General features: G+C 40.1%; 2 protein-coding genes and 2 long non-coding RNA genes across 6 annotated transcripts; 3 read left to right on the forward strand and 1 right to left on the reverse strand.

The window, feature by feature from the left end:
• Positions 1–26,016: 26,016 nt before the first annotated feature.
• Positions 26,017–464,790, forward strand: LOC139687101 (GTP-binding protein drn-1). Of its 2 annotated transcripts, none has more exons than XM_071584224.1 (6): positions 26,017–26,237; positions 386,316–386,508; positions 401,291–401,526; positions 447,629–447,795; positions 461,295–461,425; positions 463,536–464,790. In XM_071584224.1, exons 2-6 carry the CDS (start codon positions 386,316–386,318, stop codon positions 463,886–463,888), a joined length of 1,080 nt encoding a protein of 359 aa, XP_071440325.1. In that variant the 5' UTR covers positions 26,017–26,237; the 3' UTR covers positions 463,889–464,790. The 2 variants fall into 2 exon arrangements, with proteins under 2 accessions (XP_071440325.1, XP_071440316.1); XM_071584215.1 differs by lacking the exon at positions 26,017–26,237 and adding an exon at positions 184,973–185,036.
• Positions 464,791–550,313: 85,523 nt separating this feature from the next.
• On the reverse strand, positions 550,314–564,123 carry LOC139687114 (uncharacterized). 2 transcript variants are annotated; one of them, XR_011700601.1, is made up of 4 exons: positions 563,971–564,123; positions 561,161–561,474; positions 552,159–552,243; positions 550,314–551,961 (listed from the first exon to the last, which is right to left on the reverse strand). It is a non-coding gene; the product is annotated as an uncharacterized lncRNA (long non-coding RNA). The 2 variants fall into 2 exon arrangements; XR_011700602.1 differs by lacking the exon at positions 563,971–564,123 and adding an exon at positions 563,653–563,763.
• A 904-nt stretch (positions 564,124–565,027) lies between these two features.
• On the forward strand, positions 565,028–568,001 carry LOC139687120 (uncharacterized). Its single transcript, XR_011700603.1, has 3 exons — positions 565,028–565,094; positions 567,529–567,613; positions 567,811–568,001. It is a non-coding gene; the product is annotated as an uncharacterized lncRNA (long non-coding RNA).
• A 4,868-nt stretch (positions 568,002–572,869) lies between these two features.
• Positions 572,870–573,967, forward strand: LOC139697320 (piggyBac transposable element-derived protein 4-like). Its single transcript, XM_071596020.1, has one exon. The coding sequence runs from the start codon at positions 572,870–572,872 to the stop codon at positions 573,965–573,967; it is 1,098 nt and encodes a 365-aa protein (XP_071452121.1).
• Positions 573,968–576,716: the final 2,749 nt, after the last annotated feature.

Consider the following 576,716-nt stretch of genomic DNA (forward strand, 5'->3'; position numbering starts at 1 on the left):
ACATAACCTCGCCCGCAACGACGAATCCCCCCCCCCTTTTCAGCCATGCTCCCCGGGTGCTCCCCTTTCCAGACTTAAAGAAAAAAAAAAGGTTTTGCCTTCCGTCAGGCGAGCTCTCCTGGAATGATCCTTTCAACCACACGAACCTTAAGTCAGGACGAAGTCCTCCAAATAATCCCTTTCCAGGTTTTTTATTTTTCTCGCATCTAATGACTTCTCTTCATTTTCACGCCCTTCCAAAAATTTAGTAATTACATGGTCGTGTTTAAAAAAGAATGGCTTCTTTAATAAATGCCTCAAAAATAGGTAGCCGATTTTATAAAAGAATAATATTTTTTGTCCTTCATTCTGTGGAGCAGAAATAAATTTATTCGGGGAACATTTATTAACACAAATCCTATGCCGTTTTGTGTGTAACCGTAATCAGGGGGTGAATTTTTATTCCCATCGGCGTCTAATTATCTGGTCGCATAGAGTAGGCAACATGGACACCGGTTGAAATGCAGAGATAGCAAATGCAGACCGATCCCAAGTATGCCATGCGCCGGGCACTCATCCATCCATCCTTGATGCCGTGGCCTTCAATGGCGCATCTGCTGCCCATGGAGACATCTCCGGATTGCGAATAGGTTGGCTATCGGAGCTTCAACAATACTCGCACAAACCCCATCAAACGGCCCCCCAGAAGAAGCTCTACGGAATACAAATGGCGGAGAAAATCGGAGTCGATGGAAGTGGGGGCATTTTTTAAAAAATCGTTAAGGGCTACGCTACCCGAGAAGAATTTTATTGTGGATAGATTGAAGTGAAGGGCTTCTTCGCTGTCACTCATCGAGATACCGCGGCTGCGGGTGACGCCGACTTCCGGTTCAGCCCTTTTCGTTGAAAGAGTGCATGGAGCCCTCTTCCAGGTTCGGAGGAGGGTGAGGGTAGGGACGGAGATGATCCCGAATCGAATATGAAATGGAAAATTAGTGAAAGACTTGTGCGATCCCGGAGAGAATTCGGAATACCTCAATTTTAAAGTACCTTTACTGCGTATCCACCAGCAAGGATATACTTGATCGGCTTAAACAAAACTAAAATAATTTCTATATTCGAAAGGATGGGCACAGATACAACTCAAATATTGAAAAACAAATCGAAAGTGGTATCTCATGTCATTGTGTTTCATTTCATTGTGAGTTCATTTAATTTTTAAATTACTTAAGTTATTCATAATTAGCTACGGCAGTGGTATGGCTAATTTGTGCTAGTGAAATTATTGGAATGGGGTTTTAAATATTTTTAGAGACATTTTCCACAGTAGAAACGTTATAAAGTGTTTAATGTAACACCTATTGTTATAGCAATATTACCTAATGAACAATGAGTGATTTGATGTAAACAGATTGCTTAAAGAGATCGCGAGGTCGCACCAGGTGGAGACGCAACCTTCCAATATTTTCTCCACTATTCTATTTTCCTCATTTTCGCCGGTCCAGATTAATTATAAAGGAGTGGAGGATACATTGATTTCATAATCTAGGAGTGCACCCATATTAGGAGGAGGCAATCCGCGAACTGAATCATTCCTTCAAAAGGTTATGGAAAGAAACCTCTTAGTTTTCACGTTTTCACCCCTTGGCTCGCCCGATCTACGTACGTGATCCCTATACCAAGGGCATAGGCCAGATAGGGTATGGCGTATTCATACAAAAAATAATCAGTGATGATATTCTTAGCAAACTCCCACGAATCCCATTAGACGGAATTGCCAAAGTTTTTTATTCCTAGATCTTTTTAAATTAATATATTTCCCTCCTCAAGTGTTTCTAAATATAAGATTTTATTTCAGTAATATTTTTTTCCTCCATCGATCGATTCGTTAACCACCCTCCTCGTTAATATTTTTCTCAGAAAATAATGTTACACCCGATTCTAATTTCTGTCTCTTTCCTCACACTCCTTCGGAGGTTGGCCGACAAACTTGCGGAAGTAGCTGAGATGCGATGATATTCATTTCCCAAGACAATCTTGCCAATTATTCCGCAGCTACAAAGAATTTTAATGGGCAACTGAGTTTTTCTTGAGCAAGTGAGTAGTAGAATGTTATTATTGCAAATCAGACCAGGTACGATCACTTGAGTGACAATCTAGTTCTCCATGCCCAAAAGAAGTCACAGCCGGGGGGAAGTGCTTGGAGTCCTAAGTGTTTGGGGTCAGTTGAGCAAAATGATTGAAAATGCCCAAGGTGACGACACCTGATGGTGATCGAGGACTGGAATGCAGTGGCGGGTGAGTGGAGAGACGGGAGGGATGTTTTAGGGGGGTACAGTGTGCATACTGGGGGAAGGAACGACCCTGGGGAGAGAAGTATAGAGTTTTCAAGGAGAAATATGTTGATCGGGTTGTGCTAAACATCGTTCATATACCACAGCAGGCAGGTACGCATGGGAAACGCCAGGAGGTTCAGGGAGATGCCATTCATATTATATTATGCTTATAAATGGATTTAGGAGAATGTGCGGAATTGTACTATCACAATTTTGTTCCAAAGTTCTTTAGAAGAAAGGGAAAGGCAAGTGGTATGAGGAAATATAATGTAGAAGACTTAATCGTGACCAATAAAGACATGGTAAATAGAAAGAGTCTAGAAGCCATTAAGTTACAGAATATATAATTAGAAAGATGGATGAACGAAGGAAACGGAAGAATGTGAACACACAATTAGGGAGAAGAGAGTGCAAAGAGCTAAACAATAAACTGATGGGAAAAGGGCGAAGGAAATATAATGGAAAAAGCAGTGGAGGGATGTAAGGAATTTACAGAGTCAGAGCGAAATGGTCTCGCTCTACAGGAAGGAGAAGGAATAATCAGGATTACATCTGCATCTACATCTAAGGAGGGAAAATCCATTTACACTATTAGAGGTGCAAAGAGCAGCATGGAAATCGAAGAAAATGAGATTCTGGCTAAACGGAAAGAATATATAAAGGAAGTATATAATATAAATAATAGGTCAGAGCGTTGGGATATAGAAAGAGAATATGATGATGATAAGGAACGCTTAGAAAACGGTAATACTTGACTGCTAAGTAGAAAAAAAACATTAAAATAATGAAATTGAAGAAGACTGTGGTAATAGTTTACATCCTTGCAGAACTACTAAAAAAATAGGAACAGGAGGAAGGAAAGGGTTTTTAGGGTCATTTAAATACATAGTTTGGTAGCAGAACTTTCTATTTAATAAAGCAAAACCCCTTTTAAAAAAGAAAGTTATGTTGCCGCACCCTGTAGCATTTATGTATATGAGAGAGGAATTCGGCCAGAGGAATGTATCCGGCCATTATTGATATCAATCCCAAAAATGGGTGAACAGCAGATTTAAGTCGGGAAGAAAAGTTTGAAATCACCCACTGTAAAGGTATTACAGATCATAAACAAAGAATGGAGAATAGAGCGAATAAATGCTAAGGAAAAGATCAGTATGGGTTCAGAAAAGGGAGAGGCACGGATGATGCCGAAGCAATTATGTGTACACTAACAAAATAAAACTTCAATAATTAAATGTGCCTTTTACAGTGGTTCAGAACTTAAGGACTTACAACTTAGGAACCTGATCTCTCACACTAAAGACAAAGTTCCCAAAAACGAGAGGAGTGGAGTGTATGAAATGAAGTGCTCCGAATGTAACACGAAGTACATATATTGGGAAATAGGACGAAAATAAAAAAAATGATATAAGAACACCAAATATGTGTAAAAAATAAAAACATAACATTCATATTTGTGAAGCACCTCATCGAAAGTGACCACAAAAGTGAATTTGTGACTCAAGCTCTTAATTTTGAAAATAAAGGTCAAAGGCTCGATGCTCTGGAGCAGTTGGAAATTTTGAAATGGGTCCGTTGCAAGGATGAACTTGCCAACGAAATTCAGGTATTCCTCACACTCCTAGACATACCACTCTTCCAAGTCAACAATTGACACCAAAAAGCAATTCTATTTTCCTCCCGGTTACATTTTAGCCTGTTAAGACCTCCACCCACCCTTTCCCCCCCCCCTCTGACCAACCCCCCTCCCTCCATCAGAAGGTATATATACCAAGTTGCTTCTATGAAGACCACCTGATGATGACTGTCAACATTGAAACCTGGGTCATGTTTTTTAAATAAAGTGTGTGGAATTACAAAGTCAATAATTTCATTTAATTTCAATGGGTCACGCCAATTCCATGAAATTACGCCGGAGACAACAAATTTAACATTTGATGGCTTTGGGATGTGGGTGAGAAGAATGGAGAATATAAAACGAACGCAAAAGGAATACTAATGATGGAGACATGGTAGGATGAGAGGAGAAATCCGAAGAAGTTCAATTCAATCCAACTCAAATTCACTGTTGGGAGAAATTCGAAGAAGACCTATCGGAATAGAGTGGAGATACTGCGGTGCAATAGTATTTTGAAGAAATTAAATGCTGGGAAAGCGAAATAGAGGGAACATAAGAATAAGCATTATGGATGACATTAAGGAAGATAGAAAATACGCAGAGCTAAATAATGAGTTATTGAAATACCATGGGGTGGGTCGGTTTTCCTTGCCCTCAGTCACCGCATACTGCTGTATTTTTAAGGCCGGAATGACGCTGACAAAATATTACCAAACTGTTCACTGCAAATTACAGCAACCCATTCTTAATTCCGCATACTTCCTACCCCCTTTAGTCACCCTTTTGTTTGAAATACCTCTTTTTTCCCACCGTCTAACTCACTTTCTCATTGTCCTATCTCCTTCAGTACATCTATCAGCATCGTCTCGCCTCTCAGTAGATCCTGCATCCACTTACCGTATCTTCTTCATATTAATACCAACAATATTCCCTCTGTCACCAAGGATTAATTGTCGCTCCCGCCCTGATCCTTTTGGCCTGACTACGTTTCACCAGCGTCGAAGTCACCATTTTCATGTCCGAATAGGTTCAACTTATGATCTGAAATGCAATATTAATTACATCGTCGTCCAGCCAAATGGATCAAAGCTGGAGAAACCTGAAAACCTTTCCATCAATACAACGCCGAGCAATCTTTCGTTACAACCTCCTTCTGACCCATAGTACTTTCACTCTTTCCTATGCCCATTTAATGTTTTACATTTTACATTTAATTTACGTATGAAATATCTCCAATTCACAATGATATTTTTAATGACGAGGTTTCCCAGCTATGCAAAATCATTTCTTTTTCTGCACCTTATTGCCAGCCTCCGCTAGGGTTTGTGGCAGGGGGTGTCTCAACACCAGGTATGCAGCATCAAGAATTGAGATTTTCTAAATTTTCAGTTAAATATGTTCATGTAAAACAATCCAAGTGCTGTAGGCAATGATTACTACAGGCACATGCAATAGGGTGTCTTAGCGAGATACACTTCTACACATACAAGAGGAGCTGTTTGTAACTAGGAGGCATATAAACTAATTTTTGATGAAATAAAAAAACCATGAACACAGTAATCAACCCGAAGGTCGGTTTGGTAGGTGATGGTAGAGATCACCCAGTACTAAGCCCTATACGGCGTGCGAAATTCACACATCAGGGTAGAAGGGCCAGTTCCTTTCCCTGTGCCGGTTACGGTTTCCCAGGAAGATCTGGTACCCGAAAAATCACATAGCTTGGGTAGAACTGCAGGTGCCCAGAGAGGTTTGCCTGTGAATCGAACCCGGGCCTTCCGGTCAGTACTCCAACGCTCTACCCCTGGACTACCACGACCGACTTTAGATGAAATAATGCCACATACGTATTAGGCAACTTAGAATGGAAAAAGGAAATAAATTTTTCCCTATAGCTCGATCGCTTGCAATTACTCTGATCACTTATTGCTCGAGGGACAAACGACATATTAAACCTATCTGTTCTTAATCTTCCTAATTATATTGGCATGATTTCTCCTACTGCAATACAAATGGAGCTAATCATTCATTTTCAGCATAATAACTCAAGCGACCTACTTCCAAATCATGAAAGAGATTTAATCTGTATTTTAACATTTGCTCCGTGAGTGCCGTCTGACCTAGTTCCCGGGTTCGAATCCCGGCGGCGTCGAGTATTTTTCGCTGGTATCTCGATCCCTACTTGAGGTGCTTTGTGGAGAGCACTTTGAGTGAGTACGCCGTCCGTCGTATGGGACGTTAAGCTGCTGACCTCTTGGCGCCTTTCGTTAAAGAGTAGGCTAATGCCGACGCCGGGTTTCTCTCCACCCTTCCTCCTTTCCTATCCCAATGCTATTTCCTCCCCAAACAATACTACTCTAATAATCTTAATACGCAACTCAGTTTATCATAACAACGCTTTGCTCCTACATAAGATCCATATTGAAGTTTTCACTAGTATTTCATTTGCATCTTTACTTAGAGTTCCCGCTCACGCCTCTTCATATAATCGTCTTTACCTGTGGCAATCATTTTTTTAATGCCTTTTTAATTTGTCCACCTTCCCCTAAAAACTTCTTAAATAGGTGTAATTCCTGCTCTAGTTCATGTCCCCCAACTTTAATGTTTACGCTAGCCTTCCTTGTCCTAATTACTTCCTCCAACTCACGCCATACCTAATTAATTCTCTTCCCCCAAAAGATCCGTCTTATTCTTCTGCCTAGCACTATCCATTCTGACTCTTCAACGACCATCTGAACTTGTGTGTAGTTTGAGACATGAGAAGATTTTGCATAGGCATCGTTAATTATTTTTACTCAATCTACTATTTGGAATGCATTTTCAAATTCCACGAAGCAATCTTGATGATATTCCATATATATATATATATATATATATATATATATATATATATATATATATATATATATATATATATATATATATTTACTGGCGACATCATTACTACTTAGCACCATTCCCTTTGTAACCACTGACTGATATTTTCCTTAGTAATACATTTCCCTTTCTACATATTCTCATAATGATTCTAACTAAGATTCTGTTACGTGCGAGATCACATTTATCATCCTCTAATCCTTTTCCTGTTTCAATTTTGGAAATGGATGACAAAATGCTAATCTAACAAAGCGAGCTTAGACTTCTGGTCCAATTCTTTCATGAATGGCACGAAGGGGTCAAGTCATAAACTCTACATTTCACATTTTCCTATACCCTTGAGTGGTTCTGCATTGAGTGATTCTCTTTATAATCTATCTATCAAGTATGCCTGGGCTTATGGGCTATCCCCGTCCAAGTCTTAATCTCTTCCATGACTAAACCTTATATATATATTATATATACTAATATATATAATATATATTATTATTATTACAAGGTAATCTACCGGCTAAGGTAGGTTTTTGGATGGACACAGCTCCTAAATAAATATTTTGTGACTCCTAGCAAAACAAAACATCAAGCATCCTAGTCTATATCAGGTCCCTCTTCATCTCTGAGTACTTTCTTCCCCCCTTCATCCCGTCCAACGTCCCTATCCTGTTCCTTCCCTTTCCTCGTTTGCCCAACAATATCCCCTCTATCACAGTCTTCAACATCCCACTGCCGGTCAACACCCCCTTCATCCACTTTTCCTGCCTCCATAGGATTGCTCCCAGCAAACCCCTCTCTTCGCCCACCATACCAAGTACTTCCTCATTTGTTTTCTTCTCTGTCCATTTCACCTTCTCCATTCTTCTCCACACCCACATTTCAAAAGCCTCCAATCTACGTCTATCCTCCTGTTTCAATGACCAAGTTTCCGCGCCGTACATAGCTACGCTCCATATTAAAGTTTTTACGAGTCTTTTCTTAATATCCTTACTCAACGTCCCTGCCGTATCCTTACCTCTCATAAACTCGTATTGGTGTGTGTTTTTAGTTGTCTGAAGTTTATTTACTCTAGCGTTAACTCTTATCCCAAAATTAATTAAGATTCAAATTATTATTGCGATGTAGTAATGCTAGTCGTATTTTCCAGCTAAATCCTGTAAAATATTTTTAATTTTCCGAGGTCAAATGCGGTTGCTCTTAAATTTTGCTAAAAATCATTTTCTACACTAATACGAAGTTAAAATGCACTTTAGTGGGGTCATTTCTTCATCCTTCTTATTTAAGCTATAATTTAGCGCGATGTCGTTGGTAAGAGCTGTGATTGCCGTGTAAATCGGTTTCATCGCGGGGATGAAGGGTGTCTTTTTTGATCAAATTTCCAATCTCTTTTGATACGTGTTAACTATTTGCAAGAATTTGAAAATATATTTATCAGCTTGCAATGATTTTCGGAGATATCTTAGAATGTCACCAGCAGATTTCGTCTCCATTATTGGCGTTCGTAGTTCAATAGTTCAATGGCGCCTTTCATTCTTCTCCGCCCAATTTTGCGCATGTAGTTTTAATACGGCCTCGTGGTCCATCCCCCTGCATTCCTCTAAATTTGGACCTTGTCTCTGATCCGTGTTCTCCCTAGTGGAATCTTTTCTTGTGTCCCCATTAAATTATGTTCCCCGCGAATACATTATGTCTCAAGTTCCGTTTGATTCGTCTGGTCCATTTTTCCGTCACAATACCTTTTCTTTTGAAAGATTCTTCCTTTCTCTTTATAAGTGTTTGGCCTTTAGAATATTACTTATCTACCAAAGATCGAATGATTCTATTCTTATTTTGTCCGATTTTTCAAGATCGAAGTCTCTGATCCAGCGATCAACGAACGAATGTGTCCTCCTCTGTTAAACATGGCGTCGTTTGTCCATTGTTCACAGTTTCCACTTCGTGGGAAACATCTTCTCGACCTGAGCTTCTCTGAAATTCATCACGGCAAGAATCTTCCGACGTGAAGTTCATTGAGCAGGTCAAGTATTCCATTGATTCTGTTTTCTCTTCTATTGACGAATCACCTGCCTTCGTCTCATCTCTTCCGCACACTAGAGCTCAGTTCTATTCTTGGTCATTTTCATGTTATATCCTTGAACTGCCGCATCCAACACGTTTAACTATGCTCTCTGGTTGCTCAACTCGCTACTGAACCTCAAGTCTCTCTAAATGAAGCATTCCTCCTCTAAATTATGAAAACGAGCTATTTTATGAGTTCTCTTAAGTTCTATAATACAAAACTGAATTGGATGATTATGTAAAATTTAATTCATTTTCTTTAATGAGAATTTTAGAATAAATTTCTTCCAATACTCGGAATAAATTTATTTAAAAATTCTTTATTTAATCTGTTGATTTGATCAAAGAGTACATGGATGTTCGTATTAGATTCATGATAGCCAAGGTTGCGGCCGGAGTCCTTGAGTCTCAAAGATCATCATCGTCATTGGCAGCACATAGTGATAGATTTGGACCGTTTAACACTCAAATGGTTGCATTTTGTCATTGATATAATTACGCTCATGGAATCGCTTGGCCGTAGAATTTACTTTCTTATTTTTTCCTCATAAAAGACTATCTAGTTTTCCGCCTTGACTGAAACACTTTTGGACAGTTTAATAGAGTAATTTTGCGCGGGGTCTAAATTTATACGTGGCATTCGGGTGAAAAGAGCGACACTCGACGTCAGCTGACGACCGAATCTAGAATCGAGCGAACCAGAGAAACTACGGCGAGGGGACTAAATAAAAGAATCACTGAATTCCGAAGCCGTCGTGTCTCCAGCGCATTTAGGGTCGTGGATGTTATTTGCCTCGGAGATATGATTTATGGGTCTTTGTGTCCCTCTCCCGGAGAGACAGGCAGTAATCAAGCCGCCGTCACTTCTGCATGCGAGAGGGGCCGCTCCTCCCCCCCTCCCCTATTTCCACCCCACCCCCTCCCCCTATTCCAACCCCCGCCGTTTGAAGAAGGCGATAGCGGCGGAAGGGGTGGGGGGGCAGAATAATTTCGCCGGGGTTCGCATTATATGCACGTACATTTGCCCCGGGCCCGCACTGGCCCTCTCACCTCCCCCACCGCCCCTCCCCCCCACCTCACCTCACCCTCTGTCTCTCCAGAGTTGGGCTCCCGCATCAGGGCTCGGAGGCCAGCTTGGGCTTTAAATGTGCGTTTACCAGGGGGCGGGTGTGTGCTGACGGAGGGAGGTGTTTCGGTGCGTGTGTGTAGGTGTGGAGGTCAGGTGTGTAGGTGACCGTCGCAGACCGGGTCAGGTCAGGCCAAGGAGCGCTCGTCCCCTTTTCCCCGGCGGTGTTCGGTTCGATCATCGACATGCGGTAGGGAGGGGGGAGAGGGAAGGTCAGGATGGAAAGGGGGCGTACGCTCCAAGACCACTGCGTCCGGTCGAGGCATCTCGCGAGAGCGGGGAACAGGTCGGGAGATGCGGGTATGGGGCCGTGGGCGGGAGAGGGACAAGCATTTTAGCGGGGGAGGAGGCCAGTTGGGATGATTTCACGTGATCTATGGGGATAGACTTGAAACGTCTTCATTCGGACGGAATTGAGACCATAATGTCGCTTCTTCCATTTAACCCTTCCTCAATTGCATAACGATAATAATAATAAAAGGAAAAATTACGAGTTATAAGAGAAAAAGAAAAGAATGATAAAGTCATATATATATATATATATATATATATATATATATATATATATATATATAATATATAATATATATATATATATATATATATATATATATAACTATATATATAATATATATATATATAGTTATATATATAATATATAATATATTATATATATATAGTTATATCTATATAAATAATATGTATACATACATATAAATACTTTCTTTTATATATATATATACATATGCATACTTTCTTTTATATATATTATGAGGTAATCTACCGGTTAAGGTACGTTTTTGGATGGACACAGCTCCTAAATAAATATTTTGTGACTCCTAGCAAATCACAACATAAAGCATCCTACTCTACATCAGGTCCCTCTTCATCTCTGAGTACTTTCTTCCTCCCTTCATCCCGTCCAACATCCCTATCCTGTTCCTTCCCTTTCCTCGTTTGCCTAACATTCTCCCCTCAATTACAGTCTTCAACATCCTGCTGCCGGTCAATACCCCCTTCATCCACTTTTCCTGCCTCCATAGGATTGCTCCCAACAAACCCCTCTCTTCACCCACCATACCAAGTACTCCCTCATTTGTTTTCTTCTCTGTCCATTTCACCTTCTCCATTCTTCTCCACACCCACATTTCCAAAGCCTCCAGTCTACGTCTATCCTCCTGCTTCAATGACCAAGTTTCCGCGCCGTACATAGCTACGCTCCATATTAAAGTTTTTACGAGTCTTTTCTTAATATCCTTACTCAACGTCCCTGTCATCGACTCCCTCCTCCTTGTGAAAGCCTCTTTGCCTAGCGCAATTCTTCTCCTTACGTCCCTACTACTTTGACCGTGTTGGTCCAAAACACTTCCGAGATACGTAATCTGTTCTACCTGCTCCAGTTTTTGTCCTCCTATTTTAATGTTAAGCTTAGCCTATTTCTTTCTGGAAAATCGCATAACCTTTGTTTTATTAATATTGATTCTCATCCCATACCTGTCGCACTGAATTTCCAATTCACTGAGAAATGCTTACAACCCCTTGCCTGACTGACAAACTAAAGCTTGGTCATCAGCGAACATAACTGATTTTACGATTTCCCGCCCACCTTTACTCCTACCTCCAGTTTTTCCCATGCCTCTTTAATCATTTCCTTTACATATAGGTTGAACAGAACGGTGATAATGGGCAACCCAGTTTTACACCTCTTCCTAGCAATGCTCTTCCGGACTCCCCGTTCCTCACTCGCACCTGAGCAGTCTGAGACATGTACAGGTTGCGGATTAGCCTCCTTTCCCTCCAATCTATTCTTTTTTTCTGCAATATACTAATTAGTTTTCCCTAATTCACTCTATCAAACGCTTTTTCGAATTCTACGAAACAGGCAAATACCTCCTGGTTGTATTCTATATTCCTCTCGATTAATATCTCATTACTGCAATGGCATCACGCGTACCTCTCCCCTTCATAAACCCAAACTGATCATTCTTTAAGTAATCATTTGCCCTACTCTCTATCTTTTTGTTTATTATCCTAAGAACAACTTTAACTGCGGGGGATATCAAACTTGTTTTCCTGTAGTCCTCACATGATGTAGTCTTTACCTTTTTCAGAATAGGAACTAAAACTTATCTCTCAATGTCTTCCGGCCAGATTCCTTCCTCATAAATACTACGAATGAGCCCATATAGCCTCTTCCTCCCACATTTTCCTAAACATTTCAGTAGTTCCGCAGGTATGTTATCCACCCCCACGGCCTTGTTTATTTTCATCTCCCTTAATGCCCTTTCTATCTCATCGTCGAGTATGCCTGGACCTAAGCTATCTTCCTCTACGTTATGTTCGTTTTCTATGTCAAAGTTTGTTGGTCTAAGCTCTTTGCTATACAGTTCTTCTATATATTCCTTCCATCTCTCTTGGATATTTCCTGCGTCAATTATTATCTTATCCGCTATATCTCTAACTGGTGGCATTGATAGTCCTTTCTTACTTCCTGATAAATATTTAACTTTGCAGTACAGCGCAGCAATTTCACCCTTCCTCTGCAAGCTTTCCATAGCGTCAAAATGTGTCTTCCACCATGCCGTATTTGCTTTATTTATTCTCCATGATTTCCTCTACAGCCTTTTGGTACTATTTCCTTTTCCATCCCATTAATGCTTCTACACACCATTTTCTAACCCGCCGTCCCTGCCTTATCTTTTTGAAACGGACGAGACATTTCACAACAACTAATTTGCGGTCAGAGTCCGCATCCGCTTCCGGAAAGCTGTGCGAATTTATCACAATGTTCCCTCACCTGTCTCTAACCAGAATATAATCTAGCTCATACCTTTCTGAGTTATCTGGCATTTTAGATCTGTACCTGCTTCTTTTGTGGTGTCTAAACCAAGTGTTTGTGATGACTAATCTCTGTCTCCTCCAGAACTGAACCGCTTTCTCCCCGCGGTACTTCCTTGTGCCTAAACCATAGTCCCCGACCTCATCACCATCTCTTCCTTCGCCCACCGTCGCATTCGAATCCCCCATCACTATCAAATGTTTTTCAGCAGGAACACCCGCGATTGTCCTCTAATAGCTCGCATATCCTATCCACCTGCATATGGGTGCTCGGTGGCATGTATACTTGAATAATAACCAAGTTAGTCGGTTCTGCCTTTATCTCTGCTTGTAATATTCTCTCCGTAACCTGTTCTATGTTAACTACGCTTCTTCCTACCTCTTCATTTAATACTATGGCAACCCCTCGTTGGCTCTCGTCCCCTCCGCTGTAAATTATTCTATAATTATCACTCCAATAATCCCCGCTATCCCTCCATCTCTCGTCGCATAGACCTAAAATATCTATTTTTCCCCTTTCCATCTCTCGCTAGAAATTCTCTAGTTTCCCTGTCCTCATCATTGTCCTAACATTCAACGTTCCTATTATAACTAATTTGGTCTTCTTCTCCTGCGTCTTCTGTCCTGCTGCTGCCGGTTTTTCCTTGCAATGGTTTTGTGGGATGATGACCGCGGAAGCCTTGCCTCCCCCGCTGCTGGGCACGACACACGGCCGATTCGACAGCGGTCGAGTTTTAACAGCTTGAGTGATTTATTTAAATGTGATGAACATTGACGCAAAACGCATTGAAATATTTTACACACAACATATGGTCAATTACATATTACCTCCAGATCAAGAGGCATAAATACTACAGCTCAGATTAATAAATAATATATTTGATAACAGAGTTGCCTGCAGTGACGTAGAAATATCGCCATCGTTTGCTATTCCGACAATCTCTGGTTTGACTCCCGACGAGGTATATGTTCCGGTAGCTAGGAATTGGGTGTATATATTTTAAAATTATCTGTCCTGTATTTCGTCTGTTCGTAGGAATTGAAATAAATGAAATACTGTGATAAACATAATACACGAGAAAATTAGAAATAGAGAAAGATATACTGTACGGCCTGCTGCCAAAGAAAAAGAGAAAAATTGTAAGCATAGATTAAAATTAAAATTTGAAACATGAAAAAATTCTTTCTATTCGGCAATGTTCATCAGTGTACTTCATGCAGCAAATAAAACGCTATCGTTTCGCGATAACTGGAATATATGGAATAAATTATTGAATTTATATAATATGATTATTTTGAATATTCAGCCTCAATCGTAGTCCCTGATTTCGTGATATTTACCGCTGAATTATTTTGGATTTAAAATTGAATTTTGAATGCAAAAATCAATGTGGATTTGCTCTATACTTTTGACTCACGATCAAATGTTCATTATTGGTTGGCTTGGTTCATTTAACTGGAACCCTATGAAACTCAGTATTGTTTCCATGGATAAAACTGTAACCAAATCACATACGTTTTATTTAGAAAACACCGTTGTTCAAGTACTATGATTGCTGTGAAGGAAACAAATATTTGGGAGACACTGTAATATGATTACCATAGTTAGACTTCAGTTTCGTAAATTTTAATTATTGATTTTCCATACAGACTTTCCATTCATCTGTTTCTCTTTTCCATGAGAACGCCATGGATAAATATTATCGAGGTCGTATTGATATTTCGCTTTCTGAACATTTTGGTGGGATGGGTGCTTCTAGAATAGTGGCAGTTCACTTTTTCAATCGTCGCTACATTTCCAAGAGGTCCGGACTTTTCGCAATACCTTTGGGCTTCACAACCTTTTGGCCATTGGGTATAATGGCCTGGTCACCAAAAAGCATTAAGCCTTTATTTTATAAGCTGTAAAATATCTTTCGTGAACGATAAATAGATAAATCGGTGCCATTTTAATTTTGGATTACTCATTCATAAAAGAGATATTAGAGAGACAAAGTTAGAATTCGAAGTAAAATAATAACTATGCTTATTGCGGTATTAGGCCTCTGGATTGTTAAGAGAATGCTCAGTGTTGGTCGACAAAAAGATGTGGTTTTTAGAAATAAGGGGTCAAGGGGAAAGGCCATTGCTACAAAAATTGAATGAATTAAGGGATACAAGTTTGAAAAAAACAAAGCCTGATGTTGATGCTAAATAAAAATGGATTAATGGGTAATCGATGAAATACCGAATAATTTGCAGCAACTCTGCGACCGATTATAAGTAATGCAGGATCATTTTGAGAACATTAATGCTAATTGTATGTCACTTGAAAATGAATGGAGTCATAAATTTTATTTTGGGGCAATTAACTCTTTATTTAATTAACATCCCATCCTTAAAACGCAATGTTGGCTTATTCTGACCGTAGAGCCAAAATGGAAGAGGGGGTCGATTCGATTTCCGATGTCGAAGGGCATTGCAAAATTTTAGTGTCAATAAGAATTCCTGTTTAAGACCATATTGTTGTTGGATTATGGTGCGGAATTTTTCTTCATCTATGTGGACATCCCTTCGTTTCATTTGTTTCGGATAGTTTCTTGGGTGACTTATATTGTGAAACCAAGTAAAGGAAATAGGCAATGTGAAAGAGAAAATTGAGGAATATGTCGCGGATTAGGCGAATTGAACGTTGGAAATCCAATCGTGTTTATATACATTGCATGTTTCCTGTACCGCATTCCGTTATTTTGGTGAAATCAAGGATCGAATGGAATTCGTCAAAATTATCAGTGGTACTGCACGTGGTTTAAAGCGAGTGTTCCCTAAAACGAAGGGTGAAGGCCATTTTGGTACCTTGATCGAAGAGGCCCACGGGTGAACAGCGGCAGGTCAAGCCGCCCTTATATGACTGTTGCGCCCTTATTGCTAGGCATGGTTTCTTCAAATAATGTAGTCATGTGTGCAGATTAAGTCCCCCTTCCAGTGGTTTCCGTGTTGTTACTTTTATAATGCGTGTGGATAATTAAAATGACAGAAAATCCCTATAATTGGTGCATTATTGACTAATAGGCCAAATACACATAGAGATAAATAAAATACTTGTTTGAATTTAAATATTCAATAAAAACCCTTTTGATATAACTGAGCAGTAAGTCATTGTAGTAACTTTGGTGCCATCGATATTTTATTCGAACAGGAATTTTTGTGTTCACACACTTCTGTCATTCCTTAAGTCCTTCAGATTCGATTTGCAAGATTGAATATATAAATTTTAGAATAATTTATACATTTTTGGGTGATTAATGAGCAATCGTTCTTAAAGTTCCGGTTTTAAAATAAAAACTTTGGTAAACACAATGCTAGAGTTTTTCCGAATTACCAATGGCCCCAAATGTTTGCGATTTTAGCAGACTCGATAAGCCCTCCGCCTAAAATATTGCCATCCTTCAATCTTACTTAGTAGACATGTTTATGAAGCAAGGGAAGTGCAAGGCTTGGATACATACCTTTCTAAGGTTTCAACAGGTAAATAATATTCCATTCGCTCGATATGACGACAGCATGGCTTTATGTAATCGGCGAGGGCCACTGATTAGATTGTCGTGAAAAGGAAGTGAGGTTTTGCATTAAACGCGTAATGAAGGCCCTTAATTCGTTCCCCATCCTCAAGGTGCTTTTCATTCAGTCTTCCACTTGGGCTTATTAAACTCGAATTCTGCCGATAAGCCGTGTGTAATCAAGTTGCGTGGGAAACTCTGAATAATGTACAGATAATTTTAGAGTGTTCCTGTTATCTGTTAACACATCGCTGGAAATTGAGTTATCATAAGAAAATTCGGCATTTCTGTGTGTTTCTGTTACTTTTTAATTTTCCTAGTGCATCTTCTCTTTTCGGTAATTATTCCCTTACTTCATTATTATTGTTTTGAAGTGTCGACTATTTACAGACTTTTTCAATGCCTATGCACCGCTACACAAGTATATACATAATACGTTGCAAAGAGACCGGTCCACTGCGTTTTCTTCATTTGATTTTTTTATTGATGTTTTTTTATGTTGGACATCATTTATTTGAAAAGAGGCTCTAAAGGATATGGCTAAATTGAAGGTCGTTCAAAGTGAGCGTGGATACGTTTATCTCAATTTTACGAAGTCGGGAGTCTCGAGACGAGCCGTGATTTCCACGTAGAGGCCCTTTAAGATCAGCCTCAGGGGTCAACAAACGAAGCCTGGCCTGGTTGAATGGCAGCTCTCCCTCGACCGCAAATTGTGGATCCACCCGCGCGTATTTTTGAGCATCTCAGCGTTCTATTATCTACATGCATTGAAAATAATCAGAATTCTTCCAATACAAAATAAGAATCCTTCAGCAAGCTCACAGGATGGCGGGGCACTTGATTATCGACGAGAAAAAATATAGAAACTGTTTAAGCCATACTTAATGTATTTATTTTAATATTTGCATGCACTGCACCTTCTCCCAGCTCCTTGTCATTTCTTAGTTTCTGTGAGCTTCTTGTCGTATCCCCGGTATCCGCTATCTATTCAATGTCTACCAAAAGAACATTTTCACCCACTTAATGGAAGTTAATTTTATTGAAGACTGTTTGAATATTGTCATTGTACGGAAATGAGAAAGAAGAGCATTAAATTCCTATCCTCCTATTTTTTCTTCTTGACCTCAACTGTAGTGATGTCAGTACTTGGTGATCTGTGCATATCATTTCTCTTCTCATTTCTTCTCTTATTTTTCATGAATTGCTTTATTTTTATTTAGGTTTTTCCATTTTGTAAATTACAATATTAGCATTAACTATCTGTAGATTTTCGCAGGTTTCTCACACTCCCCCCCTTCATGTGTGGGTGTTTTCCTGCGGTGGGCTTTTTTTCTTGAAAAGATAAAAGCCTTAGTCCTTACGTTTATCCCACAAATGTGCATACTTTTCAACGCTCTTTGTACTCATACATATCAAGTGTAAATTGATTGTCATTTTCTAGTTTTTTACACTATTTAGCGCTTGAATACAATTATATTTTAAATTGAATGCATTTGATGATGGGTTCGATGGAAGAGGAATGGACTGCCACAGTCTCAATCTCGCCCCCAAATAAAGCCGAAATATTATTATTATTATTACCTGTGTTATGAAATTATAACAGTGGATTCAAAAAGTAAAGTGCACCAGAATAAATCTTCTCTTTTGAAGCTCTGTCTCAGTGATGCAAAGATAGACTGATAATCATTTAGAATAACATGACGAATTATTGCGTCGTGTAGAAGTGTTTAAATCGTATTTAATCGAGACATTGAGCCCAGAAGCTTCTCGAAATTGAATTGAACAATTCCTTCATATAACTTAAAGTGTATTTGAAAAATGCAGGTATTCATTTCCGTAGACTGTTTAATATTTATCGATGTTATTTTTCTGGTCAGGGAAAATAATTTGCAAATTTTCCCGTGAATTAGTATTCAGATAACGAGGAGTTTGGGTTCAATGTTTATTAAATCAATGCACAATGTTGCTTTAGGTATTCACGTTGGTCTTAATATATTATATTTGTACTTACTGAAGTTGATCCCTGATAATTTTCATGTATCTTTCAATTAGGTATATTAGGATAGAACCATGTCCTCGTGACTTTAAAGTAGTTATACAGGGTCGCACCCAAAAGTGGTAGGACTGATTTTCTCTGGCGCGAACGAAGCGGTGGAGGGGGGTCTGCCTGGCAGGGTAAGATGGAGGGGGCTCTTAGCAACAGAGCAACACCAACCTCAGTCATCTGCGGGCTGTCGTTGAGGGAGGACACCGTTTTTAGAGAAGCAAGTTTTTTGTCCGCGTCGAAAAACAAAATGAATCTGAATTTAGAGCAACATTATCCCGTGAAGTTTTGTGCGAAACTCGGGAAGACGGCAACTCAGACCCTCGATATGATCAAGCAGGCTTATGGGGACACTGCCTTAAGCCGTTCCACAGTATTTGAGTGGCACAAGTTGTTTAAACAGGGTAGGGAGCTCGTTGAAGACGACCATCGCTCCGGACGGCCGTCGACGGCAAGAACCGACACGAATGTGGACAGAGTGAGGACACTGCTGAACACAGACCGACGCTTAACCAGTGAAGAAATTGCAGACCAGTTGGGTCTGTCTGCATCCAACGTCCAACGCATTATTTCACAGGATTTGGCCATGCGCAAGGTGTGCGCCAAGATGGTGCCGAAAATTCTGCCATGGCGCGCTCGTCGTCAGAAAGCTCCTGGCCAAATACGGCGTTGCCACGTTGCCGCACCCGCCCTATTCTCCCGATCTGGCACCACCGGACTTCTCCTTCTTCCCCCTGATGAAAAGACAGCTCAAGGGACGACGTTTTGACTCGATAAAGGCCGTTCAAGAGGCTTCGACGAGGGTCATCAACGGCATCCCCAAAGAAAATTTCCAGCGGGCGTACGGGGAATGGGAGCAACGTTATACTAAGTGTGTAGCAGCTGAAGGAGCATACTTTGAAGATTATTAAGTCGATGTAAGTATATCGTCAATAAAATTCTTGTAAAAAAATCAGTCCTACCACTTTTGGGTGCGACCCTGTAATTCCATAATTTGGCAAGCATTCACATTTTCATCGCTTCATCTATCATTGAAGGAAGTTTGAAAAAGGCTTTCCTTCCTTGTAAGGTTGAGATTATATATTTAATTCCTAGTTTTATGTTTCCACTTCTCGCAAACCACACTTCCACCTCAGCCATATTTCTTTCTTCAATTCCATGCGTTTCTTGCGCATGCACAATGACCGGTAAAGGCGAGACTTCACTCACCGGGACGGTTTATACATGTCCGTTCGGGCAGTCAATGTACATTTCGCAAGTTTGAAAAGAGTGAAACCATATTAATAACAAAGAGGCAATTTAATCGGGCGCAAAGGGCATAGGGCATGTGACCTTTTATCTCCTCTGAGGTTATCGGTGGGAACGGAGCAGCCACGCTCACTATTTTGGCCAGAAACAGACAAAACAGAGTTTTGCGCCCTTTTCATAACTTGACAGCCTTCAGATTGGACAATGAAAAATGTCGTAAAAAACAAGTAGTTCTCAAGACAAGGACGTGGAAGAATATTGCTACACATTTGAAAAATCTTCACCATCCTGATTTTTTTACGTGATGAAAATCCCGCAGTGAATTTTCTAAGAATTACGTTATTATTTTCTTGGGTCCGTATTTAGAGTAATTTTAAACAAATAAGCTTTTCAGCCGTTGAATGAATCAAGCCCTTTGGATTTGTGTTTATTAAAATGACCGATAAAAAAAGGCAAATTTTTTGCTCGGCCCAATATCCCGGAGGCCAATTGAATCGCGGAAGAAATCAGTTTGAGATAATTTTTGCAATTCCGACGTCTTGACTTTATTCCCCCAAGAAAAGAATTCCTCGGCGTGGGAGATCACGGTAAGGATTCTGCGAAGGAAGGGGATGTTCGGGAGGTGCGGCAGGTGGAGATATATGAGTAGAAGCGGGAGGGAGGGTGGAGGGTGTGTTGTGGGGGTGGATTATGGAGAGGAGGGAATAACGAACGTCAGTGTGGAGGGGTTGGCTTTCATACAAGGGTGGAGGGTTGGCTCGGGAGTGGATCGACGGTGGAGAACCCTCCTCGATAGTTCTTCTTGAAAAGATTCCCTCTCATTTGAGTCAGCTCCAGGCAAGCGAGGCAACTCTCTCTCTTCTGCCCCTCCATTTTTTTTCACCACCTTTTGCAACGATTTTCAAAGAACTGCCCTCCTCTCCTCCCTCTCCCCATGCAAACTTGGTTTCTAATTCTAAAGCCCCGACTCTCTCCGTGACGGTAGACCGTATGAGATTCAGATACACCACGTCATGCTCGCTCAATACATGTCTGGAGCGACGAAATTGTGGTCCACAGAGGCGAGCGACCCGCTGCTCATCTCATCTGCGCTCATTTCCACAGTTTTATAGCTAGCGTCATTATGTTCATTTTTTTCATCGTGAGGGAGTATTATTTTCTTGACTCTTAACCTTTTAGAATTCGCGATTATTCGTTGAGCACACCTCGCCGTTCATATGAACCGGAAGTTTTCCCCCTTCGAAGGGGGTTTTTTGACTCGGTAGTTTGAACATGGCGAATGTTCCTACTATAAGCTCCCAGAATTAAAAGTTCTCGTGTTTCTTATACTCTCATCTCTTTGAACATGGTTGCTTGAAGTTTTAAGCAGGATAAAAATTCTAGTTCATTCTCTTTGCTGAATAGTTTTGGGACGTGATTTTTTTTGAGGAATGTTTGTGTTAAGGTTTGAGAAAAAATTACTTCATTCGAGGGATTTGCAATTTTGCTCTACATTGGAATGAAAGTTTAAAAAATAAAACACTAAAGGAAAGCGAGGTAACCATAGGGACCTTCGGAGCGTTCACCTCATGATTCATGCAAAGTCTTTCGGTTAAATTCCGAATCTGTTTCGTGGGATGGCGAAAATATTGTTATTTTTTGGGATTCGTAATTCAATCAGTATGCGACTCAGTTATGAATACCGCTCTAAGTACCAAACGCGTCGGTCACTAGGATAACAAAGGAAATGATCAGTCAATTCATTGCATTTCAAATAAGGAGTATTCAAAACAAAACAATGACCAGTGTTTAGAAGAAGACGAATGTATCTCCGCGGTCCTGCTCCACCGCTGCAGTTTCATTCGACCACAATTCCATGAGAACGTTTTAGTTCTCTCTCCTTTGGATACCTCCACGCATTTTCTTTTTGACATGTATTTATCAACCGAATGCATAATAGAAGAACCATTAGAATGGAGGAATTTATGTAGTGTGTGAGTGCGTAGGTGTGATGCATATCTTCCGCCGCCTTCACGATCGCAACCCCCAATTCAATAGGACCTCCCTCCCTTTCTCGCAGCAGCAGCAGCAGCGGGGGCACGGCGAGGTCAACGGACGCCACTCAAGTGCCCATACTTTGCATTTGAGCGCTGTTTTTCTCAGGGACCACCGACATGATGTCATGTCTCGTTCAATTAAAACTCATGTTTAATGAAAGAGGTGTTAGTCGTAGAATCCATTAATTTTCACGATGCGGCATTTTCTTGAGGGATGGAAACAGGGCGAGGGATGTTTCGCTGGACCAGGGAGTCGGAATCAACAGAAGACGGAGAGAGTCTGAAAGGAAGGGGGAAAAGGTCGTAAGTGCACCCCCCCCCCTGGTTTCCCGACCCCGTCCTATTCTCTTCTTTCTCCTTCAACCCTGACCCTCCAGCCCCCCGGCTCCTTAGCACCCCCATATGACAAGGATCCTCTTCTTGGTCTCTTAAAAACCCCTTCTTTAAGTCTCTACTCATCCCCTGTCCCTTCAGAATAATCCAGCCTTCGTCGGGCCACGTGCTCCCTCCTCAACGATCGGGGTTCCCCCCTATCCCCCCCGTGGACTTTCTCTCCCTTGCCCCCCCATCCAATCCTATAAACCCCTCGCGTCCTTCCCCCACCCCCCATACCTGCCCCCATCCATCTCCCGCCCTCCTCAAGTGTGAGGGTAGACCCGGTGGTCTCAATTTCGACCCAATGAAGTCCTCCTACCTCCCCCTGACTGAGTGCGCCTCCCCTCCCCCTTCGATCTCTTCCCGCTCAATCCATCGCTCGTGGCATCGCACCCTCGCTCCCTTCCCGGGACTTTGCGGATCTTCCCAAATACTCCTTCCCCCAATCCCCCGATCTTTCTCTTTCCTCGGCGCCCCCCGTGCGCACGATGGCTCCGAGTTCTTATGAGTCAAAGGACGCGCACGAAAATTCCCACCATCTCGATCTGTCTTTCTTTTTACCATCCCACGACCGCCTTCCTTAAGACGGCTCGCAATTGGTTGGAATCGACGCCGTGGAGCCGGAGTCGGGGAGCTGTGGCTGCTCCACGCGGAAAATCCCGCGCGGGAAATGGAGCAGTGATGGAAAGGTGGAAATGAATAAAATTCCTAATAAAAGACACAAAGCGTCAAACACTTAATACGGAATCTGACGAGGGAACCTTTAGGAATGAGAAGACTCAGGGCTAGATTAAACTGATCACAAAGATATAAGATATGGAGTTAAGATAAGATTACAAAGATGCGCGTAGTTTCAGATCCGACATTTGAGATATAATTAGGCCCCCTAGTTACATGGGAAGGGTGGACAATTGTCACCAAATTAGAGACTTATAATGTCAAGCTGATAGATTCAAGTATTTGTTTTTCCCGCGCACCAGTCGCGACAACAATTAAAGGGGGTGTACCTAAGAAATTAATAGGTACGCGCTGTAAAAAAATAGTGATATTCAAGATTAAATTCCCACAAAATACTCTCTTAGTCTGGCGTCATAACGCTCCCCACCGTTTGCGCCCTTGTGCCAAGCGGGGTGTCCTCGAATGGGGGTACCAGCCAGGTGGGGTGTAGTTGAATGAATGTAGACTAAGTCTCTTGTATTTGTGAATCGTCCGACGGCAATGCGTAGAATACTAACCGGTAATAAGTGTCTGGATTGCATGTGTGCCTGCCATCTCTTTATGTATTTTCTTGTCCTCTTTGTGTCTGAATAGTTGCTGACCATGTATTCTTCGCAATATATGTGCGCAGGCATGTCACGTGATTGGTGTTCGATCGCCTCCTTTCCACGCGGCTTTTGGTGGATCGCGGGGTGCCAGGTGCATGAGGAAGTTCAGGGATTATGTGTAAAATGGCAGGTAACTTACCACCCCCTGCCACACGCCCTTGCGACAACTCGCGGGATATTCTATAGCGGTATTTATAGATGTAGATGAAAATAATATCTATGGCATATGTTAATTTTTTCATTTTGTTCAACCGACATTCAAAATAAGGTCTCTGAGTCGGTGAACAGATGTTAAGTTTGGAGATTTATTAACTTGTTAAGAGCATCAAGTATCCCTCGAAAGTTTACGAGTGAGGCGCCGTTTTCGTCCAAACACAAATGGTGTCCACGTTGGAATACCGGTCTGATAAAATTTTTCAAAGGGGGAGGTAACATTATTATGTTTTTGTTATTTTGTTGTTGTTGACATTGAGAGACTGCAATAATTGTTAATTGAGGCTTTTTCCTTTGGGATGATCGCGTTGACCGGCAGAAACCACAGGTCTGAAAGTCGATATAAATATTTCAAGTGGAACCCACCGTTGGTCACTATATTTTATTATTGGATGATGACATTAATTGACCATTCAGTTTTAAAAAAGATTATGATGTCCGTATGTCAGCGTTGGATGCTCGGTGAGTAAAATTACTTGGGAATGAAACCATTGCAAGGACTCCCAAGTCAGGCCCCTTCCCCGGTTCCAAGTCGCTGCCCTTCGAGCCAACATTCCCGGCCCACCCCGCCTCCGCAACGCGCCACGCATCACAAACAGGAACACTCAGTTCGTATAAATCCACTTGAGAATTTGCTTGGGAAGGATATGGATTGGTGGCGAAACTGGTTGCATGGCCGACCTAGAATCTGTTGATCAAGGATAAAATCCCAGTCGATCAGACGATATTTTACTCGCCACGATTCCAATCGTATGTTTAATAATGTAGACACGCTGGCGTGCGACTGCGCGATTTACACTGCCGTGGAATTTACAGCAATACTATTGCATTCCACTCATTCGATCGCTTTCCCCCGAGGAAGGCGAGACTCGCTCCATTCCCTTTTCTTTTTGTTTTTGCCTCCAACGTCTCTCTCTCCTCCTCTGATGTCACAACACGCTCCTGCCACTCGTCATTTCCCCGAAAGGTGGCAAAGGGGCTCTTTCGCCTGCATCTAGCCCCCGAAATTAGTAAGAGATATCAATCTCCATCTTGATAATGAATTTCCATCTCGTCTCACCCTATACGTCCCTCTTCCCAACACCTCCGCCTGCACCCGCCTGCGCACCCTCCCCCGAAACAACACCAATCCTCTTCCCACGCCCTTGTAGAGCTCTCCCACATCCTTCACCCCCCACTCTTCCCAGAATCCTTTCTCTTCCTCCTCCCCCCCTCCCTTATCACTCCAACCCTCATCCACCTTTATTCGCACGTCCTTCGCAACCCTTCCGCACTTTATTTCTCTCCACTCTCCTCTCCAATCTCCTCTCACCCCGCGCAATCTCCGCCCTTCCTCGGCGCCTTTATGCCTACTATATACGAATGATGTTCATACAATACACACACATACACACACACACACACATATATATATGTATGTATGTATATATAATATACGCCCCCTCCCGTGTTCTCCGTCCGACTTTTCACCCTTTTCACGTCGTTCCTCCCCCCCACCGTATCTCCCAGCACACCCTGCTTCATTCTCCACCAACCTCCCTTTTTATCGTCTTCTCTCCCTTTCCCACTCCCCGTTCCCAAAAAATAATCCCACCGCTACAAACCGACCTCTCAACCCCTCCACAGACCCGGTAGACGCCCACCCCTCTTCTCTCTCTCTCTCTCTCTTTACGCTGCGCTCCCCTCCACCCCTTCCCCGTCCCGCCCCCACCCTCCCTCCCTCTCCCTCCCTCCCTCGCTCCCTCTGCCACTCCCGCGCGGCAGCTATCAGTTCGCTCGCCGCTACACGCCGCCTTGGACGCTCTTCCTCTCTCTCTCCGTCTCTCTCTCTTCCCTCGCTCTCTCTCTCTTCCTTCGCTCTCTCTCTCTCTTCTTCGTCATCCCCACGTGCCGCCGCCTACTCCGCACTTGCCCCACTCCCTCTCGCCCCCACCCCCCATTCGCCCCCGCCCCCATACGCCCTCCCCTCCACTCGCCCTCCCTCCCTACCGTACACACACACCCGCTGCTGCTGCCGCCGCGGCCGAATAAGACGAGCCTCACGAGCCGCTCTCCCTTTAGTCCCTCTTCTGTCTTTTCCCTCCCGCGCTCGGATCCGCCGCACCGGCACTCTCTCGCCCATCCGACGCCGCCGCTCCGGACTCTCCCGCACCTCTCGTTCCCATCCGAGCCTCCCCCCTCTTCATCCCTCTCCCTCTTCGCCGCACCACCGTCTCGCTCTCCTCCTCCCCTCTCCGATACCCTCTCTCTCTCCACCACGAACTTCTGCATATCTTTCTCTCCCTCCCTCTCTCTCTCTTCTCTCTCTCTTCTCTCTCTCTCTCTCCACACGCGCGCGCTCGGCAAAAGGAAGACAGGGGACGAATAAAAACGGTCACCGTCCCACGACTCTCTTCCTCTCCAAACCCTCGTGTCTTCCCCCCTCCCCTCCCCTCACCACCTCCTCCTCCCCTCCTCCTCTTCCTCCCTTTCTTCCCTTCTTTCTCCCTCACTCCTCTTTCGCGTGTCCTCCCGGCCCTTCCCATTTGTGTGTGTGTCTCTCTCTCTCTCGTCGTCGGCTGTATTCGTCGCCGACCGCCGACACTTTTGACGGCGACTGCGGTCGGGGAACCCGCAGCGATCCCGTGAGCACAGGTATGTTCCCTTCGCCACATTTCATTCCACGTGTGTTCGCAATTTCAAATCCCTGCATCCGCCCGCTGTTTTCTTCTCTCTCTCTCCTTCTAAGACAAGTCGGAGAGAAATTTGCTGTCGTGTGTCGTTTTACAGTTTGGACAATTGAAGGTATCCCCCCCCCCTGCCCACCCCCCGTGTCTACCTCCCCCCCTCCCGAGGGAAAAACCTTTGACAAAAATGGAAAGAAGGAGTCTTCTTCCCCGATCGGAAGTTGGTGGGGATGGGCGTGAGGATTTCTCGTTCTTCTTAGATCGCCTTTTATTGCTTTTTTTTCTTTGAGTACTCCGCCACATATACTCCCTCTTTCTTGTATTGATTTTTTAATTAAAGCCTACCGTGGTGGTGGCAGTGTGAGCGTTGGGTACCTTTTGCACCAACCTGCCAACTGTGGGTGTCTCCCTTGGTGAATGTGCCGATCGCTTTTGCCTTGGCATCCCCTCGGCTGTTTCCCTCCTCCATTGGCGCCCCGCGTCGAGGATCGTGCCCCTCCCCTTTCATTCAAATCGGAGGCTAACCTCCAAACCCTTCCAACATCCCCTCGCCTCCGAAGTGCTTTTGCCTTCCGGGGACCCCCTCGGGTGCACCCCCGTGGACTCGGAAGCGGCGTCGGCGGTGGATGAGAAGCCGGGGAGGGCGCGAGAGCGGGGGAGACAACCCGACATCGGTCGCGTCTTGAGGGGTGACCGCGATCGGGGGGTGGGAGTCAGGGCGGAGCGTCCCATCATTCGATGGGCGGTTTACCGCAATTCGAGTGGTCTCCACCTGGTGCCCAAGAATGACAATATTTTTAGTGATCCGAGTGCGGTGAACAGTCTCTCTCTGTCGTCTTTTATTTTCCAAACCTCGGTCCTCTTTGAGTATGACGCCAACAATTCTAACCTCGGAATTTGCAGTGGCAGTGCCCTGGTGACTGAGTCTCCGCTCCCCCCGTGGACCCGTCTCGTCTGGGAAATCGAAAGCGAAATAGTTTGATCGCATTCTCCTTAAACCTCAATTCACCGAACGTCCCTCCCCGCATTCCTTTCGCTCCACATTTCCCTCCCTCCGAATCGAACCCCTCCCTCCCCCTCTTTCCTTTCTCTCTCTTATCATTCGAGCCCACGCGGCTTGTTCCACAATGCAGCGGGCCAATTGCTCCTTTTTATTATTATTCTTCTCGCGGTGGTCCCCAAGAGAACTCCCCGTCCCGTCGCCACTCCGCATCAGCGATTTTGCGGGGAGACTTGATCGGGGGAGGGTGACGGTCCCACCCCCTCGCAACACCCGCCGCCGAGTTTCGATCGACACGCAGCGCCTTCAACGTTTTCATCGGTTAATCCATTCCAAAAAAAGTGTGTCAAAAGCCACTTGATACATTTATTTTTATGAAAGTTTGACATTTTTTTTGAAGACCCCTCGTGATCATGAAATTTCACCGCGAATAAATATTGTTTTATTTTTAAGTTTTATTTTTTATAGAGAGTCTCTAGCACATGCGTGCGTGCGGGGGGTGTGGGGAGTGATTTCGGTGGTCAGCATTTGCGTTTCTCCCTCGGTATTACTCCTTAGTCCAATGTCACTTTGCTAAATTCGAGTATCGGGAATAGGAATAGAAATATTGAGTCTTCAAGGGGTGTACCCCCCTTGGGCACTCAATGCCAAAAACTGTGCATAAAATCCAGTGCTTTGACTTCGCCGCACATGACGACGGTGCATTTATATCTCTTTGGCAGGATCGTCACGACCGCAAATCCGTCGTCGGGAATAAAAAACCGACCGTCGCAGAGACCTTTAAGGGGCGTTGATTCATTATTTCTCGTCATCCGTTCGTGCATTTCCCCGAAAACGGTTACGCGTCGTCCGCGTCGCTTTCCGTTGCTATTTTCGGCGAAAAGCCCAAATATCGCACTTTTATTGATTGTCTTATGTTTGCTCGCATTTTATTCTGCGCTGATTGAAATGGGTGTATTTCCCGAAAAAAAACCCGAGAGCTGATGTTATTTGCCGAAGAGATAGGCGCAGATCGTTGCGTGTTTACAATGATTCTGCGACGCGTTTTTTTCTCTTTGTGCCTTGGAAATCCGCACACCTTTGGTCAGGTTGGCCTTTCATCCACACCCTCCCCGCACTCCCCTTTGGATCCGGATCGCGTCCCCCACGCTCTCCCCACTTTTGCGGCCTCGGGAGCGGGATAGAACACAAACAGCTACTTGAAATTTTCCATTTCTATTTATTTTTATATATTAATATGTGCGTATAAATAAACTCACACAAATGTATTTAAATAAATATGTATAAATAATCTGTGAAACCATAACCGGCACGAGGAAAGGAACTAACCCCCCTTTATTACCCTGCTAATGTGTGAATTACACACGCCGTATAGGGCTTAGTACTGGGTGAAATCTACCGTCACCCACCAAACCGACCTTCGGGTTGATTACTGTGTTTATGGTTCATGCATAGTTCTATACATTTATATGCTTTCATATACATATAAATGTAAAAGAATATTGCTATTCCAATGGACAGTCATGAAAAATTAGAACGAGAAACGTTAAAGACAACTGAGAAAATGGCATACTCTGGGTTGTTCAAGAACTAATGGGAACGGTTTTTGGACATGTCGCAAATGGGCTATGCTTTGTAACACCCATGGTAATTACTAACGGCTTATTGCTGTGTGAACTCTACCATCACCTACCAAAACGACCTTCGGGTTGATTACTGTGTTTATGGTTTTATGGTTATATAAATAATTCAGTGACTAATACCATAAACACTTCCAATAACTCCTCATATTCTGATGAAGTTGGTCGAAATATTGAGGGGACTTGTTTTTCTTTTTGTTAAATCTCTATCTTTCTTATTTTTTTTAATTTACAACAAATGTTATATATATATATATATATATACACACACACATACACATACATATGTATATATATATATATATACATATATACATACGTGTATACCCACATGTAAATGCATACGTACACACGTGCTGCACTCATACGTGGGGGCGTGAGGAACCGGTGGTCGCCGTTTTCCTCCCTAAGTGCGGCGGCCCTTCTCCCCAGCCGCCCCTGAACGAGGGAAGAATGGTTTTCACCGACGATGAAAGTGCTCGGTGCGCCGCCAGGAGTGGCGGTTGGCGTGCGTGGCTGGTGGGCACGTGCTCATTCCGAGGGAGCATCTGTGCGGAGGGGGGCTAGGAGAGGGTCGGTGGAGGGGGATTCCGTCCGCGTGGACCACACCCAGGGCCCACGGGGGGAAAGAGTGAGCATCGCATTGTAAGGGGGGGGGAGATTAGGGCGGGGATGGCTCAGGGGAGAGATAAGTGCGGTGGTTTTTGGGCGTCGAGGGTGGGAGAGCGTGTGTGCGTCTGTATTTGTGCTCGCCCGCTTGAGTACTTGTGCCTGCGCGCTTATTTTGGAAGCCAACGACGTCGACACCGCCTTTGTTGATGATGCTGTTTTTTCGCACGCGAATTTATATGGCGGGGCCATCGCCTAGCAACGACCGCGAGCACCGACCGACGCTCTCTCTCTTCTTTGGCGCCGACGAGGAGATCGGATCGTTTAAAAAGCCTCGATTCCCTCCCGCGAAACAAGGTTCACTTCCCTGGGCGAGTCGCCTTGCGACCGATTGGGCTGTCCCCTGCGCCGCCCGCGTCGAGAGCCATTCGCCCTCCGTTGACGTCGAATTTTGGGAGGCGGGGTGCTCGCAAGCATAGAAATCCAGCATCCGTGCTCTTCCACCGCTTGGTGATCTTACTCGAAGGGTAGTTTTGTTCAGCCCCAATGAAAAGATGCTTTATGAATCTTGACTTAGCAACCTATGCCATCATTCAGGTCTTTCAAGTCATCTCTTTAAACCTACCGCTTCAGCGCGTAAAAAATGAAAGAAAAACACTATAGTGAAGTAGTGTAGCTGGTTGACAGCATAAATGGTCGATTATATTTAGAACTAAATCCCTTTCGCTCAACTTCTTGATAGCTATTCTTGTTCTAAAGCTACTCACGAAGGCATTAATTGCTTAAATGCGAAGGTGTTAGAGCGGCTCTCCAGTCGCTCACATCTCAAATTTTAGACCTTCATTCTCACATGAGTATTTTACTTACGTGACCCTCAAATACGTCATTGTCGAAGTGAAGGTGGAATCCATCTTCGAACCACTCTTACTTATTTTAACCGTTACTTTTTTTGGCTCCATAAATCGAGGCCGGGCCGGGGGCATCGGGGAAAAAATCGAAAATTACTCAGGCTATTCGAAATCCGGGAAAAAGTGAAAGAAAGAGCCAATTTTATAGTGGAGCCAAGGTTTTTGATGTTCAAATCGGGAATGTTATATGAAAATCTAGTATTCCCTTTTCGTTATGAGTTTACATTTGGCGCAGGGCATCTCGCAAAAACCGTATTTGCAGTTCGACCGATTTCAGTGATATCGGTGTCTCGTGGAGGAATGGGAGTTGAAGCATTTAAATTACCTTGACAGATTTCAAGGAAAACATCCCAAAAAAATAATCTCATTCTCGTAGGGAAAGTCGTGAAAAATCATCGATGGGAATTCACACTATGGACTGGTCGCTCTGTGCCGGCCGGCGACGCTGCGTGTTTGCCACCTTCCTCCTTTTTAATGACGGGAGCTTTCGGACCGTTCCCATTCACGGGGTGGAGGAGTGTGTCGCCGGGAGGGTCGACTCCGAGGACTTTGACGAGGGAGGGTCGACCGAGGAGCATTGCTTTGGAGAGCCGGCGAAATGCAAGGTATTTTCCCACGTTAGGGAAACGACCCCTGCTCCCTGGACGGGAGGTGTGGCATGGCAACGGAACGAGCGTGCCTTCTCGGGACAACTCACGGCTTACCATCCCTTTCGGGAGGACTGCGCTTCGGAACCGAAGTTCCATGCGCCCAACTGAGGGAGGGAGCAAATGGGGTGTCTCAAAGAGAGGAGGGGGGGTCGAAATAAACCCCTTCAACATTCGAGGTCCGCAAGGCAATTTGATTCGTGTAATAAATACGGTCTTCGGCGTCACAAACTTATCTTCGGAAGGGTAGCTATCCACCGCGTAAAAAGCTCGGTGTTCCGATACTCCCGGAGGATTTGGGAAAAATCTTTTCCTTAATCGCTTACTTGTGTCGGAATGTTCCGTAAAAACCGAAGTGTGTGTGTGAGGTTACGTGCCAAAAAATATGATGTTATTAATATTTTCAGGAGCCACTTTGATAATTTTTCGAAGCGTTGCAATTATGAAAATTATGCTCATAGATATATTTATTGATTTTCTATCCGAAGACTTTGAGTATTAGTGAAATTAGCAACTGGTGTATCACTCAAATACTATTCGAATCTCATTATTGTATTAAACGTCGCGTTTTTATTTATGATTCATTAAAAACAAGAAAAAATATCAATTTTATCTTTGAAGGTGTTTAAAAATCTTTCCGACCAACTTTTGCAAGTATTCTGCCATGCATATTGATATACTATATCAACTACCTCGCCGTTTCTATTCATTAAGCAGTATTTAAATCCAGTCATATTACGAGCCACGATTAATTTGGCCTTGCATTAATTGTACTTCAATTTAATTCTTTCGGTAAGGTAGCAGGATGCAATTAAGGTGAAATGAGTTTCATGTCACATTCATTCGGGAAATGAGAAAAATGATTGCATGGATGATATATTGCAGCTTCTTGGCAGCGGACGGTAGTGGTTGCTCAGGAAAATGTCCGCGAAAGGTGGCAGAATACACGATGGGTTTAAAGAGCGTTAGAATGCCGAGGGAAATATTTTTGGCCGTGTTCGGAATATTAAACATGCATGTTTGTCCAAGACTGGAAAAAGTGTAAGAGTGTTCATCCCACATAAACTAACTTAATGAAGTGAAACTTGTACCTAACAGGATAGGCATCAATGTCGAATATTGTGGGCGGAGATTACTTAAGAATTGATTCTGAAAAAAAACGGGAAAAAAAGATGTGGGAGCGATTAAGGTTATGAAAGCATGTGAACACGCTGTGCACCGCTAATGGACGAAAGTATGAAACGTGTTCACTGCTTTGGCTTGATAGCGTTTGGAGAATGAATCAGGGATCAGATATGTGACCGAGGAGTAAATGGTTTGATGAGTAGGGGTAGAAAGGTGAATAGGCAGGCGAGAAATTCATGGGTGAATGAAGTCGAAGAAGCTCTATTATAACGAGGAAAATTAGATATTAGAAATAGAATTTGAGAATTCTCAGGAAAGGAACATCTTGTTTGGAACGATGTGCGAATGACGGAGTTCAAGGGAGTCTGCAAGGACGGCTGGGCGACGAAAATTGGTGAAGGTTTTTCCCCTAAAGAACTCGGGTTTCAGGATTACTCCGAACGAGAAACGCAAGAATAAGTGTAAAAAGATTATGAAATATTGAGAAAATATAAATTTTAATTATTAAGATATACATTTTATTATAACAATATACTCAACACAGATGCACCAAGAAATCTTTTCTGAAGGCGGGAATTCCTGCTTTTTTATGCGAATATTCATTCACGTCACTCTAAATTGCTGCAACACGCACGTTCTAATTTCTATGGACGACTTTGTACTCTACTTGAAAATAAGTTCTTAGAATATCTCTGAAACTCTAGAAGGAACTGGGGGATTTCAAGTTCTAAGATGAAAAATACAGCGCTCGTCTTTTAATTATGTATCTTCTTACTGTATCTGCCCGGTCGTGCTTTGTCCAGAAAGAATCCCCTCGTGCTCCAGGAAACCATAAATTCAAAAGTTCTCCTTTTTTGACATGGAAACCAATGGTGGGTAGCATAATCATAATTTTTTCAACTTGGTAACTCAGTGTTTTGTCTGTTTTTGTGCCATTGGAAAATATGGGGAACCATATTCATTTAGATTTTTTAAACAAGCAAGAAATTCTTCGGAGAGTTCTGGTTCATGCGTGCTATTTTAACTTTTCCTAAAACTGTGTCATTTAGCAACAGTGAGTGTCATAAGTTAAGGTCGTCTGTTATTATTAGAGCGTTAACAGGTGACGGTCACTCAATGAAGACCCAACCTGAAATTCGGGCATCCTAAATGTTCGAGATCGGAATGGAAACCTTTAATCTAAGATACTTTATTCTTCAGTTTTTCTCGGCGTCCATCCTCTTCAAAACGCATAAAATTTCTAATTTCCTACCTCCTTTTTCTCTCTCCTTTCCTCCCTCCTTTCCTCCCTCCTTTTTCTCCCTCCTTTTTCTCTCTCCTTTCCTCTCTCCTTTCCTCCCTCCTTTCCTCCCTCCTTTCCTCCCTCCTTTTTCTCTCTCCTTTCCTCTCTCCTTTCCTCCCTCCTTTCCTCCCTCCTTTCCTCCCTCCTTTTTCTCTCTCCTTTCCTCCCTCCTTTGTCTCTGATAACCCAAGAGTTGCTCCCCTCTATTCGCGGCGCCTCCTCCATCTCTCTCCTTCGAATTTTCCCCAACTTCGTTTCTTCACAAACTCGTATTTCATATTTCTTCCTTTTTCCTCAAAACGGCTTACTTCTCCAATGTTCCTCAAGGCCCACATTTACAAAGACCTTTCTTGTGCTCTTTCCTCGGAAGGATTAAATTTTAAACGGGTCTTAGCAATTAATGGACCAAAGTGATGGGAATGAAATATTGAAAGAAAATTTGGAAAGAAGACAAGCTTGTTCTTGTGGATTTAAGTCGATGCAGATGAAAGAGGTTTAATATAGTTTGGGGGTTTTCCTTCTCACCTCATTTAGCAAAACTCAATGGACAACTTGAAAGGACATTTTTTTCTGAAGGTGAGGCTACCTTGAAGTTCGAGTGGTGAATGCAAAGTGTCTTGGTGTTTGTTATTTATATTCGAATCTCTAATGTTTTCTAATCTACTATTTCATGTAAGTTTTTTTGAAAGGATATTTATATATTCCCTAATTGCAGTGAACATATGTTAGATGGGTCAAAGGGTGAGCTACGCAGGAGGAGCCGAGAGAAAAAGATTTATTCGATTCGTAGGCGTAACCTTTAGGAGACCCGATATTTGCATTGAATTGGTTTAGAGTTTTTTTTAAGCTCATACGAAAAACTTATTTTGAAGTTGATGTATTTCTTTTGTCCTGAGTATTGGAAAGAAATGTTCCATGAATGTAGCACTTGTGCGCATGTTGTTAATGCCTTAATGTCTTATAGCGCGTAAGAATTTTTGCGACTGAGGAATGAAGATCCGGCACTTTCCTTAAGAAAGACTCCATTTATCTAACTTTAATATCCCCTTTTCTATGGCGACTTTAATTTATGGAGGACTTTGCATTCGAGATAGTGGATTTCAAAAATATCTTCTCGTTCTTTGGGGAGATCCCTCACGCGACCCCCTCAAAATAAAAAGAAGGAACACGTCAGAAGCAGTCCATATTTAGGCAAGGAAACTCCGCATATAAACCGAATACGTCTGAAAAGTCCGGCTGGTGTTGTGAAGTGAAGGTGAAGTAAGGCTCCTCGAGAAGCTGTCGATTTTTATAGAAACAATGTCTGTGAGAGATGGGGATCGGGCCGAATTGGACTCTCTCAGTTCCCAATGAAAATCCACAGGGTATTTAAGGCGCGTGAATTATTTTTAAATCTCGCGAAATTCTATTAAAATGACAATTGTTTCGGATCGATGAAAATTCCGACGGAGAGTGGCTGCTTTCGTGTCGAAATATATTTCCGAGTTTTTTTCTTTATAATGATATTCAATGAGGAAACTTGGCGAAATAAGACTCCTTTTCTCCCCCGCCCTCTCATTCCGGAGAGGGGCAGAGCGGGGGGAAAGGATTGGAATGGAGTGGCGGAGGGTTGGAGAGAGGGGGCGGAGAGGGGGTGGGGAGGGGAGCGGCAGGTGAAGGAGGCCCTCAGACATCCCTTTTCAAATCCTTCTCCGACGAGGGAATTCCCCGGCTACACCGTCAACTATACACATTTAAACGATGCCCATTGCACTTCCCTCTCCCCCTCTCTCCTTCCTTTCTCCCTTTCACTTTCCCCCGTCCTATATGCCCTCTCCCCCCATCCATCCCGTCCCTCTCAATCTGCTGCTCTCTCCTTCTGAATCGTATTGATTGTTGGCCGTCCGGAGGGGGAGCGAAACATCTAATCCATCCTGCTTCGGCCAGCCCCTCTCCCCTCCCATCCACTGCACGCCACCCTCTCCCCTCCTCACCCACCCGACCTGCCCACTTTTATTGAAATACGCTAATTCTCAAACAGGTCCTGTGAGTCCCTTTTAATCGCTTCAAATCTCTCTTTTTTTCTCCCGTTTTCCCTCCCTGCTCATCTGGCGCCTCCTTTCGCTCCACTTCTGCGGAATTGCCCGTTCAATCCGCTTTTTAGAGGTTCGCCGTGACAACTGCCTCTCCTTTCCCCCCACCCCATTCCCCTGAATTTGGGGACGATTTCACTCAATGTCCTGTCGATAAAAAAGGGTCATAATGCGCGCGAAATATTGACGGTCGTGCTCCAAATACGCAAATGATTCTCCACCATCCCGCTCGCACGGCACATCCCTTTTTATACATGCATGTAAATATTTTTTTATTTTTTAATGTGAATCGCCAGCTCGTGGTGCGACTGAAATGGGAGGATTGATGGGCTGGAGATTACAACTTTGAAGAGGCTCTTCCACGAAAGATTGCCCATTTCCTACTTGGATTATCATTATTTTATTGGGTTCTTTTTTACGCGTATTGGGGGAACTACTATATTTCGTGCGGCGGAGAGGTGAAAGCGACATAAGCGATTTGGAAGCTGTCCGATTTCCGACTGAATTCCTTGCTCAGGAAGATTTAATGCTGATCCTGCCTTTGGTCCACGTGAAACCCCTTCTGGTTTTCCGGTAGGTTAGATACCGGAATCCGTGGGGCACTTTTGAAGATTTTCAACACATTCTTCGGCATGTTTTACATCCGGGAATGTATGGGATTCGCTTCGGAGGGGGTGAAGGCTATCCATATGTATCCATCACACGGACTTTGCGAAATAACGCGGATTTGCAGCGTTACGACGAAGTGAATGCGTGCCAACCGAGCATTTTGTTTGTTGACAATTGGTGGTTTTCATAATGAAACGAGTCAGCTGTTTGCTTATTGTTCTTATAAAAAGTTATCCTCGCCGTTAGCATGAAAACTGTATAGCCCAAACGAACACCTGAGTTTGGCATGCATTAAACCCAACTCTCTTTGCATGTTTCAAAGCTTTGTTCGTTACAATACCTGTATCTGTATTAAAAGATTTGGTAGAGCATCGTTTTTTCATGACTCTCCTATTAAGCTTGTGAATTGATAAAATAACAACAACGATTGGTATCAGTTATTAATAACATATCCTTTTTCTGCCTCACAAATGCTTATACATGATGAATTACTGACCCATTCGATAATTCTTGCAAAGATATGTACGTACAATATTCCGCAGCCCTGAGTGGCAAGCTTCCATCCACTCATGGATGGTGCATTATTTGGGGTATCTGTGTTGGTGAAAATTGACCCAAAAATCGATAGTCATTTCACTTGATTAATCTCTGTAGCCATTGCTCCACTTCTCGTCGACAACCCATCATTCAAGTCCTCAACGATATATTCTCTGGTATTATTTTACGGTTGAGCGGATATGTGGGAAATAATACTTCCAGCGATTTTTTATGACGCCCTAGAGCTCGTATACGGTGGCTATAAAAAAGACTCTTGGTTCGATCCCCTTAGAGGAAGGGAGCACCCATCTGAGAGGCCATCGTCATAGTTTCTTTTAATGTATTCGTCGACGGTTGGGAAAAATAACTTGACCTCGGTGCATCCTTGGAAGGAATAGTTGCTCTTCATGGCGGAAGATGTCATTCTTTTCCTTGTGCAACTTGGTTGACTTCGTCTTCCTTGTTTCTATTTTCAAATGCATCCCGCGCAATGTTTACCCAGTTGAAGTTGAATCTTGTGTCTCGAGTTGAGAGGATTGACCGGAGGAATAATTCAAAAGTTCGTTCGTATAGTTTTGATGTGACTGCTGACGAAGTTCGTGAAGAAAGACAAAATGAAAGACATTAGCGTTTCGTTTTATTTTTTTATCACCTCACTGAATATCGTGCGAGTCGAGGCAGCAAGTGACTCGAAATTCAAGCCGGCTCTCCCATTACTGATACATCGCTCCCGTCAAATTCAGTTTCTCTTCGCTCCGCTTGTTTTCGCTTCGTAAATTTTACCTGCGTTTCATTTCGCCGCGCTCGATTGCACCCCTCGATACATTTAATGAGCCTGCATTGGAAGTCGTCCTTTTGCGTTTTTACTTTTACCCGCGCGTAATTACCAACGTGCCTTCCCGGTCATGCCCTCCCCCCTCATTTAAAAAAAGACACCCTTCAAGCGTGAATTTGATTGTAATTCAAAAAAATGTCATTTAATATTTAATTATATACACATATAGATTGGCATTTTGGAAAATTGACACAATCTCCTGCCTTGCGCTTTATTTACTTAATGATATTCGTATTTTTCATTAATTATTTACTTGCAGAATATAGTTTTCTGTATTTAATTTCATTAAAAATAAAGAAGTAATGATTTTAAATGACTTTCTTATTGGTATCTCGTGAGGAACCTAAAAATGTCTCCCTTTTTTCAATCTAGTAAGTGATTATCTATTCTTTACTGCTTGCTAATCCCTTAAAGAGTTACAGTTCTCATCCTTCATCGTATGAATCCGGCGAACGGAGTGCTTACTCATTCAAGTGGTTACGTCACTCATGCGTATGGATGCTCGTAAGACATTAGAGAAACCAATACTATTGAATATCAGTCTTTTTGAGACCTTTTCAGCTTTTTGTTTCACAAGTATTTTATGAAATGATGCAATCAATAGCCGTTGAATATTGTTTAAAGTTCGTCCCTTGTCAAAAAAAATCAAATGTAAACATTTTACACCATTGAATTTGACAGAGGTAATATTTTTCTTCTCTCCAAACGATGTATCGGAACCAAAACTCATCCATTGATATTTTTGCGCCGAGTAGAATGACATTCGAATGACTATGGCACATAAAGGGAGTGTTCTTAATAAGAGAACAAAGACAAGAGTTAAAGGGGAATCAATTCAATTTTTGTTACGCCTTCGGTCACTCCAAATTGATATGCTCCAGCTTAGCATTTTACATCGCCTCGCAACCAGGTATTCCCCCTCCCCGCCCTTGAATCCCCACCCTCCGCCGCATTTCCTTAGTTTGCATTTTTACGCACGGTCCCGGCGACTTGCGGTGCTCTGCACGTGAGACGCGCACACTTGAATCCATGAATCTGGGTCGGGAACTCAGGGAACAACTTCTTTGCCATATGTTCGCACGGGATGAAGTCGCCGCCCCTAAGCCCTTGCGGTCCCCTCGCCGCCCCTTGAGAGCGACCCGTTGCCGATTCAGGCTTGGGAGGGTGGGGGCGGAAGAAGGGAGGAATGGCAGGACGTGACCCAGGTGATGGGGCGAATCAAAGCGATGCGTCAAGAGAGGTGCGGGGGGGATGGAGGAGATGGTGGTGCCTCGTTTAGCGATGGCTTCCTCCCCAAGGCCACGGAGAGGGGCCTCCCTCCCTCCCTCCTCCCGTTACACAGCCCCACCCCTCGACTATTTTAAACCCTCTCCCCGACCCCCTTCCGTCTTTGTCTCTCTCCATTTCCCCTCCCCTCCCCTCAAGCCTTTTCCCTCTTCCGTCTCTTCTCCATCCTCGCTGCTGCACGTGGGTGCTTAACGCGCCTTTTGCAGACTTAACGCCGCAGAAAATTAATACCTCTCCCACGACTATTCGCCTTCAACCGCTAATTGTTTCTCGCTATCTTTTCCCTTCCTCCCCTCCCCTTCTCTTTTCCCTCAAAAGGGCGTCGGCCCTTATCTCTCTCTATTTCTCTCTCGCAATTGAATCTTTTTGTTCGCCGCGCTGGAGAGGAGAAAATCATTTTCGGTCTCCGTCGGCCTTGGGAGAATAATTTGTTTTTGGCTTTCAGAGAGGATTTAATGCCTACGGGTTCATTTGGACATTGAAAATGGCATAAGTAAAGTAGATGAGAAATTAAATTCGGGGATTTGCGTTCATGTTTCTGTGTGGAGTAATAGTCGAATGTTTAAGAGGAGGTGTTATTTTACGTTGGTCGTTCCTCGACGTGAACATTTGGAGCACACATGGCGGTAATATTTGTCCCATATGATGAGGGAATTTATATGCATATATATAAATTATATATGTATATTTATTATATATATATATATATTATATATATATAATGAGGTAATCTACCGCTAAAGGTAGTTTTTGGATGACACAGCTCCTAAATAAATATTTTGAGACTCCTAGCAAATCACAAAATCCAGCATCCTACTCTACATCAGGTCCCTCTTCATCTCTGAGTACTTTCTTCCTCCCTTCATCCCGTCCAACATCCCTATCCGGTTCCTTCCCTGTCCTAGTTTGCCCAACATTCTCCCCTCAATTACAGTCTTCAACATCCCACTGCCGGCCAATACCCCCTTCATCCACTTTTCCTGCCTCCATAGGATTTCTCCCAACAAATCCCTCTCTTCGCCCACCATACCAAGTACTTCCTCATTTGTTTTCTTCTCTGTCCATTTCACCTTCTCCATTCTTCTCCACACCCAAATTTCAAAAGCCTCCAATCTACGTCTATCCTTCTGCTTCAATGACCACGCTTCCGCGCCCGGTACATAGCTACGCTCCATATCAAAGATTTTACGAGTTTTTTCTTAACATTCTTACTCAACATCCCTCTCATCAACTCCCTCCTCCTTGTGAAAGCCTCTTTGCCTAGCGCAATTCTTCTCCTTACGTCCCTACTACTTTGACCGTGTTGGTCCAAAACACTTCCGAGATACGTAATCTGTTCTACCTGCTCCAGTTTTTGCCCTCCTATTTTAATTTTAAGCTTAGCCTTTTTTTTCTAAAAAATTGCATAAATTTTTTTTATTAATATTGATTCTCCTCCCATACCTGTCGCACTGAATTTCCAATTCACTAAGCAATGCTTGCAAACCCTTGGCTGACTGACAAACTAAAGCTTGGCTAAACTAAAGCTAAAGCTTTGTTTATATATATATATATATATATATATATATATATATATATATATATATATATATATATATATATAGGATATTCCCGGGAAACCATAACCGGCACAGGGAAAGGAACTGGCCCCCTCTACTCTGATGTGTGAATTTCACACGCCGTCGGGCTTAGTACTACCATCACCTACTAAACCGACCTTCGGGTTGATTACTTTGTTTATGGTTTATGTATGTATATATACTGATTAAAGAGAATTTATGATGCGAGGCATCGGAGGGAACTAATTTCAGGTTTGAAGAGATCACAAAGAAAACCTGCCGGTTATCTGTAGAATTGTAGTGAGCGAAACAAAAAGCTCACATTACTATTGTAAATTTTGAATTGGACTCCCATGAAAAGTACGAAATTAAATGGAAGACTAAAAAATATTAGATAATTAAAAGTCGTATGAGTTTAACGGTGACACGGGAATAATGTCCCCCATAATATTGATTGGTTAGACAATAATGAGGATCGGAAGAACTTAATTGCCACCTGGGAAGCAGAATTAATGCCGTTCAAGAAAGAAGGAATACCATTAGCAGCGACCGGAATGGTGTCGGAATGATGATATTTCGCCAGGAGAAAAATCTAATAGCATCTGGAGGCGCTCATCTGAAATGAAATAATACTTTGCTGCAAAATATCGAACCCTTCTACCTCTTTCGAGGAATATGACTTATTGGGAAGAATTCATTCAACCTTTCCGTCAATTGTTAATCAGAGTCTTGGCTGCGCGCAAGCGTTAACATTTCGCATGTGGTAGCGCCGTTTAATTATGACGGGAATATTTGACGCATTAACGAAGGAATTTATACGCTTGCATAAACATATACTGATTAAAGAGAATTTATGACACGAGGTATCGTATCATTTTATTCGACACTCGTAGTATTTTATTAAATCCATTATTTTAGTTTATTTATTTAGTTATAATTATTTATATTTATTGTTACATTTAGTATTAGTACTCGTAGAATTTTATTTATAAATGTGAAATATGTTATTTCCAGTTTATTTTAATGCTACCAAGAACGTTAATGCGTGTTTCATGTAAAATAGTTGGTTCTATTTCCTGTTGTTTACTAAGTACGAGCTACTGTCTAGTCCCACTCTTCAGTGATTGTCGCAAGAAAAATGATGTATCCATGGCAGGGATTGGTGCGGTACCCACTTCTTTCCAGTTAGAATGAAACGTTGCCGTAGTGAAACTTCCCCCTTCTTCGAATTGCTTATATTAAATGGGATATTGCATTGAAATAAAGCCGAATTATAATAATGGAATCAACTTAATTTGCTCAATGTTATTATAGGTTATTTATTCGGCTGTTTTTATCCTCCCATATCCGACACTTTCCCACATTTCTCCATCTCGAAATATTCCCACCATCAATCCCCCGTTGTTTGATTCTTCTGATTGTGCTCTCATTTTCCCTGTGGGGTTGATGTTTGAATTTAAGCTCTCCAAGGAAATGCTTAACGTTATTAATTATCGAATTTGTGCTAACTCCGGGTGAGGTGGGTTTCTTGGAAGTTTAACAGCCTTACCCGGTTTCAAAGTTTTAACAGGGAAACTTGATAATCGCATGTTATTATTGAAGTTTGAAAAAGGAAAAATATACCTTGAGAAAAAAAACCATACAATTCTTTATAAAGTGGGGATAACATTGTTTACATCAAAAAAGGCAATAATTAACATGGTTTTACAGCATCAGCAGTTGAAAAAAGAGATAAAAATGTAAAAAACAGGTATATTTGTATTTATGTATGTTAAATTTACGAGGCGCAGTAAGGATTATTTTAAAAATAAAATTTATATAGTATTTAAAAGAAAGGGAAATATTTTCCCTTTCAGTTAGTCTCTTGTGGAGAAACGCCGTTGTGATTAAATGAAATGATAAAAACTTTCTATTATTGATGGCTAACGCCATTGATAATAGAAATAAAATCGGCGAATTTAAAAAAATTAAGAAATGGCAAAATAAACATTACAATGAAGGAATTGGAATGGTAGCCAAATTAAGACTACCGAACGCATAATGTCGCAGAAATATTTAAATTTTTGGAGTTCACTAAGAGGCAAACTTAAAAAAATCAAAATACTCTAATATCAGCATTTCATTGCTTCATTAACAGGTTTCTATAATGATCGCGTGTGTCACTCATCTCGCCAAGGAAAAATTGGATATAATTAGCAATAGATTCTTGCAATATTGTAAATCCTACAATAAGGAAAAAAGTACTTGACATTTTTAGTTTGGAATGATTTTCCAAGATTAAGAAAAGGGAAAACGGTGTAGCTTTTTCGTAACTCGTTTGAAAGATGTAGAGAGGGCACACCTGTAGAGAACGGTGTGATCTAGAGCGATGTTAACACCGGAGTTAGGTCAAGTATTGATTCCGTGTTCGGTTTTTGGGCTGAAATAATTTTTCTTCACGACATTGCTACGAGGGCGAGTCAGGTGAAAGTCTTAAAACTGCAGTGCAACTACTAAACATCGCGCCAGGGCCAATTTTTGGTTCCCACAATGACGGCCATGGTTTGATGAGCGGTTTACAACTGGCAGTAATGTACCAGAACGCAACAGTAGTGTAAACATGGCCGTTCCACATTCCACGTGCTCTACAGAGACAACAGAGATCTCTCATTCGTTAGTCATCTGTAAGGGAAAACATGAAACATATCTGATTTCATCGACAAATGAAAGTTCAGAAAGGCGATGCACATATTTCACTTTAGTAATGACGCCTGAACTAGGAGTTTTTTTAAACAGTTTTAATTCCATATGAGTCTCCCCTCGACCAGGTCAAGCATACAAGTACGCGTGTTGTTACGGAAGAGGCTTTATGGGAAGTGGAAGCCATGGCTTTTCTAGAGGTATTCTTGAATTGGAGAAGTATTATACGCTAAGAGGACTACATACATATGCATTATATGAGTGCATGTACCTTTAGTATTAAATAAATCACGATATTAAAATATTTAAGTTTTAAGGTTTTCATTTGGCTGACCTGTATTAGTGGTCCTCTATGCTATTCGTATCAATTATCCTCCAACGTGTATGCACTTTGTGAACGATGGTAAATGGTGAAAGTTGATTCTTTATGATATTCTTCGGGAAAGCTTTCATAATTTCTAAAGCTCATTTAGAGAAGATTGCTGTTTTTAGCGCATTTGAATCGGTGTGCATTAACCCCCTTTCCCCTCTGGTGAAATATTGACCTGCCCCGACAAAACCGGCCATGAATGGCCCTCCGGGTGGATTTCGGGTGAAGGGGCCGCTGCGACGGAGTGTGCAAAGGCCTAAACATGTCTCCAGGGAAGATGTACTCGGCCACTACACAGTGTACTCTAGCCAGCGAGGGCAAATGTAGCCGGCGTGCACTGCAGTTGAGTGCGCGCACACGAGTTATTCGGTTGGCGCAAATGTTGATAGCGGGTGTTCCACCAGCACCGAAGGGAAAATGAAACTCCAGCCACATGGGCAAATACGCATCCTCCTCTCTCGAAGAAGGGCCTGTCGAGTTTCCCTCACAGTTTGAAGCGTTGGCACTGAGCCGTGGAGTTTATTAATTGTTGGAAGGACTGTAATATAGGAAATATTCCTTTTTTCATCCGTTTCACAAAGTCTGCCAACCTTTCGAAGCATGTGACATTTTCAAAAAAACGGTGACATAAATTCCTTTTATTCATTCACCTATCGAAAACAGGGTACAGTGTTTTTGACGCTGAAAGAAAGAAGTTTTGTGTATTAGAAATTTAATAAAAAAGCGATTAAAGGGGTATGCTTTTTTATTACAAAACGCACTGTTTTCCTAGAATGTCGCCCAATAATAGCGAAATTATCTTGGAAAACGCTTCTTTAGGGTGCCTCTGTAGAATGAAGCCGATGACGGCGAAGTAACGCCCTCGCCTGTCGATCTAGGAGTTGCGGGTTCGATTACCGTTTAGATGGGTTCCGTCCGCCCATAATTGGTATGTTGTAATTGTAGTCTCTATATTCTTATAAAAATCCTATGCATGAGGGTAAAAACTCCTTTTTTGGATTAGTTAAAAAAAAATAAATGAAATGGGAGGCTCCCATTAATCGGACCTATCGAAAAGTGAATTCGATTTGTTTCTTTTGGTTGGTCTAGGATGGAAACCAGAAATAATTTCATTTCGATAATTTCAATTTAGTTCATTCCCCTCAATAATTTAAATCAATTTGGTTCTCCTGTAAGTATGTAAAAAAAAGGCGTAGCTTAAAAAATTGTATACCCTCGTTTTTTAGGTAATTAAATGTTTTTTCGAGTTGTGCAGAACTCACTGAAATCTCATCCAAAATTGTGTTGTTATTATTTTTACTGTTATTTATTGGCAATGCTTTTCTAAACAGAAAGGAAAATTGAACCTCTCTTGGAAAAAACGAAATTTTTTGTTGCATGTTGGTGTGCATTCTCTAGGTAGGAAGAAATTCAGTATGGTTACATTGATGCATGCGAGGTAATATTATTTCTGCTCAGTATTGCAGAGTACTTAGATAAAACATCTCAGTAATTAAAGAGAAATATTGGAGTAATTTTAAAAGTAGGGCGTCGTCTCGAGCATTAAGCCTGGACTCATTTATATTCCTCTCACAATAAACATACGTAAATGGAGGAAGTTGACTCATTCGTGGTAGCCAAAGCGCACATATATTTTGAGTATTGATCTCATTAATAGTAATGACCTCGTTATTACAATTCCAGACAAGTTCATTAGTCAAAGAATCAATTAAAAAATCAATTGGAGAACAGCGTAGGTTAATTGTGCTGAACTTGAATAACGGACGAAATGGGACGAGTTGCGATAACTTCAGGAGCAGATTGGCAGGGGCAGGAGACATTGCAAGAAGGAGCAAACCAGAACGTGTTGAGGTAATGTGAGAACATTATCAAAGAATATTGTTGAAGGGATACTATTTTTTAATCTCACCAGCCGGATTCTTATTTAGAGCCAATCAACTAACTCTACGGGAGCAAGTTCCGCAATAGGAGATTGAACAAGCAATTCCATATTACGAGCAATTACATATTATATTCGTATATGCCTACTTTTGTTGTAAACAGAGTATTAAAAATGAGTGGTGGCCGGCGGGTTGTTATTGCTTGTTTAAAACATTTAGAGCGTATGTACTCTAAAAAAAATGAGCGTCCATTTACCTGTACAATACAATTGAATTTCATTCATATTGACGTTGAAAAATAATAACGGCGCTATATTTTAGTGGGATCTTACTCTGAAAAAGGAATTACATCAAGTCAAAATATCGACTTTAAAGAAGGCGTGGGGCCTGTAGCTATTTATTCCAATGAAGTATGCTATTTAATGTAAATTATATGACTGAAATATTGATTTTGAAAGAGATATTTCTCACCAATTATTTATAGATTTGTAAATTCAACTCTGGAATAATGTACCATCCAAAAATTATACTCAATCCATAAATTAATTATCTTCTTAACTAAACGTTCTATTTATTTTTCATTCTTTGGGAAGATTAATAGGGTTGCGTTTTTACACGCATTGGGTTAATTTTTAGAGATTTGACTGGGCATTGAAATTTAAAAAAGGGCTTTAAATTGTGTTAAAATACTTAGGGGTATATTAGATGAGTTATAACCATTGATTAAACAATGTATTTAAATGCTTTAGATGTTTAATAAGTTTTATATGCGGTTATAAATACTGTTGCATGTACAAATATTTTCAAGGAAAAACCTTCATTCATTTTAAACGAAAGTTTCCATTAATACCATTAATTCTATCATTGATTGTGGGCGTCATCTTGTAAAGCTTCCTGATTGTAGATTGGTGTATCTACATTAAAGGTATTAAACTATATAATTTTATTCATATCTTTGTGTCAATGCAGATATTTTTTGTAATAGATTGCTAGGGAAGCATTGCGCCCATCTCCGCTAGAATCGGATCCTGACATTAGACCAGACACAGTAAAAAAATTTCCTTTTTTAATAATTTACTCAGCAGAGGCAACCTTTCCACTTATATCAGAGAAAGAGGAATCGTTGGCCTGTTTTGCTGTTTGGGTTATGTATTCTGGGGAATGGGAAGTTGCCAAATGTCTGCCATAAAAATGGCAACGTATTCAGAACGAAACTCGCTCTTAAATCAACGCAACTTTTTACATTTATCCATTCATATGAAAGGGCGCATTACAAGTTGCAACACTATGCTATATTGCATACCATGCTATCAAACGGGGTTGTTTCAGTTGCTTGTGAGGTAGTTACTTGTTTACCATAATTGTCTCATGAAATCCACTGAGGATTCCAGCCTGACATGAAAATTGCATCGATTGTGTGTGGGCCAGGAGCCTACTTTAAAATCGACCATAACTTTTTCTGCAAACGCTCGCGTTTGACACTCATTTCATTCCCCTAGCACCCTCTGAGATGAGTATTTTTGCTGAGAGGAAGTTAGTTTTTTCTTTAAATTATTATTAATGTGGCCAACCTTGACGTTGATCATCGATTAAAGCGATCGTATTACCTCCCATATATTTAATGAGTGGTCTTGCATAAAATGAGGGTTTTCAGAAGAACTTCCATATTTTATTTCTTTCACCAATGTTTTGATGATATTGATGGAGCTATTTTAGAACATATTGCTGAGTAACAGAAAAAGCAATATTCCGCTCTTTCAGTAAACCTGGTGACATACAAGATTTGTATTAAAAGGATCGGGAAAGTTTTCAGAAAATAGATTTATTTTAGATATTAGTACAACCCCTGAAAATTCTTCGATCCATGAGCGTCGACACAATTTGACGAGCGGTTTTTCCACTCGACTCGAAGGCTCCCTCGCCGGCGGATAAGGGTACCCGTTCAAGCTTCTTAGACGGCACCTATTGTCCCACGGTGGTGTCTTTTGAGGAAGGATTTCACTTTTGCGAATAGGATATAGTCTGCTGGTGCCAAGTCTTGACTGTAAGGGGGTTGGGGAATCGTCGCGATGCCATTGCAGAAGGTCTTCGCAAGCAGACACTCTCGACTCGTCTGCTAAGACCTCCGGAAGTGTGAGTTTAGGGCATATATTTCGCATCGCCCAATTTTCAGTGATAATGGTGAGTGCACTGTCACCTTATCAATGCCAATATACAACCTGCAATTATGCGTACACTTAAACGGCGGTCTGAATCCAGCACTTAACGCACACGTTCCGGTTCTTGACGTCGACGGCCGTCCAGCGCAGGGTTCGTCCTCCACACTCTCTCGGCCATCTACGAGGAGCTTCTGCCACTTAAAAACTGCAGTGCCTTACGTAATTTCATCGTTACACACTTGAAAAATCATGCCCACTGTCAACGTACCCGATTTCCTCAGTCCAACCCAAAATTTGATGGCGCGCCACGCTTCAATCGTTCGCTGCATTTTGCGCTTGCACCGAGACACTCGACTGGGGCCCACTAAAACAAAATCTAGCATAAAAGAATGCTTGCAGGCGATTGGCGCTTGGCAAAGATCGATTCCCCCACCACCGAGCATACTCGGTGCGAACGCGCTGCAACGTGGAGTCATATCAGGAAAAAATTGTTTCCAATACTTCTTATACAAACCTTTAAGCTACCAGAAATTATATGAGCTCTATTATTAAGGCTTAAATATCATTTTAAATCTATTTACATGAAACTTATCAATTACAATCAAATTGACTTTAAACCAGTTCTGGTTTTGGGGGAGTCACAGGGGTAAGGAGGCCAACCAAGCCGGACGACGTCGCCGTCTCGCGGGGTAAGATAATTGTTATTCCCGTGTTCGTAACCAGAATTAACTTGATGTAAATTTCATTGCAATTAACCATGCTCCATGTGAGTGCATTGCAATTAATATCGCATACCGTCATAGATAGAGTTTTAGGTAGTATTTCCGGTTACTAATGTCACAATGATTTCTCGACCGTCCTTGATGTTTTCACACAACCATCAAGGGAAGAAGCTAAACCACATGAAACACGGGTTTTTTTCTTTATTTGTTTGCAGTTGACGTGATGACATTAAAACTGATCGAGTTGAACCTATCTTGTTGACTATTATAGCAATAGCTCTGGTTATCCATCAGGACATTTATTTAGAACGATCTCTTATCAATTTAAGAAAATTATGGTGCTATAATTTATTTGTAGATGACAAATAGATTGGTGTTGGGTGGCCATGGGTGATATGCATATATTTTCCAATGCCGAGATAATTTCAAAGCGATACACATTCCCATTGGTATCGTCTGTCGTCCAAGGTGGGGTGAGAGGCGTGGACGTGTGACGCGAGGGGCAGGGGATCCGTTCACTCTTCGGTGACTTGCATCCCCTGGAGGGCGACCTCAGGAAATATCCCACATGGGATGTGAGGTGCGAGGCACACACTCTCATGCGGATCCGATCACAGCCTACCATTTTACCTCGGGGGTTTCAACATTCTGTAATAAACATGGGAAACAATTCAGTAACCCCCGGGCAGCTCTTTATATTTCTCGAGGTTGCATTTTAAAGAGAGTATGCATATTATGTGTGCATGTGTGTATACATATATGTGTGTGTGTGTGTATATATACACATAAGTATAAATATGTGTGTGTTTAGAAATACATGAATGAATAAATAAACATATAATATATATTCACACTCATAAATACACAAGCAGGCTAAACAAAAGTTGGTAAAAACATACACGAATGCATCTACATATATATCCACGCAATAGCATATATATATATATACATATATATATATATATATATATATATATATATATATATATATATATATATATATATATATATATATATATATATATATATATATATATATATATATATATGCTTTTTAAGAAGCGATACACTTTATCTGCAGTAGTCGCTTGGATAATGAACGTTTTTCGATGATAGCAAGGATATTCCGCGAGGCATTGTCTTTTTCTAAAAACCTCGCCTAGAGAAATTTTCTCAAGCCTTTAATTCAAATTCAATGAGGCTAACTGGTGATGAGTCCCTTCTAAAAGAGGCATGAAAAAATAGAAAATAGAATTGTTATCACGATATTTTAGAATCTTTCTATCAATTATCTTTCCGGGATATTGAGACCGACACTAGAAGATATTTGGCAACATAATTCATTTTCTAGTATTAATAATTCCAAGTAACATTAGAACCTGAAACACTACTGTTAAATGTTTAAAGCTGAAAAATTCTTAGGATCCCCTGCACAGCAAAATTTGTAGCTCTAAAATATAAATTGTTGTACGTAGGAAATAGGTTCTATTGTTGGCTGTTTAAATTGTTTCAGTGCGAAGTTAAGGAGGTTTTATTTCTTAAGTATACCAAAGATTTTGATTAATATATTTTTTTAAATTAATTTTTTGCATATCTGCAAGAGAAAAGTTTGGGCATTCAAGACATTCAAGTAATCTAATTTTAGTCTCTAATGCAAACTATAAAAAGAATGCCGGGAAACCTTTTTTACTTGACTAAACCTGATATTCAAACGAAAAAGGTTGACTTCAGTCGTAAACAATATAATTTTTGAATCTAATTTTTAGATTTGGGGTTCTTATGTAACGTTCTTAATCATATATTCAAATATATAAAATATTCATTTTGTTTCGCTTTTACGGGAAACTACATAAATATTTAACGCAGATCAAGGTTTAATATCACAGAATTGAAGTCATCACCAGCTGCACAGTTACGTTATTATACGAGGGTCATCCGGAAAGTAGTACCCGTTCGTGCCGCATGAAGTGCTGACGACGCGAGTAGCCGCTGGACGAGGTCAGATAGCTTCAGTGGCTTGTCTGCCTTCCCTGAGCCAAGTTGCGTGACGCTAGCATTGCCTGTGTTGTTTCTGTGATTGTTTACAATGTTTAAAAAAATTGAGAACGCCGCCAGTTGTGAAGTGAGGGCAGTGATTAAATTCCTCAATGCAAGAAACGTTCGCCCATGTGATATTCATCGCCAATTAAAGGAGGTGTATGGAGACAATGTAATGGACGAGTCGTCTGTTCGGCGGTGGTGTCGCAACTTCAACATGGGGACGGGGAACACACACGACGATGAGCGTTCGGGGAGACCGTCTGTCATTACAGACCAACTGGTGAGCTCAGTTGACGAATTCGTGAGGAACGATCGGCGCGTCACAATTGATGACATCTGTGAGCATTTTCCCAATGTTTCTCGAACAATTGTTCATGAAATTGTTAAACACCATCTGCATTATGCAAAAATTTGTGCAAGATGGGTCCCTCGCGTATCTCAATGAGCTGGCGGCGAAGGACTATGCAGCAGGAATACAGAAACTTGTCACACGTTATGACAAATGCCTTAATTTGCTTGGAGATTATGTTGAGAAGTAGTTTAAAGTATCCTCTTTCAAATAAAATGTTTTATGTTTGTTAATATTTACTTTTGTGTCTTTATTTCACGAACGGGTACTACTTTCCGGATGACCCTCGTATTTTACTCTTTTCAGATTAAATAAATTATCCACACTGGAAATGGGAATAGGTGACGATGGTTAATGAACATCGGAATTTTATTTCAAACTTCATAATCTTATTTTTGCTCGCGTCGTGAAAACGGGCACCAAAACATCATCACGTTTGCGAGAAACATTTAAACAATGAAATCGTAATGGAAATGCCACGAGTTCGCCTTAAAATGCCGTAAATTGGATTGTAAAATATTGGTAAGGGCACGGTTCCTTAATACCATTTCCTTTGACAAATTTCACGAGGAAGAGGGAGCGAAAACAAGAAGTCATTTTTTTCCGCAATCGGCGAGTGATATTTTGGATATTACCATGGCGGGCTTTCCTCTTTCCATTTGGTGCATTCGCTGGTTGCATTCGCATAAAACGGATGCATAAAAGTGTGGGTGCGGATGACCGAAGCTTCTATTGCTCTCCGTATCACTCACTCACTCTAGCAGGAAATGACAATTCAGTTTAATCTGCTGGTTTCCGCTTCGACGGATGAAATCCCATTCGAAAGGTAAACCCTCGCAGCAGCAATTGCTTGTCGTAGGTTTAGAGAGTGATATGGACTCTAAAGACATGTGCGTGAGCTAGCTACCGACGTACCACGAGCCCAATATTTTCCCTTCTGGTTTGTTGGAGTTATTTAAAACTTTTAATCACCCTCGAGGCCGATAACACATCTCTGAAGCATTCATTTTTTAATTATTTTTACATAAAAAGGGTAAAAATACGCAAAATAACATAGTCTAGGTTCGATTTGGATATACCTTTATGGAAATACTTCAGATAGACAAAAATGGAATTTTCGAAAAACAAAATGTTTTTCTCTCAAATCGATGGCAGCACAGGTTTCCATAAGAGTTAAGGTTTCAATTCATTCACCTAAATCAGGAGCAGGCAAATTATTTCTCTGGCTATTATATCATTTACAAACGTATATTGTGATTTAGGCCAACAGTTGAACAGACACTTCGCTCAATGCAAACAGCTCCTCCAAAATTCGACGGACTTGGAGTATTTCTTTGAAAGTTAACTTTCGAACCAAACTATGAACATTCGAATCTATTCTTGACCAACTAAGCTATCGAGCGAACGCCATTCCCACGATATCTGCGGGGGGTGTATTAAAAACCAAGTGTCCCCATTCTAGGCCAAGAGATGTCACTCGGGAGCTGTTTAACACATGAACAGAGAAATAGTAGACCAACACGCAAGAGGAAAAGTAAGAGTGGAAAGCAATTATACGTCTTTGTCATAGTGTGTGTAAACTGCGTTCAAGTTGCAAAAATGAGAGACAGGTGGATTTAGTATTGATTGACATTTTAATATATTCAACTCTCGTCGTAAAAATAGAGGACTGAGGACACGAGATATTGATTAAGAGGAATGACTAATATCCCAGAGGCTGTAAATAGTATTCTAATTAAAAAATCTTTATTTTCATAGATAATGCCCTGTAGAGCATATATTAAATGGTTCGAAAAATATTTATGCGTGTCGTATAGTGCGGGTCACATTAATTGCTGAGAGTAGCTTTCCATCACATTTCATTGGGATTTTATGATTGAAATGAGGAATTTTCCGGCCAAAAAATGCTCGGAACTGTATAATTTGGTAAATGTTGTCACCCAGACCATGTGTGCCACCCCGAAAATTTTCAAATTTATGAACATTTTTGGAGCAGGTTTGTAACCGGACTTTTTTAATGGTTACTCCGGGAAAATATTTGTGGCGGCTGGTGTGTGGTTTTTATCAAACAAGTTATTGATTTACAAGATGGATGGAATAAAATTTATGTCGATGCATATATGATCATATTTTCATCGAGTATCATCCCTCATGTAACATTTTAATCACAATTGACCGTGGATCCCACGCAACAGACGTGGAATCTGACGATATTTCCGAAGACGTAAAATTGGAATAAATTGAAGACATTATACCGACCATTTGACGTAAGTCAAATATCATATTTGGATAGAAGGTTTATTATTACATTGAGTTAAAAAAAAGCGAAAAGCCAAATGTATTGGAAAATCGTATGTCTCAAGAAAGGAATCGGCCTCCCTATCCCGAATGGGTGGCCAGTAGAGACCACATGGCTCATTTCTAGGCGAGATCTATTCTCATCTATTTAAAGCTTCGAGTTGATTACTGTGGTCATTTAGAAGCTAAATTAGCATAATTATTAATTATATTAGTTGAAATTAGTCCTAGAACGACAATGTTGGTAGCATTTTTTGATCATCGAAGCGTAGCTTTTCCCGACGTCTTCCTTCCAATGGTTTTATGTGCCATAATAGCTTAAATATTAAAAAAAAAAAATAATCAGTAACTATATCTCTGTGCCATCTAAAATAACATAGTGTCATGAACGGAGTTTGCGATTTCGAATGGCAATGAGATTCATCTCTGTCCCTATACTCTAAATTTACGAACTAAATTCTGGGACACCATATTACTTATTTTTATTTAAGAATTTATTTTTCAACCAGTGTCGTACCGTTCTGACATAGTTCTTTGCATTAAATCTTTTCTTCCGGGAGGCAAGTTATCACTTGATATCAGAATTGAACAAATACATGAGAATGTTCGACAATATAGCCATTGAGACTATAAAGACTTTTAAAGCCATCAAAGGCTTTTAAAATAATCGCTCTAATTGCTTAGCCGACATTATTTCTTGGAAAGCTCAGGGTACTAGTTGACAATTTTTGTGATTTACTGTAAGTAAAAGTACAGAGAATTTTTTAAACTTTATGGCAACAGAAAATATTCAATTCTGTAATCAATTAAACATGCTTCTCTTTATTTCTGTCTGAAAACAAGTAGCTTGGGTTAGATTTAACTCTTGGTATTGAATTTTCAGACTGTCTTGTGATGACTTTGTTACTCTTTTCAAAGCAGCAGTGGGACTGCAGATATGACCACAGTACCATTAATGTTCTCTGTTAACCCTGAAATATACAGAAAATGTTGTTTTTTTAAAGCCTAATGTAATTTGCGCTGAAATTAGAAGCTTGATTACTTCACTAGTTAGAGCACACACTTGGAAACAGTAATTGATATCTGATTTCTACTCAAATCAGTTTAATTTATTTTATTTCTGAATCATATTTTTGTTGATCGATCGTTAAAGTTTTTTAGCTACAAAACGATATACTAACGAGGTATTTGTTAAAATTATATCGTGCATGTATTTGCAAAGCAATGAGGTTATTTTGCGTATGAGTAATAACTATTGACCGTAACCGTTTTTTACATATATGCTATCTAAAGCAATTGAACACCCTCAGTTTTTGTCATAAGTAACATATCAATGCCTGGCGAGAATTGAATACCCAAGTGGGTATTCTGAATGACTACCCAAGTAGAGATGGGATGTCTTGGGAAGGGAAGACTTTTGGCGAAAGATAAGCTTGGCCGATGACCCGTTAAGGAATGGTTAATTCCGGCAGAGGTAATGGTGAACGAGGTAATCCTTCGCTCGGGGTTTAGGGATGTGCTGAAGTGAGGCCGCTGTCTCTTTTAAACCTATTTATTGGCGACTATTTTCCAGTGCTCGTTGAATTGTATGGCCGGATATGACAAAGTTAAAGGCGTGTCGCAAGGCAAAGTGAGAAAGAGTCAAGATTTTAACGAGCTGTTTCAACCTAGCAGTTCGGGTTGGCGCACCGTGAAATTGGCTTTTGTGGATGTAGAAGGATATTATCCTCCATATTTTCCTTATCGACTTTCATAATTTTATTTAACAGGGACGCAGACACCATTATGGCATCATACGACAATCGAATGGGGGTAGCTAATTCCCATTTTAAGTCACGATTCACATGGATACTGTTTTAAAAATCACGAGAGGAACACTTGGAGAGAACTCCATGGCATTATTGCGCCCTGAATTGAAGATGTGGACGTGGAAACGTCAATGAGAAGAATCAGTCAAAACTAATTATCATAAGAGCGTGCGGATCGGCATGAAGGCGCGGTGGTTTTAGATATCGTATTCGTCTTTGACTTTGTAGTAGAAAACAATATTTTAAAGCGTATTATTTCAAAGGTTTCATAATATTTTAGTGTTAGTTGTTTAGCATTGAAATTATCAGCAGAGTTTCTTTATACAGAAAGAATAAAAGTAAAAGACAAGCTGCATAATCTTGAATGTTCAACGCCTAAAGAGGGAAAATTGCCCACTGGTTTTGAGAAAATCATTATAATTCCTATACCTAAGAAATCAAAAATTTAAAGATTATCAAAATCTTAGTTTGATCACGCATACATAAAAAATATTAACTAATATTTTCACTCATCAATTACTGTTGAATGGAATAAAAAGTAGAAAATGTAATTTCAGGAGATACCTTTATTTTCAGAGATATTTGAGTAACTTGTTTATAAATTTGTGTCTGATCAAGTGATATCTTTCTAAATACCCATCATTTTCCATATACATATTGTGATGCCTATCCCAAGTGTTCGTTTATAGTTAAGCTCTATCTCCTTCAGAACTATTATCTTTACTTCCCACGGTCATTTCTTGTTTCGAAACGTAAGTCTCCTACGTAAATACCATCTCTTCCTTCGCATGTCGTCAGGTTTCAATCCCCTATCACTGTTTAAGGTGCCCCTCCAGAAACACCCGCAATTATGTTCTCTAACTGATCGTATATCTTATCGATTTCTTCCTCCAGATGTTTGCTTGGTGGCATACAGACCCGAGGTAATGACCATGTTCGTTGGTTCATCTTTTACTTCCATTTATACTACTACTCGTATTCTACCACTAACCTGTTCTATGTTTACTACGATTTTTCCTACATTTTTTCTTTAATCTTATATTACCTCTCGCTGGCTCTCTTTCCCTCCTCTGTACACTACTCTACAACTATCACTTCAGCAAACCCCACACTGTCTTCCCCATTTCAACTCGCACTGACCTGTAATATCCATATTTTCTCTCTCCAGCTATCGCTTTATATTTTCTGATTTCCATGTCCTAAACAACTTCCTAATATCGCGAGTGCCTATTATAAATAGCGAGGCCCTTTTCTGTGCTATTTCTATCGTTTTTCCTTCACAAGGATTTCGCGGGTTGACGACTGCGGAAGCCTTGCCTCTCCCATCGCCGGGCACGACATACCACCGTGAAAACTACGGGGCTATGCCCCGTAGTTTTCTGGTCTCCCATTCATATCTGCGTCCATCCATTTGACGATGTCTACCTCAAGAGTGTTTTTATGTGAAATCATCATTCAAATTGTCACCCTACTGTGGTATGGCGCCTTTGCCCTCACCTCAATAAGGATTAGACGCTTCGCGTACTCTCTTACGATCTATCGTGTGGTCACTGCTATGTTATCTATATAGCATGGGTGACCCTACCAGGACGAAATATCATTAATTTCGCCAGAACAGCTCTAGGGGTCATCATAACGCGTAAGTCCTTTCACCAGGTCAAGTTTGTGGCCCATGTGGAGGGTATGTGTCATTCTTTGACCCGGAAGTCCCATCTTCCCTCCCTCTCTTGCTATTATTCCAAGAAACCTTTTCCAAATGACCCTACTCTACATATCATTTGTTATATAATACCAGGTCTGTAAAAAAATTTCCCGAACTATGTTATTAAAAGAAATAATTCACTAACAAACTATTGGCCAAGGTCTCTTTCACAATAGTCTTCTCCCAAACGTATATTGTTACCCCACTGTGTTTAAACTTTTTGAAACAATCGTGGAATGTGTCTTACCGAATACTCATAAGCTCCTACGTTTAATTATTCTTTATCTCTGGAATTGTGGCCAATATTTGTCCTTTGAGCGGGAGTTTTAATTTGAGGAACAGGAAAAAGTCACATTGGGCAGGGCTGCTGGGTTGGATGGGTGGAGAAGCAGAGCCGTCTTTTTTTCGACTAAAAACTCACGAGCTCTGAGAGACGAATGAGCCGGCGCGTTGCCATGGTGAAGAAATCACTCGCCGCCCCTCCAAAGTTCGGGCCATTTTCACCTGATAGACTTTTCTTAATCCCCAGGTAGCACTCCACGTTGACTGTCTGAACTTAAGGTAGTTATTCGTGATGCGCGATTCCCTTTGCATCGAAGGAAACAGTCAACATCACCTTGACATTCGCGCGAACCTGGGGAGCTTTTTTGGGGCGGGGGATGTTTCAACAATCCATGGTAAAGATGGCAATTTCGTTTCGATGCCACGTCTATAAACCCATGAACCAGCACCTGTTGTGATCCTGGACAAGGAGGTTTTATTCTCTTCAGCTCGATCAAACAGTTCCCGACAGATTTCTTGAACTCGATGTTGTTTCTGGTCTACTGTCATCAGGCGAGGCACGAATTTGGCGGGGACTCGATGCATCCTGAATTTTTCAGTCATAATTTTGTAGCACGAACCTATCTCGTAGATGCCACGCTCCTATGCAAGTTTTCTGACAGGCAAAAGTTGATTTGCTCGAATGAGATTGTTCACTTTCTCGACGTGGGGGTCAACAGTCGACGTTGATGGTGTTCCGAAACGGTCGTCTTCACCTGATTTGCCACCTCTTTTTGAATCGGGTAAACCACTCAGAACACGAAGTACATTTGGCAGCATCCTCACTTCATACCTTGGCAATCGACTCAAATGTTTCCTTGAAGGATTTGCAGAGTTTCACGTTGAATTTCACAGAACAACGCTGCTTCTTCCACGAGCTCATTTCCAGGGATGAGATTTTCCGGTACACTCCACGAACATCCCTTCACATTAACGGCCGAAACTAATAAAAAAAAACAAGATGTCAGCAAAATGGCCTGAAGCGGTTATTCGCGAAGTTTCCTCGGAAACAACGCCATCGAGTGGCTAAAAAAATAACCATAAAGGAGGCTCGCTATAAAACACCTTCGAAACCTTTTGAACGAACTTCTTATCAGATCAACGAATCAAGTCCTGGAAGCGGTTCATTGCGAGACAACCCATTTGACGCTTGTATCCTGTAGTGTATGCACATGTACGGCAATAATGTTATACTACTGCCTATCTATCAAGGATACCAAGGTTGGTTTTTTTAAAAGACCATGTGTAGACTAAGTGCACATTATTCCTTAAACTTGGATACTAGCGCCACATGTATTCATTCGGTCAGGGTGACAATTACTGGCCTCCTGATGTTTCTGATTTTTTATCCGAATGATGCTCGCAGCAGGACTAATCTATATTTCGACATCAGCCACCAATCTTAATATTAGTAAAAATACTTGGCATTATTCGTAGGAATTTACTATATTTGTACAGTGTAAGTGGAATTTGGCCATAAGTATTACTCGCTATTAATGAAATTAGCATGAAAGAATGAAAGTTAATGCCTTTCATTAATCTATTCTATTGATTTAATGTTTTGATTGTACAAGCTGTTGAAGAGCTTTACCGTCGTTATTTGATGAACGAAGGGGGAGGGAAACGACTTCTGGTCAGAATAGGACATTATTAACTCCATCTAATTATGAGAGCCTACCCCCCTTTACACCCGAGTTTTGAATTAATTTTCTGTCAATCTTGAATCCTTAGCATTTTGGCATATTTTAAAGAATGTTGATAGATAATATCATTGTAGGATTTCGTGCATCACCTTTCGTGGTCATATTTCGCGAGTACACCCGTTCACTCTTAGTGCGGAAGTTCACTTCACATTACGGAAATATCGATGGGTTTTACTTTCTCGTCCTGACTCAGAGTTAATTTAACGCCATTTTGGAATGATTTTTACATTGAAATCGGTTTAGGTATAATCATTCCTCCTTTTTCACATCTATTTTATTATTTTTACTCACTCGTTTTATTAACTCAATTATTGAGCCGCAATACTAAGCTCATAAATATTTCCAGATGATGTGGTTGACTCATTCATTGGCTTTTCAGTGTTGGAATATAAGGTAAAGTTAATTCAATGAACTCAAAAGTTTTTGCCGTCTGTGATAAATATTGGTTCGATTGGTCATAGTGCCCACCAATACCTGCTTAAGTTTCAATAACAATACTATTGCTTGAGTTGCAATTCGGACAAGAGGAATAGAATTTTACTTTGCTATCGTTTAAACAGTTGTCAAAGGATTGTGGAATGGAAGGTATGCCAAATTAAAAAAAGAGAAAGTGTACATATTTCTCATGTAAAAACGAAATTTAGTGACGGGAACCGGTCATGTTAGTTTGTTATTCTTATTTGTTGCTTAGATCCCATCTCCTTCTTACACAGGATTTTTCTTTCTTGCCGGAATCTCAGAATTAAGGCTACCTCCACCTAAATCCACCCAAATATGCATGAGGCGTTTCAGGGTTTATATAAATATATGCATAGGCATTCGCGAAATAGGCGAAGAAAAAATCGCACCATCTTGTGAAAATTAATATAACTATCGGTAAAGTATCTGCGAATAATAAAATGTTAAACCATGTAAGTAAATCCCAATTTAATTGAAAAAATATTATTAAGTACATATGATTAATAAAGCTGGTACTAATAAAATTTTAGTGGGAATCATGGAAGTGTTTCGCCCATTTTACTCGCAAAATTAATTTGTAAAATATAAAAAACAAATATACCATAATTTTCTGCAAAAATCTGAACGCATGGTGTAAGATTTGGAGCGGCAATCTAGATCATGTTTGCTACTGATTAATAATATTATCTCTTTTTTATTCCGTTTATTTGTAACTCCATTTAATTCACTGAATTTTAAATGATGCTCAACTATTTATCTATGCATAAAACCGAATCAAGTGGAAAGTTTGGTAAAAAGTTTTGGCAAGGTACTTCAAACAAAACTTAAATGAAATCCGCTGCGAAATAATATAATGATAGTTTTGAGATATCATTTTCTGTTTATATTTGATAATTTTCAATGATGAAATCTTTAAAAAATCATATGATCTCCGTCCTTTGGTATCTTTCGGTATCAATTGGGTATATCGGGTAAGGCACTTTCTTCTGTGAAGGATGGCAATCAGAATGAGAAATTTTCTCTCTTGCCGTTTCAACATTCCTTCATAAATATTTTGCAATTCCATGAATTTCCTTGATATGAATTCGTACATGAGCTTATCTCTACATAAATTATATTCTCAGAAAATAAATCATAAATTACAACTAGGCACATTTCTTTTCTACTTGGAAAAATGGAGGAAGTAAATGTTTTTATTTTAAAAGAATTTGCTAATATTGCAAAAAGTGGATAATTTAATCGATGTAGTTTAATTTTGCTCGCATTTTAATGAAATCTAGAAAAAAGTTTCTTAATCCTTATTAAATGATGAAAAAGTAAATTCTCTGTGTTAGCCGTAGGATGGCTACGAATTTGTTTCATTGGATGTCCGTTGTAGGGTGAAATTATCGTTCATTATTTAAAGGAGACTAAATCCATTTTCCCGATGTCGTGGCTATAGGCCTAGAAACAAAAATCGGTATTAACGCTTATCAGCCAATAAGTGACAATAAACTGTCAATGATATAGATTATCACTGATTGTTAAAACAAACTTTTTGGTATTATGATGCCTTATAGGGATTTACAAATCCATTATTCTGAGCTGTAATGCTTTGGTTTTCTCTTTTGAATCCTACATTCACCATCAAATGCATTACTGATAAAATTAAAACCTACTTTAGAGTGATTCCTGTTTATCACTTACTTGAAGATTAAATTCTTCTGTGATATCACTGGGTCATGATTTAACGTCCAAACACGGAAACCTCCGTAGTATATTGGCAGCAAAGTGCTTGTTAAACTAGTAACAATGAATTCGAATTCAATTATTTCCATTAGTTTTTGATGAAATTATGGAGAAGTGATATTGGTTGCTCTCTTGTCAAGCTATAAAAGAAAGGGCTACTGCGGATGACGGGATTGAAAAGTCGGGCACGTATCACTCATAGTGAAACGAGTCTAATTGCAAGACGTAATGGGGATTTCTAATGTGTATGTATGAGTTGGTCGATCAAATAGACACCCGAGCTACGAAGCATCAAAACTAATGCACTGTATAAATTAAAAATCAAAATAAAAAGTCAGTTGGACTCGAAATGTAGTCCAGGTAATTTTATGAGTTTGAAGGCCGACAATCATGATAATATGCATGTCGCAGTAAACCCGATTTACGAAGCATTTTTCCCTTTGTTTCTTCAATGTCTAGTTTTTGCTCGAAAAGCTTCGTATACCCGTCTGTTTTCATCTCGAAAAAAACTGAATTTTTTTGAAATGGCGTTGATGGCACTTTTAGAAACTATCTCCGTTCTCTCAATCATGTTAACTCGAATATTCAACCGTTCGTCGGACGGATCCTTGGATCTCTTTTCAAGAAGGAATCTTTCCGAGGAAGTGAACCGTGAAATTAGCTGGTGAATGCCTCGACGCGCTATGGTTTCTGCGGCGTTTCTTATCAACCGTGGTTTGGGATTTCTTTCGTCGGATACATCCGCAAGAATAATTTCGTAATTTCGACCCCTTCACTTCCCATACCTTAAACTCTACCGAGATGTATATATTTCTTCTTGGTGAATGACTTAAATTGATCCGTCTGGGCTCAAGAAAGATCCCAAGCGTATGTGATTCCTCAGGATCAATTAGTAAACCTCTTTAAAAAAAACTGTGTTCGTCCACCTCGTTGATTTTCGATTTGGATGGTTCACACTTGGAAAAGGGAAATTTGGAAAACCACAAAGAGCAGCCGCAATGGACAAACAAACGTTGGCGCGAAAAGGTGCATGGGAGGGGAAAAACCAAGTTATTCCGCAATGGACCAGCTTAGCTAAAATCATGGTAATGGCTTTCAAGAAGAATTTTATCTTTGCCTTCTCTTTGCGCAAAATGTTTTTCAATCCATCCAAAGCTATTAACGCTATCCATTAAATCCGTGAAATGGAGAGCTCCAATGTTTGCATGCATTAATCAACAAATATTTTCCAGATTTTGCAGTTATAATTTTATGACTGCCGTTAATCTGCTTTCAATCTTCAATGTTGATAAAGGCTTCCATTTCAGTATCAGAATGCCCTGGGTGATAGTCGCCATTAAGGATTGGATTAAAACATATGAAAACCTTGTTTTTGCTCGTTATTTGATTCCTGTATTAAGGAAAACCATCGAAATTACGGAAAATCCACGTTGCGCACTAATGAAAAAGCACACATTTTGGTGAACAAGCGTTAGTGGAAATTCATCAAAAGGTCATTAATTTTGATATGGCGTTCTAGAGTGCCAAAAAATGTAATTTCGAACTAATTGATTCGTTATATTTTCGTTTGTAAAATATTTTGTGCTCCCTCAACATAACACCGACGTCACAGATGCTTCGGGGATCGCGAATTGTTTCTTCCTTGCGGATATTTCCTCGAAACTCTTCGAAGCCCAACATTCGGCATATGGAAGCCCTTGGAATGGGGGTCGTTGTAAAATGTCATGAGAATGAGATTGAGTCCCTGGCGGCTGTTATGGCAATCTTGCCCCGATGGAAGCCTCAAGTTCCAAAAGAATGGAAAAATGTGATACTCGACCGATACAAGGTTTCAAATATGTTCAGACGAGCGCATAGTGACACTAATATTTGTGTGAACATTTGATTATCGAGAAATGCGAAAACCATTTCCATTCCTTTTCCGTTCCTATCCGATCGTTATTTAGGCGGGTGGTTTTTCTTTCAAGCAACATTATTGGACGTCATTTTATAGAAAGATATAACACCATATATCCAAGCTAGAAGTGATTGATTAGGGATGCTTCATACTGCGTCTATTTTAAAGTAGAAAGATGATTGACATAACCAGAGAGGTGGGCTGGCGATTGGTTCGTACAGGTGCAATGGTCGATGGCGCCAGGAGCCACTGCGCTGATACACACGCCCTTCACACTTTGAATTTATTGCTCTCTGTTGTGTTATCACAGTAGGTATGCATGGGGAGGACCCTTAAAACTGTTAGGTGCACTCCTTGGGGAGAATTTAAAATATTTCTGAGCAATGTATAAACCTTTTGTCCTACTCTGTTCTTATTCATCTCATAGTTTTAACATACTTAATGCCAAAGAAGGAGAATATCCTATCTCTTTTATGGATACAAAGTATTCATTATTCCTTAAAGCATAATCACTATCTTCCTCTCCACATCACATTTTTCCTTATCTGTTATGTACTCTCGATGAAATATAATTCCGTTTACCTCACTGGGTCTCAGTTCTCAGAAAGAAATGATTTGTGGAGTTTATGGCCAAGTGCTCTGCATTATTCTCCTACTTAGGTAAGCCCAGTGCACCAACGCTTAACTCTGTTCTCTTTTAATTATTCTTAATGTTTGAATTCTTTTCCTTTTCAAATATCCGCCTTAGCTCATGCTTCGACACTTGTGATGTTTCCACTTCTATCTCCTTGCCCAATTACGTGCAAACTTGCTGAATTTGTGGCGCATTCAGCACCGTATTCCCTCCCGAGGCCCACTCATCACTTAACCCAGCATTCCCGCCCTTCCATGGCTATCTTCACTTTTTGTGTTTTCATCTTGGACGTGCACTTTTACTCTTGACTCTCTTTCCGGAGACAAGGGGACATCATTAATTTACCCGTTTTTTCCTGTAAATGGTCGCTATTGTTTTTAAAAATTGATTTAATCGAAGGCACGTGTTTGTTTTTAGGTTTCCCAGGATTGATTAAGTTTTTTCCTAAAAATTCAGTAATGTATCGTAATTGTAATTCAAATTTCTTCTACGTAAGCTTTTAGATATTTTATAATCATCGGTAGTTTCTAATTGCAAGAGGGCTATTATTTTGTATGAAGGTCATTAAATTCACTACATGTTTACCTCGCAGGTAAATTAACGCTTATTTGATGCTGTTAAAGACTTAGTGCTACGTGTCATAATCATTTGGAAACATTTGGCCGCATCGATCTGGTCGGTTTCTGGTTGGCTTAAATTAACTGTGTCAACGAATCAGGGAAAATTGTTGGATACCTTATGATTTATTTACTGCCATCTATGAGCTGAAGCTCCAGATTTAAAATAGGCAATGTACTTGCACTTAGTAAGTTTCTATTAAACCGCAATATATTTTTTTAGTCCGACAAATTTTCCCCTTGGGCGGCTTTAAATCTAATGATGTGATATCCACTCGACATATTGATATTACCCCAAAAATATTAGATACTCACCTCGACTTTATCTTAAGGGTAATCAGGGCAGGATATTTTCTGCACATCCGGAGTTTCAAAGTCTACCGGTTTGAATTGCTTTCGACTGTATTAAGTAAGGAGAATCAAAACTGTTTCTTGTTATTTACAGATGAATAAAATTGTATGGTTTTGTTATACTCACGTTTAGCCTCGGAAACACTCAGTTTATGGTAAATATAATTACTTTTTTGAATAAAGTAACTAAAATGCTATTTAATAGACCTGTCATAATCACTGTTTTATTGTAATCTACTGAGTTACTTAGATGCTCCCATGCTTGGAGTTTCACGTGAACAACATTTTGATTTATATAATAAAATAAATAAGAAATCTATGAGAATTTGGCTCAAATTGACGCTAGGAAGCATGTTATGTAAAAGATCAGTATGAAATTTTAAGGAGAAATTTTCAAGGGTGGAAATATGGAACAAACATCGATTTCATGTCCCGAAAAACCGGGAAGATCCTGGTATTTACCATTTTCCACGGGAGTGGGTACTAATTAATTTCATATTTTCCTCTTGCCTGTCGTCAAGGTTTGCGGGAATCGTGAAAGTACATTGCAATTATGGGTTATAAGGACGACTTCCTTTCGAAGTAAGGAATTAAGACGTCTACGAACTCTTTGTGATGATACAGGAAATTTTAAAGTACGCCCTGTAAAGTACGGTTTGCAACTTTCCCATAAATCATGTGTCATGAAGGAGTTCGATTGTGACCAGTCCAGGCAGTTATTTTAGATAGTGTCCTAGTGATGAACGATAAAATTAATGTTCTTTCATGCGTTTTCAGCAAGTGATATGAATACACAATTTTTAAGCTCTTCAAGGCTCTTATTAATTATAAGAAACATGTTATAAAACTAATTTTTGACTGGTTATCAGGCGCCAATTTTTATAACTAGGCTATTTCGGTTGTTTTGTCACACAAAGTAATTAATATAATTTAAACAAAGGTGGATATGTGCGTGCTGTTATGATTACACTATTACAATTGTTATTCAATCTTGCGCATAATATCAGTTTAATGCGAGAACGACATATCTTTATGCCAAATTGTCATAATCCTTCTAGTGGCACTCCTCCACTGACATAGGGGTATTTTAAAAACATTTTATTATATAATAGAGTTAATTAAGGGTCACAAAGATAGGAAATTTTATCTAATTGCTGGACGAATAATAATTGCAGAATAATTTAAATATCAATTCAACATTCTCAAACCGTTTAAATTTTCTGGTATTTACGTCGCTATTCGATTCATGATTCGATTCTTGTATTATGTGAAGGGGTTTTAGTTGAACCCATGGAAAATGCGTATGCACTGGAATATTCATTTGTAGACGTATATCATGCAATTGAAAGATATTGACAGAGTCTGGTTTCCGGATGAAACTGAAAATGCCAAAATCGATTTCTTTCCAAATGCCACATGGACACACTCGCTTCCCCCTTCGGTTACGTGTATTAATTCGAAGAAAAACAGCTGTTCAATATGGAATGGGTCATGTTATATTCATATTTTGTCATATGGTGCGACCACTAAATATCGATTTCCGCTGTTGAGTCGAGGGCACTCTTGAGGAAGCGAGACGGACGAAGAGTAGGAGGGAACCATGCCGCTCCATTTTAATGGGTGGATGAATATGCATGCATTTAAAATGGTAATACACAAGCGCTTTTTCCAGGGTGTTCATTGAGCTGCGGGCACAATTTGGGGTCACCAATGAGGTGGACGTATTTTGGTAGACTGTGGCTTCAGCATGATTTCTGCCAGACGGAGTTTTCATTTCTTGCTGCCGGCCATTTGAGAATGGTTATACCAATAAAGAAAATCCCTTTCTCCACTTTTTTCCCAATACATTTGGCATAGTTATTTAATTGAATTTTTGAATTACTTATTTCATTTATTATTTTTGCAATATAACACTGCTCTCTATAGTTTAGTAATTAGACTATTCACAAATATAATTACACAAGGGAAGTACGATTATAATTTTAGATATATATTAAAGTAGATAATTTTTTGAAACAAACCACTTTTATTCACTCCAATTGCGAATTCACTACCGTAAAAATAGCAAAACCGTTCATAAACATTCATTGATGTGTACTATATGTCATTTTAGCCTTAACCCAAGAGGAAGAACTATAATAATTAGTTTTAATTTTTTTCTACCGTAAATTTAGCGATAAACTTTATGTACACAAACTAAAATCTTTGGAAAAAGGGCCATGGCTAGAGACGGTGCAACTGATTTCAGCAAAGTGATGATTAGAAACAAGTAGAAATTATAAGCCAACTGGTTTTTGTATGAATACCTAAAATTATTTTATTCGAGGATAGACATTATTGACCGTCGAGGAAGCTATTTAATTAGATTGAGGGTTGGTGATAAATTTCGTTTGGCATGAATTAAGCAGACATTTACATATGTTTTTCCTCATTCACTTGCTATTTTCTTCAAGGTAGCATTTGCATTAAATTCTCTCTCCGACCTGCACAGAAATGAACTACCGTGTGTCACTACGAATATTGATGTTGTTAATGTTTAACTGCTATGCATTTATTTAGTAACAAAGAGAAGGAATTCATCGGAGTCGATATAAAACAGTAATTCTCCCCTTATCTTATTCTTGTCATTGCAATATTGATTTTTAAGTAAATAGGACTACATTTTTGATTTAACAATGCCATCATTTTACTCTTGCTTATTTGTTTTATATTTTTTAATATGCTAAAATTTCGGATTCTACTAATTCCAGCGCAGCACAAGTACGTGTCCGCTTAGTAAATTCTTAAGGCCGGGTGAAATGTTTACGTGAGTGCTAAGGAGCACCAAAGTTGTTTTGCGCAGAAGAAAAATGGGTGCTTCTCACTTTGCAGAACATCTTAAAGAGCTCAGGGCGCTCAGCGTCACTTATACTTAAATGGCAAAACTCCGAAATGTTAGTATATTTTATTCAACCATTCTAATGAAATGCGCAGTTTCAACATCATGTCTGTTCAGTTTCTCAGTAGTTTCTGGAGCCGATTTGGCTCTCATAAAATAATTCTTGATGAACACACGCAATTCCCTTCCACCCAATTTTTTCGGAGGTCACACGACCTGCTTCATTTGAAAATCTAATTAAAACATTAATTTAAAACATCTTAATCTTTAAAACATCGAAATTTAAACATCTATTCAAAGATAGATCTGGTTGAAGCTTAGTGCGTGTGTTCGTTTAAGGGATGTTGCCAGCTGAAAATAACAGTGATTCGCTACAGTGGTGCCATCTTTGGACAGAGTTTTGAAACTACCGCTGTCATGATAATTTATTGCCAGCATAACGTGAATAAAGATATTTTTAATCGCAGTATGCTTTTTTGCTGTGATTCTGGCGCGAAATATAACGAGGCATGCAATTGCTGCTTGGATATCGGTACCGAAAAAAGTAGTTATTTATTTTTTTATCTTGTATTTCAAAAAAACCTCATCCCCCGGTTATGACGCAAAGCTTTTCCAACTGGAAATCTAGGCTGCTTAGATGGTTGCCATGCGTAGGGAGTTGAAAGGTAGTTGAGAGTGTATGAGGGGTTGTTAGCAGTTAAGAGATTCCAGACCGAGCAGACGTTATTCATTTTGAATTGGAGCGAGGAAGCGTGGGCTCTAGTGAGCACGTTTTGGGTGTTTAATGTAAACAAGTGGTGGGGAATTTTAGATCATCGGAATAATTTAAAATCCCGGGTTTTATGTCAAACGTGAAAAGATTAAGGAGTCTCAGGATTGATTACTTTTGGTGTTTCATAAACGGTTTGGATCCAATGCACAAAAAAAGAGTGAAGGCACTTTGGGGACTGTTAGTTGAAAACTCTGGTTATACGTCCTGTCCAGAGAACCTATTTAAAAGAGAGTGTTGCCGTTTACCCGCGTTAGCACAACGTTCATTTTATCTTAATACCTGTGGAAATGTAAACCTCTGGTGGATTAATTTAGATTGATGCTCATGTGAGCTACAAACTTTAGTCTTCTCGTCGTTTCTCTTTTTATCAATTTTGCAGAAATGTACACAACACGAAAAGCATTTCATCCCATTATTATTATATTCACCTCTGCTAAGATAAGTTCACATTGATGTCCCTTGGACAGAAGATGAATGTGAATTTCATTCAAAATGGCCATCAACAAGAATGGGAGGTGTGAACTAATTATGCATTGTACTTATGAGAGAGGTAATTTAAGATGTGCTCGTTGGAGATAGGGATGTTTTAACATTGGTGTTGATTATAAGATGGGCATGTTATCACCTTGAAAACACTATTTCGCTCATTGATCCTCCGCAGAAACTATAAATCATTCTTAAATTTATCTTATTAAACTGGCTTGCCTCTTTGCTGAGCTCAACACTTTCTTTTTGACTCTTCTAGAGAACATTCAAAGTCCAATCTTAGTTTGCGACTATCTCAAGCAGAATCCTATTTTATAGCTGTGGTAATGATGGCATTTTCTTGCCCTTTGGAGTTTAAGGAGGAAGAATTGATTCAAATCACCTCGTGGAATCATTATCGAATGTGTTTAGGTTGATAGATTATGTATTAAAATTAGTAGCCTTAACTCTATACGTTATATCTATATATCAACATACGAATAATATCTGGTCTCATTTATAACAAGGTCCGTGTGCATATCTGTGTTTATAATCTTTGCAATTATAAACATGAACTTTCAATGACTCATTGAGTTCTTTTCATAATAATCACGTTTCAATGTACCTACTAATAAAATCATAACAGTTGTTTGAAAATACATAGTGTGACTTACAAAGGAAATTAACGAAAACTTGGTCGCTCATACAGAAGTACTCTTGTATTTTTTTAAAGAACGGAGACCAACTGAGCACTCAATTGTTCCAAATGAATTAAATGATTCTTCATTGAAGATTCACATCATCATTTTAGTCAAAGTCTTTATCTGCCTGCTGCTGGATTTGCATGGAAGATTCAGATTTGATTGCATTTTCCTGCTTGCCTTGTTTTAACCGGAATCATTATTTTCCAAATACCTTGCCAAGTTAAAAACTTTTCATTATTATTATTGTAATTGTATGATTATCATATTGTATTTAGCCCGAGTAAATGATAGTAATTTGATATTTGATTCGGGCGATGCAAGCTTTTCTTTCGATATAAATATAGAATTGGGTCAAAAAGCAGTAATTTACAGTTTATTTTTATTTCCAAATTTTTCGCGTACACAGTGTATGGAAGCGTTTCCGTATTTGAGGTTCCCCTCCCTAATGAATATGCTGCCCATTTTCGCACTCCGTTAACGCCGGCAATAAAGACTTAATTTCCGATCCTTTTGACTGCGAGTATACTATTCACCGACTTCGCTCTCTGCGTCTTCCTCGATTTGGAAACAAACGGAGTGATATCCGTCCGGGGAGTGGATTTAATGCCTCTTCCCCGAAGCGCGTCTCTGACCTCCTGGGGCCATCATTTCTCCCTAATCAAGCTGATTAAAGTGCTGATGATCGCGCGCGTCGTTTGCTGTGAAAATATATGAAAGGTTTCAGAAAATACTCGCTCTCATTACGGCTTTTATTCTCGAGCCGACGGCCATTTCGAATGAAAATTCTGTGACTGAGGACGAACGGTGGCATCTCATTTGACGATGCAATTCTAAAGGTATCCCACGGAAATGATTTTCTCTTTACCTTTGTTTATTTTAAACTCCAGCGGGCCATCCCTTTCTATTCCTCAAAGTCAACTTTTATTCATTATACTTCCCATTCAATGAAGAATACCATCCACGTATTGAAAGTCCTGGTTTATCTTTATTTAGGATTTTTCAAAGAAAATAAACACTCTATGAAACCTAGGGTTGGTTTGATAGGCGAGGTTAGAGCTCACCCAATACTAAAGCAACCGGACTACGTGTGAAATTCACACATTACCAGGGTAGGTGGGCCAGTTCATTTCCATGTCTCGTCTGCGGTTTCCGAGGAAGACCTGGTACCCGAAAAATCACACAGTTCGGGTGAAGCTGAGGGTGCTCAATGACGTCACCCAGAATCATATCTGGGCCCCCTGGTCATACTACCCCAGCGTCCAATGGATTACCACGTCCCATTCTCCGACGAGTAGGATGCTCTGCAAACTTATTTCTTTAGGATTACAATTCAAAGGAGAAATGAGGAGGTTGAAAAATATTTTTCTTATTTTTGATTCACTCTGATGCTGCAATGTCTAGAAATTTATTTGCTCATCAAACACATTGCTTTAAGTTCACTGAAATTTTAAAGTTGATCTGCAGAACAAAATTTTTATCCAAGACTGATGGTTTTCTTTCAGTATTTTGTGTAACATCAAGTTTTGTCATTGGAAAGAAACGGTAATCAATAAATTCATGATTTACATAGATTAAGGATTTAAATTTTAACACTCTGAAATTGGTGCACTGTGGTTTAAATGGTGACGGGGGCTGGATTTAAAAATACATGAGTTCCGATATAATCTTGAAAATTTGGCGGAAATCATTCCTGGAAATTGTTTTTTATCGGTAGATATTTTTATCGGTAATTAAAATTTCTGGCATCTTTTTCTCCTCACCTATTTTTATCGCAGTAGCATACGGAATAGAATTAATGCTTCCCAATGAAGTATTTCCAGATTTTGATTCGTGGATTACGCCATCTTACATCGGAGCATGAGCCGAGCCCTCTCGTTTGATCATTCACCTCTTTGTGCAATTAAACCATCAAAATTAACGTACTCTTTTTTATTTTTCATTTCCTTCAGAATATGAACGTGCTCCACTTCAACAACCCTGTTTGCCTAAAAAAATTATTTTTGTCCTCGGTGCTTCCTCAAGTTACGTCTGCATAGTGGTTTGAAACATCGTAGTATTATTGTACGCGGAAAATTTCATTCGAAAATAATAAATTTTCTTCGAATTAGACAGGATGCGTTCTCGTACTTATTCCACGCTGCCCCCCTCCTCTTTCCTCGACGCCTCCACGCCATGCCTTCCCCCTCCGCACCCGACGTCCCACTCATTCCCTCCCCCCCGCCCACACATCCCCTTTCCCTCTCCCAAAACCCCGTGCCCTCCCACACACACACACACGCACACACACACACACACACACACACACACACACACACGCACGCACACACCACCACCGCCGTGACGTCATGTTTGCCTTTCCCGTCGCGCGCGCCGCAATTCCACGCGTATTCGTTCCCCCGCCTGCCCCCAGCCAACCGACTGCCCCCCCCCCCCCCCCACCCCCGACTCCCCCGGGTACGGGGGGGGGACACACGCTCTCACAAGGATGCGGGGGGGGGGTGGCGCTTTAACCGGAGTGATTCCTCCCTCCCTCTTTCTCTCCCCGCTATCCTCACGATTTCCCCTAACCTCCCCCCTCCCACTCTTAACTCAAAACCTTTACCTCCTCTCCCCCTCCCACGCACACAGAGCTAAGTGCCATTCCCTCCCGTGCCCTCCCCCCCTATCCTCTCTTGTAGACGGGGCCACGGGGATAAAACGCCAATTCCCCGTTATCTTAATTGAGCAGACCTTAATCCGATTGTTCGTCTGTCGCTTCGCCTCTCGAACCCGCTTGCTCTTGTCCCGCCCGCCCACTCCCTCCACTTCCGGGCGCCGCGAAAATGCTGCTTCTATTTCCCGCCAATTAAGATTTAGTCTGACAATTAAGTTGTTTTCGTGGTTGTACGATTTTGCGACCACTGAAGTCTCATGAAGACTGCGGGAATGTTGTTGTTCAGTGCGGAATTCTTTTCCTCGCGGCTGCTTACCCGCGCGCGGGAGTGCCTTTTTTCCACCCTCCGTGTCAGCATTACTAAACGAAGCTGAGGTATGATTCACCCTTCTCTCGATTCGAGAGGATGCTTTGGGAGAAAAGGTCCCGTGGGGACGAGTGGGATGACACGGCGACTTCACACATTCACGTCTCTTCATGCAAGAGGCAACGTGCTTCAAACATCTGTGACACACCTCTCCAGAAAGTGAAATAGGCGCTATCATCTGCACCATTTTTTATTTACCCAACGCGGTGGGTAGGGCGGTAGGATTTGATCTTGGCAGTGAAGGGAACGCTTTATTATTTTTCAGAGACGAAAACGTTCCATTAATTCCCCGGGCCATGCATTTAAAACTGATATGTTTGTGTGTTAGATAATTTCATTGTGATTCAAGCAACAGAAACATATGTTTCGGGGATAACTAACAAATGTCAACACGAGAAACAATAAAAAAATGACATGATGAAAGACAGAAATACAAAAGAAAACACAATTCTTTGGCATTTTCTTTGACCGCACCGACGTTGATCAAAGTAACTAACTGATCCTTATTGCTGATTTAGGATGTTGGGACCTTGCAGCTTCTCTTCCTTCCTACACGCTGCTTTGATCGAGACCTTCACGCGTTACTACAGATACTTTGAACGAGAATAGGAATGCGCATGGTTTTACCTGAATTGTCTAATTTTATTCCTGGAAATTAATTGCACTTGAAATATCGAAACTGTTGAAAACCTATTGTGATGAAAAAAAAATTACCTATTAGTACAGGTATTCATGGACTACAACCTTGACGTGGTGGGAGGGGCTTGTGCGTTCCGATGATTCATAGAGCTGCGCTGGCGAGAGTAATAATAATTTCTCGTAGTAGGGTCACCCATGCCAGAGAGGTCGAAGGTCAGGAGCCCGACGAAAGGTAGTCCACGCAGCGTCTGTTCCTCAGTGAGGCGGCTGCAATGGCGTCTGACCCCAGTGGGGCGGCCAGTAAGTCATGGTGTCACGTTAAAAACACTATTAAGGAAGGAAAAGGGAAACCACCTCAATTATCATTCCCAAGATTTATATGATGGACAATACAGAGAATATGAGTCCTGGAAACTACGGGGCTCGGCCCAATCGGCGGTGTGTTGTGCCCGGCAGCGGGGGAGGCAAGGCTTCGCGGTCGTCATACCACGAAACCCTTGCAAGGGAAAACCGGCAGCAGAAGAACAGAAGACGCGGGAGAAGAAGACCAAATTAGTTAGAATAGGAACGAGGAATGTTAAGACAATGATGAGGACAGGAAAATTGGAGAATGTTAAGCGAGAGATGGAAAGGGGAAATATAGATATTTTAGGTCTATGCAGGGTGAGATGGAAGGATAGCGGGGATTACTAGAGTAATAATTATTGAATAATACACAGCGGCGAGGATGAGAGCCAACAAGGGGTTGGCATAGTATTAAATGAAGAGGTAGGAAGAAGTGTAGTCAACATAGAGCAGGCAACAGATAGAATATTAATATTAGAGATAAAAGCAGAACCGACGAACTTGGTTGTTATTCATGCATACATGCCACCGAGCAACCATTAGGAGGAAGAGGTCGATAGGACACGCGAAAAATAAGAGGACATAATGGAGTGTGTTCCTTCAGGGAAACATCTGATAGTGATGGGGGATTGGAATGCGACGGTAGGCGAAGGAAGAGATGGTAATGAGGTCGGGGACTACGGTTTAGGCACGAGGAATGACCGCAGGGAGAAAGCAGTTGAGTTCTGCAGGAGACACGGGTTAGTCATCACCAACACTTGGTTTAGACACCGCAAAAGACGCAAGTATACTTGGAAAATACCAGGTGACTCAGAAAGGTATCAGCTAGATTATATCCTGGTTAGACACAGGTTTAGGCGCACTGTGATAAATTCGCACAGCTTCCCGGGAGCGGATGCGGACTCTGACCACAATTAGCTTGTTTGAAATGTAGCGCCCGTTTCAAAAATATAAGGCAGGGGCGACGGGTTAGAAAATGCAATGTAGAAGTATTAAATGGTTTGAAAAGAAAGGAGTGCAAACAGGCGGTAGAGGAAATCATGGAGGATGGTAAAGAGCTAAGTACTATCGAAGAAAAATAGGAAAGTATTTAGAAACGGTTATCTAAAGCCGCAAATAATACTATAGGAACCATTAATGGGAAAAGGACAAGGAAACGATGGATCACGGAAGAGGTGATAACTAAGATGAGAGAAGAAAATAGAAGAATTTAAACACTGAATCAGGTAAAATGAAGTACAAAAGTTTGACTAAAAAATTGAGACTGCCAAAAAATAAAGCAACAGAAGCATGGAGGAAGACACAGTGTGAGGATTTGGAAAGGTTGCAGAGGAATGGTGAAATTAGTGCGCCGGAAAGGTCAAATCACTATCGGGAAGGAAGAAGAGAAGATCTTTACTAACAGTTAGAGATAAATCGGGTGAGATAATTATTGAAACAGATGAGATCGTTTAGAAAAGACTCGTAATAACTTTAATATGGAACGTAGTTATGTACGGCGCGGAAACGTGGTCACTGAAGCCGGATGATAGAAGTAGATTGGGGACTTATGAAATGTGGGTGTGGAGAAGAATGGAGAAGGTGAAATGGACCGAAAGAAAAATAAATGAGGAAGTTCTAGGTATGGTGAAAGGGGAGAATAGGGGTGCGTTGGGAGATTTCATAAGGAGCTAGGAAAAATGGATGAAGGGCGTATTGATCGGCAGTGGGTTGTTGAAGACTGTAATAGAGGGGAGAATATTAGACAAACGAGGAAAGGAAGGAACAGGATAGGGATGTTGGATAGGATGAAGTGAGGAAGGAAGTACTCAGAGATGAAGAGGGACTTGATATAGAGTAGGATACTGGATTTTTTGTTTCGTTAAGAGTCACAAAATATTAATTTGATAATTGTTTCCATCCAAGTAATTGTGTCCATTAAGTAATCTACCTTAACCGGTAGATTACTTCATAAGAATTATATGTGTTATATCAATCAATGGTAGGTTTTTGATGGTCGGTAAATACTCTGTCATAAAGTAGACTCTATTTGGCTTGCTCTTTAATTATTTATTTTCCTCTTCAGGTTTTCGCAATTTTCACCTGACTTTTTGCCATATGATAAATCTTATCCTTTCGCTGGCTACTAACGTATCTTATGCATCTGTTACAGCCTTCAAAATATCGCTAACTCTTCACATCTCCTAACCCACATTCTCTGCCTTCTTATAATTTCACCTAGCAACTCCTCTCTCCCGGTTCCATTTCTAAAACTTCTCCGTTAGTTTTCCTGTCAGTCAGATATGTTTCCTTCATTAATTTTCATTACCGCATCTCAGGAGCCTCTCTAATTTACGAGCACACTCAAGCTATTTCTTCAAAACCCACTCGTAGATCCATAAAGCCTTGCCTTCCATATTTAAAGTCTTCACTAATATTTTCTCTACGTCTTTGCGGAGGGCATCTTTCAAAAACGCTTTCTTTTGGCTGATGATTCTTTTGGCGCAGCAGTTTGTCTCCTATCCTATTTCCCTTATTGCGTCAATTTTATTCGATAATACTGACCTAGTTGGGAAAAGTTTCACCTGATTACGTTTGTTCCTCCCCACATTGGTACTTGATTTAAACCTCACACTTTTTTAGAATTAGCTATGGATCGCTGTGAAATTTGAAGGAATTGAAGGATGACTCAGTTCGAAGGGCGCCATGGTTGTGACGCACTGAATATTCTATAGTTTTAATTTAAATTAAGAAACTAACTCACAGCACCATCATGCCATGAGCACCGCATAAATGTAATTGATTCACCCAATGGCTATCTCAGTATCGATGCTACGGATTCATTCCGTAGTCCATGGAGTGGAATGGATTATGTACTTCTTACTTTACCCCTTCATTTGCTTGTCCTCCCAACCCTGTGATTCAGAGAGAGGGATGCGGATTTAAGAACCATTCTTGATATAACTTTAGTTACATTCGGATTAAATATCAAGCAACGATTCACTTCCATCTCAAAGAGTAGAAAGCCACCATTCCATAATTACCTGACTTAGTGGGATAACATCCCAAGCACAACCCTGGGTGGTAACTTCTTAGAAGTGCGTGGTGCTACTCTCCGGATGAGTCACGTCATCGTGCAGTTACGCCACCCATGTTTGCCACGACGGGTAAAGAAATTTCCCTCAACTTGCCCGTTTTTCTAGGACCCTCCCAACACACAGGACCCGCTAAAGAGACTTATGAATGATTCCGAGTGCCTTAACGACCTAATTTGGATTTCGGGAGCGCCTTAATTCCACTCCGCGCGAAGGACCCAGGAATGAATAAATGAAATCCGATTCGTAGGTGGACTCCCTCTGAGTCTACCAACGAATCGGATCTAGAGAGCTCTGCCTCATCAGAAAACTTGAGGCGACGGACTGAGATCGCTCAAAAGAAGAGGAGAGCTCTTGGGAGCACTCAAGTTGAGAGCACACGAGAATTTTCAAAACATGTAATAAAGAGATAGCTACTGGAAATTGTTTGAATATAATATTTAAAAATGATAGATTTTCACCCTTTTTGTCCAATCTTAAGTTTATTACTATCCGTTAAATTTCGTATAATTATCAATATTTAATCATTTAATCAAATGGCGATTTTGGATTCATATGATTTATTTATACGATCATTTTGCCATTATCATGATAATGAATTGAAGCACAAACGAAAATTCAATACACCGTTTTTATGATTTAAGTTTCCTTCGACTTAAATCTTAATTAGACTCGTTTTCCCATTTGTTTTCGAATGCCAGGATTCCCCAAAAGGAATTCATTCCGTGGGATGTTCTTACGCTCCCTGAATCAATTCAACTTTTGCAAATTTCTAAACATTAGGCGAGTTCTAGAGCGGTAATAGCTTCCGTAAGTTTAGGAGCTCATATTTTGTTTTTCAAATATTGCCCGTGAATCGCCGTATTTGATTTGCAAAATCGGTTGAATTAATATCTCCAACGGCATAAATTGTACGTTTATTTAATGTTTTTTTTTCAATTCAAAATAAATGTGAACGGATGGGTTTTTAATCATCGGAGGTCATACTTCATCGAAGTTCGTTCATGTACCTAATCCGTCCGCCTTCTGCGTCATTTCCGGCTCATTAAATGTCTCGCCTCACTATTTTCGAGCGGGGGCATAATCGGCCCCCCTTTTCCCACCTCGGCCGTGGCGCCACAAACCCCCCGCCCCTAAAGGCCGCCCTGCCCCCCGAACTTCCTCTCGCAGACTAAAATCCACCCCGTCCTCCCTTCTCCACCGAAGCGGCCTCCACCTTGCAAACGGGGAGGGGAGGGGGGCGCTCCCTCGGGGTGCGCGGACTTCCCTTGGGGGGGGGCAGGGGTCGACGGGGCCGGGGGTGTGGGGGCCTCTTGGGTGCCGAGGTGCTCTGGAAGCAATGGCATCGGAGGTTCATCGGGTAGGAACGGGACGGGAGACCGGCGGTGACGCTCGTTCCCGTGACCGCCTTCCATTAATAGAAGACCCACGACTGCGGCGGAGGTTTGCTCAAACCTTTCGGGAAATACGAAAAGTTAATAAAATGGCTGGGGGAAATGGATTCGGTTTTGGTGAAGTGTGCCGGCACATCCCTTCATCTCTTCATCAACCCACCTCTCCTCCCATCTCTCTTGACGTCGCTTTCTTTCTCCCCCTCCTCTTCTTCTCTCCATCTCCCTATTTCCCCGCTTTTCCTTCCCTTCGGTTTAATGCCAATTTCGTGTCGACCGACCGGGGAATGGGAGGGTTTGCAGCAGGAAGGATGGGGTTTTTGGGGAGGGGTAGTATGTTGCAAAGGGATGCAAATTGAGGTTCGCTCCCTTCCGCCGTAAAGCCGTCGGCGGCAAGAATGAAACGGCATTGCCTCTCGCCCCCTCCCCTCGCCATTCTCTTATCTCCGTCTCCCAACCCCCCCTTCCCCCTCTAGGCCGTCGTCTCCCACATTCCCTCAATTCTCTCTTTTCACCCACTCTCACTTGCTTCTATAAATCTTCGTTTAAACTAAGTCGCGTGTACGTGCAAAAGGGTCTTCCCTTCATTCATTCCGTTCACTCCTCTCTCTCTCCATGTACCCCCTCCCTCCCTTCCCCCTCCCTCCCCCCAATCCTATTTCAAAACCACGCCCCCGCTCCATTTAACCCTCCCATTACACGTTCATAGAGGGAAGGAAAAAGTATGATTCCGCAACAATTTATTATCGACCGGCATGGCCACGTCATTCGTCCCGTTACACGATTTATTCCGAGATTAATTGGCATTTGAAATGAGCGCTAATGGCCTTGTTGAAAATATTTCACTGCTTCTGGGGAGTGTTCTCTTCGTGGTGGTTTTTTTTGGTATCGTTCGAAGCAGATTGTATTTTTTTTTGCGACAGCCGTGTTACGTATCTGAATTGTGTTCTTCCCAACCGAAAGCTGAGAGTTTGAAATCTTCTCACGTCTACCTCGTGGGAATTGTCGTATATGGAGCGCTCAATTTTTGTGGCTATTTGCGACGTAAGGTTTAGACGGGAGAATGCGGCTGCAGAGATATCGGTGCGAGGGGAATCCTGGAGAGGAATCCTCTTTCAACGCTCGACCATCTCAAAAAAAAGTACCCTGATTCAGATTGATATCCTATTCAAGAGAAAACTTCGCATTATGGGGAATAGTTCGTTCAGTACTAATTACGAGCGGGACGAAATATCATTCCATCGCCTGTAACGCTGCGGAATTAAACTCACTGCGTCCGTGACATCGATGCTGTGATAAAGCGTTGCCGTTTTGAAGGGCTACTTCAGGTAGAAGAAAAACTCCCGGAATAGGAAATTCTGAGTCACAAATTTTAAAGCAAAATTACGAAAAGAAAGAGCTGCGGGGCACTTATTCCTTAATTTGAAAAAATCTTCATCACAAACAGATTTTATTTTCACAAAAACTGAAGATTGAAAGAGGTCTCCCATTCTCGATTTCATTTGTTTATCTTCCTACAAGCGAGTTAGTTTCTATAAGAACATCAAAATAAAAGAAATATTTCTAAAGGTGATCACATTTTCACGATGAGGAAATAATATTGTGCCTAATTTTCCAACCATTTCCTTCTTAATTTTCGCATGCAGTGAGAATAAGTGTATGTTTTGGAAGACCATTCAGAATTAGTATCCGCATTTTCAGCAATTCGGCGACTTTTAAGAGCAACAGATCAGCAAATTCTCCTGCCAAGTGCATCCAAAAATTTGTTGCCGAGTGCGTGAGAGGCAGAGTCCATATGAGAATTTCTGGATTAATGCCAAACTCTGGGTGTCCCGGGGATTCCGGGGAGATGAAAACAACTTAGTGGGAAAGCGGGAGCCGCAAACCGCACGCGAGCGTCACTATTTACCCGTGGAGGCCAATCCACTCACTACGTGACGCGAAGTGTCCCTCATGCGATGCCCGTGGACTTGGTATTTATTTTTGTTAAGTCATAAAAATGCAGGTGAGGTGATGCGTTATTAGATCGGCTTTACTATTAACGATACATTGTACTGCTGATTAATAATCAATGAGCATACGTTTTCATTCAATGTATTTAAATGCCCGGACATATTTTTCGTGAAATGAAACAACAATATAATTCTACACCTAGAGTTGTATGGCCGGTAGAAGCGGCAATTGCTCCTGGTGGGGGTCATCCGTGCTCCAGATAGGTCGAAGGTTAGGAGCCAGGCGAAAGCTCGTAGTCCGTGGGGTGTTTGTCCCTCGGAGCGAAGGCGTCTGAACCCGTTGGGCCGGCCATTCGAGTGATAGGGCATCATCTCCTGTGGCGGCCGGCATCTGGAGATGCAAGGCTTCTGCGGTCGTCATCTCACGAAATCCTTGGAATGCGAAATCGAGAGCAGCAACACAGAAACCATAGAAGAGATCCGATCCAATAAAAGAGACGTTTCAGGCGTGATATGGTGGAATATCATGATAAATTAAAAATAGCAATTTTCCACAAAAATAAAATTTAATGCGACCGGTTTCAATGTTACTACATCATCATCAGGTCCTGAGGACACCTGATGATGATGTAGTAACATTGAAACCGGTCGCATTAAATTTTATTTTTGTGGAAAATTGCTATTTTTAATTTAGATCCGATCCAGTTAGATTAGGGATTTCGAATGTTAGAACTTTGTTGAGAACAGTTAAATCAGAAAATATAAAGCGGGAGACGAAGAGACAAAATGAGTTATGAAAGAGCTGCGCGAGGTGAGATTGACGGATAGCGGTTATTGGTGTTGCAATAATCAAGGAGTGACAAAAGGCCAAAGGGTAAGACAGCCCGCAAGGGGTAACAATTGCGATGAGGGTAAGGTTAGGGAAAACCTTAGTTGGTATTGAACGTAATACAGGTGAGTAATAGAATATTATTAGTAGAGATAAAGATCAAACGAACCAACTTGATCATTATTCGGTTCTGCACGCATCCAGGAAGCAATCATGAGGAGGAAGAAGTCGAAAGGGTATTCTATCGATTAGATGAAATAATTGCGGGTGATCCTGAAAGTAAACATTAGTTAGTGATGGGGGATTGAACCAAGGCGTTTGGCGAAGGAAGCGATTGTAATGAGCTAGGGGACTACGGCTCAGGAATAAGAAAAGATTGGCTGGTTGGCTATGGTTAAATCATGGTCAACACTTGGTTGGAATGCAAAATAGGCATAGGTAAGTGGAACAATTTAAGAGTGGAAAATCATTCGCCTTGATCAGGATCCGTTAAAAGTTACAGTTGCAGCATCTCCCGCGGTTTCTTGGAATCAGGCATAGGTGAACATGAAAAATACCAGGGAATCCAGAAAGATATTAATAAGACCACATTGAGGTTAAGCGCATAATCAGGAAGAGATTTTAATGAACACAGTTTCCTAGGACCGGATTCAGATAATGATTTAATACTAATGAAGCGTAACGTGAGATTGAAGAGGATAAAACGGGGAAGACGGTGGATGAAATTGGGTAAGGATGGATTATCGGCAGGTTGCAGTGAATATTATGAGTAAGGGAAGGAAGAGGAGTGGAATGGGATGAGAAATGTCAAAGAAGGGATGTTGGAAGCTGCAAAAGAAACTATTGGAGCACACAATTAGAAAAGGACAAGTGAAGCAGAGAATAATGGAGTAGAGGATGAGGAAGATAGACGAGAGAAGGAAACAGAAGAGATTAAACTCATAGATGAGAAGAGGAAAGGAAATAACTAATCGACTGAGGAGAAAATCTAACAGGAGAAAAAGCTTAATAGATGCAGTGCAAGGATATGGAAAGCTTATGAATTAGAGTGAAATCGGTGCGCAGTAGGGGAATGTGATAGTGCTGCTAGGATGAGGGGCAACAATCCGTGCAAAGCATGAAAGATAAGTTAGTAGATTTATTGATTGAACCAGGAAAGATTCAAGAGAAGTGGGACGAATTCATAGATGAACTATATGGTATATAAGGCTAGAAAGCTTAGATATAGAAAGAGAAGATGTCGTAGATGGGGATAACTTAGATGCAGGGATTCTAGATGGCAAGAAAGGAAGGGTATGAAAGAAATAGAAATAATTAAAAAAGGAAAGGGGGGAGTGGTAGATAACACTTCCGCGGACCTGCTTAAGGTGCTATGAAGCAAAGGAAATAAGTGTTTTCATGGACTAATCCCTTTACAGTTCTTCTTGTGCATTTATGAGGGAGGAATTTTTCAGGGAGACTCCGTCAAGTCAGTGTTAGTACCACCCCAAAAATGTGAAAGGCAGCCATATGTGAGAATTGCAGAACAATTAGTTTCAATTCGCACGCAGCTAAAGTTTTACTCAGGATCATTAATTAGAAGATGTGGAGTAGGGCAAATGATTAGTTAGGGGGTGATCAGGTTGGAGTTTTGGGTTGCAATAATAGCCTGAATCTTTGCAAAATCAGTGCCATAGATATGATATAAGAGTTAATGCAAGCAAAAAAAGATTATGAGGTTTTTGAGAAAAAGAAGGCTAATTTAAATGCTAGATTAGGAGGGTATAAACTAGAGAATGCTCTTAGTTGGCCAATTAAAGCTCAATCATACGAAAGCCTACAATTTTTATGAATTCTCTACTGACTTTCATTCCTTTGTTCTGTTATTTCTAGTATGGATTCCTTCGAAAAATACGTTGAAACTCACAGGGTGATAATGGGCACCCTTGTATTACCCCTAATCCTAACACTGCCATCCATTCGCCACTCCCACCTGAGCTGTCTAAGACACAGACAGATTGCAGACAAGTGTGGAGCAGTTTACCTATCTCGGAAGTGTTTTTGACCCAAATGCTAAAAGTGGAAGGTGCACCAGAAGGAGAAATGCGTGAAACAGAGAAACTTTCGCAAGGACGATGGGATTGTTGCCAAGGGCATTGATTATGGATATTTAAGAAAAGGATCTTTAAAACTTTGATATGGAGTCTGGTTTTTTACGCCGCCGAAACATGGCCATTGAAACAACGCGAAAGGCGTAGATTGGAGTCATTTAAGATGTGGGTAAAATAATAACTCTTCGGAAGGATTTGGCAAAGGATGCAAAAGATGAAATGGACGGATATGAATCTTAAACACGAGAGAGTACCAGTGATGAATGGGAAGGAGAGAGGATTGTTGGAAGAAATCCAAAGGAGGCAGGAAAGTTGGATGAATGAGTATTTAAATTTGCGATTGGTTGTTGAAGACTGAGAAAGAGGGTAGAAAGTCAGGCAAGCGAGGAAGGGGTTGGATAGGACCGCGTTGGACGGCTTGGCTGGAGGAAGGGCGTAATCGTCATTGAAGAAGCGTTTACTTTAGTGTCAGTCGCTAGATTGTGTTAGGTAGATTTACTATTTACGCCCTTAGGTTGGTTTACTAAGCAGTTTCCAGTTACTATCCCAAACCTGCCATAATCGGTAGAATAAAAATCACAATAATGATCATTCTTCCTCCCAAAGAGCAATTCTTTTACCCAACGCCTCTCTCCTTACTTCCACGCCACTCGGGTGGATTCCCTTCCCTGAAAGGGCGAGCCCCTCTTCGTGTACTTCTACTTCCTCCGGGCACAAGCCTAACGTGCGCTTCCATCGACTCTTCTTCCACCTAGCGCCCATGATTCCCGCCGTTTTGCAACTGCTCAAATTTATTGAAATGTTTTGCGAATCAATGCGATGTTTCTTCATCCCAAACTGGAATAAATTGTCTTTGCAGTTTTCCTTCATGGGTGTAAATGAAGTGAATGATAAATTATTTCCCAATTTTTAACAAGATTTAAAATGTAAGTAAACAGTTATTAATTGAAGCGCATCTGAAAGTTTAACTCTTACCGTTCTAAATTTCCAAGTAGGTGATCTTAGAGTTTAGATATTCATCTTTATGTACTGCTATTTCCCCATCTCATCAGCTTTCGTAACTTCTTCGTCTATTTGCAATTGGAATGCCAGAGAGGACAATCTAGTGTCACCGATAGAACAAAGAATGTTCAAGCTGAAAATCATTAATCGCGTAGAATATTTAATGCTCTGAGCCACTGATTGTAATCTGTTATCAATGCTTCCACTAGCGAGAGGATTGAAAAGAGAATATCGCCGAAAAATAAGGAAGTTTCTGTGTTGTTTTTTATTGTTGGAGCAGTGGCAAAGTGACCTACTCAAGTTCATAAATACCATGACCAACTCAAGTTTATAAATTACTAGGGCTCACCCATCCTGCTCTAAATCCTTTAAATACTTGGGTGTAACAATTACTCACGATCTGTCCTGGGGAAAGCACATACGGGAAATATGCGGTCGCGCTAATAAAAAATTGGGATTTGTAAAAAGAGTGCTGGGTAAATGTGACGAAAAAGTGAAGGAACGATGTTTTATTGCCCTAGCCAGGCCCCACCTAGAGTATGCTGTCAGTATATGGGATCTTCAAGAGATAAATTTGATTTCGGAATTGATCGAGTTCAGCGGAGGGGGGGCTGGATTTGTCAAAAATTGTTATGACCAACGCAGTAGCGTAACTACTTCGCTAGAAAATTTAGGCTGGGATTCCCTTACACAGCGGCGTTTACAATATAGATTAAACTTATTAAAAACATTTAAAGATGGGTCCTTTTCCGATGATATCAAGAACATAATACGAACCCCAACGTATTACGGGCGGAGGGATCACGAATGTAAGATTAGAGAGATTGACTGCAGGACAGACAGATTTAAATGGTCATTTTTTCCGAGAACAATAAGAGACCAGAATTCTTTTAATCGAAATCGGCCAGGATCCGGCTCGACATAATAAGTATTAACCTACAAGGTAGCGACTGCGCAGGGTTATACGCTTATATTTATATTTTATATATATATATATATATATTTTTTTTTTTGCAGGTTCCCCTTACCTTTCCCCATCCATTTGAAAAACCCTAATCCCCTCATCCCTTACCCTTTCCTCCTGGTGCTGCACCCCCTGCCACACACCTTTTTGGTGGCTTGCAGGGTATTGATGTAGATGTAGATGTAGATGAAATCGTTCTTGCACCTGAAAGAATGGAACCTTTGCCGCCCTTTTCTTTCGCATTAGCTTCGTGCTCCGCTGGCCTTTCATCTATAGCACACGATCGGCACTGTAAAACAACTGGGTAGTTATAGAATACGTCGCTGCATGGGGTCAGACACATTTTTTGCTTTGTATTGCACGGTCACCCCATCCAGAAAAGAAAGAAAAGGTAAATATTCTGAGATAAAAGAAACAACGGGGAACAGAGATATGATGGAAATGACGGAAGCTAAATGTTTACTTCTGGAAATAAAGGTCAATATTCAGAGACGTGTATTTTATAAAGATTTGTATTTTAGACAAGCGGTGAAGAAGGTACATGGGAGAGATTTGGCCTTCCTATATGAATCTGATGCTCACGATGACATATAATTTTATTTCGTTTTAATTTTTTGTTTGACTGACATCGACGAGAGAGATCGAACAACAGGATGTAATATTGATGAAGCAACCGATATCTCATTCGGATGGAGCATATATAGGAATGTTATTTGTCGCCATATGTTCCCTTCCACTAGGGCAGGGACATTCATATGTTCTTTGAGAGGTTCATTAAAATAAGCGTTTCAATGCAATTCTGCACTTGGCATCTCATGTGTGTGTGTGTGTATATATATATATATATATATATATATATATATATATATATATACACACATATATATTTATATTATTAGGTAATATACCGGTTAAGGTAGTTTTTTGGATGGACACAGCACCTAAATAAATATTTTGTGACTCCTAAAAAACACAAAATCCAGTATCCTACTCTACATCAGGTCCCTCTTCAGCTCTGAGTACTTTCCTCCTCCCTTCATCCCGTCCAACATCCCTTTCCTGTTCCTTCCCTTTCCTCGTTTGCCTAATATTCTCCCCTCAATTACAGTCTTCAACATCCCGCTGCCGGTCAATACCACCTTCAGCCACTTTTCCTGCCTCCATAGTATTTCTCCCAATAAACCCCTCTCTTCGCCCACCATACCAAGTACTTCCTCATTTGTTTTCTTCTCCATCCATTTCACCTTCTCCATTCTTCTCCACAACCACATTTCAAAAGCCTCCAGTCTAAGTCTATCCTCCTGCTTCAATGACCACGTTTCCGCGCCGCACATAACTACGCTCCATATCAAAGTTTTTACGAGTCTTTTCTTAACATCCTTACTCAACGTCCCCGTCATCAACTCCCTCCTCCTTGTGAAAGCCTCTTTGCCTAGCGCAATTCTTCTCCTTACGTCCCTACTACTTTGACCGTGTTGGTCCAAAACACTACCGAGATACGTAAACTGTTCTACCTGCTCTAGTTTTTGCCCTTCTATTTTAATGTTTAGCTTAGCCTTTTTCTTTCTAGAAAATGGCATAACCTTGTTTTGTTAACATTGATTCTCATCCCATATCTGTGGCACTGAATTTCCAATTCACTAAGCAATGCTTGCGACCCCTTGGCTAACTGACCAACTAAAGCTTGGTCATCAGCAAACCTAACTGATTTTACGAATTCCCCGCCCACTTTCATTCCTACCTCGAGTTCTTCACATGCCTCTATGATCATTTCCTCTACATACAGGTTGAAAAGCAACGGTGATAATGGGCAACCTTGTCTTACACCTCCTCCTGACACTGCACAACCGGACTCCCCGTTCCCCACTCGCACCTGAGCAGTCTGAGAAATGTACAGGTTGCGGAATAGCCTCCTATCCCTCCTATACATATACGTATAAATAAATAAATAAATAAATATATATGTATATATATATGTATATATATATATATGTATATATATGTATATGTATATATATGTATATATATGTATATATATGTATATATATGTATATATATGTATATATATGTATATATATGTATATATATGTATATATATGTATATATATATGTATATATATATGTATACATATGTATATATATATATGTATACATATTTATATATATATATATATATATATATATATATATATATCCCCTCCCCGGACTACTACCTTGACGTGGTGGAAGGGCTTGTGCGTTCCGATGACCCCTAGAGCTGTGCTGGCGGGAGTAATAATAGTTGCTCCTGGTAGGGTCACCCATGCCAGATAGGTCGAAGGTTGGGAGCCAGACGAAAGGGAGTCCACGCAGGGTCTGTTCCTCACTGTGGCGGCTGCAATGGCGTCTGACCCCAGTGGGGCGGCCAGAAAGTAACGGTGTCACGCTAAAAACACTATTGAGGAAGGCAACGGGAAACCACCTCAATTATCATTCCTAAGATTTAAATTACGGGCAATTCAGAGATTTTGAGTCCTGGGAACTATGGGGCTCGGCCAAATGGGCCATGTGTCGTGCCCAGCAGCGGGGGGGGCAAGGCTTCCGCGGTCGTCATCCCACGAAACCCTTGCAGGGGAAAACCGGCAGCAGCAGGACAGAAGACGCGGGAGAAGAATGCCAAATTAGTTAGAATAGGAACGTGGACTGTTAGGACAATGATGAGGACAGGGAAATTGGAGAATGTTAAGCGAGAGATGGAAAGGGGAAATATAGATATTTTAGGTCTACGCGACGAGAGATGGAAGGATAGAGGGGATTTCAGGAGTGATAATTATAGAATAATAACCAGCGGCGGGGAGCCAACAAGGGGTTGCCATAGTATTAAATGAATTATTACTAGTAGAGATAAAAATAGAACCGACGAACTTGGTTATTATTCAGGTATACATACCACCGAGCATCCATGAGGAAGAAGAGGTCGATAGGATATACGATCAGTTAGAGGACATAATCGCGTGTGTTCCTGCGGGGAAACATTTGATAGTGATGGGGGATTGGAAAGCGACGGTAGGCGAAGGAAGAGATGGTGACGAGGTCGGGGACTACGGTTTAGGCACGAGGAATGACCGCGGGGGGAAAGCAGTTGAGTTCTGCAGGAGACACGGGTTAGTCATCAACAACACTTGGTTCGCACACCACAAAAGACGCAGGTACACATGGAAAATGCCAGAAGACTCAGAGAGGTATCAGCAACATTATACCTGGTTAGACACAGGTTCAGGAACAGTGTGATAAATTCGCACAGCTTCCCGGGAGCGGATGCGGGCGCTGACCACAATTTAGTTGTTATGAAATGTAGCGTCCGTTTCAAAAAAGATTAGGCAGGGGCAGCGAGTTAGAAAATGGAATGTAGAAGCATTAGATGGTTTGTAAAGGATGGAATAGAAACAAGCGAGTGGAGGAAAACATGGAGGATGGCAAAGAAGTAAGCATATCGAAGAGAAATGGGAAAGTATCAAGAAAGGGTTATCGAAAGCCGCAGAAGACGCCACATCCGTCTTTCTCTCCGTCATATCCCTCCTCCAGTCTTTCCTGCACCGTCTTAACTGGTATGAATGTGTATGTGTTCCCTGGCCTTCGCGGCAGATGCCGACCGCCGCAAACAGGGAGGTCCTTTCTTTCCCTTCTCGATTATTCAGAGCGCCCTTGTATTTTGATTTGTCTCACCTCCCGCCGCGCCTCCCTTTATTAGTAAGCGGAACTTCTGACGGACTGTGTCCTCCTTGGTTTTCGCTGGAGCTCGCGCCCCAACCCCCAACCCTGAGGGAAGGGGATGGTTATTATCAAAAACGCGTAATCTCGATGACTTAGTGCCTGCGTGCCGCTCTTTGGCGGGACACGAGACGCTTCGTAACACACCCCGCGTTAAAGTGTTCGCCAAGGCCTTTTTGGTGGAACGGACTATCCTTGCCCATCATTTGGTCGTATCCTCATCCTTTAAAATAGCAATTGATATTTTTGAAAAGACCGGACAAAGCCCTATTTTAAGGACTTTGTTCGTTACGGGTGGCTCTGTTCATGAAATAATTTCAAGTGGAACTTTTTATAGTAGCAGTGATCCGACGCAGGGTATTTTTTGCCTATTCCGAGGATGATTTTTTCCCAGAACGAAGTAGTTCGCGTAAATATCTACTGCCCCTGGAAACTGAAGTTTAATTTATCTGTGCTATCGTCATTTGCTTAAGAAAATTTGATTTGTCTTCTTGAAAAAGTAAAGCTTCCTGTTTTCCTGTATACTCTATACTTAATTCGGCAAATATATTGTAATACCATATCGAGAAAGTATAAAATTGTATTGGGTCCTAATTTAAGGTACCTCATGCTACCGGAATTTTGGTTTGTCATCCATGTTCTGCAAATGAATGCTTGCAAGGAATCCTCGTGTAAAATGGTTGATTTGAAAATAGAGGCGGAAGCCCTTTCCTGTACCATTACCAAACGAGTCGACTCAACCAGCCTACGTACATTGAATTCCTTCGAATTTCGAGAGAAGATGAATTTCTCAAGCCATTCAACCGAGGTCACAACGTAGTCCAAACTCAAGCGAATAGTTGGTTATGATGTGCAATACCCTGTCTCGTCTATCTCAAGCGTCATCCAGAAATCGTGTGAGGTGACCTAGGCCGATCAGTTAACGGATCTTTGTTAACGCCGGATCGGTGATGCCTGGGTCACCTGATGACCTTGTCTGAAGCGGGGATTAAAGGATATGCTTTGAGACGCATGGTGCACGGAGGCCTAAGAGTCCCTGAGTAACTTGACACCTTAATCTAAAAAAAAGGACGTTTGCAAGCTCATGACGATATAACCTCATTGACCGTGCCCAACGCATGTAAATGTTGGGAAGAATAGTCCGTCTCAATTTAGGTGAAGCCTAACGAGAATATTTTTCTAGATCCAATGTTGGGAATTTGAGTTAGTATTTTGCGACTAGAATTTTAAATTCACTTTAAAGGTTCACTGGAAATTCCTCGGGAGAGGCATCTTAAACATTCCACCCATGTTTTCACGTGATCGAATAAAAATAAATTAAGAGTTCAAAGAATTATCATCACCATCCGAACTTCAAACCTAAGATTGATTTACTTGCAGCCCTCAATTCTTCCATGCTCAGAGTTGAAGAATTATTTGATGATGATGCTTTTGAACCTTTTCTCTGGTGTTATACTTTTATGCAACATTTCGAGGGAGAATACAGTAAGAGAACGAACGGCGCAACTCTAAACAACCCGTCTGGAGTCGTAAACAACGTCCAATTTCCTTTGGTCGTGCATTCCGACATACGGGCACATTTATCAAAGGGACGCTATGTTTATCCCACGAACGCAAGTGCTACAATGGCAGAAATGCCAGGTCCAAATTTTCGGACTGGCCAAACAAAGCCTGGGTACTTAATTCAGGTTAAAGCGACATGTCCTTTAGTGGCGGAGACAAACTCATGGACTCATTAAGTTGATTCATACCCCTCACTCATACTGCGAGCACAACATCCATGCTCCCTGAAGTGCCCCCCCCCCGTTACATAAGCTACATCTCTTCCCCATTATGCCAGGGGTGTTTTCTATGGACAGCTCTTCAGTATTTACCTTAATTTTCTCGCATTTATTCATAATTGTCCTCCGTCTCAGGCAGGGTAATTGCTGGCTCAATGTCCCAGGCTGGCCGTCCGCTTCGCCTCCGACTTCCGGCCTCTCCACGGCAAGTTCACCGGCAGCATGGGCCGTATTTAGCCTGGCACTGGGTCGATGTCGAAAGACTGGAACCACGGCGCTTAAGTTTCTGTGCAAAATTGAAAATCTTAGAGAATTCAAATATTCATCAACTACATTTCATATGCCATTATTTCTAGAAGCCTTCCAGGTTTCGAATTTTGAGATTGATGGTTTATACTTTTTTCAGTTTCCGACCGCTTGTGCGTTTATTCTCACGTTTCAGGTTGGTTGGATTTTATTATAAAATGGTAGATCTTGCTTTGCTGATACATGTAGGCCGAAGAATAATGCAAGTTATTCTCCTCTTTATCGCAATATGACTTTAATTATCTTGACAATGAAACAATGGGATTTATCACTTGAGATAATGGCTATTCATTCCTGACTTTCCCATTTTGCTCACATTGACGAGTGAGGTCGTGGTAATTGGGATGGTGGATCAATGGAATAAAGGAATGATAGAAAAAACTTGGTTATATTTGAGACATTTCATGCGAGTAAAAACCCCGACCCGTTACAGTGTGCCCACATAATCATCATGGGGCAAAATTAAATCCATCTTTGTCGCCTTCACATGGTGACCTTCAATCAATATTGGCCACTTTATTTTTAATTAATAGTCTCGAATATTTTCATATCCATTATTCATATTTATGAGCTTTGTTTTGGCCATTATTTTTGCACTTTTCTTTTTTCATAATAACTGGATTTATGAGGGCTCATGAAGAGTTGCCTTGTGTCTTTATCTACGCTCTTGACGTGAGCGCGGTATTTAGTAATTGAGTTACGAGGCTAATGTTTATGATTGATTATTTAATCTGATAACTTACTAAGTAGTAAAAATAACCCAGCACCAAAAATAAGACGGAACGATTTAATCATATAGTATATTTTGATGCGAAATAGCTATATAATATCGACCCTACCGACGAGTTGCTAATGTCTAGCTCTAGAGAATATGATAGCCGAAATATATGAGCTTCAAGTGCTTTAGAAACACTGCCGCCCATGGAGATATACTCAAATGAGACATAAAAAATAGGAAAAGACGGACGTGCTTAAAAAAAAGACGAATCTGCGTATGAAGAGTTAAGGAGGTACGTATATGAACTGAATGGAGAACTTAGTCAAACCAATCCATTAAGTTTCTACTAAGGGAAATGATTCATTTGCCAAATAATTTAACACCAAGATTTTAAAGCATATGTACAGGTCATATTGGACATATATAAATATAATAATAATGACGTAATGTAATGTACGTCCACATGAATTTGTTTTGTACAAAAAGTATCGGGAAAAGTTTCGGAGAAATAGATTACATTCAGATATCGCTACAATGCCTCTCAAAATTCTTCAAAGCACATTCCTTGAGCGTCGTCGTACACTTTCGCCCTTGCGGCCTTTCCGTGACTCGTGGGCTCCCTGGTAGGTCATTAACGGGTACGCGTGCGAGCTTCTATGACGCCACTTAGTAGTAGTCCCACGGTGGGAACCTTTGAGGGAGGATTTCACTTTTATAGGGAATAGGAAATAGTCTGCTGGTGCTGAGTCGGGGGACTGTAGAGGGGGTTGGGGAATCGTTGCGATGCCATTGCAGAAGGTTTCTCCAAGCAGGCAATCGACTATATTCTCGTTTGTCCGTCGTAAGACCGCTTAAGAATTCACTTCACGCACACGTCAGGAAAAAATTGCAACCGATACTTTATTTTACAAGCCTCGTATATGTATAGGAATAATTCATGTCACTCAAGCCTAAACACTGTATCGGGTAGCACAAATGTGTCAGTGAAATCGGAGTTTTCGAAATTGCCGTGGCACTGATTGTGGCACTGATGTAAGTTTTTAACTACCAATTTTCCACGAAAGGAACTAACGAGGTAATTGTTTAGGTCGGGTTGATGGAGTTGGCCGAAATATTTATGAGGTAATAGGACGCGGTGAGAAGTAGAAGATGGACTCTTAGATGCCGTTATAATTAATTCTTAATAAGCTTCGGATAATGTCAGGAAACTCGAAGGGGATAATGATGAATGGAAGAAATATACCGAGTCGGTAATGGGAGGAAGGGAATGGTAATTTTGTGCCACGTGCGAGAGGGTACAAAGTGTCAAGAAATGGAGAGGATGATTCAATTTAAAGTACACTAGCTTAAGTAGAAGAAGATTTCCTTTGGAAGAATAATTAGGTGTCATCGATACGTGTTTTCACAAACCCAACTCTATTTGAAAGATTATTAATTCAAATAAAGAATTTAGGTCCATACAATTTACTTAATAATAATGGAGTAAATTTTAATTTAAAGATAAATTTCCCTGATAACGATATTAGAAAGTGTAGGTCAATTAGTGGGTCTCACAATACTAGGTTGCCTAAAGTGATTTCTCGAAGTACGTACAGTGCTAATGAAACAAAAGAAATAATCACTCATCAGAATATGGACCGATCGTGTATTAAGACACCCAAAAGACTAATAAATAGCATCACCAGAAAGCAGACCGCAACGAACACAAAGAAGGATCTAGACGAAGAAATAATTCCCGAAGTGGTAGTTAACTGCCGAAGTTTAAAAAATAAGATACCGGAATTTCACCACCTCATTCATAGCACAGAGTCAAATATCATTATAGGAACAGAAAGTTGGTTAACAGATGACAGCGAAATATTTCCCAAGTCCTTCGCAGTTTATAGAAACGGCAGACAGAATAGAGCCGGAGGGGGAGTGTTTATCGCGATTAAAAACTCTAACGTCAGTAGAGCTGAGTTATTTCCTGATAACTGTATAGAAAGTGTCTGGTGCTCAGTAAAAATACCCAGTGCGAAAAGAATATATGTCTGTGCGTATTATAGACCACCCCATGCTGGCGTTAACTCAATACTAGATCTAGAAAGGCAGATAAAAAGCTTTACATCCCACAACAATGAGCATAGACTAATTATCGGTGGCGATTTCAATGTTCCCACAGTAGATTGGGATTCGTACAGTTTTATAAATGGAGGTAAATACAAGGATTTATGCAAGACCCTCCTATTGACGTTCACCTACATCAATTAGTCACTTCACCAACAAAGGGAAAGAACATTCTTGATCTATTAGCTACTAATATACCCGAAAGGGTCTTAAATGTAGGAGTTATTGATGGAATCAGCGATCACAGGGTTGTAAATTTTCCCTAGGCGTAGAAAAAGTTGACAAACCTAAGAGAAAAATTTATTTATTCAATAAAGCTGACTATGATGGCTTGAAATGTGAGTTTAACTGTTCCTTTCTTAGATTTGACGAATTAAGCAAAACCAGGAGTGTCGAGGTTACCTGGCATAATTTTCTTGCGATAAAACGTTCAGCAATACAGAGATTCATACCTAGTAAATATATATGAGAGAATAAGGAACCCCGTTGGTACAACTCTGAAGTACGGAAATAACTAAGACGGGAAAGGGTGTGCTATGCCAGAATGAAAAACGTGGTTAAAGATTCCTCCCCTGATAAAATCAAAGAAACCACACAGAATTACAAAGCATCTAGGTCCACTGCCAAGAAGGCCTTCCGGAAGGCGCTAGCGGAACTCAAAAGGTATAACATTAGGTGAACATTTAAACGATAACCCAAGGATGTTTTGGTCCTACGTCAGGGAAGTACAGGGAAAAAAGTCCACCGTAAACTCATTGAACAACGAAAAGGGGGATAAAGTAACAAGTAGTTTAGATAAAGCCAGCATATTAAACTCATTCTTCCACAGTGTTTTCAACAAATGCTCCCAGAATATACCAGAGAACCATCCGAAAACATTTCTACAGCCAATGCATGCAATCGAATTTTCCACCCGCAGAATAGAGTTACTCCCTGAAAATATCGTCCCCAACAAATCTCCGGGACCTGATGAGATACCGGGTCGCGTGTATAAAGAACTGTCGTCTGAAATTGCCCCTTATCTTAATATAATATTTAAGAAATCATTAACAGAAGAAAGCTTGCCAAGCGGCTGGAAGATAGCTTCTGTGACACCCATATTTAAAAACGGAGACCGGGAGGACCCCAGTAATTATAGACCAATATCGCTCACCTCCATCTCCTGTAAGATTCTTGAGCACATCATTGTTAGTTCCATAATGAGGTACCTCGATAGCCAAGATTTATTGATTAATAACCAACACGGGTTCCGTAAAGGTAGATCCTACGAAACTCAACTCGCACTCTTTGTTCATGATATAATGCATTCGGGCGAAAGTAATATTCCAGTTGATGCGATATTCCTAGATTTTAAAAAACCTTTGATAAAGTCCCTCATTGCAAGTTACTCGCGAAGTTGGAAACTTATGGAATACACGGGAGTATTATACGCTGGATTGGATAATTCTTAAAAAATCGTGTTCAAACAGTCGTCCTGGACGATGTATCATCCGATACTGTTAAGGTCACGTCGGGTGTACCACAGGGAAGAGTCATAGGCCCCCTCTTGTTTCTTATTAACATAAATGACCTCAGTACCGTGGTTAATAGCAGGCTCCGTCTTTTTGCTGACGATGCGGTGATTTATGGGGACATTCGAAGTCGCGAAGGCAGAGTCACGTTAGCTAACGACCTAAATGCAATTCAGAGATGGTGCGATACATGGCAATTGGAATTAAATTTGAAAAAATGCGTAGCAATACATTTTTGGGAAAGGAGTAACACCCCCCCATTTGGTTACAAAGTGAAACAAACAGAAATCGCGAGGGTAGCTTCCTTTAAATACGTGGGTGTAACAATTACTCACGATCTGTCCTGGGGAAAGCACATACGGGAAATATGCGGTCATTCTAATAAAAAATTGGGATTTGTAAAAAGCGTGCTGGGTAAATGTGACGAAAAAGTGAAGGAACGATGTTTTCTTGCCCTAGTCAGGCCCCACCTAGAGTATGCTGCCAGTATATGGGATCTTCAAGAGATAAATTTGATTTCGGAATTGATCGAGTTCAGCGGAGGGGGGGCTGGATTTGTCAAAAATTGTTATGACCAACGCAGTAGCGTAACTACTTCGCTAGAAAATTTAGGCTGGGATTCCCTTACACAGCGGCGTTTACAATATAGATTAAACTTATTAAAAGCATTTAAAAATGGGCCCTTTTCCGATGACATCAAGAACATAATACGAACCCCAACGTATTAAGGGCGGAGGGGTCACGAATATAAGATTAGAGAGATTGACTGCAAGACAGACAGATTTAAATGGTCATTTTTTCCAAGAACAATAAGAGACCAGAATTCTTGTAATCGAAATCTCCCAAGAGTCGGATCAACATAATAAGTATTAACCTTTAAGGTAGCGACTGCGCATGGTCCAAGGTAGCGCACCATCCATTTGATAAACCCTAATCCCCTCATCCCTTTCCTCCTGGTGCTGCTTCCCCTGCCACACACCTTTTTGGTGGCTCGCAGGGTAGTTATGTAGATGTAGATGATATGTTTCCGAAAAATATATTACGTTAAAAATTCGCTACCAATTCTTTACGGGTGATGTTTTTCTAGAAGGAGGTGCGTGTGTTGCGTGTGCGTGCGTAAGAGGGAAAGGGGCGATCTTGATTTATTCCATCACAAATGTGGTCCATCTTTTGTATCCATCTCCGATCACTTTCGGGTCGATTCTATCGGAACGTATCCGTCGCGGATTGCCGCCTCTCCCTTCATCCCTGCCTCTCCCTTCATCCCTGCCTCTCCCTTCATCCCTGCCTCTCCCTTCATCCCTCCCTGTTCCTCTCACTCGATTCTCCAAATTAAAAAAAAAATCTCCATGCAGGGTGACATGCTTTTTCGAAATTGAAACAGAATAAAAAATTCAAATTTTTGTCCCTTTTGATCCATACACGGGAAATGCAAAGGGAGCTTAATTTTTGTTCCCATGGATGGCTTGTGATTTGTGGAATGGAGAGATGCGAGCCTTGTCGATATTGCAGTGGCGACCTTGGAATTGCGATATATCTTGCCCAGCTAAAGGAGAAAAATGTATCGTTTACCGGGATACATTTTACGATAGTTTGGGCGATTGGTGGTCAAAACTCTTCCAGATTTTTTTTTGGCATTCACCGTTTTTTCACTTCTTTACGTCGCCACTCCCTCAGTGAATTAATCGGTGCCTCCTCTCATGTCGGGGATATTTTTTGAATACAAATTGCATTTGTTTATTTTTAAAAAATATCATGGAACATTATACTGTAATGTGAGGTTTAAATGAAAGCAACTCAGCGTTAAGAAGTCATGAGGACGGAGCACTCAAAATGTACGTTTCAAGCCTAACTCTCATGACATCCGGGTATTTCCTGAGTTATGAACTCAAGCCTCAAATGGAGTGTTTGTTTCAACTAAATTATTATTTTTCAGTCCGATCTCCCCTTATTATTCCAAAGCATGAGTATATTCGGTCGGGGGTAGGCTCTTGTGGCCATCCAAGAGAGAGTTTTGCGTCGATGCATCGTAAGTGAGAGCATAATGGTTTTCGTGAAAGGAAATCATTGCCCAGAGTATGTACGTTACGTACGCTAGGGTATGGCCAAACAAAATCGACAAAGTGCCCTCTGATTTTTGCAGGACGATACAATTAGTCATTTGGACGTGATTGCAAATCTGGCCAACAAAAGGGAATAAATGCTAGCACTGATTAGTAATAGTAAAGAGAGATACGATGCATGTACGAGGGTTGCTATTTATATTTTAAGCCTTGACAACACTAAATGCTTTAGGCGCCATCTGAAGTTACCATCTAAACTGCCAACCTTTAAACGCTAACTTTCTTCATAACGTTTTGTCGTTTGATCATAACATGTGTTGTTCACAGTGACTCGAAAATTTTGTCTCAGTGAAAAAATGGAGTTAACTAGTGAACACTTTCGTAATGATTTTTTACAACTTTCGACGTGGATTATCAAGAAAGGAATGCATCGATCAACTTACTTCAACCTTTGGCGATAGCGCCCCGTCATTTTTCACAGTGCAACGCTGTTATAACGAATTCAATCATGGCCGCCGTTCGCTCAGCGACGAAAGACGTGAAGGTCGTCCAAAATCAGTTATAGTGCCAAAAAACATTGATGTTGTGCAAGAACTAGTTAAGGAAGAAATTATTATGTGAATTATCGTGAGATTGAGGTATCCTTGGGAATTATTATGACGAGCATCAATAAGATATTTCATGAGCATTTAGCTGCGAAAAAAATTGTTCGCCTTGGATTCCGAATAATTTGACAAAAGCTCAAAAAGATGCTCGTGTCAATTGATACCAAGAAATGCTCAAGAAATACAATTGTGGAGCATAAAAAGCTGTGCTTAATATCTACGCATGTGGTGAGTCTTGAATCTATGCGTATGAGGGCGAAACAAAACAGCAATCCATGGTATGGGTCTTCCAAGACGAGCCAAATCCTCCAAAAAAAGGGATTCGTGCACAAAGCACGTGGAAGCAAATGACTGTTTCTTCGGAATAACTGGACATGTGGCAACTGCACCTTTAGAGCAACGTAGAACGTAGAACGTAGACGTAAGCGTAGATTTTGAATGGTACACGAGCATTTGTTTGCCAGAAGTGCTTGGTGAAATACTTAAAAAGGAGCGGCAACGAAGGATAATTTTTCATTATGACAATGCAAGCACTCAAAGCTAGACTGAAACAACTACCTATTAGACTGGTCAAAACTTCGAGTCGATGGGTCGTCCTCCGTACAGCCCTGATTTAGCACCAAATGACTTCTTTTTATTCACTTTTATCAAGAAAAGGTCGCGTGGCCAACTTTTTTCCGCGCCTGAAGAAGTCTTTGATGCATTCAAAAACCATGTTTTGGAGGTACGTAAATCGAAGTGGAAAAAGTGATACAAAAATTGGTTCTAGCGCATGCAGAGATATATTGATTATCATAGAGAATACTTTGAAAAACAACAAATAAATTTTCAACAATAAATTACTGTCTTTTCATTATTAGGCTGAAAATATAAATAGCAACCCTAATATCGCTATGATAAATGTGCCTTTCAAATTAATACAACATAACTTTGTCTTACTATTTGGTTCATATTTTTGTTCAAATGTAAGTTACTTTCTGGACATAGCTCGTGTATTTTTGTGTGTGTATATATATATATATATATATATATATATATATATATATATATATATGTATATATGTATATATATATTTTTTATTATTAGGTAATCTACCGGTTAAGGTAGGTTTTTGGATGGACGTAATTACTAATTTAATAATTTGTGACCCCTAGCAAAACACAACATCCTACTCTACATCAGGTCCCTCTTCAGCTCTGAGTACTTTCCTCCTCCCTTCATCCCGTCCAACATCCCTTTCCTGTTCCTTCCCTTTCCTCGTTTGCCTAATATTCTCCCCTCAATTACAGTCTTCAACATCCCGCTGCCGGTCAATACCACCTTCAGCCACTTTTCCTGCCTCCATAGTATTTCTCCCAATAAACCCCTCTCTTCGCCCACCATACCAAGTACTTCCTCATTTGTTTTCTTCTCCATCCATTTCACCTTCTCCATTCTTCTCCACAACCACATTTCAAAAGCCTCCAGTCTAAGTCTATCCTCCTGCTTCAATGACCACGTTTCCGCGCCGCACATAACTACGCTCCATATCAAAGTTTTTACGAGTCTTTTCTTAACATCCTTACTCAACGTCCCCGTCATCAACTCCCTCCTACTTGTGAAAGTCTCTTTGCTTAGCGCAATTCTTCTCCTTACGTCCCTACTACTTTGACCGTGTTGGTCCAAAACACTTCCCAGGTACGTAAACTGTTCTACCTGCTCTAGTTTTTGCCCTTCTATTTTAATGTTAAGCTTAGCCTTTTTCTTCCTAGAGAATCGCATAACCTTTGTTTTATTAATATTGATTCTCATCCCATACCTGTCGCAATGAATTTCCAATTCACTAAGCAATGCTTGCAACACCTTGGCTGACTGACAAATTAAAGCTTGGTCATCAGCAGACCTAACTGATATTACGAATTCCCCGCCCACTTTCATTCCTACCTCGAGTTCTTCACATGCCTCTATAATCTTTTCCTCTGCATACAGGTTAAACAGCAACGGTGATAATGGGCAACCCTGCCTTACACCTCCTCCTAACACGGCCCAACCGGACTCCCCGTTCCCCACTCGCACCTGAGCAAACTGAGACATACACAGGTTGCGGATAAGCCTCCTTTCCCTCCAATCTATTCCTATTTTCTACAGAATACTCGTTAGTTTTTCCCAATTCACTCTATCAAACGCTTTTTCGAAATCTACGAAACAGGCAAATACCTTCTGGTTGTGTTCTATATTTCTCTCGATTAATAATCTCATACTGCAATGGCATCACGCGTACCTCTTCCCTTCCTAAACCCAAACTGATCATCCCCTAAGTAATCATTTGCCCTACTCTCTCTCCTTTTGTTTATGATCCTGAGAACAACTTTAGCTGCGTGGGATATCAAACTTATCGTCCTGTAGTCCTCACATGAGGTGGCCTTTACCTTTTTCGGAATAGGAACTAAAACGGATCTCACAAAGCCTTCCGGCCAGATTCCTTCCTCATAAATACTACAAATCAGACCATGTAGCCTCTTCCTCCCATATTTTCATAAGCATTTTAAAAGTTCCGCGGGAATGTTTTCCACCCCCAAGGCCTTATTTAGTTTCATCTCCCTTAATGCCCTTTCTATCTCATTGTCTAGTATGCCTGGACTTAATCTATCTTCCTCTACGTTTTGTTCCTTTTCTATGCCTAACTTTGTTGGTCTAAGTTCTTTACTATACAGATCTTCTATATATTCCTTCCATCTTTCTTGGATCTTTCCTGCGTTAACAATTATCTTCCCGCCTTATCTCTAACTGCTATCATAGATCTTCCTTTCTTACTTCCCGATAAGGATTTAACTTTGCTGTACAGTGCACCAATTTCACCCTTCCTCTGCAGACTTTCCATATCCTCGCACTGCGTCTTCCACCATGCTTCTTTTGCTTTATTTGTTGCCCGCCTCAATTTATTGTTTACCTCTTTGTACTTAATTTCGCGTAACTCTGTATTTACATTCTTCCATTTTCGCCGCTCATCCATCTTTGTAATCATCTCATCCGAGATCCATCGTTTCCTGGGCCTTATAGCGTTAACGGTTCCAATAGTGTCTTTTGCGGCTTTAGACAACGCTTTCTTGATACTTTCCCATTTTTTTCCGATGGTTCTTAGCTCTTTACCATCCTCCATGATATCATCTACCGCCTGTTTATACTCCTTCCCTTTCAAACCATGCAATGCTTCTGCATTCCATTTTCTAACTCGCCGCCCCTCTTTTATCTTTTTGAAACGGACGCTACATTTCATAACAACTAAATTGTGGTCAGAGTCCGCATAAGCTCCCGGGATGCTGTGCGAATTTTACACACTGTTCCTAAACCTATGTCTAACCAGAATATAATGTAGCTGATACCTTTCTGAGTCACCTGGCATTTTCCATATATACCTGCGTCTTTTTTGGTGTCTAAACCAAGTGTTGGTGATGACTGACCCCTTTCTCCTGCAGAACCCAACGGTTTTCTTCCCGCGGTCATTCCTCGTGCCTAAACCGTAGTCCCCCACCTCATCACCATCTCTTCCTTCGCCTAGCGTCGCATTCCAATCCCCCATCACTATCAAATGTTTCTCTGCGTGAAGACACGCGATTAAGCCCTCTAATTGATCGTACATCTTATCGATCTCTTCCTCCGTATGGTTGCTCGGTGGCATGTATACCTGAATAATAACCATGTTCGTCGGTTCTGCTTTTATCTCTAATATTAATATTCTATCCGTTACCTGTTCTATGTTGACTACGCTTCTTCCTACCTCTTCATTTAATACAATGGCAACCCCTCGTTGGCTGTCGTCCTCGCCGCTGTATATTATTCTAAATTATCATTCCAGTAATCCCCGCTATCCTTCCATCTCACCTCGCATGGACCTAAAATATCTATATTTCCCCTTTACATTTCTGGCTTAACATTCTCCAATATCCCTGTCCTCATCATTGTCCTAACATTCTACGTTCCTATTCTAACTAATGTGGTCTTCTTCTCCTGCGTCTTCTGTCCTGCTGCTGCTGGTTTTCCCTTGCAAGGGTTTCGTGGGATGACGACCGCGGAAGCCTTGCCTCTCCCGCTGCCGGGCACGATACACGGCCGATTGGGCCGAGCCCCGTAGTTGCCAGGACTCAAAATCTGTGTATAGGGATCATGTTAATCTTGGGAGTGATAATTGAGGTGGTTTCCCGTTGCCTTCCTCAATAGTGTTTTTAACGTGACACCATCACTTACTCGCCGCCCCCCTGGTGTCAGACGCCATTGCAGCCGCCTCACTGAGGAACAGACGCTGCGGGGACTACCTTTCGTCTGGCTCCTAACCTTCGACCTATCTGGCATGGGCGACCCTTCCAGGAGCAACTATTATTACTCCCGCCAGCACAGCTCTAGGGTTCATCGGAACGCGCAAGCCCTTCCACCACGCCAAGGTTGTAGTCCGGGGAGGTATATATATATATATATATATATATATATATTTATATTTATATATATATATGCGTATATTTCTATACATGCATATATATGGTATATTATATTGATATACATCTAAACCATCTAATATGGTATTTAATGCAATTTATGTAACTGTTTCTACTTTACATCCGAATAAGTTATCACTTTTTTCACAAAGTATAACACATCCCTCGATGAACCCAACTCAAAAGTAACTGATATCCCGCGTCGGCCATTTGATGGATCTTGTCTCTATTCTAGATTTCATCCCCACATCCGCAAGCATCTTTGAGGTGAGAACCCGAGGGTTGGCGTATTTGGGTATTCAGGCATTCAATTTCCAAAACGGATTCTGCATTCCCAATCGAATCCTCCACCTCCCTTCATCCTGCCGACGCGCGACTTCAGAAACAGATTTTTTCTTATTTTTCGTGTGTTTCTGCATTTTCCGAGTCTCTGTCACGTGCACATTGGCATTTCCTCCGAGAGTGTGTTTTGATTTTCATTTGGGTAAATGAGGCAATGCAAAACGCACACTCCTCGAAATCTTTGGGTTTTTCCTTTTATGTTCAATCCTAAAACTCAAGAATTTTGGTAGCATTTCTTTTAACTCAAGGAAGTGTTCTAGGGAGCCAATATCTCATAGGTTCACGAAATAACCCGGCCAATTCACGCCTTGGGAATGTTGTTTATGAGAAGCTCACTGAGTCAAGCCACTGGAATGAAACACAATGCCTCTGAAGAAATCTGGGAGAGATTCTCATGCAACTTGCCCAAAGGTACAATGGAGGAGTGAAGCCGCTGGAGTTCAATTCTGTATTTCTTGAATTATTTCCCTTTTCATCCCTGTAGCATCTGCAGGAGTAATTCGGTCGTGCTCACTAAACCAAGGATCCTATTCTCATGGGTCATTCATTTCTTTCAAAGTCTTATCTACAAACGTGATTAACTCGTTCGGGAGAAGTAAATTTTTGTGTTCTATATTTCAGTGCGGAAATCTCAAAATTCCAATGATAATAATCGTCGTCATTTAAAATTCATACAACACGACATATCAATACTAAATACATTTGCATACAATCGCCATCATATACAATAGTAGTGCATGTAATCTTCATCATTTGATATGCAACAGAAACATTTCAACACGTGATACAATTACAGGCAATCTTCATCATATACCACAGTATTATGGCCTTCATTGTATACATTGGTAGAATATATTGAACATTACAAATGGTATACCCATTCTGATCCTTTTAAACCAGTCAGTTCTGGGCAAGTGCCTCATAAACAAAATAATGAATACTATAAAATGTTGCCATTGTGAACCAGCACATATAATCTGTTTCAAGCTTTGTTCAAAACCGTAATCCATTCTGTGTTATAGCCAGTCTTTTATTCTCCCTTTCACAGCATTTACCGACTGCAATATTCTTAAATCCTGAGGCATTTCATAAAAAATTAGGGGTACGGTGACCTCCAATTTTCTTCTACCTTCATTTGTTTAATATTTTTATTACGTACTTAATATTGTCCCTCAATGGTAATTCCTTTTTTATGTAAATCAAGTATTTCATATTTGTCCTATTACGTTGACATATTTGGACTGTCTGCCTACAGGTAGAACTCCCGGTTTTGGAACGATATTTCTTCCATCGAGAGTATTTGCATTTTTTTGATCTAGTCTCAGATATTTTCTCTAGGAATTTTTGCTATTTATTTTTTGGCATATTAATTTACCGTTTCGGTGGGTGTACATTGAGATTGCAGAAAATCAGTACAACTATAAATTAATGGCTCTAATAATAATTCCACAATAGCAGCAATTAATAATATTGGAATTAATGGAGTTTAATGCAGCATCAAAACTTTGTCTCTTTTGTTCAGTCTCCATGTTTAAACCAGTTTCTACTTTATTATGTTTTGTATTTGTAGATATGAAATGGATTGAATGTACGGAAACGGAAAATAGGATTGTAGCGAATAAACAGTGACACTGTTGGCTGACATTATAGATGGTAGTTGCGCCATATTTGAGTCAAATGCAAAAGTAATTCAAAGCAATCGTTCTGATTGATCTTCCTCGGCGTTGGAGTGTCGTCAGTCATCGCTCCAACATTGGAACGCTTCACCTAATTTCCTGAGAGAACGAGTTCGTCCTCTGATGTCGCGACGAGAAAGACTCTCCTTCCGCCCTCGGGCCCTCCCGGCATCTTGCCTCTCTCTCCTTTGTTGCCCTTTCCTGCGAGTTCCACCCCCCCCCACTCTCCCCCGCCGCCCCCGACTCCCCAACGCAACTCCGCTTCCTTATTACCAAATGCTCATGTTTTCATATTTTGCGCAGCGATTCTCACGGCGACTCTCCGCTTTAACGTTCAACCTTTAAACCTTTATTTAGTGCTTGCTTGCATTGTTTCGCCCCCCTCCAATGGAAAAAATCCATTTTGAGCAATGATACTTTTTTTAAAGGCACGTATTATAGTTCTTTCGAATGAATAGAAAGAAATAAAGGTCACGTCGCGGTTCAATTTTGATATTTAGGGAATTAGTTGGCGTTAACGAGAAATCACGTTCCGGGCTTCTCTTTTGATGGGAAATACTTCTTAGGAAATATCTATTAGAAATGTTTAACAACAAAAGAAATATGTGGAATCCCGAGAGAAGTATAGTGATAGATGAAGAAAATACACTCATTATCAGGTTTTAATTGAACAGAGCGTATTATACATATATTCTCTCTCTTCGTCAGTTTAGCAGTGATGTTGAAAACGTATAATTGCCCCCATCGTACTACATTAGGAGAGATCATGCCAGTAAAATTAGAGAAATTAAGTGGAGAACAGATAGATTTAAGATGTAATTTTTTCCACGAACGATAAGGAATCAGGATAACACTCTCCGACAAAAGTAGGGTCATATTCGGGACAAAATTATTCTGGTGTGTATGCACTTCCTGCCACATACCCTAGCGGTGACTTGTAGGGTGCTAAAATAGTAAATGAATATCAAATATAATATATTTCAGACTCAAAAATATTAACGGATACTTGTTAAATATTCTTTCTGCCAAAACCACGTGCCAAGAGATGAGGAGCCAGTAAGTTTGACGGATAGTACACACGACGAAAGAACGAATAGCACTGATTTGCTCTGTTCAAGTAGAAACACTACGCCGTTTCGTGATACCAACATGCATTTATTGACTTGTATTATCGGCGAGTGTAGATGTCAACTTTTGGAACAGTGATAACAGCGGTAATTGGATTTTGGAGATGAGGCACGCGAGAGTAAATCATGCACGTCCCAGGCGAAATTCAATTCTCCGATATTATGACCAGACACTGGTAGGTACAGTAGACCCGAGTGGTTCCATTATCATTACCTGTGTCATTATCGCCATTCTAGCGTTCTTAGGAAGGTTTGGAAACGAATCAAACCGTGAAATGGTACATCCCGGGAGTGGATACGGTGGGAGAGAAGGGAGGGGAAGGGAAGGATGAGGTTGCCGTAGGATTGCCAAACACAAAGTTTTAAACACATTAAAAAAACGCACAAAGTCTCTTAGGTCTACTTGAGTAATTAGCGACCTACTTTAGCAATTTGCTATGCATCTTGGTCCAAAATACTATCAAGATAGATGAACCGCTCCACCTGCTCCGGTTTTTGCCTTCCTACTCTAACGTTTATCTTAGCCTTCCTCTTTCTTAAAACTCTCATAATATTTCAATGAAACAATGTCAGAGTGTAAAAATCATATGGGTTGACTGGGATTCGAACCCGCATCCTTCGATATCCGGCCGAGAACTTTAGCTAGATTGGCTACCTTTAATCGCTAAGCGTTAAAAACTACTATAAACGGCATCTCCCGCAGTTTCTTGGAATTTGTTAAAGATAAAACACACTCAGTGTTCACAGTGGCGCGTCGCGCACGACTGCGAATGCCCGTGATATTGTATCATATGTACGGTATTTCGTCTCACAATCTTGTTCCTTTAAAAGCCCCACATATTTTTGAGCGTTTAAGAGAAGGTAGCTTAAGTGGCTAAAGCACTCGGCCGGATATCGAGGGATCCGGATTCGAATTTCAGTCATCGTGAATGATTTTCACTATCTGAAATTGTTGCATTGAAATGCACATTTACCGGATGACCCCGTTAAAAGTTACTGATTTTATACACTTCTCAATGACTTGTTTCCCTATCTCCAGTTCTCTTCATGTCCTTCATATCTCTTTATCACTTTTATCCACGTGGACTTCGGATGACAATGGAAATCATCCCCCTCCTCACTTCTCCTCCTAACACTAATCATCCCGATTCTGCATCCGCCACTTACATCTGAGCCGTCCGAGACTTGTAAAAGTTGCGCAGAAGTCATCTGTCCCTCAAAACTATCATCTCCACTACGTGCATTAGTTCTATTCAACTTCATTTATAGAACGCCGACTCAAAATCTACGAGGCAAAATAAATACATTCCGATAAATAAAATAAAGAACGAATACAGGGTTCGTCCGGAAAATAAGAGTACTGACTCCTGGGCTGGGCGCGCCGCTCCAGGCGCGCCCAGCACCGCTCTGACGGGCTGCGATTGGAGGGGGGTATGTTGGCAAGCGACGCTGAAAAAGGCAGTCGGCTCTGAGCTGTGGTGTAGTGAGGAGCTCTGTTAACGCGAACCTCCACGCTCGACCCACGTCACGGAACGCGATGCCGAAGTTTTTGGAGCAGCGTTATTCCATCAAATTTGCGGTAAAGCTTGGGAAATCGTCTACCGAAACTGTCGGTATGATTAACCAGGCTTACGGGGAGTCAGCCATGTCCAGAAACATGATCTTTCGGTGGCACAAGATGTTCGTGGAGGGCAGAGAAGAGGTCGACGACGAGTCTTCGAGAGGTTCCCGATGATGCCTTCGCGGGAGCGTTCCAGGAATGGGAACGCCGCTGGAACAAGTGTATCGACTCACAAGGGTCCTATTTTGAGGAATATTAGCTTAAGATATGTAAAAGTGTAATAAATTTCTTTTCCTGAGCTCAGTACACTTATTTTCCGGACGAACCCTGTAGTAGTGATTTATCACAATTTAAGATTAATTGTACCATCAGGTTTAGATGTATATGCATCGAAACCCGGTCGTACAATTGATCTTATCTTGTAGAAAATTGCTACTATCCGTTCTTTATCATGTTCGACTTCCACCAAATCACGCCTTAAACTACTCAACTTGCTAATACATTCTGATTGTATTTGGTGTTCCATCAGTGATCACCTCTTTAATGATGACCTCATTAATGATATAGCATCACTCGTACTTCTTACCTTTCTGAGTCCATACCGATCATCCCCTAAGTCACTACTCTTGCACTCCATCCCCTTATTTATTATACTAGAACCATTGTTAGATGCGTGGGAAATCAAACTTATTGATCTCCAGCTCTCAAATAAGAGTCCTCGCCCGGCTTCCTTCCTCTTTCTTGGAAAATAACACCAATCTAATGAAATCTTTCGGCGAAATTCTTTCCTTAGAAAAGCTCTATATCAATCCCATGAAAACTCATTCTTTCACGTTTGCCTCAACTCTTAGTAGTCCCACGGCAATGTTATCTACCCCCAGAGCCTCATTGCATTTCAGTTTTCTCAATACCATTTCTATCTCGATATCCAGTATGCCTGGATCTTAGTTAATTAATATCTTTTCCATGTAATCCTTTACGGATTATTTATGTCTCTCTCTTGACCCGGTTCGATTAATAATTTTCCTGACTTATCTTTGACGCGTATCCCCTCTTACTTCCTGGAAGTGCTTCCGCCTTGATACAATGCCTTAGTGCAGCGCACACATTACAACCTTTCAATGCCCCCACGCCTGCGTCTTCCCCCAAGCTTCTTCCGTCCTATTTGTTTCCCGCCTCAGGCGATTAGCTCTCTCTTTCTACTTCGGTGAACAATTTCTTCCGTTTCCTTCTCTCGTCTTTCCCCCTAAACATCATTTCAGTAAACTATAATTGTCTTGCCCTTTTGCAATGATTTCCTAATAGTTTCTTTTGCATCTTACGAAATATTATATATTCCATTTCCTCCACGTTCATAACTGTTTTATCCTCTTGAATCTGACTTTACACTTCATTAGCACTGAAACATGATCTGAATCCGCATCCGATCCAGGTGAACTGTGCGTGGATTAATTAAGCTGTTCCTAAATCTCTGCTTATTCATAATATAGTAGTCGGGTAGTATAGACTTACGGCTTTTCTATGCATTCGTACGCCTGCTGTGCTCTACGAACCAAGATTTCCTCTCCCCTCTTCACTCTTTCTCCCAGCGGTCATTCCTTCCTCCCAAACCTCACTCCCCTCCTGAACTACCCTCTCTCCACTTGCCTACCTTCGCGTTCCGATCCCTCATTACTTTTTAGTGTTCCCCCCACGAATACCCTCCATTATTTCCTTTAATATTACCTTACCCTAATGTGACCTTACCCTGTATTCCTTATTCCTCCCTCCCTATGGTTATTTGTTAGCATATTGACCTATGTAAGGACAAAGTTCTTTGGTTCTGCTTTTACTTCTACTGATAATATTCTATCAATCAGCTGTTCTACACATGTTTACTCCCATTCCTTCTACCTTTTTTTTCCATTTCAACCCCTCGCTGGCTCTTTTCCCATCCGCTACGGCTATCACTTCAGTAAACCCCGCCATCTGTCCACTTCACCTCGTACTGGCCTGAAACATCTATCTTCTTTCGCCTTATATTTTCTAATATCTATGTCCTTTACATGGTCCAAACTAGCTCTTACCAAATAATTTCATGTAAATCATTACCAATTAATATGTTACCATTTAAGTTCATGAAAAATTGATTCAAGTATGTATATATTTGATACTTCAATAACGCTTGTTTCTGTATAAATATAGGGGAAGTTAATTATTTTTCGGAGCCGGACGTGAATTGCCAAAGAATTGCGTATTGTCTTAACCCACCGAAATCAGAATATAATAGCGGTAAAGCGATTGGATTTAATTAAATGTGGGAGAAATATGTAAATAATTGAAATACGATTTTTTTGTGGAATATCAAATTGTCCATCGAAATACTAAGAAGGCATCATTATTAATTCAGTGACTTTGGTCTTCGTGTTTCCAATTGGATATCATAGATTTTTACCATTGAATATTCCCTCATTTTATAAGGGCTCTCAGCACCGGAGGGTATTTTTACGTGCATAAATAAGAGCAGTTGGAAGGAGGCAGGATAAGGTTGTCGGCAGGGGACAACGCAAAATAAGAAAACATTCAGAAAAATGCGAGGCGTTTTAAGTCCGGTGTGCTCGTTCCAATTGTGCATGGCTTTATATTGGAAGGGAAGGAAGGAGATTAGCGTGGATGAAAAGTAATCGTGCCGAATCCGCAGTCTCCCCGCTTTTGTCCTTGCTATTAATCGCCCAAATATTTTCCTGGTTTCTTCGTTTCTTTTCAAATATTTCCTTCAATTTTTAGACCACAAAATAACGCTGAATGCTTAAATCAAGGGGAAATATAGGGAAAGAAATATCCTTTGATCAATTTCAATTGTAATTGGAGATTTCCCAGAGATTTCTTCAACTTAAAAGTCTGTTATTTACTTTTCTACGGTCGAGTGATTTCAAATGAATTCACTTATTACTTCTTTAGTTTTCATTTCCAATAGTTCATTTTTCTTCATATATGTATATTAATATATGAATATATATATATATATATATATATATATATATATATATATATATATAATATGAGTACTACTGTCTCTTCTGAGGAAAACGGAGCTAACTGCCGTCAAAATTATTGAGAAATAACATGTGAGTGTTCTTTATATGTGTTCTTATGTTGTTTGCTGCTGTCTAAGTTTTTTATTCAACACTTCCGTGTTACTTCGACGAAATCATATATATATATATATATATACTACCTTGATCAAAAATTTCCCGGAATTTATTCAGAAAATTAAAAATACAAGTTTATTCATCTAAATCTATATTGTCCCCTTCAAAGTAATCCCCATCGACTGCAACACACTTATGCCAGCGCTTGATCCAATCCTCGAAACATTTTTTATATTCGGTTTTCGGTATGTCCATCAGTGCTTCCTGCGATTTTTCCATTACTTCCTCTCGGCTGCTAAAACGCGTTCCCCGTAATGGTTTTTTAACTCGATTGAACAGAAAGAAGTCACAGGGAGCCAAATCAGGTGAATTCGGTGGCTGTTGGATGGTATTTGTTGCATTTTTCGTCAAAAAATTACGAATAATGATAGTAGCACTGTGCGACGGTGCGTTATCATGGTGCAAAATCCACGAGTTTTCTGCCCACATTTCTGGTCTCTTTCGGCGAATTGCTTCACGCAAACGTCTCATAACGCCCAAATAATACTCTTTGTTTACTGTCTGGCCTTCTGGCAAAAATTCATGATGCACTACACCGTTGTAATCCATGAAAACCGTCAGCATTGCCTTCTTTTTTGACTGAAAACGACGTGGTTTTTTTGGTCTCGGCTCATTTGGTGAACGCCATTCACTTGCCTGATGTCTGGATTGCGTGTCGTACTCATAAACCCACGTCTCGTCTCCAGTAATGATCCTTTTGATGAATGTGGGATCGGATTCAGCCTCGCAAATCATGTCTTTTGCGACGTCAACACGGTCTCTTTTTTGCATGAAATTGAGGTCTTTTGGCACCAACTTTGCTGCTACACGACGGAAACCCAAATCATTAACCACAATGTCTTGGGCGGATCCATAGGCAATGTTCAAGTCCTCCGCTATTTCTCTGATGGTTAATTTGCGGTTATTGACCAACATTTCTTTTACTTTATCAATTTTTTCACCGACTTTCGATGTCGATGGTCTGCCACTGCGTTCATCATCTTCGATTGACTCACGACCACTTCTGAACCGCTCGTGCCACTGGTAAACGACCGTTTTTTTTAGAGAATCGTTGCCGAAACACTTTTCCAACATTTCCAACGTCCGTGCGCCACTAAATCCGTTTTTTACGCAAAATTTAATACAAGTTCGTTGTTGCAAATTTAAATCCATTTCTGTAAATTGTAAAAAATCGCCAACACACACAGAGATAGATGTACTCTTGGCTACGTAACTTTTGCAAATGTCAAGTTATGACACTAAGATTTAAAGGGAATATCAACAACAGATGTACCAATTTAACAAAAAAACAGAACTCAAATCGGAACGATGGGAGCGCCACACGGTGGTTATTCCGGGAACTTTTTGATCAAGGTAGTATATGATAAATCGAAATTCCACGGGTTAAAACAAAATACTAACTCACGAGTGAGACGTTAGAAACCGAAATCCATAGCCGTGCCTAAGACATCTCTGTCGTGGCGCGAGACTCCGAGATGCGGCAGTGGATGCTCGCATTTTTGAGTTCCCTACCCGACGCAAAATTCTCCCCGGGCGTACGCTTCTGGGCGAGGAAGCGGAAGCGGCGGGGAGAAATGCGCGGAGATATGCCTGGCACTCACACTCATCTTCGGCTTGTTCACCATCCTCTCCTCCTCCAAAGCAGTCTCTTCCTTCTGTTTCCCTGGGACTACTTTGAGGCAGCAGAGAATCCCAAACGAGAAGCGGCGAGTAACGTATTGGTCTCAATATTTTTTAGAAAATTCCCTCGCTCTCGCGAAATGTCGCTCGTCCTCTCTGGCCAGCCTCTCCCGTAAACCACACGCTCTCACCCACACGTCCTCTCCCTTCCCTGCCTTCGATTTAATTTGCACTTGACCCCGGAGAGGGAAATGGATGGGAGGGGGCGGGGGGGGGGGGATAGGCTGGTTGTAAGCAAATGAGATCGTGTGATTTGAAATTTGGAAAACCGTGCCTCCCTCCAATTTTTCCCTGGCCCCCCTTCATGCATTTTTTTATCTCATTCCAGTCGAGAAAAAATATAATTATTCCTAACACCCGTGAGCGTTTGTGGCATCACCTGCGGCCGTCCATCGATTCGTTGCCCTTCTGCGAAAACAGACTCACACGGTTTCGTGGGCGCATACATACGCACAGACTTGCACGGCATCACAAATACAGGAACGGCATTAAACCATTCTCCCGCAATTAAAAAAAAGAAAACAATAAAACGTTTTGGGCGACGGGGGAAGAGATATCTCTCTCACCGCATTGGCCAGCGACCCTCCCTCCCTGTTTACATGCAACTGGGTTCACCTCTTCCAAAAACTAGCGTGAACATCTGTTTACCTCCTCCCTCCGTTTCGGGTCTTCTTCCCCCAACAAAAACAAAACGATGCCGACGGTGTCATCTCCGGCCGCGATACTATACTGCTCGGCCCCCCCTTCTCCCCCACCCTCCCTCCTCACTTCTGATGACGTGGGTCGACTCTTAAAGAACCCTCCCGAGCGGGGGATTCATCGCTCGGGGATCGTGCCTGAGCGCCTCCATTCCCTCCGAATTGGATATTCGGCTTCCTCATATTCCCCCCCTTCCCCCCCTCTCAATCCACCTCGTCCCTCGTCGTCCCTTATCGCCAAGACCCAAGAAAAAGATACGCCTCTCCTTTTCTTTCCTCGAGTGCCTCTTAAAAGGGAAGGGCGTCTTTTGTCGGGTGCATGTTTCTACGTTTATATACTCATGGATTATGTACAAATATATACATATGTGTCTATATCCATGTACACATTCATACCTAGGCACATGCAGGCACACTTCAGCGGGAAACATGGATGATTGGAAAAATGGGGAGGGAAAAATTCTGCTCACGGAAGAAGGATATGATTTTTTATGGCGAGAGGAATCCTTTCTGTGTCCGATATCGTAAGTGTTCCAAAGAGGCTTTCCGCGATTATCCATCGTCGCGCATGGAATCCGTGCGTATAAAAACACAAATAATTGCCCGTTTGGTCGTGAATATCGCGCAATCGTCGTTTTATGTCATGTGAGGCATTGTGAATGATGCCCGCCAGTCCTCAGTATTCTCCAGAGTGTGGCGCTCGAAATGAATTGAAATCATAATTGCGCAAGCAATCGTCGGGTAATACTGACCGCTCTCGAAGGTTGAACATTTCCCTTTAGTTTCACCGTGGCGGTGATTTTCATCTTTTAAGAAAAACCAATCACAAATATAGTATGGCTTTCATTTTTGACTCCGAAAATATAACGAATTATGAGTTGCACGTGTTTGGAGCGGTATTTATTGCGGAATATTTTCACATATTTTAATTTGTTCAGCATTTAGTCATAATTCCATTTGTCTCGAGATTCCTTTTCCTAAAACAAGCTATCCAAACTTTCGACAAGCAACGACGTTCCTTTAAAGTCCTAACTCTGTTCGTACGCTTGAATTCCATATTCTTTTAATTGATAACTATTAATATGCAAGCTGTGTAATTAGCTGAAAACAACGTTAAATCAGATTTTATTCAAATAGCCTGTTAATATCACTTTGCTTGATCACTATATTATATCTTTCATTATTTAAAGAGTTTAACTTCTATGAATAGCTTATGGTCGTTTCCTGAAAAACTTTTGCCCTTCAGCATAACAACAGAATTTTTCGTTTACCACTTTTCACTTCTTCAGTTCCCCGCGGAGACTACCTCTCTCCCACCCCACCTACGTAGACCCCAGAGAGACAAACACGCGCGCGCCTTTTCCTTATTGTCAAATGCATTGTAAAAAGCCATCTGGGTTGTCTTTGAGACCTAGCAATTACAAGGCTCGGCCAAATTGGCCGTGTGTCGTGCCCGGCCACGGGGGAGGCAAGGCTTCTGCGGTTGTAATCCAACGAAACCCTTGCAAGGGAAAACCAGCAGCAGCAGGAAAGAAGACGCAGGAGAAGAAGACCAAATTAGTTAGAATAGGAACGTGGAATGTTAGGACAATGATGAGGACAGGGAAATTGGAGAATGTTAAGCGAGAGATGGAAAGGAGATATATAGATATTTAAGGTCTATGCGAGGTGAGATGGCAGGATATCGGGGATTACTGTAATGATAATTTAGAATAATATACAGCGGCGAGGACGAGAGCCAACGAGGGGTTGCCATGGTATTAAATGAAGAGGTAGAAGGAAGCGTAGTCAACATAGGGCAGGTGACGGATAGAGTACTACTAGTAGAGATAAAAGCAGAACCGACGAACTTGGTAATTATTCAGGTATGCATGTCACCGATCAACCATAAGGAAGAAGAGGTCGATAGAATATACGATCAGTTAGAGGACATAATCGCGTGTGTTCCCGTATGGTAATATTTAATAGTGCTGGGGTATTGGAATGCGACGGTAGGCGACAGAAGAGATGGTGATGAGGTCGGGGACTATAGTTTACCCAAGAGGAATGACCGCGGGGAGAAAACAGTTGAGTTCTGCAGGAGACGGGGGTAGTCATCACCAACACTTGGTTTAGACACCGCAAAAGACTCAGGTATAAATGAAAAATGCCAGGTGACTCAAAAAGGTATCAGCTAGATTATATCCTGGGTAGACAAAGGTTTAGGAACAGTATGATAGTAATAGGACAGTGGGACATTGAATGCAGCGTCCGTTTGAAAAAGATAAGGCAGGGGCGGCGGGTTAGAAAATGGAAAGTAGAAGCATTCAATGGATTGAAAAGGAAGGAGTACCAGCAGCAAGGCTGCCAAGGAAGATTTTATATTCTCCGCTGAGAGCATTATGTATATGGAAGGATGAAAGTGAATCAATCGTACGAAAATGAAATTATTGTATATACATATACACACCCAAAAATATGCGTGTATATATATATATATATATATATATATATATATATATATATATATATATTTATATACAGGGTATATATACAGTATATATATATACCTGTATACATATATTGTGGGTCGAGGTAGTCCAGGGGGCAGAGCGTTGGACTACTGACCGAAGGGTCCCGGGTTCCCGGGATAGGAACTCTGGGCACCTGGAGCTCCACCCAAGCTTTGTGATTTTTTGGGTACCAGATCTTCCTGGGAAACCGTAACCGGCACAGGGAAAGGTACTGGCCCCCCTACCCTGGTGTGTGAATTTCACACGCCGTATAGGGCTTAGTACTGGGTGAACTCTACCATCACCTACCAAACCGACCTTCGGGTTGATTACTGTGTTTATGGTTTATACATATATATTATTTTTTTATTAGGTAATCTACCGGTTAAGGTAGGTTTTTAGATGGACGTAATTACTAATTAAATAATTTGTGACCCCTAGCAAAACACAATATCCCACTCCACATCAGGTCCATATTCATCTCTGAGTACGTTTTTCCTACCTTCATCCCGTCCAACATCCCTATCCTGTTCCTTCCCTTTCCTCGTTTGCACAATATACTCCCCTCTATTACAGTCTTCAACATCCCACTGCAGGTTCCCTGGAAGGGACTGCTGCACATTCCCTCTATCCATTTTCCTGCCTCCATAGGATTTCATCCAACAAACTCCTCTCTTCGCCCATCATACCAAGTACTTCCTCATTTGTTTTCTTCTCCGTCCATTTCACCTTCTCCATTCTTCTCCAGAACCACATTTCAAAAGCCTCCAGTCTAAGTCTATCCTCCTGCTTCAATGACCACGTTTCCGCGCCGCACATAACTACGCTCCATATCAAAGTTTTTACGAGTCTTTTCTTAACATCCTTACTCAACGTCCCTCTCATCAACTCCTTCCTCCTTGTGAAAGCCTCTTTGCCTAGCGCAATTCTTCTCCTTATGGCTTTACTACTTTGACCGTGTTTGTCCAAAACACTTCCGAGATACGTAAACTGTTCTACCTGCTCTAGTTTTTGCCCTTCTATTTTAATGTTAAGCTTAGCCTTTTTCTTCCTAGAGAATCGCATAACCTTTGTTTTATTAATATTGATTCTCATCCCATACCTGTCGCAATGAATTTCCAATTCACTAAGCAATGCTTGCAACACCTTGGCTGACTGACAAATTAAAGCTTGGTCATCAGCAAACCTAACTGATATTACGAATTCCCCGCCCACTTTCATTCCTACCTCGAGTTCTTCACATGCCTCTATAATCTTTTCCTCTGCATACAGGTTGAACAGCAACGGTGATAATGGGCAACCCTGCCTGACACCTCCTCCTAACACGGCCCAACCGGACTCCCCGTTCCCCACTCGCACCTGAGCAAACTGAGACATACACAGGTTGCGGATAAGCCTCCTTTCCCTCCAATCTATTCCTATTTTCTACAGAATACTCGTTAGTTTTTCCCAATTCACTCTATCAAACGCTTTTCGAAATCTACGAAACAGGCAAATACCTTCTGGTTGTGTTCTATATTTCTCTCGGTTAATAATCTCATACTGCAATGGCATCACGCGTACCTCTTCCCTTCTTAAACCCAAACTCATCATCCCCTAAGTAATCATTTGCCCTACTCTCTATCCTTTTGTTTATGATCCTGAGAACAACTTTAGCTGCGTGGGATATCAAACTTATCGTCCTGTAGTCCTCACATGACGTGGCCTTTACCTTTTTCGGAATAGGAACTAAAACGGATCTCACAAAGCCTTCCGGCCAGATTCCTTCCTCATAAATACTACAAATCAGACCATGTAGCCTCTTCCTCCCATATTTTCCTAAGCATTTTAAAAGTTCCGCGGGAATGTTTTCCACCCCCAAGGCCTTATTTAGTTTCATCTCCCTTAATGCCCTTTCTATCTCATTGTCTAGTATGCCTGGACTTAATCTATCTTCCTCTACGTTTTGTTCCTTTTCTATGTCTAACTTTGTTGGTCTAAATTCTTTACTATACAGATCTTCTATATATTCCTTCCATCTCTCTTGGATCTTTCCTGCGTTAACAATTATCTTCCAGCCTTATCTCTAACTGCTATCATAGATCTTCCTTTCTTACTTCCCGATAAGGATTTAACTTTGCTGTACAGTGCACCAATTTCACCCTTCCTCTGCAGACTTTCCATATCCTCGCACTGCGTCTTCCACCATGCTTCTTTTGCTTTATTTGTTGCCCGCCTCAATTTGTTGTTTAGTTCTTTACACTACATTTTGCCTAACTCTGTATTTACATTCATCCATCTTTGTAATCATCACATCCGTGATCCATGGTTTCCTAGTCCTTTTAGCGTAAAAGGTTCCAATAGTGTCTTTTGCAGCTTTAGACAACCCTTTCTTGAATCTTTCTCATTTTTCTTCGATAGTACTTAGCTCTTTACCATCCTCCATAATCCTCTACCACCTGTTTGTATTCCTTCCTTTTCAAACCATTCAATGCTTCTACATTCCATTTTCTAACTCGCTGCCCCTGCGTTATCGTTTAAACGGACGCTACATTTCATAACAACTAAATTGTGTTCAGAGTCCGCATAAGCTCCCGGGAAACTGTGCGAATTTTACACACTGTTCCTAAACCTATGTCTAACCAGAATATAATCTAGCTGATACCTTTCTGAGTCACCTTGCATTTTCCATGTATACCTGCATCTTTTGTGGCGTCTAAACCAAGTGTTGGTGATGATTAACCCCTGTCCTATGAGGAACTCAACTGCTTTCTCCCCGCGGTCATTCCTCGTGCCTAAACCGTAGTCCCCCACCCTCATCACCATCTCTTCCTTCGCCAACAGTCGCATTCCAATCCCCCATCACTATTAAATGTTTCCCTGCGGGAACACACGCTCTTATGTCCTCTAACTGATCGTATATCCTGTCGACCTCTTCTTCTTTGTGATTGCTCGGTGGCATGTATACCTGAATAATAACCAAGTTCGTCGGTTATGCTTTTATATCTATTAGTAATAATCTAACCGTTACCGGCTCTATGTTGACTACGCTTCTTCCTACCTCTTCATTTAATACTATGGCAACCCCTATTTGGCTCTCGTCCCCACCGCTGTAAATTATTCTAAAATTATCACTCCAGTAATCCCCGCTATCCTTCCATCTCACCTCTCATAAACCTAAAATATCTATATTTCCCCTTTCCATCTCTCGCTTAACATTTTCCAATTTCCCTGTCCTCATCATTGTCCTAACATTCCACGTTCCTATTCTAACTAATTTGGTCTTCTTCTCCTGCGTCCTCTGTCTTGCTGCTGCTGGTTTTCCCTTGCAAGGGTTTCGTGGGATTACGACCGCGGAAGCCTTGCCTCCCCCGCTGCCGGGCACAAAACACGGCCGATTGGGCCGAGCCCCGTAGTTGCCAGGATTCAAAATCTCTGTATAGTCCATCATGTTAATCTTGGGAATGATAATTGAGGTGGTTTCCCGTTGCCTTCCTCAATAGTGTTTTTAGCGTGACACCATCACTTATTGGCCGCCCCACTGGGGTCAGACGCCATTGCAGCCGCCTCACTGAGGAACAGACGCTGCGTGGACTACCTTTCGTCTGGCTCTCAACCTTCGACCTATCTGGCATGGGTGACCCTACCAGGAGCTACTTTTATTATTCCCGCCAGCACAGCTCTAGGGGTCATCGGAACGCACAAGCCCTTCCACCACGACGAGGTTCTAGTCCGGGGAGGGATACACACATATATATACATATATATTATAGATATATATGTACACATACATACATGCATACGTATACATGTATATATGTATATTTTTTTCAATAGCGCTCTCATGAAAAATTTGGAAGATGGTCGTCACCCCCCCCCCTTCCATTTCAAAAGGGCGAAATGGTTTTGTATCCTCCTCAATGCGTCACGGGGGGAAAGCGTGTTTGACCTTGCTTCTAGTGGCTCGTGCCATTCTCTCGGTATTGCGTATTTAAATTCATGAAGAACTATTCCAACATCCCACTTGTCCTACCAAAAACATTTTAATAGTCCATAGGTTTGAGGTTTAAAAAAACTGGGATGGAATCTTTGAGGGATTTGCCTTTTTTTTAAATAGAAATAGATTTATTATAAATGGATTTCATTGCCACAATGTAGTATTCATACCAAACTTTTATCTTGGAAGTATTGGGAAAATTATAAAATTCATCATCAAAAATAATATATGCATATTTATGGAAATAAATATTCTCAAAGTGGTAATCAACCGCTTAAGGTAGGTTTTGAATGGATGTACACAGATTGACTACCGATACATATTTAATCTTCGCCTAAGAGGGCATATCTTATCACCCAACACTCGTTCAATATTTCCTGCAAAGGGCAAACGGGGGAAATCGCAACCGCAAAACTGGGTTAATATTCGAAATTAGGTTAATATTAATTAAGTTGTGTGCTTCTTAAAATTTCTGTAAGAGAATTAAAAGAAATATTGAAAGTTTTTGCGATTTTAAAATGATATTTAAGCATAGGACTGATATTTTTTACGTTGCTATTATTTCTTAAAATAAGCGAGCGGATTCATTTTACTTAGATGTTTTTTAGCGTGTACCTGATCATTTCCTTCCGCCGAATTTTCCAAAGGCGAATCCCGTAATATAATGCTCTGTGTGTCGTTTGTGATTAAAATTAAATCTGTTCCTGTTTAAATTGAAATTACACGCGCGAGAATAATGGCCTTTATATAAATCTCCTCTCAGTGTCTCGTGCATGTTCGTTTAAAGTAAACGTAGCATTTCCGTTTTTCCTGAAAATATTTTGGAACTTACGATCCAACGCTGTGATATTAATGTATTTTTCAGTGATTCATCAGATTTAGCTCGCACTCACTTCTTTATGGAGTATTTATTGTCCACCAAATACCTCCTTCTCTAAATTACTCGGTGGGGGTCATCATTTTATTGCATACTTTTATTTCTGCTGCTGCCAATTTCACTCCGCCCATTCGTGTCGACTTCGTTGGACACAAAAAAGCGATTCAGAGCGCATCGTCCTTTCACGTGCGTGTGACGGACAAATGTATGCGATCTGTGGCTTCATCTCTTGGGGAAGCAATTATTTCAATTAACGAAGCATTAAAATATAAAGATATTATAAAACTCTCTTTCGCGTCAATTTTCACCACAATTTTTTTAATTTACCTTTTGCATCAAGTGTTCAGGTTGTGTGCTATCAAATGTTTGTCTTGACGCAACTCTCATAGAAAAATTCAAGCCAACTCCTCGGTAGGGGTCAGCCTTTTTCTCTGGGATGGAGGATTCTGCTTCTAAGGTTTCCCTATGCATGTGGTAGAATTGGAGTTGCAGCGTAAGAAATTTGATTTCCCTTTGACACAGACCGAGTAGCAAAAGCGGATGAAACTGCACAGAGTGCATGAAAGGAGGGAAACAAATGGGCACACCTCTTTGTGACCATCCGTCTGGTAAAGTGGCGTCTAGGCGTGACCTGACATCTTCTCCATCTCACCAAAGGTTCAGGGAAAGGGAGAAGCAAATATGGCAGTGGCATCTTAGTACTTCCTGCGGGTCTTTTATTTCATACAGGTTTCATAAAGAAATCGGCATGATCCCTGAGAGAGAGCGTGGTATGGCTGTTATTTTAAGGAATGATTGGCACAAACGTTGGTGTGTGAAATATGTATATGTAATGGGCTCGGCAGGAATCGAAAATAGGGACCATTATTATTTATAGGAGAACATTTTTAGCATTTCTTATTGTGTAATGAATTTTTGAGTCGTTTTTAACACTGCATAGTACATAATGTATTTAATGGGGGAACTCTTTGAATTACATTAAGAAATTATTCGTAATTAGTAGGATTTTCTCAAAAGAAATAGCAATTTAGCACGGCAAGTGATTTTTACTCCTTCCATATTGGATGCATTTCAATGCACATTAGCGGACGACTTCGTTATAGTAACCTTCGCGGCATCTCCCCCAGTTCTTTGAATTTGTTTTAAACAACTTTTTCAATGCTTCTGAACTAATTTAACCAAAGAGGAAAAAGGTGAAATTCACCCAGAGCCATATTCATACTATATAATTTGATGCTAGGGCGTTGAAATTTGATCAGTTATTGTGGCTGTCCAATGATCCCTTCGCTCCTTTGCTCGTGGGAGCTGTGTTTCATTGTCACCAAATAAGCGAGTTCATTCAGCCGTTGGTTAAATAGCAGTAAAAAGTAATTATTTTTGTAAACCTGGAAACTTTTAAAATGAATATGTTTTCCAAATAGTTATATTAATAATCATCCTATTAAAAACATAAATATTCCGCACATTATACGCATAATTTTGTTGATTGGAGACAATATGATACAAAATTATACTACTTCGATGAGGAAGCTTCGTGACCTGTCCCGGTATCACATTACCCAAGCGGGGATGTAACATTTAGTTTATACTCCGACAGATGAAAGCAGCTGTACCGATATCAGGTATTACTGGCAATTTATTTAATATCTGTGTGCTTTAAATGATTCGATGCATATTGAGCAACCCCGAGCATTCAAAATCGATTGTGGATACGCTTAAGCATTAAAAGCTACTACGTCTTAAGTCTCATGAAATTTACACTTTCAAAGTAGTGCAATTTTTTATTCAATCGATGATTTATTTTCGGAAGGTCGTTAGATAAAGCTCAAGTTGCGCACCATTTAACTAAGAAATAGATATTGAATTGAAATTAAATCAATCTTAACTAATGGAACAAATACGAGTAAATGTTTAAAATTACAATGCTTGACCATCGTGTAGTTGAATCCTCGATGGCATATTATTATTATTATTTTTATAGGTAATCTACTCGCATAGGTAGATTATGGATTGACACGAACTGCCAAATAATTTTTTTTCTCCCATAAAAGAAAACACAACCCAACATTCTACAATAAAACTCTTTATCTCCGTATATTTCCTTCCTCCCTTCATCCCGTCCAACATCCCTATTCTGTTCCTTCCCTTTCTTCGTTTGCCTAACATTCTTCTCTCTATTACAGTCTTCAACATCCCACTGCCGATCAATGCGCCCTTCATCCACTTTTCCTGCCTCCATAGGATTTCTCCCAACCAACCCTCTCATCGCCCACCATACCAAATACTTCCTCATTTGTTTTCCTTTCTCACTTTCCTTTCCTCTCTCTCTAGTTTGTTAAATTGAGAATGAAATCGATTCTGCAGTGAAACGAACTTTTCCCTCTAGGAATTTTATAACTGAAACCGAAAATTATGGATATATTGAAAATTATGGAGGTATGGAAAAATATGGAAATCATAAAAAGATCATAGACCGTTCGGCTTCGGATTGCATGGCCCATATTTATATCCACGTGACACCTCTCTACACCTTCCATTTTGCCAGAGCAGTGGAATGTGCTAAATTGCCCATCATGGTACATCAGTGGCAAAAAATGCTAAATGAACTGCGGGATGCTAATAGAGGAGCAGGGTGGGGGTTGTCGTGGGACAGATGCGGATTCCTTATTAGAAGTGGTTGTGATAACCAGATGAATCAGAGCAACTCCTTACGGTATATATATATATATATATATATATATATATATATATATACATACATATATATATATATAAATTGCTAACACAATGCAATAAATGGCGAGAAATCACAACTGATAAAATAAAAATTTAAGGTGGGAGATATCAACTCTAGAGGAATACTCAGCAGAGAAAGATACGCCATTACCATGAAATAACAAAATTGCAACAGGAAAAAGATCTGTGGCGTAGGAGGAAGATGTATAATATGCACAATGAAGGAGCGATTACAGATGTAGAAAAAGAGCCCCTCGCGGTATCCAGCTCGGAAGCGTTTAGTTTTCAGGACGTAGACTCGAGGTGGAGCCTTTGAGGAGAAAAAAAATATATGAGACAAAAAAGAGAGGAAGATAAGAAATATGTCAAAGAGAACATTTGGAACTGAGTCAGCCGAGAGGGAAGGAAGGCCGAGGGAAGGATGATTTGAAAATATTTGCGGAGTGATCGACAAAAACTCAAGGGATGAAAAAAACAAAAAAGTGGACGAGGTAAGGAAGAGGCACTTATTAGTAAAATAAACGAAGTGCAATAAAATGATGGATGCGCCCGTTGAAACTTGGTGAACGTATTGGAAACGAATTGAAGGGAAACCTCGAAAATTGGGCCGATTCTCCAAAAAGACGGGAGGAGAACAAGGCTGACGAAGGCGGTCGGCGGCCAGATATTTCGAGATCTGAATTCCTGAGAGAAGGAAAACAAGGAGAGGTCCAGGGGAGAGAAATCATGATGGCGCCTGGAGGTGGAGGCTAAAGGAATCCTGCTTGGAATAATTAGAGGCTACTTGAAAAGGTGGGACGCTGCCGGAGGATTTCTGGGGAATTTAATGGCTGTGATACCAAAGACACTGGTGGCAGAGGCATGAGGAAGAGGAAGGAACCTTAGATCTGCTGCCAAATTCCTTCAATGTGTTAACGTGGATAATTAAGCCATGGATAAAAGGATAATAATAGAAGGAAACTTATCGGGAACCAATTCAGATCAAGAAAACAAGATGAAGCAAATCTTTACCTAAGGACACTAGGTAAAACTAAGATTCCCGTCACTAATTATTTGGAGTTCGGATATGGTTATGTCAAGAAGAAAAATGTAGGAATTTATGTAAAAACCTTCCGTCTTTCTGCAATGAAAAGTGAAAGGAAAAAAGAAGCTAATATATATATATATATTCATATATATATATATATATATATATATATATTTGTAAATATATATAGATTCATATTTTGTATGATAAATATATATATGATATATATATATATTTTTTTGAATATATATAAATATATATATATATATATATATATATATATATATTCAATAACACCCCTAGAAAATATTGATAAGGAATAGGGAACCTTTTAAATTTGGGGATGGATGGTTCATTCATTAAACTGCGAGAGATGCCGAAAAAACTATTTTAACGGATTCATCTTACAATGTGCAGCGAGATAAAGAAGATTCCACTGTGTTTTAATCATTCATCTTGACTTGATCTCTCCAGATTTCCGGATTGTTTTAACCAATTTAGGCACCAAGGAGTCTCCTTACACTGTGAATTTCTAGGGGATTTGAACGAATAACATGTTGAATCAAATGAATACTTCGCCAAATTACTATTATTGCTATAACGCCACAAGTTATTGCAATCGTGCACGTTGCATCACTGCTCAACAAGATTAAAACCATCGTGTTTTGTTTCTTTCAAGCCCGGAGGAAATAAAATTTATGAACGGCCTCGGAAGCCACCTTGCAAAAACGAGTCTCGCGTTCAATTTTCCTATTACCGACGTGTATTCGAATGTGGTGCTTTTAATGCTAATGACGATATTCTCTCTCAATCACAGCAAGAGCGTTAATCGCTACTTCCAAAATAGGAATGACAGCAGCTCTGCATTGGCTTCCATTTGAAATTGATAGTCTCTCCTCTTTAAACCAGCTTCAACTTCAGCAGAAAGGGCGGATTCTCTCCATAACCCTCCTGGAGCCTCGCTTAAGCCTTTGCTCACTATTTGTTCGGGAGGTGGAAGTAACATTTCAAGGTAGCATCACGTGTTTGCGTAGTCGAACGGAAAATGTTTCGACTGGCAACGACTGGTGCTGAAGCAATAGTGGATTTAACAAAACTACAATGTATACGCATGAAGTTGACAATGTAACATATAATTTAATTTTTGTTCAATATAGTATGTTAATGAAAATTTTATGACAGCCACCTAGCTCTGTTTTATAACTAATTTCATAGTTATCCAACTCCGTTTAATTAGTCTCTGGATCATGAGAGGCGCGTTGCCGGATGAATGACTTAATTACTGCCATAATGGTATTGATTTAGTCTTGGTCTGGTGGCATTGACAAATGTACTGTTAATCTTCTGACTACCGTGAAAATGACTTACAGTGAGCAGAAATGTTGGACGTCCTAGTATTCGTAATTTTATGCCATTCTACCCATATGCTTTCATATACATAGTATTTCTTCTAAAGTATCAGCTGCAGTTGGCGAAGGAAAAGAGATTTCCTTCCAGGGATAGGGGATTTTCTTACGATATTCCTATTTAATTGTACGGAAAACATAATATAACAGCACTGCCTTGTTGTTTAGGTCATTTATTTTACGAAGCAAACTCTCGGGTCAAGTTTCGCAATACCGGAGATTTGGAACTCTTCGCTATTCTAAAGGTAGAGTAACATTTGACGAATCATCGCGTGGATAACCAAGAGCCAATCTGTTTGCTTGATTTAGTTATTTTAAGGGTTTTATTTTATGAGCAGCGGAACGATCAGCACGTAGCAGAGGAACATTTTCATTCGCATATTTATGTACGTTACAGATGTCTACGCAACTCCGTTAGGGTGGTTTAAGTTATAATTGTCAAGTTAATATTTTTCTGAAATATATTTAAATTATGGTATACAGGTTACACAGGGCCTGTATTTTTGAAGTTTCACACCACAAGTTATTTCATTTTTCAGATGGGTCTCAAAATGGCCTGTCTCTAATTCCGGTGAAATAGTCTGCTGGCCCTGTAACTCATACGACACGCGCGGCTTAAAGGCCTCGTTTAAGATTGACTTAATGACGCACTCAACACAAAAGAAGAGTGATTACTAATGGGAAATTTGCTTCATTTGCACTTCGAAGAGTGCTAAAAAATATTTTTTCGAGGGAGGATATGTCCCACTTGGGATAGCATGTAAGTTGCGTGGTTGCAGAGAATCGAATTGTTGTTTGCTGTAACTTTTAGTGCAAACTGGGTCATTGATCAGATGTTGATTTTCTGTTTCTTTAAATTTTAAGTTACCATTGACTATCGAAGGAAATTGGTTGTTCATCCAATAATGTATACTCTCCCAAAAATAACTAGAATAATTTTTTGCCACCAGTGCAGATAGCTGGAGCAGAGTGATTTGTGGTGGGAAAGGTGAGGGGAGATCTTGGAAAAGCAACGCGACCCTCGTCAGTTGTTAACTGTGGGCATTTACAGTAGGCGGATAGATGCTAGACTGGATCCCTACTTGATGGTCACGTCACGAATTCACGATGAAACTTCCCACGGAGCAATGATATGCGATAAAATGTTGTGTGAAGCTCAGGCAATGGGGTTCGAAGACCATGACCTAGGTCAAGGATGCTTATGGAGATGGAGAAAAGGCCAAAGTGATGGTTTTCTGCTTCTGCACAGGATGTTCTGGGAGGGTAGGGAGGAGGTTGAAGATGAGGAATAATGCCCTGGACATCCATCCATCAACAACACAGTGTGATGGGAACGTGCAAAAAGGGAGACGCAGCCTCAATTCTGATTGACCCCAAGTGTCAGGATGTTAGCAGAAGAGTGCAATATTCAGAAATTCTCAGTGCATTGCAATCTTACAGATGGATTTAGCCAATGAGAAAGGCGTGCCAAGATGATCCCTAAGGTGCTGTCGGAAGACTGCAGCTTGTGTGACGATCTTGCCTTGGACCTCTTGGACCACACTGAAAGCGACCCGAATTATTGAGAATATGTGATAACTGGTGAGGAGACATGGGCCTTTGAGTACGACCCAAGTACAACCCCTTTGAGTACCATTCTGGACCACTGGATTATGTCAAAAAGGCCGTGACGAGGTGTCTGAACGAGGGTTCTGTTGATGCCTTACTAGAAGCGTACCACAACTGGGGCAGAGGGACTGGCATTGGTGTCTCCATACATTTGGGTGCTCTTAAGAAGAATTTCAGCTATTTATACTTTGATTTGCAATAATTTTTTCCCCAAATTGATTCTAATTATTTTTCGAGACAGGCGATGCATTGAGTGGCCCTTTTTTCACAATTGAAAATATTATTTTATATTGAGATATCTAAATTAAATGTGTTTAGATGAAGAAATAAAGAATTTTTGTTGCTAAAATAGCCCGTGAAAAGTTTCAAATTGCTATACACTTCTATTTTTCACAAATGGCGTACTCTCAAATATTCAGTTCTGAGGTTAAACTGAACTTTAGTCTGATAAGGACTTTTATATTCCTTGTGGGACATAAAATGAAAGTTAGCATACTTATATGATAATACAAAGTGTTTAGGGAAACTATGACACGCTTCGTATAAAGTCAATAACCATACATATTTTCAGTCACAAAATTTCAAACATTTCTGAAAAGTAGTAAAGTTTTGGAGTATGAAATACATGGTTTAAATAAAAAGTATCTGGAAAAGTTTCGGCATAATAGATTTATTTCAGATATGGACTCAAAAGTCATCAAAGTGCATCCCTCGAGCGTCGATTAACTTTTCTTATTCACGACTCAAAGGCTCCCTGATTGGTGGATTCCGGATGGTCCTTAAGGGTGCACGTGAAAGCTTCTTCGACAGGACTAAGGGTTCCATAGTGGTGTCTTCAGGGGGAGAAATTTCACTTTTGGGAATAGGAATAATAGTCTGCTGGTGCCAAGTCGTGACAGTAAGGGGGTTGGGGTATCGTCGCGATGCCGTTGAAGAACGTCTTCGCAAGTGGACACTCGACTCTACTGTTGCTCATCTGTCAAATCCTTCGGGACGAGATTACCGCACGTCCTTGGCATCTTCAAGTTTTCAGTGCTAAAGATGTGCACTGCCATCTTATGAATGCCAATAATACGATCTGCGATCATGAGCACTCTTAACCGACGGTTTGAATTCGGCACTTCACGCACCACACGTTGCACCTTGCCGTCGGATCTTGATGTCGACGGCCGTCCAGTGCCAGACTCGTCCTCCGAACTCTCTCGGCCATCTTTGAAGAGCTTGTGCCACTGACAAACTACAACTTCTGGCACATTTTCATCCTTGAACGTTTGGCAAATCATGCCCGACGTCTCCGTACCCGATTTTCACAGTCCAATACAAAATTCGTTGGCGTACCGCTGTTCAACCGTTCGCTTGAACTGAGTCCCTCGACAGGGGTCCGTTAAAAACACGATCCAGCCTAAACGAGCACTCACGAACGATTAGCGCTTGGCACGTATTTAAGTTCAGACCATCACCACCAAGCCTGAGCGATGCGAGGACGCTGCAACCTACAGTCACTTCAGGACAACAATGTTTTGATACTTTCAATACAAACCTTGCCATATTTTACTGCAATATGAGAAAAAATTCCGTGCATGCATGGAAGCATTGTGTGGACGATGGCTCTAAGATTTTCTTAAAAACTACTCATTGTATTTTTCTGGGAATGAGCAATTCATTGAGGTAGGTCTCTGAATTGGAAACAATCATTAGGGAGTGAAATAAGGGATGAGAAAAAGCGGTAATTATGAATAAAAAGATCTCTTTTGCTATGCAAATATTTCAATGAGAATGGCTCTAAAATTAGCGATTTTAAAATGTTGAGTTTGGGAAAGACATTGATGACCAAATTCACATGTGGGCCAAAGCTGCCGCAAAATGAATACAAGTTTTTGGCAAAAAACGGAAACGTAACCTCTCTTTTCTTAGTTGCACTTTAGATCTTTTTCTCTTCGTACAGTACCTTCATAGAACTCAGCTGGCCCCCGCAAGGAGCTGTGGCGGAGAGTGCCAGGGCACCAGTCGTGGCGTTTGGTTTTTATGCTAAAAAAAATGAATGGAGGATTGTCAAAGTTGAACTATTTAAATAGAAGTATTGAAAAATTTAGATAAAACTATTTGAAGTTGTCACTGTGTGCATATCATATTCAATTTTGAAGATTTTAATGAATAGAGGTTTTATTTCCATTTTATGGCGGGAGAAAGCGAAATACGAGACATGTAAATCTCCATCTTAACTTGACAAAAACACATTAAAGTAGGGTTTAATAAAATCACTAAGATAAACCTAAATTTTGCTTTTGTTCGTCATTTGAATACAAGAATGCCATTGATGTGTACTGTGGGGGGCAGTATTGTAAAAGTTAAAATACTAATACTATAAATAGTGATTTTATTCATACTTTCCAAACCCATAAGATTGTGGTAATTCACTCGCTAAATCAAATTCGTTTTAGAGATTTTGTTTCCAGGGCTCTTACCGTAATGCATACAAAATAAAACTGCTGGCTCAGTTATCGCTTCTCAATTCTTCTCCAGTTCATGTTACTTTTCTAATCTAGCAGATTTTGACTTATGACTAGACCAAATGGAAATATCGTAACAGGCTATAAACATTTAAATGGCAAATAATTTTTTAGCCGGTGCACATATATATGAGAGAAGCTCGACATCCTTGGCCGTCACCAGGAATAATGTGGGTGGGCATGCTAACCGACGAATAACTTTTTCGTGGGCACGGCTCTTAAAATGGAACTTCGCCACTCAAAGTTTCTGGGCGGGAGACATTCATTACGCGAAACAGGCTATCTCTTTGGGAGAAATTATCTGTTGGGCAAAAACTCTGTTAAATATAATTTCTAGTTTTCACCCCGTGAGTGGGCTTTAGTAGACAACAGCTCCACTCCAATCCCAGTCAGCGTCTTTCGATAGATACTGTTGTCTACTGAAGTCAACGCTCGCGCTGAAATCCAATAAGAATGGAAATATTTACGAATCAACGCAGCGGGATCTTGAGGAACATAATTTCTGTGAAATGCACGAAATATACAAAAAAAGAAACTTTATTAGCTCCTTTTCACTCCACGAGATATACATTCTGTCCTCGCTGTGGTACGTTTGGGTCTCAATGGATCTCTCTTTATGAGAGATTTGACGTCTTTTGAAAAAAACTATCGTAATAAAATCTGCCGTAAAAGATCTGAGAAAAAGTTCCGAGGTATTGTAAAATTTAGTTGAAAGAACTATCAAATTAACTGACGTCAGATTTGATTTGCATGAAAAAAAACTTTGAGTTAAATGAAGTAAACTTAAAACAATTTAAAAAAACAAATTATCCCAAGGAAAAACGCAAGTCTATTACAATCATGCCTTGGAAATTAGTCTAAGGATTTCGATGAATTGAAGTAAAACTACCATATTTGTAGTCGGGAAATCTTAATAGCTTGGTCGCCCCTTGAGAAAAGTCATTGACGGAGGTTGTCGGCACTCACTGAATGAGTCTTCAAGTTTCTTTTTTTCATGAAATAAATAACATGCCATTATAGAAGTAATGCACGTAAAGGAAGAGAAAGTGAGAAATATAAGAGATTAAAAAAGTACTTACGTATGCATCTACACATTACCCCGTAAGGCACCGCAAGGGCGTGTGGCGGAGGGTGTCAGGGCACCATGCCTTGCTTAAAGTCTAATTTGCGCTTGTTTAATTACATCTCAAACGGCTCCCAGCTTCATTTCTGTATTATACCAGTCTCCATAGTCTTCTTTTTTTTTAGTATTACAATCCTAGAATTGGTGTACTGCAGCCCTGCTCCATGGTGCAAGGGCTGCATCTCCTCGGGAGTTTAATGCGGTGGTTTCCCGTTGCCTTCCGCATAGTTTATTTTTATTTTTTTTATTTTATTTTTTATTTTTCATAGTCTTCTTATCGTTTCAATATTCGACGAATCTGGTGAATTTTCTCTGAAATGTATCTAAATATTTAGCCAATGTTTGCTCCCAATGATCTCGAATACTTTCGGCGTATTCTAAATTTGACCTAACTGCGCAGAGCGAAATAACGCCTCCAGCTATCGCATTACGTTTCCCAACCACCCTTTTAACGAAGCCGATTTTCTTTAAGGCCAAGTACGACCCCGTCATTCTTCTTTATCCTAAAGAATTGTGATAATTTGGGGTAAACCAACCATTCTCCGGAATGAAATAAAACATTCGGCTCGTTCACGACATTAGAATATCAAATCAAAGGAGGATATTAAAAAAAAACAGCAAAAGAAACTTATTAATTAAATAAAGAGATGCATGACTTTTTTGAGTAACGCTCTGAGAGGTATAGCAAAAATGTAGAAGTAAAGATGATTAGAAAAGGTATGCCCATAATTTGTTCCCAGGGAATTGGAATAATCGGGACATGCAAATATAGCGGCGGTATAAAGTGATTTCGCTCGGCAATTCTTTCTGGAAAACTCATTACAGAAGGATTTTGTAATGAGGGCAAGGTGACCTCCGAGAGGATGGGGGCGGGAGAGCCCAGAAGCCAGAGCCATCGGAGTCGATAGCCTACTAGGATTCGGTTACTACAACCTGCCAGAGCCTTAAAGGTACCTATGAGGGTAATCCCAGAAGTACCTGGCCCAACAAAGAAAACAAAAAAAAACATCCCAAAAAACCGACGACATAACCTTGTCTTGAGATGAAACGGTCTTCACCTTATTTGAAGGCGGTTCTCCCTTTTGAATCCATTGTTTTGATTGTAATTTTTGTCTCGGTTGTGAAAAAATGGACCCCGTGTTTCATCCATAATGGTAAAGTGGCGCAAATATTCTGCTTTATTGCTATGAAACTTTGCTGAAAACTCAATTGAAGAATCTTGAAGACACTGGTTTTGCTTGAGTGTGAGCACCTATTTTGCATGCAGCTTTCTCATGTCCTAATTTTCAGTTAATATGTCACTTCTTGAAATGCCCACTACGTCTGCTAGCTAGTCTTTTCAGTAGACGATGATCCAGTATCACTTTGTGGATTTTCTTCAGCGTTTCTGGAGTCATTACCTCATTTAGCCGACCAATCCGAGGCTCACCTTGACAGCTCGCACGGCCTCGTTTAAACTCTCCTACCCAATATTTTACTGTTGTAAACGAAGGAGCAGACTCACACAGGGTGGAATCCAGCTCAGCTTTTATATTGGTTGGGCTGAGGCCTGTCAGATAAAAGTATTGTATCGCATAACGATGCCAAATTTTCTCCATTTTCACAAATTGACTGAAAAAGTTCACTATTGATGTCTGTCTAACAAATACTAAACAACGTGGTCTTTTCAAACTGGAAACATATGCTTTATATATTGCATAATTTCTCATACATTTATATTGTCCAAACAACGACCACCATCTCTAGATCAGGCCGGGTACTTCTGGGACAACCCTCGTACTAAGCAAACCCCCTCCGGTCACAGGTTTTGCAAGAATAGTCCTTTGGTAGGTCCTGCCAGTAATAAAAGACAACCTTTAGGGCAGCCACCTGTAGGGTTAGTCACCCTCAGGTGTGTAAATTGGGTCGCAAGAAACAATTTTCAAGTCTCGATCCAGCGACGTAATGAACGAGGACGTCGTGGAACTAGGATGCTGGACCACAAGACCGGGAACCAGCAAATAGAATGGAAGGTACCTTGGTGTACTCAGCTTCTTTAATTCAAAGTTATTTGATATATAAGGTATGTGTTGCATATATATATATATAATATATATTTATATATATAGACATTTATATATGTATACATTTATATATATATATATATATATATATATATATATATGTATATATACATATATATATATATATGTGTGTGTGTGTGTGTGTGTCCCCTCCCCGGACTGAAACATTGACGTGGTGGAAAGGCTTGTGCGCTCCGATGACCCTAGAGCTGTGCTGGCGGGAGTAATAATAATTGCTCCTGGTAGGGTTACCCATGCCAGTCTCTCTTGAAGAAGGCCTCTGAGAGGGCCGAAAGCTCGAACAATTTACCGTGTGAGTGTCCTTTTAAATGTTGCTACGAGTATGTACGAGCTACGAGTTGCTCGTATTTTATTCTATTTGTGTTATATTGTGTCAGCCCATTTTATATATATATATATATGTATATATATATATATGTATATATGTATATATATATATGTATATATATATATATATATATGTATACATATATATATATGTATATATATATATATTTTATATATATATATTTTATATATATACATATATATAAATATATATATATATATATAAATATAATATATAAATATATATATATATATATATATATATATATGTATATATATTTATATATATATGTACGTATATACATACATATATACATTCATATATACACACACGGTGTGTGTGTGTGTGTGGGTCGCTGTAGGCCAGGGGGTAGAGCGTTGGAGTTACACGGGTTCGATTCCCGGGCAAGGCACTCTGGTCACCTGCAGCTCCACCCAAGCTATGTGATTTTTCGAGTACCAGGTCTTCCTGGGAAACCATAACCGGCACAGGGAAAGGAACTGGCCCCCCAACCCTGATGTGTGAATTTCACACGCCGCATAGGGCTTAGTACTGGGTGATCTCTACCATAACCTACCAAAGCGACCTTCGGGTTGATTACTGTGTTTTTACTGAAGCAATAATGCGTGTAATGTTTTTTGCGTGGGAATACGTTAATAGGCATGCCATTCAATTAGAGAATTGCGAGTGTCTTTTCAGTCAGTTTGTAGGTTTAGGTAATATGGTAGGCCTGATTTATATTAGCATTTAGAGAGTTAAATCATGCAGCATAAATCCCTTTCCCTCTGAAACTATTAAGGACCCCAGGACTTGTGAAATATATAGATTTGCACTTCTTGATCTGCTATTATGATTCTATTACTGGGATGAATAACTTTATTTGAATTTTACATGAATTGTGACTCTAAATGACCAATTTTTGGCTTGTTCAAATTAATTTTCTTTTTTGTGTACTTAAAGGTATAGGTATTTGCATGTACGTATATGTATTATATTTAAGAGTCCAAGAATTTCAAAAAAACTGCGGGAGATGCCGCAACAGTAACTTTTTTAACGGAGTCATCCGCTAATGTGCATTTCAAGGCAACAATTTCAGAGCGTAATAATCATTCATAATATAATATAATATAATATAATATAATATAATATAATATAATATAATATAATATAATATAATATAATATAATATAATATAATATAATATAATATAATATAATATAATATAATATAATATAATATAATATAATATAATATAATATAATATAATATAATATAATATAATATAATATAATATAATATAATATAATATAATATAATATAATATAATATAATATAATATAATATAATATAATATAATATAATATAATATAATATAATATAATATAATATAATATAATATAATATAATATAATATAATATAATATAATATAATATAATATAATATAATATAATATAATATAATATAATATAATATAATATAATATAATATAATATAATATAATATAATATAATATAATATAATATAATATAATATAATATAATATAATATAATATAATATAATATAATATAATATAATATAATATAATATAATATAATATAATATAATATAATATAATATAATATAATATAATATAATATAATATAATATAATATAATATAATATAATATAATATAATATAATATAATATAATATAATATAATATAATATAATATAATATAATATAATATAATATAATATAATATAATATAATATAATATAATATAATATAATATAATATAATATAATTATAATATAATATAATATAATATAATATAATATAATATAATATAATATAATATAATATAATATAATATAATATAATATAATATAATATAATATAATATAATATAATATAATATAATATAATATAATATAATATAATATAATATAATATAATATAATATAATATAATATAATATAATATAATATAATATAATATAATATAATATAATATAATATAATATAATATAATATAATATAATATAATATAATATAATATAATATAATATAATATAATATAATATAATATAATATAATATAATATAATATAATATAATATAATATAATATAATATAATATAATATAATATAATATAATATAATATAATATAATATAATATAATATAATATAATATAATATAATATAATATAATATAATATAATATAATATAATATAATATAATATAATATAATATAATATAACATCGCCCTTAATTATCTGCCATGTTTTTTCCTTCTAGGTAATTGATCTTTTTATACGCCTGGGTAGTGAGCACTGTCAGGGTTGGTTCCTTCGTGTTATGCTGCATTCATTTTGAGTAAGTACCATTACATTTATCCTTCGCATTATTTTTGGCGTTGACAAATCGACCGAAGGCAAAATAAAACAGACATTGCAGACATTTTCAAAAGTCCATTTTTTAAATAAATACTGCTGATGATCCCAATTTGTGGCCCCGTGAATTGCAATCAGATGCCGTCGCGTGACTGAATTATTTGTACGTATTTAACAAATAAGATAGCAAATGTTCCTCTGAAAATGGCACGTGTCTACCTCTTGAATCAATTGGAGGAAAAAGATTTAGAAGTAGTCTGATTCATAATATATATATATATATATATATATATATATATATATATATATATATATATATATATATATATATATATATGAATCAGACTACTTCTAAATCTTAATTTATTGCAGCAGTCCAGATTTACATAGTTTGAATTGAGACATTTGTAAACATTAAGTTTATATCTGTGGGAAAGTAATGAGTGCATGAGTTCTGTATTTGCATGTGAACGTAAATACTATAAATACATTAGAGCCTCCTTTACCCTACTGTTTAGAGTTTGGTGCTTGGGCTTTTTAGTGACGGATAGAATAAATTTCGTTAAATTTTCTTTTAAAATTATAACAAATATTAGGTCAAGTTAAAATGAAAAAAGAAGCAAAATAAGAAATTCCTAACGATGCATTAGTAGCATCATTTGTTTCTGGTTTATTTGAATTTACGTTAATTTGAATAACATTTATTTACTCCGGACGAACGAGAATGCATTGTCACAGGAATAAATATGATTATCGCGTGTAACAATGCATGATTATTTATTATCGGAAAATATCGACGTGTGATTGCATGATCATTCTTATCTCGAGCACCTTATTGTGGTGCTCTTAATAATAATTTATCGATTAATATGAAAGCGTTTTCAGCCTGGGATATCTTCATAATTCGTAAAAAAAGGAACCTTTTGTAAGTCGCAAAAATGATGACATCGCTACTTGGAACTAAGACTACCCGTGCAAAGAGAATGACCTTTTTGACGGTGATAGTCTGTGCGTTGCGTGTTTCTTATCGGTCTCGAGAAAATATTATTAGGGATACTTTTAATTGGTTAAGAATTACTGTTAATTGGTTAAGAATTACTGGGATCAAAATAGGGTCTTTATGAATTTTATCTCTATATTTATTGAAATCATCAGACCAAGGAAATGCTCTTTTAAGATGATGCCCTTGGGGCTGATGAATGGAAGGAGATGCTATTTCGAAATTTTCCACTTATAAGGTTGACCATGTTTCTGTTTTTGGTTTTCCAATGCGATTCTCAGATGGTTGTAATCTGAGAGTACAAAAAATGAGAATTATCTATGAGAACTGTCTACCTATTTTTATACTACAATACGTTACTTAGCAAATCAGAACACCCTTAGGTAAAGTGCAACTTGTAAAATTAAATTCCATTCAAAATCATTTACATATTGTACTACAAAGGAATTTATTATATATAGTATTGCAGGGATGACTTGGTTGAATTAGCTTTCGAGTTTAAAAATTATTGTGGGGCAAGTTTCATTATTTAAAAACTTAACGCTCTCTTTTTTAAGGATTTTCATTTATGCTTTGCAGAAAAATTTGTTCAGAATAGTTATTGTGCAAAAACATTTCTACTGATTATTACGATCTACCCCGTTATGAACAATGACGAGATGGAAGGGCTTTCCGTTTTCATGAAACTTAGAACTGAACTCGCGAAAGAGCAATTTCTCCTGGTAAGGTCACTTATGCCAGAAAAATCAAAAGGCAGGAAGCAGACGAAAGGTAGTCCAAACAGCGTCTGTTTCCCAGTGCTGTGGCTTCAAAAGGCCAATGGGGTGGCCATTTGAGTGATGGTGAAGCGTTAAAAATGACATTGAGGAAGGCAATTGAAAACATCTCAGAAATTCATACCATTGAACTTATGATGGACACAGATATGAAAATTATTCCTTGCAACTACTGGACTCAGCTGGTAGGGCCGTGTACCCTGCTGGGTAGGGGATGAGGTAAGTCTTCCTCAGCCACCAGCACAAAATTGCAATACACAGCCGGAGCAGTGAATAAAACGTAGCAGAGGACCCGACCAGTTAACAAAGGAAATTTAGCAAAATTTAAAACCAGTTGTAATGGAAACTTGGAATGTGGGGACGATGTTGAGACAAAAGAAATGAGAAAGTATAAAGCGAGAGATTGAGAGAGGAGATATACATGTGTTTGGTGCTGAGATGGTTCGAGATGAGATGGAAGGCAAGCGAAGATCATTGGAACGGAAATATAGAGTTATATTGAGTGAAAGGGAAGAGAGCCAGGTAGGGGTGGTAATAGTTTTGAACAGAAAGCTGGTAAGAAGTGTTGTAACCATGGAACAAACGAGTGATAGTATCTTATTTGTAGGAGAAAAAGCTGAACCAACGGAATTGGTCATTGTTCAGGTCTACATGCTGACAAGGAATCACAAGGAGGAAAGCGTCGAGGAGTCCACGGAAAATCAGAAGAAATAATTGCGAATGTTGCTGGAAGGAAATATTTGATAGTGATGGGGGATTTGAACACAAAGGTTGGCGTAGGAAAGATGGTGATGAGGTAGTGGACTACGGTTTAGGAGCAAAAAGTGACGGCGGGGATCAAGCGAGAGAGTTCTGCGGGAGAAATTTCATTCATAAAGAGTGCTTGGATTAAACACCACAGTAGAAGTTGATATATTTTTAAAATGCGCCCGGGGATTCAAAGGAATCTCAGCTAGAATATATTATGGTTAGGCACGAATTTAGGTGGAGCATAATCAATTCGCACAATTTCACGGGATACGGAGCAAAATTATTCATTTTGGATTCAGTTGCCTTGGAGCAGATGCGGATTAGAATCAAAATTTAGTGCTAATGAAGTCAGATTCAAGAGGTTAAAACGAGGAAGACAAGGATCAAAATGGAATATTGAAGCATTAACCTGAAAAAAAATAAAGGAGTACCAGGAGGAGGTAGAAATAATTATGAGTGATGTGATGTTGCCATGACAGGGAGGCAGGTTCTGTGGAAAAAATGAGAACATATCGAAATATGGATATCAAAAGTTGCAAATTAAACTGAAGGGACAGTAATTAGGAAAAACATAAGGAAGCCATTTATTACTGACGATATTGAGAAGATGAAAGAAGAAAATGGTAGAATGCAAACGAAATTAGATAGAAGGATTCACATTGGAAATAATAAAGTGAAATGTGAAAGTAATAGGCCATTTAATTTATTTGTCTTTGATTCCCGGTAGAAATGAAAGATAATAAATGTTTATCTTTTAATGCAAGCTCCTATTTTATTGAAAATTCATTATTTTAATGAATAAATTCTTAAACTACATTGAAAAATATTTTTCATTGCAATTTTATGTCAATCGTATACACCACTATATCTCACACGTAGAAATACACTAATGCATCGTTTTCCAGCATCATCCTCAACAAATAGTGTTGGCTCAAATTTTATTGAGATAAAAATGTGTAACATAAGTTCATAATGCAGAGGATACGTTGTTACTGATATCTTATCAAGTTAATGTAAATTGAAATTTGCATCGATGCTGTTTATCATTAATTGGGTAATATTTATGTATTATTTGTGTGTAATTTTCTCTCAAGTTACCCGATGACTGCATCTTGGAGACACAGTTACGCTAGTAATTACCAAACCAATTGCTCTGGGGCTCTAAAATTTGTATAATACAATTATTCTTGTCTATGCAGCAGCTCACCCAAGCATTCAATATATTACAAAGTCATTATTTTTTTACTCTACGGTATAAACTTTTTATAGCTATGTTTTTAAAATATCTGTATAATTTAATGCGACAATACAAAAACTTTAATCCTTAGAAGTATTCTACATAAATGTATACGCTTTAGACGGTCCCTGAAGTGTAGTCACTGTTTTTCAAGAGCACTCTCTCAAGCTGGTACTACATACTTCCTTCTTCAAATATTCTACCTGCCTTCATCCTCTCGAGAAAGCCTATTCTTATCCTACTTCTTCGCAAAGTTCTCTATTCTATCACGACCTTTGACATTTCACTTTACATTAATGTTTCATCAATTCACTTCCTCTCTATTTAAAAAAAAATAAGAGCGTTTTAAAAGAAAAGGAACTCATGCATACATTCTTAATGAGGGTATTACTGAATTTTTTTATATTTTATTATTAGTTATACTTGCCATCTCAAACAATATTTCAGTCAAGATAATATAATAATGATTTAGAAAAAAGAGATATGAGGCCTTTTCTGTTGTCTTTCCATAATCATTTAAAACCTATGATTTCTCGTCAAATTTTATACAGATTATATTTCCTATTATTTCTATTGCATCAGGATAAAGTGGAGCATTAAGTCTTGAAAAATAATGAATATTTTCAACTAAATATATACTTAAAATGTCGTTATTTTAGAAGAACTCTTTGTTCTTTCATCCAGATGTCGTCGGATGAAAGGGCAATCGCTGCCAGGTTCCGTTTCAAACACGCGATGCTTCGAAGGGTTCGAAATGCGTCAGAAAGCAGCGCTTCATTTAAAATTGGAGCTGGCAATGCATGCTATGGGTTCATCACTGAAGAGCCTCTCTTGGTAAACAATACTTATGACGCATTGAAGAGGATATCGTGCTGATCTGAGGGACGGTGACGGCTGTTGCTCTAACTCATTTGCTTCTCTCTCGCGGGAGTGAATCATTTTCTCCTTCCGTTTAGCCTCTCTAATAAATCGAAAGGTTTTCCTCAGAGATCCGTTTATCAATTAACGTGCCAATGGAAGGGAGGGCCCGTCGACCGATTGCAATGTCTTGTCATTAGTTTCCCGAATCTAAAGGTTTGCTGACGGTTAACTTCTTTCCCATGTCAATCGTCTTAGACCATGGTAACTTATCTTCCTCACATCCCTCTAAAATTAGTCTGGATAAGTATTTGTTTCCCTGTATTTCTAGAGGAATTTCCCTTCTACTTTTCCTGAAAAATATATTACGCGTTGAGGATTGGGCAATCCATCGTGTCCTCTTGTGAAATGTATTCCATTTGACCCTCTGTCTTTTCCTAATCTTTATTATCCACTTTGTCCACCTAATTTGATCAAATTTTCATCATTCACAAGCAAGGACCTATGCTCCTCCCCTTTTCAAAATTCTACCCTGACTTGCGATATCGGGATGGTGTGGTGATATAGAAATTTCTATGGAATAATGGTCTTCCTATCCCAGGGATCCGTGCTCGAATCTAGGACCTGGCAGGATTTGCAGTGACACTCCGATGCCTTCTTGTAGTGCTTGATTGAGGGCACTTTAAATGAGCAAGCCGCCCGTCGGATGGGACTTCAAAACTTTGGACGTCTTTGTGCCTTTTCTTAAGAATACGCTAATACCGACGTCAGGATTCTCTCAGTCCTTCCTCGATTCCCTGAACACCCTATCCCGTGCCGCATGCCTATTCTCTAATGGCGCAAATCACCTTAGCTGTCGGTCGTATCTACCTCCCAATAACTACTAACCCCGTCTCCGACATGTTTGCCGAAAACATGATTGGCCCACGTCCCGCACGCATAGACTATGAATAATTCAAGTGAATTTTTCCACTTATTACGGCCTTGTCTGTGGCCGCACCCAACTCGCATAGCATCCTCTTCGTCGTGGACTCATTTACTCTAGTACATTCACTTCATATCATAGTGTATGCCCCTTTGCCCACCGTACTTTTGCCGTTCATTACGTAGGCTTCCAAAGTTTTTGGGCCTCGCTCGCATTTGCATTCGTTCACCTTCCATTTCCTGAATCTTCAAAGTCTTTTGCACATTACCATCGGCATCTCTAATTTCACAGGACTTCAATTTGTATTGATATAATGGAGTGGCTGACCTGCAGTTCTGTATTCATGACACTATTTTCGTTTTCGGTGGGTCTTCCCTGTGAATGCACTCCTTGAACTTTGTGAACTTGACCTCCCTGCATTAGTATTATTGATATTTCCGATACATTTTGTGGACGGAGGTACAGGATTCCTCAGCGGGCACGTAGACATCCAAATTCATGAATTTATCTCTTTTTGTTCTACCTGCTATCGGAGCAATAAACGTTTACAGGGGGGATTATGGCTTTAGATGTCTTAAATATTGAACGTTTGAGTGCGTAGAAAAATGTAATTTTGAAATGTTAATGAATCATCTGAGTTATGACGCCGGGATGCATGGGCGTGCTTACAATGTCTGTTGGAACAAATGGCGACTAGCAATGTTTATCATAACTCGGATGACGACGATAATTTGAACGAGCATGGAAATTAATAAAATTATGATATTCTCCTCTTCATCCGCTATGATGGCGCATTAATAGAATTTAATATGTTATGAAATTACAATTTTTTAACGCTTGGATGAAATAGAAAGGATTAAAAACTTCATTTTTTATCACGACTGTTTGGTGTTGCTCGTGTTCTCCGCTCGGGGGAGAAGACCTCTTTTGTGCTCTTTTTTTTTACTCTCCCCACTTTGAAACCTTAGCCGCGGTTTTCGGTTGAGAATTAACCTTTGGCAGCTCTTTAGCGAAGGCGGAAAGTCTCTTGAGAAAGAAATGGCCTGGGAAAATGGTTTAGAGAAAACTTTCTTGAGTCTTTGTATAAGCCTAGGGACTCACTCACTACTCTTCCGAGGCAATTACTCGCTTTCCGAGAATTTTTTTAAATACTCGGAAATTCTTTTTTTTAAGTACGATTTGTGTATCTCTTATTTATTCTGGGCTGATTAAATTGGGTTTACTCGTGGTCATTTTTTTAAGCAATAATTTTTTTGCTATATTACTAATAGACTGACGAAAACAAAACTGCTGTGGAAAAAAACGAAATGTATGGCAAGGGAAGCTGGTAATATCCTCCATTAATGAATCTTCGCACTAAGTCCACTTTTTTTGCTTCCCTTTCTCCTCCAAGAGATAGTATTTTGTGGGAACGTGCGAGCATCCTTTAAGAAGATGAAGAAGGCTTTCGCCTTGCGTCACACACACACACAATTTATTTCACTGCGGACTCGGGGAGTCTTCCCCGTTTGTGGGCAAGATACGTATTCCATTCAATTATCTTTGTGCCGCCTCCTTGCATTTGAACGGGCATCCCTGAATCCTAGAAGACGGAGGACTTCCACTGTTTTTCAAACCTCGTGTTTGAGGAACCATTCCGTCACCGTTCTGCGTCACCTCGAATTTTTCTCGCTCATCGGAAGAAGGCATTAGCCGTCTCCGAGAAGCGACCGACGCGAGAGGGCGGGGTGAGGGCGGGGTGTACGCCAACCCCCCGGAAGAATGCGATGCCTCCCTAAGAACGACCTTCTACGCGACATCTTCCTCATTTTCCATTGCGAACCATTCATCGCCCTAGTTCTCTCCGCAAAGGGGTCCCTCTCGATCCGCAAACTCTCCATTCGCACAATTTTTCAATGTTTTGTCGAACAATTGAGATAAAAAATAGTTGCAATGAATAAGACACATTTTTCGTTTTCCTAAATTTAAGAGGGGAACACAACCAGCCGTTGACGAAGGTAGATTTGATACCCACCCCAAACTGTGCTTATGACCGGGCAATTAACTCTCGGTATACTCGCAAAAGTATTTTGTCGTCCTACGTGATATTTGCCATTAGATTGGCTAACAACTGAATTTCGTTTTAAATTAACTATGAGGGTTGGATAAAAAAATGCTGCGGGACTCCCCACCAGTTTCAATAGTACTAAATGAATTGTTTGATGAGGAAAATATAATTTCTGGAGGTATTAACTAACAGGTCATTACTCTCTTAATACTTTTACATTTTAGTACAGCAGTACGTTTTCTGTTTGTTGCGTATTTACATAATTTTGCATTATGCAATAATGCATTATGTTACATAATTTTGAAATGAATGAGCATAACTCACGCACTTCATTACCTGCGTCGGGTCCATCAGTCACGCCTATTGGCTGAGGCGTTGATGTAATGTGTGATTGGGGCTCATGATGGCAGAGCGACAATTGTTGGGAGAGCGGGCGGGCGTTCTGTCGTGTCTGAGGGCGCGCCGGAGGAATTGATTTATTAAATATTTAGAAGGCCTCATTAAGACGGCTTCCACAACTGCCAATTCGGAATCTTATCCACCACATAATTGCTCCTTTGATATTTCTCCCGTAAAAACGCAGGTGATAATTTATTCACTTTGGAAATTAGGGCCACAAAAGCCACCCCTCGTCCATTAAGGGACACAGAAGTGAGATTGATTGATTGGCCTCCTCATGTATAGGGATCGGGCTTTCCTTGCAATTAAATGATATCGAGCATGTTCATTGGCTGAATTATTAGATCGTTCCCACGGGAGTCCGGCGCGAATGCCTTTTTTTGATTAATTTGCCATGAAAAGTTAGGCTCGTGTCACAATTCAAGTTTCTAGTGTGAATACGCACATTGCTCTAGACAGTAAAGGAGAGAGGATAGGTCGAAGCAAGAACTACGTCCTAACAACTAACTTTTGTTTCTTTAAAATGTGAGGTCCAAAAGTCAATTAGATAATATGTATTGTATATTCTGTATTAAGTGATTTAATCATCGCTAAACATCAATGTATTTTGTCATACTATATTGATTAGTTTGCCCCAAAGGTCTTACTGACAATTTAAGTATTGCAACACAAAGACAGAAATGCAAGTAGGTGGTCGTACGTTCTTCTATTCTTTAAGACAAGAGCACCTAGCAGTTTTTTATACATGGTCTCTGCATCTACATCTACAAGATACCCCGCAAGCCGCCGAAAGGGCGTGGGGCGGGGGGGGGGGCGTTAGGACCCCAAACGTAAAAGAGAACAAAACCACATGATATGATGCTGCTGCTTTCGAAATCAATATGAATTTAGGCAGACAATGATTTTGCCATTAGCAGATCAATGCATGCAACAAACAGTGCTTATAGGAATATAAATAATGACTTGACAGCCAACTAGTGATGTAGTTTCTCTCGTGCAATTTCCCTTTCTTGTGCTATGGTGATATTGTGCTCCTTGAAAAGAAACGATTATCGGACGGCTTAACGTCGTTACAGGGACTTACCTTAACAGGAAATCCTTTGGGAAATGGGGCATTCTGCGTTGTGGTGAAATTCCTCATATACTGTTGCAAGTCAAGGGGCTAAAGGGTCAATTCCCTTTTGTTCCCTGCATTTTGTTGCAAAATCGATGTTCTGAATGTACGTATGACTCTGGTCTACTCACGGCCTTCGGCGTTCCCCAAATGGATTCCGAGGGGCTTTGGCTGGAAATGCACGCATCGCCTGCACGTAAATTTCGCCGCGATCGGAAATGAGAAATCCACGGGAGACTGCAGCTACCAAAAAAGTTCCTCGAGTGGTAGACGCGCGAGCTCAAAAAAAATACTATTTTTCGTTATCATCGGCCGTTATAGTTAATAGCATCTGGAATTACTGTCATACTAAAATTGCAGCATAAATAATACATATATATATATATATATATATATATATATATATATATATATATATATATATATATATATGTATATATATATATATATATATATATATATGTATATATATATATATGTGTGTGTACATTAATTGCTTACTTTCTTTAATGTATTGCGTACTCAAGTCGTTTACCTAATTTGATTTATGCCCTTGTTTATAAAACAGTCCTATCCCAAAGTTAAATATTCCCTCGTCTTTGATCTAATGCATTATTATACCGACACAATATTCATTCATTAATAAATTAAGGAAGATTTACAAGTTGGCATTTTATATGAGCATTATCATATCATTAAATGAATACCAACTCTAATAAAAATCATATAGGAGCATATCCATTTATTTTGTGGCTTTTCATTTCTGATTTGTTCGGGATTAGCTAACCGACTCAATTATCAATGGTATTTTTGGTCCGCGGCATTTATCGCTTATATCCTTGAAATTAGAGGGAATAAAAATGACTGGGAGATTCATTATTTACTGCTTAAGGAGTATATTAATAGTTTGAAGATTTATGGGCCTTAGTTTCGAAAAACCTTTCGGATAATATTTGGTCATAAATCATGCTAAGTTTTCTGTTATTTATGAACGCAGTTCAGCCTCGGTATGAATGCAAATGATAAGGGTTTTTAAACTTTCCATGAAAATAAATAGTTTTCATTACTCTTCTAGCAGCCATAACAAACTTAAAAAATCATTTATTTTAATGACTTCTTTTTTGATTAATTAAGGACTTAAGTGCTTGGTGTGGCTTTAAGTACATCCAAGTTCATCTTGGTCCTCCGGTTCCTTCATAGCAATATGTACGAAATTAGTCAAACGTGGTGTGATTATGAGTATTTGTCAATGTGCGCAAGCCATAATTTTTCTTTATCTTTACGTAATTTATTTGGAGTTCCTCGTCTTTGACATTCAGGGAACATTTTTCTAGTCAATGTCTTTTAATTTTAATTTTCAAGTCGAAGTAATGATTAAGGGTAGTTACGAGCCACTATTAGATTTCGAATAACAGGTCATTAAGACGAAAAATAACCATTGCAAATGAATAACGTATTAAAAACAAAACTTTAACAAGAAATTTGATTCTGGAATCGTAAAAAAATGAAGAATTCAGGGCAAAACATAACCCGTTAATTACCAAACCAAACGATTACAAGCCTTAAGGGTTTAAAAGGATAAAATACTACTTTCTGTGTTTTTAAAAGCCTTCTTTATCTCAGTTTATATTTTTTATAATGGGTTCCCTATTAACTGCATACTTCATTCTGATAAAAACTTTGTGGGACCTAAAAATGCCCTTCCGCAGCTCTCACCTCCAACCAAGGAGAGGATGGACCCTATAATGTTAAGCCGAGCGATTTTCACATAAAAGCAAAAAGCAGCCTATTTTTGTATTTTAAGTGCCCTGCAAGCCATCGCGAGGGTGTGTGGAAGGGAGTGAACACAAACTAGACTAATTTTGACCCTATTTACCCCCATCGCAGTCGGAAAACCTTATTCTCATCCATTATCGTTAGCGGAAAAAATGAAATTTTTAACCTATCTGTTCCACACATAACCTCTCTAATTTTAGTGACATGATCTCTCCTACCGTAGTACGGTGGGGGTAATAATACATTTTCAATATTTCTGCTAAAGAGACATCTCATTCCGATTCAAGCAAGAGATTTGATCTGTAATTTAACCTCCACTCCGCGATTAATTCTCAGCATAGCTGCTCTAATATTTTCGATACGCTACCAAGTTCATCAAAGCAACATTTTACAACTAGAGCTCCTCTGCGCTGCACGCGATCCAATTTGGCAATTAATATTACGTCGCGAGGATCCCATATACTTGCAGTTATTCTAAATGAGACCTAACCAGCCAAAGATAGCTCTTTGACCTTTTCATCACAATGCAACAATTTCAGAGTGTAAAAATCATTCGCCTTGACTGGGATTCGAACCCAGATCCCTCAATATCCGGTCGAGTGCTTTAGCCACCTAAGCTGTCGAGGTGTCCTCTTAAATTCTGAAATTTTTGGGGCTTTTAAAGGAAGCCTTTTCAAAGCCCCAAAAATTTCGGAGTTCAAGAGGACGCCTCGACAGCTTAAGTGGCTAAAGAACTCGACCGGATATTGAGGGATCTGGGTTCGAATCCCAGTCAAGGCGAATGATTTTTACACTCTGAAATTGTTGCATTGAAATGCACATTAGCGGATGACTCCGTTAAAAGTTAATGTTGCGGCATCTCCCGCAGTTTCTTTGGAACTTTTCATCACATTTACCCAGTACTCTATTCCCCTGTGTCTGTGTTTCGCCCAGGAGAGGCTGTGAGTGAGGGTAACGCCTGGATATTCAATCAAGTCTACACATTTCATTTCGGTGTTCCCGAAGGAAGGAATTTCTCTTTTCTAAAAAAATCATCACAACGCACTTTTTTCAGTTTAATTCCATTTGACAAATGTCACTCCAGCGTTGCATATCATTTTGGTCATATACTAAAGCTGCTGTGTCCTCAGGATTACGGATATCACGGTAAACCACAGCATCGTCGGCAAATAAACGTATCTTACTAGTGACTACGGAGTCAATGTCGTTAACGTAAAGTAGGAATAAAAGAGGTCCGATAACACTTCCTTAGGGAACACCAGAAATAACTTCTGCTACACTTGAGCTCTATGTACTTGACCGTTCAAAAAGTCTTAAATCCAACCTAGGATATTTTATCTGTGCCATATACTTCTAAGACCATATAGGATATAGTTCAAACATTAATATTTAAAAATTTATTTTTGCCAAGAAATATATCAAAATAATGGAAATACCCTTGATAGAAGCTTCTTTAGACCGATTTATGAGGATGTTGCTGAAATTTTTAAATGTGGTGGTAAATGTTTCCATCGTGGATTGTTCCGGATGTCCAATTCACTTATTCCGTTGCTCGCCCATACACTTCGCTCTTGACTTGCACGAGATAACACGTGTTTTCTTCTCCCAATAAATTTGTCCGTGAGTCTTGAAATACTTTGAGCCTGAGGCCCGCCAAAACTACCATTTTTTAAACCGTGGTGATCGAACAATGAATTGCCGCTAAACGCTCTCATTTGCCGATCTCTCGCGTGTGCACGGATGAAGTGATATTTACCACGCTGGGGCAAGGGCGCCTCCTCCTCCGCCACGGGTCACGGTCGAATCTTCGGAGAATGGCCGAGGGCAGTATTCGATGGCCCTGGGAGAGGGCCATCGAATACTGCCCTTCTAATGCGAGGAGAAATTTCACTCTCGACTAATCTCGAAACAAACTCCTCCTTCTTCATGTGCTCTAGCCATTTCTCTCCTCTTCGTCATCACGGGAGACATTTCGAAGAGGATCGAATGTTGATCGAAGTCACAAACTTTTTCCAGACTCGAAATTTTATTTTTCCGACCTCTCGAGTCGGATTCATCCGCAGAGAGCGTCACCTCACGGATCGTAAATTATTGCTGCTCGTGAGAAAACGCCGCGTCGTACGCCATGGTAGTGCCCTTCGTTAGGGTAACGGAGGCCAATGATCAGCGGCGCCCATTCCGTCCCCGCGTTGTATTTCGGATTGCTCCATTCTGAGGCGGAAATGTCACCAGGGGAACGAGGAGTGGGGAGGTGCAGACGGTGACGTCCTATCGCCTCCTAATAATTCCCCGAGCTCCTCCACTCTATCCTCCTGTTCAATTTATCACGAAGGCAAATGAACGGTTTGCAAGACGCTTGATTGGGGATGGCCAGGATTTCGTTTCGCAGCGTTTCGAAAGATGTAACCGTTTTCATCGTAAGTGTCGGTAATGAAGTTTGATAGCCACTTTTACGTTCCGAGACAAGCTGCTAAACTAGTCGTATTTTTTTTTCTTTTCATATTTAAACTGTCAGCGGAAATAATATTATTATTGGATTTTTCCGAATTGAAATCATCGCTCATTCAATGATGCGTTCGAAGATAAGAGGCTAATTGTTGAGGCAAATGATGCTTCCAGACCAAGAAAGGAAAACTACCGAAATGGCTACAGTGGAATTTATCATGAAAAAATGAACGGGTTTGCAATCCGCCTGTGACTTAACAGTTAAAAATCGCGTACCGATCATCTTGAAATTTCAATCAAAAATATGTTAAAATACATTGATTACAATAGTTAGGAGTGAGAATTATTCATAATTTTTTTTGTTTTAAATTATTTTCGTAGTTAATGTTTCATTTACTTCCACAAAGTCTGGTCAGAAGCGTAAGCTTTTTTTTGCGAAAACCTTTAGAATATTCAGTACCTTCAATAAAAACGTATTCCAGAACCCGTCGTTGGTCATTTGGCGGGACCAACACTCACTTTCTTGTCCGGTTTTTTAAATTCCTCCAATTGTCCATAAGCGATCGTCATCTATTCGATTTGCCTTTGGGGAATGAAGAACGTGCGGGCGTGAGTGGGGGCGGAGGAAAGTAGGCCGGCTTGGAAACTCACGTCTCAATATCCTTTGATGCTCCCACGCTGGGTATCATCATTTGCCGTCACGTGATCTCGGGGACTAAGTCACGTGCTTTTGTGCAGGAGACGTGAGCGTTTGGCTCGGAAATTAGACCGCTCTTAACTGAAGATAAAACGGTGCTCGACGCTTCCGTGACGAAAGTTGGAGTGCTTGCCCCATTCTCGCCGGTGGGGGCGCATTTGGGGGCGGAGAGAAAATGTACTCATTAGGACTACTGAGCATCTGCGCCGGACCAGGATTAAACGCACGGCGGAAAAATGAAATGTGAAAAATTCAGCGTGCCAGTGAGAGAGGTTCCACTAAGCCCTGGTTAAGCACAGGTTTGAAACAAAAATTGTTCAAAAACCATAATTTTTCATTAAGAAACTGGAAATATGTAAAAAATAATAAACTTTGGAATGAATATCACTTAAATATCACTCGGCCAAATCGGCCACTCTAAACCTTTCTGCTGGAAAATTTTGTTTTTACTTCTAACTTTTAACTCTTCAGAAAAAGTTCCTTGAAATTCTATTCAAGTTCTCGTAAGAATTTATCTCTTTGAGTTTTCACAGACTGGAAAGTCGGGAAGTTTATTGTTCAAACGATTGTTTTTGACATTCGTATTAATTCCTTCTTCTTTTGATTCCGAGTAAAAGCAAACATTTTCCGTGCCTGCGATGATCATTTTCCACCAGGAGCAAAACTGAAAGTATTTGAGTTCGTCTCCTCCCTTTTGTTGGCTCCTTATAACTTCCATCCAGGTTCCTATATTCGGGCGTCACTCCTGATTTGGGGGAAAAAAGAAATTGCCAGTGCCCGCGCTCCTTGCGAACCTCGCAAATGTTGTGAATAAATCTTATTTCCCCATGAATCCTTCATTACATCTCTATTCATATTTTCTGCTCACAGCAAAGACCCTGGCAGGAAATTTCCCGACAGGATTAATCGGAGGATAAATTCGTTTCTCAAATGTACACTTTGAGTTTTGGAAGATTGAATGGTTAACGAATCAGTGAGACATCTTGCTTGGAGGTGATTTTGAGTTTGCAGCAGAGTGTTTGTGGATGGCTGGTAGGTAAGCCTCTCAAGTTTTGAACATCTGGGAGGCATTTTTATATAATTATTGGGTGCAAAAATAAGATTTACCTTGGACAAATTCCAAGAAGCTGCGGGAGCTTCTGCGGAAGTAACTTTTGACGGAGTCATCCGCTAAATGTGCCTCACAATGCAACAATATCACAGTATGAAAATCTCACGCTTTGGATTTTTACATTCTGAAATTGTTGCATTTAACATGGAATTAATATATGCTAAATGTGTCTTATCTATCGGGTAATCGTACAAACAAATTATTTTGAAATACCTTATCGGAGAAATGAAACTTGATAGTTTTGGCGAGCGAATGAGTTGAAAAATGTTAACTCTCTCTGGTGAGATAATTAGTATCTCATAATATATCGTTTCCCTACTTGTGAAATGTATGGATCGAATTGATGCTTGTGAATGAATGAGTAGTAAATTTTCATTTTCAAAAAAATTATAATTTAAGGTATTATTTATATTAATACGCTAACATTCAACGTAAATACGAGGGTCATACATTGTAAACAATCACAGAAACAACACAGGCAATGCTAGCGTCACGCAACTTGGCTCAGAGAAGGCAGACAAGCCACTGAAGCTATCTGACCTCGTCCAGCGGCTACTCGCGTCGTCAGCACTTCATGCGGCACGAACGGGTACTACTTTCCGGATGACCCTCGTATGTCCATATTCTTCCTCAGCGTATTACAGTGACTATTATCGTAATTACTAATACAGCATCATTATGTTTTCAGTAATCCAACATTGAAAATAAATGCAGTTAAACTGTTCACTACATTTAACTGCCTTTGGGGCTGATTAACATTGGTCAGCACCACTAAAACATCTACCGTATCGCTTCTCTGCATTATTTTTCCGATGGGATATTTTGCAAATAAATCTTGCGTGGGAATAAATTCTTTCACTTTTATTGCACCATTAAATTGATGAAAAAAGGAAGAGTTGTCTGACGTGCACAACCGTGGCTGGCTGATTGTGAGATGGAATTTGAAATGGTGATGCACATACGTATTACGCGTTGACACAAAGTTAGGAGAATAGCTGGGAATCCCATTGACGGTCATAGGCGCGGAGCAGAGGGGGACGTCTCCGGAGCCGCTACCTCATACAGCCACAGAATGCCAAAATCGGACTCGCACCACATGTAACTTCTGGGTATTTGAGTGCTAAGAATGTATCCCGTAGAAAAGGATAGCATTGTCATCTCTCACCTTTAACCTTCCGTTCAGTGCCTTCCGTCATGCATAAAAGCACCATTCTGTAGGGAAACCACTTTCAATCTCCCTTACACAAAATATGCTCATAATTGTGACCTTTATTAATGTGATCTCCCTCCTTGAATCAATCCCCTGCGAAGAAATTTACCCCACGATCCGGCATTTCCTCAACAAACGCCTCACTCAACGAGCCCATAGCACAGAATTCATTTCTAAACTTTCACTCCTCGTATTTCATTCTCACATACAATTATTTCACATTTAAAAATAGCCATTACTTTCAAACAAAATGTCGCGCCATGAAAAGAATGTCCAGCCTCTCAAATGCTAAGATCTATCTTGGCTTCTTAAAAAAAATTCCCTCTTACCACTCGCTTAATTCTTTGCCTTTGGCTAAGATGTTTGGACGACATTTCTTTTTATTTCACGACATGGAATGGATCGCTAAAAATTAAATTTTTGTCCTCCACAAAACTTTGACTCTTGTTGTTACAATTTAACTGTTTACAGTTTCTTCCATTCAGATCACTTTTTTTTGTTAGACGTTCAAAACTTTGCTACTCGGAACATATTCCACACCTCACTTCGTGTTGAATCCAGAAACGAACAATCATATCTTCACCTCAAAAATTGCCATCCTCTGCAGACTAAACGTTATATCCTATCATATTCTTTTTCAATCCCGCGGCCACCGCATTTGCTATAATCCTAATTCCCTTAACTAATTCCTCGAAGGGCGTAATGCACCCGACGAGACCACCCAAACTCCTTTCATATACAAAACAATTCTCAAGCACAAATGCGACTGTAAACATCGCACAATAGAATGCTTGGGACTCCGCTTGCGTAAATTACTTCCTTGGCGCAGAGCCCCTAAATTTTACTCCGAGAGATCCCAACCATCCTCTCTAAAATCAAAAATCACCATCAACCCACCGTCCAATCATCCCCTTGGCCCACATTAAAACCCCTAATAATCTTACAATTCTTTTTAGGAAAACCATCAGGCTCCTTTCCATATCCAATTTGATTCCGCAAGTCCCTCCGAATCCATGCAACGACGTGAGGTGCACAATGTGCTTGATGCTTGTCACGGATGTCCTTGCCGTCGTAGCACCACCATCTCAAATACAGGTCCCTTCCTGCGCCTCAAACGACGTCGTTGATCTCCTGCAATGTCAGCGTGCTCTGGCTCTTACCACATATGCAGATGCACCCTTAATGTGAGAATTGATAAACGCCTAGCCTCCCATTACCCCTCTTCCCCGTCTCCCTTCCTCGCTGGTCCCCGAAACACCTGCAACGAATCCTTTGAAAATTACCAAAATACGCCAGTAATTACCTCCTTCCCTTCCACAGACACACCGATTCAATTGAAAGGAATGGAATATACTTGTACGAGTATCGGGCTTTTTAAATCACTCCTAACTCCCGGATTAAATCTTACATATTCACTGACATCTTCCAATTCTGATCCCTTTACACCCGTTCATCCAATGCCCCTTTCAAATGCCTTCACCTTGCTTCCAATTCCCACTCATCGCATTCCTTTCAATTCCCGACAGTTACTCCTCTGAGTTTGATGAAGGCGACTGGTGACCACCAAAACATTTGGAAAACGACTCCTTTTCCCTTTCATTTGCGTTTCTTTTCTGTGTGACAAATAAACGTTCTGCAGAGAAACTTTGTTGACCACCCACGGATGATCTAAGTTTAAATAGGTAAACCTTTTTTTACTCAGTTTTCGAGGGTTTTGAAAGAAAATTGATTGAAAAAATCCAGTGCTGAACTAGGCGGAGACATATTATTCTCGAATACTCCTTTCATGTCCCTTGCCACCCCCCACATTGTGATTAGTTCTCTCTGTTGGTGAAAAGGAAAAAGAAAATGTCTGAATTCAATTTCCCAAAAACGTTTCCTGTTTCCTTCGGCGGAAGGGACGGCTGTGAACCCATTTCCAGCTTTACATGGCTACTGGAGGGCACTAGGTTACTGGCGGGTCACTGGCGGGTGGGGGGGGGTGACGTGAGGCAGACGGGATGTGTCCACAGGATTGCAGAAACTAATTCCCACGTAAATTCGTTCGTTCGGCGGCGCGGCGCTTAGTGGCTCCGTTTAGTGCACTCGGCCACTTCGCAAAACTTACAGGTACATAGGGTCTGTTGAGTGTCCAAGCTTCGATTCGATTATTTCGAAATTTGAGTCAATTTTGCCCGTGTGTGCTGTGTAATTCAAATTACTGTAAAACTCATTACGGTTGGACGCGAAGCGCAGTGTTGAATAAGAACCATGGAGTTTTCGTGGCGCGAGGAAGTAAAGGCGGATATTTTCAGCAATTTTAACGTCTGGATAACTGTCAAATGACATTTGAATTTTTAAAAAAATGTTTTCCCCTCGACATACAGCATTTTTCTGATCCCTTCCTTCGACTTAATCAATGAGCAGTACTCGTCTCGGAGTATTCACAAATATATTACATTTTATCTTCCCTTTGAAATCCTTTGGCAGCAGAAAAAAATCCACAAAGAACCATGGAACCATTTCGGGAATGTTTGATCGCCGATTCCTTCTTCGGGTGATTCGCAAAGAAGCGGACTGCCCCTCCTTCCCTTCACCTTTAGACGGCGAGTTAAGGCGAGCGCTTAGCATAGATTCGAATACCCAACTTCAAAAGAGGTTTCAGATCAGTTATACTTTGTCGTCAACAAGGAAGCTCTCGTCTCGAGGTGAACGCGAGGCTTAAAATCCACGCACAGGGTCCCACCCAGTAGGACCCCTCGTTAATAAGTGAAGCGGGAGTAGTAGCCGCTGCAGATCTTGACATTTAAGGCCCCCCGCCGAGAACCACGCCAATGTCCGGCCGTCAACCGGGAAAGCACCACCCGTTCACCATCAACCCTCCCGGCCCTAAACCCTTCTCCGACCCTCCCTCTCACTCCCTCCCTCTCCCCACCTCTCTCAACCCACGTATTCCCCCTCCCTCCCCACAACCCTCGAAACGGCGTAACGGCGTACGCAAGGAGGCCGATCGATAGACGACGAATCCGTTCGCCCGAGACGGCTTCCCCCTTCCTCGGCGGCGAGAGTCGTCGGCGGGCGGCGGCAGCGAAGGGCCGTACTTTCGGGGGAGAGCACCCCTTCTCCCGGAAAACACCCTTCCTTCCACTTTCTCTCTCATGGCCTCTCTACACTTTGACATACGGCGTATCAACTGGTTGTCACATTCTGTTTTCAACCAATAACCCTTCAATTTTTAAATGTTTTGAAAAACTGACGAACTATTTTTGTGTTGTTGACTGATCTAGTGAGTAATGGTGAATGAATGAGCGCTTTATAAATCAGTGATGCGGCATTTTTTGTAATACTCATCCTCGACTTGTAAAAGACTTGCTTTTTCCAGCCGCAGTGCACATGGCTGATATCAGTTTGGAGATTTTAGTGTATTAGAAAGAGTTCAGTGCCTAATGTGTGAAATATATTCTCGTCTCTTCTACACATTGCGATCCTGGCGAATTGTCGTTGGAAGTCCGTCGGTATTTTTATGAGTGCAGCTTTGCCTGCAATATTTTTTACTTAATTTCCTACTCCAAAATTAATATAAGATTTTAGGCTTCGAGTACATTTTCAGCGCCAGAAGAAATTTTGAATATCTCTTTGCATTTTTTTTAATCGATCGTTTGAGCGAAGACATGCAGAATCCTTTGGAATGCAATCTGGCGGACCACCTTCATTAACGAGTAACATAACCTTTGCTTCACTTGATACTCAGGGTACTCAGGGTCCCCGTGTGCCCAATCCTTTCCATCATCTGATTTTCAGAGTTTACCTGCTTCCCAGGGTTTTCTCGGTGTCTGGTGAATTTATCACTATTTTTGGACTCCCACTCCATGTGTACATGTTTCACTCGCATTCGCTATTGAAAGTCTCTTTTTGTCGTCATCGATCAGGCAGCACCATTTACAGGTCTCAATTTACACATAGTCGCTTAGTCTTATCTCCGTTAGTTGTTTGTTCAAGAAAAATTCCTGGAGAGGAATATTTTACTCAACTCTTGGAGAGTTTCATGAAATTTTGGCCAACTTTTTCGTACTATTTTTCCGGCTGGAATAATGGCGGTAGCCGTGTAAATTTTCTCTTTCTGGTGATTGAATATTTTACTCAGATGGATCTAAGAGATTAAAGGGCTGCGTTCCTGGTAATTCTCTAATAATTATCCAACCAGAAGCATATCTCTTATTATTTGATTGGTTTTTTTAATCATCTGGGTTATTCGGACGATTCGGAATTCGGATTATCCGGAATGGCTCTTGTTTTACACTCAAATTCTATTAAAAAGACTATTTAAAGAATAAGAAATAAGATCCATTACGTATCCGGCGATGTTTTACGGAGTGTTAAGGAGTTCATTGTTGCCATATTTGAGTTGATTAATCTGTTCAACGGACACAAAAGTGGAGATGATCTGCGATTTCTGGCTGCATTCTCGTAGTTTGAATTGGAATGAGCAGCTCGAGAAAACCACGGGATCGGGTCCCATGACCCTCACTGCATATACTCTCTGATTGATTGACGCGGAGTGAAATGGAGTCCGCTGTCGTCATATTTTCACAACACTCACTCATACATTCTACTTGAGCCAAAAGACGACGATGGGGTGTGACATCTGGCAATGGAACCGCTCTCTCTATTCGATAAAAAATAAACTTTCAAAGTTGTGGAATCAATGCTCAGGCCTCGGTGCTATTACTTGTCGATTGATGGACGTCGAGTGAAATAGAGTTCAACGTCGCCATATTTGTACGCCACTCATCAGTGTAATAGTTGTGCCAAAAGGGCGCTGATACGTACGGCGTATAAAACCCCTGAAAAAAGGAGACTCCGAATCAAATAGAGCCTGAAAAGCATTTGAAACGGAATGACGGATGCTTGGAGGATCAAACAAGACGGAAGTAATATGCAGCATCATATTAAATTAGCCTTTTGTCTACCTAATTCTGCGTTCAACCGCTTCTGTTTTCTACTCTAAATCCGTCTACCCATTCACATAATCCGTAATCAATTACTTTTCAATCTGCTCTCAATTTAGAGTACCTATTATTCCAACATTCTCCGCCGTCTCTCCCCCTCACCACTCTCAGCCCTGAAATGTTTATTCCTTCTCTCATATTTGGGTTTTTTCTGACTCCCATGTCTTCACTCAAAGGTCCAGTATCTTCGCGGTGGCATCCCTATTCTGTAATTTCTTTCATTCTGCCTTCCGATTCAATTCCGATTTGATGTGATGACACCCACTGAGGCCTGGCGTCCTCCGCTGCCTGGCACGACCCCCGGCCCTAGAGACTTTGGCAAATTAATATGATCCATAGAAACCACAGTATTTACCTGCATGTAGGTTCCACCATCAATTCTTGGGATGAAAACTGGGCAACGACCAATGAGAGTGCTGTAAAATGACTCGAAATTTTATCTTATGACCATTGGTGATCTCAATGAAATTTTTGTCCATAAATGTACCGAATTTTATCTGAGTCGTATGGATGAAACCAATGAATAGATTTATTCAATTTCATTACAAACTTTTGTTAATTCACTCGCAGAACTAAACATTTTACAGTAAATTTTAATATATCATTATAAAAGGTTTGATCGAAAAATACCGGACTGATTTTGTTCTGCGCAAACCGTTCCATGGATCGAAACGAGAAACAGTGCGCCATCTAGCGACACATCTGACGGCTAAAACGAGAAGTGTTGCGTTTAAGTCGATTCATTTTGCAGCAGCAGCGGTACGTGTCTTAACCTGTTCGTCGACGCGTGCAACGGCAACAAGGAAGAAGCTAGAGGAACAGCGTGTGTGCGTGAAATTTTGTTTCAAACTTGGCAAAGTGCTACGGAGATATTTGGAATGATTCTGCAAGCCTTTGTTAATAAAGCTATGAGTCGAAGCCAGTGTTGTGAGTGGAAAAGTCGTTTTAAATTGGATAGAACCTCGCCAGATGAAGATTCGCGAATGGAGCGGCCTTCCACTCCGACATACCCCAAACATGTCTATTTGGCGAACGATTTGGTGCGAGCAAATCGCCGTTTAACTGTTTGGGAGATAGCCGAGGAAATGAAAATTAATTTTGGCTACTGTCAGACAATTTGGACAGATGTTTTGGGCATGACGCGCGTCGCATCAAAATTCGTCCCGCGGATGCTGCCTGATGAACAGAGACAAAAACGTGTGGACATTTATCAGGATCTAGCAAATACCAACCCAGAGTTTGTTAAAGCCATCGTAACAGGTGACGAAACCTGGGTTTACGGTTATTGTGTTGAGACAAAGGCCCAGTCTTCTCAGTGGAAAGGTCCTCATTCTCCGCGACCAAAGAGAGCTCGCATGTCACGTTTTATGTGAAGGTCATGATGGTATGTTTCTTCGATTGGCAAGGGCCGATTAATTACACTTAATTAAATGCACGGCGTTTCCACCACGATAACGCGCCGGCTCACACGGCACATTGATCGTGACAGAGTTTTCCGCCAGAACCAGAACTTCCGTGATCCCGCAGCCACCCCACTCTCCAGCAGTGGCTCCAACAGACTTTTTTTTTGTTTCCAAATTTAAAATCAACCTTGAAAGGGCGCAGATTCGACTCTATTGCGGTCATTAAAACTAATTGTAAGGCGGACCTGAAGAGGATCCTTAAAGGCAGGCAGGGTTCGAGAGCTGGAAGGAACGTCGGCAAAGGTGTGTCGTAAGCCAAGGCATGTAACTTCGAGGGTGACAAGTTCGATTACTCTGTATCCAACGAAATAAACAAGTTATAAAGTCAGTCCTGTCTGTTTTTGATCACACCTTGTAGATAATAACATTTTTTCAAAAACAGGTTTTGACATAACTGAAATATTGGTGCTGTTTGCGACTTTTGAAAATCGCTGACCTTAAAGCTTCTGCAGGAGGAATATTCAAATGACTTAGCGGTAAACGCCTTCCATTCTACGAAGGCGTTTACCGCAAAGTAAATGCTGATTCTACGTGTACTGTCTTTGCAACTAACTTCCTCTTTGTGAGTACATTTACATCGTCCTCCCCAGCCTCGGCTCCTTTCCCTTCCAATACTTCCTACACTTCCAACTTCTCCTTCCTAGCTCAATTTTTCTCACCCTCCTTGGATTTCTACGAGACTTATTCCAGTCAAAGTAATCATAACGATTAATATCAAAGAGAAGTCGGAGTAAAAAATAAAATGAGATATAACTATTGTGTATGCAAAAGTCGATTCCCCAAATTCGTTCATTTTAGTCTGTGTAATTATTTCTACGCCAGTGTGACCAATCCGTTTATAATAAGATATTTTGTTGCAGCGATATGTTTTAAGTTATATTTTAATCTCTGTTTTCTAAATTGGATAGTACTCAAATGTAATTTGTAAAATTTGCTTTCGTCTTTTGATATTAATTTTGCTTTTTTCTCATTTGGTTAAAAGCTAGACACGAGTGCAAAAAAATATTTTCGAATGAACATTTGCCATTTTAAATAATTTATTTGATTTTGTATCTGGTACTGTTACCTTTATTTTATATTTGCGCCTGCCCACTAACAATCTAATCAAACAATATAATTAATCATTTCAGGCGTTACTTGAAATTTTTCCATGATGAATAACGGGGCCTGATGATGGCTGTACCGCATTGAAACCTAGGTCGCATTAAAATATGACATTTTGTTTGGGAATCCCAAATTTTTATTTGGACGTTATTCATAATTAAACGAAATTTCCCGGAGAGTGTTCTGGAAATGTGTGCTCCGCGCAATGAGCTTTACACAGGTGGCGTTGAAATAGAGAAATTGTTCCGAGTGACTTAACGACTTTGATTATGTGATTACGCCCGACTGCACGATTACGCTCGTGTTTGATCCCGTCCCATTTACAGGTAGACACGAGTTTCCAAATCTGATTCTCCAATATCACACAACACCCAGTTGTGTTTTTAATTCCAATTCTCATTCTTTGCGTCAATCCGAAATGTAACATCCGAATGTAAAAATCTGGGATTGGTCGGAATTTTTATATTCCTGATTGATGCTAAGTCATCGAAAAAATATGTATGTATACGATGCATCATACACGAAATATAAAGCCGTTAATATATTTCAGGAATTATTAGGAACCATTTCACATAACTCTCTGCTGTATCTAACTCTTTTGAAATATCACCAACGACTCTTTAATTTGAGGTTGAAACGAGATATAAGTCCACGGATCCTGCTAATTCAGATTTTTGCATTTGATAATACGCACATTACCCCGTCCGTATGACTTTAAAATTCATCTTCAACTGAATCATTCCGTATTTCAACGACCACGTGCTAATCCATATATTTTGAAAAAAAGGATTCGTAATTTTCTCCGATTCGCAAGTTTTAATGCTTCATGATCGAGGAAAATTGCTCCTTCAATCTTGCCAGATCATTAAAAGGACTCTTAAGTGTATGAGAATAAAAGGGAACGTATGTGAAGGAAAGAAGTGTAAGAGAAGAAAGGGAGGTTTATAAGAAGAAAAATCAAGAGTTTTCTTCTCATTCACTTCTCGTCTAGAATCTTAGTACTTTCTGCTCCGCCGTTGTAAAGAAGCGGCACGTCACAAACTTGACAACTTTAAAAGACTCTAAATCAAATAAATTATATTGCGAACGAATAGTGTACCTCACAGTGAAACCATAATTTTTTGCTAAAGTGGGGCCAATACCCAAAGCTGTAAAAACTGCCTTACTCAAGAGAAACTAGTCATAGGAATTAGTGTAAACATTTCTGTAAAGAGCGGAGGGATCTATATGTGTGCATTAACAAAAAAAAAGGTCAGATTAATGCATCATCAGGACAAGTCATAACGGTGTTACCTTTTGAACGCACTAATCATTTGAATGAAGATGCGCGGATATCGCATTGCATTGCATTGCTCCTTTTACGGATGCTGCGTGCGTTTCAGTCGGTCACATCTCTTTTCTCCGCACCGTTCTCCAAAGATATCATCCAAGCGTCTCCCTCGTCTTAGATTTATTTGCACTCGCGATTCAATTGCAACATTCCTCCCTTCACACTTTCCCCCTCCTCCTCCCCGCGACCGCTGCGCGCACACCATTCAGTCCCAACCAACCGCACTCCCGACCGATGCCTCCTCCCCTTCTTCACGTCCCCCCCTCCCCGGCGGTGCCCAAGACGTTTCCTCGGAAGCGGTGGAAATTCGACGGCTCCTCTCCACCCTTCCGCCTCGTCATTTTTCCCCTCCATATTTCACGTACCATCCGTCCCTTGCATCATTCCGTCCCTCTCCTCCCCGTCCCTCCCTCTCTTATTTCCCTGACACGTATTCGTTTCCGCATCTCACTTTCACCCTCTCTCCACCCTCACCCCACCCTCCCTCCCCCTCTCTCTCTCCGCTATTCGAAGCAAAGGGAAATGTGGGGAATTTTCGAAGGGCCGTGAAGATTCTCGGAACCCCCCAAGAAGGCGCCTGGGAGTTAGTTCCCCCCCGATTCGGGAGGCGGCGCTGTGAAGACGACGGAGATTGTCTCCCCCCCCCCCCCGGGGGACTCTCCCGCACTCGAGAAGTGAAACAGATATCGCCAGAGTTACGGCCTCAATGCTTATCCAAACCGGCGCCATAATGTTTTCTGACCTATGCCTCGGCAGCCACTCATTTTGCGTCCGCCTCCCGAGGGGACGTCTTTCATTCACTTGCTCAGCGATGAGGGCGGGGAGAGATGCCGTCGGTGGTGGAGAATGGCCAACGGTGCGGATGTTCCTCTCACGTCCTTGTGCGTATCTTGCGGGTCTATCTCTTTCCTATCCCCGGACATTTGTTTAGCTGCAGAAATTCCAATTGGAAATGAATAGTCGGCGAGGACTGATTCCTAAGAGAAAAAGCAACCGAGAATATTTTTTAAGAGAACAAATGAATCGAACAATATATTTTCGCTCTTTTAGGATTCGCATTAACAAAAAGTGAATTGTATGTAAAAATGAAAATTTCTCGTTTGAAAGTAAATGCGAAAACAGGCAGAAGACCTTAATTTACATTTGTCTATGCAAAGGGCAATGCGTTTAAGAATTCATACTCCCCGTTAATTTATTCCAAGAAGTGACGCCTAATACTGTTAGTAATGCCTTCAATGATTGATTCGATCGACTACACATTCTCTAAGTCCTTATTCATCAGGGAGCCCATCTACACATGGAATTATGGCATTTACCGACGGTCACCCTAACTTTCTATGACTTTAGATGTGGTCCATTGCACGCCTTGCAAATAGGAGAGTGAGAGGATGAGGTGCGCCTGGGATCTCATCATTGTCTTCATCACCGAGGATTACTTTTCCGCGGCTCTCCCAAACGTCCCGCCAACCGCTTCATTCCCTCGTACTTCCTCCCCTGCCACTGATGTTCCCCAATGACTGTTCCTCGTAGTTCAGCGCTGACCTCTCTCTCTCTCTCCCTCGATGAATCCACCGGTTAACTTCTTCAGTATGATACCTTGTTTCGTGATGTGTTCAATTAACATTCTTCTTTCTCCTGCGTCTTCCGCTACTTTCTCTCTGCGCCCATTTTTCGATGCCCTTCTTCATTTGCTTCTCTTGATATCCATTTCACCATCACCATCATTTACCGCGAGTCTCACCTGTCCATCGTCCTATCCAATCTTCTTTCCTCTGATGCTCCTTACGTTCTAGTTATGCATCCGTAAAGTACACCACGTACATAAGTTTAAATCAATATTTCTTTCATGTCTATGCTTACAATTTGCCATCATTAGTTACTTATGATGGTGATCCTTCTCTGCCATTCCTATTCTGCTTACTACACTCACTCTTGCTTCTTCTCAGTGATCTTGCAGACTATGTAGCAAAACGCTTCCACTTGTTCCAGCGTGACTTCGTTTAGTCTTCCTCTCTCCCACTTTGACTACAGACCTTTAACTTAGTTTTAATCTTGTTCATCTTGAGGTTTTAAGGTTAGGAAGCAGTTGTTGATATCATTTTGCTAGGTTTCCCTTATTCGTTGCAATTATTATTATTCGCAAATCGCGGAATTATTATCATTTCTCCGTTATGTCGTATTCCACCACTCAGTCTTTTCATAATCTTGTCAATTGATTTCTCAGCGTAAAATTTAAACATATAGATGAAAATAATGATAAAATCCACCTTGGCGCTTTCTTTATTTTAGCTTCTTCTCCACTTTGAACTCACTAAATCACATTCGGCAGCCCTACTACTCAGTGTGTCTATGAATCTCCTGCAGTTACAATCAATTACGATACATTTTTGGGTACGTGGACTAAGATTCCAGGCCACCTTGCAAAAATCTTTTTCCCGTTCGACAAATACAATAAAGATTGGTTGATCTCTCTCTGTATCCTCTTCTCCTCAATGAGCCTAAGGGCAAGATAACCTCTCTTGTTGCTCTTATTCTTTTTAATTCACATTGGCCCTTACTTAAACGTTCTTTCATTTTATTCTCCAAACCTTTGATAGATCATACTTGACATAAAATTCAATGAGAGAAAACACTACTGATTATTCTATAGATTATATAGACCTGCCTGCCTTTTCATATTATTATTGGGACGAATGCCATTTTCTTGGAGCCCATCGGCATTTCTCCTGGCAAAAACGTATATGTCACACATTTGGTTGTATACATGGGTCCGAATAAAACACGTCCATTATCATTCCCAAAATTGACATGATGGACTATACAGAGATTTTGAGTCCTGGCAACTAAGGGGCTCGGCCCAATCGGCCGTGTGCCGAGCCCGGCAGCGGGAGAGAAAAGGCTTCCGCGGTCGTCATCCCACGAAACCCTTGCAAGGAGAAAACCAGCAGCAGCAGGACAGAAGACGCAGGAGAAGAAGACCAAATTAGTTAGAATAGGAACGTGGAATGTTAGGACAATGATGAGGACGTGGAAATTGGAGAATGTTAAGCGAGAGATGGAAAGGGGAAATATAAATATGTTAGGTCCATGCGAGGTGAGATGGAAGGATAGCGGGGATTAGTGGAGTGATCAGTATAGAATAATATACAGCGGCGGTACCGAGAGCCAACTAGGGGTTGCCATGGTATTAAATAAAGAGGTAGGAAGAAGCGTAGTCAATATATAGCAGATAACAGATAGATTATGCCTAGTAGAGATGAAAGCAGAACCGACGAACTTGGTTATTATTCAGGTATACATGCCACCGAGCAGCCATAAGGAAGAAGATGTCCATAGGATATACGATCAGTTAGAGGACATGATCGCGTGTGTTCCTGCAGGGAAACATTTGATAGTGATGGGGTATTGGAATGCGACGGTAGGCGAAGGAAGAGATGGTGACGAGGTCGGGGACTACGGTTTAGGCACGAGGAATGACCGCGGGGGGAAAGCAGTTGAATTCTGCAGGAGACAGGGGCTAGTCATCACCAACACTTGGTTTAGACACCACAAAAGACGCAGGTATACATGGAAAATGCCAGGTGACTAAAAAAAGTATCAGCTAGATTATATTCTGGTTAGAAACAGGTTTAGGCGCACTGTGATCAATTCTCACAGCTTCCCGGGAGCGGATGCGGACTCTGACCACAATTAGCTTGTTTGAAATGTAGCGCCCGTTTCAAAAAGATAAGGCAGGGGCGACGGGTTAGAAAATGTAATGTGGAAGCATTAAATGCTTTGAAAGGAAAAGAGTACAAAGAGGCGGTAGAGGAAATCATGGAGGATGGTAAAGAAGTAAGTATATATATGCTATCGAAGAGAAATGGGAAAGTATCAAGAAAGGGTTATCGAACACCGCTGAAGACACTATTGGAAACGTAATGCTAAAAGGAGTAGGAAACCATGAATCACGGATGAGATGATTACAAAGATGTATGAGCGGTGAAAATGGAAGAATGTAAATACAGAATTAGGCAAAATGAAGTACAAAGAATTAAAAATAAATTGAGGCGGGCAACAAATAAAGCAAAAGAAGCATGGTGGAAGACGCAGCACGAGGATATGGAAAGTCTGCAGAGGAAGCGTGAAATCGCTGCGCTCTACAGCAAAGTTAAATCTTTATCGGGAAGTAAGGAAGGGAGATCTATGTTAACAGTTAGAGATAAGGCGGGTAAGGTAATAGTTGACACTGGAAAGATCCAAGAGAGATGGAAGGATATATAGAAGAACTGTATAATAAAGAGCTTAGACCAATAATGCAAGACATTGAAAAGGAGCATTATGTAGAGGAAAATAGCTTAGGTCCAGGCATACTCGGCGATGAGATAGAAAGGGCATTAAGGGAGATAAAACTAAATAAGGCCGTGGGGGTGGATAGCATTCCCGCGGATTTTTTAAAATGCTAAGGAAAATTTGGGAGGAAGAGGCTATATGGGCTGATCCGTGGTATTTATGACGAAGGAATCTGGCCGGAAGACTTGGTGAGATCAGTTTTAGTTCCTACTCTGAAAAAGGTAAATGCTACGTCATGTGAGGACTACAGGACAATTAGTTTGATATCCCACGCAGCTAAAGTTGTTCTCTGGATCATAAGCAAAATGATATAGAGAGTAGGGCAAATGATTACTTAGGGGATGATCAGTTTGGGTTTAGGAAGGGGAGAGGTACGCGTGATGCCATTGCAGTAATGAGATTATTAATCGAGAGGCATGTAGGATACAACCAGGAGTTATTTGCCTGTTTCGAAGATTTCGAAAAAGCGTTTGATAGAGTGAATTGGGAAAAACTAATGAGTATATTGCAGAAAATAGGAATAGATTGGATGGAAAGGAGGCTAATCCGCAACGTGTACATGTCTCAGACTGCCCAGGTGCGAGTGGGGAACGGGTAGTCCGAATGGGCAGTGTTAGGAATAGGTGTAAGGCAGGGTTGCCCATTATCACCGTTGCTGTTCAACCTGTATGCAGAGGAAATGATTAAAGAGGCATGGGAAAAACTGGAGGTAGGAGTGAAGGTGGGCGGGGAATTCGTGAAATCAGTTACATTTGCTGATGACCAAGCTTTAGTCTGTTAGTCAGCCAAGGGGCTGCAAGCACCGCTTAGTGAATTGAAAATTCAGTGCGACAGGTATGGGATGAGAATCAATATTAATAAAACAAAGGTTATGCGATTTTCTAGCAAGAAAAAGGCTAAGCTTAACATTAAAGTAGGAGGGCAAAAGCTAGAGCAGGTAGAACAGTTGACGTATCTCGGTAGTGTTTTGGACCAACACGGTCAATGTAGTAGGGACGTAAGGAGAAGAACTGCGCTAGGCAAAGAGGCTTTCACAAGGAGGAGGGGGTTGATGAGAGGGACGTTGAGTAAGGATATTAAGAAAAGACTCGTAAAATCTTTGATATGGACCGTAGTTATGTGCGGCGCGGAAACGTGGTCAAAGAAGCAGGAGGATAGACGTAGACTGGAGGGTTTTGAAATGTGGGTGTGGAGAAGAATGGAGAAGATGAAATGGACAGAGAAGAAAACAAATGAGGAAGTACTTGGTATGGTGGGCGAAGAGAGGTGTTTGTTGGGAGCCATACTATGGAGGCAGGAAAAGTGGCTGAAGGGGTTATTGACCGGCAGAGAAATGTTGAAGACTGTAATACAGGGGAGAATGTCAGGCAAGCGAGGAAAGAGGAGGAATAGGATAGGGATGTTGGACGTAATGAAGGGAGGGAGAAAGTACTTAGAGCTGAAGAAGGACTTGCTGTAAAGTAGGACGTTGTGTTTTGCTAGGGGTCACAAATTATTTAATTAGTAATTATGTCCATCCAAAAACGTACCTTAACCGGTAGATCACCTAATAATAATAATTGGTCCGAATATTATTTCCTGAATATGTCATTAGTTTCGTGGGTATATTGTCGTGCGTATTAGGCCTAGTCCATAAAAGGCAAGGGTCTTTGCCTTATTTCCTTTTCTGCAGCATCAAAGTCGAACTCAATTGAGATAATAAATAGATGTTTAGTATCAGCATTAGTTAGCGGCTTGTAGTTAGCAGACTTTGGACTATTAAGCAACTGAGCAGTCATCAGGATAACCCTTAATACTTACTCTAAAGTTTTAATTGAATAACATAATACGGGGGTTTAAATACTGTGTATTTATGTTGAGATGATAATGATAATTAAATCCGCACCCAAGCCTGTAGCACAGCGCACTATAATCACTTGTACCCAAAAAGTAATCAAAGAAAAAAGTGATCATGTCGTTAACGCTCGAGAATGCAAATAGTTTATTGCGCGTTTTTTTTTAAACCACGCAACCCCGAAGGATCTCCCCTCATGGAGTGAACTCTGCGGTGAGCGGAATTCGCTAATTACGCGTGACCGCTCCTTTTTTCCAGGGCTGCCTCAAGTTCCCCAGAGCTCCTTGGCACCCAGATGTTCACACGTCCTTTGCTTGGCTGGCGCGTCGTGGTGTCGCCATAATTTAAAACCGAGAGACCCTGCAGCCAGTAGAAAGAGGCTCTATGTAACCCACCACCAAGAGCATTTTTTAAAATTTATAAAATACCCAGAAGCCAAAATCCACTCAAAAAATGGGGGTTGACTGAGGAACGATGCTCACAGTGTCTTCACAGTTTTTCCGCGACCATTTAATAAATACATTCAACTAGTTTAATCGACATTATGTTAAGGAATAGAATACAGATTTGAGTCATGACCAATCAAAAATTCCAAAGAAGGCTGTCGGAAAACCCCAAGAGTGCAAAGTAGAATCCTGGATGTGGTTTCTCTAAAGGAGTATTATTTTTTGAGCAATATGTCGTTTGTGAAGGTGTATAGACGTAGCTGCTAGAAGCATCAGGATACAGTATATGCGGCTTTTCTCAACCTATCGTGCCTGTTGTCGGACTCTAGAGTGCGATAGAAAACCAAAGTTACCACAAAAATGTAATTTGTGGAGGGATATGTTCGTATTTCCTAATGATTCGGTTCCTCCTCCTTGACCCTTTTCATCCTGCCCAGACGTCCCATTTCCATCGCCTCCGAGAATGAGTGACGAAATCAGTGTTGCTGTCGGGTGCTTGAAATGAACCTCCACGAGCGAAGATTGGAGGAATTGTTAGAGTGAGTGAAGGGGAAATAGAGCTGTAGGCAGAATTTCGTGGGAGTGCTTTGCTCTGTTAGGGGAGTGGAGAAATCCCCTATTCCCCCCCCTCCTTCCTCATCACTCCCGAAGCCTTCGACCTCTCTTTCTCCATCTGACGCCGGGCCTCTCCTCTCTTCCCTCGTCCCCCCCTCCCAGGCTCCTCGCCCTCGGCCAATCCTCCATAACTAACTCCCTTCTGCCTCACGCCCCTACTCTTCTCTCTCCCCACATCTTCTTCTTCGTCTGTCAACTAACACGCAGCCTGTATTCTATCACATTTTAGTCCTCACTTGTCTTTCCGAATGTTTACGTCTGCTACTTCAATACTGCGGACATTCAGAATGAATTATCATCGGTGGTATTTTCAAATTACACCGCAAATCGAGTCTCCTCGACGTGAATGGACTCATTTCATTATTTTAAACGGTGAATATTCATTTATATCATAATTTCATTTTTGCAAGAACCTGTGGCTAAAAAAAAGTCGTAATTGTAAAAGTGGAATTGCTTCGTTAAAATTGATGACGGCATTTTAAACGTTCGAATTTTTCGCGGTCATAATCCACCGATGGGAATGGAGGAAGTATGGCGACGTTGCGATCCTTCGTGTGGATTTTTTATCATATTAAATTAATATTTATTTAAAATTAGCATTCCATCCGAATTTCCTGGAATTACTCGAAAGTAAATAACCAACGAGTCGGGATGGAACCGTGAAATGGATTACATGCTATTTTTTCATTGAAATAATATGCATCAACTAATTTTTTTATGGATGGACGTAAGCATATTTGATTAATTGAATGCTATAATAACGCTTTTAATCAGGTCTAAACACATTTGCACCTTTACCTAAATGACTTACATGTTTTAGCTGTAGTAATGACTATGGTACTTGTCAATTAAAAAAAAAATATTTCTAAAATAAGCCTAACTAAATGTAGAGCAAAGCGAATGATACATGCGGAACAAATATAAATTAACCAATTCTTAGAAATTGAAACGGCACTCAAATCAACAAAGGCAATAATTTTGCTATAGCGGCACTCCTTACATCGCACTAGTTGAAACGACTTGAAAGATGGTCACAAAATTTATTTTGCTTTTTTTACGCAGTGGTATAAAGTATTCTAAATATTTTATCTCATTTTGGCTCCCAGTAATCATCAATTAATTCGAATGGGCATGTATTTGATTGATATTCACACGCATAAACCTTTTATGATTATGAAAATATCGCCATAACATTTAACTGTAAAGTTATATTCATGTTGTCTAAACTATTATATTTTTCTACACTTAGCTCAACTGAATGAGTGAAACGAAAAAATGAAATTAACGAACGAAGTGGGAAATCATATTAAATGGGGAAAAAATACTTTTGAGCGTGCTATAAATCCTGATAACAGTGAAGCATGTCACGATGTTGCATATTGTATATACACAATCAATTCCGCCGGCATCAACTGTGGATACTTGAAGCTGTTATCGCGTGAGTCGTGCGAGTGAGAGAAAGAAAGGAATAACAGGCATTGACCGGGGAGACCGTCACCGCCATCCTCAGCAAATAATTCTCGGTTCCCACCTCTCCGTCTCACCGTCGGCCTCTTAAATGCTTCTCCGAGGATGTGCTTTTCTTACCGATCTGCAATCGGAGTAAGCCTCCGCCCTCCGCATCCTTTAACAGGGCGGCTCTTTAAAGCCCTCCGCGCCGGTTCCCTCCTCCTCTCGCGAGGAAGGACGGAGCGCGGGGAGAGGGAGGGAGGGGCGAGGGAAGGGAGGGGTGAGAGAGAGAGAGAGAGAAGCGGCGGCGGGGAAGAAAGGCTCCTGAGAGCGGAAGGGGGAGTTGGGTGGGCGGGTAAAAGCGTAAGAACGGCTGCCCTCTTTTGTGGAGGAGAGTTTTGGGAAGAGGCGAGTCTGGAGAGCAGAAGTGGATGGATATAGATAGATATATGGTTTCAGTCTCCACAAACGCAGCCGAAGGTTAAAAAATCTGCCTTCTGCGCGAAGGCAGAGGGACGGGCGAAAGAGAGGTGAAGTTAAGTGAGAGGAAGATTAGGGTGGAGGATATTCTCGGGAGAATGTCCCCTCGCTCGATTCTTCTCCCGCGTCTTCATCCCCATTCAAACCCCCTTATCTTATCTTATACTCCTCCCCCTTCACTTCCGCCCACTCTCATCCCTTCTAGCCTTCATCCTTTCTCGCTCCAATCCCTTCCTTCTTAATCTCTGCCTTTCCCCTGGCAGACTCGGAGGGGCGCTCATTTACACGTTCTCGCATGCGTCACGTAGTTGGAAACATTTCTTGCTGACGAGGGTGAGTTTCGATTTCACGGTTACACTCCGCATCGTCTTCGCAGGGGTGCGGCGCAGAGAACGCTCTTTCCTCGAGCGTAATTAAGACGGCCCGCGCTCAAGTGCGGCGCTGTATCCGGAGAGCCCTTTGTGTGCAGCGGAGGATGCTTACTTTACTTTCGCATCTGCTCGAAACGACTCCGGGGTGCTTGCTTTGTGTGACCTCTGATACGCTAGCAGAACGCCACTATACGTTATTCAGTTGATAATCAATTGCTTGAACTTATTGGAGATAGACATAGTCAGAATGCCCTTGTTTCTGGATGGCCACGGAATTTCATTAGAGTTCCTTTTCGGAAGGATGAAGCTGAGGATAAGTCGTATGAAATCAAGGTTTTTCCTTCTACTTGCAATGTTGCGTTGGCTGAAACGCATTTGGTTAACCTGTACAAGTCTATTAAATAGCCAGCTATCGAAAGTATGCATCCAATTTCACTCAGCATTTCCAATTAGAGGCTTGATATAAAAAAATGTAAAAACTAGCAATAATGAATCCACAGCCATTATGAAATTATTTTTAGACTGGTTTCATTCTAATTTCATGTTAGCAATGGCTGAAGATGTGTTTTAACGCGGCAATCTGTGGATATTATAGATGTGAGCACTTAATCGACAAAATGAATTTGGTTGTAATTCCTTTTCCGGAGGCGGGAGGGTGTGCTTTTATTTTTTACGCGTGCTGTATGTTTTATTAGGTACGACTAGTTTCAACGCATCAGCGTCATAATCAGGTACCTAACTTTACCTCAGTGACTTTTTTACTTCTGTGATAATGGATTTCCACAAAGCTAAGTCAGAATATATCGAACATGTATTGAGAAAGAACGTGTTTAAGTCATTCGATCTGCGTAAAGTGAAAATGTGACGTCATGATATGACCAGCCATAACTGCAATGGATTAATTGAGTAAATTTCTAGATAAAGCGTTCTCTATAAAAGGTTTTATTCACTTGACGTGAGGGATACCTTTTAGGGGGTGTTTTTTTAGTGCAGTCGCAAGTTTGAAATGCATTTTGAGAGAGAAAAATTTTCGTGATTTCTTAAGATTGGCTCTTTTCCGCGGTAGCTTCAATGTTTAAACGAGGTGTTACTCGTTATTTGGCTACGGTGAGAGGTAGGGAACTTACTTTGGAATTCGTTGTCGCTTACTCTTCATCCCATAAAAGAGGAGGGATTCACTCCCCGAAGTAGATAGACTATCATATCTCGGATAATCACCGTCATGCCACCACAATGGCATGGAATTTTGACCTACCATCAAGTCGATAGGATTTATCCAGAAAGTTCGTCACACCTCGGAGTTGTGAAAGCGAGGGTCACTGCAATGAATGTCGTTGGACATTCACACACAGTTCAGAAATATAATTCTCGGGTCGGCTCCTAGACTTTTCGGAATTGGTATTAAATACGGAGAAGGAGCGTGCCTAATTCTTAAGTTCAGGCAGCGCTCTTGACGAAATGAACAGATATTCAATTTATTTTTAGCTCTCTTCTAAAACTAATCGCACAATATCAAGCCTAATTTTGTGGTAACTTTCCACGTTGGAGAGGAACGATAATTAACAATTGTGATTTTCACTTTAACAGAATAGATTTACACTCTTCAAAAATAACGGTTTCATTTGACGTATCGGCATTTCAGAAATCTATACAGCCTTGGCTGAGTAGGCCTTTGGTCAATGATACATTGGCTAGCTCTAGGAAGTTATTGTTTCAAGGGCAAAAGAAGTTCATTTGATTCATAAATGTCTTTGTTGCATGGCATATCCTGGGAATTGCGTCGGAACATGCTTTTAGTATTTCCCCAAATAACAAAGCTCTCCTCGTCGCTAGAGATTTATTTTCAGACTGCGTCCATTTCACGAGCCGAAACTTAGACAAACGTGATTGAAGGCCCTTGGTGGGCCACGGCACTGGGCGTATTTTTGCTACGTTTAGCCGCACGGGAGGTAAAAAGAATCCAAGTACTTCATTATCTACCGCTTACCTTTTTTTGTCCTGTGCTAACTTCAAAGAATCCCCCGCTCATCTGAGTGGTCGACTTTGGAACTGTGATCATGTCGTTAAACTTCGGTCTCGTGCCTTCAAAGGAATGGCACTGGGGTGCAGGCAATGGATCGTTACTGCATGTTGGGTCAGAACCACGTCGTGGGATAAAAATGATCTAGGCTTGATGCCTCGCTCCCCGAGAGCCCTTCTGGATGCGAGGGACGGTGGGGTACCTTATTGAGGTGGGATACCTTGCATTTTACTGATTCTTATTATTCGTTGGGTCAGCGCTCTGTCTTTGCCAGAGGTACTTACTTCCCACGATGCGGCGGAATTTTTCCCTCTACATCTTTCGAAAATCTTCAGCGTAGTATTTCATCTCGTAAAAGTGCTGCTCATGTTTTTCTGTCATATAATTGCTGCTGTCTGCCAATATAGAGGATAAACATTTTAAATCTGACCATTTGATGCATACGTTTGATAATTTAGCAAGAAAAAAAGTCATGACATCATCAGCAAACTGAATTAATTACGTTAAAATGAACGTTAAAGCCTCATTATTTCCATTTTATTCGTATTGCTTAACATCCCTTCCACCGTGTCCCGTAAGTGAAGCTGCAATATCCCCAGGCCTCGTCCCAAATGCTGAGCAGTGGAGGTAATCCTCTCTACACAGGCTTTCGAAGTTCATTTTTTCATTTCACCACGGGAGAGTTTCCATTAAGATGAGCATTGAAATCGAGTACAAGGAAGCCCTGGCTAAAAATCTGGAATTAGCTCTCTTTACCTCTCTCTCTGCGCACCGCGATGCCGGGATATATAAAAATTCCTTCCGCGGAGTTTCCCGTGGAGTCGCGCTAATGAGATTCTGGCGGCCCAGGGGGGTATTTGCTTCGGGTGGGCGGAGGGGGTTTTGTTGGAATCACTGTGTGCGATGCGGCCCAGTTCTCAAGAAGTAAAACAAATAACGCGGCCGACTTCCATGGCTTTGCCAAATTAAAATTATGAAAGGGAATTAACGAAGGAAATATGTCGTCATGAGAAGACGTCTACGAAGGGTGAAGCCTTTGAACAGAGGGGAGGGAGAGAACTTAGCGGTACAAGTTTCATAAAATCCAAGAACACCTGGCTGGGACTAATGTGTTTTCATATTTGACTCCATCATGATCTCTTGAGATAAATAATTAAAGTTGCCCGTTCCCGTTGTCTCTCGCGTGTTTATACGAGTAAGTACTTATTTATTACACGGAAAAATGATTTGATTCAGAAGTATACTTGTTAAAATTTGGACATTTATTTTAAATAACTAACGCAGCTAAATATGTTAGTCGGAGAAGTTGCATGTTATTGAAAAAAGCATAGTAATATTTGTTTAGATTCTTCATTGCATAACCTGAAAGCTTGATTAAAATTTACCGCGGGTATTTCTCTGTGCGTCCCTTAGGTTTTCAAATGTGAATGACCCTCGTGAAATTCACGAGGCAGTTCCTTCGTACAAAGAGCCTGGCTATTTTCTCGAATTCTGTAATCACGGAATTTTGCTCCGGGAGAGCTGTATCATGTTTTCGTTTGTATGAGATGTTGGCCTTCTTGTATCCAAATGTCGGCTCGTCTGTTCAACATTGTTTGGAAATGAAATTCTGGGATTTGAACAATCATGATGTTTCTCGCAAAATAATAAATATTATTTATTTTAATTTATTTAAATATTATTCGATAGTGAAATATTTTTATTTCTATCATCAATCAATTGAACATAAAAGTTTTAAATTTAAAGGTTATTACCCAAATTACGGTCGTAATTAAATACGTATCTCTATGGAGGTATTGTAGAAGTTGATTATTTTTCAACTATTATATAAGCTGAAATTTCTTCGCTATTACTCAATTTGTTTTAACATCTCATCTACCAACTCGAGAAACCGAGTATATTGTCATATAATTTGATTCAGTATTTGAGTTTTAACAATTTAGAGGGAAAATTAAAGCTTATTGGCCATTTTTGTGGCAAGTATGGATGAAGTGCACTAATATAATTGTTTCGTGGACGGAAAGCGCTTGAAGCTGGAATTCATATTTATAAAAAATGTTAAAGTTGAAATAATTACTGTGGTGAATCACTTGCGGTGAAAGTTGCTTGGACAACAGTCATGAAGGAATGATGAGATAGAAAAAGGATGGAGTTGAACATTGAAATCGTATTTTGTGTGTGAAATACCTTACGAGTAATTTTTAAGTTTAAATATTTTCGTCATTTTGTGGGCCCAAAGGCTTTTGTAGTGCCTTTTTAATGCCTAAGTCTTCCTAAACACTCATGGGCTCTTCATATATTTAGTGTGATAAGGAAAAAGACCGTTATGGACCCAATTTAAATTCAAATTTAATAGGGGTAGGTGATTTCACATCTTGGCATGCTTGGCTTCATGTTATAACATTTCCGAACATTAGGTGACCATGGAATACATGGCAATGTGAGGATGATTGCGCTAAGGATCGGTTCATGCATATTAGAATAGGTGTCTAAATACCGTCAAAGTTGTCGTGAATCGATAAGGTGCATGAATCAGAGCCCTATGAACTTCGTCGAATGCGAAGGGAAACCGTATCAGGTGATGCGCCAGGAATCTCATATTAATGGAGAGCCCCGTAAGAGAAATGTACCCGTCCACTAATGAAATGTTTTCTAAGAAGTGGTATAATTATTCAATTGTGTCAGGAGTTAACTAAAATAAATTTGATTATTGGCGCTTTTAAATTCCTGCTTGGGAAAACCAAAATAACTTCTTCAACGCCTGTTTATCGTTGTCAATTTTTACAAATTAGGAGCGATTTTATATCCATTTGTTGGCACCCTGTCGACAATCTCTTCCAAGCGATGGAACTTCTTTTTTTCATTGGACCATACGCCTGTGGAATAATTTCCCCACGCTGCTCCCGGAGTTGGCGGGAACGTTCCATTGCTTCCCACACCACGGGGCGCTTAAATCAGGACATTACATATGAGAAAAATTTGTTTTTGTTTCTCAATTCCTCACTTGTTTCATTAATTTCCCTAATGTGTTTTGATATCATAAACAAATAGCTCCCGCTTGATTTCTCGGGTACTATTTGTTTTGCGTTAGTTAATTCAACTATGGATATCATGGAATCCTATGGAATTACTAATTACATTCCAGAATTTTGGATGCTGACTCTCATAATAATGTATTTCCCTTAAATAGACTTAAATAACCTTAAATAGACTGCTTTTACTTTTGAATCGCTATACGATTGAATCGTGTCATAAATGAATGTTTTACGGTGCTATGCTTTCAATGACAAGTGATAACATATTTATTCTCTACTTAGTACTCGGGTTCATGCGTAAAATAACATTTTCATAGTATGACTGTCTCACTTTTTATTGATATAGCAGATGCTATTTACGATAGAACGTTTACTTTTTTTACTTGATAACTTTTAGTAATTGCGAAAAAGTAATCGATTTTCAGAAAATTATTGATGAGTGCAAGCGTCGAATCTAGATCAATAATTAGAATTCTGTCAGTTTTTTGCAATGAGACATTAGCAGACTGAATTTTGCTTTTACTGGCTTCTTCATTTAAAACATTGATGGGCACAGACCTAAATATTTTTGACGTGTATGGTCTGTTTCTTGTTTGTAACATTCCCGATATCCTGAAAACACGAGAACCTATCGGACGATGAAAACTGTTCATTTGCGACATCAAAGATCGCCTTTTTTCTTCTATTTCTAGATTACTCCGCATAGCTTTCTCTGGAACATGAAAAATAAGAACAAGTGGAATTTCATGTTCCTATTTGAAATTATTTGATAATTTCCGTAGGGGTGTGTCACGACATGTATCACCGCACTGCAAGAATGAAAACCTCTCTGCCTTGTGTACTCAAACAATACTGACAACTCTCAAAATTGGCTCAATATAGTGCCGGTAGACACTTACTTTCATGATCAAACAAGTTAAGACTTTTTCATTGATGAATAAAGAATAGATTAAATATTTTGGCATTGGCCTGGTGAGGTGGCGGGATGAGTGCGCTTTAGAGGGTGGGTGTGTATTCGCAATTGCAACTGTTCTCTGCTACAATGGTTCAGTTGCCATTGGGTTTATTTCCGCCTTCGTTTCGCGCGGGGTGTCACCCGAGGTAAGCCGTTGATTGCATTCGCGATATCCTCTGGGATACCTTGTGTTTTGTTTCTGGCTCTGGAGGCTCAGGTCTTTTAACCATCAGAGGGATTTGGATTCCATTTGGCTCTATTTATAAATCATGCTATGCCTTGTGAAATGGAGCAAAAGATGCAGCCCTTAAAGCTAAGTTTTCTTTTTTAACCCTTTTTCCCTGGGATTTTAGGAGGCACATTGTTCTAAAATTTACGGAGTTGTTAATGGGTAATAATCGTGAAAATGAAGTCTCTGCCCTTTATCGTGAGGCGGGCGGAATAACGCGAGGGGATTTGCCAAAATGGATTTCTCCATTTCGTTCATTCGACGCGGCGCGGATTCCATTCACGCCTTTGCGCGACCGCAATAGTCGGATGACCTTTTGAAAATTTTCTTCACGAGTATTGGGAGGCGTGCGTGCTGGGCATTGTGTAGCGCAAGGAGACTCATCTGTATTGAGGGAAGAGAGTAATTGCAGCTGTTAGGTTTTAGATAAAGTTTAGTAATTGGGGTGAAGCGAGGACGGGGAAGAGCGGGAGGGAGGCCTGAGGCGGGTATGTACAGGGAGGAGGCGAAAGGGAGGCTGGCGTCTTGGGTCGGCGGTCGCCGGGGCGGGGATTGGAATCAGAGGAGGGAGAACGCCTACGTCATCTCAGTAATCTGCAGTAACCAGTCGGGTGTGTGGCAGGGGGTGATCCGGCCCCTCTCTTTTATAATTGCTTGAAGGGTTGGAAATTAAAAAGTCATTCCAATGACGTAACGATAGTTTGATAACCTTTAGTTAAAAATAATAATAAACGCGCATATGATTCATTCACATAAATCGCATAAATTATGCATAAATATATACAAGGCATGTCCCAAAAATAAGTAGAATAAACCTGTGGAAAAATGTATTGCAGAACAAAGTAGAAATTACTAAAATTCTTCATACGAGCAGCCTTATTTATTTATCGCCATACAGGTGCCGGTGCTTCTTGCGAGGCATCAGCAGGAACCTCGTTCAGGCACCTCGTCGTGGCCTCTTTGACATAATCGAGTGGTCCAAAATGGCACTTAATTAATTGTACTTGGATCGAACTCAAAGAGCCTTGTCCAGTAACCACGCATTCTAAAAACGTCACCGCTGGCCCGGAGGTCCGGGGCAAGATTGTTGCACAAGCTTCAGTCTTCCGACAGCACCTTGGAGACCATCTTGGCACACCTTTCTCGTGGATAAATATTCCTTAATAATGCAATGCACTGTTGTTTTCTGAATATTGCACACTTCTGCAAACATCCTTAAACTTTGTCAATCAGAATTGAGTATGTCTCACTTTTTGCCCAGTTCATCTCACTGTGTTGTTGATAGGCATTCCTCATCGTCAGCCTCCTCTCTGCCCTCCCAGAACATCTTGTGCCATCGGAATACCATTCCTCGGGACATTTCCGTATCTTCTGAACCCAATTTCCCGAGCTTAACACAACATTTCATGCGTATCGTTGCTCCATGGAACGTGGCATCGTGAATTTGTGACGCCACCCTTGAACGTGGGTCCAGTTTTGCATAGCAAATTATCTGCTTAAATACTTCAAAGATAACTATTACCTGAAGTAAGATTTGGTGCTTTCCCGGCGTATTTGCTTCATGAAGTTTTCTCGGATATACCACCGGGTCAGGGGTGCCATATTGGCCGACGTTTCGATGCCCGACTCGTGCATCGTCCTCAGGGAAGATAAGGACGATTCACGATTCGGGCATCGAAACGTCGGCCAATATGGAACCTCTGACCCGGTGGAATACCCGAGAAAACTTCATTATAACTATTACCTCATATCTTTTTCAGAAAACATTGCTTTTTGAAATTCTTCAGCTGTGTAGTATGGATATTTCTTTAATTTTGTATTCAAGATCTTTTCTACCGCAATCCAATAATGTTTTGCGGTGTTTTTTTGAAATTTTTGCCAATAAACCCGGTGGAAAATCAAGTGAAAGACCTGATTCATAATAAATAATTCAGTCCGTGAATTACTCACGCATGAAATATCTCGAACGAGATGAGTGGCGTCGAGACGAGTGTGGGAATCTCGTCGGATCAATTAATCTGGATTGAATGACTGCTCACGCATTACGTGGATTCTTCAGAGAGGATGCAATCACTGGAAGTCATAATTTATCGCCATTTCCCGAAAATTACAATTGCAGAAATCACACGAATGCACAGCGCCTGTCAGCTCCACGCATTTCCTTCGCTGACTTTTTTGCCTGCGCCGTTAAAGTTGAGTTGCCACGAATTAATTGAAATTGAAAAAGGAAAATAAAAATTGAGCTGCCAATCGGAACTCAAATCATTTTCATGGAAACTCCTTTGATTCTATTTATACTTTCAATGATTATTTATTTCAGAAATAAAAACATATCATTGATTTACTTTTCTTTCCTAACCAGTTTTCTCAGATTCATCAGTATTACGTATTCTTCCAAGAGAATTCCGGATTCTATTAAAAAATTGACAAAATGGACACCGCCATAATGTTTAAATTAAAAACTCCTTAGTTTCTATAAAAATCAGGATATAGGATTTGAGAGAAAAATGATTACTAATTCTATGATTCCTGAGGCAAAATCAGTTATTTTAATGTGCTTCTCAACTTAGTTACATACATGAAATAGTATATAAGAAATAATTTCGTTTCGTGGGCATTTGAGTTAATAGTTCCACTGATGGGAACCTATTCTATAGTTAAATATATAATTTAATCCTTAAAACCATGAGTAGTTTACTTTTCAAGACTTAAGGTTTTTGGTTTTCTGATGGGTTTGAATGCTTAGACAAGTTGTTTCATGCAGAATCCTTATTTTCTGCATGATCGCGATATATCTTGTTGTGAAGCAACTACAATTTAAAATTCGATGATTATACTTCATATGAAACTCATATATAATTCGCCATTAATTTCCTTAAACTTGTCTGGCACCATCGTTTAAGATTCCTGGGATTGGTTTTATCGTCATCTCCACTACTCTATAAATTTCTTCTAGATTTCTTCCTTATTGCCTTAACGCTGTCACATCAGTCCCCAATCACGCCTACCTTGGACACAAGGACTATTTACACTTATCTACTTTGTCATGCATGTTATCAGTAGTCGGGAAAAAATTCTGAAATAATTTGTGAATTCATAGGTTCTATTTTGCCTTAATTTTGACTTTGGTCGTTGAAATCGCGTCAACCTTATTTGCGTCTCATCTCAAATGTAATAAGATAGGCTATATACAGGGTTCGTCCGGAAAATAAGTGTACTGACTCCTGGGCTGGGCGCGCCGCTCCAGGCGCGCCCAGCACCGCTCTGACGGGCTGCGATTGGAGGGGGGTATGTTGGCAAGCGACGCTGAAAAAGGCAGTCGGCTCTGAGCTGTGGTGTAGTGAGGAGCTCTGTTAACGCGAACCTCCACGCTCGACCCACGTCACGGAACGCGATGCCGAAGTTTTTGGAGCAGCGTTATTCCATCAAATTTGCGGTAAAGCTTGGGAAATCGTCTACCGAAACTGTCGGTATGATTAACCAGGCTTACGGGGAGTCAGCCATGTCCAGAAACATGATCTTTCGGTGGCACAAGATGTTCGTGGAGGGCAGAGAAGAGGTCGACGACGAGTCTTCGAGAGGTTTCCGATGATGCCTTCGCGGGAGCGTTCCAGGAATGGGAACGCCGCTGGAACAAGTGTATCGACTCACAAGGGTCCTATTTTGAGGAATATTAGCTTAAGATATGTAAAAGTGTAATAAATTTTTTTTCCTGAGCTCAGTACACTTATTTTCCGGACGAACCCTGTATATACGTACAAAATATTAATAGTTCGTGGAACAGCACACTGAAAGAGAGAGAGAGAGAGTCGAGGTATTCCTGGTATGAGTGAGTACCTTATCCCGTGACGCTTGCTCAGGAAGACTTGGTGTCCGGAAATTTAAATGGATAGCTCGGGAGATGCTGAGCAAATCTCAAAGTTTAGCCTAGATATGATTCCGAGAACTCCGATCTGTAGCCGAACGTTCTATCCATTGCTACCGAACGTGCCACCACATCGTGCATATTATGGGGGTAACGGAGCTATTTTCAAAATAATTGTATTTCATTTCAACTCGTAATGGGTGTATTACCATATGAAATTGCCACCAGGTTATCTCTTTAGCCGTAATTTTAATTGTAAGGCAAGGTGTCGTGAGTAGGTAAAAATGTGAGTGGCGTTAAATATTTTTGAAATTATACCGCATTTACATTGGATGCTGTTATATTTCGCGATTTTCAACGGGCATGAATTCTTCCACAGTTATTAAGAAGAGTGACAACTTTTTAAAACGCGAATTTCATGCGTAGGAATAATCATGTGTAAAAAGAAGCGATGAGGTCCATAAAGGTTTTGCGATCCTTGGAAATGAGAATGTGCTAATTAGACAGCCAGGCTTTCGAGTCAGTATTATGTCGAGAACATGGCCACTGTTCCATCAATCCCTCAGGACTTTACAACTTAAGTTTCCACTACTCGGCGCAGCGTCATGAGGAAACGCGTTAGGAATTCCGATATCAATAATTTAATTATTTATTTATTTATTATCGTAGTTGAAACAAATCGGAGAAGTACCATGCATATATTAAATTAAATGGTAAATCAAATTTTTATTTCGTCGTCGAGATAGTAATCCGAGGAATAAAGTCAATTCCGACTTTAACCTACTTCTCTTCGTAATCCAATTACGCGTCCCTAAATTTGCATTTTTTTTAAAACTAGTACTGATATCTACCTCCCGCCCTTTTCAAAAACATCTAAAAAATTTTCTGGTGGTCTTTAATTAAAATAAACTGGTGGATACGGCGTCTGTGTGCCAAGTTTACTAAATGGCTATAAAAAAATACTGAGCGCGTGAGTCTCGACCATTCTCTCATCTCAACCCTCTAATTTCCGCTGCATAAGAGATAGAGCAAAATAAAAATGACTCTCTGTATTTTGTTCCACGGATTTGAGCATCCTTTCCCCCATATTCTCCTTCCCCCCCTCCCTCTCTTGAGTTGCGTGGCGCGTATTCGGAGTCACGCCCCGTTTGGCGCCTCTCCCTTTAACGGATCACGTGCTGGGTAGGGGTGGTGGAAGATGATGACGGTAGGCGGGAGAGGGCATCCGGGGGGAGTGAGGCGTCCCCCCCCCCCGTGCGACTCACACTCCCCATCCGCGAAAAAATCTCTTTTCTGGGCGGCGGCTGCCTCATCTCTTCTGCGTGCCCCCGAACTCCCCCCACCCCCTCCCATCCCCCCCACTCCCTCTTTCAACCACCCCTTCAATTCCAGGAACGAGGAGCTACAGCCGCGCCCTCCTCATCCCCTCCCCTCCCACTCCCTCTCCCCCAACCCCTCCCCTGCCTTCCCTATTATCCCCGTCGCGTACCCCTCACCCCCCCCGTGGTCCCTGTGCGATCCCCGGCTTGCTTTCCACGAAAACCCTCAGGAGTCAGTCCACTTTACTCCCCACCCGCCCCGACCCCTCTCTAAACATATCAAACTTGCACTAATCGACTCCTCAAACAATTCACTCTACCCTCCTCCCCCTCCCACCTCCTTCCTTCCTCTCCCAACTCCCAGGAATCCTGCCTTCCCACCATTCCATGCCATTCAACTCGCCCCCTCCCACCCGGCGTTCGTTCAATGTCGACTATCTTTTGAGGATCCACCCGACGCCGGGAAAAGCCTCTTCTTCTTCCTCGTCTCAAATTATATATATTGTCCATCGCAATATAAAACGCATACTGCAACTTCCAATGTAATGGCATCGAAACCCATTCGAGGAACCTTGGGCTCACCTCGCAATAACAAATGAGAGTCGTCCTAGTGAATGGCGACTCGCGATTCACTCAAATACGTGATCGTTGTCGATCACAATCGAACAAGGGCGAAGTCGCGCAGTCTTTTCCCCTTTCTCTCTCTTCCCCGCTGTCCCATACCAAGACTACATTTAATTACTAACTAAGCGCATTTCTCCGTGTTTCGAAGATATTTCACAGCCCATCTACCCCTGCATAATCCCGCGACACATGCCGCCGCAGGGGCGAGTGTCGGGGTGTTTTAGGTCACTACCCGTGCAATAGAAAAAAACCACATGCAAAACCAACATATTCATGCAAACCTACACCCACAGAGGCGCATACTCATAGAAAAAACCTTCTCTAACTCTCCTATCAACTAACATACATGTGCACAGGCTCTACTAATATTAGCTACACTCCACATAAAGGCTTCTTCGTAATGGTAAGTTTATTGATGGTTTATTCAAATTATTTAATAGAAATTATATATATATATATATATATATATATATATAAATATATATATATATATATATATATATATATATATATATATATATATATATATATATAAAACCATGATATGGAAAGTCTGCAGAGGAAGGGTGAAATCGGTGCGCTGTACAGCAAAGTTAAATCTTTATCGGGAAGAAAGAAAGGGAGATCAACGTTAGCAGTTAGAGATAAGGCGGGTAAGGTAATAGTTGACGCAGGAAAGATCCAAGAGAGATGGAAGGAATATGTAGAAGAACTGTATAGTAAGGAACTCAGACCAACAAAGTTAGACATTGAAAAGGAACATGACGTAGAGGAGGACAGCTTAGGTCCAGGCATACTAGACCATGAGATAGAAAGGGCATTAAGGGAGATGAAACTAAATAAGGCCGTGGGGGTGGATAACATTCCCACGGAACTATTGAAATACTTAGGGAATTGGGGGAGGAAGAGGCTATATGGGCTGATTCGTAGTATTTACGAGGAAGGAATATGGCCGGAAGACTTGGTGAGATCAGTTTTAGTTCCTATTCCGAAAAAGGTAAAGGCTACATCATGTGAGGACTACATGAGGATAAGTTTGATATCCCACGCAGCTAAAGTTGTTCTCAGGATCATAAACAAAAGGATAGAGAGTAGGGCAAATGATTACTTAGGGGATGATCAGTTTGGGTTTAGGAAGGGAAGAGGTACGCGTGATGCCATTGCAGTATGAGATTATTAATCGAGAGGAATATAGAACACAACCAGGAGGTATTTGCCTGTTTCTTAGATTTCGAAAAAGCGTTTGATAGAGTAAATTGGGAAAAAATAATGAGTATATTACAGAAAATAGGAATAGATTGGAGGGAAAGGAGGCTAATACGCACCGTGTACATGTCTCAGACTGCTCAGGTTCGAGTGGGGAACGGGGAGTCCGGTTGGGCAGTGTTAGGAAGAGGTGTGAGACAAGGTTGCCCATTATCATCGTTGCTGTTCAACTTGTATGCCGAGGAAATGATTAAAGAGGCATGGGAAGAACTGGAGGTAGGAATGAAGGTGGGCGGGGAATTCGTGAAATCAGTTAGGTTTGCTGATGACCAAGCTTTAGTTTTTCAGTCAGCCAAGGGGGTGCAAGCATTGCCTAGTGAATTGGAAATTCAGTGCGACAGGTATGGGATGAGAATCAATATTAATAAAACAAAGGTTATGCGATTTTCTAGAAAGAAAAAGGCTAAGCTAAACATTAAAATAGGAGGGCACAAACTAGGGCAGGTAGAACAGTTTACATATCTCGGTAGTGTTTTGGACCAACACGGTCAAAGTAGTAAGGATGTTATGATAAGAATTGCGCTAGGCAAAGGGGCTTTCACAAGGAGGAGGGAGTTGATGACGGGGACGTTGAGTAAGGATGTTAAGAAAAGACTCGTAAAAACTTTGATATGGAGCGTGGCTATGTGCGGCGCGGAAACGTGGTCATTGAAGCAGGAGGATAGACATAGACTGGAGGCTTTGGAAATGTGGGTGTGGAGAAGAATGGAGAAGGTGAAATGGACAGAGAAGAAAAAAAACGTGGAAGTACTTGGTATGGTGGGCGAAGAGAGGGGTTTGTTGGGCGCAATCCTATGGAGACAGGTAAAGTGGATGAAGGGGGTATTGACCGGCAGCGGGCTGTTGAAGACTGTAATAGATTGGAGAATGTTAGGCAAACGAGGAAAGGGAAGGAACAGGATAGGGATGTTGGACGGGATGAAGGGAGGAAGAAAGTACTGAGAGCTGAAGAGGGACGTGATGTAAAGTAGGATGTTGTGTTTTGCTAGGGGTCACAAATTATTAAATTGGTAATTATGTCCATCCAAAAACCTACCTTAACCGGTAGATTAACTAATAATAATAATAATAAAAAATCATAAACACAGTAATCAACCCGAAGGTCGGTTTGGTAGGTGATGGCAGAGATCACCCAGTACTAAGCCATATGCGGCGTGTGAAATTCACACATCAGGGTAGGTTTTCCAGGAAGACCTGGTACCCGAAAAATCACTTTAGCTTGGATGGAGCTGCAGGTGCTCAGAGTGCTTGCCCGGGAATCGAACCCACGACCCTCTGGTCAGCAGTCCAACGCTCTACCCACTGGGCTACCACGACACACGAGTTACTATATACACGAGTATATATGTGTGTGTGTGTATATATATATATATATATATATATATATATATATATATATATGTATATATATGTATATATATATATGTATATATATGTATATATGTGTATATATATATATGTATATATATGTATATATGTGTATATATATATATGTGTATATATATATATATATATATATATATATATATATATATGTATATAGAATAAGATTCTTTCCCTTAATGACACCTGCTTTGATGGCAATGCGACCAAAAACTGTGTATGATCAAACTGCACGGACTTGAAAACTGATTTCTAGCTTGAGAAACAGGTCTCATGTATTCCGTGACATGGAGCGCGATCCTCGAAGGCGGTGTCATACTTGAACGGGACTGATTGATGTTTAAGGATTCGCTCCAGTCATCATCGGCCATTTCATTCCGCGGCTAAATGGAAAGATCGCGCTTTTTTCGCGATTGGATGGCTCAGGTGATAGGGTGGACCTCTGTGGGGAGCCGTCTCGCCGTCTACGGGGCCCCGGTCGCTCTAATCGTGGACGTCTGCCAACGCTTGGCGGATGATGCGGTTACTACGACTCCTAGATGTCAATTACTTGGAAGTCAAGTCGGGCATCATGCTTCTTCAGCTTAGGGAGTTAAAGTACTTAATGAAAATGTTGAGCGAACTGAATCATCAAGTAAATAAAGGACTGAACCCTCAAGTATTTTGTGTCAATAAAATGTTGTAACAAATCATTACTCTTTTCTCCTGTTGTTTAAGGTACTTGAACATAGCTACTTAGATGCATGTTTTGTTATGGGTACCTCTCTTTTTCAGTAGCTTATTCAGATTTTTCCTACTCTCCTTCCCAGAGGATATTTTCTCCATTATTTTTACTCTGCGAAGGACCGCTATCGTACATTCTTTTGTGTTCTATCTTTATACTTCTCGAAGAGCACTAACCTTTCTCGTCCTTCCGTATTGCGTGATACTCTCTCTTTCTCGACTGATGCATCTATTTCGACCAGACGTAGGTTGGATGTTAGAGGTGGTCGACTGAGCTGTCTCACAAATGCAGTAATCATTCACTCGGTCCGTTTGCGTCTTCCCCCTGATCCCTCCACTCATCCCCGCTCCGCCCTGGCCGTCGTCACCCCCCTCCCTCCCTCCCTCCCTCCTCTGCCTCACTCTCTTCTCAGATCTCGGATCCCGGGGCAGCGGGCGAGAGCGACGCACACAGGCAAGCGGCACACGCGGCGAAGGCGGAGCGAGGGAGGATGGGGGAGAGAGTGTTGGAGGTAAGAGAACCGCGCACGGGATGGCGGTGCGGGCGCGTGCGACTGACTCTCTCCGCGTTCCTTCTGCTTCTCGCTCCCCTGCTTCGTGTCTCTCTCTTCAACAAACATTAGGACTTTGGCTGTCCCCTATTACATACTCACCAACGTCCACCGCACACGGCATGTGCGCACATCAGATTTGAATCATTTGGGACGAAGAAATAAAAGTGAGCCGATTCTACCTCTCGAAGTTGAACCAAAAAATATTTTTAAGGAATTCACGGTGACACGCATTTAGATATATATATATATATTGATTGAACATATGCGAGCTTACTATGTATGTATACAAGGCTTAGTTATTTACGCAATTTATCGAATTTAATTTCAGTAGATCAAGAGAAATGCGAAAAGCAATCGTTGCTCGTTACTTGACGATAGCCGATTCACTCAAATTAGATAACTTGAAAGCAAAGTTTGATCCTTCCGTCAAGTACTCATTGATTATTTCCTAATTTTGAGTCAGTATGCCGTCCGTCGGATGGGACGTTAAACTGCGGACCCCTTGGCGCCTTTCGTAAAGAATAGGGCTAATGCCGAAGTCGGGTTTCTCTCCACCCTTCATCCTTTCCTGTACATCCCCCATGGCGCAAATGACCTCAGCAATCGGTCGCCTCCCCTAAATACTACTACTATTATTTCCTAAACGTAGAATCTTCTCTCGGAAATAAACTTGGTGGCTGATGTTGAAACTGGCAGAATAAACAGCTTGTGTAATTTTGCGGTGTATTTTGCGCATAATCATTTTGAGTTCTGAGATTCAGGTTTGATAGCGAGTGTGTTACCGCTCTACCAGTTCTCGCCCTCTGCGTACATCTTATTAGCACAGCTCTGCTTCCGAGTCCCTCGCTGCATGGCATAGGTGTTGGCGTCCCTCCGATTCTGTTCCTTCACGAAAACTGTCTTCGCTGTCACTTCAAGAAATGCATTTATCCCGAGAATATTTTAAAAAGGGGCATAAAGTTTTTTCACCGAAGTTCTGTAAAATACTTCTTCTTTCTCTCACATTTTGGTGATCGTCTTAATTAGTGATTATTTTCTCATTTTCATCATCGTTCTTCTGGAGGACTTCTTTAAATGAAGGCCTCGATCTGTTTTCACGCCCTATATTCTCCCTGCCTTCCTTTCTTCTCACCTCAGCCCTCCCACCCTAAGGTCTCTCCACTCCGTTCCCATCCCATCTCCTCCCCTTCTTCGTCGGCTAAGCCTCGCTCCCCAGCGAGAGCGAAACCGGGGGAATGGGATTTTGGCGACACCCAGGACTATGATTTTGTGGTCGGCTCCCCCGGTCGGTGGGAGGGTGGAAGGAGGGGGCAGGGGTGGGTGGTGACCACACCCCCCTTGCCCTTGGGGTGATGGGGGAAGGGCTGCCACGTATGCTCGTGCCGGCGAAAACTCCTAAAGGGTAAAATTAGCCTAAGAGACTGGTAAATCGCTTTAATTTCCGAGTTTGGAGATTCGAGGTTTCACATTGAAAACCGTTCGGATATATTTGCTCAGTTTAAATACTTCAAAGCGAACATTGGCTCATCGGGAACTTTTGGGGAATTTCTGAAGCCAAGCGACGCAGATTCGGTTTGAAATAATGGCGATAAAATATTCGTAGACGGATCTCAACTGAGTGGAGAATGATTCTCATTCAAACAACGGCCCTTCGCTACCAATTCATATTTACTTTGATATTTTTTTACCACAACCATTTGAAGCTTCAGCCATGTTCTGGAGTGTTAGTCAACATATAAAACACAAATTCCCTCGCTAATACATTTTTCCTTACCTCTGTTCACACCAAACCCACTAATAAGCACTTCATTACAGCAGTTGTCACCCCTCCCATACCAAGCGCTCCCTCCCTTACTCCCTCTCTATCCGCGGTCACCGCATTTGCAACCATCCCGAATCCCTTAAGAAATACCTTAACAACCTTCACCACTCCCTCCTCCAACGAGGATACCCTGATTCCCTCCTCCATAAAAAAATACTTAAACATTCCTACACCCCCAAGCCTGCCTCAACCACAGACTCCCAGCCTCTCTCAATCTGTACTACCTACTTCCCAGGCATTCAGTCTCTCAAATTCATCCTCAAAGACCTATTCCCCATCCTCAAAAATCACAACACTTCCTCCAACCTTCTTCCCAAATGCCCCTCTGTCACCTTCAAACATCCCGCCAACCTAGCAGATATCCTCAAATCCACCAGGCCGCTCTCAAAATCCCCTCGCACCCCCAGAGCCATACCCACTCCATGTCATCGAGCAAGATGCAAAACCTGCCCTATTTTCACCACTCCACCCCACTCCATCCCACCATTTAACTCTCTCCCGCCCTTCCCCTATTCCTCTTGCACTTCCAAGAATGTAGTTTATCTTCTTACCTGTAAACTCTGCCCGTCATTTTACATAGGCCAATGTTCCACACCACTTAACATTAGGATTAATAACCACCGCGCCTCGTGCAATCCCTCCTCCCCGTCCGCGGGTCTCCCCATCCCTAAACATGCTTCCCATCATAATACCCCTTTCAACCTGTGCTACAATGTTTCCGTCCTGGCCTCCCTTCCCACATCCGATAACCCTATACAATTAAAAACACTTGAAATGGCATTCATTTACATCTGTATGGCCTATCAGCATCCGGGCCTCAATGTCGTTCACTGATGGGAGTGGCCTAAAATTGTTACTTTGTGGAAGCCCACCCTCACCCCTCCTTCGCCTCCCGTTCTCCCCTTCTCCTGGCCCCCTTCCCTTTCTCTCGCGCCCCTCACCTCAACAACTCCAGCAGTCATTACTTCTATATCTTCAGATGAAGACGGATTGTTTCCGTCGAAATATCAAGAAATAACGTGTGAGTGTTCTTCTTTTTTTGTGTTTCTATATTGTGTGTTACTGTGTATTGTACTATATATATATATATATATATATATATATATATATATATATATATATATATATATATCGATTATACGGAAACAATCACACGAGCAGTATAATAATGGGACGGCACAATAGAACAAATAAAATAGTAACATTTAAAAGGACACTCACACGGTAAATTGTTTGAGCTTTCGGCCTTCTTCAAGTAAGACTGAAAATATGCACAGCACAGCTCTAGGGGTCATCGGAACGCACAAGCCCTTCCACCACGTCAAGGTTGTAGTCCGGGGAGGGAGAATATATAAAAATAAATATTTATATACATATATATTTATATATATAGGTCTTTCTTTAACTTGACCGTCGCATAGGTATTTTCGAAAACAATTTCATTAGATGCAGTACACATATACCTCAATTATAGATTTCCAAATGCTCTCATTAGTTATAAGATTTCCTTGGTTATCAAAGATCGAGAAACTCAGTTAATAAGGGGACAAACCATTATGAACTCACTACTTCCACGGTTTAGGTTTATTGGAGAAAATGTTGCATACTTTGACATACGAGTGCAAAAAGAGATCATTAGACATGGATACGTATCAGGAAAATCTATTGGCGGAACTTCTCGGAGCAACCGGCAGATGGCGACTCGAGCATTGTTGAACGTCAAATACATTCCAGCGCGTGAAAAGTGGGGCATTGCACGTGTTGATGGTGGTGCGTTAGCCTAGGGATTGATTGGTGGGGGAGGGAGACACCCGGGAGTTGAAGGGTTGATGATCGCTACTCCGCAGAAATCCGCCCCTGCCACACCCCACCCCTCCTCCTCAACTCATCCCCCTGCTCCCTGCCTCCTCTTTCTCATTTGACCCATTAACATCCCAGCCCTATTATTAGATTTTTCTAATTGCCTTAATCACAGACACTCTAATCCTCCCACCACTCCCCTTTCCCCGCCCCCACCCTCTAAAAGCCTCTCGAGGTGACATCGCCTTTTCATCCATCGCCGCCGTAATGCGGTGGGGGACGCTTCCCCAACCCCCACCCGCCTCCCTCCCGGCCCTCTTGCCAACTGAACGATATCTCGGCCTCTTTTGCTATTCCGGACCAAACTCCGCTTCCGGATGATTTCTCGGACAAATGGCGTCTTATTGATTTTGCAAATGCTCCATCCACGATCGAGTCAATTCTTTGTGTTGTTAGAGAGACCGTCTGTGTGCCGTGGTCTCCACCAAACCACCACAAACCCACACAACCGTGCTCCTTGCTAATTGGACAGTCCAATCGATTACTCTCTTAATTACTTCGAATGAGCCATGTGCCCTTCCTCTGCTTGGATGTTCCGATGTCGACTTCTACCCTGGATCGGATTGAATCCGGGGATTGAGCAAATTCCTATTGGGCGAATAAAGTGCAATCGGCGGGAAAGACATTGCGGCGACTGGATCCGATTCGCCAAAATGCAAATCCCTCAAACTTGTTTGATTTGATACAATAGTCACCCCATATCAATAATTATGAACCCTTTCGATTAAAAGGTCTCGCCAATGCGGGGGGCGGGGGTGGGGTTAGGATAGTCTTATTTGCGAAATATGGAATTCAGTGAATGGGAAGACATTGGTGACTAAGTGGTCCCGTACACCGACGACAGAGCGGATGCATCACTTTTAACAGAGTTCAAGGGGAGTATTATCATTAGACCGGAATGCAGGGTCCATATTCCAAAGTGGAGTTGGAGTATGGGTCTTGCCCCGGAATAGAACGTTGGGCATGGCGCCTGCACAGTTACCAAGTTCGGTATTTCCACTTTTGCGTTAAAACTAAAATAATAGTTGTGTCGATCGTGAGGCTCTCAGTATTTTCCGCTTTTCACGATTTCCTCTCTCAGAAAGGTTACCGTTTTCATTTCATCCAAATGAAATATTGATAAAATGGCAATTCCCTCGCTCATCATTCGCTCCGCGACACGCTTCGGAGATACGTTTCACTCTCGGTTGATACCCTGCCCTGCTTCCGAAAGTCATCCTCCACAGGGAGTGGAGGGTGCGGCGTGGATATTATTATAATTATTTCGTCCCCAAAACAGATTCATTAAGCTTCCAAAATTGACGAAGCACGTGCAGGTGAGGCCCGGCTCTCCCTGCTCCCCCGCCGCCGTCACCTAGGGAACCGCCGGGAAACAGTTTCGAGGGTCGGTCGCTGTATTGTATCCGTTGGCAACGTTACGATATTCCCCCCTTTTTGGCAGGTTCCTCTCTCTATAGAACTCTCGCCCCATCACGGTTTCCGCGACGAGCACGCGCGCGGGTGGCCACGGAGCCATCTCTCTCCTCCGCCGCCCCCCTCCTCGCCCCCCGGTCGTGGTCGTGGCGCGAGAGTGAAGTGTGGCGGGCACCACCGCGATAGGTCTCCGTGCAATGTCCAGCCGTGCGTGAGGACTTCAGGAGGAGAGGGGGGAGGGGAGTCTCGTCGCTATGTTGAGGGAGGGAGGGGGGGAATGGGGAGGGGGTGGAGAAGAGGGAGGGAGCATTGTGGACCCGTACAATCACATGGCGGGAATCGATACGCGGTGGCGACGAAACCAAGAAGGAATTGGACAGCGGGTGCCGAAGGGAGCAGGAGAGGTGCGGCCTCACCCGTCCGTCCATCCGCCGATCCCGCTCCTTGGCGCCCCCCCCCCTCCCTCCCACATGTCCTCCTCCCCCCACCCCACCCCCCATGACCCCTGGACCCAGGAATCCTCTTCCTCGCGCCCACGGGAGCGTTGCTCACGTGTTCATCGGGAGGGCGTTCATTATTCCGACTCTGCGGTGTGATGCTCTCCGTTGAGATCCTCCTCTCGAGCAGCCGTCTTCTCTTTATTCATCCCTAACCACCCCCACCCCACAACACCCCACCCCCCCGCCCCCAGTCGCCTCGAGTAAAGTCGCCCCAGACGTCTCTTGTCTCGAATAAACAACTATTTTGCATAGAGCATCTTATGCGGATCCCCCCGCCTTGTGATTCGTACCGTTTTTTTTCTCCCTTTCCCCGCCCTCTTCGTCCCTTGGCGTCCCTTCCTCTTCTCTGGCTCCGTCAACAACTCCCGCCTTCGAAGATCCCAAAAAAAGAGAGCGAAGCAGCAGGCCGACTCAGGATAGCAAAAACCGCCGGGCGAATGTGAGGCGAAGCGCATTGCCCCGGAAATACCCGGGATGGCGCACTGAGAATATCGGAATTTATCCACTCGGGTTAGAATATCTCTCGTATCAGCCGTGGAATAATTCAGTACATGTGTGCGTGCGTGTGTGTGTGTGTGTGAGAGGGCGAGTTTGAAAGCCACGCCCTGTTTCAGGGACGCGCGCGCTCCCGAGCTCCCGTCCGCGTACGTTTCCGAAATTTAATTAACACTCCTGAAACCTTTGGTTTTATGGTCGCAGCGGATGCGGAACGAAAATAAACGATAGAGAGTTTATGGCGTGCAATCTAAAGGATTTTGAGTCGAAGGTAAGTCCCCTGCAAGCGATGCGGGCCAGCGAGGCAATCCGTCGCGTGTGTGCGCGCGTTCGTCTCCATGGGAGAACCCTTCCTTCCCCCGCCGTTGATACACATTGTCGCCGTTTCCTAGTTATCGCCTTGATGGACGTCAACGAAATTTAGTCTCGCTTACCTCAGATTTTTTCTCTCTCTTCCCGTTTATTCGTTCAACATATTCGGAGTGTAACTCTGGTTATCTCTTTTTCAAGGTGTATTATTTTATTTACAAAAAGATGTAAATTTCAATTAAAGTGTGCTCGTAGAATATGGTAGAATACTTATCGTCTACGTTGAAGGGGTGTCATTCTTATCTTGAGTGCCATAACTTATACGACATATGTCGTTCTTTTCATAACAAAATAATTTTAAGTATTACGTTTATGTATATACATGCTATACATGTGTGCGTGTGTATATGCATACACATTATATCATTATATTAAAAAATAAAATCATGTATATATTAAATAATAAATAAATAAATATAAGAGAGGGGTTTGTTGGGAGCAATCCTATGGAGGCAGGAAAAGTGGATGAAGGGGGTGTTGACCGGGAGTGGGATGTTGAAGACTGTGATAGAGGGTAGAATGTTGGGCATAAGAGGAAAGGGAAGGAACAGGATAGGGATGTTGGACGGGATGAAGGGAGGAAGAAAGTACTCAGAGATGAAGAGGGACCTGATATAGAGTAGGATGTTGTGTTTTGCTAGGAGTAATAAAATATTTGTTTGGTAGTTGTGTCCATAAAAAAACCTACCTTAACCGGTAGATTACCTTAAAAAAAAATATATATATATATATATATATATATATATATATATATATATATATATATATATATATATCCCTCCTCGGACTACAACCCTGACGTGATGGAAGGGCTTGTGCGTTCCGATGACCCCCAGAGCTGTGCTGGCGGGAGTAATAATTATTGCTCCTGGTAGGGTCACACATGCCAGATACAGGGTCGCACCCAAATGTGGTAGGACTAATTTTCTCTGGAACGAACGGAGCGGTGGAGGGGGGTCTGCCTGGCAGGGTAAGGTGGAAGGAGCCCTTAGCAACAGACCGACACCAACCTCAGTCGCCTGCGGGCTGTCGTTGAGTGAGGACACTGTTTTTAGTGAAGCAAGTTTTTTGTCCGCGTCGAAAAACAAAATGAATCTGAATTTAGAGCAACGTTATTCCGTGAAGTTTTTTGCGAAGCTCGGGAAGACGGCAACTTAGACCCTCGGTATGATCTAGCAGGATTATGGGGACACTGCCTAAAGCCATTCCACAGTATTTGAGTGGCACAAGTTGTTTAAAGAAGGTAGGGAGCTCGTTGAAGACGACCATCGCTCCGGACGGCCGTCGACGGCAAGAACCGACACGAATGTGGGAGGACACTGCTGAACACAGACCTACGCTTAACCAGTGAAGAAATAGCAGACCAGTTGGGTCTGTCTGCATCTAACGTCCGACGCATTATTTCACAGGATTTGGCCATGCGCAAGGTGTGCGCCAAGATGGTGCCGAAAATTCTGAGTGTCGACCTCATCGTCAGACAGCTCCTGGTCAAATACGGCGTTGCCACGTTGCCGCACCCGCCCTATTCTCCCGATCTGGCACCACCGGACTTCTTCTTCTTCCCCCTGATGAAAAGACAGCTCAAGGGACGACGTTTTGACTCGATAAAGGCCGTTCAAGAGGCTTCGACGAGGGTCATCAACGGCATCCCCAAAGAAAATTTCCAGCGGGCGTACGGGGAATGGGAGCAACGTTTTACTAAGTGTGTAGCAGCTCAAGGAGCATACTTTGAAGATTATTAAGTCGATGTAAGTATAACGTCAATAAAATTCTTGTAAAAAATCAGTCCTACGACTTTTGAGTGCGACCCTGTAGGTCGACGGTTAGGAGCCAGACGAAAGGTAGTCCACGCAGCGTCTGTTCCACAGTGAGGCGGCTGCAATGGCGTCTGACCCCAGTGGGGCGGCCAGTAAGTGATGGTGTCACGTTAAAAACATTATTGAGGAAGGCAACGGGAAACGACCTCAATTATCATTCCCAAGATTTAAATTATGGTCAATACAGAGATTTTGAATCCTGGCAACTACGGGGCTCGGCCCAATCGGCGGTGTGTCGTGCCCGGCAGCGGGGGAGGCAAGGCTTCCGCGGTCGTCATCCCACGAAACCCTTGCAAGGGAAAACCAGCAGCAGCAAGACAGAAGACGCAGGAAAAGAAGAACACTTCAGTTAGAATAGGAACGTGGAATGTAAGGACAATGATGAGGACGGGGAAATTGGAGAATGTTAAGCGAGAGATGGAAAGGGGAAAAATAGATATGTTAGGTTTATGCGAGGTGAGATGGAAGGATAGTGGGGACTACTGGAGTGATCAGTATAGAATAATATACAGCGGTGGGGACGAGAGCCAACGATGGGTTGCCATAGAATTAAAGAAGAGGTAGGGAGAAGCGTAATCAACATAGAGCAGGTAACGGATAGAATATTACTAGTAGAGATAAAAGCAGAACCGACGCACTTAGTTATTATTCAGTTATACATGCCACCGAGCATCCATAAGGAAGAAGAGGTCGATAGGATATACGATCAGTTAGAGGACATAATCGCGTGTGTTCCCTCAGGGAAACATTTGATTGTGATGGGTGATTGGAATGCAACGGGAGGGAAGGAAGAGATGGTGACAAGGTCGGTGACTACGTTTTAGGCACGAGGAATGACCGCGGGGGGAAATCAGTTGAGTTCCGCAGGAGAAAGGGGTCAGTAATCACCAACACTTGGTTCGCACACCACAAAAGACGCAGGTATCGTGGAAAATGCCAGGTGACTCAGAAAGGTATCAGCTAGATTATATCCTGGTTGGACACAGGTTTAGGAACAGTGTGATAAATTCGCACAGCTTCCTGGGAGCGGATGCGGACTCTGACCACAATTTAGTGGTTATGAAATGTAGCATACGTTTCAAAAAGATAACGCAGGGGCGGCGAGTCAGAAAATGGAATGTAGAAGCATTAAATGCTTTGAAAAGGAGGGAATACAAACAGGCGGTAGAAGAAATCATGGAGGATGGTAAAGAGCTAAGTACCATCGAAGAAAAATGGGAAAGTATCAAGAAAGGGTTGTCTTAAGCCGCAAAAGACACTATTGCAACCGTTAACGGTAAAAGGACTAGGATACCATGGATCACGGATGGCATGATGACAAAGATGGATGAGCGGCGTAAATGGAAAAATGTAAATACAGAATTAGGCCAAATGGTGTACAAAGAATTGAACAATAAATTGAGGTGGGCAACAAATGAAGCAAAGGAAGCATGGGGGAAGACGCAGTGCTAGGATATGGAAAATCTGCAGAGGAAGGGTGAAATCGATGCGCTGTACAGCAAAGTTAAATCTTTATCGGGAAGAAAGAAAGGGAGATCAACGTTAGCAGTTAGAGATAAGGCGGGTAAGGTAATAGTTGACGCAGGGAAGATCCAAGAGAGATGGAAGCAATATATGGAAGAACTGTATAGTAAAGAACTTAGACCAACCAAGTAAGACATAGAAAAGGAACATGACGTAGAGGAAGGTAGCTTAGGTCCAGGCATACTAGACAATGAGATAGAAAGGGCATTAAGGGAGATGAAACTGAATGAGGCCGTGGGGGTGGATAGCATTCCCGCGGAACTTTTAAAATTCTTAGGAAAATGTGGGAGGAAGAGGTTATATGGGCTGATCCGTAGTATTTATGAGGAAGGAATCTGGCCGGAAGACTTAGTGAGATCAGTTTTAGTTCCTATCCCGAAAAAGGTAAAGGCTACGTCATGTGAGAACTATAGGACAATAAGTCCCACGATCATCCCACGCAGGTAAAGTTGCCCTTAGGATCATTAACAAAAGGATAGAGAGTAGGGAAAATGATTACTTAGGGGATGATCAGTTTGGGTTTAGGAAGGGAAGAGGTACGCAAGATGCCATTGCAGTAATGAGATTATTAATCGAGAGGAATATAGAACGCAACCAGGAGGTATTTGCCTGTTTCGTAGATTTCGAAAAAGCGTTTGATAGAGTGAATTGGGAAAAACTAATGAGTATTCTGTAGAAAATAGGAATAGATTGGAGGGAAAGGAGGCTTATCCGCAACCTGTGTATGTCTCAGTTTGCTCAGGTGCGAGTGGGGAACGGGGAGTCCGGTTGGGCCGTGTAAGGAAGGGGTGTAAGGCAGGGTTGCCCATTATCACCGTTGCTGTTCAACCTGTATGCAGAGGAAATGATTAAAGAGGCATGGGAAGAACTCGAGGTAGGAATAAAGGTGGGTGTGGAATTCGTGAAATCAGTTAGGTTTGCTGATAGACCAAGCTTTAGTTTGTCAGTCAGCCAAGGGTTTTCAAGCATTGCAGGGTGCATTGGAAATTCAGTGCGACATGTATGGGATGAGAATCAAAATTAATAAAACAAAGGTTATACAATTTTCTAGAAAGAAAAAGGCTAAGCTAAACATTAAAATAGGAGGGCAAAAACTAGAGCAGGTAGAACAGTTTACGTATATCGGCAGTGTTTTGGACCATCACGGTCAAAGTAGTAAGGACGTATGGAGAACTGCGCTAGGCAGAGAGGCTTTCACAAGGAGGAGGGAGTTGATGACGGGGTTGTTGAGTAAGGATATTAAGAAAAGACTCGTAAAAACTTTGATATTGAGCGTAGCTATGTGCGGCGCGGAAACGTGGTCATTGAAGCTGGAGGATAGACGTAGACTGGAGGCTTTTGAAATTTTGGTGTGGAGAGGAATGGAGAAGGTGAAATGGACAGAGAAGAAAACAAACGAGGAAGTACTTGGTATGGTGGGCGAAGAGAGGAGTTTGTTGGGAGAAATCCTATGGAGGCAGGAAAAGTGGATGAAGGGCATAATAATTGGCACTGGGGTGTTGAAGACTGTGATAGAGGGGAGAATGTGGGGCAAAAGAGGGAAGGGAAGGAACAGGATAGTGATGTTGGACGGGATGAAGGGAGGAAGAAAGTAGGAGATGAAGAGGGTCCTGTTGTACAGTAGGATGCTGGATTTTGTGTTTTGTTAGGAGTAATAAAATATTTATTTGGCAGTTGTGGCCATCCAAAATCCTACTTTAACTGGTAGATTACCTAAAAATAACGGATCGTTCATATTTATTTTTTCTTTCGAATTCAAAGAAATTATAAGTACTTGTGTTCTTTTATTAGATTCCAAAGAAGTAATGTAGATATTTGTTTTTTTAATGTTTTAATCAAAATGATTTCAAAGACTAAAAGCGATTCTTGATTAAGTATTTAATTATTTTATATCTTCATAGCCTTTCCCCTTTCTGCCCAGATGAGCGTGATTCTAAGAACACATTCCGAAATATAGTATGAATCGACCTTAAATATCGCTAAATCTACAAAATGTTTGCAATGTTTTTACAATTGGAATAATGACTAGTATACGTGGAGTGCATGTATTCTGCTGGTATCCCCAGTGAAAATGCAGATTGAAGATACAGTTAAAAATTTGTCTGCTAAATGAAATTAGTAAATTGGGAAGGTAGTTTCCAATCGCAACTGGCGTCAAACTATCGTCACTATTTGGTGACTCCGTTAATCTCAATACGGCAATTGCCAGGAAAATATAAGTTAGAGTCCCCGTATGAGCAGTGATCATTCGATAATACGGAATTACGAAGGCACATTTCAGGTCATGGCTTATCAATCACAATCGGGTTTGTTTCAATTGTAGATGCGACTAATTACGCACTACAGGTAATTGGCATACTCTCATCACGTAGCGGTGGTCGCTGCGTGAGGGTGAAACTCCTGGCCTCAAGTGCGACGGGCTAATGTCGCCCCAGAATGGGCGAGACGCTCGAACACGCGGTTTCATTTATTCTTAGTGTTTATTCGGCCGCGACACACATGCGCGCATAATCTGCGTTTCGTGCCAAGCGAGGGGAGGTTCCGCCTTCCTCCCCGCGACTTCATTCGATGCACACTCTCCCCCTCGTCGATCGCCGATCCAAGAAATCCAGTCGGCACGATGGCAGAAGGCGATCCAAATGAATGGATCTCCGGGCGATCAAAACGTCACGCGATCGAAAATGTTGCTTGGCACGCTAGGAATGTGAATGGCGGAAATAAACCGAAAAAGTTTGAGGGTATTCATTAATAATTCAGTGGAAAAGGGGAGAATAGTTGAGGGGACGAGGCAATCGATATCGGCGTACATGATGAATTTTCACGTCGCCGTCTATAAATTGCGCTATAAATTTAAACCTGTGCCATTTCACTAAGCGGATTGGTAAATGTGTTTTTGGGTGAAAGAGAGAGAGGAAGGAGAATGATTTCAATTTTTATCCGTTTCACATTCGGCAGGAGGAATGGAAAGGGTAGTCGAGCGAGTGGTGGAGGGGGGTGACGGAGAAGCTGGGAGGGGTGGAGGGTGGGGGCTGAGGCGGGGTGGCCCGAACAAAGCCCTCCTCCATCGCCCTTATATTCACGTTACATTGTTTCTCGTTCATTTCCTCACTCGACGTCTTTGATCGAGGGAACTAATCCGCGGGAGCAGAGGTATAGTTTCAAGTTACCCTGAAATGTGGTTTTAATAAACAGCGGCGTGGAGTAATGGTGCGTTTTATTTCATCCGAGGCCCCCATCAACCCTACGGGTCATTATCCAAAGCACGGATTCAATAGAGGGGAGATAGAAAGCCCTTGCGGAGTCGTGCCTTTCAGAATTCGAGGGAAGGGAAAATGGCGCTTATCAAATGTTGCATGAGCGAGTTCAATTGAAATTGTTCGAAAGTCTCCTCAATGGAATACCCCTGTATTTACTTAATTATTGACGCACTTGCGTTAAAATGTTCCTTTTATTTAAATACTTATGTTCTGACCGTGAGTCTAATGCCTGGCTGATATAATTGAGCTCTCTAATGAGAAATAACGACTGCAATGAGTGCAACGGTGATTTGTAAAATTACGCATTAAAAAGAGTTAAAATAATCGCTGAAATTGCTAAACTCTGGTCTTCATCATTCACTTGAGGAAATTTATTCAGATAACAGTTATCGGCTTCTGCCTCGTCTATCATTAACCTTCTTCTCTGTTTTTTAGTGAATTTAATAACGTATTGGATTCGTTGTTATAATAGGTGACGTGTTTTTAAAAGCCTTTCGACTCAACCCGCATCTCAGAGATCCAAATTTTCAAATCCAACTTTTAAATCCTTGACAAGTCACACGTAAGAATATTTTTATTGCGAATTTACCATTGCCTCTCTAATTTTAATATCTCAGAAAAATATTTCCTTTTTTGACCTAAAGGTCACCCCAGCGGCTTATAAACTTCCGTTTACAAATACCTTATTTTTATAGTATTTTTTAACCTTGTTTCTATGATAAAAATTGATTTTCAAAGCTTTAAAAATGAAAAGTCCGCGATTTCTATGGCTTAAAGTAATTTTTCCATATCTACTGTGGAAATTCGAGAAAGTGAGTACTCTTAATTGGAAATAAAATGATAAAATAAAAAAGCAAAAGATTTCAATCGTGCATTCAGATTTTCACAGGTGACATTAAAAGAATGATTCAAAACTTCGTCATTTGTTCAGGATTGACCCTTTAAGAGCACTCGAAGAGATCAAATGATTGCATTTGAACATTTTGAGTGGAACGCCTGCCCGAACTGAAATCCTTTGCCCAGTGCCATCACCCTGAATCCCGAAATTCCATCTTTTGACAGCATGGCGTCCATCTGCGGGGCTGCTATTCCTTTCTAAAACAGAATTTTGCCCATTGCCGTCCAGCGGATGAGGACGACCATTCCTGTTGGATCAGCGTGGAAAACTTTGGCCGGCGAATGGGGTTGAGGCGAGTTCGCACGAATTCACCCAGATAATTTAGTTGTAGAAATTCTAAACCCTCCGCGTCACTTTATGTTGACGGATCCTTTAAATGCACGTCAAACACGCCCCGCGTATCAGTTGCTCCGGCCCAATGAAGCGACGGAAGTTGCGACGCTATTATCCGCAACTTTAGTTTAGTGAGAGAATTCTTTAGTCAAGGATTTTGAAGACTCATTTTAGCGTCGGAACTTATCACTGGGACTCGTGAGAATCAAATGCGATGGCTCCTTTTGACATTTACGAGGTGCAAACAGGGTGCACTGCAAATCCTCTTAATAGACCCGAGGCGAGTAAAAGGGGGTCCTGTTTAATGGACAGGCGAGAGTACTCAAGGAGCAGCAGTTCAGGTTATAGATAACTTCAAATCTCCATCATCAAACTTCTGAAAATCGCTAATGAAATGAGTGGGGAAAATAGAAAAGTGAAGTGACGACGGAGGCCACGCCTGCTCCCTTGTCGCCACTGTAGCTCTCCCTCCCGGGGGGGGGGGGGCGCCGTCAGCAGCAGTTAAAGTGGTTAAGTTCGTTAGCGAGCGAAGGGGTCGTGGATGGAGACGGCGTGTGTCGGGGAGGGGGGGGGGTAGGTGAAGGGGGTGCGGAATGGGGAAGGCGGATACGTTTGCGACGGGTTGGAGCGGGTTAAGGGGGCGAAGGTGGTGGTCTACTCTACGCAACGCAACCGCGGTTAGTGGCTGGGAGGGAGGAAGTGTTGCAAAGGATAGGATAGATCAACTGCAGATGAAATGTAGACACCAGCGCTTACAGAATGGTGAGGGAATAAAGTAAAATCAACGATTAGTAAAACATACTGCAATATTTGCGAGAGAATTTGCGTTCGCGCTTCTATTTCTGTATTTCGTCATATTACATTACATTTGCATGTTTTTATTGGCTTTATTTGCAATTAAAGATGTCAGTTTTATCTGATTGAAACCTAATGATTGACGTGTATGAAGCGAATCCATTTCAACCCTTGGGACCTAAAACTATATCGCAATGGATTTACGGAGCGTTACTACTCTGAAATAAAAGAGTAGGTTTAAACTTTAAAAAAATTGCTTAAATCATTGCGACTGCTTTGATATTAGGAAGAAGAATATTAAAATGATGATTGCTCGATAAAGAGTGAAGGAATATTTTATGCTATCCAGAGTTTTCTTTCTATGTTCAATTTTAAATGCATAATTGCGTTAACGAGGATGCTTTCGCATTGATATTCCTAGTTGAAGTATTTTTTACCTTAGTGCAAATGAGGTAAAAGGTTTTAACGAGGAAATTAAAATACTATATCCTTGAAAATGTTTAATAGCTTTAGGCACTTTATTTGGCTTCTGTATTTTATGTGGCATCAATGTATCTAAAAATTTACCCTGTAAAAATATTTACGCATATTACATAAGAAATTAACGTCATAAATCAACTGGCATTTTGAATCTGGGAGATGAAAAGATTTCCGAAATGTAAATCGAGCAGTTCTTGGAAATGAACATCATTTCTGTTCCTTGTGCCCACGTTGCTATGAGGTGAAATGCCATAAACTCATTTATTTCCGGTTTTTACGCAGCCGTAATGTTTTCTCCATATTGACGCAAGTTTCTATCCGATAAGAGACGCGAAATTATTTAATTTTCTTTTGAAGTCAAATGTCGATGTTATGCACGTAGCAACCAACCATTCCGTCACTTGATTCTATATAATTTGTTGCATCAATACATTTTCAGCACAGTCTGAATCCTCTGTATGACAAGTATGGTCTTGCCCAGTGCTTATCTAGTGGAGTTCAGAAAAAATTCCATTTACAAATTTTGGAAATGTAAATTCTCTGGATTGGAAAGGATTTAAAAAAATTTAGGCCCCATATTGAAAAAAATGAAACATAAATTTCAGTGTCTCGTCCTCACATTTGATTTTCATCCACCATGTCATAAAAAAATCGATGGACATGCCTGCCTCATGGGCACTTCGCTTTGAAACTGTTATCTCACGTTAAACAAAGTCAGATCCAAAACACGAAGTAAATATCGCGATGTCAACGCCGTAGTAATCAAACCAGAGAAGAGGTTAGTTTTTTTTGCGTCTCGTCCTAAGCCTCAAAGCGTTGTTGCATTCAGTGGCTGAGGAGGAAGTCCTTCTGCCCATTCCGCCCTCGGTTTCCCGAAAAGTCCAAAGTACTTGGGAAATCGGAATAATTGCTCTTTAAGATGTAATTGTAAATAACCCAGACTGGAACTCTTTCTATCAGTAACCAAACTATCTATCCTCCGGACTATTACACTGCTAAATATGCAGTGAGCGTTTAGTAGTGGCCAACTCTTCCGACGTGAGCGTGGCCTTCGTCTCAGGGGACATTTTCGGCGCAGAAAATGACGTATCTACCTGAGTGGAGGGGGTGTTTGATATTGGAAGTTTGGCTCGCGTCCCCTCCCCCCTCCCACGACCTCCATCTCCGCGCTAATTCCTTCATTACGTCAGCAGGGATCAGGGCAACTCTCGCCCCTAGACCAGTGCCCGGCATCACTCCGGCCCTGGACTCTCCCCTGGAATTGCCGGCCAAAGTGGATGAGGGCGGACGGGGGAGAGGTTAAGGGGAGACAGAGGGAGGAGTGGGCCGCGCATTCCGAGCACATCCTAGTCGGGGAAACTGACCGCTTCGTGTCATGTTCCCCGGAATGTCCCTCGTGAACCTTGACAGTTTTAATATTTCACTCCAAATATTGGCCGAATGAAAAGAGCTTTACGCATGGAACTCCGCTCTTCCTACCGGTCGAGTGCGATGAATATTCCCTCAATACATATTTAAATTCTCTTCCCGCGAACGTGTTTGATCCTCGTTTCATACTTAAATGAATTTAATCAAGTTTGATAATCTGGGGATGAAAAAAAAACGGAGTAAGGTTCTACGAATCCCCTCTTTTCACACGTGCTCTCTGTCTCCTATGTGGAAACATCACATCCTGATTTACTAGTACTTCGAAACCGATGTTTGGGTACTATCGTTTAGTGCAGTTTTTTTTACTATCAAATTTGAGAATTTTTTATTTAAAACATCAAATCATTAGTTTCCGTATCTATTTCATTTCTTATATACTTAACTGGGAATATGCTTTTCATAGCACCTCAATTAATTTAAATCGATCAGAAGGGTTTGCTTTAAAGCAGATGGCTTGTGGGATGAAAGCACGCGCGTAAACCTCGTTGCTGATGAGGACTCGCCGCCGGAAATATTAAACGCGTGAGGTATTCTGCCAAATTGGAAATTCAATAATCAGATTTGGATGTGGAAAAGCAAACTTTCATCTATGAATAAGAGGAAAGAAAGTGAATACAATTACGGGATTAAGCGGGACGTACGGATTCGTGTAATGAGCTATGCGTATTCGTTCCCTCGTTTCATGAGTTTGCATGGGAATCCGCAAGGGCCGCGAGAAATACGCAGAAGCGCAATTCTCCCCCCCCCCCAGTGGCCTATTATTCAACAAATTCATCCACCACTTTTTTATTTTTTCTTTCGAGCACGAGGGACGAGTAACATTAGCATTCGGGATTGGTCCGGCCCTTCGTCTCCGGGAGCAGTCATAGGCGAGGACTGTATCCAAATAGTGTTTCCCGCTCCGCTCCGGGCAGTTTTAGAAATAGTTAAAGATTGATTTCGGGGGAATGGTTGGGAAACTGCGTGCCCCTGACTAATAAATGCTTTTGTTTGGTCTTGTTTATTTATCGATCCCAACTTATTTTCAAGTATTACTGTGAGTCACTGTAATGAATGAGCGCGTGCTATCTCAGATCCGCCAAGTTGAGCGCTATAGGTTAGAGTTTATCATGTACATTTGGTTTTACAGTGGATCTGATCACGCCTTCTCTCAACTTAGAGTCGTCTAATTTCAACAACCTGCAAAGGATTCATTTTGATATTTTAATATATTATGTTTGAATTTTTAATGAATTATTTTTGTTTGAATTTATTAGTGAAATCATGGCGAGTTGAGAGCATGTCTCCCTTGAATAAAAGCAACGCGCTCATACTTCTCAAGTGCTTGAGTGAGAATTTCTCATAGATTACTCAAATGTCATTACATTCAAAATGAACGTCGAAAAAATGAATGAATAATTGTTTTGATGGATTGGTGATATTACAACTCTTCCACGATGTTTTTTTCTAAAATAATTGTGCGATTTTGGTGAAGTTATGAGTTTACTGTATGGTTATTACAATCACTGAATGAATATTCATTATCAATTAATTCATAATCAATCAATCAATTCATAATAAATTAATAATCAGTCACACCTGATGATGTCGCGTATGCTTCGAAAGCGATAATAATATTATAATAAAGTTTATTGTGTGAAAATATACCAATTTTATTCATTCATTGACCATCAATTTTTACAAAATAGAGTCTCCAATCCATCGAATTCAGGTTATTGTGACGTTGGACTGGTATCCCTAAATACTTAATTGTGATGATGAGAATATAATTATTTAAATAAGAAGCGCAAATTGTCAGTTTTAAACAAGTCGTTGATCGTTGATACAACACGGACATAGCACAAACCCTCTCCATCCACCTCAGAGGGCACACACAACTTTAAGGGTGTCTCGTGCATCGGGCTTTCCCAGTCACCAATTTCGGCGCGCCGATCTGTCTAGAGCCTCTTCCGATGATTCCGTTGATTATATCCGGTGTTTTGCATCGTAAATCCTCGTTCAAAATCATCCGCGGAGGCATATGTATTTCTATTGGTCTTCTCCCTTGCCTGGATACTTCCTCATGCCCAATGATTACGCGGAGGAAATGTTTTCGGAGATCGCGGTGGGGAAATCGCCAAACTTTCACGTTCCATTCCCTTTCCATGTCACATAATGACCTAGACATTTCAACCTCCAACTATGCTTTCTTCATTGTATTTATATATATTGAGTAGTAATCAGAGCGACTCTCGAGGGATTAAAATTCTCAGAGCGTCTCCTGTATTTCTCGTTTCTTATGCCTTAGCTTCCTACCTATTTATCCAAACTCCATGTGCCGCTGGCACTTTACATTGATTATTTCATCCTCAGGAGTTCCTTCTATGATCGATATCTTGCATGCTTCCTGCTGTTCAAACGCTCTAATCCAATATGAAAAGAGCCCTAAGCCAAACTCAAATTTTTCCGCGGAGAATGGTTCTTAATCACCTGCATCCAGACGGAGATGTCCAGTTCCTCCCACGCAGCCAGGAACAGAAATATTTCTTCATGCATGCTTATTTTGGAGAGGAATAAAATATAAACTCTTTGCCCCTTCCGACATATCCTGTCTCACAATGTGGTCTACTATTATTGATCCAATGTCTGTGAATATTGAAAAATATAGGGGCCTAAAAAATTCAAGTTTAATGGTTACCTCAAATGGCTATTGTGCTAGGCCTTAGTATTCTACTATATGTGCTAAGGTCCTTTCCCTTCTTGGGAATTTTTCCGCTGAAGTTTACTTAACTTGTCCATATCAAAAACCATTTATTTGCTTATAATTCTACCAGTTTGAAGAAATTGATATTTAATGAGCTCTACTAGTCATTAATAATTAATTATTGCTTAGTCGATTGAAGCGTTTCATCCACGGTCTTGGAGATTATCAGTGCTTCTTCCCGCCAAGAACTGCAATGGCCGAAGAAAAAATATCAGCAATCTGAAATGGATTTTGCACGGATGGAATAATAAAGGAAAACATTTGGGCAATCCGCCTGACATTAAACGCAAGATAAAACACAGTTCTCCATTTTGGGTGAAATTCAAAGGAGCACGTGCTATGCTACGCAAATAGCAAAGTTTTCTTTCGATACGATCAATGACATTTTAAAGGCAGTTGTCATTCGACATTTGAAGAATTGGCAGGAGTAATATTTGAAGCACGTGATTATTTTGCATCCCAGGGAAAGCATTGCGTTTTCTATTTAGTCTCATGTTACTTATTGCTGTCAAATTTCCTCAAATCGAGCATTTCGATGTCGGTATTTCTTGATCGCCCGTTCGAGATCTATTCGCCCCGTGACATTGTCGAGAATTTTCCTCCTGTTTATCCGGCCTGTCGCTTGCCTCAGTCGAGCCGAGCCAACAAAACCTCACGTGACGGCATCGATGGCGCACCTCGCAATCAAAGTGCGCAAATCGACAGCAGTAGCACCCGGGATTCGCGTCCCGGGCGCGTGCATCGTCCACGCGCCGTGAAACCTGAAATTGGCATTGCGTCATCTTCACTTCCACGGATTGCAGTCGGATCCAGCAACGGCCAGCGCGCATAATTCCCTCTCCCTCCCCACCTTCTCCCTTCCACCCCCCCCCGGGTTACGCCCCCTGAATTATCCACGAATTTCACCAGTACTTTTACATTAGATTGCCCAATTTCATAGCCGTGGGGGATTGCCCCTCACCCTTCCACCTCTAGACCCTCGCATCCCCTTCTCCAGACCCCGCCATTGTTCCCCCGTCGCCTACCCTTTGTGGGAGTGCATTCGTTATTCATCCCTCAGCCATTGTCCCTCCTGCTCGTCTCCGCAGGATACGAGCTTCACTCCGCGAAAATCCGCGATTTCCAGGACTCCGCGCGCCCCCCTTGGCGGGCCCCCCTCCGTCCCTCGGTTCCACTCCCACGGGCCCCTCGCCACCAAACCGTCGTCACGGGTCGTGCGCGCGGGAGGGTATTGCTCTCGTAGGTGCTCTCCTCCCCCCCCCCCCCCCCGCGGTGCGCGTCGTCCGCGAGGCGAAGAGCGGGCCTCCCGTGCAATGGACGACCTCCAAGGGGATCACGATGAAGGCACGGGGCGCGGATGATGCGTAATTCGTGGTGCGACCGCGCTTTGGCAATAGGTGGACTGTTATAGACGCGATACGGGGGATGCACGGTCACGGAACGAAGGAGAATGGGCAAGTGAATGCCAGTCATTGTTGAATGTGAGAATGCTGAATTAAGGGAAGAAGATCAGGGAGAGAACTGGAGGGACGATTGGACGATCGAGAAGAACGCGTTCAGATGAAGAACCGAACATTTTCATGACAGCACCATTAATTAAAGACGCATGCAACGATGGCTGATATTGAAATGAATGTGACGTACCTATAACAATTAGAGCGGTGTGTGAACTCGAAAAGTCAAATCAGGTTTTCTTCGAATAAAATAGGTTTGTTGATCGGACGAAGAATTTCACAAAATTGAGAAAAAATTGCTGAAAATGATGGATTCATGAACAGTTATTGCACGCAAGTTGCGCGAAGTATTCGTCGCATAAATAAATACGCTCCGAGAATCCAATTCCTGATAGGATCCCTTCAAATATTTTACCGGTGTCCTCGAGTTATCGGCGTTTCCTGCTGCCCACCGCAGAGCGTCTTAGGTTTGAGCGGTTTGGGAAATGTCATCGGTTGGTCCCCAGTCAAGGCAGCCAACAGTGCCGCCGACGAAAATTGAAATGTCTGTAAACTAATGAAAATTTAAGAAAATTCCAGATAATGATCAATATGGTGACTCACTTGAGACTGACCTTTAAAAAATGTATGCATTCTAAAATGTTATAGCATCTTCCTATTCTTCAATTCAATTACTAACATTGCTTTTAGCACGGCAATTTTTAATTTAAAATAGCATTGACCAAACGAAACTCGTGTTATTCATAAAATTAATGCATGGAATATTGAAAATAGATAAACTTTTATTGGTAAAGAACCCTACGAAATTGACAGGGAGTAAAATGTGTTTAATGTTATTGAATTAAGAATAACCTAGATTAATAAATTGGCGTATATTATGGCTGTGGTACTCGCGGTCCGCTGGCTCCTGCATTGTCATCATACTTTTCGAATACAAGATGCCAGTTCGCGATTTCCAAGATGTCTTCTGTTTTATGTGAGTACAGATTCTGTTACGAAAGCTTACCATTTCTAGGTATTCTGATTATTCGGTCAGGAATACATTAATATCTGCCATCCATTTAAATGGTTTCTTCAAAGGAAATGTAGATTGATTTTTTTTCTCACACATAGACCGCTGGAGTGGGGCAATTTGTGGCGGGGTGGTTGGTGGGAGGTCTTGGGACAGCAACACAACCCGCGTCAGTGGTCTGCGGCCCGTTACAGTATAATGATCACTTCTAAACCGGACCTCTGTTCGAGGGTCACGTCACTAATTCACAATGCCACGTTCCATGAGGAAATAATACGCGATATATTTTTTGTTAAGATCAATAAAAAATCGGGTCCGGAAGATGTAGCACTGTCCCTGGGAATGGTATCCCGCTGGCACAGGATGTTCTGGAAGGGTAGAGAGGAGGTTAACGATGAGGAATAATGCCCTGGACATCCATCCATCAACAACAACACAGTGTGATGACAATGGGCAAAAAGTGAGACTCATGCTCTATTCCGATTGGCCTCCATGTGTCAGGATGCTAGCAGAAGAGTAAAATAGTCAGAAAAACACAGTGCATCGCATTCTTACGGAAGATTTAGTCAATGGGAAAGGTAATGCGAAGATGGTCTCCAAAGTGCTGTCGGAAGACAGCTGCTTGAGTGACAATCTTGCCTTGGACCTCTTGCACCACGGGGAAAGTGACCCGAATTATTTAGAATATATGGTTACTGGTGACGAGACATGGACCTTTGAGTACGACCCAAGTACAACCCCATCGAGTACCATTTTTGACCACAGGATAATGTCAAAGAGGCCGTCACGAGGTGCCCGAACGGGGGTCCGGTTGATGCCTTTTACAGGAAGCGCACCGGAAGCGCAGGGCAGAAGCGCCAACATCGATTTAATGGTGCAAAGCGTGCTGCTGTTTTGAAGAGTTCTACCAATCCGTATTTTGATCTACCATAAAGTTATCTCCAGTTTTTTTCTACTTATTTTTTGGGACGGGCCACGTATTCCAACGTAGATTATTCACGCTAAAATTAATGACAAATGTAAATTGAAATTGAAAAATAAATAACTTAGCTTTTCCACAGAGAAAATTTTTATCTATGACCTCGGTTTCGTGATGGTATAATATCTTCAGGAACAAAAACAGGTCAAGCACAGTATATATGTATATCTCTGGGGAAGAGGAGGGAGGAAGGAAAGCAAGGATTGGTCGAGGTCGGAAGAGTGGGGGCTAAAAGTGTATGGCTAGATGAGGATTGGTAATGTAAATTAATTAGCTCCCCCTTTTTTTACTTTTAGTCCCCCCTCTTCCAAACCTCAACCAGTATATACCTTGCTCTTTTGTGGTGTGTAAACCAAGTGTTGGTGATGACTAACCCCTGTCTCCTACGGAACTCAACTGCTTTCCCCCCGCGGTCATTCCTCGTGTCTAAACCGTAGTCCCCGACCTCGTCACCATCTCTTCCTTCGCCTACCGTCGCATTCCAATCCCCCAGCACTATCAAATGTTTCCCTGCGGGAACACACGCGATTATGTCCTCTAACTGATCGTATATCCTATCGACCTCTTCTTCCTTATGGATGCTCGGTGGCATGTATAACTGAATAATAACTAAGTTCGTCGGTTCTGCTTTTATCTCAAATATTAATATTCTATCCGTTGCCTGTTATATGTTGACTACGCTTCTTCCTACCTCTTTATATAATACTATGGCAGCCCCTCGTTGGCTCTCGTCCCCACCGCTGTATATATTCTATACTTATCACTCCAGTAATCCCCGCTATCTTTCCATCTCACCTCGTATAGACCTAAAATATCTATATTTCCCCTTCCATCTCTCGCTTAACATTCTCCAATTTCCCTGTCCTCATCATCGTCCTAACATTCCACGTTCCTATTCTAACTAATTTGGTCTTCTTCTCCTACGTCTCCTGTCCTCCTGCTGCCCGTTTTCCCCTGAAAGGGTTTCGTGGGAAGACGACTGCGGAAGCCTTGCCTCCCCCGCTGCCGGGCACGGCACACGGCCGATTGGGCCGAGCCCCGTGGTTGCCAGGACTGAAAATCTCTGTATTGCCCATAATTTAAATCTTGGGAATGATAATTGAGGTGGTTTCCCGTTGCCTTCCTCAAGAGTGTTTTTAACGTGACACCATCACTTACTGGCCGCCCCACTGGGGTCAGACGCCATTGCAGCCGCCTCACTGAGGAACAGACGTATGTGTTATATATATATATATATATATATATATATATATATATATATATATAATGATTGTACGGAAAAACTCACACGCGGCACAATAATGGGCTGACCCAATATAACACAAATAGAAAAGAATAACAAGTGAGTCTCACTTGAAGAAGGCTTCCAAGAGGGCCGAAAGCTTGAACAATTTACCGTGTGACTGTTCTTTTAAATGTTGCTATTCTTTTCTATTTGTGTTATATTGGGTCAGCCCATTATTTTATATATATATATATATATATATATATATATATATATATATATATATATATATATATATATATATATATAGTGTTCGACCTGTATTTTTACCTGACGATGTTATACCATAACGAAACCTAGGGCGTAAATAAAAATTTTCTATGTGGAAAAGCCAAGCTATTTATTTTTCAATTTCAATATGAAGAATTTCCACCAAATCACGTCAGAAACAATTTTATTTGACAAATGCAACAATACTAATTGAAATGAATACATAAATCACAGCCTTTTAATCTTCAAACTTTTTTTAAGCAATAGAATACCTGAATTTGACTCTCCTTAGAATATATACCAGAATATTTTAGCATATTACACTGAAAAGCATAGTCAACTGCCATGTACTTGTGTAGAAACATAAAAATAGCCTAATTTTATGTTTTCTGAAAGTAGAAATTCTAATTTAAAAGAAAGGGTGTCTCATTTAAGTAAAACCGTTGCCATAATTGCTAGAAGGACACTCGAAGAGAAAAGTAGACATTTCAACCTTTGTAGAAGTATCAAGTGCGGTATATTTGCACTACGGGAAAGGATGGACAAGAAGGAACACTGCGTCAAAGAATATAGCTCGAAGCAAAATGCACTGATGGAAAACGTGAGGTCTTACCGACCGAGAAACGGAGGGCTGCAACATTATCATTTCTGAGAATTCTGAATGGGATAAGAGGCCTGAGGAAAACTTGAGGTAAGGGATGAGCTCTGAAGAAACACCGGTTTTTAATATTTGGGAATTAAATGTCTTTGAAAAGGAAAACCTTTAAAAGCAAGGCCGAAAAAATTTCTGTTTAATCGCATGGAAGCCGACTTGATTAAAAATGTTTGTGGCAAAAAAGCGCCAACATGATTCCCGTGGATGGGGAAAGGCAAACAGAGGATTGTAGAGCCACAAGGAATTAAGTTCTTGTTCATGAAATGTGGGAGGAAATTGTTTGATTGGAGCATTGGAGCTATTCCTCCTTCCATGAGTGTTAGTCTGTTCATGTTGCTGACAGTTTACGGGAAATTGATATTCGTAAATTATTTCATAATGCTTATAATTAATTCAATTGTTCATCTAATTTCTAATCCTAATTTATCAATGTTTCCACCCACGCTGTTTGTTGAGTGATCATACTTGTATGTCAGCGGTCGGGCTTTTCAATCTTTCGGATTTCATTCACCAATAAATCCACAAATTGAAACCCCTCGGATCGCTGCTATAAATTAAAAAAAAGGCACAAGCATCCATAAAATAACAGCCGTTCAAGTTTTTTTTATCAATTTTAAGTGTGGCTACACTTTTTTAGCGGTGGAAAAATAACTGTGCGTTTATTTGTGTGCTATTAGTTGTGGCATATTACGATAGATGATGGCAGACCATTAGTATTGTTTAAATTATCAAGAAACCTATAGAGGGATATAAAATAGCTATCTGAAATTATTATAGACAATATGTCATTTGACCTTGACGGCTTTGGAGGTAGCACGCCAGGTTTATTTTATTTTGGAGGGGCAGCTTGCTTAGGTCCAGGTCTATTCCGGGTTAGCATGGATCCACAAGAAGCCTATTTGCCAGCGGACGCATGATGGGCGGACGCTTCTGGCGGCCTGAAACCATCTTCAATCTCTCGTGGTATCCCCTTTCAACTTGGCACATGAACGCAATGATATCCAGTCCTCCCTCGAGGCAAGTGACAACACTCTGCTCGCCGCACGCGTCCAGATAGTTTGATGCCAGTCAATGCCAAGTCTCTGCATTCAGGAGGCTTTAGATTTCAGTGAACGATTGACAGCCTCGTAAGGAGGAACATCTTCACTCAGCAAATGCCTATTGCTTCACGCAAGCTTATCCTGATACTGCTTGAACGAAACTTTCCTCATATTAACATTTGGTTTCGATTTAGTGGCTGAAAAGTACACCCATAATACATTGCGTATTTTAAATGAAATTCTTAAAAAGAGAAAAAGAAAAAGGCAGGATTGAATTTCAAGGCATAAAGAAATTCTGGATTACAATGCTCAACACACGAATCATACGATATACTTCGTTGATGGGCAGGACAGGAATGTGACGGCGTTATTATCATTAAAAGCTATTACAAAAATGTTATCGGATAAGGATTCGCACGGTTTTGATTCCAACGGACCCTATCACAGGTGGCATTATTAAAAAAAAAAGAAAAATACGTAGACGAAATGTGGAGTGGATTTTTGTCGGACTTTTGGAGATATTTTTATTTGTATTTTCCTTTGTATTTCGCATCCAGAAAAAGGATGATTTGGCTAGATCTGATCTGTCTCACTCGTTTGAAGGTCAGCCGAGGAAGAGATGGGCGTTGATACTTATTATGTAGCAACTGTAGTCCCATGTAGGTGTTTATTCATGTGTTCATAATTCATCGTCACGTTTTCTGCGTTTACAAATCCTTTGGAACGTGTCGCTGCTTATGAATGTATCAAACGCTCACTTTTACGCGTAAGAGATATGGAACAATATCGTATAGCAATATCACCATGCGCCCAGGTTACGCCCATAATCGAGCGGATGTCGTTCGCCTGTGATTAAAAATCCCTCCCGGGCATCTTCGACCCGTGATTGTTTTTCCACACACTATTCAGTGACGTCTTCAACCCTCCTTTCTCTCATTCCACCGTCACTTTATGAAAGTTTCGAAGGTGCTCACGTTTAATCGCCCCGGCAGGGCCGGTTAGTCTAATGGGGTGGCTCGGTCTCCTATTTTCCCAAAGGTCGTGGTTTTTGAGTCCTACCGCAGGCGTGCATCGACCCTGGTAACGGACCTCAGGACACGGTGTGGCCACCCGAGGTGGTTATTCCCTCGCAGGACTCCGGAGACGATTTTGCGGCCCTCTTCCTTACTTAATTCACAACGGATATTTTGAGTCGAGTGCAGGCGAAAGCAATATTTCGCGATATGCGGCGTGATCAAATTCTTCGACATACAAATAATTTAATTCTTGCCTCAAAACTCCCTGTCATCATATTGCCCGGGAAAAATTGAACTTAACAAATAAATCTATAAATAAATAAATAAAAACTCTTTGGGAAAATTATGAATTAGAGGGTTCCAAGTTATCCAATATATGTCAAACGCTGATATAATGCAAAGGTATCGGCTTATGAGATTTCAAATGAAATTAAAATGACAATATTGACTGTAAAAATGAAAGTTGAAGAAAAAAACTTTCTTCGTAGTAAAAAAATTAAATCCGAAAAAAATTATGGCAATTAATAATAAGTAATGAATGTGAAGTTTGAAAACCCGTTAAAATTAAAATTCCATACATTCTGGCGGAGCATATATTTATCTATTATCGATAAATTTCAACTGTCAACATTTAAGGGAATTTTTCAGTTTCTTCTATATATCGGCAAAGAGGTTCTTGCAAAAATACGAGTGTTTTTATTAATTTTGTGACTGATGGTTGAGGCCGAGATTTTGTGGAAATCCATTGCGAACAGGGGTTTCACTAAATAACTTTGCAGTTTCCACATAAAATAACTGATTAATTTTTAACTAGTTTCGCTACACTGTAGCATCTTCAGGAACGTACAAAGAAAATATTCCGTTTTCATACATATATCTACTCGTCCAAGTTGGTGTGGGTTGGGTGGGTGGGGAGGACAGACGCGCTGCCTGGGTGGGGGCGGTAAGAGTGCTCTAAGAGTGGGAGTGGTAAGACATATGCACAAGGAAGGAGGAAATGGAATGGGTAAGAGGAAATCGTCATGGAGTATTTACTATGCGGTGAATACTTTTACTGAAGGCGTGGAATATTAGAAGCTCCAGGGCATGACATTGACATATGCATGCTGTTAAGAAGGGTGAGGGAAGTTTGCAGCGTCAGAACAATATGAAGGAAGCTGTTAAAAGGAGGCAAATCCCAGGGATAAATTAGAACGAGACTATATGCATAGATACAAAGACAAATATGTATCTACATATATAAATAAAATATATATATATATACATGTAGTTTATGTACATATATACAATTTATATGAATACATATATATATGAATATATATTATTATTATTATTTGGTAAACTACCGATTAAGGTAGGTTTTGGATGGACACAGCTACCAACTAAATATTTTGTGATTCCTAACAAAACACAAAATCCAGCATCCTACTCTATATCAGGTCCCTCTTCATCTCTGAGTACTTTCTTCCTCCCTTCATCCCGTCCAACATCCCTATCCTGTTCCTTCCCTTTCCTCTTTTGCCCCACATTCTCCCCTCTATTACAGTCTTCAACATCCCGCTGCCGGTCAATACCCCCTTCATCCACTTTTCCCGCCTCCATAGGATTTCTCCCAACAAACTCCCCTCTTCGCCCACCATACCAAGTACTTCCTCAATTGTTTTCTTCTCTGTCCATTTCACCTTCTCCATTCTTCTCCAAACCCACATTTCAAAAGCCTCCAGTCTACGTCTATCCTCCTGCTTCAATGACCACGCTTCCGCGCCCGGTACATAGCTACGCTCCATATCAAAGTTTTTACGAGTCTTTTCTTAATATCCTTACTCAACGTCCCTGTCATCAACTCCCTCCTCCTTGTGAAAGCCTCTTTGCCTAGCGAAATTCTTCTCCTTACGTCCCTACTACTTTGACCGTGTTGGTCCAAAGCACTACCGCGATACGTACTCTGTTCTACCTGCTCTAGTTTTTGCCCTCCTATTTTAATGCTTAGCTTAGCTTTTTTCTTTCTAGAAAATCGCATAAACATTGTTTTTTTAATATTGATTTTCATCCCATACCTGTCGTATTGAATTTCCAATTCACTAAGCAATGCTTGCAACCCCTTGGCTAACTGACAAACTAAAGCTTGATTATCAGCAAACCTAACTTACCTAATAACCTAATTTTACGAATTCCCTGCCCACTTTCATTCCTACCTCCAGTTCTTCCCATGCCTCTTCAATCATTTCCTCTGCATACAGATTGAACAGCAACGATGATAATGGGCAACCCTGTCATACGCCTCTTCCTAACACTGCCCATCCATGACTCGTAAAAACTTTGAAATGGAGCGTAGCTATGTACGGTGCGGAAACGTGGTCATTGAAGCGGGAGGATAGACGTAGATTGGAGGCTTTTGAAATGTGGGTTTGGAGAAGAATGGAGAAGGTGAAATGGACAGAGAAGAAAACAAATGAGGAAGTACTTGGTATGGTGGGCGAAGAGAGGGGTTTGTTGGGAGCAATCCTATGGAGGCAGGAAAAGTGGATGAAGGGCATATTAATTGGCACTGGGATGTTGAAGACTTTGATAGAGGGGAGAATGTTAGGCAAACGAGGAAAGGGAAGGAACAGGATAGGGATGTTTGACGGGATGAAGGGAGGAAGAAAGTACTCAGAGATGAAGAGGGACCTGATCTAGAGTAGGATGTTGTGTTTTGTTGGGAGTCAGAAATTGTTTATTTAGTAGCTGTGCCCATCCGTACCGTAACCGGTAGATTACCTAATCTAAATGATAATAAGCCGTCGTTTTGAATTATTAATCAAAGGATAATTTATTGCATCTCGAAACTATCTTGTTAGACGGTGATAAATTCGTCTGGTTAAAAATGTATACAGTGGACCATGAATGGAAATGATTTCTGAAGGACCCATACTTTACAGCTCTCGTAAAGCCCTCCCCTTTCGCGTCCAAATGACCGCCAAGTATACTGAAATCATCCGTATCATATTTTATTTGTGGATATTTCCGCAGTCGATGGCTCTTATCGCCTCTCCCTTGCTGTTTTCTCATTGTCATGGTACTATTTGTACCTATTTGGTTATGGAAACAAAAGATAATCGAGAAATTTACGGAAGGCTTCTTTGCATTAATAGGTAATTAGAATATATGCATCCGCTTGTGCGCCTAGGAAATAATGTCCGCTCGATGAAAAGCATTTTAAATTTGAAGTCGCTCGAGCCTAAAATGTCATGGCGTGTCACCTCCACCTTAACGCATTCCGGAAACTTCCTTCTTCTCCCGTCTCTCATGTCTGCATGCATCCGGGTATTTTCATCATTTACTAAGTAATGACTATGACAATATCTTACTTCATAAGATAGCCGCTGGTTGCTAGAGAAACTTGAATAACATTATGTTCCCCGGCGTTTAAAGTAATTTCATGTGGACTAGAAAGTTATTTTTATTTGGATGGAGTTTTGGTTTGTGTGGGGGCTAGCGAAATTTGGTAATCCACACATATTTTGTAAGCTTCACTTTCCGAAGCATATTTACCAGATATCCTGTATTTCACGAGATATAGAGAGCCCAGCTCTTCTCTAATTATTTTTGTAATTGAAACTATCGAGTACTCTCCTCCATTTTAGAAAAATATAACTCGTAATAATGTTTGAATTTTGCATAGATTTTCTGCGCCATTATGATATTCGAGAAATCGCGTTCGCGAAACTGCGATCTTTGAACCTGTTCTTTTTATTTTGTTGTTTAGCAGCCGCCCGAACTCAAAGCGGTAGAGGTTTACTTGATGTGTCTATATATAAAAAAAATCTTTGACATTTTTTTATTTTATGAGGTAAAAGAATGTTATTCTGTGACAGGGAAGTCGTGCTGGGGGAAGGAGAATATTCTGGCTTGCCCTTCCTTTGCTTGCTTGCAAATGGGTAAAAAAGGCAGGACTGCAGGTGGCATTGACGGGATTTCAGGATAAATTGCTTCGTTAGCCCAGCGCAGGGACACGTATTCCATCATCCATGTGTCGTGCTTGGTTTGCGTCGATAGATATTGATGAATTTCAGTAATTGAATTTTAAACATGGCGAGACCCGCAACGTATGCACATGAGCCGAGCGACCGAAATTTCTCGCAGCCGACCCAATTATAAGGACCAAGATTGGAACCCGTTGTGCGTGGGTGAATTAGGACTCGATTACATATCCTCAAATATTTTTTTACCATAAAAATTGTCTCCTGTCTCCACCAAGAGAAGCTCAGGAGGCTTGGTGTTAATTTCTCCATTGAAGAGTAGAAAACGGAAACAAAGGAGTTGGTGGGCATCTGGAATTACATGATCTAGCTCTCTCGGAATTTCATGAGGAGAAATAATTACATTCTGCGTTGTTCTGACTTATTCTCATGTTTTGACTCCATTGTTTATAGTTTAGACTCTAGGATTTTCAAATTGAGTAGTTTCAGGCGTGATGTGGTGGAATTCGAACATAATAAGGAAAATATAGTGACAATTTTGCACTAGATAAGTTTATGACATGCAGTTCACCCCCTCCTCCCCCCCCCCTCCATCAACTTCCTTTGGTGCATCCCTTATTGCCGTGCGACACGCATCTGCCCTTCCTTCGGTTTCGTTCCAAATCCTCCCACCCCCGATATGTGTACTAAGTGTTAGGACTTCATCCCTTCGCCACTCCTCCTTGGGACCTTAATCCCCTAGCCTCAACCTAGCCTACCCCCCCCTCTTCCCCGCTGCCGATAAGTGATCGAAGATGGCTGCTAATCGCCAAAGTGGTCTTTGGAGACTGTGAGGGCTGCTTGAAAAACTTTAAACTTTATATTTCATAATCCTACGTCAACCTTTCTCTTCTCCCCTCCCTCTTTTCCAGCAACTGCCATCACCTCTTTCTACAACATGTTTCAAACTCTGTATTTCGCATCGCATTGATTAGTTGGCCAACCATCCCCTCTCCTCCGTCTCCCTCCTTTCCTTCCTTTCATCCTCACCCCCCTCCTCCCTTCCCGGAATGCCAAAATGTATATAAGACGGCACTTGAATCCATTTTGTTACCTGAAGATGATGTAATATATCAATGCCCGGTCGTACTATCAAACTTATCCACTGGAAAACTGTTACTATCAATTCTTTAGTTGGATATTCATTTTTGCAATAAAATATTTACAGTATTTGTTTATAGTTCTTAAAGAAACCATAAACACAGTAATCAACCCGAAGGTCGGTTTAGTGGGTGATGGTAGAGTTCACCCAGTACTAAGCCCGACGGCATGTGAAATTCACACATCAGGGTAGGGGGGGGGCAGTTCCTTTCCCTGTGCCGGTTATGGTTTCCCAGGAAGATCTGGTACCCGAAAAATCACATAGCTTGGGTGGAGCTGCAGGTGCCCAGAGTGCCTTGCCCGGGAATCGAAACCGGGCCCCTCTGGTAAGCAGTCCAACGCTCTACCCCTAGAGTTCCACGACTTCCATATATGTAAATATTTGTAGATAAATAAATATATACACATGTATATACAACCATTTCCTCATAGTTGTAGCATAAACCCAGATTTCAGTGTAATTTACGTTTCCTCGATAGCTCAAGCGGTTATGAGCATCGGCCTGGTAAGTCGAAGATCCGTGGTTCGAATTCCGGCCTAGGAAACTTTTTGACGCTTGTGATCTGCTCGATTTCACCTTTTCCATAATTCCTGTGTTCGTCTTTCATACGTGTCCCTTCTCCTTTTATCTATATCCTTGTGAATGAATATATGATCGCCATTTGCCTTTGGGTTTTCGTGTTGGGACGCATACTGCATGCAAATATGTTCTAAATGAATTGATATCTGTCTATATGTATTTATGTGTACATATGAATGTAAATGTAAGTTTAATGCCTAATATACGATGTATGCGACGATGGGTAAAATGGAAGAAGGGACCATTGGGTCTCAATTTCGCCCAAATAAAGACATCTATCTATCTATCCACAAATATGGGACGGCGCGCCGTTAGATGCGTGAATTTTCGAAGAAGATCTGACACCCGTAAAAGCACACGACGTGGGTGGAGCTGAGGGTGCCCAGAGGCGTGCCCGGGAATGAACTCGGGCTCTCTGGTCACTAGTCTCGTGATTTATCCCTGAACTACCACCCTCCGTATTTATGAATACTTCCTGCGGTATTTTATGTTAAATTAACCCTAAAGTTCTTAATACAAGGCTAATATCAAGAGTATCCTTCGTTCCACATCAATTAAATGCCATGGAGTCTAGAAGTCCCATTTGAAGGTCGAGTATAAGTGTGGTCATCTCCAATTTTTTCGATGCAAATTGAAGATAAATATTAAAAACATAGCCCAACAAGTGCAAAACGACATCTTCAGTTTTTGAAAGATATTTCTTCTTAAATCATCCTATGGTGTTGTGTAGTTTTGCAATACTCATAGCTCCGATTTTACTTTTACGATTTGAAAGATATCACCCTTCATAGTTAAAAATGCAAAGTTATTTTGTCGACCGATCCGCCGAAGCTGAAGTCATATACGCACCGCTCTGAAGAGAAAGAGATCGATGGAAAGGAGTTTAAACTTAACGGCGTCCGACGTCACGTGGTGGAACTGCTCCATGCTGGAATCGAACGTAAATCTTTTAGCTTCTATGAACTTATTCTGTGGATACAACATGAGTTTTTTTTCACATCGTGAGACCCTTGGGGAAAGGGAAGGGATGTCGGGAGGAAAGGAGGGAGGCAGGGCCTCTTAACCGTTTCACATCCCCGACGAATGGAGCGTTGCGCTTTCAGTCCCCGCTCACTCATCACCACTCAAATGGGATATGCGGCTGCTACTGTCTCTACGCCTGGAGATGAAGTTTAACTTTCGATGCTTTCGTGCGCCATCTGTCTGAAGTGCTCTAGGCGAGACTAAAATAACCCTTCATGATATGTACTATGTAGATATATATCTTCACATTACCTTCCAGTCTCCTCCATCCGGTCGGAGAGGTATGAGATTGTGCGGTGAGGAGAGGGAGTGAGTCCTCGGATTGAGTGCGAAGGTGAGCGGGGGCGGGGTTTTCAATGATGCCACGCAAAAGAGGCTGGGAGACGAGGAGGACATTTCGACCACAATAATTTGAGGGGTGCTCCGTATCATTTTTGGCTCTCACGAATACATCCATGAGTGAGGGGGGCATTATGTTACGGGTCGCCCCGGGCGTCATTTTCATTTCCCCTGCTTCTCATCCAGACCTCTCCCTGATTCTCCTCCAGACCTCCCCCTGCTTCTCCTCCAGGCCTTACTCTCCGCCTCGCTTCCATTCCCCTACGTTTCCTTTCAATACCCACGTCTCTACTTTTGATCAAACCATGATGGGATTTGCCCATTCAATCGAACCTACTTACGACGCTATTCCAGGACTCGAAATTTCCCGTTTCCGGCTCTGCTGATCTCCCTGCAACGAAAATTGCGTCGAAGGATGGTCTAATTGCAGCCGGCAAGAGATGACAGCATTTCCTTCGTTTATGGTTACCATTTGTATTCGTTTGTTGCTGCAGAAAAAGTGCAGGTGTGACCCCATGGATGGAAAATATTGTCAGGGCAGGTCACCGAGTTTTACTCTTTTCTTCGGAAGTTTATTCTATTAAATTCATGAACTTATGATTTTTTTTACTTTATGAAATTTCCTTCAAAATGCGAGTTTATTTTGGTTCTCCAGTCTTTCTGTCAGTTTGTGTTTGCCAGAGGACCACATAAACTAGTACTAATATTTGTTTTATATGTTTCTTGATGACGGATTATACTTTACAGAAAATTATTTTTTTGGAGATAATGACTAAAGAAAATAGAGGAAAGACAAAAAAATGGAAAAAATAAGACAACGGATTGTGAGCTACGTGGCAAAAGAGAGTGGAAATACTTCCTCTCGTCCAACATAGAATACAAGAGAATTATTGATTGAAGAGCGTGTTCACGTCAGAGCGGGGTGCGGTAGAATGATTGATGAAAAGAAGAAATCTCCATGGTGCATTTGTATATCCACGAAAGACATGCGAGTATGTCGTGATAGAATTGAGCTCTTATGGCTTGTAGTATAGAATAAATGAAAGACTCCAAACGCTTCAAACTGTTTACGGCTATTGGAGATTTTCATTTATTCAAGACCTCGTATGCGTCAGAATCATTCCGAAAATTATACTTCGTAAATCGTAAATGGGTCCAACAATATAGACATAGTATGAAGGCCCTATGGAGAGGAAAATACGCAACTATACTGGATGTTGCTTCAATCTTGGAATCCTTTATACCAATAAAAGTGTTGAAAAGGGCTGTTTTCCCTCTCCAACCTTATTCTAGTGCTAACTGAAGTCTTGCCGGAAACATTGGCAAGAATACAAAGCTTTGGTTAAAAAAAGGCCCAATTCATAACATTTTATTCGCGGATGAATACATAATTCTTTCCATAGATAAATGAGATGTAGCTTGCACATTTAAACACCGATAGATGAATGCAACAAATAGAAAGCTATAGGAAATTTTGAGAAAAACGCAACGCATGGAAATAGTCTCAATAGAAGAGGCGTATACTAGTATCTCGGAGATATGTGAGCAGAGTTGGAAAGGGTAACGAGAATGCGATGAAGAGAGTAGACAAGGGAAAACACGATGAAAGCATTATTTGCAATCATGTTGGAAAAAAAGTTTTGCCTAGAAAACAAAGAAATATATACTAAAAAATGGCAGAAACAATTGCATTGCACTCGGAGTAATGAAAATGATGGCAATGAAAATGATGTGCCAAAATGTTTCAGAGATAAGAAATTATACATTTCGGAGAAGTTCCTGCTAGATCGTGTGAGTAACCAGTACGCATTCGGAGGAGCTCGTTGAAGTATTTTAAAATAGGTGAAATGTATGGAACAGAGCTAAAATAGAGCGTGTACAAGTATAACCACACACTCAGAACCGACAGTGATAGAATACACACTACGGAAGGTTTAGTACTGAGAGGCAGTGAGGAGGAAAATGCTAGGGGGACGAAAGGGGAACCAAAAGTGGCGCCAAGCATTTGAGAAGCGGTCAATGTTGAGCCGCCATCTGGTTTCATGAAGTTTCAAAGCATATGGTCATTCCGGAATTTTTAAATTCCAGATTCGTACAGAATGCATGAAAGTGTTTTAAAATTATTATATTTTAGCATTTGCTCAGTGAAAATAATATTTATAAGGTATTAAATTTCAGCAACGGAATGGTGTTTCATTAATATTTAAACATATTTTAGCGTTGAAAATAAACAAATTGGCAATATTCCACACTTAATTGCAATAATTCGACCGTTTTCGTCGTACAGTGACGTAATTTTCCAAATGCTCTGACGTCAACACTTTTTCACTCCGAAATGACGTGATTGTAAGTTAAAACCGGTCAAGTTATTGAAATAAAAGTGTGAATAGTGGCAAAGGGCTTTATTTTCAACATTTTACAATTATATTAAGCCAATCCACTCCACCGGATGATTATGGGCGTTGTTTAATGTTCTCACGGTTGGAGTGACTTCACTAATTACCCTCCGCGGCAGGCTTTTCTGTGTTTTCAAATATTTCCTTTCTGATGCAAACTGTTTCGCCCCCAACTGAATTCTCTCCTCTGTGTGTTATTAAGCCTATATCCTAGAGTTTTCATTTTAATTACGTATCTTCAATTGCATGCGCTGATAATCAAGCAAAAGTTTCTCCATTACTTATTATTTATTTTGTTGAAAATTTGAGTAACGTGCGTCGAAATGACGCAGTTGGGTTTATTCTGATGAGTTTCTACACATTTGCCATTTTTTTAAGATTCTCTTTCAAAGGATCTGACTTCAAGATGCAAGATGGGGTTGGACAGCAAAGCGATTCCAGCTCTTAGTCTTTCAGACACTGCCTCTCGATGACGAAGGAATCGTTCTTTCTCATTCAATACCCTCTTTGATTTTCCGTCGCTGTAATGGAGGAATTTTTTCTTTCCATTGGCTGCCAAGGTAAAACATTTTTCGATCCTAGGTTTCACTGCTACCCAGATGCGTAAATCTTTCATGCTGAAATCTCTAAATTATAATGGTAATAATCTTCATCACATGCATATTACAACAGAGCATATGAATACAAAATACACAAACTTGCCCGTACAGTCTTAATCATGTATGTCACAATAGTAGTGCATGTAATCTTCATCATTTGATATGCAACAGAAACATTTCAACACGTGATACAATTACAGGCAATCTTCATCATACACCACAGTATTATGGCCTTCATTGTATACATTGGTAGAATATATTGAACATTACAAATGGTATACCCATTCTGATCCTTCTAAACCAGTCAGTTCTGGGCAAGTGCCTCATAAACAAAATAATGAATACTATAAAATGTCGCCATTATGAACCAGCACATATATTCTGTTTCAAGCTTTGTTCAATACCGTAATCCATTCTGTGTTATAGCCAGTCTTTTATTCTCCCTTTCACAGCATTTACCGGCTGCAATATTTTTAAATCCTGAGGCATTTCATAAACAATTAGGGGTACGGTGACCTCCAATTTTCTTCTACCTTCATTTGTATAATATTTTTATTACGTACTTAATATTGTCCCTCAATGGTAATTACTTTTTATGTAAATCAAGTATTTCATATTTGATTTGTTATTTATTTTTTAAGTATGTCCACCAAAGGTAATATTCGGCAAGAGAAAATGATTTCGCTTGCTTACAGTTTTACTCCCAGCATTTGCCTCTCGGCTTTTTCTGACTTCGATTGGTTTTCTTATAGGCCTTTTTCTATATTTCCTTCTAATTTCGGAACCTCGAGTACTCATGTAAAATTATCACTTTATTTATTTGTCCCACGAACTTATGATGAACACAGATTCGAATACAAATCCTGGCAACTGCGGAACCCACTCCACTGGGCCGTGTGTCGTGACGAGCAGGGAGAGAGGAAAAGCTTTCGCAAACGTAATCTCACGAAATACTTGCATGGCGAAATCTCCAGCAGCGGCATAGTAAAGCTATGATTGGGAGTTGGAATGCTAGGACAATGATCATCATTGGTCGTTCAGTCTTAAGATCGCTTGACTGCAGTCCTCCACCCTACCCTATCTCATGCTAATTGGCTCATTTCCAGATATTTTTTAATGCAATGTACTTTCTTCTTAATTCGTCCCACGTATTTATCCCTTTGCTTTCCTCTTGGGACTTCTCCCCCTGTTTTTCCTTCCGTTATATTCTTCACGAATGCATTGTCTCTCAGGGTGTTGCCAATCCATCTGGTTCTTCTTTGCACTATGGAGTTCCATAAGATCCGTTCTTCGTCCATTCTTCTGCGTACTTCTTCATTTCTTATTTTATCCGTCCATTTGATCTTAAGCATCCTCCTCCAGCACCAGGTTTCTAAGGCTTCTCGTCTTTTCTGGTCTGGTCTACTACTCCGATGGTCCATGCTTCTGATCCAGAGAGTGCCTCGCTCCGAACGAATGTTTTCACATATTGTTTCCTCATCTGTAATTCTATCTTTTTTAAACACAGCAGTTGTCTTTTCATTGTGAATGCTCTCTTAGCTTGAGCTATTCTTTCCTTGATGTCTACAGTACTTCTTCCGTCATCCACGAGATGGTACTTCCAAAATAGATGAAGGAATCCACTTGCTCTAATTTTTGTCCTTTCAGTGTGACTACTGTATTCCGCCTTTCTCTTACACATGCTAGGATTTTAGTCTTCGTCGTGTTTATGTTCATGTTTTATCTTTGTTGAACGTGATCCAATACGTTTAGTGACCTTGGAAGATCCTCCTGGTTTTCTGCTATCATTGCAATATCGTCGGCGAAGCGTAGCATGTTTATCTCTTCTTCATGGATCCTAATTCCGTTTAATGCGATGCCTTGAGCTTCCCTTATTGCCTCCTCCAGGTACATGCTGAACTATGTAGGTGAGAGGTTACATTCTTGTCTAACATGTCGTAATCGCTATTTATGCCTCCGCCGGGGTAGCTCTTGCACTCCTTCACCTGGTTTTTGTATCTCCTTATCACTAGTATGTAGTCTAGTTGGTATCTTGCGATGTCCCCTGGTATCTTCCATGTTTACCTCCTCCGTCTATGTTGTTCGAAGAAGGTGTTAGCTAAGACCATGTTCTTCTCGTTGCAGTACTCGCCTAGTCTTTCTCCTTTGGCAGTCCATTTTCCCAGCTCGAAATTTCCGACGCTTCATCCTTCTCCTACGACTGCGTTCCAGTCTCCCATTATAATGAGATTTTCTTTCCCCTTCACCTGTCCGAGGACTCCTTCCATTTGTTCGTAAACTTCTTCTGTTTCTTCTTCTATATGACTAGGCGTCGGCATTTGCACGATCGCGGTGTCCGTGGTCTCTCCTTCCAGCTTCGCCATCAGAATTCTCTCGTTGTACGGTAATAAATTAAATGAAAAATAAAAACAATTGCCTTTACTCTTCTGCCCTATTCTTTCATCAGTATGATGACGACGCCTGCGATCCTCCGGTCGTCTCCCGAGTATATAATTCGTTATCCAGTAGTCGTTTGCTCCCGCCCACTTGATCTCGCTAACTCCCGGGATGTCTATACCAAGCCTCTCCATTTCTATCCTCGCGTTCTCCAGCTTTCCGCTCACCCCTAAGGATCTTGCATTCCATGTCCATATCCTACATCTGTCTTTCCTGACCGATGTACCCTTCCCAGGAGTCCCCACCCGGAGATCCGATTGGGGCCTTTTTCACCTCTGAAATATTTTACCGAGAAGGATGCCATCATGTCATAAATAGGTGGATGCATCTCCTCGGGAGTCTAACGCGGTGGTTCCCCGTGCCCTTCAGCACCGCAGTACTTCGTAGGCCGATTCCGTGAACTTCACTCTCGCCCTAAGCTGTGGCTATGACCGATCTGCGCCATCAATCCCTTCTGCTGAGAGCTGCTTCCTCTCAGCAGTTGGCTCATTTTACGTTGCGTGTTGTCGACCGCTGGTTGTGTGCAACATTTCCCGAAGAAAAAGCCAGTGAAACAATCTCCGTGCTATGGTCTCGAACACGTTACTCCGGGTCCTCCCCGCTCATGACGATGATGGAGACAGGACAATTAAAGATAATGAATTGGGAGATAGAGAGAGGAAATGTAGATGTTTTAGGGAGGTACGAGGAGAGATAGAAGGTAAGCGAGGAATATTGGAACGAAAATTTAGAGAAATATAAAGTGTAAGGGAAGAAAGCAAGCTAGGGGTGGCAATATGTTAATACTAAAAGTTGATAAGAAGTGTAGTTACCATAGAGCAAGCGAGTGTTCGTATATTATTCGTAAAAGTAAAAGCTGGGCCAATAAGCTGAATGAGTTAGGTCATTGTTCAGGTATACATGTCACCAAGAGGAAAAATTCGATTGGGGGTACGATCAGTTAGAGGGCAATAATATCGCGGTTCTCTTGGAGGGAATCATTTGATAGTGATGGGGGATTGGAATGCGACGGTAGGCGAAGGAAAGATGGTGATGAGGTGAGGGACTACGGTTTGAGAACAATGACTGATAATGGGGAGAAGACAATAGAGATCTGCGCAAGGAATTGTTTTTGTAACAATTGTAAGGGGCGTCCATATTTACCTTTAACTTTGACGATGACGGCGATGACGATGCAGTGATGCTTGAATCCTTTGAGGTCCAAAATTCAAACTGCCGTCATTTTAATCAATCTCTAACTTCTTTTTCCGAGAAAATAAATTTGCTAGAAATTGATGACTCACTTTCTCATGCCACCATAAATACCCACCTGCTCCTTTGATTCATTCAATGAACACTAGAAAGAATGACATTTCCGATTCAAGAGAAACTTAGATATATATACCATGGTTGTATTAAGATGTTAAAATTCTGGCTATTCTGTAATTGTTAAAATTAACAGGAAAAAATTCTTATTAGCAATTGATAAGTTTTAAATTTAAATGTTTTTTAAGTTTGAACATCTCCATGTGGTATATGGAAACATTTTATCGCTGCTTTCAATTATTTATCGCCTAAAAGAACTCTGCGGTGGTTGCTTCTACTCTGCTATAAACGGGTATCAACATTCCACCAGGTTTCAGCCTCCGAAATAAGTCAGTGATTTGTTTCAATCAGAGGTCCGCTCTAATTTTCATCTTTCAGGTACTCTTGAGGTTAAGTGATAATTTATCTGTTAGACTAAGTGGCTATTTAGTCCAAAAAATATCTTATTGTCGTAATTCAATTTACAAATATACTTAAAAGTGAGTTTTTGGATTATATTTTAATGGCAATTTAATTTATCCACCTTTACCCATGCCTACCGCGGTACGCCATTTGGCAAATTCATCTTATTCATCAAAAGTGTGGGTATTTCGATTGAGTTTCTTCACAGAGTGTTCAACTCCCAGATGATGACAATCAGAGATCGTGGCACTTTCTCGTGATCTTCACGCAAGAAGTAACGGTGATATTCTTTCAGTCAGATGATCTCACCACGGAAGATTGCCGTATTTTTTGATAGTTCACGGAGAAAGTCAGTGAGTTGCGCGGATGAATGATTGGATCTTCATCTCGAGCTATTAATTGCACATCAAAGATTGCTCTTGATGTTCCAAGTGAAAAGTTTCGACTTCAACTAACGGAGTAACCGCTGAATACTTCGAAACCAGGGGAAATGCTTTCAAGTAATAGCTCCTGATTGGATGCGATTGCGTTGAGAAAATATGGTATTTGTCCTCTATCTGCAAGTCAATCTAGAAAAAGAGAATTAACAAAAAAAACACTGAGGTCTCTCTTCCCTTAGCATAAATTAGTTAAATTAACCGTAATAAGTTTTCCAAATTTAACTGTCTCTCTCTACCCTAAAATGTCAAAGGACGCTCTTGGAGGAAATAAGCTTCTAAGCGACATCAAGACCGATGTCATTAAGTAAATACACCCTTGGTATAGCACACCAAGCAAGTTTAACTCAATTAAGGATTCCTTGTAAATTTTGTCCCTCCCTCCTTTTTTAAAAATCTGTGTACGCACATAAGATTCCCACCTTGTCCGTCGCCTTTCGGCGGTATGCGTGGTATGGTGAGATGGGATATTGAGGTGCCAGCTGTGTCAGTTGGAAGGAGACATCTATGAATGGGCATTGCTTTCAACGGCTATTTTCCCCTTGTTTTGCTGTAATCGAGATTTTACATTTTGAAAACTTTTGTTCCACAGCACGACATTTCATGATGTCACTAATACCTGTCTTTAAATAGACCGGAGATTGGGATATTACCCTTCCGCAGGTGATAATGCACGATTGGTTGCTTTGGGAAAAAATAAAATTTAGATTTCAGACTTCGAGTTCCCAGGGCATGCAATACCAGATTATAAAAGTTGTTTTCGAGATTTCACGTCTTAGTTTGAACGACCCAGGATACATGCATCTTCAGATATGAGAGAGAGAGAGAGAGGGAAAGTGGGCGTAATAGGATGGGAATTAGGGTTTAAAGAGAAGTTCTGGTGACTCGATGAGTTGGATTGATGTTGATGGAGAGAGAATACAGGGTAAGCGGCGACGGATCAATCATTGATGTGACTCGTTGGTGGTCACAACCCAATCGCTCATGAACCCTATGGTCATTCATTGTGCCCCCGTGGCTCCAAATGAGGTATTTTACAAGTTATAAACGAATCATTGATAATCTCGTAAGTGCCGCCGTGGCGGACATGTGGGCCACCAAGAAAGTGGAATTTCGCATCGCACGCGCTATTCCGTTGGCATGTAATCCGTCAAATGTTTATTGATACCGCATTTAGCGCTGAAAGGTCGAAGCAATAAGAGCCGAGGGGCGAGCCTTGAAAGGGCGCCATTTGAAAGGCCAACTGTGAGTAGGAGAGAGGGAAAGGACAAAGGGTAAAGAGGGATTTTCTTGCATCATATTTTTCTTTGGTGGAACCATGTAATCCTGGAAATACTGCCGCAACTGCCTGGATATATTTACGAGAAGAGAATGTGTCTGAAGGTTATTATCAACGCGAAGGTGGGAATTTAATATTTTCCAGCGAAGATGATTTGATTGGACCAGAGGCGCATTCGCTATTGTTTTGGAAAAGAACGAAAGGACCGAAATGACTCTGATAGTGGTTAATTTTTCATGAAAAGAAATTTGTCAACTTTAATTCAATTTATAAAAAAATAATTGAATTCAAGCGAATGTAGATTACTCTTGAGTTTTAGTTTTCAAATTTCAAATATACAATATATTATGGAGAAAATGAAATTTGGAAAAAATGTGCTACCGTAAAAGAGCGGGCTCAATAAGATCAGTGAGTATCCTAGTTTAATTTTAAAGCTCAAGAATTTTAGGATCTCCTTTAGATAAAATGTATTCAGTGTTAGTAAGTGCGCGTGCTTTGAGTAAGAGTGTCATCTGAAGCAAGAAGCCTTAAATATCCCACGGAGAATGTGCCACAATGCCTTTACCTTGCCCCGACGCCGGTCTGCAAAAGTCTTCAAACGCTGATCTTGTCTTTGCTATGCGTTGTCAACGTGATAATATAATCTCCTTTGCTTAGTTCATTATTCGAGTTCACCTGTTTGAAGCTGTCATAATTACCAAAGTTTCTGAATGACATTTGCAGCCATTGAAGTTAACAGTCAATAAAGGTTTGACATGAAAACCATGTTTGCCAAGTTTGCTCGCAAAGCATTAATTATACACTATATGGGGTACTCAGTTGTTTGAATTTTTTATGTCATTCCCTCTTGCTGTTTAAGAAAGCTAGCTGAAGACTGTAGGCATAGAACAACGAAAATAGACTATTAATTCTTAGAAATGTGCTTTAGAGATCAGAGTTCAGGAATTAATTTGATTGAAAATGAATGAATGATCTGAATCATTGAGTTTCTTCCAGTAAACAATAATATTTAGGAACCAGTATAGTACTTTATAATTGTAATGAGTTGGAATTTGTGCGAAAATCTTGACTGAAATACGAAAAATTAACTGTTGTTTAATGGAGGACCATCATACGTTTTTTGTGGTTTGGAATTTGCCGACATCATATGAATTTTCAAATCTGACAATTTTAATGATGCGATGCTATTAATATTATATAAATGTTTAAAAAAGAAATGAAGTGGGTTTTCAAAACATGGAAGAGAGCGTTAAAGCTGTTGGTAATTAAACATGAGTTTGTTAAGTACCATGAAAGGATTAAAAATATTCTCATAATTGAAAGAGGATTATAATTATGATATAATAAGAATATATTTTTTCTCCAAAACTCTTTCAATTATAATAAATGCAAACTCTCACAATATTCGTCTATGTTTATTCCAGGAAAAAGTTCCTCCTAATATGTATAATTAAAATCGATTTTTGAAGAATCCATCGAGTGACGATGAATCTTTTCTTGTTAAAAAATGGCAGCAAATAGGAACAAATGAATATTATACGATTTAAAATTGTACTATGAAACTATACTGCTGTCATTTTGATTATGAACATGATGTTGGTATTTCGTACGAGTTCTCATTTTTTCCGCGTGCACTTTTATATAATTTATCAGGAGGAAAACAATATTTTGGAGGCAAACATATTTTATATTCTTTCGTATCCAACTTCATGGTAATATCTGCAAGGTGACTTCTAAAATTGATATTACTATGATTATTATAAGAGAGCAACATTAAAGAATAAAATATTAAGAAACTCATTTAGTTTTAATCTTCAGTCGTGTGTTCTTCAGCTTCATTTTAGACTCCGATTGTGGATTTGAAACATGTGCTTCAAGTAAACTGAATTCAATTATGCAATGACGCCAGCAAATTATTCGTATTGGATTTTATGTCTATATGCACAAGATAGAGGCGCATGCTCTAGAATATTTAATCATTAATAACATTGTACACGCGCTGGGTATTAGGTGTTTTGAACCTTCAAATTATTTGTCTGATATGTAAGTATGCATGAAGTGCACGTTTAATATTGTGGGATAATCTACTCAAATTCGACGGAGCGTGCTCTCTGCTGATCACTTACGCGTGTGAATTAGGATGCGCGTGAATTGCATCCATGGAGTAAAATGATCGAACGATTAATGCATTTAAAAAGAGAAAATATCCTTCACAGGCAAAAAACGGTACACGATTGGGTATCCATATTTCCGAAGCATGCGATGCGTGAATACGTAACGATGAATACTCTCACAATTTTATTTATCCAAGATAGGAAAAAGAGTAAAAATTAACTTGTCGTTTACACTGTTGCTACAATAAACATATTGCAACATCGCAAATTGGGATTTAGATCTATTGTATTTAGATATAAATTCAAGGCTAGGAAATAATTAATCAATGCATTTTAGTGATCAATAACGGTGTACCCTGAAGGCATTGGATTAATAAAATATTATTGATGATAAATTCCAAGCATATCTAAAAGCTTTTTTTTCTAAGAAACAAATACAATGATAATTATAATAATAAATCGCTCTTATTCGTGTGGGGTTGAAACTGTGGCAGGCCATTGTCTTCCATCCAACCCGTGGTCAAACACATTTACTGAAAATAGAATTACATTTGAGCGCTAAATTATATAAAAAAGAAGGAGATAATGGCAATCGATTTGTAATGAACATATATAAGTACAAAGAATGTTGTGCAAATGAGAATGAGAATGTCATGCAAAAAGTGTAGAATGATATAGAAATTTGTGGGGAGACGTAAGGAATAAGGATTTTTTATCCTTTTAAGAAAAAATCCACTGCAGGAAAGCACCCACGCATTAAGGGGAGAGTGCGAAAACTTATAGATTTAGTGTAATACTAATGTTGTAACTTATTAAATTAAGAAAATAATAAATTAAAATATAATAATGCATAAAAAATAAGTGAAGAAACAAAATGAGAACTAATGTGCACTCAACGTCCCTACCACCAATTCCTTCTTCTTCTTTAAAGCTTGCTTCCCTCAATCAATGCTTCTTCCAATGCCTCTACCACTTTGGCCACCTTGATCCAAGACACTTCTGATGATAAGTAAACAGTTACACCTGTTCTAGTTTTTCCCCTCCTATTTCAACGTTTAAATTAGATTTCATCTGCCTCGAAGAGCCTATTATCCAGTTCCAGGTGCCCATTGCCCAGAACTACATTCCGGTTTAACATAGATATCAAGTGTTGCCTTCCAGTGACGCTCGTAATCATTTCCCCTAATTGATCATATTTCTATACCTTTCATTGTCCCTTTGATTGCTTGGCCTGGCACGGAGGCCCGATCAATGACCAAGGCCGTAGGTTCAGCTTTTACTTCAACTCCTGGTGTGGCATCGGTCGCCCGCTGTGCTCTTACTGCGCGTCATTCGTAGCCATTTGTGCACCACAATGATGAGGACGGGGAAAGTGGAGAATGTTAAGCGAGAGATGGAAAGGGGAAATATAGATATTTTAGGTCTATGCGAGGTGAGATGGAAGGATAGCATTCACTTAACATTCTCCAATTTCCTGCCCTCATCAAGGTCCTAACATTCCACGTTCCTATTCTAACTAATTTGGTCTTTTCTCCTGCGTTTTTTGTCCTGCTGCTGCTGGTTTTCCCTTGCAAGGGTTTCGTGGGATGACGACCGCGGAAGCCTTGCCTCCCACGCCGCCGGGCATGACACACGGCCGATTGGGTCGAGCCCCGTAGTTTCCAGGACTCAAAATCTCTGTTCTGTCCATCATTTAAATCTTGGGAATGATAATTGAGGTGGTTTCCCGTTGCTTTCCTCAATAGGGGTTTTAATGTGACACCATCACTTACTGGCCACCCCACTGGGGTCAGACGCCATTGCAGCCGCCTCACTGAGGAACAGACGCTGCGTGGACAACCTTTCGTCTGGCTCCTAACCTTCGACCTCTCTGGCATGGGTGACCCTACCAGGAGCATTATTATTACTCCCGCAATCACAGCTCTAGGGGTCCTCGGAACGCACAAGCCCTTCCACCACGTCAAGTTTGTAGTCCGGGGAGAGGGGAGGGATATATATATATATAAAATATATATATTATATATATATATATATATATATAAATATATAATTGGGAAGTTCTCTGGGTACCTGAAGCTCCACCCAAGCTATGTGATTTTTCGGGTACCAGATCTTCCTGGGATACCATTACCGGCACAAGGAAAGGAACTGGCTACCCTACCCTGATGTGTGAATTTCACGCGCCGTCGGGCTTGGTACTGGGTGAACTCTACCATCACCTTCCGACCTTCGGGTTGACTACTGTGTTTATGGTTTTATATATTTTTTAGGATTGGGAAACAAAGGTGAACCCGCGAGCCTTATTACGGAGTGGAGCGCATTAAAAACATATTTTTTATGACACGGTGAAGGTTAATGGCAACATGTCTGGTGGCAATCTAATTAAATTGATATTTATGAAATCAAGGTGTAATTATTAAAAAATTCCAATTTATAGCAATTTTATTAATTATTAGAGTTTAAAATTGTATTTAACTGAGATATTAATTGCGTTTCATCTCCCGTAGACCCTCAGATTGATCTGTACGTATTTGTCAGAGTAATAACATGAAGCTAAGTAAGTTGTTAGTCTTGATCTAACAACTTATTCGTTTTTTATACGAGTGGAGGTTTTTTATACTCGTACTTTGAAATCCTTTTTATCCCCGATTTGTATTAATCATAATATGTATTTGGAGCTGAAATTTATTAAATATCCTTTTGTTCAAAATTACATTGTCTAAGAAAAAAATCACAGTTCGCTGTAATGGCACCTCCTTTGCATACCACTCTTGCTACAAATGTAGTATTTCGGAAAAGACCTTGAATAAAACATTTATAATTTTTCCTGAAAGGGATCTGAAGCAATCGCCTCTCTGATCCAACTCTTCGATAATCGGCAAGAGTGATACATTATGGAAGTTGCTGAAAACTTTGCAAATGCTTAATCGTACTTTTTGCCTATGTAACCTATTTTATAGCATGTTTTCCCTTTCGTTTGAAAAGGGGACCATTTGAGTCGTGTTTATAGTAAACATCTGGGAATCATCGCTTTTACGGGTTGCTTTCATTACTCCCGACTCAACCTCGCGTGAATCTGCCAATGGTTTTTATGGTCCAGTCAGTCTGCTACCGTCGTGTTTTTAAAGGAGAAATTTATAATTTCACATTGTCAACACAAAAGTGTTGGAAATGTACTGGCCTCCACATTTCCATAACTTCTGATGCTTACTTATATTAGAAAACGAAATACTTATTACGGATGAAAATCTTATATATTTGACAGTATTTGGGTCAACAAACATGTACAGAGAGTCATAATCATCCGGTATATAAAGTTTTTTCACTCACTATTAAATGGATTGAGTGCCTTGTATAAGGTTTGCTGTAGTAATAAAAAGCAATTAGAATTTATGCTTCTTCCGGTGTCAGGAAATATATTTCCTAAGCTATTCAAGGTTTAAACGTTAAAAAACAAAAAAAATGTAAAGTGAAAGCCCGAAGCCTATTCATCACTCTCTCTCAAAGAACCTCCATAATTTCCATTTTGAACAAAGGTGGAAAATATTCGAATGATATTTTACGGTAAAAAAAAATATGAGGATTATATTTAAAATGGAATCACATCTCTTACGCCAGGTTGCTTGGATAATAATATAGTATTTGCCGTTCGACTTTTACATTACAATTATTATAACCAGTATTGACATAAAATGAAATCGTTGACTTTGTAATTTAACAACTTCCCTTTTAAAATCATAAATTTCATTTCATGTAAATATGTTATATAAATTCCATAAAGTTACGCCGGAAGCGACATATTTTATAACGGGTATGTTTTTATACACGACGATAGTCGTGCGCTGCATTGATATTTATTCAAAGAGGAAAATGCACCTCGAGTTGAAGGCGCAATTACTGCGAAAGTGTGGAAACGACCGAACTAGTATGTATTTAGCGGAAATGAGAAGCAAGCTCTAGAAAAAGTTACAGTATCACTTGCAGTACTTGACAAGGGAGTGGTTAAGAGCCTCAGCCCGGCAAGTGGAAAGATCCGGAGTTCAAATCCCGGTCTAGGAAATATTTTTTCACTCGTGATCTGCTTGATTCCGCCTTCCCCACATCTCCGGTGTTTGTCCTTTATGTGTGCTCCTATCCCTTTTCCTTATATCTGTTTCTATTTAAATGAGTATTAATATTAGTGAGTATAAATGAGTATATACATGTATATACATATATACATTCAAACACGAAATCCCGCCAAACGGCGAATAACTACTCATTTATATAGAAACAGATATAAGGAAAAGGGATAGGAACACACATAAAGGACGAACACAATAAAGGTGGGGAAGGCGGAATTGAACGGATCACAAGAGTAAAAATATTTCCTTGACCGGTACTCGAACAGCGGATCTTTCCACTTGCCGGGCGGATGCTCTTAACCACTTGAGCTATCGAGGAAACGTAATTTTCCCTAAGATCCGTGGGTTTAATATGTCTCCAAGCGCCCAGATTCTTTAGCCAAGAGATGGCGTCAGGGGGCTGATTCACCCACCAAAGGAGAAATACACACGACACAAGAGGAAAGGAAGGTGGGTTGGTTAGAATTCATGCAACATCATACAGGAAAGGAACAGTGCGTTTCGTGGCACGCATAGCCAGAAGAAAGAGATGAGCCACATTGGCCAAATACACATTCAAACACGAAATCCCGCCAAACGGCGAATAAATACTCATTTATATAGAAACAGATATAAGGAAAAGGGATAGGAACACACTTTGTTCCTATCCCTTTCCCTTATATCTGTTTCTATATAAATGAGTACATATAGATATATGTATATATATATATATATATATATATATATATATATATATATATATATATATATATATATATATATATGTGGGTCGCTGTAGTCCAGTGGGTAGAGCGTTGGACTGCTGGCGGAGGGTCTCGGTTTCGATTCCCGGGCAAGGCACTCTGGGCACCTGCAGCTCCACCTAAGCTATGTGATTTTTTGGGTACCAGGTCTTCCTGGGAAACCATAACCGGCACAGGGAAAGGAACTGCCCCCCCTACCCTGATGTGTGAATTTCACACGCCGTCGGGCTTAGTACTGGGTGAACTCTACCATCACCTACTAAACCGACCTTCGGGTTGATTACTGTGTTTATGGTTTATACATAAATATATATATAATATAGAAACTAAATATATATATAATATATATATATATATATATATATATATATATTTATATATATATATATATATAAAGTTATCACTTCCCCTACTAACAGATCCAATTCATCCGGAAACACGTTTCTTCCCGCGATGATGTGTCCGGCTATAAAATATGCTCAGAGGGAAAAGTGAGAAGATGACACATTGAACGTTTAGGAATGCAACATTTTAAAAGGCACTGTGTCAATTTTTTGACATCGTCAATTGTACATTAAAAATGCATTCAATAATTGAAGTTACAATACCTGGTCCTCAGTACGAAATGCCACGCCCAAATAAACTTGTCGAAGCCCTAATCTGGCACAATGAGTAGGAGAGAGTAAGGGGTTGGATTGAGAACCTTGCGCGAGGCCTTTTCCCGAGTTCCAAGAGTTGAAAGCGTCGAGGGAGTGAAAGGAAATCAAACCCTCTCTCACCCTAATGACGTCAGCTATGCCACTTACTTGACAACTATTCGCGAGTGTGTAGGACAAATTCATCCCAGAAATATTTGGCATCCTTGCTTCTCTCTGCCTATCCATCTGAAGCTATCGACGCGAGGGGAGAGGAACTGAAAGGAAGGTTTTGAGGTGGAAAGGAGGAGGTTATACTAGGATATGTACGACTGCACTGAGACACTTACCCTCACCGACAATAGTGCCTTCCCGAAGGGGAAGATACGTGCATACGCTCCTTGGATACCACCCACCTTTAAGACTCGAGCAGAGGAGCCGTCCATTCCCAAAGATCACCTTCCCAACTGTACCATAAATGCACACGGTAAGAAAAGCGTAAAAGCCCATGTAAAAATGCATACGTTCCATGTAGGTTTTCCTTTGAATTGCCTTGTGCGAATGGATATTCTTTAGCTGAAGATCCCGCGGGGAGAAGAGCGGACGAGGGTGTGGATGAGAGGACGAGAAGGCAAGGGAGGAAATGAATGAGAGAGTGGGGATGGCGACGCGGGAGAGTCCGAGTGTCCAATGGGATCCCACCCCTCCCTCCCTCCTTGACCACTCGGGTCGTCTTCTCTTTCTCCCTCCCCCCTTCCCTACTTGTTGCTTCTTCTTTCCAATCCCCCTACTCTCTCTCTCTCTCCCTCTCTCTCTCCCTAGCCCTCCTTCCGATCCGCCAACTTGTTGAGCATTAGGCTGCAGGGGAAAAAAATTGGATATGAGGGAGAGGGGGGGAAGTTGGCAGGTTAGGTGTGGTCGGAGGGTGGGTGAGAGTGAAGGGGAGGGGATGGAGGCCGAAGGTTCGAGTTGGTGTGTGGGGTGGGGGATTGGGGAGGGGGATCCACTTAAGAGTACCGCAGCATACACTTCCGTCGGGTGTGTGACTCCCCCTCAAACCCGACGCTTGTTTCCTCCGACGCTCTTTTCTCTCGCCCGAGGATTAAAAAAAGGATGAGGGCCCCAACAAAGCGCGCAGCTTCAACTTGGATTCAACACTTTTGCGCGTCATTAGTGGGGGAAAGGATTTCAATGTTTCCAATCCGCTGCAAACCCTCGCGATTCTATGGTTTTGTTCTAATCGTCGAGCGACGAATATCGCAAATTAACTTCCGTCTCGATTGGCCGTGGATTCGAAAAGATTGCGTTTGGGTTTCGAAATTTTGGAATGCGTGATTAAGTTCTGTCATTTGGACTGGAATTGTATTGCCAATTGCCAAATTGGATATTGAACCATTAATGGGAAGTTAAACACTACCGAAAAGGATTTTGCTCGGCTGAATTAGCGTACATTTTGTAATTCGAATCTTAAGGAAGTGCCTCTTATTTCCTTATGTTAGAATAGTCAGATTGGGACCAGTATCAGTTTTAAACTTAACTTGCAATCACCACTGGAAGAAGGGATATCTTTGAATTGAAGGTCAAAATCTTTTTTTTCAAATCAGAAGATCACCTCCCTTAGTTTTATTGACATTTGAACGGATTTTCAAATTCACGTCCCAAATTCTCGGAGCTGGCTTTTCATTGTCTCCTTGGAACAATTGGATCCCTTATCATCGCTTAAGATCTGGATTGCAAAACTATTGGGTTTTGTAACTATATGGCAGCAAACGAATTCACTGCATTCTTGTTCTTCTAGTTCACAGATCTTATAAATATGAAGATACACTCTATTGCGGGCAACTATTCGTTAAAAACGAGAAACTTAAATAAACAAAAACGGCTCCTATATACAAATATTAAAAGAATATAGTACTTATTGGCTCTTTAAGGTATTTAGTTTAACGCTACGGTTGATAATTAGCAAAGAATATCTTTGGAATAGACAGTGCATTGGCCATGGCAATTCATCGAAACCTTGTTTTAGATTCCATGTTGTTACTGCGCATTATTTTCCGGTGGCCAACCCTATTTGAATTCCCCCTTCCCTGCGCCCCACGCCATCAAGATGCCATTGTGCAGCGGAATTATCCGAGGAATTCTGACCCTTCGCTCAAATGCAAAGAGTCCGGCACCGCGTGGAGCAACGTTCAAGAATCAACGCCATCGTTAGCCTATATCCAACCAACCGAAGGGCCATAACATCTCTGTGGATATCACTTTTCAGAGATGAGCTTGAATTCATTTGATTATTTGAAAAAACTTCGAAAAATAAAACATTAGGTTGGAATAATATGGAAATGGATCGAAGAACATTTTTATAATGTGCTGGGAACAGAATGTATCAAGTGGGAAAGATAATTAGTTTAGGTAGCATAAAGTTACAGAGAAATATGACCTTTGAAATACCTTTCCATTTTGTTGGTAGGGTCTAAGTTTTTTGCTCCATTTCTAATGATTTCTTCTTGATAAAAATTACTATGAGCTAATATTTATGCGTATGTCATTTTTGTATTTTTAACGCATCAAAGTTTTTGACAGGGGTTAACAATGTCTTAAAAGATCTCGTGCGGCCACCGTATCTACCTTACTGGCATATTTCTAAGCGTATCACAATATTTGATTGATTTTTCATAGACTATGCATGATTATATAGAGTTGTGTATAAACCATAAACACAGTAATCAACCCGAAGGTCGGTTTAGTAGGTGATGGTAGAGTTCACCCAGTAAAGCCCTATGCGGCGTGTGAAATTCACACATCAGGGTTGGGGGGCCAGTTCCTTTCCCTGTGCCGGTTATGGTTTCCCAGGAAGACCTGGTACCCGAAAAATCACATAGCTTGGGTGGAGCTGCCGGTGCCCAGAGAGGTTTGCCCGGGATTCGAGTCCGGTCACTAGTCCAACGCCTGGACTACCGCGATTAATTGAGTTATGTACATATATATAATTATATAAATAATCACCGAATGTGTTTATAAAAGTAAATATTAGGTCATCAGAAGCGTGGAGATGATATATAAAACTTTGAAACAAAATATAGACACACTCACGGTTTAGATTTTTTCATATCTCGGTACACCGTAAGGGTTTCTTAGCGGGAGGAAGAAAGTTTTATATCGCAACACTTGTGACTGACCTTACACTCACACATATATGTATGCGTGTGTGTAAACACAAATATATATATATATTTGATATATATTCTGTCCCTCTCCTCCTTGATAAAGGTGGCAACGACCACCGAAAATTCGAAAAATAGTGAGTCTCTTTTTTTGTGTGTTTCTGTGTTTTTGTCTGTGTCCACTAGTGCTTTGATATATATATATATATATATATATATATATATATATATATATATATATATATATATATTTGATATATATATATATATATATATAAACACAAACCCATTTCTCATAGATTACCAAATAAATACTTCAAAGCAACAATTTCTTCTGCTAAATACGTCGCATTTTTCCCGCTGGTAATAAAACTTACGGAAAGAGAAATATAACTTGACCCAATGTAATATTCGGTACCACCCGCGGCAGCACACAGAGCAAGGGAACGTGAAATCAGAACTGGGAACACGGATCTTCGTTTATTCTGATCCATGGTGCATAAATGCTCAATTCAAGGGAAGACAGGCGGCGTAGGAGCCTTTGGTCCTTTACCTCATTAAATTACTGAAAGATTAAATGACTTGTTGTCTTTCTTTGCCATAATTTAGTTAAAACTTCCTTAAAATACCTGAAATATCTCATCATGCACCAAGATAGTGAATGTCCAATCGTACAAGCAGTCTTAAGACAGTAGTCTGCATTCCCTTAGCGTTAATCAGGGCGGTACATAAGGACTGGAAACCACCAACGGGTGCTCTCGGTCGATGTTGAGCAGCCGTTTCTTCGTCGCGTCGCAACTTCTGCTCCTGGGGCAGGCGAAAAGTGGTTTACGAAGGTCGCGTGAAATGGACGACCCGCTAACGACAGCGTAATTGGCAATCCTGGCGAGAGGCCTCGGTGGCGGTGGGTTGGAGTGCGCATCGCCTTGGGCCGCGGTCCCCGAAATTCGGCTCAGCCGAGAGAAGCTGATGGACTTCCTTTGTCGCTCGGCGGAGAGTGAGGGAGGGGCGGAGGGGGGATTGGATTGGAAAGGGGGCGAAGGAGGGCATCTCCATTTCTTCCAATGCAATAAGAGCCCCCGCCGCCCACTCATCCGGCCCAAAGATAAATCCTAGTCGCCACCCCTTGATTCTATCCCTTTCCTTCGCTTTCTCTCTCTCCATTCTCCGGACCCTGCCTCCTTTGTTCCCTCCCCTCGCTCCTAGCTGGAGTTGGGTCTATGTGTTATTTCCGATCAAGCGGAGGCCCAAACGTCTTCTCCATTCCTCAACGGAGGATTTTCAGCCAGCGGACGGCCTGATCGATTCATTGAATGTGAAGGAGGAAAATTATTTATTATCGAAAAGTGGAGAAAGGGGGTAGGAAGAAAATCATAAAGGATCCACGTGGAATTTATTTTCATTGGTGGGAGTGAAGAAGTTAGTACTCAATTTCGAATGTATATTCCTCAACGTTAGACCTAACGATTTTTTTAAGTTGGTACAAACGGAAATAATTCGACGTTATGGAAGTTGAAAGCATTATTATTTACTCTTGGGAAAAGTTTTGCAGGCTTTAAAAGCAACTATTTAGTACTGCAGAATTAAATATGGGAGGTGAAGTTTTTATTACCCGTCCTGTTAGACCGCGAAGGATTTCAATTATTGACTTAAAATAAATAAATACTGCATACTGACTCCATATTAGGAGATAAAACAGGGACAATGCTAGAAGCAGAATAGATTTTATTTTTTTTAAATATTGGTTAATTTAACTAAATTTGTTAAATTTGAATTGGGAATTCCGACCAAGGTTGATTATTCAAATCAATTCCGATCATGATTTGATAGTAGCCGTGAATGTTATTCTTTTGTCAGTTAAGTAATTTCAGTTTACGCGTGACGTACACGAGGGATGGCAATGGGTGAAGAATTTACTAATAAGAACGATCGTGAGGAATTCGGGCGCGAAAATACGCATATGATTGTCTTAATCCGCAATTATCAATATAATACAACATATTTTGGAGTGGCGAGCAATCCCTCAGTCACCTGAATCAGGATGATTGATATTTGAAACAATAGCCGTGTCTTTTAAAGTGTCTCCATTGATGACATTATTAATTTACTTGACATTTAACCAATAGTATGGCGAGAAAATTGGAAGTTCTCGGAGCAGATACTTTCGCTCATACCCAGATGGGTGGCAAAATATTTTTACCTCCGCTATGACATGCAGAACATACAAATACAAAGAAACTGCGGGAGATGCATGCGACAGTAACTATTAACGATGTCATTCGCTAAATGTGCATTACAATACAAAGTATAATGCAGAATATATATCCCATAATATTTATGCGGAGATTTTAGCTAAAGCACGCCAGTACAATCATATTTTTACGGTTGGAAATACATATTGAGCAGCATTCGACCATTCGTTACAACTATGTATTATGTATGAAACGTCGCGGGAATTAATTTATCAGTCCAATTCGCTTTTTCATTTTAAGTGACTAGTTTTGCTGAATCCTGTAATTCAGCCGAATGTTGAAGTCAACGGATAACTACTTGCTACTTCCTATTGGAAAATTGAGGAGTTTTTTTAAGGCTGGAATGAAGCCAATTGGGTGACATCGATCCGGGACAATTGCTGCCTCTCCTGTTGCATTTCTCCATTCTACTTGAAGAAATTCTTTCTCGTGCTGAATGCACGGCTTCGAATTTAATTTATTTTTACTCCTTGTTATTTCTTACGCCACGAGATCGTTCCGCTCGGTCGAATTTCATCGGGTCGAAAACAGAAACGAATCGTATTTCTTGCCACCGCCATCATCTCTTTCCTCCGGGCGCATCGAATGCGACTGCCCTCGGCGACATCGCTTCCTCGAGAGTCCAGCTATTTCCGTGTCCACGGGCTATCGCGGCAAAATCGCAGGCACGCATGAGGGGCTTTGCGTGGAGGTGAAATAATTTACCGCTTCCGACGTGGCGTTGGGGATGGGATCATTGGATGGACGCGGGTGGGTCTCCGAGCGAGGAGCCGAGACTCGAACGCAAACGGCCGCTCCTTGTGCAGTGCGACGTCGAGTGCGGTCGCCCGGGAGTGAGGACGCGCGGGTGGGCGGAAATGTGATTGCCCTCCATCCGATCCATCGCTCGGAACGAATAACTCACCGGCGGTGGATGCACGGGCCGCGGGATGGTGGGGCCGCAGGTGGGGCCCGGGGAGGAACTGCCGGAGGTGAGGGGGATGTGGCTTACCGAGGGCTTACGCGGATCAAGCCCCGCATCGCCCATCCAGCCGGATCTAGATATTGCAGAGGGTGAGATAACCTGAGGGGGGGGGGGGAAATGGGGAAGGGGTGTTCCCCCCCCCCCCCAATGCGACGCGATGACAAAAGGACATACTTTTTTCCCACCGGGAAATCTATTTTTCTCTTTGCCTCTATGTTTCTATTTAAAACTTTACTTTTCTTAATCGAAAATTTTAAAGTCTTCACACCAGCGTAAATAAACCATCAATTTACATTTGTCAAATAACCCCTACTATTGAATAACCTTTATGTTTTATTTTGCCCCTATCGCATTTCACGAGGGAAGTGATCCATCAAAATCCACAAGCCTTGCACAAATTTGGAGAATCGCCACCCAAGAATTGAAATAATTCGGAGAAGTTTCGGGGGCTGCACGAATATTTTTCCGACCGAGCATTTCCTCTTATTATGGCGTGAGTCACTTATTGTAATTGCCAATTTAGGTGCTCAATTTCTCAGTGTGATTACATTAACGGGTATTATTAGGAAATTTGTTGGGAAAATAGCGAAACTTGTACTATAGAAAAATGTCTCGGGGTTTATTACGTATTTATCGAGCAATATTGTATTTATCGTAAGAAACACACACACAGAGTAGTAAGTAAAAGAAAATTCGGTCGTATTTTTTTATTCAGGAGATCTGCCTTGATATTCCTGCTCAGGACCCAAATGGCAAAGAGGAAAGCGCGGTGAGTCCAGTAGAATCCCTTGAGGGTGCGGATTAAAAAGTAATCGCATCCGTTTACCCGGCGATGCTTCAAATGGCGCGGGCGGGCAGATTGCACCCTGCCCGCCCGCGCTCCGAGGGTCCCTTTGGTCGGTGCAACCACTCAATCAATCATCATCCCTTCGATCGCTCGCACCCCCCTGCCGGCTCAGCGAAAGCTCTCCATGGAGAATGAATGGCCGATCCCACTCCCGTCCCATCTTGGAGAATTAAATAACCCTCATCTCCTCTCCGACGCGAAAATCCTTCGCTCTGCTGTTAACTATCCCCTCCAATCCCACCACCCTCTTATCGGCACCCATCGAACAATGCGCTTCCGCCGTCAAACAAGTTTTTGCCCGTGTGCGACCACGAGGGTTCTCTAAATGCACACGCTCTATCCTCCTCTTGGACGCACTGCCCCCCCCCCCCCGAACACCACACTTCGTCAGCAATCTTGCAGCCCGAGGTCACAAATCCACCACGTAATCCCGTCCGGTAAGGCAGGCCATTGGAAATCTCCAAGGGTAAACAATTTAGCTTCCTTTACTCCCATAATTTGCGGGCCGATGATGTCCTTATGGCAGGGGAAGTTGATCTGATCATGTTTGTCCCCGCTGACATGTTTGTTTGCTCTGATTGACAAGGCATCGCTCTGTCTCAAGCTCCAATGGCTTTGTACTGTTGAGTTGTGCTCCCACTTGCAAAATGATCACCCGCGATTCGGGTAATCATTTTCCATCAAAATATCATGCTGGATTACGTATTTTTTGTTTTATCAGGGAGTGTTTTCGGGAGAACATTAACATCAGTCAAAAATAAGGAATGCAGCCTTTATGTATTTCTACAAAAGCATTGCCAAAACGTTTATTGGCAGCATTAAGTTTCTGGCTCCGACATAGTAATGGAAATTATGAACGGCTATTAGAAATGGGGCGACTGGGGCCATGGATCGATTGCTTCAAAATACTCGATGGCATTGGGCACAGATGAAGAGCGCACTTGTGGTGTTCCTCTCTTTGTTCCATTTGATCGAGATAGAAGTTGTATTGATTGACAGATGAATAATAATACAAATTTATTTCATGCAAAATCGTTATATTAATTATACTAAAGATTTAAAATCGGTGTAAGACCTTGAAGGACACTAACACAAAAGTGATGAATCAAATATTCTGTGGAAACTTTCTTTAGGAAAGAAGTAGCCATAGGCAGGGCCCAGTTTATGCGGATGAATCACATTTAAATTCTATCTTTGAGGATCAGCTCTTTTCCAAAACTAAGCACTCCTTAAATGCGGTTGATCGATATTGAATTTTGCAGCCTTATACTATGTTGCCTATAGGACAATAAGTTTGATATCCCACGCAGCTAAAATTTTTTTAAGGATCATAAACAAAAGGATAGAGAGTAGGGCAAATGTTTACTTACGGAATGACAAGTTTGGGTTTTGGAAGGGGAGAGGCACCCGTGATTCCATTACAGTAATGAGATCATTAATCGAGAGGTAATGGAGTCAATTGGGAAAAACTAATGAGTATATTGCAGAAAATAGGTATAGATTGGAGGGAAAGGAGGCTAAACCGCAACCTATACATGTCTCAGACTGCACAGGTGGGAGTGGGGAACTGGGAGTTCGGATGGGCAGTGTTAGGAAGAGGTGTAAGGCAGGGTTGCCCATTATCACCGTTGCTGTTCAACCTGTATGCAGAGGAAATGATTAAAGAGGCATGGGAAGAACTGGAGGTAGGAATGAAGGTGGGCGGGGAATTCGTAAAATCAGTTTGGTTTGCTAATGACCAAGCTTTAGTTTGTCAGTCAGCAAAGCGGTTGCAATCATTGGTGGGTGCATTGGAATTTTGGTGCGACAGGTATGAGATGAGAATCACAATTAATAAAACAAACGTTATGCGATTTTCTAGAAAGAAAAAGGGTAAGCTAAACATTAAAATAGGAGGGCAAAAACTAGAGCAGGTATAATAGTTTACGTATCTCGGAAGTGTTTTTGACCAACAAAGGTCAATGTAGTAGGGACGTAAGGAGAAGAATTGCTGAATTCTATGGTCTCGGGCTAAACTTTGTGGAGGTTCATGTTCGTTTGAATGAAAAAACTTTGTGACTTCCACACAATTTTTATTCGTACTACCGGTTTCAACGCATCGGCGTCATCATCAGGTTACGCATGATGACGCCGATGCGTTGAAACCGGTAGTACGAATAAAAGTTGTGTGGAAGTTACAAAGTATTTTCATTTAAACGAGAAGAATTGCGTTAGGCAAGGAGGCTTTTATAAGGAGGAGGGAGTCGATGACAGGGGCGTTGAATAAGGATATCAAGAAAAGACTCGTAAAAACTTTCATATGGAGCGTAGCTATGTACGGCGCGGAAACGTGGTCATTGAAGCAGGAGGATAGATGTAGACTGGAGGCTTTTTAAATGTGGGTGTGGAGAAGAATGGAGAAGGTGAAATGGGCAGAGAAAAAAACAAATGAGGAAGTACTTGGTATGGTGGGCGAAGAGAGGGGTTTGTTGGGAGAAATCCTATGGAGGCAGGAAAAGTGGATGAGGGGGGTATTGACCGGCAGTGGGATGTTGAAGACTGTGATAGAGGGGAGAATGTTGGGCAAACGAGGAAAGGGAAGGAACAGGATAGGGGCGTTGGACGGGATGAAGGGAGGAAGAAACTACTCAGAGATGAAGAGGGACCTGATGTAGAGTAGGAATGTTGTGTTTTGCTAGGGGACACAAAATATTTATTTAGGAGCTGTGTCCATCCAAAAACCTACGTTAACCGGTAGAATACCTAATAATAATACTACTATGTTGCGATTGTTTGGGGATATGTTCAGATCAAGAGCGCTCTTCCACTTACCACGCCAATTTTTTTACGAGAAGATTGATAAATAATATAAGAATGCTTGGTAATTGAATAGCCAATAATTAATTCTGCTCTAATTGTGACGGCATTCCATATTGTTCATGTAATTCAATTTAACGAATGACCAAATCTCATTTAATTTGAGTAAATGCGGCGAAACCCAAGGGATTTTAGTCTATAGATTACAGATTATTCACAATATGATTTCATTCCTCGAACACTGGGCAATTATCCTTTCGTTCTTTCCTAAGATTTTTCCATTGCTTGGACGCGAAAGTGGGCCGTAAAGCTGAGATCTTCGACGAAAAGCTCACAAAATACTTGGGAAATGCGATCAGCACACCTGTAGTTACTCTCGGTAAAACTCAAAACTCAAACATTCCTTGTTGCCGAATTGCTGCTTTGACCTAAGGAAATAATTGACGAGGATTGCTCACCTCCAAAACAAACGCTATCTTTGCCGCCAACTCCTCACGTTCGAAATGTTCTTTGCTGTGCTTTCCAATTCTCCATTCCGCCAGTCGCTCTTTTAAAGAGGAACGAGGCTAAATGATTTCGATGCATCGTGCATGAAAACGGTGGCTTTGTTGACATGACCTCACTCTCACCTTTTTCTAATCTGGGTTTGTTGTGTTGTGATGGGAGTGCATCGCTCTCTGGAGTGCTTGTCCACGAGCGTGGCGAATCCACCCCATTCGAAGGTTCCTATCCCACTCTCTCCGCTCATTAAATGCATGAATATTCCTAAACCTTGACGCAATTAAACGCGAAGTCACAATCAGGAGTGATACATCCAGTAATAGGTGGTTGTGCACGGGCGATGGTATCATGATTAGAATTGAAACGAGTTCGTGCTGTTAGCAAAAATTGGTCCAAGCGCGTTTCATCACCTGTCCGCCTTTTTCAAGTGTCATCGGCATTATATCCATTTGAGCAGAGTAGGGACAGAATTTTTCCCCATTAGTACCAATCCGAAGACAGTCAGTTTTCGACCTCTAACATTGGACTTTAAAGATAAAATAATAGCAATCATAACTCCGAACACCCGAGCCCTTGGTAAATCCTCCTAGGCTGGAATCAAAGCCGTGACCTCTGGGTTGCCAAACAAAAGGAGAATGAATATGAAGGAAAAGGAAGTACTTTTACTACTGATGGATGGCTGAATATTTCAAAGAAGTAAAAGTCAGACATTTTTTTAGTGTTGAAATACGTATCTTCATTTAAAACTCAATCATTTGCCAACGTCGTCACATACTTCCATCGAAAGTGCCTGGATATAAGTTAGATTGAATTAAAACCACATTTTTACGACAGTAAAATAAATCCAAAATTTTGTCACATTATGTAGCCCTTTTCGTCCCGATTCGATTCGATCCCTTTCCCTATGACCTAAAAATAGACAAAAATCATCGCGTTGGTCCTTCTTACCGTTGACCTGTGAATACGAGAGATATCGGATTCCATTGTTTTTAAGCTTCACCCATGCGAAATACTATTGGAGGCCAAGTGCTAATTTTCGAAGAAATTACAGCGGGAGGACAAAATATGAATTCTCTTAGAGCGACATTTCATTCTGGTTCGGAGATTCCAAAAAATGGCGCGAGATGAATAAGCTAATTTAATGTTTTAGAATTTTATGATGCGTGCCCATGAAATTCTATTTGAATAAAATAATTCATATAAAATTATAGAAAACACCGTTGTATTGCACTCGTGTGATTCCACATACCACAGTGATGCCCCAGTTAAATTGAACGTTTTTGCGGATAGGCACACCGAATCCCATCTTTACAAGAATGACACAACAAAACCAATCGATATGTTTCACCAAGGAATTGATGTTTAGACGTTGAATAATAAAATATCATATTGATCTATTTTATTTTGTGTCAGTTACAATAAAAAATTTGTCAATCTTAAAAAATGAAAAGAATTATTTATCGTATAATGTTGTCGTACTGAAAAATTGTATGCATATTTAAAAATATCCATGTTAATTGAATTTCAAAATAGCAATATGATTATGCATATGCAAATGTTTCCTAGTTTTCGCACGTCCTGAATATCCGGAAGCTTTCTTTGTTTAATAGCCGCAATCAGCAATGGCATTGCAATAATAAAATTGGTTAGTTTGGAACTTTTAGCTCTATATTCAGTGTTATCATTGGCGAAGTATTTCAAACTTCACCTTTCTACTTTCATGAATACCAATGTGACTTGTTACACGTATCTCATTCGGGTAATCAACTGAAGTTTATTTCTTCAACATAATATCTTGTTTTGAAAAACGTGTCCGTTGAATTTACTCATTAAATTACATATTTTCCTTTTCCTCTTTCAAAAGTAAGTGCTTCCCATCGTCTAAGCATGTTGTGTTGGACAAATAATACTGATCGAACACTTTCCTACCAAAAGTAGTTTATGCGCGAATTTGCGGATATGATGAGGATTTTAAATATGCAAAATAGAACACACTGGACGACGTCCGAAATAGCGATTAATTAGACAAATCCTCGTTTAGGAATAGTCCCAGATTCTGTTAGGATCACCCGTGATAAAACTAGATTTTATTCCATAGCAGCATTCCCGGAGGACCAAAATCAGAAGGGTCGATGTTTCACAAAAATGCCATCTCACGCCCCTGTCTCCTCAAAGTCCAGAGATTCGCTGCTCTGGAATAGATGAAGAGGGCCAAAACGAGCGACAAACATAAAAATCAATTGGCAATTCGGAAATACCTGAAAAAATAAATATTTTTGGATACGTTCGATGGGGTTCCCATGTCGTGGAATACTCGCAAAAATACGTAACGTGCGTCCCAAAGCCGTCGAGTTTATCACTTCACTCGGCGGAGCTGGCCCAAAAATTTTCGCGGACCACGGCAGAACGCAATTCTTTCTCCATAACGAGAGTGAGTGAGAGAGAGAGAGAGAGGGGGGGGGGAGAGAGGGGAGATGGCCGACATAAACTTTTTTCCGACAAGCGTAGTGCGTTTTGGGTTGTATCGATATCCCGCCCCACTTTCTCGTCTCCCTTTCCCACCCTTCACCCCTCCCCTCTGCCAAAATTCATCCCTCCCTCTCGCCCGGTGCTATCCTTTTGTTTTCACCGCGTTCGGCGCAAAATTGACTCCCTCCATCTCCTCTTCCTTCCCATCTCGCCAACCCTCCCCTCTCCTCCCCTATCCTCCCCCCTCTCGTTTTAGGAACGCTCCCCTTTCTTTCCACAGCACTGGTAATGTTTCCCTCCACCCTTTCCCTCCCTCCCTCCCCTCCCCCCCGCCCTCTCTCCCTCCCCATCACACACCCCCTCCTCCCCCCCCTTCCCACGTCTTCCCGCCGGCGCCCTCTTCCAATAAATCCCCTTTCAATGCCATTCCGATTCCCTCCCTCTCCCCATATCCTCCTTTCAGCAGCATCGTCCTCTCTCTCTTTCTATCCATCATTCTCTCTTTGGAGGGACCGAGTCCATTTCTATCGCAAATAAGTGTGGACCATCTCTTCCCAATCCCTCCCGCCCCTCCCCTCTCGCACAATGGATTCCATTAGATCCCCGCATTCCGCCGCCGCTTCGCTTATTCCCTTCCCACCCCCCGTCCCCCTGCACCCCCCCCATCTCTCTCTCCCACTCTAAATCGCCCGTTTCGCGGAATTACGAGGACACGACGCGCTCCGGTTCTTTCATTATTTTTTTCGCAATCAAGACGTCATTTTGTTGCGAAGTCCGCTAGAATTTACGCGCTTTTCACTTTACATATACCACACATTTTTTCCCCACCCTCTTTCCCAAATTCTATTCTGTCCCCACGGGCACACACACGCACTCGCGCATGTATGCGTACACACACACGCGCGCGCGCGCGCGCCTGGTCATTATGGCTAATCCATGCGTTGGTTGAGTTTTGCATTCGGGTTTGCTCGTCGGTCCTTCACGGCGAATAAGAAAGAGGTAAAGCGTCCGCGGAAGAAATATTCAGGCACTGCAAAAATGAAACTTCGGGGAACTTTAAGCTGTTATCACTAATGATGATGGGAATCATCATCGTTAGTGATGATCGTCCATTCGTCAAGGTATTGCTTTAATTTTTTTGCGACCGAAGTGCACGGGCCGTCTACTTGGCGGGACTCACTCCCTCTCCCTCCCTCCCGCCCTCTCCCTCGAGAGAGACGCTCCAAAGACGGGAGAGGTGCCGTCGTCAAATGGTGATCACGCGTGGAATTCCGCCGACGGTGGGGAATTTCGTTGGGCGAGAGGCTGACCACCGTCCATCCATCCATCAATTGTCACGGACCTTTGACCGTTTTGGCATCCAACTGCTCCTGTGTTGTTGTTTAAATTTGCACACGTGATGCCCCCTCCATTAATTAATTGATCAGCCATATCCTTCAGTATCTGCACACATTTGATTTCATATTACATTCGAATAACATTGTTTCCGCTATTCGCTGAAAGTGTTTGAAAATTTTGCCTTGTGACAACCTTTTAGGCAATGAAACTTAAAAGCTATTTTGGCGAAGGGCACTGAACGTCCAGCTGTGCTAAACAAATGCATGGGACGAACTTTGGGAGGGAGGTGTATCGGAATATCTCCCGTCAAGTCCCCAGCCTTGGCCTGCTCCAATCACACTACCCCATATCCGAGAACACTCGACTCTGCCTCCCCGTCTGCCTAAACACAATAATCTATCAAGAATCTTTGTGATATTAGGCACAACCTTCGTGGAGGTTATCGCCCTCCGTTTTCTCTCTGGAATGGACGCTGAAGGGAGATGTAAATTCCGTATCATCGTATTGTTCCCACGTGTATTTGTGTGCTTGCTGCTGTGTGCCTGACTTGTATTGAAATTTCGGGGTGCATTCGGCCATGGAATACTTGACCAAGCAGGTCAAATGCTCCCAAAACCCCTGACCTCACCTTATATATATTATGTAGATTTCAGTAGCTTCCTGTAATAAGCGGATGTTGAGAGGGCGAATAGCATTAGTCGCATATTTAACTCGAGGGATTCCGCTTTGGGAGGTGCCTTTGTTTTTAGGAGAGAAGCACGATAGACAGGGAGGGAAATGCCGGGTTCATTTTGGGACGGGGTTGACCTTCCACAGGCTTCCGGATCGAGCATTCTGGGTAACACCGAAGTGAGTATGACCTCTCTGATCTTGAATATTTTCCATCCGGAGGAATGTTTAAAGTTTCCTCCAACATTCCGCTTCCTCATTGGCCGAGGATTTGTGAAGGCATTTAACGGCCAAAATATTGATCCGCTACATTCCCCCCCCCCCGGCCAAATTGGAATTCGTTTCCAACGCCTGGAAATATTTTCCCTCGATATTTAACTCAAGCGTTGGGTAAATTAATAAAGACAAGGGCGGCTTCTTGGAAGTGACAGTCATTCATGAGTAGTGAACTAAAATTTTCATTAATTTTTGTGCGCATGTTTTCATATTTATTATTCATGTTCTAATTTATATTCGATTCTCTTAATTATTTCATTTTTTTTAAATCGTAGATGCTTGAATTAGGACGAATGGAATGGATTAGGCATTAGAACCGAGCCAATCAGCTGAAATTTAAGGCCAGAGGGACTTACTTACTTTATCCATTCGTGGATCCCCCAATTTCGCTGTAATGGCATATATCATTGTTTATCAGACTCGTATCATCATATCAAATCATATCACGAATATGCGTACCGCACAACTTATGCGAAATTAGACCCATGGAACAAAACAAAATAGTTGCAGGGAGTGAACTATGGGCCCAGGCAATGTAAATCATGGCTGCAATAATTACCCGAATATGCTCCGGTCAATCATTTGATAATATCCAATGGAACTTCCACAATTATTATTAGACTATCACTTTCAAAAGAGATAACGTCCATACAGGTGATAAAAATTTCATAGACCGCATATTAATTCCCATGGAGTTGAGAAGGTGTGAACAGAAGGTGCGGTAACTTTGACGTGGGAAGAATTCCTAGGGACAGAAAAATCAGTTAATTTTAATATGCTATGTATTTTCCAAGGTAAATGTGTGGTGTAGGTTGGGCGGTAGCATGTTCATTGGAAATATGGAGGCCCCTGCAAGTGTCCTCCCTTAAGTGCAGAGGCAAATCAAGGCTGGGATATTGGTCAATAGTCTAGTTCTCCTGGTTAAGTAAGAGCAGATATTCTCATTTCAATAGGACCTAGAAAAATTTGGCTTAGGTATGAATGTTAAAATGATTTCAAAAAATATTATTCTGCTGCCTAAGTATGCTTAAGCCGTTCATCGAATTCATTCCTCACCCATTTGAGTCTGACTAGTGTCACTTTTATTGGCCATCATTGTAACTACCTAATAGATTCCCTTAAGTTCAATTTGGAGTGATAAAGGTGACGTATCTGGTATTCTAGTCATTCCGTTCACAAAGCGGAGCATAAAAACTTGGCCCCATCCGAGGCGGGCATGGGGGCTTGGGTTATTCGCTTTAATTTCGCCCAAACTCCAAGAGTAATCTTCCCTTAACACATTTTTTTTCCCTCATTTGAGAGCTCAAGATTTGATTACGGGAGTGCGTGTCCTCGGGGGGGTGCATTGCTTTTGTTTTTTGGAAACGCGACAGTCTACTCTTTTTGAGGCGACCATTTTGGTGGAAATTTGGCTGGTGGTTGTTTTGTGACTTGCTTTCCTTGCGAAGAGCGGAATGACCGCGAGCGCGAAATCACAGTCGAGTGTACGGCCGCCCTCTGCCCCCGGGCGCCCTCCTACTTCATCCCGCTCCCACCCCCCTCACTACATTCAAATCATTCGCGATATTCGGAGCGAGAGCGGAGCGCGGGGGGGGGTGGTGGTGGGGATTCTTCGACGACCGTATCCCACCGCCCCACTTTCTCTCTCTCTCTCTCTCTTACTTTTTCGGTTAGGAGATCTATTTCGCCGTAAGTTCCAACACCCGCGTCATCCCTCCACCCAATGAGAGTCGAGATTAGAATGCGAGATCATGTGATGCTCAAATGAAAATATAAAATCGCCAAAGTGCGAGAAAATTAAGAGAAAAATACATTAAGAGATTTTTGAGATTAACTTAAGGGTTGAAGAGCAAACATTAAATGTCTAGAGTTGATCGGAGCAAAACTGAATCGTCATTCACTAGGTGCGGTGAGCATATGTGATATTGCTCGCGGTGGTAAAATCACATAAAACCCGGATAGTCATAAAAGCAAGCCCATGCCCAAATTAGTAGCCCAAAATTATACCTTCCCTGATGGTTGATTGGTATGGAATTATCAATTTGGGAGACAGCGTAATAATTTCAAACACACGAGGTCGTTTCAAAAAGTATCACGACTTTCGTGTTTTTCAAAAAAAGATTTATTTATTCATGAATATCTATTTTTTCCACAACAAAGTAATCCCCATTAGATATTATACACTCGTGCCAACATTTTTTCCAATCCTCGAAGCACCACTCAAAAAATCAAATTTGAGTGTCCTTCGATGTGTTTTCTATGCGCGAGGAGGTTTTCTTTTCAACCTCAAATGGTCCATAAAAAAGAAAAGTCAACACTAAAAAATTATTTTATCGCTAAAAGTTATGTACACTTATGGTTACTTTTCGACGTTATCACCTTGACGATGGAGGCATTTGTCGTGCCTGCAGAATAGATTTACGATGCCCTCTTCATAAATTGTTGCCACCGATGAATTCAAATGAGTCTTGACGTTATCTTGAAGCTCCTCGTTGGTTTGAAAGCGCTGCCCTCCAATCCACTTCTTCAGTTCAAGGAGAAGACGGAAGTCACTCGGCGCCAGGTCGGGACTGTATGGAGGGTGGTCGAAAATGAAGACCAGAACTATGGGAACGGGCGCTGTCATGGATCAGAGCAATTCCAGAACTCAACATGTCTCTTCTTTTGCTTTGAATGGCTCCACGCAAATGTCGTAACGTTTCAAAATAAACAGCTGCATTAATCATTATCCCCGGCTGCACGAACTCAACAATCAACGCACCTTTATGGTCCCAAAACACGGTAGCCATAACTTGCCCTTGTAAATATGACTTTAATCTAAGAGAACAGGAATAATTTTACCCTTGAATATCTTGGTAACATGATTTGAAAAGTTTGAGATGAATTATTTTTATTCTTAAATATTATGCTTTACGCTCACTCAAACGCAATCGATATTATTTGCAGCATTTCTCCGTCTCCATGCTTCTTCGCTTCCTTTGTCGGGCATAACGTCCCTCCCCCTCCTCCCCCTCCTCCCTGTCTCATCAAGTGCTTACTATGGTTTATGAATGCCGTACGAAATGTCGAAAGTAGTAAAAACTGGGAATTGTGATTGATAATGAAAGTTTGGCCTAGTTTTGGCAATGCTATCTTGCCCGATTCACTCATATGCGAAGGTAAATTCATTTATGTGCAAAATATTTAGATGCGGCCTTACGAAGCTTGTGCCTACAATGGAAGGTAATAAAAACCAATCACTGATGCTCTGGTACTTTCCATTCAAACAAAGGTAGTTCAATTCCTGGAAAAAACTAGTGTCTTACTCATAAAATGTTATGCCCACGAAAATATTCCATTGGGCTTTATATACTTATTTCAATCGTATTCAAAATCGATTATATCGACAGGAATTATGAGGAGTGATTGATAAGCAACCGAAAAGATAATTAAGAGGTGCTTCGGGGTTTCCAGCTGATACATTATAAAAATAAACCAAATCTTTGAAGGCATTAGGAATGCCGTACTTGCGAATGACGCGAGGACTTTTAAAAACGTGTGTGTTAACGCATTGCACATCCTCCGTGATAAACCATGGCGGGTGTGCTAAGACCCGCATGTCCATGCATTCCGGAATCTAGAATTCATATTTCTGTCGAGAGAATATTCTCTAAAATCGTCGTAGGCTATTGGAAATATTTGAATTCCACCTGGAAGACACGCTGTGACGGAACGTGAATGAAACCAGTCAGCCGCCTTATTGCAATCGACTGAAGTAATCAATGTTTACACAATGGCTTGAAACGGTCGCTCGTGTTTTAAAACATTAAATTGGATTCGTTAATTACTCTGAGGAGATATTTCTGTTTTGTGCACCGAAATCCTTTTCTCTCCTTGCATTCGTAGGCGTTTTATTTTCCAGTAATTAAAACCAGTCACTTTTGCTTTTCGGCGATCATTCTGTATGCTAAAGATGCTTACAATACACGATGATTTAATGCAAAAACACTGAAAAAAAGTTTTCAGAAAAATTTGCAGAAACAGCGAATAAATGCATTTTAGTAAAATTGCAACTATAGAATTTACGACTTGTTAGCACACACAGTGAAATCTTTAAATTGAAAATAAATTGAGCTCTAATAGTTTAGATGGTGACTGTTTGAGATAAGCCGTACTTATATTTGTTAACGAACACAAAACACAAACGGAGAATAGTATTCTTTTGCAGCATTTCCCTGGGAATTTTAAAATTTAGTCACAGTTTTAAATAAATTAGTCCTATTATTTGTTGGCATCTCTGCTTGTGAGTGTGTACTTTGAAGATGGCGGACGAATGGGTGGGAATTGAATGCATCTACATCATAGGCTGCGTGGCGCCAGATGTGACAGGGTGGGGATGCGGCTATAACCTGAGCATTCCTACTATTCTTTCCCCCCCCCCTATTAGCGAATCGCTCTCGCGTGATTTGCATTTCAGCGTGCTGGATGACGCGCCACGTGGAATTGAGGCAAATGAAGGAAGGGCTTCGCTCTTCGCCTCCTCTTCCCACTTCTCCAATTCTCCGTCCTCGACCTTCCTCGCCGGCTCGATTCCTCCGTACCCGTTGCGGGATGGGCCCAAAGTACCCGCGGGCGGAACGTGTGCCCTTCGTGGAGCGAGCGGGGTGGTTTGAACGGGGTGGGCTGGAACGTGAATACGTAAAATCAGAGTTATAGTAGTTCCGCGTCATCATTTGTGGTTATAGATTTTAACGACATTTATTGATTATTTTAATCATATGTTTGAATCATTAGCCATTTAATGATACCACCCATATAATATTCTGTTAATTATGAGCATTTTCGTGCGACATTAATGGACACTTTGAATAATTTAATAAAATAAATATAAAATGTGTTTTTTCGGTCGGTGTAAAATGGTTAAAGCATAAGGACACACGTATGGGACATCTAGGGAGGAAAAGATTTGATCGAAGGTTGGTTAAATAAGGAATGCATTATTGAAAATATTCCAGTAAACGAAAGAATTTTTGCTACTTTTGGGAATACAAGCTGTTTTGCTTCCATTCTTTAACGATGCCAATGTAAATCCCGAATTCCCTTTTATGTGTATTCTACTGATAGTTGATGAACCAACCAATGGCTGCCTGCGGATGAGAACCGATTCGAAAAAGAGATCGCTTCCTTCCAAGGAGTGGGCTCCTTCGGTTGGCACTTCACGCTAGGGTTAATTTCCGAGCATTTTGAAGGCAACTCCCCCCCCCTCCTCCCTCCCGCTCCCCCCCCCAATCGTTGTTTCCCGGGAGATAAGAGAGCGAAGTCAACTCGGTTAAAGGCGGCGGTACCCGGGAGTCCTCGGCTCGTCTGGGCGGACTCACGGTACTGCATCGCCTCCTTGCCAGAGTGAAAGAGAGGGACACGACGATCATTCAACCTCCGGACGGGGATGTGTTGGTGAGTGTGTTTGATCGTTTTTCTTTGCAACTTTTACAGCATCTGTAGGAGGAGGCCAGGTTTCATTTTCTCATTTACTTTCCTCCGGCGACACCATTCTTCCCTTCTCGTCGCCTTCCCACGGGATTCTTTTCGCCTCGGTCTGGGGGGCAAAGAGTGCAGGGGGGAGAGCGAGGGGGAGGGAAGGGGAGGAGGAGGAGGGTTGAGGCAGGAGAGGGGGGCGTGAGTGACATGACGTCGCATCTGCAAACTTTTGAGACGGCAGCCGCCAGCGTTCCAATTCAAAGCAGCGCGTCAATTTCCGCTGCGAAACTTATCTATTGCGGCTTCCCGTGCTGAAATGATGCCTCCATGCGACCACCATTGAGATCCTTATTGTATTTCCCCATTCGTTTTAAATATTTTATGTAAAGCCTCGGGAAGGTGGATATTTCCTGGTTTAGGCGACACGCCAGCGGCTGATATTGTATCCATTATGGTTTTTGGACGCGCGCTGGTTGGACAAGTCGCGGCGAAAATCCGTGTCAAGCTGCGATGGGTGATGCGCCACGTAGATTTAAAAAATCTAGGTTTTTTTTGCGCTCTTCTGATGTTCTATTCATGAAGAATCGCCACTACATCGGTCGCCACGTAAATTCACACTATTCTGAACTAAAAATGCGTACTTCAGAAAACCCACCTGAACGCTTCGATAGAAAATCATAATAATATAGTAAAAAGTAATATGTTCACTTTAATGATTCCTGGGAATGCGAGGGGATCGAGATGGTAAATGAGGGCAAATGTACTGGCTTCCCACCCAGAGGGCCTGGGTTCAAATCCCGGCGGTGTTGAATATTTTTCAGAGTTATCTCGATCCCTACTTGAGGTGCTTTGTGGTGGGCACTTTGAGTGAGTACGCCGTACGGCGGATGGGACGTTACACTGCGAACCCCTTGGCGCCTTTCGTAAAGAATAGGCTAATGCCGACGCCGGGTTTCTCTCCACCCTTCATCCTTTCCTGTCCATCCCCTATGGCGCAAATGACCTCAGCTGTCGGTCGCCTCCCCTAAAAACTAGTAATACTGGGAATGCGATGGTTTTGCATTATTTTCGCAACTAGCGGGTTTAAATGTGTGTGCCGGTTAGGGAATATCCTTTATCATTTGAAATTTTCAAATAATTAATTCCTTTGGAGATTTTGTTTAGTAGCTGTTGTTCATTTGGAATGTATAGAGTGACATATCATATCCCAATTCTCTTGCCAATGTACATGCAATTTTATCATCACTAAAATTATCTTATCAGAACTACATTATATGGAACAGCGGTTGATAATATTCTAAATTGCTCTTTTAGTTTACTTTGTGCTTGCCCTGGTATTACATTGGTGAAATCAAACATTATCCGTCTCCGGTATAGTCCATTTTGGTGCAGATTTGCGCAAATAGATGATGCCACTTTGTCCCGCGGACTGACTGCGGTGTTTACGTTTGGAGTCGTATTGAGTCTCTAAACTGGAGGCTGTGGAAATTCTGTCGGGACATGGGGGCCGAGTTTGTGGACTTGAGACCGGTGCTGGGGTCTTGTCGCGCTCCCTTGAACTGCTCTGGGGTCCACTACACCCATGAGGCGTCGGTTAGGGTGGCTCATAGGATCTTCGAGCACTGTAGATATTTTTTAGGCAAATGCGTAGGTTAGGTAGTGGAGTAAATTTAAAGATAAATATCCCTGATAACGATATTATAAAGTGTAGGTCTAGTTGTGGGTCTCACAATACTAGGTTGCCTAAAGGAATTTCTCGAAGTACGTACAGTGCTAATGAGACAAAAGAAAGAATTACTCATCTCAATATGGACCGATTGTCTATTAAGACACCCAAAAGACTAAATAACATCACCAGAAAGCAGACCGCAACGAACACAAAGAGGGTTCTAGACGAAGAAATAATTTCCGTAGTAGTAGTTAACTGCCGAAGTTTAAAAAATAAGATACCGGAATTTCAACACCTCATTCATAGCATAGAGTCAGATATCATTATAGGAACTGAAAGTTGGTTAACAGATGATATCGCATACAGCGAAATATTTCCCAAGTCCTTCGAAGTTTATAGAAACGACAGACAGAATAGAGACGGAGGGGGAGTGTTTATCGCGGTTAAAAACTCTAGCGTCAGTAGAGCTGAGTTATTTCCTGATAACTGTATAGAAAGTGTCTGGTGCTCAGTAAAAATACCCAGTACGAAAAGAATATATGAGCCGTCTATTTTGAAAGTGACCTAACTCCGTTTTTCAATTTTTTGCCGGTTACCATGGTTAAATGTAAAGCTTCATGTTATATATCAGTTAAGTATTTCAGGTTGCTTATATTCAGAGCAAATACGATACATTTTTCACACATGAGTTTTCAGAATTAATTAAATAACTGAGCCGTATAGTTTGAAAGTGGCCCAACTCCATTTATACTTACATCAAGATATTTACTATTGATAATGTCGGAAAGCAGTGATGAAGGTAATTTCAATTAATTAGTATTTACAAGTTAACCTAATTTTTGGGACAATTGCGTTAGTTGAATAACCTGTACGTTTAATAATATAAAACTTAAATTTTAATAATAAATTTTAGAAATTATTTCTCCCATGAGGAAAATTAGGACAGGACCATTAATTAGTTCAGATAGTGAAGAAGAAATAATAACTAAAATTTTAATAAACATCTGAACAAACTGAAAAAATTTTCAAAAACAAAGGTTGTGGTTATCGGAATTCTTGCACAAAAAATTACAATGAAGAAGAAAGAAAGAATATTTTTGAGAAGTTTTGGGGTTTGGCAGATTTTAACAAACAAAATGTATTACTTCACGAAGCTGTCGAGCGCAAAATTGTGGAACGAAGACGTCCAACAAACTGAAAAGGTTCACCAAGAAACTTTAGTTATAGATATTTGTTACGTTCTAAAAACGGAAAAATTCCCGTCTGTAAAAACTTCTCTTTTGATACTTTTAAAGTAAGCGAAGGACGCTTAAAACGAGTACTAAACTCTGCAAATGTGGGCAATGATATACGTGGGAGGATGGTTGGATCATCAAGACAATTATCTGAAGAAGCGAAAAAGCACGTTCAAAACCATATTAAAAGTTTCCCTAATTTTGAATCCCATTATCTCCCCAGATCTCATAATCCTAATAGAAGATATCTACATCGAGATCTAACAATCAAGAAAATGTTTAATTTATACGAGCTTCACTGCGAGGAAAATGGAATAAAAGCCGTTAATGAGTGGACTTATAGGAAAATATTTAAAAAAGATTTTGATTTACATTTCCACCGACCGCGCAAAGATACATACCAAAAATGCGACTTATTAAACATTAAAGCATCGAATAGTGATGAAGAAAAGAATAAACTCACCGAAGAACACGAGACTAGCAGAATCAGTTAGAAATTCAGTAAAAAAAGCTCAGGAGCAAGTATCACGTAATTCGGATTATTATTTTGCATTCTCGTTCGACTTGCAAAAAGCATTACCGTATTCCAAGCTGACTACCTCAGTAGCATATCACAAACGCAATACGTATATTCTAAATTTTGGTATACACAATTTTCATAACGATAATGTTTACATGTACGTTTGGGATGAAACTATTGCATCCAGAGGTGCTCAAGAAGTTGTTTCATGCATCTTAAAACATATTAAAAATTTAAGAAGTGAAAAAGACACATTATAGCTTACAGTGACATGTGCACCGGGCAAAATAGAAACATTAAAGTAGCTTTAATGTGGTTAAAAATTGTTCAAACTTTGGATAATAATGTGGAAATCATAGATCATTAATTTTTGATATCAGGACATTCGTTTTTACCAAATGATAGAGATTTTGGCGTGGTAGAAACGGCATTAAAAATAATTTACTGTTCATTCCCCAAGATTATTAAAAAGTGTCGGAAGGGTAATAATTTTATTGTAAATGAAATGGGAAAGGAAGTTTGGTATCAACAAAATTATTAGAAGACGCAATTTTTAAAAGGGCAAAGAATTCTGATGGAGAATCAGTAAACTGGTTAAGAATATGTTGGATGCGTTTTGTCGGAAGTGAACCATATAAAATTTTCTATAAGACATCAATGAATGAGAATGAAAATTTAAAAGTCCTAAATTAAATACCACGTCGGGCTAGACCAAGAAAGTTCTAAAATATTGTATTGACACCATTGTATAAAAATATTAGACAAATTACAACAGCAAAATTTAAGGACATAATTGACCTATTACAATACATACAACCAGAACATCATGATTTCTTCAAATCCCTTTCACACGCACAAAATGTAGACGAATAGTAAATTGTTTTGTAATAAATTTATGTTTGTAATTTTCTATGTTCTGTAATTAAAAAATGTTTTGAATCACATAAATCGCACCTTCAAATTTTATAATGCATCTGGCTGTTAATTTTGAAAGTGGCCCAACTCCATTATTGATAAGAATACGTACGTTATTTACTTAATCATTGCCACTATTTTAACAGAAACTTTAAATTTAACGTCCTTAGATACCCTTAAGCAGAATCACTCATTAGTATCCTATACGTATATTTTGAAATTCATTTAAACGAAAAACTTTATATATCTCGATTTGAAGATAAATGGAGTTAGGCCACTTTCAAAATAAGCGGCTCATATGTCTGTGCGTATTGTAGACCACCCCATGCTGGCGTTAACTCAATACTAGATCTAGAAAGGCAGATAAAAAACTTTACATCCCACAGCAATGAGCATAGACTAATTATCGGTGGCGATTTTAACGTTCCCACAGTAGATTGGGATTCGTACAGTTTTATAAATGGAGGTAAAGACAAGGATTTATGCGAGACCCTCTTATTGACGTTCCCCTACATCAATTAGTCACTTCACCAACAAAGGGAAAGAACACTCTTGATCTATTAGCTACTAATATACCCGAAAGGGTCTTAAATGTAGGAGTTATTGATGGAATCAGTGATCACAGGGTTGTAAATTTTCCCTAGGCGTAGAAAGCGTTAACAAACCTAAGAGAAAATTTATTTATTCAATAAAGCTGACTATGATGGCCTAAAACGTGATTTAAACTGTTCCTTTTTTAGATTTGACGAATTAAGAAAAACTAGGAGTGTCGAGGATACCTGGAATAATTTTCTTGCGATAACACGTTCAGCAATACTGAGATTCATACCTAGTAAATATATATGAGAGAATAAGGAACCTCGTTGGTACAACTCTGAAGTACGGAAATAACTAAGACGGCAAAGGGCGTGCCATGCCAGAATGAAAAACGCGGTTAAAGATTCCTCCCCTGATAAAATCAACGAAACCACACAGAATTACAAAGCATCTAGGTCCACTGCCAAGAAGACCTTCCGGAAGGCGCTAGCGGAATTCAAAAGGAAAAAATTAGGTGAACATGAAAACGATAACCCAAAGATGTTTTGGTCCTACGTCAGGGAAGTGCAGGGAAAAAAGTCCACCGTAAACTCATTGAACAACGAAAAGGGGGATAAAGTAACAAGTAGTTTAGATAATGCCAACACATTACACTCATTCTTCCACAGTGGTTTCAACAAATGCTCCCAGAATATACCAGAGAACCTTCCGAAAACATTTCTACAGCCAATGCATGCAATCGACTTTTCCATCCGCGGAATAGAGTTACTCCTAAAAAACATCGACCCCAACAAATCTCCGGGACCTGATGAGATACCGGGTCGCGTGTATAAGGAACTGTCGTCTGAAATTACCCTTTATCTTGACAAAATATTTAAGAAATCATTAGCAGAAGAAAGCCTGCCAAGCGGCTGGAAGATAGCTTCTGTGACACCCATATTTAAAAACGGAGACCGGGAGGACCCCAGTAATTATAGACCAATATCGCTCACCTCCATCTCCTGTAAGATTCTTGAGCACATCATTGTTAGTTCCATAATGAGGTACCTCGATAGCCAAGATTTATTGATTAATAACCAACACGGGTTCCGTAAAGGTAGATCCTGCGAAACTCAACTCGCACTCTTTGTTCATGATATAATGCATTCCGGTGAAAGTAATATTCCAGTTGATGCGATATTCCTAGATTTTAGAAAACCTTTGATAAAGTCCCTCATTGCAATTTACTCGCGAAGTTGGAAACTTATGGAATACACGTGAGTATTATATGCTGGATTAGACAATTCTTAAAAAATCGTGTTCAAACAGTCGTCCTGGTAGGTGTATCATCCGATCCTGTCAAGGTCACGTCGGGTGTACCACAGGGAAGTGTCATAGGCCCCCTCTTGTTTCTTATTTACATAAATGACCTCAGCGCCGTGGTTAATAGCAGGCTCCGTCTTTTTGCTGACGATGCGGTGATTTAAGGGGACATTCGAAGTCGCGAAGGCAGAGTCACGTTAGCTAACGACCTAAATACAATTCAGAGATGGTGCGATACATGGCAATTGGAATCAAATTTTAAAAAAATGCGTACCAATACATTTTTGGGGAAGGAGTAACAACCCCCCCTATTCTGTTACAGAGTGAAACAAACAGAAATCGCGAGGGTAGCTTCCTTTAAATACTTGGGTGTAACAATTACTCACGATCTGTCCTGGGGAAACACACGGGAAATGGCACATACGGGAAATATGCGGTCACTCTAATGAAAAATTGGGATTTGTAAAACGCGTGCTGGGTAAATGTGACCAAAAAGTGAAGGAACGATGTTTTCTTGTCCTAGTCAGGCCCCACCTAGAGTATGCTGCCAGCATATGGGATCTTCAAGAGATAAATTTGATTTTGGAATTAGATCGAGTTCAGCGGAGGGGGGCTAGATTTGTCAAAAATTATTATGACCAACGCAGTAGCCTAACTACTTAGCTATAAAATCTAGGCTGGGATTCCCTTACTCAGCGGATTTTACAATATAGATTAAACTTATTAAAAACATTTAAAGATGGGTCCTTTTCCGATGACATCAAGGACATAATACGATACCCAACGTATTACGGGCGGAGGGATCACGAATATAAGATTAGAGAGATTGACTGCAAGACAGACAGGTTTAAATGGTCAATTTTTCCAAGAACAATAAAGACCAGAATGCTTGTAATCGAAATCCCCCAGGAGCCGGCTCGACATAATAAGTATTAACCTACAAGGTAGCGACTGCGCATAGTTATGCTAGTATATTTATATATTTTTTTTGCAGGTTCCCCATACCTTTCCCCATCCATTTGAAAAGCCCTAACCCCCTCATCCCTTACCCTTTCCTCCTGGTGCTGCTTCCCCTGCCACACACCTTTTCGGTGGCTCGCAGGGTATTGATGTAGATGTAGATATTTCTGAGAATTAGATAGATTGACTATCCAAGCGCCTTAAACCCTAACGATCACGTTATGTTTCCATAATTTTGGTATATCCTGCTACTGTTTTGATAATTTTGTTTTCAAGGTTTTCGAGCCAATAACAATTTTTGGTTTGGCGCTCGTGGACTAATGCACCGTGATTCTGTTTGTAGTTTTGATGCTTGCCTTTGAACTGGAAGACATCTGCATTGGAAAGGGATCACTTCATCACATAGTTTCAAGGGTGGGCGAGAAGCACGACATTTGTGATCATCAACGCCAGTGTGTTCTTTCCATGAGGGGCAATCACATATTGATTTTAGAATTTAGGTCAAAGTTGAATGTTTTCTCTCCCGAGTGAAATAATTTGGCCAATCGAGAGATTATATTTTTCGAGTCATCGGTTTAAGCATTTATTTGATGCCTCTTCCTCAGAGTTGATTAATAGTGACTGGATTGAATCAAATGGGTATATCCTGTTTCAGAATTGTATGAATTCGCCTGAAGGTTTTCTGCTGACGTTTTTGGGGAGAATGGGGTGGGCAGCTTGCATATTTTACCGCGGATGAATATTTTCCAAGGGCGCCGCCCTTAATGCGATGAATGCCAGCGGATAAATAAAACGGAATCTCGGGATCACTCGGCGTCAGCGGAAGAAATTTTATTACGTCTGACTGAAGGCTTTTGAGAGTCCGAAGCGTTCTTACTTTAAAGCAGTAGTTATATGGTTACTTGCTTTTTATCGCAGCCTCTTCACCGCGTTTGGATCCGAGTTTTAGTCCTTCCCTGCATTTTCATGCGCCAGAACTCCTTATATTGATGGTTCAGTGTTATTCGGCCCATCATAAGATGACGAATTGAATGAATATTGCGAATAATTTGTGAAATACATCATCAGTTGATAAATTAATTTTTGTAATATTTAAATATAATATAACGAAAAGATGGTGTGTCATTCATTTTAGGTTTTAATTTTGAAAGAGATGTGAAATATTTCTCGACGGATATTCTTGTTTTTTTGAGATAAGCGAATTTATTCTTAAGGCAACCCATAACTTTCATTTACATAATTAACGTCGTGCAGGATTAAATTGCTTTCGGGACGCACCCTGTATTCTGCGTATCTTACAAAGGTGGTGAAGTGAAACATTTGATCCAAGCTTTGATAATCCCCAGATCGGTTTGCTAATAAAGTATGATTGGAAAGCGGTGCGTTGAATTCCCTGTGTCATTCTCCAGTAGGTTTAACATTCCGATGCTTGCCTTTCACGGGAACCTCAAGAGCACCCGTCCGAGTACCAAATTGTGCGCCCCTTCGCGTAGAAATCTCTTTTTGCTCTGAGCACACATTTTGCTGGAATACTCGACGTTGCCGTTCGCGCGTAATTAAAACGAATATATTGTTCCGGAAATTAAACCCTAAGGAAACCATATTCATTCGTCGTCGAGCACTTGAAAAAAACTGATTGATGCCCGGGAAAATGTGTCGATAAGAGGAAATGGTTTGCATTTTAAAGGCGGGAACAAATTTCGGAGCAGTCGTCAGTTTGTAATGAAGTGAGGGTGTTTCGTCCGGGGGTGGGGGAAAGGGTGAATGGGGAGGGGGCGGGGAGGTGGAAGAGGGATCGAAGGGGAGGCACCATCGTCAGTCGCGGCACAATGGCGAGGCATCGCCCACCCGTGCGATTAATCGCCGACGCGTTGGAAGATACGTCGCTCGCATTATCCTATCCTAATTAAGTCCCGGGATTAATTTCGACGAGGCAAGTGGGCGGATGGCGAAGGGGAGGCTCGTCTAGGTAGGGATTCCTCTGAAATCCCCCCCCCCCCCGATCACAGGACCTCCTCCTCCCCCCCCCCCCCGCATTTTTGATTGAATCCACCACTCCAGCCGTCATGGTGTTTGCTTATTTTGCCGTGAACTTTTGCTTGTGAAGCTGGTCATTCCGTCTGGTAAATAACGTGTTTCATGGAAAGAAGACGCTATCTAAAGATTGCAAACCTAAGAGGTAAATCAAGGCAGAATCACGTGCAAATCAGGACTGTGTTACATTGTACGTTTCACGAGCAGGTGGCATTTAAGTGGACCAGTGTATGCTAGTACATGTGTCTCAACATTTTGTAGATCGAAAAATTAGCAATAATAATTAATCAAATATATATACATTACTCTTATTTTATATTATTTATAAGCGCCATTGTAGTCTATAATTTTTGCCTATAATATATAATTCATCGTGCTATTTCTCCAAACGTTACTCATTTAAAAACTTTCCTCCCACATTAAATTTCAATCTAATAATCTTTTAACCTTTGGTTAAATAATGTACAAATAAAAATAAACCGAAAAAACATCATAATTCATCTTGGATGTGTGGGCATACAGAAGAGCAAACCCACCATATTTGAAGGGCTTGTTTGTTGTGTTCATTTGTGCGCAGGAGAGAGAAAGAATAGGAATTTTTTAAATGTTTCGTTCAACAATCACTTTTTATGTTTACCTATTACATTACTTCCGAGGCCATTTTATTTTCGTGCTCAATGCCACTTAAGTATATTCCACAATAAATGTAAAGGAAATCGCGTCACAGCCGATGAAATTGACTGTCAAATTGTAATGTTCTTTAGTCAAGAGACAGCAATTCCTCAGGCCGTGCTTTTAAGTCTTTTTCATTCCTTAGGCTTGGCCAAGAATGAGCATTTGTTTGAGAAACATTTTGCCTCGCCAGTTTTATAAGGTTATTATAACTCTTTTTAAAAAACCTTTTTCTTTGTAGTGGTTTAATTCTCGTGTTTCTGGATTCATATTTGTAAATGTCAGTGACCCGAAGCTATGCTCAGTATCTGATGAAGTACTTTTTATTTCTATCGCGCGCTTTGTAATTAACTAATTTTATCGAATCTTGAGAGTGGGCGTGGTTGGGGGAGCTTGTACATACACTCACACGTAGTCTCAATCCCTCCGTGATTAGATAAAGACGTTGAGGCATTTAATTATCTATCCCATCCATTTCCTCCTCCTGTCTCTCCCCTGCCTACATCACCTTCTTCCTTCCCATCCGGAGGACCCCCCACCATACTCCTCCACCCACCCACCCACCATCCCATCCACCGCGCTCAGACACAGTACGCTTCAAACGCTCCCTCGTCGAAGACGCTCCCTTGAGAGCAGATCCTCCAGCTTCCACACTGGATCCCTTCCGCCCCCTTCCATCCACTTCCCACCCACTCCGCTGTGCCACGCCCTCCGCATACCCACGCTCCTCCCCCCACGACCCTCCCTTCCTTCTGCCCCCCACCCCGTCCCGTACCATTTATTTGCCGCTTTCCTAATCACTGCACCGTGACTGCTGGTCCATCTTCCTTCTCCGCTTGGCGTCGCCACCAATACCATTCGGTCGTGTTGCCTGATTTTATTTTTCCTCCGTCGTTTATTCATTTCATTAACTCTATACGACATGCGGTGGCATTTTGGTTGGCAATGGGGTGTGGAAGATTGTATTGGCGGGGATAATGTAAGGCAAGGAAAGTTGGAGGAGGAAGAGGAGAGAGGTATGTTAGATGGAATGAAGAGAGGAAAGAAACATGCGGAATCGAAGGAGGGTCCACTGTAGCCATCGGATGTTGGGAAATGTAATACTTAATCTGCGTCCGTCGGAAACTTACTTCAAACGGTATGACTGAGGGTTTGATTGGGGAAAACACATTTGAAAAATTTGCGGAATCGCTAACAACAAGTTAGGATTCATAAAAAGAAGAATACTTGGGAAATGTGACGAAAGGGTCAAAGAGCTTTATTATTTCACGTTCGTTAGGCACCACCTTGAGTATGCTGCAAGAGTATGGGATCCTCATGAAATAGGCTTAATTTTTGAACTAGATCGGAAGAAACGTAGAGCAGCTAGGGTTGTGAACAGTTGCCATGAGCAAGGTAGCAGTGTCACGAAACTATTAAAAAAATTATGATGGGAGCCACTAGTTGACCGTAGGCTTAAATACAGGTTAAATTTACAGCGGAAATTCGAGGCAGTTACATACATGAGGATATTAAGGGCATATTACATTCACTGTGGTAGATGAGACCACCAAAGTAAAGTCAGGGAGATTTAATGAAGAGCGGATGGATTTAAAATCTCGTTTTTTCCTCGTACCATTAGAGATCAAAATAGATATGGCAGCAATCACGCAGGAGATAATTAGGATTGGTAGTGAATGCATATATTTGCCGATATCCTGCATGCTATTCTTTTTATTTAATACACCTATATTTTTAATAGTTTTACAGTATTATTTGAATATACGATACGTATCCTGCTATTGAATATTGTTGCATGTAGGTACTTTCTTTCGTAGGATTAAAATTTATCGAGTGATGACTAATTTAATTTGAGTCAAGGTGACATGATTTTGTTTTACATGTGGTTTTATTCTGTTTGGAGGACGGTGTCCTGGCACCCCCCGCCGCACGCCCTCGCGGCAGCTTGCGCGGTATTATGTACATGTATAATGCCAATAGTAATACCATGCGATGGCTAGTGACGATGATCTACGGGGAGTGATGGACGTTAACTTAAAACTTTGAAAAGAGGAAGGAGACATAGTCATTGCGCGACTGAATCTGACTTCAGACCCTAACGGAAACAGAGGCGGTGATAAGCGAGTGAAGTCGGAGGCTCTCGGCAAATGAGAAGGCGATGGCAGATGAAAAGGTCGAGAATGAATGCGAGAGTTTAGCAGATGCGTTTGGCATCGAAAGGAACGTTACGTCGAAGCAATCCTCAAACTCTGACCTGTGATTATTATATCAATACGTGCATGCCATTAAATAATTTCTTCTCAATGATTTACGTTACTTGTGAGGATATGTGGAGTGCAACGTGGAAGAATGTTGATATTTTAACGCTTGGATTTCAGGACTATCATGACTTCTCAGGGCATACGTAAATTAATTTAATTAATTAATGAATAAGGTTATTATTTAAATTTAAGCACGCAAATTTAACTAATGTCATTTTTCTTCGCCGTCCACAAAAGAGGGTTTCTTTCAGTAAAGAGCTATATAGACGCCATTGATATACCAGCTTAGTGCTTGGGGTATTATTTACCATATTATTTTTTCTCAAAATAATTTTTATTAAATATTAATATCAAGTAAACAAGTACTTAATTAAACCTTTTTCTCGATGTTGTTTCTATCAAATAAGGGTTTTCCAGTTTGATTTCAATATACATACCGCTATCAGTTGATTTTTATTTCTAATCTGAGTGGGTTAATATGCAATGAAAACGTTAAGAGAAGACCCTCTTGGATACAAATTAACGAATTACATAATGATGAATTGACTTAAAAACAACATAGACAGCTTATTACGTCATATTCGAATTAGGGCTATGTACTCATATGCATCCAAGTAATAATATGACTCACACAATCCAGAGGTACAATATGACATACTTTTGCCTCTAGAATATGCATTTTTTTAGCCTCTGCGAAGGGTGTGGCTAAACGCTTCACTCGAGAGGCGGAGTGTAGGTCTCGAGTGAGACCCTGGGGTGAGCAAACACGAAAGTCAATTTATTCATTGTACGTAATTATTCCAATTAGCAAAACCGATTGTCTGTTTCTTTCCTCGGATATTTAAATGCGCGAACAGGATTGGCGAAATAGCAGGATTGTCCCACTCCATATTCAGGGGCGTTGTTCCTGAATATTATCCAACGCGTACGCATTTTGTGCGTGCCTGAATGTTTGGATGGCCAGGTAAACCCGAGGAGGGAATCGTCAGCCCCGGGATCTGAAATCTCCGCATTTTGGCAACCCGCCTCCCTTCCCTCTCAGCACACCCACGCTCAACCACCCTCCCTCCCTCCCCTCCCACAGGGTTGATGGGAGGACTTCCCTTTCCCACTGGCCCATGGTTCACGGGTTCGAATCCCTTCTGGAGCGCGAGCGTTTGGTGCTCGTTGTTTGGCGGGAGGGGACGGACGAGGGTGCTGAATGACCCCTATCTCGACCCCGACTCAAAGTCGATAATATGTAAATATTCCCCCCCCACGTCCCTTCCTATCCCCTCTTCCCCCTCCCTCCCCCCCTTCAACCCTTCCTCCTCCAGGCCTTTCCACTCCACCGCCTCGGATTGCCTCCTCAAACACACCCCCTCCACCCTACCTCCCTCTCATCCCCTTTGATTTGCTACCCTTGCTCCCTCTCCCTTCGCTATTTTATCCTCCGAAACCCGGCGACAACACCTGTATATTGCCCAATCTCAGTCGCCGCAAGGGGAGAGCCACAAACCGGGGCGCCATCCCCTATTGTTTAATACAGGTTTATTAATTGAATATCAGAAACTTTCGTGATGCGGACGAGTTGGGTGACAGAGGGCGCAATCAAATGCGAGCCGTCGCACTTGTCGGCTCATCCCGGAGGTTGTACACTGAACTTTGGTGCCTTTGCTTTGAACATTGGTGTGCTAATTTTGTCATTTCAGCATCTTCTGTTTTTTTAAATAAAATTTGTTGCATAAAGCAACAATGTGATTTCATTCAAAATCAATGCGCGTGCCATGGTCTGGCATCAAGGTATGCACAGCTTATTACAGGAAGAGAAATGACTACGGATGAATCGAGGGTCTTTCTTTGAAAATATCGATCCACGCTTAACATGCTTTAGGGTTGGGGTGAGTTCGGTCAGTAAAATATTGTGTCGATGCACTTTTTCTTAAATATTTATCGGGATATTTTTCAACCCTTTACAAATCCTATGAATCACTGTTGTTTTCACCTCTTTTCTCAAATTTCATCAACATGAACTTCTTCACATGGTATTTTCTTTTATTCGTAACAACATTTTCTGCCGAGCGTAATAAAACCCCACTCAGTTTACACACCTTTTCATTTAATATTTATTCTTAGTTCAATTCAGTAATTTTCGGATGAAGCCATGAGGATTGTCGTGGGATATAGAACATAATAACCATTTTATGCTCGTAATATCTCACGGAATCACATCGGATTCAGAGTAATTGATAATGGTATTTTATTGTATTGTATGTACACGAAGGTCAAAAACGCTTCTTTACATCTTCCTCAAAAACGAAATCCTCTCTCTATTGTATTTGGCCTATCGTTCCGGTCCCATCGATCGCAATGATTAATTGATACTCACGAGCGAATGGGCCCTCTGATTTAGCTGCTTTTAGTCCCTTACGCAAGCCGTATTTATCCTCTTTCGGATCTCGTTCCATTTAGTCCCTGAATATCCCTGAAACGCACACTTTCCGGGCTTCCCTCCGAAGGGACCCTTCCTTTCCGGTCCCCTTCCCTCCGCCACACCCCGCCCTCCCTCGACTGCACCCCGACTATGCCCTCCCACGCTTCCGTCCCGCCGCCGTGCTCTTTCACCCACGCCCTTCATCTCCCGCGTCTGTGCTCCACCCACGCGCCGTCGTCATTTACGGATCCCCTCTTTGACACCTGCGCCACGGAAACAGCTCCAATTTCTTGTCCGGATCGGCCCCTCGCCGTCCGAAAAGGCGTTCGAGGCCGCAATCAAGGCACTGCAAGGAGTGCCTCTCCGTGGAGGAGTCACCCGAGCGAGAGGGGGTGGGTGTGGGAAGGGGAGGGTGTGCGGACGGGTCACCGCCACCAGCGAGGAGGAAATGAACGAACGCCCTGGCCGAGAGGAGGGCCCTTGGCGACTCCGGCGCGGGTGCAAGGCACGAATTGATTGCGGTGGCGATGAAGAGACGACCGGCCTGGGAAGTGTGTGGGGTTTCGCCCGAGGGTGTTACGGGGTGGTGGGGTGTGGCGTAGAAATTGAATATTCCAGGGGAAGGCTCCCATTCGAGGTGTATTCCGTCGTGCTTATGGATCGTGGAATCGGAGAAGGGCGGTGCAGATCGGCTGCCGGAGTACAGAGCGGAAGGTGAACTTGCAGTTTCTTCTTTTTTTTTGACTGAAGTGAGATAGATGGAGACAAGCGTGTGAAAAGAACGGGGCAATACTGCCAAGAGGGCGTGAGAGGCGTCGCCTTTCGTGGAAGTCCTATCTAACGCACATCGGTGCATCGAGTTATGGGATTTTGCAGTCATCCTATTGGAAATCACCCAAAGGTGAAACGAGGCTGCTCCGAGTCAACTCCCTCCATCCATTGGAAACTCGAACTAGATTGGAATCTGTTTAGAGGAACTGACGAGCTACTCAAGAAATAAGAGCGTGGGAGCGGGCAAGTAAGATGACTGATTAAGATTGCAATTCATCTACATCTACATAATACCCCGCAAGCCGCCGCAAGGGCGTGTGGCGGGGGGTGTTAGGTCACCAACCGTAAAAAGGAAAAATACCACATGCAAAAAAACAACACGGAAAATTACACCCACAGCAGCGCACACACTCATGCAAAAATCCCTTCATCCAATACTCATGCAAACACATATACCGCAAAACAACTAAAAAACTGCACCCCATGATGCAGCACGAAAGCCATCCTACAACACGGAAGCCAGGACAAAACAAGCAAGAAATTGAAACATCACTACCACATGAAAATGCACCACGAAACACTCTACCCCCAAAGAGTCTGTAAAAGGCAGGGAATGCGACCCAACGTTGCAGGTAGCAGGAATTTGCCCCCGCGGAGAGGGACGAGGGATTGAAAGGGAAACTTAAAAACAGATGAACAGAACAGAAGGGAAGAATTGAAAGGAAATTACGCCAATTTCGATGTCTTTGGTAATTTCGTCGCTCAATCGTGTAAGTGTATGAACGCGTCTTTGTAAATTCAGATTCATACTGTGAGAGAAAAAAAAGCATGAGAAAAACATTTAAGAGAACTAACTCGCCGATATGCGGTATCCTTAGACATTATTATGATATCCCCACCCCAAACGATAGCTGAAATTCATTCACTACCTCATCATAACGTTGTTAAATCATTGTCAAGTTCATTTAAACACATGTACCTTCTGCTGACTAAATATAGTATGTCGGATGTTTTATGTGTATACAAATCAAAATTCTTTTTTTAACATAGCTTTTCACAAAATATTGGCGGCTATATAAAACCCACAAGTTATCTTCTTGACATTAAGACAAGTGAAAAATGGGATCAGTACGATGGCTAACGTACAGTTTTTCCACTGAGAGTGCCCGAGTTCGAATCCTGGAGGCGACAGATATTTTCAGTGGTACCCCGATCCCTACTTGAGGTGCTTTGTGGAGGGCCTTTTGAGTGAGTACGACGTCCGTCGGATGGGACGTTAAGCTGCGGACCCCTTGGTGCCTATCGACAAGAGTAGGCTAATGCTGGGTTTCTCTCCACCCTTCATCCTTTCCCGTTCATCCCTATTGGTGCAAATCACCCTAGCTGTCGGTCACCTTCCCTAAATACTAATACTACCACAAGAAACAAAATACGCTCGGAGAGAAAGCCCATGACTCGATTCTCGACCTGAATGAAATGTTCTGCTTGCAATTAGCAAACTTCCAAAAATATGCTCGTCTTTATACACACGTGTTTCATATGCTAAAGAGATAGGAACAATGTTAGTTATTTACATATTTTGTTGTGATAATATGCAGTCACACATATAAAGCAACAATAATCAACCCTGTTGTTGGTTTGGAAGGTGAGGTCGGAGCTCATCTAAACCTAACAACCATAATGGCATGTGAGATACACAAATCAGGGTAATAAGGGGACCCAGTTCCTTTCTCTGTGCCACTTGTGGTTTCCAAGAATACTATATATGGTACCCAAAAAATCCCATAGCTTGGGTAAAGCCGAGACTGCCCATATGCATGCACGGGAACCGCATTCGGACACTTCAATCAGTAGCCCAGCAATCTCTCAGTAGACTATCACTCCTCGCGAATACATCTAGACGTTTAATTAGAAAACTGCACTGTTTAGAGGGTTGTTTGATGCATAGCAGAGGTATAGTACCTGGTTTTTGACGTGCAGCCTAGTTTTAATTGCTCATCAGACCCCGTTACATATGCGGACATCGTCCGACGTGCCAGGCTTCCATTTGCAAAATCTGTTCCCAAACGGATTGTTCCGTTCTGTTTGGGATTTTACAAAAAAAAACGTTGGAGTAGTAGTAGTTTTGATGGGAGGCGACCGACAGCTAAGGTCATTTGCGCCATAGGGGAAGGACAGGAAAGGATGAAGGGTGGAGAGAAACCCGGGGTCGGTATTAGCCTACTCTTTACGAAAGGCGCCGAGGGGTCCGCGGCTTAACGTCCCATCCGACGGACGGCGTACTCACTCTAAGTGCCCTCCACAAAGCACCTCAAGTAGGGATCGAGATACCTCTGAAAAATATTCAACACCGCCGGGATTTAAACCCGGGCCCACTGGGTGGGAAGCCAGTACGTTAGCCCCCGCACCATCTCGATCCCCCCAAAAAAAACAAAAAAAAACGTTGGAATACAGGTATATTTTAATGTGAGGTCATCGATTTATTGAGAAAGTTTTTCCATCTACTTCAATCAAATACGAATTTTACGGTAGCTTACAATTTCAGCTGAGTGTCGCACGTATAATTATCCAGCTCAATATATTTTAAACCTCGCTTTCATGCCCGGAGCAAAAGTGCACAGCCTTGAGCTAATCTCGTGATTGTGTCAAGTGAAACAAGTGGGAGCGATCCAGGATCTAAATTTTAGGTGAAAAAAATACTTTGAGTTGCCGATCGATGGGACCATTCATTTGATTAAATTTCGTCCTAGATGCGCGTTCAATGTTACTCAAACTGCCGCTATTAAATGACAAATGGAAAATATTTTCGGAAAGCGTTGCACTGAGAGAGATCAAATGAGAGAGGGTGAAACTGATCCCATATATTCGCTAAATTTGCATGGCGATTCTCAGTGAAATATTGTTGATTTGTATCTGCGGATCTTTGCAGCCCGTCTCTATTCTTTGCTCTCTTGTCATGCGACAATCTATCATTTCCTCGTTTAAAGTTTATTAACTCGCCGGCTGTTCATTGATTTGTTTCCGGAGTGGACGAAATAGTTCATCTCGGAAATCATCCGCTATGTTCAAGTCGCTTTCCCGTTTGACTCGGATCCGTTTTAGCCGATGCTCTCGGCCCGATTTACCTCAAATTATGTTTAATCAAAATCATCCTCGATTAAGTATACTCTCAAAATTTGATTTCTACTTAGAAGAAAAAAATGGCCGATGGCTAAAGTTTTTGAACGAACGTTGGTACGAGTATATTTTGAAATGAGTCAAAGGTCACCGTGGCTTTTCCTTTCGTGAGCTTATTTCAGGCCAGGATTCAACTACAGTGGTATTTGCTGCAACGGTTTCTTCGTCTTTCTCATTTTTTTTCTGTGTCTTTTCCATTGCTCTTATGCGCAAAGTATATCATTAAATCTTTTCCGCATAACTCCTTTCCTGAGGCAATTAGCATTAACCACGCGGGGGAGTGAGAGTAAGACTATAGTCGCGGCCGTCTGCTCTCGTGACGAATTAATTTCGGAAGTGGCGAGGCCGAGGCAAGGGAAACTCGAGAGGAGACGGAGGAGGAAGCCATTCACGCATTCACCAAGCGGCGTGGACCAGAGAGAGAGACCTTTCCATGCTTCCGCGATGGACTGCAGACCTGCTGGGAGGTCCCCGTCAAGTTTCCTGCTCCGCCGTGTCGGCCCTTACACGGAAACTTCTCCCGGAGTCTTGGAACAGTTGAGACAGAGGACATAACTAGAACTCTCGCCTTAATTCGCCAAACTTAGAACAAACCAGAGAGATATGCATAGAGGGACTGTTGAGAGTAGAGATGACGAGGAAGACTTTGAAGGGACAACGTGAAAAGTGTCTGGGGAATTCAGAAGGTGCAGGTGTTGAATGGAGTGAGGAAAAAGACGCGGTCGAATTTAGAGTTCAGCTGGGAAGATCTCTTGGAAAGATAGTAGACACAAACATTCGCGATGGATTCCTCGTGGGTGAATAGCATGAAACTTTGAAAGAATGTCAAATGAAGCAGAGAATGTTCCAACAGTGGCATCAAAGGGCACCACGAAAGTCAAGAATATTCTGAGGCTTAGGAAATCTAAATACTTCAGCTGTTTCATTTCTGTCGGGAAAACTGGGAAATACAAAAAAGGAAAGTGTGATATTTCTTTGCAGAGTATAGCGCAATAAGCGCATATTTCGTACGACGGGGAAACTAAGTCGATTCATTTAGAATTTGAATAGAAGTGCAATATAAAATAAATACACCTGCCATTGTGGTGAGCTTAACTTTGAATCCGCTTGCTATGATGTGATGAGTTATTTTGTCCACGCAAACTCTATTCTTGGTATTTAAGAACGATTTTTGTATTGCGTGGTATCGTGGAAGACCCCCATGATGATAATAAAACAATCAATATTTCGAACAGAATATTTCTGCAAAAATCAAGACTAGTCTGAGACCGCTTCGACGCTAGAGACTACAATGTAAATGATTATTTTACACACTCACAAGAATGTCGATTCATATTCCAGAAATCACCTTCCAAAAATCTCAAAGAAATTAAACAAAGTACGAGGTTGCATGAGTGTACATACTATATATTATTGTAAGAATTTGAAACTTATTATTGGTGATGTAGTGTTATACCCATTTTTTCTTTTGTCGTCGTAAAAAAGATGAGTCTGACCCGAAGAAGGCCTAAGAGTAGGCCAAAAAGCTCAAACTATCTTATATATGAGTGCACTTTTACGCGTTTTCTATTAATCTTCTTGTGTTCTGTTGTAGCGTCCAAGTATTATATTGCTCTCGTAAGTGCTTCTACATCATCGATACACACGCATACCTTCATTAAAACTTAATGAGGGCCTAGTGTTACTAGAAGGGATCATTGTAGAAGGGATGTGAGAATGTTTCTTGTAACGCGAGGGTAACGGTGTAGCTGTATCCATCCAAATACTACTTTATGCGGTAGACCACAGAGAATGTGGTCTGACATTTTTACGATGAAAATTTGAAATTATCCAAGCATCCTGAAGTACCCAGGTATTCCATCACCAGTATTCTCAATAGTGGTATCCAAATCATAGTTGATTTGTTTGTGATGTTAGAAAGTTAGTCATTGCTGCAATTATCGGAGAATTTGGTGATAAAGAGCTAAAAATACATTGAATTTTGGAAATTGAATTGTCTTTTTTTTCAACTTTATGCACGGGTACAGCACCTCATGATCTTACAGTGATTAGATATTTTTACTGAGTTCTCTGTTGCTACAAGTATTTCTTTTAATTCACTTTTTCATATTTGGAGTCACTTAGATTGCAATAATTTCCGATATGTTTTCAACCACTTTGAAAGAGATTAAAACTTTATATTAATTTTGTCGGTTGCTCTGTAATAATTAACTCGTACATTTAATTTTTGCAAAAAATAATTATGATGATTTAAAATACATTTTAGTCACCCGTTTATTCCTCGGGCTATTTATTGCATGTTCCACTGGAAAATTGATTACAAACTGAGGTCCATGCAGTTCGACATTTTCATTACTTTTTCTATTTAATCCAGCTACGAGAAGGAAATTCAATCGCCTCAATGCATCGAAATACTTCTTCTGATGATTTTGTAGCTATGAGTCACTGTGTGGTTTTTCCTGAGTTCAGATTTGTGAACTAATTTTTTTGTTGAGGATTATTGCATGAAAAGGATAATGTGTACTGATCGGAATGTTTCCACTCGATTTTTACCAAGGAAATAAAATAAATACATTTCAGCACAAAATATGAATTTTGAACCCCAGTCCGAAGTAGATATTTTCACAGCTATCGACTATTTAACAAGCTAAGTGACTCAACATTTGAGCTAAAAACAGAAAATTTTGCTTCAAGTTGCCATGCATTCATAATAAATCTGCTACCATCGCATTTATTTCCGTTTTCTCACATATGGTGAGATGTGGTGTTTACTTATTCTCATTTTAGCTTACCCGATACTTCTGCTTCTTTTAAGGCATGGTCGTCAAGATGGGCAGAATATTCCAAACCACAGCGAAGTCTTGCTCTGTCTTTTGTTTTTCTCTCTATGATTGATTTGATGATACCACTTTCTGAATGCTTTCACTGGCATTAACATCATTTTCAGGAAATAGTACCATTTGAGTAGCAGCCACGCAAATCAATAAATATTATTTTTTATGTATAAAAATATCACCTTGGGAAGCATTTTTTCTTTTGTTTCCAATAATTCGTATCGTACCATAAGCTTACGTTCGGAACTTGACTGTTTTCGTGCCAATAACGCAACGGTAAATTTAAGTTAATGCGCGAATTATAGGCGCATATTCGCGGTTAACTAAATATTTGGATATATTTACGTTAATTATGTTTCCGTTGAGTTTTTCGAAAGAATATGAATACCGATAACTATTTAGATTATTAATATAAGACTTTGCTTCAATTTTAAATGTCATATCGCAAATAGTAAATTAAAAACAGAAAAATTGTATGCATCCGTTTTTATGTTTATTCATTAATTAAAAATATTGCAAAATAACTGAAACTATGAAATCTCATATACAATGGCACAGAAAAATAATCGAAATTAGAAAAATCATCCTTGGAAATTGAATAAACGATGCCATAAATTATAAAGCTGATTTAAATATATTTTTGAATAAAGGAATAAAAATGGATGTGAAACCCCGACAGTTAAACTATGCCAAGCGTCTTCCAGCGGACAAATGAAAAATTCGGTGATAGACAAGGAAACGTTTAAGGAAAAATATCAATTTTTATCAAAATCCGAGATGTTTAGAATTCTTTTCTTCGTGAATTCCGCGCCCATTCTGAAGATTTTATTTTTTCTGATCCCCTTTTTTGTTTGCAAGAGCATTGCGACCGGAATTTTCTCCTTTTTAAATCGCAAATATTTCGAAAAGGATTTTCTGATATAACCGTCTCTCTTAATCCATATGATTTGCCTGTCTGTGGAAAATGTTTTGAAAAAATATCAAATACTCGTGTTTTGTTGAAAAATGGTGGAAATTAACCGGGTGATAGGACGACGGATAATATAAATCATTTTTTCGCTAAAAATTACTGGGCCATTGACCACTCCGTTCTTGTTGCCCATGTCAGAGGAGGTAATCACTGGTGGTCGCCGGCCATAGGATTATGTTGTATTCTCTTTAATTTCATAGTACTAGTTTCATGGCCTAATAATCTTTCATGTTTTCGCTATGCTACCTTTGTTTCCGCATTCGGTGGACATTTAAAAAAATTTCGTATCCATTTTTTTCATTTTGTGTTTTGCATTTTGTTGTAACTGATGATAAATCCATGGAATTTCAAATGACGACGCAGTAACCCAGCCATTGGGAATAGTGACAGGTCGCACTTTGTAATTGATTGGTGTTCGCCGTATCAAACGGCACGAGTAGCAAACGGGTTCAGTGAGAAAACTCTGACGAAACAATACTTCGAGTAACGTCAACCATACATTATTTATTTATCTATTTTCAATAATAATATTTTTTTAATTCATAAAAAATATTGTATAAAGCCTGATATCACATTCTTCAGGATATATAGTACGCTAGGATTTATTAAGTAATTATTTAATTTAGAAGTCGTTCATAGCTCTGCCTTACAAATATTTAAATAAATCATGATTGAATTTTCTACAAAATTCTTGAAACAAATATTAATGAGCATTGCCCAAGCGAGATCATAAGCATATTTGAACTCTTTTCGAATAAGAATTCCAGAGAACGGCCCATTTACATTGGGGAAATGTGGACTTTGACTATTTAGTATATGCATCACATATTTATTTAAGCCAATTACGTTGAAATAACAATGCAGCATTAAAAAGATAAAACATGAATTTTAAAAATGTGATTCTGAGCTGAAGAACTATTTTTTTAATCCTCATTATTGTGGCAACTAATTACCTTTCAAATGGGAACGCAAAGGATTCAAATCACGGGGCGTAGATGCACCACGGAAATATAATTATTTATCAGTGCTGTCGACATGTGAGTTTCCTCATAAATCCTCAAATTTATGTGTTTGCTTTCGAGTTTCCATGGAAACTTGATTCCATGGCAGCAAACACCACATGGAGAGCGGGGGACACGGAGACGCGAGGGAAACGGGACACATTCAATGAGTGAAAAGCAGACGCTGAGTGCGAGAAAAGAAGAGGTTTTCAATTTCTGGCATTTAGCTCCCATGCTGTTTTTGATTGTTCTTGAATCCAAGGTGGGATAATGATTAAAAACTCAATAATGACACGAGAAAAAGGTAATTTAATTTCTAATGAATTGTCATGGTTAATTTTTAAGCATTTTCTCTCTCTCTATGCATATAATATGTGCGTTTTCCACCAAAATATGAAAAAAAATAAAATTGCGAGTCTCAGAGAACACACAAAAAGGAATAAAATCTTAGGAAAATTGAATTTTTATTAACAAAAATAGCTTCAGTTAAAAACACAAGAGGAATGCATGTATGCATGAGAAACGTTGATCATATACAATGTACTTTTGTATATTTATGTAAGCATACCTGTATATCAAGTTAGAACTAGCGAACGAAAACAAACACAGAGAAACACAAAAAAAAGAAAAGAAACTCACAAGGGAGACAGGGAAGAAGCTTTTCCCTTGTCTCCCTTGAGAAACGTGGTTTTACAACCAATAATTCGAAAACGTATGAGTTTCTTTTCTTTTTTGTGTGTTTCTGCGTTTTCGTTTTTGTTCGCTAGTGCTAATTTGACCTACGTTATTATTCACATCCGTGAGATTTTCGCAAATACATACCTTTATATACATATGTATATGTATATGTATATACTACCTTGATCAAAAAGTTCCCGGAATAACCACCGTGTGGCGCTCCCATCGTTCCGATTTGAGTTCTGTTTTTTTTGTTAAATTGGTACATCTGTTGTTGATATTCCCTTTAAATCTTAGTGTCATAACTTGACATTTGCAAAAGTTACGTAGCCAAGAGTACATCAATCTCTGTGTGTGTTGGCGATTTTTTACAATTGCAGAAATGGATTTAAATTTGAAACAACGAACTTGTATTAAATTTTGCGTAAAAAACGGATTTAGTGGCGCACGGACGTTGGAAATGTTGGAAAAGTGTTTCGGCAACGATTCTCTAAAAAAAACGGTCGTTTACCAGTGGCACGAGCGGTTCAGAAGTGGTCATGAGTCAATCGAAGATGATGAACGCAGTGGCAGACCATCGACATCGAAAGTCGGTGAAAAAATTGATAAAGTAAAAGAAATGTTGGTCAATAACCGCAAATTAACCATCAGAGAAATAGCGGAGGACTTGAACATTGCCTATGGATCCGCCCAAGACATTGTGGTTAATGATTTGGGTTTCCGTCGTGTAGCAGCAAAGTTGGTGCCAAAAGACCTCAATTTCATGCAAAAAAGAGACCGTGTTGACGTCGCAAAAGACATGATTTGCGAGGCTGAATCCGATCCCACATTCATCAAAAGGATCATTACTGGAGACGAGACGTGGGTTTATGAGTACGACACGCAATCCAGACATCAGGCAAGTGAATGGCGTTCACCAAATGAGCCGAGACCAAAAAAACCACGTCGTTTTCAGTCAAAAAAGAAGGCAATGCTGACGGTTTTCATGGATTACAACGGTGTAGTGCATCATGAATTTTTGCCAGAAGGCCAGACAGTAAACAAAGAGTATTATTTGGGCGTTATGAGACGTTTGCGTGAAGCAATTCGCCGAAAGAGACCAGAAATGTGGGCAGAAAACTCGTGGATTTTGCACCATGATAACGCACCGTCGCACAGTGCTACTATCATTATTCGTAATTTTTTGACGAAAAATGCAACAAATACCATCCAACAGCCACCGAATTCACCTGATTTGGCTCCCTGTGACTTCTTTCTGTTCAATCGAGTTAAAAAACCATTACGGGGAACGCGTTTTAGCAGCCGAGAGGAAGTAATGGAAAAATCGCAGGAAGCACTAATGGACATACCGAAAACCGAATATAAAAAATGTTTCGAGGATTGGATCAAGCGCTGGCATAAGTGTGTTGCAGTCGATGGGGATTACTTTGAAGGGGACAATATAGATTTAGATGAATAAACTTGTATTTTTAATTTTCTGAATAAATTCCGGGAAATTTTTGATCAAGGTAGTATATATATATATATATATATATATATATATATATATATATATATATATATATATATATATATAAGGTAATCTACCGGTTAAGGTAGGTTTTTGGATGGACACAACTACCAAACAAACATTTTATTACTCCTAACAAAACACAAAATCCATCATCCTACTCTATATCAGGCCCCTCTTCATCTCTGAGTACTTTCTTCCTCCCTTCATCCCGTCCAACATCTCTATCCTGTTCCTTCCCTTTCCTCTTTTGCCCAACATTATCCTCTCTATCACAGTCTTCAACATCCCACTGCCGGTCAACACCCCCTTCATCCACTTTTCCTGCCTCAAAAGGATTTCTACCGACAAACCCCTCGCTTCGCCCACCATAACAAGTACTTCCTCATTTGTTTTCTTCTCTGTCCATTTCACCTTCTCCATTCTTCTCCACACCCACATTTCAAAAGCCTCCAGTCTACGTCTATCCTCCTGCTTCAATGACCACGTTTCCACGCCGTACATAGCTACGCTCCATATCAAAGTTTTTACGAGTCTTTTCTCAACATCCTTACTCAATGTCCCCGTCATCAACTCCCTCCTCCTTGTGAAAGCCTCTTTGCCTAGCGAAATTCTTCTCCTTACGTCCGTACTACTTGGACCGTGTTGGTCCAAAACACTACCGAGATACGTAAACTGTTCTACCTGCTCTAGTTTTTGCCCTCCTATTTTAATGTTAAGCTTGGCCTCTTTCTTTCTAGAAAATCGCATAACCTTTGTTTTATTAATATTGATTCTCATCCCATACCTGTCGCACTGAATTTCCAATTCACTCAGCAATGCTTGTAGCCCCTTGGCTGACTGACAAACTAAAGCTTGGTCATCAGCAAACCTAACTGATTTTACGAATTCTCCGCCCACTTTCATTCCTACCTCCACTTCTTTCCAAGCCTCTTTAATTATTTCCTCTATATACGGTGATAATGGGCAACCCTGCCTTACACCTCTCCTAACACTGCCCGTCCGTGTAAAGGTTGCGGATTAGCCTCCTTTCCCTCCAATTTATTCCTGTTTCCTTCAATATACTAATTAGTTTTTCCGAATTCGCTCTATCAAACGCTTTTTTGAAATCTACGAAACAGGCAAATACCTCCTGGTTGTATTCTTTATTCCTTGTGATTAATAATCTCATTACTGCAATGGCATCACGCGTACCTCTCCCCTTGCTAGACCCAAAATGGTTATCCCCTAAGTAATCACTTGCCCTACTCTCTATTCTTTTGTTTATGATCTGAGAACAACTTTAGCTGCGTGGGATATCAAACTTATCGTTCTGTATATAAAAATATATATAAATATATATATATCTATATATATATATATATATATATATATATATATATACATATATATATATATATAATCCTTTTTTATGTTGTATGATTGCTATACAGCTATCCTTTCTTCTTTTTGCGTGTTTTCTATTTCTCCTTTGGTGGGTGAAGCATCTCCCTATCGTTATCCCTTGGCCAAAGAATCGGGGCACTTGGTTGCATAATGTTTCGCAGATCCAAGTGTAAATTACGTTTCTTGGATAGCTGAAGCGGTTAATAGCCTCAACCCGGCAAGTGGAAAGATCCTACGTTCAAATCCCGGTCTAGGAAATATTTTTACATTCGTGAAGTGCTTTATTCCGCCTTCCCCACCTCTCCTGTGTTCGTCCTTTGTATGTGTTTATATCCCTTTTCCTTACATCTGTTTCTCTATAAAGGAGTATTTGTTCGCCGTTTGGCGAGATTTCGTGTTTGAATGCATTACGGGGCTCGGCCCAATCGGCCGGGTGTCGTGCCTGGCAGCGAGGGAGGCAAGGCTTCCGCTGTCGTCATCCCGCGAAACCCTTGCAAGGGAAAACCAGCAGCAGCAGGGCAGAAGACGGAGGAGAAAAAGACCATATTAGGTAGGAGAGGAACGTGGAATGTTAGGAAAATGATGAGGACAGGGAAATTGGAGAATATTAAGCGAGAGATGGAAAGGGGATATATAGATATTTTAGGTCTATGCCAGGAGAGATGGAAGGATAGCGGGGATTATGGAGTGATAATTATAGAATAATATACAGCGACGGGGATGAGAGCCAACGAGGGGTTGCCATAGTATTAAATTACGAGGTAGGAAGAAGCGTAGTCAACATAGAGCAGGTAACGGATAGAATACTACTAGTGGAGATAAAAGCAGAACCGACGAACTTGGTTATTATTCAGGTATACATGCCACCGAGCAACCATAAGGAAGAAGAGGTCGATATACGATCAGTTAGAGGACATAATCACGTTTTTTCCCGCGGAGAACCATTTGACAGTGATGGGGATTGGAATGCGACGGTAGGCGAAGGAAGAGATGGCGATGAGGTGGGGGACTACGGTGTAGGCACGAGGAATGACCGCGGGGAGAAAGCAGTTGAGTTCTGCAGGAGGCAGGGGTTAGTCATCACCAACACTTGGTTAGCACACCACAAAAGACGCAGGTATACATGGAAAATGCCAGGTGACTCAGAAAGGTATCAGCTTGATTATATCCTCGTTTGGCACAGGTTTAGGAACAGTGTGATAAATTCGCACAGCTTCCTGGGAGCGGATGTGGACTCTGACCACAATTTAGTTGTTATGAAATGTAGCGTCCGTTTCAAAAAGATAAGGCAGGGGCGGCGGGTGAGAAAATGGAATGTAGAAGCATTAAATGGTTTGAAAAGATAGGAGTACAAACAGGCGTTAGAGGAAATCATGGAGGATGGTAAAGAGCTAAGTACTATCGAAGAAAAATGGGAAAGTATCAAGGAAGGGTTGTCTAAAGCCGCAAAAGATACTATTGGAACTGTTATGGCGATAAGGACTAGAGAACCATGGATCACGGATGAGATGATTACAAAGATTGAGGAGTGGAGAAAATGGAAGAATGAAAATACAGAGTTAGGCGAAATGGAGTACAAAGAATTAAACAATAAATTGAGGCAGGCAACAAATAAAGCAAAAGATGCATGGTGGAAGACGCAGTACGAGAATATGAAAAGTCTGTAGAGGAGGGGTGAAATCGGTGCGTTGTACAGCAAAGTTAAATCTTTATCGGGAAGTAAGAGAGGAAGATCTTTGCTATCAGTTGGAGATAAGGCGGGTAAGATAATAGTTGACACAGGAAGGATCCAAGAGGGATGGAAGGAATATATAGGTGAACTGTATAGTAAAGAACTTCGACCAACAAAGTTAGACATAGAAAAGGATCATGTCGTAGAGGAAGATAGCTTAGGTCCAGGCATGCTCGACGATGCGATAGAAAGGGCCTTAAGGGAGATGAAACTTAATAGGGCCGTGGGGGTGGATAACATTCCCGCGGAACTTTGAAATGTTTAGGAAAATGCGGGAGGAAGAGGCTATATGGGCTGATTGGTAGTATCTATGAGGAAGGAATCTGGCCGGAGGACTTTGTTAGATCAGTTTTAGTTCCGATTTGAAGAAAGGTAAAGGCTACAGAATGTGAGGACTAGAGAACAATAAGATTGATTTCCCATTTGATTTCCCTAAAGATGTTCTAAGAATCATACACAAAAAATAGAGAGTAGTGCAAATGATTGCTTGGGGGATGATCAGTTTGGGTTTAGGGGGGGGAGAGGTACGCGTGATGCCATTGCAGTAATGAGATTATGAATCGAGAGGAATATAGAATACAACCAGGTGATGATTTGCCTGTTTCGTAGATTTCGAAAAAGCGTTTTATTGCGTGAATTGGGAAATAATAATGAGTATTCTGCAGAAAATAGGAATAGATTGGAGGGAATGGAGGCTAATCCGCAACCTGTACTTGTCTCAGACTGCACAGGTGTGGGTGGGAAACGGGGAACGGGAACTTTGATATGGAGCGTAGCTATGTACGGTGCGGAAACGTGGTCCATGAAGCAGGAGGATATACGTAGACTGGAGGCTTTTGAAATGTGGAATTGGAGAAGAATGGAGAAGGTGAAATGGACAGAGAAGAAAACAAATGAGGAAGTACTTGGTATGGTGTGCGAAGAGAGGGGTTTGTTGGGAGCAATCCTATGGAGGCAGGAAAAGTGGATGAAGGGGGTATTGACCGGCAGTGGGATGTTGAAAACTGTAATAGAGGGGAGAATGTTAGCAAACGAGGAAAGTGAAGGAACAGGGTAGGGATGTTGGACGGGATGAAGGCTGGAAGAAAGTACTCAGAGATGAAGAGGGACTTGATGTAGAGTAGGGTACTTGATTTTGTTTTGTTAGGAAGCATAAAATACTAATTTTGTAGCTTTGTCCATTTGAAAACCTACCCTTACCGGTAGATTACCTAAAAATAATATTAATATATATATATATAGATATATATAATATATATAAAATATATATATATATATATATACACACACAAACACACAAATGTATTCGAAATGGAACGCATTTCCTATTGGTCCCTTACTTCTCCTTCCCTCACCCTTTCCCCGCACATGTCCTCTCCGCTCTTCCCCGAGAACGCCATTGTGATGACGACGGTCGAGCCGTCGAAAACGTCACAATTACCTATGTGTATGTCATCTCCTTTTGTTTCTATGTTTTTAAAATCTACCTTTGTTTTTAGACACAGATACACATATTTTACAGATAACATAGGATACATTACCCACACACACATGCAATATTTTAGGCCTGGTGAGGATATATAAAGTTTAGGAACTCAAAATAAAAAGAACACTCACGGTTTTGCTAACGATGAGACTTGACGTGTATTAATAAAGATTTTTACAAAAACATAACAATTTTTTTTCTTTATATAATTGAGGTGAAGTTTTACACAAACAAACCTTATAATTGTACTCGTATTTTTTAAGCCTTGGTTCTGCAGATAGTATGTTTTAGCTGGCGCGATACTATGAAATCACACTCGCAGATTGAGCAGAGCCTACTAATACTCTGCCGCGGACAAATAAATGTAATCCCTTTTTAGTGCATTTGTTGAATACGCACGCACATGTTCGTCGTTGGCTACAAACATCAATGTCCTATCTAAATAGTTTTTAAATAATAATATTTTTTCTTTATTTTTCTACGGAAAGGCAGAAGAAAATATTAAAACAGAAATACTCTTCACAAAACTCTTCCAGCAGTTAGTCTCTTTTTTTCTATGCCCCGCTTGAACAGTTTTGGGAAACCCTATCGTTTTGCCATATTTACTCGTTCCTCTTCATCTCAATTGCAAGTATTACTCGTGACGGCTTTGAGCAATAACTTTGAATAGCATGGGACCCTCATTGTATGGACAACGCCTACGAAAACTATGGGGGTCCGCACGAAACCGACGGGTTTGAAATACTGACCGGTTGGGCCATGTGATGAGCGCGGCATGTTTACTTACAAGGGGAAGCGGGGGGAAACATGCGAAGGAGGAAAGTCAGAGTCAATTAACTGTACCTCTGTTTGGAGAGAAAACCCTGGCAAGGATCAGGCTCGGTTTACTTAGTGTGAATCCGCGCGGGGGCGACATCCACAAAGCGACGGACGTGGCGGAGGGAGAGGAAAGGAGGGGAGGAGAAGTGCGGGTGGAGGAGGGAAGGGAGGGAGGGAGGGAGGGTGGAGGCGTCCATTGTGCGCGAGGTGAAAACATCTCGAGGGATGCAGCGATCCGTGGCGACGGGCGAGGGCTTCGCACATCTCGGACAGAGCGGTGAGACGATGCCGGAGGGGGGGAGCGTGGTCCAGGAAGGTTCCTCCCTCCCTCTCTCTATCCCTCCTCTTCTCTCGAGATCTCCCGGCTTTAGTATTTTATTTCCTCTTAAGGTAGACCACAGAAATGGAAACCGAAGGCGTCGTTTTCGGCCGTGTGCACGCACTTTCAACTTTTTTACCTTGAACGTGGAATGCGAAAGCATATACGCAAGTGAGGGAAAGAGGATGATGGAACGAATGCTTATGAAAAGTTAACAAAAGATTTTAGTCGCCTTTGAAAGTATGTTTGCCACTCATTTTTCCTCTGGCTCTGTTTAAAAATGCACTGAAAATAATATGGTGCATATATGTGAGTTGGGAGTACCAAGATCCTTTAGAAAACAATTTAAACGGCGATTACGTAATATCTCTTCACAACTATTTTAGAGCCAAGTGACATCATTATTTCAGTGTCACATTGTAAACAGGAGAGGTATACTGCATGAGTGCACTGTCTTCGCTTGAATTGATGAAATACGCGAAAAAGAACAAATACAGACGAGTGCTCCCCAATAATGATATTGCTTGAGAATTAGTTATTGATTTGCATCTCCTCTGGTCAACAGCAATCGGTTTGCCTTAGTGATGGAGGGAAATCCACTAAAGAATCACGGGACGCACAAAGCTGTCTCCTTCTTTTCGGTGCGTTCGAAATACTCGAAATATAAAAGTTAGGATTTCTTTCCGAAATCGAATTCTCACCTCTCACGCTTTCATAACAATTGAGTGCGGAGAGGCAAAATTGTAATGAGTCTGCGTGGAAACTCTCGACCCAAAAACGGTTCCTGCAGAGCCCGGACGACTTGAGATCCTGTCGCGGCTCCGACAATTTGGAAAATGAATATACCGAAATAGACGCCACGTTTGGGGAAATTATTGAATCTTTGCCGCGTCTACTCCATCCCAAACCATTTTAAAATCGTGCAAGTTCCGTCGAGCCATTCATGCAACTTACATGCATAGGGTTTCACAATCTTAGCATTCGGAATTAATCGAACCGGGCTTAGGTTTCAGGAGATGGTAATGTCTTCAATGAGGTTCAACTCCCCCCCTTTCGCTCAGCCTCTTTGCCACCCCGGCAGATGCCGCCACTTACGTCATCAACCCCTATCAACTCAGCAGTGTCCCCTGCTCTCCCGGGACTCGTTTCCCCCCTCCCAGCATATTCGCTCCCAATCGCCCCCCCCCCGCCATTTCGCTTCCTCAACTTACCCTAAACAAACCCTCCGTGACTTCCCTCATTCCCCCCCCCCGCCCCTCCTCCCCCGTCCCACATTCACGTAGAATGCGCCAAATATCCGGTGGGGGTCATTGAGAGAAAGGATCGCCTTGGAAAATGTTTCGCGTTGGAGCATGGCTTCAACGGGCACTACACGTTCGGAGTATGCTCGTTACCAACTGGAAGAGAGAAAATTCGATTTAAAAGTTTTGATCGCATTTAAACGTCCGACTCAGGCGTCCTCGCCGTCGAAAAATGCCATAGCTTTGACTCTTAATCCACCTTTGGCAAGTTTCTTACTGATATAGTCTTTCACGTGTTCATAGAATTTCTCTGGGAAATAGGCATTCTACTGTAATCTACAATGAAATAGCAAATGACGCAGATCGTGATTCACTAAAAAACTGACTAAAACAGCATTAAAAATTGGCCTGAAGAATGGGAACCGGAATTAAATATGAAAAATATCCTGTATTGTATTTCTTGAACAATGGAAAACACAACCGAACTTAACCAGATGACACACTAGGAGGTGCTCGGATGAGCGTCGTGGATGAAGTGAAATGCTTGGGGGGGGGTCGCCATTGCATGGGATCTTTCTTGGGGAAAACATATACGCACGATTTGTGGAGGGGCGCTATAAAGGCTAACACTCTTCAAACGCATAGTCGGAAAGTGTAATGATGAAAAAGTGAAGGAAATTTGCCATTTATGAGATTTATAATTAAGATCTCGAATGGGGTATGCGGCGAGCGTATGGGATCCATTGAAACAAAACATAGATTACAGAATCGAATGAGGTAGAGAGAAAGGCCGCTAGGTTCGTGCTTCATTCCTGCGAAAGGACACAAAGCGTCACACACACTTAATGGAGAATTGTTGGGTGGGAGCCTTTAGAAATGCGAAGACTCGGGCCTAGATTAAACTTATTGCAAAGATATAAAGCGGTTGGTTTCGCGTCCAACATAAGAGATAAAATAAGGCTCCCCAATTAAATTGGCAGGACCGACCATTGCAACAAAATTAGAGAGCTAGATTATCCAACTGATAGATTCTCGTAATTGTTTTTCCGGCGCCCTATTCACGACAACAATAAAAGGGGGAACATCTAAGAAAGTAATAGGCACGTGCTGTCGAAAATATGGGTCTGAAAGATTGAATTCCTACATAGCGCTCTCCAAGTCTGGCGCCCTGACGCCCCCCGCCGTGGGCCCTTCGGCCTGGTGTGGTGTAGGCGAATGAGATATAGTATAACATCTATTGTATTTGTAAATTGTCCGTCCGGAATGCGTAGAGTTCTAACCGGTAATAATTGTCCGAATTGCATGTGTGCCTGTCATCTTTTAATGTATTTTCTTGTCCTTTTCGTGAAAAGCATAGGAATAGCTAATAACCATGCGATACTCGTAATATGTGTGTGGGGCATGTTGCATGATTGATGTTCGGTCACCCCCTTTCCACGCGACTTTTGGTGGATCGCGGGGCGCATGAGGAAGTAGAGGGATTATAAGTAGAATGGCTGGTGACCTACCACCCCCTGCCAATTCGACGGCTTGCGGGGCATTATGTAGATGTAGATGCTCACATTTATTTCTCATTAGTTTGCGTTTATGTGTGTTTAAATAATATAATACATTATCATGATCAATTCTGTCAATATTATTCCTGTATGAAATGGTCGTAAGGCGTATTTACGACAGAAATTCGGATTTTCATAGCGTCAATTTTAAAAATTGAGTCTTCAGGCTTGGGCCTAACAGGAAAATATTACTATTCATAAATTTATTAAAAAAAGAAATATTGACACAAAATCTGATTCATTAAGTTGAACATAATTTTTATGTATTGTTTTTCCCTTAAATAACTTGTAGAGCTTGATTTAGCCTTATCTATGAAATCAATTTTTTGCACCTAGTCTGTCCATTTCCCTCAGTACTTGTCTCGCTTCATCAAAAGGAAGAAAGCATTGTGAGTATTCTAAAGTTGAAGCTATTCATGTTGCCTGGAATACTTCTCATTAATGCTATTTATAGTTTCAATGGCTCTTGCTTTGAAATCACAGGGATTTCCAGAAGAATTTTTACATTTCTCAGTTTGCAAAAACTCAAAAATTAGCCGTATTGTAAAATTTGCGATCAGATGCTGAATGGGTTTTTCCTGTTCGAAACGTTACTCCACAGTTGTAATGATACGAGATTTGTCTGCTGCTTGGGATATTCAAAATCGTCAGCAGTTATTCCAAAGCGTATCCACACTGTGGAGTGATATGATTTCCTTGGAATCTTCACAAATAAGCAAATAAACAAGTCGGAAATACTGCATATCATCAAATATTAGGTACATCCAATGAAACACATTACATTAATTATTGTAGTCAGCTTAGCTATTACTCTTCAGAAAGTGTTGAAGTGTGATGGATTTTGATCCTGTAACTGTGCTGAAGATGAACATTTTTAGGATGGGAATGAAAATAATGTCAGAGCGATGACAATAAGGTAGGATTAAAAATTGTTTAAATAGCTGAGTAATTACGTTCCCGTTATTCGGATAACATTTATTCTTCGCCCAATATCAACCAGTGGCATCAAAGTATTCGCTCATGAACACATCCGGTAGAGTGATTGTTGTGATGGCGGGGATGGTTCCAGGACCTCCGCTCCGGGAAAGAGCGGATGGCAGGGGGGTCAGATTTGGGTCCTAACTGGCGAGAAGGGCAGGGTACTAAAGTCCTCTTCCTATCCTTCTTTTCTAGTTGGGAGATTACTTTGCAGCTTGGGTCATTGTGTCTCAGAGAAAGGTTTGGCGCTTGAGAGGAATCTACCTCACGTCTTTTAAAACGAAATGTGGCTCAAATACGAGAGAGAAAACCCAAGATCTAAAACTGGCGTCTCTGCAAGCAGTTGCAAAATAATCCCATCAGATCATGTGAATTTATGCATATGAGCTGATGGGTTCTTTGGCGTCCAACATCTCACCGTAGTTTATGACCAAATTCCTTTCATTGCAAGTAGAAAAACATACAAAAACCACCACCAACTTGGTCTGGCGACCGAGAAAGAGAGAATAAATTTTAATTAATTTTCTCTGAGGGATATCCCAGGGCACAAGATCACGGATTCAAATCCTGTCGAGGACATGAATGGTCCATTGCAATGGTTGACGATGACTGAAAGTTAGTTCGCATTTACGGTGCAATATACCTCCATTCCCCCTCCCCGGACTACAACCTTGACATAGTGGAAGGGCTTGTGCGTTCCGATGACCCCTGGAGCTGTGCTGGCGGGAGCAATAATTATTGCTCCTGGTAGGGTCACCCATGCCAGATAGGTCGAAGGTTAGGAGCCAGACGAAAGGTAGTCCACGCAGCGTCTGTTCCTCAGTGAGGCGGCTGCAATGGCGTCTGACCCCAGTGGGACGGCCAGTAAGTGATGGTGTCACATCAAAAACACTATTGAGGAAGGCAACGGGAAACCACCTCAATTAACATTCCCAAGATTAACATGATGGACTATACAGAGATTTTGAGTCCTTGCAACTACGGGGCTCGGCCCAATCGGCCGTGTGTCGTGCCCGGCAGCGGGGGAGGCAAGGCTTCCGCGGTCGTCATCCCACGAAACCCTTGCAAGGGAAAACCAGCAGCAGCAGGACAGAAGACGCAGGAGAAAAAGAGCACATTAGTTAGAATAGGAACGTGGAACGTAAGGACAATGATGAGGACAGGGAAATTGGAGAAAGTTAAGCGAGAGATGGAAAGGGGAAAAATAGATATTTTAGGTCTATGCGAGGTGAGATGGAAAGACAGCGGGGATTACTGGAGTGATAAGTATAGAATAAAATACAGCGGCGGGGACTAGAGCCAACGAGGGGTTGCCATAGTATTAAATGAATAGGTAGACATAGAAGAAAACAAACGAGGAAGTACATGGTATGGTGGGCGAAGAGAGGGGTTTGCTGGGAGAAAACCTATGGAGGCAGGAAAAGTGGATGAAGGGGGTGTTGACCGGCAGTGGGATGTTGAAGACTGTGATAGAGGGTAGAATGTTGGGCAAAAGAGGAAAGGGAAGGAATAGGACGGGATGAAGGGTAGAAGAAAGTACTCAGAACTGAAGAGGGGCCTGCTGTGAAGTAGGATGTTGTGTTTTGCTAGAGGTCACAAATTATTTAATTAGTAATTATGTCCATCCAAAAACTACCTTAACCGGTAGATTACCTAATAATATATATATATATATATATATATATATATATATATATATATATATATATATATATATATATATATATATATATATATGCATGTATGTATATATCCCTCCCCGGACTACAACCTTTATGTATGTATATATATTTGTGTGTATGTGTGTGTGTGTGTACGAAATATGGGTGTATACCTGTATATATGCATTTATACGTATACACGTATTATTTGGAGAAGTTATCTATATATGCATATATTTATGTACCCATATACTTTTTGTTTCTGCGGCGAAGTCACAAAAACAGTAAATGCAACGATTTCTGGAATGTTTCTTTCCCTCCTCTCGGGAGAAAGTTCTCGTCGACGTCATGAAAACCTATTTAGTGAAGAGAAGACTGACCGGTGGCCGAGATGGAAAGGAGCGAGAGGAGGATGGAATTGGATGTGGAGGGAAAGGGGGGAGTGGAGAACGTGCTTGGGGGTGTGAGTGAGGAGGATGGGGGGTGGAGGAAGAGAGTTTTAAGGCTGTCGGCGTCTGCGGCTACCGCATCCGACGGTGAGCTCCTCCCCCGCACCCTCCCGCGCTGCCCCGGCAACCGTCTGCAGCCACCACACACCCGTCTTCCTCCCTTCCTTCTCTCCCTCCTCCCTTTCCCAGCCATCCCGCTCCCCACCCCACACACATTCTACGGCGTTTCTCCACCTCTTCTCCCACCCCCCCTTACTCCCACATCATCATCACCCACTCTCTCTCACGGTCCACTCCCCCCTCTCCCTCCCTCTCTCTCCAGTCCCCCACCTGATACTCCTCCCTCTCCCTGTAATAGTAAAATGACTGGTTCATATGCGAAGGCTTATTGGTTGCGCCAAAGGGTGGGGGCAGAGTTCTTACCTTGGGCGGCGGATCGATTGCGATGCAAAAACATCCACCGTGGAGACTTCAAAAAGGCACTTTTTCGTGTTTCACCTCGTCTACGAGTGAGAGGGAAGGTGTTCTTGTGACTGGTATGACATGGGGAGAAATATTAATGCGGCGGATTAATGGCGGATGACTCCGTTTACAGTTACTGCAGCGGCATCTCCCGCAGTTTCTTGAAATGAATTGAATGCGGCTTTTATGAAAACGAGTCTGACGATAAGTTACTAAATAGCATATGCTTTGTAAAAAAAATGAAATTCGAAGTAAAAAAATAATTGTTTAAAAAACCCATCAACTCGGAAAGGAAATACTTTAAGTCTTAGTTGTAGTGATTAGGGGAGGTGACCGAGAGCTGACGTCATTTGCGCCACCACGGATGGGTGGGATAGGGTGAAGGGTGGGGAAAAACCCGGTGTCGGCATTAGCCTTCTCTTGTCGAAAGGCGCCGAGGGGTCCGCAGTTTAACGTTCCATCCGACGGACGTCTTACTCACTCAAAGTGCTCTCCACCAAGTACCTCGAGTAGGAATCGGGGATACCATTGAAAAATGTCTTTCGCCTCCATAATTCGAATCTGGGCACCCTCGGTGGGAAGCCAGTACATTAGCCACCGCACCATCTCGATTCTCCCTTTTGTTCTTCCTAATACATTTATATACGTGAAAGAAGAAAGTATTTTCTTTTAGAAATGAATCACCTCCACATCACCATTCTATTCAAGCTATCAACTGTTGATTTGACCATTTGCGCCATTCTAAGACTGTTTTACCTTTAAGTAATGAATTGGGAAGTTTGAATTGATTGCCATATTGTAACTATCAATAATAATTGAAAATATCAATAATAATTTAATCAACAGGTTCATGAAGAAATAGCTGAAGAAGAACTATATTTCAGGTTTTCAGTCTACCATTTAGCATTCATGAATTTCATTCATTTAGGTTCTAACTTTCCATCTAAGTGACAGATAACCAAATAATCCAAAAACTGTAAAAACGTTTATAAACATTTCCTTATCTTTTGGGCAATAGTTTTTAAAGAAAATGGTCAACCTTTGAAGGTTGATCAATAATTTTCTAATATCATGATGGTAATGATATATGTTCATTACTTTATTCAACAAAATGATAAGGTTGAAGTGTTTACAGGCCTCTTTTACTCGCACTTTACGTTAACGACATCGACTCCGCAGTCACTAGTAAGATACGTTTATTTGCCGACGATGGATATCCGAAGATGGTTTACCGTTATATCCGTGATCCTGAGAACATAACAGTTTGGTCAGATGACCTTAATGTTATACAACGCTGGTGCGACACTTGGCAATTGGATGCGCAGTGATGAATTTTTAGAAAAAGAGCAATTCCTACCCGAACGCCTAATGCAATGTGCAAACGCCGAAATGGAATGTGTAGACTCAATTACTTACCTAGGCATCACCCTCACCCATGATCTCTCCTGGGTGAAACATATACTAGGAGCAATATGTGGACAATTTAACAAAAAATTAGCATTTATTAGAGGAGCACTGGGTAAATGTGATGAAAAGGTCAAAGAGAAATATTATTTTCCGCTGGTTAGGCCTCATTTAGAGTATGCTGCGAGTATGGGATTAATATGCCGAATTGGATCGCTTGCAGCGTAGAGGAGCTAGATTTGTAAAACGTTGTTATGATATACTTAGTAGCGTATCCAAAATATTAGAGCAGCTAGGTTAGAATTCACTCAATGGAGCTAAGGTTATATTAACAGATTAAATCTCTTGCATAAATTGGAAGGTCTCTTTAGCTGAAAAACTAAATCTAAACTGAATCCGCCGGTAAGAGATGGTACAACGGGGAAGTCAGATCGGCATTAAGAAGGCAAAGAAAGCTACAGTCAAATTTTAAAAAGAGTTTAAAAAGTGACGATATAGTTTATATGAATACATCCAAACAGAAACTAAAAGAATGTCGTAGTAAGACGAAAAGTATTATGCGCACAGCACTACACTCTTTTAAATCTAAAATGCTAAGCGAATATCTTGAGGAAAATCCACAGTCATTCTGGTCCTATGTTAGGGAAATACAGGGTAAACGTCCAACTGTTCATTCTTTGAAGACGGAAAATGGAGAAATCATTACAGATAGCGTGAAAAAGCCAATATTTTAAACCATTTTTTCCAGAGCGTCTAAATTAAAAACACAAACGCACCAAACGATCCTCCACACCGACCTGGGGAACACTTGAGCGATTTTACACTGACCAAGCAGGGAATAGTAGATCTGCTCCGTAGTATCAAAGCACACAAGGCACCTGGTCCGGAAGAAATACCTGCTAGAATATTAAAGGAATTAGCTGAAGACATTGCTCCATTTTTACATATTGTTTTTCTAAAATCGATAGAAGAAGGCTCACTGCCTCGCGACTGGAAGCTAGCCCATATAACTCCCATCTATAAAGGCGGCGATAGGGATAAACCAACCAATTACCGACCCATTTCTTTAACATCGATCTCTTGTAAAATATTGGAACACATTATTGTCACTAACATTATGAGATTTCTTGATAGTAGGAAAATACTAATCCACAACCAGCACGGATTTAGGAAAAGCAGATCTCGCGAAACACAACTTGGTCTCTTCATTCACGATATACTTAGATCGGGAGAAAACAACACACAAGTCGATGCAGTATTCCTGGATTTCAAAAAAGCCTTCGACAAAGTCCCACGCAATAAATTGTTACATAAACTTAAATACTATGGGATCAATGAGAAATTAATTAATTGGATTAGAGACTTCTTGTCAAACCGCAAACAAATAGTAGTCATAGATGGGTTTTGCTCAACGGATAGAGATGTAACTTCGGGCGTCCCCCAGGGAAGTGTTACAGGGCCTCTTCTGTTCTTAATATACATTAATGACTTAAGCACACACGTTGGTAGCAATCTGAGGTTATTTGCTGACGACACGGTGGTGTACAGGGAAATAAGGAGCGAACTAGATCGCGAGCTACTCTCCAGAGACTTAGACAATATCTCGGAATGGTGCAATACATGGGGATTACCACTTAATATAGATAAATGCGCAGTTTTGAAATTTTGGAATAAAGGAAGCGAGGAACAGAATATAAACTACAAAATAGAGGGTTGAGTATTGACTACGGCAAATCAAGTTAAATATTTGGGGGTTGTTCTAACACCACGCCTTTCATGGGGAGCACATATCAGGACAATATGCGGATCAGCTTTAAAGAAACTTGGCTTCATAAAACGGGTGGTGGGGAAATGTAATGAAAAAGTTAAAGAGAGGTGTTATTTTGCTCTAGTTAGACCTCATTTGGAATATGCCGCAAGTATTTGGGATCCTTGGGAGAAAATTTGGCAAAAAGAATTAGATAAAGTCCAGAGAAAATCCGCTAGATCCGTTAAAAATTGTTATGATAAGAACACAAGTGTGACAGATCTCTTAGGGGATTTAGGCTGGGAACCTCTTGAAGTGCGGAGAGAACAAGTGAGTCTTAGACTTTTAGAAAGGTTCAGAACAAACGAGTTTAACTATGACTTTGAAGGAATTATAATGGCCCCACACTACTTAGGTATATCAGACTTAGGTATATAGATTCCAGGACAGATGGGTACAAATACTCATTCTTTCCCCGAACAATCAGAAATCATAATAGTAAGAAACCGAAGTAACTTTAGAAATATTGAAAACATTGAATTTACAAATCGGAGCAAAGTTAAACACTGCAAAGCTGTTAGGTATACTTTCGGGTGCATGTGTATGTAAGATGTAGATTGAGTGTTTGCATGTGTGTAGGGTGTAAGTGTTCTTGCATGACTGTATGCCATGTTTTTTTTGTGGATAGATGATTTTATGGTTATTGCATGAGGTTTTTTTTTTTTTTCTTTTCTAAATTACGGGTGGTGTCCTAACACCCCCCGCCACACGCCCTTGCGGCGGCTTGCGGGGTATTAAGTAGATGTAGATGTACTCTTGTACTTTCCGTAAGTCAACCGGACGGTCTTCTCTTATTGTCCGGCCTAATCTTTTGCCAGTTTACATTTTTGCCTGGTCTAAGTTGGCAGCATCCCGTGCGGAAGCCAGCCTTTCATAAATTGGGTTGTGGGACACGCACAAGATCGAACAAGTCATAATGCGGTGTTGGATTTCTACGGAATTCGGAGGGATGGCTGCACTGGATGCCCTTCTTCCATTCAAACGCCAGCATAAATCAAGAGAGGCAGGCTCGGGTGACATTAAAATCGAAAGAAATTTCATCTGACTCATTTTCATGCAAACCCGACGGTGTGGCGATGCATTCTCGAGAAATATACCCCTAACGATCGGAAACTCTCCATTTCTCTTAGAGAGAGCGCCTCCCTCTCTCTCTCTCTTTCTCCATCCCCCTCTCCACCCATATTTACACCCTATTTAAAGCAGTGAACCACCTTCGCGGGGAACTCTCTGTTGTACATCAAGGATGAAAGGTTACCTTTATCGAGGGAGTCAGGTCGCGGAGATGGTGCACCGTCTGGGAGGTGGCTCGGATTCGCCCAAAAATGAATTCATTCCTCCCACCCCTCTTCCCTTCCCTCCCATTCTCCTTCTTCCCTCTTGTCAACTTCACTCCCTCTCTCCCTCTCGTCTTCCCTTCACTCACTCCCTCACGTGGTCCTCCCATCACCTCTCCTCTCCTCTCCCGCTTCCTTTTCTCTTTATTTCTCTTCCCCACTTCAAACCGCGAGAAACAACCCTCCAGTTAAAACTGCTCGCCCTTCCCTCGGCCGCCGAAGACCCCTTATCTCCACACAGCCCCTGGAGTGGCGGCACAAGCCGTCGAGATAAAGATCTACCCTCTCCTCGCACCATCGAGGGGAGCAGGGGTTGAATGTGGGTGCGGATGAGGGCGGGTGAGCGGGGGCGGGGTGTGGAGATAGGGAAGGGACATAGAGAACCACCACCATTCGACTCGATCGATGGTTTGAAGCGCCTTGTCCACCCTCTCTCTCTCTCCAACCATCCAACCAAAGGGGCTCGCTCTCCTCTCCACCCCCGCACCCTCTTTCCCCCCTCCCCCCCACCATCGCACCCATCCCATCTCGTGCTTTCTTCCAACCCAGCTCTCCTCTCCAGTCCCTCCCCGGTTCCCTTTCCCTCCTCCCCCGCGCCCCCGAAATCCCTCCCTCCCCTCCCCTCCCCACGCCAGGCTCAAGCCTTCGGGATCGAGGCCTGGCTGGCTTCAGTCGCGAGGCGTGCTCTCTTCGAGGGAGAAGCAGTCGCTAGCGGGAGGATTGAATGAATGAAATGGTGAGCACTTGTCATTTACGCGCCCTAAAGAAGCCCACCGAGGGCACATAGGGAGGGGGGGGGAAGGGCTGAGAGGGTGAGGTTCCCGTGGAGGAAGGGAAACGCTTCAAAAGCATCTCCGCCGCGGGATACCTTTTTTTTATAGCGTCACCGTCGCTCACTCATAAACTTTTTGCTTTCCGTGGGTTGCTCTAACAAATGATTTCGAGGAGGGACAAAGGTCTGGGTTGCTCGTGGTTTGCGAATGTGATCGCGTTGGTTTTGGGTTGAGTTCATTTCCGGCTGAAAGAACTGACAAACTTCTACGTAATCCTAAATGTGGAATTATCAATCTTCGGCATGAATGTGGTAGGGAATGCAAAACAAAACCCGATGAATATAGAACAGGGAAAGGATGAAGGGGTGGGCGGAAAAAAGAGTAGAAAATGAAAGGGGAAGTCTTTCCTTGTGTCGTGCAGGATTCAATCAGCGCTTTCGACGAATTGTACAACTTTGAGAAACTTGAATTTTAAAAAATACGATTGCAAAGTTTGGCAAAGATGAAAAGGATAGGGTACGTGAAGCAGTTGATTGTCTGGTACTTGATTCCAATGTATAGTTAAGATGATTATCGTGGAGGTGCCTGCGATCTGGACTCTGTCGGGGCTCCAGAGTGTATGCTCTCGTAAACTTCCTAAGCGGGTAGATCATTTATTCTGATGACCAGAAATCCTCTCTGCGTGGGATCTGGACTGTTTGCAACGGCACGATTCGAATTCGGAAGTTGGACGGCGTTGCGACTTGTCTTGGGTGGGTGATAATAATTATTATTCTTAAGACGAACTGGCAAAGGCAAGTCAAATTGTATGCGTAAGTGGTAATTTCCCAGAATTACCCCCCACCCTTTTAAATTGGATACAATTTATCACAATTGGATCCTAATTATTTTTAACTGAATTCCTATCTTCTGGTTAGCTTCTTATTCCTTTGTTCAACGTCAATAGTGATTGGGTGAGTTGTTGACTCCCTGAGTAATTTTAATTAGTTAAGGAATATTAGATTTCATAATGCTATATTCCCCTCCCCGGACTACAACCTTGACGTGGTGGAAGGACTTGTGCGTTCCGATGACCCCTAGAGCTGTGCTGGCGGGAGTAATAAAAATTGCTCCTGGTAGGGTCACCCATGCCAGATAGGTCGAAGGTTAGGAGCCAGACGAAAGGTAGTCCACGCAGCGTCTGTTCCTCAGTGAGGCGGCTGAAATGGCGTCTGACCCCAGTGGGGCGGCCAATAAGTGATGGTGTCACGTTAGAAACACTATTGAGGAAGGCAACGGGAAACAACCTCAATTATCATTCCCAAGAAAAATATGATGGACAATAGAGATATTTTGAGTCCTGGCAACCACGGATCTCGGCCCAATCGGCCGTGTGTCGTGCCCGGCAGCGGGGGAGGCAAGGCTTCCGCGGTCGTCATCCCACGAAACCCTTGCAAGGGAAAACCAGCAGCAGCAGGACAGAAGACGCAGGAGAAGAAGAGCACATTAGTTAGAATAGGAACGTGGAATGTTAGGACAATGATGAGGACAGGGAAATTGGAGAATGTTAAGTGAGAGATGGAAAGGGGAAATATACATATTTTAGGTCTATGCGAGGTGAGATGGAAAGATAGCGGGGATTACTGGAGTGATAAGTATAGAATAATATAGAGCGGTGGGGACGAGAGCCAACGAGGGGTTGCCATAGTATTAAATGAAGAGGTAGGAAGAAGCGTAGTCAACATAGAGCAGGTAACGGATAGAATACTACTAGTGGAGATAAAAGCAGAACCGACGAACTTGGTTATTATTCAGGTATACATGCCACCGAGCAACCATAAGGAAGAAGAGGTCGATAGGATATACGATCAGTTAGAGGACATGATCGCGTGTGTTCCTGCAGGGAAACATTTGATAGTGATTGGGGATTGGAATGCGACGGTAGGCGAAGGAAGAGATGGTGATGAGGTGGGGGACTACGGTTTAGGCACGAGGAATGACCGCGGGGAGAAAGCAGTTGAGTTATGCAGGAGACAAGGGTTAGTCATCACCAAAACTTGGTTTAGACACCACAAAAGACGCAGGTATACATGGAAAATGCCAGGTGACTCAGGAAGATATCAGCTAGATTATATCCTGGTTAGACACAGGTTTAGGAACAGTGTGATAAATTCCCAAAGCTTCAAGGGAGCGGATGCGGACTCAGACCACAATTTAGTTGTTATGAAATGTAGCGTACGTTTCAAAAAGAAAAGGCAGGGGCGGCGAGTTATAAAATGGAATGTAGAAGCATTAAATGGGTTGAAAAGGAAGGAATACAAACAGGCGGTAGAGAAAATCATGGAGGATGGTAAAGGGCTTAGTACTATCGAAGAAAAATGGGAAATGATCAAGGAAGGGTTGTCTAAAGCCGCAAAAGACACTATTGGAACCGTTAACGCTAAAAGGACTAGGAAACCATGGATCACGGAAGAGATGATTACAAAAATGGATGAGCGGCGAAAATGGAAGAATATAAATACAGAATTAGGCAAAATGAAGTACAAATAATTGAACAATAAATTGAGGCGGGCGACAAATAAAGCAAAGGAAGCATGGTGGAAGACGCAGTGCGAGGATATGGAAAGTCTACAGAGGAAGGGGGAAATCGGTGCGCTGTACAGCAAAGTTTAATGGTTATCGGGAAGTAAGAAAGGAATAGCAATGCTAACAGTTAGAGATAAGGCGGGTAAGGTAATAGTTGACGCAGGAAAGATCCAAGAGAGATGGAAGGAGTATATAGAAGAACTGTATAGTAAGGAACTGAGACCAACAAAGTTAGACATTGAAAAAGAAAATGACGTAGAGGAAGACAGCTTAGGTCCAGGCATACTAGACAATGAGATAGAAAGGGCATTAAGGGAGATGAAACTAAGTAAGGCCGTGGGGTAGATAAAATTCCCATGGAATTTTTAAAATGCTAAGGAAAATGTGGGAGGAAGAGACTCTATGGGCTAATCCGTAGTATTTATGAGGACGGAATCTGGCCGGAAGACTTTGTGAGATCAGTTTTAGTTCCTATTCCGAAAAAGGTAAAGGCCACGTCATGTGAGGAATATAGGACAATTAGTTTGATATCCCACGCCGCTAAAGTTGTTCTCAGGATCATAAACAAAAGTATAGAGAGTAGGGCAAATGAGTACTTAGGGGATGATCAGTTTGGTTTTAGGAAGGGGAGAGGTACGCGTGATGCCATTGCAGTAATGAGATTATTAATCGAGAGGAATATAGAACACAACCAGGAGGTATTTGCCTGTTTCGTAGATTTCGAAAAAGCGTTTGATAGAGTGAATTGGGAAAACTAATGAGTATATTGCAGAAAATAGGAATAGGAGGGAAAGGAGGCTAATCCGCAACCTGTACATGTCTCAGACTGCTCAGGTGCGGGTGGGAAACGGGGAGTCAGGATGGGCAGTGTTAGGAAGGGGTGTAAGGCAGGGTTGCCCATTATCACCGTTGCTGTTCAACCTGTATGCAGAGGAAATGATTAAAAGAGGCATGGGAAGAACTGGAGGTAGGAATGAAAGTGGGCGGGGAATTCGTAAAATCAGTTAGGTTTGCTGATGACCAAGCTTTAGTTTGTCAGTCAGGCAAGGGGCTGCAAGCATCGCTGAGTGAATTGGAAATTCAGTGCGACCGGTATGGGATGAGAATCAATATTAATAAAACAAAGGTTATGCGATTTTTTGGAAAGAAAAAGGCTAAGCTTAACATTAAAATAGGAGGGCAAAAACTAGAGCAGGTAGAACAGTTTACGTATCTAGGTAGTGTTTTGGACCAACACGGTTAAAGTAGTAAGGACGTAAGGAGAAGAATTGCGCTAGTCAAAGAGGCTTTCAAAATGAGAAGGGAGTTGATGACGGGGACGTTGAGTAAGGATGTTAAGAAAAGACTCGTAAAAACTTTGATAAGGAGTGTAGCTATGTACGTCGCGCAAACGTGGTCATTGAAGTAGGAGGATAAACGTAGACTGGATGCTTTTGAAAAGTGGCGGAAAGGACAGCCGTTTGGCTGGATTTCGTGTTTGAATGTGTATTTGGCCAATGTGGCTCATCTCTTTCTTCTGGCTATGCGTGCCACGAAACGCACTGTTCCTTTCCAGTATGATGTTGTATGAATTCTAAACCACTCTCCTTTCCTCTTGTTTATTGTCTATTTCTCCTTTGGTGGGTGAAACAGTCCCCTGACGCTATCTCTTGGCTAAAGAATCGGGGCGCTTGGCGACATATTAGACCCACGGATCTCAGGGTAAATTACATATCCTCGATAGCTCAAGTGGTTAAGAGCATCCACCCGGCAAGTGGAAAGATCCGAGGTTCGAGTCCCGGTCAAGGAATTATTTTACTCTTGTGATCCGTTCGATTCCGCCTTCCCCACCTTTATTGTGTTCGTCCTTTATATGTGTTCCTATCCCTTTTCCTTATATCTGTTTCAGTATATATGAGTATATATATATATATATATATATATATATATATATATATATATATATATATATATATATAGATTCTTTTTCAATAGCGATTATTTATCAATATGTTGTTCCTATTTTTGTAGATTTATTAGCATGAAACAGATAATATAAAAGAGTTTATGCAAACATAATAAACAGTCATACCTTAAGGCCTAATACACCGAACTACTCACCCAAGATTATCATTTTTAAGATATTATTTTTTTCTGCCTGAATCGACCAAATATTTTCAATATTTTTGCATTCCCTGCTACTCCAAGATTCACTCAAATTTTCAATGTCGCAGTTTTAAAATTCATCGTTAACAAATGCTTGGTGACGTTGATAATATCTGCACTGTTTGATTGTGTTCACATAACTATAGAAATCACTCTTTAGAACAAATTTTTTTGTCTAACGGTCGAAAAATTCTCTATTTTCATGCTTTCACTTTGATGAAACGACGTTCGTTTCCCGAATTTTCTTTGTAAGTTTCACATTCGAATGGATAAAATTACACAAATTGACGAATCTTCCTGTTGGCGATCATAGGGGAGTCCTTAAAATTGGATGCTTCCAGTGCTAGGAAACTTTATCTTTGTTCTCAGCGCCTTGAAGTATTTAAAGTCAATTCCCCTATGATAATCAAGTAGATTTCAATCGAAATGCATCTCTTTATTCATCTTTTTTTTTGGTTTTAGCACCTTTGGATGTTCGTTCATATAGTCGTATGTATAGCACACAAACTTTGGGATCATGGTGCCTTAAAAGCGTGACTGTCTGCGTACCAAATTTGCACTTTGCATTGGAACTCGAGCCGTTCCCTAGCGGATGAAGCGACCTTTGGGCTGGGCACAAAGGCCTCGGGGGGAAGGTATACCTGGAGAGCGCACAGAGACAGGGTGGGGAGCGTGGAGGGAAGTTAAAGGCGCGGAAGCAAGGTTAGTTGAGGTGCCGAGGCCAGGATGTCTACCTCACGCCGTGAGATAGACATGTTCCCTTTTAGGAATTATGCGATTCATATTTTAAGTGGGAGCTCAACGCGTATAAGGCTGTCGCTATAGGAACTCAATTAAGTGTATACAGGAATTTTTCGGGGCATACCATAATATTTTGATGGATATAATATTATAAACACCAACAATTTCATTATTTTTCGGTCCTCAATTAATTTCCAGGATATTCTTTTAGGTATTTTATGCATGGATATATTGCGCTAGCAAACATATCCCGTTAATGTATTCCGGATTAATAGGCAAGAGTTTATTCACCTTGTTTCTCCGTTCCCTGGTCATTTGCCGCTCTTATAAAAGATTCCTTTAGTATTTTTTTCTGAAAGGAAAAAAAAATTATCCTGACCTCAAGAACTTATCTTTGAATTTCCATACCATCAGCGATGGATTTGATGTGCCATAAAGGTAAATAATTTACAAATTAGGCACCTTTATAAAAACTACAGACGTCACCGTCAAATCTCTCTGAAAAAATATCTGCTTGACTCATCTGGAGAGTCAGTAATGTCGTGGCTGCCGTAATTGCTTCCAGAGCTCCAGATGGACCGTCGGACCATCCGGGTGACCGTCTCTTATCAGTCGGCAGATCTCTTATCATGTCCCCCTCTCTTCTTTTTCCCCCAACAGGTGAGTGGTGTAGTCTGGCGCACGGAATCGATGCTGGCCCCACCCCCCCATCTCCGCCCGCCCGATCGATTTCCTCCCGAGTGAGCGTGAGTACTCGCAGCATGTTTTTCTTTTGTTTCGCCCTGGTCGATCCGAGCCTCGCTTGTTTATCCAGGAAGGAGGCAGGGCTCGAGAGAGAGAGAGAGAGGGATTCGCTGGGGGCAGCAAACTTAAAAATACGCGCGGGGGCAGGCCTGCCACCTCCTATTCCCCGGAGAGTAGCGCTCTTGCGGATGCCATGTGGTTTGAGAGGCTTCTGGGGGGGGGAGTGTGGAGGGGGAACGGGTTTGGGCGTGATGCTGAGGGTCCTTGGTACGGGAGAGGCGGCGGGGAGTTGACCGTCGGATGCCAGGGGACTTCGTGTGTGCTGAGCGCGTTCTCGCGTCGGGAAATTATTGATGCTTCCGCGGTTCCAAACCGTTGCGATGTGTTCTCACTTGACAATGAACCCGGAGCTCGTTATCATGCGGATTTGATTTCCAGGAGTCATTTTAACCTGTGGCGAGACACACGTCTCCGAGTCGCGTTTAAAAATCAACCGGTGGCCTCTCGGGTCGTTCGGTAATTATTGTGTCGCGAAGAATAACTTCAGACTCATCCTAATTAGAAGTTTCCCCCTTCATATATGTATCCACGGATGGATTCTGTGTTTCTTCACGAGGAACGCCCAAAAAGCCTCCTCCTCTCGACCCGAAGGATGCGATTTCCCACCGGGGTGCGATTCCTCCCGTACCCAGTGTGAACCGGATCGAACATTTAATTGACGTCTTGATACTTGGGATCTATTTAGGAAACTGCGGTGAGCGAATGCACGGTTAGAAAGTGCACCAGAAACGGAGGTCATTACTGTCCGCAAAATGGGACGAGGGTAGAGAAATGAGGGGGGTGTGTGTTAAGCGAGCTTGGTGGATGGAGTACGTGATGGGTGAAGACGAAAGGCGCCCCTCACTTTAGTAGCAAGTGCATTCTTTGATGCACCATAATATTTTAACCCTGCTGACTTTCTCATGCTGTGCCTTTCAAAGTAATACAGTTTGATCTAAATTTGTTACACTTTGTACTAAAGCCCCAAAACTATTTCCTCAGCTTAACAATTAAAAAAGATAATATAAAAACATTAAATGTTCTTCAAATGCGCTCCTGAATTTTTCTATTCTTCCCCTCCGGTCATAAAATTTTTCAGAGGCCTGAATATGTATTAAATGGATAAAAAAGCATTTTTAGAGTGCCCTTTAGCTTATTATTCCTCAAGTAATGGACGAGGTCATCAGATATCCATTTACGTGAAGTCAAAGAATTTCTTGTGGCGTAATAAAACCCATTTACATCCCAAGGTACTGTCTCACAGATCTAGTGTGATTTTTTTATGAGCTGGTCTTCAGTTGAGAGTTATCTTTTGGGGAAGAGGTCTCGATACTGGAATTAGGGATCTCTTTGCCAAGCACATTAAGAGGACTGACTGATATGGGTGCCTAAAAACGGATGCAGTACTTTCCGCAAAATACTACCTTGATCAAAAAGTTCCCGGAATAACCACCGTGTGGCGCTCCCATCGTTCCGATTTGAGTTCTGTTTTTTTGTTAAATTGGTACATCTGTTGTTGATATTCCCTTTAAATCTTAGTGTCATAACTTGACATTTGCAAAAGTTACGTAGCCAAGAGTACATCTATCTCTGTGTGTGTTGGCGATTTTTTACAATTGCAGAAATGGATTTAAATTTGCAACAACGAACTTGTATTAAATTTTGCGTAAAAAACGGATTTAGTGGCGCACGGACGTTGGAAATGTTGGAAAAGTGTTTCGGCAACGATTCTCTAAAAAAAACGGTCGTTTACCAGTGGCACGAGCGGTTCAGAAGTGGTCGTGAGTCAATCGAAGATGATGAACGCAGTGGCAGACCATCGACATCGAAAGTCGGTGAAAAAATTGATAAAGTAAAAGAAATGTTGGTCAATAACCGCAAATTAACCATCAGAGAAATAGCGGAGGACTTGAACATTGCCTATGGATCCGCCCAAGACATTGTGGTTAATGATTTGGGTTTCCGTCGTGTAGCAGCAAAGTTGGTGCCAAAAGACCTCAATTTCATGCAAAAAAGAGACCGTGTTGACGTCGCAAAAGACATGATTTGCGAGGCTGAATCCGATCCCACATTCATCAAAAGGATCATTACTGGAGACGAGACGTGGGTTTATGAGTACGACACGCAATCCAGACATCAGGCAAGTGAATGGCGTTCACCAAATGAGCCGAGACCAAAAAAACCACGTCGTTTTCAGTCAAAAAAGAAGGCAATGCTGACGGTTTTCATGGATTACAACGGTGTAGTGCATCATGAATTTTTGCCAGAAGGCCAGACAGTAAACAAAGAGTATTATTTGGGCGTTATGAGACGTTTGCGTGAAGCAATTCGCCGAAAGAGACCAGAAATGTGGGCAGAAAACTCGTGGATTTTGCACCATGATAACGCACCGTCGCACAGTGCTATCATTATTCGTAATTTTTTGACGAAAAATACAACAAATACCATCCAACAGCCACCGAATTCACCTGATTTGGCTCCCTGTGACTTCTTTCTGTTCAATCGAGTTAAAAAACCATTACGGGGAACGCGTTTTAGCAGCCGAGAGGAAGTAATGGAAAAATCGCAGGAAGCACTGATGGACATACCGAAAACTGAATATAAAAAATGTTTCGAGGATTGGATCAAGCGCTGGCATAAGTGTGTTGCAGTCGATGGGGATTACTTTGAAGGGGACAATATAGATTTAGATGAATAAACTTGTATTTTTAATTTTCTGAATAAATTCCGGGAAATTTTTGATCAAGGTAGTATGTCTCGATAATGACATTATTAACAGTGTGTGCAAGCAATAAATATTAAATAATAAGCCATAGAATAGGGTTAGTGCCCTATGAAATCAATGCTTATGGAAATTTTCAGAAACATACGTCTTTTCATTTTAGAATGTGAAAATATTTACATTGTTATTTATTAAATTATTCTACTTTAGGAGTTTTCTTCTCGAGGAAATTGAAGTGATCCAGACAGTCGGATATGTTTTTCAGCTACGCACGCCACTACTGGAAAATTTGCATTCATAATTGAAACTTTTAATGAAAAAACTGAATCATGAGAAAATCTTTCCTATGCTGTGAATTCTTTGAAATTAACTCTTGCAAGTTGAGGCAAATCAAATATACATTTAGTCTCTCAAGGCTTTTGTTCAAGAGCGAAGCCTTTATCATTTGGGAGAAATTCTGGAGAGGGAGATTATTGCCTCTTCAAGTGAAATCATGAATGTGAGGGAACGAATGGTTCTAGGAATTTAAAAATATGATTTAGCAAATAAATGCACGAAATGAATTCAATAATTATTGGGCATTGATACTTTTAATTAAATGACGTTCCAAAGTTTTCTAAGCTGCTTGAAAATAATCCCTCTACATGAAAGAGGAAGTACACCTCGCGCGCACCGAGCACGAGAATTTCAAGAGATTATCTTTGGGAATTGAAAATTTAGAGAGCTCAGTTTCTTGAAGGATATCAAGTAAAGAAGTAGAGTTAATTTCTAGGAATCTGGTCAAGAGTTCATTCGCCAATGATATGTTATACTCGACGATGTTTCACCTTTTCATTGTCAACCTAGGGTTCTGTTTTAGACTCCATTTCTCATCTAGTCACATTTTACCCTGAGTTGTAACAGTAAACGGTTTTGGGCTCTACTTGGTGGAATGTTTCCATTGCAGGTAATACTGTGTAATTATTACTGTGTACGTAGACTGTGCAATTCTGGATTAGCGGTTAATCTGACACAAAATAGGCTTCGCTGCCATCAAAGAACATCATCAAGGTCTGGATCAGGAAACGAACTATAGATTGTGCCTTATTAATTGTGAATACGAATTTCGGAAACAACAGTCGGTGTCCTTTGTTTCTTCCTGAATTATTTATTCTGATTAAATCATTGGCTTCCTGTCATTTAACATTTGGCAAACCTTCATGTTTGAATTTCCCGGGCGAATTTTTTCCATGGCGTTTACTCTCAAAAGTTTTTTTTATTTTCTGAATCGTGAAATTCTAGATATTCCGTTAAATCTCTTTGACAGTCAGCTGTTACTAATGGAGAAAAGTTTTATGCGCATGGAATTTCAATATATTTCAAACACATGAATTACCTAGAGTTATGTAATGAGGACTGAGTGCGTACTTGTCTCCTTATGTGAGGCATTCTAACTCCTCGTCATCACAATCTAAGTTACTTTGACTAAGTAACGGTATTCATGATGAAAAGAGATTGATACTGTATTAAAAACCTAAAGAATTATCGTTAACATACTTCTAGTTGCAGTAGTATTTAGGGGAGGCGACCTGCGCTGAGGTCATTTGCTCCATAGGGGATGGACAGGAAAGGAAGAAGGGCGGACAGAAACCCGGCGTCGGCATTAGCCTACTCTTTAACGAAAGGCGCCAAGGGGTCCGTAGTTTTACGTCCCATCCGACGGACGGCGTACTCACTCAAAGTGCCCTCCACAAAGCACCTCAAGTAGGGATCGAGATAACTCTGAAAAATATTTAACACCGCCGGGATTTGAACTCGGGCCCAACATAAATCTAGTCTATACATGAAGGCACATGGTGACATTTGAAATGTAAGGAAAGAGAGCATTGAATATATATTTACCTATTACTCCACTTGCCAAAATATTTAATTTACCCTCGAACAATAGTGCCATACCTTGGGGTAAATTTCCTTGCTGCTGCACTTAGGACCTATAATTTTATCTAAATCGGTTAGAGCCTTCGGTTTACCATGCAGTCGTCTCAAAGTCGCGGTTTCCAGTTACATAGCGGTGAGCCCAGGTGGTTCGCTTGGATATCCAAGCTGCAAACTTTTGTTCCCTTCGTTCCACACCCACCTGGAGGTGGCCACGGAAATAGATTAGGCACCAAGTTCTGCCAACCCCTGCGGTCTAACCCCATCCTAACTTTCTATGATCGATTTGCCTATTTTTTTGTAGTCACCACTCGCCACGGGAAAACCTTTCATATTTTTTGTGCGCTCAGTAGGCGTATCCTTAACGTTTGGACCCCTTTCCCCTTTTCTCTCTCCTCCCCCCCACACCTCATTTCCCTCATCTGATGGGTGCAGCAGCTCGAAGCTTATGAATAAAAACCCCGCGCTGATTCCTGTGAGGCTGTCTGCAATGGCAGTCGATTAGTGGCCTTGCCCGCTTCGCCACACGGAGTCACTCTTTACGAAAGAAATACTTATCCATTCCAATCCGCAACGAATCGTCGATACCCAAGTGAAGAGTAGGGTACGTGGCCTTTTCAAATCCTAAGGCAGGCCAGAAGAGTTCGATGTTTACTATTATTTAAACAATAAGCATAAAAGTAATTACTTATCAGACATAAAAGTAGTTATTATGTGAAAATATTTATGAATTCACCCCCACTGGTTATTAAGTTCTTTTTGCAAGAAGTTATAACGATTACAAGTTTTTCAAACTGAAATATGCTCGGCAATTCCAAGAAACTTTGATTGAAAATTCCATCATCATGCCATTCCTCAAATTTTGGCGGCGATTAATTTCAGAGGCTTTTAAGAGGATAGGTGTGAAATGTGATAGGAGGAGGGGGGGATTGGAGATGAAGTTAGAAACACATCTTTAGAAGCGATGTTGTTTCCATCTCTGCCTTAAGAAGGGAAAATTTTGAGCACACGTGTTTCACGCAATTATTCCGAGGAGAATATGTCAACTCTAATTTTTAGGAGAAAAGTTAAGAAATACGGTTGTAAAGGTATGAATGGCGTCCCTAGGTTTGCGAATTCACATCGGGCGGAGTTATTAAAACGTTAATGTTCGGGGGAATGCGTGCGATTCACTCAACATTCCACTCTAAATTTCGGCTTGCTATGGAAAATTTAATTTCTTTTCCATTCTGCTGGAAATTTTTTTTCTGCAAAATTAATTTAATAACTATACGTTTTGGTCATATAATAATTTGTATGATATCCATAGATGATTTAGTATGCAATATTCCATCCAATAAAATATTAATGCCATGGACAATTTTCAAGCTCAGTATAATTTAAACGGACAATATTTCAACCCTGGCTGTCATTAGTTTTTTATGCTCAGCGCGTCGCGTTTGAACAGTTGTTTGAACGATTATCCTGGATAATACCTTATTAATCATTCCGTGTTGAAACCATACTCGGTTTAAATGTAATCAAGTGAGAAAATTTACCTGGTTTTGTTATTTTACCAAAGGTGGAAATAAAAGATGTTCAAATAGTGACGCCTGTTGTATTATCTTATATCGTAGAGAAGGCTAAACGCACCCTAATGTGCATTAATGGCCAAGTAAAATCAGTTGGAAAGAGAACTTAAATTTATTTCTGACTTTTTTTAGAATAAAAACAGCGATGCAACGCATCTGCACGCGGGAGTTGGATTGAGATGGTCGTCAAATGATGATGGCTCCGATCACGAGAAACCGGATGTTGTCGGTGACCGCACGAGGGATGTGGCCCAAGGCTGTGGAGCGCGTCCGTTATTCGAGCGACGCTTTCCAATACGGTCGCTCGGAATCCACCGGTCTAATAACAGCTAAGATGTTGATGCGTCATAAAACGACCCAAGAGTTAACATGGCCAAAATTCGACTTGATTATCGATTGAACTAATTGAAATTTGTTCTGATTGCTTTTGCATTATGGCAGTTGATTGCATTATTCACAGCGTTCGTCATTTTCCTGTTTTATTGTGCACGAAAGTTGAACATTTTTAGGGTACCAAATTGGACAAACTAATTCCAGTGATTTGAAGTGAATTTAATACCGGCAAACGTACCTATTAGTCTCTTTTTGGAGACGAGGGCGAGGATGCAGGCACAGATTCTCTGATCAATCAATTAATACGACTATGCTGACTGCCATGGTCATAATCTATTGTAAAGGCTCAAGGAGGAAATATTCGTAACTTTCAACGGAACGGATTTAAGGACTGAAATCTGACTCGAACCACCATTTCCTGTTCACCTTACTCGATCGCTGCGCCGGTTCCAAATCAAACAGCAGAGGCCTCACTTCGGATTCCGTCATTTCTCGAAACGAAATCTGTAGTAATGCCAGAGTAATACGATTCCTTGAGTTAAACATTGAGGCAGGTGATTGGGAAGTTATGTATTTAACGAAAATTGACTCTTTTTGTTGGCAAAATTTGCTCTATGCTAGTTTAGAAAAAATATTTCTTATATTTAGGCCTTCAACAGCGACGATGGCGAACTGAATGATGATTTCGGAGATGGGAAATGAGAGAGCACATCTGCACCAGAAGCTAATTTAAAGCCTTCCACGTCGAGGTATTCGAGAACTGTCTTTTCTTCGGCGGAATTTCCTTCACATCTATTTACATTAATATTAACATCGTCTCTCGGCATCGCCCGCGATCTCTCCCGCCGACTGCTCCCCGAACCGTGCTCAAGAGGAGGTGGAGTGGGGTGGGAGGGGGGAGGGGGGGCGGGGAAGGCGAAGGTAAGCCAAGGGTGAAGAAGACTTCTTTTTTCAATGAGCTGAGGGAAGGAGGCGGGGGACGAGTGGAGGGGGGGTGGAGGAGGAGTTTGCGGTGGGAAGGGAAGTAGGAGAAGATTAGGAAGAAACGAAAGGAAACGCTAAGGGAGGAATGCGTAGGGAAAAGGGAACGGGAAGGAAGGAGGAAACAGAAGTAGGTGGAGGGCGGCTTGAGGACTTCATCCGGGCGATGGGAGACGCTCAGATTTCCTCATCCTTCCAAGCCGTTTTCGGAAATAAGATGTCCCCCATCCCCCGACCTTCTAAATTCTCATACTGGGGGCCGCGAAATTTTTCAAAAGTTAAGGTGGGGCTTCAAAAGAGAAGTAATTCGACGAGCTGAAGTGAAAGAATAGATGAGGAACGAGAGACGATTCTGTCGGGAATGCGATGCAATCAGACCTAATTGTCACGTGAATCATCGTTATCACTCGTTTGAAAAACATAACACGTCGATTAAGCGTCGTGAGTAATACTCACTTGATTATCCGAAACAGCTACGTGTGGGCGTGAAAGATTGGGACCGTTGATTTTTCCAGTGGGGCGAAAAAGGCCCCAACAGAAGGAAACTCGGTGGCCATTGAATTAAGTCGACGTGAAAAATATGTACGTCTATTATCGGTGATATGGGAAATAAGTGCGTCGTCGGGGATATTGTGTTGAGAATTGAGAGGAGTTTCAACTTCATGGTGTGAGCGATTCTTGAAAGAAAAGTCGTAGGGCTTGAATTCACCTCGCCACGAAACGAAGTGAAGAAACATACTTATTTAGTGGAGGAGGACTGTAGGACGGGACGGTCGGCTGCGTTGATTGCGGTCGGATTGTACTCCACGGCACTTAGCGCTTCTGTTCTCTATCTAAAATATCAAAAGACGACATCATACACTTGTAAGGAAGCAAAAGGCTCTTACTATATCTGATCACCGGTCAGTTATAGCTGTATCAGGCGCTGGAATCAGGCGCTATGTCTAATACTATGGCGAATCCTCAAAAAGGAGGGTCGAGTGAGTTCGAGTAGCTGCTCGAGTGTATCGGGGCGACGCCCGAGACGGGCCAGGCGGACGTGCCGGCATCTCATCGGCTCTCCTCAAGTGCTGTTGTCGGTAGAAACTTCTGGTCAGCGGATCGCCGGCGAAGGAACCTCCCACCCTTTCTTGCGCAAGCTACATACTAAATACACATGCCGTTTTGTTGAAGTCGCAGAAAGATGCTGCTTGGCAGCTCACGTGCGTTGTCCAATGACTGACCCGAACTCACTGGCACTGACCACGACGCTGGCTGAACTTCGCTAAGCCGCGAACACATAATTTTAAAGTCACTGTCATTCAATAACTTATTTCTCTCTTCACCGTTTAATTGTTAATTTAAAGTCGAACTTCAACCATCATTAAACTCTTACTAAAAGTGTAAGGGTTCCAGTATTATAGTTAAATATATATATTTACCGGAAAATTTTAAGTATTGAAAACTTTTATACACTTCAATTTAAGAACTTCAATACATTTACAATCAATAATGCATTGGATTTCATTGCGAACAGCGTAAAATGCTTGCTCGTACCTGAAGAAAATAAATACAAATTTTTCTCAGAGTTGATTGATGGAAAAATAGTTTACGTGGCAATATAGTCTACATGACTATACAGTCTGCATGCAAACGTCCGCCTACAAACAATCTGCGTGGCTATAGGTGCAGTCTACATGAACGATAAATCTAAATGTGAAGATAAATGCTGAGGATTCTCTGTTCTTTTGAATGTGAAGTTAATAAAATAATAATAGAAATCTTATAAAACCTCTTTAATAATGCAAGAATTTAATTTGTATGTTTATGTATTTCTATGCTTATGTATTTATATGTTTTGTATGTATACTCTTGTATGTTTATTTAACTGTTGGATTAGACGATGACACATCTTTATTCATTTTGAATAGCTATCACAATGAATGAAAACGAAACTTGAAATTCCTCAACAAAGTGCTGCTTTTATTAAGAGTTCGGAACTGTCAAAAAACTTTTCTAGGATAACAGCAGGAAACAATGAAATATTTCATCCTAATTTTGGATTTACTAACACATGTTTAATACGTAATTATGTTCGTACATATATTTCATGTAAATGTTTCTACCTTCTTCGTTTTTACCATGGTATAGCTTTAAACCACTTTAAGTACACAAAACGTAGTAAAATGTATTCCAACTGCATTGTATTTAATAATATTCTCCTTCGAGAAGCTTCTTGATTTTTTGTAGGGTCATAAAACTTTGCTTTAAACTGATAAATGCCGACTGTCCGATTATGGGTGCTTCCAAATTCCCTTCTTTCCCATGAAAATTGCTCCACCAAATCCTACATTAAAAAGATAACGCTGGAAAGAAATCATTATTTTTATCGCGAAATTAAATTTTTATCCATTCATCCCTTTGAAAAAATATGAGACGGCCTTAGGTATTCCTCTTATATGATGCAACCAAAAACGTGTTATGACAAAATTACTGCTAGAATGAACGTATTTTTGAAATTTCACCCAATCTAATGAAAACGCCAAATGATCCAAGAGTAATTGAACTCGTGCAAATTCAAAGGAGCCTTCTCTTACAGCAGAGCCGCTTAGCTCATCCCCATCACATTGCACTATGACATACGCGTATGGCTCGCATAGTTCATTCATTGAATTCAAACCGAATCCAAATCATAAGCGAGGGTAGAATATGCCCCGAGTGTGTCGGGAGTGTGATACTGGCACAACAAGAGGAAACTCCATTCCTCGTCCCACCGGTCGTTCCCTCGCGAAGTTTAAGAAACCAGCAAATGGCTGCATTGTTTGGGCGGAATATACTATGGGGGCTTCCATAAGGCATCGCCCGCGATTTGAAGACCCTCAAATCAATAAGCAATTCCTCTACTCACACCACCCTACAATCGTAATCCCCATTAGCAATTGAAAACACTTTTTAAAAATAATTGAAATGAGAATGTACAATGGAAATACAGGGTCTGTCCCAAAAATAAGTAGAATAGTTTTTTGCCACCAACTGTTATATGATTGGAGTGGGGTGATTTGTGGTGGGAAAGGTAATGGTAGATCTTGGGAAAGCAACGCGACCCACGTCAGGTAACTGTGGGCATTTAATGCGAGCGAATTGCAGCAAGACTGGATCCCTGTTCGATGGTCGTGTCGCGAACTCACGATTCCACTTTCCATGGGGCAATAGCGTGTGCGATAAAATTGTGCATTGAGCTTGGAAAATTGGATCCGGAGACCATGACCGTGGTTAAGGATGCTTATGGAGATGGAGAGGAATGTCCAAAGTGATGGTTTTCTGCTTCTGCACAGGATAATCTGGAAGGGTAGAGGGGAGGAGGTTGACGATGAGGAATAAAGCCCTGGAAATCCATAAACAGCACAGTGTGATGGAAATGTGCAAAAGTCAGAAAGAGGCTCAATTCTGATTGACCCCAAAAGTGTCAGGACGTTAGCAGAAGAGTGCAATATAGTATTCAGAAAATCACGGGGCATCGCATTCTTACAGAAGATTCAGCCATGGCACAGGTGTGCCAAGATGGCCCCCAAGGTACTCTCAGAAGACCTCAGCTTGAGTGACATTTACATTTTGACTTCTTAGACCACGGTGAAAGTGACCCGAATTATTTAGAATAGATGGTTGCTGGAAAAAAGACATGGGTCATTGAGTATGAATATAACACATTTGAGTACCATTTTGGACCACTGGATTATGTCATGACGAGGTACCAGAACGAGGGTCCTGCTGATGCATTTTACAGGAAGCATACCACAGCTGGCGGCGGAGGCACTGGCATTGGTGTGTCCATACATTACGGTGCTCTAAATGAAGAATTTCACCAATTTGTACTTTGATCTGCAATAAATGTTTTTCTCCACATTAATTCTGCATATTTTTCGACACACCTTGTATTGGGCGATAGAAAAGGTTTTCCCTCGATGCTATCACATCACCGCTCTCAGCCCTTTTCCTCGGATCAATCAACCCGTAGGGTACACACCTAGTGACCACCCAACAAAAAACGCCGCAAGTAATGGTGCATTACCGGTGAGGTTTAAACGACACCGAAAGGAGGCGAGATTTGCTTCTCAGTTGGTATTCTAGGTGGGGCAGATTACTTTTCGAATATACTCTTTAAAACAGTTTCATGTTCTAGAAATTCCGTACCCAATGGTATTCGCTCGCAGTGTGCTTTTGGAAAATTAGTACTCAGTTTTTTACGCAAATGTCATCTCGCGACGGGCTTCAGGTGGTGTTGATACATTTCTCGCGCGAGCTCTTTACAGAGCGGAGGTCGGGGATTCAAGTAATAAACAAGGGAATATGACGCCGTTAATAAAGTGAAACAACGCGAGAAAATTGAATTACGACGACAACATTATTTTTCACGCGAAACGTTCAGAATTTCATTATTTAGATTTAATTTTGGTAATGGATATTCAAGCCTCTTAATCCGACGCATAAAAAGGGTGAGTGGGACTGTCGGGAGAAATGGTGCGGCGGCGTAGGGTGACGCTGGTGACCGGGGGGAGGGGATTAGGGCGGGATTAAAGGGCGGAGGAGCGAGGAATCGGGAAATGGCGCAGCTTGAGGGGGGCGGGTGGGAGGGCGGTGGTGTGGGCGGATGGAGGTTGAATGGGCGTTGTCTACGGGGTGTCGACTCGGGGGGGGGACGGAGGGCGTCGAAATCTAGACAAGGTCTTGGGGATGCCGGCACGACGGGACGGGAGCTAGATTGGCCCCCCACCCACACCCCACTCCACCCAGCATCCTCATCTCCTCTTTTTGCTCCCGACTCTTGAGATGCCTTTGACACGTCGTTTTTTTTCTTGAAGTGCGCAAAAGGATTTTACCCCCGAAAGCCGGAGGAGGTGAGAGAGCGGGGGAGGAGGAGGGATGCTGCGAGAGGTCGAAGGTGAACAGAGGGAGGGTGGACGGGGCCACCCGCATCCCCTCCGATTCGATTTCGTTGCAGCGGTGGTGGGGTGTGAGGTTGGGGGGAGGGGGGCGATGGGGTAAATGGTGGCTCTCCGAGCGAGCGAAAGGGCGGCTGGAATCTAGCAATGTTGCCAACTGTGGTGGGTGGAAGGAAAAAATTCTCCCCGTCCCTCCCGATTGGGAGTTTTGTATGGAAATTCCGATCCGGGGCATTGTTCCCTCCGCGACGCATTGAGAACGAACCTAACCGACGAATTCTTACCGTCCGCGCACCCGTTTCCCCCTCAGAACTTCCCAAATATCCGCGAGAGTTATTTTTTAAAAATAAACTCACGCAGGAAGAGCGGCATGTGTATACGCCCTTCACTTTTGTGATGGGTTGCTTTGTTCATCCGCATACCCTTATTTCCTGACGAAAATAATATACTTCTTTTCACTGATCTTTCGATTATCTGTTCGAACGTTCTTTCAATGATTTTGAGAAGTATTTTGAGATATATAGGCGAGCCTTTAACGGCAGAATGAAGCGGTTCTCCTTGGAGGTGAATTCTTTAATTTCATCTCATATTTAGAGACTGCTAGTCAGTATGTATTCTAAGGCATTCGAAATTGTGACGAAAAGATTTTTAACCAGCCTTATGCGGCAGAACATGTTATTCCCTTTTGTTTCGTTGACAGGCCTTGGAGGCTGTAAACTCTTACTCTTCATGTTAGGATGGCGAGAGTTTTCGAGCGATAAAAACAAGGAAATGAAAGGGAATTCCGAGACGGGAGATTTCTAAAGTGATATATTCTGAGTTGGTGGGGATCATATCAGTGAAACTTGGTGACTGACATCAAATAGGTTTGGTATGTGTTCAAAAGAAATGAATCAGAAGTAAACACGCCATCGCTTTCTATTTGGAATAGCATAATTCAAGAGAAAAGAACAGTGAATTATTCTTCAGTTCGAGTTATCCTTATTATTTAAAGGTACCCTTCCTCTCTCGTCAGGGTTCTTGTTTAAGATTGTGATTTATTCCACAATTGTAGGAACAAAATTATAAGGTTGCTTGAATAGGTTTTAGGAAATAAATAAATTAGATATTTCATGTACATAATATCTTCCTGAGGAATTTTATCAATGTAACCCTATTTTACTGCAATTTTATTTGAATTTTCACAAGTGTATATTTAACTATAAATATGTTGTTTGCTCTACGGTATTATTAGTAACATTAGTATGAAAATGGCCGATTTATTATATTAATGACGCATGAAAGCTTTCATTCCTGCAAACGTGAAAACCTGACCCCAAAACGGTAATTTATTTCCTAATACTGATTCAAATTTAGTGACGAGTATTGTGGAAGTACCAGATATAAATTTCGTTCTCTCATGTCGTGAGGTATTATTTTTTTTAATTAACTTATTAATTTAATTTTTATTTCAATAGGATTGGAAGCACCAAGTGACGTGCGTGAAGCACTTTTACACCTATTTAAATGGCAAATGTATGTGTTGTTATTTCGCCTTTGTCCATTACTGATTTATTTCAATTAACAGAGATAAATTAAATTTTCCTCATTTTCACTGACTTTCTCACTGAAAATTTAAGAAGTGACAATGGTGAAAATGTTTCAAATTTTGAAAGTCCATTTTATTTAGATGGATTTGTTTTTTTCCCAAATTGGGCCGCATATAATACATTAAAAAGTAATACTAAATTAGCACCCCATTTTTCCCCTTTGAGGTAAAGGTTGGGTGCATGGACTCTTCAAAGCAAATCCCGAGAAACCTTGATAGTTAAATGTAGGCCATTGATCAATGAAATCATTGTTTCATAGAACAGAGAAAGGCCTTTTAAGCATTACCTTATTCAGTGGATTTAAAATGTGCACAAGAGGAGCTGTCCCGAGATACTGTAAAACCTTAATTTTCGAGCTTTTCTTTTCATGTTACACATTCAGGTGTCCATGATTTTCTATCTATAGATTAAATTTTCAAAAATAATGAGTTTAAAATCGTCTCCGTTAATTATAGCAATTCAATGCACTCAAGTTATATTAACTTTTATTATCTGCAGTGATTAATTTTCTCCTAATTCTGCTTAGGAAATATCCGCTACAGTGCCTCTTTGCGAAGAAGTCGTTGTATTTAATTCGAAATATGAATCGAGTTCTTGAGACCTCGGACTTGCTTTACATATTTAAAACACGGTAGGTGCTATAGATAGAAATTTATTCCTTTTTATTATTTAAACTAAGGCAAAAATAAGGTTTATTGCATACTGATGTTGGAGGGATTTCAATTTCAATTGAAATTGGTCCTTGGTCTCATTATTCTTGGTACTCTTGCAGTGATGCACGCTTTTGATAGATCTGGACAATATGCAGGACCACCCCTCCTAATACTACAAATAAAGCATCCTCTATCTTGCACTACAGTTTACCATTTGATAGCTGCAAACGAATTCCAACTTATTTCACGCCGTTAAAATGCCTCTCTTTCCATCCTTTCTCTTTCGCCTTCCCAATATTTTCACTGCTATTTTGGTCTTCAACAGTCCATTGCCTCTCTATACCTTTCAATCCATTTCTCTTGATTTCAAATTCCTGTCAACCCCCCTATGCTTCATCCTTTTCTCTTCCATTCCATTCCTCTCTCTTCTCCACTCCCACAACTCCATGGTTTCCAATCTCCGATCCAATTTTAGACAGCCTCAAACGATAGTTAGTCATAAGAATTAAATGGAACGAAGAAATGTTTTCATTTCATGTTTAAAATATAAAATGTACAGATTATTCTCCTTTGTTCATTTAAATTAATTTCTCTTAAAAATATATTAATACGTCGAATTATTTTTTGTCCGATGGCCTAAATGAACTAATCATTATAATTATGAATTACAACAGCAGAATACGACTAGCAAATTTCGCAGGATAGCAGAAAAGAAATTCCACAAAAGTTTTTAATATATCCTGAAATACTGACGCCAATTTAGGAGGATGCCAATTGGGAGAAGATAATTAATTCATGGCTAATTTCGCCAAGCGGTTCCCTTTAAATGGACCGGGACCATTAATTAAATCACTCATCATCATATGGCAGGACAATCCTTGCCAAGGGCCGTCATTATTAATTTTGTGGATCACGTCCAAATCTTCGACCATTGGCAAATTATTTCTCCCACTGTGGAACGGATTCATTAAAAGGTGGATCGAATACGCGCATGATAATCAAGGGGTCCATGATCAGCCAGGATGGCGGACATAGCACTCAGAGTGGAATCACAAAGTGTTTAAAAACATTCGTTGGCCGGCCAGCACTCACGTAACCATTAATCTGATGCCGATGGAAGTGTAGGTGGACGAAGCATTTTTGGAAACACTGGAAAAGGCAACTTTTTATTCCTGCCTTTACCATGGCGGAATAAAAATATCTTGTATCGGAAGGGAGAATGTTTATTTCTCTGCTCCGATAAGTTATGGTACTTGGGTTCGTCATAAATTCGATGCTATTAAAACTGGTCATGAAAAACCGAGTTATGTAGATTTTGGCACGGTAAAAAATGCTGCCGTAAATTACGAACAAAAAATTATCATTTAATCCCGATAAACAGCATGAATAATGAATTTGATGGGAAAAGAAGCGCTCCAATCTAAAAAAAAATAATACAATAAAACGGCTGTTAAAATTTAAAAATGTCATTTCTTTACCTAAAATCCAGATCACACTCTGAGGAAATTTCTGTTTTCAAATAACTTTAGCATATCACCTGTCAGCCGGATTAACACGTACCACTATGTTTATATGCATGCATGGTTTCCTATGCTACATCTGAAATATCCTTTCCTATCAAAAGAAACACTTTTAGCACTTGGCAACCCTGAGTGGAAACTAACTATAGCCCAAGGAAACACTAAATGGGTTCGATGGAAGAAGAAGGGACAGTCTCAATCTCGCCCCCGAATAAGGACGAATCATTATGGTTATATATACTACCCCAGGGCCCTAGGGCCACATCATAGGCCCCGTTTAGGAGTTCATCAAATATGTTTCACGAATTTCGTTATATTTACTTCATTGAAACTAAGTGACTTACTCAGCGAAACGAAGCCTTCGATCTTTTGAAGTTGCTGTCTCCGATAGATGGTTATGGTTCATTTCCTTCACTAATATTACAAATTAGAATATAAATAACTCCAAAATATCCTATATATTTGACGACATTCATCCCTTGCATTATACTGAAGAGAGAGGTCTAGCATGTTTGATCAGCACTGTTACTTTGATAAAGTGCGTTTCTCATTTTCTCCCTTCGCCATTCCTATCCTGTTCAGTCCATTTATCCTCATTTCAAGCCACCGGACAGAATTCTAAACTCTAGGCATTTACAACTAGAGTTCCAAAACTATCTTCTTTCCTCCGGAACGTTTTGCTCGCATCTTGTCTTCCTTTGTTGTTTTATCATTCCTTCGCCCATCTACGGGCATGCTCCAACAAAGTACACTGCGAAGTATACGCAAAATTGTTTTTCCTTACTCAGTATGCAAATGTTCTTAAATTCATCTCAATTTATGACTGCCAAAAATGACATGACTGCAAAAGTGTGGTGGAATTTTGGATTTTTTCATGTCTGTTTTAAATTGTCATTTGTGGAGGAACTAGCGGATGAATGTGAATATCTAAAGGCTCATTTAATGTTTTGTGAGTTCGGCAAATATGAATGTTTCTATCGAATGAATCCTTAAATAGATATATGTTAGGTTACTTAGATTATTTACCACGGGAATAAGGACGTAGGAATACCCTGAGAAGAGAGCCTGATGAATCTTTGCGAGGGAACAAAACGGAATTGCCAGTTCGCTTTTCACTTCTTAATTACACTTTTCCGCTTGCTCATTCATTGTGGAAATGAAAAACAAAATAAAATGCTTCATCACATGAGAACCAAAGGAGCGACAATTTTTTCTTTGACCCTCGGTCGGACGAGAGAAAGCCCTAAGATCTCTTAATTCGGAGGCGGGCGCGAGGCTTTCCACTCGCGGGTCCACGAGGATCGATCGCGTGCTCACCGTCCCTGCGGTCGAAATGCGTCCTAAGGCGCGCAGTAATTGAGCTCGGGAGATTTACCCGGAAGGAAGCCCTTTCCTTGGGACGAGGGCGTTGGATTAGAAGGGGGGAGGGGTCTCTATCTCACTCTCCCGCCCCACCGCGGGGGGGGGGGGAAGGGGGCAAGTTGAAGGGGGGTAGCAGCCGTGTGAGAGTGGCAGCGGAGGCCTTCCTCCGGCTAGGGGGAGTGACTGACTCGCCCAATCTCGCCCCCCCCCCCACTATCCCCCCGCGCCCACTCTAATCAACTCCGCAGCTCAGACTTTAATCCCAAACGAGAGAGCAGTGACGCGAATATGCGAGGAATGTTCAGATGAAGAAATTTACTTTAAAGGGATGCAGGCGAGGAGAGCGTGCCGCGGCGGAAAGTTGAGCAGTTTCGACGGATATCGATGATGCATAGCCTCGCGGAAACATTCGAAGGTCGCTCTCAAAACGCTCCCAAAAAGGTTATTGTGGCGGCATACACCACAATAACACCTTATCTCACCACGACAAAAGGTGAAAGCTGTGCCTTATGACTATTCTTTGCGAAGCTAAATGTTACCCGAGTGCCCGAAGAAAATCAATTTTGCTACGGGAAACCGCCGAACGAAAATTTGTGTAGATACAGGTTCTTTTCATTTAACATTTAGAGCTACAAAGTTTTTATAAAAAGTATGGGTAAAAATTATTCCGTGGCGTGTGCGATGAGTGTTGCTATTAAGACCGCCGGTTGAGTGTCCGCATGCTCGTAGATGGTATACTGGCACTGGTAAAAGATGACAATGCACACACCATTATGACTGAAAGATCTTCGCTTAACTCGTCCTCCCGAAGGTCTTCCGGTCGGATGACCAAGAGCAGATTTGAGTGCCTGCTTGTGAACACCATCTTCGACGGCATCGCGACGATTCCCCAACTCCGTTACAGTCCCGACTCGGCACCAGCAGACTATTATTCCGATTCCAATAAGTGAAATCTACCCTCAAAGGACACCACAAAGGGACCTTTAGTGCCGTCAGGAAAGGTTGCACGCGTGCCCTTCCGGAATCCGCCAACCAGGGAGCCGCCTTCGAGTCGAGTGGAAAAGCCGCTCGGGCAAAAGCGCGTCGATGCTCAAGGGATATATGTATTTATAAGTGTTTTAAGGTATTGTAGCAATAACTGAAATAAAACTTTTTTTCCGAAACTTTTCCCGGTACATTTAATACACCATGGCTCTTCAATAGCATTAGAAAATGCAGGTAAGCGTATATTCATATGCTTATAAAAATTCATAACTTATACGAGCACGTTTATTTCTTAGTCCATTCCCATAACTCTCGCATGGGACACGGCGTTGTAATTTCGCTATCTCATGGAAAAATCGCTAGCCAAGGTTTACGTAATGCTACGTGGACCTCGGTAAGAGTTCGGTCTTCCCGAGAGCTCAGCAGATGGTTTAGAAGTAAGGATTGTAATCGCTACCACTCTATCTGCCATTTTATATATACACATATAAAATCCATCATCCTACTCTATATCAGGCCCCTCTTCATCTCTAAGTACTTTCTTCCTCCCTTCATCCCGTCCAACATCTCTATCCTGTTCCTTCCCTTTCCTCGTTTGCCTAACATTCTCACCTCAATTACAGTCTTCAACATCCCACTGCCGGTCAATACACCCTTCATCCACTTTTCCTGCCTCCATAGGATTTCTCCCAACAAACCCATCTCTTCGCCCACCATACCAAGTACTTCCTCATTTGTTTTCTTCTCTGTCCATTTCACCTTCTCCATTCTTCTCCACACCCACATTTCCAAAGCCTCCAGTCTACGTCTATCCTCCTGATTCAATGACCAAGTTTCCGCGCCGTACATAGCTACGCTCCATATGAAAGTTTTTACGAGTCTTTTCTTGATATCCTTACTCAAAGCCCTTGTCATCAACTCCCTCCTCCTTGTGAAAGCCTCTTTGCCTAGCGCAATTCTTCTCCTTACGTCCCTACTACTTTGACCGTGTTGGTCCAAAACACTACCGAGATACGAAAACTGTTCTACTTGCTCTAGTTTTTGCCCTCCTATTTTAATGTTTATCTTAGCCTTTTTCTTTCTAGAAAATCGCATAACCTTTGTTTTATTAATATTGATTCTCATCCCATAGCTGTCACACTGAATTTCCAATTCACTCAGCAATGCTTGCAGCCCCTTGGCTGACTGACAAACTAAAGCTTGGTCATCAGCAAACCTAACTGATTTTACGAATTCCCCGCCCACTTTCATTCCTACCTCCAGTTCTTCCCATGACTCTTTAATCATTTCCTCTGCATACAGGTTGAACAGCAACGGTGATAATGGGCAACCCTGCCTTACACCCCTTCCTAACAATGCCATAGCATAGATCTCCCTTTCTTACTTCTTGATAAAGATTTAACTTTTCTATATATATGTATATATATATATCTATATATATACATATATATATATATATATATATACTCATATATACAGAAACAGATATAAGGAAAAGGGATAGGAACACATATAAAGGACGAACACAATAGAGGTGGGGAAGGCGGAATCGAACGGATCACAAGAGTAAAAATATTTCCTCAACCGGGACTCGAACACCGGATCTTTCCACTTGCCGGGCGGATGCTCTTAACCACTTGAGCTATCGAGGATAGTCAATTTACCCTGAGATCCGTGGGTCTAATATGTCGCCAAGCGCCCCGATTCTTTCAGCCAAGAGATGGCGTCAGGGGGCTGTTTCACCCACCAAAGGAGAAATAGACAATACACAAGGAAAGGAAAGGACAGTGGGTTAGAATTCATACAACATCATACAGGAAAGGAACAGTGCGTTTCGTGGCACGCATAGCCAGAAGAAAGAGATGAGCCACATTGGCCAAATACACATTCAAACACGAAATCCCGCCAAACGGCGAATAAATACTCATATATACAGAAACAGATATAAGGAAAAGGGATAGGAACACATATAAAGGACGAACACAATAGAGGTGGGGAAGGCGGAATCGAACGGATCACAAGAGTAAAAATATTTCCTCAACCGGGACTCGAACACCGGATCTTTCCACTTGCCGGGCGGATGCTCTTAACCACTTGAGCTATCGAGGATAGTCAATTTACCCTGAGATCCGTGGGTCTAATATGTCGCCAAGCGCCCCGATTCTTTCAGCCAAGAGATGGCGTCAGGGGGCTGTTTCACCCACCAAAGGAGAAATAGACAATACACAAGGAAAGGAAAGGACAGTGGGTTAGAATTCATACAACATCATACAGGAAAGGAACAGTGCGTTTCGTGGCACGCATAGCCAGAAGAAAGAGATGAGCCACATTGGCCAAATACACATTCAAACACGAAATCCCGCCAAACGGCGAATAAATACTCATATATACAGAAACAGATATAAGGAAAAGGGATAGGAACACATATAAAGGACGAACACAATAGAGGTGGGGAAGGCGGAATCGAACGGATCACAAGAGTAAAAATCTCCTTTTATTCTCCTCCGGGATTTCGTGTTTGAATGTATATATATATATATATATATATATATATATATATATATATATATATATGTATATATATATGTATGTATGTATATATATGTATGTATACATACAAATGTGTATATATGTATCTATCTATATATATATATATATATATATATATATAAATATATATATATATACACACATGTGTGTGTGTGTATGTTTGTGTGTGTATGTGTAAATAATATATACGTATGCACACATGCACGAAAAAATGAATTGGAGCGGACATAACATTATCATATGCATGAGCACTATTGCAAATATTGTACCGCTGATTTCAATAACGTTGTACGAAAATAAGTATGGTGGGAGGAATGGGAAATATTCAGATGATAGAAATTTATAGATAAACTGTTGATTTGAAACAGTAGCTTTTGGATTATAAGAATTTTAATTCGTAAAATATCTAATCACTGTCGGAGGGCAAGGTTACATGGAAGTAAACATAAACTGTCCTTTATCTTTATTTAGTAATGTGCAAAAACATTAACTACCTCTTTTCTCATAATTTTTGAGCTATTTTTTCATTCGGGTTATATTTTTGATACCTGATTTATTCCACCTTTTAAGCACATAATGGGTGAATTTGATACCAGAAGAAATGAGCAATTCATTTGATTCGGTTTAGTTTACGCTCTTGGGCTTTCATGGTCGACTTGCGTCAACACAAGGTATAGAAAATATTTGTGGGCCCTTTTTCGCATAATCTGCAGTTTTTTTCTGTTTGAGGCACTCGGCGTTAACCTTCTCCAAACTCAACAGGTACCTCCTCTTAAAAAAAAAGCATCATTCAGTTCTATTGTTGCAGTTAGTGGACTCCTGCAATAATGAAAAACGGATTATGCATGGGAGTTTAAAAGTGCATGCAGGATTTTAATGGCACGCGACCGAAATAGTGCTTTCAAAAAAAAAGTAATCGCTCTCCCGGCAATAATAGTCTTTTGAGTCTCGTTGGCGAAGTCGAAGCTCGGCGGGGAGTGGCGATTTGATTCCGGAAGCCACTGGGACCTTTTTGTTCGCCTCCTTTCAGGGACTTGATTTTTACAAAAAAATGTTCGCATGGCCTGGTTTGCGTATTTCATTTGTTATTGTTTGGCCCGAGTGAGCGGCGCTTGCAGTGAATGGTAGAGAACGGGTCTTATTCGCTGACAGGAGAGTAGCGAGAGGCGGGTGAATGGCTGGGTTTTTTGAAACGATAACGGAGAATGGAGGGGAGGATGAAAAATGCGAAGTCAGGATGTGGGGCGAGGGGGCTGGCGGATTGTTTTGGGAGGGGGAGTCTCTCGCGGGAAACAAATGAGGGAGTGAAGATTAAGGAGGAGGGGGAAAGGAGGTGGGAGAGACCCGAGGCAGAGGAGAGAAATTAAGGAACGGATTCTTGTCATGCTGCGACAGGGATTCTTGCATAATTCAGTGCAAGCGATGCTCACGTTTTAGTTAATGCAAGAACGCGTATCTTAGCCGGTGCTCCTTCGGTTTAGTCTCTACTGTTTGGCGAATTCCTTCCTGGAGTACCCCAAATTCCTCCATTTTTCAGCTCCGTGTGATAAAATTGTTTGGGAAGTTATAGCAGAGACTCTAGACTTTGAACGTTTCCCTTGCCGCGTCTTTGCAAACTTGATCCAATGCTCGGAATGAGGTGACAGTGGCAAATATCAGCGGAATACGTTTCAGGATCATATTTCCTAATTATTGAACTCGTTTAGCGTTGCTAAGGTTGGTTTACTGGAGCCCTCGGTTTTTTCAATTTTGCATGCTAGGCTGCATCTTTTATCATGACTAATGTGGCGTGTTTAAAGCATACCGCTTCAAACGAATGAGCTGAACTCCAAGTTTCCAGTAAACGAGAGTATCAAGTATTATTCGGGGCAATTGACGCTTGAGTCACTGGGACTCGGCATAGATGTGCCGTATGTATGATTGAGAATAGGGATAGTCAAAAGTTGATTGCTGCGTTTCCTTAGGATTGCGGATGTTATTTATGGGACTTTCTGGGCTTACACCTGGCATATTACCATTTACATTCAAAGAGACGCCCTATGCTAGGTTGGCTAACTGTCCACATAAGCTCTAGGTGCAGCAAAATTAATGATTCCGGTAAAAAAGAAAACAAAATTAAAAAAATATCCCTCGCCTATGCCAATGTATTTAAGAGAAAAGTAGTGGTGCATGTGCATACGTATCTGGTATTTTCTTTCAGAATGACGATACCTCCATGCGAAATCGATCCTTAATTTGTCTCTTGCGGACGATTTGCACAATAGATCATGCCGAATGTATCTGACTGGCAAAAAACGTGGGCCTTTTTTGTGAACGATGCATTAAATATCAGTCGAAGAGATGGATAAATGCCTTTGCTATGGCGAAATTGCGATCGAATGGTCCCCATTCCATTCATCCCATCATCACATACATTATATAATGACCATAAGATTTATAAGTACATCAATACACAAAACCTATACGCGTGCATACACTTAGGTACATATAGACAGACTGAGACATACATTACGCGCAGATATGCATACCCAAACAAATATGTACATCCATACATACATGCACATAAAAAAACCGCAAATACAGCAATCAACCCGAAGATCGGTTGGGTAGGTGATGGAAGAGCTCACCCAGTGCTAAGTCCTCTAGGTACAGCGTGTGAAATTCACACATCAGGGTAGGGGGGTCACTTTCTTTCCCTGTATACATGCATGCACATATATAAATTAATACGCACCTAAACATACACAAATTAAATTACAGTGAAGAAAGAAACACGATAAAATAGAAGTCTAAGGAAAGAATAAGGTTTGTGGGAAAAGCTGTGGAGAGCGTGGCATTGCTCACCTATAGTAAAACCCCACGAAGGAAAACACTCGCGAAGAGAAATGGGGGGGGGGGTGTGTGAAACACCTGCGAAAACCCAAATGCATTAGAGGAAAGATACATATAAATTACAATGATTGTTTTTCACATAGCATACATTTTATTGTGTCAGAGAAACAGAAATGAAAAGATGTGTAAATCGGGAGCATCACGCGAGGTTGATGGAGTGTCCTGTTCAAGCGCTTCTTCGAATGGATAAATGAAGGGAAAGATTATTTCTTGACCAGCATGTTAAGTGGGACAGTGGAGCGAAGTGTCGTCCACAGGTGAAGAGTATTGTTGCGCATCTATTGGGGATGACGGGAGAGGGAGGCGGCGGGCGTTCTGAGAGTGATTGGGGGTGAATGAAGAGGTCGCCGGTGGATTGTGGAGTGACAGGGGCGAGGGGGTGGTGATGGAGGGGCGGCGGCGGGGTGGGGGGGACGACGCTCTAGCGGCTGCCATCGGAAAATTGCAATTTTAGAGGCAACGGTGAACAAAGAAAGGGAGGAATAAAAAGGGACTGGGGCTCTGTGAATGGTTTGCATTCCGGGAATGGCTTTTTGAGCGCCGGGGAGGGAAGTCGCCACGCTCTTGTGCACTCTTGGAAGTAGATAGGGAGCATAATTTATCGCGCTCTTGCAATGCCATCAGTTTAAATAAATGGAGTCTCCTTCAAAGTGTGTCATTTTGTCCACCTGAATGTTGATTAATGAACTTATTTTACAATGAGCGTACAACTCTGTAAGTAAGGGTCAGATGAGGAGGCCAAGGTTCTTCTCACTGAATGAAAACTGCTTTCCCAATTCGATGCTTGAATCTACAAGTGGCTCGGCGATGACTTAGTAGAAGAATTATGGATGAAAAAATTAGAATGGATTTTTACCACTTATTTTTACCATGTAAAGGTTACTTCTAAGACCAACGGGCATTGAATTAAGACGATTTTCTCACTAGGCATGGATTTTATGAAAATTTGATTACCTTTGAATAATGGTCAACCGCACGATATTGCTGACCACTGCTTCATTATTCATGATTTCCGATTTGAAAGCAATTTCTGTTGGTTTAATCGCGTCAGAAATGCTCATCGGTGCAATCAATTCATGAAATTTCATTCCTGGAAATATGCTGTCCACTCCCTGTAACAGTTTCCCATTACCTTATTCCCAAGCCATGCCCTTCTCCATTCTTGGCCACGTCGATTGACCTCGGGCGAAGTCTTAACACACATACGTGGGACCGTCTAGCCCGTCAAAGTCACGCTGGCGTGACTTCAAGCGGCAACCGCGCTTTCTAGGGTAAGACGTATACAATCTTCTGCACTTTTCTCTCTGCTTATCCCTTTCTCACCCTTCACTTCGTCCATGTGCACTTCTAATATGCTTGTTGCGTATTTGAAACGATGACACGGGACGAGGATTGATAACTAAAACACGCCATAGTAAGCAAAGGTTTTATAAGCGATGCCAGCATTATAAGAAGATAGAAATAATATTCCCAAGCAAAAGAAAGAAAAGTTGAGAAACGATCCCACTATAGCTTGATTTCTATAAAGGATTATATATTTATTAATATTTACTTATTAATGACACTTCGGAGGGCGCGTTTTTACGGGCACATTCAAAACATTTTTAGGAACGGAAATGATCGGAACGCTGCAGTATTAGATCTCCGCCTGAATGAACGAAAAAGCAAGTAATATGTGAGTAAAATAGCACAATGTGTTTGAATTCGGTGGGAGGTAAGAGAGAACTTAGGATAATGTAGGAAGGAGGAAATGATTATGCAGGGGTTGCTCGGTTTGGATAAGGTAGAGCTATGCGGGATGAGTGGGCAGTGATGAGGCCACCGACGGATAGATATATGGAATACAATAAAGAATGTACGTATTTATTTAACTCTTTGATTCCGAGAAGTCTTTCAGCAGAGGAAATTTCGGTAGAATTAATGGCTACCACAATGCAGAAGATAGGTAGAGGTCTTTATTTGGGCGAAATTGAGACCTAATGCCACTTCTTCCATTTAACACATCGTCGTATACATAATGTATCAGGCATAAAATTTATAGTTGCATACATATACACTCCTGGGTATACATATAACCAGAAACATTCATTACTCACAGATTTGTACATCGAAAATAAAAGGAATATATATATATATATATATATATATATAATGGGTATATATATATATAAACTACCTTGAACAAAAAGTTCCCGGAATAACCACCGTGTGGCGCTCCCATCGTTCCGATTTGAGTTCTGTTTTTTTTGTTAAATTGGTACATCTGTTGTTGATATTCCCTTTAAATCTTAGTGTCATAACTTGACATTTGCAAAAGTTACGTAGCCAAGAGTACATCTATCTCTGTGTGTGTTGGCGATTTTTTACAATTGCAGAAATGGATTTAAATTTGCAACAACGAACTTGTATTAAATTTTGCGTAAAAAACGGATTTAGTGGCGCACGGACGTTGGAAATGTTGGAAAAGTGTTTCGGCAACGATTCTCTAAAAAAAACGGTCGTTTACCAGTGGCACGAGCGGTTCAGAAGTGGTCGTGAGTCAATCGAAGATGATGAACGCAGTGGCAGACCATCGACATCGAAAGTCGGTGAAAAAATTGATAAAGTAAAAGAAATGTTGGTCAATAACCGCAAATTAACCATCAGAGAAATAGCGGAGGACTTGAACATTGCCTATGGATCCGCCCAAGACATTGTGGTTAATGATTTGGGTTTCCGTCGTGTAGCAGCAAAGTTGGTGCCAAAAGACCTCAATTTCATGCAAAAAAGAGACCGTGTTGACGTCGCAAAAGACATGATTTGCGAGGCTGAATCCGATCCCACATTCATCAAAAGGATCATTACTGGAGACGAGACGTGGGTTTATGAGTACGACACGCAATCCAGACATCAGGCAAGTGAATGGCGTTCACCAAATGAGCCGAGACCAAAAAAACCACGTCGTTTTCAGTCAAAAAAGAAGGCAATGCTGACGGTTTTCATGGATTACAACGGTGTAGTGCATCATGAATTTTTGCCAGAAGGCCAGACAGTAAACAAAGAGTATTATTTGGGCGTTATGAGACGTTTGCGTGAAGCAATTCGCCGAAAGAGACCAGAAATGTGGGCAGAAAACTCGTGGATTTTGCACCATGATAACGCACCGTCGCACAGTGCTATCATTATTCGTAATTTTTTGACGAAAAATGCAACAAATACCATCCAACAGCCACCGAATTCACCTGATTTGGCTCCCTGTGACTTCTTTCTGTTCAATCGAGTTAAAAAACCATTACGGGGAACGCGTTTTAGCAGCCGAGAGGAAGTAATGGAAAAATCGCAGGAAGCACTGATGGACATACCGAAAACCGACCGTAACTTTTGCAAATGTCAAGTTATGACACTAAGATTTAAAGGGAATATCAACAACAGATGTACCAATTTAACAAAAAAAACAGAACTCAAATCGGAACGATGGGAGCGCCACACGGTGGTTATTCCGGGAACTTTTTGATCAAGGGAGTATATATATATATTTTTTTTGGGGATATATATAACGGGTATATATATATATATATATATATCCATCCCCGGACTACAACCTTAACGCGGTGGAAGGGCTTGAGCGTTCCAATGACCCCCTAGAGCTGTGCTGGCGGGAGTAATAATAGTTGCTCCTGGTAGGATCACCCATGCCAGATAGGTCGAAGGTTACGAGCCAGACGAAAGATAGTCCACTCAGCATCTGTTCCTCAGTGAGGCGGCTGCAATGGCGTCTGACCCCAGTGGGGCGGCCAGTAAGTGATGGTGTCACGTTAAAAACACTATTGAGGAAGGGAACGGGAAACCACCTCAATTATCATTCCCTAGAACAATGTGATGGACAATACAGATATTTTGAGTCCTGGCAACTACGGGGCTCAGCCCAATCGGCCGCGTGTCGTGCCCGGCAGCGGGGGAGGCAAGGCTTCCGCGGTCGTCATCCCACGAAACCCTTGCAAGGGAAAACCAGCAGCAGCAAGACAGAAGACGCAGGAGAAGAAAACCAGATTAGTTAGAATAGGAACGTGGAATGTTAGGACAATGATAAGGACAGGGAAATTGGAGAATGTTAAGCGAGAGATGGAAAGGGGAAAAATAGATATTTTAGGTCTAACCGGGATGGAAGGATAGCGGGGATTACTGAAGTGATAATTATAGAATAATTTACAGCGGAGGGGACGAGAGCCAACGAGGGGTTGCCATAATATGAAATAAAGAGGTAGGAAGAAGCGTAATCGACATAGAGCAGGTAACGGATAGATTATTACTAATAGAGATAAAATCAGAACCGGAGAACTTGGCTATCATTCAGGTATAAATGCCACCGAGCAACCATAAGGAAGAAGAGGTCGATAGGATATACGATCAGTTAGAGGACATAATCGCGTGTGTTCCTGCAGAGCAACATTTGATAGTGATGGGGGATTAGGATAGGACGGAAGGCGAAGGAAGATATGGTGATGAGGTGGGGGACTACTGTTTAGCCACGAGGAATGACCGCGGGGAGAAAGAAGTTGAGTTCTTCAGGAGACAGGGGTTAGTCATCACCAACACTTGGTGTAGACACCACAAAAGACGCAGGTATAGGCAAAGTTAAATCGTTATCGGGAAGTAAGAAAGGAAGATCTATGATAGCAGTTAGAGATAAGGCGGGAAGATAATTGTTGACGCAGGAAAGATCCAAGGGAGTTGGAAGGAATATATAGAAGAACTGTATAGTAAAGAATTTAGACCAACAAAGTTAGACATTGAAAAGGAACAAAACGTAGAAAAAGATAGATTAAGTCCAGGCATACTCGACGATGAGATGGAAAGGGCATTAAGGGATATAAAACAAAATAAGGCCGTGGGGGTGGATAACATTCCCGCGGAACTATTGAAATGCTTGGGGAATATTGAGAGGAAGAGGCTATATGGGCTGATCCGTAGTATTTATGAGGAAGGAATCTGGCCGGAAGACTTTTTAAAATAGGAGGAGAACAGTTTTAGTTCCTATTACGAAAAAGGTAAAGGCTACGTCTTGAGAGGACTACAGGGCAATAAGTTTCATATCCCACGCAGCTAAGGTTGTTCTCAGGATGATAAACAAAACGATCGAGAGCAGGGCAAATGATTACTTAGGGGATGATCAGTTTGGGTTTATGAAGGGTAAAGGTACGCGTGATAACGTTGAAGTAATGAGATTATTAATCGAGAGGAAATTAAATACATCCAGGAGGAATTTGCCTGTGTCGCAGATTTCGAAAAAGCGTTTGATTGAAGGAATTGGGAAAAACTAATGAGTATACTATATTGCAGAAAACAGGAATAGATTGGAGGGAAAGGAGGCTAATCCGCAACCCGTACATGTCTCAGACGGCTCAGGTGCGGGTGGGAAACGGGGAGTCAGGATGGGCAGTGTTTGGAAGAGGTGTAAGGAAGGGCTGCCTATTATCACTCTTGCTGTTCAACCTGTATGCAGAGGAAATGATTGAAGAGGCATGGGAAGAATTGATTGCACTATTGCAGTAATGAGATCACTTATTGAGAGGAGTATATAATACAGGGTTCGTCCGGAAAATAATTGTACTGATTCCTGGGCTGGGCGCGCCGCTCCAGGCTCTGACGGGCTGCGATTGGAGGGGGGTATGTTGGCAAGCGACGCTGAAAAAGGCAGTCGGCTCTGAGCTGTGGTGTAGTGAGGAGCTCTGTTAACGCGAACCTCCACGCTCGACCCACGTCACGGAACGCGATGCCGAAGTTTTTGGAGCAGCGTTATTCCATCAAATTTGCGGTACAGCTTGGGAAATCGTCTACCGAAACTGTCGGTATGATTAACCAGACTTACGGGGAGTCAGCCATGTCCAGAAACATGATCTTTCGGTGGCACAAGATGTTCGTGGAGGGCAGAGAAGAGGTCGACGACGAGTTTTCGAGAGGTTCCCGATGATGCCTTCGCGGGAGCGTCCCAGGAATGGGAACGCCGCTGGAACAAGTGTATCGACTCACAAGGGTCCTATTTTGAGGAATATTAGTTTAAGATATGTAAAAGTGTAGTAAATTTTTTTTCCTGAGCTCAGTACACTTATTTTCCGGACGAACCCTGTACAATCAGGACGTGTTTGCATGTTTTGTAGATATCGAAAAAGCTTTTGATAGAGTGAATAAGGAATAACTAAAGAGTATATTGCAGAAAATAGGATTAGATTGGAGGGACAGGAGGCTAATCCGCAACCTGTACATGTTTCAGACTGTTCAGGTGGCGAATGGAGAGTCCGGATGGGCAGCGTTAGGAAGATGTGTAAGGCAGGGTTGTGGATTGTCACCTGTGTGCTTCAACGTATACAGGTATGTGGTGGAAACCATTAAAGAGGCATGGGAAGAACTCGAGGTAGGAATGAACGTGGGCGGGGAATTCGTAAAATCAGTTAGGTTTGCTGATGACCAAGCTTTAGTTTTTCAGGCAGCCAAGTATTTGCTAGTGAATTGGAAACTCAAAGCGATAGATATGGTATGAGAGTCAATATTAATAAAGCAAAGGCTATGCGATTGTTCAAGAAAGAAAAAGGCTAAGATAAACATGGAAATAGGAGGGCAAAATTTAGAGCAGGTAGGACAGTTTCCGTATCTGGGAAGTGTTTTGGACCATCACGGTCAAAGTAATAGGGACGTAAGGAGAAGAATTTCGCTAGGCAAAGAGGCTTTCACAAGGAGGAGGGAGTTGATGACAAGGGCTTTGAGTAAGGATATCAAGAAAAGACTCGTAAAAACTTTGATATGGAGCGTAGCCTTGCACGGCGCGGAAACGTGGTCATTGAAGCAGGAGGATAGACGTAGACTGGAGGCTTTTGAAATGTGGGTGTGGAGAAGAATTGAGAAGGTGAAATGGACAGAGAAGAAAACAAATGAGGAAGTACTCGGTATGGTGGGCGAAGAGAGGGGTTTGTTAGGAGAAATCCTACGTAGGCAGGAAAAGTGGATGAAGGGCGTATTGATCTGCAGTGGGTTGTTGAAGACTGTAATAGAGGGGAGAATGTTAGGCAAACGAGGAAAGGAAGGAACAAGATAAGGATGTAGGTGGGGATGAAGGGAGGAAGGAAGTGCTCAGAGATGAAAAGGGAACTGATGTAGATTAGGTTGCTGGTTTTTTTTTGTTTCGTTAGGAAGCACAAAATATTTGTTTGATAGTTGTGTCTATCCAAAACCTTCCTCAACCGATAGATTACCCATAGCAAATATAAATCATGACATATTATGAATGTTAATCTGTAGAATAATTTGTAGTACAATCCGTAGCATGGGTAATATTTTTTAAAGAACATCGAATGAACTCTGAGTTTTATCAATATTTCCCCCCCCCCCCCCGACTTGCTTCAAGGGGAACATTTACTTTCCGGGCCAATATTTCTATCAAAAACGCGTTAAATGTTTAATTTCACGAAGTTGTCTCTCTTCAGAAGGATTCCTTATAAATCCGGTTATTGACTGGCTGATAAACTAGGTATTCAATTAATCCTATTTGTTTCGTGGTGTGAATAACCCTAACTTAAGAATTAAATTTTTCATTCAGCACTCCTGATGTTTTTAAATACCTCGAGAAAGATATTTTCAAAGCAAATGAACACTATGTTTAGTTTTATCATATATTTAAATTAGTTGCTCTAAATATGGCCAATAATATTTTCTTTTGTAAATATGAATCAGATGAATTCGGGGAGACTCGCTGTCTTTTAAAACCGTCTATAAAATCTCATGGCAGGAAGTGTTTTTTAATTCCCACAATATATTTCTATAGTTTTATATTCTGTTTATTTCATGCGCACTTTAATGTAGGGCTCTAGGCGTAGCATGTTCAACAAGATATTTGATGAGATGAGCAGCTACTGGGCAAACTTGGGCCCACATTCTTTACTTAACATCAAAGAGCATCATAAATTTTTGATTTCCTTAATGGGTAACATTTACGCATTAAATTATTAGCCTATGTTTACTTTTCCCATTTTTTTACTTAGACTACGAGGTAGATGGAATGTGAGAGCGGGTAAGAACGCTTAGTTGAAAAGACGAGAGGGTTTGGAGAGGCGGATTGGAAGAGAAAACGTTCCCTGCAGCACGGGATATATATATATATATATATATATATATATATATATATATATATATATATTGAGGGGAGAAAAAGAAGTAGTGAAACGCTGATTTAGTGCCTGAAGGTTAGACCTGTGTTAGATGCTGATAGTAAGGATAATGCCCATTTGGATTCTCGTTTTAGGGGCATCTTCAGTGATTATACCAGGGATCCTGGCCTCGCAGTGTGTGCGTGTGTTTGGGTGTGTGGGTAACTGCTATAAATGGCTGGCGTAAAGAATAAATAGAACGGAATTCTAAAAAAAGGGGAGAGATCTCGCGAATCCTGAAATGTACGCATCACACCATCGCAAAAATACGCCAAGAGGATACTTGGGAACCCCCGTGATTACGACCGTTCCTTCCCGCCTTCCGCGCTCCAGTTTCAGGTCGGACGGGTGTAAAACCTTAAATCTATTCTTCTCCGTTTCACGGAAATCGCGAAATCCTGAAAAACGACCTAGCAGAGCGGAAACGAGAAAGGAACGTTGCGGCCGGATACATTTCAGTCAGCTCCGTTCAGCAGTTGACGTTTCTTACCCCATTCGCCTCCTCCCATCCCTCTCCCCCTACACCCTCCCATCAATCCATTTAGTTATAGGAAAGAGCAGCATTTTTTTGCTTTTGTTTTGGGTCATCAAACGACGAGGCGATTTTTTAGTCGTGGGAGTTGTTTTGATGTCATTATGCGTGGGAATCATCGAATGCGATTTTCGCGTCCAGATCGAGCTTATTTATGTTTCTTTGTTACGATATTTTTTTAGATATCGCCCACGTTTAAATAAGATGTATCTTATATTTTTTCTGTCGTTCTGAAAATTTTATCCAGTGTTTCCTATATTATCATAATGTCCGACAGCCAACTTGTATGAATGATTATAAATAGTAGCACTGAGTATATGAGAGTTTGATAAATACGATTTTATCGAATATATTCTCAGAAAATATACATATTGCAATAAGATTCGTAAAATATTATGATCTGGTGGCAAAAGGTTAAGGCAGAAGAGCGATCAAGAGCGGAATGGTAGATACAGTAAAACTTTGTACATTCACTACAAATTATTGACACGGCCCTACCGGTTTCATCTCATAGGTGACATCTTCAGGTACAGCTGGGTCACCTATGTAATGAAACTGGCAGTGCCGTGCCAAGCATTTGTAGTGAATTTACAAAGTTTCTCCAATTCCTTAAAATAAATGTTCAGAAGGTTGAGCCCGATACCACTGACGTAGATTCAGTACTTTTGGAGTGGGTTTAATTTTTTATGTTCCTTAAATTTAATTAAAATGGCCTCGATCACGGGTGAAAAATTTCTTCAAGTGAAAAAAGTTTTCAACATATTTACGCAGAGCTAGTTATTTTCACTTTTTCACACCATGTAGGAAAAAAAATTGAAACGCATGTGTTTTACTCAGTATTTAATTATTTTTGATAGTATATACAAGTTAAATAAGGATACAATGGATCTTTAAATTAATATATCCCATAGGAATATGTTTACAAGAGCTCAATCCAACGTTATAGTCAATGGAAAGATACTCACAAAATGCTAAAGAATTTGATAAATTTCAATTTAAACCGAATGCACGTCTAATAATGTTTAAAAAATTAATATTTAGCAATAAAACCATCGTTGTTTGGTGTAGTAGTTCACGGAATGAATAACGACCATAGATCATGAAAATATTTTCATAATTTGCAATACTTCAAATCTAAGAAATCTAATGTACAGAAAAATATTGAGTAGAAAGTGCTTTTCAAATGTATGTTAGGTTTTTTATAATACAGGTAGACATGTAATTTGAGTATGGGAATATTTGAACCTAATAAAAATGTAAGCATGCCATCGATTATTAAACAATATCCCTGCGTCACACCCTGGCGGTGGCTTGCAGGATACCAAAATAATAAATAAAAAATAAATTTCATTTCAAAAGAACCACTTATCAGATTTCTCACTACATGCCATAGATCACCTTTTCATGACGTCTAAAGTGTGTGCTGTGGGCATCCATCTGCAGCATAACAACCCAGCCACCTCAAATTAACGTCACTTTTGTTGCCAGAGAACTTTACACTACGTATCAGAGTCTTCAGTAATCTGATATTGACATCTTTACTTTAGAGCTCATAATAAAAGCGATTACATTTTTTGTACTCTCATTACTATGGGCGCATTTTTGTTTAGAATGCTTTCACATAAAAGGTCCGCCCCAAAAAAAAAGGCAAAACAAATCATGGGGAAAAATTTTGTCACAGATCAAAGTACAAATTGCTAAAATTCTTCATAAGAGCACCGTTACGTATCGGCACCCATGGCAGTGCCTCCGCCAGTTGTGGTAGTATGCTTCCTGGAAGACCCCTGCATGGTATCTTTCACATAATCCAGTGTTCCAAAGCGGCACTCAAAGGGGTTGTACTTGGGTCATACACAGAGATCCATGTCTTGTTTCCAGTAGCCATATATTCTAAAAAATTCGGGTCACTTTCACAGTGTGGTCCAAGAGGTCCAACGCCAAATTGTCACCCAAGCCGCAGTCTTCCGACAGCACCTTGGGGACCATCTTGGCACGCCCCTCTCGTGGCCATATCTTCTGTAAGGACGCAATGCCCCGTGATTTTCTGAATATTGCACTCTTCTGCTAACGTCCTGACACTTGTGGGGCCAATTAGAATTGAGCTTCTTTCTGACTTTTGCACATTTTCATCACACTGTGCCTCTTCCTCCCACATTTTCCTAAACATTTCAATAGTTCCGCCGGAATGTTATCCATCCCCACGGCCTTATTTAGGTTCATCTCCCTTAATGCCCTTTCTATCTCATCGCCGAGTATGCCTGGACCTAAGCTATCTTCCTCTACTTCATATTCTTTTTGGATGTCTAACTTTGTTGGTCGAAGTGCTTAACCATACAGTTCTTCTATATACTCCTTCCATCTCTCTTGGATCTTTCCTGTGTCAACTATACCTTACCCGCCTTATCTCTAACTGTTAGCATAGCTCCTCCTTTCTTACTTCCCGATAACGATTTCACTTTGCTGTACAGCGCACCGATTTCACCCTTCCTCTGCAGACTTTTCATATACTCGCACTGCGTCTTCCACCATGCTTCTTTTGCTTTATTTGTTGCCAGCCTCAATTAACACCTCCCGATAAAGATTGAACTTTGCTGTACAGCGCACCGATTTCACCCTTCCTCTGCAGACTTTCCATATACTCTCACTGCGTCTTCCACCATGCTTCTTTTGCTTTACTTGTTGCCGGCCTCAATTAATTGTTTAATTCTTTGTACTTCATTTTACCTAATTCTGTATTGACATTCTTCCATTTTCGCCGCTCATCCATCTTTGTAATCATCTCATCCGTGATCCATGGTTTCCTAAGTCTTTTTAGTGTTAACGCTTCCAATAGTGTCTTCGGCGGCTTTCGATAAGCCTTTCTTGAATCTTTCCCAAATTTTTTCGATAGTGCTTAGCTCTTTACCATCCTCCATGATTTACTCTACCGCCTGTTTGTTCTTCTTCCTTTTCCGTTCTCCTGCATTCACGTTCATTTTTTAATGGTCCTAACAAATAATGCAAAATACTAGCCGTTAATTTTAACATTATACCGTTTCAAATTAGCTTGACCTCCCTGCGACATCCGTTTCAATGAATTAATTTCATTTCTTCGTATTTTTTAATTATTCTCGAGCAATGACGAACAATTCTGTGAAATCCCGTTCCTCTGAGTGCCGCCCATGCCGACGCGCCGCCCTAACCGCATCAGGTTGGCTCATGACTGGGTTTCGAATTCACCCCACCCCCCCAGTCATCTGCCACACCACTCTCGACCCTATTTTTTTAACACAAACTGGTTATGGATATACTGTTTCACAACATAGTTGTTTTAGTTGTATAGTATCCAGTAATTGAGTATCGCTCTCCTCCACGCGCTCTTTTCTAAATGCAGTTCACGATCAAAATAAAAGAATTGAGACAGTTTTAAATTGCTTTGATGAATAAAATTTTGTGTAACTTGCATTATCTACTACAAACAGTACATAAAAATGTCATATTACCTGTTTAAAAATCAAATTTTTGTGTTTGTTTTGAAATCTCTTGAGTTTATGAAACAAAAGTTAGCTAAATTACTACAGCCACGTATTCGGCTATCTAAATCTATCAAACCAGACCTGTCGATATCATAAGTTTATATGCATTGTGCATAATATTTGTATCATAAGTTCTTTGGTCATTTCTTCGGACGAAAACTGTGTCCAAGCTTTGTTTATATAAATATGCGTCAGATTCTTTCCCATGGAGACTTTGAATTCTTGAACCTGTTCCGGCAGGATTCTGTCAAGTGATCTTACCATGGTGGACTGCATAATAGTCAACTAATTTTCTCGGCCAAGAGCCTCTTTATGGAGAACGCGCTTCAAATCTAATCCAATACACTCTTTAGTCCATTGAAAAACGCGTCGTAAAACTGAGGAAATTGTAAAAGTTTCATCAAAGATGCGTTTCTCTGTAGAGCAAGGAATTAATGAACCGAGGAACAGTGCGAAAGAGAATTATTATCATGATTTCACGGTGGGATAATCGAGAAGCCAAGTTCACTTGGGTAATTTCTATGTACAAATATTATTACAAGTTTTCTAACTCGTGAATTTTTATCTCCTCACAACAAGTTGTTACTTTTGCAAAAGAAAATATTTAAATAAATTGAATCAGACCAGTTTTGCGTACACTGAACACGCTCTTTGTGGCGTGGAAAAATACCGACCAGCTGAAAAATAATAATAGATAAAAAAGGATGGTTAAATTTATTACTCACCACAATATTACAAAATTTGAAGATAAAATATGTGACACTTGTTTTGCTATATCCATCTGTGCCTGCATTGTACTGCATGATTTAAATGATAAGAACGACTGGAATTCAATGACATGCTTCTTAGCAAATAAGAAACATTTTCACATAAAATTGTGTGATTTTTAACTGAATGGAATTACAGAATTGATAGTAGGAACGTATTGAAATGAAACATTACATTTTTTAAGTAAATCATGGAACAGATTTGCAAAAAAATGAAAACTATTCCCCGACATTTTATCTATGTTTATCTTTTTCTGGCAAAGTGACGGAAAAACGTCATTAGCTGTATATTCTAGCTAGCCTAGCTACTTTTTGTGTGCATATACATACATATATATATATATATATATATATATATATATATATATATATATATACTATATATATACTAGGACTAGGAAACCATGGATCACGGATGAGATGATTGCAAATATGGATGAGCGGCGAAAATGAAAGAATGTAAATACAGGATTAGGCAAAATGAAGTACAAAGAATTAAACAATTAATTGAGGCTGGCAACAAATAAAGCAAAAGAAGCATGGTGGAAGACGCAGTGCGAGTATATGGAAAGTCTGCAGAGGAAGGGTGAAATCGGTTCGCTGTACAGCAAAGTTAATCTTTATCGGGAAGTAAAAAAGGGAGATCTATGCTAACAGTTAGAGATAAGGCGGGTAAGGTAATAGTTGACGCAGGAAAGATCCAAGAGAGATGGAAGGAGTATATAGAAGAACTGTATGGTAAAGAGCTTAGACCAATAATGCAGAACATTGAAAAGGAACATGACGTAGAGGAAAATAGCTTAGGTCCAGGCATACTAGACAATGAGATAGAAAGGGCATTAAGGGAGATGAAACTAAATAAGGCCGTGGGGGTGGATAGCATTCCCGCGGATCTTTTAAAATGCTTAGGAAAATTTGGGAGGAAGAGGCTATATGGGCTGATCCGTAGTATTTATGAGGAAGGAATCTGGCCGGAAGACTTTGCGAGATCAGTTTTAGTTCCTACTCCGAAAAAGGTAAATGCTGCGTCATGTGAGGACTACAGGACAATTAGTTTGATATCCCACGCAGCTAAAGTTGTTCTCAGGATCATAAACAAAAGGATAGAGAGTAGGGCAAATGATTACTTAGGGGATGATCAGTTTGGGTTTAGGAAGGGGAGAGGTATGCGTGATGCCATTGCAGTCATGAGATTATTAATCTAGAGGCATGTAGGATACAACCAGGAGTTATTTGCCTGTTTCGAAGATTTGGAAATACTAATGAGTATTCTGCAGTAAATAGGAATAGAATGGATGGAAAGGAGGCTAATACGAAACCTATACATGTCTCAGACTGCTCAGGTGCAAGTGGGGAACGGGGAGTCCGGTTGGGCCGTGTAAGGCAGGGTTGCCCATTATCACCGTTGCTGTTCAACCTGTGTGCAGAGGAAATGATTAAACAGGAATGGGAAGAACTCGAGGTAGGAATGAAGGTGGGCGGGGAATTCGTAAAATCAGTTAGGTTTGCTGATGACCAAGCTTTAGTTTGTCAGTCAGCCAAGGGTTTGCAAGCATTGCTGAGTGAATTGGAAATTCAGTGCGACACGTATGGGATGAGAATCAATATTAATAAAACAAAGGTTATGCGATATTTTAGAAAGAAAGAGGCTAAGATTAACATTAAAATAGGAGGGCAAAAACTAGAGCAGGTAGGCTAGGCAAAGAAGCTTTCACAAGGAGGAGGGAGTTGATGACAGGGACGTTGAGTAAGGATGTTAAGAAAAGACTTGTAAAATCTTTGATATGAAGCGTAGCTATGTGCGGCGCGGAAACGTGGTCATTGAAGCAGAAGGATAGACGTAGACTGGAGGCTTTTGAAATGTGGGTGTGGAGAAGAATGGAGAAGTGAAATGGACAATAATAATAATAATAAGGAAAGGTGGTGAAGGAGTTTCCTCAATCACAACTTTCCTTTTTTATTGCGGAAGCAAATACAAAAAAAATAGCATACAGAAAAATAGCATGATATGTTGAGGGGGTTCCTGCTCTCGCTTAATCCCCCTTTTGTGTTCTGATAAAATTAACATCAATTACACAATATGAGAAAAAGAAATATCAAACAAGATGATACAGTAGCATTAAAATACAGAAGTAATGTACAACCCAAATTTAGTACAATTAGAGATAATAATTATTATAAGAAATAAATATATTATTCTATGATAACACTTCAGTTTACAGAGTCATACAAGATTTTTTTTCCTGATCGTACACGAGGCAAAATAGTACACGTTAACTTAAAATAGCAATTACATACAATTTTATTTACACAATAAACGAGCAATACAATTACTAGTTTTATCAAGCTTTTAATTTACCAACTTCAAATGTCACTACAATTATCAAATTTCATTGCACCATTTTAAATAATTGGTCGTTGTTATGCTTAAGGCAAAATAGCACAATCTCACGCATCTTGGTTTTCTTACAAGTCATACTGTGCCAAATTTCATGTCTGGGTTTTTCATACTGTAGGCACTCCTCTATTCTATGCTTAGCGGTGTCTTCTGTTAGGCAGGTACTACATGCATAGATTAGTCCTTGATTTTCCTATTCTATTGAGGTAGTGTCCAAAATTTCCATGCCCTGATAGGAGTTGCGTCGCTTTCTTAGTTAGCTTGAATTTTATATTTAGCCTTTCAATGACGTCTGGGAATATTTCTTTAGTGTGAATACCCTTATCGGAATTCAGCCACTCTTTATTCCACTGATGAATTGTTTGTTCCCTGAGTATTTCTTTTAATTGTTTTTTGCTTATGGCGTGATTGTGTTCGATTTCGGAGTTGAAGTATTTTGTGCCTTGGCCCGATTTGACTTCGGTTATGCTAATTCTCTCCATAACCTCGTATTTTAGAGGTGGTTGTCCGGTAATTAAACATAGTGCGTCCGTGCTGATTGTCGAGTAACCTTTGCTAATTGCTAAGAGGTAGGGTCTTTGTGCTTCTCTAAGTTTTCTTTCGATTCTGCTGTAGTTAACCTTATGACCCCAAATGGAGCAGCCGTAGGTAACAATGGGTATTGCTACAGCTTTGTATATCAGTTGAAGGGAGTCCGTTCCAAAATTAGTTTTGCAATACCTACGGGCAGCTTGAAAAACTTTTTTGGTTTTGCTGGCTATGAAATTAATGTGGGCCTGATAAGTTAATTTTTCGTCTAAAACGATGCCCAAATACTTAAAAGATGGTGTGCGTCGGATATTGCTATTGTAGATTTTGACAGTGGGGTTCCTAGACATTTTATTTCCGAAGACCATGTATTCTGTCTTGGTTGTTGAAATTACCAATTTATTAACTATTGCCCATTGTTCTATTTGTCCAATACAACTTTTTGTCAGCTGCTCCATTTTATCTCTTGAGTTAGCTTCAATAGACAAAGCCATATCATCAGCAAAAGCTATTAATCTACATCCTATGGGGAATTCTTTCCTTAAGATCTGGTTAGTAATAAGGTTCCACATTAACGGACCCAAAACAGATCCTTGTGGGCAGCCCCTGGTGAGGATTTTCTTTGTTGAGATAGTTTTCATTTTGTATACGACCTGTCTATTTGTAAAGAAATTTGAAAAGAGTCTAGTTAGGTTCGAAGGAATTTTTAGTGTTTTCAGCTCCTGAAGGACAGAAGGCCACCAAACAGAGTCAAATGCACCTTTTATGTCAATGAAAACCACTAATGTATATTTGCTTTGATTATTTAAGTTATTTAAGAGGGCCTTGATTGGGTCTGATGTACTTCGGTTTTTCCTGAAGCCATATTGATTAGGATGATATAGCCTGTCCTCGCGAATTATTTGTATTCTCTCTTTAATTAATCTTTCAACTATTTTCCCTAGGTCAGGTAGGAGTGTGATAGGACGAAAACAGCTGGAATCTGCGTGGTCTTTTTCTTTTGATTTTAAAATTGCATGTAGGGTCCCTGATTTCCAAGTGTCGGGGAAGTATGATAGCAGCAGACAGTCGTTGTAAATATTTTCTAGAAAACTTATTATGTTGTTAACAAGTTTTTTGATAACAAGGCCGTGGATTTGGTCATGTCCAGGCGCTGTTTTCGGTTTAATCTGACCAATTGCATGGAGAACTTCTTCTTCTGTGAATGGATCAAGTTTTTCAGACTCGGGGATTATTTTAGATTCCTTCCTGATTTGCTCATACTCCTTGTTGTCGAATGTGTCGTCCGGAAGCAGAGTGTCAAGGGATAGCTTGATTTTTTCCTCCAACAAAGGGATGCTTCCGTCGTCCCTGAGGGTAGTCCCTTGGATGGTTGGTAGCTTCATTTTTTCCGAGAACAATTTATAAATGAATCCCCAGGCATTTTCTTCGAGGTTTCGGGAGCTGAACTTCTCCCAGGATTTGTTTTTAGACTCTTTCACTTTAAGTTTATATTCCTTTAGTTTGGCCTTGTATCTACTTCTTAGGATATTTTTGTCTTCCGTAATACCTTTCTGGTATTCGGAACGAAGTTTATTGACCTTCGCTTTCAAGTGTTCCAGCTTTACGGTCCACCAGGGGTGTTGGTTTTCCGTTTTAGTGTATTTTGGTATGATTTCATTCATGGTTTCTTTTATTGCTGTAGTTAATCTGTCTATGCGGAGGTCAATATGCTCAGTTGTTGGGGTCCATAGTAATTCTCTATCGATGATGGTTAATTTATTTAGAAATTTTCCATTGAATTTTTCCCAATTTGTGCTTCCAAAATTGAATCTAGTTTGTGGAAGTGGTGTGTTTTTATTGTTTCTAATATTAAAGGTGATTAGTCTGTGGTCACTAGTGATCTGGTCATCTATGACCTTCCATGTTCTGACTTTTCCTAGTAATGATGCGCTGATCAGAGTTAAGTCGATGTTAGAGGATCCGTTTAAGCTATGGAATGTCTGCGGTTCGCCGGGTTCATTTAATATAAATAAGTTGGATGATGAAATGAGGTCTTCGAGTTGGTTTCCTCTGGAGTCTGTTGCTGGGTTGAACCAAGTTTCGCTCTTCGCATTCGAGTCCATGGATATAATAATTTGTTTGTGCTTAAATTTTTCAACTATAGCTTGGAGTTGGATTAGAAAAGGTAAGATATCTTGGCTTGGTGGGAAGTAGGCACTTACTAGGATAAAGGATTCTGAGGTTGATCTTAATTCTGCTACCGCTATGTACTCATCAGTGAAGCTACTTATTTCCAAAAGATCCAGGTCTTCGTTGAACATAATTATTGCGGCCAAGGGTCTTGATACGGGTCTTGTAGGGATGATTCTCGTCTTCAGCCCTTGTCCCGGAAGGATCCAGTGGTTCTTGGGTGGTTTGCACATATACGGTTCTTGGACCAGGAATATGTCAACGGCTAGTTGCTCCCTTACCATTCTGATTTCATCAGTTGGTGTTTTAGCCCGTTGAAGATTTATTTGAGCTATATTCAAGCAGTTTTTATTCGGTTCCATAGTCGATGGTCTCAATTAGATTCCGAAGTCGCCTCTGGTAGACGCTGCATGCATGGTCGTTTGCTTTGTTGGATATATTGTCTATTTTCGCTAACTGGCAATTGGCACAAGCTGGAGATTTATCTAAATGTGTGCAGTCCTTAGATGTATGGTCTCCAGAGCAGTGTTGACATACTGAGGTAGAGGCATTACAAGCTTTGGAAATATGACCGAACTTTTGGCATTTGTAACATTGTGTGAGCCTAATATAATCACTGATCCTATGTGAGTTGTAGCCGATATATATTCATTTGTGGTTGTTTAGAATGTTCCTAGAAATATGATCAACTTCTATGACCCAGTTTGTTCTATCACTTTCTCGTTTCCCAAACTTAAAAAGTGTTTTTACATGGGCAGTCTTTATCTTTAATCCTACTGATTTTTGAAATTTTTATTCCTTCATTCCTTTAGACCCTTCATCAGCACACAGAAGTAGCAGGACACTTTCACAAATACACACAGAAAATTTCTCAAAATTCCGACGAACAACTTATCCTGAAAACTGAAACCTATCCGTAAAACTGAAACTGAAGTTTCATTTTTACTAATCGCTCGCGGCACGGAGCTCACAACTTCCACCGTTCAGTCATATTAGTGAAATGGACAGAGAAGAAAGAAACGAGGAAGTACTTGGTATGGTGGGCGAAGAGAGGGGTTTGTTGGGAGAAATACTATGGAGGCAGGAAAAGTGGCTGAAGGGGGTATTGACCGGCAGCGGGATATTGATGACTGTAATTGAGGGGAGAATGTTCGGCAACCGAGGAGAGGGAAGGAACAGGATAGGGATGTTGGACGGGATGAAGGGAGGAAGAAAGTACTCAGAGATGAAGAGGGACCTGATGTAGAGTAGGATGTCGTGTTTTGCTAGGTGCCACAAATTATTTAATTAGTAATTAAGTCCATCCAAAAACCTACCTTAACCCGTAGATTACCTAATAATAATTATATATATATACATATATATATATATAATTATTATTAGGTAATCTACGGGTTAAGGTATATATATATACTACCTTGATCAAAAAGTTCCCGGAATAACCACCGTGTGGCGCTCCCATCGTTCCGATTTGAGTTCTGTTTTTTTTGTTAAATTGGTACATCTGTTGTTGATATTCCCTTTAAATCTTAGTGTCATAACTTGACATTTGCAAAAGTTACGTAGCCAAGAGTACATCTATCTCTGTGTGTGTTGGCGATTTTTTACAATTGCAGAAATGGATTTAAATTTGCAACAACGAACTTGTATTAAATTTTGCGTAAAAAACGGATTTAGTGGCGCACGGACGTTGGAAATGTTGGAAAAGTGTTTCGGCAACGATTCTCTAAAAAAAACGGTCGTTTACCAGTGGCACGAGCGGTTCAGAAGTGGTCGTGAGTCAATCGAAGATGATGAACGCAGTGGCAGACCATCGACATCGAAAGTCGGTGAAAAAATTGATAAAGTAAAAGAAATGTTGGTCAATAACCGCAAATTAACCATCAGAGAAATAGCGGAGGACTTGAACATTGCCTATGGATCCGCCCAAGACATTGTGGTTAATGATTTGGGTTTCCGTCGTGTAGCATGCCAAAAGACCTCAATTTCATGCAAAAAAGAGACCGTGTTGACGTCGCAAAAGACATGATTTGCGAGGCTGAATCCGATCCCACATTCATCAAAAGGATCATTACTGGAGACGAGACGTGGGTTTATGAGTACGACACGCAATCCAGACATCAGGCAAGTGAATGGCGTTCACCAAATGAGCCGAGACCAAAAAAACCACGTCGTTTTCAGTCAAAAAAGAAGGCAATGCTGACGGTTTTCATGGATTACAACGGTGTAGTGCATCATGAATTTTTGCCAGAAGGCCAGACAGTAAACAAAGAGTATTATTTGGGTGTTATGAGACGTTTGCGTGAAGCAATTCGCCGAAAGAGACCAGAAATGTGGGCAGAAAACTCGTGGATTTTGCACCATGATAACGCACCGTCGCACAGTGCTATCATTATTCGTAATTTTTTGACGAAAAATGCAACAAATACCATCCAACAGCCACCGAATTCACCTGATTTGGCTCCCTGTGACTTCTTTCTGTTCAATCGAGTTAAAAAACCATTACGGGGAACGCGTTTTAGCAGCCGAGAGGAAGTAATGGAAAAATCGCAGGAAGCACTGATGGACATACCGAAAACCGAATATAAAAAATGTTTCGAGGATTGGATCAAGCGCTGGCATAAGTGTGTTGCAGTCGATGGGGATTACTTTGAAGGGGACAATATAGATTTAGATGAATAAACTTGTATTTTTAATTTTCTGAATAAATTCCGGGAAATTTTTGATCAAGGTAGTATATATATAACACTTTTTGAAAGTCTCACGGACGTGAATATAAATGTATAACACTTAGCACTAGTGGACACAGACAAAAACACAGAAACACACAAAAAAGAGACTCACTATTTTTCGAATTTTCGGTGGTCGTGACCATCTTTATCAAGGAAGAAAGGGACAGAACTGAAGGGAATACGATGGCTGGAGCGATTGATGGAAGGGGAAGGTGGGGAGAGAATTCCGAAGGGACGATTTTGGAGGGGCAGCGTTAGAAGGGTGGGGAAAATGTAGAAGGTGATGGGGGTGGAAGGGGGATGAAAATATAATTGGAGCAGGGTAATTAATGCCTGATATTGATTCCTGGCCAATTCCAGGACTCCAAGAGCCAAATGAAGGATTGCTCTAATGTTTTCAGTTTCAGTGGAGGACATTGTCTGTGTTCACTAGTGCTGAGTGTTATACATTATATATATATATATATATATATATATATATATATATATATATATATATATACTATTATTATTATTATTATTAGGTAATCTACCGGTCTTAGGTACCGGTCTACTGATGGCTACAGGATGTGGAGGATGCTTTGAAGGCATTGGGAGTTACAAGATGGAAGGAAAAAGCAAGAGCAAGAAGTGAATGGAGGCATATCATAGAGGAAAGCCAAGGCCCACCTGCAAGGCTATAGAGCTGCAGATGATGAAGATTATGTATTAATTGACCCTTGAACGTTGAAATTGAAACTCATTATGACCCTTTTGAAATCTCTAATAGTTAGGAATATTATCTTTTTTTAATTACTGTTTTATTTACATGTACATATACCTCCGTCATTGTAGTGTTATTGTTTTTTCCGACTTAATTGCATGTTTTGTTTCAAATTTATAATGTGTTGGAATAAGGCCCCTACTATTTTACAGCATCGGTCTGATTAAATGTGCAGTACATATTGTTTAACCGATCTCCTCGAAATAATTATTCATAACAGTAAGCGCCAATATAAAGTTAAACGGAATCACAGGTTTTTTTTGTTTCCATCGCAACTGCTATGTCCTTCTACCGCCGGCCATCAAAGCTTCGTTTACGGTCGAGAATATGGAAGGTTAATTTTTGAATCTTCTGGACTAGGGAGTTTCAATTCTATTTTAAGACTCCAGAAAATTTATTTTCAATAATTAGGCTAAGTTTTATACTCCATCGGTTTAGCTTTGAAACACACAGCGATGGGAATATTGCTATAACTGTACGCTTTGTTTATTTGCATAACAGACATGCATTATTATTCCCTATGGTATGCAAGCAGGTCTGCATTTTTGCTTTCCGAAGGGTCATAGTTCAAAAGATAAACACAATGATCAAAATAAATTAACACCGTGGTCAACAAAGATTTATCGCATGATAAATGACGCCATTGTGTTCCAAGCGGAAAATCAGATTTTGTGCGTATTTATTTATAGAGGAGGCAGCTGTGGAAGGATTCGCATTTATCCGCGTTTGATCGTCACTTTTGATTTACCGATTCCACGTTGCTCTAGGCATGCGCAGAAAATGCTTCGCCTCGCCTCACATGCCAGTCCACCGGGACTGCATCATGATATCAGTGTTGGGTTTCAATTTGGCATTGAGTTATGGAATATATATGGCACGACTCAAAACTAAGGCTTTCGATGAAATTCTCTTTATTGTCAGTTATCTAGAACTTGGTGCCAGGGTTGAAATAGGTTTTATTTTCCGAATCGCAATACTAATTGCAATTTTCATCCAAAACTGCATTTTATTTGTTAGTTTACGACACAAGGCGTGCGTAATGGAGTCGGCTTGTCCTTCTGTTGATCTTCTGCACTAAATATCAGGAACCAGAATAAATACAGGTTTACCAGAAACCATAAGTACCTAGTTAATTTTCTGTCCACACATTTCTGGAATATTTTAAATTTTGTAAGCCCCGGGAAATGTTTTACGGAAAGGAACGGATGCGGACTCTGACCACAATTTAGCTGTTATGAAATGTAGCGTCCGTTTCAAAAAGATTAGGCAGGGGCGGCGGGTAAGGAAATGGAATGTAGAAGCATTAAATGGATTGACAAGGAAGGAGTTCGTAAAGTTAAAAAAAAAACCAAAGAAGAAATCCTATTACCATTATTTGCAATGTCAGGGGCATTGACGAAACGAAGGTAAGGTACATATAATGACAGAGGAAGGACCTCTCATACCTAACACACATACTCGTACTTTTGAGGGCGTAATAGGTGTACTGGTATCTAAGCTAAAATTTTGTTCTCGCACTTGAAAATTACTTTTACTCTTTGGTTTTTCTGAGATGATATCCATAATTTCTTCAATTAGAGTACTAACAAATGCTAATGTTACTCCTTATAATGTTGCGTTTTCCCGACAAAATGTGCGGCATTATTAAGATGGGAAGAATAAAAATTGGGAGAAGAAACGTTTTAAGAAGTGACACGTTGGCCAACCTTAATCTGGAAATATTTGAGTGTAGGAAGGTGGATCCCATTAATGAAAGAAAATAGAGGGAAGTGATGGCTAATAATTGAACTCAGGAGCAGCACCAGCTGATGTGCTCATCTATCATTAAAAAAAATTACTTTTGTCGAATAAAATCTTTTCTTAAGATGGGAAATCTCATTAAAGGAAGATGGACCGATTAAAAACACAATTGAACAAATTTCCGTGATTCAAATTCTGAAATAAGAAAGAATAAATATTTTAAATGAAATATCATGTTAAATATGGTATAATGGCATATAAACTGGTCGGTATAATGGCATAATGGTATAATAAACTGAAGGCATAATGTTTAGAAAATGGAGCCGACATTATTCAATGTTTGAAGGGAGGGGCAGATGGTGATGGGAGGCAGTGCCTTAAAGGAGAAGTGAACTAAGTTTTCGAGGCCAACCATTTTATTTGGAGACAGTAAAGAGAGGATCGAGGCATTAAGGAGGATCCATGATAGAGTCCGATATTAGACGGGTTTCAAGTGTGAAGACTCGAATACGTAAATGAATGCGAATCGATCGGTAAGTTTCGCATAAAAGTCACGGATAGTTTATTTAAAAAGTAGTAGGCAAAGGAACAGAAAAGACGGCAGAGCTATTTCTCATAGATGGCATGTAAAATTCATTTGTTTAACCAGTACGTAATAGGTGTAACAAATAAAATTCTCATTTTCATAACGATTTGAAGCCATTTTGGATGCGAGTGGGCGTTTTCGACGAAGCTGTAATCAATGCATTTTTTCCAAATGTCTTCATATTCCGTGCCCTTCTCTTCGCGGCCGTCTCCCTCCAGTCCTACCCCCGCCCCCGTTCCTGGGAGGAGAGCGACAAAAGCCCTTTCCCAACCATCGACCCTTTACTTTCCTCCTCCCCCCCCCACTTGTTGTCTTCCCCAAAATTACATCCACCTTCCGTTTGGATATCATTGTCCCCCAGATTAATCATTCGTAGATGGCTTCCTAACTGATTCGATCTTTCTTTGTTTATTTCACCGTGTGCTCGCGAGCTTCGTCGCCATCGACCCGTGCAAATGAGGCCTTCCCTCACCCCCCTTCGATCCCTCCCCTCCACCCTTTCATTGTCCTTCCTCACCTCGCGCAGTGGATTCTGCAACCCGAGCGCGTAAAGAGCGATTTCTATGGCCGTCACTATTTCCCTCCCTCCCTCCCAACCCCTCCCACACCCCCACCTGACCCAATTCTATCTAAGCATATTTAACAGAGCCTGACACTTCGTTTTTTTTAAATATCTCACGGACGGTGGAAATGGAATGTGTTTCTCTTTTCCTCCACTGCACTTGAATCGTTGATTTTTTTTCCCCTCCCTGAATGGGGCGTCGTCGCGAGACGATGTCCTTCCCTTCGTTCGCATTCTCTCTCCAAATTTCCCTCTATTTTTACTCCTCTCTGAACTTCATTTGCAAATATTCCCATTAGATAACCCTCCCACTTCCAACAAGACATGCCTGTCCGCTTCCTGTACGGGAAGGTTTTCAATTATTTCCTTGGCATCAATTTTTGATTCGGCGTGTTATGTACGTAACTATAAAATTTTAGAATACTATATATCTATGGAAGTGAACTGTGCCATCTCGTTAAAATTAATGATTTAGCTTTGGCATAAAAATGTCAGCCAGTAAAAGTATGTCTATAGCTATTGCAATAATTATGAACCAATCAAAATAACCAAGACGGAATTAGTACTTTGGGGGTTTGAGGTATTCCGCTGGGGTGGAATTAGTCGCGGATTCAAATTACAGGATCGATGAGATATGGAAAAGATGAACAAATTAATGCGAAAACTAAGGAAATAAAAAATCTCGAAAAAGGCTAATTTCAAGTGAGCACATTAATGAATAGGAATAATAATACCTCTTTCTGCCTGAGGACTAATATTTTTGGAACTCTATCATATTTGAATTTACACCATGTTACACAAGGTTTATTTACTTTTAATGCATACCATTTCTTTTCCCAATACATATATGAATAAATCAAGGATTTTTCAAATCTTTATTTTTCATTTCAAAATTCTAAACTCGAATGGGCACGCCCATGCTTGTCCGCGATTCCTCAAACAAATCAAACCTTATGCCGATGGTACGCCTTTAGGGAAAAATAGGAAACAAATTGTTTCGGGTAGATTTTTAAAAATAGATGTCCAATGTAATTTACTTTTAGCTCGATAATTTTTCCCAGCGTTTCTCCAAAATATTTTAAGCCGTCCAAAAATCAAGATTTCGCTATGTCCTCAAAATTGGAATTTGCATTAGCGGTCACCTTCTCTTTTGACGTGAATCGTTTTCCGCCCAGCCATTTTTTTCAATTTTGAAAATAAAAAAATGTCACTGACAGCCAAAACTGGTGAATAAGTTGAATGTTATAATTCAGACTTTAGCTAAATCGTTTTCGCCATTTAAACTGCGTACGTATGTGCATTGCCTTGATGGAAGATATTTTTTTAACTGCCAGATGAGGACTTTTTTCTTGATTTCTTCACTCAATAGCTTTTCCGCTCAACGACGCGGGATACTAATTTCCATTCGTCCTTCCTGTAAATATTCGATGCCAGGCGTGCATCCCGAATAGCCAATTTCACCTTTCCCGCCAATCCCACGCGTCTTTCCCCTACTTCTCGGACTCTGCGAGACGAACTGTTTCGACTGTTCCTTTGTCTCCACAGGGTAGTACATCCGTATTCTGTGTTTCGTTCACAGCTGTACATCGACGCAGCAACTCGCCAGAATCGCGGCAAAAAAGCGCCAAACCAGTCTCCGGATCGACCGCCATTCATTCTCTCCACTGGGAGCAAACCTGGCGTCCATGTTGTCGAGATTTTTTTCACACTCGATTTTTAGTGCAAAATTAAAAACATTGTAACTTGTGACATGCCTGTGGCCTCAGCTATTTCTCGAACATTGATTCGTCGAGCACTCGAAACCACATTGTTGATTTTGTCGATCGTTTCGGACGAGGTCACTTCCGCTGGACGTCCCGAACGGTGTTCATCATTTGTAGATATACGGCCTCGTTCAAACACATTTGCACAATTGCATTCGGTCGAAACACAGGATTAGTGGATGTGTCATTACCTTCGTCCAACTCTGCTTTTGATGTTAAGCCCTTTGAAATACGAATGTTTAATCACTGCATGAAACTCATCGGCTTCCTTTTTCCTCACTAAAATAAAGATTATTGCTTTAGCCGACTACGAAAACAAACCCATACGATGGACACAGATGAAACCTTAACGGTAGTCTAGCGAGAGGCGAGGCTTACCAAAAGAAAATCTTTTCCGATTCTACGAACTCTTGGGTTACCACCAGGACATATTGAAGGACCCTGTATGAATGAATGTATGCTATGTTTTTTTATATATGATTTTGTCGTTATTGCATGCGGTTTTTTTTTCTTTTTCTTTTCTAAATTACGGGTGGTGTCCTAGCACCCCCCGCCACACGCCCTTGCGGCGGCTTGCGGGGTATTAAGTAGATGTAGATGTAGATGTAGACCCGCGTAATAATGGTAATGGTTCAAACAATTAAACGTTGAGCATGGAAAAGGAGGCTGTGGTATGAATATGGATAAATAGAGATGATTCGGACTGAAGGAGTTGAAGAACGAAGATAAACTTTTGCTCGCTTCAAGCATTATTGAATCCTTTTCAATGATCTCCCTGTTGTGCTGCAGAAATTGATACCCTATCGATAACAACAGGATGTATTCAATGATGGTGCCCTGCCCGTCGGACGAGTCTCGATCACACGCACAGCGGTCTAACCTTTGGACTCACCGACTGCTTCACCGGCCACCTTTAATCCCAGACGAGTGCGTCTCTCGAAGCGGAACGTCTGCGGAATTTCCGAGGCACGGAGCAGCTAGTATGTCAAGCGCACGCCGCGAAAATGTCTAACGTTCAGATTACCACGAACGTAAAGCTTCGACAAAAGCTTTGAGAAGTATACTCGTGGCCAAAAACATTCCTCAGCCGAAAGTAACTAAAGGAAGCGACTAGGAATATTCATCACGGATTTGATGTGGGGAAATACCCAAAGTCAAAATGGCGGAACGTTAATATAAGCTAGCGAAAGAACTCAGGGTTGACTCCACCCCAGACGTGAATGGGTGGAGAGCACATTCCCGGCGTGAGATTAGATTGATGTCTCTAGTAGATGCCAGTCGGAAATGTGCTCAAAATGTCGAAAATTGCGTGTGAAGTCTCGCGGGAGTTAATTAAATGTCTCGAGAAATGAGTGGCGATGATTGTCAATCGCTAGAACCCACTCTCTCATTTGGTGACTGCCCTGTGGACGGGAAGAGGCGAACTGGGGGTGGAGGGATTAGAGGGTCGAGGAACCAAAGGGGTCGTGGGGGTCAGGGTGCTCGACGAGAGAAGGGGGGTGGCAGTGGAGAGGCCAGGGATTTTTAAGAGGGGGGTGGAGGACTCTTCAACAACCTTTTCGGCCAAGTGCCCAAGTTGACATTTTTTCTCCCCCGCCCCCCCCCCCCCCGAGGGTCGAAGAGAGAGCAAGCACATTTGGAAAGTCAGGACAAACGCAAAATGACTGAGAATTTACCCCCGGACCGACTCCCTGGCGCCGTCCTCAAAATATTTAAGGAGGATAAGAAATGGGTGACAGCAATACCTCTCAAGTATGAACTGAAAGAATGTATGCCCATTTTGAAATATTCACGATCAACGACCCATCCGTCGCAAATTTAAAGGAAACGAAAGATTTGATGTTTTTTGAGTGTGAATGCAGGAGAGGTGGATGAGGGGCTCATCGCGACGGCTTGTGTACGACTGGTCTAATGAGTTTCGATTGTTTTGGTGAAAGTTTCATTTCAGAATCCTCACGTGTTGCGCCAGTGCAGCATGTCTTCCCCCGCTCACTTCCCCCTAGGCGTCTTTTCGCAGCAAATCCAAATAATGCCTACAGGTTTCATTCCTGGGAGTTTGTGGCATAAAGAAAGGAGGGGCTAGGAGAATCAAGTGACTGAACGAGGCACTGTTTCGGAAATCATTTCCATGCATAGTAATTGGATCTACATTAGTTTTATTCCTTTTGCCGCCGGACAATCGATGGCGTCGAAGTGCCCTTTTGAGAATTTATTGAGGTTGAAAATATATGTTACACGCATAAATACTAATAATATGTTTACATAGGAGTCATTAAACAAACTAAGCGTTCGTCGATTCACACATCGAGAGAGTACATTCTTAAATTTGTATGTATACTTTGTTTATTCTTTGTTGGGTGGCCATCGTAAGGTTACCTTCAATATTCTTTATTGTAAGATTGGCTTTGATTTAACCCCAGTGCGTGTTTTTTGCGTGCGTGTTTTTAATCCGTGCGTGTTTTTTGCTGATGTTTGTGCCATCTTCATTTTGGCAGACACGCCTTACTGATTAGTCATCTTCGAAATATCTTGCTCCGTATCCATAACACGGAGCAGGTGCACTCAAATAACTGATTCAGTGCGAGTCTTAACTCTTGTCAATTTTTATATCGATTCTTTGGAGTGATGCAACATTTATTGATTTTAATATTTAACCAAATAATTATCATTTTGGTGATATTTTCCAATCGTTATAAGCTCTAAGTGTTATTTGACGGAGTTATAAACACAATTCTTAAATTAATTTCTTCTCCAACACAACATGTTTCGCATTTCTTGACCTCTGCGTCGGTCATTATTTGCATCACGAATTCAATCCATGGTCATTCAGTCCTTCCTGTTCTATATTCCGTTCAATATTGTCCCAATCGGTCTATCTCTCTCGGGATTCACCCGTTTAAGTTATTTGTTCTTCTGTCTGTAGTTTTCGATGTACAGGGTCGCACCCAAAAGTGGTAGGACTGATTTTTTACAAGAATTTTATTGACGATATACTTACATCGACTTAATAATCTTCAAAGTATGCTACTTGAGCTGCTACACACTTAGTATAACGTTGCTCCCATTCCCCGTACGCCCGCTGGAAATTTTCTTTGGGGATGCCGTTGATGACCCCCGTCGAAGCCTCTTGAACGGCCTTTTTCCAGTCAAAACGTCGTCCCTTGAGCTGTCTTTACATCAGGGGGAAGAAGAAGAAGTCCGGTGGTGCCAGATCGGGAGAATAGGGCGGGTGCGGCAACGTGGCAACGCCGTATTTGGCCAGGAGCTGTCTGACAACGAGCGCGCCATGGCAGAATTTTCGGCACCATCTTGGCGCACACCTTGCGCATGGCCAAATCCTGTGAAATAATGCGTTGGACGTTGGATGCTGACAGACCCAACTGGTCTGCAATTTCTTCACTGGTTAAGCGTCGGTCTGTGTTCAGCAGTGTCCTCACTCTGTCCTCATTCGTGTCGGTTCTTGCCGTCGACAGCCGCCCGGAGCGATGGTCGTCTTCAACGAGCTCCCTACCCTCTTTAAACAACTTGCGCCACTCAAATACTGTGGAACGGCTTCAGGCAGTGTCCCCATAAGCCTGCTTGATCATATCGATGGTCTCAGTTGCCGTTTTCCCGAGTTTCGCACAAATCCTCACGGAATAACGTTGCTCTAAATTCAGATTCATTTTGTTTTTCGACGCGGACAAAAAACGTGCTTGACTAAAAACGGTGTCCTCACTCAACGACAGCCCGCAGGCGACTGAGGTTGGTGTCGGTGTGTTGCTAAGAGCCACCTCCACTTTAACCTGCCAGGCAGACCCCCCTCCACCGCTCCGTTCGCGCCAGAGAAAATCAGCCCTACCACTTTTGGGCGCGACCCTGTATTTATTCAATTATTTGGGTAGTTCATTTAATTTTTGATTCCATACACTATTCAATCCTATAATAAAATATGAAATAAATATTCCCTACAAATATTCCATCATCAATTCAATCATAATATGCATTCCTATCTCCTATAGCAGCATGTTTCAAATGTTTAGGTCCTCTCATTTTCTTCTGATGAATATGACCATGAGTCTGTATTATAGGAAAGAATGCTTCAGGCATAATATCTTTATAGATCACTTTCAAGTTCTTCGTCGTTGGAGCTCGGCGCCTTAGCGAACGCTAACTTTCGTTTTGATGAAACAGCAAATGGGTTTGTGAATCTGATTACATTTTAGGCAAAATTTAGGAGAAAATTAAAATTACTTAGGGTTTAATATGGACATCAAATTATTCCACGAAGTGAAATCAGAAAGTGTAAAGTATATTTAACTAGGATCTTTTCTTATTCTGAGCCCTAATAGGCTTTTTTTGTTAGTTGAAATGTAGACTCTTCTATTATATTTCTAATTTTCGATAATCCAATTCCACATATAAAAGAGGATAAAATTGCATTAGTTTCATTAGCTTTTGTTTCCAAATTATAACCACATCACTTACCGCTTAATCTTAAACGGGTAGGTAATGTATTTCAAATGATGAAAATAACAGGGAATATTTTAAGAGAGATCGATCGCTTGCAAATACCTCAACGCGTGCCTCATTCTAAATTAATTTTATGAACCAAATTCGCCATCTTAATGGAACCCATTGGCTATCCCTTTGGATTCGATTTTGAAAAAAAAAAGAAATTTTCAGGCTGATGGAACCCTATCGCTAATTTGTTGAGTGTCTCGACATGGGCGTCGATCGAAAACATACGCGGAGGATGAAACACCAAAAGATCCGAAGATTGGAAGCGAGACCTTAATCAGTGCAAGGGGGTAATGGAAATTACTTTATTTACAGTGACCGATGCATGTATTCCAAAATTCACCGAAGATGTTTGTAGTTAATAAGAATTCTCATACCTAAATTCTTAATACTGTTCGTGAGGAAATGAGAAAGATGAAGAAAGACGAAGCCAAAAAGACGAAGGAAGCAAAGCAAGAGGTATGAATTGGAAAATAGGTGAGATTATAGTTTGCCAAGGAAACGAAATAGACTGCCAATCGGAATGTAATCTTACATGATGAATCTTCCCCGTACTAAGGTTTCCGCGAAAGATATGCAAGACTATGATAAGATTATGCGGCCTAATATATCTCCTGGGAGCCATGGGAAATATCAGCATCCCTAATGACGTGACCTACCTAACGACCACGATGTAAATTTAACATATATATATATATATTGTTAAGGTAATCTACCGGTTAAAGTAGGTTTTTGGATGGACACAACTACCAAACGAACATTTTATTACTCCTAACAAAACACAAAATCCATCATCCTACTCTATATCAGGTCCCTCTTTATCTCTGAGTACTTTCTTCCTCCCTGCATCCCGTCCAACATCCTTATCCTGTTCCTTCCATTTCCTCATTTGCCATTAACATTCTCCTCTCTATTATAGTCTTCAACATCCCACTACTGTCCATCAATACCCCCTTCATCCACTTTTCCTGCCTACATAGGGTTGCTCCCAACAAACCCCTCTCTTCTCCCACCATACCAAGTACTTCCTCATTTGTTTTCTTCTCTGTCCATTTCACCTTCTCCATTCTTCTCCACACCCACATTTCAAAAGCCTCCAATCTACGTCTATCCTCCTGCTTCAATGACCACGTTTCCGTGACGTACATAGCTACGCTCCATATCAAAGTTTTTACGAGTCTTTTCTTAACATCCTTACTCAACGTCCCTGTCATCAACTCCCTCCTCCTTGTGAAAGCCTCTATGCACAGCGCAATTCTTCTCCTTACGTCCCTACTACTTTGACCGTGTTCGTCCAAAACACTACCGAGATACATAAACTGTTCTACCCGCTCTAGTTTTTGCCCTCCTATTTTAATGTTTATCCTAGCCTTTTTCTTTCTAGAAAATCGCATGACCTTTGTTTTATTAATATTGATTCTCATCCCATACCTGTCGCACTGAATTTCCAATTCACTCAGCAATGCTTGCGACCCCTTGGCTGACTGACAAACTAAAGCTTGGTCATCAGCAAACCTAACTGATATTACGAATTCCCCGCGCACTTTCATTCCTACCTCCAGTTCTTCCCATGCCTCTTTGATCATTTATGATGGACCATTCAGATATATATATATATATATATATATATATATATATATATATATATGCATATATATATGCATATATATACATATATATTCAGCGTAGATAATTCGGTGGCGATGTTTCCGAAGCAGTTTAACTCGAAGGGAAATAAAAGTTTCATTTGGAGGCCCTCATCGCGCAAAGGACGTCTTGACCTTATTTGTCGTTGTCTAAGGCGTTGTCGGAATTCAAATTCTCTCTCCCCTTGGCGCACATGTGCAAGGGCTCACGCTCGATCGCATGCGCGAGCCAATTGAAACTCGACCTCCTTCTCTCTCCAAAATCAAAAAAAAACAAGACAAAATGCATCCGGCTTATCTCCGAACTTTCTGCATCCCTCTGCATCGCGCTTGCACTCGCAATTAGGAACCGTCCGGGTGTAAAACATTTCCTTCGCCGGCCCTAACCTCGAGATATAGACAGATGGATGGAGGGAGGGAGAGACACCATCCAAAGAGAGCGGACGCCCGACCGACGCGGAGTAACACGCGATTGGTCGTAAGCGTCCACCAACCATTAATCCACTTTTTTCTATATATATACCAAGGCATTTAATGGGCAATGTTTTTTTTTTGTAATCGGGACCAATTTCGACCCTTCCACCTCCCTCGGCTTGCGGATACGACGACGCCACATTTCCCCCGACCCTTCCTCGCGTCACGTGACTTTTTGCCGCTTCGTCAGTTTTTGCGAGCAAATTGTGCTATTGCGGCCCCTGCGCAGTTGGTCGATCGGACTTTTATGAGTGCCGTGGATTATCTATTATGGGACATGTGAGTGGGATTCTCAAAAAAAAGAGAGAAAAAGGTCGCGTTCAAGGGAAATGGGGAAACTCGGGCCGCGTAAGTTTGGTGTACCTCTGCTTTTTGCCGGTTAAAAAAGGAGAAGGGAATTTGAAGTGTGCCCTCGGGGTGGGGTCACCGTCCCACCACCCCGACCAAGAGGAGGGGAAGGGGGGTGGGGGGCGGTAGGGGGGCTCGCTCCTCCTCCGCTCCAGCTCATCCTGCGTGACTCTCTATAGAGGAGAGGTATCCCCTCCCGCCTTCCTCCCCCTCCCCCTTTCCACCCCCCGCCCCCTAAAATGGAACCGGTGCGATTAATGGACGTTCCCCAAGGGAAAGGTATTGAATACAGCTTAAACTTCAGGGGAGGCGTTGCACGTAGCTCGGTTCGGAGGGATGTGGGCGGGGAAGACGCCCTTTTCGAGGGAGGAGATGGGATTAATGGATGACGGGGGGCGAAGATGATAGGGGTTTTTTTGGGGGAGGGGGGGGCATTAAATGCTTGTCGCAGGGCGAGGAGCTCGGCAGGAGGGAACATTTTTTTCAGTCCACCAGACTCAGCGAAGCCTCAACGCTTTGACCAGCTTCTCAAGTTTACGGCCGTAGTCAAACATAAACGATTAATTGACTCGGCTTTGAGCGCAGTGCGTATATCTATCCATATGTGCTCATCCAGCGCATTCGAGCGCCCTTCAGAGCCGAAGGCATAACCCCGGAGTCAATCGATACGCGGAGTATTCGATGAAAAACCATGCTCCGGTAACGTGATGGCGGCGGAATCCGGGTTTTCGGCAGAGTGAGGGGGAGGAGTATTCTTCGAGGGCCCTCCTCGGTCCTCCTGGGCTCCTCCTGGGCTCCACAACCCCTCCACGCTTCTTTTGCTCCCCGCGCGTACATGGGCGCTTTAAAAAGATTAATCCATGTGAGGAAGTGCACTTATGCGATGTGCAATTTTTCTAGCATGGAAATGAGAATGAAATGATGGAAAATTTTCGTAATGGGCGTGCCGCAAAAGAGAGGAGACGGTGTCTGAATTCCCAAGTGCCGAAGACAAATTACATTCAAAGAGGATGCAATGAAGTTTAAATTCATAGGATATTATCGAGATCCATGAATGTCATCGGGTGCACATGCCCAGTCAGGAAATAATAACTTGAAGAATAATTTTCATTTTGATATATTTTCGGATTATTCGTTTTTATTTTCTTATATGTCTTGAAAAACGTGCAGGGTTCGTCCGGAAAATAAGTGTACTGACTCCTGGGCTGGGCGCGCCGCTCCAGGCTCTGACGGGCTGCGATTGGAGGGGGGTATGTTGGCAAGCGACGCTGAAAAAGGCAGTCGGCTCTGAGCTGTGGTGTAGTGAGGAGCTCTGTTAACGCGAACCTCCACGCTCAACCCACGTCACGGAACGCGATGCCGAAGTTTTTGGAGCAGCGTTATTCCATCAAATTTGCGGTAAAGCTTGGGAAATCGTCTACCGAAACTGTCGGTATGATTAACCAGGCTTACGGGGAGTCAGCCATGTCCAGAAACATGATCTTTCGGTGGCACAAGATGTTCGTGGAGGGCAGAGAAGAGGTCGACGACGAGTCTTCGAGAGGTTCCCGATGATGCCTTCGCGGGAGCGTTCCAGGAATGGGAACGCCGCTGGAACAAGTGTATCGACTCACAAGGGTCCTATTTTGAGGAATATTAGCTTAAGATATGTAAAAGTGTAATAACTTTTTTTTCCTGAGCTCAGTACACTTATTTTCCGGACGAACCCTGTATGTACGGTTACTCTTTGGCCATATCATAAATTTTGCCATGTATCACATAGATTAAAATAAGGCTAGCTAGTAAAATGCAAATAAAATTGCTTATTATGTCGCAAAATCAGAGTTTCCGAGTGTAAGCTATTTTTTCCTCGCCTAATTTTGTGTAATGAAAATTGGATATAATGTTCGCTAAATCCGTTATTTATTTATTTATTAAAAATCCGCATGTGCTGATGGACAGTGTCAAGTGGCACACGAGTCCCCAATTATCATAAAGGTAAAATCAGTCAGTAAAACAAAAGTTCGCTTAAAGGAAACTTCAAAACACAAATCTCTTTCACAAAACAAGAAAATCCCCATCTCATTAACATCAATCAACCAGAAAGAAAAAAAAAGATAAATTAAAAAAAAATTAAGCTATTACATATAATACAATACACCACACATCAATCAAATTATTACCAATATTCCTTACATCTTTTCTCAAAAGTACGCACTCAGTTTGGAAAGGGCTAGAATATATTTGCAGGTTATGTGTTCCAATCAACAATTGTTTTATTTAGAAAAGAAATTTTTTTTATTCGTTCTTTGTGCCCGGCATTTTACCTTGAACTTGTGGTCATTTCTCACTACAAAATTTGGGTTCCCCGCCTCTTTCCTAAGATCAGCCCAAGCTTTCCCTTCCTTCCGGAACATTCCACAAAGTCTTACTTACTTTCCTTCTAGTTTCTAGAGGTTCCCAGCCCAGCGTTTCTAGCATGTCAGACACACTCTCCATCCTCCAATGTTTCCTCAGTACATGTCGGGCAGCCTTTCTTTGCACTTTTTCCAGTTTTTTGATTTGCCCTTCTTCATGAGGGTTCCATACTAAAGATGCGTACTCTAAAATTGGTCTTACTAGGGTCTGATAAGCCTTCTCCTTAGTTGATCTAACGCTCCCTTTGAGGTTTCTCATCAGCCAATGAAGAGTTTTGAAAGCTTTCTTAAAAATGTACTCCGCGTTTAGCCCCCACCCTAAATCCTTAGTTAAATATACACCTAAGTACTTGCAGCTATCACTTCTAGAAATGACATTTTCTGAGAATTTATTGAAGCACCTGTTCTCACCACCTATTCACAGTCAGAATGGATAATAAGTGGGGAGGTATATGAAAATATGTCAATTGACTGCTTCGGTTAATGAATGACAATGGAAAAGAGTCATTCTTTGATTTGATTTTGTCTAGGGAATCGATGGAGATCACCATGTTGTAGATGACCACCAAATGGTTTGCGAAACAAGTGAGGGGCAAATGCGATCAAAGAGATCCTGTATTTCATCGTTGGAAGTATCGAGGAAAGCATTGCATTTAAGGAGTCAAAGACACATTACAGAGACACGAGAGATAATAAAGACGGGAAAGTGTAGAAGAAAGTGGAAGATGAATGTTTTCTAAAACAAACCCTTAAATAAATATAACCGCGAAAAACGAACGAAATAAGGTGTAACTATAACCTATGACAAAAGATGTAATGAGGTAAACAGTGTTATGATTGTTTATGTTTGACTTTCCTGAAACGCATTCAATTTTAATTACATTTTTCGCCAATCCTAAAACTAACTATATCCTCCTATTTTAATTTCATCGAAGTAATATGCAGCTAGAAAAAAATCTTAACCTCTTACCGTAGATGACTCAATGGAATTAAAATATCGGTGTAATTAATATACTAGCTCTTAATTGTTTCCAAAAAAATGCATGACGTTTACTGAGTCCGTTTTTTTCAGCTTGACAGATATTGTTTTGATTGAGAGAGACTGTTTAGAATACCTATTGACCATCGTTTGGCGCATTTAGTTTTTAGTCCAGAAAATCGATTCAACCAGGTGATTATCAAAGACTCAATTCATGTTACCTTATTTCGTGTTTAAAAATGTAACACAAGGGCCACGCTTCTGATAAATTGGCGAGTATAAGTGACGGCGACCTAGCTAGGCAGTGGAAATAACTATACGTATGTGCACAAAGGAACCATAAGCATATTTAAAATTTCATTGTCATAGTCATAGTCATTTCATAGTCATAATACGAGAAGCCAAAATGCATTCCATGTAAGTCAGCACAGAGTAAATAAAACGATTAAAGTGATAGATCATCAGGGAATACTTATGTACAATAAATTTCCTGCTTATATTAAGAATATCAAAAGTTCCTTTAAATTCAAGTGTGCCGTGAAAAAAACTACTTTCATGTAAATCATTCTATAGTGTAGATGATTTTCTAATGCATACGATTTTAAATGTATAATTGAAATGTGTTAATCCCAAAAAAATTGTAAATTGTGTGTATTTGTATTTTTCATATCGTTTTGATATTTTGCATGATGTTTTTTTTATTGATATGAAGTGTAAAACATGTATTGACAAGGCCATGCATAATTGTATGCTTATGGTGAATGAATAAATTGAACTGAATTGAATTGACCGTTGGTCACCTTTGCCCTAATCTTGGAAACCTTTTCTTTTGCCCCCCGAAACATTTTGATCCATGCGATCGATCTACTTTCGTATCTGTTAACAGCTCTGAGAGTCAAACAAAAGAACACGATAGGTCCCACGCGTTCTCGAACATTGCCTGGCAATTTCATGAAATAGTTTTAAATGCTCAAGGAAAATGAACGGAATGGTTTTGTAAGATTAATATGCAAGGTGATTTGCACAAAAACATGGTTAAAATTAAGGTTATAACCTTGGGTAATTAATGCGATCACAGATTTGTTGCAGCTCTCCAAGTTATCTGCTCATATCTTCATTTCTCCGGAGCACCTTGTGCTTCTGGATATTTTCCATCGCTCGATTCTCCGAGATTCAGTGTTGGACTTCATCTGTGGTCTTTCTTTATTTGACCATGCTCCATGAGTAAGCTCTTGTCTGAACTTCTGTTTCGCGGAAAGTGCCCAAATTTAGTCTACATTTTCTTTTTCCTCTTCTTAGCAGTGTCTCAGCTACAGGGTTCTCCTATAAACCACTCTTAGAAGTACTTCTTCATTTAATATTTGGTCCGTCTTTTTAAGTTAATACGTGGTAAAAGCTCTGAAATCGAAGTATTTAAGATATCTTTTCAATTATACTTCAAGGACACACTTGAAGAAGGCGACAAGTATTATTACTGTTAGACCATGCGGTATGGAGGAAGAAGCATTAGAAAATTTGCGCATTTCCCGATTAAGTACATATATGTGCGTGCATATACACTCTGGCTGTGTATGTGTGTCTGCATATTCTTGTTATTCTAATAGCAATACTCGACGCCTTCTTCAAGTGCGCCATTGAAATATTATTTTAAAGATGTCTCGAATGTTTCGATTTGAGAACTTTACCTTGACTTTCTTCATTTGTCTCTTCAGCCATTTCTTCTACTTCTCCGTACCTTATGCTTGCTACTTCAATTTTTCAGGCTATCTTTAGTCTTTTAAAATGATTTCATATTTTCGTTGTCAACTTGGATAAAGGTTAAATAATTCCTGCATTTCTGTGTCTTTTGAGCCGAGAATTCGTCATAATACTTCCGTAATAAATTACTTATTTTAGCCTCTATCGTTAACTAAATGCATGCAAATGGGTACTGAAAAGTTTATTTTTCATTTAGAAGACTGTCAGGTATGTCTGCAAAACATTGAAGCTCGATGAACTGTGATTAGTTTTAGAAATTAAGCATTAGATTAAATATATTGGAGGTGTGTCTCTCTTCGATGACGTTGAAATGAAATAATAACTCTGTTTGCCGGAGAAATCGTGAAAATAAGGGAAGCGGAATCTATTGCCTTATCGATGGATTGTAAAATTTCAATTTCCAAAGTTTCAGGGATCCGAATAGCTGCCAACTATGGAGTTAAGAAAACGTTTCTCTAAGCTAAGTAGGCTAGTATGGGTTTTATTTATTCTGCTTATTAATTGTAATCATTAATCAGAAATTCACATCCAGACAACCTGTATAAGCAGCTGCCAAATCTATGTATAGCAAATGCATATAATTTGCATTATTGTAAAGTTTGATTGATATAAAAAATAACTAATTATTGTACCAAATGTTTGGATTTCATGATTGTTATGTAAATTTTGTATTGCACGATTAGTACGCATAACAAGTAACTTACAATTAAGCACAGAGAGCTTTGATGTTACAAGCCTCGATTGGCAGTCACCCGCCGCCACACCCCCTTGGCGGCGACGTGCAGGTCACCATGGAGATGAGCGCCCCCACAGCGTGCCATGTGTCTGATTTCACAGCGGTGCAGCCTTCTTAATCGAGCGGTATGCGTGAATCCCGTGTGCTGGGCAGTTCCAGGGAAAATGCACATCCGTAAATTACTGCCCGCCTGAGGCAAGGGACGGAGGGTGATTATGAGAATCGTGTTCCCTACCAGAAGGCGAAGCGTGGTTGTTCGTTCCCAGTCCATAACTCCACGCGACGATTCGTGCCTTTGCGTGAGGCATGGTTCTCGCGAGTTCCCGAGTACGAATCACTGCCCGCTGCAGGGATGATTTTCGCTTTATCGCATTCAGGGTCACTTTAGAAATTAACCAATGAGAACTGGGGGTACTTTCCACACGTGAAAAACCTCCCATTCCCTCCAAATGGCTGCTTCTTTACATGGCAGAAGTTTCTGTGTGACTACCTTGGTAGCTCTGAATATGTTTAATTCCTTGATTGATCTTATTAGATACAACCTAGCAGAATTAGCGGAATTACACCGAACAGAATAAGCTACCAACTGCCTAAATATTTATTTACAATGTATTTCCAAACTGTTTAAGTCTATATTTCCACGGACTTCAAGCCTGTGCATTAATTTGATCTCGAACTGAAGAATAATATGTAATGTTTCACACACTTGATTGACTACACTATCGGTTTCAAAGTACCCGTCACTAGCTTTTGATTGCTTGATAGCTTGATCTGACAAGAGAAGAATCAAACAATCAATCCTTTTTATGTGGGAAAATAAGGAGGGGAGAAAGAGGGCATTAACCAACACGGAGGTCGGTGAAATTATGTTTCAGAAGGACCTGTGTACTGTCCAGGATGGAGTAAACAGCCATATAAATAAAAGCCACATTAGGGCCAGCCACATAAAGAAAAGGCGGGCGGTAAAGTTACAAGGTTAATTTATAATTTAATCGTTTTCAAAAAAATTCGAATCACCTGCAACGATTGTTCTATAAAACGTCATCCTAATTTTTTGCTCGCTTAACTTAATGTGCAAAACGTTTATTCAATATTATTTTGCCAGTTGTATTATTATTTATTATTAAGTAATCTACCGGTTAAGGTAGGTTTTAGGATAGATATAATTACTAATTAAATAATTTGTGGCCCCTAGCAAAACACAACATCCTACTCTACATCAGGTCCCTCTTCATCTCTGAGTACTTTCTTCCTCCCTTCATCCCGTCCAACATCCCTATCCTGTTCCTTCCCTCTCCTCGGTTGCCGAACATTCTCCCCTCAATTACAGTTTTCAACATCCCATTGCCGGTCGATACGCCCTTCAGCCACTTTTCCTGCCTCCATAGGATTTCTTCCAACGATCCCCTCTCTTCGAGGGGATCGGTGGGATTTCTGGAAGGCTTAGCGATAAATTTCAACCCCTTTACCCATCACAATCGTGTTTTTGAACACACTCATTCCAAAGTCAACTATTCACCTAATCGATATACATGCATAAGCAATATTTCCTACGGAAAATATGACATAAAATATTTCCAAGGAGGATACTTTAACTCCTTAAAGCGATTCATTTTGTGAATTTTCAAGGTACGAGGGTGGTTTCAGAAGTACCCAGCATGACGGTAGTTGTTGCAGAGATGGCGGAAGTTGTTTGAAAAATATCATTCTATTAGATATTACGCAATCTGTAAAGCATATGTTTCAAGTTTGAAGACGCCACCTTGTTTGGTATTTATTTAGCAGCCATCAATAGCGAACGTTTTCTGTGAATTTGTGAAAATGGAGAAAATTGGTTATCGTCATGTGGAACAATACTTTCATTTGAAAGGCCTTAGCCCAACCAATATAAAAGCTGAACAGGATTCTACTCTGGGTGAATCTGCTTCTCTGTTTACAACAGTAAACAAGGAAGCAGATATTGGGTAGCAGAGTTTAAACGAGGCCGTACGAGCTGTCAAGACGAGTATCGCATATATATCATCAAATCATCGCAGATAAACTGAAATTTAGGACATGAGAGAGCTGTGTGCCAGATGCTCGTTTGCTCACACTCGAGCAAAACCAGTGTCGTGAAGATGTTTAGATTGAGTGTTTCACTGCAATAAAAAGCAGAAGTTTTGCGCCGTTCCATTACCATGGATGAAATATTGGTCCATTGCTTCACACCCGAGACAAAATAACAACCAAAACAACGGATTCAAGAGCCGCTCCCAAAGAAAAGTGAAAACTGTGAAAGGAAAAATATAATACATTTGGACTTTTATGATTTGACATTTATACCTTAATAAATTAAAAACTTTATTCCACATAATGGATTTCATCATTTTCAAAGAGCAAATTGGGAATGCAATGTGAAATCTATTAATTTCTGAAAAAGGTATTCATTCTAAAATCCTCCGTGGAATTTCTCACGAGTATTCTGACTAAAATAAATATAATTTAATTAGTAAAATGGCGAAGAAACGTCTAAAAAATATACTCCCAAACTTACAGTGATCGTTGAAACCTTACATGTCAAGAAAGGACAAGAGCCTGCAATACCGATAGAAAGGAAATCAATGTCACCAGTTTTCAGCAATGATGACCATCAATTTAAAGAAATGAAAATAATAAATAAAGAATACTGAGAACAGAACTTTAAATATTTCCCATCTTTCTAAGATTTACCATTCAATTTTACATTCGAATATTTATTGTTTAATTTATATAAACAGGATATGAACCATACCGTATAAGAGAGACTGGTTTACTAACAGAGTGAAGTGTTCAGTTGGTTGAGAGCATTGTGTGGCAGCATTGGCAGGATTGTCTGCTCCGTATATGTAGTCTACCCTTTATAGTGTGGATATGTATGTATATGTGTATGTATGTGTATGCATATAGGTATATATGTGTGTGTAAGTGTATGTATGTGTATGTGTGTGTCTATATATATGTATATACTTTTTTCTTTTCGATGTGCAAATTTGGATTAATGAATTTATGTCTATCTCTATGTGTTTATGTTTAGATTTGAATGTAACTGTAAGTTTAAATGGCTAATATAATATGTATATGACGATGGGTTAAATGGAAGAAGGGACCATTTGGTCTCAATTTCGCCCAAATAAAGACCACTATCTATCTATCTATCTATCTATAGTGAATACTTATTTAGAGTTTCATGCATAGCAAGCAGCTGATCTTTTTCATCGGGCTTAATTCAAGTTCGGTCTTATGTTCATTGGTTCTTAAATAATTAATCAAAATTTGATCAATAGTACTAATGGTGCATCATCGCAGGTTGGCGAAAATTGCTTAATCCACAGTTCAAATGTTACTCTGTCACGCACCTAACATGGTGCAATTTGTGATATTTAATAACCATTACGTTTCCTTCACAATTTTTCCAATAGGTGGTGGCACTTTGCATGAGCTAACATTTTATCACATCTTTAGGACGTAGTAATCCCCTATAAAAACATGTACGATATTGAAATAAGGACAATTTGCACTTTTCCACAGTTTAAACTGTGGAAAAGTGCAAATTGTCCTTATTTCATTATGATGAACTTCCACGACCTCAAGCCTGAATCTGTTGAACTTAATGTACGATATTATTTGCCTTTTCTTGTAGCATATATATTTCGATGAAGATAACATCACTCAATTCATCACGCATTACACATGTCTTTTAATGGTAATCATTCAATGATTGCGATGATCAAATCGTAATTGATTATGTTTCAATTGAAATATCGAAGTCAAGAATTATTTTGTGTAGAAAACGGTCCTCCGTGAGCGTAGCGAGTTGCGAATTGTACATAATGAGCATATTTGTAGTAAAACTGAAGTATATGAATAAACTGAAGTCCAAATGCTACTTCTCGTAAGTTAACTGTTGCATACGCAAGATAAAAGCGGGAAACTTTATTTGACATTTGGATGTTTATATTATGAGACAAATTTAGCGGGACGCAAGTTTAGTCAAACATGTCTCACACGCTTTCGTCACTAATTTCAATATCATTGGGATAGAAATATTTGAAAATCGAATATTTTCTCTCTCTTCCATCCAATTGAGCATAAACAGGCTCCGAATTACGGTTTTGGCCGGATCCTTGAGGAATAAGCCGGGTGGAAATAAAAGGGAGTCAAGAAACTACAAAAACTCTTTCCAAAAACATATGGAAGGGGGAAAGGTAAAGAGCGAAGGAGGGGGCTTTTTGTAATTTTGTTCCCCAGATGTCAGAGCGTAAACAATTAATCAGGCCGGCGGCTGGAAACCCAAAAGAGAAATCGTCTCTCTCCTTGTTTTTTTCCGCCTGCTCTCCAAAGGAGCGGTGTTTTGCAATCCATTACCTTTCGGGGAAGACAAAAATCATCCGACGGCCGAGTTGACGCAGGATGGCTATGTGGGATGTTAATCAAACGGTGAGTTTCTTCTTAAATAAGAAGGTTTGGGGGGAGGAGGGATGAAGGCTGCCTCAACCCCGAACGTTGGCGAAAGAAGAATGCATCGTTTCCCTTGAATTTGAAACCCATCCATCATCCATTTCCCTCCTCGACATTCCATTCTACTGCTGCATTCTTTGTTAGCTAGCCGCTCAATGATATGATTCAGAACTTCAGTGGAAGGGGTCAGCATTGAGCACCCTCTAGTGGCCCCATTCTCCTGGGTTATTCTATCTGTCTCTCATTTCGTGTTGGATGCTGTATACATAAGTATGATCGACCGACGGAGTCCGACGGAAGTCGTACTCACTCAAAGTGCTCTCCACAAAGCACCCCAAGTGGGGAACGAGATACCACTGTAAAATGTTTTCTTTCTCTAGGAAATGAACCCGGGCTCTCTTGGTGGGAAGCCTGTGCGTTAGCCACCGCACCCGTTACATAAAAATATATCGGATTTCACTGCGTGAAAATTGCAATACATTCTTGAAATATGCTGTGTTACCTCTGAAGCACTAAAATTAGTATTATAAGATAATCCTTGGACTAGCGGGGCTATGAAGTTGTAAGTCTTCAATGGTCATCATACGTTCCACTTTTGATTAAGTAAACTGAAGATTTTAAATTCATTTATTTTGATTTATATTACCAAAGAGGTATCCTGATTATTAAGCAGTAGTTTGAAACTCATTTAGTAAGTAAATTTTATGGATATTTTCTGAAAACAAAAATACTTAAACACAGATTTAATTTTTTTAAAGAATGTTACTTTGAATTAAATTGTACGTAATTAATTAACTTCAGGTCAACGACCTGTATCAACGAACTTTGCTAGCTATAAATTAATTTTTTGATACATAAACACAGTAATTAACCCGAAGGTCGGTTTGGTAGGTGATGGTAGAGTTACCCCGGAACTAAGCCTGCTCAGTACCGACGACGTGTGAAATTCAACATCAGGGTAGGGGGGCCAGTTCCTTACCCTGTGCCTATTATGGTTTCCCAGGAAGATCTGGTACCCGAAAAATCCCAAAGTTTGGGTGGAGCTGCAGGTACACAGAGTACCTTGCCCGGGACTCGAACCCGGGACCCTTCGGTCAATAGTCCAACGCTCTAACCCCTGGACTAGTTTTTACGAGTCTTTTCTTAATATCTTTACTCAACGTCCCCGTCATCAACTCCCTCCTCCTTGTGAAAGCCTCTTTCCCTAACGCAATTCTTCTCCTTAAGTCCCTACTACTTTGACCGTGTTGGTCCAAAAAACATCCGAGATAGGTAAACTGTTTTACCTGCTCTAGTTTTTGCCCTCCTATTTTAATGTTTATCTTAGCCTTTTTCTTTCTAGAAAATCGCATAACCTTTGTTTTATTAATATTGATTTTCATCCCATACCTGTCGCACTGAATTTCCAATTAACTCAGCAATGCTTGCTAACTGACTAACTCACAAACTAAAGCTTGGTCATCAGCAAATCTAACTGATTTTAAGTATTCCCCGCCCACTTTCATTCCTACCTCGAGTTCTTCCCATGCCTCTTTAATCATTTCCTATGCATATAGGTTGAACAGCAACGGTGATAATAGGCGACCCTGCCTTACACCCCTTCCTAACACTTAAAGAGCTAAGTACTATCGAAGAAAAGGGGAAGGTATAAAGGAAGGGCTGTCTAAAGCCGCAAAAGACGCTATTGGCACCGTTAATGCGAAAAGGCTTAGGAAACCATGGATCACGGATGAGATGATTACAAAGATGGAGGAGCGGAGAAAATGGAAGAATGTTAATACAGAATTAGGCAAAATGAAGTACAAAGATTTAAACAATGAATTGAGGCGGGCAACAAATAAAGCAAAAGCGGCATGGTGGGAGACGTGGTGTGAGGATATGGAAGGTTTGCAGAGGCAGGGTGAAATTGGTGCGCTACAGACCAAAGTTAAATCTTTATCAGGAAGTAAGAAAGGGAGATCTATACTAACAGTTAGAGATAAGGCGGGTAAGGTAAAAGTTGACAAAGGAAAGATCCAAGAGAGATGGAAGGAGTATATAGAAGAACTGTATAGTAAAGAACTTAGGCCAACAAAGTTAGACATAGAAAAGGAACATGACCTAGAGGACGACAGCTTAGGTTCAAGTATACTCGACGAAGAGATAGAAAGGGCATTAAGGGATATGAAACTAAATAAGGCTGTTGGGGCTGGATAATATTCCTGCAGAACTACTGAAATGTTTAGGAGAATGTGGGAGGAAGAGGCTATATGGACTGATTCGTAGTATTTATGAGGAAGGAATCTGTCCGGAAGACTTTGTGAGATCAGGTTTTGTCCCTATTCCGAAAAAGGTAAAGGCTACACCATGCGAGGACTACAGGACAATAAGTTTGATATCCCACGCAGCTAAGGTTGTTCTCAGGATCAAAAACAAAAGGATAGAGAGTAGGGCAAATGTTTACTTAGAGAATGATCAGTTTGGGTTTAAGAAGGGGAGAGGTACGCGTGATGCCATTGCAGTAATGAGATTATTAATCGAGAGAAAATTAAATACATCCAGGAGGAATTTGCCTGTGTCGCAGATTTCGAAAAAGCGTTTGATAGAGTGAATTAGGAATAAGTAATGAGTATATTGAAGAAAATGGGAAGAGATTGGAGGGACAGGAGCTAATCCGCAACCTGTACATGTCTCAGACGGCTCAGGTGCGGGTGGGAAACGAGGAGTCAGGATGGGCAGTGTTAGGAAGGGGTGTAAGGCAGGGTTGCCCATTATCACCGTTGCTGTTCAACTGTATGCAGAGGAAATGATCAAAGAGGCATGGGAAGAACTGGAGGTAGGAATGACAGGGGGCGGGGAATACGTAAAATCAGTTAGGTTTCTTGATGACCTAGCTTTAGTTTGTCAGTCAGCCAAGGGGTTGCAAGAATTGCTGAGTTAATTGGAAATTCAGTGCGACAGGTATGGGATGAAAATCAATATTAATAAAACAAAGGTTATGCGATTTTCTAGAAAGAAAAAGGCTAAGATAAACATTAAAATAGGAGGGCAAAAACTAGAGCGGGTAGAACAGAGTATGTATCTCGGTAGTGTTTTGGACGAACACGCTCAAAGTAGTAGGTACGTAAGGAGAAGAATTGCGCTAGGCAAAGAGGCTTTCACAAGGAGGAGGCAGTTGATGATGGGGACGTTGAGTAGGGATGTTAAGAAAAGACTCGTAAAAACTTTGATATGGAGCGTAGCTATGTACGGTGCGGAAACGTGGTCATTGAAGCAGGAGGATAGACGTAGACTGGAGGCTTTTGAAATGTGGGTGCGGAGAAGAATGGAGAATGTGAAATGGACAGAGAAGAAAACAAATGAGGAAGTACTTGGTATGGTGGGCGAAGAGAGGGGTTTTTTGGGAGAAATCCTATGGAGGCAGGAAAAGTGGATGAAGGGCATATTAATTGGCACTGGGATGTTGAAGACTGTGATAGAGGAGGGAATGTTAGGCAAACGAGGAAAGGGAAGGAACAGGATAGGGATGTTGGACGGGATGATGGGAGGAAGAAAGTACTCAGAGATGAAGCGGGACCTGATGTAGAGTAGGACGTTGTGTTTTGCCAGGGGTGATAAATTGTTGAATTAGTAATTTTGTCCATCCAAAAGCTACCTTAACCGGTAGATTACCTAATAATAATAATTGTTATATATATATATATATATATGTATATATACATATATATATATGTATATATACATATATATATATATATATATATATGTACATATATTGAGAGAGTAGAAAGGAAGAATTTCCTAGAATTTAGGGATATGCTCTATCTATAACTATTTATATATCCCTTGTCCATCCCTAGATTCTCGATATTTTTTTCTATTCTGGATGCCGAAATACCAAAGATTTTCATTTTAAGTTGCTTCAGGAAACAAGCTTTTACAATGCCTTCCTTGCTGTTGGCTGTCTTCGCCTCCTCATTTTTCCTCTTTCGCCGCCATAGTCGATACATTGTTTCGCAGAAGCACTTCTCTTCCCGAGACTTTTAATATTGCTCGCTTTGGTAATCTCCGCGTCTGCTCTTTCACTTCTCGTTCAGCCGCGTCCCCTGAAACCACTTATCATTCTCCAATGTATGCAGCTATCTTTCTGGCTATTCCATTCTCTCATTTTATCTTCTTAAATGACCAAATCAGCGGAAAAATCTTGTTTCTTATTTCTCTATTGCCAGTTGCCTTCGCAAGTTCTCCGTAAAGACACACTGAGTCGTCCATTTGCTCAATTATTTCGCCGTTAACAAAATCCCACGAACTCAGAAAAGGTACTGTAAACAAATGCACGCGGGGCGCAAATTAGCATTGGCGACGTGCGTCGCTACGGCAGCCGGAGAGTTAGTGAAGAGTGAGTCACCGGTTGCCCTCAGAGCCACAGAGGTCGCTCGAGTGTTCTGACGCGGAACGATGAACGCAGCTTGGAAACTTTTGGAACACACCTAGTTCTCTTGGCATGATATTATTCTTACCATTCCCCTCATCATAAACATCTGTTTTAACCTTAGGTGAGTTTACCCTTGGTGAATTCATTCTGTTATCAAAATAAAGTTATCCAGGGTGTTCAGTAGTTGTTCCGCACGCAGGAGGTCAGTACGCCTCGAGCTGCATTGGTTTGAAGGCCGTGCCGCTTGTCCTTTCTTTACAATAGTGAGTCAAAATGAGCAATTCAGTTGAAAATCCCGCCAAATGTGAAGTTTTTTCAGTGATCAGTTTTTACAGATAAAAAACTTCATAGCTGCTGATATTCACCGAGAAATTTGTGCTCTGTGCGGACCAAATGAGACCAGTTGTACGTCAGCCTCATCGTTCGTTTAAGAGTGAACATTATGTATATCCATTACGATAAAAGAAGTTGTCGCCCATCTGCGGTGAACAATAAAAATCACCTGATAATTAATTGATGAAAAAGTTCGTGAAACTTGCGTTTTGAGATATCTGAAATCTTTAGCAAGTTTTTCACAGATTTCTACGACTCTGTTGCATGGAAACCCGACTGAGAGTTTAGATTACCGAACATGCTTTGTGCTCTTCTCGACGAGGAACTTCAAGAGATGCCACCTTCGGTTGGCTGCTATCTCAGGCGTCAGAATATTTTTAGGCTTAAGGAATTTGAAAAATATTTCAGATGTATGACAAATTTTTGAATTTCCTTGGAAAATATGTGTAAAATGGAAGAGGTATGTAGTTTTGAGATGAAAATAATGATTGTTTTATATCTATTTAATTGTATTTTTAATAGCATTACGGAGGTTACTTTCTGGACAGCCTTCGTACATCGTCAGCATACAGGGTTCGTCCGGAAAATAAGTGTACTGACTCCTGGGCTGGGCGCGCCGCTCCAGGCGCGCCCAGCACCGCTCTGACGGGCTGCGATTGGAGAGGGGTATGTTGGCAAGCGACGCTGAAAAAGGCAGTCGGCTCTGAACTGTGGTGTAGTGAGGAGCTCTGTTAACGCGAACCTCCACGCTTCGACCCACCTCACGGAACGCGATGCCGAAGTTTTTGGAGCAGCGTTATTCCATCAAATTTGCGGCAAAGCTTGGGAAATCGTCTACCGAAACTGTCGGTATGATTAACCAGGCTTACGGGGAGTCAGCCATGTCCAGAAACATGATCTTTCGGTGGCACAAGATGTTCGTGGAGGGAGAGAAGAGGTCGACGACGAGTCTTCGAGAGGTTCCCGATGATGCCTTCGCGGGAGCGTTCCAGGAATGGGAACGCCGCTGGAACAAGTGTATCGACTCACAAGGGTCCTATTTTGAGGAATATTAGCTTAAGATATGTAAAAGTGTAATAAATTTTTTTTCCTGAGCTCAGTACACTTATTTTCCGGACGAACCCTGTACTTTATATCGTGTGGCGATGCATTCCTGTGCTTTGGGCGTAATTTGACCGTACGATGTGTATCGCACTAATTTATTCATAAATATCCATGTCATCAATAAATGATTCATCAAGATTCATGTAGGAAATATTGAACAGCTTTTCTGGCATCCCCCATTTCATGCTCCGTGCATTATATTCAAACCACTCACTCAAGGAGCCATTCGCTCTGAAATGCCTGGCTGTTCTTTTTTATTATTCAATTCAAGACCTCATTCCTCCCCCAATCATCTCTCACCGCAACCTTCCATAGCATTCCTCCGTTCGTATGCCTCATCCAAATCAGCGAAAGCACAGCAAGCTCTCTTTCGACATGCATGCATTTTTCGGATATTTGGCGGAGATTAAGTACATAAAATTCGAATACTCCGGCCCTAGATATATATTATTAGTTTAACAAATTTAACAATCATTAAAATATGTCTTAATAACCACACTCAACCTCATAGATTTTAAATACTTGCTTAATTTTTGTGTAACTGCTTAAGGAATCTTATCTTTCATCTTACCTTCCTTCCCTAAAGACAGTGGTTCAATCACCAAATTAATTCAATTATCTGTTGCAAATTAAGGCTGGAGACAAAATGCACGACGCAATACATGCCCCCACATTTCACCTTTTGCCTAAACGTACCCTCCACGCCTCGAGCTTTCCATCCATCAACATTATTTTCACTCTTTTTTCAACACCATTCTCACTTACAATAACTTCCACTAACTCAATATCATCACCTAATGCTGCGTTTGGCTCAAATTCATACTCATCACTATCGTTTCACGAATCAACCCGCTGCGCTCTCCTACGGTCTCCGCATCCGCGTTCATCCCGGAGTATAGGTGCACCACTCCACTCTTGCCCCGCAATGCATTCGTCCGTAGGCCTGCTTTTGCCCTCTTAACCCATTTCCAAAGCAGCTACGTTTTTCCTTCAAATACATTTCGCATTTTTTCTGCTCCTACCTATTCTTTCCTTACTTTCTTTCTCATCACTTTTCCATTCATCCTTTTTTTTCTCTTCGTACACACGAAGCGCTCTCCCAAGAAGAGCTCCCAAGCCTCGAGCATCATGAAACCCCTTTCATCCCTCTCTCGCTCCGCACTTCACTATCGACACCCTTCACCTCTCCCATCGAACAGACATCACCTTTTGTTTCTTCAATTTTTTTGCGCATGACCGCACCTCTTCTTCCCACGATTCCAGCGTACTCAACAAACAATTCCTTTCGTACTCCCCGCGTCAACCTACACTCGCGTTTATTTATTTATTTTTCCCATTCCGTCTGATTTGCGTTCAGCTCCACCTCCAAGCATTCATTCATTAATACTTACGTTTTCCTCTCATGACTTCACGACATACAGCCTCCATAGCCTCAACGCCCTGATGGTCATTAATACTTAAACTTTCTCCCCAAATCCGCCCTTGTGTCCACCGCACTTGCGTTCCACACTCTGATTCCCTCCTTTCCCGCGTATCCTTCTCTCTCGCTTCTCATCATTTACACGACGAAATCGGCGATTTCTCCAGAATCACCACATTCCCGTGTGTGCAAATTTGTGCTCGAGCCATGAATTCGGGACCATAAGTCCTCGAACACGTCATCCAAAGCACGTCTTCTCCACAATTTATTACTTAGGGATGACCAAATCATCCCGCAATAGTTTCAGATACATCCCTTCCAGAATAGAGCAACTCAATCAGGCAAAGCATAAGTATTCCTAACACTATGATTCGTGCAAAAGGGTCAAACTTATGCAAAACATCCCTCATTTTCCCCCAGAACTCGTCCGTCATACTTTTTTCCTCACCATCTGCATACGTATAACAAGGGGCCGCAACAGCTCTAAATAACAATTTTCATGAGCCTATTCTTATCCCGCTAAAGGTGAATGATTTTTACACTCTGAAATGGTTGCATTGAAATGCATATTGGCGGATGACTCTGATGATATTTACTGTTGCGGCATCTCCCGCAGTTTCTTTGGAATTAGACTATTCTTAGTCGCCGCGGTTTATATACATTTATTTGAGTACATTCGAGGTCTGTCCGGAAACTATCCACCCATGCAATATGTTAAGAAAAATAGCCTACACTAGAACAATGAAGAGCCCTTATTACCCTTCGGAGTACTCCAAATGGGACCCTAAACACACTTATCCCAGCAGCATCTCTCCTTCACTCTTCAACAGAACAATCGGCGAAGTCCTTTTCGTCGGAGTGCCCCCCATAACCAGTTGCTGCTGCCTCATCCCCGCATTTCTCTCCTTCATTCTCTCCGTCAACCGACTCTTGGGAAGACTGATATTTTGTTTCAGGAACATAAACGTACACCCATGACTCATCCCCAAATATGAAATTTTTTTAGAAAACTTGGGTCATCGTTTGCGGCTTAAACCAAGTCTCCTGCAACTGCAGCACGAATTATTGACGTTAAATTCGACCCGTTTTCACTGATCTAAACAAGCTAATAGTCTTTCTGTATGGATACTTTGATAGCCAGGATACCTTTTCCTTTATACTGTCAAGAGGAGTTATATGCAGTGTGCTAATGCGTGAGGATGCTCTAATCTAATAAATGGCCTGAAATAATTTGTTATCATTTAATTTTTTACCTTAATACCTAAACCAACATCACATAATAGGACATTGTTTATCTTTTCCTTCGGGTTTTGTGTTAATCAGTACAGAGATTATATTACATGTGCATACATTGGGAAAATGACTAATTAAATTTAATCCAATATCCACCCTCCTCCTCATTTGTGGCGTTTCATTAATTTAACTCTTTACTGCAAGTGTAATCCTCTTTACGGAGGAAATTTTTACATTTCTCGCGTTAGCAATTTTAAAATCCCCAACTTCTTCTTTCTTTAGTCATCTATCGCACATAGTCTCGAAAGAATATCATCGAGCTGACCGCTGGACCCAAAGGTAGGGAACCACGTTTATGGAGTGGACGTTGTGATGCCCCGTGCCTCATTTTCTAGTCTAATATTTATCACACGCCATGATCTCAACCATCAACGCATCTCAAAATCCAAATTGTTACTTCCCCTGCCCAATAGAAGAAGAATATAATTTTATGCGGAATGTTAAATAGTTAAGAATGTTAAATTCATTTGTTCCGATGAAACTCTTAGACCACTTTCATTATTGTGGGATCGCCTCCGCACAAAATATATTTCTGGCTTACCGAATACTTTAATACCATTTTTTTAAATACACGTGAAATAATCAGCTTACTATTGAGACTAATTGATTGATATCATAGCTAAAAGGAAATGGCTATTCCGTGCTCGAGTTAGAGAGAACAATGATGAAGCCGATATTCTCGGATATTTGACATCATTATGCATTTGCCGATTTGGTGATGATCCATTGAATTTGTCCCCAATCTGATTAGATGAAATGATCATTGAAAATTACCTGCGTCCTTAGGCTAATTCCCTTTTTTTGACATCTCACGTTTAATGACTTTTCTACAAAATGAGACACATGATTGCACAATGGCCATGATGGAAAATATCTCCGAATATTTCAATATTTATTCACCTTTATAAGAAGTGCAGAAGCACGAAATCAATTCAGCAGATAATATGACTATTAACTATCGTTAAAATCTAGGTCACATTGCATGGCCCCAATGGTCCATCGCTGGAGCAATACAAACTGTTTCTCGCTGTTCCCACTTTTGTTTAATACTCTCGGAAATTTTTAGTTATATCAGTACTTTGCTTAAAAAAATAAAGGTAGATAAAACATGCCAGTGTTCATCGAAGTCTTTAAAATTTCAGATTAACAAGTAAATTAAAGTCACAAAATATCCACAACATTTTGCATACCATATCAATGAGCTAAAAACAATTTAAATAAAAACACTCAAGTAGTGAGCCACCACTCACCTGGAGAACTAGGAGAACGGAAAAGCAAAGAGCGATGATATGCGAGCGTGTTAAAAATAGGCTAAATAAGCCTGAAATATTGTAAAATATCGCCTTTTTATGGAGCTTAGTAAAAAAACTAAACTTTAGAAAAAAAGTCAGGCAAATTATCCCATGAAACTACTCAAATTGAATGGAAAAGTTAGAAAATATCCAGGGTGTTGAAATTCTAACGCTCTGTAACCTTGAAATAGACCAATAAAAGCAGACCGAAGATTACTAGGACTAAAGGTCGAAGGGCACGATAGGTGGAAGGGTAACACTTGATCATTGATTAATGTCGCCATTTCATTAATTATTGTATGATTCTCCACACTTTACATCTATCCAACTGGTAAGAAATATGAGAAATTTGTTTTTTTGTCATGATTCTGAGGAAATCTACGAGGGTCATCCGGAAAGTAGTACCCGTTCGTGCCGCATGAAGTGCTGACGACGCGAGTAGCCGCTGGACGAGGTCAGATAGCTTCAGTGGCTTGTCTGCCTTCTCTGAGCCAAGTTGCGTGACGCTAGCATTGCCTGTGTTGTTTCTGTGATTGTTTACAATGTTTAAAAAAATTGAGAACGCCGCCAGTTGTGAAGTGAGGGCAGTGATTAAATTCCTCAATGCAAGAAACGTTCGCCCATGTGATATTCATCGCCAATTAAAGGAGGTGTATGGAGACAATGTAATGGACGAGTCGTCTGTTCGGCGGTGGTGTCGCAACTTCAACATGGGGAGGGGGAACACACACGACGATGAGCGTTCGGAGAGACCGTCTGTCATTACAGACCAACTGGTGAGCTCAGTTGACGAATTCGTGAGGAACGATCGGCGCGTCACAATTGATGACATCTGTGAGCATTTTCCCAATGTTTCTCGAACAATTGTTCATGAAATTGTTAAACACCATCTGCATTATGCAAAAATTTGTGCAAGATGGGTCCCTCGCGTATCTCAATGAGCTGGCGGCGAAGGACTATGCAGCAGGAATACAGAAACTTGTCACACGTTATGACAAATGCCTTAATTTGCTTGGAGATTATGTTGAGAAGTAGTTTAAAGTATCCTCTTTCAAATAAAATTTTTTATGTTTGTTAATATTTACTTTTGTGTCTTTAATTCACGAACGGGTACTACTTTCCGGATGACCCTCGTATATTCTATCCCTCAACTTGGAACTTTGGACATTCTGTTGGTGGCCAAACGGCTCACTTTATTTGTACGTGGGATGATCATCTCAAACATATGTAAGCGGGGCTGCCGGAAATGCGGGTTACCCTCTCTTGGACGTGCCTTATCATGCTCCGGATTTTCACTCTAGCATCATCTTTATTTGCATTATTTCTATCCCTCGAATCCTTTATCAATTTATTTCGTTCAATAGAGCCACCATTTTAAAGACTCGTCTCGTATAAATTCGTATTGCTGACGCGACTGAAAAATAAGACGAAGGCCCAATGGGAACTCAATTTCGCTATAAATAAGGCACTTTGACATTTCGCCCCATCCACTCCCCTGGAGGGGAGGGGTTGGATGGGTGGGTGGGAGGGTGTGGCCGGTGGAGAGGGATTTACGAAGGGAATTACGGGAGTTTTCTCCTTCACAACGAAACCAAGTTCGGAATTTTTATCCTCGGGGTATCATAAAAAATGGCATGCTCTAAAACTCCCTGGAAAAGAAATTGACTCGATTTCCTTTGTCGGCTCTGACCCCTGAGCTCTTCTTCCTTAACTCGATTTTGACAGCTATTCACCTTTTTGCGAGGCATTCGCTCTCGTTTTCCTAAGTATGGGATGGGCTTTGTTATAGAAGAGAATCTTAGATTTTGACTCATTCAACTACGAAGATTAACTGAAATATTAACTTTGTTCGTACCTGTATAATGCATATGCTATTTAAAATGACACTAAAATTTCATGATGCTGCCATCTCTATTGATTCTACGCTCGAAATCCCCGCGATTGCTAGAATATGCCACCAGTACCCATCCAAAATCTAATGTGAGCGCGAACCGCAGAACAGGAAAAGTAAAAGAATATTGTTCAATTTAAGTTCACAGGTATCCGAAAAAAGTTTTTGTTTATCTGATACTTTATTTACAAATATCGAAAGGGCATCAAATACTCTGAATAATTATTGTCACCATCCCTTTGTCCTATATATCATTTTGCTCTAAATTAATGCATAAAGTCTATTTTCACTAAATTATCTCGTGACAGAGATGTTTGAAGAGGGTCATTCTGTTCATTGGATCGCTATCCCACGTATAAGCCAACCTAATAGCGTTTATTGGCGCAAATTACTTGGATTTTATGCCAATATTTCTTTTGATCTATTAATAATCAAATGTTCACAACTCATATGCTTTCCGTTCTTACTTTTGAAATAATTTTGCACATACTAACTGTGTCACCAAGTGGAATTTCAATCGATGGCGTCACTTCATGGAATAAAGTGCTATTATTCTCCGACTAACTTAATTTTCATGTAAATGCCCGGATCTAAATGTCCGGAAGAATGTTGCCAAAACGCATCGCGTTGAATATATGAATTAAGCAATAATTTAATTATATAAATGTTTACGTTAGTCCGACTACATTATTTTCAATGTACTCACTGAAATTGATATGCTGAAATTAGGTTAGACAAACGAGTGTACGACTACTAAATTTATTGAAAGCATTATAAAATAAACTTGTTGGACATTTCATTTGAAATTACATCATTTTTTACTATCACGATTATTATGTAACTTACCAAAACTTAGTGCTCTACTGAGGTCATGATTAAAACTTAAGAACGATATTTCGGCAGTCCTCGACGTGTTTAGTAATCTCCGAATTCCATTGAGGCACACACAATTTATTATGCATAATGGAATGTCTTTGGCCGAAGAAGACACACCGGGTAATTAAGATTTTTTTGCGACAATACTGCGCTCAATGAGAAATAGTTGTTTCTTTTAACTATTAATCTACCGAGTGCATTTAATTCACACTTCATCTGTTCCCATCTCCCCATCGAAGCGTCAACTTTTCAAATAACGCCCACCATATATTCCCGGGAGCGGGTATACGTATATACTTGGTGCAGTGGACTTTCTTTTGACTTGACGGCGGCCCTTGACCTTACAGATGGTGGACCAGGAGCGCATCCGCCTGGTGGTCCTGGGGGGCGCTGGCGTGGGCAAGAGCAGCATTCTCCAGCGCTTCTTGTTCCGGACCTTCCCGGAGCGCCATAAACGCACCGTAGAGGACCTCTACACGCGGGACTTCAAACTGGCGAGACATCTACCGCCCATTCAACCGAACCAGCCCGCCACTTCCGGTTCGTACCCACCCCCTCCCTCTTTTACGCGACCCGCAGTCGAAGTGGCCAATCCTCTTACTTGGAATCCTTCATGGTTTTTTCCATGATGTCGGAAATAAAACAGATCTATAACTGCAAATACCCAGGTGTTTGGACTAAAAAAGTAGTTTCAGCAATGAGCACCGAAGAGAGATGCTTTGATAATTGGGCTATCTTCATTGTTTCGCTGTCGGGAACCCATTTTCAAATTTATCATTAGGGCGGTAAGTGGAAAAAGAAAATTCAAGGGACATTTGCCAACAATTGTTTCGGTTATATATCGAAAATATATTTTTTTTGTCTCACAAAACCGTGTCATACCTTTCACTTTCCGTCTGGCGATTCCATTAATCACTGATTTAATTATGTAAACCATTGTTTTCAGACGCTGGACGGCGTCATTAATTCGTTTCTCATTTCCAAATGTAGAGGTTGAATATCACTGTTATCCAATTAAAAATACCTACGGGATTATCCCCTTAGATTACCTTATTTCTGTCAACAAAACTACCGATAAAATTTAGTGAAAATTTTCGTGTGCAGGAATAATTAATTATGAGTTGACGGTGCTGTCACGTCAATGCTTTAAACCCTAAATTAATCGGTGAAATGTTAATTTGTCACTATTGGAGCACGAAAAAAATTTTATTTTTCATAAATATTTTTCAGCAATTTATTAAAACAGTTAATAAAAAATTATGTGAGCTCGCAGAGAGTTAATTCATTACGCATATTTTATTAATTGTATTATGCACCTGAAAAAATATACCCATATTAGGCATGTACGTTTTTTGAAAATACTCATTAAATTAACTTTTAATTGAGCAAAGAAAAATAACTGCTTAATGATCAGATATTATTGGTTAATGAAAACCAAAATAAATGAATTTCAAACCTCAGTATAGTTGCTCAAAATTGAAACGCATTGCGACCTTAATAAACTTAGAACTTCCTAACCATGGTAGTTCAATGATTATCTCACAATGCTCTTTTTAATGCTTAAGGGGTCTCTTTTAATGCTTAATATTTCAAGTCTCAGGAGGATAACGAACGGACTAACCCGACGAATGCCGAAAGTTCACCGGAGGAATTTGAGAAATTATTTTACTTGAAAGAAGCCTTCAATAGCTGACAATCGAGAGGCATCTTGAAGACTATTTTGAAAAATAAACTTGAAGTCTCGAGTGAAATAGAAGAGGAAAGGTGATATATGGAGTACTAACAGCAGAGTACAAGATGAACTGGGCGCACTTGGAGAGACGGTGGGTTTATTAGGAACATAGTTTAAGGGAATAGAAGAGAAAAAAACCCCGAGAGGAAGGCCAAGGGACTAATAAATGACCGAACAGAAGGGAGTTGAGGAGGCAAAGCCATCGGGAAGTAAAAAAAACTAGCATCAGAGCCCTCCCCGATGCTAGTAGAGAGCAAAGGGCCAAGACCAACTCCAGGCCGAAGGGCTACAATGAAAATAAATTACAGAATTCACGGCCGATTGAATCCGAAGATTGGAGGAACGGAGAGAAAAGGATTAAAACCGATGTAAATATATGCATTAGAACATTAAAATGAATCGACGGAATAAAAAAAAGAAATATTTCTTTAGCCTTGAGCAAAAAGGCAGAGAGAAGGAAGTGTCTGCAGGAGGTAAAAGGAAGCTAATTGAATGCCCTCTGGGACACGCCCTAATTGGATGAACCGAAGAAGTGAACAGCCTTGGGAGAGTACGAAGAGCGAGTGGCGGGGTGCGCCAGAAAAAGAAGAGACTGCAAAGGGAGGGAGAGAGGAGGGTTGGAAAATCGCTGACAACCAATCTTCGGATTGATATCACTTTACGATGGGAGTAAAAACGACTCTGCGTATTGATTTTGATGTTTCGTGGTCATTACAAGAGGTTTGGTACTCGTATGTATAGCCCAGGCATAATGACTTTTTATGCGTATTTGATGAGCATAAAGTAACTTTGCCTTCGCCGAAAAATGATTGCGCTAGGTTATGACTAAGAGTAAAAACCTGCAGTTTTCTCCAATAATTCTGAGGATATGAAATCATTGTCACAGGTTTTCTAGTGGCAATACAATTTCGGTGTTTTAAATAAAGCGCTTGTGGTAAAGTTCCTGCTATTTATAAATATTCGCCTTAACTTTTGTGTATATGACTTCATTTCTATGATAAATGGACTAAGAAGATCCATTGTGCTGTTAGACGGTTTAATATCTTATGGCTATGAAGACGTTCTGCTGCTCTTAAATGGCTCTGACTCATGGATGAGTCAGAGCCATTTCCCACCACTTACAGTAATGCAATTTCACCAATCTTTGATTTAAATCAGTGAAATCTTAGATTTCACTGACTTCATTGTAATAACGTCAATTTTGTTGTCAGCAATTCCTTGGGAATGAAATAAATTATAAAGATGAATGCATTGTTTGATTTTTAAACATAAAAAAGCATGTTTTTGTTGAAGTCATACATTTCTGGCGAATTGAATTCATAAGAAAGTAAAATGCACAGTAGTAATGGTTATGTGTCGAAAAATTATTAAATATTCGGATTGAATAAAATATATTTGCCATTTTTTCATGCTGTAAACTGATTGATTATGTTACATTACTCTTAAAGTTTCCTTATTATCTTAAAACACAAATAGAAAAAGTCTGTCATTAATCTATGCAAGTTCCTTTTTTTTCATTTATTATCATTTGGGAAAAAAGGTCTTTTTTAGTGGTGACTTGTCAATGTGATGATGAAAAGAGCTTTTTAGGCAATTTATTTATGAATTTCTATTTCAGTATTCAGGTAACTTTCGCTTCCATACCTCGCAATGAAATCTTACTTTTCTTTTCGAAGATAATGTTCAAATATGATTCTTTCATTACAAGCTCCCTCTCAACGAGCAGTTAAATCACTGGTAACAGTGCTTCGCTCGATTTTCTCTTCAGCTGACGACTTAATGTCGAGTTGACACCGTCTCACGCGTTACTTGGTGGAAATCTTTCATACTAGGCGTAAATGAGGGAAGGCTTACGTGACAGATTCCACTTGGGAGGTTTTATATTTTATACGATCATGGTTTCGTTGCAAGGCAGCATCACCACGCCCATAGTCAACTCATTAATCCCAAAATAAAAATTCCAATGGAATCTGCCAACATAGTGTTTCCTCATTTTCGACTGATCTTCGTTTTTGCATTTTTCTTTTGTCCCATAATATTTCTCATTCATCCCATCCTATTTGCCTTCATCAGTTTTCCTTTTCAATCACTTTTCTACCGATGAACTTCTTTTCCATACCCATTGTATTCCATCGATAAGATTGTATTAATTATTCCCATCGGATATCCCGAGACTTGTTTCCTCTCCAACTGATCACCGTTTAGCCAATTAGCTGATTATCTCATTCGTCCGTTTGCCCATTTCCATAATGTTACTCTTTCAGGAAACTTCGGAGGCATCCAGTCTTTTCCTTTCCACTGCCGCTATCGCCCATGCCTCAGTGTGACATATAATCAGGCTCCAGATGCATGCTTTAAGGAAGTGTATCCTTATTGCTAGACTTATATTGCCGGCTGTTGTTTGACTTCCCTTCTAGTAGAACGCTTTCTTTGTCTGGAATACCAATTTTTTCCTCCATATATTCATCGCTACTGATTCTGCATGCCAAATTACAAAAGTTTGAAGTTTCTACTGTTCGTTAAGAAATAGGAAAATAAATTAAATATTTTATTCACGTTCATTAAACAGCTTTAGAAACTTTAAAATTTAAATTTTAACTAGTTAAAGTTAGTTGATAATCAAATGGCCTTAATCTGTTCATTCATGGCTAGAAGAAACGCTATCTCAAGCAACATTAGACTTATCGATATCCAGATTTAATCATTGTTTTCCACGATTTATGAGTTCGCAATGTCTCGGGGATCGTATTTCATTGCCTATGGAAATGAAACGTAATCATGAAGCGTAAATAATGCAATGTGTCTTTTTTAAATGACAAAATCAAGATGCTTAGTAATTGTATCTTTACAATGGGATTGTACTGCATTTTTCGATGCCGTTAGCATCTCTATCTCGTTTTCAACTTAAAAACTTATCAAATTATCGCTGTCGTTGTATTGGGGGAGATCAAATATTGGGGATGTATAAACTTCGTTGCTTTATCCGTTTAAGCCCTCAGAAGGAACTTAGCAAGAATAAGGTTTGAGAGCAAAAGAAATGGGTTATGAATCCACTTTTTGGGTGTTTATGAGGGACCGTATCGCCTGACCAGCGATGATCGCATGCTCATTAATAGAGTTTCAGAGACTCTTTACTTGGGCGCAACTCTCTCGAAACTTTGTCTCTTAGCTTTATTTTCAAAATTTCGAAACTCGTGACTTCCTCGCTATGTATTTTCCTTCTTGGATTAAATCCAGCCAATGCAGAAAATTGAAAAATTATCTTATCGTAGAGAGCGAGGAAGTTTTGCAGCTGTTATCTCTCGTCCTTCTTGCTTGCGTAAAATAAGCCGTCAACCGTAAGTGGAACTTTATGGATAATTTACATAAATCCATAAATATTTAGTGATGCACTCCCACGTTTGTAGCTTTGCGAGACCATTCCAAGAGGTCGAAATAATGTCCCCCCAAAACATCACTCCTCTTGGAAAGGTCTTGCAAATGGCACCCCGTCAAATACGCACTTCTTCGAAGGGCATGCTTTTACGTCCATGCATTTCACCTTTTTATAGCGAGACGCGTGCTTTGAATCACAAAAGAGCAACATGAAGAAAAAATAAGGGTTGCGGATGCCGACACAGAACGGTATCTACGCTGGAAAATGCACAAATGTGACGAGAAAGTACTTTCGCCCTCGATCTATTCACTCACTCTCCAAAGGATGACACTTAAGAATGCAAACACTTCCCATAGCAGAGCATATTGGTCATTTTGGATTGGAGATTTTTACTGATTAGAAAGACTTTTGGAGTACAAAAGTTTCATGACGTAGGGTACGACATTTTTAGGTGGAGAAACTGATTATTACCCATGATGGCCATCGAAAAATCTTACTTGCGAAGCAATTGCTGTCTGAAAATTGAAATTGGTCTTTTTATAATTACTCCTTTCAGAAATATTGATTGGGAATACTGTTTTTGAAGACTATGGAAAATATTTGTGAATTATCTGACAGATATTTTATAGGAAGTTTAACGACACGCTTCGGCACTTTTTTGGTCAAAAGAATTATAAAACCATGCTGTATTCACTCTTGGTAGTTTTTACATTCTATTTTGTCGATAAATTGCTCGAATTAACGTATGTTATTTGTTGCTAAGTTTCTATTTTCTCTGGATCTTACAAAGCACCCGGAATACCTTTCTGTTTGACTCAATGCATAAATAATTACGAGACTTAATTAGTCCCCAGTTGCACTTATTATGGTGGCGATTGAGAGTAAGCTATGTAAGCACCAGAAATATTTTCTAACTGGGTGTAAAGTTTTGAGAAGTAGTTTTTGAGAAAGCGACCGGCATTTGACATCATTTGTGCAAATATGTTATTTGGATACTACAGAATCAAAGCCACCGCTTGGGTGTGTGGCAGGGAACGAAACCACACCAGAATTATATTAACCCGAATATAACCCTCCCGCGGTCGGACAATGTTATTCTGATCCCCTATCATTCGTGGAAAAAAATTTCATTTTAAATCTATCTGTTCTACACTTAATCCCTCTAATTTTATTGGCATGATCTCTCCAAACGTAATACGATGAGGGGCAATAATACATTTTCAACATCACCCCAAAAGATACCTCATTCCAATTTATACAAGAGCTTCAAATCTGTATTTTAACCCTCGCTCCATTGAATGATTCCCAGCCTAGCTGATCTAATATTTTGGATGTGCCATTAAGTAAAACGCCTTTAAGTAAAGTGCCTTTAAGTAAAACGTTCATAACAACGTTTTACAAGTTTAGCTCCTCTACGCTGCATGCGATCCAATCCGGTAATTAATCCAACTTCATGAGGATCCCATTTATACTTGCCGCGTAGTCTAAATGAGACCTAAGCAGCGAAAGATAACATTTCTCTCTGACCTTTTCATCACATTTACCTAATGCTCTTCTATTAAATCCTAATTCTTTGTTAACTTGTCCACATATTCCCCCTAGTATATGATTCACCCAGGAGAAATCGTGAGTGAGGGTAATAACGAACGCCTTGAAGTATATTCGATTTAGTCCACACATTCCATTTCCGCGTTCCCGATGCCGCAGGCGAATTATTTCGAATAAATAGATTTTAATGAAAATATTACTCGTCAGCAAAGTCACTTCATCTTCATTAGGATAGCAAGGGAATCATCTGAACTGAAGGAATGTTTCTCATGGATTCTAAAAAACATTTTCAGAAAGTATATAATAAAAAACATTTTAAATCATGGTTTCTGATATTAAGTAGAACTACTGACTAACAGAGGCCGCGCTGACTTCAAGTGATTTCAATTCATTGAATGAACAATGAGGGAGCGCAAATAAACTCATAATTGTCTTTAATAAAGTCAGTAATGGTGATCCGTAACATTAAACGAATTTTATAGAATGCATTTCAGATAACTATTTATTTCGCACTAATAAATGTGAATCAATATCCGGCGCGGTTTTCAATAGTTAGAGGAAAATCCAATAAATCCTAGAGATAGTGGATATGATTAACTTTTATTTTAGTTTCTCGAATGGGCCACGGTAGTAATTCATAGTCCAGAAAATCCCCATACCCCATAAGACCCTTTCATTTTTTTCCGGAAGACATAAAAGAAGAATTTTATCATGGAAGTCTTTATTGGCATTTATTCTTTTTTGAGCGACTTTTCTTCCTTGTCCCATAAGACCCATAGGCCTTATGGGACAAGGAAGCCACCTTTCCAAAGAGGAAAAATCCAATTCCAAGTTTAATTCTTGCGCTCACCCCTTTGTCTTCTGAGAATCGAAACCGAATCTCCGTGTCCTTCTGAGAGCGTCCGAGGGGGACTTCCGCCCCCGTCCACGCTTAAGTGAATACTCTTCAAAACTCCACTCTCGTTTAATTAGAAGACGCCTTCTCGTCTTGCGCTCACTCGCCTCCCCCCCCCCCATCCCAACGGCCCGGGGTCAAGGCACAAAGGGTGACCTAATCCCCAATGCATCGAAACGTCTTGGAGTTGGGAGAGAGTGGAAGGGGGAGCGGGGGCGTTGTGATTTGTGCCCCTCCCCACCAACCCCCTTCAAACACCTGCCTCTCCCACTCGACCGGAGCCCTGCCGTCCCCCGCTCCCCCCCTCACCCGGCTCAATACCACTCCCACCGATGACCCCATCTTAAAAACTTATTTCTCTCCATTCTATCCCTAAATTGACTACGGTTTATTTCCATCGAGAATGATTGCCCAAAATAATATTTCGAATGCAAATACTATATTTTTTTGCCACCATGCAGTTATTTATTCCCCAATTTGTGATTTTTTTCGATTTCGTTTTGGACTCCGCCAATCGTAATGCATGCTGAATATCGATTATATGAACTGTGATTCAAGTAGGTTTCCTTATCAAACCTTGAATAACGCTTATCGGACAAGCTATGACTAAATACATTCCGTAACTTTCTGCACCCATACGCTTCGCCAACACCTCATTCGGATGATAGACTTAGCGTTCGTGATAACGAGAACACGAATTAGTCGGAATTTTTCGTCGCAAGATGCTGAAATTTGTGATATTTCCACAAAAATTTGGCAAAAATATGGAGTTAACTTTCCATTTTTGATGATTTGTGTTAGTCTATCGTCACCCAACGATATTATTCTACTATAATAGACCTTAAGAGGCTAGTTGCTCGAGTATTAAATTTTATTTCATTTGATATTAATGTATCACGTAGGGTCTGCACAAAAATCGAGTAAAATGAATTTTCATAGCGAAGCGGACAACTGGATGGAGGCGATTCGCGGCGGCGAAAATAGCGAGAGGTCTTGCCTAAGCAACACGACCCGCGGGCCGTTGCAGCCTGCGAATCGCTGCTAGACTGAACCCCCGTTTAGGGGCGCGTCACTAATTCACGATGCCACTTACTATAGAGCAATGATATGCGATAAAATAGTTGCATTAATCTTGGAAAATCGGAATCGAAGACCATGACCTAGGTCAAGGATGCTTATGGAGATGGAGAAAAGGCCAAAGTGATGGTTTTCTGCTTCTGCACAGGATGTTCTGGGAGTGTAGAAAGGAGGTTGAAGATGAGGAATGCCCTGGACATCCATCAACAACACAGTGTGATGGAAACGTGCAAAAAGGGAGACGCAGGCTCAATTCCGATTGACCACAAGTGTCAGGATGTTAGCAGAAGAGTGCAATATTCAGAAACCCACAGGGCATCGCATTCTTACAGATGGATTTAGCCAATGGGAAAGGTGTGCCAAGATGGTCTCCAAGGTGCTATCGGAAGACTGCAGCTTGGGTGACAACTCTTGGACCTCGGTGAAAGTTACCCGAATTTATTAGAATAGGTGGTTACTGGTGACGAGACATGGGCCTTTGAGTACGACCCAAGTGCAATCCCTTCGAGCACCATTTTGGGCCACAGGATAATGCCAAAGAGGCCGTGACGAGGGGCCTGAACGAGATTCCCATCGACGCCTTCCAGGAAGCGTAGCGGAGGTAGTGCGTGGATGCACAGGGGTGGTGTTTTGAAGAGTTTGAGTCATTTGTACTTTGATCTGCAATAGAGTTTTCCCCCGATTTATTCTACTTATTTTTTGAGACATGCCATGCACATATTTGATTAAAATAGTAATATTATGACATAACATAATATTACTATTTTAACATAATTGATAAAAATAGTAACAGTAATGCCATATGTCATCCTACGGTTAATAAAATCAGTACAGTTCCTCTTCTGCCAGCTATCAAGTTTTTGAACTGGTGGCCTTAGAGAGACTTTTCTTTCATGTTTAGGGTGAAACAGTTAAAACGAACTTGGCCACTCTGCGCCGCAAATAAGCTGTAGCTATCTAGAACTTGAAGCAAGGAAGTTGAGAAATTTTAAGAAGTGTTCACCTAATGACAGCATGAGTGCTCTTTCTCCGTGTGGTTCCTATGTTTACTCAACTTTTTCAACGATATTTTATACGCATATGTTGTCGTCGCTGTGGAGCGTTCGTTTGCGGAAGACGTAATGAAATACAAACGGAGACACGCACGCACACCCAAGCACACACGTGGAAGATTCTTTCCTATCCCAGAACATTTTTATAAGTTGGTGATTGATTAAAAATCTTTTCAAACACCTTCCATGTTTCCGTTTCTACAACTGATTCCTCTCCATTTTCAATATATCTATCGTTTAATTTCTGTATTCGTATTTATCGAGTAACCAACGTTGTTTGTGGGTGCGTTCTAAGACTTTTCCTTGGCATTATTTCCACCTTTTTTTTATGAAGTTTCAATGTGGCATTATGTAAATATATTCGTCATTGGAAATAATAAGTTTGGAATGATTACATGAAGTACATTTTAGTTTGATTAAGGCTAATAAAAATATATAAGTAAGGTCCTTATACTGTTTGTCAAGTAAGAAACAGTGTAGAGGTCGTTTATTCCTTTGTAAGAGGGTGGAAACTTTATGGTTTTTATAAAAACCTTTGGGTGCAATATTAGTTTCCAATATTCAGGAATCCAATCCACCTATATTGTGTCAATATTACTTCAGTCTACATACCCTTTAATTACATTGATGTGTCATCATAACTCCCGTTCTCATATTTTGCACTAATATTTGTAATAAATTACTGTGTGCCCTCCTTCATGTGTGTCGTAAATAGTGTTTCGTAAATCAAAACCAAAGGCAATATGGTTAAATAATGTAACGAAACTTCGTGAAAATAATTCATTATGAAATGAATTATTTTCACTCCGCCGCTACAACAAAAACTCAGCCTCTGCTCTCTGTAATAAACTTCACTTGATTGATATAGGAATAAGACTAAATGACCTCCTCACCTTTCTCTTGACAGCTTTAATAATAGTTTGATTGATGGTTTCCGGCGTTATTTTATGGAAGCGATTCATATTGGAAACGAAAAAAGGTAACTTTGTGATTCCACTGAAAAATATTTAATGCGAGACGACCCGGGTTTCGACGTTCAACGTCATCTTCAGGTGACAACTCTGACGGACATCCATCTATATACATTACACTCCGGTGGGGGGGGGGGGAGGTGAGAGGGTCTCGGAGGGTGGGTGGGGGAGGGAATTGAGCAGTGATAGTTGAAGAGGGAAGGGTAGGAAACATGAGGCACCACCCTATGAGGAGCGTTCCTCCTATTGGCGGAGGAAAACGGGTGGGTCTTAACGGCACATAGGCATAAATACAAAATCCTTTTAAATATCTCTGAAGTCAAGAGAGGGCGTGGGGGAAGTAGAGGGGTTCTTACCCTCATAAGCGCAGGTATCGAGAAGTTGTAAGTTCCGGAGGGGAGAGTGGGAGGTGTACAAAGGTCATTAGCAATATTCTCTTTGGAGCGTACACTTTTTAAAATAATTTCAAGCTTCTCTAAAGCTAATTCTAGTCTAAGTCCTTTCTATTCTACATGTCAAATTTCAAATTTAAAGTCACTACCGTGGTTATAGATTCCAATAAATGTTTTGCAAAGTGTGGCTTTGTGTTCTTAACGCAGGCTCGGTGCTCCTTCACCCGTTCTTGAAATTTTCGGCCGTTTGTCCAATGTCCATTATACACTGCGTCGCCCTCACATCTCAATCAATACACTCCTATTTATTCACTTTTTGGAATGTTGTCTATTGTGCGGGAAAGCAGGTTCCTTTTATTATAATAGGCTAATTTAAACTTAACTTTCGGCAGTTTTTTGCGAATTTTCATATTAATATGATCCAGATGTAGCCATCCAAGCAATTTGGCAGCAGAGTCTTGTTGCTGCTGGGTTTTATAAATGTCTCTGACCGCCAGTTGATCAAGTCTTTTAATATACAATTTATCAATGAGCTGCTCATTGTATCCATTGTTTCTAGCTATTGTTTTTATTGTAGCTTATTTCTTTTTCGAAATTGGTTTTTGACATGGGAATGTTCAACAACCTGTGAATCATGGAGTGAAAAGCGGATAGCTTTTGGGGAAAACAATGCCTAGAGTAAAAGTGAATCACTTGGTCAGCATCAGAATTATTCCGAAAGATGGAGAACTCTTAAGAGGTTGTTAATTTTAGAAATATTCAAATCAAGGAAGTTGAGGGAATTGTTATCTTCTAATTCGCAAGTGAATGCCAAATTGTGATTCCATGAATTTAGATACGATTGAAACATTCTAAGCTGCCTTTTGGAACCTACCCACACGCAAAACACTTCGTCCACATATCGGTGCCAACACAATACATTTTTGGTCAGTCCATTACCAGAGGAGAAAAAACCTTTTATCAAAATGGTCCATGTAGATATCCGCCAGTAGCGGGGACAAATGGGAGCCCATGGCTAGGCCATTGGGTTGTTCAAAATATTTACCGTTGAAAGTGAAATTATTTTGTGAAATACCTGTCTTCAAGAGTTCATGCAGTTCAAGGGTGATCGGAGCAGGTTACAGACTTCTGAAAAAGGACGGTTTCTGCAATGTCCAGCGCTTCCTTGGGTGGGATACTAGGGAAAAGGTCACACACACCGAGCGACACTAACATGCACTTGTTTGGGGTGATCACTTTTGATAGCCGGTTGATCGATTCGATGGGATAACTTACTCCGTATTTTGCGGAAAACTTGGAGTGCTGTCTAAAAATATTGTTTAGTTTTCTCGCTAGTAGATGGCTGGGGGCAGTCACGTTTGAAATTACCGGTCTGATCGGAAATCCAGGTTTATGTATCTTTGGTAATCCGAAAAACCGAGGCGCTATTCTTCTGGAGGGCTAACTCACAATCTACCGCAAAGTTTTCAATATCTATGACTGAAAGAAGGGATTTTGGTACGTATTCCAAGCCTTTTTCTAACAAAGCCATTCCATTAGGTTTAAACATGTGCTGTAATCGGCTTACTATTCCTGGTCCAAGCTGATGAGTGACGGTGGCCGATGATATAGTGGAATCTTCCTTGAGATAAGTTTAAATTGGCATTGTGGACTCGTGACGTGACCCTCGAACAGGGGTCCGGTTTAGGAGTGATGAGCAAACTGCAACGGCCCGCAAACAACTGACGCGGGTCGCTTTGCTTTCCCAAGACCTTCCACCACCCATCCCGCCACAAATCGCCCCACTTCAGTCGTCCAAGTCGGCGGACACAAATTATTCTACGCTTTTTTGAGACGAACCATTTTTGCGTGTACTATTTGAAGCTCTCTCTGCCCCCACTTATCAAACCAAACTTCGGCATGGTAACTGTGGCTTTTTTATATGCGAATATATTCTTGGCATGCTCTTCGAATGTTTACACAGTTGATGGTAAGAAAATGACGTCCTTTTTCTGGTTTTAATAAGGTTATGAATAATTTAGAAATCTTTGATATGCTTAGTCAAAACACACGAAACTGCCTCAGCGGTTAGATCACTTCTAAATTATTTATCAGCGGCTTTTAGTGTCTCATTGAGCCAGCCAATGAATACGAAATCACTGGAATTAAATAGAAATGCAACTATTGTATCATTGATAAAGCTGAAAATGCTAAATTACATAAGACATAACTTGAAACCCCACCCTTCGTCAATTCTGCATATCCACCCACTCTATTCCCTTCCGTTTCCTCCCCGCACCTCTCTTGTCTAATCTCCTCCCACAGCCTCTCACGTTCCGTTTCCAATCAAAATGCTCTGTATCCATCTATCCTGTCCTCTTTGGTTTTCTCCCAACAACGCTCTATCTTCCTCAACCAGTCCTATTATTTTTTTCATTTGAAAATCCTATCCGACCATTTGACTCATTCATCCATATCCACACCCACATATCAAAAGTATCCAATCCACGTTTAGAAAATACTAATAAAAACTTTGGCATGGAGGGTGGTTTTGTACAGATCGGAAACCTGGTCTTTGGGGCACACATCCCAAGTTTCCGAGCAGTAAAAAAGCACCCTTAATGCCAAATTTTTTATTAGTATTTTCTAAACCTCCTTACTTAACGTCTCTGTCATCAATTCGCTCCTTCTTGTGGAAGCTTCTTTGCCTCACGTAAATATTCTTCTTATTTCTCTATTACTGCAACTATCCTGGTCCAAGACACTTAAAAGTTACATCAACAGCTCTACCCGCTCTAGAATTTCCTATTTTACTTTAAAATTTTACTTAAACTTCATAACCTTTGTTTTGAAGGTATTAATTCACATCTCACTTCCATCTCATCGATTTTCTTTTGCGTTCAAAAATGATGTTACCATAACAAATCGGTCGACTTACTAACTAAAGCCTGATCGTCCACTTATACATGTATTATGAATTGATGACAAAATAATGATACTTAACTGATATTATGAATTGATTACCGAATTGCATTTATTCCTCAAGTTCTCACAAACCCACTGTTACCATCCTTCCTGCGTGCATAAGTTCCTGCGTGTATAAGTTGAAAAGCACCGGTGACCCCAACCTTTCCGATCCCCCATAACTATCAAATGTTTCCCTCCAGGAACATCTACAATTATGCCCTCTATTAGACGGTTAGCCTTGTCGACCTCTTCCTCCCAGTGAACTATTAGTGGCATGTAGGCATGACCAATCACCACGTTCGTTGGTTCAGCTTTTACAACTGCAAATGGCATTCTATCACTAATTTATTCTACGTTTACTACGTTTCTTCCTGCGCTTTAATTCAATATTGTTGCTACTCCTCGTAGGCTTTCTTCCCCTCCGTTTCACCATCCACAGAGTCCAGTCTTGTTCCAGTTCACAGTTCCATCTCACCTCGCACAGACCTAAAACATCCACATTTCCTCTCTTAAATTCTCACTTTATATTTTCTAATTGTCCTTGCCTCTCCCTCTGTCGGACAGGATACAAAGTCGATAAGGCCGAGTCCCGTAGCTGCCAGGACTCATACTCAATCCTATGATTGTCATAGAAGCATGGGATGCACAATTGTGGTGGTACCCCGTTTACATCCTCACTAGTGTTTTTAATGTGACACCATCTCTCAATGGGGTAAGATGCCTTTAAGTCGCCTCACTGTGGAACAGGCGCTGCGCGAGTTACCTTTCGTACCTTCGATTTCTTTAAAATAGGTGACCGAACCAGGAGAAATTATCATTTCTTCTACCAGAACACCTCTAGTGGTCATTAAAAAGCATAAGCCCTTCCTTCATGTCCATGGAGTGGAATTTATAGCATAATGCTTTGATAAAAGACCCGATTTTCGTATCTTTAGCTGAAGTGAGGTTTATTTCATTAAATAAATACTATCTTTTTGACTTTGCTGAGAGAATAAAACGTGGTATAATGGAAGAGGAAGATCCTTGATTCCATTATTCGCGAAACATTAGGTTGCTATGTGATAAATCTGGAGGGTAGCGAATCCTTACATTAAATCAGAGATTGCGGGTGGGAATTCCTTCTCCGGCGACTGTCTTAATGCTGGAATGCATTCAATATAAATTTTCTCTCGTTGGGTTTCAGGTACGTGCTAAGCCGTCGGAGCTCCCCAAACGAGGAATTTGTGGGCCAATGGTTGCCGGAAAATTGGTTGACGAAACGCTCAAACTATGGATTATCTACCCATCCATATTTATACTTTGCTTATCTGACCAAAATATCGGTCATTTGCAGGAGGACCAGCAGCTTCCAAGGCGGCCGGATCATGCCTCATCAGGCAGGGTTTCTCCGGCTTCCCATCGGCTCCAGGGGATCCACTCCTGCTGAAGGTTGACCTACTGGACACTGCGGGCGATCTACAGTTCCCGGCCATGCGGCGGCTTTGCATCGCGACGGCGCACGCCTTCCTCATCGTCTACTCCGTCACGGACGCCGAGTCGCTGGACCGAGCCAAGGGATGCCTGGAGGAGGTGAGGGATAACCAAGGGCCCCTTGACTTTCCTCAACATAGTTGGCCTTTATTTGCTAAATAGCAACTATGGCCCGATCACTAATCACACTCTCACGTGATGCAATGAAACCTTGACGATTAAAGTCGTACAAGGCGTTTTAGAATATTAACGCTGGTCTCAAGCAAGTCAACTCCAAGATTAGAATCACAACTTAGAGGAGACTTTTACGTGCCTAGGTAATATTTGATAAAAATAGCAACCCTTTCGGTTACTCAAGCAATGGAGCACCGCGATTGTAAATTAATACCTATCACAATTATTTTCATTCATGATGTTAAAACGTTAATGTCAATGTTAAATGTTTCTATTTTTATTTAAAATGTTAAAATTATAAGTTTTATGCGAGTCATATGCACATAGAATTTCACGAATGGCGACAATTTTGTGATAATACCCGATTGAAAGCAATAAAAGTAAAAAAATAGCACCTTTCAACCGGTTAAAAAATTTTTTAATGACCCCCAGCTCTGATGCACGAGCGTTATTTTTTAAATTATAGCCGTTTGGTCATTGCAAAAAAACTTCTCCGAAAAAAAACCCTGAATGGCACTAATCGTCGATGGTCGATCGCAGTTCATGTTCAACTTGCTGAACGATTTCATCGCTCTGAATCTCTTCGTCATACACATTTTTGTGGCCATTTTTGAAGTCTCGGAACCATTGTCTAACCTTTCCTTCGCTCAATACTGCAGGTGATTAAACTAGGCACAACTGCCGATGATTTTGGACCGCTGTGATGATCCTTTGGCGCGCACAAAATTGAATCACAGCACACGTACTTCAATGCAACTGGCGGAGGCGCCCGTTTTCGCTGATATTGTTATCTGAATTCACCTGAAGGCGAACAGCTGCTGAATCAAAGTGATATTTTTAGCGGCTTTGAAAACAATCAAAAGATGGCGGTGAATGCGTACTGCTTCGTTCTGACGCGTAAATATTTAATTATAAGATAATGGCCTTTACTTTTAAAATATACTTCATAACGTTTAGGTAAGATGATATGGTGCATGGAACCCTGGACGGTGAAAAAATATAAAGTGGTGGAAAAGTACCATTATTTGATAATTACGTATTATGTCCCAACTCAAACGCCTACGCCTAAAAGTACGCGATTCGATCGAAATTTAAGGTTTGCTTTTAGAATATAATTTCGCGCGGTGATATTTGTGGTGGAGGTAACTTTCGATTTACCCTCTTTTTAATTTTAGATGTCCAAAATAATAAAACAGCGTGAGGACTTAAAAGAACCGACGGAGACATCGCGCGCAGCAAGAAAGTAACAGTTGCGCATTGCAGTGCGTGTTGTCTTCATAAGGTAATTTTCATTCACTGGCCTCGTGTGTATGCCCAAGAAAATTTAGAGCAGGGCTATGAACGAGAACTTAGAAGGAAAAATAAAACCATAGAAAATAGGAGTGATGATACTATGCTTGCCGATTTCCGATATTTTTTCCTGAATAAATAAGATGTTCGAAATTCAAGAGTTCCGAAAATATACAGGTTACCTCACTATTGAAAATGCAGCATGGAATTGCGTCCTGCTGTGATTTATTTTCCAACACATGGATTTAATAATCACACCGTTATGAAAACATGGTATTGCAAAAATCACTCCATTTCCTTACTTTATCCTTCGCTGGTAATCTTTCTTAATGGACAAGAAGCCTCTTCAGCCTGTTCCAGTTTTCTTTTTCTACCAGTTCTATCACTTTTTTCTCGTTATCTACCACAGTATTTTTTAAAATTTATATTCCAGTTCTTTTCTGCATGATCCTATTTGCAATCATACTCCCCTTTGCCAAACTTGGTTACCATGGTAACACACAAGTTCAGAACTTAAATTTGTTTTCCATTCGAAGTAGGAATCCTCGATTTTCATATATTTCTTCACTCCATTATTAATGATTAAGGACATGAGTGAAGGCACTACAATTTTTTTTTTAAGTTCTTTTAGCTTTAGAATTTCATCAATCACATAAATTCACGATGCAGTAATCACATATTTCTTCCACCAACGTTCTTGTCGGTCGTTCTCTTGTAGGCTAGCAACAATTGACGTAATATTGAAATGATTCGTAATAATCGCACGATCACTGTTCAATTACCCTTTCATTCTTTCCCCTGCGAGAACTCTCAAAGCCAGATAAGCTTCCAATGTGCCTTTCTTTTTTTTAAAGCAATTAAGTCTGCGTCAAGAAATTCGGCCGTTCGTTTCTTGATTATCTATAAAAACCTTCTGCGAGAATTTTTAATGCGTGCGAGCTAGCTAAATAATATTGCTCCAAATTTTCCGTATTTAGATGCCCCTTGGCTCTTCTTTTCGGGAAAGGGCTAAGATCTTTTGGACTAAAAGAATATCACCGAATATTTTACGGATATATTTTTCTAATACGTTCAGGGTGTATATTTAGCGTATTTTATTGGCTTTCAGGGGATTTAAATTCCAGGTGAGTCCTTCACTACAGCATAAAATGCTGATTTCAATATGAGATTTTTCAGTAAAGGCCCAGGACACTTTATTCAAGCTATTTCCCATTTTGAAGGTTCTTCATGAACACTTTTCTCCGTTTTATATCAGGATGCTGTGGTTAATATTCACAGTGATCTCTCATATTGAATGACGCCAGTGCCATCTTGCGTTCACTTCCCGATTTGATGAAGCGTCAGCTTTTTCTTGTGGTCACCTCTCGTGCTGGACTTCGTGCAGTTTTTTTCTATTTAATACTCCATAGCTCATCTGATATTTGATTTCTAGCGCTGATCATTTTACATCTATCTTTCCTCACTTTCATGATTTTGTTTAAACATTTTTCCATTATTGCGTTGGATTCAATACTCGTTCCATACCACTGCGATCCGTGGCTTTACCTTATCAATGTTCATTTTATTCTAACCCCTCTTTTTTTCAGTTTTCAGTGTTTCGGTATATTCCGGAGTTGAGAGCTCGTAGAGCTAAAAAAATAAGCAATACCAAAACTGCATAATTTGTATAAAAAGTTTAACTCATTTTCTAATGTGCAGCAAATTTTGATATGATTGGATTATAAAGTAGTTTATATTTGTCTCTTCCATTTGAATTTTGTTATCACAAAGTTAGTTTTTACCGTCTACCACACAGGAGGGAAACCTCTTGACATCTTCACACTGACTAATTTGAATCCTGGCAATTTGTAAGGAGGGAATGGCAATAAACATTTCCTCCACTTCGCAGTAGTTAAAATTTGGGAATCCTGTAGTATTTGCTGTCAGAAGTTGAATAGCCTCCGATTAACCATTTGTGCGCATATTTTAGATCGAGGGTCAACAGCGCAACTGCTTCGATCAAAATGAATCGTGAAAAGGATTGAATAAAATGCCAGGAGATATGAGAGGGCGCCGTTCCTTTCCACATTTTATAACTGTGTGTATGTATCCAGTTTGAGGAAAAAAATAAAATCGGGCTCCAGTTTAAGCCGTAGTTTCCTGATGAGACAGACAGACACTATTCACCGCTGTTTCGGGATTTACCGTTCTGCAGGATGGGAGACGAGATTAAAAACTTTTATTTATCAGTTTATCCTTTCTAGCATATCCAAGTGGAAGTCAATTTTGGAGTAGCGATTTTTCCAGCAGTAACTACGTTATCTTTATAATCATATTTACGTCAGTTTTACGCGCTCCTTAATCATCTGACAACACTTACGAGAAGAGGATAGCAGTGTATCGTATAGTATGTATGGACTTGTAGCGTCTTAATATGCCATAAAACATTAAACCGATTGTTCAAGGGAAAGGTATTTTTCAACCGAGTGAAGTTGAGGATGCAATGGAGACGATATGAAAAATAACAAACGATACTCATTTGAAGCCGATCAGTAATTTTTTGTCGAAGGCTAATGTGATATGAACAGAAGATTCATACAAAGAAGTTCTACGATGCTGGAGTTCGTTTACTTCTAGTCTTTCTTTTTAATAGAAAGAAATGTATCTTTCTGCCGAAGACTATTCCATCTGGTTTCCCGTTGGCTAAATAGTAATAGTTGATGTATTTTCCTTGCTTAAATATTAGCTTAACATCAATCAATAGTGTGGTAGGTATATCTACGTTTAGTATTGCTATAAATTTGCGAACTTCTGGCTTTGTAGGCATTTTATGGAATTTATAGAAATGGAGGTCGTCCCTTATGCAAAATATGAATTCCCCCATGCAACAAGATTGCTTTAAAATATTTAAAAAATACAAGTGCGTTTTAGAGATGAATAACCCATTGCTATTGTACCTATTTTGATCGGAATATTTTCATTGTGACAATTCTTTTGCTCACATAATTATTTCAGACGAGAGAAAATTTGAGAACATTTTTACCATTCCAAGTTAAAAACGAACTCTTGATGTGTCGCGCAAAAATTTGTATTTGCATCAAAGGACGCGGGGAAATGAAACCCGAAAAGAATAATCCCCTTCCCCCCGCCCCGGGAGCTTCATCCACTCGCCAAACCGGCGGCGCTGGCCTCGAGTTCACGACGACGGGGGGTGAGCCGCTCAGGAGAGCCGCTCTTTGAAGCGGAGTGCGGAACACGGATTATCGCGCGGAAGCACCCACGACTTTGGACCGCATTCTTTTCCACTCTCAAGAGAGTCATGTAAAAAAATTGCGTGCGGCAATATCACTAGATTTTGGAACTCCGGTGGACATCCGGTGGCGGGCGAATCCTGACGCGTGCAACCCTCACGTGACCGAACATTTCCCTCCCTTTATGGTAGTTATGCCCCATCTTGAAGTCAAGTAAAGCAAGCCTCCCCTTCAGGTAATTCTGTAAAATCCATCCAAGCGTCGTTAAATTAGTATATATTTATTCAATAGAAGTTATAATAGCCACTCATTCCTTGCTATTTTTCCCGTGTTATCTTCGATAAAAATACATTTAGTATGGATTCTCATGAGGGATGCGTTATCTCTCATCTTTAATTAAAAACTTTATTCAAAATAAGAATATCCAAGTTTAAAAAAATAATGTTTCGCAGATTGTTAGAATTTATTTTTGTTTTAATGAGAAATACATAAATGCCACTCCGGGACACACACGTTCGTTGAAGGACCCTTTTTTTATTTCAAATTTCTGACCGTGAAGAATAAAATGGCACCTTGTCTTAAAATTGTTTTGCATTTGTTGGTATGATAATGCATTTTCCTTTATTCTATACCTTAAATTCTCTGTTATATAATCCAGGAACACCACTCTTTACAAATAAATGAAGAAGCATGCCACATTTTGGGACTATATTTTAACCTATGCTAATGAAATTTATTTTGGATTACTTTTTCTCTGTATTTAATATTTCTTTCTATCTAAAACCTTTCCGCAAAGCTCCCTCAGTTATGTCAAGTTAAGTTTCAAGATACGCCATCTCTTTGGTCAATTTTATAAGTAATTTTTCAGAAATGTGAGGTGAGTCTTAAGTCAGTAAGTGTATAAGCTTACAAGATGAACTCTCAGCAATTATGTGAGTGTAGTAAGAAAAGTCCTCGGAATGGAATAAAATTAAATAACTTACTTCAGTAAAACCTTTTTGTTTTTCAATTTATTCTCCCTGTAAACGAATGCACTTGTTCTAGCAATGTTCCCATGTCTCGATCCCATCTCGAAAATTAAGACCCCCTCTGGCTTGCAAAATACCCGTCCACTTCGGCTGTTAGTTCTTTTATTTTGAAGATAATCTCCATCCACCGAGGAATATTTTGGGCAGCTTTGGAAAGAGATGGACACGTGATGGAGCCAAATAATGTGAATTATGCGGTCGTGGCAACAATTCGTATCTTAATCCACGTTCGTTTCCCATGGCGATGACACGTGCGTGGGCGCGCATTGTCTTGACGAAAGATGAATTTCTTCCATACCAAACCTGTTATTTTTTCGTGTATATTTTGCTGTAGTTGGTCCAAGAGGTTAAAGTAGTATTGCTCTGTAATTGGTTGTCCAGAGGGAAGATCAGGAGATTCTCTTTCTCATCCCACAAAACTGAAGCCATCATCACCTTTCCGGCAGAGCGTATTGTCTTTGATTTCCTTAGTGGTGTTGAATAAACATGTTTTCACTGTGTTGACTCCTGTTTTGTCTAAGTGGTATAGTAGCGGACCCAAGTTTTTCAAACCGGTGCAGAACATCTTCTTGTTAATTGCTCTTAAAACGGGTCAAACATTGCTCGGAAATTTCCATTCTTATGCGTTTGTGATTCTGAGTAATGAGACATGTTAATCAAATAAATTTCTCCCACCGAGCGGATAAATTTCTCATATCCCATTCCATCGCTCAAACGTCATATGCTCGTTCAGATGATATTCCTTCAGCTTCAGCGATTTCTCGTACTTTAAACCGACGACCCTCCTTCACCATTTTATGCACTTTTGCAATCATTTCTGGAGTAGTGGCAAATTTCAGCCGTCCACTGCGCAGATCATAATCTAAGCTGTCCCGACCAAACTTAAACTCTTTCGTTCACTTGATAACAGTTGGCTATGAAGGAGCGGAGTCCCCTGTCAGAGTGTTCTGTAAGTCGGCAAGAATTTCCTTTGCTTTCGTGCATTTCTTTACTAAATCTTTAATCACAACTCGAATTTCAATATTTGCCATCTTCCGAAATCACTCCACGGCAGTAAAAACTTAGAGGAGTCCGCACCGTAAATCTCTTCCCAGATCACTGACGCGTTACGTGTTTACTCATAAAGGATTAGCCATTACTACGCGGGAAACGCGTCGCGCTAGCATCTGGTGGTGATTCCAAGAACCATTCAAACTACCCTCTTATATCAGTTTTGATACATACAAAATGCATGACATAGTACAGTTATTCAGTTGTTTATTTACAATTCAGTTGTTTATTTACAATTCAGTTGTTTATTTACAATTCAGTTGTTTATTTATTACTCAGTTATTATTCAGTCATTACAGTTATAATAACTTGCGAATCGGGAATTATTTTCTCTAGTTTTATTTATTTTCAGCAAGGTACATTGGAGCCATTCGTTTGTTCTCTCGTTAAAAGATAATTTTGGCAATATAGTATTTTAAAATGTAACAAATACGAAAACATATCCAAGGCATTAGCCATGAAAAATCAATTCTTTTCTGATGATGGAGGATGGATTTGCCTCTGATTTTTTATTTCGTTACTTCTGTTTTTATAGTTTAATGTAGTGCGAGGTGTCGTGCACCTCGCACTACATTAAACTATAAAAATAGTATAGGGCTCTGTCCGCTTGGTCTGTTTCCCCAACTCCTCCCTCACCCCTCCCGAGCTATAACCTCCCCTCAACCTATTTTCCTCTATTTAGGTTTAATTTTTCATCTGCCTCATGTACATCACACCGCACTGGCGCGATTTGCCTTTATCTAAGAATAAACAAATTCTTAAGGTTAATTAAGCGGTAGCGTAAATAATGCTCAGCCTACGTTTACCTTTTTTTAAAAAATGAAAGTACATTTATTCCTCCTTCTAATAGCCTTACCAGTTAATATCGCAACTTCTAAATCATGCCCTTGGCAACCGGCGAGGAATGCTGTAACTTATTTATTGTGATTATAATGCCCGCACAAGGGAACTTCTGGGAATCTTGAACCTACTTTTAGTCTTGAGAGCCTGGCATTTGTTTATGCAACACCTATCGATTCCCTCCCACTCCTTCACCGATTGAATTCAAATTTGCCAACAAGCTTAAACTTTCTGATAAATGTCCCGTGAACATTAGTTTAAACCATTTGTTATAATGGAAGTTCTGGTGATGGAAATCTAAAGCACATCAGAGGTACTTGAAAGCATCCCCACGTCTAAGAATGCGTCTTGAAGAGTACCCGACAATATTACCTATATTAGCCCCGAAAGGTCGTAAAATTTGCGTGACATTCCAGAATGTTGAACCCCTGAATATTTTGACGAATATTAAACACGCAAGTTGTAAAAATACTAAACGGTTTATTCAGTGTACAGGCATTAAACTCGATTACCTATTTTCGAGTGCTTCCATATCTCAATAAAAGTAAGTTAATTAAGATAGACTTTGAGATTTTGAATTTGCGTTTATCCATTTGAAGCGTCTCTGCTCCGTGATTGTTAGAAATGAATCCTTTTATCCATTTATTTTACACCACCTGTATTTTGACTTGCCTCCTTGACATTCGGTTCGCATTCCCCGTTTCAAAGAGTGATATTTCCCCAAGGACAGGTCATTCCCGATGGCAAAATTTTCTTTTTGTAAAGTATAATTAGTCAGCTGATTAGTTGTCGGTACTCCCCCCGCGAGCCTCTAAAGCACTTACGTTCACCCCAAACACTCATTGCTTCCTTCTTCAGTCCCTCGGATAAAATTCATCATGGTTAGTCTTCTCTCCCTTCTACGACAAGCCTCGGCATCCCTCTACTTCCCGGCGGGGGGGAACGGTCTCCACACCCTGCCGCGCACTTCCACTCACTCTCTTCAAAACTAGGACGACTCGATCTCACTCCAAAGCCCTTTCATTTCAGTGATAATCCCAGTGCATGTTTACTTTTTCAGCGGGAGGGCTCATTTATTTTCATTTTTCCCCAATGTTCAATAACAAACAAAATTAACTGCTTTAAAAGAAATGCTCATTATTATTGGACCTGTTCGTAATTGCGAATGTTATGTTTCATAATTTTCCAGTTGATAAAGATTTATTTTCGACTATTTGCGATGTACTGCATCATTTTCAAGTGAATGAAAATAATTTAGGACATCGAAACTAGTCGAAAATAAACCTTTGGATAATTGCAAGAGTTTTTCGCCTCTGTTACTACGGAACATTTCCGCGACATCACGTCGGCATCTGTAATTTATGCTATGTTTAGTGCTTGAATTATCAGAAAAATAATAAAAAAGAGTCATGATACATTGTATCTCCGCCTCCAGGGTTCACAATTGCAGGTTTTCGGACATTATGGTACACAGTGGCCAACATTGGATGCCCTCCCCCGTTAATGTTGCTAATTACACAGTCGCAATAACGGTTCAGACAGCAATTTGGACGATTCTTAATAGTAATTAGATTCCTCTCATGAAGTGATGCCCGAGGTTTGAATTCTATTCGGCCGACTCACATTTAGATGACCCTGCCTTATGTTTACCCAGTCCTCTTAATATGGGGACAGGAGGAGAAAGCCTTTCGTGGGGCACGTGAGCAGAGAACGCTGCCCGCAAGCCTACGTTCGGCTCAGTACGTGGGATGCGCATGGTCCCGCCTCTCTCATTGGCTGGGACGCGGCCTTTTTAATTTCGTCCTCCTACTGGAGTTGTCCTCTTCTTTCCCCGTTTTCCAAGTTCACACCACCCTCCTGCTCCCTCGTGTGGCTCACCGCATCTCCTCCAACGCGCTGGGGTCGATTTCGAAACGTGGACCGCACAGCAAACCATGGGAGTATGCTTCAGGGAAAAAGTTTTTCGGAGGTGGGAAAAACATTTCTAAAAATGCGTTCCCAAGTAACTATTCACGCACACACGTATATCTAGTACTTTCAATTACGGAATGAAATGTATATCTCTTAAATAATGTATTTTCAAATTAAAATGATTTGAAAATTAAACTTGCCATGATGATACGGCGATGATTGATATACAAGTTTGATTTGAAAACAAATTTCAACGTATTCGATACTGGAAAAATTCAAATTCATGCCACTGTTTTTTGTAAATAAGTTGATACATAGCTTAGCAACATCAAATAAAATTCAAAAAAACATTTGATGAACCATTAGTTAATAGTTTTCACCGTAGTACCCAGAATATTGTAAAATTCCCTGTAATAGTTGTTCTTGTCAAAATATGTCATCGGGGAATTTATATTCATAACTAATAATGCTAATTTCCTAAGATTTAAGGAAAAGGTACATCCACATATTTTTTCTTGATTACTCAACTGATGTCCTTTGCCCCTGAACATATGCGTTCAATGCTTCTATGAAGCTGCTGTGTGTCCGGTGTCGCTTCCGCCTTTCATTTCTGACCCACTCTTTGAAGTCGAGATGATGCCTCCAATGCGTCTTGTCCTATTTAATGGAGCTGCCCTAGCTTTCTGAATCGGGTGAACCAGGAGGCCATAGAGCAGCGGAGTACCAATATTGAATCTTGTCGCCACCGCCGCCGAGGTGATGTGACACTCCCTCCAGGGAGGGAAACAGGTGATAATCCTGTTCCCCGCCCGAGCGGCGGCTTTGGCGCGGATCATCTACAAGTGGATTTTGCGGATGGGTCGCTATTGCATTCCTAAAATTGTTTGCCTTGTCATCTTACTTATCCCCTAGTCCCTCATCACCTCCTTGCCACAGTGGCTTCCCATCGCTAGAGGGCGTGGAACACCCTCCCCCACACTCCTCTGCGCCCCAACAGAGACTCATCATCGACTTCCTCCTCCCTCCCTCCCTCCCTCCTCCACCCCTTCTTCAGTGGCACATGCTTGGTTTTATTTCTCCTCAGTCTCGATTACTTCATTTCTTGAGTATTATCCCCATCTTCACGCGTGCACGTATTTTCAAAGAAGCTTACCTTGATTTGAAACGGATTTGACTTGAAATATTTTCCTTTCCGAAAGAACGCTGAAATAACTCTGAGATGAAACAGCTTGCTTGCCCCGATTGTTCCTTTGGCTGTCACGTGCCATTCGCACGTATTCGCCATACTTGTTTCCTATGTTGTTCGAGTGCTTCTCCTTTAAAATTGATGCCTTGACCCTGTTCTCGTATTGTCGCCCTTATTCGCACTCGCGTCTCCAAGCGCGCCTCGCGGAAAATATTCCGTTTCATTGATTGAGAGAGAGCGAGAGAGCTGTTATTTTCCTCTTTCGTGCACTCGTCGTAACTTTACTTATGAAAAGGATGGATACAGTTTCATTGTAACTCTTTTCTGCTTTTACCCTCTAGATCCGAGATGTTTCGAAATAAACTTGGAAAGTGAAGCAAAGAAACGCGGCGCATATTTCATCGGTGATTTTAAGAATGCTGCAGGCAGAATTGCAAAATAAAGTATGGCTTACAAACAGCAACTAAACTTGTAACATTATATACGTGCAGACCGGACGCAAGACTTTACGAATCGTAATTTTTTATTTTTTTTAGCTAATAAATGGTCTCTTATTATTAAAACATTAAAAATTGTGCGCCCACAATGTTGATTTACATTTAACCATTTGAATGACATGATTGGAGGAAACGAAGAAGGGATTATCAAACTGAGGAAGGTCAATCAAGTGACGGAAGATATTAGCGCCAGGAATTATTGGAAAATGAAGAGATTGGGAGGAAACAGGATATTTACGAGAACAGTTTCGAAACAATCCCAATGATAATTTAATTGTTTATCCTAAAAAAAGTGCCACTGGACAAGCACACAGATTTTGTTTTTCTGGAAGCTGAATACCAAATCAAGGAAGTTTCATAGTTTTAATATTGTGGTTTCTATGGGTGGGTTTCCTGCATTAATGGACGGCCGTCTCCCGTCGGTCCTTTTCTTGGCCGCTTACTTCAAAATGAAGGGAAATTCTGTATCATACTTTTCCCATATTGGCTCCAGTATCGATCGCGTTTTAATCCTCCAATACCAGATGTTTTATTACCGGAAAGATCTGGAGATTCTTTATTTTTTAGAACATGCGCATCTCAACCGCTTCAGGAATCAACTTCACTCCCCTTACTCAAGAACTAAACAAACGTGTACAAAGGTTTCATATGGATCTTGGAAACTTATAAGTAACGTTGCCGATATTTGAAAAGAACTTAGTTCTTCTGAGTATCTGCTGTATGCCTTTAGCACCCACGTGCGATAGGTGAAGGGTTAATTCCAAATGCACTGAAATTGCCGTTATATGATCTCAATAGAATAAAGCTTGAAATACGAATAAGCTCATTCTGATTGTATAAACTTCTAAACCCGAATTCAAGAAAATAATTAAGTTCTAGTGCATTTTCGCTATCATGCGAATTGATGGATATGCAGCGAAAAATCCCGGCAATATTTAATGGAATTTTTACTAATTATTTGATGAACAGTAGGCAATTCTCTAAATTTCCACGACAACTCTCGCCGAAAATAGACTAGTCGAATGATCCTTTTCACTATCAAAATTATCGTCCATCACTTCGGCATTTCTGATATTGACAACACACATATGAATGCCGATAAAGTACATTTGTGGAAACTAATCACAATTTTGGAGCAACAAAAAAATAAGGATGTACACATTAGCTGAGTGCGACCAATGGAAAAATTCTTCTATTTTATTTTCGGAAATAAAATATTTTGAATTTTTCGAAACAGAACTCAAATGAATTTTCTCACGAAGTTAGTGAGGAAAGTAAGGCCTGGCAAGAATAATGGCTTCACGGCGGTGATTTGCCATAAATCACTCACTATTGTTGATTTTCTCCTCATAGCATCTCCTCGATGCTCTGTTGTTCCCCTGCTTTTCATAGACTTTCCAATTTTTATATCGGAACAGTAAAAATTGGGCATAAAGAAATTGAGTAGTTTTAAAATTAGATTTTTGTAAGGTTTCCATGAAAACGGAATAAAATATATGGATTTTGAATTATTGTGAAAACTTGAAAAATGCAATACTCCGATTCGTAAAATCGGCCGTGATTGATATCTTCTCTATCAGTGTTTCTGTTTAAAAGGATTAATTCTAGAATTTATTTCTATTTGATTAACTCATCAATTGAAAAGTGCGTAAATATATCGCTTATCTCACATTATCCTGCATTTTTTAAATTTTGTTGCATTCAATAATTTAAGAGTATCACAATTTACATTTTGAAAAGTACTTTTTAACTCATGCTTAGGTAAAAAGGATATTTTACCGCTTTTCCAATATGGACTGCCCAAACGAAATATTTTCACTGCTGAGAAATTGAGTAAAATTATATTAAAGAATATATTTCCCCTTTCCCTCGAGGATCTCTCCCTCGCTCATTTGGATTCTTACCAATCTGTTGAGGTCAGATGTACCCAAGTGAGATCGGAATAGACAAGAGCTAAATCAAGGGAAACTCATCAGCTATCCTGCCAACAGGACCGCATTTTCTTTCCAAAACATTCCTGTTTACGCTATAAAGAACCCATTAGAATTATTATAGGTCTACTTATCAGTAGCATGTTTAACACCGATATTGAAAACTATTACACATCGTTGCAGACTTCTGAAGAACTTGATTCTTCTAAGTGCATCTTTAGTATTGGACATAACAATTACTACTTAGCTACAAACATGCTGCATCTCTTCACGCGCATTTAAATGCTTAGTTCTTTACTTTCTCCGCCTCATTTACCTAATATTCTACCTACTTATAACAGCCTTAAGTATCTCTTAATCTCTTCATAGCTTCCCCATTCGCTAATGGTCCATTATTCGTATATTCCCGCCAACTTTCTCTCTCCTGATGCCTCTTCTTCCTTTGCCTTTCTCCCCCTTCTGATCTTATCGATCCCCCCTATACATCCCCTACTTAAAAGTCTCCAATATACATTCACCGTCTCCTCCGAGACCAAGCTTCGCGATCATACCACGCTACGCTCCACAGCAAATTTTCATTTATCTTTTCTTTACTTGAGTTTCCTCTTATCAGTTCCCTCCCTCGTGTTAATCTTGATTCCAAACATCCATGCTATTCCCATTAATGCCTTATTCTCTCTTCATATGTAAACGCGCCGGTCTAATTTCTTTTACATCGAGTTCTTCAATGTTTTCTCTCCATCATTCTTAAATCTCTGTTCGTTTGATTAATACATTTTCTGCCTTTTATCTCACATTGGATATCTTTATGACTCCCTGGGTGCTCCCTCGCCTCTTTATATGGCCTTCCCCCCTTCGCCTTTCTTCCCGCCTCTTAAATTTTTCATATCCCCGCACTTCTCCTTCATTCAACTTTCTTTCGCCCTTTTATTTTTCTTTCCTATATTGGAGCGCGCGGTTCTTGGCTTCATTTTGAGGGAATTTTCCATCATTGAAGGAAAAATACTTTGTTTGCTCCACTTAATAAAGATTTATTACCACAACCTAGATTGCGGCATTTCGTGATATCCATGTGAAGGTGATAGGCAGATCTGATGATAGCATAAACTTTTGAGACACAGACCATGGTTATAACTCATTATTAGGCGGAACCAACAAAGCTTTTCATACTTTTTCAATCTGTATATAGTCCTTCAATATATATGTATATGTATATATATATATATATATATATATATATATATATATATATATATATATATATATATATATATATATAGGAGGATAGAGAGTAGGGCAAATGATTACTTAGGGGATGAGCAGTTTGGGTTTAGGAAAGGAAGAGGTACGCGAGATGCCATTGCAGTAATGAGATTATTAATCGAGAGGAATATAGAACACAGCCAGGAGGTATATGCCTGTTTCGTAGATTTCGAAAAAGCGTTTGATAGAGTGAATTGGGAAAAACTAATGAGTATATTGCAGAAAATAGGAATTGATTGGAGGAAAAGGAGGCTAATCCGCAACCTGTACATGTCTCAAACTGCTCAGGTGTGAGTGGGGAACGGGGAGTCCGGTTGGGCAGTGTTAGGAAGAGGTGTAAGGCAGGGTTGCCCATTATCACCGTTGCTGTTCAACCTGTATGCAGAGGAAATGATTAAAGAGGCATGGGAAGAACTGGAGGTAGGAATGAAAGTGGGCGGGGAATTCGTAAAATCAGTTAGGTTTGCTGATGACCAAGCTTTAGTTTGTCAGTCAGCCAAGGGGCTGCAAGCATTGCTTAGTGAATTGGAAATTCAGTGCGACAGGTATGGCATGAGAATCAATTTTAATAAAACAAAGGTTATGCGATTTTCTAGGAAGAAAAAGGCTAAGCTTAACATTAAAATAGGAGGGACAAAACTAGAGCAAGTAGAACAGTTTACGTATCTCGGTAGTGTTTTGGACCAACATGGTCAAAGTAGTAAGGACGTACGGAGAAGAATTGCGCTAGGCAAAGAGGCTTTCACAAGGAGGAGGGAGTTGATGAGAGGGACGTTGAGTAAGGATGTTAAGAAAAGACTCGTCAAAACTTTGATATGGAGCGTAGCTATATACGGTACGGAAACGTGGTCATTGAAGCAGGGGGATAGACGTAGACTGGAGGCTTTTGAAATGTGGGTTTGGAGAAGAATGGAGAAGGTGAATGGACCGAGAAGAAAACATTGACCGGCAGCGGGATGTTGAAGACTGTAATTCAGGGGAAAATGTTAGGCAGACGAGGAAAGGGAAGGAACAGGATAGGGATGTTGGACGGGATGAAGGGAGGAAGAAAGTACTCAGAGATGAAGAGGGACCTGATGTAGAGTAGGATGTTGTGTTTTGCTAGGGGCCACAAATTATTTAATTAGTAATTGGGTCCATCGCGGCTTTAGACAACCCTTTCTTGAAACTTTCCCATTTTTCTTCGATAGTACTTAGCTCTTTACTATTCTCCATGATTTCCTCTACCATCTGTTTGTATTTCTTCCTTTTCAACCCATTTAATGCTTCTACATTCCATTTTCTAACTCGCCGCCCCTGCCTTATCTTTTTGAAACGGACGCTACATTTCATAACAACTAAATTGTGGTCAGAGTCCGCATCCGCTCCCGGGAAGCTGTGCGAATTTATCACACTGTTCCTAAACCTGTGTCTGACCAGGATATAATCTAGCTGATACCTTTCTGAGTCACCTAGCACTTTCCATGTACACCTGCGTCTCTTGTGGTGTCTATACCTAGTGTTGGTGATGACTAACCCGTGGGTCCTGCAGAACTCAACTGCTTTCTCTCCGCGGTCATTCCTCGGGTCGAAACCGTAGTCCCCGACCTCATCACCATCTCTTCCTTTGCCTACCGTCGCATTCCAATCCCCCATCACTATCCAATGTTTCCCTGCATGAACGCACGTGATTATGTCCTCTAACTGATCGTATATCCTATCGACCTATTCGTCCTTATGATTACTCGGCGTCATGTATACCTTCTTTCAGAATCATCTGATTCTGAAGACGACAGCCGTGCTGTCGAAACGTCAAATAACAAATTGTGAGTGTCCTTTCTTTGTGTCTCTATATTCTAAAAATCTACACCTGTGTTTATATATATATATATATATATATATATATATATATATATATATTCCTCGCAGGACCCTCGGCCGGGGAAAATAATCCGCTCATCAAAGTGAAATCCCCTCGTTAGGAGTCAAATCCTTATGTCGTGTGAACCGCGAAATTCGGACCGAACGCTTTATTATAAAGTCACATCGAAGATCGACTTTAGTCCGGGCTTCAGTGTTCAGACTGTATGGGCGCCCTATGGGACACGTGCTAACGAAATACGCAAATTTGAGTAAGTTTCTCCTCAACCACACTATGTTGAATGGCGCATGAACAACTTCCCAATGGCTATTGCAAAGGTGGTCGATATTTACTGGAGAGGTGGAGAAAATGAGTTACGATGAAAATGACTCAAAATCTACCATAAATACTCCACTCCATGATTGCACTGAATTGCCTTAATATTGTTCCTATATCCTCCTGCGTGGGATCAGATGGGCCGTAAGACATTGAGACGTCAATCTTGAATTGAATGAAAATCCCGATTTACACGCACCAAGGCTCTAAATATTCCCGTCCCAAGAAGGTTTTTTATTCGAATCGATATTTGGTTGTCTTAATAATAGAGTCATATGGTGTAATATTGAATGTGCCAATTAAGGATATTTTTTAGTCTAAATTTAATCCCTTATCGCCGTATTTACTTCGTCCCTTTCCAAGAAGTTGACTACGGGCATTGCAAAATTTATATCTCTTGACTCATAAAGTGCGAATTATTTACGCGTCCATATTTTTTTATACCGCAACTCTTAAAATATGTTGTTTTCATTTTATTTTGAGGCGAGGTAATGTCTATATGTGTCTGTGTCTATCGCCTAAAATACATTATATCCAGGATGATTGTGACCGCGTTTAATGGTGTTTCACATCCTCAGCTGCTACGCTATGGCATACAAATTTTATATCTCTATAAGTTTTATCGAGTAAAATACGTATTACAACTGCCACCGAGGGCTTCAAAAATGTATTTTTTTTACCGTGGAAAGGAATGCATTCGCTAAAGAGAGTTCTAATGTCACTCATGACTGTATTTATCATCAGAGGATTATCAATCCGAGGATTGGTTTGAAGCACAACTCCAAACTTTTCCAATCTGATAATCTCATCATCTCAATCAGTTTAAACGTGCTGGTATTTTACATACCTATTGCATCCAAAATATTTAACGTCTAACCTTTACATTTCAAAGAAGTTCTTTTATAAAACTCAGATAATTACTGAAAACTCATTTTTCAAACTTAGGGTAAAATAGGGCATGCATAATGCATAAAATGTAATTATTAGCTTGTATTATTGAATAAATTCGATATATAAATTGTTTAGACTTATTACTGAAAAGTAATTTTTTGCGTTTTTTATGTTAAGGAAATTTAGAGAAAATAACTTTCACATTTGATTCGAATGATTTGAATCTAGAAATGCCCGACTGTTTCATTCCCATCATAAAGAAAGGATTAAGACGCAGTTCTATTATTTCAACGCCAAGCAGCATCAACAGGGGTCATTTCCCCTGCCTTGATTACATTTAATATTTACAGTTAAGAGGCAAGAAACAGTAGATAAACAGAAGTAATTAAATGGTTTTAATGCCGCTATAGCCTGAAGTTCTAACGTTACCGGGACTTTCCACTGTTAGGAACAGCTCAATACCGGATATTTGCTTGATTTTTATCATTCACTGCTGCCAGACACGGAAGTACTTTATGTGCCAAAATGTAAGTCGTAAACAAATAAATAGACATGCATACAAGTGAGTGGCTCAAACTGCCCGCCGTCTGGCGCGTCGTTGCCAAGCATCCCGGGCATGAAAAATTCATCATTGGAAGAATGAACCCCGCAAAGCGATGCAACATTCAAGCGTGCAGTTTGTAAGCAGGAGTCTAGTTGCGAAGTGGTGTAAAGTTCCGCCCACGAAACGTGCATGGAAAGTGGCGCCGCGGTCGGCCGTGCCGCTGCAAAATGCATGCGTACCCAAGTATGTAAGAGGTAAGTATGTATTTCTAGAAGTATTTGCATTTGAGGGAACATTTATTTTGAGTTTAAGTTGTGTTTAAATAGCGTCAAATAATTACTGTGAAAAATCCCCCCAAAGCCCAATGTCGTGTTTCGTCTATCTTCAGTTAATGCACTGTATTAAGTTTAGTTTCACGGCGCATATAGAGGAAGATGCACAGAACTGACACCTGCAAATTTTACCTTCCGCTTTAGTTAAGGAGTACAACTTGAACTATTTGATATGCTTATGATTTGCATCAAAGTTTCATTACGTGAATACGGCTTTACAATGGTATTTCTTTCAAATCTGATCGCACATCATTTATTCGACAGCTTTAATTGTATTTTCATTGCGTTGAAAAATAAACGGGCGAACATTCTTTTGCGCTAGATGGTTGAACACGAGTAGCTCAATAACAACTGCAGGGCGCAAATGTAGAACAAAATCTTGAAACATCAAGATGGCGGTCGTGTGCATATCATCATGCAACAGAATTTAATGGAACTTGTGAATATCACATGTCTACCTCTCACGTGGTTGCGAAAGGGGTATCGTCACCTTCCAGCCCTCGGAACCGTCTGCATGCTCCTCCGATTTATTGGCCCCGAAGGTCGCACTTCTTAACGTTTCAGTCGTGCGCACTGGGGCCGAAGCAGGAAAGGCTTCTCTGGTGCTGCTGGCGAGTGCTGCTTTCCACTTCTGCTCACTCAAGCTCACCGCCGCATCTGCATTTAAAGAGGGTTGGACCGAGAACGCAGAGAAGTAGGGAGAGAGAGGCAGCCAGCGATTTTATTTTATAAGGAGAATAATATCAGGTGCTCAGAGAATACAAATAAGGATTACTGAATCCTAGGAGTAGCAACTTTAAGGCTGCGGACCTTCGTGTTGTTACTCCTACTTGTATCATAACTTAACCCGGAATATCTTTTGCCCTACTTGGGAAAATGAGTTCACTTTCTGACAATTGTGTCTTGAACTTTATATTGTGACTAGGATAAACCTATAACCTGATGAAATGACATTTAATCTTTATTCATTAAAGTGTTGGTACGATTTAAATCAAATATATAACAACACGTATATCAAGCAAGGTTAAGTTCATTCTCGACTCGAATCCTTGACAAATAATTTCCGGCATACTCTCGGCTCTTTTCTCACTTTTTTTACTCCCAGTTTCATATTCTCACGCTTTTTTTTCTCTACATTTTTATGCTCAAATTCTTCTCATTATTATATTTTTATCGTCTTTTATTCATTTTTCTTTCATATTTAATCTCATTCATGAGATTAAAAAGGATGGACTTAATCTCTCACAAATACACTTCACCATAATGGAGTTAACTCAGGTGATCCAGAGTTTTACTCGGGGTAAACTTGCATTGTGTATATATGTTGTTTGTATCGTTGAGTACAATGGTAGTTGAAAAATATGATTCATTAATTATGTTTACTCTGCATATACATATATAAGTGTCTACTAAAAAACTATTAATTATGTAAGAAAATTCGCCATATCAATATTCCCAAGTGTACAGGAAGACAAAGTAAACGCACTTGAATTTGCGAAGGGACATTTTATTCGACGAACCAACAACACACTTCAGGCCCATTAGTTTACCCCAATGTATTACAAAATTATCCTTATAAACTTTCTGAATCTCCTTAATGAACAATAGTGGGTAATATTTTGCAGCGTCATACTTTTTAATGAGAGTATCAATTCGATTCCCCAGAGAAGCATCCCAATCTATCCCGCGAGTATTATTTCGTGGAAGATATACAGGGCCTGTCACAAAAAGAGAGTTAAACGATTTTTCATGCCAGTGGCACATTTTGTGGCGGGGAAAATGGCGAGAATTCTTGGCTAAGCAACGCGACCCGCATAAGTTGACTGTGGGAATTTACAGTGAGCGGATTGATGCTAGATTGGACCCCTACTTCACGGCCACGTCATTAATTTTACGATGCCACTTTCCACAGAGCAATTATATGCGATAAAATTGGGCATTTAGCTCAGGAAATCAGGTTTCAAGTCCATGACCATGGTCAAGGATGCTTATGGAGATGGAGAAATGTCCAAAGTGATGGTTTTCTGCTTCTGCACGGGATGTTCTGGGAGGGTAGAGAGGAGGATGACGATGAGGAATAATGCCCTGGACATCCATCCATCAACAACAACAGAGTGTGATGAAAATGGGCAAAAAGTTAGACTCATGCTCTATTCTGATTGGCCTTCAAGTGTCAGGATGTTAGCAGAGTGCAATAGAGTACAATGTTCAGAAAACCACATTGCATTGCGTCCTTACGGAAGATATGGCCATGAGAAAGGTGTGCCAAGACGGTCCTCAAGGTGCTGTCGGAAGACTGCAGCTTGTGTGACGATCTTGCCTCGGACCTCTTGGACCACGGTGAAAGTGACCCGAATACTTAAGAATAGGTGGTGATGAGATGTGGTCCTTTCAGTACGACTCAAGTACAATCCCTTTGAGTACCATTTTCGACCCCTGGATTATGTCAAAGAGGCCGTGACGAAGTGCCCGAACGAGACTCCCGTCGATACCTTCCAGGAAGCGTGCCAGAAGCGTGGCACAGGCTCTGACATCGGAGTGTTGATCCACAAGGGTGTTCTAATGAGGAGTGTTAGCAATTTGTGCTTTGATCTGCGATTAAGTTTTCCTCCGATTTATTCCTCTTGCTTACAATTACTATTTCAATCATCGACAAGGTGAGGTGGGTGACGTCAGAACGCACTTCATTCCTACCCAAGTGAAAATCTTATTCTGAGGCCAGTAAGCTCCCTTTCCTGTGCCTTTGCTCTCCCAGGAATAACTGATGATCGGAATTTCCTGTTAATAGGCCACACAACTAGGGTGCTGGGCTAGTCCTGATGAATGATCACCTTTGAACCAGGGATCCTTAGCTAGGTAGACATTTACTCTACTCACGGCAAAATCCTATTCCGTCGATAACACTTATGCCCAACTTGCTAACCTTCTGGTCATAAGTTGGCATGTAAATAGAATGCTTAGCATAATTGACCAAAAATATACAATATTAGAATCACCGTTCTTAAGAACTGTGGGAGAGGAGCATGACCATCTTCCGGCAGAGCAAAAAGTTAACTCATCGAAGGGTTATTCATTCACATAGAAATTAGGATAGCTTGAATTGCATCGCTTGAATTTTTCCATTGTTACAGCTAAAAATCTCATCTTAAAAGTCAAAGATTCTACACGTTTACCCTAAATATTTTTCCCTTACCAACAAGTTTATTCCGTGGCGTATAAGATGCTGAATTTTAGATCAGCACGCTCGGAATGTCATTGCCGTTCGGCCGTTTTCGCCCGATTATGTCGGTTTGCGCTGAAATAATTACGATGGGAATGTATGAGAGTGCGATTCCACTTGACATGAGACCCATGTTCGTTCCCATGAGAAGGCTGCCCAATGGAGGGAGCCCCCTTTCCCGGCAATGGGAGGCCGAGGGAGGCGGGCATTCATTGCCAAGGGCGAACCAGCCCGGAGCAGACCACAACAGGGAGCAACGCGAAGGCACTTCTTCTTTCCGCAACCTGCCCCCCTTCCAAGAATCCACGGCGCCCTTGCCTTCCACACGAATGGACCAAACCTTGGGCCGGCAACGGATGCCATAAAAAGATATTGAAACCCCTGAAATTGAACCGCGGTGCCATATATATGGTAGGTCATCACTCGCACACACACACACAGGCACGCACATTGGTTCACACCTCATCCTTGAGCACCAGTCAAACCGTCGGACTCCATTTGCGAGTGGGGCAGGGGTCATCTAGGAGCCTACCCCTCCCGCTGGATAATACACCCCCCGAGGCGTCCCCCGGGGAGTCTTCAAGAAAGAATGCGATCGAATCCATTCGGCAAGGAAGAGCTCGCGACCGCCCGCGCCGAGGAGAAAAGGACTACGCCGGCGGTCCGGCGTCATCTTCGCCATGGGGGGCGTGGGTGGAGGAGCAGCAATGGGATTGGACGGGAGGGAGGGGGAAGGGGGTGGAAGGGATGCTGTCGGGGATGAGCACAACACACGCCCTCGCCAAGGGAATCCACAGGTATTCGGATGCGTCGAGGCGGGGGAGTGGTTTTGGGAGAGGGGGGTGTTTGGGGAATTGATAAGGGTTTGGGAGGGATGATGGGTACCCGAAGGAGATAGAGGGGGAAGGGTATGGAGATTTAAATCTCTGGAGTAGGAGGAAGGAAGAGGGATACGAACGATGGATTGACAAATTACCCAATTATGAGGAAAATGAAGCAATTAGTTCTCCCCTATCGTCAGCGTCCCTTCTTGGTGACGCCAAGTGCAGAGAGGATGAATCTATAATTAATTGAGTGAGATAAACAGTGTAACTTCCCCTTAAAATATTGCGAGAAATGGGTGATGGGTTTTCCGCGATGCATATTCCGCGGTGTATGCTCTACAAGTGAGCAACGATTTTGTTTTGAAATTCCTTCGATAAATACTCCCGAGTGAGAATCGCTCGGTATGAATATCGTCGCCAGTCAACGTTTCAATTCTTAGATTGGTTTACAGGAGCAGTCTATACTCCTCTCTTCAGTGTTAACTTCCTCACTCATTCGTAACTTATCTTTTTACGCTGTTCTTAATATGCTCTATGCAAGTGATTTTTTCCTGCCTTCTTCGCAGGATGATCTCTTCAATTTTGCCTTCTATTATGTTTCAAATAAACCGTTTCACTCAAGGTGTGCCCAATCCTTCAAGTTCTTCTTGGCCGCAGAGTTCTTCATATTATCCTTTCCTCTTCTCCTCTTGTCTAAACTCCCTCGTTCTTCAATATTTCTGTTCATTTGATGTTCCTCATTCTCCTCCAACTTCTTCCTACGAGTACCCCTCCTCCTCCTTGTACTTTGCCACTTTAGATTCATTTAACACAGTAGTTGGCTAATCTTCATGAATTACCCGGAAGGAAAGAAAATGCCAGTGTAAAAATTACCTATAGAATAAGAAATAAAGTTAGTCAAATAAAATGCATACTATTGCATGCTCGTAATAGAATCATAGTGACATAGGAGAAAAACCTCTCGATTTTATTGTGATGATTGAAAGAGTTTTTAACTAATTAAAGCTCATTGAAAGGTATTCTCAATTAATTTTTATTAGTAAATTAAATTCACTAGAGGTGAATAACATATTTACTTCAAGCAAAATGATATTCAGTTACCCTATGTAGTGTCTCCAATCTTTAAAGCTGATCGCAATCATTTTTCTATCTTGCCCGTAGTGACTAATGCATTTAATTTTATTACCGAATCAAGTGTTCACGGTGCGAATCCCGGGTCAAAAATATTCAAAGGAGTGCTGCGAAAAATTACCAAGTTTTGACTGGAGTTTTAGGGCAATAAGTGTGGAAATAAATAAATTGTGGTGTACGAGTCAATATGAAACTATAGTACCGTATGTAACAAAATTGTCTAGTCAAGTTCTTCGTGACTATACTCCAAATAATGAGACATTTATATCATTTTTTCTAAATTTGTAGTTTCTTAACTAAATGTATTAAGGGAGGTGCATTATCAATAGCATTTTGGGCTAATGAATATTTGCATGTTATTTTAAAATGTATTATAATGATTACTTATTATATTATTGCACTTTAAACCAAAAAGATAATAAAAAAGAAGTTCCAAGCTTCTCAACAAGAAAGTGAATAAAACAATTTAATCCATTAATTGTATGCTATATATTTGCAACCTAATTTGAAAATTTGTTCGCAGATTTGAAATCTCTGATTAAATAATAATTTCTACGGATATTTATTTAAATCCAATTCAACGATACAGGTCATCGCCATCAAACGATCGATAATTTCTACGTCACTATTGCCGATCAAAGCCGAAGCTAGAATTTGCAAAATTGAAAAATTAAAAAAAACTTGTGATACGGCTCAAGACAGCGAAATGCTCAATCCCCTTTCGGAACAGTAGATGGAGTGGTGGCAAACCGACCAGGAACTCACAAATTGCAATTCCATAACTCTTTTGTAAATTAAATTTTTTTGAAAATGTCATTTCTGCTGCTTTTTCTATGGATTCCTATTTTCTCTTTCCATAGTAATATCTAGCGTTTACCACGTCGAGGGTGATGTGGAAGGCACTCATCGGGAGAATATACTGCGCGGACATTTGCGTGAAAAGAATAAATAGATTAGGGTGACCGACCGTTTGCGTGGGAAAATATTGGTGGAAGAAATAATTTCATGCCCCTGTCAACGCACATTTATCGTTTTTCTGATTGCATTTGCACTTGATATATTTTTCTTGACATTTGTTAAAGTTTTTAGTCGATATCTCACATTCATTCATTACGGACGTAGCGAAATATATTATTGTGATTGTTCCTATCTGTTAACATGATGAATCTATAATTCATTAGAAAATTTAGTTTTTTTATAAAAATATTCCCGCCACCAGTCTTTAATCTAAAGATATTTTATTGAAGTAAAAAAATACTATGAAACCACATTTATTTGTTGAAATGGTTCTTTTTACGCTTTTTTACGCTTCACTTGCAAAACCATATTTTGGAACTCACTTAAAAATTTGATTGCTCTAATTATTTCTTCTTTGCTTCTCTTTTTACTCAGAGTGTTAAAATATTTCTTAAGTTACTTCCGGCATTTCTATTATACTTGTGACTTCGTTAAAGTGACTAAGTAAGTAGCTAATGAAACCCTTATTTAGATTTTCCATGTTGTGCGTGCTATGTATTATTATTGGGCAATTGGGCATGGTCAAATATGACATTTGTTTAGAAATGTAAACCGGCAGAGGGAAAGGAACTGCCCCCCCCCCCCTTATTACCCTGCTAATGTGTGAATTACATATGCCCTTGTTGGGCTTAGTACAGGGTGAACTCTACCATCACCTACAAGACCGACCTTCGGGTTGATTACTGTGTTGTAGGTTTAATATATATAGATGATTTCATCGAAGTAACACGGAAGTGTTGAATAAAAAAAAACTTGGACAGCAACAAACAATATAAGAACGCATAAAAGGAACCCTCACACGTTATTTCTTGATAATTTCGAGGGAATTTAGCTCCGTCTTCCTTAAAAGAAACACATTTTTGTTTATCACGTTAAATCGATGCAGTCTGATTGGCTTCCAGGGCGGAAGCAATGTTGATTCATCACAATGCATACCGACTCGCTCAAAGCACAAGACGAGGTGAGGCATAAAGTAATCTATTGCCTATGCAAGGCAAGACTCGATATGTTTGACCTATTTTATCATTCATCACTTATTTCCGAGTAAAGTAACTCTACTCCTCTCTGGTTTATTTATTTTACTTCTGCTCGCGTCTCTTTCCGTAGAATTTTGATCAAATTTACGTTTGGGGGGGGGGCGAATAGTCTTCAGATCGTGGAGTCGTCTTCTCTTCTTCGAGCTGTGCGTTGGCACGAGGAGGATGGAATTCTTTATTACTGGAGCGACATTGAGCATTGAATCCAAGTTGGATATTCCCATGGAAGTAAACACATCGCTGCGACGGGGAACTTCTTTTACTGATCTCTAGTTGTTCAGGGCGACGAGTTACTGCGCGTGTACCAAAATTAGGTCGTAGGAAAAAAATGTAAAACATGAGTAGACGGATAAGCGCTTTTTGCGGACTTGTTGTGGATACTTCTTGGAAAAATGAGCGTTTTACAATAATTGTGTGACCGCAAAAAAATACCGTAACTCCAAATGAAAGCAAGGTAAAAAACAGCGTCCCTGTTCATAACGAACATTAACGCTGTGTGAATGCCCTCGCTTTGTGTCTCCATATCTCTCGTTCCTCCTATTTCTCTCCAATTGGTTCTCATCCCATCCAACTTTCCTTTCCCAGGGAAGTGCAATGTGTGCGAGCCCTCAACGACTCGCATGCGCTGGGGACTAAGGCCTCATTGTCTCAGGTAGTTTATTTTTCTCAATATATGTTTAAAATATATTTTTCAAAGTTTTTTATCAGAGCGGCCAGGTTCTTCTCGTTCAAATATCTTTTTTCGGATTAAAAAGGGTTATCTACTCATGTGTAAGCATGTGCCAGTATAATGATTATCATGAGGCAGTAGTACTATGGTGAAATATGATAATTTTTCAATCTATCGTGCGTATATTACCCTAAAATTGTCAAAGAGACCTGCGAAAGTGGGTTGAAATAGTTTAAGAGAGCCTTAATGACCGGTGTTGTTCCTAAAAACCATGACAAATGTATATATAGTGAAGCAAAAAAGCTTCGGGGCTTAGTTTGAAGAGAGCTTACTTGAGGAGAAGGAAATGTGATAGAAATAATAGGAGACGATAACGGGAATAGGAAGCAGGGGCAACCAAGATACGCCTCTTCTATCTACATCTACATCTACTTAATACCCCGCAAGCCGCCGCAAGGGTGTGTGGCGGGGGGTGTTAGGACACCACCCGTAATTTAGAAAAGGAAAAAAAACCGCATGCAAGAACCACAAATTCATACATCCACAAAGAAAACATGGCATACATTCATGCAAGAACACTTACTCCCCACACACATGCAAACACTCAAACTACATCTTACATACACATGCACCTGAAAGTATACCTAACAGCTTTGCAGTGTTTAACTTTGCTCCGACTTGCAAATTCAATGTTTTCAATATTTCTAAAGTGACTTCGGTTTCTTACTATCATGATTTCCGATTGTTCGGGGAAAGAATGAGTATTTGTACCTATCTGTCCTGGAATCTATATACCTAAGGCTGATCTACCTAATTAGTGTGGGTCCATTATAATTCCTTCAAAGTCATAGTTAAACTCGTTTGTTCTGAACCTTTCTAAAATTCTAAGGCTCGCTTGTTCTCTTCGCACTTCAAGTGTTTCCCAGCCTAAATCCCCTAAGAGACCTGTCACACTTGTGTTCTTATCATAACAATTTCTAACGAATCTAGCGGATTTTCTCTGGACTTTATCTAATTCTTTTTGCCAAATTTTCTCCCACGGATCCCAAATACTTGCGGCATATTCCAAATGAGGTCTAACTAGAGCAAAATAACACCTCTCTTTAACTTTCTCATTACATTTCCCCATGAAAAGCCCATCATCAGCCCATATAGCCTCTTCCTCCCACATTTTCCTAAACATTTCAATAGTTCCGCGGGAATGTTATCAACCCCCACGGCCTTATTTAGCTTCATCTCACTTAATGAATCCGGTCGACCGTCCTTCTCGGACCGTCCTGCCTCCCTATGCCCGCTCGGCCTCGGATTCGGGGACCGGGTTGGTATATAGGTGGGATGACGCCTGAGAAAGGTCAGTCGGTCGAGATTCGGTAGAGTGGAAGGTATCTCCGTATCTCTCCTAGGGTCCGAGAAGGACGGTCGGCCGGATTGGATTCCGAGGGAACGTACCTCCAGGTCACGTTTCGTGACAATTCCTTTATTAGTAAAATATACAATTGTAATACTTCTGGGCAATTGAACACAATACCTCTGCCCTTGATAAAGCTGGCTACAACAGCTTGATTATCACAAAATACATTTACATATGTGTCAGGTTCGGCAATGCTTAAACCGTCATGTGCTGCCATAAGCGCAGCTATGGCTTCCGCCTCTAGTATTGGTTTCTCAGTCTCTTATGCCCAAATTTCCGTTGCATTTAATAGTGGTATTACCCAGGCGACCTGCCAGGGTGTCGCGTCTGAATATACATCTAACACATACTTAAAATTTAAGAATTCCCTGGGCGAGTGCCATATTCCTTCATCCCATAGGCGGGCTAACCACGTGGTGTCGCGTTGTGCTGTCTGGGTGATCAGGAGCAAAGGTAGACGAAGGAGGTAGACACACCATGAAATAAATCCCGCTGCTTTAGGGATATCGCGCGCGCGGATGCGTTTCACCACTTGTATGTTACATACTTGGATGTAGTCGACTCTACGTAGCGAATATCGGGTCAATTGCAAGGTCATGGCTATAGTATCGATTTTAACTCCCAAGTACTTAATCTTGGTTACTGGGGTCAAGCGACTTTTCTGAAAATTAATGTGAATTTTGCAAGTCCTCACGTAGAAACTCTACGACATTTAATATTTGATCCACGTTTTGTTCATCAAACAACAGCAACCAATCATCCAAATACGCGATGATAACTATGTGAAATGTTTGAAAAATTGCGTCTATCACCGCTCGCGCCCACCGCTGCATAATCGCGGGGGCAAGCGCGTGACCCATGGGCAGTCTTGTCCATACGTACGTGGTGCCACGGTGATAGACGCCATAATTGTGCCTATGTCAATTGGAATTTGCCAAAAGACGTCTTTCAGGTCAATTTTTACTAAGAGAGCTCCTGAAGGGAAAGCTTGGGCCGCGGATTAAAGAGTGAAACGTGGTGTGCGTATGCATCAAATTGCATAGTGTCCCGCGTTGATTGGCACCTGTAGGGGTATCGACCTGCCGGCGGGAACCAGGCCTCCTCCTCCTCGTCTTCTGCGTGTGGCGCCTCCTGTTCCTCTTCCTCCGGCTCCCTTTCGACATGCACCTCAGGCTGATACGGCAGCGCGTCCGCTGGGTCACTTGTACTATAGTCTAGGGTTCCCACCGGGCCCGGGATCCTCCATGCACTTACGTCAATCTCATCCTCACTGATTTCACTTTCTGTATCTTCTTCTTCTTCACTGTCTGTGTCGGGTGTATCCGCACTGGGGGGATCACTTACCGTTGAATCTGAGCTGGATGTTTCCCAATCTAATGGGGCTTCCGGCTCCCCGCTGTCCCTGAAGAGCAGGAACTCACCTAACGCCTGAAGCGTTGGAGCCAGGCCCCCAGGGCTGCCCCCAGCCTCAGGTGGTGTTGGCTGGGGCATGGACACTGTCTTAATTGTTGTATCTGGAGGCGGATCCACGGCGTCCCCCTCGGCGCCCTCTCCCGCGAAAGGGCTGCGCCGCTGGGGCGTAGGCAGCTTCTCCTGTGGCTCCGCCGTGGTTTGGCGGCGCCAGCATAATAATGGTGGGAGGCTGCGGTGGAATAGCGTTTGGGGGCTAACGCAGCAGGGCGTTTCCCGCCGTGTCCCCCATACGCATGGCCGCCTCCCAGCCGTGGGCTTGTACAATAGCTAGGACTCTAATCCTATTGTACACTACATACTTAGCCGTTTCAGGCAGTGTTAACCAGTCGGTGGCGATCCCCAGCATGGCATCGAGCTCGTGCAGATCCCTTTTGGTAAATCTTGGCGATCCCCGTGCGTTCTTCACCTGGTGACACAAGCGGAGTACCTCTTGGGAGTCCGCCGGTGGGTCGATCCACGTGGTGGGTCTTGGCTGCCTTAGGCCTGCAAACGTGAGCTCTTCCGGTGCTTGGAGATTAGGCGTTCCCGGTCGCGGCTGCTGTCCTGCTGGGGGTTGCGACATTTGCCACTGCTGCGTGGACTGTTGCAATTGATGGAGGCCTTGTCTTGTTTCCGTTATATTTTGTGACAACTCCGATAATCTCGTTGTCAATGCCAGTACCCATGCCGGCGGTTCGCTTTTTCCCATGCTTAGGACCGGCGATAATGTGGGTTGCGGCGGCGGTGACGAAGATCTTGGCGCTCGTGAGGTTGTCGGTAGCAGCTTATTTTTAGCACACGTGGGTCGCGCGTAGCGGGTTGGTCGCCCGCTCTATGTACGGCGCGGAAACGTGGTTATTGAAGCAGGAGGATAGACGTAGACTGGGGGCTTTTGAAATGTGGTTGTGGAGAAGAATGGAGAAGGTGAAATGGACAGAGAAGAAAACAAATGAGGAAGTACTTGGGATGTTGGGCGAAAAGAGGGGTTTGTTGGGAGAAATCCTATGGAGCAAGGAAAAGTGGATGAAGGGGGTACTGACCGGCAGTGGGATGTTGAAGACTGTAATAGAGGGGAGAATTTTAGGCAGACGAGGAAAGGGAAGGAACAGGGTTGGGATGTTGGACGGGATGAAGGGAGGAAGAAAGTACTCAGAGATGAAGAGGGACCTGATGAAGAGTGGAATGTTGTGTTTTGCTGGGGGTCACAAATTGTTGAATTAGTAATTTTTTCCATCCAAAAACCTACCTTAACCGGTAGATTACCTAATAATAATAATAATAATAATATATATATATATATATATATATATATATATTTGTATTAATTGATAATTATAAATTCCGATGTATATAATCTCTTTGACACTTTTAAGAAAACGATGTATACTATATACGACTCGTGCGTACTACAAATATTATCAGGCCTAGGAAACATCGCGGGAGACAAGTAACCAAGGTGATTCACGATGTATGCTTTCCTCTGACTTTCAAGTCCATTGCAATAGAAATCAAACCAATTCAAGGTAAAGATGAAGTCGAATGTTCATATTTCCAAATAAATTAACATTCTAATTTAATAATGAGATAAATTCATTTATCATCTAATGATTTAAAATTTCTGTTAAGGTACTTTGGATTTTGATAAAGTCAGATTAGATGAGGTACATTGTAGATATTCGTCAACAGGGTTAATAAATATTTCTCTTTGCCACTTTCGAAGAAGCATGTGGTATGCGGCAATATTCTCTTGAAGAGGAAATATTTTTAGTTATTTCTATGAAAGGGTACAATATTCCATTTCCAAATACTTGAGCAAGCTGCTTATAACAGATAGAATGGCAAATATAACTGGAATAGCATGGAGTAAGACGTTACCAACTAAGGGTTTACATCAACTCTCGAAGAATTAAAATTTTGGACGAAGCAGAAACTTCAGTTATCTGTTAGTGGTAATATTTTTGAAATGGAAATAATCGATTGTGGAAGAGATCAAAGGTTCTCCGGCGATAATGTCACCTGGAGCGTCGGCATAATCTGCTGACGAAATGCCGGTAAAGTACACTTTAAGTTCATATAGCGTTAAGTTATAATCAACCAGGGTTTCTTTGTCAACCCCGGAGGAGCACTCGACAAGCCGCTGGAGTTGAGCCCTTCAAGCTTGGCCAAAGTTAAGAGATAAAAGTTAAAGGCGAGGATATAAGGTGGAGAGCCTTACTTAGGAAACTCGCTGCCTTGCTTACTTGCGAGTGGCAGTAGATGGAGAAACATTAGCATAAGTGATGTCAAAAGAGGCAGTGGAAATACAAATCGTCTTAGCATAAACCGTAAACACAGTAATCAACCCGAAGGTTGGTTCAGTAGAATCTTAGCATAAGAACTCAAAATACTCGTACTTAGGAAAACATCGGAGAAAGGAATCAAGCACACATTAGTCGTCGAGTTTGCGAATAAGACGTTTGCTCGGGGCATTCAGTTTCGGTATCAAGACGTATTGAGAGCAGATTCAGCGGGTCCGAGACATTTGCGAGTATATTTGTTTGAATATGAAGGACATTAGACATCGAAGAGTAATGAGATCTCCTACGAACGATTTAAATAATTAATTTTAATCTTATGGAGACATAAGTCTATTTTTTTAGAGTATCACTGGTTGTGAAGTGGAAAAGCTTTGGTTTTTAGTTTATTGTCCAAAATTTATTCCCGCACTCTCTAAGTCATATAATGCCATGAAAACGTTCGGTTACAAGAGGTCCTCTTGCCTTTCTTCTTAGGGGCTCTGCATACTTGCATCTCTGAAGCAGAAAGGGAAGCTTGAAATATGGCGATTTTTTTTAATTTTGTAAAAATTTCTGCTGCAAGTTATTTTTTATGCTCACCTGTTAAACTTATATCGGGTGGATCCATCTCTGGCTTTATTTTTGGTGCTCGTCATGCATATGTGTTTTCTCTTTCCTATTCCCAATGTTTTTTGTGCATTCTGACTTAAGAAATTCTTACCTTGTACTTCACTCTTTCTTATTTCCCAGCATTTTTTGTGTTCTCCTTCCATTCCTTCGCGTGTCTTCTTTCTTACACCCATATTACTAGGCATTCTGAGACTTTCGTGACTGTTGACAGTAACCTTACATGTTGCAGAAATATGTATAAACTACTTCCTATATTTTGTGGTCGAATTTGGTTTTGTGAACGTTGTTTTAGTCATCCTTGCCGCATTTTTTCACACTCTGGTAGAGTCAGTCCCTATGGCTGAGCTTGTATTCTTCCAATTTTCATATCAGAGGTGAAATTTGTAATATATTCGAAGAAAGTTGCATGCTTAAATGCTAAGTAGTCTTTGGCATAGAGGAAATCAATAATTTGTTCTTCATAAGAACTCTTCACCATTACGTTCCAATGGTGAAGAATTCTTAAGCATTGCTATTCTCTTGCTATCTCGTATTTTCCATGATTTTTTAGTTTTGAGTTTCCATATAAACATTAATATTCATTGAAATTAATTGGCCAAATATTTATTAATTAGCTCATAAGTTCAGATATGCTGAACTTTGCATAACTTGTGTTCTACACAATTTAATTAGATACTGTCAATTATTTATATTATGCGATTAATTTCCAAACTATATTCCTTAAGGGTTGATTTTTTGTGGGTTCAATCGCTTTCACGACACTTCAAATGGAGTTCCCAAAGGCATTTCGACTTCATGATAAAATCGCTGATCACGGGCAAGAGATTAAACTTGGCCCTATCGAGCGGGCAGAAGCGGAAGAATTCCGGCGCAAGCACAGAATATCGCGAAAATCCAGCGATTTTCGCTTAGTGTCCATTAAAAATGTGAATAACTTCGACAAACGATGGAGGTGAAAGGCACCCTTCTAAAACACAAACAAGGGACACGTGGTAAACGGCTGTTATGGAAATGATCGCAGGAACATCGAGTGAAACCCTTCAAGGGTGATTAGACACGTTGAACTCCCTCTGATTGACGACCCGTGATCGATCTGCTGCACGGATTTGGGCAAAGTCCACCTGTGTAATCGCTGTGGGAAGACCAATCCATTACGGAATCTCATAACCTCTACGTCGTAACCCATGCGAAACCTAGCGGACAGGCGACATCCTGTTCCTATTATTGGAAATGATGGCAGATCATTTAAGCATGGAACTCATCGGTAAATTTCTTATCCAGAATTATTTTTTAAATTTCTTACCAATCAAGCGCATGATTAATTAGGTCTTGAAGAATTCAAAATTTCAGAGTTTAAGAGTACCCCTCGATAGCTTCACTGGCTAAAGCACTCGACCGGATATTGAGGGATCTGGGTTTAAATCCCGGTCAATGCGAATGATTTTCACACTCTGAAATTGTTGCATTGAAGTCATGAAGAGGCTAGGAAACGCGTCGTCGTGCCGTCGCTGAGTTGGCTGTGTCCATCCAAAACCCACCGTAATCGATAGAGTATCAATAATATTTCCAAACTGATCGATGAATCTGCCGTCACCCTTTAAGAGGTTTCGGCGTCTTGGGTGACATTTTAAAGGAAGGACTAGGGGAGGGAAAGATGCGACTAAGTGCGCCGAAGAGGGAGGGAAGGGCTACTGTGCATATGGCGTCATCTGCATGTATATTGATTTTTTCCAAATAAGAAAACGTGATGGGGTTGAGGGGTGATCGCTACGTGGTGATGCTTGGGGGTCTTGATGATTTGTGGCAAAGCGTGATATTATCACGATACGAGCATCGATTAATCCGAGAAGAAATATCTACATCAGTAATCTGCCCTTGCGAATGCTGGGTCAAGATCAATCTAAATCTGAGTTTTCGGGGAGTTTTAATATGTTATTAGGCATAATAAGCTCCTTTTTTGAGAGAAAAATAATACTTAAATGTTTCAATCAAATTAAATGTTTATAGTGGCACCATATAATAGGGGCGGTCAAATGAAAACGCAGTCTGCTCAAAGCTAGAAGTCAGGTTTTCACGTCTCAATACTGCTATCGCTGTGGGCTGAAGACTGCATTGTGACAATTCACGAGGAGCACGCAATTGTCGTTGGGTGGTTGTGTCCTTGTTGGTGCGCGGACTGATTGTTGTAGCGGGGGTTCGGTTTTCATTCGACTGCCCCTAGTAAATTTGCCACTATTTGATAGACGAAACTAAGACTCGTCGGCTGAAATGCCCCTTCTTCTTCCTTATCCTAATTATTTGGAACATCTTAGAATTAAAATTTCCTAATAATTTGAATCCCGGAAGATGGTAACTTATGGTTACTATTGCAAACGGTGAATAATGAGGGGCGAACATTGATCACGTCTTCATGTAGAGAGAATTAAAACTTATTTACATTATACACATGTAGGTTTATGTCTTCGGCTTTGAAATAAGTCAAGGTATAGAAAGAAAGAAAACACAGCAATTCCACATTTGCACTTTATTCAGACGACCATGGTTTTACCACTGCGTGGCATCTTCAGGTGGAGATGCCACTTGAAGATGCCACGTAGTGGTGAAACATTGGTCGTCTGAATAAAGTGTAAATGTGGAATTGCTGTGTTTTCTTTCTTTCTATACGATGGAAAAATTCCACAGAGTAACGGCTAAAACAGTATCTTATAATAAGTCAAGGTACTTGGACATTTAAGTATTTTTAATCATTTAAAAAATATTTAATATCTTCATTGAGAACAGATTTCATTGTACTACTACTAAATTACTACTACTACATTGTATATATTATTTTACTGCACTGCACACTGCATATGCTGCTTTAATGTTTTTAAATGTATTTTTATCGTCACTAAAAATTCAAGTTTGATAATGATATAAATGTTAAAATCACAGTCGGAATGAGGTAAAATTAAAATGTATTATATCTTGACCTCATGTTCTTATTACGTCATCTGATTTTGCATTCAATTTCTTTCTCATACTTTCTTCTGTAATTATTCAGCCACGTACTTTATATCTCGACAATTTCTCATTTTCATGTACTCTCACGCATACATGTCCATGTGCATGACGAATGATTTGCAGGACTAACAAGTTCATGCTGTATCGCGACACTTAACAGAAAAGGAGCCATTTCAAAGAGTTATCCGATAGAGAGAGGAGCGTTAAGCAGTGCAGCCTCCCATCTCCCCGGTGAGGCACTTCTTAACGCCGCGAAATGCGCCGAGGGAAAACTGGCAGTCCTGAATTCGGCAGTTTGGCCCACGCAATAGACGGGAACTTAGTGTTTGCAAAATGAAAACGACGGAGAAACTTCCCTTGTCCGTCCCAGCCAATGGACAATGGACCTCACTTTTCCCCAAAAGCACCCCTTCATCGATCGATGCATTGGACGGGAGCCACCATTCCCACCTTCTCCCGTCCGTCTCCTCTCTCCTCATGGAAGCGGAAATGGGTTTAAGAGAACCAAGTTTATCTTTCTCCCCAAAATCAGAAGAAGATTAGTGGCAGGGCTAGAGCGACAGCTCGGGAGATTGGTGGACCCGACACCAGGGGGCCCGAGGCCGGATTCACTTAACCGGGCGGCCGCCCCAGGAAGCCTCCAGGAAGCAATTCCGCGGTGATTGTTTTAAGGCAAGCCACAATGCTTAGAAAACTCTATCGAGAGAGTATTGGTTTTATTAGTTTTAAGGTAGAGATTCAAGGGTTTTGAACATGGCCAAAAAATAATCCCGGGGAAAGGCGAAAATCGAAGGCACAAATATTTATTGCATAAAATAAATCAATATGTTAAATCTCTGACGGAATTACCAGCAAATTTAATATTATATAGAGCAGCAGTATCACTAAAATGTCTGCCTCTGAAATTGCCATATTATTGATTGTAGTTGGCTCGCTTAGTATTTATCTTACGAATAATTCTGGTGTGATTTAAACATGCTATGCTCGGCTCTCTGACTCCTAGTGCAAGAGCTGCAAAAATAATATAAACTAAAAGAAAAATCTTTTAAAAATAACACGCGTAACTATAGAGTAGGAAGGTCTATTTTCTAATTCGATCTCGTAGCAGCAAATGCGCTGCACAACTCCTCATTAAGAATTATTCTTCTCAACGCACGGCTCAAATGGTGATGATGGTCTTTGTTTTGATATAATTGAATTAACACGAATGATAGGTTTGTCTCTTGTCGGAATCTCTCCCAATTGTTCCTGGATTGAAAAGCTAACAAATGCTGTATCGATGAAGTAAAAAAATTACTGTTCACGTTGCATTATTGTTTATATTCCTCAATGACGTGATAAAATCTCCTAGGAAATGGAGGTCCAGCATTTTTGGGAGCGTCATCAGTCGATTAACCTTTGTCATTGTATTATTAATTGAAAAAACATGTGTTCAAGCATTCCTCAGGTATAACAAGTACTAATGGTCATATTTATTGAAGATTATTAATACACGATAAGTTTGCGCATAATTATAAATGTAGCAGACTTCTGTCACCTGGGGAATGTCATCACAAGAGACAACAGATGCACCACTGCAGTGAAAAGGATAGCCTTGGCGAAGATGGCATCTGAAAATAAAAAAATATTTCAGGTAAAAAACAAATAATACTGGAAATTAGAAAATCATTTGCAAAAACGTTTATTTGGAATACATTGGTACGTAAACGTTTACATCAGATCTTCGCTATATCTATACCAATGATATGAATGCGAAACTTGGAATTTGAGAAAGAGGGAATAGGCTCGGTTGGAATCAATGAATATGTAGATTTGGAGAACGACAAGGAAGAGATGGACGGAAAAGGAGAATATAACATAGAAGTATGAAAGAGAAATTAACAAGGAAAGGGGTCTAGCGAAAGAGATGGAGAAAAGGAAAATGAAATTTGTTGGGCAAACGTCTGAGACATAATATCCTCCTGAAAATATAACGAAGGGGAAAGCAATAGGAAAAAAGAAAGAGGAAGGCCGAGAAATAAATGTATAGATGACATAAAAAGTACAATGGGAGTGGCAACATGCAATTAACTGAGAAGAATGGCAGTGGGGAGGGATGGAAGGAAGGGATTGGCAAAGGCATTGACAGGGCTCAGCCTTTAGAAGATTATTATGATGATGTTGATTATCAAGGCTCCAGTGGTGGCAATAGTTAACGCGAAGACTTCCACGCCGCGTGGACTGGGAGGGTTACATTCTGCCCTGTTTCACCGCAAGGGTTATTTCGGTTGACAACATACAAATCGCAGATAAGACCAGTTTTTATGGATAATTCGAGATATTTTCGCTTGCAGAACTAGAATGATTTCATGTCGTTTTAATAGGAATTCGAAGAGAAGGAAAATATCCATTTGATTTGTTACAAATTTAAGCGATGTTTTCATTGAGTAATCAATTTATAATTACATACAATGACAATTGATTTCATTTTTGCGTAGTTAAATTATATTGAGTTGATTAATTGTACTTTGATTTCGCTCCAAATAACAAATCCATTCAAATAATTTTACGCACGACTTTGATGTGAGTGTATGTAAACTTCATCCTTTGAATCAACATTTGTAATAAATGTCACACTTACATCCCACGAAAAACTAGTATATTATTGTAAGTAATATGATTAAAATTCATTTATTTTTATTTATCTAAGTATTTTTTACAATCCTCGCATGCTGTTTTTTTCTACGCAACTCCTTTAGGTTTTTAAATGCTCGCACTAATTGGCTCTTTTCCTCCAAGTACCAATTGCCATTTTTTCTCTAAGGACCCGCGTATTTATGAAATTCATGCGTTCGTTAATGCCTTCTTATCTTTTTCCATATAACTTTACTCGAGATTCTTGATTTGAGATCCCATCCATTTTAAATAGTCAAAGAACGCGAATAATATTACTGCGCCATTAAATGTCACCTTATATTTATCAAATCATTACTAATACCATAAAAAGTTGCGTCAACAAAGCATTATGGGTGGCTATTGAAAAAAAGAAAGATGGGGCTTTCCTTTCTATTCTCTCTGTTCTCCACGGTGTTTCATCGAGCTAATAGTATGTTTCTTTCAATTGGAACGGCAACGGTGTTATTTCCAGAAGCCGATTCGCAGCACGAAGGGCACCTGTGAATATAATCACGAAATTGTCGCTCGTATCTATTCTATAAGTGGAGTATGGAATAGATATTGCGTCAAAAATCAATTTTAAAGGTATTGAGTAAACATTCCTAGTAAAGGTAACCGATGCTTCCTCATCGTGGACCACAGTTGACGCAGTGGAAGGGCTTGGGATTTCCGATGATCCTTAATGCCTTAGTGGGACTTCATCCGTGGGAGTAGTGATGATAGCCCCCGGTTGGGTTATCCAAGCGAAACAGATTGAAGGTTGGGAGCATTCTACGCAGCATTCGTAACCGGGACGATTGCAAAAGCATATGGTTCCAATGAGGTGGACATTTGAGTGTGGCTGTCAAGTTAAAACGAGCTTGAGTGAGAAAAAAAGTAAAGAAAAAGAAGTAAAATTATTCAATGAAGCCTAATTATTTCAGTTAAAGCTCGTGTATATTTAACCAAGGATTAAAAATATATCTATTTAAAAATGGTGATGCAGCATGAAATATTGTCACAAATCCCCCAATACTCTTTATTTATATGCTTCACCTTTCAATCAATCTTTTCATATGTGTAAATAGCTTTCCTGTCTACCAAAACACATACATATATGACTATAAATGAAACATGAGTGACACCTTTCCACATGCGCCGGATGGGATATAATTGGCCAATCTCCTCTATCTTGTTTAATTTGTAATTTTACCCTCCCTTCAGGAATATTTCCATTTATGTCTCAGAAATCAAGAAAAAAGTTGAAGGTAACAGTCTGTTGTACTATTCTACTTTGACTTCTCCAAGGCTTTCGACGCCCTGCATCATCAACTCCTCCTTCATAAACTCAGCCAACAGTTCGGCATTCATGGTATGTTCCTTAGCCTTCTCTCTAGCTTTCTCACCCACAGAACCCAGCGTGTGATACTCTCGCATTCTTCCTCCTCTTGGTCTCCTGTCACGTCTGGGGTTCCCCAGGGCAGTGTCCTTGGGCCATATCTTTTCAATTTATTCGTTAATGATCTTCCATCCCGACTCTTTTCCTCCCACATCCATACACTTCTCTACGCTGATGATTGCAAGATCTACAAGCAAATTAATACCATTTCTGACTGTACTCACCTTCAACTTGCCTTGCATAAAATTTCCCTATGGTGTGATACTTGGAGGCTTGACTTAAACCCTGGAAAATGCAACATCATGACTCTTGCTCTGAAAAAAACCCCTGATGTTCAACTACTCAATTGATTAAACTCTCTTAAATAGAGTAACAACCATTAGAGACCTTGGCGTTTTAATTGACCAGAAACTAAACTACTCCGACCACATACAGACTATAAAAAATAAAGCAATGTCCCTACTAGGCCTTCTTTACCGCTTCACAGAAATTAAAGATCCAATTGCACTCCATTCGTACTTCTCAACAATTGTCCTTCCCATCATATCATATTGCTCCCCCATTTGGTCCACCTCATCCCCAACTAATCTTAAATCCCTTGATTGCATCTCTCACTTCTTTGCCAAAATAGTCAAACACCGAGTCCCACATTACCGCAATATGTCCTCAAATGCTGTTCTGTCTTCCCTATCCATTTCTAGTCCACAAAGCTGCAGACTTAAAGCTGATTTAAACCTCCTCCACAACACCCTAAACTCGGCTATTGATTGCCCTGAACTGCTATCTGTCTTCAACTTCAGGATACCAACCCGATCCACCCGCACCCACTCCCTACTCTATCTCTGCCTATTCCCAGAATATCTCTCACCAAGCGCTCACTGTTATTTCGCCTCTCCTCCCTTCTAAATTCACTCCCTCACACTGTCGACCCCTTTAACTTATCATGCAACAACTTCACCACCCAAGCTTTATCCCACCTTTCAGTAAATTAAAATTTTCCCCGGTCCATGCTTGGTTCTCGTTGTTATTGTAATGCTGTTATTGTCTTTTGTCCTCTTTCATGTTTGTTATATTTTTCGCTGTAAAATGGCGCTACTGCTGTATGTGAATAATGTTTTAAAATAAATAAATAAATATTCCGTTCGTGTCTTAATTACAGTGTACTACCTTGATCAAAAAGTTCCCGGAATAACCACCGTGTGGCGCTCCCATCGTTCCGATTTGAGTTCTGTTTTTTTTTGTTAAATTGGTACATCTGTTGTTGATATTCCCTTTAAATCTTAGTGTCATAACTTGACATTTGCAAAAGTTACGTAGCCAAGAGTACATCTATCTCTGTGTGTGTTGGCGATTTTTTACAATTGCAGAAATGGATTTAAATTTGCAACAACGAACTTGTATTAAATTTTGCGTAAAAAACGGATTTAGTGGCGCACGGACGTTGGAAATTTTGGAAAAGTGTTTCGGCAACGATTCTCTAAAAAAAACGGTCGTTTACCAGTGGCACGAGCGGTTCAGAAGTGGTCGTGAGTCAATCGAAGATGATGAACGCAGTGGCAGACCATCGACATCGAAAGTCGGTGAAAAAATTGATAAAGTAAAAGAAATGTTGGTCAATAACCGCAAATTAACCATCAGAGAAATAGCGGAGGACTTGAACATTGCCTATGGATCCGCCCAAGACATTGTGGTTAATGATTTGGGTTTCCGTCGTGTAGCAGCAAAGTTGGTGCCAAAAGACCTCAATTTCATGCAAAAAAGAGACCGTGTTGACGTCGCAAAAGACATGATTTGCGAGGCTGAATCCGATCCCACATTCATCAAAAGGATCATTACTGGAGACGAGACGTGGGTTTATGAGTACGACACGCAATCCAGACGTCAGGCAAGTGAATGGCGTTCACCAAATGAGCCGAGACCAAAAAAACCACGTCGTTTTCAGTCAAAAAAGAAGGCAATGCTGACGGTTTTCATGGCTTACAACGGTGTAGTGCATCATGAATTTTTGCCAGAAGGCCAGACAGTAAACAAAGAGTATTATTTGGGCGTTATGAGACGTTTGCGTGAAGCAATTCGCCGAAAGAGACCAGAAATGTGGGCAGAAAACTCGTGGATTTTGCACCACGATAACGCACCGTCGCACAGTGCTATCATTATTCGTAATTTTTTGACGAAAAATGCAACACATACCATCCAACAGCCACCGAATTCACCTGATTTGGCTCCCTGTGACTTCTTTCTGTTCAATCGAGTTAAAAAACCATTACGGGGAACGCGTTTTAGCAGCCGAGAGGAAGTAATGGAAAAATCGCAGGAAGCACTGATGGACATACCGAAAACCGAATATAAAAAATGTTTCGAGGATTGGATCAAGCGCTGGCATAAGTGTGTTGCAGTCGATGGGGATTACTTTGAAGGGGGACAATATAGATTTAGATGAGTAAACTTGTATTTTTAATTTTCTGAATAAATTCCGGGAAATTTTTGATCAAGGTAGTATTAATGAAGTAACTCCAATGTGAAATTTTTTCCACTTCCACAGTTTTCTTTGTGAAAAATCGCATTTTTTAAATAGTTGATGAACTTGATATTAATTTAATTTTCCACTTTCCTGATTTTTTAAGAGTAATTAAGTTTTAGGGTTCCCGGTCACGTTAAAGTTTGACCAGCTTATCCGTTGTCATTCGTAACAGTAATTAATTTCATTCGCGTTTGTCCCAGTTATAAGTCTAGCGAATTTGAAGAAGTGCGTGTATCATGCACGGAGAAAAATTAGCAGAATGTAATTCGTCGACGTGACAGGCAGACGAAACGTGGATACAGTGATGATGGTCGACTTATTTTTAGATAAGACGACGGTAAAATATGACCTAAAAATAAGCATTGGGCGAAACAAATATCCTGCGATAAAAGGGCCGGAGGCTAAAGAAATATAAATCGTAAACATTCCTATAATGCGTGGATGGCAATGCACTCCGAAAGGTGCGCGGACATACGGATTCGGAATTAAATTATGGGCCACATCAATATTAAAATCGTCGAAGGGAACGGGGAGAACCAGAGTAAAGGAGGAAATGTATGAAACAAATATGACCATTGCCAAAGAAATAAAGAGTTAGAAGCAGGGTTATTTTAGATTGTATATTAGGATTATTTAACTGCGTCAAAACAATCTATAATACTTCTTTTTTTCCATTATTAAAAATGTATCTTTGTCTTTACCCCCCGTTTTGAAAATGCATGGGCTCCAGTCATGCCAGACGGGACATTGAAATCACCACCGATGATAACGTCGCGATCAATCATTGTGTTGTGATAAGAAACCTTTGATTGGCTGATCTAATTCTATAATTAAATTACCTTTGTCGTCCGGCGGCCTATGGAATGTGCACTCTTTCGGAATTTGAATTGAATACCAAACGCTTTCCAAACCGTTACCTGGAATTACCTCAGCCCTGCTGCCGCAAGAAATTTTAATTGCAATAAAGACACCACCGCCGATTCTACTTACTCTGTCATATCTGTAAATGGAAAAGGTTTTGTGAATAATTTTACCGCCGGCAATATCAGTGGATAACCAGCTCTCTGTCTCTATAATTATATCAGCGCTTATGCTTTGAATAATTTGATGATATTCTGTGACTGCGTTTTTTAAACTTCAGCAATTTACTACCAATACAAATAATTTTCCCTTGAAATTACGGTTTTTTAAATTTGTAATAAGGATCGTCTTCTTATTAATATTGAGTTCCTTATAAAATTTCCGTCCGATGCTATCTGAATGGAGTTACATGAACTATTGTCAGCACTGAACCTCACTTCATTTAGAGCTACATAATTCGGAAGACTCACAGAAGACTTTAGAGGCCCCCTAATTGACCTACACGTTGACCTACACTAACTATGGTCACTCGTAAACCGACGGAAACACCGACACGTAACTCTTTCGGCAATTAATCCAACTTCATGAGGATACCATATATCTGCAGTATATTATAAATGAAGCCTAATAAGGAAAAAATAACATTTCTCTTTGACTTTTTCATCACATTTACCAAGTACTCTTCTAAAAAACCCAATTTTTTGTCAGCTTTTCCACATATGTGAGCGAAAAATTGGAGGAGGAAAATATCATAACAATTTTAAAATTGAGATACTCGACAGAGTGTAAATTTATCTTTTCTACACTTAATTTAAATGTAAATGACGCGCAACTCTTGTCACTCATTACATTTGGACCGTACAGAGCACAAATTTCCCATTGAAGAATGTCAGCAGCTTTGAAGTTTTTTTTTTTGACAGCATAAACCTCATCACTTAACGGACTTCACATTTGACGGGAATTTCAATCGTTCGTTTTGACTGGCCATTGTAAACAAACGACAAGAAGCCGCGCCTTCCATCCACTGCAGCTTGAGGCGTGTTGACCCCCTGTGCGCGTCAACACGGCGACCATTCGGCTTCCTATTCCACTAATTCTCACGCCAAACGGCGGTTACTTTACGGACAGCCCTCGTAGCATGAATTATACAGCCATCATTTAATGTAAAACACTTTCAAATCAGTGATTTAGGAGTGAATGAGATGATTCTATTTCAATGTATGCTAAGAGAATATGACCATGTCAATTTCATATTTCAAATTACGAATGCATTAGCTGGCTTTTCAAAGCTGATTCATCATTTTTTCAGACCCAAATGTGCTCCATGTCAGGTGCAAACTGTACGCATTCAATTCTAAAATTTTTTAAAAGAAACGAACAGCATTTTGAGACTTAAAAAAAAAACTTGAAGCGAACCGTTTCAAAACATTTGTTTTTTTAATTAAATTTTGTTTGGACTGAATCGCATTCTTCAGAAGGTTTCACGCTGTAAAAATTTCTCGTGTCACTGTTTTAACTATTTTTGCATTGAAAGGTTTGGCATGGCATAAATGGCATAACATGGCATAAAATGGCATAAAAAACGCATTATTCTTTCGTTTGAAATACTGCGTTCCGGGAACAAAAGTCAGCCACACCACAAGATAAATACGCAAATGCCGAGCAGAAAATTCGACTCGGACTCATTCTAATGCCCACGGAGGCGATATTTTTAACGAGATGCGGTGAAAGGCGTCCTAGAGTTCTTGAGCTGGCCTATGTCTTTCCTTCACCTTGCCCCAACCTGGGAAAAGGACCTTTTCTTTCCTCTGGACATCTTGAAGCATTGAGTGGTCCGCAGAGTGTCGGGAGGAGAGTGGAAGGAACTCCTAAAGAAGGCGTCGGATTCAGCGGAGAATTTGAATTCGGGGGAATATAGTCCTTGATTCAACTTAATTTTCTGGAGGGCAACATCGAATGAACTGACCGCTCTTTGAGGAATTAAATGTTTAATTTTGATTAAATTTAATGCCGAAATCACAACTCTTTCCATAATTGTTCGATTTTATTAACTCAGCGTGCTCTCGGCAAAAATTGCTGAGGGGTTTATGGTTCAGGGTTAAAATATACGTTTTCTTCACTATTTCAAAATGAATAGTAATTTAAAATCTAATAAATACAATATATAAAAGACAATGTACATTCATCATATTTCTCCAGACAAAGGTGACTGTTTCCTGCGTAACTTCACGGCAGGACTTTAATTCTGATGTCCATATTCAAAGAGTCAGTGATTTTCCACAGACTTCATTTTGCAGTAGAATGCGTTTCACTGACTTGCGGCATCATCAGGCACAAGTGACACGCACAGCTGTTGAATACATACCCAATCGGACAGAGGAGAGAGGGGGGGTGTTGAAGGTTGGGGGGGGGAGACGGGTATTGCTGGGACTTCAAAGTCGGTGGTCGTGGTTTTTTTGGTTGAAGGAAGAAAAAGAGGTCGTGGCGCCTTGGTTATGACCAAAGCATTGCATCTGGTCCTGGGTTTAATGGGGGGGGGGGACTAGGTGGATGGCTACTTAGAACCGTTGGATTTGTTGACCCTCGGGGAAGAGGGGTGGGTGGCTGCGTGGGGTCGGGGGATTTCTGGGAAGTGAAATTCTGTGGTTGAGGAAAGAGAAAACAAAACGGAAAGACGGTGTTGTTTGGGTGATGATAGGGTCTGGTCATGGCGTAGATGCGACCGAGTACCTTGAGCCGTTGGGGTCAATTTTTCGGAAAGGAGAGGGGAGGGATGGGCGTGTCATTACAAAGTGTTGTTGCATTGGGATCCGCCAAGTGCCTTAGAATCTCGATAAGCTCTAGAGCGTCCATTATCATTCCTTTAGGGAGGACATGTAGTATTTCTGGGACAAAATGGCTATTATGGTTGGAAACTAAGATGTGTTTTTAGCGAAGGGGGAATTGGGGTTTTGTTTTTTGTGACACCTGGTGTGTTATTTGATTCGTGTTTGATCATTCCTCCAAGCTTGACCGGCATGATATGTTTTGCAATTATCGCAATTATAAGTTTGTAGATGCCCGATTTATTAAAAGAAAGCCTGTTTACAAAAGTTTGGAGAGAGTGATGGGTGTGTAAAAGGCCGCTTTTGAGTGTAGTTGGTAGGCGATTTGATATTTTATGGGAGATGTCTCCGAGGAAAGGGATCGAACACCACTTGAGATCTTCAGAAGTGCAGGGCTGAAAATGCGGGATAAATTCGACCATTGTGGTCATTGCTTTCCGCTCTTTGTGGATTATTTTTCCGACCAGGTTTCGGTTGTGTTCATTGCTGGTATTTGAAATTGTTCCGAGTTCCTTAGTGAAATTCTTGGGGGAAAGGGGATGGTGATATTCATTCTGATTAATAAGTTTGGAATGACAAGCAGCACTTCTTTTCATGAATTGTTGCTTAACTTATTTAAAAATCCAGATTTCATTTTAATCGAAGCAGTATTTTAGCAAGCATTCTCTATATGTAATAACGGATTTTAGGGTAGGTAATCTTTAATTGTATAATTGTGGATAAATCTTTAGTGTTCATTAAACAAGTTACCGATTATCAGAAGAGTTCCAGTGGCAATCATTGTATTTCTCCACTTGGAATATATTTGTGAACTCTCTCTCTCCCCCCCCCCCCCCGCCGCATCTCGTGAACAGGTGGGATATCCCCAGGTGTCGTTCGTCCCCGGCCTCTATTATATTTCCGCGCCTCATTTCTCCTTCTCTCGCTCTCTCTGCCACCCCATTCAGGTGAGGGAGCAGAGAGCAGACGTGCTGGACATCCCAATCGTGCTGGCGGGGAACAAGGTGGACGCGGTGCGGGTCGGCGAGGCGGGGGGCGGCGGGAACGCGCACAAGAGGGCGGTCACGGCGGACGAGGTGGCCGAGTGGCTGACGTGCGAGATGCCCAACTTAAGGTGAGGGGCCTCAATGAATAGGTTTGCAAATATGTCCGACGGGCGGAGAGTGGAATTCATTGTGAATTGAGGAGTGTATATATGTTATTATCAGGTAATCTACCGGTTAAGGTAGGGTTTTGGATGGACACAGCAACTAAATAGATATTTTGTGACTCCTAACAAAACAAAAAAACCAGTATCCTACTCTACATCAGGTCCCTCTTCAGCTCTGAGTACTTTCTTCCTCCCTTCATCCCTCCAGTCTACGTCTATCCTCCTTATTCAATGACCATGTTTCCTCGCCGTACATCGGCTCCGTATCAAAGTTTTTTCGAGTCTTTTCTTAACAAACATACTCAACGTCCCTGTCATCAACTCCCTCCTCCTTGTGAAAGCCGCTATGCCTAGCGCCATTCTTCTCCTTACGTTTCTACTAATTTGACCGTGTTGGTCCAAAACACTGCCGAGATACGTAAACTGTTGCTCTAGTTTTTGCCCTCCCAATTTAAGGTTTAGATTAGCCTTTTTCTTTCTACAAAATCGCATAACCTCTGTTTTATTAAAATATTGTTTTTCATACCATATCTATCGCACTGAGTTTACAATTCACTCAGCAATGCTTTGCTGACTGAAAAACTAAAGCTTGGTCATCAGCAAACCTAACTGATTTTACGAATTCCCCGCCCACTTTCATTCCTACCTCGAGTACTTCCCATGCCTCTTTGATCATTTCCTCTGCATACAGGTTGAACAGCAACGGTGATAATGGGCAACCCTGCCTTACACTTCTCGATTCTATTCTATATTCTCCTCGAGTAGGATCCCATTACTGCAATGGCATCACGCGTACCTCTCCCCTTCCTAAACTCAAACTCATTATTCCTTTAGTAATCATTTGCACTACTCTCTATCCTTTTGTTTTTGATCCTGAGAACAACTTTAGCTGCGTGGGATATCAAACTTATTGTTTTGTAGTCCTCACATGATGTAGCCTTTACCTTTTTCGGAATAGGAACTAAAACTCATCTCACAAAGTCTTCCAGCCAGATTCCTTCCTCAAAGATACTACGAATCAGCCTATATAGACCATATTCCTCCCACATTTTCCTAAACATTTTAATAGTTCCGCAGGAATATTATCCATCCTCACGGCCTTATTTAGTTTCATATCCCTTAATGCCCTTCCTATCTCATCGTCGAGTATGCCTGGACCTAAGCTATTTTCCTCTACGTTATGTTCCTTTTCTATGTCTACCTTTGTTGTTCTAAGTTCTTTACTATACCAGACTTCTATATATTCCTTCCATCTCTCTTGGATCTTTCCTGCGTTAACAATTATCTTCCCGCCTTATCTCTAACTGCTATCATAGATCTTCCTATCTTACTTCCCGATAAAGATTTAACTTTGCTGTACAGCGCACCAATTTACCAGCGCCCTTCCTCTGCAGACTTTCCTTATCCTTGCACTGCGTCTTCCACCATGCTTCCTTTGCTTTATTTGTTGACCACCTCAATTTATTGTTTAATTCTTTGTACTTCATTTTTCCTTACTATCTACTTACATTCTTCCATTTTCTCCTGTCATCTATCTTTGAAATCATCTCGTCCGTGATCCATGGTTTCTTAGTCCTTTTCGCGTTAACGGTTCAAATAGTGCTTTTGTGACTTTAGATAACCATTTCTTGATCCTTTTCCATTTTTCTTCGATAGTACTTAGCTTTCTTTACCACCCGCCATGATTTCCTCTATAGCCTGTTGGTACTTGGTGTTAAAATCGATACTGTTGCTGTGACCCTTAGACTAATCAAGTACTCAATCCGCCCCGTCAGTTACATAATCGAAGTGGTCAAGCCCATCCGCGCTCGCGATATCCCCAAAGCAGCGGGATTTATTTCATGGTGTGTCTACATACTTCGTCTACCGTTGTTCCTGATCACTCAGACAGCGCAACGTGACACCACCTGGTTGACCCGTCTATGGGATGACGGATCCTGGCATGCGCCAAGGGAATTTCTAAACTACAAATATGTGATTGATGTATACTCTGACGCCACGCCATGGCAAGTGGCATGGGTAATCCCCATGACCAATGGAAATGGAAATATGGGCTCTAGAAACAGAGAGACCCATACTAGAGGCGGAAGCATTGGCGGCGTTGATGGCGGCGCACCACGCCATTAGCATAATGGAGCCAGATACCAATATAATCGTGTTTGGTGATAACCAAGCAGTTTTGTATTCCTTTTTTAAAGGCAGGGATATTGTTTTTACCTGTCCCGATATACTATACCTGTACATGAGTTTAATAAAAGAATTGTCACTTAACGTGACCTTACATCACCTCAGACCAGAATCCGGCCGACCGTCCTTCTCGCACCGTCCTGCCTCCCTATGCCCGCTCGGCCTCGGATTCGGGGTCCGGGCTGTTATATAGGTGGGATGAAGCCTGAAAGGGTCAGTTGATCGTGAATCTGAATAGTGAGTAGGAGGTGTCTCCTACTCTAGATCAGGTCCCTCTTCATCTCAGAGTACTTTCTTCCTACCTTCATCCCGTCCAACATCCCTATCCTGTTCCTTTCCTTTCCTCGTTTGCCCAGCAGTCTCCCCTCTATCACAATCTTCAACATCCCACTGCCGGTCAATACCCCCTTCAACCACTATTCCTGTCTCCATAGGATTGCTCCCAACAAACCCCTCTCTTCGCCCACCATACCAAGTATTTCCTCATTTGTTTTCTTCTCTGTCCATTTCACCTTCTCCATTCTTCTCCACACCACCATTTCAAAAGCCTCCAGTCTACATCTATCCTCCTGCTTCAATGACCATGTTTCCGCTCCGTACATAGCTACGCTCAATATCAAAGTATTTACGAGTCTTTTCTTAACATCCTTACTCAACGTCCCCGTCATCAACTCCCTCCTCCTTGTGAAAGCTTCTTTGCCTAGCGCAATTCTTCTCCTTACTTTGACCGTGTTGGTCCAAAACACTACCGAGATACGTAAACTGTTCTACCTGCTCTAGTTTTTGCCCACCTATTTTAATGTTAAGCTTAGCCTTTTTCTTTCTAGAAAATCGCATAACCTTTGTTTTATTAATAATGATTCTCATCCCATACCTGTCGCACTGAATTTCCAATTCACGCAGCAATGCTTGCAGCCCCTTGGCTGACTGACAAACTGAAGCTTGGTCATCAGCAAACCTAACTGATTTTACGAATTCCCCGCCCACTTTCATTCCTACCTCCTGTTCTTCCCATGGCTCTTTAATCATTTCCTCTGCATACAGGTTGAACAGTAACGGTGATAATGGGCAACCCTGCCTTACACCTCTTCCTAACACTGCCCATCCGTACTCCCCGTTCCCCACTCCCACCTGAGCAGTTTGAGACATGTACAGGTTGCGGATTAGCCTCCTTTCCCTCAAATCTATTCCTATTTTCTGCAATATACTCATTAGTTTTTCCCAATTCACCTTATCAAACGCTTTTTCGAAATCTACGAAACAGGCAAATACCTCCTGGTTGTGTTCTATATTCCCCTCGATTAATAATCTCATTACTGCAATGGCATCACGCGTACCTCTCCCCTTCCTAAACCCAAACTGATCATCCCCTAAGTAATCATTTGCCCTACTCTCTATCCTTTTGTTTATGATCCTGAGAACAACTTTAGCTGCGTGGGATATCAAACTAATTGTCCTGTAATCCTCACATGACGTGGCCTTTACCTTTTTCGGAATAGGAACTAAAACTGATCTCACGAAGTCTTCCGGCCAGATTCCCCCCTCATAAATACTACGGATCAGCCCATATAGCCTCTTCCTCCCACATTTTCCTAAGCATTTTAAAAGTTCCACGGGAATGTTATCCACCCCAACAACCTTATTTAGTTTCATCTCCCTTAATGTCCTTTCTATCTCATTGTCTTGTATGCCTGGACCTACGCTATCTTCCTCTACGTCATGTTCCTTTTCTATGTCTAACTTTGTTGGTCTAAGCTCTTTACTATACAGTTCTTCTGCATATTCCTTGCATCTCTCTTGGATCTTTCCTGTGTCCACTATTACCTTACCTGCCTTATCTCTAACTGCTATCGTTGATCTCCCTTTCTTACTTCCCGATAAAGATTTAACTTTGCTGTACAGCGCACCGATTTCACCCTTCCTCTGCAGACTTTCCATATCCTCGCACTGCGTCTTCCACCATGCTTCCTTTGCTTTATTTGTTGACCGCCTCAATTTATTGTTGAATTCTTTGTACTTCATTTTGACTAATTCTGTATTAACATTCTTCCATTTTCGCCGCCTATCGATCTTTGTAATCATCTCATCCGTGATCCATGGTTTCCTAGTCCTTTTAGCGTTAACGGTTCCAATAGTGGCTTTTGCGGCTTTAGAAAACCCTTTCTTGATACATTCCCATTTTTCTTCGATAGTACTTAGCTCTTTACCATCCTCCATGATTTTCTCTACCACCTGTTTGTATTCCTTCCTTTTCAAACCATTTAATGCTTCTACATTCCATTTTCTAACTCTCCGCCCCCGCCTTATCTTTTTGAAACGGACGCTACATTTCAGAACAACTAAGTTCTGGTCAGAGTCCGCATCCGCTCCCGGGAAGTTGTACGAATTTATCACACTGTTCCTAAATCTGTGTCTAACCAGGATATAATCTAGCTGTTACCTTTCTGAGTCTCCTGGCATTTTCCATGTATACCTGCGTCTTTTGTGGTGTCTAAACCAAGTGTTGGTGACTAAGCCCTGTCTCCTGCAGAACTCAACTGCTTTCTCCCCGCGGTCATTCCTCGTGCCTAATCCGTAGTCCCCGACCTCGTCACCATCTCTTCCTTCGCCTACCGTCGCATTCCAATCCCCCATCACTATCAAATTTTTCCCTGCATTTACATGATGGACTATACAGATCTTTTCGGTAGATTATCCTATAATATATATATATATATATATATATATATATATATATATATATATATATATATATATATATATATATATATATATATATCATAGGACAATCTACCGCTTAAGGTCGGTTTTTGGATGGACACAACTGCCAAATAAATATTTTGTGACTCCTAGCAAAACCAAAACACAATCCAGCAACCTACTTTACATTAGGTCCCTGTTCATCTCTGAGTATTGCCTTCCTCCTTTCATCCCGTCCAATATCCCTATCCTTTTCCTTCACTTTCCTCGTTTGCCTAACATTCTCCCCTCTATTACAGTCTTCAAAATCCCACTCCCGATCAATATGCCCTTCATCCACTTTTCCTGCCTCCATAGGATTGCTCCCAACAAACCCCTCTCTTCGCCCACCATACCAAGTACTTCCTCATTTGTTTTCTCATCGGTCCATTTCATATATATTTCACTTTTTGATTCAAGTCTCACGGACGTGAATAATAATGTATAATAATTCTGTGAGTCAGCTCTTCCTTGATAAAAGTGGCTACCGAATATTCGAAAAATGGTGAGTCTCTTTTACATTTTATATATATACTATATACACACACATGCACACCACCCCCTACCAACGTGTAACGTCTAAATTCCTAGCTTTGAGTCTCTGAAATCCTTCCTAATAACCTCTCCCACATCCTTCCTAATAACCTCTCCCAAGACCAACCTTTTTCAAATGCCTCTCCGTTACATTCAATCACCCCTAACCTAACCTAACCCAGCCGATCTCCTAAAATCAACGAATCCACTCATTTAATCGTCGCCCCGTCCCAAAACTACTCTCATGACTTGCGATAAACCAAGATGTAACATGTTTCGTATTTTTATAATACCGAAACCACTTCCCTCTCCCAACCGCTTTCTTACTCTCTCCCATCCATTCCCTTCGTCTCCTAAACCTCCAGCAATGCAGCTTTTCTCCACCACAAATTTATATTAAGATGAATAAGCACTGCGCTTCCTCCAAAAGTCTTCCCTGTCTACGATGATCCGAAGCTACCACAGCACTCTCTTTGACAATTCCTATAGTGTCTCCATTTTAACATCCATACCACCCTAAGATCCACCACTTAAGACGATAGAACAAGCGTACATATGGCTTTAAGACGCTTGTAATTACCCAGGGATTAATATTAGATACTGATCACTACACCCTCCAGAATTTTTCAATCTCCTCTCCTCTCCCAAACTTTCCATCCTTACCCTTTCTTCTACCCGCTCTACTCTCGTTCTCCATTCCTGTAAGTCCTTCTGTCCGCAGAAGACGGTGGTTGGGTCACCGAAAATCGCGGAATACGTGCGCGCCCTTCTCTATTTTCTTGTATAAGTCCATCTATATTTGTGTTGGCTGACGGTATCTCGCTCCCTCGTTTGATTCACTATTCACATCCATGGGACTGGGCGGGGAGGCGAGAAAATCCCGGGGTCTCCCTCTTGCCTCGGTGAGTTTCCACACGTGTGGTGAATGAATGAAAGCGTTAGAGGCACGTTCTCAGAAAAAAATGGAATGCGGAATTATTTCGATCGTGAGTTTCATTTGTCCACCGCATCCCACCCAACCTTCGTTCATTCCTCTCTCGGCATTTAATTAATTCTTGTCTGAATGCGGGCTTTGTTCTTTACCTAATAATTAATATTCAAAACTTTCCTTTGCATTATTTTTCTATTATTTTCCCGCTGAGGTTCATTATGAAAAGCCATCAATGTCTTGACTTCAAGGAAGTTATGATTATTATGAAAAACCTAGGCGCTTTGAACATCCTCCCACTTGAACGAGATCCAGCTCGCTAAGGTGCGACATCATCAGGAACCATAGAAAACGGGAACAGGAGAAGAATAGGAACCTTTTGAACCTATTGGCCCTTGAGTAAGGTGGACGGCACACATTTTAAAAATAAATGTAAATACTTGGGGAACTTTCATTCATGCCAAGTGTTCTACCTGTTAAGGGAAGATTTTGGACGGTTCCTGACGACTATTTACTTCTGTTTATCAAGAAAAATCCCTCTTGTTTTCTCTACGCTATCTTTCTCTTCACTTCTTCTCAAATTGTGCCTATTTTAATTCAGTCTATTCTCTCCCTTCCTCAACCTCGCTCACCCAACTTATTCTCCCTTTTATTGCGGCATTCAACATAACGCAACCACTTCATATTTCCCTCAACAACTTTCTCCACCTTTTGCAGAGTTCCCCCAGGCATCCGCTCTCTTCTCCAATTCTATTTTAAACTCTAGTGCTTTCTTAGACTCTCTGTCTACAAGGTGTGGCCCTAAAAATTAGTAATTTGATTTTTGGGCCCCCACTGCAGATGCTGGCTGGAGTGGGATGATTTGTGATGGGAAAGGTGATGAAAGGTGGGAAAGGTGAGAATGCTTGGGAAAGCAACGTGACCCACGTCAGTTAACTATGTGCACTTGCAATGTGCGGATTGATGCTTGACGACACCTCTGTTTGACGGTCATGTCATGAAATAATCATTTTGGAACACTGGATTATGCCAAAGTGATGCCTTTTACAGGAAGCATACCACAGCTGGCGGCGGAGGCACTGGCATTGGTGGGTCCATACATAAGGGTGCTCTAAATGAAGAATTTTAGCAATTTGTTCTTAGTTCTGTAATAATTTTTCCCCCTGCATTATTCAACGTATTTTTGTGACAGACCTTTTATTTAATTGGTGTACGCATAATTAATTTTTATTCTTAAGGAGCATACTAGGAAGACAAAGACTTTCTAGAAGGAAGACTAAGGAAAAAACATATTTTTATCAAATAAAGATGGGCACGAAAGCAGGTGAGAGCTTCCACATTAGAGTCCATTTTGCATACGATAAAATGAACGGCTATCATAAATTCCTCTTTGGATTGAAAGACTTGTGGACGAAAGGATCCTTTCCATGTCATTTGAAAGCTTGGCAGGTAGAAGTTTGCGGAGTAACTTTAAATCCGACGATCTTCACTGTATTTACCTCCATAATTTTCCGAAACGTGTATTCTTCCGCTTCCCGATATATTCCTAGATTTTTATTTTGCTTTGACGCATGAAAATTCTTCACGTCCTTCACGTACTTCACGTCTTTGTTTCGTCCATAATTATTTCCACTTGAAAAGATTTCATTGTTTCATTCAAAAATGGCTGGAATATGTTACAAAGCACACATCGATTGCATACTATATATGATGACTTCTTTCGACATTACCTCTGAAATGCAAATAAGAAAATTAAAAACCTTTCTTTGAAGTAGAAAAATGGATGACAGAGAGAAAAGTTTGTGATTTAATTTAATAAGCCGAAGATTTACTTTTTTATAGAAATCAGATTGCATAAATCCAGAGAAACTTGAGTAATCCATTAAAAATATGCCTATGGTTATTGCACTAATTGCAGTAAATAAACAAATTGAGAAAGGATTGAACACTTTGCTGCTCCCTATCCCTTCGGAATCGACGGAAATAGCGCATTGCATTACAACGGACAAAATGTTCGGATTCGTTGTCTTATGAAAATTCGCCAAACTTCGTAACGAATACACAAATCGTGTAATTGTTCACTCCATTTATGAAAATTCATACGATATATTTCATATTGACATTAATCATCCATACACTGTAATGAATTCATTAGATTTTTTCGATCGGAGAGGGTTGATGTCACCCCACGCTAAGATTTAACATCTTATAATTAAAATGGCGTCTATGATTCATACGGCTGTGGGAACCAGCTCCATTATTTGTATTTACATTCGCTTTCTTACGAATGTTTGGCAAATAGAAAATCGCGCCGCTTGGTGTTTTTCAGGTTGCCATTACCATTCCATGAAGTCGTGGTGGAATTATTACTTCTCTGACGATGTTAATCTAAGCTCAACTGTGATGCCTTTTTTGATGCTGAAAAGTTTGTAAATCATCTCCACAGTGCCATCAGCACGTAGTCCACAGTTATCGTGATATTTTTTTCTTTCTCGCCTCTCTTGGAGGCTTTCACAGCGAGAGTAACACGTAGCTCTCCGACTCTTTTGGCTGGATTCGAGCTATTCAAATATCTCCGAAATCTGGGCGATCGAGGAATTGAGAGGCTGGCGGCAGTTCCGAGGTGAGCACACGGTTTCGTAGTCCCTTCTCGTGTGGGAGCGTTTGTTGGGGAGGGGGGCGGAGGAAGGTGGAAGGGGGGGGCAGAGCGAGTCAGCCCTTTCAACTCTAATGGCTCCATCTTCTCCCGAATGTCGGAAACGCGTCGCTGCGAAGTGGATTGGAGATGAGGGACTATATATATATATATATATATATATATATATATATATATATATATATATCGTCGAGGGAGATATATATATATATATATATATATGTATATACTCATTTATATAGAAACAGGTATAAGGAAAAGGGATAGGAACACACATAAAGGACGAACACAATAGAGGTGGGGAAGGCAGAATCGAACGGATCACAAGAGTAAAAATATTTCCTTGACCGGGACTCGAACAGCGGATCTTTCCACTTGCCGGGCGGATGCTCTTAACCACTTGAGCTATCGAGGAAACGTAATTTTCCCTGAGATCCGTGGGTCTTATATGTCGCCAAGCGCCCCGATTCTTTATCCAAGAAGGATAAAGAATCGGGGTTGTTTCACCCACCAAAGGAGAAGTAGACAACACACACACAAGAGGAATGGACAGTGGGTTAGAATTCATACAACATCATACAGGAAAGGAACAGTGCGTTTCGTGGCACGCAGAGCCAGAAGAAAGAGATGAGAAAATCTCGAAGTGGACCAAGGCCGGGAGGCGTACAGGAAGTGAAGTCGTTGAAAACATTCGAACTTGTTACTTCAGTAGTTTAAGTTTGTGGAGCCAAGAGGAATAATTCTTCTTTCGTTTTGATGTGCGAAAAGAATTGAAGCGGGCACTTATGAAATAGGATGGGAAATAGTGAAATGAATATATGGTCCATGAAAAACACATCTCATCCGCCATTTTCTGTATTATTCGTAACGACACAATATAAATGGTCCATTATGAAAGTAATGGTCATGGCAGCGTGGTAAAATCGGTCGGGAAATATGTTGGGGGGTCTGCCCTTCCAACGCAGCCGGTCGCCAGTTTGCTCTGAGCAGTTTGAGCGTGAAGTGTGCTTTTCGACATTTTTATCATGGCGCGATGGAGCGCCCAGCTACATGCCATGTTCCACCAGCCACACGTCCTTCATCGTTACCAACTTCCTGGCCCGGAGCACCCCGGTGGTCCGCCAGCCCTCTTACAGTCCCAACTTGGGTCCGTGCGACTTTTTTTTGTTTCCCCAACTGAAGAGAGAAAGCTGAAAAGGAAAGCATTGGGAGACCGTGGAAAACATCCAAAAGCATGCTACAACGTTTCTGAAAGAGATATTCCCGCCGAGAGGATCCCCGGCCTTCCAGGCCTGGAAGACGCGTCTCCGCAATTGCATTATTGATGCAGGAGGGGGGAGAGGGTATTTGGAAGAATCTTAAGCATTTGGACAAGTACGTTAATCAATAAATCTATTTTTCTCAGAAAATGCACTTTGTTTTTAAATTGGTCCCCGTGTACTTATGTTAAACATAGAACTTGGTATCACCCGTAAATTTATGGGAATTCGTATGCATAGGTAACAATTTATAATTCATGCGTTCATAAATTGATCAGTTTTGGTAATAGTTTGTCGAAATCTGATTGATGGTTGGATATAAAGGACATAGCTCAGGAAAATATTAATAGGCAAGTTGGACAAAGTGATGGGGGCAGGGAGAATGTAGGTTTTAAGAATGGCTTAGCTAGAGCACTTATCTAGTATCTGGCTAGGTGCGGATTACAAATGTACCAGAATTTATTCGTTGGGACCATCGTCAAAGCATAACTTGACCCCATGATAAAGCCTGTTATCAGCGAATCCAATGAATCGAGCGATCACCCCACCATTGGCAGTTCCGTTTCACGACTACGAATTTGCATGAAACGGAACGAAAGTGAAATGCGGGTTGACAGTTTGAATTTCTTTGGTGAAAAGGCATTTTCATAATAATTAACAAAACAGTTTCATTAAATAGTTAGCATTATTCTATAAATCAAGTATGCCTTCGGTCTTTCTAGCGCATTTCCATTAAGAAAGAGTTCTTCGTACGGGTCAGGATCGATAGCTCTCTCGTTATTCACTGTTGTCACATTTTGGAGCCCATCTCCGGAAAATTGTTGAGCGATTCGAGTGAGCGGAGTATTTGGGGCGATCGTCGGTCCGGGGTGTCACGGAGCACACGCCGAAACGCTTCAATGCGTGAAATGGAACGGAATCTAGCGCCTCGTAATGGCACATGGAGACCGCGTGGCTTTGAAGGATGGAGGGATGATGGTGCGAACGCCGCCTCGTGGGTGAAAGTAATAGTTAAGTGACAAGAGGAGCATGTGCGAGTTGCAAGTTGCGTAACTCTGGGATACTGCAACGGATTGGTGGAAAATTATACGAAATCTCCAAATGCCATTTCACGCAGCTTCGCCGGCATTCCACCAAGGCTCTTGAGGTCAAGTGCGAAAATCATTCCGGCGGGGGGGGCGGGGGAATTCTTCGCAAACATTCAACCCGTTCCTTTGTTGACAAAGAAGGAGGCGGCTCCAAGTGCATGTTTTTGATGAGATATTTATTTAAAAGTTAAATATTGCAATACCAATGTGAGGATGGGGCTAAAAATGAAAGAGCATAAATAAAGGCCCACCCTAACCCACTCACGACTGCAGACTGGGAAAAGTACACGCTACTAACTCGACGCGTATCTAAGGGCACAGCGCGGGGAAATTGCGTAGCAATTAAGTAGGTCTTATGATACTTTGGAGAAACCCGGATGTATTTCAAGCGCAGAACAAGTAAAGGAACCATGGCACTTATCCTAAGCCGCGACAAATTAATATGCGTGAATATGTTGGATTAATCTCAGAAAACATTAATTCAATAATTAAAAAAGACTTTGAGAGAGCAGTTTTCCTTCTGAATAAAAAATAGAGAAATTTCTGCTACTATTCTCTCATATTAAAAGGCAAATCTCAAGTCTCTTATTAGACGGAAAAATTTCCCAGTAAACTGCATTAGTCTATGTATACACGTAAACCTAATGTATGCATTCTCGTAAATATTCTTATATAGGATTGTGAATGGTGTCCAGAAAATAGAACAAATATTAGCTGCATCATCTGCGCACTTCGACAAAAGATTCAATGGAATACCACGGAAGGTGAGATTTTAAAGTTTTGCAGTACCTTTCTTAGTATTTCTATAATATGTTGCAGACAACTGTGTGACCTCCGTTTATTTCATTGCGTTGTCTTTGTATTTGAAATAACAAAAAACCCAGTTAAAAAAATTACAAATTATGATTTTTTTGACTTGGCCGGGGTGGGAAATGAGTAAAATCAAAAGTTGTGTCGGTGTCAATGTATGGCTTACGGTGTTGCCCGTCAGAGCAACGTCTTTCACTGGAAGCGATTTATGCTTGTTTTTCTTGTTTAATAAGAAGTTTCCTTATTCTTCATGTCTCCTTTTTGTTAGGAATTGTCATTAATATTGCATCAAATATGCGAAAAAGAAAGAGTTTGCATTGGAATAAAGTTACTGTGTTCCAAACATTTGTAAAGTTGTCAATGTCAAGTTTTTTTCCTGCTTTTTGATGTGATTTGAATAATGTTGATATTGATATCCTTTTGTTGAGTGTCACTATGTCTATTTTCAAGTACAATTAAACAAAGAGATATTTTACTGAATGTATGCCTCAAGTACTTTATATTTACTTGATTCTGAAGAATTCTGCATTCTCGGGTTTCACCGCGGCGTTGTTTGATTCTGACAACAGTTTCGCCGAAGTTGCATTCGGCGTCTTCAGGTCGAAGATGAGGGACTCGGATTTTGCCCACCCTTATATGGGTGGTCCCGTCTAGTGGCTGCTCGCTGATTGGTCCGTTCCCGGAGAACTCTCTTCCACGCGTTGTGGAGATGATAGCCGTCTCTGTTAAATTGTAACATTAACGGAGAACATTAACAGAGATGACGGCTACTATCTCCACAACGCGTGGAAGAGAGTTCTCCGGGAACGGACCAATCAGCGAGCAGCCACTAGACGGGACCACCTATATAAGGGTGGCAAAATTCCGAGTCCCTCGTCTTCGACCTGAAGGCGCCGAATGCAACTTCGGCGAAACTGTTGTCTGAATCAAACAACGACGCGGTGAAACCCGATAATGCAGAATACTTCAAACCACCGCCGCGAAAACCTGCGCAGCCATTTACTTGATTCTATGGTCATATTGATACAAAACCGCTGAAATGTATTTTCCCAATGGCCTGGAAGAGCGTATGGAGAATGATGTTTAAAATATTATTATACTCCTTTCTATTTTTCTTGCATTACATTCCCAAAAGAACGCATTGATGATTTACAATTTAAAATAAAATGTTCTTTAACTTAAAAAACATATGTATAAACAACGTTGTTATCATTAATTGCGGCAAATTCAATTCGCATTCCTCTTCAATTATTTCCCTACAGAGCTCGTGTGATCGAGTGCTCGGCCAAGGAGGATCACAACGTGAATGAAATCTTCCAAACGTTCCTAACTTTGTCGCAAATCCTGGGAGCAGACGGTCGTGATGGCGATGGGAGCAGGATTGTGGGTCAAGGTGTGTATTGTAGGGAAAATACTCCAGACGGAGGTCCAGTCGTTAAACATTTTGGCGTGCTTCGGGGACTTTCAAAATCTCAATTTCACAGTGGCTGTTCCACCATAATCTTAAGTTCAGTGAGGAGAGGTTTCCACGCATTTGGAATGAATTTTAAATAGTTGTAAATATTTCAATTTTATTATTATTCATCCCATTGATGATTGAGAGTTTTTCACTTTTACAAACACCAGAGGGAGAAACAAATCGCTAAGCATTTAATTGAATTCCTTGGTGGTGGTTCAAAATTCATAGGACATGGTATACCTGCTGGACAAAGTGAGCTCGTTGTTACATTTTTTGTAGCTAGAGGTAGATTTACAGCGTCTCAATTGCTTCTCACCAATATTTAATTATGTAAAGTTGGTAGTGATATTTTTATGTTGTGCCTGCATCATTGCATGAGTCCTGTCATCAAGTGATCGATTGAATACAAATGCTACCACTGACGATGGGTCTGTTCCAATTTCCAGTTCGGATGCCGGTTCTGTATTTATGAAACGATATCGAGACATCGACAACTGTAATAGTAAATAAAAGTTATATTACATTTAGAGCAACTTTTACCTTAATAGAAGTCATAAAAAAGGTTAATGAGATGTTACATACCATCGCAAAACAATGAAAACAATCTTTATGACTCTTAAATTTTCGATTATAACACACGATTGTACAAATATAATTCTATATATACATATATATATATATATATATATATATATATATATATATATATATATATATATATATATATATATATATATATATAATTTTTTAGTTTTCCAAATAAACTTGTATGCGGTTTATACAGGTTTAGCTTGGTTAATCGAGGGCATACTGTATCAATCAAGAATGTCTAATTAAATTAGTGAAAGTTGATCCCAATTTTAGTTAGAGAGTACACAACTACTTGAAAGGGCCATATTTTTTTATACGTTGTGTATCGTGACTGTGCCCTCGACTATGACATTATACGTGGATATTTGCACAAATTAAGATCTGTGGAATAATGCTTTGATCTAAAATAAATTCGTGGAATCTTTCTACAGTGCTTCATAGTATGATCTTTGACGAGGTGTTAATGCGTGGAGAAACAATCTGATTTGGTATAAATTTCGGTTTTGGAACCAATGTTTTTCGTTTCGATTCTAATTTCAAGAATGGATGGAACTGAAAATCAAGGAACTGAACCAACCCATTTTTAATCATTATTATTTAAACATTTGTATGTAGCGAATGGAGAATATTCATAAGAGATATTGGTGGAATTGAGGCATGTTTAAGAGTTAAAATGCGTTTTTCTACAGGATGAAACTTAATACTTGTATTGTGACTTTATATTATGTATTTATTCAATGAAAGACCCAATTTAATGTCTCTTTGAGTCGATTAAGTAATATGCTCGTAGATGACCAATATCTGCCTAAGCGCTGCATTTTCTATCCTTTTTCCTATACCTTTTTCTATCCACTCAGTTGCTCTCAGGAGAATGATCACCTCCCCCTATTCTGCGAAAATAATACTGTATCTCTTGAATATTCGTCTGACCATATTTTTTCTCGACATGTACACAGAAATATACATTTCTCATCCCACGATGCATGTGATTATTCATTTTATTAATTGATTAAATTGATTTAGGGCATTTCACTGATCATGATCACAATCCCACTATCAACGCAGTCAATGTCTGGTCCTCTTACACCCACCCTAAGAGATCACTTTTGGTGAAATTTTTATCGCTCTGGCCCCTCTGAATGGCTGGAACGGCAATACGAACCCATGGGATGTGGACAAAGGGGTGGATTATTGGGTGGAGCGGGGGGTGAACACATTCTGCTGGCGGCGGTTTCATTATTTCACCACGATCAGACTCAATGAATGTGCAGTCAACGCTGCCGCGCGCACCCCATCATGCAGTCATCATTTCCCCCCCCCTACTCTCCCGTGAACCTGCCCCGCTCCCCCCCTTTCACAACATACCCCCCGCTCCGCTCCCCCTTGCTCCCCCCCCTGCCCTCCCCCGAAGCATTAATCGACCCCCCGTCATCCTTCCCATGATCCACCTCAGCGTCTTCATCGGCCCAGTCCCCGAGCGCTTCCGGGAAAGCCAATGGGGGCGGAGGCCTCAAGAGGCGATCCTCCGCATACGTCAGCGCCTCGCGTGGCTGGTCGTCAGCTTCCGCCTCGTCGTCGCCAGGACCGGAGGGCAGTGGCGGAGCGGCGGTGGTGTTGGGGGGCCGGCGAGGGGCGGAGTCGCCGTCCCTGCTCTCTTCATCGTCGGCGACCTCGGAGACGCAGGGCGATTCCCCGCTGAGCAGGTCGAAGCCCCGGTCGCGGTCACTCATCCGCCGCTGCAGCCGCAAAGCGAAGCAGCAGATGCGGGAGGCTCACGGGGGCGCCAACGACTGCAACGTGTCGTAAGGGTCGCGGAGGATGGAGAGCAAAGATACGGACGATCTCAAAGAGTGAAAGAGGAAAAAATAGCGGCTATTCCCCTCGGATTATTATTCCCGGGAATGAGTATTCACGCCTGATTGGTATGATTGCACTATGTAAGTACTCCTCTCAAATATGTAATCATCTTAAGTTGGAGGAGCATGTATGCATGATGGGCTGTGATATATATATATACGATTGCCAGCCATTAAGAATAAATATCCACTGCTGTGGTTAAGTATTTCTGGTTTTACCATTCATAGTTTATACACACGAGGTGCTACAACCTAAACCTATTCTAGAAAATGTGAGTTACAGAAATATTCATGACTTGCCTTGCTTTTCACAGAGCTTTTTAAAGTCTTGAGCAAGGAAGGTCTTTATGACTTTTCGTTGTATCCAAATTTAGGCTGTATTTTGGCGGGGGTTAACCAAAGATGAGCTTTAAGTGAAACCAGCTTTGTTTTATTTTTATGGTCTGAAAGAAATTATGTAAATAATGTAAAAATAGGTATGAGTTAACTTTCTTGGTTGTATATGGAATGAGTAAGACCTTGCATGGTGCTAAAACCCAGACAGTGTATCGATGTTAAAAGTGGTCTTACTGAGTAAGTTTGAGCTTGAGTAATTTGCTATGAGGTCAGTTTCCTTTTGGAAATCCTTGTTGATAATTATCCTGATTTGCAAAATGGCTAGTGATATTTTGCAGATGGAAACCTAAAAAAGTAAGGAGAATTTTTCCACTTTTGGAACACTGACCATGACAGCATCAAGAAAGACAGGTTATAAGGTTAAGAAGACTGAGATTATGTCAGAGAAACCAGAATAGCCATTTAGAACATACATTTTTCAAAATATTTATCACATTTGGTGGAAAAATCACATTGTAGTCTAAAACTTTTGACATAACAATGAAAAGTATTTTTTTAAACCACCATGAAAACATTAAAATTGAGTGCATTTGAAATTCGCTTGCTAACATTAGATGGAAATCTGTTTGTGTAGTGGTATAATTTCCATGAATATGCATAGTGATAAAATTTTAAAACTCCTACCAAGTAGAAGAATACATTTTGGTTATTCAGTAAATAAACCCCAGCAGTTGGATAAAGGTTGGAATCAAATCCTCCACAAATAATGTTTCCACTGATGATTAAATAATGTAATTTACAGTACACCTTGAGGTGATTGCATACTTTTTTTATTCTGTCAGGCAAACATTTTTCCTAAATCTGTAAGCCAAAATATCAATAGCAAACATTTTTTGTAATCAAATCCTTTGCAGTTAAGAATAATTCATGATTGGTGAGAAATTTCCCTAGTTAATTGAGAAAAATGTGCTACCCAAAATTCTAGTTTGATCTAAGTTTTCCTTGTGCTTATAATTAGGTTTTAGTCCAATCAAATTTCATTTTCTTTTTCCTCATCGTTTTCATTGAAGTTAGTTCAGCTACAAGGTACGTATCATTTTGTTTTATTTTCATCAATTGACTATTGTACAAAGTAATTCCTTTATGATTTTTTTATAATATAATTATAAATGATTTTTTAGGACAAAGTTGAGTCAACTGGAATTCCACTGGTCGGATATGAATTCCAGATTTCCATTAATTCTTGCCATCTTTCTAAGGCACCATGGAAAATAAGAGCCCAATGTCATCAATGAGAAAACAGAGCATAAACAAAGCAGTTCACCAACCCTTTGCTGTGCATCAGTGTACTTGATTGTTTTGGTTAAGAGTATTTGGATATAATTTGTAAATTCAAACTATGCTACTGGAACATGTATTTTGCAGTGATGTTTCAAACATGTCCATGCACAATATACTACATTATAAATGCTCAAACTGTTAGTCAGAGAACACTCTCTATATGTCGAATTTTTCCAAAAGAGTCCACTGTAGGCCATGTGGCATCTCATAATTCTGTATTTTCTATTGTGATAAATGTGTACACTTGATATGAAGGTCGTTACATGGTTTAATATGGAGACTTGCACTTGGATTTTTTGAAAATTCGTACCAAATGAATAATTTATTGATACCTCCATGGATTTGGTGTGAAGACAAAATTTATATCTGTGTTTCTCCATGTCTTTCACACTTCTCTATTAGTTTATCTCTATTTTAATGTTTTAATAGTGGCATGTGATCCACATTTGATCCACATGTGACTTGATTCCCTCCAAGGCATTTATGCTATGCACTTAAGGTGGTACACAACAAATTATTCATTACAGTTGTTATCTGCTTTTATCTGAGTGTAATATTTTGTCATAGCTGAGTTTTAAACTTATTCCTATTTTCAGTTTACTAAGTAGGATACTTGGCAATTGCATTGAATGTTACAATGTGATATGATAATTCGTGGGACGGGAGGGGGAGCATTACATTTTGAGCAAATACAATGCTAAAAATTAATATTTTCCCATCGGTGTTGAATGGAAGTTATGGGTTCCAATTTGGAATTTATTCAAAGTTTATATTATTATATTAAAAAATTATAATAATTTGAAAATATTTCTCATTGATCTAGAAAAGATTCAGTTTATAGAGCAGACTATAAAAGGTGCTATGTAATTGTTATTAATGTTTCTGGATAACTTTCTTGGTGTCTCAATTCTGTGTATTAGAAAATTGTGCTAGAATGATAAAAAAGGGTTTTGTTATTTCTTGAAGATTATGTGTTTGTAATTTCAATAATACGTATCTGGTAGCTAACATATCACAATAGAATTTCATGGTAGTTTATTTCAACCGTCAAAAACATTTAGCACTTCTTTGTGATCAAGGGGCTGTTAATGGAAAAATATATCCTGATATATCAATATTTGCTCAATTTGCCAGTGAAGTAAGTATATGCATTCTATCCTTGCGTGTAATCTGCTTCCAATATTGATTAATAAATAAAGCAATTACTTGTATGCTTGATCACGTATGTGTCTATAAGTTAAAGTATTGGGTCACATTACTGTTCACTTCCATTGACATTTCTCTCCTTGTTGATGATGGGATGGGATAAGTTACAATGTCACTGGAAATGAACCCCACAAACTCAATGCAATGATAAAAGTGACAACTTTAATATTTGAACTATAACTTGTATGAGGATGTTGTTTTTTTATTATGAGTGAAGAGTTAAGCTTGATATCATTGATTTCACTCGATACAATTATGCATTTATTTTTTGCATCATCTTAAAGAATTCCAGAGAGTTCCTTTAAGAGTGTCCTGAAAATGGAATAGGTGAAATAATGGGATATATAATGGAATGGAGTATTTGCATGGATTGCATCAACATACTCCACCTCTTCATTTACTAAGTGACGAAATTAAATTATGCTATGCAAAAATGGATACACACATACAAAATCTATTTATGTTTACAGGTAACCTCGAAAGGGGTTAACCACTCATCCTTATACACTCCCCATAAAATGCACAAATTTTGTAGATAGGCTGTTTTGGGTTTCATAACTTAACATGCTGGGGGTAATCTAACAGATGCCGAGAGAGCTAGAAATATATTTGAGGAAGTGTCCATAAGAGTAAGCATCTTATGAATGTAGGAAGGAAGAGCCAATTTGAAAATCAAAACTTTATTTATGAACAAATAATCAAAGGTAACTAAGAATATTAGACACTAAAGCCTTTTCCTAGCTCTGTGAATATAACTGGATTTTAGCCTCTGTCTTTACACCTTTACAGTCATCAACAGTAAAGGCGTATTTGCTGTCCTCTTTCTGAATGCTTCATCATCAATATTAATTATGAATCATATTGCCTCTTGGGAAATTGGTCTAATTGGTGGGCTCTGTGATATTTGAGCTGCCCCTTCAATTGAGTAAATTTCTAATGATTTCATGCTTTTCTCTTAATTTTTTCTCATTTTTCTCCTGGATATCAGAGATCCCCACACACCTGTATGGTGCATGGCTGCTTAACTTCAAAATTGTTGCAAAGAAAATTTAATAATGGGAATCATGTAGATCAGAATCATTCAAATTAATGTTCCATTTTAATGACCAGAAGAATCCAGAATCTCAAAGTACTCCAATTGGCAGAAAAGGTATCTCTGTCAAAAATTCTTCATTAAAATCGACCTTGGGATGTAAAGATTTAGCATGAAGATATTTCTTTCAGTTTCTAAGCAAGCATTTATAACAATTAAAATTGAGTGCCCTGCAATAACTTTGGTCAATTTATATGGAGAAATGGAATGCAATGCAAACTACAGGAATTTCTTTGGTGATATATTACTCTTGTATTATGGTATATTGTATGGAACTAATAAATACAGGAAAGTTTTTTGACAAAAAAATAAATATAATCTGGTGTTAAATCCATGCCTGATTGCAGGTAATTTGTTTTATTTTTAAGTCTTTTTTGAACTTCAAATGAAATGTTTTGCATGTGACTTTTTGGTGCCAGAGCAATTTGCAGTGGATATGATGATAATTTGTCCCATTTCTGAAAATTCCGTAATGGTCATAAAAATTTCCCTGGTCACCTATATTTTCTTTTGATTTTCATTGGTTATTTCATTAATATGTCGGTAACAGTTGCACAAGGAAGGTTCCCATCTGTCCATTTCAAATACATATACAATTAAAACATGTGAACCATTACTAGACCATCTTGCTGAACTAGATGTCACTGAATGTAAACTAGGGAGATGATTGATGATGATAGGTGGCTTCAATGTTTTTGCCAATGGAAGATTTTTAAAATTCCCTGAGTACTCTCATTTTTGCTGCCTGTTTAAATTTTAAGGTTTTTTGTACAATTTTCATGAATATCTACATTAATTTCCCCTCAATCTTTCCCCGCAATAGGATACAATTTTCTCAGTGATAATGCTAGAAGTTGGCAAGACTTCAGGGCAATGACTTATTCTTAATATACTCCTCCAAACTGAATTTACTCGCCCAATCAAGGTAGTGTTTGTTTAGTCACCTAGGTACTGTTAGACACAGTGAGGCAAACATATTCTCATGTCCATACTAAAAAGAAAGACTCGTACTTTTCCACAGATTTTATTATATTAAATATTTTATTATTTTATTATAATGAAATCTGTGGAAAATTACAAGTCTTTCTTTTTAGTATGGATATTAAATACTTCCATGAAGTGAATCCTGAAACAATAGAATATATATTCTCATGTGCTGCAATTTATTCTGTATTCAGAAAATAGGCACATTAGATTAAAGTATATGGTATCATCTAATGGGTGTTTATCTTTATCAAAATCAATATTCAATTGGCTTTATATTACGAATCTTTGTGAAATCATCCATAAGTATTGTGACCTGTTTGTCAGGCGGTGACAATATAAACTGTGTGGACTTTTTCTTCTTTATTTTCTAATGTCCACTCATCTAAAATAGAAATGGGCCATTTAATTGGGTGAATCTACCCTGAATATGCAAATTTCACATGCCTGAATATTGGTCGAGCTCCAAACCAACATATGGGTTAATTATTGTGTTTATACTTAATGTTTAATACACTTCCCATTTATAAATTATCTTTTAAAAATAACTTAATGATCAAATACTCCAAATACTCAAAAACTTCTAAACAAATGCCTCACCTACATTTGCTGCCGTGTCAAATGTTATTCTGAAGGTTCTCTGAATCTTGTTTCCAAGATTTTTTTTCATGAAAATTGGAACTGAATGAGAAATTTAATTCCACATAGGTTCCTATTGGAATCTGTTACCTGTGAAGTATTTTCCAAGTGGTACCGGCCAAAAGACTACTCTTTCCATTTGGCCTGCTTAACGGTTGCAGGTTCTCTGAGTGAAAGAACATTCCATATGAAACTAAACCTTCTTAATCCATTTATTCTGTTATATATATATATATATATATATATATATATATATATATATATATATATATATATATATATATATATATATATATATATATATATATATATATATATATATATATATATAACAGAAGTACAGCAATTAGCAATCAATATTTATTGACAAAAATGGTTTTATGAAACTATGGTTGTCAATAAATATTGATCATGGAATTGATGAGTGTCTGTTATCTATGCAATGGAGAAATTCCACTGAGTAACTGCTAAAAATACATCATATGATTTCTAGAGGTTTCACTGATAACAGACACAGTTTATCTCCTCCTAGACCCTATTAGCAAATTCGTATTCCTTGATCTACTAATACAGATACACCATGCCTTGTTACTTTGTGACATGCAATCACTCAAACTTCTATGATTTCCTGAAATAGTTCATCATAAAATTGGAATAACTTGGCGTTTCACACTTGTATATAGGCACATAAACTTTAAGAGGCGTGAACTCTGAAATGTTTTGTTACATATGGCTGACCATTTTATCAAATAGAAGAATGTTTTATCTTTGCATTATTTAATTACAGAAGTAGAGACAATGTATTATTCCTTTGCATGTAGCACTATGTGAATCAAAACAATTTTTAATAAAAACTATTCTAATCAAAGAGAATTTTTTCATCTAAAATAATGGCATTTTATGATATTAGCATTAGCGTAGATATTTAATGCAGTCTTAGTTTTTATTCATGGTCGAGTCTTGAAGATATGAAAAGTGTTTCTAGGATTAAAACTACATGGGCTGGACATGCTGGAGGTGAGAGGGATATCTTTAGAGCACGTCCACTTTTGATATTGCTTTGGAGTAATGTTAATAAAGGACAAAGGTATTTAGGTAATAATTATACATGGTGAAAATGATCAAAATACTGGATAAAAATATTATTGATGGCTGACCAATAATAATACTGCCTGATGAAAACACTGAATTATAGTAGTACTGATTCAGACTGTTGGACATATCAGAAGAGTTTGGTAATAAGGTAGCACCACATAGACTTTTTTATTATTAAGCTTGTGAAATCTGAGCTAAGGAGCTATGAAGTCTAAAACGTGTGCTGCTTTTCATCTGAGGAATATAGCAAAGTGAAAAAAAAACAATTTAAATGCATCAGAAATTTACTTGTTTTTAAAAAGGGCAAAAATTGTCTCAAAAAGAGCCACTGGCAGCTCATATTCATGGTGCATTCCAAAAGTAATGATTTAATTTTTTAAAGTAATTAATTGAACAGATTTGTACAAACACTTAAAATCCTTCACATGGGCCTCTACACATTTTATCCAGCAACCCTGACATGACCGGTACGCATCCTGGAAGGCAAAGGTCTCTTCTATGAATGAAAAATGGGTTTCTTTCAGGGATGCCTTAATCCGAGGGAACAAAAATAAGTCCGTCAGGACTATAAGGGGGGTGGGGCAGCATTGGCACCTGGTCATCCGGCCAGGAACTCGTAGGGCATTGTGGCAAGGGGCGTTGTCAGGATAGGGTTTCCAGGTGGTGGAGATGTCTTTTCTCATCCTGATGACCCTTATTCAGAGTCTTTCCGGCACATCCACGTAGAAGGCAGCATTAGCTGTCTGTCCTTGAGGAACATACTCCTTATGGACCACTCCTTTACTGTCGAAAAAGACAATGATCATTAATAAAATGAAGAATTCAATGTATCTTTCCAGGAAAGATACATTGAATTCTTTATTTTATTAACATGAATTTCCACAAAGTTGAGCCGGGAACAATTGAACAATGAGCATTGGTTTCACTTTTGATTTGCACATTCTTGTCTTTTTGGGCTTGGGGGACTGGTCGGAGATCAGAGCTTTGGCGTTTTGTTTTTTGGTTGTATTACAAAAACCTAGGTTTCGTCACCAGTGATGACACCATCCAAATAATCAGATTCATTTTCAATACGTAGCAAAAGTTCTCTTGAAATTTCTGCTCGATTGGTTATTTGTGATATGGTCGGCATGCAGAGGTTTACAATAACTGGCTATGTCCTGCCACTTCCACAGCTTAAAGAGCACTAAGACTGGTTGTTTGGCAAAGTTTAGCGCCCCCCCCCCCCTACTCCAAGTGCTAACCACTCCGCTAACCATTCCACTCCGACCAATCAGAGCTGCACAGTAAATTCAATCACATTATTTTTGGAACACACCCTGTGCTTAGTATCACTTTAATTGTAATATATTGTTCCTCTAATTCATATTTAAATTAAATCTGTATGATGCATCAAGAGCCTGGTAATATATATGAGCAATATATGAAAAATACTTTTCTGGTCTGCATCACATCCTCTCTTACAATTGGTATAAAAACTTATTGGTAACTTGATTATCATTACCACAGAACTTGCAGAATATCATGGAATAATCTGAATGCTAGTCTGAAGGTTGCATCTGCTAAGTAAAGGCAAAAAACCACATCTTTGTGGTTAACCTAAGCCATTTCAACCAGACAATTTTTTAATGTCTGCATTCCTTTAAAATTTGAAGGCCACCATCTACTGTAAGAGGCAATTTGGCCACCTTTGACATCCATTGCAAATGCTTCACAGGATCCTGATTGGCCATGTAAAGATCATCTTATCTCTCCCCTTAAATTAGGTTTTGTGTAACTCAGCGTTCATTATTATTGCTGCGCACATTATGTCACAAGTACCAAAAGGTACAGTAATACTCATTGTTACTGCAAGTCCTCCAGCGGACAGGTTTTGTCTGCAGTTGGCCTTGCAGTCCCATAATTCAATAGTGTGATTAGCCTATGATAAGCAGTTTTCCTGAGCATTCATCAAAGTAAACGACATTTTGCTTTCGAAACCTCCTGTTACCTTGCAAATTTTGATTTTATGTAGGGATTGATCACATACGTACATTCTTCATTGATGAGAAGAAGTATTGTCTTGACTCAAAAGTCAAAGGCTGTTACAATACTTCCTCCCTTATCTTTCTCTCACTCCTTCTAACCCATAAATGCCCCACTTGAAGATGACTTAAAGGCTTTCTAGCTTGAGGTTCATTTCATTGAGAACTTCCATCTGCCATAATTACAGTAGCCATTTGTTTCTCGGTATTCAGTATCAATGGGACCATGACTGAAGTAGTTTCTTTGACCACAATGGTCAAAGAAACTACTTCAGCATATTGCTTTCATCCAGTCTATAGCATAAACGGTATTAACACTGGCTAAATGGTATGAATGATATGAAATAATGTGAACAACATATAGTGTTAATGATATTCTGCCAACACTGGGTGAATATTGGATGCCAGAATTTGGTCAGTGTTGTCCATCAGCCTTGAGCCAACATTTAATACCAAGTTATGGTATCACCGAGGTGTCTCTGGATCCACTGGATCACAATTGTTTCCCACATATTATTCCCTTTTAAATTCTGAGAATTTAATTGAGAATTCTGAGAATGCCATTGTAAGACTTTAACACTTTCAATTTTGCATAAAACTACCATTGAAAAATACATTCAGAACTAGCATAATGAAATTTGTTGTGCATGCTCTGTATTTGGTATCTTGAGCATGACGAAGCTGAGAAACCTAATTAACTGTTGCCTAAGTCATTATTATTACTGATAAATGATCAAAATATTAAATATCCAATAATGATATAACTATCAGAAAATATAAAACAGAAAGCAAAAAATATTCAGGTCCATGAAAAAGTCCAAAGAATTGAAGTGTGAATGGATTTGGAAAATGTTACTGCCGCTCTTACACGTATTTTTTTGGGCCAAACATCGTAAGAATGACTTAATTTAGGAAAAGAATACATACTTTGTGCTTCGGGATTCAGTTCTTTATTTTCGGCCATGAATTGTTGCTCTCAACCATTCTATTAATTTACGAAACCTGACTTTATTAAAACCAATTCTGTTGGAAAGGGATCTATTGAATACCGGATGTGTTCCAAAAGTAATGCAATTGAATTTCCCTTGTTTACCTATATTAGCACATGATTAGTTGATGAACCAAATATCAGGTACTTAGTTGAATAATGTCAAAATAAAACTTAACAAATCCACACGAAGCCCAATGATGCTGTACCACAGCGAAACGTGGGGAGCATTACAGTTTATTTTTCATATAGATTCACAAAGTTCTATTTTGATATCATTCATCATGGAAAAATTCCATGAGGGAATATCAATTGGAGCAAAAAACCTTGAACGATTAATTTCGCATTCATACAAAAACGTCAGCTTCACATCCAAGAAATTCATTATTATTGATAAGAAAAAAAATCAAGGAATAGGGTTAATGAATAATTCTTTATATTTATTCCAAATAATAAATGCCATAAAATGGTGAGGACAATAAAAATATGAAACAATATAATGAAAAGAATGGATTTCATGTCTATTGATTATGTCATAATACAACAGGCATACTATTCATTACTAATGTCGAATATGTCACATGGATTTAACAATAGGCTTTTATCTAAATTATATAAATACAAGGTACTTGTGAAATCTTTATCACAAGAAAACAAGAATGGAATTAGAAATGAGATCAAGTTATTTCTCATAACTTCATCTATTGTTCCATATCAGAAATTTCTCTTAATGAACAAGTTTTTAACAGGCAAGAGGAGCCAGCCATTCTAAGTCCTGATAAAATTCTTAAGCATTCATTTATACCATGCTCAGCCATTTCATTGATCACAATGGTTACTGAACATTCAGGTCTTGCTGCTTCAAAAATCATTCTGAATGCCTTTTGATTTGAATGATGAGCTATCCAGGGGTGTCAGGATGGATAAAGTTGGATAACATATTTGTACCAACCAATTAATTATTGGACCTATACAATTCTTTCTTAAGTCTGATTGAATTCCACTTTATCCTAATGCATTAACAATTGATTTTCCCATTATTTATATAGAATTTGGAGAGATTAATAAGGTAAAGAGATTGAATGAGGTAATGTTGAAATGTAATAACTCCCCATATCATAAAAGCAAATATTTTTCAGACAAATAGTGAGGATCGTTCAATCACTGTTTCAATCTATGTTCAAAAGCTATTACTTTCATAAACCATCCAAAATTGCATTGCCCACAAACAGAGCAAAGATCATTCACTTAAAATATGTAGTTTTCAATGATTTTGTGAGACGTCTTTAGAGGATTCTTGACACAGTATGCTTAATTCTGTATGTTCAAGAGTTAACATTTTCATGTAAGCATGCAATAAAAAGAGAGAAAAATTATTATCTATGATCATTGTTTGAGTGAGTAAAGACAATTTTTTAAATATATTTTCTTATTTGTTTATTTTAACACTTTGAAAAATGTAATGAACAACACTCAAAATCTTCATGGAAACCCTGTTTTCTTTATTGTCTCTTTTTTGACAATTATGACCAAGAACTCTTACGTAGCTGCAATACACATGACAAATGATAAAAATTAGTTGCAGAAATACGTTATTGTTATGAAGAAGGTATTAATTTGTCCTTTTATATTAATAGAAATCCATGGATTTAGGCTGGTCTTGAGAAATGTACCAGGCTCCTTTAGGCATGAAAACTGTAAGTCATGCCATAAAGAAACTAGGTACCTACATGTATTTTTAACTACATAAATGTTTCTAAAACCATTAAATCGCTAAAAAAAGTTATGCTTTGAACCATAATCCATGCCGATTTTCAAAAAAAAACGTTCAGTGCTTTTACATGGCCAAATTCTAATATTAAATGTAGAATTCTAGTCTCCTTCACTCTAGTTAGTCATAATTAATCATGCCTGACTATACTTGAAAATAGTTGAAAGCCTAATTGATAGAACTTCCCATAAATGTTAAGTAGGAACAACATAACAAATATAAAAAAGTAAACACAAGTGAGTATGTGCATGTGTGTGTGCATTATAACGCAATGTATATGTGTGTGTGTGTGCCTGTATGTGTGTGTACATTATATATATATATATATATATATATATATATATATATATATATATATATATATATATATATATATATATATATATATATATATATATATATACACATACATTTTTTTTCACTCACATGTGGACACACTTCATTTTTTTATCCTCATCTTGTATGAAAAAATCAGATTATGTACACTAAGACACCTATATTGTACAAGTGCTGCTATACGCACAATCATAGGTTGATGACTTCACTGAATAAAGTTTTTTGTCAGTGCTACTTGTAAATGTGCATATTAACTAGCATTACAGATTGTTTTGAAACCCTCATTCATTTTATTTCAAGAGAAAACAATGAGAGTGTGTAAAAGCAGTTTACCTGTGCTTCTGAAAGCTGTAATATTAGGAAGCTCTTGATGATAATCCAAATCAAGTAAGCATCAAAATTTTGCATAAAATAAAGCAAATATGTATAAAAATTTCAGTAAACTGTTTCTCTGGAACTCTCTCCATGATTATGAATAATTATTTATTCATAATCATTTAATCATAATTTATTTCATATATTAATAACTAACCCAATTTAGGAACTGAATGCTAATTTCATGGTTTCTGTTATCAGGTAATTTCAATTTAGAAAAAATTTAGTTCGATTGGCATTCATTCAGCAGCAATGGGGAATAATTCAAGAGAGGTTTTTTCTTTAAATGATTCAGTTTTCCTACTTGGTTTTGGTTTTTTCTTTCTGAATAGGTAACTTCTATCTCTAATAATTTATTCATATAATAATAAATTCACATAATATATTCCTCTTTCTCATTGTTTTCCTCTGGCAATACCTCTGCTAGTTTGCTTTTATAAATGGATTCTTTAAAAGATTCAAATGGCTCTTCCTTTGTGAAAACTCAATACAATATGCCTGCCAGCCTTTGCAGGATAAATGGAACAAAAACAATCAAAAAAGCATTAGTTGCTGAGAGTCAAAACAAATTATATTACATTCTTCTAAATGCCTCCAAGGTTCAGATCGGCATCTGATTCTTGGAATTTAGAGAACAGTTGAAAAGTGATTAACATTTTCATGTCATATCATCACACTAATTTTTTTCAGTTCTAGTCACTGGATTGAAGGAATGGGGAGTCTAAATTTGTACGTAATCTTCATTACAATCGTATTACTGAGTGGGGCATGGGTACCATTAGAAGAAAGTCGGCTATCAGAGAAGCTGAATGCTATGCCCTTTTGTCTCGCAAAAGTTTTGGGCTCAAAGGAAATGTGCAATACATTTACCATGTGGCTGTAACCTCATTTATATGCAACCATGTTGGGATATATTTGCAGATTTTTGAAATATATTCAGTACATATGTACCATACAAAATGTAGCTTAAGATGCATATCTCTTGCATATTATTGAGAATGCTGCAGTGAAATTACTCCTATGGATGGTAACTTTAACTTTGAATCTGTAACTGTGTGGACACTCTCTCTGAGTTGAATTCTGTATCCATAAGCTACAGTAATGACTGCTTAAAATGGTGTGAACAAAATATTTTACAGAAAAAGTTTGAAATTGGTTTATTACATGTTATTACATAGACTTAAATCATTCCCTCTGAATCCATTCATGAGATACACCATACCTCATAATGGTGATAGACTACAAGTACTATACAGAAATTACTTCCTTTGAGAAGAGGTTGGTGATTAAACCTAGGTGTGTGTGGCAGAGGTTTGGGTGTGCTTAACTGAGAATAGTATGCCAAGCATATATAGGAAATACCTGCCAACATACCTGTGGGTATTCATCCTTGGGTGTACCGGTACACACAAGCCTCGATCAAAACCTGGATAATGCCAATAATGAAATAATTTCCTACTTTCTTCTCCTTAAAAAATCAGAAGCATAGCATTTCAAAACTGAATATTGAATTATGTAAACAATTAGCTATGCTGCCTTTAAGTTATTTCAACTTCATATTGAGATGGTGAGCATATTGAAAAAATTTATTTATGAATTAAAGGAGTGATAGATGATAAAGGAACATTGTAATTAGCTATTTTGAAGAATGAAATAATTTTGAAATAATAATTTTTTTACTTTCATGCATGATGATTCCAGGTTGTTTTTGTGTTTTCATTTTGTTTTCGTTTGTATCTGAAATTTGTACTTCAAAATAACCAACAGGGAAACGGCAAAATAATGGAAATCATTCAGAAGCAGGGTGGAAACTGGGCTGTGTAGCGGCCAACACTCAGATCTTTGTTTTCTGGGCGATTGATGTCCTGAAACCTGAGTATCAGTTAGTTTCTCCTGAATCAGGAATGCTTTTATTTGCCTGTACTTCCTTTCCCTACACCTTCCTTGCATATTAGACCCTCGATTATTTAAGGATGAATTTTTAAGCTTGGAATCTGTTAAAATGAAGTTTTACGTCCTTATTAATGTTGTAACTCATAAATGATGGTTCTAATGAAAGGCATTTTTTCAAAATATGCTCCCAAGTATTGAAGATGTTCTTTTTTTAATTTGCCATAGCAACACCAATTGAAGTTATGGCATCAAGGTAGGTACATTTTTATTTACAAAAATTACGAAAGAGTGCTGTATCATCAAAGATTCTCATCAAAGTAAATATTGATATCCCCCTTAGTCTAACTAAATTAAGCTGTCATGTGCCAGCATTAAATTAGCGTTTCACCCTTCCCATGTAGGATAGCCTTTATGTAATTGTTTTTTAAAGAAACGGGGCCAATCAGAAATCATAAAAATTAATGGTGATATCCATATCTTTCCCAAATTAGTTACTTGCTTACAAAAATCACCTAGAAGTCAGGTTAAAAGTTCCAATGTACATGAATATAGGAAAATAGTTTCCATGTTAACATTTTGCTTATTTCAAAGTGAAGGACTTCCAGTGTTTAGTGAATATGCTCATGACATCATTTATCAAAGTTCTCAGCATTTTGCTCATCTTGCTGGCAATTAACTTGCGTCGGCTAAATCCATTCCCTGCAGCCAATGTGTATGAGGAGGAAAATTAACTTATTATTGAGCACTATTGATGGTAATTTTGTTCTCAGTGCTGGGCTAGTTTATTTTTTACTTCACATTCTGTTTCTGTGATTGACACTTAAACTCCAGTACCTTCTTTAAATGTCACAGAATATTTAAAACAATACATACTTGGAATATAAACCTTGAAGTGAATCTGCCTCATGAGCATAATCAATGGGGAGTGAATTCTACACTAGGCCTGATAGTATTTCACTTCACTAGAAATATGGCTGGTGATTTTCCCCATCCAAATTTGAAATGTATGATTTTCAGGCATGGTGTAGCTCAAGATGGTTTTTAAAGGAAGTCACCATACTTAGCTTGAAATGTGAAAAATATGTGTTAAACTAGATAGCTTAGTGTAATGTGTTTACTACTCTACAGCATGGTTGATTGACGATGAGTGTATCTCATGTGTCAATATCAGGTGAATGACAAAAGTGCTGTACCTAATTTATCAATGGTGTTGTTAAAAGAACTGGAAGTGTGCCAAATGACCAGATTTTATTGTGCTACTTTGAAGTGAATAACAATGTCCTATATTCCTCTTATTAAGAAAATATTTGTACAAGATAATGTCAGAAAATGAATAATTTGAATTATTATAATAAAATTAACTTAGAAGATATATTTTTGAATCCTGATTAATCCACTGTAAAACCTCAGAAATTCAACATCCCATGTCAATTATAATATTTAATATTTCAGCATGAATACTTTTTCTGTGCTTTGAGTCGAGTAACTTAAACATAAAAAACAACATTTCTTTGGTAATTTTTCTCTCAATTGTTTACTCTATACTCTTTTATCGAATGTTTACAAGATGAAAAAATGTGAAATTCTTTAAAAAGAAGGAGCGATTTGAGTGAAATTCCAATACTAAAATGCTCTATTTCTTATTTGTCTGACAAGAATTAATATCTTGAGATTTTCACCTTGAAGCTAAAGGGTGCGTATTGTCACTTTTCATGGTGAAATGAGAAAAATAAAAATTTCTATAAATGGAATAAATTCCTTTGGAACACCCCAAACATTCACTCTAAATGAAAAGAATGTCGTTCAATGCATAATTTTTGGAAATATGTGCTCTTTTAAAAACAATGAAACTTTACATGGAGCATCTATTGCGGTTTTTCTTGTCTTTCAGAATGATTTCTAGGTTTTGCGGGGTATTAATTAGATATAGATGTAGATGTGGATGTAGATGAATGAAAACCAGAACCATGGAATGATCCAAATAATATCTTATTTCTAACGCCGATAATAATTCCTACAATTCTACACCTAAATTAAAAAGGTACGTGTTAAACTCAGAAAATAATTATTTAAAATCATACGATTGTATATGTATTTCCAATTTTTTAATCTCGCTGATATCGTCACATTTTTTTCCCTGTATGTTCACATTACGTGTATCCTGCCAAAGGTCCAACGAGATGCCCCCATTCCACTCCGCTTTTATTTTTCTTTCCTTCCCTTCCCCATAGCAACAAAAAGAATCGTAATGACAGGGACAATTATCTTACCATGGCTCTATTCAGATATTTAATTGATTACATGTTGAGTAATCGCTAAGTATTATCCAATTTCATGTAAGCACGTTGAGAATCTCACCCATTGACGAAATTCTCTTTACCATTGCAATCGTGGGTGACAAAAATTGTTCAAATTAATGATTCCTAAAAATTAACCATTCAAATATGGAGGGGTCTTCCAGTGGTTCCATGTTGGGCGACGTTTCGATACACGAGTCGGGCATCGTCCTCAGGGTAGATTTGGTAGACGATATACGAGTCGGGCATCGAAACGTCGGCCCACCCGGTGGAAGACCCGAGAAAACTTCATCAAACAAATACGCCGGGAAAGCACCAGATCTCACTTCATGGAGAGAAACGTTAAAAAAGCTGCTAAAAGAGTTGCCGAAGCTTCAAATATGCCAATAGAATGGATGTATTAAAATATAATGTTGCGGAAATTCAGGTCTTAGGTGTAACAAAATATGAACCTTCATTTTCTAATTGTTCAAATAAACCTGCGTTAATAATTAGTAAAAATGCATTCTACAAGCTAATTAAGTAAAGTAAGTAAAACTATGCATGTCACAGAAAAAAAACAGAATTAATTCTAATTGACAAGAAAATACCGTAATAAATGATTGAGCAAAATTTTCTTCCATTGAAAATGAGCCCATATTTCACTAAATTATGCATAAAACGACATTCTTTGGTTTTAGAGATAATGTTTTAGGTGTTCAAAAGGAATTTATTCCATTTTTAGAATTTTTTATTTTTCTCATTTCAACATGAAAAGTGCCAATACCCACTCGCTCCTATGTAACGAGAACTTGTTTGCTTTTCACTTTTCTCTGCTTATATTTTCTAAATTTAATGAATATCCATATATATATGAAAAAGAATTTTTTCCCTTGAATAAATGAAGTTACATACACCTACAATAAACCACTTCATCAAACGAAGGGTTGGTTTGTGGTTGGTTGGTTGCTCGGTTGGGTTGGGTGTTGGTTTGAAAAGCCGAAGGTCTTTCGTTCGGTTCTATGTTACGATATCTTTTTTACTTTTAAATTGTTTTTCACCACATATTTTCTTAATCTTATCAATTTTAAAAAAACAACCAAAAGGACGTATTATTTTGCTTTGAGTTACAAACTTTACAGAAGGATATTGATTTTATTTATTTTATTTATGGATTTGACTATATGGATTTGACTTTATTGATTAAATAAATAAAGTTACCAATAAATATATGAAGTTACCAATGACTAAACTTCATAATCGAGGGAAGAATTTGGATTTGGGTAGTTCAGGTATGTAAGCTTGAAAATGCGAAGGTGGTTCGTTCGCTCGAGATATTTTTTACTGAAATTTGTGCTCATTATAATTTCGTGACCTTATTAAATTTAAAAATATAGCAAAGCATTTTGGTTTCCTTCAATAAATGGCTTAGAGTGACACACCACTCAAGTGTAAGATTGTGGGAGTCCAATTTGTCAGGCTGGTTTAGGGAGTTTTTTTAGAAAATCCGAAGGTGGTTTGGTCGCCTCTATTTTACGAGCACTTTTGTTCTTGTAATTTTTTATAATTGCATTATCTTTATTTAATCAAATTAAAAAAATTATTCAAAAGGTATTCAAGAATAAATGGATTTACACATCAATGGAGTTAATCTAATCAATTTCAAAATAGTATTTTTTTTCCTTAAATAAATGCCTAATATTAGAGACAACTAAAATGTAACAACTACATCGAAGTGCGGGCCAACTGATACGGGGTTCGGGGGAAACCGAAGGTTTTAGGTTCGGTTCTGTATAACAATCACTTTTTTACTTTGAATTTGTTTAATTTGTTCTTTCAATTTAAATAATCTTGTTATACCCAGGAAAAAATGTTTTGCTTGAATAAAAGTTACGCACTCCGAAAATGTAACTTTCAATCGCAGGAATAAGAGAGCGGCAATGTAAGGTTATGATGTTGGATTAAAACTCCGAAGCTGTTTAGTTCACTCTTATTCACTTCAAATTTTTTCTACATATTTAGATAATTTAGATAAATTTAGATAAATTTAGATAAATTCAAAAAATATAACCGAAAATGATTGTTATTTTGCTTGAATAAATGAAGTTACTTATAAATAACTTCTTAATCGGGTGAAGTTTGAGGGAATCTAGTATTGTGACACAACCAAAAGATATGCACTTCATCGAAGGGTGGTGGTTTCCGTGGAAATCCGTAGGTGTTTGGTTCGCTTCAATTTAACGAGCACCTTTTTTACTTTTAACTATTTATTACGTATGTTGACGATCCTATTACATTAATATAACCAAATAAAAGTATTTTTTTGCTTGAATAAAAGACAACTCAAATGTCAATACTTCATCAATGGTAGGGTAGTTAAGGCGTTGGCTTGAAAATCCGTTGGTGTTTAGTTTGGTTCAAAATCAATTTTTTTTACTTTTACTGTTTTCATGGGGGACAACTAAGGCTGGTTAAGGTAAACTTGATAAGGTGAAGGTGTTTGGTTCGCTCCTTTGTAACGAGAACTTTTTACTTTTAATTTTCCTCTTTACATATTTTCTTAATTTAATAAATATCCAGCTATAACAAAACCGTATTTTTCCCTTGAATATATGAAGATACCTTTAATATAACAACTTCATCAAAGGAAGCCTAAGTGTTGGTTTGTGGTTGGTTGGTTGGGTTGGGTGATGGTTGGGAATCAAAAATTCTAAAAATGGAATAAATGCCTATTAAACAACTCAGGTATTTACCATAAAAATGACGTTTTATGTATGATTTATGAAAATATTTATAATCGAAAAAGTAAAATTATTAAAATGTATTCGAGTATTATGGGCTCTTGTTTGAAATGGTAACAATGAACATTAGTTAACATTGAAAACATTTTGTTTAATTATTAAGGATCGAATATTTCGTATTGAATTGGTGTGGAACTTTGGTGTGGAACTCGTATTGAAGCCAAATGGTACGGGCACTTATTATTTTGCAATGAGAAAAATAAGAAATTTAAAAATTAAAATAAATACCTTTTGAACAGCTGAAGTTTTGCGACCTAATTTGCAATCGAATAAAATTTTGGTATATTATTGTTATACATTTACTACATTGGTCTTCGAGTTCGGTTCTCCATCTTATCAATTTTCAAAATGTAACCAAAAGTATCGTTTTGCTTGAAAAAATGGAGCGACTAACTTCATGGAAAGATGGCAGTTCAGTTTTTAAAATCCGAAGGCGTTCGGTTCGATTCAATTAAAGAGTGATTTTTTTCTACCAATGCGGACGATTATTGACATAAAAGTATTGATTTTAAAGAATGAACACTAAACGCTAAAAATGTAACACGTACATATCAAAATGTACTACGAAAATATAAATTCGGCTCCTAAAAGGTGCTCCATTGTGGCGGTGCACTGCGCACTCTGTTGGCTTAAAAATCCGAAGGTGATTAAATCGCTACTTTGAAACGAGAACTTTTACTTTTAATGTTTTCTCTCTTTATATATCCCTAAAAATAAATCTGATCAACTTCAAAATATAACAAAAAAGTATTTTTTCCTTGAACAAATGAAGTTACACAAAACTAAAATGTAACAACTTCATCGAAGTGTTCGTTTGAAAATCCGAAGGTGTTTGGTTCGGTCCTTTATAAAAATCACTTTTTTACTTTTAATTTGTTCTAATAATTTTCATAATCTTATTTTTTATATTATCTTAATACATTATCCCAGGATAAAGTGTTTTGCTTGAATAAATGAAGTTATATAGAAGATATAAATAAGTGAACACACTCCGAAAATGTAACTTTCAATCGCAGCAAATGTAACTTTCAATAGAGCAAACTGGTAAGGTGGATTTGGTGTTGGATTAAAAATCCGTAGGTGTCTTGTAACAAAAATGTAACAACTTCAACAAAGTGCGGGCCAACTGGTACTGTTATTTACCGAGCACTTTTTTACTTAAAATGTTTTCTACGTATTTAGATCATCAAATCAATTTGAAAAATCTATCCGAAAAGAAGCGTTGTTATGCTTGAATAAATGAAATTACCCATAGCTAAAATGTAACTTGTTAGTCTAGGGGAAAAAGAGTTAGTAAAAGTAGTAACATTTTAGTTGTAGGTAACTTTCATTAAAATGAGTTCGCTTCTATATAACTAGCACTTTTTTTACTTCTAAATTTTTCTCTAATGATATTCTCAATCTTATCGGGGCGCTTCGCTTCGAGTTCGCTACTGTATTACGAGCACATTTTTGATTTTCATTTTGTCCCTACACATTTCACTGTATAACTATAACCCAAACTACTACTAACTATAACCCGGAAAAAGTATTGTTTTTCTTAGATATATAATGATACACACGACTTAAATGCAAGTCCATATTAACTTGGATGTATGATTTTTAAAGATTTAAATCAGCTACAAAGAAGTTTTTTTAAATATTTTTTTACCTTGAGTTTGGACGACAGGGTATGAAAACAAAAGCTTTAGCGTGAAACATAATAATTTGAAGCATGTGTTTTCCTAGCATCCTCAAAGCGCCAAAATTCTAACATTCAAAATTTAATTTATCTTAAACATTTAACGAAATTTATTTCATATGAAAAAAAATCAGTAAATATGTATAAGAGTTACTGTAAAGAATTTGGAAAAGGTTAACACCTCAAGAGAAGGAGGAAATCCAAAAAAGCTGAAATAATTTATTCAAATTCAAAAAAATTACATTTAAAAACAATATTTTCTAATGAACAACATCACAAGTTCTATAAAAGAAGTTTCATTCAAATTTTTGGATGGACCAGTTTTATTAGTACTTTATTAGTATTTTCAACAATTATTAATTTTAATAATTTGACTCTTAAAATAGAAGTTCATTTTTTCTAATCAAGTCAAGAACAGCACATTTCTAGTCAAGAACAACACATTTGCACATTCCATGCCGAGCCCAGGAGGCCGTGCAATCGGCTCGTTATCCTTTATTTTACGTGGCGATTCCCCTTGGGTCCCCTTGAGGCTCCCTTCAGGCCTATACTCCACGATATAACAAAACCTGTGGAAAGACGAGTTAATAACAAAAAAATTACACTACCCCATTTATAAAAAGCGTATTATCCCTCGGCAGGATCCTATCTCGCAAACTCTTGCACCCTGGGTGCCTATCTAAAACACGACCTAAGCCACCAATTCTATTTCCATCGTAGGAAGTCTTCTCTCTTCTTTCTTCTCTCTTCTTTCTTCTCTCTTCTTTTTCGTCTCTTCTTTCTTGAAGTTACCTGGGGAAAAAAGGGATTAGCAAACAAATTAATAACACTGCCCCAAAATAAAAACCACGTACAATCCCACGGTGGGAGCCTGAAGGGCCCTAACTACGCAACGTTTTGCACCGCTAAGTGCCTAACTAAAACAAGCGCCCTACGCTTTCTTCACACTTCTTTCTTCATCCAAGAAGTCTTCTCTTTTCTTTCTTCATTCTTCACATCCATGATCTTCTTTTCTTGAAGTCACCTGTGGAGAAAGGGGATTAGTACACAAACACATAATACACTCCCCACCAAAACCACGTAAAAACCCACGGCGGGTTGCCTTATGGGCCCTAACTACGCAACGTTTTGCACCGCTTAGTGCCTAACTAAAACACGCGCCCTAAGCTTTCTTCAAACTTCTTTCTCCATCCAAGAAGTCTTCTCTTTTCTTTCTTCATTCTTCACATCCATGATCTTCTTTTCTTGAAGTCACCTGTGGAGAAAGGAGATTAGTACACGAAAACATATAACAATCCCCACCAAAACCGCGTAAAAACCCACGGCGGGTTGCCTTATGGGCCCTAACTACGCAACGTTTTGCACCGATTAGTGCCTAACTAAAACACGCGCCCTAAGTTTTCTTCACACTTCTTTCTTCATCCAAGAAGTCTTCTCTCTTCTTTCTTCATTCTTCACATCCATGATCTTCTTTTCTTGAAGTCACCTGTGGAGAAAGGGGATTAGTACACATATACATAATACACTCCCCACCAAAACCGCGTAAAAGCCCACGGCGGTTTTGCCTTACGGGCCCTAACTACGCAACGTTTTGCACCGCTTAGTGCCTAACTAAAACACGCGCCCTAAGCTTTCTTCACACTTCTTTCTTCATCCAAGAAGTATTCTCTTTTCTTTCTTCATTCTTCACATCCTTGATATTCTTTTCTTGAAGTCACCTGTGGAGAAAGGGGATTAGTACACATATACATAATACACTCCCCACCAAAACCGCGTAAAAACCCACGGCGGGTTGCCTTATGGGCCCTAACTACGCAACGTTTTGCACCGCCTAGTGCCTAACTAAAACACGCGCCCTAAGCTTTCTTCACACTTCTTTCTTCATCCAAGAAGTCTTCTCTCTTCTTTCTTCATTCTTCACATCCATGATCTTCTTTTCTTGAAGTCACCTATGGAGAAAGGGGATTAGTACACATATATATAATACACTCCCCACCAAAACCGCGTAAAAACCCACGGCGGGTTGCCTTATGGGCCCTAACTACGCAACGTTTTGCACCGCTTAGTGCCTAACTAAAACACGCGCCCTAAGCTTTCTTCAAACTTCTTTCTCCATCCAAGAAGTCTTCTCTTTTCTTTCTTCATTCTTCACATCCATGATCTTCTTTTCTTGAAGTCACCTGTGGAGAAAGGAGATTAGTACAAAAAAACATATAACAATCCCCACCAAAACCGCGTAAAAACCCACGGCGGGTTGCCTTATGGGCCCTAACTACGCAACGTTTTGCACCGATTAGTGCCTAACTAAAACACGCGCCCTAAGTTTTCTTCACACTTCTTTCTTCATCCAAGAAGTCTTCTCTCTTCTTTCTTCATTCTTCACATCCATGATCTTCTTTTCTTGAAGTCACCTGTGGAGAAAGGGGATTAGTACACATATACATAATACACTCCCCACCAAAACCGCGTAAAAGCCCACGGCGGTTTTGCCTTACGGGCCCTAACTACGCAACGTTTTGCACCGCTTAGTGCCTAACTAAATCACGCGCCCTAAGCTTTCTTCACACTTCTTTCTTCATCCAAGAAGTATTCTCTTTTCTTTCTTCATTCTTCACATCCATGATCTTCTTTTCTTGAAGTCACCTATGGAGAAAGGGGATTAGTACACATATACATAATACACTCCCCACCAAAACCGCGTAAAAACCCACGGCGGGTTGCCTTATGGGCCCTAACTACGCACCGTTTTGCACCGCTTAGTGCCTAACTAAAACACGCGCCCTAAGCTTTCTTCACACTTCTTTCTTCATCCAAGAAGTCTTCTCTTTTCTTTCTTCATTCTTCACATCCATGATCTTCTTTTCTTGAAGTCACCTGTGGAGAAAGGGGATTAGTACACGTAAACATATAACAATCCCCACCAAAACCGCGTAAAAACCCACGGCGGGTTGCCTTATGGGCCCTAACTACGCAACGTTTTGCACCGCTTAGTGCCTAACTAAAACACGCGCCCTAAGCTTTCTTCAAACTTCTTTCTTCATCCAAGAAGTCTTCTCTCTTCTTTCTTCATTCTTCACATCCATGATCTTCTTTTCTTGAAGTCACCTGTGGAGAAAGGGGATTAGTACACATATACATAATACGTTCCCCACCAAAACCGCGTAAAAGCCCACGGCGGTTTTGCCTTACGGGCCCTAACTACGCAACGTTTTGCACCGCTTAGTGCCTAACTAAAACACGCGCCCTAAGCTTTCTTCACACTTCTTTCTTCATCCAAGAAGTATTCTCTTTTCTTTCTTCATTCTTCACATCCTTGATATTCTTTTCTTGAAGTCACCTGTGGAGAAAGGGGATTAGTACACATATACATAATACACTCCCCACCAAAACCGCGTAAAAACCCACGGCGGGTTGCCTTATGGGCCCTAACTACGCAACGTTTTGCACCGCCTAGTGCCTAACTAAAACACGCGCCCTAAGCTTTCTTCACACTTCTTTCTTCATCCAAGAAGTCTTCTCTCTTCTTTCTTCATTCTTCACATCCATGATCTTCTTTTCTTGAAGTCACCTATGGAGAAAGGGGATTAGTACACATATACATAATACACTCCCCACCAAAACCGCGTAAAAACCCACGGCGGGTTGCCTTATGGGCCCTAACTACGCAACGTTTTGCACCGATTAGTGCCTAACTAAAACACGCGCCCTAAGCTTTCTTCACACTTCTTTCTTCATCCAAGAAGTCTTCTCTTTTCTTTCTTCATTCTTCACATCCATGATCTTCTTTTCTTGAAGTCACCTATGGAGAAAGGGGATTAGTACACATATACATAATACACTCCCCACCAAAACCGCGTAAAAACCCACGGCGGGTTGCCTTATGGGCCCTAACTACGCAACGTTTTGCACCGATTAGTGCCTAACTAAAACACGCGCCCTAAGCTTTCTTCAAACCTCTTTCTTCATCCGTAGAAGTCTTTTCTTTTCTTTCTTCGTTCTTGAAATCCATAATCTTGTAATTGTTTCATCAAGGAGTGTGAAAGTGATGAAAATTTCCATTCTTCAGGTTTATTACGGTAAGTTCTTCATTATTTCTTCATCATCCGCATATTTTCTGTAAGGAAAGTTGAATTCATCTATTTATTATATTTTATTACTATTATTCTAATTAAGCAGTATAACATGAGTCACAGTAGATAATCCTTTTTGAATTTTTCTCTGTTTTCTGATGAATAAACAAACTACCAACATGAACGAAGGAAAATTTCAGTAAAATTAAATACAAATCTTACAAATTCCTTGCTCCAACTCCCTTCTCCATCGGTGGCAGTGTTCTTTGTTCATTCTTCCCGCTCATAATCTTGTCATATATTCATTTTGTAAGAAGTTGAAGTGAAGATAAAATCCATCTTTTAGGTTTATCCCTTGTACCGTTATCATTCATTCGGGATCCATTAATTATCTGTGAAAAGAATGGATTTCACAATGACTAACCTATTTTTACTATAAATTTATACAGTTATCCTCTCTAATATTTTACACTGGTCATAGCAAATTCATGCTCTTTGCATTTTTACTACTTTTTCCCATCATTTAACACATGAAGAACAGATAATATCTTGAACACTGGTTATGGAATTATTTGCTCAAAAAAGTGATTTCAAAAAATAAAACTTGTTTGCATATGTGCTCGATGAATCAAGGTTATCGTTATCACTATATTACATAGCATTCGTCATTATCAGAAAGTCATTTTAAGGGGAGAAAAAAACTTTAAAGCACTATATAAATAGAATTCGAGTGACAAGGCGACTACCAGAAATTTGTCTGCTCAAACTATTATCCCACTGGGTGAATAACTAAAATATGCGCCCCAATCATTACTTTGATTTCGTTCTCCATCGGAGAAAGTCTTTCTCTTCCTTCTTGATGTATGTGATATTCACATTTCTTCTAGAAGGGAGTGAAACTGATGTTAAATTACATCCTTAAGGTTTTCTCCGGCAAGGGCTGTATTATGCTTTCTGTCTCCACAACGTATCTGCAATGAAAGTAGATTTTACAATTAATTCATTTATTTATTATATTTATAATTATTATTCTGATTATGTAGATTTTTATTGGTGAAAGACGATTACGCTCATTCCTCTATTTTATCTCATAACTAATAGAATTTACCAGCTTCAACAACGGAAAATGTCCTTAAAAGTGAATCATCCACATTTCTACTTTAAAAAATGCTAAATAGCTAATTATGTAAAATATAAAAAGTAACTTGGCTGTTACTGTTGTTAAAAGTAATCTTTTCTGATTTTACTGTATGCCCATTTTCAAGAGGGGTACAAATGTGTAGTAGCCGAACGATCTACTGAGACAGTACATTTGAGCAACGTAGAGAAAAAGGCTAGAAATGCAAACCGAAATCTCTTAACTTGCCTTCTATCGGAGGAAGTGTTTTTCCTCTCTCTTCCTTCTTCATTCTTCACATCCATGATCTTCTTTTCTTGAAGTCACCTGTGGAGAAAGGGGATTAGTACACGTAAACATATAACAATCCCCACCAAAACCGCGTAAAAACCCACGGCGGGTTGCCTTATGGGCCCTAACTACGCAACGTTTTGCACCGCTTAGTGCCTAACTAAAACACGCGCCATAGCTTTCTTCACACTTCTTTCTTCATCCAAGAAGTCTTCTCTTTTCTTTCTTCATTCTTGACATCCATGATCTTCTTTTCTTGAAGTCACCTGTGGAGAAAGTGGATTAGTACACATATACATAATAAACTCCCCACCAAAACCGCGTAAAAACCCACGGCGGGTTGCCTTATGGGCCCTAACTACGCAACGTTTTGCACCGATTAGTGCCTAACTAAAACACGCGCCCTAAGCTTTCTTCACACTTCTTTCTTCATCCAAGAAGTCTTCTCTTTTCTTTCTTCATTCTTGACATCCATGATCTTCTTTTCTTGAAGTCACCTGTGGAGAAAGAGGATTAGTACACATACACATATTACACTCCCCACCAAAACCGCGTAAAAACCCACGGCGGGTTGCCTTATGGGCCCTAACTACGCAACGTTTTGCACCGATTAGTGCCTTACTAAAACACGCGCCCTAAGCTTTCTTCACACTTCTATCTTCATTCGAGGAATGTTCTCTTTTCTTTCTTCATTCTTGATATCCATAATCTTGTAATCGTTTCATCAAGGAGTGTGAAAGTGATGAAAATTTCCATTCTTCAGGTTTATTACGGTAAGTTCTTCATTATTTCTTCATTATCCGCAAATTTTCTGTAAAGAAAGTTGAATTCATCTATTTATTATATTTATTACTATTATTCTAATTAAGCAGTATAACATGAGTCACAGTAGATAATCCTTTTTGAATTTTTCTCTGTTTTCTGATGAATAAACAAACTACCAACATGAACGAAGGAAAATTTCAGTAAAATTAAATACAAATCTTACAAATTCCTTGCTCCAACTCCCTTCTCCATCGGTGGCAGTGTTCTTTGTTCATTCTTCCCGCTCATAATCTTGTCATATATTCATTTTGTAAGAAGTTGAAGTGAAGATAAAATCCATCTTTTAGGTTTATCCCTTGTACCGTTATCATTCATTCGGGATCCATTAATTATCTGTAAAAAGAATGGATTTCACAATGAATAACCTATTTTAACTATAAATTTATACAGTTATCCTACTACTATTTTACACTGGTCATAGGAAATTCATGCTCTTTGCATTTTTACTACTTTTTCCCATCATTTAACACATGAAGAACAGATAATATCTTGAACACTGGTTATGGAATTATTTGCTCAAAAAAGTGATTTCAAAAAATAAAACTTGTTTGCATATGTGCTCGATGAATCAAGGTTATCGTTATCACTATATTACGTAGCATTCGTCAATATCATAAAGTCTTTTTAAGGGGAGAAAAAAAACTCTAAAGCCCTATATAAATAGAATTCGAGTGACAAGGCGACTACCAGAAATTTGTCTGCTCAAACTATTATCCCACTGGGTGAATAACTAAATTATGCGCCCCAATCATTACTTTGATTTCGTTCTCCATCCGAGGAAGTCTTTCTCTTCCTTCTTGACGTATGTGATCTTCACATTTCTTCTAGAAGGGAGTGAAACTGATGTTAAATTACATCCTTAAGGTTTTTCTCCGGCAAGGGGCTGTATTATGCTTTCTGTCTCCACAACGTATCTGCAATGAAAGTAGATTTTACAATTAATTCATTTATTTATTAAATTTATAATTATTATTCTGATTATGTAGATTTTTATTGGTGAAAGACGATTACGCTCATTCCTCTATTTTATCTCATAAACTAATAGATTTTACCAGCTTGAACAACGGAAAATGTCCCTTAAAAGTGAATCATCCACATTTCTACTTTAAAAAAATACTAAATAGCTAATTATGTAAAATATAAAAAGTAACTTGGCTGTTACTTTTGTTAAAAGTAATCTTTTCTGATTTACTGTATGCCCATTTTCAAGAGGGGCAACAAATGTGTAGTAGCCAAACGATCTACTGAGACAGTACATTTGAGCAACGTAGAGAAAAAGGCTAGAAATGCAAACCGAAATATCTTAACTTGCCTTCTATCGGAGGAAGTGTTTTCCTCTCTCTTCCTTCTTCATTCTTCACATCCATGATCTTCTTTTCTTGAAGTCACCTGTGGAGAAAGGGGATTAGTACACGTAAACATATAACAATCCCCACCAAAACCGCGTAAAAACCCACGGCGGGTTGCCTTATGGGCCCTAACTACGCAACGTTTTGCACCGATTAGTGCCTAACTAAAACACGCGCCCTAAGCTTTCTTCAAACTTCTTTCTTCATCCAAGAAGTCTTCTCTTTTCTTTCTTCATTCTTGACATCCATGATCTTCTTTTCTTGAAGTCACCTGTGGAGAAAGGGGATTAGTACACATACACATATAACACTCCCCACCAAAACCGCGTAAACACCCACGGCGGGTTGCCTTATGGGCCCTAACTACGCAACGTTTTGCACCGATTAGTTCCTAAGTAAAACACGCGCCCTAAGCTTTCTTCACACTTCTTTCTTCATCCAAGAAGTCTTCTCTCTTCTTTCTTCATTCTTTACATTCATGATCTTCTTTTCTTGAAGTCACCTGTGGAGAAAGGGGACTAGTACCCGTAAACATATAACAATCCCCACCAAAACCGCGTAAAAACCCACGGCGGGTTGCCTTATGGGCCCTAACTACGCAACGTTTTGCACCGATTAGTGCCTAACTAAAACACGCGCCCTAAGCTTTCTTCACACTTCTTTCTTCATCCAAGAAGTCTTCTCTCTTCTTTCTTCATTCTTTACATTCATGATCTTCTTTTCTTGAAGTCACCTGTGGAGAAAGGGGATTAGTACACGTAAACATATAACAATCCCCACCAAAACCGCGTAAAAACCCACGGCGGGTTGCCTTATGGGCCCTAACTACGCAACGTTTTGCACCGATTAGTGCCTATCTAAAACACGCGCCCTAAGCTTTCTTCAAACTTCTTTCTTCATCCAAGAAGTCTTCTCTTTTCTTTCTTCATTCTTGACATCCATGATCTTCTTTTCTTAAAGTCACCTGTGGAGAAAGGGGATTAGTACACATACACATATAACACTCCCCACCAAAACCGCGTAAACACCCACGGCGGGTTGCCTTATGGGCCCTAACTACGCAACGTTTTGCAACGATTAGTGCCTAACTAAAACACGCGCCCTAAGCTTTCTTCACACTTCTTTCTTCATCCAAGAAGTCTTCTCTCTTCTTTCTTCATTCTTTACATTCATGATCTTCTTTTCTTGAAGTCACCTGTGGAGAAAGGGGACTAGTACACGTAAACATATAACAATCCCCACCAAAACCGCGTAAAAACCCACGGCGGGTTGCCTTATGGGCCCTAACTACGCAACGTTTTGCACCGATTAGTGCCTAACTAAAACACGCGCCATAAGCTTTCTTCACACTTCTATCTTCATCCGAGGAATGTTCTCTTTTCTTTCTTCATTCTTGATATCCATAATCTTGTAATCGTTTCATCAAGGAGTGTGAAAGTGATGAAAATTTCCATTCTTCAGGTTTATTACGGTAAGTTCTTCATTATTTCTTCATTATCCGCAAATTTTCTGTAAAGAAAGTTGAATTCATCTATTTATTATATTTATTACTATTATTCTAATTAAGCAGTATAACATGAGTCACAGTAGATAATCCTTTTTGAATTTTTCTCTGTTTTCTGATGAATAAACAAACTACCAACATGAACGAAGGAAAATTTCAGTAAAATTAAATACAAATCTTACAAATTCCTTGCTCCAACTCCCTTCTCCATCGGTGGCAGTGTTCTTTGTTCATTCTTCCCGCTCATAATCTTGTCATATATTCATTTTGTAAGAAGTTGAAGTGAAGATAAAATCCATCTTTTAGGTTTATCCCTTGTACCGTTATCATTCATTCGGGATCCATTAATTATCTGTGAAAAGAATGGATTTCACAATGACTAACCTATTTTTACTATAAATTTATACAGTTATCCTCTCTACTATTTTACACTGGTCATAGCAAATTCATGCTCTTTGCATTTTTACTACTTTTTCCCATCATTTAACACATGAAGAACAGATAATATCTTGAACACTGGTTATGGAATTATTTGCTCAAAAAAGTGATTTCAAAAAATAAAACTTGTTTGCATACTACCTTGATCGAAAAGTTCCCGGAATAACCACCGAGTGGCGCTCCCATCGTTCCGATTTGAGTTCTGTTTTTTTTTGTTAAATTGGTACATCTGTTGTTGATATTCCCTTTAAATCTTAATGTCATAACTTGACATTTGCAAAAGTTACGGTCGGTTTTCGGTATGTCCATCATGGCTTCCTGCGATTTTTCCATTACTTCCTCTCGGCTGCTAAAACGCGTTCCCCGTAATGGTTTTTTAACTCGATTGAACAGAAAGAAGTCACAGGGAGCCATATCAGGTGAAATCGGTGGCTGTTGGATGGTATTTGTTGCATTTTTCGTCAAAAAATTACGAATAATGATAGCACTGTGCGACGGTGCGTTATCATGGTGAAAAATCTACGAGTTTTCTGCCCACATTTCTGGTCTCTTTCGGCGAATTGCTTCACGCAAACGTCTCATAACGCCCAAATAATACTCTTTGTTTACTGTCTGGCCTTCTGGCAAAAATTCATGATGCACTACACCGTTGTAATTCATGAAAACCGTCAGCATTGCCTTCTTTTTTGACTGAAAACGACGTGGTTTTTTTGGTCTCGGCTCATTTGGTGAACGCCATTCACTTGCCTGATGTCTGGATTGCGTGTCGTACTCATAAACCCACGTCTCGTCTCCAGTAATAATCCTTTTGATGAATGTGGGATCGGATTCAGCCTCGCAAATCATGTCTTTTGCGACGTCAACACGGTCTCTTTTTTGCATGAAATTGAGGCCTTTTGGCACCAACTTTGCTGCTACACGACGGAAACCCAAATCATTAACCACAATCAATGTCTTGGGCGGATCCATAGGCAATGTTCAAGTCCTCCGCTATTTCTCTGATGGTTAATTTGCGGTTATTGACCAACATTTCTTTTACTTTCACCGACTTTCGATGTCGATGGTCTGCCACTGCGTTCATCATCTTCGATTGACTCACGACCACTTCTGAACCGCTCGTGCCACTGGTAAACGACCGTTTTTTTTAGAGAATCGTTGCCGAAACACTTTTCCAACATTTCCAACGTCCGTGCGCCACTAAATCCGTTTTTTACGCAAAATTTAATACAAGTTCGTTGTTGCAAATTTAAATCCATTTCTGCAATTGTAAAAAATCGCCAACACACACAGAGATAGATGTACTCTTGGCTACGTAACTTCTGCAAATGTCAAGTTATGACACTAAGATTTAAAGGGAATATCAACAACAGATGTACCTTTTTAACAAAAAAAACAGAACTCAAATCGGAACGATGGGAGCGCCACACGGTGGTTATCCCGGGAACTTTTTGTTCAAGGTAGTATGTGCTCGATGAATCAAGGTTATCGTTATCACTATATTACGTAGCATTCGTCATTATCAGAAAGTCATTTCAAGGGGAGAAAAAAACTTTAAAGCACTATATAAATAGAATTCGAGTGACAAGGCGACTACCAGAAATTTGTCTGCTCAAACTATTATCCCACTGGGTCAATAACTAAAATATGCGCCCCAATCATTACTTTGATTTCGTTCTCCATCGGAAGAAGTCTTTCTCTTCCTTCTTGACGTATGTGATCTTCACATTTCTTCTAGAAGGGAGTGAAACTGATGTTAAATTACATCCTTAAGGTTTTCTCCGGCAAGGGCTGTATTATGCTTTCTGTCTCCACAACGTATCTGCAATGAAAGTGGATTTTACAATTAATTCATTTATTTATTATATTTATAATTATTATTCTGATTATGTAGATTTCTATTGGTGAATGATGATTACGCTCATTCCTCTATTTTATCTCATAACTAATAGAATTTACCAGCTTGAACAACGGAAAATGTCCTTAAAAGTGAATCATCCACATTTCTACTTTAAAAAATGCTAAATAGCTAATTATGTAAAATATAAAAAGTAACTTGGCTGTTACTGTTGTTAAAAGTAATCTTTTCTGATTTACTGTATGCCCATTTTCAAGAGGGGCAACAAATGTGTGGTAGCCAAACGATCTACTGAGACAGTACATTTGAGCAACGTAGAGAAAAAGGCTAGAAATGCAAACCGAAATCTCTTAACTTGCCTTTTATCGGAGGAAGTGTTTTCCTCTCTCTTCCTTCTTCATTCTTCACATCCATGATCTTCTTTTCTTGAAGTCACCTGTGGAGAAAGGGGATTAGTACACGTAAACATATAACAATCCCCACCAAAACCGCGTAAAAACCCACGGCGGGTTGCCTTATGGGCCCTAACTACGCAACGTTTTGCACCGATTAGTGCCTAACTAAAACACGCGCCCTAAGCTTTCTTCACACTTCTTTCTTCATCCAAGAAGTCTTCTCTTTTCTTTCTTCATTCTTGACATCCATGATCTTCTTTTCTTGAAGTCACCTGTGGAGAAAGGGGATTAGTACACATACACATATAACACTCCCCACGAAAACCGCGTAAACACCCACGGCGGGTTGCCTTATGGGCCCTAACTACGCAACGTTTTGCACCGATTAGTGCCTAACTAAAACACGCGCCCTAAGCTTTCTTCACACTTCTTTCTTCATCCAAGAAGTCTTCTCTTTTCTTTCTTCATTCTTCACATCCATGATCTTCTTTTTTTGAAGTCACCTGTGGAGAAAGGGGGATTAGTACACATACACATATAACACTCCCCACCAAAACCGCGTAAACACCCACGGCGGGGTTGCCTTATTGGGCCCTAACTACGCAACGTTTTGCACCGATTAGTGCCTAACTAAAACACGCGCCCTAAGCTTTCTTCACACTTCTTTCTTCATCCAAGAAGTCTTCTCTCTTCTTTCTTCATTCTTTACATTCATGATCTTCTTTTCCTTGAAGTCACCTGTGGAGAAAGAGGATTAGTACACATACACATATAACACTCCCCCACCAAAACCGCGTAAAAACCCACGGCGGGTTGCCTTATGGGCCCTAACTACGCAACGTTTTGCACCGGATTAGTGCCTTACTAAAACACGCGCCCTAAGCTTTCTTCACAACTTCTATCTTCATCCGAGGAATGTTCTCTTTTCTTTCTTCATTCTTGATATCCATAATCTTGTAATCGTTTCATCAAGGAGTGTGAAAGTGATGAAAATTTCCATTCTTCAGGTTTATTACGGTAAGTTCTTCATTATTTCTTCATTATCCGCATATTTTCTGTAAGGAAAGTTGAATTCATCTATTTATTATATTTATTACTATTATTCTAATTAAGCAGTATAACATGAGTCACAGTAGATAATCCTTTTTGAATTTTTCTCTGTTTTCTGATGAATAAACAAACTACCAACATGAACGAAGGAAAATTTCAGTAAAATTAAATACAAATCTTACAAATTCCTTGCTCCAACTCCCTTCTCCATCGGTGGCAGTGTTCTTTGTTCATTCTTCCCGCTCGTAATCTTGTCATATATTCATTTTGTAAGAAGTTGAAGTTAAGATAAAATCCATCTTTTAGGTTTATCCCTTGTACCGTTATCATTCATTCGGGATCCATTAATTATCTGTGAAAAGAATGGATTTCACAATCACTAACCTATTTTTACTATAAATTTATACAGTTATACTCTTTACTATTTTACACTGGTCATAGCAAATTCATGCTCTTTGCATTTTTACTACTTTTTCCCATCATTTAACACATGAAGAAAAGATAATATCTTGAACACTGGTTATGGAATTTTTGCTCAAAAAAGTGATTTCAAAAAATAAAACTTGTTTGCATATGTGCTCGATGAATCAAGGTTATCGTTATCACTATATTACGTAGCATTCGTCAATATCATAAAGTCTTTTTAAGGGGAGAAAAAAAACTCTAAAGCACTATATAAAAAGAATTCGAGTGACAAGGCGACTACCAGAAATTTGTCTGCTCAAACTATTATCCCACTGGGTGAATAACTAAATTATGCGCCCCAATCATTACTTTGATTTCGTTCTCCATCCGAGGAAGTCTTTCTCTTCCTTCTTGACGTATGTGATCTTCACATTTCTTCTGGAAGGGAGTGAAACTGATGTTAAATTACATCCTTAAGGTTTTCTCCGGCAAGGGCTGTATTATGCTTTCTGTCTCCACAACGTATCTGCAATGAAAGTAGATTTTACAATTAATTCATTTATTTATTATATTTATAATTATTATTCTGATTATGTAGATTTTTATTGGTGAAAGACGATTACGCTCATTCCTCTATTTTATCTCATAACTAATAGAATTTACCAGCTTGAACAACGGAAAATGTCCTTAAAAGTGAATCATCCACATTTCTACTTTAAAAAATGCTAAATAGCTAATTATGTAAAATATGAAAAGTAACTTGGCTGTTACTGTTGTTAAAAGTAATCTTTTCTGATTTACTGTATGCCCATTTTCAAGAGGGGCAACAAATGTGTAGTAGCCAAACGATCTACTGAGACAGTACATTTGAGCAACGAAGAGAAAAAGGCTAGAAATGCAAACCGAAATCTCTTAACTTGCCTTCTATCGGAGGAAGTGTTTTCCTCTCTCTTCCTTCTTCATTCTTCACATCCATGATCTTCTTTTCTTGAAGTCACCTGTGGAGAAAGGGGATTAGTACACGTAAACATATAACAATCCCCACCAAAACCGCGTAAAAACCCACGGCGGGTTGCCTTATGGGCCCTAACTACGCAACGTTTTGCACCGATTAGTGCCTAACTAAAACACGCGCCATAAGCTTTCTTCAAACTTCTTTCTTCATCCAAGAAGTCTTCTCTCTTCTTTCTTCATTCTTCACATCCATGATCTTCTTTTCTTGAAGTCACCTATGGAGAAAGGGGATTAGTACACATACACATAATACACTCCCCACCAAAACCGCGTAAACACCCACGGCGGGTTGCCTTATGGGCCCTAACTACGCAACGTTTTGCACCGATTAGTGCCTTACTAAAACACGCGCCCTAAGCTTTCTTCACACTTCTATCTTCATCCGAGGAATGTTCTCTTTTCTTTCTTCATTCTTGATATCCATAATCTTGTAATCGTTTCATCAAGGAGTGTGAAAGTGATGAAAATTTCCATTCTTCAGGTTTATTACGGTAAGTTCTTCATTATTTCTTCATTATCCGCATATTTTCTGTAAGGAAAGTTGAATTCATCTATTTATTATATTTATTACTATTATTCTAATTAAGCAGTATAACATGAGTCACAGTAGATAATCCTTTTTGAATTTTTCTCTGTTTTCTGATGAATAAACAAACTACCAACATGAACGAAGGAAAATTTCAGTAAAAATAAATAAAAATCTTACAAATTCCTTGCTCCAACTCCCTTCTCCATCGGTGGCAGTGTTCTTTGTTCATTCTTCCCGCTCATAATCTTGTCATATATTCATTTTGTAAGAAGTTGAAGTGAAGATAAAATCCATCTTTTAGGTTTATCCCTTGTACCGTTATCATTCATTCGGGATCCATTAATTATCTGTGAAAAGAATGGATTTCACAATGAATAACCTATTTTTACTATAAATTTATACAGTTATCCTACTACTATTTTACACTGGTCATAGGAAATTCATGCTCTTTGCATTTTTACTACTTTTTCCCATCATTTAACACATGAAGAACAGATAATATCTTGAACACTGGTTATGGAATTATTTGCTCAAAAAAGTGATTTCAAAAAATAAAACTTGTTTGCATATGTGCTCGATGAATCAAGGTTATCGTTATCACTATATTACGTAGCATTCGTCAATATCATAAAGTCTTTTTAAGGGGAGAAAAAAAACTCTAAAGCCCTATATAAATAGAATTCGAGTGACAAGGCGACTACCAGAAATTTGTCTGCTCAAACTATTATCCCACTGGGTGAATAACTGAATTATGCGCCCCAATCATTACTTTGATTTCGTTCTCCATCCGAGGAAGTCTTTCTCTTCCTTCTTGACGTATGTGATCTTCACATTTCTTCTAGAAGGGAGTGAAACTGATGTTAAATTACATCCTTAAGGTTTTCTCCGGCAAGGGCTGTATTATGCTTTCTGTCTCCACAACGTATCTGCAATGAAAGTAGATTTTACAATTAATTCATTTATTTATTAAATTTATAATTATTATTCTGATTATGTAGATTTTTATTGGTGAAAGACGATTACGCTCATTCCTCTATTTTATCTCATAACTAATAGAATTTACCAGCTTGAACAACGGAAAATGTCCTTAAAAGTGAATCATCCACATTTCTACTTTAAAAAATGCTAAATAGCTAATTATGTAAAATATAAAAAGTAACTTGGCTGTTACTGTTGTTAAAAGTAATCTTTTCTGATTTACTGTATGCCCATTTTCAAGAGGGGCAACAAATGTGTAGTAGCCAAACGATCTACTGAGACAGTACATTTGAGCAACGTAGAGAAAAAGGCTAGAAATGCAAACCGAAATCTCTTAACTTGCCTTCTATCGGAGGAAGTGTTTTCCTCTCTCTTCCTTCTTCATTCTTCACATCCATGATCTTCTTTTCTTGAAGTCACCTGTGGAGAAAGGGGATTAGTACACGTAAACATATAACAATCCCCACCAAAACCGCGTAAAAACCCACGGCGGGTTTCCTTATGGGCCCTAACTACGCAACGTTTTGCACCGATTAGTGCCTAACTAAAACACGCGCCATAAGCTTTCTTCAAACTTCTTTCTTCATCCAAGAAGTCTTCTCTCTTCTTTCTTCATTCTTCACATCCATGATCTTCTTTTCTTGAAGTCACCTATGGAGAAAGGGGATTAGTACACATACACATAATACACTCCCCACCAAAACCGCGTAAACACCCACGGCGGGTTGCCTTATGGGCCCTAACTACGCAACGTTTTGCACCGATTAGTGCCTTACTAAAACACGCGCCCTAAGCTTTCTTCACACTTCTATCTTCATCCGAGGAATGTTCTCTTTTCTTTCTTCATTCTTGATATCCATAATCTTGTAATCGTTTCATCAAGGAGTGTGAAAGTGATGAAAATTTCCATTCTTCAGGTTTATTACGGTAAGTTCTTCATTATTTCTTCATTATCCGCATATTTTCTGTAAGGAAAGTTGAATTCATCTATTTATTATATTTATTACTATTATTCTAATTAAGCAGTATAACATGAGTCACAGTAGATAATCCTTTTTGAATTTTTCTCTGTTTTCTGATGAATAAACAAACTACCAACATGAACGAAGGAAAATTTCAGTAAAAATAAATAAAAATCTTACAAATTCGTTGCTCCAACTCCCTTCTCCATCGGTGGCAGTGTTCTTTGTTCATTCTTCCCGCTCATAATCTTGTCATATATTCATTTTGTAAGAAGTTGAAGTGAAGATAAAATCCATCTTTTAGGTTTATCCCTTGTACCGTTATCATTCATTCGGGATCCATTAATTATCTGTGAAAAGAATGGATTTCACAATGAATAACCTATTTTTACTATAAATTTATACAGTTATCCTACTACTATTTTACACTGGTCATAGGAAATTCATGCTCTTTGCATTTTTACTACTTTTTCCCATCATTTAACACATGAAGAACAGATAATATCTTGAACACTGGTTATGGAATTATTTGCTCAAAAAAGTGATTTCAAAAAATAAAACTTGTTTTGCATATGTGCTCGATGAATCAAGGTTATCGTTATCACTATATTACGTAGCATTCGTCAATATCATAAAGTCTTTTTAAGGGGAGAAAAAAAACTCTAAAGCCCTATATAAATAGAATTCGAGTGACAAGGCGACTACCAGAAATTTGTCTGCTCAAACTATTATCCCACTGGGTGAATAACTGAATTATGCGCCCCAATCATTACTTTGATTTCGTTCTCCATCCGAGGAAGTCTTTCTCTTCCTTCTTGACGTATGTGATCTTCACATTTCTTCTAGAAGGGAGTGAAACTGATGTTAAATTACATCCTTAAGGTTTTCTCCGGCAAGGGCTGTATTATGCTTTCTGTCTCCACAACGTATCTGCAATGAAAGTAGATTTTACAATTAATTCATTTATTTATTAAATTTATAATTATTATTCTGATTATGTAGATTTTTATTGGTGAAAGACGATTACGCTCATTCCTCTATTTTATCTCATAACTAATAGAATTTACCAGCTTGAACAACGGAAAATGTCCTTAAAAGTGAATCATCCACATTTCTACTTTAAAAAATGCTAAATAGCTAATTATGTAAAATATAAAAAGTAACTTGGCTGTTACTGTTGTTAAAAGTAATCTTTTCTGATTTACTGTATGCCCATTTTCAAGAGGGGCAACAAATGTGTAGTAGCCAAACGATCTACTGAGACAGTACATTTGAGCAACGTAGAGAAAAAGGCTAGAAATGCAAACCGAAATCTCTTAACTTGCCTTCTATCGGAGGAAGTGTTTTCCTCTCTCTTCCTTCTTCATTCTTCACATCCATGATCTTCTTTTCTTGAAGTCACCTGTGGAGAAAGGGGATTAGTACACGTAAACATATAACAATCCCCACCAAAACCGCGTAAAAACCCACGGCGGGTTTCCTTATGGGCCCTAACTACGCAACGTTTTGCACCGATTAGTGCCTAACTAAAACACGCGCCATAAGCTTTCTTCAAACTTCTTTCTTCATCCAAGAAGTCTTCTCTCTTCTTTCTTCATTCTTCACATCCATGATCTTCTTTTCTTGAAGTCACCTATGGAGAAAGGGGATTAGTACACATACACATAATACACTCCCCACCAAAACCGCGTAAACACCCACGGCGGGTTGCCTTATGGGCCCTAACTACGCAACGTTTTGCACCGATTAGTGCCTTACTAAAACACGCGCCCTAAGCTTTCTTCACACTTCTATCTTCATCCGAGGAATGTTCTCTTTTCTTTCTTCATTCTTGATATCCATAATCTTGTAATCGTTTCATCAAGGAGTGTGAAAGTGATGAAAATTTCCATTCTTCAGGTTTATTACGGTAAGTTCTTCATTATTTCTTCATTATCCGCATATTTTCTGTAAGGAAAGTTGAATTCATCTATTTATTATATTTATTACTATTATTCTAATTAAGCAGTATAACATGAGTCACAGTAGATAATCCATTTTGAATTTTTCTCTGTTTTCTGATGAATAAACAAACTACCAACATGAACGAAGGAAAATTTCAGTAAAATTAAATACAAATCTTACAAATTCGTTGCTCCAACTCCCTTCTCCATCGGTGGCAGTGTTCTTTGTTCATTCTTCCCGCTCGTAATCTTGTCATATATTCATTTTGTAAGAAGTTGAAGTTAAGATAAAATCCATCTTTTAGGTTTATCCCTTGTACCGTTATCATTCATTCGGGATCCATTTATTATCTGTGAAAAGAATGGATTTCACAATCACTAACCTATTTTTACTATAAATTTATACAGTTATACTCTTTACTATTTTACACTAGTCATAGCAAATTCATGCTCTTTGCATTTTTACTACTTTTTCCCATCATTTAACACATGAAGAAAAGATAATATCTTGAACACTGGTTATGGAATTATTTGCTCAAAAAAGTGATTTCAAAAAATAAAACTTGTTTGCATATGTGCTCGATGAATCAAGGTTATCGTTATCACTATATTACGTAGCATTCGTCAATATCATAAAGTCTTTTTAAGGGGAGAAAAAAAACTCTAAAGCACTATATAAATAGAATTCGAGTGACAAGGCGACTACCAGAAATTTGTCTGCTCAAACTATTATCCCACTGGGTGAATAACTAAATTATGCGCCCCAATCATTACTTTGATTTCGGTCTCCATCCGAGGAAGTCTTTCTCTTCCTTCTTGACGTATGTGATCTTCACATTTCTTCTGGAAGGGAGTGAAACTGATGTTAAATTACATCCTTAAGGTTTTCTCCGGCAAGGGCTGTATTATGCTTTCTGTCTCCACAACGTATCTGCAATGAAAGTAGATTTTACAATTAATTCATTTATTTATTATATTTATAATTATTATTCTGATTATGTAGATTTTTATTGGTGAAAGACGATTACGCTCATTCCTCTATTTTATCTCATAACTAATAGAATTTACCAGCTTGAACAACGGAAAATGTCCTTAAAAGTGAATCATCCACATTTCTACTTTAAAAAATGCTAAATAGCTAATTATGTAAAATATGAAAAGTAACTTGGCTGTTACTGTTGTTGAAAGTAATCTTTTCTGATTTACTGTATGCCCATTTTCAAGAGGGGCAACAAATGTGTAGTAGCCAAACGATCTACTGAGACAGTACATTTGAGCAACGAAGAGAAAAAGGCTAGAAATGCAAACCGAAATCTCTTAACTTGCCTTCTATCGGAGGAAGTGTTTTCCTCTCTCTTCCTTCTTCATTCTTCACATCCATGATCTTCTTTTCTTGAAGTCACCTGTGGAGCAAGGGGATTAGTACACTTAAACATATAACAATCCCCACCAAAACCGCGTAAAAACCCACGGCGGGTTGCCTTATGGGCCCTAACTACGCAACGTTTTGCACCGATTAGTGCCTAACTAAAACACGCGCCCTAAGCTTTCTTCACACTTCTATCTTCATCCGAGGAATGTTCTCTTTTCTTTCTTCATTCTTGATATCCATAATCTTGTAATCGTTTCATCAAGGAGTGTGAAAGTGATGAAAATTTCCATTCTTCAGGTTTATTACGGTAATTTCTTCATTATTTCTTCATTATCCGCAAATTTTCTGTAAAGAAAGTTGAATTCATCTATTTATTATATTTATTACTATTATTCTAATTAAGCAGTATAACATGAGTCACAGTAGATAATCCTTTTTGAATTTTTCTCTGTTTTCTGATGAATAAACAAACTACCAACATGAACGAAGGAAAATTTCAGTAAAATTAAATACAAATCTTACAAATTCCTTGCTCCAACTCCCTTCTCCATCGGTGGCAGTGTTCTTTGTTCATTCTTCCCGCTCATAATCTTGTCATATATTCATTTTGTAAGAAGTTGAAGTGAAGATAAAATCCATCTTTTAGGTTTATCCCTTGTACCGTTATCATTCATTCGGGATCCATTAATTATCTGTGAAAAGAATGGATTTCACAATGAATAACCTATTTTTACTATAAATTTATACAGTTATCCTACTACTATTTTACACTGGTCATAGGAAATTCATGCTCTTTGCATTTTTACTACTTTTTCCCATCATTTAACACATGAAGAACAGATAATATCTTGAACACTGGTTATGGAATTATTTGCTCAAAAAAGTGATTTCAAAAAATAAAACTTGTTTGCATATGTGCTCGATGAATCAAGGTTATCGTTATCACTATATTACGTAGCATTCGTCAATATCATAAAGTCTTTTTAAGGGGAGAAAGAAAACTCTAAAGCCCTATATAAATAGAATTCGAGTGACAAGGCGACTACCAGAAATTTGTCTGCTCAAACTATTATCCCACTGGGTGAATAACTAAATTATGCGCCCCAATCATTACTTTGATTTCGTTCTCCATCCGAGGAAGTCTTTCTCTTCCTTCTTGACGTATGTGATCTTCACATTTCTTCTAGAAGGGAGTGAAACTGATGTTAAATTACATCCTTAAGGTTTTCTCCGGCAAGGGCTGTATTATGCTTTCTGTCTCCACAACGTATCTGCAATGAAAGTAGATTTTACAATTAATTCATTTATTTATTAAATTTATAATTATTATTCTGATTATGTAGATTTTTATTGGTGAAAGACGATTACGCTCATTCCTCTATTTTATCTCATAACTAATAGATTTTACCAGCTTGAACAACGGAAAATTTCCTTAAAAGTGAATCATCCACATTTCTACTTTAAAAAATACTAAATAGCTAATTAAGTAAAATATAAAAAGTAACTTGGCTGTTACTCTTGTTAAAAGTAATCTTTTCTGATTTACTGTATGCCCATTTTCAAGAGGGGCAACAAATGTGTAGTAGCCAAACGATCTACTGAGACAGTACATTTGAGCAACGTAGAGAAAAAGGCTAGAAATGCAAACCGAAATCTCTTAACTTGCCTTCTATCGGAGGAAGTGTTTTCCTCTCTCTTCCTTCTTCATTCTTCACATCCATGATCCTCTTTTCTTGAAGTCACCTGTGGAGAAAGGGGATTAGTACACGTAAACATAATACACTCCCCACCAAAACCGCGTAAAAAACCCACGGCGGGTTGCCTTATGGGCCCTAACTACGCAACGTTTTGCACCGATTAGTGCCTAACTAAAACACGCGCCCTAAGCTTTCTTCAAACTTCTTTCTTCATCCAAGAAGTCTTCTCTTTTCTTTCTTCATTCTTGACATCCATGATCTTCTTTTCTTGAAGTCACCTGTGGAGAAAGGGGATTAGTACACATACACATATAACACTCCCCACGAAAACCGCGTAAACACCCACGGCGGGTTGCCTTATGGGCCCTAACTACGCAACGTTTTGCACCGATTAGTTCCTAAGTAAAACACGCGCCCTAAGCTTTCTTCACACTTCTTTCTTCATCCAAGAAGTCTTCTCTCTTCTTTCTTCATTCTTTACATTCATGATCTTCTTTTCTTGAAGTCACCTGTGGAGAAAGGGGACTAGTACACGTAAACATATAACAATCCCCACCAAAACCGCGTAAAAACCCACGGCGGGTTGCCTTATGGGCCCTAACTACGCAACGTTTTGCACCGATTAGTGCCTAACTAAAACACGCGCCCTAAGCTTTCTTCACACTTCTTTCTTCATCCAAGAAGTCTTCTCTCTTCTTTCTTCATTCTTTACATTCATGATCTTCTTTTCTTGAAGTCACCTGTGGAGAAAGGGGACTAGTACACGTAAACATATAACAATCCCCACCAAAACCGCGTAAAAACCCACGGCGGGTTGTCTTATGGGCACTAACTACGCAACGTTTTGCACCGATTAGTGCCTAACTAAAACACGCGCCCTAAGCTTTCTTCACACTTCTTTCTTCATCCAAGAAGTCTTCTCTCTTCTTTCTTCATTCTTTACATCCATGATCTTCTTTTCTTGAAGTCACCTGTGGAGAAAGGGGACTAGTACACGTAAACATATAACAATCCCCACCAAAACCGCGTAAAAACCCACGGCGGGTTGCCTTATGGGCCCTAACTACGCAACGTTTTGCACCGATTAGTGCCTAACTAAAACACGCGCCCTAAGCTTTCTTCACACTTCTATCTTCATTCGAGGAATGTTCTCTTTTCTTTCTTCATTCTTGATATCCATAATCTTGTAATCGTTTCATCAAGGAGTGTGAAAGTGATGAAAATTTCCATTCTTCAGGTTTATTACGGTAATTTCTTCATTATTTCTTCATTATCCGCAAATTTTCTGTAAAGAAAGTTGAATTCATCTATTTATTATATTTATTACTATTATTCTAATTAATCAGTATAACATAAGTCTAAGTAGATAATCCTATTTGAATTTTTCTCAGTTTTCTGATGAATAAACAAACTACCAACATGAACGAAGGAAAATTTCAGTAAAAATAAATAAAAATCTTACAAATTCCTTGCTCCAACTCCCTTCTCCATCGGTGGCAGTCTTCTTTGTTCATTCTTTCCGCTCATTATCTTGTCATATATTCATTTTGTAAGAAGTTGAAGTGAAGATAAAATCCATCTTTTAGGTTTATCCCTTGTACCGTTATCATTCATTCGGGATCCATTAATTTTCTGTAAAAAGAATGGATTTCACAATGACTAACCTATTTTTACTATAAATTTATACAGTTATCCTCTCTACTATTTTACACTGGTCATAGCAAATTCATGCTCTTTGCATTTTTACTACTTTTTCCCATCATTTAACACATGAAGAACAGATAATATCTTGAACACTGGTTATGGAATTATTTGCTCAAAAAAGTGATTTCAAAAAATAAAACTTGTTTGCATATGTGCTCGATGAATCAAGGTTATCGTTATCACTATATTACGTAGCATTCGTCATAATCATAAAGTCTTTTTAAGGGGAGAAAAAAAACTCTAAAGCACTATATAAATAGAATTCGAGTGACAAGGCAACTACCAGAAATTTGTCTGCTCAAACTATTATCCCACTGGGTGAATAACTAAAATATGCGCCCCAATCATTACTTTGATTTCGTTCTCCATCGGAGGAAGTCTTTCTCTTCCTTCTTGACGTATGTGATCTTCACATTTCTTCTAGAAGGGAGTGAAACTGATGTTAAATTACATCCTTAAGGTTTTCTCCGGCAAGGGCTGTATTATGCTTTCTGTCTCCACAACGTATCTGCAATGAAAGTAGATTTTACAATTAATTCATTTATTTATTAAATTTATAATTATTATTCTGATTATGTAGATTTTTATTGGTGAAAGACGAGTACGCTCATTCCTCTATTTTATCTCAAAACTAATAGATTTTACCAGCTTGAACAACGGAAAATGTCCTTAAAAGTGAATCATCCACATTTCTACTTTAAAAAATGCTAAATAGCTAATTATGTAAAACATAAAAAGTAACTTGGCTGTTACTGTTGTTAAAAGTAATCTTTTCTGATTTACTGTATGCCCATTTTCAAGAGGGGCAACAAATGTGGAGTAGCCAAACGATCTACTGAGACAGTACATTTAAGCAACGAAGAGAAAAAGGCTAGAAATGCAAACCGAAATCTCTTAACTTGCCTTCTATCGGAGGAAGTGTTTTCCTCTCTCTTCCTTCTTCATTCTTCACATCCATGATCTTCTTTTCTTGAAGTGACCTGTGGAGAAAGGGGATTAGTACACGTAAACATATAACAATCCCCACCAAAACCGCGTAAAAACCCACGGCGGGTTGCCTTATGGGCCCTAACTACGCAACGTTTTGCACCGATTAGTGCCTAACTAAAACACGCGCCCTAAGCTTTCTTCAAACTTCTTTCTTCATCCAAGAAGTCTTCTCTTTTCTTTCTTCATTCTTGACATCCATGATCTTCTTTTCTTGAAGTCACCTGTGGAGAAAGGGGATTAGTACACATACACATATAACACTCCCCACCAAAACCGCGTAAACACCCACGGCTGGTTGCCTTATGGGCCCTAACTACGCAACGTTTTGCACCGATTAGTGCCTAACTAAAACACGCGCCCTAAGCTTTCTTCACACTTCTTTCTTCATCCAAGAAGTCTTCTCTCTTCTTTCTTCATTCTTTACATTCATGATCTTCTTTTCTTGAAGTCACCTGTGGAGAAAGGGGACTAGTACACGTAAACATATAACAATCCCCACCAAAACCGCGTAAAAACCCACGGCGGGTTGCCTTATGGGCCCTAACTACGCAACGTTTTGCACCGATTAGTGCCTTACTAAAACACGCGCCCTAAGCTTTCTTCACACTTCTATCTTCATCCGAGGAATGTTCTCTTTTCTCTCTTCATTCTTGATATCCATAATCTTGTAATCGTTTCATCAAGGAGTGTTAAAAATGAAAATTTCCATTCTTCAGGTTTATTACTGTAAGTTCTTCATTATTTCTTCATTATCCGCAAATTTTCTGTAAAGAAAGTTGAATTCATCTATTTATTATATTTATTACTATTATTCTAATTAAGCAGTATAACATGAGTCACAGTAGATAATCCTATTTGAATTTTTCTCTGTTTTCTGATGAATAAACAAACTACCAACATGAACGAAGGAAAATTTCAGTAAAATTAAATACAAATCTTACAAATTCCTTGCTCCAACTCCCTTCTCCATCGGTGGCAGTGTTCTTTGTTCATTCTTCCCGCTCATAATCTTGTCATATATTCATTTTGTAAGAAGTTGAAGTTAAGATAAAATCCATCTTTTAGGTTTATCCCTTGTACCGTTATCATTCATTCGGGATCCATTAATTATCTGTGAAAAGAATGGATTTCACAATGAATAACCTATTTTTACTATAAATTTATACAGTTATCCTCTCTACTATTTTACACTGGTCATAGGAAATTCAGGCTCTTTGCATTTTTACTACTTTTTCCCATCATTTAACACATGAAGAACAGATAATATCTTGAACACTGGTTATGGAATTATTTGCTCAAAAAAGTGATTTCAAAAAATAAAACTTGTTTGCATATGTGCTCGATGAATCAAGGTTATCGTTATCACTATATAACGTAGCATTCGTCAATATCATAGTCTTTTTAAGGGGAGAAAAAAAACTCTAAAGCCCTATATAAATAGAATTCGAGTGACAAGGCGACTACCAGAAATTTGTCTGCTCAAACTATTATCCCACTGGGTGAATAACTAAATTATGCGCCCCAATCATTACTTTGATTTCGTTCTCCATCCGAGGAAGTCTTTCTCTTCCTTCTTGACGTATGTGATCTTCACATTTCTTCTAGAAGGGAGTGAAACTGATGTTAAATTACATCCTTAAGGTTTTCTCCGGCAAGGGCTGTATTATGCTTTCTGTCTCCACAACGTATCTGCAATGAAAGAAGATTTTAGAATTAATTCATTTATTTATTATATTTGTAATTATTATTCTGATTATGTAGATTTCTATTGGTGAAAGATGATTACGCTCATTCCTCTATTTTATCTCATAACTAATAGATTTTACCAGCTTGAACAGCGGAAAATGTCCTTAAAAGTGAATCATCCACATTTCTACATTAAAAAATGCTAAATACCTAATTATGTAAAATATAAAAAGTAACTTGGCTGTTACTGTTGTTAAAAGTAATCTTTTCTGATTTACTGTATGCCCATTTTCAAGAGGGGCAACAAATGTGTGGTAGCCAAACGATCTACTGAGACAGTACATTTGAGCAACGTAGAGAAAAAGGCTAGAAATGCAAACCGAAATCTCTTAACTTGCCTTCTATCGGAGGAAGTGTTTTCCTCTCTCTTCCTTCTTCATTCTTCACATCCATGATCTTCTTTTCTTGAAGTCACCTGTGGAGAAAGGGGATTAGTACACGTAAACATATAACAATCCCCACCAAAACCGCGTAAAAACCCACGGCGGGTTGCCTTATGGGCCCTAACTACGCAACGTTTTGCACCGCTTTGTGCCTAACTAAAACACGCGCCCTAAGCTTTCTTCACACTTCTTTCTTCATCCAAGAAGTCTTCTCTTTTCTTTCTTCATTCTTGACATCCATGATCTTCTTTTCTTGAAGTCACCTGTGGAGAAAGGGAATTAGTACACATATACATAATAAACTCCCCACCAAAACCGCGTAAAAACCCACGGCGGGTTGCCTTATGGGCCCTAACTACGCAACGTTTTGCACCGCTTAGTGCCTAACTAAAACACGCGCCCTAAGCTTTCTTCACATTTCTTTCTTCATCCATAGAAGTCTTTTCTTTTCATTCTTCATTCTTGATATCCATAATCTTGTAATCGTTTCATCAAGGAGTGAGTGAAAGTGATGAAAATTTCTATCCTGCAGGGTTTTTCCCTTACGTTCCGCATTATTATTTCAGTATCCATAAATTATCTGTAAGGAAAAATGCATTACAATTATTTAATTTATTTCTTACGTTTATAACTATTATTTTAATTATCTTCTATAAAAAATGTGGTTTGGATTTATCTGTGTTTTTTTCTCACGAGTTAACACAAACAGCGGAAAATTTCTAAAAAATGTATCATTCACATTTATTAAAAAAATAATGCTAAATAGCAAATACATAATAATGAAATATTGGCTCGAACTGTTGTTAAAACTTTTCTTAATGATGACCGATTGATGGTATGCCCATTTACAGGAAGGGTAAAAAATGTTCTGTAGCCAAATGATTTACTGAGACAGGACATTTAAGTAACATGAATAAAAAGGTTATGAATGCAAACAGAAATCTCTCAACTTGAAAATCAAAGTATTGGAAAAGAATGAGGTAAAGGAGAAGACCTAAGGATTAAAAGGGAAAGCCTTATTTAATTGTTGAAAGTTGAAACTACCATCTATCGAAGGAAGTGTTGTCTTCGATCTTTTTTCTTTCTTTCCTACAGTATCTTGAGGTAACATTCCGTTCATGATCTTGTCATTTTTCATCTACGAATGAGTGAAATAAATTCCATCCTTCATGTTTTTTCCCTTTAGCTGCGTATTATTACTTCATTATCCATAAATTATCTACACCGAAAGTTCATTTTACAATTTATTTTACAATTTATTTTACAATTTATTTTACTTTAAATATATACATTTATTTTAATTATCTACTATTATACTGGTCAAAGGAGATCATGCATTTTGCATTTTCACTACTTTTTACCAGCAATTTACCACAACGGAAAACTTCCGGAATAATGGTCATGAAATGAAAAGTTTTTTGAAACTAGTTTGTCGACTATGAATGCGTTAAAATATGAGATAATGTCAGAAATTAGTTACAACATTCGGGCATCTGAAAAGTTTCCGATCTAACAAAGATGCAACACATTTTTACTGAAATGTTTGAGGTTGGAAACTCTTCAAACTTGTCGACTCTTAATTAGGAAAAACCCTGAACCCCAATGCCTAAAAGCTTCCACCTTGTAACACGAGATGAATTTCCTATTTAGCCACGACAAAGACGTTCTTATGCAAAGATTGTTTATGGACTTCAAATGCATTCATGGAAACTAAATCGAAATAAATGACACAATAAACGAAAATTAAATACACTTAATGCGCATTGCTTTACAAATATCATTGATGACGTAAAATCATCTGGATTACCTAAAAGTATGAGGAAGTGATTTTAGCGGGGAGAGAACAAAGTGTCTCTTATACTAAATTGAATCTAAATTCGAGGAACAGGCTAACAGCGACTCAAAGAATAATTAATAACTTATTCTTAGGATGTACGATAGTAATTATTAGATAAATAGGAATTCAATCGATATCGATTTGCCTTACGATTCTTACTCAAGGTGAATTCGAGGTATCATTCTTACTTTAAATATATTGCTCTTATCTAACTAATATCTCCTTGGTAAATTTGATTGAAATTCGAAAGACCGGCTAAGACGTTCACCTAATACTTCATCGAATTATGCCATCGAAACAGTTCAGGGCATTAATTGGTAATTACATTAATTAGGTGGGCAGAAAATCCAGTAGGCTGTTTTATTGCCCAGTATAAATTATATGAAAGCAAAAGATTTGCATGACATGGAAGTCTTGCAAGGAACTAAAATTTCGAGAATTATGAAATGTTATTTTAATAAGTAGCTATGAAAATAAGTAGCAGTAGCTATGATAAAATTATTGATTACTTCTTTTCTTTGCAATGAGGTCATATTACTACTAGATCTACTGACCCCTGCTGACGCGTTTCGGATGCACATGGAACTGCTAACTTAGCATTTAGAAAATATCAATCTCTTCTCTTTACCACAATGCATGAACGGGAATTGCCTTTTTGCTTCCTAATTTTTTGTCGTGTGCGTGAGTTTTTAAAAAATATATTGAAATTTCTTTATAAATCATGCTGTTTATTTTCTAGTGACGTGTTTCGGCTCTTAGCTGGAATGAAATGTAAGGATCAGTTTTTGGGAAATCTTGCTAGTTTTTAGCGTTGCCTATTATACGGCATTGTCAAGAATCTTGACAAATTCTGTTGTGCATTTTATCATTCCGTTATATTAAAATGTCTCTGTGGGTAGTCTTATATTTAGCGGTAAAAGAAAGCGTGGGAAAGATTATATTACCGATGTTTTACACAAAAGGTGAGTGAAATAAGATTACCCTTCAATTTATACATGATAAATATCCATTTAGTGATTTACCTCTTGAGGGGTTGTTTTGGATATTAGTTCTTAATTGGTAAGATTCTATATTGACTTTCAAATGAATGACAGCGTTAAAGATACTACCTTGATCAAAAAGTTCCCGGAATAACCACCGTGTGGCGCTCCCATCGTTCCGATTTGAGTTCTGTTTTTTTTGTTAAATTGGTACATCTGTTATTGATTTTCCCTTTAAATCTTAGTGTCATAACTTGACATTTGCAAAAGTTACGTAGCCAAGAGTACATTATCTCTGTGTGTGTTGGCGATTTTTTACAATTGCAGAAATGGATTTAAATTTGCAACAACGAACTTGTATTAAATTTTGCGTAAAAAACGGATTTAGTGGCGCACGGACGTTGGAAATTTTGGAAAAGTGTTTCGGCAACGATTCTCTAAAAAAAACGGTCGTTTACCAGTGGCACGAGCGGTTCAGAAGTGGTCGTGAGTCAATCGAAGATGATGAACGCAGTGGCAGACCATCGACATCGAAAGTCGGTGAAAAAATTGATAAAGTAAAAGAAATGTTGGTCAATAACCGCAAATTAACCATCAGAGAAATAGCGGAGGACTTGAACATTGCCTATGGATCCGCCCAAGACATTGTGGTTAATGATTTGGGTTTCCGTCGTGTAGCAGCAAAGTTGGTGCCAAAAGACCTCAATTTCATGCAAAAAAGAGACCGTGATGACGTCGCAAAAGACATGATTTGCGAGGCTGAATCCGATCCCACATTCATCAAAAGGATCATTACTGGAGACGAGACGTGGGTTTATGAGTACGACACGCAATCCAGACATCAGGCAAGTGAATGGCGTTCACCAAATGAGCCGAGACCAAAAAAACCACGTCGTTTTCAGTCAAAAAAGAAGGCAATGCTGACGGTTTTCATGGATTACAACGGTGTAGTGCATCATGAATTTTTGCCAGAAGGCCAGACAGTAAACAAAGAGTATTATTTGGGCGTTATGAGACGTTTGCGTGAAGCAATTCGCCGAAAGAGACCAGAAATGTGGGCAGAAAACTCGTGGATTTTGCACCATGATAACGCACCGTCGCACAGTGCTATCATTATTCGTAATTTTTTGACGAAAAATGCAACAAATACCATCCAACAGCCACCGAATTCACCTGATTTGGCTCCCTGTGACTTCTTTCTGTTCAATCGAGTTAAAAAACCATTACGGGGAACGCGTTTTAGCAGCCGAGAGGAAGTAATGGAAAAATCGCAGGAAGCACTGATGGACATACCGAAAACCGAATATAAAAAATGTTTCGAGGATTGGATCAAGCGCTGGCATAAGTGTGTTGCAGTCGATGGGGATTACTTTGAAGGGGACAATATAGATTTAGATGAATAAACTTGTATTTTTAATTTTCTGAATAAATTCCGGGAAATTTTTGATCATGGTAGTATATGAACTAAAAACAGTCATTATTCCGATTAATCTTGCTTGCAGGAATCATGTGGTGGGGAGCGAATAGCTCTCTTTTGTGGTAGTAAAATTTGTTTAAAATGTGGGGAATGACCATTTAATTCAACGCCATAATCCAAATGACATTGAAAGAAGGGATGATAAAGTATTAAACAATACTCATTGCAAATAAGAAAGTTGAGCTTTCTTAACATACATGCACCTCTTCTCAGTTTATTACAGGTCTGACTGATGCGAGTCTCGCAGTTAAGTTTTGTATCAATGTAAATTCCTAATATTTTAACGGTTTCTACATCAGTCACTGCATACACACATCAACCCGACAAAGTTATTCCTATGCGAGGAATGGTTTTGGAATGATTTACTCATGGAATTTAAATCGATAAATATAACAAGGTTGTTAGAAATGAGCATTAATTAATTTAGATAATTTTTGACGGTACCTTTATATTACGAAGCGTAGGTAATATATATGAGCCAGCGTTTTCATAGAGAGAGACAAAAGTACTTTTAATGTTAACTGTAATCCAAATTCGGGAAACTGGCTGATAAGGACTAGCAGAATAATTTAAAAATTAATCTGAAAGAGTAGATTTATAATAATTAAAAAGGATTTCAATCAATATCAAAGAGCTACTTTCCCATTGCGCAATGCAGGAACAGGCTAACAGCGACTCAAAGAATAATTAATAAATTATCCTTAGGATGTACGATAGTAATTATTATATAAATAGGATTTTAATCGATATCAAAGGTTAACTTTGCCTTACGATTCTTACTCAAGGTGAATTCGAGGTATCATTCTTACTTTAAATATATTGCTCTTATCTAACTAATATCTCCTTGGTAAATTTGATTGAAATTCGAAAGACCGGCTAAGACGTTCACCTAATACTTCATCGAATTATGCCAGTAAATTTTTTTAAGTATATGGCGTGAAAAGAATATCAGTTATATTTTAATATACGAATGAAAAGTAAGTTATTAGGAAGAAATTAACTAAATCTCTATTTGTTTCCATCTTGCTCCCAAAGATGTCTTTAGCATTAAACATAATTTAATATGAGTTATAAATTGATGCACTCTTGGAAAGTAAATTGAAGTAAATAATAAATATTTTAGACAAACGCATTGTTAACGATATTGTTGTTACATGTATTACACAAATTTATGAGACATTTTATGGGGAGATAATAATCTCGTGCCTCTTACGCTAAATGTAATGTGAATCCGAGTAATAGGCTCATAGCGACTCGCAGAATAATTACAAAGTAATCATAAGGTGTACCTTAATAATTATTAAAAAGGTTTAAACGTGAATGAATAACATTCTTATTTATCAAAAACAACTTAACACTTACACGTGTCCACCACGTGAAATTTAATCGAAATTCTAACGACAGGCTAAGAGGCGTTCATCAAGAAATTACACAAGTGATGTCAGCAAAAATGCTGTAGTTATCAAGAAGATATTCATAAAATCCCTATGTGATTCTGTCTTGTAGATCATCCCTAGATCATCCATCCTATTTATCCGCGACAACCGCATTCCAATGCGAATGTCGCGGATAGTCGTTTGGAATAATGCACTCGGGAAAAGTCGAAAAAATATTTTTTTAATATGCAAATTGATCGCATGCTCCTGATTGTGGCCATTCTGACGTAATATTTCCTTAAGTACGTAAATTTATGAGAGTGATTTTATCAGAGAGGAGAAATAATATCTACTAATCTAATACTATATGCAATCTAAACTCGATTAACTGGCTCACTACTAGTAGAATAGCATAGAAGTAATCCGAGGGAGTACGTAACTAAGTCGTCTTTATTAATTAGGTTCCGAATGAAAACCGAAGAGCTAAGTCACCTTCCAATTCTTACCTAAAGTTCTTATTTTACTTATGCCACTGGAAACTGTTGTAGTAATACTTATATGCAATATATGTAATACGTAATACGAAAATAAGTTTGTAGAAATTGAGAATATTTCATCAAATGTCTAAGGGCTTCCGTCTCGTAACCCAATAGGGTTTATGTGCGAAAACACTTTAACCACGACGACGCCGCTCCTATGCGAAGAATGGTTATGGAAATGGGCCACTCATGGAATGTAAATCTGTGCCTTTTGAACTCAGAACATTGATAAAATCCTCAGTTATCTACATATCACCCTGAATATGAAACGTTACCTACTTACCACGATTTCCACCAGCTCTCGATTTTGAACTCCTTGGCTGGGTTATTCCGTGGTCTTCCTACTATCACGACTTCTTCCCATGGAGTCAGAAGATTGAGTTCTTTCCGATCCATCCCGTTTGGAATTTCTCACCAATTCCTCATTCACCCCTTGATATCCCTGGAACAAATTTATGAAGGATCATCATCAGAGAAAACGAAAATTAACTTTCGAGTGGATTAGGGAAATAAATACCAGGACAGCTAAAACTAAGAAAGGATTTTTAGGTCTCAGTTCACGACTTCTTAGTTCGGCATTGAAAGCACGACGCATCCTAAAACACAAGGGATAGTTTTAAATAAAATAACGATATTACATTTCACAGAATTTGGGTAAATGATTATGCACTAATTAGAACACTCAACAGAAAGCCTCTAACAGGTAAGAATATCGAACCCTCACGCGCGTGGTAACAATCAAATATTCTTATCACTCCCTATGCAGATGCACATAATCGAAGTTAACCGTTTCGAAAGAACTGCGTGCCATCAACGCGAAATTCGAGCCAAAATTGTTAATTTGATCAACAAACGTACGTTGAGAACTATTGTATGCTTATTACTTGATTGCTTTCATGAGCAATGCTCCAAGTTTGGGCTTAATGCATGGATGGAGCTTCTTACCTCCGATCGCTGTGAAGAGTCGTCGCCGAGTGAGGGCGAGTTATGAAGGAGTGTCCTCACAAATGAACTAATGACGTATTACGATGACGAAGAAACGTATCACAAGGGGGTGGGGGATGAACAAGTATTGTTCAAGTCAAACTTTCTGAAGCCGTTAGCAGTAAATTGAAAAGAGGTCACGGCTGCTAATCCTGTATACCACACTACACAAGATCCAATGCAGAGGTCTCCTCATTTAACTCGCGGGGTGATGTCAAATGGGTCAGCTGGAGTGTTACCTAAAGCGAGAGGGAGCTGTTGACCGCGAATACCAGTTTAATTCCATGACTCATGAGATTGGCCGGTGGGCCTCACACAGCGTGTGATAGGAATCGAATGGGGGAGTTGGGATGGGAGGGTTTCTAGCTTTCGTTCGCTGCAAAGACAGGGATGGGGGGTAAAGCAGCCAGGCCATTAGACAAGCGTAGTAGACCCTTTTCTCCGGAGAAATATTAAATAAATGTGCCCTACTTGAGAAATGATTAACCTTTTTACACTTTCACTTGGCTCTTGTCCTTTAGTACAGTCACGATCGTTCAATACGTCAACGGGTCGGGGTATACTTTGCGTCAAGTGCTTTCTACACTATGTACCAAGGAGCCATTTTGGCCATTAGACAGGCGTAGTAGACCCTTTTCTCCGGAGAAATATTAAATAAATGTGCCCTACTTGAGAAATGATTAACCTTTTTACACTTTCACTTGGCTCTTGTCCTTTAGTACAGTCACGATCGTTCAATACGTCAACGGGTCGGGGTATACTTTGCGTCAAGTGCTTTCTACACTATGTACCAAGGAGCCATTTTGGCCTTTGACTTAGGCAATAAGATATAAAATTGCCTTTTTAGATACTGGAAGATATTACACAAATACTACTAATGAATAGTAAATGCTGCAGGATTTCCCCTTGATTCAATTTTGAAATTTACAAAAGTCAGGATGCGATATCACTACTGTCTCAAAGTATGAAATTCCATTCCGTTCAGTTACCCTAATATGACTCGTATAATAATAATTTAACTTAAGAATTCATGCCTTTTTTGGTTCTCTGATTAAAAGTCGCAAGCAGAAATATCGAATAGGAAATTTCCTGCCTGTAACTGTTGTTATTGACTCACCTTGTCAAGGAAAGTCCATAAATTGTGAATTGGAACTGCCCATGTTTTGGAAACAAAGCTATATACCCATTAGGTTGGCATATATGACCTCAAGAGCATGGACTGTGTATGAATGGAAATATTTAAGGAAGAATGATGGCCTGGTGAAAATGGAAGATAAATGCAGAATCCTTAACACTTTAATTAAAAAATACCAAAGTCGCTGTTTTAGACTGGGACATGATTTTATCAGTTAAATGATAATTACATTACCTTTCACTAAAATCAGATATGCCTGAACATTACCCCAGAGTTTGGTGTTAAACCAAATCAAAAAGTAATTTTGACTATGAAATGACCACTCTGAGGAATCAACCGATTCTGCAGAAGACAGGGATTAATAATTTTCAAATCTTGCTTTGACACCACAAATGGCATAGATGTACAATGAAGGTAACTCGGAAATGGATCAGTTAGATTGTTAGCTTTATATTGAGAAACAGTGAGATAATTTCACACAATTTCCTAGGAGTTACATGCAGCCTCTGATCACAATTTAGTAATTATGATAAGTAATATTTCACTTCTGATTCAAAAGTTCAAGGCAAGGAAGGTAATGTAGGAAATGGATTGTTAAAGCATTTACTGGATTGATGAAAACAGGAAATCAGGCAGCAGAAGAAAGCATGAGTGAGGAAAGAACCTGAGAACTATCAAGACAAAATGGGAATATATACAGCCTACAGCAAAGGTATAGGAACTGGTAGGTGGAAAAGAACAAGAAATCAATGGAATATGGACAAGATAATTAAAAAGATAGAAAACTGGAATAAAACTAGGAAGTAAGATGGGAAAATTGTAATCTAAGATAAGTCAAAAATATGAGTTGAACCACACAAGATCATTAAGAGGGGAAAATTATACAGAGGAGCTTTTATGAGTATGATAAAGAAATTAAACCAGCAAGATCATGATGACATAGTGCATGACACGTATAGAATACTTTATTTCTAGGCTGAATTGATGGAAAGACAGAAAGAACATTCAGAAAATTGGAAACAAAGAAGGCCATGTGGTTCGACAACATTCCTGTGGAACTATCAGAGTGTTAATTAAAGTGCAAGAAGGAGAGCTTTTCTTAACCATTTCTTGGAATTTATGCCAAGAAGACTTTGTTAAATCAGCATTAATTGCTCTTCCAAAAAGGGGAAAGGCTATAAATATATGTAAGGAATACAGGGCAATTAGGTCCGATTAGAAATGCACCCTGTAATTTTTGTTATGGGCTTAGCCAAAGCATATATTATGAGGCAGTTTTCGTCGGAAGACTGTTAAATTGAAGTGTATATCATCCCAAAAACCTGAAGCAGTACAAAAAGACAGGGAGGTTTATTTCACCCTCAATGGCATTTACTCATTTAAAAATTATCTACTGACACATTACTTAATTTTAGAGATTAGTTGGGGCCATCAACAATTACAGAGAAAAGAGAACAACTACATATAAGGACAATGATCATATTGATTCAAGAATTGGGAAGGTTGTGCTTGATTTAATGAGGTGCCAAGTAAAAAGTATAGTCAAAGACAGAGATGATGTATTTTTATGCACCTAATACATTACAGTGCACAAGGCATTCCAGCAAGTTAACTGGATAGAATTATGAATGGAGATTGAAGTACACTAGAGTAATTAACATCTTATCTGCTAGCCATATATTTCCTAGAAAGCACAGGAGAAAGAAGTGTATATGGATGATGAAGAGAAAAGGGGGAAGTCGAGGAGGTCAGATTGGCCAATATGGCCTGATCTTTTCAATTTTATTGAGTAATGAGCATGTCATGGGAGGGCTGATGTCAAAGTGAGCAGGGAACTCCTCAATCAGATTTGTGGATGATCTAGTTTTAGCTAGCCAGGCTGCCGTCAGGCAACAATTATTTCTTAACACCATACAGCACACAATCAGGGTTCATTTATGGTAAGAATTAATCTTAAGGAATTCACAGCAATGCCATGTAGAAATACGATGACTGAAATAACCAGTAGTGTTGAGGAAAAGGAATAGGAAGCTCGCCTATTTTGGAAGTTATTTGGAAGAGGTGGGCAGAGTAGTATGGACAGAGAAAGAATTACATAAGGTTAGAATACATTTTGGATACATTTTCAAATAGGCATCAGTGACAGGCACATTAATGAAAGAATCAAAGAAAATACCAGATAAAGTTTTGCCCACTTCAATGTCTCAGAAAATTGTTCGTTTGAGCAAGAGGATAGATTGAATGTCAATTGGATGCTTTTGTTGCAGAGATGAAAGAAGATAAAAATGGGCAGAAAAAATTATACATACTCAAATTATATATATTACATGGTCATTTACATGCAATACTCATCTGTCTATAATGCAGTCATCAAAACAGTCTTCTTTGGGAATGTAAATTATTTGGTAGACTGTTTACATAAATTTGGAAAAGTAATGGCCCTTGAACAGTGGCTTGCGGAACTCCTGCTAAAACGCTCGCCACTTTGGAAAATGTATCCCCCAATTTTACTTTTTGAGTTCTGCCTCTTAGAATATTTTTTATCCATTGTTTTACCCTCAAGTCCAATGGTAACCAATCCAACTTTAACAATAATTTATCGTGAGGCACTCGGTCGAAACCTGCCAAAAAATCAACTATTACTGCATCAACATCTTTCAAAAATATATTTTCCCGCATTATTTACTAATGTAAACATCATTGCTACTTTATTTTCAATGACTTGAGTAGTCTTCTTCATGCTCATTGGATATAGTTTTCAAATTTTTTATCAAGGATTAAAAATTTTAAACAAAGTATCCAATAATCAAGGATTAAAAATTTTAAACCAAATATCCAATATTAATACTCATGAACGCCTTTGGTTTCCTCTTGGCTCATTATATGCATATTCCACAAACTTACTCTGAAGGCAAGAGACAAATTAAGATGGCAAAAATCACTTCATCATATGTTTACTAACAAATTTAAGTCAAGCAAAGAATAAAATAGAATTAAGTAGTCCACAGCCAAAGGGACGAAGATGGAATGCCACTAAGCAAATTACATCACTCAAAATCAAACAACATGAAAAGCAACATACTGGCCCCATTCATCATTGCGCTGGCATTCAGATTACAGCTGAACCTCTCATTTATGGCCGAGGATTAATGGAGCTGGAGTGTGGTACAAGATACGACAATTTTCAGCGTATCAGTTCACTGCAGATGCAATGCCCTTCCAAGCAGCTCGAGTTATCCCAAGCCTGGATATCAAAGAAATGTGACCATTTGAAGGAAAAAGACCAATTTATGATGCAAAGGCACCAGCGGCCCCAATGGCAGCCACACATGCTGTGTCTGTGCTTCCAGAGTATTCCAACACAACTGTACAAACTGGTGCATGCCATAAATAAAAGAAAGTGTTTTTAAGTATCTTTGGGATGTAAGAAGAACGGTATGGTAAAGAACATAGGCTAACAAGCTTAGACATAGAAAGGGAACATGATGTAGATGAACATACAGCCTGTAGCTTAGGTCCATGCATAATAGACAATGTCAAAGAAAGGACATTAGGGGGGATGAAATCAAATAAGGCCGTGTGAGTAGACAGCATTTCTGTGGAACTACCAAAAGGTTTACAAAAATGTGTTAGGAAGAGACAATGTATGGACTGATTCTTAGTATCTGAGAGGAAGGAATATAGCCAGAATGTTATATGAGATCGGCATTGGTTCCTGTTTCATAAAAGGTAAAGGCTAAATCATGTGAGGATTGCAGAACAATAAGTTTGCATTCCCGTGACACTAAAGTTGTTCTCAGGATCTTATTAAAATTGATTACAATCAATATCAAAGTGCTACTTTACCTAACAGTTCTTGCTTCAAGCGGAACTATCATTGTATAGAAATACCATTAAGTATTACCTCCGACCGCTGCGAAGAGTCGGCGCAGAGTGAGGGGGGATTGGGCAGCGAGGCCATTGGACAAGGGCAGTAGCCCCATTACTCCGGAGAAATATTAAATAAACGTGCCCTACTCATGAAATGAATAACCTTTCCACACTTTCACTTTGTTCTTGTCCTTTTGTACAGTCGCGATCGGTCAATGCGTCGACGGGTCGGGGTCGGCTTCAAAATTATTCAAATCTTTGCGTCATGTGGCCTCTCGAGTTAAATTCACACAACATGAAATAAAAAAGTAGTTTCACTGAAACAGCTCTCGCGGACGGACCGATCTAGACGGCGCTGCGCATACTTACGCAAGTGGCGTGAGCCTGACGTACGACCGGCCGAATAAAGCCCCGCAGCCAAATTCCCGTTACTTTTGGGGTCCCCCTCGTGTGATTCTTTATTAACAAATCCCACTGGTGAATGAAAAATGTCCCTCATGTATAATTCAATCGAAACTCGAATGATAGTCTTGCAGACATGAAAAACAACAAATAGTACGATTTTTACCTCAAGGTTAATTAGGTAATACCTAACAAAAACCACTAAAAACTAACTATTATCTGCTTACTAAATTTAATCGGATTTCGAATGACCAGCTTATATACGTTCTCCGAATAATTGAACGCGTAATGACAGTAAGTTAAAAAGAAGAAATTCTATGAATGTTTTAGCGCATTCGTCCTGTAATGCGAGAGCAATTGCATATCCATTGCATTTTACCGCGACAACTACATTCCCATGGGGAGAATGGTTTTGGAATGATTTACGAATTGGATGTAAATTTAAAAACTCATCCTTTTTAGAAATGAGCATTAATTAAGATAATTGCTGAGGTCAAGTTACCGAGAGTACTCACAGCGATTTTGAGGGGAGATAAGAATGTGCCTCATATATTAAATGTAATCTTAGCTCGAATGACGGGCTAATAGGACCTCTCATAATCATTTGAAAAGTAATTGGAGGAATCAGGGGCGTATTGACCCCATTTGCCGCCCTACGCTATATATAGTCAATTTCTGCCGCCCCCTTAAGGAATTAATTTTCACAATTCAGAGCTTGTGTTTATATAATGCGAACCAAATTCAATGTGTCCACAAGGTCCTCGCGCCTAACAACAGGAACTAGCGAAAAAAGCAATAGCGTGATCATTCGCAAGACGATGACTAATGTAAACACAGGATTTGCGCTCCTGGCGGCCTTTGATGGAACCTTTTTTCTAAGAAAGAAAACCCGCGGGATTTTGAATCAATAGTTAGCATTTTAAAAAAAATTTAAACAACTGATGAAATAAAAATTCCCGGACTTATGCCGCCCTACGCTAAGGCGTAGTTCGCGTGCTGGTAAATACGCCCCTGGGAGGAAGTTAGTAAGAAATTATTAAAAAGGATTTCAATAAATATGAATGAACACCTTCAGATTCCTTCCTTCAAGGCATTTTAGGTATCATTTTTATTTAACCAATACCACTTGACGCGGACAACATTTCGTTCAAGAATAGGCGTTTACCGAAATTTAAACTAGTAATGTCCGTAAGTAAATTAGAAGGTAATAAGGAACAAATTCACTAAATGTCTAAGCGCTTAGGTTATAGAAGTTTTTACAAATATTTAATTAACAACAACCACCGGAAACCGACAAATGTCACTTACGTAAACTTGATTCGACATTCGAATGACTGGCTAATAGAGTTTAACGAAACAATGTAACGTCAGTAAATAGGTTAGTGGTAATTAAAGAAATTCACCAAATGTATAAGTTCTTCAGCCTTGTAACCCAGGATGAAATACATTCCAGTCAAGGCGAATGATTTTTTATCTCAAATTGTTGCCTTGGAATGCACATTAGCGGATGACTCTGTTAGAAGTTACTGTTGCGGCATCTCCCGCAGTTTCTTTGGAACATATCATTCCTATTTAGCTGCGAAAGCAACGCCCCTATTCAAAAAATAGTAGTGGAATGATGCACTCATGGGAAATATATACCAATAGTAATATATCAGTAAAAACCAAATCTTATGTTGGAAATGCTAGTTAATTAATTAAGATAATTTTTGTCATAAGTAATTGTCGACTATGAATGCGTTAAAATATGAGATAATGTCAGAAATTAGTTACAACATTCGGGCATCTGAAAAGTTTCCGATCTAACAAAGATGCAACACATTTTTACTGAAATGTTTGAGGTTGGAAACTCTTCAAACTTGTCGACTCTTAATTAGGAAAAACCCTGAACCCCAATGCCTAAAAGCTTCCACCTTGTAACACGAGATGAATTTCCTATTTAGCCACGACAAAGACGTTCTTATGCAAAGATTGTTTATGGACTTCAAATGCATTCATGGAAACTAAATCGAAATAAATGACACAATAAACGAAAATTAAATACACTTAATGCGCATTGCTTTACAAATATCATTGATGACGTAAAATCATCTGGATTACCTAAAAGTATGAGGAAGTGATTTTAGCGGGGAGAGAACAAAGTGTCTCTTATACTAAATTGAATCTAAATTCGAGGAACAGGCTAACAGCGACTCAAAGAATAATTAATAACTTATTCTTAGGATGTACGATAGTAATTATTAGATAAATAGGATTTCAATCGATATCAAAGAATAACCTTGCCTTACGATTCTTACTCAAGGTGAATTCGAGGTATCATTCTTACTTTAAATATATTGCTCTTATCTAACTAATATCTCCTTGGTAAATTTGATTGAAATTCGAAAGACCGGCTAAGACGTTCACCTAATACTTTAACGAATTATGCCAGTAAATATTTTTAAGTAGATGGTGTGAAAAGAATGTCAGTAATATTTTGATGTACGAATGAAAAGTAAGTTATTAGAAAGAAATTAACTAAATCTCTATTTGCTTCTATCTTGCTCCCAAAGATGTCTTGAGCATTAAATATAAAGTTATATGAGTTATGTCAGTATGCCATTAAGTTATTAGGACGAAATAAAAAGATTATATAACCATCCTATTAACCGCGAAAAGGTCACACCAACAATCAATAGTTGTTATAAATTGATGCACTCTTGGAAAGTAAAGTGAAATAAATAATATATATTTTAGGAAAACGCATTGTTAACGATATTGCTGTTACATGGATTACGCAAAATTATGAGACATTTTTTGGGGAGATGGTGTAAAAAGAATGTTAGTAATATTTTGATGTACGAATGAACATGAATGTATGAATGAATCTCAAACCTCTTATGCTAAATGTAATGTGAATCCGAGTAATAGGCTTATAGCGACTCGCAAAATAATTACAAAGTAATCATAAGGTGTACCTTAATAATTATTAAAAAGGTTTAAACGTGAATGAATAACATTCTTATTTATCAAATACAACTTAACACTTACACGTGTCCACCACGTGAAATTTAATCAAAATTCTAACGACAGGCGTTCACCAAGACGTTCATCGAGAAATTACACAAGTGATGTCAGCAAAAATGCTGTAGTTATCAAGAAGATATTCATAAAATCCCTATGTGATTCTGTCTTGTAGATCATCCCTAGATCATCCATCCTATTTATCCGCGACAACCGCATTCCAATGCGAATGTCGCAGATAGACGTTTGGAATAATGCACTTGTGAAAAGTCGAAAAAATATTTTTTTAATATGCAAATTGATCGCATGCTCCTGATTGTGGACATTCTGACGTAATATTTCCTTAAGTACGTAAATTTATGAGTGATTTTTTCAGAGAGGAGAAATAATATCTACTAATCTAATACTATATGCAATCTAAACTCGATTAACTGGCTCACTACTAGTAGAATAGCAAAGAAGTAATCCGAGGGAGTACGTAACTAAGTCGTCTTTATTAATTAGGTTCCGAATGAAAACCGAAGAGCTAAGACACCTTCCAATTCTTACCTAAAGTCCTTATTTTACTTATGCCACTGGAAACTGTTGTAGTAATACTTATATGCAATATATGTAATACGTAATACGAAAATAAGTTTGTAGAAATTGAGAATATTTCATCAAATGTCTAAGGGCTTCCGTCTCGTAACCCAATAGGGTTTATGTGCGAAAACACTTTAACCTCGACGACGCCGCTCCTATGCGAAGAATGGTTATGGAAATGGGCCACTCATGGAATGTAAATCTGTGCCTTTTGAACTCAGAACATTGATAAAATCCTCAGTTATCTACATATCACCCTGAATATGAAACGTTACCTACTTACCACGATTTCCACCAGCTCTCGATTTTGAACTCCTTGGCTGGGTTATTTCGTGGTCTTCCTACTATCACGACTTCTTCCCATGGAGTCAGAAGATTGTCTTTCCGATCCATCCCGTTTGGAATTTCTCACCAGTTCCTCATTCACCCCTTGATATCCCTGAAACAAATTTATAAAGGATCATCATCAGAGAAAACGAAAATTAACTTTCGAGTGGATTAGGGAAATAAATACCAGGACAGCTAAAACTAAGAAAGGATTTTTAGGTCTCAGTTCACGACTTCTTAGTTCGGCATTGAAAGCACGACGCATCCTAAAACACAAGGGATAGTTTTAAATAAAATAACGATATTACATTTCACAGAATTTGGGTAAATGATTATGCACTAATTAGAACACTCAACAGAAAGCCTCTAACAGGTAAGAATATCGAACCCTCACGCGCGTGGTAACAATCAAATATTCTTATCACTCCCTATGCAGATGCACATAATCGAAGTTAACCGTTTCGAAAGAACTGCGTGCCATCAACGCGAAATTCGAGCCAAAATTGTTAATTTGATCAAAAAACGTACGTTGAGAACTATTGTATGCTTATTACTTGATTGCTTTCATGAGCAATGTTCCAAGTTTGGGCTTAATGCATGGATGGAGCTTCTTACCTCCGATCGCTGCGAAGAGTCGGCGCCGAGTGAGGGCGAGTTCTGAAGAAGTAGTGTCCTCACAAATGAACAAATGACGTATTACGATGACGAAGAAACGTATTACAAGGGGGGGAACAAGTATTGCTCAAGTTAAACTCTCTGAAGCCGTTAGCAGTATATTGAAAAGAGGTCACGGCTGCTAATCCTGTATACCACACTACACAAGATCTAATGCAGAGGTCTCCTCATTTAACTCGCGGGGTGATGTCAAATGGGTCAGCTGGAGTGTTACCTAAAGCGAGAGGGAGCTGTTGACCGCGAATATTAGTTTAATTCCATGACTCATGAGATAGTCCGGTGGGTTTCACACAGCAAGTGATAGGAATCGAATGGGGGAGTTGGGATGGGAGGGGTTCTGGCTTTCGTTCCCTGCAAAGACCGGGGGGGGGGGGATTATGCAACGAGGCCATTGGGCAAGCGCAGTAGGCCAATTACTCAAGAAAAATATTAAACTTGTTTATCTGCTGCAAAATGAGATACGGCCAGGAATCAGTCTGGAGTACCAGATGAACTACTAATTTTAACCAAGAAATGTCCACTTAAAGGAATCAATTGATAAGACAGGTATTAATAAAAACCAAAACTTGGTTTGATACCACAAATGGCATAGGAGGCACATGGGAGGCTACTCAGAAATGGATTGGTTAGATTGTCAATTTGTTTTTGAGAAACAGCAAAATACATTTACAATTGTTGCTATGAGTGGATCTGATCACAATTTAGCAATAGAGTAGTATTTTGCATCTAATTGAATTAGTACAATGAGGGAGGATATTCAGGCAGCAGAAAAAATTGTAACTGAAGGAAAGAAGCTGGGAACTATCAAGAAGAATTGGGGATATATCAAAATCGGAATATATCTTCTGCCTCCTGCATGGGAATGGACATGGGTATGGAAAAAGGACAAGAAAGACAAAGGATTATGGACTGAATGATTAGGAAGATAGAAATGAGGAAAAATGTTAGGAAGTAAGAAAGGAAAATTGTAGCAAACAATCAAAGCTAAGTCAAGAATATATGAGTTGAGCCACAAAATATCAGATAGTTGAAAGGAATAGAGAACTTTTATAAGGAAATTAAACAAGCGACATCATGATAAAAAATGGTGTACATAGAATAATTTATTTCAAGGCTTAACTGATTAAATGGACGAAAAGAACATGGAGGAAATTTTAACAAAAAAAGGCCATGGGGGTTGAAAACATTCCTGTGTTGCTTTTAAAAATTTAAATAGTGCTGGAAGAAGATTTTTTTAAACAATTTATTGGCATTTACGAAGGATGAATTTGGCCAGAAGAATTTGTTAAATCAGTGTTAGGTCCCTATTCCAAAAAGGGAAAAGGCTATAAATATATGTTTTGTGTGCATCGCAATAAGTCTCATTTTGCATGCATCTTAAAATAGTTTTTATGGTCTCAGTAATAGCATTTAGGAGGCAGGTTTGGCTGGAAGACAAATTGATTTGGATAATATTCCAAAAAAGTAGCAGACGTACAAAAAGACCATTGAACAATGAAGTTTGATTTCACACACCAAAGCATTCACTCATTTCAAAACTATCTATTAACATATTACTTTAAGTGAGAGATTAGCTGGGGTCATCAACCATTGACTAAAGAAGAGAACAAATGAGTATAAAGGCTATGAACAGTTTGAATCAGGAACTTGGAAGAGTATGTGTGACACCATGTCAGTAATGAGGTATCAAGTAAACACGAGCATATGATCAGGAGTGAGGATGTATTTTAATGCACCTTGTACTTTTATAAAGCATTCAATCAAGTAAACTGGGTACACATATAAATGAAGGTAGGAGTATACTAGAGGGATTCACATCTTATCTGCTACCCATACATTTCCTGAAATGCAAAGAAGAATAAAGTAAAGAAAAAGTCACATGGAGGGAAAAGGTGGAAGGGATGAAGCCAGCAATGGCCAATATAGCCCAATCTTTTCAATATTTACGTATAGTAAGTTGTGCACACATCATGGGAGGGCTGATGAAGTAAGTGGGGAACCCATCAATCTGGGATGATTAAAATAGGATGATTAAAATGAACATTCAGGGACAAAAATTGGAAGCTCACCTATTTTGGAATTTATTTCAAAGAGGGGGGCAGAGCAGCAAGGAGAGAAAAAAAACCAACGTAAGGTGGGGAGTGGGTTGGGTGTAAAATGGGTGTGAGTTGATGACAGGCATACTAATGAATACATTAAAGAAAATACTAGTTTTGTCTATCTCATTGTCGAGCATGCCTGGAACTAAGATATGTTCCTCTACATCATGTTCCTTTTCTATGTCTAACTTTGTTGGTCTAAGTTCTTTATTATACTTTTCTTCTTCTATATATATATATATATATATATATATATATATATAGAAGATATCTTTGGATAATATATATATCCTTTGGAAGAATATATATATATATATATATATATATATATATATATATATATATATATATATATATATATATATATATATATACAACAAACAAACTTAGGCACAGAAAAGGAACATGATGTAGAGGTAGATCTTAGGTCCAAGGATACTCAACAATGAGATAGAAAGGGCATTCAGGGAGATGAAACTAAATAAGCCTGTAGGGATGGATGACATTCCTTCAGAACTACTGAAATGTTTAGGAAAATGAGGGAGGAAGACGCTAAATGGACTTATTCGTAGTATCTATGAGGAAGAAATCTGGCCGGAAGACTTTGTGAAATAAATTTTAGTTCTTATTCCTAAAAAGGTAAAGGTTACATCTTGTGAGGACTACAAGACAATAAGTTTGATATCCCATGCAGTTAAAGTTGTTCTCAGGATCATAACCAAAAGGATCGAGTAGGGCAAAGAGGCTTTCACAAGGAGGAGGGAGTTGATGACAGGGACGTTGAGCAAGGATATTGAGAAAAGACTCGTAAAAACTTTGATTAGGAGCATGTGTGTGCCGAGGAGGAGACATGTACAGCAGGAAAACTTGATCATTGAAGCAGGAGGATAGAATATACAATAGATAGGAGGCTTTTGAAATATGGGTGTCGAGAAGAATGGAAAAAGTGAAATGAACAGACAAGAAAACAAATGAGGAAGTACTTGGTATGGTGGACAAAGATCTTGTTGGGAGAGATCCTATAAAGGCAGGAAAGTGGATGAAGGGGGTATTGACCGGCAGTGAGATGTTGAAGACAGAGGGAGAATGTTAAGTAAATGAGGGAAGGTAAGCAGGATAGGGATGTTGGACAGGATGAAGGAAGGAGGAAAGTACTCAGAGATGAAGAGGGCCCTGATGTAGAGTAGGATACTGGATTTTGTGTTTTGTTAGGAATCACAAAATATTTATTTAGTAGCTGTGGCCATCCAAAAACTTACCTTAACCGGTAGATTACCTAATAATAATAATACATGGAATTTTAGTCATTTATTAACACCAAATTTGCATAATATCTCACGTCGAGAGACTTAGTTCTCTTTCCTCAGGAATGTTTGCACACCGTGTGCCTATCTAAAAGAGTAAAATATATTTTTCCAAATTATTCACTAATGTAATCGCCATTGCTTCTTAATTTTCAATTACTTGTGTAGTCTTCTTCATGCTTGCTCATTGGATATTTTCTTTCAAATTCAAATAAAATTTTTCGGGTACCAGTTCTTTGTGGGAAACCAAAAGCAGCTTAGGATACAAGGTGTGATCCAAAAAATACAGGACTAATTATATAACTTGTTCATTTCGACGGATCCAGCTTAATTGAACTAGTCGACCTCAAAGTACATGCCTTAACTGACGACACACCTTTGCCAACGTTTCTTCCAGCTCTCGCACCCTACCTGGGAAACAAGTCACAAGGATCCTCTTCAGGTCCGCCGTGTAATAAGTTTTTATGTCCTCAATAGATTCCAATCGGCACCCTTTGATGGTTGATTTTAACTTTGGAACCAAAAAAATGTCTGAAGGAGCCAAGTCTGGAGAGTAGGGTGGCTGCGGGATCGTGGAAGTTACGGTTCTGGCAAAACACTGTCACGATCAGTGCCATGTTAGCCAGCACTTTATTGTGGTGGAAATGCCATGCATCATTTCTCGGCATGTCTGGCATCTTTCGGCAAACTGCAACCCTCGGCCCCTTCATTACATTCAAGCAGAAATCTTCGTTGATGGCTTGACCTTGAGGGTCATTTTCATAATGAATCAGCCCTTGCCAATCAAAGAAATACACCAGCATGACCTCCACATCAGATGGGGACATACGAGCTTTCTTTGGTCGTGGAGATTCAAGACCTTTTTACTGAGAAGACAGGGCCTTTGTCATCATAACCGTTAACCAAAGTTTTCTCAGCGGTTACATTGGCTTTAAGAAACTTTGGGTCAGCATTGGCTCCATCCAAGAGTTCCTGACTAATGCCCACACGTTTTTGTCTCTGTTCATCAATCTGAACCAGCGGGACGAATTTTGATGCGATGCACGTCATGCCCAAAATTTCTGTTAAAATTGTCATGCGGGCATTTTTCCGCACCGAATTGTTCAAAATTTGACATGGTTTGGGTCTGTTGAAGTTGAAGGTGTTCGCGAATCTTCATCTGTTGAGGTTCTGCCCGACTAAAAATGACTGTACCACTCAAAACACTGGCTTCGACCCATAGCTTCATTAACAAAGGCTTGCTGAATCATTCCCAATGTCTCTGTAGCACTTTTGCCAAGTTTGAAACAAAATTTCACTCACACTCGCTGTTCCTCTAGCTCCTTCATTGCTGCCGTTGAGCACGGCGACGAACAGGTCAAGACACTATTCGCTGCTGCTGTGCAACGATTGGATGTAAACAAATGCACCACCTCTCGTTTTAGCCATCAGCTGTGTTGCTAGATGGCGCAATGTCTCATTTCGATCCGTTGAATGGTTTGCGCAGAATAAAATCAGTTCGGCCTTCTTTTGATCACACCTTGTAGAATGCAGTTAGAGTGGCATGCTTCCAGACTGATTAATTTCTGAGAGACTCTTCTTAAAATTATTGTGGACATGGGTATGTAAATATTTGGATTTATTCAATTTTTATTACATAACCCGCATCGTCATTGTTTCACCAATCTGAATATTTTGGTATAAGATAAATGCGCGCTTTATTGATGAGCAATTACAGTATTTACCCTGCAACGTTACATGAATAGATGTACACAGATGGATAAAGAAATTCAATATAACTACCAGGTGGTTTTGTGGAGATATTGCTCATTTAATCCATCAGTATACGCCAAAAAAGCATAAAAGCATTGGTCTGTTAACAAGTATATTATTTAACCAATAATTTCAATGCAGAAAATATCTTTATAAGCTGATGGAACCCATTACTATAGGTTTAAAACAGAATTAAACCCTTTGGCAAATGTACAATCTATTTCCTATTGTGTGTAGGCCAATTGAATACCCTGTAAAATTATTCTTCCATTCACTATTGAAATTTGAGTCTGTGAATACATTAAACCTTCCGAGCAAGTCATAAATAACAATCCATTCTACCAATCCAATCCACTCAATTCTACCGAAAAACTATGAAGCTGCCCCAAGAAAAAGTCAGGAGAGACTGCTGATACATGGAAATCAGTTATCATAGGTGATCAGATTTACGATTTTTCACACCTCTAAATAAAGGTTGCAGCAACAAAACTTCTTTTTTTTGAAAACACTTAGCATTTGAAAACAGGATTTATGTTGCCGCGCCCTGCATTATGCCATGATTGCATTTAGAATGATGTCTAAGTTGTAATTTATTTATGGTGCACAACTTCCATTACACTCTTTCTCTAATTCTGGCTACAGTGTTCTTTTTTGAATCTCAGATTCAAACATACTCGTGTGGATGATCGCATGTGAATAACAAATTATGAATTTAAGAAAAGTGGTGAATATTTTACGGCAATTTTTTTTATGCAGTTGTTATTTAAAGCAACCTTCAACCACTTTGCAACAAATTTATTAGATTAAACAAACCTAGTAAAAAAGCAATGACTCTTAAATGACCAAATAGTCAGGAATGACAACTCATAAAACACTTGGATAAAATGGCATAGCTTGGACTGGTGAAGCCATGCTCGGCTCTTTCCACTAAAGCCTGTGAAAATGAAGAATATATATATAATTATTATTTGTCATCATATAAGAATTGAGGTCCCTTACACATTTCTGAAATGATTTGCTCCATAACTATAATTTCAACATCTCCAACTATGAAAGCTACTAAATCATCATTCTCACATTCAAATGAGACCCTTCAATCAAAGTAACAGCATTCAATTGCAAAATGACTAACTCTGTGACTCTGAAGGAAATACTAATCAATACAGCAACCCTTGCGGTCCTTGGGCTACATTGTGTGCATTTACGACTCATTTGGGAATTTTTCCATGAAGAGCTGTCAATGAAGCATTAAAACTATATTGCTTCCCACTGCCTGAAAACATAAATTATTTATAGAAGTTCGTAATAATGGCAACCATTTCCTATGGCTTCCTTTAGTTGCTTCATTTTGAATATACTACACTAGATTGTAAAACATTACGATAAACTTAGTAGAATATCCAACTTTTATATATATATATATATATATATATATATATATATATATATATATATATATATATATATATATATATATATATATATATATATATATATATATATATATATATATATATAAACTTCTTGCATAAATTGGAAAAATGTCTCTTAAGGAGTGATATTGAAACTATCATTGCCTCCATCGTACTACAGTAGGAGAGATTATGTCAATAAAACTTGTGAGATTAAGTGTAGAGGAGATAGATTTAAGATGTCATTTTTTTCAACAAATAATAAGGGATTAGAATACCAAGGCAAAAAGCAGAGGATGGTGAAAGGGAGGGAGGTTGATGCCCTCCCTTGTTTGATGGTCAGGAGAGGGTAAGTTACCACATAATTCCCATTCTTAATTTCTTCACTTCTTTAATTTTGTCAAGTAATAATTTATATTATATTTAAAATACCTCACAAATTTTTACTGAGCTCACGTAAATAACTCATTTATACTTCAAAATAATATATCATTAAACTATTGTTTAGCCATAAGACCCTTACCCTGACAGTGTTAATTCACATGTATACATTTGTATTGATACATCTCGCATATAAAATTATTAAAATGTGATGTAATGAACAGAGAATAAACAGATCTAGTAAACTCAAGAGATATGAAGGAAAATATAAATAATAAAGATTTTAATTATTATTATTATTATTCCTCATGTTTTGCGGATAAATACAACATTAATATTCCCTTTACCTACTTTCAAAAAATTTAAACATATATTATTCATTAAATTTAAGGAAAACTAGTTCAACTGAGTACAACTTTGATACTTCAAAAAAAGAATTCCTTGTAAGGAATGCACAGAAATGGTGCTTCAAGTGGTACACAGTTCAACCAGTAAAGTGAAATGGCATCATCATTAGTGATGATGCAATTTCACTGGCATAGACTACACTTCTACAAATCATATATATCAATAAAATACCATCAGTCAAAGGAGGCTGAAGTGAAGCAATATTCTGATTAAAATACTGGTGATATTGTTGATAGTGAATATTTATTATGAAAGCACACCAACAATACAAGGTTTGAATGAAAAGGTTTGAAAAATGAGATTTATTTGAAATATTGCTACGATGCCTCGATTCAATGAAGTAAATCGCTTGAGCATCGACACATTTTGCCAGCAGCTTTCCCATGACTCAAAAGCTCCCTGGTCAGCAGATTCCGGAAGGTCCTTCAGGGTACAGGCATGCAAGCCTCTATTGATGGTACTCAGGGTCCCAACATTAAGTCCTTTGAGGGAGGATTTCCGTTTTGGGAATATAAAGTGAACTCCCCAGTAAATAGCTGCATTTCCATAATACTCTGCCATTGTGCATCACAGGTATTTCCCGCAATGGCCACCTAAAGTGTCCTGAGCCCTAATCCCTTTATTGCCTGATGTAAGGGGTTCTTGGTTGAGAACATTTTCTTAACCCCCCAACACTTTTCTCAGTCCATGGTACGTCGCAGTCGGCAGGCCTCATTTGCAGATTGACATAAGCCGTACGTCCTGCTCCACTCTCTTGGTTTCTAATGTTTTTCTGCAGCGCCATTGAATTTATTTAATACTACCGTTGCCCTTGGCCTCAAAATGAGATGAGTGAATTATTTGCTTTGCGTCCTTGTCCTCAGGTTCTGTTTATCTTTATTACTTGAAATGATCTCACTATCAATTTTCTCCGGAACCATTCATGCATCATTCTTTCTTTTCCTTTTGTCATAACAGTTGGGAGGGCAAAAGGCCTCACCACCATCTAGTCTCAGTTGCTTCATATCTTTCTTGAGAGAGAGAAGCAAAAAAACCTCAAGTATGACAATCAATGGATTCCAAAAGGGATAAGCGTTTTTTGAGTGAGGATAATCTAGAGATTTTATAAGAAGATTTGGACGTAAAAAGTGAAGTGAGCAGTGTATCAGATAATTCAAGTTCAAGCGAGGAAGTTTGGTTGAGAGGCACTTGGTTGAAGAGATATGGCCTACCAGAAGAAGCCCAGGCCACAAAGAAATTTTAAGGTACACTCCTCATGAGGTAAAAGGCAAGATACAGCATATTGACTCGACCCGACGGAAATGCAGGTCTAAGTTTAGAGAGTTGTTTAAGATAATATCATACAAAACTGAAATTTTAGAACGGAGGTTCGAAACTTAAAGGCAAGTGAAGAAGTGAAAATATGAAATATTATGCAAGTAAAATTTTTACTTAATAGAATAAGCAATTTAACATAGGGTTAATTTTTTTAATTTTAGAGCATATATTTAAAAAGATACAAATTATTTTCTGCCATGCTGCAGACGGAGAGATGCCAAAAAATTGAATACTGCAGGTAAGGCACAAGCATTTAAATTCCTATAGCGGCTTAAAGGGTTAAAATGGAATTGAGGGGGCCAAAACTCCTTAACCTCGTAAATCCTCATGATGTAGAAATTCGAGTGCCACTGAATGCATATTTGTTTCTTTCATTAAACTTGCACATTTCTCTGTCCCTTCCTGTGAAATACCAATCTCCAATCAGCTTGCAAATCCTTGTTTTGATCACACCATCTTGATCACCCTTTCTTTTATAACCTACACCATTAACACCACTGTGCACCAATTCTTGTGGGGATCGAGGTCCTGTGCTGGCTATCGTACCAGCTTCCCACCCTTCAGGCCCTGGGTTCAAATCACAGGGGCATCCAATATTCTTCAGAGGTAACTCAATCCCTACTTGAGGTGCTTTGTGGTTGAGGCACTTTGAGTGAGCATGCCATCAGTCTGATGAGATGTTAAGCCGTGGAGGCCCCCTGACGCCTTTTGATAAGAGTAAGCTAATGTCGATGTCGAGTTTCTCTCCACCCTTCATCCTTACCTGTGCATATATCTCATGGCACAAATAACCTTAGCTGTCGATTGCTTCTCCTGAACACCACTACTATTACCAGTTCTTACTATAGATATTATGCCCTGATATTTGACAAATATCCTTTAATATAACACTAAGATAAAAGGATAGCCAGCAGTGCAAAGGCACTTCAAAACAATAAGTTTAACTTACCTAACACCAAATGGTGCTTCAGGAGAAGGCTTATGGGGGATGATCAGAACACTGTCTCACGCTTAACTATGTGGAGTTGATCCATCTTCAAAGGAATGACACAAAAAACTCTGCAATTCCACAATTCCCTTTTCCTCAAGTTTCTTATAGATAGCATCCTTTTCTCAACAGCAATCTCACTGGCTCTCTGGCTGACCATATTATCCGAGGTCATTCATACCACTCCATATAGCAAGCTTGTCAGTTCCTTGAACTTACCTTGACTGCATTTCTCACAAACTTGATGAAGGACACCGTCTCAGGCTGCAGGATTCCTCCATATTCCAAGTGAATGTAGAAGAAACTCTGCCATTTCCAAAACTTCCACCATTCCTTGGAGAGGGACGACCAGTTTCATTTCAGGAAGGGGAGGGGCACACGTGATGCAATACCAGTGGTGAGCTTGCATGCAGAAAGGGTGATTTATTAAAAGTAGGATTTAGAGCTTTTAGTGTAGGAGATAAGGGTATAAAATTATTTTTGTTAACAAAAGGAAAACATTCCCCCCCTCACCTTATAGTTTTATGGATTACTTATTACTCTCTGCCATACAATTCAGTTTCTCATGATTCTATCAATTGGAGAAATATAACACTCGGGTATTTAGAAATAATATTTGAAAGGATTCACCATGAATTTCAACTTAGGAATCTCCAACCAGTGGCTGAAAGCCCAGCCCACTCAGCTACCATGGCACCCAGAGATGCAGTGGAATGAAGCCTTCATTTCTCAATGGATCTCACTTATTTCAATTACAGTATTTCTCATACCATTCATGGATAGATAGAACGATTGATAGAGGTCTTTATCTGGGAAAAATTGAGACCAAATGGTCCCTTCTTCCATTTACTCATCACCATTTACACATTGTAATGGCCAAAGAATTTATAATTACATGCACACACAATACCTATACATGTGCTCATACTTTGATAAACATAGAGAAAGAGAGAGACAAACCACACTCAGATTTGCAAATCTTAATAACTATAATTCTTATGCACATACATAAAGTAAATTACAGTGGAGAAAGAAAACGCGTGGTGTTGCTTACCTAGTTAAAACCCACACAGGAAAAACACTCACATAGAAAAAGTGAGTCTAAAAGATGGGTGCAAAAAACCTATGAATTAGAGGAATGACCACAATAGAAGCCTTTCCCTGGGCTGGTTATGGTTTCTCAGAGAGGAGATGCAGGATCCCAGAGAGGCTTGCCCAGGAATCAATTGCGGGCCCTCTGGTCAGCAATCCAATGCTCTACCCCTATGCAGGATATGGTGCTTAAATCTGGGCAAATTAAACTTTTGTTTAAAAGCAAATTTATTTTTACAAAAAGAAATGCAAATGAAAAACATACAAGTAGTTTCTGTCAAGAGTACCATTACTCAACGTAACTTCCTTTAGCCGCAATGACTGACTCCAAACTTGTCCTGAATCATTTGCGCACACACTTTAAAAACAATTCCGTCCATATTCGCAAATGCTGCTATGATAGCGGTGCATAGGGATACACCTCATCTTATTGATAACTCCTTCGACTACGCTGCAAACATACATAATATAATAGTCAAAGGGGTTCAAGTCCGGGCTATTCTGGGGCCGGAACTCTTTCGACCAGAACATGTCAATGTTAACTGAGAGCCAGTTTGGACTGAATGACTTGCATGAGCTCGCGCAACGTCTTGTTGAAAGACATATTGTCTTCCCGAGGCCACAGTTACCATCCACGGTTTTACGACACTCTTCAAAATTTGCAGATAGACTTCTTTGGCAATAGTTTATCCCTTTTCAAATAAATGTGGCAGCATGATATCATCCTTATTGACACAATATCTGGGACGTGAACACTAGCTGGAAATTTTTTGGAGCAACAATCGGGATATCCTCGGGGTCCTGGGCAAGCCAGCAATCATTTCTAAAGTTGATCTTTGTGTCAATGGGGAAAATGTTTTCATCAAAAAAGAAGCAGCTTTCTTTTCTAGAGAACACAACGGCAGGGTGCAGTGAGCGATCCAATTTGTTCTGCCAGCATCAGACAGCATGAGCCACACCATTTTGCGCATGACTTGTATCGCAGGTCCTCCTCTGCCATCCAATGCATTGTTCCCTGACTAACATTTTTATTCTGATGCCAATTTCCTCAGTGCCCACCCTGGGATCTCTGAAAACTGCACCTGAGCCTTCTTGACGACTGCCGCAGTGCGTGACATATGTTTCCTTGAATGAAGTTTCCTTGCTGGATTAGCAAAACCTTCCCAAGGCTTCTCTGTAGCATTATGCTTTGCCACAATATAATAAACAGTTGATCTGGGATACCCGAAGAATCGGGCAATTTCACTGGGCCAATGCCCAGCACAAACACTTTCCATAATAGCGGCTCTTCGATTGTACTCTGTACAAGGTTACATTACATCTCAGCCATTTTGAGGTTATGACTGTTCACTAGATGCCTATAGATTTCAAGAATGCCAATCGCAACCTCAAGTGGAACTATGATATGCTGAGAAATGCAAATTGAATTTGTCTGGAGGTAAACCACTGCACCCTGTATATCCCCTACCTCTCAATAGATATACATATATAACCCTCCCATGAACTAGAACCTTGATGTGGTGGAAGGGCTTGAGCTCTCCGATGACCCCTAGAGCTTTTATGGCGGGAGTAATGATTATTGTTCTTTGCAGGAACACCCGTTCCTGATAGGTTGAGGCTTAGTAGCCAGGCAAAGGGTAATCCACGCAGCATCTGTTGCTCAGTAGAGGGGACTGCAAAGGCATATGACCCCAGTGGGGCATCCATTGAGTGATGGTGTCACATTGAAAACATTGAACATTGTTGAGGAAGGCATTGGTAAACCACCTCAATCATAATTCCTAAGAATATAATGGACGAAATAGAGAATATGAATCCTGGACACTACTGGACTCAGCCCAATTGGCTGTGTGTCATGCCTGGCAGTGGTAGATGCAACACTTCATTGGTCATTATCTCACCAAACCCTTACAAAAGAAAACCAAGCATCAGGACAGAAGACACAGAAGAAGAAGACCAATTCAGTTTGAACAGGAATTTGTAATGTCAGGACAATATTGAGGCCAGGAAAATTAGAGAATATTAAGCAAGTGATTGAAAGAGGATACATAGATATTTTAGGTTTGTGCGAAGTGAGACGGAAGGAGAGCTGGGATAACTGGAGTGATACTTACTGAGAAATATACAGCCAAGGGGACGAGAGCCAATGAGGGGTTACCATAATAATTAATAAAGAGGTAGGAAGAAAGCGGAACTGACGAACTTGGTCATTGTTCAGGTATACATAACACCGAGCAATCATAAGGAGGAAGAAGACAATAGGATTATGTTAGTTAGAGGACATAATCGCATATGTTCCAGCATGAAAATATTTGAGCGTGATGGAGGATTGGAATTCGACAATAGGCTATACATGGAAAATGCCAGGCCACTTAGAAAGGTATCAGTTTGATTATGCTATGGTTAGACACAGATACAGAAAAAGTGCAATCAATTTGCACAGCTTCACGGGAGCGGATGCGGCCTATGACCAAAATTAAGTTGCTATGAAATGCTTCAATTTCAAAAGATAAAGCAGGGTTAGGAAGTGGAATGTAGAAGCATTAAATGGATTGACAAAGAAGGACTACCAGCAGGCTGCAGAGAAAATAATAAAGAATGGTAAAGAGCTGAGTATTATCGAAGAAACATGGGAATTTATCAAGAAAGGGTTGTCGAAAGCAACAAAGGAAAATATAGGATCCATTAACATGAAAAGGACTATGAAACCATGTAAATAGGTAAAGAGTTAGGCAAAATGAAGTGCAAAGAGTTAAACAATAAATTGAGGTGGGCAACAAATAAAGCAAAAGAAGCATGGTAGAAGATGCAGTGCGAGGATATGAAAAGTTTGCAGAGGAAGGGAGAAATTGGTGCGCTATATAATAAGATCAAAACACTAGTGGGAAGTAAGAAGATCCGGGTTAACAGTTGTGGATAGGTCTGGTAAGGTAATAGTTGACACAGAAAAGATCCAAGAGATATGGAAAGGATAAGGGGAAACACTGTATTAAAAAAGAAATTGGGCCAACAAGGTTAGACATTGAAAATGACCATCATGTAAATGAAGATAGCTTAGGTCCAGCAATACTCAATGATAAGTTAGAAAAGGGAATAAGGGAGATGAAACCAAATAAGGCCAAGGAGGTAGACAACATTCCTGCAGAACGACTAAAACGCTTAGAAAAATATGGGAGGAAAAGCTTATATGTACTGTTTTCTAGTATCTATTAGGAAGGAATCTGACCAGAGGATATTTTGAAATGAGCATTAGTTCCTATTCTTAAAAAGGTAAAGGCTACATCATGTGATGACTACAGAACAATAAGTTTGATATCCCACGTAGCTAAAGTTGTTATCAGGATCATCAACAAAAGTATAGAGATTAGGGCATATGATCACCTAGGGGATGATCAGTTTGTGTTTAGGAAGGGGAGAGGTATGAGTTATGTCATTACAGTAATGAGATTATTAATGGAGTGGAATATAGAATACAACCAAGAGGTATTTGCTTGTTTCGTAAAGTTAGAAAAGGCATTTCACAGAGTGAATTGGGAAAACCTATCGAGTATATAGCAGAAAATGGAAATGTATATTAGAGGGACAGTAGGCTAATCCACAACCTGTACATTTCTCTAAATGCTCAGGATCGAGTGGGGAATGCAGAGTCCGGGTGGGCAGTGTTAGGGATAGGCATAAGCAGGATTGCCCATTATCACCATTGCTGCTCAACCTATATTTAGAGGAAATGATTAAAGAGGCGTGGGAAGAACTGGAAGTAGGAATGAAAGTGGTTGGGGAAATCATAAAATCAGTTAGGTTCGGTGATGACCAAGCTTTAGTTCATCAGTCAGCCAAGGGGTTGCAAGCATTCCTGGGTGAATTGGAAATTCAGTGCGACAGGTATAGGATGAAAATCAATATTAATAAAACAAAGATTATTCGTTTTTCTAGAAAGAAGATGGCTAAGCTAAACATTAAAATACAAGGGCAAAAACTAGACCTGGTAGAACAGTTTACGCATCTCGGATGTGTTTTGGACCAACACGGTCAAAGTAGTAGAGCCTGAAGAGAAGAATTGCACTAGGCAAAGAGGCTTTCACAAGGAGGAGGGAGTTTATGACAGGGACGTTGAGTAAGGATATTAAGAAAAGACTCGTAAAAACTTTAATATGGAGCTTAGCTATACATGGCCCGGAAACGTGGTCATTGAAGAAGGAGGATAGACTTAGACTGGAGGCTTTTGAAATGTGGGTGTGGAGAAGAATGGAGAAGGTGAAATGGACAGAGAAGAAAACAAATGAGGAAGTACTTGATATGGTGGGCGAAGAGAGGGGTTTGTTGGGTGAAATCCTATGGAGGCAGGAAAAGTGGATGAAGGGGGTATTGACCGGCAGTGGGATGTTGAAGACTGTAATAGAGGGGAATCTGAAATAGAGGGGATTATGAAATCACGGAACAATGAATTTACTTCAAGTTTTTTATGAAGTTCGGCAAAAGTTATCAAGAAATTTCTGTAATGATGGCAGCTGTTTACGGTTATAATACTCTGAAGCAAACATCAGTTTTCGATTGGATTAAGGGTTTTAACCCTTTGCGGTCCAATATTTATTTCGGAATTCCAACAGTCTGGTCCAAATTATTTTTGGAAAAAAAGAAATAAAACGTCAGATGCTAATGTTGTATATTTTATTGTTCATATTTGCATTTTTTTACTGTGGGTTTCCTCTTTATTATAGTGAAGCACATCGAATGATTTAATTTATTCTTTAAAATCTTTAAGCGTGCGGTATCTTTTGAAGCAATTTCCCACATGTAGTCCAGGATTACGGTCACAAGTTTCACATATATAGATTGTCTCCCTTCTTCCACCCGGCACATTTCTTTTCGAACACACAAGACAGTCTTTGTGCTTTCCCTCTGGATGCGGAACAATTATATGTAGCTTCCCATTTAGTCTCTGCTCCGGTGTTTTCCCTTCGGTTCGCTGAAGAGGGCCACTTTGTGGCCGAAACATGCGTGTTCGATGCATTTCCTAGTTGCTCTTTACCTGTGTCCAGATTCTCCCAGAAGTTGGGCCCTTTTGAGTGTGTGTGCGTTTCTTGAGTGCTTGTGTGTGTGATTGGTCTGTGCCAGTCACAGAGTGTGTGCTTGAGAATATCCTGGAATCTTTAACGGGGTCTACTCTACAGCCTCGTGAAGGATTCCATCTCCATCTGAAATTCTTTAACAGGGTCTCACAGCCTCGTGAAGGATTTCAGTCAGGATAGTGTGTGTGTGGCTGAGTGTTGGTCCCTGACGCGGATTAATTTCCCGTAAACCACCACAGAGGGTATTCTGGTCGAGAGGTTGTGGTTGGTCCCTGACGTGATTCCCGTCACACCAACACAACAATTGGTCTGACGAAAGATTGGCAACTAATTCTTACGGCCATTGGAGTTTTCTTCCCCTTTCTTCTTTAATTGAGAGGCCGTAGAGCTCAATATTTCTTGCCAACCCCATGTTTACAATAACACCCAAAAAAGCCCACATTTCTTCTTCTGACACATCATGCCAGCTATGCCACACAGAGTATTTAGATAGTCTTTTACTTTCTATCTTCCTCCTTGCATAAATATTGGTCTCCATTATTATTTTTCTCACTAGATTTGGAGTGAAAAATAATCGAAAATAATCGAGTGGCGAACTACAGCTAGCAGGAATCTGCGGACCTTTGGTTTTCTGTCCTGTGTTATAAAATATTCTTGGAGGTTCATTGTCCTGGTGAGTAACATTCTGCCGCACGCAGCTCTGTCGAGCCTGACTCGACGTTGGACCAGATACTTATGCTGAGACTGTCGAGTCCGACTCGACGTTGGACCGCAAAGGGTTAAAGATGGCCAAGAGATGCCACGGATGATGCAAGGCCGAGACGACCTTCAACCAACTGTGTTGATGATAACATTAATCGTGTGAGGTCCCTTGTCCATACCATTCGTCGAAAAACTGTCCAAATGATATCTGATGAACTGAATTTAGGAATCACAGTGCACAATATTTCAAGGGAACATGATGGATGGATCATTTACCAAGACAATGCACCTGCACATTCAGCTTTGATTTTTCACCAGTTTCTGGTAAAAAATTCAACCACCATCCTTGATCATATGAGGGAAGATGTGGACACAATAAAGCAAGAAATGAGGAGTCAACTGAAAAGCCCAAAGCAAGCCGAGGACTTCCAAGGGTGCTTGAAACAGTGGAAAAGAAGATGGAATAAGTGCAAAGCAAACGAACGAAGAATTCTTTGAAGGAGACAAAATGAAAATATCAGCAGAAAATTTGAAAGAGAACCTGAAAACACTTTGGTCGTACCCCATAGAAGTTCAGAGAAATTATTGAACAGCTAGTTAAATCACAAATGATAATGGCAAAAGAGTAAAGAGCAGTTTGTATAAGGCCAGCTTATTCAATTCCTTCTCTCAAAACATCGTCTTCCAAGTCTGACTGTATGTCTCCCATAGCTTTGAAGTTCATTCTCTCTGACTGACACCCAAAATGGAAACCTCATATATTGGAATAGAGCATTAGCTGAAAAATATTAAGCCTGGTAAATCCTTTGGGTCCAATCAAATACCTGCTCATGCATGGGGAACTAGCAATAGAAATTGCACCATTCCAAGGAATCAAATTTAAGAAATTGCCAGTAGATCACAAGGTTCCCATTGATAGGGGAATGGCTAATGTAACACCAATATTTAATAATGCAGACAAGGAGGAACCAAGCAATTACAGACCTATTTCCCTTACATTCATATCATGCAAGATTATGGAACATATAGTTGCTATTTCCTTAGTGGGTCACCTCGATAGTTGCGAGTTGTTGAATAACCAGCACAGTTTCTAAGAGGGTAAATCCTACAAAACAAAACTTCCACTTTTTGTTCACAATATGATTATTTTGGGATAGAGCCACATTCCAGTGGGCATGGTTTTTTCAGATTTTAAGATAGCTTTCGACAAAGTATCTCACACAAAAATACCAATCTCTTTTAATCATATACGTACAAAAAAAAGTCTTTGAAATCAAGACAAATTCATCAGCATCTGTTTTACAATGTTAAATTGTTTTACTTAGGCACATAGTTACACAAATAGTGAAAAAACTGAATATAGTATATGTAAACATACATATACTGAGTATATGTAAATATCGGCTACCACATATAAAACAAAACCATTAACACAGTAATCAACCCGAAGATCGGTTTAGTAGATGATGGTAGAGATCACCCAGTACTAAGCCCTATACGGCGTGAGAATATTCACACATCAGGGTAGGGGGGCCAGTTCCTTTCCCTGTGCAGGTTATGGTTTCCCAGGAAGACCTGGTACCCGAAAAATCACTTTAGCTTGGGTGGAGCCGCAGGTGCCCAGAGTGCCTTGCCCGGGATTTGAACCCGGGACCCTCCGGTCAGCAGTCCATCGCTCTACCCACTGGACTACCGCGAAATATAGTTGGAATGAATGTATATATGGCATTTAAATATAATTATAGAACTCCTAATGTGAACAAAGAGAGTGCCATATTACAATGAATTCTCAGGGACGGCAAAGAGAGAACATCCAAGATACACTGAAAAAGAGGCATTGATTACATCCAAACTAATGGCCATTATGCACCAGAACACCACAGTGGACACTCACGCCGTGCTTAATCAAAAATATAGATCAGATCACCAAGATTAGACTACCTAAATACTTCCCACAGACACAAATTGTGATGCGATGGTAAACAGGTACTTACTTTTGGGTTGAAATGCATTTTCTCCTATTTGCCACAGCAGTGATCACGTGGCAACCAAAACGACAGAAGGATTGCTACTCAATGCTTCCAAATGTGACTCACTGCCATATGCAAACTTATCTGACATGAGCATGTTCAGCAACTGAGTGGCAATCAGCCAAGTCTAAGAGAGGGACTATTAATGCTTGGTCCTGAAGAAGCAAGGCCAAGGCATGCACAGACTCATACTCTTCATAGAAGATGGTGGATGCAGGGATGGGCTTTCGTGTCTACCTTCACTCAAATAATGTCACAGCAACATCAACTCATCCTGAAATATATATTTGGCATTAGAGAAAAATAGCTTACAAAGCAATCAATCTACTCAAGGGCATTTGGATCAATTTCCATGACCCACCCTTTCATCATATATGAAAATTGTATCTCCCCATGAATGTATTTCCTGATGCACACATTCCCACCCCATACACATGACACCACGACACACCACAAATCACATGTCCCGGAATCAATAAAGAAAACTGCTATTATTTCCTCTACAAAATTGCATAAGCATGCTCTAAATTTTTAAATTATTACAAACCTGCCATATTGCCATATATCCAATCGTCTTCTGTATCATCTTGAAGTTTTGGTGACTAGTGCCATAGTGTGGTGGTGTCTAGTGCAGGGTGGCCAAAGGTATATAAGTTTGGAGAGCCGACGTGCTGGAGGTGTAACTCTAAACTGGTCCCACAAACGACAGGGCTATATAACTGGAGAAGACATAGAAAGCTCACCATTTTCCTCTGTATGGGCATGGAATTTCAAGGATGGATTCTCATATGTCACCTATGTGACAAGTGAGAAGGAAGGAGAGACAATGAAGGTCTCTCTCCCTGCCTCTTTCAACAGTTTTGTCTGCTGCTTCTCTGAGAGAGCTAATGCCTGCCTAGAACATAATATGCTGATTGATGGAACTCCAAGTAATTTGCAAAGCAAAAGACCCCAAGGGACGTAAGAAAACCCCAAGGAATTAATAGACATCTGCCATCCTGAATTTTGCCCCACACTGACTCCTAATCAAAGCTTTGAAGCAGCACCAGTCAATCCTCTCATCTCAGCTCCCGTGAATAGATCTCAATTGGTTTGGAAAGTATGGATTTCGTTTGCACCGTACACACGAACGCTCATACACACACACACACACACATTCAGAAGATGACAGAGCACAGGTGATGGGCAGGTGATGCCACGTCCAATTAATCTGCCCCATTGGCCAAATATTCTAACAGTAAGTAAGTCAATTCCTTTAGCCCATACAAATCTTTCTTGTTTTCATCCTAATAAGACTGCACTTTTCCTTTCAGTACTTTACTTTTTAGTATGGTGATTAAATACTTCTACGAAGTGAAGCCTGAAACAGTAGAATACATAATTTTCTTTTGTTTATGCAAATTTATGACCTATTAGATATGTTGTCAAAATCAATGTTTCTCTGGTTTTATATGGCACATGGCTTGATTGAGGTTACTTTTTGATTCCCATTTAACATTGAACATTGTAAGCAAATTTTCCATGGGGAAGACCACATAACTGATGGTATTTTACATAAATGTAAAGATGGTTTTTAGGCAGCATGCAGTGTCCTTCAGAGAGGCCTTTATTCCAGCAAGGGGCTGATTTGATTCAGCTGATTAGGCAGAACTGTAATCGGTAAGTAATCTTTCCATTCAGGAAAAGGGCCTAGTGAATAGATAGATGATGATATCAAAGGTCATGAGACAAGTTTATTATACATGATTGGAATGGGTTTAATCTGAACTCTGTAGCAAGTTGCCCACAATCCAGGGAGCAAGGCTCACCACAGGTAAAAACAACTTTGGTTCTTAATATTAAGGGAGAGAGAAGAATACCAAAAACCTTGTGAATAACTAGCCAGCAGTAAATGGTACCATTTAACGTCCAGGGACAGCCTTTCAGAAACATTCTCCCACCAGTGATCCCTCACCGCAATCTGGTGCCTTCTCTTCACTAACTTCCTAGCTTTTTCCACATTCCCATTAAATCCACTCCTAATCAATGACCTCCCCCAAGCCAACATGAGCTTTCTTTTTATTATTTGTAAAAGAAGATATACCACTCAAAAAGGATCGCATTACTATCATTGATTTAGAAATTTCCAGGAACACCTTCAGCAACTGAATTTAGTTTTTTTTGTTGTGGGTACAAAATGAATCAGTTAATGTAGCAAAATTTATTTTTCAGCTTTAATGTTCAGATCATTAACCTGATGTACTGACTTAGTGTATAATCCTCAGCACAGTGTGAACACACGAGAGACAATACTACAAGAAGTATATTACTCATATAACAAAAGACATCTGTACGCAACCATTTCAGAGTGTAAAAATCATTTGCCTTGACGGGGATTCGAACCCAGATCCCTCAATGTCCATGCAAGTGCTATAGCCAGTTATGCTATCGAGGTGTCCTCTTAAGCTCTGAAATTTCGGAAATGATTTTTACTCTCTGAAATTGTTGTATTGAAATGCATATTAGCCAATGACTACTTTAAAAGTTACTGTTGCGGCATCTTCCGCAGTTTCTTGGAATTTGCCAAAAGACATCTGAATGCCATCACATTAATATATGCTGAAGGATAGGAAAACATGACCCCACCAACATGGAAATTAAAGAAATAGCAGGAAGGCTAAATTATTTATTTTCTTCCTCGTTAGTAAATTTTACCTCAAGATTGGATATGTATTTACTGATTCTGTTAAGAAAATGAATGTCTCATGGATTTGGAGATTTAATGAGGATTTCCACAAGGATAGGAATACGCATTGATACAAACATTCACCTTAGCCTACCTAAATGATTCTTTTGAAATGCCTTCTCAAATAACTTTGAGGGCTACAAGAAAAAATCCGAAGTAATGTTATCTGTTTATTTAATATTCAAAATGTTCATTTAAGTACAGAATCACTTACAATGGACTAAATAATAGTAAATAAATGTTAGATATTATAAAAATATATCAAAAGTGATAGCATTAGATATATAATGACTTACAATGTTTAGCGATGGCGGCAGTGAGTGACAATGAAATTGCTACAATGGTCCTTTGATGGCGGAGCACCCTATGACCCTGCAACCTTGAGCATTTTAGATGAAACACTTTCTATACATGTAAACTATTCAACCTATTCTAGTTTATGAATTCCTTTTTTCAATATTTAACTTGGCTTCCCTCTTTCTCAATAACTGAGTTATTTTACATTTATTTTCATCCCATACCTATCACACCTGACTGTCCAATGCACTCAGCAGAGGTTGCAACCCCTTGGCTGACCGGCAAACAAAAGCTTGGTCATCAGCAAACCTAAATGATTACATTGAATTCCATACTGACCTTGATTCCAATCTCCACTTCTTCCCATAATGCCTCTTTTAACATTTCCGCCACACACACATTGAACAGCACACGGGTGATACAACCCTGCCTCACTCCTCTTCCTAACACTGCACATCCGGGCCTTCCGTCCACCCCTCACACCTGAGCAGTCTGAGATACGTACACTTTCAAGGATAAGTCTCCTATTTCTACTATCTATTCACATTTTCACCAATATTGGTTTTTCCCTATACACTGTATTGAATGTTTTCCTGGAGTCTAGGCATGCTACGTACACGAGAAATTAGAAGGATTATATGTAGAATCCCTGGCCTCGTAACATCATGCAGGTTATTATTATTTAGATAGATAGAACCTACAAACAGACAAATACATTCTGACTGTAATCTATGCCCGTTTCTATTAGTTACCCCATTACTGCTATGCCATAGCACATGTCTCTCCTCTTCCTGAGCACAAAAATCATCTGCCCCGCTCTCTATCCTTTTGTTGATGACCCTGAGAACCACTGCAGCTGTTTTTGAAATTAAATTTGTTGTTCTTTAGTCATCACATATTCCATCCCTTCCATTTTTCGGACTAGGGGCACTAACCGCTCGAACAACATCTTCCAGTAAAATTCCTTGATCATGAACACCATTGCAGAACTCCATAAAAACCCTTCCTCCCAAGCTCTGAGTAGTTCTATGAGAATCCTGCCTAACCCCAATCCTCAATTAATTCAATGCCCTTTCTGGAGCCATTAAACCTATCCTAATTTATCTTCTATTTTCATTCTGTGTCTAAGCTTTGGGCCTACTGTCTTTTCATACAGTTCTTCTGTGAATTCTTTCCATTTCTTCATTCATTCAGTAATTGAGTGTTTTGAGTTCATTCAATATTTTTTCTTGAATTATCTTTGATGATTTGTATGGATATTACCTCCCTACTTCCTGGCAGTCCTTTCACATTCCTGCACAGAGCACCCATTTCCCCCTTACTTTATCTACTTTCACATCCCCACACAATCTTTGTCCATGCTTCTTTAGCTCTGTTGGTTTCCCACTTAAATCTGCTATTGAATTCTTTGTTCTTTCTTCTACCCATCTCTGCATTTACATTCTTCTCTCCTCTTGTTCTTAATCATATCACCTGCAATCCTTTGTTTTCTTGTCCTCTTCCCGCTCCTCAAGATTGGTTTATGGCTTTCAAATTCCTTTTCTTATTTTATGATAAGTCACACCCATGAGAATGACTGACATTAGGCTAAGACTAGGTGTGGACCTCTTTATGGGAATTCAATGCTCTGGAAGACAATGGCACTACGTACCAGCCTGTATCTAACATGGTGAAATGAGCACTTTAAAATCAGTGTTTCCTCATCACAGCCACTATTTGCTCTGCATCTACTGCAAATGCTTCCTTTGTTCTGCCAGGTCACCAGAAGAGAAAGTGCAATTCTCTCATTATGAAGAATAGAATCCTGTGGAGAGAAAACCAAAAATGTGATGCAAAATTTCAATGAATATTACAAAAATGCTCAAATATCTCCCAAAACACTTGGGAAAGAGCTCATTTAGCTCATGAGATAATTAATGGATAAAACAAAAAGCCAAAAAGGTTCCAGAATAGTGGTATGTCATGAATGAATTCTACATTAGGATTTGATATTTTACTTACAGATGTCTTATGCAGTCATCTCTGAATCCATTCCTTTGAACAAGCCATCACTTGACAGGTTGTCTCCGGCTATTTTGAGTGAAAACTGTGAAAGAGTACGGAGAGAAAAGATTAGATAGAGTAAGAATTGATCTGCCCCGCATTTTGCTAAGCCGTTTCCCCCAGAAGCAGACACTTAGAAGATTATTAGGATTAAAGATAATAAATGATGAATTGTTTAATTTTTGCTGGTATACAATTGAATGCATTAATCTTCATTCCTAAATCATAAGATTGATAAATGTGTCAGTGCCTCAATCACATCAACGAGTGTCCACAAATGATCACCCGCCTGACATCCAGACATCTCCTATCCTGCATACCAAAATCGTCAGCAATCCAACGTAATGGCAACATTCTACTGTCACAAAACTTGTGAGTGGGATCTTCAGGTTGCATCTTCCTCATCCTAATTTCCAGTTACCATCTTCTAAAACTGGATCTGGGTCTGGGCATTTTTGGGACAGACCCGTTATTGTTCAGTAATGTGGTATAACTTAAGACTTGTCAAGAAGAATGAAAAAATCAAATTGATCGTGAAGAAATGGTAAAAGCACATCTAGACTGAATAAATCATGTAAAAATGCATCCATTTATCACACTTACAAGACCCCTTCGCGAAAGAAACTGAGGATATTTATCGAAGTCCACTTTACATATATTTTGCTGACAACTTTGAAAAAAATACAAAATTTTTCAATATTCAATTGTTCCCGGCTAAACTTTGTGGACATTCGTTTTAATTAAATGAAAAATACAATGTATCTTTCCACTGTCCTGACCAGGAAGGATACATTGTATTCTTCATTTAATTAAATTTTTTTTTAAAGACTCACTTGAGCAACATTAAATTGCATCAGCCTGACTTCCTGCACTCAGCTTCAGATGCTCTGCACTGCACATATGTCCTATGGTATCTCTGGGTTGAGAAAGGGTGCAATGAGGGAAGAACAATCACCTGAAGGGAAAGTGAACCCTGAATATAACTCCGGGCCCTCCAAGTCAGGGGTTAGGCGTAGGGCTAGCAACCCTACCCTTCAAATATTCACTGGCTATGAATGCTCTAAACATGCCTCGGATACATAGGCATGGATTTTCAAGGTATCGACCTGGCAAACAGACAAGGACAACGAATTCATGGAAAGTTGCAACATGGAATGAGGAAGAACAGACAGAGCAATAGTCTGTGGAATATCAATGGCAAGAATTAAACAATCTGTTTTGTCCACCGCAAAGGACATAATAGGTAACACGAAAGTAAAAGGCATGCAGATTGGTTTGATAATGAGTGTAAACTTGCAATAGAGGAAAATAATAAGAATAGATACAATATGTTACAAAAGGAGACTAGATTTACAAGAGAGAAGTATAGGAAGAGCAGGAAAGAAGCTGATAAATTGCTGAAAAGAAAAAAGAGAGTGCTCAAAAATCAGATGAAGGCTGTAGAAGAGCTCCATAATGCTAAAGAAAGCAAAAAGTTCAACCAACCAGTAAAATACATGGTTAAAAGCCAACAACCATAGTGCACTCCCGTACAAATAAAAATGGTCAAGCCATTGGGGACGAAAATGAGATGATAGAAAAATGGGCTGAATAATTTAATGGCCTGTATGTTAAGGAATTAACTCCAGGGGTAGAAGAGTAAGAACAAAGACACATAGAAAATCCGGAAGTGCTCACTCCGACAATAGAAGAAGTAATTGAAAGTATTGGAAAACAAAGGAATGACACAGCACCCGGAGAAGATGGAATAACAGCAAAATTAACTAAAATGGAGGTCAAGATTTAAATAGAACAATACGTCATCAAATTTGTAGTATTTGTAAGTTGGGTGAGTTCCCAGAAGACTGCAAGACAGGATTGATTTGTGCAACGTATAAAAAAGGCGACAAATGTGATTGCAAAATCCATAGGTGCATTACATTACTGAATGTACCATATAAAATTTTCACCAGTCTTCTTCTAACATCCATAAGTGCCTATGCTCAAGACATACTGGAAGAATATCAGTGTGGCTTTAGAGCTGGTAGAAGTACCATTGACCAGATATTACCGGTAAGGCAAACAATGGAGAAATGCTATGAATATAACGTTGACTTGAATACACTCTTCATTGACTTCAAAAAAGCTTTCGACAGAAAATCTCTTGTCTCAGGGGTAACTCATAAAAGAACAAAAATCAACACTTTCATAAAAATGTTCCCCAGACATGCAGTGCGATTTCCTTTCATAAAAGAGCAAAAATCAATCGTAAGCTTGACCTACTATGGAAAAATAAGGAGTCCAGTTCAAAATCAACAAGTTCTCAGAGTGACCGTAAGTTTGGGCCTCAAATTGTTAATCTTTCCGGACATTCCTTTTCTAATAGTGAGATATCTTTACTAGAAAAGGGCCTAAAGTACGTACCTTAAATTCCTATTTCTGTGAAAGGGATTAAAAACCTGGTGGTTGACCTTGAAGTTGACCTTCAGAAAGAAAACATTGCGGTTTAGGAAGTTGTTTCCCAGGAGCTCCTTAAAATCTCACAACTAGAAGTAAAAAAGAAAAAGCATTCTACCGAGTACGAGGCCTTGAAGTCGATTATACTGTACATTCAGTGACAGATAAAAATTTGATCATCCAAAAAGCAGACTAAGTCAGCGCAGCGGTTGTATTAGAACGAAACACCTACAACACGAAATGCAAAGACTTTATCAGGGACAATAATACTGAAGTACTTCGTTCAGACCCAACCCCCAAGTTTCAACAAGATATTAAGAAAGTGATTGAATCCAGTTGAACAAAAAGAAAGATATAAATCCAGTCCAAATTTTCCACAGAATATGGTTTAGTGAATTAATTGGAACTTGTCAAAAAACTAATGAAAGAGGTCATCCTGAAAAAGTGCATGCTTGTTTCCTTCGATGTACGCAACCTTTTCACCAACATGACCCAACCCATGGAAGCTGTGAACCTCGCCAAAGACATCATCCTCCTAAAATCCAACCCATTGCCAGTTATAAGTGAACTCTGTATATTTCTAAAGACGTGTGTTTCTCAAAATTATTTTATTTTTAATGGTTCAACAGCCCAAAGGATTAGCCATGGGCTTGCCCTAGCCCCCACTCCTGGCCGGCATTTATAGGGACAATTTTGAAAATATTTGGTTCTCCTCAGCTCACCCTCACAGTAATAATGTATTTCGTTGGTTTAGATATGTAGACGATGTCTTCTGTGGGTGCACAGGTTGCGCAAGGCAACTAGATCAGTTTCTAGCACATTTAAATTCGGTCAATTCTAATGTACAATTCACGTGTGAAAAAGAGGAAAAAGGTTCCCTGAATTTCCTCAACTCATCCATTTGTAAAGACAAAGACGGGTTACAGTATTCTATTTTTAAGACCGAAATGTATACAGACCAATCTATTCATTCCTCTTCAAGGCATTGCTTTGCCCAAAAGCTTTCGGCATTTCATGCAATGATCCACTGTTTAACCGTTATCCCTATATCTATGTTAAATATAAATCAGGAACTTAATGTATTTAAAACATTAGCAGTAAACAATGGCTATTCATAAGATCTATTTAAAAAACTTTACCGGAATGAACTTACAAAAACAGTCCTATGCCACATTTACAACCCCGAACATTTAAAAGATCCCATTATTAAATGTTTTCCTAGAGAAAAAATTAAATGTGCCTTTTACTGTGGTTCATGCCTTATAAACCTCATCTCTCAACATAAAGACAAGGTCCCCAAAAACGAGAGGAGTGGAGTGTGTGGTTAAAGTGCTCAGAGTGTAACACAAAGTATATTGGGCAAACAGGACTGAAATTTAAAGAGAGAATTCAAGAACACCTATCATGTTTCAAAAGTAAGAACATAAATCCCTCTTTGCAAAACACCTCATCGAAAGTGACCATAAAAGTGGCTTTGCGACTAAAATTATTTATTTTGAAAATAAAGGTCAGAGGCATGATGCTTCGGAGCAGTTGGAAAGTTTGAAATGTGTCCGTTGCAAAGATGAACCTTTCAATGGAATTTTGTATCCCTCCCACTCCCTCCCCACTCCTAGACCTACCTACCACCCTTCCAAGTCAACGATTGACACCGAAAGATTTAATTCTCTTTTCTTCCCGGCTACATTGTAACCTTTTTACCCCTCCTCCACCTTCCCTCTCTGACCAAACCTCCCATCCCTTGATCAGATGGTATATCTACCAAGTTTGCTTCTATGAGGACCACCTGATGATGACATTCAACCTTGAAACCTGGGTTGTGTTTTTAAAATAAAGTGCGTCGAATTACAAAGTCAATTATGGAAAGGAAACAAACTATGCAAATTTCACTTGAATAGAGATTTATTCACGACCCGGGTTTCAAACACTTAATGTCATCTTCAGGTGACTATACAGAGTTACATATCCTATATATATGAAAAGCAATGGGGGGGGGGTAGGGGTTTAGGAGCGGAGGAGAAGGGAAGAGGAAGGGGCGAGAGGGGGGGAGAGGGAAAAGAGTGTAGAGGGAGGTTTGAGAGAGAAAGGGGTGTTTGGGTTGGGTAAGGAGAGAGAAGGAGGAAAACGGGGGGGGGGGGGGGGTTGGGGAAGAAAGGGAGGGAGGGAGGGTTCTGGTAGAGGATGGGAGGGAGGGGAAGGTCCACGAGCCGAAAATTCCGCTGTGTCCTGTGAGTCATAGTCGGTCACTGGTGTCGTCGGCTGGGCGTTGACCGGCTGGGCTTGGTGGCTTTTAGGTAACGTCCTCATTACCTGGCTTGGTTTCCAAGGGTCGGCGTTGGAAGGGCCTCCTGCGGGGGAGGCCAGCGTACCGGGAGGAAAAGGGGGGAGGGAAGGGGAAATTCCGTCTCCTCCTCATCAGCGTCTTACATTGGGTAGTCCCATGGACTCAAAGGGAATGGAAAAAAATGGGGAGTGGGATGGGAGAATTTGGTCGTTAACTAGTAACGTCTTTCTTCGGGAATGCTGGACGATTTCCAACGCTTTCACAGGGTTAACCCTAATACCGTTCGGTTTGTTAAAAGTGCCAGCACAGCAGAACAGGGTAAACTTTATTTTAAACTTTACATTAAATACCGGATTGCGTCCCTGAACATCTTTTTTAATAATCAGTGCCTTAAGTTAGGTGTTACGCCTAAATATGTGTGCATCAAGACATCCTCGACATCCCCGTCGGCTAGACATGCAGTGAAGTTTGCAGAGAAAGCATGGGTCCGACGCGAGCTGAGTGTATGGTTTGGGAAGAGAAAAGCCATATCCCATTACCTTTTTCTCCTACATGGGGAATTAGGCGCAAAATTACACCAAGTGGAATTAGACATTCTCCTAGAATATACACGCACCCGAGCAAGTGAAACAGCGTATAATAAGTTCAACACCATCAAGTCCAAGCTGACCAGACTTCAACTCGTCCAAAGGAAAATAAGCACCCCGGTCCATCCAGCAGCCGAGAAAACGGACTTCGAGTTTTACCCCAGAGTCGTTAACCTGTCATCTCATCAGTTCCCACCAAAAGAATTGGAACTCTTAAACAAAGGTATGAAGTTTGCTCCACATCTACCTCTGACCCAACACGCTGCCAAAAACCTCATATAAGAGAACACTCAACGTTCTCTTCCAATCACAGCATCAAAAATTCGGTGGAACTAACCGAAAAACTAAGAGCCATCTCAGTGCCCCCAAATTCCAAATTAATCTCCTTTGACGTCAAGAACTTATTTACCAGTGTTCCAAAACAAGAGGTCCTACAGCTAGTGAGGAATCATCTGGAAAAAGCCGCTACCAACCCAGTAATTTCCGAAGAAATTCATTCCCTGACCGAACTGTGCCTCAACCAAAGTTATTTCCGCTTTAATGGCGCGTTCTATAACCAAACGGAAGGACTAGCCATGGGATCATCACTATCCCCCCTTTTGGCGGAAATGTTCATGACCGATTTTGAGGAAAGACTTTTCAGCTCTGATAACAAACTCTTAAGCAACATTTTCTATTGGTTTAGGTATGTGGATGACGTCCTTTGCTGCTGGACGGGCACCACGAGACAGATTGATAAATTTCTAATTTTGCTTAACTCCCTTCATGAAAGAATTAATTTCACAGTGGAAAATGACAACGGGAGACGCATCAATTTCCTAGATTTGACCATTGAGATCAACAACGGTAGGCATCAATTCTCCATTTACCGGAAACCTACCAGCACAGACGAAATTATCCCGGCTGACTCCTGCCACCCATTCTCTCAGAAAACCGCCGCCCTATATGCAGCCATTAACAGACTAATCAGAATCCCCATGTCAAAATCCAACTATGAACACGAACTCCGTATGATCAAGTGCATCGCTTCCACGAATGGATACTCCTCCAACTTAGTAGAGAAAATTCTCAGAAAAGCCCTCCATAAGCTTGCAGTTTCGGAAACTTCCGCCCTTGAGTTAAGTGACAAACCAAAACAGTGGCGCAAAATGACCTTTCTGGGAAAAATATCGTACGCGGCTGCCAAAAAAATCCCAGTGGACAAATACCGTATCGCCTACGCTACTCCATCCACGCTAGGCAAACAGTTAATCAACGCCAAAGATGACGTACCCGACCGGAAAAAGAGTGGCGTCTATCGGTTAAAATGTAACGACTGCCCATTCGTTGCATGTACAGCCTTGAAATAAGAACGGATGAACACCGGAAGTGCTTCGAAGCGGGCAAGGATCATTCTTTGTTCGCCAGGCATCTCCTTGAATATGGACATTATAGCAATTTCGCTCCAGAAATTTTGCACTTCGAAGATAAGGAGAGGAGACTGGACGCCCTCGAAGCGTTGGAAATCGTCCAGCATTCCCGAAGAAAGACGTTACTAGTTAACGACCAAATTCTCCCATCCCACTCCCCATTTTTTTCCATTCCCTTTGAGTCCATGGGACTACCCAATGTAAGACGCTGATGAGGAGGAGACGGAATTTCCCCTTCCCTCCCCCCTTTTCCTCCCGGTACGCTGGCCTCCCCCGCAGGAGGCCCTTCCAACGCCGACCCTTGGAAACCAAGCCAGGTAATGAGGACGTTACCTAAAAGCCACCAAGCCCAGCCGGTCAACGCCCAGCCGACGACACCAGTGACCGACTATGACTCACAGGACACAGCGGAATTTTCGGCTCGTGGACCTTCCCCTCCCTCCCATCCTCTACCAGAACCCTCCCTCCCTCCCTTTCTTCCCCAACCCCCCCCCCCCCCGTTTTCCTCCTTCTCTCTCCTTACCCAACCCAAACACCCCTTTCTCTCTCAAACCTCCCTCTACACTCTTTTCCCTCTCCCCCCCTCTCGCCCCTTCCTCTTCCCTTCTCCTCCGCTCCTAAACCCCTACCCCCCCCTCCATTGCTTTTCATATATATAGGATATGTAACTCTGTATAGTCACCTGAAGATGACATTAAGTGTTTGAAACCCGGGTCGTGAATAAATCTCTATTCAAGTGAAATTTGCATAGTTTGTTTCCCAAGTAAATTGGAAAGAAAAATCTCTGCCATCGTTTTCCCAAGAAAATTGGAAAGAAAAATCATTAGGAGAATCTATGGCTCAATTAGAGAAGGAGAGAGATGGAGAATTAAAATAAACATGGAGATAAATGAACTACTAGAAGGGAAGGACATAGTTAAATTTGCCAAGTCACCGTGGCTGGCATGGTTGGGCCATGTAGAAAGCATGGAAAATGACAGAATGCCCAAACTGATACTTAATAGCAAGATGGAAGGGGTCAGAAGAAGAGGTAGACCAAGGAAGAGATGGCTACAGGGTGCAGAGAATAATTTGAGGGCAATGGAAGTTACATGATGGAAGGGTAAGCAAGCAAGAACAAGAACTCTTGCTTGGGGGCATGTCAAAGAGGAAGCCAAGGCCCACACCAGGCTGTGGAGCTGCGAATGATGGTGAGGAGGTTGAAGTGAGCTTTCAATGAGCAGCCAATGTTCCCAAAAAACAAAGTGACCTACACGATACCTATTCCCCAAGCCAAGTTAGTCGAGGGTGGCAAAGGGTGAGTGCTTGACATGAGTTTAACAATTCTTTAAAAGACCCTATAAAGATCTTTGTCAGTTAAGCTTAGCATCAATGCGATATTTATCCTACAATTACTCTTGGTTGGCCCATTTTCATTTTTGATAGTTTTGTTACTTTGTCAGCCTACATAGTGAAACTGTGAATCCCTTTGCCAAGGTTTGGTGAACGACCTACGATAACACAGTTGCATTCATGCAGACAGCTATATTTTTATTAAGGGCATTGCTAAGTACTTACACTCTCCTAGCACAAAATTATTCATAAGATTATTCTCCGCAATGTACCAAAATAAGATTCTACACACACATAAAAGAGGTGTGCACCCAAACAATTGGTGGTATCTTGGTAAAATAAGCAAAAATAGGAGTGAACAGAATAACTTTTGACTAAGTATGTCATAATGAACTACCCATCTCTCTTAATCATATATGTACAAAGCAGAGCCAAAATAGTGTTTGAAATCAAGATTGATATTCATCAACACATGTTTTCCAATGGAAATTTTCTTACTCGGCACATAGAGAGACAGATATTGGAGAAACTGAAATTGAAATTGCGTAAATATGGGCTTCTACATATGTTGGAATGACATGCAATTATATGGGACCTGATACAATCGCCAGAAATACAGGCATATGTAATTTCTGTTAATGCAAATATGGAATATAATTATAGAACTCCTACTGTGAACAATGAGAGTGCCTTATTACAATGAATTCTCAGGGACGGCAAAGAGAGAACATCCAAGATACACTGAAAAAGAGGCATTGATTACGTCCCAACCAACGGCCATTACGCACCAGAACACCACAATGGACACTCATGCCGTGCTTAATCAAAAATATACATCAGATCACCAAGATTAGACTACCTAAATACCTCCCACAGACACAAACTGTGATGCGATGGTAAACAGGTACTTACTTTTGTGTTGAAATGCATTTTCTCCTATTTGCCACAGCAGTGATCACGTGGCAACCAAAACGACAGAAGGATTGCTACTCAATGCTTCCAAATGTGACTCACTGCCATATGCAAACTTATCTGACATGAGCATGTTTGGCCACTGAGTGGCAATCAGCCAAGTCTAAGAGAGGGACTACTATTATATGCTTGGTTCTGAAGAAGCAAGGCCAAGGCATGCACAGACTCATTCTCTTCATAGAAGATGGTGGATGCAGGGATGGGCTTTCGTGTCTACCTTCACTCAAATAATGTCACAGCAACATCAACTCATCCTGAAATATATATTTGGCATTAGAGAAAAAAAGCTTACAAAGCTATCAAGGGCTACTTAAGGGCATTTTGATCAAGGGAACTCGTTCCATGACCCACCCTTTAATCATATATGAAAAATGTATCTCCCCATGAATGTATTTCCTGATGCACACATGTTAAACAATTAAAATTTGACAATAAACAAAATATCAAAAACATTCTTTACATGTTAACCACATGTCCTGGAATAAATAAAAAAACTGCTAGTGTTCCCTCCACAACACGTACAAACATGCTCTAAATTTTTCAATTATCACAAGGGCCATATTACTCTCAATAACCCAAGGATTGAGACTACCTGATGTAATCGTTTAGTAAATCATCATTGAAGAACAAATGAGGTAGAACAATGAAACCAAGAGAATAAAATATCTGGTTTAATCCAGTACGAGTAACAATTGGATATGAGAAAATTATCTCCCAGATGAGTGCCATGACTCTTCACAAAACCATCAGAATGGAAATTTCTGAACAATGCTTGACCCGTTTCATGAGCAACCAACAATATTTTCTTTGCTGGTTTTGGTCCACAGATAAAATATAGGTCCACCACTATACCCCAGAGATGAAATAGTATTTGAAGCAGTGGAAACATGTTGATTCCTTTTCAAAAGACTTTGTAGGCTACAAGAAAAAATCCAAAGTAGTGTAATCTGGGGTAAAATGTAAGGATACCTCCATTGTTTCCACAGATGAACTGAACAAGTTTCAAATTTCAATGGAGGCCCATGATGCAATATTCTAATCAAATTTATGAAACTTGTTCCGAACATGCATTAAACACTACGATTACACTGCAACACAGTGAAATTTGAGGAAAAATTGGGCCTTCCCTTAGTTGAACAAGCTTGTAGGCAGAAGGTGGTACTGATACCACGTGGTTAAAACATGGGAGAACCCAAAATAAAGGCAGGATTAGGGCAGGGTTGTTCTATGTTGTCCGTGATGTTTAATGCTAATATTGAGAAGGCAATAGACAAAATTAAGGAAGAAGTATTTGGTGGTGCACGAATATACGGAGAAAGGATAATATGTATTGAGTATTTAGTGAACATATTTAAGCAGCGGGATCTCTAGCAATGGAAAAAGCAAATGGGAGATAACAGCGCAAATAGAGCACAAATGAAACATCATGCATCAAGAAATATATTGCATATCATTTTCATCTTTGAATTTCGAGTGGTCACAAATACATGCAAGCATCCAATGCATTCACATTTACTAAATCCTGAAACATTCTGCGCTATATTTGACAAGAAAAATTGCAAGAGAAATCTTAAATGTACACACAAGTTTCTGAGCCATCAAACCTGAATCACAGCTTTAATGAAAGATTTCACTGAGAAACTTCCAGAAGTATAGTGACCACTTTGTCCTCCATGAGCAACCGAGTGACACTCTAAATTAATACTGCTTTAGTGTTCCCGAGAGCAAAACTAATTTAATTTATCCCCAAGTGATATGCATTCAAATTCATATTAAGTGAATGACTCCATCAAAAAATTACTGTAGCAGTATGTCCCACAGTTTCTCGGAATATGCCAAAGGTAAACCACCCCTAGTATTTAAAGTTGGCTTAAACCCCATGGACTGTGGCTCAATGCGCACAACTACGAATGCCTGTGACATTGTATGCAAGGTATATCATCACAGCGTCTCGTACCTTTAAAGTCACTCAAATTTCAGAGGGTAAGGGGACACCTCGATAGCTTCACTGGCTAAAACACTTGGCTGGAAGTCGAGGGATCTGGATTTGAATCCCGGCAAAGGCAAATGATATTTATAAACAAATTTTTGCATTATAATATTAAAGAATATGTCTTTCAGTCTTGTGATATCCTTTCAATGAGTCTTCAGAAAATTTGTTATTTACTACAATTAAATTAATTTCTTATATTGAATGGCATTTAACTTGCACCTATTGTAAGTATTAACGGACTCCATAATTGCTCTCACCATAAGGTGGGAGTAATTACTATGTTTCTTATATGCTAACTGCTGCTTAGTTAAGCTAATGGGCAGGAAGGTGATCAAATTAACCGAGGAAATACTCTGATAAGTATCTCAGTAAAAATTCTTTTCATTTTGATCCACTTGAGTTGCATGCCAGGTAAAAATAGGTTGTGCCCCTCACTTACTCTTCAGAAGTGCGATTTTCATTCTTTGAGAAAGTCCACAAGTGCATTTATATTTTCCTCACATGAATAAAACTTATGTGTTTTCGTTAGAAAAACGAAGTCATCGATGACAACCGGTTTAATGATAAATTAATAAAAGACACTACACCCATAATTCTGATCGACTCAAAACAGCGCCAACACCCTGCAAACAAAACGATTTTCAACTACTTTCACTGGAAACGGAAAACGCTCAATGACAACAATCAGTGATTCAGTATATCCTCCCAATAACAAATTAATGCCTAGTGTAAATCACTCCTACCATAAAACGATTACCTCATGAGATCATGGGTACTTTCCACCAGAGCCTTCACTCGATGTTGTTCCCATAGGCACACGTCTTTCATAAAATGATTTCATATAATTCACTTATCCATCAACACACAGAATATTTAAAAAAGCATTGATTGGAATAATAAACTCCCGAGGGCATCCATTTGATTTGCAGAAATCAACTTCATTGAGCAACTGGCTCCTCCTCGTCATTACATGGTCTGAAAACGAATACGCCACATTAGTAATCACACTTATAATTGATGGAAGTTGATCAATAACCATCACAAATACTATTAGTTCGAATTACTTACTTGAATTCTCTACTTGCACGAAACGTGACCTTCGATATCTTGATCTTCAATCGACGACTCGTCAAACGGTCGCGGCCAGAATCAGCTGACATGAAGGATCGCTTGAAGACCGTCAACTGTTTTCTTTCCGAGAACCTTTTAATTTTTTAAATATCTATGTGAAAACAAATCTTTACTTAGGGAATGCCAATTTTTGATAAGCAGCTCTTCCAAAGATGCATCGTTATTTTCTTGTACCTGGCTCTGCAATAAACAAAGAACTAATTTGGAATTGTGGCATTTTGCAAAGAATTGTGCCCTTATGAGAAATCTACATCAAAAAATCTAAAATTAGCATTCCCTAAGATTTTTGATTAATTGATTTGAATTTTAATGTTAGGTCCATTTTTTAATTCATAATTTCTGGTTTTAGAATAAAATTGGCATGAGTTTCTCCGAAATATATAATTGCCAATGCGCAAAGCGGGGGCCGGAAAGAAAACAGTTGACGAAGGATCTCAGGTTTTCCCGGCGTATGGTATTCAAGAAGTTCTCTCAGGTTTCCCACCGGGTCAGGTTGCAGTACACCGACGTTTCGAAGGCTGACTCTGCCATCGCCTTCACTTTACCCTGAAGACGATGGCAGAGTCAGCCTTCGAAACGTCGGTGTACTGCAACCTGACCCGGTGGGAAACCCGAGAGAACTTCTTGAAAACAGTTGACGGTCTTCAAGCGATCCTTATTGTCAGCTGATTCTGGCCGCGACCGTTTGACAAGTCGTCGATTGAAGATCAAGATATCGAAGGTCACGTTTCGTGCAAGTAGAGAATTCAAGTAAGTGATTCGAACTAATATTATTTGTGATGGTTATTGATCAACTTCCGTCAATTATAAGTGTGATTACTGATGTGGCGTACTTAAGCCCTTTTCTAGCAAAGATATCTCACTATTAGAAAAGGAATGTCCGGAAAGATTAACAATTTTAGGCCCAAACTTATGGTCACACTGAGAACTTGTTGATTTTGAACTGGACTCCTTATTTTTCCATAGTAGGTCAAGCTTACGATTGATTTTTGCTCTTTTATGAAAGGAAATCGCACTGCATGTCTGGGGAACATTTTTATGAAAGTGTTGATTTTTGTTCTTTTATGAGTTACCCCTGAGACAAGAGATTTTCTGTCGAAAGCTTTTTTGAAGTCAATGAAGAGTGTATTCAAGTCAACGTTATATTCATAGCATTTCTCCATTGTTTGCCTTACCGGTAATATCTGGTCAATGGTACTTCTACCAGCTCTAAAGCCACACTGATATTCTTCCAGTATGTCTTGAGCATAGGCACTTATGGATGTTAGAAGAAGACTGGTGAAAATTTTATATGGTACATTCAGTAATGTAATGCACCTATGGATTTTGCAATCACATTTGTCGCCTTTTTTATACGTTGCACAAATCAATCCTGTCTTGCAGTCTTCTGGGAACTCACCCAACTTACAAATACTACAAATTAGATGACGTATTGTTCTATTTAAATCTTGACCTCCATTTTAGTTAATTTTGCTGTTATTCCATCTTCTCCGGGTGCTGTGTCATTCCTTTGTTTTCCAATACTTTCAATTACTTCTTCTATTGTCGGAGTGAGCACTTCCGGATTTTCTATGTGTCTTTGTTCTTACTCTTCTACCCCTGGAGTTAATTCCTTAACATACAGGCCATTAAATTATTCAGCCCATTTTTCTATCATCTCATTTTCGTCCCCAATGGCTTGACCATTTTTATTTGTACGGGAGTGCACTATGGTTGTTGGCTTTTAACCATGTATTTTACTGGTTGGTTGAACTTTTTGCTTTCTTTAGCATTATGGAGCTCTTCTACAGCCTTCATCTGATTTTTGAGCACTCTCTTTTTTCTTTTCAGCAATTTATCAGCTTCTTTCCTGCTCTTCCTATACTTCTCTCTTGTAAATCTAGTCTCCTTTTGTAACATATTGTATCTATTCTTATTATTTTCCTCTATTGCAAGTTTACACTCATTATCAAACCAATCTGCATGCCTTTTACTTTCGTGTTACCTATTATGTCCTTTGCGGTGGACAAAACAGATTGTTTAATTCTTGCCATTGATATTCCACAGACTATTGCTCTGTCTGTTCTTCCTCATTCCATGTTGCAACTTTCCATGAATTCGTTGTCCTTGTCTGTTTGCCAGGTCGATACCTTGAAAATCCATGCCTATGTATCCGAGGCATGTTTAGAGCATTCATAGCCAGTGAATATTTGAAGGGTAGGGTTGCTAGCCCTACGCCTAACCCCTGACTTGGAGGGCCCGGAGTTATATTCAGGGTTCACTTTCCCTTCAGGTGATTGTTCTTCCCTCATTGCACCCTTTCTCAACCCAGAGATACCATAGGACATATGTGCAGTGCAGAGCATCTGAAGCTGAGTGCAGGAAGTCAGGCTGATGCAATTTAATGTTGCTCAAGTGAGTCTTTAAAAAAAAATTTAATTAAATGAAGAATACAATGTATCCTTCCTGGTCAGGACAGTGGAAAGATACATTGTATTTTTCATTTAATTAAAACGAATGTCCACAAAGTTTAGCCGGGAACAATTGAATATTGAAAAATTTTGTATTTTTTTCAAAGTTGTCAGCAAAATATATGTAAAGTGGACTTCGATAAATATCCTCAGTTTCTTTCGCGAAGGGGTCTTGTAAGTGTGATAAATGGATGCATTTTTACATGATTTATTCAGTCTAGATGTGCTTTTACCATTTCTTCACGATCAATTTGATTTTTTCATTCTTCTTGACAAGTCTTAAGTTATACCACATTACTGAACAATAACGGGTCTGTCCCAAAAATGCCCAGACCCAGATCCAGTTTTAGAAGATGGTAACTGGAAATTAGGATGAGGAAGATGCAACCTGAAGATCCCACTCACAAGTTTTGTGACAGTAGAATGTTGCCATTACGTTGGATTGCTGACGATTTTGGTATGCAGGATAGGAGATGTCTGGATGTCAGGCGGGTGATCATTTGTGGACACTCGTTGATGTGATTGAGGCACTGACACATTTATCAATCTTATGATTTAGGAATGAAGATTAATGCATTCAATTGTATACCAGCAAAAATTAAACAATTCATCATTTATTATCTTTAATCCTAATAATCTTCTAAGTGTCTGCTTCTGGGGGAAACGGCTTAGCAAAATGCGGGGCAGATCAATTCTTACTCTATCTAATCTTTTCTCTCCGTACTCTTTCACAGTTTTCACTCAAAATAGCCGGAGACAACCTGTCAAGTGATGGCTTGTTCAAAGGAATGGATTCAGAGATGACTGCATAAGACATCTGTAAGTAAAATATCAAATCCTAATGTAGAATTCATTCATGACATACCACTATTCTGGAACCTTTTTGGCTTTTTGTTTTATCCATTAATTATCTCATGAGCTAAATGAGCTCTTTCCCAAGTGTTTTGGGAGATATTTGAGCATTTTTGTAATATTCATTGAAATTTTGCATCACATTTTTGGTTTTCTCTCCACAGGATTCTATTCTTCATAATGAGAGAATTGCACTTTCTCTTCTGGTGACCTGGCAGAACAAAGGAAGCATTTGCAGTAGATGCAGAGCAAATAGTGGCTGTGATGAGGAAACACTGATTTTAAAGTGCTCATTTCACCATGTTAGATACAGGCTGGTACGTAGTGCCATTGTCTTCCAGAGCATTGAATTCCCATAAAGAGGTCCACACCTAGTCTTAGCGTAATGTCAGTCATTCTCATGGGTGTGACTTATCATAAAATAAGAAAAGGAATTTGAAAGCCATAAACCAATCTTGAGGAGCGGGAAGAGGACAAGAAAACAAAGGATTGCAGGTGATATGATTAAGAACAAGAGGAGAGAAGAATGTAAATGCAGAGATGGGTAGAAGAAAGAACAAAGAATTCAATAGCAGATTTAAGTGGGAAACCAACAGAGCTAAAGAAGCATGGACAAAGATTGTGTGGGGATGTGAAAGTAGATAAAGTAAGGAGGAAATGGGTGCTCTGTGCAGGAATGTGAAAGGACTGCCAGGAAGTAGGGAGGTAATATCCATACAAATCATCAAAGATAATTCAAGAAAAAATATTGAATGAACTCAAAACACTCAATTACTGAATGAATGAAGAAATGGAAAGAATTCACAGAAGAACTGTATGAAAAGACAGTAGGCCCAAAGCTTAGACACAGAATGAAAATAGAAGATAAATTAGGATAGGTTTAATGGCTCCAGAAAGGGCATTGAATTAATTGAGGATTGGGGTTAGGCAGGATTCTCATAGAACTACTCAGAGCTTGGGAGGAAGGGTTTTTATGGAGTTCTGCAATGGTGTTCATGATCAAGGAATTTTACTGGAAGATGTTGTCCGAGCGGTTAGTGCCCCTAGTCCGAAAAATGGAAGGGGTGGAATATGTGATGACTAAAGAACAACAAATTTAATTTCAAAAACAGCTGAAGTGGTTCTCAGGGTCATCAGCAAAAGGATAGAGAGCGGGGCAGATGATTTTTGTGCTCAGGAAGAGGAGAGACATGTGCTATGGCATAGCAGTAATGGGATAACTAATAGAACCGGGCATAGATTACAGTCAGAATGTATTTGTCTGTTTGTAGGTTCTATCTATCTAAATAATAATAACCTGCATGATGTTACGAGGCCAGGGATTCTACATATATTCCTTCTAATTTCTCGTGTACGTAGCATGCCTAGACTCCAGGAAAACATTCAATACAGTGTATAGGGAAAAACCAATATTGGTGAAAATGTGAATAGATAGTAGAAATAGGAGACTTATCCTTGAAAGTGTACGTATCTCAGACTGCTCAGGTGTGAGGGGTGGACGGAAGGCCCGGATGTGCAGTGTTAGGAAGAGGAGTGAGGCAGGGTTGTATCACCCGTGTGCTGTTCAATGTGTGTGTGGCGGAAATGTTAAAAGAGGCACTATGGGAAGAAGTGGAGATTGGAATCAAGGTCAGTATGGAATTCAATGTAATCATTTAGGTTTGCTGATGACCAAGCTTTTGTTTGCCGGTCAGCCAAGGGGTTGCAACCTCTGCTGAGTGCATTGGACAGTCAGGTGTGATAGGTATGGGATGAAAATAAATGTAAAATAACTCAGTTATTGAGAAAGAGGGAAGTCAAGTTAAATATTGAAAAAAGAATTCATAAACTAGAATAGGTTGAATAGTTTACATGTATAGAAAGTGTTTCATCTAAAATGCTCAAGGTTGCAGGGTCATAGGGTGCTCCGCCATCAAAGGACCATTGTAGCAATTTCATTGTCACTCACTGCCGCCATCGCTAAACATTGTAAGTCATTATATATCTAATGCTATCACTTTTGATATATTTTTATAATATCTAACATTTATTTACTATTATTTAGTCCATTGTAAGTGATTCTGTACTTAAATGAACATTTTGAATATTAAATAAACAGATAACATTACTTCGGATTTTTTCTTGTAGCCCTCAAAGTTATTTGAGAAGGCATTTCAAAAGAATCATTTAGGTAGGCTAAGGTGAATGGTTGTATCAATGCGTATTCCTATCCTTGTGGAAATCCTCATTAAATCTCCAAATCCATAAGACATTCATTTTCTTAACAGAATCAGTAAATACATATCCAATCTTGAGGTAAAATTTACTAACGAGGAAGAAAATAAATAATTTAGCCTTCCTGCTATTTCTTTAATTTCCATGTTGGTGGGGTCATGTTTTCCTATCCTTCAGCATATATTAATGTGATGGCATTCAGATGTCTTTTGGCAAATTCCAAGAAACTGCGGAAGATGCCGCAACAGTAACTTTTAAAGTAGTCATTGGCTAATATGCATTTCAATACAACAATTTCAGAGAGTAAAAATCATTTCCGAAATTTCAGAGCTTAAGAGGACACCTCGATAGCATAACTGGCTATAGCACTTGCATGGACATTGAGGGATCTGGGTTCGAATCCCCGTCAAGGCAAATGATTTTTACACTCTGAAATGGTTGCGTACAGATGTCTTTTGTTATATGAGTAATATACTTCTTGTAGTATTGTCTCTCGTGTGTTTACACTGTGCTGAGGATTATACACTAAGTCAGTACATCAGGTTAATGATCTGAACATTAAAGCTGAAAAATAAATTTTGCTACATTAACTGATTCATTTTGTACCCACAACAAAAAAAACTAAATTCAGTTGCTGAAGGTGTTCCTGGAAATTTCTAAATCAATGATAGTAATGCGATCCTTTTTGAGTGGTATATCTTCTTTTACAAATAATAAAAAGAAAGCTCATGTTGGCTTGGGGGAGGTCATTGATTAGGAGTGGATTTAATGGGAATGTGGAAAAAGCTAGGAAGTTAGTGAAGAGAAGGCACCAGATTGCGGTGAGGGATCACTGGTGGGAGAATGTTTCTGAAAGGCTGTCCCTGGACGTTAAATGGTACCATTTACTGCTGGCTAGCTACTATATTTCGCGGTAGTCCAGTGGGTAGAGCGATGGACTGCTGACCGGAGGGTCCCGGGTTCAAATCCCGGGCAAGGCACTCTGGGCACCTGCGGCTCCACCCAAGCTAAAGTGATTTTTTGGGTACCAGGTCTTCCTGGGAAACCATAACCTGCACAGGGAAAGGAACTGGCCCCCCTACCCTGATGTGTAAATATTCTCACGCCGTATAGGGCTTAGTACTGGGTGATCTCTACCATCATCTACTAAACCGACCTTCGGGTTGATTACTGTGTTAATGGTTTTGTTTTATATGTGGTAGCCGATATTTACATATACTCAGTATATGTATGTTTACATATACTATATTCAGTTTTTTCACTATTTGTGTAACTATGTGCCTAAGTAAAACAATTTAACATTGTAAAACAGATGCTGATGAATTTGTCTTGATTTCAAAGACTTTTTTTTGTACGTATATGATTAAAAGAGATTGGTATTTTTGTGTGAGATACTTTGTCGAAAGCTATCTTAAAATCTGAAAAAACCATGCCCACTGGAATGTGGCTCTATCCCAAAATAATCATATTGTGAACAAAAAGTGGAAGTTTTGTTTTGTAGGATTTACCCTCTTAGAAACTGTGCTGGTTATTCAACAACTCGCAACTATCGAGGTGACCCACTAAGGAAATAGCAACTATATGTTCCATAATCTTGCATGATATGAATGTAAGGGAAATAGGTCTGTAATTGCTTGGTTCCTCCTTGTCTGCATTATTAAATATTGGTGTTACATTAGCCATTCCCCTATCAATGGGAACCTTGTGATCTACTGGCAATTTCTTAAATTTGATTCCTTGGAATGGTGCAATTTCTATTGCTAGTTCCCCATGCATGAGCAGGTATTTGATTGGACCCAAAGGATTTACCAGGCTTAATATTTTTCAGCTAATGCTCTATTCCAATATATGAGGTTTCCATTTTGGGTGTCAGTCAGAGAGAATGAACTTCAAAGCTATGGGAGACATACAGTCAGACTTGGAAGACGATGTTTTGAGAGAAGGAATTGAATAAGCTGGCCTTATACAAACTGCTCTTTACTCTTTTGCCATTATCATTTGTGATTTAACTAGCTGTTCAATAATTTCTCTGAACTTCTATGGGGTACGACCAAAGTGTTTTCAGGTTCTCTTTCAAATTTTCTGCTGATATTTTCATTTTGTCTCCTTCAAAGAATTCTTCGTTCGTTTGCTTTGCACTTATTCCATCTTCTTTTCCACTGTTTCAAGCACCCTTGGAAGTCCTCGGCTTGCTTTGGGCTTTTCAGTTGACTCCTCATTTCTTGCTTTATTGTGTCCACATCTTCCCTCATATGATCAAGGATGGTGGTTGAATTTTTTACCAGAAACTGGTGAAAAATCAAAGCTGAATGTGCAGGTGCATTGTCTTGGTAAATGATCCATCCATCATGTTCCCTTGAAATATTGTGCACTGTGATTCCTAAATTCAGTTCATCAGATATCATTTGGACAGTTTTTCGACGAATGGTATGGACAAGGGACCTCACACGATTAATGTTATCATCAACACAGTTGGTTGAAGGTCGTCCCGGCCTTGCATCATCCGTGGCATCTCTTGGCCATCTTTAACCCTTTGCGGTCTAACGTCGAGTCGGACTCGACAGTCTCAGCATAAGTATCTGGTCCAACGTCGAGTCAGGCTCGACAGAGCTGCGTGCGGCAGAATGTTACTCACCAGGACAATGAACCTCCAAGAATATTTTACAACACAGGACAGAAAACCAAAGGTCCGCAGATTCCTGCTAGCTGTAGTTCGCCACTTGATTATTTTCGATTTTTTTCACTCCAAATCTAGTGAGAAAAATAATAATGGAGACCAATATTTATGCAAGGAGGAAGATAGAAAGTAAAAGACTATCTAAATACTCTGTGTGGCATAGCTGGCATGATGTGTCAGAAGAAGAAATGTGGGCTTTTTTGGGGGTTATTGTAAACATGGGGTTGATTGGCCATCAAGATATGAAGGACTATTGGTCCCAAGATTTCATATCCAGAGTTCCTTTTTTCAGTGAAATTTTCACCAGAAAACGATTTTTTCAAATTTTTTGGATGATTCACTTAGAGACGACAAGCCCAAATGACCACAGTTTGAAAACGAGAACCCAAAAGGTTAGTAACTTTCTTAGTTACATAGATGATCGTTGCAGGGAGCACTTTATCCCTGGCCAAAACATTGCTGTTGATGAGTCTGTCATTGGCTTCAAGGGTAAGATTTCGTTCATTACATACAACCCGAAGAAACCTACTAAATGGGGTATCAGAATATATGTTTTAGCGGACTCTGCCTCCAGCTATATTTGTGCTTTTATTCCATACCATGGAAAAATTACAACAGACAGCCTCATAAAACCAGACCTGCCCTTCACCTCCAGAATTGTCTTGCACCTCTACAATAATCTAAAAGAGTTATGGCCTGATATCCGAGGTCATCATTTATTCACTGACCGATTCTATACGAGTCCTACCCTAGCAAAGGAGTTAGCTGCCTTAGGATGCCACCTAACTGGGACTCTTCTTACTAATAGGAAAGATGTCCCTAAAATCTTCAAGAAGGCCAAGCTGAAGAAAGGAGAGAAAATTGCTTTTAGAAGTGAAGATGATATTCTCTTCCTCTCCTGGAGAGATAAACGCGTTGTTTCTTTGCTCAGTACTTGGAGCACATCATCTTCGGAGGCTGTTTCAAGGAAAGCAAAGGGAACTTGTCAGATTCAAGAGGTTGAGAAGCCAAGTGTCGTTGTGCACTATACAAAAAATATGGGCGCAGTGGACACTGCAGATCAATATACCTCTTCCTACTGCTTCCTTCGAAAGACTCTAAAGTGGTGGCGAAAGCTGTTTTTCTGGGGCATGGAGGTATCAATAATAAATGGGTATATCCTTTACCAGGAAAACTGCAAGATTCAAAATAAAAAAACCTATAAGTCACCTAAGATTCAGGAGGCAGTTGTTGATGGAGCTAGTTGGCAACTTCCGCCAGGGAACTTCTGCAACCAAGAGAGGAAGAACTTCCGATTCAGACAAGGAGCAGAGACTAAATGGGAAGCTACATATAATTGTTCCGCATCCAGAGGGAAAGCACAAAGACTGTCTTGTGTGTTCGAAAAGAAATGTGCCGGGTGGAAGAAGGGAGACAATCTATATATGTGAAACTTGTGACCGTAATCCTGGACTACATGTGGGAAATTGCTTCAAAAGATACCGCACGCTTAAAGATTTTAAAGAATAAATTAAATCATTCGATGTGCTTCACTATAATAAAGAGGAAACCCACAGTAAAAAAATGCAAATATGAACAATAAAATATACAACATTAGCATCTGACGTTTTATTTCTTTTTTTCCAAAAATAATTTGGACCAGACTGTTGGAATTCCGAAATAAATATTGGACCGCAAAGGGTTAAAACCCTTAATCCAATCGAAAACTGATGTTTGCTTCAGAGTATTATAACCGTAAACAGCTGCCATCATTACAGAAATTTCTTGATAACTTTTGCCGAACTTCATAAAAAACTTGAAGTAAATTCATTGTTCCGTGATTTCATAATCCCCTCTATTTCAGATTCCCCTCTATTACAGTCTTCAACATCCCACTGCCGGTCAATACCCCCTTCATCCACTTTTCCTGCCTCCATAGGATTTCACCCAACAAACCCCTCTCTTCGCCCACCATATCAAGTACTTCCTCATTTGTTTTCTTCTCTGTCCATTTCACCTTCTCCATTCTTCTCCACACCCACATTTCAAAAGCCTCCAGTCTAAGTCTATCCTCCTTCTTCAATGACCACGTTTCCGGGCCATGTATAGCTAAGCTCCATATTAAAGTTTTTACGAGTCTTTTCTTAATATCCTTACTCAACGTCCCTGTCATAAACTCCCTCCTCCTTGTGAAAGCCTCTTTGCCTAGTGCAATTCTTCTCTTCAGGCTCTACTACTTTGACCGTGTTGGTCCAAAACACATCCGAGATGCGTAAACTGTTCTACCAGGTCTAGTTTTTGCCCTTGTATTTTAATGTTTAGCTTAGCCATCTTCTTTCTAGAAAAACGAATAATCTTTGTTTTATTAATATTGATTTTCATCCTATACCTGTCGCACTGAATTTCCAATTCACCCAGGAATGCTTGCAACCCCTTGGCTGACTGATGAACTAAAGCTTGGTCATCACCGAACCTAACTGATTTTATGATTTCCCCAACCACTTTCATTCCTACTTCCAGTTCTTCCCACGCCTCTTTAATCATTTCCTCTAAATATAGGTTGAGCAGCAATGGTGATAATGGGCAATCCTGCTTATGCCTATCCCTAACACTGCCCACCCGGACTCTGCATTCCCCACTCGATCCTGAGCATTTAGAGAAATGTACAGGTTGTGGATTAGCCTACTGTCCCTCTAATATACATTTCCATTTTCTGCTATATACTCGATAGGTTTTCCCAATTCACTCTGTGAAATGCCTTTTCTAACTTTACGAAACAAGCAAATACCTCTTGGTTGTATTCTATATTCCACTCCATTAATAATCTCATTACTGTAATGACATAACTCATACCTCTCCCCTTCCTAAACACAAACTGATCATCCCCTAGGTGATCATATGCCCTAATCTCTATACTTTTGTTGATGATCCTGATAACAACTTTAGCTACGTGGGATATCAAACTTATTGTTCTGTAGTCATCACATGATGTAGCCTTTACCTTTTTAAGAATAGGAACTAATGCTCATTTCAAAATATCCTCTGGTCAGATTCCTTCCTAATAGATACTAGAAAACAGTACATATAAGCTTTTCCTCCCATATTTTTCTAAGCGTTTTAGTCGTTCTGCAGGAATGTTGTCTACCTCCTTGGCCTTATTTGGTTTCATCTCCCTTATTCCCTTTTCTAACTTATCATTGAGTATTGCTGGACCTAAGCTATCTTCATTTACATGATGGTCATTTTCAATGTCTAACCTTGTTGGCCCAATTTCTTTTTTAATACAGTGTTTCCCCTTATCCTTTCCATATCTCTTGGATCTTTTCTGTGTCAACTATTACCTTACCAGACCTATCCACAACTGTTAACCCGGATCTTCTTACTTCCCACTAGTGTTTTGATCTTATTATATAGCGCACCAATTTCTCCCTTCCTCTGCAAACTTTTCATATCCTCGCACTGCATCTTCTACCATGCTTCTTTTGCTTTATTTGTTGCCCACCTCAATTTATTGTTTAACTCTTTGCACTTCATTTTGCCTAACTCTTTACCTATTTACATGGTTTCATAGTCCTTTTCATGTTAATGGATCCTATATTTTCCTTTGTTGCTTTCGACAACCCTTTCTTGATAAATTCCCATGTTTCTTCGATAATACTCAGCTCTTTACCATTCTTTATTATTTTCTCTGCAGCCTGCTGGTAGTCCTTCTTTGTCAATCCATTTAATGCTTCTACATTCCACTTCCTAACCCTGCTTTATCTTTTGAAATTGAAGCATTTCATAGCAACTTAATTTTGGTCATAGGCCGCATCCGCTCCCGTGAAGCTGTGCAAATTGATTGCACTTTTTCTGTATCTGTGTCTAACCATAGCATAATCAAACTGATACCTTTCTAAGTGGCCTGGCATTTTCCATGTATAGCCTATTGTCGAATTCCAATCCTCCATCACGCTCAAATATTTTCATGCTGGAACATATGCGATTATGTCCTCTAACTAACATAATCCTATTGTCTTCTTCCTCCTTATGATTGCTCGGTGTTATGTATACCTGAACAATGACCAAGTTCGTCAGTTCCGCTTTCTTCCTACCTCTTTATTAATTATTATGGTAACCCCTCATTGGCTCTCGTCCCCTTGGCTGTATATTTCTCAGTAAGTATCACTCCAGTTATCCCAGCTCTCCTTCCGTCTCACT

Source organism: Hetaerina americana, unplaced genomic scaffold (genome assembly GCF_022747635.1).
Source record: "Hetaerina americana unplaced genomic scaffold, ioHetAmer1.1.p SCAF_1, whole genome shotgun sequence".
Classification (NCBI taxonomy): Eukaryota; Metazoa; Arthropoda; class Insecta; order Odonata; family Calopterygidae; genus Hetaerina; species Hetaerina americana.

Excerpts from the sequence above, each read along its gene's own strand:
- LOC139687101 (XM_071584215.1), top strand. The coding sequence starts at position 185,016 with ATGGGGGAGAGAGTGTTGGAG. Across the intron at positions 401,527-447,628 it reads CCAAGGGATGCCTGGAGGAG|GTGAGGGAGCAGAGAGCAGA; the intron begins GTGAGGGATAAC and ends CACCCCATTCAG. Across the intron at positions 461,426-463,535 it reads GAGCAGGATTGTGGGTCAAG|CGTCTTCATCGGCCCAGTCC; the intron begins GTGTGTATTGTA and ends GATCCACCTCAG.
- LOC139697320 (XM_071596020.1), top strand. The coding sequence starts at position 572,870 with ATGATTCACTTAGAGACGACAAGCCCAAATGACCACAGTTTGAAAACG.